Raw genomic sequence first — 487,587 nt, 5'->3', positions numbered from 1 at the left:
AATATATAATGCAGGCAGCAAAACAGCACTGAGTGATCTTCTGGAGGATGTCAAAAGATGCGGCCCAAGGGCTCATGCACACAAGAGTAATGGCTCAGTGCTCGTGCTGCGGTCCACAGCGCACGGGCACCGGCTGTGTGCACTTCGTTTGCGGGTCAGCGATCTGGAAGTTACGGCCAGAGATAGAACATGTTCTATGTTTTTGCAGTGCTGCATGGACCCGAAAGCCCACAGAAGCGCTTCGAAGTGCTTCCGTGGGCTTCCGATCTGTACCTCCGCTTCGCAAAAGATAGGTGAAGTCCCATCTTTGGCCATATCTTGTGGATCGTGGACCCATTGGAGTCAATGGGTCCGCATCCGCACCATGGAGCGCACACGGCCAGTGCCCGCATATTACGGTCCGTAATACGGGCACTGAGCCATTACACTCGTCTGCATGAGCCCTAAGCATGATGCCAAGGTTCAGTGATGCAAAGCACCTGGGGTCCAATGGGCATGGTACAAGAGGGCCACACATTGACTGATATTTCATCACATTCAATGAAGATATGATCAGATTAAGAAAGCATTGCAAGAGAGGTTGATTGAAAACACCAATGGGGTCATTTATCAAACTGGTGTGAAGTAGAACCAGTCAGATTCCACCTTTCATTTTGGACAGCTCCTTTGGAAAATGAAAGGTGGAATCTGATTGGTTGCTATGGAAAACTAAGCCAGTTCTACTTTACACCAGTTTGATAAATGACCCCACAAATTTTCAAGTATAAGATTATTTCACTGTCATATCGCCACCAAACTGGACAAAAAGCTCATTCAGTGCATGACCAGAATTACGGTACAAAATAAAATTTTGGGCAAGTAAGAGTATGATACCACTGCAATGACTAGGAAATGGGTTGATGAGTTGATATAAAATTGTATGTTCACCTTCAAATTCCACTTCACATTAAGAATTAATCTTGATAAAAGGCTGAGTAAATATATATCATTTATTATCTCCTGCGTTAGGCCGCTTTCACACAGACTACACAGCTATGAGGTATAATGGGAAGATCTGCTCCTGGTTTTGGCTCACAATAACTGATGGACATGACTGACCGAACACTGACTGTGTGAAAGCGGCCGTACATCTTGCATTATAGTCCAGAGCTGCAGTCACAATTTTGCAGGCTTCAGAGCTGAAATCTTCCAGCCTTTACTGGTCACACGATAGGAGGAATTTATCAAGAATGTCAAATTTCATACGTCAGTCTTGATTTTATTTGGGCTGGTTTGAGATGCGTCAAAGCTATTAGGGGACACACTTATTTTTAATACACACACTTAATTTAATGTGCGCCATCTTGGAGCTGGTGTAGTTTTCAGGTATAATATATAGCAGTTTGCTGGCTAGGGATACGCGAACTTATGTTTTCAAGTTCGGCGTACAAGGTTCGGGATATCTAAGAATTCCATTATGGATTCCGCTACCATGGACCATAACTTATGGTCCATGGTAGCGGAATCCATAACGGAATTCTTAGATATCCCGAACCTTGTATGCCGAACTTGAAAACACAAGTTCGCTCAACACTATTTCTGGCGTAAGAAATCTTAAATCTGATGGTCCACACTGCTTTTAAAAAAAAAAAAAATTGAAATAAAAGTAGCGAGCATGGTATATACAGGCAAAAAGTTACAAATGTTTGCACAAAAGGGTGCTTGCTCGAAAAAAACTGACATTTTTGTGCCACTTTTCTGGTACTAGGGGCTTTATCCCACCCCAACTTCTAAATCTGCTAAATCTCAACACAAGGCATTCAACAGCAATCTGATGTTGGTAATGAGCTCAGCTAAGGTAAAGGGGTAATCCGGGATCATTAGGATAGGCTATCAATTTCTGATCCGTGGGCTCTGACACCCAGCAGCCCCACCAATAAGTTGTTTCTGAGTAGCTCCGTCCGGCGATGGAAATACACAGCTTCATCTATTGTAGAGTGGACTGGACAGACCTGGTTGCTGCAGTGTTAGACAATGGATGGAGCTGTGTAGTTCTGGCACTAATCTCTATCACCGGAGCTGCTGCAGAACAGCTGATAAGTGAGTAGTGAGAGGGGTGTCGGACCTCCTTCAATCAAGTATTATAGCTTATCCAGTAGTAAAACCTTGGACTGCCCCTTTATACATTTGTTCAGCATCAAGCGTGCAGACTATTTCCAAGTTCAACCAGCAGAATTAAGAATGCAGCTCTTGAGTATAATAAAAGCTTTACATAAGGATTGGTGTATCAATAATGTGTGTACAATTACTGAACATTTTTATAGATTATCTTTATGTAATTTGTAGAATGGCACTCATAGGTAAATATACAAAAATAATATATGTGAATGAGCCCTAGTGAAGAAAATACCCTTCCATGTAACACTGCACCTTGCGTTTATGCTTTTTTCAGTCCTCCTATGTCTTAGTTTTGCCTTGAAACATTATCAAACCCATAGCTACTTAATAACTAGATATGACCCCAATCTATTTTACAGCCTGGGGTAAATGGGGCAATTCACAGAAGTGGAGCAGTCATAAAACCATTGTTATTTTGATCATTCAATGTTTTAATGACAATATTACTATAACAGAGGACAATGAAAGTGAAGAAATGGGTTATGATCAAAGCAAATCTGAAAACAATGACGGAGGATTCAAATTTTAATTTTAAAATGACAAACGAGAAAAAAAAAATCTGAATTTATTTTTTCTTGGTGGAGTATGACAGACGTGGAAAGACAGGCAAGAAGGACATACGTCGCTCACGCATCGGCATCCAAGACATCCATTATGACTACATATGCTCACAGACAACCACTAACTGATCATTTTGGCTTTTGTACGATGTAGATTTTAATTTTCTGGATTTCTACAAGGTTTTATGGATACATCCACTCTGCAAATTTTCTGCTGGGCCCCCTGGGGAATGGATGGAAGTGATAGGAACATGAACTGGATTTACGTTAGGACTGATTCAATCACTCCATACTTGTAGCAATCCCTATGTTCTTTCTCATGCATCTGTGCTAATGTAGGCATACACTCATGACTTGGCCTATTAAAGGCCCCGCAGACGGGTGTTCGGAAACATTAGGGTGAGAGATTGCCCACCATAATGTGACTGTGCTTCAAATTACATATAATAATTCACAATAATGTTATTCTATCATTCTCCTATATTTCAGTTACAATCAGTATATTTACTATTGATTCCGGGCTAAACATGTTATGATATACCCATAATAATCTGCATGGTTGCTGTATGTGGTCATCAATGCAAACGTAAACCCTTCAACACCTCCTCCACAGACAGCAGCCTTATATTCATTCATAAATCAGTCATTCATAAGAAGATATTACAAGTATTTACCCTATTGGGACAAAGATGTCCTCAATGTCATATTTTCACCCCTGCTATTTGTTCTTTCAAACCTAGAATTATTATCAAGAGAGGATACGTCCATAACAGATTTCCAGAAGTGTTTCCTGTTCTCATTCTGAAGTCTCGAAGGGTTAAGCCAAGACTTAAAGTGTTTCTTTAAAAGGGTGAGTTAGGTGAGCGAACAGTCTCAGATGAACTTGGTGAATAGTCCTCTGACTCTGAAGTGAGTTCAGGTGCAGCTGGCTGGGCCATGAATCGTCTCATCACATCCTGGTTGCGTCTTCGTCTGAAAACCTGCCTCTCCTTATCAAGAGCGGTGGTCTGGGGGAGAGCATAAAATGAGAGCGTTAAATTCTGATAATAATATTTAAACTTTAGGACATACAAGCCACCAAAATAAATTATCGGTCATTAGTGTTAACATGGAAAGCACTAGAATTAATAGACCAATCCTATGAGTTACGATAACATCTACCCAACAACAGCCTCTTCCAGGATTGTTTGACCTTCTCTGTGCACTTTGAGTCTCGGCCACTAAAGCAATCAACCACTAAATGGAAAGAAATCAACAAAATAAGAAGTCTCCACTATAATAATCTGCTCGGTACTGCCCAATACCTCTGCATGAATAGCTATTAGAAAAGATGCAACAGGGAGCACCTTCATCTTCAATCCCATAATGAAAACTACAGGAAGTAAGGAGAAAAAAATCCCATGCCACCTCAGACTATTTGGTGGTACATCATGCTTATATGCACTATATAGAAGTGTTTAATTTAATGTGATGAATGAGGATTAGGCCTCATTAATGCAGTACTCTTTGGGGTGCATTAAAAAATGCATCCAAAAACTGCACTTAAAACCATGTAAATTCTTCTATATGCCCTTGTGGACACCAATGAATCGAGAACCACCGGGAAAAGCAAAGGGTAATCCTTTCAGTAAACTAGCATTTCACGTAGACTGTGGCTGTTTCATGCTTGAAAATCTTTATTAGTACAAGATATCACCGGAAAATCTGAAAGGGTAGGCTGAGCTGGATTGTGAGGATTCTAACTTAATTTTACAGACATCTCTTTATTAAGAGGCCTGTGCCTTTTAATAAATTTGGTGCATCTCAGTCCAGCAGTCTTTTTACTAAGGTTTGCATAGGAAATGCCAGTCTTAGTAATTCTTCCCTATAGATTTTTTCCAGAGACGGAGCACCTTCCCCTATGTAAGGGTGCCTGAGCAATAAGTTCCTAGCTTGCTAGTTCCTGAAAAGGTGTTCTGTATTTCTTTGTCTGCCTGTGCACTGACTTCTGCCCATTTTCTGGATTTTGACCCTCCATTGTCTGATCTGATCTGTATTGACCTTTCGCTGTCTACCCAACCTCTGACTGTTTGTTGGATTGCTCATGCTCTTCTTGTCCTGACCTCAGCCTGTCCCCAACTATGGTTTTGCCTTATCCCTTGGTGATTTGTGCCAGTGTTAACTGTCAATCATATAGAAACTATCACAGGAGGTATTGGCCTGGTGGTTCCCTGCTACAAAGTCCAGATCCCTGTACAGAGATAAAGGGTGAAAACCAGGGGCCTTCTAGGATAACACCCTTAGGAGTAGCCCAACGTCAAATCTGTTGGTTCACCCAGTGGTTGCACGCTCATTACCATAACATCAGCAGTGATGGTGTTGCCATTCTGACAGTCAGCCATCAGGAGGCGGTTACATTATGAAATTTGGGAGATCACAATATAAAATGATTTAGGAAAATGACTCTCTTGCCATCATCTTTGCAACCAGGCAAAAGCCAAAGCTGTTGCACCTTAAAGGGGTTCTCTCACTAAGGCTACTTTCACACTAGCAATTTTTGCGGATCCGTCATGGATCTGCAAAAACGCTTCCGTTACAATAATACAACCGCATGCATCCGTCATGAACGGATCCGGTTGTATTATGTCTTATATAGCCATGACAGATCCGTCTTGAACACCATTGAAAGTCAATGGGGGACGGATCCGTTTTGTATTGTGTCAGAGAAAACGGATCCCTTCCCATTGACTTACATTGTGTGTCAGGACGAATCCGTCTTGCTCTGCACCACGTCACGGACAGAAAAAGACTGCTTGCAGCGTTATTCTGTCGACAATGGGGACACAACTAAACGGAACGGAATGCATTCTGGTGTGTTCTGTTTCATTCAGTTCAGTTTTGTCCCCATTGACAATGAATGGAGACAAAATTGAAGCGTTTTCATCGCTATTGAGATCCTATGACGGATGTCAATAGTGGAATTGAAAACGCTAGTTTGAAAGTAGCCCAAGATAAACCCTTTTCCAAAGGTCCATCCTATTCAGACACCCCTTCTTTGAGCCAGAAATGAGAGCACTAAGCAACTGTAACTTCAATTCTGGCAGATCTAACCTGTCATGGATTAAATAGATGGCCAATTATCTGATTGTCGGGCAAGCTTCATTAGACCATTCCTTTATGTCTGAGCTATGAGGATTTGTATCTCCTAACTCTCCTAAATTATCATCTATAAAAAGGGTCAAAACACTTTAAAAAAATACAATCAATTTTGAGGTACTTTACATAAACTAATGCACGAAGTAAAAAAAGTGGCAGTCAATAGCACAATTAAAGGGTGGAAACCTTAGTTAGCACCAATCTTTTTTTTTTTTTCATTTGCTTCATCGATGCACAATAAATCAACTTTCCAAATAAAAAAATAGTACCATTTTACTGCCGTAGAGTCTGTGCAACTCCTTTACATAGCTGTCTGAGCTGTTGCATCGACGGTACACAGATCCTGTCGGATGACGCCTCAGGCCTAACATAATCTGCCCTATATGTTATATCCCTTCCTCTTCTCAAAGTCACAGAATGTTAGAGATACCAACAGGGAGTGTGGGAGGTTGTGGATAACACAAGATAGAGAGAAGGGGGAACAAAGGTAAGAGGAGATTCCCTAGGGGAATAAAGCTAGGCTACTACATGAGAGGTAGTAAAGGCAGTAGATTCCAGGAGCTACAGAAGTCACATCAAGCATGTATTACTGGGAGGAACATGCCCACATGAGATACGTTTGAAACTAGGAGATCTAAAAATAAATAAAGGAATTGAGATTACTAGGGACCAGAAGCCATTTTCCAAATGAAGGTCACTTTAGTGGTGGAAGAACATATCACTAGCTCCCTTGAGTTAGACAGTGGTAAGAATTTATGCAGCATTTTTCATTACATAATAATGCATGCAAATACAATCTCAGGTAAGGAGAGATGCCTACAGAAGTGCACAGTATACACCGATGAGCCATAAGAGTAAAACCACAGAGAGGTGATGTAAATAAGAATGGTTCCTGTCAAGGGGTAGGCAACAAGTGTCAGTTCTCAAAATGGGCAAGTGTGAGGACCTGAGCGACTGTGTCAACGGCTGTATTGTAATGGCTAGGTGAGCATCTCCAAAGTATCAGGTATGTTCCCACTACCAAAGGTGAACTGAAAATATAGTCATGAGGGACACTCAAAGGTCAATGATGTGTGTGAGGAATGCAGGCTAGCCCATTTGGTCCAAACACGTTGAAGAGCAGCTACAGCTCTAATTGCTGAAAAAGTTCTCACTACTTATGATAGAACAGACAGTATGTCTCAGATTGCTGCATACAGGGGCTACCTAGCCTCAGAGTAGTCAGAGTGCCCATGCTGACACCTGTCCACTCTGAAAATCACCTGCAACTGGACCATGGAGCAATGGAAGAAGGTGGCCTGGTCTGATGATTCACATTTTCTTTTAAATAATATGGAAGGCCATGTGCTTGTGGAAAAAATGGCACAAGGGTACACTATGGGAAGAAGGCAAGTCAGCCCAGGTAGTGCAATGTTCTGCTGGGAAACCATTGTTGCAGACCAAGTACACCCCTTCATAGCAGAGGAATTCACCACTTGCAGTGGCCTCTTTCAGCAGTATAATGTGCCATGCCACATGTCACAAATTGGTTTGAGGAACATGACAACAAGCTCAAGATGTTGATTTGGCCTTCAAATTTAACAAAACTCAATTGACTGAGCATCTGTTGGGATGTCCTGGAAGGCCCAACCTCGAACTTGCGGGACTTAAAGGGGTTTTCCGAGACTACTACTGATGACCTATCCATCAGTATTGATCAGTGGGGGTCCAACACTCGGGGACCCCTGCCGATCAGCTGTTTGAGAAGGTAGAGGCACTTGCAGTAATGCAGCGGCCTTCTCTCAGCTTTTCCTAGGCCGTGTGATGTCACGTTCATTGGTCACATAGCATAAGCGCAGCTCAGCCCCACTGAAGTGAATGGATGAAGTGAAGTGGTTAAGACACTTTTCTTTCATTTGCCCCTACTCCTAAATTCATAGAAATATATAGTTATCAAAAATATTTAATTTAGCGGCTCACACCCTTTCTTGCTGTGGAAAAAGGTGCTCTTACCTCGACTCACCTCGTCAATATTGAAATGATATATTTTGAATATAGACAGGCACACTTCACGTAGAACCACCTAGAACCATCGGGTTTGTATTATCCTTATATTAATGTATTTATCAATAAAACTATATGTTGAAAATATAAAACTAAGAATAGCTCACAGACTTATGATATCATAATCTTAAACATAAAATAAAAATTATTCCCTCTTTGTATATATGGGGTATAATTTCGAAAGCCCTTTTTACCTCCCAAAAGGCAATCAAAAGGGGAATTCTATAGATATCTAAAACATTTTCTCTATATTTTAATTGGATCCAATTATAGTCCAATATTGTATTGATATGGAGATATTGTCTCTATAGTTCACAAACGTCCTTTTTCCAAAGTGGAACTTGTTATTATTAAGTAGACAAAAGGTCAATTCCAATAGGTACTCTGTAATGCTGTACCAATATATCATTCAACTGTATTCCTAATGCGCTGGTTTCTGGCTTTCCTTTTATATTGATGATAAAATAATCGATAATAATCATGAGTCCATATTCACTATTTGAATAGTATATTGCTATCCACCGTGGCGTCCAACGTGATAGCTACAGCGCTCACCTTGGATTCGATGTCTTCTGCAATGTGTGTCTCCAGCGGGGATAGCGATACCTGTGTTACAAACAGCGTGACGGCGTTCCAAGTGGTCTTTGATAACCGCACTATGTTCTGACTGCCCGGACTTCAGCTACACAGGACATCTCATGCGCTTCTATTCTTTTTCCAAGGTTTTCATCGATAGGTCAGTAGGTTGTTTTAGTTAGTCTGAATTTTACCAGACGCGTTTCGGAGTTAAACTAACTCCTTCCTCAGTAGCCAAAGACCCACTAAAACAACCCGTTGACCTATCGATGAAAACCTTGGGAAAAGAATAGAAGCGGTGCGCAGTGTCCCACATGCAGCGCATGAGACGTCCTGTGTAGCTGAAGTCCGGGCAGTCAGAACATAGAGCGCTCATCAAAGACCACGTGGGACGCCGGCACGCTGTTTGTAACACAGGTATCGCTATCCCCACTATTCAAATAGTGAATATGGACTCATGATTATTATCGATTATTTTATTATCAATATAAAAGGAAACCCAGAAACCATGAGGTATCATGTGAGACGCCACGGTGTGTAGCAATACACTATTTAAATAGTTTAATGATATATTGGTACAGCATTACCGAGTACCTATTGGAATTGACCTTTTGTCTACTTAATAATAACAAGCTCCACTTTGGAAAAAGGACGTTTGTGAACTATAGAGACGATATCTCCATATCAATACAATATTGGACTATAATGGATCCAATGAAAATATATGGAAAAAAGTTTTAGATATCTATGGAATTCCCCTTTTGATTGCCTTTTGGGAGGTGAAAAGGGCTTTAGAAATTACACCCCATATATACAGCAAAGAGGGAATTATTAGTTTTTTATGTATCAGATTATAATATCATATGTCTGTTAGCTATTCTTAGGCTACTTTCACACTAGCGTTCGGGTGTCCGCTCGTGCGCTCCGTTTGAAGGGGCTCACGAGCGGTCCCGAACGCATCCGTCTGGCCCCAATGCATTCTCAGTGGACGCGGATCCACTGAGAATGCATCCGCCTGCCAGCGTTCAGCCTCCGCTCCGCTCAGTGAGCGGACACCTGAACGCTGCTTGCAGCGTTCGGGTGTCCGCCTGGCCGTGCGGAGGCGAGCGGATCCGTCCAGACTTATAATGGAAGTCAATGGGGACGGATCCGCTTGAAGATGACACCATATGGCTCAATCTTCAAGCGGATCCGTTCCCCATTGACTTTCAATGTAAAGTCTGAACGGATCCGCTCAGACAACTTTCACACTTAGAAAATTTTCTAAGTTTTAATGCAGACGCATCCGTTCTGAACGGATGCGAACGTCTGCATTATCGGAGCGGATCCGTCTGATGAAACATCAGACGGATCCGCTCCGAACGCTAGTGTGAAAGTAGCCTAAGTTTTATATTTTCAACATATTATTTTAGTGATAAATAAATTAATACAAGGATAATACAAACCCGATGGTTCTAGGTGGTTCTAAATATATAGTTATATCTCTCTGCAGGTGCTTGTGATGAACTGTGGCCCACCTTCAGAAACCAAAAAGTTAAATGCTGTAGAGAGAAGTTAGAGGAGCCGTCACCTTTCTTGAGTTGTCTGTTTTAGTAGCTACTTGCAATCCCCATGTAATAACACTTCTGGAGAGTTGTTTCTTATAACTCTATATTGTGTCATTCCTTTATTATTCCCGCTAGAGGTTTTTGGATAAAGGTACAGATGGGAGTTACCAGTTAGGGGTGTGTTCCTGTAACTGGCAGCTCTGATTGGATAGTGTCAGACTGTGCAGGGACACGCCCCCAGCTGGTAACTCCCTTCTGTACCTTTATCCATAAACTTCTAGCAAGAATAGCAGAAGAATGACACAACATAGAGTCATACGAAGAAATGTTCCACAATTGTCATTTCATGTGGAATATAATAATTAACCAAAACAGACGTGTCAGGAGAGGTGAAAGGTCCTCTTCAAAAAGACATAAAGGGTTATTTAAAAAGACCAGCTTTTTAGGCCAGTCTCTGTTTTCCTCCAAAAACTGCCGTATGAGTCTCCTAATTTATGACGAGGCGTGCCCTTCTTTTTTTTTTTTTTATAAATCGCACCTTCGGCAGTCTGGCACCTCCAGCCCTTGGTACATTTACAAGCCCCTGCCACTCCCTCGCCACTACTAAGTCAAGATATTGTTGCCTGGGCGTTTTTTTACGCCTGAACCAGGCGTGGCGTGCTCTGTAAATGACCACCAAAAAGTGTGAAATTAAACTGGAAAGCAGAGTCTTTGCATTGATATATTACAGGAAACCCTGTGCTGTTTTGGGGGGGCACAAGGGGGACCTACATAATAACAGTTGGGTGGTTTTAAAGTTATGGCTGATCGGTGAATAAGTAATGTGCACCTCCAGTATTTCTCTGATATAGGAGGTGATTATGCTGGTTTTCAAATTCCAGTGCTGCCCAGGAATTCCAGAATCTGCACGGAATATTTAGTCAGAAGAAAACGCTATGAAAAAAACATGGCTGACATATTTTTTTAAAAAGTGTCACAAGTGTTCATAGGTCGTGTATGGTATATGAGCTGTAATACCAGATACAACCTATAGTCAGGTGTGGTGCTGTTTTTCAAAGAAAACAGACAATTTTGCTGAACCTGTACAACCCCTTTAATACTTACGACAGAACTTTTGAGTTATCAATGAATCTTCCTTCGACAGCCTTGCCCATATCACACCACGCCACAGACCCCTGTCTCTAGCAGATATCTACCGTAGAGTGCTATACACACTTGCAAACAGTTTATTATCTGCTGGTGAGGGCAATTGCAAAGACCCCTCATTGCCAACATTATTGTTGGGGGAAACCTCTATGTTTTAACTCTTTGGACCCCCACTCCTATTCCAACCTGAGATAGCCTTGGTATACTGTATGGGGGGATAATACATTGTATATTAATATATTTTGGCCAAAATTTCTTGATTTTGTCCTAGTCATGCAGGCTGAGTTTGTCATCCATGGTATTGCTGCTGTTATCTTCTGGGGAACCCCTGACCGAGTTCTATAGGACGCCAGGGTTCTTGGTTGGCAATCGCTGGCATTGACCAGTTGCACCTATATTATTTGTTTTTATTATTCTAACAGCATTATAGACACATTTATGGAATTGTTATTTATGCAATTTCCTATTATTTTATGTAAAGTACCTCAAGTAAAATAAACATGTAAAGCCCCAGTATCTGCTCTGTCTGACTATAACAATGGAAACCTACCCTTACTATTTACTATACTTGGGCTCTGGAGAGTCATCTACCACAAGGTGAACTGTGCTTGCAATCCCGAGCACTGAAACCTGTGTACATAAGTAGTGCCCCGGTGGTGGGGTGACGGGTGATTCAGGACTTGATGGTCCAAACATGGCTTGATAGAGGATATACTTTATCAAAGGAAAGCTCGAGATTGGGTTTTGGAATAGCAACCCCCCGGCAGCTGGCTGTAACTTATGGGGGTGTCAGCTGTGTCTGGGAGATTAGACAAGGTTTGCATTAGAATGATTTGTGGTAAGCGGCTTATGGCCCAAAGCCAATAGTGATCAGCATATGTTCCCTATGGTAAATAACTCTCCGCCGGCTCCCAGCCTGATCAGTATAGTATACAGTTACAGTACGGCCATTCCTTATTCTGTTATGCTGTATGAGTCTTTTATGCTATTTATTATACACAAATGTAAAATGAATGTCATGTACTTTACGCATTTAGATGTAGCAGAGCTGAATTTGTCAATTAGGACTCATGTACATTTTGCGGACAAAGAAAGGACATTTCTGCAGGAGTAAGGGTAATTTCACACTAGCGTTATTCAGTTTTATCCTAATGCATTCAGAATGGAGAGCAATCCATTCTGCATGCTGCAGTATTTTCTCCGTCCAAAATTCCAGAAAACTTGCCGGAATGCCGTTTTCCATCGAAATGCATTAATGGCAAGTGTTCCGGCAAAACGGATTCGGTTTTCTGGTCTGCGCATGCGCAGACCTTTAAAAATGCAAAGGAAAAAAAAATACCGGATCCGTTTTGCTGGATGACACCGGAGAGACGGATCCGGTGTTTCAAAGCATTTGTTAGACGGATCTGCATCCGGATCCGTTTACAAATGCTATCTGTTTGCACACGGATTTTCGGATCCGGGGGGCAGTTCCGGCGATGGAACTGCCTGCCGGATCTTCACAACGCAAGTGTGAAAGTACCCTAAAAAAAAATGGCAGCATGCACTCGGCCGGTATCCGTATTTTGCGGATCCACGTTTTGCAGACTGCATGAGGCCTTAACTTGCTCCTGCTACATTATAATATACACATTAGAATGTATGCCAGGTCTGCTGGAAGTCCTATGCAAAAAGCAAAATAACAAACTCAGCCCTGCTACATGTGTATATATTATTAATGATTTACCACTAAAGGTGATGGCCCAATGGTATGTACTGAAAACTGGTCAGGCAGTTCTTATGTAGATTTCTCTGATGCTTTACCCGCCTGCACATATATCCATATTTACACAGTCTCCTACAACTGTATCATCTTTGCTCTTTATTAGGGTGACCAAATTTGGGCTTTCAAAAAGGAGGACACTTGGGGCCGGAAGCACTCATTTGTTAAAAAAAAAGTCAGTTCAGGCATTTTTGGTAATTCCCAGGCAGACATTCTTTTTTTAGGTTCCAGAAAGAGGACATGCCCTGAGAAAATAGGATGTATGGACACCCTACTCTACTGTATATGTGATCCAGTGTATAGCGCTCAGTCCCATAGAGAAGAATGGAGCAGCAGCAGGTATTCTCAAATTTTCCCAGGCAGCTCAAATTTGCTGGGACTGTCTCTGAAATCTTGGGATAACCCTTTTAAAAGGGGTGTTCCCATCTGACACCTTTACGGCGTATACACAGGATATGAGATAGGTGCAGGTCACCTCTGGGATCCTCAGGATTTACATATTGATAGCCCATCAATTTCAGATCGGTGGGGCTCGGACTCCTGAGATCCCCACTAATTAGCTGTACGAGTAGGCAGTGGCACACCGTAAGCCCTTAAAGGGTTTTTCGCTAGGATATGGCCCTATTGACTGATAAGTGCGGGTCCCACCGCTGGGACTCACACCTACACTGAGAACGGAGGCCCAAAAGTTGTGGGGCCTCTGAAAATAGCCAAGTGCTGGCTCGGCTATTTCCGTCGGCCCCATAGAAATGAATGGGATCGATAACTGCACAAGTGTGGTGCAAACCCATTTATTACTATGGGGAGAGCGCTTGGTGGTAGTCAGGCCCAAGGAAACCCGGGGTCCTCCGACCACCACCTTTCCCACTCCGCGTGGGACCCGCACCTCTCAGAGAATGGGGGCATATCCTAGCGATATGACCCCATTGTCTCCGATAAGAATACCCCTTTAAGCTTCTTCTTAGGCCACATGAATGACGAACGTGATGTCACATGGCGGCACTCAACATGGAGCTGCGGCCTCCTCAAACAGCTGATTGGCAGGGGTGCTGGGAGTTGAACTCCAGCTGATCTCCTGAGGATAGATCATCAATATGTAAATCCCGGAGAACCCCTTTAAAACTTGAACAGATGCTCTTAAAGGCACCTGTCATCTCTGACTAGCCCTATGAAATATTGTAATGGATGGACTGTGTACAGAATGGTGAGCTCAGATCAGTAATTCTTTATACATACCTCTGGTCCCCACCCCCAAAATAGAGGGGACTACAGAATTTGTCCTCTTTGTGCATCACAGGGTGGTATGTGCACCACAGTGGTGGAACCGGGATAAGATAAAATAAGAATTACTGATCTGAGCTCTCCGTTCTGTAGACTATTTATCCATTACAGTAGTTTCTAGGCCTAGTCCAAAGTAACAGATGCCCTTTAAATGGGTTGTCTCACAATGGATATTTATCACCTATCCACAGCACAGGTGAGAGATGTGTAATCCCTAGGGGCACCACTGTTGGGACACCCATGATCACTAGAATTTGAGCCCACTGCTCCTCCTCACTGCATGACCACATCAAGGCAAAGTTTGAATGGAGAGGTGGCCGAGCATGCCCAGTGCTACTCTATTCAAAGTCTAACAGAGACTCTGACAGATTCAACTGAATAGAGCACTCAGCTGTTTCTGTCAGCCCCATAGACATTAAACAAAGGATCAGGCATGTATAAATGTAATATGCCTGATCCTTCTTTCCACTAACACCTGTCCTGCTTTTGAGTCAGGTATCTCCCATACAAATTAGAAGGATGGCGAGTCTTGCCGAAATTCATACAATGTGTAAGTGCTGATGAAGGGGCTGTGATCCCCCTCTGGCCTCTTGACCTTGGGAAGTGTCCTAATGGCTGAACTGTGACAGGTCTCACTAATGTTACCTTCTGATTTGTCTCAATAATGTATAACACTTAAAGCGTTCCTGAGTTTAAAAAAAAAAATTTGCATAATGACTGTGCTTCTTTGTACAATATTAACTGTGAAGGAGCAGGTCTTTTTGGGGCTTCCCCAATGTCTTTTCAGCCTAATTATTCCACTCTTCAGCTGCACAGCTAGATGCATTTCTCTCACAAACAGGGCTATCCCTTCTGTGAAATCTGACAGCACTGTACTGCTGTGACATCCTTTCCCTTACTCCCCAACATGTTTGCTTTAAAGGGATTCTGTCATGAGATTTTACCCCTATAACCTAAACATATGCTCATGTCCGTACTAATAACATGAATCCTAAGCTGGCCTTATCAAACCTCCCTGTGGCTCTATTAGCCCCAAAAACAGGTTTTTATAACCTGTCAATCACTTACCTAAGGTGCCCAAGGGGACGTCCGTTAATACAGTGTGCCCAGCCTCACCCATCGCCGTCCGGTGCCCAGCGCCGCCTTCCCTGTCTTCATCGCCGCCCTACCTATCTTCTGCGCCACATTCTTCAGCTCAGCGCCGCCTCCGCAATCCTCCCGTCCCTCTGCCAGATCCCGCACCGCTGACTCCTGGCAGCGGCTTCGTTGAGCAAAGTGCGCATGCGCCGGCCTGATGCGCAATCCTCCCTTCCCTCTGCCAGATGCGCAGGCGCGGGATCTGGCAGAGGGACAGGAGGATTGCGGAGGCGGCGCTGAGCTGAAGAAGGCGGCGCTTAGGATTAATGTTATTAGTACGGACATGAGCATATGTTTAGGTTATACGGGTAAAATCTCATGACAGAATCCCTTTAAGCTCCGGAGCTCACAAAACAGATAAGAAGGGATACTTCACATTAACAGAAAGGCAGGAGGCTCCTATGAATTTTGAAGCAGTGTAGAAGCAGTTCTTTCATCAGGCTCAGAATCTCAGCTAACTCCAACTGAGTGGGCCCCACAGCAAATTTTTGAACGCCCCCAGCAACTTCTTCACAACCCCCAACTCACAAGCAACTCCCACTCCTGTTGCTAATCAAGATTGAGCTCTGAGACAAGGCCCGGTAGTGTCACTGTATATAATGTCATTGTATAATACTGTTGAGGGGGCCCTGATGATAAAATCTTTTAGTCTTCCTCCTGAGGGGGCCCCTTGTGGGTCTGGGCCCCAAAGCAGCCGCTTCCCCTGCTTCCCCTACAGCTAAGCCCCTGGATATGACCCCACTTCCTCTCTGCCATCTTTACTTATAAGGACGGATCTTGCCTGACAACAGGAAGTGAACTGAAAATTGGGTAGAAGTGAGACCCCTAGTGGCCATGACTTTACAGCTTTTTTCAGGTGGATGCAGGCAGATTTTTTAAATGAAGTGATTAAGAAATTTACTATTTACACAATTCTCTATTAAATGAAATGAATTTGTGTAGTACAGTGACTCTTTAATGTTATTTTTACCTCAATACAAAAGCTCCCATTATCATGGTACTACAGTACAAATCACAATATGTTATCGGGCTATAATTATGATGTATAAGTTATTATATTGTCATAGAAATGTAATTCTCTTTATGTAATGTACATTTTCTTTTAACAAAGGTTTAACGACAAAAAAAGAAAATTCAAGGCTCTGTATCATAAAAACAGTGACATAACTAAAATATATACAGTAAATATATATAGAGAGAGAGACAAACAATACAAAGAACCAGACAAAAAACTTCCGACCATAACACACTGAAGTGACGGATGTTCAATGCATTACAATGTTATGCATTGTTAGTTGTCAGGTTTTCAGTAAGGGTCGTGTTTTGTGTGGTTTAAAACTACAGGATATACACAGGTTACGCACTGATATTCTGTAAATTTTAGGTGCTGTATAAAGATGTTGCAAAGCTGAGTTTGCAATGTGGCACACCTTGTGTTCTCACCCAAATAACAGTTAAATAACAAATTCAGCTCTGCTACATCTGAATCTATTTTTGAGGAGAATTGATATCACAATAGCAATTTTTATAAAATGATTTTTTTTTATCTAAGTGCAACATACCGTACTGTATCACATATATCCTGTCTTTTGAACCACAGGAGGTACTCAGCAAATGTGTGATGAAGAAAGCTGGCCATGTCAGCATGGATAATGGACGAAAAGGGATGGAGAAGGTGGTTTGCGAAATCTCAATAAAGCTTGAGACTACAACTCATAAAGCGGTATATGGACTGGATATATAAAAAAAATTAAATAAAAAAAAAGCATGTTTATCCACTGAAGGGACTGATTAATGGAGACTGCCAGCACGTCGCCATGGAAACACTGACTGTTGGCGCTGAACCATCTCATACCTTATCCAATACATTCCTGGCTGTTGGTAGTAGTCCAAAGACCCTGATCTCTTGATGGAAAAACCGTGGTCCAGCTGAGCAGAAAGAAATGGGGCAACTCAGTGGATCATCAATTTACCAGAAAGCGTCTATTTCCACATGACCCTGATATTATAAAATATAATACAGCATCTTATCTGTTCCCCCTTCTCCCCCAGTGATCAGAGGGGTCACTGCAACACTGTACCCCGTGAACAAAGTACAATTTCATAGAGTAACACTTTGTAAATCGAAATAACCTACCTACTATATAAGTGGTTCCTTTCCTCAATATTGAATGTCTCATATATTATTAAAGGAACAGTCTAGACAGAACCAGTATACTATATTATACATACAGCAGGGCCTGAAGGGTTTGTTCTGTTTCCTGGTCCTCTGATGTCTGTGTCATGCACCGCCCCCCTCAGGCCCTGCAATAGGCATAACACTTTATATCGGTTTTAGAGTGTTTTACCGACATCAAAATGTGCAGCGAGGAGTTTGTTTTTGCATATTTATTACTGTGTTTTAGATAATTACTACAATATGTTTGTTATCCCACAATAATGTAACATTTTCAATCCATTTAATGTAATTACATTTATATTCAATCCGATTGTACCGCTACCCTGATAGAACAAATATTCTACTAATAGAGCAACCACTATACTAACAATAATACTATGTTAAATACTTTTCCGTTAAAAAAGACAGAAGTATTTTTGCACAAACGCTCCTTCTTCAAGGTTGTATAGACAGCCTGATGAAGAAGCCTTTGCTCTGAAAGCTTGCAAACAGATAAAAAAAAAAAAATTGGTTACCCCATATCGCTGCTATAATACTTTTGCCTTTTTTAATGCTAAATTATTTAGCATCACATAGATTTTCTGGTACCACACTATTTTGGCTATACTTCAGCAACAACACTACTAATAGAACAACTACACTAATTATATGCTTTAGCAACTACTATACTGATATATTACCTACTATACTAATACAACATCCACAATACTGATAGAATACCCACTATAATAGTGAAATAATACCTATTATACTATTATAAAAAATACTATAGACTATATTACCACTAATAGAACTATACTAATTGTATAGCAACTACTACACTGAAACATGGTCTACTACACTAATACAACAGCTTCAATACTGATATAACTGTTATTTACACTAATATAATACTTATTATACTATTATAGCAACTATACTACTAATATATATAGCAACTACTATACTGATATATTATCTACTATACTAATACAACTACAATACTGATAGAATACCTACATGCCTATTATGATACTTACATAATACTTATTAATTTATATTATAACAACGTGTACACTGCTAACTACACTAATTATATAAAAGCGGCTATACGGATATATCTATTACACTAATGCAACAATTAATATACTAATATAATACATACTATACTAATAGAACAGCTACTCTAATATAACCACTATACAATAACTGACTAACTATTCTATTCATATAAATCTTACACTACAATTATAACCATACTACCAATATAAAACCTAAATTTCTAACATAACAACTTTACTGATATGTCCACTATACAAACAATGTACCTACCTTGCTAATATTACAACTATACTAAGATAATTGCACTATTAATAGAACAACTACTAAGACCTCAAAAAAGTACACTGTATATATTATAATAACCACTAATATGACTGCACTATTAATATAATACTACTACTAACCATAAGATAATCATATAAGTATCTTACTAGTATTACAACTCTACAAATATAATTGCACTACTGATATAATGACACTTCTACTAATATAAAGTCACACTTCAAATATATCTACTAATACAAATCCTACACTGTTAATAGAACTACTACTCTACTAATATACATTATTAATATAACTACGATTCAGCTGATATACACTATTAATACTGTATAACTACTACGAATATACACTATTAATATCACAACTACTCTACTACTATACACTATTATTATAACTACTACTAATATACCCTATTAATATAACTACTACTGTACTAATACATACTAATAATATAGCAACTACTAATATACCCTATTAATATAACTATTAATATACACTATAAATTTTACAATTATTAATATACACTATTAATATAACTACAGCTAAGATATACTGTTAACATGACTACTAATATACAGTATTAATATAACAATTGCTAATATACACTAATACTACTCTACTAATATATATTATTAATAAAACAACTACTCTACTAATATATATTATTATAACTACTACTACTATAATATAATGTACACTATTAATAAAACTACTACTCTACCAATATACACTGTTAAAATAACAACTTCTAATATACACTCTCAATATAACTACTACTGATACACACTATTACTATAATTACTACTCTACACTATTATTATAACTACTACTCTTCTTCTAATATACACTATTAATATAACTACAGGACTAATAGAATTCATTGAACAACTTTCCAAGTGAGTCCCCCTCTAAATTAGATTCTATTCAGACGTCCGCACTTTGGGTCCAGATCTGTTCCACAATTATGCGGAATGGGTGCGGACCCATTCATTTTCAATAGGGACGGTAAAGATGCGGACAGCACACAGTGTGCTGTCCGCATCCGCATTTCAGGTCCGCGGCCCCGAAACTTCCGGTCCGCGGCTCCGCAACAAAATAGAACATGTCCTATTCTTGTCCGCAGCTGCGGACAAGAATAGGCCTTTCTATTGGGGTGCCCGGTGTTTTGCGGATCCGCAAAACACTGCGGACGTGTGAATAGACCCTTAACGGGATATGATTTTGAGTCTGCATGCAACAGAAGTGGCCATAACCATTTGTGTAGTTAAATGTTATAATTGTGTCACCATCATACAAACATACTCAATTAAGATTGACAGCCTTTGTTTATAAAACCTGTCACGGTGCGGTTCACCGTAACATGGTTTGCCGTGCAGGCTGGCTGCACGCCTTTTGCGTACTGGCTGTGGGTGATTCCGTGTAGGCTGGTTGCTTTTGGCTGCGTGCTGGCTGCGGTATCTTGTGTGAACCTGCCCATGTGTGTGTGTACTCCTTGTGGCTGTATCGTCTCCCTGTGGATATGTTAGGTTGGTTGCGCTCTTGCGTACTGGCTCCGGTGTTCTGTACATGCTGGTTGCTCGGGGCCACGTCCTGTATCGCGGCTTGGTTGCTGTGATTTCTGGTTACCCCTAACCTGATTTGGTACCTCCCTGTTTGGTTCTGATGGGGTTAACCTCCCCTGGTTGGTTCCTGGGTGTGACCTTTCAGGTGCGCTCATTAGGCTGCTATTTCTGCCTTTGAGTGTGGAGTGTTGTGGTCAGCCTTTTCTGTCTTGTCAGTGTTTCACCCTTCTGCTCTGTGTAGTCTGTCTATCTACGTTTGTCTTGCCAGGTTTTGCCCTTTGCTGCTGACCCAAGGAGTCCTACCATTTACACCTCCGTATGTTCCGCCTGGTTCTGTATACTGTCACGTGCCGGATGTCCCCAGGAGGACCTCCGAGACGTCAGGCGAGCAGGATACGAGGAAAACAGGCCAAGGACCACAGAACACATAATTTATTACAAAGGAACCAAGACACGTGACAATGACTATAACAAAAGACCTCAATGTACTGAAACGGATCAGTGGGTGCGGACCCACTGCGCCACTGACTAGCAATACTCTGGAGGGGCATAACTAAGCGGCTACCTGGTCTTCACTAGAGCCTCAGATGGTGAGGATAAACACTAGGACCTTGCCACTGAGGCGTCTGGGAAAGGGGCTGAACAACTTAAATACCTGCAGGAGAGCCAGGGTTGGTCAGCGAGGTCACCTGACCTAACCCAGCCCGCCCAGTGAGTGATGTGTGCAGGGTCACATGACACCAGCCGAACTCAGGCTGTGTCCAGGGCTGAATAGAAGATGTGGAGCGGAATCCTCAGAAGCAATATCACTTATACAAACAGAGTTTCCCGGACTGTAGCGGTAATCGGGGGAACAGCCGCGCACCGCAGCCGCTGTTACAAAACCACTAAAAGAAAAACAGATAATTCTTGGAAATACTGTCGTATTCCAGTGCACTAGTCCAGAGAATACTCTGTAATGGAAAAGCTGGAGGAATACATCCTTATAATTAACCCTTTGCAGGGTATTACTAAGCTGGTATAAAGGAAAAGTTAATAAAGGGTGTTCTCTGTCTGGATGTACTATGATAGAAACCTAGACCTTGCAGATGATACCACCATGGTTTGATGCTGCCATCTACTGGTCTAACATGTCTTCAGCCTATCCAAATGTGAGGTACATGAGGTGGAAGTAATAGTAATAGGAAACTAAATACTATACTTTATGTATTACTATGCTTTTTTTTGTTATCTATTGTAATATTTGTATGTCATGTGGAGCAAAAAACAGGTGTCTCCTGAAGCTCTGGGACACTAATCCAAAATCAGTACCAGGGCTCCCCAACTAACATGCGCCATATATAAAACAGGTGTTTTCTTATGTGTCAATTTGAACCTGGTCAAAAGAAAAAGGTGTTAGCCAGTAGTAACAAGTCCTGATGCTCTCAAAAAGAGAGAAAATATAAAATATTGTAATTTAATACCTCTTAATGGCTAACTAAAATAAATGATGTTATAAGGCAAGCTTTCGAGCCTCTCAGGTTTTTGGAGACTCTGATTTTTTCATTTCTGGCCTCAAGAACGTGCCCGAGAATTTCCTCGAATATAAAAAAAAAAAAAAAAGCAATGACTGTGTACCTCTAGTGGTGAACCGCAAGGAAACTACATCATACTCTACACAACATAGGCGTCGCTACGGGGGGGGGGGGGGCAATTGCCCCCACCCCTAGGTTATTTCCCCCCCCCCCCCCCCCGCGTGCCCCCCTGCTGATTCCGTTTCCTTTCCCTTTAAAACATAACGATCTGGCCCCGTGGCCCGGCCGCCGCCGATCCGAATAATCACGGTGACAGTCACTGCGCAGAGCGCACTGACGTCCCATGCACGGTGCCTGCAAATTTGCGTGCCGCCAGTCAATTCTGGTCTGCAGACGCAGCGGCGGGAAGTAGAAGCCAGGACTAGGAGGAACAGAGTACACAGGAGCGTAGCGCGGGAGCTGCGCTGAGGTAATCAAGGCTGCTCCTGGCTACTGAATTCAGGCCTCCAGAGAAAAAGTTGAGGAGATATGACAGCCCTGATTGCAGCTTGCAGGATGCCTGGTGGCGTGCTGCTGAGTAGAGTGCATTATCATTGTGAATGGGAGGGGGTGGGGGTGCTAGTAATTGCATTGTGTCTGGCAGGATTGGGGGGGGGGGGGACAGTTAGGAGATCACTTTGCACCTGTCTCAACAGGTGCTTGCCTAGTAAACACAGGGCCATCCATCACTTATTAACCCCTCCCCTTCCAGCCCACCTAGCTTTATTGCTGTGTGTTATTCTTTGAACTTTTTTTAGTCCATGAAGGGGTTAATTAAGTGTTTGGGGGGGGGGGGGGGGTATTGTGCAAATTGTGTTTGGGAGCCATTTAACAAGTTTGACTGTGGTTGTGGTTGAGTGTGATCCACTGATACCCATAACAGTGTCATCCACTGATCCCCATAACAATGTCATCCACAGATGCCCCCATAACAGTGTCATCCACAGATGCCCCCATAACAGTGTGTCATCCACAGATGCCCCCATAACAGTGTGTCATCCACAGATGCCCCCATAACACTGTCATCCACTGATCCCCATAACAATGTCATCCACTAATGCCCATAACAGTGTCATCCACTGATGCCCAAAACAGTGTCATCCCCTGATGCCCATAACAGTGTCATCCACAGATGCCCCCATAACAGTGTCATCCACAGATCCCCATAACAGTGTCATCCACAGTTCCCCATAACAGTGTCATCCACAGTTGCCCCCATAACAGTGTGTCATCCACAGATGCTCCGTAATAGTGTCATCCACTGATCCCAATAACAATGTCATCCACTAATGCCAATAACAGTGTGTCATCCACAGATGCCCGCATAACACTGTCATCCACTGATCCCCATAACAATGTCATCCACTAATGCCCATAACAGTGTCATCCACAGATGCCCCCATAACACTGTCATCCACTGATCCCCATAACAATGTCATCCACTAATGCCCATAACAGTGTCATCCACAGATACCCATAACAGTGTCATCCACTGATGCCCATAACAGTGTCACCCACAGATGCCCCTATAACAGTGTCATCCACAGATGCCCCCATAACAGTGTCATCCACAGATGCCCCCATAACAGTGTGTCATCCACAGATGCTCCATAACAGTATCATCCACTGATCCCCATAACAATGTCATCCACTAATGCCAATAACAGTGTCATCCACAGATGCCCATAACAGTGTCATCAACAGATGCCCATAACAGTGTCATCCACTGATGCCCATAACAGTGTCATCCACTGATGCCCATAACAGTGTCATCCACAGATGCCCCCATAACAGTGTGTTATCCACAGATGCCCCTATAACAGTATGTCATCCACAGATGCCCCCATAACAGTGTCATCCACAGATACCCCATAACAGTGTCATCCAGATACCCCATAACAGTGTGTCATCCACAGATCACCCCCCATAACAGTGTCATCCACTGATGCCCATAACAGTGTGTCATCCACAGATACCCCATAACAGTGTCATCCACAGATACCCCATAACAGTGTCATCCACAGATACCCCATAACAGTGTCATCCACAGATACCCCATAACAGTGTCATCCACAGATACCCCATAACAGTGTCATCCACAGATACCCCATAACAGTGTCATCCACAGATACCCCATAACAGTGTGTCATCCACAGATCACCCCCCATAACAGTGCCATCCACAGACCCCCCCATAACAGTGTCATCCACAGATCACCCCCCATAACAGTGCGCCTGCGCACTGAGGAGAGACAGAAAGGAGGGGAAAGAATCTGAGGAAGCAAGCAGAGAACGGCACAGCAGACGACTGAATAGCTTCTTTTGTAAGTAAATTGTTTTATTATATATTACATATCCCTGCATACCGCAATACTCTCGTATTTTGTAATCTTATTTATATATACTCATTTGGTATTTTTTTTTGTAGTATGATTAAGTGGTGAAAATTATTAGTGCCCCCCCTAATTATTGTTCCTAGAGTCTCCACTGCTACACAAATATGACCGTCTCAGGACAATATTCCCAGACTCTCCCACACTATGCTTCAGACAACCTCCGAATTTAAGAAATCTGATGATCAGGAGTTTACTACAGAACAGAACTTTACCCTGCAATGTGAGTAGCTGCAAAACCTGATACATATTGACCACCACAGACAGGATAAGTATCCCTAACACCCAGCAGGACTATTCGATTCCTGGAACATTCACGTGTTCTGCATCTAATGTGGTGCACCTCATTATGACCAATAAATGTCCAACTCAAGGTCTTTATGTGGGGGAAACAGAGCAAACAGAGCGAGGACAAAGTCTCTACAAAGGAAAAACCGATAACTTTCCCTGTTGCTAAACATTTTGGTGATCCTGGCCATAGCATTACAGACCTTCAAGGGTCAAACATTGACTTATCGGATAGCTTCCTTACATCTGGTGGCATTGGAGGCAGAGCTTGTTAAGAGCTCATTTGCATCCCTTTCTTCCCAGAATTCCAGAGGAGCATTTATGGCCTATAAGTCTCCTCACGCTGTTTAAGGCGTCTCCCCAAGGAGAAATAGTACCCCCCAAATCTTGACTGAGATCTCTTACCCAGTGAAGCCAGTACTATCTGCTCTGCACTGATGAGGGGCAATCACCCTGAAACAGCTGTCTGCAGATGAGGTGCTGGCTTATGTAATATCTGAGTCCTGTTTCAAGGCCTATTTAAAGGCCGATTAAGGTGCTCTCTCCCCAAAAATTCCAAGTACTAATATTAAAGGGTAATTTCAAATCCCAAAGGGACAGATGAGTTTGAGAATACAAATGTATGAATGTCTTTGATACAATTAAGGCTACTTTCACACTTGCGTTATGGCTTTCCATTTGTGAGATCCGTTCAGGGCTCTCAGAAGCGGTCCAAAACGAATCAGTTTTGCCCTAATGCATTCTGAATGGAAAAGGATCCGCTCAGAATGCATCAGTTTGCCTCCGATCAGTCTCCATTCCGTTCTGGAGGCGGACACCAAAAGGCTGCTTGCAGTGTGTCTGTCTGACACGAAACAGAGCCAAACGGATCCGTTCTGGCACACAATGTAAGTCAATGGGGACGGATCCGTTTTCTCTGACACAATCTGGCACAATAGAAAACTGATCCGTCTACTATTGACTTTCAATGGAGTTCATGATGGATCCGTCTTGGCTACGTTACAGATAATACAAACTGATCCGTTCATGATGGATGCATGCGGTTGTATTATTATTGTAACGGATCAATTTTTGCAGATCCATGACGGATCCGCCCAAAACGTGAGTTTGAAAGTAGCCAAACACAGGACTGAATTTGTCTCAAGGTTTTATGGCCTGCTTCAACATCTGAGGAGAGAGAGGGGTCTCCTCTCTAAACTCAGGCCTCATGCACACGACCGTATTTTTTTGCGGTCCGCAAAAACGGGTTCCGTTTTGCCGTGATCCGTGACCGTTTTTTCGTCCGTGGGTCTTCCTTGATTTTGGTGCGGAGCCAAACGGATCCGTCCTGAATTACAATGCAAGTCAATGGGGACGGATCCGTTTGACGTTGACACAATATGGTGCAATTTCAAACGGATCCGTCCCCATTGACTTTCAATGTAAAGTCAGGAGTTAATATACCATAGGAACTTGAAGCGTCCCCATCACCATGGGAATGCCTCTATGTTAGAATATACCGTCGGATTTGAGTTACATCGTGAAACTCAAATCCGACAGTATATTCTAACACAGAGGCGTTCCCATGGTGATGGGGACGCTTCAGGTTAGAATATACTAAAAGAACTGTGTACATGACTGCCCCCTGCTGCCAGGCAGCTGGGGGCAGCCCCCCCCCTATAGTTAACACATTGGGGGCCAGTGCGGCCGCCCCCCCCCTCCCTCCCCTGTAGTTAACTCATTGGTTGCCAGTGGGCCCCCCTCCCTCCCCTGTAGTTAACTCATTGGTGGCCAGTGCGGCCGGCCCCCCTCCCTCCCCTGTAGTTAACTCGTTGGTGGCCAGTGGGCCCCTCCTCCCTCCCCTGTAGTTAACTCGTTGGTGGCCAGTGGGCCTTCTCCCCTCCCTCCCCCTCCTAATTAAAATCTCCCCCCTATCATTGGTGGCAGCGGAGTGTACCGATCGGAGTCCCAGTTTAATCGCTGGGGCTACGATCGGTAACCGTGGCAACCAGGACGCTACTGCAGTCCCGGTTGCCATGGTTACTTAGCAATTTGTAGAACCATTATACTTACCTGTGAGCTGCGATATCTGCGTCCGGCCGGGAGCTCCTCCTACTGGTAAGTGACGTCCGGCCGGGAGCTCCTCCTACTGGTAAGTGACATGACCTGCGATTAAACTGGGACTCCGATCGGTACACTCCGCTGCCACCAATGATAGGGGGGAGATTTTAATTAGGAGGGGGAGGGAGGGGAGAAGGCCCACTGGCCACCAACGAGTTAACAACAGGGGAGGGAGGGGGGGCCCACTGGCCACCAACGAGTTAACTACAGGGGAGGGAGGGGGGCTGGCCGCACTGGCCACCAACGAGTTAACTACAGGGGAGGGAGGGGGGGCCCACTGGCCACCAACGAGTTAACTACAGGGGAGGGAGGGGGGCCGGCCGCACTGGCCACCAATGAGTTAACTACAGGGGAGGGAGGGGGGCCCACTGGCCACCAATGAGTTAACTACAGGGGAGGGAGGGGGGGCCAGCCGCACTGGCCACCAATGAGTTAACTACAGGGGAGGGAGGGGGGCCCACTGGCCACCAATGAGTTATCTACAGGGGAGGGAGGGGGGGGGGCGGCCGCACTGGCCACCAATGTGTTAACTACAGGGGGGGGCTGCCCCCTGCTGCCTGGCAGCACCTGCCAGGCAGCAGGGGGCAGTCATGTACACAGTTCTTTTAGTATATTCTAACCTGAAGCGTCCCCATCACCATGGGAACGCCTCTGTGTTAGAATATACTGTCGGTTCTGAGTTTTCACGAAGTGAAAACTCAGCTATGAAAAAGCTTTTATGCAGACGGATCTTCGGATCCGTCTGTATAAAAACTAACCTACGGCCACGGATCAGGGACGCCAATCTTGTGTGCATCCGTGTTCTTTCACGGACCCATTGACTTGAATAGGTCCGTGAACCGTTGTCCGTCAAAAAATAGGACAGGTCATTTTTTTTGACGGACAGGATACACGGATCACGGTCTCGGCTGCAAAACGGTGCATTTTCCGATTTTTCCACGGACCCATTAAAAGTCAATGGGTCCGCGAAAAAAAAAACGGAAAACGGCACAACGGCCACGGATGCACATAACGGTCGTGTGCATGAGGCCTCAGAGACAAACTTTCATATAGCTTATCTGTAAACTAATTAAGGACTCTTTCTCCAAGACCATTCCTCTGTTTGTTAGTGTTTTGCGAGTTTTTTTCATTTCTGACCTGAAGAAGAAGGGACCGGAGAGTCTCGAAAGCTTGCCTTACAACATAATTTATTTTAGTTAAAAAGGTATAAAATTACAATATTTTATATTGTTTCTCTTTTTGAGAGCATCATGAATTTGTACATGTGCACTCCTTTAGCAACACCTCAGGGTGCAAGTCCATGGTCTTATAAGATTGGGACAGTGCTTAACTAAATGTTATATGTTAGAGAAGTATACTAAAGGAAATAAAACAGAGGAGTGAAGTCCCATTGGGGGTACCTGAGTCAGGCCCTGTTCACTCTTTTGGCTTATGAGCGACACGGCCCCTTTTACATGTGGGGACCCCACAGTTCCAGTAAGATCCTACTGTATGTAATGTTTTTGAGTTGAATTTTGTACTGTACTGAATACAAAATCAAAAGCACAGCATGGACTCACCAACTTATACCTCTAATGTAATATTTATGTATTATTCTCTTTTATTGCAGTTTGTTATATTCATACTTTCAGAGTTATTTCCCAGGACAGTTTTTCCATTGGAATAATTTAAAAAAATAGCTTAATGTCTAGATATTGCTGTTACATATTTGTCATGGCGCCCGCTGGCATCCTTCTAATTCCAGCCAAACGTGTTCAGTGGATTTTTTGAGAGGGAATCAAAATAACATGAGGGAGCGCCAGAACTATACCGTAAGTGTGAAACTAGCCTAACTAAGGGGGCTATGCCTGTATTGTGACATCATTGTGTCTGTTATCCCTGTACCAGAAGCAGGAACACTCTGCTGAAGGCAGGAGAAAACTGCGCGCTGCACTGGTCACATGACAGTGACATCATGACAGCCTGTGATGATGTCACTGTCATGTGACCAGTGCAGCTTGCTGATTTTTCCTGCCTTCGGCAGACAATTCCTGTTTCCGTTACTCTCCAGCCTCCAGCAGTGTCCGCTTTCAAGCGCAGCAGCATGGTTCCTCCTCTTGGCGTTAAGGTCTCTGCCTCTTCCTAGTCTTGTGCCTAGTCCTTGCTCAACACTAACGGGTAAGGCACCTGTCTCAGTGGCCTTATTCTTATCCCTGTGAGGATATCACACAGGGAGCGTCCCCTCTTCTTTTTATTATCCCTGTACTGTGACATTATCACTGTGTTTATTATTCCTGTACTGTGACATTATCCCTGTACTGTGACATCACTGTGTGTATTATCCCTGTACTGTGACATCAATGTGTTTATTATCCTTGTACTGTGACATCACTGTGTTTATTATCCCTGTACTGTGACGACATTGCACTTATTATCCTTGTCCTGTGTACTGTGACATCACTGTTTATTATCCTTGTACTGTGACATCACTATTTATTATCCTTGTACTGTGACATCAATGTGTTTATTATCCTTGTACTGTGACATCACTGTTTATTATCCTTGTACTGTGACATCAATGTGTTTATTATCCTTGAACTGTGACATCACTGTTTATTATCCTTGTACTGTGACATCAATGTGTTTTTTTATCCCTGTACTGTGATGATATCACACTTATTATCCTTGTCCTGTGTACTGTGACATCACTGTTTATTATCCCTGTACTGTGACATCACTGTTTATTATCCTTGTACTGTGACATCACTGTTTATTATCCCTGTACTGTGACATCACTATTTATTATCCTTGTACTGTGACATCAATGTGTTTATTATCCTTGTACTGTGACGACATTGCACTCATTATCCTTGTCCAGTGAGGCTGGACTGGAGGCGTAGCCTTAGGGTTTGGCCGGCATGACGGGGGGTGGTTCAGGGAAGCAGGAATTGGGATTGGGCAGTTTACGTTGTGGGGGGAGGGGGGAGTCATGGCTTTAAGAGGGGACTGTGGGGGAAGAAAGGGCGCCATTTTATAGGAGAAGGCAGTGAACCCCTGCCCACCCTCCCTTGTTTTGGTGGTTTATATTCTTGATCCCGTTCGTGTAAGGTGAAGAAAAGTTGGGGGGATGTTCTTTAGGATTGGGAGGTCCTCGAAGTAGCCAGGTTGCTGAGGAGGGGAGGGCCCTAAGGTTGGGGCTAGACTCCCTTGGTTGGTGGCGGATTTAAGGGGCCCATCGGTTGGTGCCTACGAGTTGGTGTTTAACGGCTGGAGGCAAGGTGGAGTTCCCCAAATGGGATTTAATTATTTTAGGCTTCGAGGACCTTCCTTCGTCGGTAATGTTCATAATTTGTATGGATGTAGATAATAAAACGGCTGCTGTGGCCGATTAAAATCCACCGCTGTGTGTCAGAGTGGTTATTGGGGAAAGAAAAAAAAACGATCCTGGGACATAGATTGGAGAGTTAGCGGACCAGTAACCAGTACCAACGTCATGTGTACTGTGACATCACTGTGTTTATTATCCTTGCACTGTGACATTACTATTTATTATCCCTGTACTGTGACATCATTGTGTTTATTATCCTGTACTGTGACATCATTGTGTTTATTATCCTGTACTGTGACATCACTGTGTTTATTATCCTGTACTGTGACATCATTGTGTTTATTATCCTGTACTGTGACATCATTGTGTTTATTATCCTGTACTGTGACATCATTGTGTTTATTATCCTTGTACTGTGACATCATTGTGTTTATTATCCTGTACTGTAATATCACTGTGTTTATTATCCTTGTACTGTGACATCACTGTGTTTATTATCCTTGTACTGTGACATCATTGTGTTTATTATCCTGTACTGTAATATCACTGTGTTTATTATATCTGTACTGTGACATCACTGTGTTTATTATCCTTGTACTGTGACATCATTGTGTTTATTATCCTGTACTGTAACATCACTGTGTTTATTATTCCTGTACTGTGACATCATTGTGTTTATTATCCTGTACTGTGACATCATTGTGTTTATTATCCTTGTACTGTGACATCATTGTGTTTATTATCCTGTACTGTAACATCACTGTGTTTATTATCCTTGTACTGTGACATCATTGTGTTTATTATCCTGTACTGTAACATCACTGTGTTTATTATCCTGTACTGTGACATCACTGTGTTTATTATCCTGTACTGTAACATCATTGTGTTTATTATCCCTGTACTGTGACATCACTGTGTTTATTATCCTTGTACTGTGATATCATTGTGTTTATTATCCTGTACTGTAATATCACTGTGTTTATTATCCTGTACTGTAATATCACTGTGTTTATTATCCTTGTACTGTGACATCACTGTGTTTATTATATCTGTACTGTGACATCACTGTGTTTATTATCCCTGTACTGTGACATCATTGTGTTTATTATCCTGTACTGTAACATCACTGTGTTTATTATCCTTGTACTGTGACATCACTGTGTTTATTATATCTGTACTGTGACATCATTGTGTTTATTATCCTTGTACTGTGACATCACTGTGTTTATTATCCTGTACTGTGACATCACTGTGTTTATTATTCTGTACTGTGACATCATTGTGTTTATTATCCTGTACTGTAACATCACTGTGTTTATTATCCTTGTACTGTGACATCACTGTGTTTATTATATCTGTACTGTGACATCACTGTGTTTATTATCCCTGTACTGTGACATCACTGTGTTTATTATCCTTGTACTGTGACATCACTGTGTATATTATATCTGTACTGTGACATCATTGTGTTTATTATCCTGGTACTGTGACATTACTGTGTTTATTATCCTGTACTGTGACATCACTGTGTTTATTATCCTGTACTGTGACATCACTGTGTTTATTATATCTGTACTGTGACATCATTGTGTTTATTATCCTGGTACTGTGACATCACTGTGTTTATTATCCTGTACTGTGACATCACTGTGTTTATTATCCTGTACTGTGACATCACTGTGTTTATTATCCCTGTACTGTGACATCACTGTGTTTATTATCCTGTACTGTGACATCACTGTGTTTATTATCCCTGTACTGTGACATCACTGTGTTTATTATCCCTGTACTGTGACATCATTGTGTTTATTATCCTGTACTGTAACATCACTGTGTTTATTATCCTGTACTGTGACATCACTGTGTTTATTATCCTGTACTGTGACATATCTGTGTTTATTATCCTGTACTGTGACATCACTGTGTTTATTATCCCTGTACTGTGACATCACTGTGTTTATTATCCGGTACTGTGACATCACTGTGTTTATTATCTCTGTACTGTAATCATTGTGTTTATTGTCTTTGCATTGTGACATCACTCAGTTAATTGTCTTGGCTTTGCGACATGACTGTGTATAGTATCCCTGCACTGGGACATCAATCTTGAATTATCCACGTGCATTAGGGAGACCAGACTCATCATTCCAAATGTTGCTATGGGGCCCCATAATTACTTGTTATGCCCCCAGATTCATAAATAAATATATATTGATACCTGATTTGTTAGGTTCTCATTATCTGTTTTGTAGACCGATCAGATCTCATGTTAGGTTAATGTATGCAGAAATGTAGATAACTTTATGGGACCAGTGGGTGCAGCAACCATATCAAGCCTTGTTGGGTTGTTTGGGTGGGAGCGACGGCTGCTGAGCCTCCAGCCTGAGATCTACCAGATTTACTGCTGTTATTTTTTAATACTGTAAATGACAAAGCTTTTTACATAACAGACGTATGTGACAGGTCCTGTTTAAAGAGATTTTGAAGTGAGTTGGACTAAACTTCATTACCACACACAGACTATGAATGACAGTGGCTCTGTTTCTGGAAGACCCACGATACAAAGCACACGGACTGCTCCGTATGGGCATGTGAACGAATGCCATATTTATGTGAGAAAAGTCTACTAGATACAGGTTTATTTTTACCTCCCTGCAGCAGGCTCCCTTCTCCATAGATCATCATTGATCGGCCGCTGGTGCTTTTCTTTTGGATAATTCCACTTTGGATTACATTTCATTTTGAGGCATATATCTGACAGCTGCCAAACCACTGTGCACTCCATGGCATTCAGAGCCAGACTAAATTAAACTTTCCCCTTCCTTACTTTTCTCACTATAAGTTATATTTGTACCCATTTTTATTCACCTTCATAAATGTTATTTACATAATGAAAACAGATCTTCGATGTTCCCAGTGAAAATCCCCCTTTTAGAGGTAATGGCTTACAGTTGATTTACAACTGCAGGATGTCTTCACTGTAATGTGTCAAATTATGGCTTTCATGCATCCTGCAGTGTCTTATAATTAATGTAGAATGTCCAGTATTAAGTTACACTGTTGTTCGTAAATTGTTCACATGCAGTAATCGTTACCAGCAATGATACAGACTGGGGTTGACAGATGCACATCTGCTACAAATAGCTTATTCCTAGACTATGAGCTAAAGATCACCATTTGTATCATTGCTGCCATGAACTTATAGGGTACGGCCATACGGTCATATTTCCTGATACTGTTTTAGAAAACTGCATCAGGAAGCCTAAACATGTGGACCTACATCTATGGACTGGGCGTCCTGCTGCACATGAAATACTAGAGGGGATACAGAGGGGAACGGAGACTTTATTTTTATAAAGTTTGAAATCTCAAAGTGTCTATTACCCTTGGCCTAACAGGTTTGTTTAATGTGCCTACATGACCCTAAATGATAGTAAAAGCCCTTTGAACAAAGTAGAACATTGATCTCCTTCATTACTCGTCTGGGTCATTTTGCAGGTTTCTTTACAGTAGGTAAAAGTGGAATGTGTGTGACTTAAAGGTGTGGAGTATGCACCATGGAGGTAGTCCATGCAACTGCTCTGGGGGCCCAGAAGAAAGGGGCTCAGCCTACATTGACTGCATCCCTTCTTTTAATGGGTGGTGAGAACCTATGGTCCACTCCAAATAAAAACGCTCTGCAATGTAAAATAAGTGTGGAATTATGCAAAGAGTATACAAGCACTAAGATCTCCAATCCCAGGAAGTTAGCAATATGCTGAAAACTACACAGCAAAAAGTTTTTATTTTAATCTGCTATGGGGCCCCTTCACCTCTACATATGCCCCTTGTGTAATAGTGGATGAAAGTAGTAAAGTGTAATCAGAAGTACTGTGCCACCTTCTAACCTCCTATACATAAGAGCCAACCCAGCAATTTCAGAGGGGACTAGATGTGTATAGGGGTGTTCCAACTTCCCCTTAACAGATGATGTTGGGGGAAATAAGGATTGGGCACATGAAGTCAAAGCTTTCCATAAGTGGCATACACCCTAGGTATTTCCCAGTGTACAGTATATCACAGATGGAAGGCATTGATGTATACCTAAACAGTGGCATATATTGCCCATAGGGCCCTATTTGTATAGTTATTTTTACTGGATGCCTCTATATGGAATTGTGAAACCTGCTTTGCTATTCCATAAAGTATATAACAATTTTTGCAGTTTTTCCTAGTGTTCAAATGTGATATGAGCACAGCTTTACTGCAACTATTGGTCAAAGATGGCAAACTTCTCCTCAGGGAACCTATGAGGTTATGGACATACAGTCCTGATCAAAAGTTTAAGACCACTTGAAAAATGGCAAACAATCATATTTAGCATGGCTGGATCTTAACAAGGTTCCAAGTAGAGCTTCAACATGCAACAAGAAGAAATGGGAGTGAGACAAAACATTTTTTGAGCATTCAATTTAATAAAAACAACGAATAAACTGAAACAGGCTGTTTTTCAGATGATCAAAAGTTTAGGACCACACCTCCAAAAAAAAACTAAACCCCCCCAAAACAGAAATCCAACTTCCAAACATGAACTCAGTAATGAGTAGCTCCGCCGTTATTGTTTATCACTTCAAAAATTCGGCATGCTTGATGCAAGCGTTTCCATGAGGTGAGTGGGAACATTTCTCCAAGTGGTGAAGACGGCTGCACGAAGGCCATCTACTGTCTGGAACTGTTGTCCATTTTTGTAAACTTCCCTTGCCATCCATCCCCAAAGGTTCTCAATTCGATTTAGATCAGGGGAACACGCAGGATGGGCCAAAAGAGTGATGTTATTCTCCTGGAAGAAGTCCCTTGTACTGTAGCGTTGTTCTGTTGAAAAACCCAGTCGTTACCACACAGACGAGGGCCCTCAGTCATGAGGAATGCTCTCTGCAACATCTGGACATAGCCAGCGGCCGTTTGACGCCCCTGTACTTCCTGAAGCTCCATTGTTCCACTGAAGGAAAAAGCACCCCAGACCATTATGGCGCCCCCTCCACTGTGGCGCGTAGAAAACATCTCAGGTGGGATCTGCTTGTCATGCCAGTTACATTGGAAACCATCAGGACCATCAAGGTTAAATTTTTTCTCATCAGAGAACAAAACTTTCTTCCACCTTTGAATGTCCCACGTTTGGTGCTCTCTTGCAAAGTCCAAACTAACAGTTCTGTGGCGTTCAAGAAGTAGAGGTCTTTGAAGACGTTTTTTGTTTTTGAAGCCGTTCAGTCTCAGATGCCGTCTGATGGTTATGGGGCTGCAGTCAGCACCAGTAAGGGCCTTAATTTGGGTCGAGGATCGTCCAGTGTCTTGACGGACAGCCAATTGGATCCTCCGGCTCAGTGCTGATGAAATTCTTTTGGGTCTTCCACTTGACTTTTTTGTTCCATAACCCTCAGGATCATTTAAGAAATTCCAAATGACTGTCTTACTGCGTCCCACCTCAGCAGCGATGGCGCGCTGTGAGAGACCCTGCTTATGCAGTTCAACAACCCGACCACGTTCAAAAAGGGAGAGTTTTTTTGCCTTTGCCATCACAACGTGTGACTACCTGACAGAAGATGACAATGAATCCACATCTTTGCACAGATTTGGCCTTTTAAAGGCATGTGGTCCTAAACTTTTGATCAGCTGAAAAACAGCCTGTTTCAGTTTATTCGTTGTTTTCATTAAATTGAATGCTCAAAAAATGTTTTGTCTCACTCCCATTTCTTCTTGTTGCATGTTGAAGCTCTACTTGGAACCTTGTTAAGATCCAACAATGTAAAATATGATTTTTTGCCATTTTTCAAGTGGTCTTAAACATTTGATCAGGACTGTATTTTCAGGAACCGCGTGTCTGAAACCCCGCATGCCTGTGGCTATACCTAAGTTTTATCCACAAAATCATGCAGCCGTTGGCTACGGCGGCTGGGCTAGCCTGCCACGCCATTTATTATACTGACAGTGTTCTTTCACATTCGACAGTAGTCAATGTTAAATCCAAGTAAAATTAAATATTATTTTAAAAAGCCGCAATTATTTTTGTTTGATGGGTGTGTGGCCTTATACTACATAAAATATTGCTTATTCTGTTCTATATAATGCATTCTTTAATACTCATTCTAAGTTACAGCCTGTATTATAGTCCAGAGATTTATTTAGTACTCTGCTTCAGAGCTGGAATCTCCCAAAATTCTTTGCTGGCTAAGTGACTAACATACAGACTGTAACCCAAGATTTATACAAGCTAAGTACTGCAATGTATTTATCAGGGTAATTAACATTTATGTAGGTTCTATCTATATTTGTGCCACAAGGAAGACTCAAAGACGAGCATATTTGTTAACATATTAGCATCCACTAGCCTCCAAAACAAGCCAATAATGAAAATGTGTCCATCAGAGTAGCAGTGAAATCAAATATTTTCTCAATATTCTAACCAGTTTAAACTATACTCTGGTTAATGAGATCAATATTGTGGAATGTTACTTCAATACCACAGCGTTAATCCAAAGCACTCAACCGGCTAGCAATAAAACAAAAAAACAAAAACAAATGCAGAACTTATTAGGAAGTTAGGAAGGAATTGCCCAATCCCTCTCATGGACAAGCGTGCTGGCGGTCCTTGAATTTATTGCAGAGTGCTGGCTGCTGCCTTTGGTTTTTATCCACGTGAGCAATGACAACATAATACATATGAGCAATGAGCAGAGACTATGCAATGTGCATGTGTGCAAAGAATAACTCGAAGAGAAATCACTGAAAAGGCATGCAAGTAAGAAAATGTGCATAATACTAAGGTAAGTAGAAAGCCAACAACTCAAAAAGAAATAAAATAATGAGAACAGGTAAGTTCCATGCTTCAATAATAATACTAATAATAATAAAAAAGCATTGCTAATACATAATGATGCCCATCTACCTACATGGCAAGGCCCACATTTATGAAAGGGTAACAGCAATGGCACATCTATCATTAAAGGGTATCTGTCAGCAGATTTGTCCCTATGACACTGGCTGACCTGTTACATGTGCACTTGGCAGCTGAAGACATCTGTGTTGGTCCCATGTACATATGTGCCCGCATTGCTGAGAAAAATTATGTTTTAATATATGCAAATGAGCCTCAAGGAGCAACGGGGGCGGTGCTGTTACTCCTAGAGGCTCAGCTCACTCTGCAACTGCTGCATCCTCTGCACTTTGATTGACTTTAGGAGAAGTCAGGACCATGCATGATGACGTTTACACTGCCTGGCCATGTCAATTAAAGAACTGAGTCTCTATGAGTAATGGCAATCCTAGAGACTAATTTGCATATATTAAAACTACATTTTTCTCAGCAATGAGGGCATATAGGCAGGGGAGCAACACAGATGGCTTCAGCTGACAAGCACACATGCAACAGGTCAGCCAGTGTCATAGGGATAATGTCACGGTCCCTCAGGTGACTGATGTAAGGAAATCAAGGAGATTGGCTGAGCGTGGAGGAATCTAACAGCCTCCTTGATTTCTCTTGATTCAGTGTTGATAACGTTAATGACCACTTCCCTTTTCTCAGCTGTTGCTCAGTGGTCATCACATTTAACCTTTATAGTCTGACCCCACCCTTCTGACTATGCGGTAGATAGCTTCATTTGGGTTTGGCTGAGCTGGTGTGAGATCCTCTCTGGTGTTCCTGTTCTTCCATCTCTACAGAAGTTAAGTGTTGCATTTGTTTGTGTTTGTTATATTCCCTGTTGTTTGTATCTGGGCCTGAGACAGAGACTTCCATTCATCTATCTTGGGAGGAATGGGTTGTCTCTGGTCCTAACCTTTCCAGGGCCTTATAGGGATATAAAGGCCTAGGTATCCTGCTTATGAATATTACTACCTTCAGGGTCTATTCATATTGATAGGTAGTTAGGGCCCGGATTAGGGTTGTTTAGGAGGTGACCTGTTTCTTCCCTAGTTTCCAGGCCCAGTTACTGTTCCCCTTCCCTCCTGTGTTTAGTGTGGAGTTTCCCCCCACACTGATCGTGACAAATAAATCTGCTGACAGATGCCCTTTAACCCCTTGGCTACTGGAGGTTTTTTTCGTTTTTGCATTTTCATTTTTCTTCCCTATTTTCCGTGAGCCCTAACTTTTTTATATTTCCAGCTGTATGAGGGCTAATTTTTTGCGGGACAAGTTGTACTTTCTAATGCCACCATTAATTATGGCATAAAATGTAGTGGGAAGCTGGAAATTTTTTTCAAATGGGGTGGAATTGAAAAAAAAACGCAATCCCTTCACCGTTTTACGGGTTTTGTTCCCACGGCGTTTCATTTAAGGTTTTTTATGTCTAAATAGTGTAAAAATACATTTAAACTTTGAGAAAATATTTTTTTTTTACATCACCATATTCTGACCCCATAACTTTTTTATACTTAAGTCTACTGAGCTGTTTAGGGGCTTATTTTTTGCGGAACAATCTGTACTTTTTATTGATACAATTGTCTGTGTGACTTTTTGATCAGAGAAGCAATGAAAAAATGGCAAATTGGCCATTTTGACCCTTTTTCTGTTACGCCATTCACCCTATTGGAATTTTTTTTTCTATTTTAATAGTATGGGCGTTTTCAGTCGCGGTGATACCCATGATGTTTATACATATTGTTATTTAGGTATTTATTTTTTAATTATATGGAAAGGGGGGTGAATTCAACTTTTATATACGTTTTATTTTTTTTATATATTTTTTCATTTTTTTTTATTTTTTGTGATCATTTTGTGCATCATATATGAGTTTATTAATTATATTTGTAATTTTTTTTATTTTGGTTTATCAGGGATTTTATATTTGCCATTTACAGTCAACTTTGCTCATTTCTTATCCTGGCCTTTGCAGCATTAACACTTCCAGCCTTATCAGCAAGGCTGACAGTGTACAGCCCAACCACTGATGCCCGAATTGGCCACACGGGGCATCGGTAGGAAGCCCAGAAGCGCGAGCTTCCGGGTTTTTGTGCATTTAGGTGCCGTGATCTCACTTGATCACAGCATCTAAAGCATTTAATTACCGCAAATGCCATTATTGCCGGTCATGATAATTAGCCACAGGTCTCTGCTGTGTGAAACAGCAGAGATCCGCCAGCCATGACGCCCGCTGCACGTGCGAGCAGGCGCCATGTTCGCACATCTCTCCGGTGTCATACATGTACGGCGCTGGTAGCGAAAGGGTTAACATTGGCAGCCAGGGGAACGTTAAAGATTTAGAGTCAACAGTCATGTTCTTATGTGAAAGATGTATGTGCTGCTCTGCTAGTCCTAGTCCTCTCAGGAGATGAATGAGACAGAAGTTAAAACGTGTTCTTAGTCTTAGTGGTTCGATTATGCTATTAGTTTAATTTTTCTCTCCTGCAAGAGGAACCATTATGTTCTCTGAGTTATTGTCTACAAGCAGAAGGGTAACTATGTTTTGAAATTTTGACTTTCAGGCTCCATATCTCACCATCCACTACAGCTTCGAATGTGAGACTACCATCATTTTATAGACAATCGTCTTGGCTATCTCATACATAAATTGGACTTTTTAGCATATGATTAGTTATGCAGATTCTTGTCATGTAACTGCATTGTTAACTGTTTTGCTCCTGGTGGTGGAACAATCTTTTTCTTTTTGTATACTGCAAATTACAACCTCAGTGTGTTATCTATGAACATGATTTCCCAAGAAAAGAGAAATGGCATCATCGAGCTCATCGACAGCAGTATCTTGGCCAAGAAAATTGCTAAATTGTATCATGTGAGTGCCAGGACAGTTGGAAGAAAACAAAATGAAGGCCGTCTATCCATTCCAAAGCCAAGAGATGGACATCCAGGCAAAATATCAAAGTCAATAAGTTAGCTCATCACAAGGTCTATCAGTTCTGGCGCGACAAACATGGCAGTGGAGATGCTTTGTAATATTGAGATCACTGACGTCCATACAAGCACCGTGCGAAGCGCATTACACAAGTCTGGAATGGTGGTCGAAAAAAAGTTGAAAAAGCCTCAACTTCAATATAGTCATAAGAAGCGTCTGCTTGAGTTTGCATAACAAAACGAACAGTGGACAGCAGAAGATTGGAAATGGGTGATTTGGAGCAAAGAGATGAAAGTCAATAGACTGGGCTCTGATGGGTGCGAATGGGTCTGGAAATAACAAGGGATAAGGGGCATAATGGATCGAGAAATTGAAGGGCCTGTCAAGTTTGGCGGAGGAAGCCTGATGATATGGGGTTGTTTCACAGCCAAAGGCGTTGGAAACTTAACCAAGATCGATGGTGGTCTCAATGCTAAGCTATATGTGAGTATCCTACAAGACGAGTTACTTTGTACACTCTAGTATTATAGGTATAAAAAGGACGACATAGTGTTCCAGCAGGACAACGACCCGAACCATACGTCGAGATTGGAAAATAAATGGTTCAATGACAATAAAGTAGAGGTGCTGCATTGGCCCCCACAGTCCCCAGACCTCAACCCAGTATTCACCAACATTGGGAACATGTAGAAGAGACCTAGGAACAGATTTCGGTTGAGACAAGCTTGAATCTGATCGAGAGTATGCCAAGAAGGATTCAGGCAGCGTTAAAAGGCCAAAGGCGGATTTACAAAATAGCAAAACAGTAACAATGGAGTTACGTGACAAGAATCTGCATAACTAATCATGAGATAGCAAGATGATTGTTTATAAAATGATGGTAGTCTCCCGTTCGAAGCTGTAGTGGATGGTGAGATATGGAGCCTGAAAGTCAAAAGTTCTAAACATTGTTACCCTTTTGCTTGTCAGTGTACATTGTAGACCCTCAAGTATGGCGTAATTGTTTGGGTCTGGGCAGTTCATCAGGAAAGTGAACAGTAAAAATGATATGCAAGGTATGTTGTTGTACAGTATGGACCAGTATAAAGATGGAGCTGATAGACAGGGGTGCCGTCCCCCACTGATCTAATACGGAAAGATCATTGATTTTTAAAACCTGGATAACCCCGTTAAAGATGAGACCTCAAATGTGGTCATAGAATCCTTATCTTAAAACTCTACTCTGTAACCTAATGCAATTTTTTCCCCCCAAATACTTTCTCACACCAATCTTGATCTATTGAATGATTGTTGATGGTGTTATTTTTAAATCATTGTCTGTGGGATACCCATGCAACTTGATTTTAATGGATGCCTGTAATCCTCTAGAGTCTCTCAACCTGGGGTAAGTTTTCCCTATTGGGTAAATATCATGCCTCTAGGGTATAGTTGCACCATGGTCATGTTGTGCTTTACATAGACAGCACAGTGTATGAATAAAGATTTAGGGGTTCTTAGATGTAATTGCTTAGAATAGGGGCTACTTGGCTTAGAAGTGTGAGAAACTGCTCTAGAGCAGGCAAAAATGAACGAGGCTCTCAACCCAAGCTATAGGAGGGTCACCTAAATTAATGGCTTCATATACTGTACATGGATTAACTGCAGAGCAGCATCTTTACAAGCGTCGCTTGTGACCTGAAGGTCATTGTCATTACAATTAGTACTACTAATAATAATTGTATCTCTGATGTAATTGTCTTAACTGACTTTAAAACCTAATATTTTGATAGGATTTCTTGCTCCAAAGCAAATGGTGGTAATCTGTTGTTCCCCCTCTAGGGATTACATTTAAAGCATTTAATGGATCATGTTCCCAGACTAAATATTTTTCATGGCTGTGATATCAGAACACATTACATCAGCTGACAAGTCTTAACATTGCACTTCCTACATGTGACATACCCATATTTGGTATGTATCTCCATATCATGTTTGTAGCCTATATTAAAATAACTTTTCTCCTAAAAAATTTTAGGCAGGTGTGGAAAAAATGTTGCAAAGAAGCATGCCTTCAAAAATAGAAGCAGGACAACAACCCCAAATATACAACCAATGTCATTAAGATCTATCTGCAGAACAAGGGAGAACAAGGAGGCCTTGTATATCTTCTAATTAGCTTTTATGTTCCCCACAGAGCCTTGATTTTAACATCATTAAGTCTGTCTGGGATTACATGAAGAGTCAGAAGGACCTGAGCAAGCCTTCATCCACAGAGGTTCTGTGGCTAGTTCTTGGAGATGTTTGGAACAACCTCCTTGCTGAGTTCCTTCAAAACTATGTACAACTGTACCTAGAAGAAGTGATGCTGTTCTGAAGCCAAAGTGTGGTCATATCAAATACTGATTTGATTTAGATTTCTCTTTTTGTTCATTTACTTTGCATTAAATAAACTATTAAAGGGGTTGTCCGGGTTCAGAACTGAACCCGGACATATCCCCATTTTCACCCAGGCAGCCCCCCTGACTTGAGCATCGGAGCAGTTCATGCTCCGATGCTTTCCTTTGCCCTATGCTGAATCACGCAGGACAAAGGCATTTTCTGGAGTTCCGGTGACGTACCGGGCTCTCCTTAGGGCTGCCAGGCGGAGGCTTCTGCCCAGCAGTGAGCCCGGTGACGTCACCGGCACTGATGGGCAGGCTTTAGCGCTGCCCTAGCTTGTAAAATGGCTAGGGCAGCACTAAAGCCCGCCCATAAATAAAAGAGCCCTAGCCCTGCGCTATCCAGCGCAGGGCAAGGGAGAGCATCGGAGCATGAAATGCTCCAATACTAACATCAGAGGGGCTGCCTGGGTGAAATTATGGGTACTGTATGTCCAGGTTCAGCTCTGAACCCGGACAACCCCTTTAACACTTCTATTTTTGAAAGCATTCTTACTTTACAACATTTTCCCCATATCTGCCTAAAACATTTGTGCAGTATTGTCTTTGAACACAGAGTTTTATTTTACATGTTGACTTATTTTAGATGAAGCAAACAATACTTATAGCTGAGAAAGACCAAGTCTGACTACTCTATGTTACATGTAATGGAACTACATTCCATATATCTTCTAATTAGCTTATTGTTATTTTCCTATTTGGAATCTGATATCTAAATATCTAAAACAACAACAGAAAATGATACAATTTCTGTATCCAGAATAATATCCTTTATATCTAAAATACCTTTCACCTAATCTATACCTAATACCCCATATATTACAAAGCTCCTAGTGTGCCAATATACAAACGAATAGCCCAACACTATCAATAGTTCTCAGTGAAAAGTCTACGCAGATTTACACCTTTCGCTACTTCTTTGTCCCCTTCTTCTCTACTGTATATAGGGGCGCAATCCTGAAACTAATGATATGTAGATGTACTGGTAACTTGTCCAGCCTAACCTAATGATAGTGTATGAATTATAGTCTTAAAATGAGAATACTCATGCTGATCTCAATGTGATATCATTCATACATACAGTACAAGGCTGCATACTGTAGGTGTCATTGTTATAGAAGTGCTGCAGGTAAGTGTGCTTACTGCGATGACGGACACTCCAGCAGTGGTGCTGTTCGGTTTTGGACCTGTGTTGAAGTGTTTCTTTATCTTTCCAGCCACTGATAATGGGTATTCATTTTCCGGCAGACCATCATCCTGAGCAGATAGAATAGGGAGTTACTGGTAGAATTTCACATACTCATAAATGGAGAGAAAGTACAGTGGTGTATTGCAATATCTGACCTGTCTATTATATATAGCACAAGGGCATACCAGGGTACTGTATCTCTTTATTAAGATTAATAGGAGCTGCAGAAACTGCACAGCTTGCATCACACTTACATTCACCCATGGATGTTCCAGAACCTGAAGAGCAGAATACCTCTGGTCTACATCTACCTGCAGCATCCTGGTGATCAGCCCCTGAAAAAGAGACAAGACTAACTCGTTAAGAATCAAGATAAGGATTGCTACATCTGTAAATGTGTTTCTGAACCTAGGAGAAGAAGACATTTGTGGGTACACTACTGCTGACACTCATTACAGCCAGCCAGGAAACAAAGTCATAAAACTGTCTATACAGTGGCGTGCCAAGGGAGTGGGTGGGGGTGGTCCGCCTCAGGTGCCAGCTCTCAGGGGTGTGCTGGATGCAATGAGCGCTTCCATCAATACAGATGGAAGCACTCATTGCTAGAGCGCCGGGGAGCAGGCAGTCCTTTCACTTACTGACCGCTCAGCTCCCCTTGCTCCTTTCCTCCTCCGCTCCCTGCTTCACCATTCAGCCCTGCAGGCACAGATTGCGCTGCCGGACTGTGTAGGAGGAGCCCGGGAATCTGCAGCAGAAAGGAAATGCCCCCTGAGAAAGCGCACACCCCCTGAGCTGCCAGCTGAAAATAAATCTAGCAGAGCAATTACAGCAATGACTGTGCAGATCTCTGGATCCATGTGAGGTACAGGGCTGGTTCTAAGTTTGTTACAAAGACACTACCATATGGCGTCCGACTTTTATTTTCTACATTACTCATGGGATAACCTACAACCCCTCTAGTGTCTGCAGGGCTCTTAGCCAAGCAACTTACAACATGCAGTAAGGGTCTATCCATGCAGTTGATCTGAGTAAAAAGAAACCCAAAATACAGCACCCTAGAATTCTATGCACCCATACGGTGCCTAACCGTGGCTCTAATTTTGCACAGTATTGAACAGACACCACATGCATTGCTTATGGGTTGGTATGGTTGACCAGTAGTGGCACTGCAGTCTGTGTCACTGACTATGCAACTGCTTTATGAAGATCCTTTTGCAATTAAAAACACTGCAGGATTGTACCCATAGGCCAGTAACCAAATCTTTTCAGTGGTGTGCTCAGTGAAGAGACCGTCCATCATATATAAAATGTATAGCAATGATGTGTAAGTGATCCATATTAGTATTTACTGCTGTATAAGGACTGAATAATATTTACCTGTAATAGTAACTATGATCATATACAGTAATGTGTATGATGTGTATCAGTGCGAGACTTTCACATTACCTTGGCAGATTCAGAAACATTATCCCAGTAAGGTGATGGGAAATCCACTTGGCCCATTAGGATTTGATCAAACAATACCTCCTGGTCATCTCCACTTCTAAATGACAAAGAGAAGACAGAACAGTAAATATAATAATATACAGAAGCATATAAACTCACAATCATACATGAAAACGCATCACTAATTTCCTTAACATTATTAATAAAACATTGTGTTCAAATCTCATTTATAGTAGAATAAAAGATACAATATAATATTTTAATATTCTATTCAACTGATGGAGGTCTACTTTATGTCTCCCAGCAATTCCAGACAGGGACATGCACAGATCTCAGAGACCAATAGTAAAACTTAACCCCCATGAAAGTTCTTATAAATATATGATTTTTATTTCATTAAGTAGAGGATTTAAAAAATAAAATAAAAAATATTCTCCATTAAATGCAGTTTACCTAACTTCCATGTCAGGTGGCTTCATAAATGTGTTGCTCATTCTGAACTGACATAAATGTATTAATACATTTCTTTTCATACAGCTAAAGCCTCTGCTTCCCCTCACATAATATATTACAAAACTGTCTGCCTGCAGCCACCACTAGGGGGAGCTCAGTGCATAGAAATATATGCAGTTACAATTGCACTCAATAGAAGTGGCAAAATCTCCATACAGTGAGCTCCACTTAGTAATGGCTGCAGTAAAATGCTGTCAAGCTATGTTGGGAACAGGACAGTTGGGTTCCCCTTCCCTCCATCCTGGGCCTCATAGCACTCTCATGGTCTGCCTCCATGGTAGGTATGCCACTAATTGCAAAATGGCAAATCTGCCCAGTTTTGTAGTGATCTTCTATCCTAATTGTTCAAAAATCCTCCTCCCTGAGCTGCAAGGGTCTGGCTTTGCTACTCAAGAGACTCCCTCCTGCTCTTTAATTGTCAGGGACAGATTTCTTACCTGTCAATCTCATGCCTGAACCATTGCACAAAGTAGCAGCACAAGTTGAGAGGCTCTGCTGCTGCTACTTGAGCAGTACATGTGCCACTACACTTCCTGATGTACCCAGATGTGAACAGTGAATGTACAGTCGGCATCTGCGCTGCCCATGTAGCAGTAGCAGAGCCTCTGAGCTTGCGCCACTGCTTGGAGCAACGGTGCAGGCACAAGACTGACAGGGCCAAGCAAGATGTCTCATCCTGTTAATTAAGGGGTTAATCTGTGCGGTTCATCGAGACTGAATTTCGATTTGTATGAATCAATTAGCTCTTCACCAGACCTAATATAACTTAATTAGCCAAGTTTGTCTTAAGAAGTCCAGTGGAGCTGATTGACAATCCTTAAGGGTACAGATGACCAGCACAAAGTAAATGTATCATTCTCATAGCTGGACAGAAGTTAACCCTTTATGACAAAGCTGATGAATATTTTTAATAAAGACCAATTGAAAAAATGATTTTAAGCACAAAATGAGTAAAATGCAATCTTAAAAAAAAGTCCATGAAGCTGTGCATAGTCTTTAACTAAACAGACCTACAGTTGTGGGCTACATTATAGGATGAAATGGAGCATCCGTCACATGACTACAGCCCTCAATAAAGGTGTACATTTTTAACAATCATTACATAGGAAAGGCGCAAAAAAAAAACACAAAACGTAAAAATCTATCAAAGGGGGTATTCCAGAATTTTAACACTGATGGCCTATCTTCAGAATAAACTATCAATATCTAATTGGTGGTGGCAGAGGACACCTCACAAATCAGCTGTTTCTAGATAGCTCCAACTACACAGCTCTGTCTACTTTGTAGTGGACGTCGCTGGTAACTGCACTGCTTTTTCCATTGCAGTGAAGCTACACTGAAAGATAATTGGCGGAGTTGCGGCATATTGGACCCCTGCCAATCAAATATTGATGGCCTATCGTAAAAAAGTCCTGTGACATTAACATCTTGGAATACCCCTTTAAAGTGTCACTTCTGTTCTATTCTACTGCCCGATCTGACATTGTGTTGGAGAAATGCTAGGGCAAGTTGTACAGTTGCCTTGACGTTTTGGGTGGAGGTCACTTTAAATTCTGTATGCTATATAGCATTATGTTGCTTTACACATTTTATAACCTGGCATCTCACCAACAGAGGAAGACAAGCTTTCATATCTAATTGCCCAAATATAACAGTTCTTATAGAAAAACTTACCCACGGAACGGAGGAAATCCACAAAGTAAGATGTAAGTAATTACACCTGCTGCCCAGATGTCCACTTTTAAGCCATAGCTGAAGAAACACAAAAATGTAATAAAAAATATGCAGACAACACACCTTGCAATAAAGTAAACTATATACCGATATATATATTTCCAAATGTGACCAACGATTATGGGATCTTTATCTTTGGCGGGGGGGAAAAGGATGGCCCAGTGGAGCTGGGTGGCAGGGGGTGTCAACAGGCCACTATACATTTACTAGCGCATTTTGATCCAGGACTCAGGGGCAAACTTAATGTTTGCCTGGGTTGAAGAAAAGCCAAGCTATGACCCCAGGATTCTATAGGTACACTAATATGTCATGAATAGTTGGCTTGCATTTGGGACCAGGTGAATGAAGCAAGAATCTCTATTACATAAATAAGTTGACGTGAAAATGGAGTTTTGTTTTAGAAAAGATCTAATTTCCAGAAACAGCTGCACTCTTGTTCATAGTCTGTGCCTAGTACTGCAGGCCTGCGACTGGCAGCAAAGGTGGTGTGTCTCCTCGAAGGACAGATGACCCTGTGATGTCACTGCGGGGATTGGAGTCTCAAGTCCGCAGAGGTGGACCGAAGAAGACAGACCCCAGCAGAGGGGAACAAATAAGTAGGGGCACAAATGAACTTTGATGCTAATATCTTAGATACATTTTCATATACTGGATTTCAATGTGTATGGATTTGCTGGTTTTCCTAGTAAAGAGAAAATGTTATCTTCCATCGTATTATTTTTATAATGTACAAATATGAAATGCTTTACCCAGTCTCTGCAATGATTTCTGGTGCTACATATGTTGGGGTTCCACACACAGTGTAAAGAGGTCCATCCACCACTGTGGCCAGTCCAAAGTCTCCAAGCTTCAAAGATTTACTCCCATCCTGGTGCTCATACACCTACAAAGTAATGGAAATTCTCATTTATTATAACTACCAGCTCCACTACTAGCTACACTGGACCTTATATAAATTTCAGGTGATATATCTCTTAGGGCAGTATTGCAAATAGCAAACTAATAAAGTGCTGAAGTTGCTGCTTCCAGATAGGGCCTCCCGAGTTTCTAATCTGCATACAAGCAACATGGCTCTCCAATGACATCTGAAGTTTCAGTAACAAATTTAAGAAATTAATTTGCATACTTTAGAATATATGTACAGTAGATATTGAAATAACATTTTGTATAATGACTTGATTCTTTGGCAGTACAAATGTGCAATTCAAGAAATTTGCTTTATATGGGGTGTACAAAAGTATAGAACACATTACAGCAGACAGTCACCCAGCCCCATTATATATGAAAAAAGTTAATCCACATTTCTACATTTGGAATGCACAGCCACCTTATCCTGCCACAAGTGCTGCTGACATGGCAGCAATATTTGCTACCTGCAGTTCTGAAACATATTGAGATTTAAAATGGTAACCTCTGCTAGTAGGGCCTGGACTTCTGCCTAGGAAGTTCTGAAAGATACACTGATGAATACATCAGAAAAATCACAGTGAATCAGAACGTAAAAACAGCACTTTTTAGGGTGGTTCCAAAATACCACTGATTTCTATCCAGTGATTGCACATATCCGCATATAACTACCTTTTCAGGAACAAAGAATTGAGGGTCATCACTTTCATTAATCGCAGGGGTCCACCTATCATACTGTTATTCACCTTGCCAACTCCTACTGTTGGTCCTGGTGGGCATCCATGACTCAAGCAACTGGACAGCCTCTCAATTTGCTACCCCTGTTCCCGTGATGTCTCCTATCCCTCTGCCACAGCCCTGCTAGATCAGGTCATGGCTCCCCTGATCTGGCTACCTACTTAGGAGACTGACTGTGGTGCACCCCCTTTCCTAGCTCTTGTTCCCAATGCTACTGATCTTGAACTTTGCTTTGCTTCTGAATATCACTCCTGCCTTTCCGTTTGGATTGTTTACCTGGTACCTGTTGTTCTACTCCTTGACTCCATTCCTGATTACACTTCTGCCTCATCCTCTGGCCTGTCGCATGCCGATTGCTCTCCAGGTGATGACCCATGGCTCAGTTCCTGACTCCAATACTGCTGCATCAGCATTATCAGGGGGCTGTAACATGGGATTCCAACCGCAACATCCATACCTCCTTGCTGGGATTATGGGGGTGAAGCTCATTAAGAATCCTTCCCCAGACTAACCAGCCCCAAACCAATAGAGTCTTAGACTATTCACATCTCTGGTCAGAGATGTTATGCATTCCTGCCTAATTTGCCATTTATAAATAGGTTATTGGAGGACAAGCCCCTTAAGTCTATTCAATTATTGTGCTTATTATAGATTTGAGCCATGCAGACCCATATGGATAGACATGCATGAACATGGATTTAGTTACATTAAATAAACCCTCAGCGATTAAAGGGAAATCAGTGTTCTGAGAAACCATTCTAAACCTAAGAAAATATATTGATAATTACTGTAGCATAAATCAAAGCATTTTTCCTTTTGGAGCAGCAGTGGATGATATATGTTGTAGCTCATCCAGATACAAAGCTAAGATTTTAGTTTGTCGGTTGCCAAACCAGAGAATTTATGCTTGGTTTCACTTTGTGCTGGACAGACCTGTAAGGAATCTAAATAGACCTTCCCAATTAATTGAGATGTTTTTTGCATTATATCATGAGAAGACAATAATTTAATCAGCAGGACAATTTCACAATGGTATTCCAACTATACTGCTGGAGAAGTCGAATGGCTGTCTCATTATCCCTTCTATTTATCCCAATTTAGCTCAAAGAAGCATATGTTAAACACATTGCAAACTAGCGAAAAGAAAAACAACACAATTTCGCCTAGTCCTGCCAGCTAACCGACAATCAACCAGCAATGCAATAATTTGCTTTGGAACAAAAAGCAGAAAATGCCATGTTAGCAATTTAGTCTGTTCCCTGGCAGTGAAAAAAAAACACTGGAAACAATTAAGACAAGAAACTCCTTTGAGTGCCATAATACAATGTCAAATTCTTCAAGGGTAAGTCTAGCTTATATAACCCAATATATATTTATTTTACAAAAAATGCATACGCCTTGATATAATATTGTACAGTGTATATTCTATCAATGGGTTGAGTGTTATGATATTGGGGTGTTACTTTAAGGAGAAACCAAGGTTCTGCCATACAGTAACAAAACCCATGAGGTCCACCATAAGGTAGTCATAAGTCATATTTGAGGCTGACTGTGGAGCAGATGAATGAAATCAGTATTCTATTACTTTTTGGGGTAATGAACAAGCTACCTATTGGTCCTAACCCTGTAATTATAGTTGTCACTCGCATCCAGAGGAAATTGTCCCTACCACCGTTCATACATACAGAACAGGTCAACTTTTAATTTCATAGTAATCATTGCACAGACCTTGGCATGTCAATAATAAGAGTTTTGTTTTGTGAACAAACCCATAAGAAATAGACCTTAGAGGCAAATAATTGATTCTCAAGTTTTAGTTGTCTTCTTCTTGACCTTTTTTCCAGAGCTTTGGTTCCTCCAGAGGATCCTCCGTTCTTGCGGTCCAATCTGACCTTTCATGCATTGGACTGCAGGGTCACAGACTGCAAAATGTATTCTCATTGCTATGTTGAATCATCTTATTCAACTAACTTCAACTTGATGGACTTGTAAATGATTTTTAATCTTGCTATGTAATGCTATGGGTTGCACAAATTCTGTAACACTTTAGTGTGGACCCTCATAATTTAGTGGTTCTATATGCTGATACCTGACAACCCCACTGAAGACTGCAGCTATTAGTTTCAATATAGATGTATGGATAACATTTGATATAAAGAGTATTTGATGAATGAATCAGGTTACCTACAGATCGACTGCACTCTAGTAGGTCCACGTTCTTTGCTCCGACTTGGCCAACTTCTGTTACTAGCACTGCAACTAAAGCTGTTCATAGCCAAAATAAACTAATATAATATCCCTCCTCACTGTGGTAGAGGTATTAGTCTTGAAGACACATTAGATTGTCGGTAGAGTCTGCCAAATATGACAGAATCTTATCTTGTTTCTACACTTGATCTTAGCCAAAAGGCCGAGAAGCGATAGCGCACTTATCTATAGCTGCCTGATCCTTGCAATAATGTGATGGATTAAATGAATTTTATCCCTAAACAGGATGGCTCCTCAGTTTAGGAGATAAAAGCTGATTATGATATTCTGCTAAGATCTTACAAATTGCTCTTGATGTTAACTCTTATAGGCTATGTAAATTTTTGCAATAATTTATTTTTACTTCTTCAATGCATCTATACTATACATATACATCTACTAGCCTTCATAAAAATCTACCATCTACCTGTCTACAGGTGCTCTGCAAATGTAAGCATTTCTATGGTAACAGACAAAAAAAAAATGATGATGAGTAAAGATGAGCGAACACAAACTGCAAACTTTTTCACTGAAGTCCGGGTTCGTGTTCAGGTGATTTTTGAATTACTTTATCATTTTCTGTTATAACATGGTTATATCGGAAAAGAAGGAAATTCTTAAGATGGAATGCAAAAGGGACACCTTTAGAGGAATTCCATCATAATAGAAGTCTATGGCCAGAATAACGGATCCGTCCTGGTTTCCGTTATGCAGGATAGGAGCACTGCAGTAAAGTGATCTGTACGGACCAAGAATTGGTGCCTATTATTAGGCTTTGTAGCCAGTGCGAAAACTGAAGGATTTAATGTTTTTTGTTCAAATATAGATAGTGACATGAAAAATAAAAAATAACCACCAAAAATTCTTTAAAAATGTGTTTAACATAAAAAAAGTGGTCATTTTCTGATGACAAATTCCCTTTAAATGAATTATCCAGGATTTTAATGTTTCATTTTTAATATATCAGTTTGTTATTTTTTTTTTGGTATTGGTGAATTTTGCTATAATTTTACAACATGGCGAGAAAAGTTTGGGCTTTCACAAACACTCTTCCTCTTGCTGACGGCTCAGAGAGCAAATTGGTTCATGATCCTCTGATGCAATCTTTGGCTTGCAAGAAATTCCTTAATGAACACACAACTGGCTCTCATCATCCGCAGCAGTCTGAGTCAAAGAAAGAGCCACACTTGTCTGTTTCGCTGCCAGGGGAGGATGTCTGCATGGATGACAGCTAAGCAATGCATTTAACTGATTTTGCTAAAACCACATCTAGTTAAACACATCTGTCCCCATAAATACACGTAATATTCGCCATAAAATTCTCTTTGAAAATGTATAATAAAATCACAGATATGTCAACATGGCTTCATCCTGTCACCGAAGGATGCGGATCCTGATGTAGAGTAAACAGACACTTTTATTGCGGAGCTCCACCAAGGGGGACCATGTATGGAAATAAGAACAGAAGTTTTGCTGTCACCAGTAATCAGATTTTACTGTGATTATGGAAGTAAAGTTCAGCAAAATTAAAGGAAGATTCTTGCTGGTTCCAACCTCCTTTTCGGGAAAGTGGAGGAACAGGCAGTTTGTGACTTTTTTACACCACAAAAATTGCATATTCAAATGAAAAATCTGCCCAATTGCTTGGTGTGCAGCACATCACCCTGCGTAAATCCTTTACTGGCAAACAATGATTCTGTAGGGAGGTGAACAATCGTAGTAATCATTCATTCCCATACAGAGGAGATTATTTAAATGCAGTTCTACTGAACTTGAACGACCAGGCAATGATGGGGGTCGAACAGATCAGTCCCGATAATTGCATGTGCATTAGCCCATGTAAGGGTGCGTTCACACTAGCGTTAGGGATTCCGTTATAACATGGTTATAATGGAAAATAACGGAATCCATAAGATGGAAGGACGGATCCGTTCTTCTGCCCATAGACTTGCATTATGACGTAATGCAAAACGAAAGCCTTTAAAAAGGCATTCCGTTTGCTCTCCATCCTAATAGAAGTCTATGGGGATCAAAACGGATCGAAATCAACTGTCGACAGGACTTTGTTTTCCGTCTTGCATAACGGGACCGAGACGGATCCGTTATGCTTTCCCATAGATTTCTATTAGGACGGAAAGCAAACGGAATGCCTCTAAAAGATTTCGTTTTGCATTCTGTTTGGGCATTCCGTTATTTTCCGTTATAACCATAATGCTAGTGTGAACCCACCCTAAGACAGCCTTTAGACCTATTCGAAGTGAATACTGCCAAAATTCTCTGATTTTCATCCAGCTAAAGAATAAACAAGAGAATATGATTGGTTTAAATTATAGTTCAGCAAAACCTCTGGTTTCACAAAGCTATATAAAACTATAATTACACAACAGTAATTGAAAGCATCATTATATAAATGTGTGCCGCCATATGTAACCTATTACTACAGCAATGTAGAATGACTTCCTAACAGGAGCTGGAGACAGAGACGGTTTTAGAAGCACAAATTTTCCATGAAAAAATCCACATGGATAGATGCTAGGCCTAGTGATTGGCTTACTGTTCACTAAAATAAACCAATTTTTGATAGCTTTTAAAAACGCTAAATTACCAGATATTCCGTAATATATATGACCCATGTTTTTGTCATTTGAAACGTGTCTAGGGCTCAATGTATAGAAAAGGAATAGAATTATTATACCATTTGGTAAGATATAATTAGAAAGTGCTTATAGTCTTTTCTCAGGACCTAGGGCAAAGACTTTTGGGCCCTGATTTACTAAGAATGGCATTTGGTACGCCAGTCTCAGTAATCAGATGTGCTTGACTGAGATGCTTCCAGCATAAATTATAGTAACTATGCCAGACTATGATAGCCTGGCCCCTTCTCATCCCATCCTACCCCCACAATGCCCATTTAACAAAAAAAAAGAAAAAAATGGCATGTGTGAGTAAGGGCTCATGCACACAACCGTATAATATTTTGTTGTCCGCAAAAAACGGATCCGTAAAAAAAAAAAAAGGATGTCATCCATGGTTCGTCCGTGTTGCATCCGTTTTTTTGGCAGATCTATTGTAACAATGCCTGTCCTTGTCGGCAAAACGTACAATAATAGGACATGTTTTTTTTTTTGCGGAACGGACATATGGAAATGGAATGCACAGAGAATAACTTCTGTTTTTTTTTGCTGACCCATTGAAATGAATGGTTCGAACTATGGTCCGTAAAAAAAAAAATTGAACGGACACGAAAAGAAAATACGTTTGTGTGCATGAGCCCTAAAGAGGGGAAAAGTAAGAGGAGGAGATTTATGAAAACTGGTGCAAAGTTGCTGGTTTAGTTGCCCATGACAACTAATCAGATTCCACCTTTCATTTTCAAAGCTCCTTTAGAAAATGAAAGGATCAATCTGATTGGCTATTATGGGGAAGTAAGCTACTTTTTCTTTGCACCAGTTTTGATAAATCTCCCCGACAGTTTTTGCAACCTTTGGCTTCCAAAAGTTGCAAAAACGTGATGTGAAAAATGTGAAACTTTTTTTAAACAAGCATGGGAAAACAACTTCAGAATATATCAGGCCCTTGGGGTTTACAATAAGGGATTGGGTTTTATGTTAAGGGGGCTGGCTGAGGTATGTGGTAAGTATCCCTGCCGACGATATTTGAAGGCCATCCCTAGCTTAAATGTTATACGCTAATCAAACCTGCAAAGGCATTGGATAAACTGGTGGGACAATAGGCTCTGTACTGTTGTTGGAAAGAGAGGACTATATGAATAGAGATGCACTGGCTAAATTCGAACGGTAATGGCAGCCATAGATAACTTCTTATGGTTTGGTATCCAGCACTTTTTCTCGCTTATTGCTGCTTTAAAGGTTAATATTGATGGCCTATCCACTTGAATGGGAGCAGATCTGCAGTAACCCAGCACGGCCACTACACTGTGAATAGAGCTGTGCTTCCAGCTAGTTTCAAGAACCGGGGGAACAACTGATTGGTGAGGGTGCTGGGTGTCAGACTTCCATGATCAGATATTGATGACCTATCCTGCAGCTCCGTCATTCCTGCATCATGTATGTGATGTAATCGCGCTGGATAGGTCATCAGTATCTGATCGGTGGAGGTCCGGGACCCCCACTAATCTGCTGTTTCAGAAGGCACTGGTGCTTGCAGTAGGGCCACAGCCTTCTCTCAGTTCACCTAGCACAGTGCCGTACATTGTATAGCGGCTGTACTTGGTATCACAACTCACCCCTATTCACTTTGATGGGACTAAGTTGTGCCTAGGCCACGTGAACGATGAATGTGATGTCACACAGCCTAGGCAGAACCAAGATATCGCCAACAGGAACATAACCCTGTCACTCATGTGTGGACACATAAAAGCCACTCTACTAAATCACATAGACCACACATGTAATATAACAATGTGGGCTCAATTTTGCTCAGTTGGTAGTCTGAGTTTTCTTTTTCCCTACAGTAATTCATGGTTCTTGCCATTTTGCACTGGTCACTTTATCTATATTGGAGGCACTTTCCTGGCCAAGTGGGGGTCTCTATCACAGTACTCATCCGCATGATTTTATATATGTGTTTATTGTCATTTTCATATTGTGTTACAATAAAATGATGTTTTGTTCAATTGCATGTGTGATCTATGTGATTTGGTAGAACAGCCTAGGCAAAGCGGCCACAGCGCCACTGAAAACGCAGGAGGCCTTCTCAAACAGCTGATCAGCTGTCATCAGTTGCATGTACTAAAAAAAATGGAAAATGCGCCTGGTCTGGAAGGGGGATAAATGGTCCGGTCTTGAACTGTTTATTGGACAACCTATAGAAAGTGTAATTAACATCTTTTTCATCATAAATGTGAGTAATTTGAAAGATCCTGAGTGAAATAATGTGTTGTCAGATTAAATTGGTCAGAGTGTAAAATCTTTCCTTAGGTGACAGGTTCTGTGGTTTTTAATGGTTTGGAAACCATAGCTGGACTATTTTCAGCGCCTTCCTTTCCCAGGTATTCTTCGCTATTAAAACATGCTGCAGGCTAAAGAGTCTCTGTTGTAGAACGACTGCCTGAGAAATAATGTATAAGCCAAGCTCCTCAGAGGCTACTGTTCCTATTGTGTCTCATACTATTAATGACCACTGACACCATTGCTACAGCTCTGCCATAAAGCTTTCTACTTGTAATATATATTCCACCTAAAGAGAGCTATACATCTTCATCTTTAACGAGAGCTCACTTATTATGCTAAACCCTAGGTTGGCACTCATAAATACTGGCATCGTAATAACCAACCTTGTCCAAGTTCATATTTCTTTCAACTTTTCCTCCTCCTAAAGACCAAGTTTTGCCAAGTGCCAACTTTCAATAGTAATTTTTTTAATAGGATATGTATTGGCCTCGGATAAGTCTCTTGTCTTGAATGAGAAATCTGTCTTTGCCCTACAAATTCTTCCCACACTGTCAAAGCAGTCAACTTCTCTCAACATCTTGTCATGACCCTGTGTTTTTCCTGCCCCCCCCCCCCCCATCCCCAGATTTACATGATATCAGGAGAAAAACCTCACTAATGAAATATGTCCTACCATGACTTGGGGGCTTCAACTACTGTAACTCGTTCAGCTCAGGTCCAAGGAAATATTTGTTGCCATTGGAGGAGAACATTGAAATATTAGAAGAAGATCCTGAGAAAGTGGTTGTCTTCTCATGACAACACCTTTTCAGGTTGAAGCCCATCCAGTGATTAGCTAATCGACGTGGGCCTGGCTTCAGAAACCCCATATCTGATCAGCTGCTTCCAGGACCACAGACCACCCAACAAATTCAGTGGGTGCCTTGAAATTTGGCATATTCATTGCTGTCATTCGTGCCACGTTTATCAAACAAATTTAGCACATCTTATAACACTTGTGTCTACAAATGTTCCAGTTTTTATGCAACCCTCTCCTGCTTCTTAGAGTAAGATATCAACTTTTTTTTAGTAACTTTTTAAAAGTTGCAGATGATAAATCTGGAGTATATCTAATTAACATTGCTGTAGAAGCCCAGTGTTCCACCATTTTAAAAAACACAAATACAGAAATGATGTGTCCCAAAACGTGTGACTTTTTTTCCTCCACAAATAACATGATAAATCCCCCCCCCCCCAAGGCTATCTACACACAAGCATCATGGGTTCTGTGGTGAACTTTACTGACAACACCACCTCGGCACAGGTTCCCATATTACACAAGTACAATTATATGACTACACACATAGAAAACTAGCTGACCACAATTATAAGCCTAGATATGTGCTACTCAGGCAGGCCCACGGATGCATTGATATAGAAGGGGCAAAGGTACCGGCTGAACCAATCAGGATTCTGGTGCCTGAAATGGCCGAAAGACAACTCTGCAAAATAAGATTACACCAGTATGATAAATGGTTGGTGTGAAAAGGATAAAAATAACTTTGCCTGTGTCCGCGCCCAGTTGGTTAGCATGAATCAGGAAATGATGCTAAAAACAGTCATTCTTTTCAGCACAAATTCTTCAGAAAAAATGTGCAAAAACAAGCTTGATGCATGTGGGCCATTGAGAGTTATTTTCTTAGATTTACTAAGCCAAATGTGCCAGAATTGAATGTGGGGTGCACAAAGCCAGTGCTTATGTTTTGGGGATCCGCGGTTTTTGGTTCCTGTGAATGGGGCCTGAGGGGGAATGTATGGAGACTGGAGTTACTGATGTTAGTGGAGGGTTAAAAGGCTTTGTATCAGTAAAATTGAGTTGTTTTGTCAGGGGAGTAGGATTGGGTGCAAATTTAAGGAGAGTAGTCCAGCATTTTTATACATATTTTTTCGGCAGAAGTAAATTTTTAGCCAGATTTATTACTTGCACTAAAAAGTAGCAAAATTGCAAATCTACTCTAGTGGAGTAAAAATGGATGGCACTCCAAAAAGGTGATTTCAAGTAATAACTTCTTGATACATGACCCTCCCGATTAGACAGGTTTAGTAGCAGCCGGCCCAGTGAGCCGGAGGTTTATCTCAGATGTTGGGAGTAAGACTCCCTCATTATAACTTCCTGTTACATGGTGGTGGTACTTACCAACAGGTTCTCGGGTTTGATATCCCTATGGACAATGTTCAAGCTGTGCAGATATTTGATGGCGCTCATTAAGTTATACAGCATGCCGTTGGCATCCCGCTCTGTGTACTTGTTGGTAGAGGTAATAGCATCGAACAGATCCCCTCCCTGATGAAGAGAAGAGAGAGTCAGTGTATGGCAGTACTATAACAGATTGCTCGTACAGTAACGATACAATGCATGAGATCAATTTACTGCAACAGGATGAAAGTATATATTGTATGAGGAAATATGATATCATATGGCTCTGTGTCTGATTAAGCCCCAAGGCCTAATATTAATAGTTTCTCTGTCAGCCTGTAACATCCTCTTATTATTTGATATGACCGGGAACTTTAAAGAGGATGAAAAATGAAATAAGTTAAGTACTTTTTAATATGCTGATCTGTGTAAAGCTAGAAAAATGGAGGCATCATCAGAATTATTCCCAGATGGCCCATCTATGATCAGTACCACCTGCTGTGCATGAACTCTGCCTGTGAGAAAATAGCTCATGCTGGGTATCACCACTAGATGGCAGTGCTCCTCAGTAAACTACAATACCAGGGCCACGCAGGAAGATGGACCACCGGCGTGACAATTCAGAATGCTGTTATCCGGGGCTAGGATAGAGTAAGGATATTGTGCTTTATCAAAGTCCAGGAGCACCCACAGTAATTATGTGCTTTTGCTTCTGTGACTTTACACGTTTCTGTCTTTGCAACTTTAAAGGCCATCTGGCAGCTGAAGGCGTCTGTGTTGGTCCCATGTTCATATGTGCCCGCATTGCTGAGAAAAATGATGGGCGGGGGGAAGGGTTTCAAACCGGTGTAAAGTAGAACTGGCTTAGTTGCCCATAGCAACCAATCAGATTCCAGCTTTCATTTTTCACAGCTCCTTTGGAAAATAAAAGATGAAATCTGATTGGTTGCTATGGGCAACTAAGCCAGTTCTACTTTGCAACAGTTTGATAAATCTCCCCCAATGTTTTAATATATGCAAAAGAGTCTCTAGGAGCAATTGGGGCGTTGCCATTACACCTAGAGGCTCCACTTTTTCTGCAACTGCTGCATCCTCTGCATTTTATTAGCAGGACCAGGTGTGATGCCTGGCCCCATTGATCAAAGTGCAGAGAGCACAGCAGTTTCAGAGAGAGCAGAGCCTCTAGGTGTAGCGGCAATGCCCCCGTTGCTCCTAGAGGCTCATTTGCATGTATAAAAACATCATTTTTCTCAGTAATGCGGACACATGTGAACATGGGACCAACACAGATGCCTTCAGCTGCCAAGCGCACATGTAACAGGTCAGCCAGTGTCATAGGTACAAATCAGCTGACAGATGCCCTTTAAGGTGGCAGACAACATGCACACTCAAGTGAGATTTATCAAAACTGATGTAAAGGAAAACTGCTTAGTTTCCCATAGCAACCAATCAGATTCCACCTTTCATTTTTCACAGCTCCTTTGGAAAATAAAAGGTGTAATCTGATTGGTTGCTATGGGCAACTAAGCCAGTTCTACTTTACACCAGATTTGATAAATCTCCCACCCCATAGATAAGTACAGGTGTAGCATATGTTTATATGTTCTTTACCTGTCCATGCCACAAAACCACATCAGTTTGTGATAAACCACTCGCGGTTCTCGGCACGTGGTACACTAGCGCCCAGTGGCCACACTGAGTACCCAGCCTTATTCTTGGTCTAGCTGAAAACTACATCTACTAGCCTGGAGCTCAGACTGATATCTGTCCGCTGACCTTAACAAGTTCCATCACAAGATACAGCTCATTGGGCATGTCCATCTCCTCAATGAGCAGGACAATGTTGGGATGCTTCACTCTTCTCAGGATGGAGACCTCATTTTGGATCATGTGCTCCTGTTAATGAGACAATAAACACATGAATGCCTACATTGAAGTGGTAAAGCAAAAAACGGACAAATCTGTTCACTTAACTTCAGTCAATAAAACCTTCATGTGTAGACGATACGATGTTTAAGGACTTGTTCCCTTACGTCCTACCAGCAGCACAGATGGGGTTAACTGCCCCTGTGGACTGGTAGGACCGGCGGAATTTTAATGAGCCCAAAGAACCAATAAACGATCTTCAGCTCCCTGAAAGGGAGGAGATCACCCCCCAGCCCACCGTGCTTTTTTCTGTCCTCTGGACAGGTGGACTGGCGGTGTCGCTCCCCCTCAGGGAGCTGAAGAGTGCTAGGGGCTCTATTTTTTAAATCTAAAGTTTGCCCTCCATGGCCTCTCATTGCCTTTATTATAGGCTGGTCGGCGTTTCTATCTGGGGTACCGTCGGGGTGAGGGGTGTCCCCTCCCCTCTTCTTTGAACCCAGCTGTGGTATCCCGTCCTCCCTCGCCGCATGTGAGCGGCGCTATGGCCGTCGGGTGCCGCTGGGGTACTGTCGGGGAGGGGGGTGTCCCCTCCCCTCTTCTTCCACTCGAGTGCTGCGGTATCCCGTCCTTCTCTCGCTGCGCCGCCATCTCCGGAAGTGACGCGCACTAGGTGCGCTATGTCACTTCCGGTTTTTTCCATAGCGATGCCGTGAGGGTTTAAACCTCACTACTTCTATTAAAACTTTCTCCCCATGTCACCCTGGGATCCAGGATTAGGTGGGGGAGACATTTAGGGCTTGCTGAGCCTGTTTAGGCTCTGTTATCCCTCTGGGCTAGTTACGATTGAGGCCCCGCCCAGGGGGCGGGGCTTCCTCCTCTTAAGCGCCCAGAGCCTGTCAGTCAGTGCTCTGGTTGCGTCGCTTTCACAAGCTAGCTCCAGAGTTCCCTGTGCCTTGAGATATTTAGTATTGCTTGGCTTGGGATTGTGGTTTCCTCTTTTACAGCTCTATTTTCTGCTAGTGCTGGTGGGCCCCCATAAGGTCTTGTTTCACCACCTCCAGGTAAAATTGTAGGTGTTATGACCTGTGTTCTTTCTAATTACAGACTATGGCTTCCCCTAAGGATCCGGATCAGCGTAAAGCTGGGGCCAAGAGGAAGCATCTGGCGTGTTACGAATGTAACACCCCCTTAGACGACAGCTGTCCGTACTCTAGATGTGAGAGTTGTCGCACGGCATCCACGGAACCCACGATGCAAGAAATGTTTCAGTCGACGAAGACATACGTGGATGACTCCATTAAGGGAGTGGTGCAGCTGCTGAATGAGAGGCTACCAGGACCCTCTCAGACTCCCATGGAGGTGGTCGCACCGGTCGAAAGACCTACCCCCTGTTCTCCGGGGTCTTCTTCTTCTGAGGAAGAAGAATCTACTTCTTGCTTTTTCCCTCCAGAAAAGACGCAGAAGTTACTCAAGTCCATCAGGTCGGAGGACCATGATGTTGACATGGGGGAGTCCTCCGATCCCGCCGGACGGACACAGCGTGTCTTTAGAGCGGATGAGACCCTTCTCTCCGTGATGCGCACGGAATGGAGAAAGCCTGAGAAAGGTCCAGTTCTCACTAGAAAATTCAAACTGATGTACCCGATGGCTAAACCCTTGGTGGAATCGTGGGGTTCCGTTCCCAAGGTGGACATGGCTATTGCCAAGTTGTCCCGGCGCACTCTAGTTCCTGCAGACGATGGGTCTAGTCTGCAGGACCCTCTAGACCGGAGGGCAGAGTGCACCCTTAGGAGGAGTTACGTGGCGGCTGCTGCCTCCGCATCAATTTCTATTGCGGCCACGGAAGTAGCCGCCTATTTACGCTTTAAGCTTAACCGAATCCAGACGGACGTTGATCAGAGCGTATCAAGGGATGATATCCTGGCAGCCTTCAAGTCGGCCAATCTGGCCATGGACTTTCTGGTCGATTCTACCCAGATGCAGCTGAAGCTGGCCGCCAAAACTATGGCCCTAGTTTCGGCTGCCCGCAGACCACTCTGGCTGAAACCTTGGATCGCTGATAACGCGTCCAAGTTCAATCTTTGTGGGCTCCCCTTCGAACCGGATAGGCTATTCGGGTCCGAATTGGACAAGATAATGGAGGGGCTCTCCGATAAAAAGGGGAAGAGCCTCCCCCAGCAGCCCTTTCGGGGACGCCCCAGGCAGGAGAAGAAAGGCGGAGGTCGTCCAGGGCAGCAGTCTAGGCGCAGAGATTGGGGGGGACCATCTCGTAAATATTCGAGATGCTCCCGTAAACCCACCAGGGAGGCAAAACCCTCCTGACTATGGGCCTCTTCGAGGCTCTTGGATAAGCCCTGCTGCCCCTGCAGTATCTCCCCTAGATTTTCCCGTACCCCTCCCCCAGATTCCCGTGGGGGGTCGTCTTACCCATTTCAAAGACTCTTGGAGCCGGTTGATTGCAGACCCCTGGGTCCAGGACATAGTTTCCCTCGGGTACCGGGTAGATCTTATCTCTCTCCCCCCAGAGAGATTCATCGCCACACGAAACTTCGGGTCTGCCAAACAAGTGGTCCTAGAAGCTTACATTTAGGACTATATTTCCAAGGGAGCCCTAGAGGAGGTGCCGGCAGGGGAGAGGGGCCTAGGGATTTATTCAGCAGTGTTCCTGGTTCCCAAAAAGACGGGAGATCTCCGGATGATTATCGACTTGAGATTTCTCAATCGATTTATAAGGAAAACAAGGTTTCGCATGGAAACCATAAGGTCAGTCAGCCATATCCTCAACCCTGGGGACGTCATGGCTACTCTGGACCTCAAGGATGCGTATCTTCACATTCCGATCCATTCCGCGTCCCGGAAACTCCTCAGGATCGCGGTCCAGATTTCAGGGGTTCGCAGGCACTTTCAGTTCGCCGCGCTTCCCTTCGGAATCTCTTCTGCCCCCCTTATCTTCACCAAGGTGGTGGTGTCGGTGGTGGCAGCTTTGAGACTTCAAGGACTGACTATTATTCCTTATCTGGACGATTGGCTTTTCATAGCCTCTTCAGTTCCGATCCTTACCCACCATCTTCAGGTCGCAATCTCTTTTCTCTTCCGCCTAGGCTGGATTATCAACTGGCAGAAGTCGAATGTGAGCCCATCGACTTCAATCCATTACTTAGGATTCGTGGTCGACTCTGTGGAGATGTCCCTCCGGTTGACTCCAGAAAGGAGAGCGCGGATTCAGGACCTAGCAAAGGTCCTTTATGTCCCTCGTCGAGTCTCTATCCGGACTCTCATGAAGATGCTGGGGCTCATGTCAGCGGCTGCGGATGCAGTCCCTTGGGCGCTATGGCACCTCCGTCCTCTTCAGTCGGAGGTCTTACACCTATGGAACGGCCGCCCTGCGGGGCTAGATTCCCTGTGCTCCCTGTCCGGTCAAACCCGGAATTCCCTCAGATGGTGGTTTCAGCTACCACCAGGGAAGTCTATGACCCAACCAGCTTGGGTCATATTGACTACAGACGCGTCCCTTGTAGGCTGGGGCGCTCACCTGGACGGATCCCCAATACAGGGATCTTGGTCTCCTCTGGAGCGGCGTCTTTCTTCCAATCTTCGCGATATGCGAGCTATCCGGCTAGCCCTCCTTCACTTTGCCCCTCAGATCCGGGGCAAAGCAGTGAAAGTCCAGTCAGACAATATGACTGCAGTTCTCTATATAAACAAACAGGGAGGCACAAGATCATTGCCCCTTCTGTCAGAGATCGGGGTGATTCTTCGGTGGGCAGAGACGAACCTTTCCCATCTATCTGCCGTTCATATTTGAGGCTCCCTCAATATGATAGCGGACCGCTTAAGTCGAGGATTACCGACCACGGAGTGGTCTCTGCATCCGGAGATCTTCAGGCAGCTAGTTCACAGATGGGGTATGCCAGAAGTGGATCTCATGGCAACCAGGTTCAACGCCAAGGTGCTGAGGTTCTGTTCCTTCTACAGGGAAGACAACCCCCTGGCGATAGATGCTCTGTCAATACCGTGGAGGTTCAGGCTGGCTTACATCTTCCCTCCGTTTTCCATGATACCGAGGGTATTGATGAAAATCCGTCAGGATCAGGCCTCGGTAATAGCCATCATACCGTTCTGGTTTACCCAGCTCATTCAGATGAGTCGGGGACAATACTGGAGACTCCCCCCGGAGCAGACCCTGGTGTCGTGGGACAATCACCTCTGCCCAGATCTGCACAGGTTCAACCTGACAGCCTGGAGGTTGATCAGTCCCTTCCCAACATAGAAGGGCTTTCCGAGTCGGTCCTGAGAACTTTGTCGCATTCCCGAGCAGAGTCTACAAAGAAGGCCTACTCCAGGATCATGAGAATCTTCGTGGCATGGTGTGATTCCAGACAGGTGGCGTCCGCAGATCCGCCCCTTCCTGCGATACTTCAATTTCTTCAAGATGGATTAGATAGAGGCCTATCTCCAGCTACCTTGAAGGTACAGGTTTATGCCATCTCGGCCTGTCTCAACAGGCCACATTCTCGGGACCCACTCATTAAACGCTTCCTGAAGGGAGCTGAAAGACTAAAGCCTACTATACTGAAACCTATCCCCCAGTGGGATCTTTCAGTAGTGCTCAGGGGGCTAGCATCTCCCCCCTTCGAGCCCTTGGAGGAGGTAAATTTAAAATTTTTGACTTTAAAGATGGTCTTTCTTCTGGCTATAGCTTCAGCCAAAAGAATTTCTGAATTGCAGGCTTTCTCTGCAATTCACCCGTACATTATTTTCCTACAGGATAGAGTACTCCTGAAGTTTTTTACCCTACTTCAGGCCTAAGGTGCCTACTTTCCAGAACATCAATCAGGTAATCTCTTTACCAGTTTTGTTTACAGCCTCCTCCTCTGATACTCCAGCTAGAGACCCGCTGGATATTTCAAGATGCCTCCAGATCTATGTGGATAGATCTAGAGAGAGTTCAGGATAGATGAGAATCTTCTTATCCTGTTTGCCGGTAAGTCTAAAGGCCGTAAAGCGTCTAAAGCTACCATTAGTCGCTGGATTAAGGAGGCCATTATGGAAGCTTTCGTCTCCCAATCCTTAGATCCTCCTGAGTTTGTGAGAGCCCATTCTACTAGGGCGGTCTCCACCTCGGTTGTGGAGAGAAGACTCCTCCCCTTAGAGTTGATCTGTAAGGCGGCCTCCTGGAGCTCTGAGTCAACCTTCATCTCCCATTATAGGATAGATGCTAGGATGGCAGAGTTTTCGGCTTTTGGGCAGACTGTTCTTAGTTCTGCCAGGCATGAGGACCCTCCCTAGGGGATTCTTCTTGCTATCTCCCCATCTGTGCTGCTGGTAGGACGTAAGGGAATCGTTAATTTCTAACGATAATTTGTTTTCCCTTAGTCCTAACAGCAGCACACAAATATCCCACCCTAAATACATTATGCTTGTTAAAAACACGGTGGGCTGGGGGGTGATCTCCTCCCTTTCAGGGAGCTGAAGATCGTTTATTGGTTCTTTGGGCTCATTAAAAATCCGCCGGTCCTACCAGTCCACAGGGGCAGTTAACCCCATCTGTGCTGCTGTTAGGCCTAAGGGAAAACAAATTATCGTTAGAAATTAACGATTCACATTTAAAAATTAGAACTTTTTTGCCAGAAACAGCACAATTCTTGCCCATAGGTGGTGTCTGGTAATGCAGTTCATTCCCAGTCACTTGAACAAGGCTGACTGCTGTTTGAAACATTGAATGCAGCAGCGGCCTGCAGGCTTCAGAAGTGGGTGCCAGTAAGTACAACCTCTGTGAGGGGCTCGGGTGTATGGGGATGCATTTCAGGGGTCGGATACCCCTTTAATAAATGCTTGGTCTATCAAGCTATGGCCTGACACTCATGAGTAGGGTGACCGTAGTATAAGTATTGTTCCAGTACTATGACAGGTACTCTCTCAGACATAAAAAATATGGTACGTACATACTCTATGTGGGTCACTAGCTGGGAGATTTGAATCCCATAGCTGATTAGATGACCATAGATGTTTGCTCTGGCAACACAGTAAATACTGTGTGTGTTGCCTAAATTTTAGAGCTCTCTCCTTGAGGGCATAGGGTACTGTTTCTCCTTGTGGAGAGCAAAAGAACTCACATTAGCAGTCTTATAGACCATGCAATGCCCCCTGGGAAAAAAGGATATGCAGATTAACATTACATTACATTATATAGTCCAGCCTTTAAAGGATAACTAAGGATATCAGCCAAATCAAGAGCCTTTTCCAAAAGGAAACTGAGACCCATATGCACACAGCTGTTTCAGGGTTTAGTACAGAGCAGGGAGCTTGGGTAGTGCCAGGGAGTCTTAAAGGCTATGTACACCTTTGAAGAGAATTTTTTATGATTGCATGTTACTCATTTTTGGCTAAAAGTAATTTTTTTTCAATTGACCTTTATTAAAAATATTGAGATGCTCTGTCACAAAGGGTTAACTGTTTTTGCGAAGACCATTTTTTGACATTAATAACATGATAACTTTATTCTCTTGGTCAGTACAATTACAGCAATACTGAATACATATATTTTTTTTAACATTTTACCACTTTTGTACAATAAACCCCCACTTTTCTAAAGAAAAAATGAAAATGTTTTTGCATTGCCGCAACCCAACACCCTTAACTTTTTTTGCCCTACAGAGCTGTATAAGGGTTTGACTTTTGCGGGTTGACTTGTTGTTTTCATTAGTACCATTGTGGGGTACATAACACTTTTTTTGATCGCTTTTTATTCAGTTTTATTCAGGAAACTCATGAATAAAACTGTTAGTGACTTCTGAAAAAAGGCATACAGAAAAGTCTGCAATGTTTCAACTCTTGGATCTTTTCAAGTTATGTAACCCCAACTTTGCTATATTAACATAGCAGCCGCGGTTTACTGTATATATAGGATATTAAGCTTTATACAGATGTGTTCAAAAAACCAACAGATTGCAACTGTATATTGCATTATAGGAGAAATCATCCAAAAATAGTGGTGGATTCTTCACCATGGAGTGGACTCCTTAGAGTACATAGGATACCTCACATTAAAATTAGATTTCTCATAATGTTTACAAGACGTGTGTGAAATTTAGTCTGGTGCTGTCTCACCCACATTTTCTATAAATACAATTATAAATTGCAGTCCCATAATGCACTTCACTTTCTTTTTTTACAATGAGGAACATGACTGCATACAGCAATGAACTGGACCACCAGAGTACCAGAGGATCCTCCAGTGGGCCCAGGTTCTCATGCCATAGTGGGGCCCAAAGGTCCAGAGAAAAAAATTATTGGAGCAACTATTGGAGACATTAAATCGTCACTAGGGTCTATTTCTTTGAAACAAAACAAAGATTTATTAATGATAAGGAGGTTGGGCTCTGAGAATAGTTTTCTGGTGGGCTCAAGGAACCCCTATCCCTTACTGCATATGCTGCTATTATTATTAAATCCTTAAATTGTTATTAAATTAAATTATTAAATCCCTTCCTGGTTATACACCAGTGCCAGGGATAGTCTCTGACTCACTAGCTGTGTTCCTGGTTCCTGTGCTTATTGGATTGCTCGTTCCTCTGACCCGGGCTTGTCTTCTAATCACTCTCTGTCTCTCGTTGGTACTGCATTCTCCGTCTGGTTTTGATCTTGGCTTATCTTTTGACTACTCTCTGTCCATCATTTGGTACTGCATAGTCTGTCTGGTTGTGACCCATTTACATATGACCCTGTTTTTGTCTTGTTTTGTCTCTTGGTGTTTGTCTGTCTGTGCATGTAAGCAGCGCAGGGGCTGTAGACCAGTTGCGGTCTTGCTACTTGGGGACTGCAAGTAGGTAGGGAAAGCAGGCTGGGTTCTAGGTCAGGGCTCACTGTCCGTGTCTGTCCGTGTCTGGCCCTACAATATGATAATAGATTTTACTTTCCTATAAAATACCCACCTTTCCTCGGCACTTGCTTTTATTGATGATTTTCAGTGCATATTCTCTGCCAGTTGACCTAGAAACAAAAATATAGAAATAATAATTTAAATAAAGCAACATTTTGTAATTAATTGTATTCTGCATCAAAATTTGTCTGGGTTGTCAAGTTTGGGCTATCGGATCAGTGGGAGTTCAACTGTTGGCAACCTGCTCATAAACTGTGTGAAGGGGGCCACAGAACTTGCATGATCACTGCACCTCTTCATTTTTTGCACCTAGCCATCTATCTGCACACTGTTTACTTAGTGGGGCTAAACAGCTGATCAGCCAGGGTGCGGAGAGTAAGACCCCATGATCTCATATAGATAACCTAAGCTGAGGTTAGGCTGTCAATATTCTGATCCCAAAAAACCCTTACACTACCAATTAGGTGCTGCAGAATCATCCCCAAGTTTGCTATAATAATCCAAGTATCCATAAGAAAAATAACTTTTATTCAGTTATGCACAGTATGTCACTGATTGATTAAAGGGGATGTGCACGTTTTGGGGAGTGGGAGGTTGCAAACCCCATCTCCTGGGCAGACATGCAAAGGGAAGCATACCTACTAAACCGGCTTCCCCACTCTGGCTCCCGGCCCCTTCCCACTTCTCCCCTTGTGTAATGTGACCATTTGCATTTGACATGACACAAAAGGAACAGTCACTGCTGTGCCCACATCTGGCTGCAGCGGGATCAAACCGGAAGTTGGAGAGTGCAGGAGTTGGGAGCAGGTCTTCTCTGGGAAGCAGGTCTTCTCTTTGCAGATGTTAAACCCCCCCCCCCCCCCCCCCCCCCCCCCCCCAATGTGCACAACCTTTTTAAGTGTCCATTGGGCATTCTTTCATCTTTGATGTTTCTTGTTTTTTCAGGTGCAATCCCATACCTTTTGATTGACAGGTTCTGGAAAGGTCATTGGATAATGCAGAAGTTGGGAGGCACTGCTATCGATAACACAGGACACTTCTGAGATCAAAGAACATTCACGACACTTAATAGGATGGTTATCTGTAAATGTCACTAGGAAGGACCACCCACTAGACTCCTAAGCTCAAGACATAATAATAAGTCCTTACATTTATGGCATTGTACCGGAAGGGTTAAAGATCATATACTGTATGTGAATCACCTACCTGCTATCTCTTTTCTACAGTGTTCATAGCTGATTCTATCGGTGACCTCAGCACAATTATATGATAATAAAACATAGTTCTATTCTTATTATTGCCTTAGACTTCTGCTCCGTCCCTCCATTAAGACTTTATACTGTAGCTCGGCATGCTCATATTGGCTTCTACGTATAAGCACAAGCCCAGCACAGGCTCATCAGCAGGTCAGTGTATGAAGATATAAGTGATGATATACTACTAGCGACTACTGTATACCACCAGTGAGAAAAGCTATTTTTTTCCTTCCACACATACTGGTTCCCGAAAAAGCAAAGAACATAGTAGTAGCCTTAATTATATTTGCTGTGCATTATTTAATTAAAATGGCATTGTTACTTGTAATTGTTATGTCCGCTAAGATTACCGCTGTTTCTTTCCAGCTGTGCCTAGATACAATTTATATGATTTTTAATAACAGATCCAATATCATTCATCCATTCACTGAACCATGCAGCTGCTCCTTATTTTAACTTATGAATCATCCTGTGATAGAAGCCAGACAATAAGGAGATATCACTATGCTAATAACCTTTATGTTTTCTCTCTTCGCAAAATTAATACACTTCATATCCAGCTCTGTAACTCATTCGCTACTATAGTGCAGACTAATGTACAATTCCTCAGCCTTTCCTGCTATACATTAACGTATAGCTACGCGTTGGCATTGTACAGTACCTCACTGAGGTCTGACTTTTTCCCACTATTCATTACATCAGTTGTATTGGTTGCACATAATGTAATAATTATGATGACCTTCTGAGTCATCCTAGACATTTTGAGTCAAGACCAAAGGCAATATTGTTTGATGAGTGAATTGTCTTCTGCAGAAATAATATTCTACAATGAATCCTGTATGGCTTAGTTTAGTTTGCAAGCATCTGATTTTATTTTAGATTTAGTTGATCAAATGATAAACTAAGAACTGGGGAATAAAGCAATCTGATTATGAACGATGAGAGCATGATTGGTCCAGTAAGGTCTTAAAGGGGTATTCTGGTTGTAACAAGTTATCCACTATCCAAACGTACCCTGTGAGGTCTTTTGAAATGATTGGAGTGGCAATTTGGGTATGCTTACAAGCACCTGGCTATTTCTGGTAGTCCCAAAGAGATAAATCGAGTGGCAGTGTGCATGCCCAACATGCTGCTCCATTCATTTTGGAAGTTCCTGTTCTTGTGATCAAGGGGGTTGGGGGTCCGATCGCTAAGACCTAATAGTTATCCCCTAATCTGTGGTTAGGGGGTAACTTGTTACAACCGAGATACACCTTTAAGCTGGCCATCTACATAGGAGAAATGATGATGAACCAGACTATATTGAGGGATTATGTGACAATCTATTGTGTATGGGGACCTGCCATAAATTGGGGGAATATCCCATAGATGACAATAGGTATAGAACCCACACTTGGAACCCTCTCCTATGTCTGGAATGGCCCCCATCTCAGACCACCAGGAATGGAGAAGTGGCCATACATACACCACTCTCTCCATTCACTTCTATGGGTCTTCTGAAAACAGCTGAGAGCACAAGATTGAAGACATATAGCGGCAACTACAATAGTTACTGTTAGCTAGAGCTATCACCCAGAAGCTGACTAGATCTCATCACTTCCTGTGCCTTAGTTGTTCCATTCTTCTACCATATAACCCTATTAGGTCACAGAGTGGGGCACCTGCTCAGGAGAAGAACAACGAGCAGCTCCAACTCTGGTGGCCGTGGCCAGAACCATGTATTAGATGGTTGTCCATTTCCTTAAATGGCTGTTCACAATGAATGATGGCAGAAAATTGAAGACGTGATGACGTAGGTGTGGCTGCGTCGCGCCTCCCTCCTCTCCTTCCACCCCGCCACGCCACGCTCTCTCCTACCTGCCGGGCGGATCAGCTCCTAAGAGCCCTGGAGGTGCTGCACTCCGGCCTGACCTGATGGGTATCTGCGAGTGTGCTGTGAACACCGGGTCCCTGGTTGGTGCTCCGTGGATGGATGGTGCGCCCGGCTTCCTCTGGCTCCTGCTGGTTTCTCCACCCTCCGTTCATGTCGGTTCCTGAAGGAGGTCTGAAATGCCCTGGCCTCGTGCTTCCTCCTACTTCCATACTTAATCCACCTCTCCTTTGCGCTCTGTATCTCCCTCCTCGATCCTCCTGCTGACAACCAGGTATCGGTGGCCTCCCCGTTTCCTCTACAATTCGTCCTGCCATGGTCTTTTTGATTCTGGTACTGGATTTGTGCTGGCCCTGACTTGGATGAACTGTTGCGGTACTTTTGTTTACCATAAGAAGACCGGTGAGACCTGTCCATATTGGGCCTGTTTTTGTTTTTGTTTTTTAAGAAGAGTATGACACAAATGAATTAGATCGGAAAAAGAATTCCCCTTGATTAAGGTGAAAAAAGTGGTCTTGTGGAGTAGCTAAGGTGATAAGCTTAAATAGGGGGGAGGGAACAGGAGAGAAAAGAAGAAGGAGAAAGAAAGAAAGGGGGGAAAAGGGAAAGGGGAAAAGAGGAGAAGGAAGGAAAAGAAAAGAAAAAGAGGAAGAGGGGAAGGAAGAAAAAGGAAAGAGAAAGGAAAAAAAAGGGGGGAAGGAGGAGGAAATAAAATAAAATGGGTCCTAAGCAAAACAGGTGATCAGTGGACTATTCTAAAATGGGGCAGAAGCCTCCAGAATTGGCCAAAATTGATCAGTTTTTGAAATCTCCCAATGTAACTTCAAGAGCAGGACAAAAAGGGATCCTAATGGTAAGAAAAATGCTGGACCTAGAGTGGAAGAAGCGGTGGATGATTACTCTCAGAATGAGGGGGCGGAGAGAGAGGACGCAAATGGTTTGTCTATTGTTGAACCCGGGCTAAAAAAAGAAATCCTAGCCGTGGTTAAAAAAAATGTATCAATACAAGATATCTCAACACAGCTTGGGGTAAATCAGTCTGATGTGATCCTGATAAGGGACGATGTCTCAAAGATACAGGACAGAGTTACAATTATAGAAAAATCTGTGGGGGTCTTGGAGAATGAAGCTAAAACATTTAAAACTGTAATCTCCACTCTGAGGATAGATTTTAACGTCTTAAAAAAAAGGTGGTGGACTTGGAGGATAGGGCGAGGCGATGTAATGTGAGAATTCTAGGCCTACCTGAAGGCACAGAAAAAAAAAAATCCTGTTGAAATGGTACAGACTTTCATTCTGGAGAAATTTGGAAGAGAACATTTCTCCCCATTATTTTTGGTAGAAAGGGTACACCGGGTCCCAGGGGGCAAACCAATCCCTGGAAGGCAGCCACGGGTACTCCTGGCGAAGATACTTGCTTCAAGAGACAGAGACATGATTTTGAGAAGGGCTAGGGAGTGCCCTTCTATCATATATAATGGGAGTAAATTGTCTTTTTTTTCCTGATTTTTCTAAAGAGATCCAAGAAAAGAGACGCAGTTTCATTGCGGTTAAAAAACGGCTGCAGGAAAGGGACATTAAGTACTCATTTGTTTATCCTGCTAAATTTCTGATAATTTTCAATGGTGAAACTCATTTTATTGATACTCCCGACCTCGTGACAGACTGGCTTGATCAGAATAATATTTAAGCAGCTGCTGTCTATAACTTTCTGTGGTAGTGGTGGGATTGGAGGAGAGGGGGAGGGGTGGTCTTAGTTGAGAGATTTGTTGCAGTAATATGGCAGATCAAGAGGATTGAGGGGGTGAATAAAGTGTATGGGATGGGTTGTGATGGGTCTCCTAGGAGGAGGGGGTGGAGGGTTGGGATGTTGATTAGTTCTTCACTATGGGAATCTGTTGGCTGATCTATGTCGACTAAAATTCTAACTTAGAATGTTCAGGGCCTTGGTAATAAGTTAAAAAGACAAGTGGTTCTTGATTTGGTGTAGAGACACTTACCAGCGATTATTTTCTTAGTGGAGACCCACTTCACTGAGGAGACGGTCTTGCGGTTCGGTAGGGGATGGGCCGCGCAGACTTATCATTCTACTTTTACTAGTTATTCTAGTGCAGGGATGCCCAACCTGCGGCCCTCCAGCTGTTGTAAAACTACAACTCCCATCATGCCCTGCTGTAGGCTGATAGCCGTAGGCTGTCTGGGCATGCTGGGAGTTGTCGTTTGGAAACAGCTGGAGGGCTGCAGATTGAGCATCACTGTTCTAGAGGAGGGGATTGATTTTGTCTGCGAGGCATCCTTTATCGATAACCAGGGGAGATTTGTTTTTCTTTATGAAAAGCTTGCTGGAAGATTATGTATTTTGGCCTTTATTTATATTCCTCCCCCTTTCTCTCTCTATGTACTTAATTGCTAATTAACTTTTAAGGACCAGTGGCCCGAATGTCCCTCACTAGTTTATGGGGACGGATAGGATCTCAATGGGAAGGGGGGGGGGGGGGTATACTTGTGATTCTGTTCAAGGGTCTCCCTTGGCACGATTCTGTCAGGAATCAGGCTTTGTTGATGTATGGGGATATTTAGGGAAGAGGAAAAGAGCGTACTCTTGTGTAAGTAAATCTGGAAACTCCATGTCTATTATAGATCTGGCACTGATAAATAAAAATTATCTTAGATATATAAAGCAGATGAAATATGAGGTCATATCTCTATCGGATCACGTACCTTTCTCTCTTAAGATATCCATGGTAGATAATAAACATAGGGTGAGACCCCCATTTAGATTGAACCCCCATTGGATTTCTATAATGAATAATCATAAAATGATGGAACAGGAGATTGTGCATTTCTGGGATAGTAATTATAACTCAGCAAAAACTCAAGTGGTGTAGGATGCATTTAAAGCCTTTATGAGGGGGCTATATGTCAGTAATATTTCTAATCTAAGAAAGGGGTACGGTATTAAAGAGAGGGATTTAAAAGAAGCAGCGCAGCATGATGCACATGTTTCACTGTGGGGATGCAGAACACAAGCCAGGAGTACTTTGACTCTCTCCTGGATAAGGCCCAGTAGAGGCTGTAAAGGGACAAAACTATTTTTCTGAATCGGGCCACCCAGGGAAACTGTTGGCTAGGGTAATTTTGAATCAGATAATTAGAGAGGGCTCACCTGCTGCTCAAGAAATGAAAGGGTGCACCTACAAAAGGATTGACCCAATCCTTTAAAAGATTAAGAAAACAATTTAAAATAGTAGGGCACACCACCACTTGATGTCTCACGGATATTTATTATAACATATAATATTTATGACATATACAGTAAAATTACTAAAACATATAAATTACTACTAAAATATGATCATCAATAATATAGTCAGCTGGGTCATGAACACAAATTAATATATTCAACTGGACTGTAATCTTTCTTATGGGTTGGTAACCCCGATGTAATGTCCCAGGAAAAAGTTCAATCCAATGATTAGATTCAATATTAATATGGAAGTCACATATGTTACCACTGGATCGCGGTAATGTCGCAGAAAAAACGCTGCCTATTTGCAAGACTATGCCGGAGTGGTTTTACTCACTGTTATAGATGATGCCGGTTTCCATATCACTCGTGGCGTCCCACGTATAGTGAAAGTCTTTTGTAGGCTGCGGTATAGTGCAGTTTTCAGTTGCGGCAGAAGTAAATGGAAGAAAAACTTGCGGGATCCTCGGTGGTTGTAGTTAGCTGTGCCGTCTCAGAGATCACCTGGAAGTATATACCTTCTGCAGTATTTGTTCACGGTATGCAGGGTTAACTTTCACCAGGAAATGGAGAGCTCAGCGTAAAAAGACGGATATCCAGCTTTTCTTTACAACAGGCTGCAGATTCACCGATCCCTTCCTTAAAGCGCTTATTGGTCTTCAGTTCTGTACTTTCATATCATGGGAATGATTACCATACACGTTTCGGAGACTACGGCTCCTTCTTCACCACTGAAGAAGGAGCCGTAGTCTCCGAAACGTGTATGGTAATCATTCCCATGATATGAAAGTACAGAACTGAAGACCAATAAGCGCTTTAAGGAAGGGATCGGTGAATCTGCAGCCTGTTGTAAAGAAAAGCTGGATATCCGTCTTTTTACGCTGAGCTCTCCATTTCCTGGTGAAAGTTAACCCTGCATACTGTGAACAAATACTGCAGAAGGTATATACTTCCAGGTGATCTCTGAGACGGCACAGCTAACTACAACCACCGAGGATCCCGCAAGTTTTTCTTCCATTTACTTCTGCCGCAACTGAAAACTGCACTATACCGCAGCCTACAAAAGACTTTCACTATACGTGGGACGCCACGAGTGATATGGAAACCGGCATCATCTATAACAGTGAGTAAAACCACTCCGGCATAGTCTTGCAAATAGGCAGCGTTTTTTCTGCGACATTACCGCGATCCAGTGGTAACATATGTGACTTCCATATTAATATTGAATCTAATCATTGGATTGAACTTTTTCCTGGGACATTACATCGGGGCTACTAACCCATAAGAAAGATTACAGTCCAGTTGAATATATTAATTTGTGTTCATGACCCAGCTGACTATATCATTGATGATCATATTTTAGTAGTAATTTATATGTTTTAGTAATTTTACTGTATATGTCATAAATATTATATGTTATAATAAATATCCGTGAGACATCAAGTTGTGGTGTGCCCTACTATTTTAAATTGTTTTCTTATTTTGAATCAGAACAAAAAAAAAGAGATAGTAAGTATTCGTTCATCTGAAGGTACAGTATATTTATTGAAGATCAAGATTGTATAAAAGGAATCTTTTTGAAGCATTTCACGGATTTATATAAATCAGATAATATTCCAGATGAAGTGATGGACTCATATTTGGATTCCATCTCTCTTCCAGTCCTTACAGACACCCAAAGAGAATTTCTTGATGTTGATTTCTCCCTGCAGGAGTTGGAGGCTGCAATAAAGGCTTGCTCGGGAAACTCCTCCCCTGGTTCAGATGGATTCCCATATGAATTCTATTGTAAATATAGGGAGGTTATTCTCCTCTGTTTATTGAGTGTGTTCACTGAATCATTGGAGGATGGTAGCCTTCCGGAATCAATGACAGCAGCCGTAATAACTATAATTCTAAAGAAAGGCAAGGATCACCTTGATATAGGGTCACATAGACCAATTTCTCTATTAAATACGGATGTGAAGCTTCTCTCAAGGATTCTGTCTCTAAGGCTCGCTAAGGTTATTACATCAATTATATATCCCGATCAGAATGGCTTTATTCCCACTAAGGGTACACACTATAATCTGAATAGCTTGTTTGCGAATATACAATCTCGCTCCATCCTGTCTCTTGATGCCTCTAAGGCTTTTGACAGGGGGGAGAGGAGATTCCTCTGGAAGGTTTTGCAAAAAATGGGATTAGGTATTTGGCTCATAAATGATTAAGCTTCTGTATAAGTCCCCCAAGGCAAGTTTGAACATCATTTGGAGCCTGACAAAGAGCATTTTACTGAATAGAGGTTCCCGTCAAGGGTGCCCACTCTCACCATTATTATTTGATATCTATTATCGAGCCTCTTGCTGCTAGGGTAAGGCAAGACTCTAGGATTGAAGGGTTTGGGACATTAGGAGTAGAGGACCATATTTCTTTATATGTGGACGATGTGTTATTTTTTATACATCATACTAATATTACTCTCCCAAGAATTATTCAAATTCCTTTTGTGAAGTTTCAGGTCTCGATATTAATTGGTCAAAAACCACACTTATGCCTGTAGATAGACTCGAACTTCCCAGTGAGGGGTCCTTGAGTATGTTGAAGATTTCTCACTCTTTTGATTATTTGGGGGGGATGAGGGAGGAAGTGCAGAGAGACAAGACAGCATAGAAATGATTCAGCAGGTTCAGCAGCTAATAATAAGTGTTATATCTCACCTAATGTGTTATATATATATATATATATATATATAGTGGGGTTTCGCTCTGGTAGGTAGGGTAAGCGGACGCAGTACAGAGGCAAAAGACAAGTTCTTAACGCAAAACTTCAGTGTTTATTAACACTTGAGGCAAATTCACAAAACAATGCGTTACTTTGCAGTCTTCGTGTTTACTTCACACACAATGGAAAGTACATCTTGGTGTTACTTCACACAAATTGGAAAGTTCATATAAGACAAGTCACCTTGATGTCAGTTCTGCCTCCAGCAGTCCACTGCAGGCTTTAGGGAGCCTGTTTCCTCGGCCCATGGGTCTCAGCCCTCCAACCTGGCACCAAGCCTCAGATCCCAAAACAGAGATCCTGCTGCTGAGCCCAGCTGCCTATTTAAGGACATCCAGGTGCTGCCAAAAACCCAGATCGCTAATTAAAATCCAGTCCGGTATTTGACCCCACCTGGCTGCAAATCAGCCCAGCAGCACACGCTGGGAGGAAAATACCTGTTTTCCCAGACCATTCCCCTCACTGTGCCACAATATATATATATATATATATATATATATATATATATATATATAGACGATGAAAAAAGGGCAGCACTCCAATAGATAAAAAATCAAAAAACTTTATTTACCCATAAGGCTGTAGCGATTGGCTTGTATCCATACTGGGCTTTTTTGCACCCTTCATTCCCTTTTTATCTGTGACGGTGCTGCAATCTCCTTTCTCTTTTTATATATATATATATATACTTCTCTGTAATGTCCTATACAAGGGTTGATCTAAGTAATTTTGCATTAGTAAAAGACAGTAAGCAAGCAGAATCTTCTGACTCCATGCATATTCTGTGGGGATACGGTATATGATGAGTAGCTAGTCTCCACTTACCAGCTCAGGGACAATTGAGAATAAGGCCTCATGCACACGGCCGTTGTTTGGGTCCGCATCCGAGCCGCCAAAACAGATGCGGACCTATTCACTTCAATGGGGCCGCAAAAGATGCAGACAGCACTCCGTGTGTTGTCCGCATCCGTTGCTCCGTTCTGTGGCCCCGCTAAAAAAATATAACATGTCCTATTCTTGTCCGTGCTTTGCAGACAAGAATAGGCATTTATACTGAAGGCTGTTCATGCCGTTCCGCAAATTGCGGAACACGCACAGACGCCATCCGTGTTTTGCGGATCCGTGATTTCCGGACCGCAAAACACATCACGGTCGTGTGCATGAGGCCTAAGAGATATAGCCTGCAAAGGAGAAAACTGCTAAACATGCCATATACAATAATGGCCAGATATAGTGCTATCACTTATGTACAGGGGCGTTGCTAGGTTAAAACATTCGGGGCCTGGGCCCCTGATGTTTTGTCCCAGGCCCTGAATGTACTGCCTGCCTGCTAGATACAACTGTATTGCCATCCTCAGGACGGCAATACAATTGAATCTAATGCCCTGCAAGAGCTGAAGGACATGTGATTACATCACAGGTCATGTGATCAGTGCTAAATGCAGTAGCTGAAAAGGACCTGCGATTATGTCACCGTCATGTGACCAGTGCAGAAGAGGACGGCTCAGCAGTGAAGATAAGTCCTGAGAAGAAGCTGTGGTGAGGTCTGCTACATGAGGAGAGGTAAGTGAAGGGGTAGATTACTCAGTGTGAGAGGCAGAGCAAAATTGGGAGTTGTAGTTATTTAACTGGGACTGTATGTTAGGGCTGAAGGGGGGGAAGTTATTTACATGGGACAGTGGGGTGGAGTGATGTTATTTACATGGGACTGAAAATTGAGGGAGTGATACTATTTACAGGGCCCTGAATGTTAAGGGGTAATGTGATTTACATGGGACTGCATGTTGAAGGTGGCAGGGGAGGGGGTGATTTTATTTACATGGGACTGTATGTTGAAAGTGACTGGGGGAGGAAGTGATGTTATTTACATGGGACTGAATATTAGGTTGAAGGCGGCTGGGGAGGGGGTTATGTTCTTTACATGAGACTGTATTTTGAAGGCGGCTGGGGACGGGGTAATCTTATTTACGTGGGACTGTATATTGAGGGGGGCAGGAGAGATAGTGTAATGTTATTTACATGGGACTGTATTTTAGAGGGGGCTGTAGATAGAAAGGGATGTTATTTACATGGGACTGTATATTGGAGGGGGCTAGAGAGATGGTGTGATGGTATTTACATGGCACTCTATGGCAGAGAAGGGAAATAATGTTATTTACATGGGACTGTATGGTGGAGGGGCTAAGGATTTATAATTTTTAAGGACAGTAAACGGAGGAATATAACTACAGGGGGCCCTGCAGGGGGCATTATAAGTACTCAGAGGGATTAAGCTGCGAGCATTAAAACAGTAGGGGGCGATATAAATACTGGGGCACTTCAGCGTGAGCATTATAGCAGTAGGGGGCATTATAAATACTGGGGGCACTGTGGGGCATTTTAAATCCAGGAGACATTATAGGCGTTCTTATTACTACTGAGGGCTCTATAGGAGGGACTTATAGATCCGCATTATTTCTACTAAGAGCACTGTGGGGGTCTTATTACTACTGAGGGGTCAGTAGATAGCTTTATTACTCCTGGGGGGACTTATTTCTACTAGGGGCTCTGTAAGGGCATTATTAATACTGGAGGGCTCTTCACCTATGGGGGCACTCTTGGGGAGCATTATCACAGTTGGGGGCACTGTAGGGGGCAGTATTACTAATGAGGGCATTCTAGAAGGGAATTACTATTGGTGGGACTATAAGGAGCACTATTACTATGGGGGGGGGCACTCATTTTTCTTCAGGATAGTATTTGGGGGTGCAGAAAAATGAGGAAACTAAGATATCTGTGTGTCACACTCCGTAGCAACGAGGCACAGCTGAGAGAAGTTGTACGGACAGAATGGAGAAGATGATGACAGAGAAGATCTACATCAGAGGAGACGTGACCTGGGAGGAACTGGATGTGAAAGGTACGTGCTGCTGTATAGCTGTATAGCTATAGCGGGCTTAGGGGTCGGTTGGTCGACTTAGAGAATTGGGCCATATGCATTGGGGCTTGGGCCCCGGATCTTTTGAGACCCTAGCAACGCCCCTGCTTATGTATATACATATGACAGTTTATTCTGAAAACCTGAACCAATGGGTAGGTCCTTTAAACCACATTAAATCTGTAGATCTAAAATCTCTTCCATAAATGAATCCAAAAGGATCTCATCCGTGAAGATCATACACAACTGATACATGGGAACATGTTTGTGCCAGTTTTTTTGGACTTCTGCTGGATTCAGATATATTTCTCACTCATTTTTATAAAGGTTTATGTAAGGAATATGTTGCACATGTGAGGAGGTCAGGAGCTGACTATTTTTGTAATGCTTTTATGTGCCTATCTGTATAATTCAATGCTACATCAGGTGAAGGAAGAGATGTAGGAGGCAGATGGTGACAGGTCAGTAATTGCTAAGCCACTGATCACTTATCTCCTGTTCATGTAGGGTAAGTGGGCTGACAGGTGCTGATAATTCTCCTACTTCTTAATGCGCATTCAGACCCACAGAGCGAGTAGGCAATTATTGGGAAGGAACGATGTGACTGTCTGCTCGTCAGTGGATGAGAAGAACTGCATTCACATACAGCAATCACCTCCACTGTATCAGTGACAGATCCAGAGCCTGGTCTCAGGAGGGGCACAGTTGTCCGCAACCCGTGAGGTCCCGTCCCTGTCCCAACTCTCGCGCTCCTCTGTTCCGGACTTCCAGTTCCCAGGCCCGGAACTTGGTGGGCGGGCCTAATTAGAACGGCGCCGGGTTGTACCGGCTTGATTCTGGCTGGCTGGCAGTAAGATGCATGGGGGGGGGGACAGGAAGCTACTGTTCATCTTTCCAATGGATGTACGGTAGCTTCCTATATCTGATACAGTCCCCTGATTCCCTTCATGCGTGATAGTAGTAAAAGGGTTTTTCAAGTTTATAAAGTGGTGGCATAATGATAGGCTATGTCAACCCTATGTGATTGGCAGGTGTCCAAATGCCAGGACCGCCATTAGTCCTAGGAATGATGGTGCCACAAAACTGCTATAGTGTTGGGGACGCGACAATTTTTGGGCCTATGCAGTACAACAGAGGGGCCAGGAGCACTGCTGTGCAGGGACAATTTTGAAGGGGCACAGTGTTAAACCAGCAATATTTTGGCAGTGAGCGGCTCCTATTTGGTAGCTGCAGGAAACCAGAATTTTGAACTCACCTCTTTGACCGTGTGAAGGGAGCAGTTCAGTTCTCGGCCCCATAGCACCCTAACAGCTGTAGTTTACTTTGCCTCTATGGTGAGCATACAACTGCCAAAAAGTAAGATCACCAACAAGTATAGAAAACTGCTCACTTACCTTTCTATACATTCTTTAACTATGGCAAAATTTCCATCTCCTATGGTTCTTCCAACTTTGTATCTCTCTGCTATAGACACTGGTACCTGGAATTCTTCATCCATAATATCTGTAACATAGGTAAGAATACACAGCAGGTCACAAAGCTGTGTAGTTAAAAATGTTCTGCCTTTATACCTAATCTATGTCCATGCATCCATCCTAGCCAAGAGTGTAATTGCACAGTGCGGCCACCAGGTGGCAGTCTGGTTTTAGTATAGTTAGCAAAGCAAATTTCTGCACCTAAAAATGTGACAAATTGTATTCTGGAAAAATACAGCTTCAGCAATAGTAATACAGTAAAGCTCATACTCGTGTTTTGTGCGGATCCGTCATGGATGGATCCGTTAAGATAATACAACCGTCTGCATCCATTCAGAACGGATCAGTTTGTAATATCTTTAACATAGCCAAGACGGAACACCATTGAAAGTTAATGGAGGACGGATCCGTTTTTTAAAGTGTGCCAGATTGTGTCACTGAAAACGGATCCGTCCCCATTGACTTACATTGTGTGCCAGGACGGATCCGTTTGGCTCAGTTTCATCAGACAGACGCAAGCAGCGTTTTGGTGTCCATCTCCAAAGCGGAATGGAGACGGAACTGATGCAAACTGATGCATTCTGAGCGGATCCTTTTCCATTCAGAATGCATTAGAATGCAAACTGATCTGTTTTGGACCGCTTGTGAGAGCCCTGAACGGATCGCACAAACGGAAACCAAAACGTGAGTGTGAACGTAGACTAACATGGATCGCCACTGTAAGGCTTCTTTCACACCAATGCTATTGATTTTTGTTGTTCTGCTCCATTATAGATGTCGGATGTGGCACATAACTGACCCACACAGATCCCATTTACTATAAGGGGGTGAGTTTGGTTAACAATCATGAGTTTACATTTTTTTGCATTCAGGACTTTTCTCTCCATGGTGCGGAGCCTCGGACATAGATGTGAACAAGCCCTAACCTACAATAGTATATTCAGAAGGTTATTACCTATTATTGATGTATACAGTACTGTACTAATTTAATCAATTCACAGTATTATGTAGCTATCTCACCTCATTGTAAAACACTGCATGCAGTGGACCATGAGGTAGGTCGCATCATGTAGTTTGGGTTCAGCACATGCAAAGAAAATTTGCATTGGTGCGATATGAAGATTTGGCAGCAGAATAGTTAGACTTAGTCCTGTTTGTTTTATTGCAATATAATCACTTAAAATGCCATTCTTTCTACCTTTAGGCTACATTCACACGTCCATATGGCATCCGTTTTTTTTTGCGGATCCATTGTAACAATGCCTATCCTTGTCCGCAAAACGGACAAGAATAGGACATGTTCTATTTTTTTGGCGGGGCTACGGAACGGACATACGGATGCGGATAGCATTTTTTGTGGACCCATTGAAATGAATGGGTCTGCATACTATCCACAAAAAAAAATGGCACGGACACGGTAACAAAATACGTTCGTGTGAGTGTAGCCTTATCCTTTCATACGTATTTGGATGGTAAATAAATGGTGATTTCTTACATGGCAGAGGGGCCTTTGAGCCGGACACCAGGACCCAGATGCAACTGCTACCTCTACAACCCCTATAGCTGTTCCCCTGCCCTGCTAGGTGCAATTATTATTTCATGTGTCTTTCCCCCTCATTTTGACCAAATCAGATCCATCAGTTTTTTTTTTACCATTAAACCATCACTTTAGGCAAAGATGGTGCAGTGTTCCATAGTATAACACAGTGGTCCCTTGCAAATGGGTTTTTATGTGTATTTTAAATTAAGATGTTGAAAATGTGATTTATCTATGCATTTTCTGTGTACAAAGCAATTAACAGCTCTTAATTGTCAACACTAGGTGGGGCTGTATCCTCTCCCCTTAGGGAAGTGGAGTTAGAGGAGTCTAGAGCTAGACAGCAAAGTGTACGCAGCACACCACAGCCCTGTAGTGGAAACCAGCCAGAGATAAAAGTGAACTTTACACAGCATTCCAGTGTTGAGCGGAGGTGCATGTCGAAGCCCTGTAGAGATAACTTTCCTAAAGAAAGCGTATAGACTGTACAGGAACCTTGTTCAGGGGAATTAAGTGTTATGGTGCTTGGACATACTTTACAAGCACACTGTGGAAGTTGCTAAATGATCTGCATCCCGCCTTGGACACTGTAAGTACAGCAACCTGTAAAAAGGGTGCACAGTCTGACTTTGGGGTCTGCTCTGTGGTTGCAGCGTACAAGAAGAAGTGTTGCACCCCTATTTATGGATTCTTATGCTAAAGTCAGCTAGAGAAGTGCAGAGTGAGGAAAATTTCTTTAAAGAGACAGCTTGGCCTGTTAATTACCACTGCAGCCATATAACCTGTAAGATCTGTAGAAAGTGCACTTGTGTGACAACTGCCAGCCCATGTATGCTGAGAACTGTGACTAATGCACCTGAACTTAAAGGGGTATTCCCATCACAGACAATGGAGGCATATCACTAGGATATGCCCCCATTGATCTGATTGGTGCCGGTCCCACCTCTGGGACCAGCACCTACGCCAAGAATGGAGCGGGAAGAATGGTGGCTGGAGGACTGCAAATCGCCCTCCGCATACAAGTGAATGGGAGCACACCGCGCTTGCACGGCCACCGCTCCCATTCATTTCTATGGGGCTGACAGAAATAGCCGAGATCATGCTATTTTCGGCGGCCGCATAGAAATGAATGGACGACGGCTGTGCATGCACAGTGCGCCCTCCACCACATTCCCCGATCCGTTCTTGGTGTAGGTGCGGGTCCCAGAGGTGGGACCTGCACCTATCAGACAATGGGGGCATATCCTAGCGATATGCTCCCAGTGTCTGTGATGGGAATACTCCTTCAATGCTTCAGTAGAGAACCGTTTTGCTGTTAACCTGGCCACATCATTTCTACACTGCACCAACACCCTCAGCTGCCAAGGGAACCTGCCTTGCACCTCACAGAAATTCTAAACACAAAGGGCACCTCAGCCAATACCAGGCAGGAGAACCCCAAAACTAGAGAATGCCCTGAGGGGATGAAAGGTGCTCCCTTCCCATCACTGCATGGCCAAGGGGAGTGTCAGAGTGAGTGCAAACTACTGCATGATCACCCCTGGAAAAAGCTTTACTTACTTTGTGCTCCCATCGACAAGAATGTCACTGATGTAATGGCCGGTGAAATGCTATGTATATTTAGGTGGCATAGTCTTGTCTCTTACCTTCCACTAAGAGGTCACCCTCATCCATGGAGCTGCATACTTTGGTGGAAGCTAATGAGGTAGAGGAGCCACTGTGCTGAGAGCCCTGAAACAAGCAAAGGTACAAGTTATTATATTGCTAGTTACATCCCAACCAGAGAAGGCAGATAAGACATTATTTTCTGTGCTTTTCCTTCTCTTCCAAAAAAGTCATTTCTCGCATGACTGGATTTTTGCTTCTGTAAATGATGTAATGGTTTTTATAGGGATTAAAGTGTCACTGTGTTTTCTTAAAACTTTTGATATGTTATAGAGACATACCAAAAGTTTTAATCACGGGGGGTCTGAGGGCTGAGACCCCCGCCGATAACTAGAATGAGAATATCACTCTTTCCCCCATAATGGAAAGTCTATGGGCCCATCTCAATTCCATCTCCTGCATCGATGAGAGAGAGCGTGAAATATATACATATATACGCTTCTCTTGTCTTATTCTCGCCTCACCCACCGATCAAAACTTTTGGTATGTCTCTGAGTTTTTTGACCCTTTAAATTATAGTAGTTTAACATGTTCTTTCTGTCAAAATTGTCCACATTGTGAACGGTGTGGTTCTTCATCAATGAATATTTCTGGGAAATCTGAATCGCGATGCAGAAGAGACAATCAGATAGTAGTGAATGCTGTAGATTGATACAAACGGATACAAAGTATGACTGGTTGTCATGGTTACAGTGTATTGCTGTGCTTTATATAATGATATGTCTTGTATGAAGAATCCCTTTTAACATTGTGCGTCACACAGAGACTGCTTGAACGGGATGGTGATTGTGGGGACTCTTTTGATCAGTTGTTATTGCCGGGGAATGTGCGGTGTAGATCCAAATTACACAGTGCCCTTAGAAATCAATGAATTCCCTACAGAAAGGCAGCCTTTCTGAACTGCATACAATGTATGGCACACATTTACTAATGCGAGTGCACCTATATTATGGCAGAAATTGCTCCAAAATTTGGCAAATCTAGGTTTAGAGAAAGTATTTTCACCAGCCCGTCAAGGGGGTATGACTTACCAGGAAAGGGGCATGGCTTCACACAAAAAGGAGCATGGTTTAATATGTTACATTCTGCACCAAAATTGAGTCATAATTTCAAACTAATGGTACTTTCACACTAGCGTTTTTCTTTCCCAGCACTGAGTTCCGTCCTAGGGGCTCAATACCGGAAAAAAAACTGATCAGATTTATCCTAATGCATTCTGAATGGAGAGCAATCCGTTTAGGATTAATCAGTCCAGTCCCTCTTACATTTTTTGGCCGGAGAAAATACTGCAGCATGCCTCAGTTTTCTCTCCGACCAAAAATCCTGAACACTTGCCGGAATGCCGGGTTCAATTTCCAATGAAATGCATTCATGCCAGATCCGGCCCCAAGTGTCCTGGCAAAACGGATCCATTCTTTCCGTCCGCGCATGCGCAGACCATTAAATTAGTGAAAAAAATAAATACCGGATCCGTTTTTCCGGATGACAACCGGAAAGACAGATCTGGTATTGCAATGCATTTGTGAGACGGATCCGCATCCGGATCCATCTCACAAATGCATCCAGATTGCCGGATCCGGCAGGCAATTCCGGTGACGGAACTGCCTGCCGGAATCCTCTGCCGCAAGTGTGAAAGTACCCTAAGCCAACCAATAGTTGGTATAGAGTCACAGAAAAGTGTCGGTCCCTGCACCACATGTATCCTCCAGCCTGACCCCCTGAGATACAATTTGTGCATTTCTACATAGCTGGTCTAATTTTACTCCATCTGTATGCCTAGTGAATCTGCCCCAATATGTCTCATGGCTAATAAAGGGGCGCATACTAAAGGAGAGCCCCCTCCCCCTTCATGGAAATGGATTTTCCAGAAGGCTACAGCCATTTTTAATAAATTGTAATGCGTTTCACCACTGTAGATAACTTTTTGAATTTCACTTGAATGTTTGTATAATGGGAGGTTATACCAATATGCTTTCTACACCAATTCCTGAAAATGTTCAAAATCCCTGCTTGTTAGGAACCTTCATTCAAATCTGTCCTGGTCATGTGATGTTGACAGAGGTGCCCCGCTCGTTATGCAGTGACCCAGCGGATCACTGCTAACAGTTAATTGTTTGCTAAAAGCTAAATGTTGTGACAACGTTAAAAGCACTTACGCCTCTATGGACTATGTTGTCTATGGACAAACAGTTAAAGAGGTTGTGCAGAGGTTTATACTGATGACCTATCCTCAGGATAGGTCATCAATATCTGATGGGTGGGAGTCTGACACCCAGCACCCCACACTGATCAGCTGCATTATAGCGACACTTCTGGGTCATTACCCTGCTCGTTGTCTCGGAAGTGTAGTGCAATTACAAGTACTAGCTCCATTCAAGTGAATGAAGCGAGTACTTATTACACTGCACCGCTGAGACAGTGTAATGAACATGGAGCAGCACTCGCATGGAGCTCCGCCTCCTCTTCAAACAGCTGATTGGCCGGGGTGCTGGGTGTCGGACCCCCACCGATCAGATATTGATGACCTATCCTGAGGAGAGGTCATCAATATAAACCTCTGCACGACCCCTTTAAAACTGGCAGTCTTGGTTAGTTTGCCGTAGAGACCGACTGGTGTAGCCTCCTCTGGTTAGTTAGAGAGTCTTAGTGGTGAAGGACTAAAGAAGACATACATGTGTGAGCTGCTGCTAAGTAAAACTAAAGAGAAGACTCATCCAGGGAACACCATTCCTGAGACTGAAAAGCTGCCAAAGAGCAACTTTCTTTTTTATTATCAAACTTACAAAAAATACAGTACAACATCGGACCATCCAAAGGTCCCAATTACAAATGACAGCATTATAATGACATTTTACCCCTTATACCCACCCCCCACCGCCAAAGAGCAACTTAACTGAGAGACTACCCCTAAGGAAAAGAACAGACAGAGAATTGAGAACCATTTTCAAGGTTGTGCACTGGATTCAGACAGTAAGGTACTGCATGTTTATGGCATTAAGACTTTACTGCTTGTGGACGGGCTTAATTGCCTCAGGCACCCACCACACTTTGAGACAGGCTGGCCATCCGGATCTAAGATCTGCACTCCTCAGCCTGGGAATTGCTGAGAGAAATGCCGGGCCCATCACATTGAATATACTTACCTGGCTCCACCGCTTCTCTTGTGTGCGGATGAAAACACCTGGTGTCGGGGGGGGGGAAGCAGTCATTGGCAGGCGGGGGGGGGGGGGGGGTGCCTCCCTAGCATCGCGGTTGACACTAGGGAGGCTCGTCCCCATCCCCGCCTGCCATTGGATGCTCCCCCCCAACACCGGATGTTTTCATCTGCACACGGGGAGAAGTTGCAGCGGCCTGGTGGGGACCAGGAGCGGTAAGTATATTCAATGTGAGGGATCCGGCATATGGGGGGACATTTTATAGGATTGGATAACCCCCTTTAAACATTTTACATCACTCTTGTGGTGCTAAAAAGCCACACTATACATGCGCCATAATCTGCGACTTTTCACTTCTTTTGGCACTTTTCAAACATGGGAGGGGCTTAGGACGGGACGGAACCTGCTGCAGTGCTTCAGATTTAGGACATTCCGCATTTTTGAAGACCCATAGACACCAATGGGGCTATGTCCTGCTTTTGACAAGTATAGGGCATGTTATATTTGTTTAATTGAGGGGCCGTGAAACAGAAGAAAAGATGCGGACAGCACACAGAGTTCATCTTTTGGGGCCCCATAGAAGTGAATGGGTTCGCATCTAATCCGCAAAATTTGCAGACCAGATGCAGAAAGCAACATACGGCCATCTGAATTAGCTCTTACTATAATTAAAAAACTGGAATAAATGATGTTTTAAATTTATGTCAGTTCATAGTGTAGATTTGAACTTCTGGAGCATGGACTGCCTGGAAATGAGTCAAAAATATGAAGTTTATTATTAAATTTGGCATCAAATTTGGCCCACCCTGTGCCGACTTTATACTGAGACTGGAACTTCAAAGTTTAGTATATCTGCTCCAAAGTTTATTGGAAGTTTAACACCGAGTTATGCTGGTGCAGATGGTAACATACATTAGGTCGGTATTAGGCTGGCATATTACTGATAAAGGAACGTTATCATCATAATTTACATGACCCAGCCAATGCACTGTCCAGGCACATGGGGGGACATTTATTAAGACCAGTGTTTTACATGCCAGTCTTAATCTATCCTCCTCTGGCGTCCGATGTGCCACAATTATTAACATTAATTATTAATCCGTGCACCAGAATTGAACTCTACAACAGCAAGGGAGCTGATCTGGGGTATAATCTACACCAGTTTACAGGCATAGATTATAATAAATGTGCTGGTGCGGCCATCCATCCTGCCCCCACAACACCCACTCCTTGCCTTGCTCAGCCCACTTTTTTGAAAAAGTGGTGAGCTGGGCTAAAACCCACAAAACGTCGCAAAATTTTGTCCAAGCAGGGCTTGTACCACACTTTTCAGTGTTTGGAAGTCCGTTTTCTGGTGTACAGGGGATGATAAATGCCCCCCATGGTCTCTGAGCCTTTAGGATAGATATTTCATATTTCTTGATACAATCTCACCATGGGCAACATCTGCGAGGGGTTTATGTTTTTGTGAACAGACAAATACATAAGACATCTGTGATATAGATCTTCAGGTCACAACAGAAGAAAATGATCTTTGCCGACAGAAAAGTATGTGTGCTAAAGTGCTAAGATTTTTCAAAATTTCTTTTTATTAAAGGTTTCATAAATCAGATAAACATTTATTAAAGTCACAAAGACAATTAGTGAAAAGGAGGCGCGCAGGCCTCAGTAAAATAGCCATATATTGTATTTTTATTTATTATACGCACTTATATAACGCTGACATATTCTGTAGCCCATTACAGACATTATCATCACGCTGTCCATAATGGGTCTCACAATGTAAGTTCCCTATCAGTGTGTCTTCGGAGTGTGGGAGGAAACTGGAGAACCCGGAGGAAACCCATGCAAACATGGGTCATACATAAATCAAGAGGAACCTACATTTTTATTAAATTAAAGGCATAAAAACACAAACCCAAACAAACCAGAGCTCCTGTGAAAGTGTTCTTGACGCACATAAATAACCCAAAGGCTCACGTCAGAGGAATTTGGAGACACGTGAGTATTATGGAGAGAGATGTAACACAGAAAGAAAGAAGGTAGGGTCTATAGCCAGGAGCTTATGATGTGAGCATCATGAATCCAGGGAGCCCAGGTTTTCAAAACTTTGTGAGATCTGATCTCCCAACTGGCTAGTTCTTCTAGTCGGTGTACATGGTTGACTTGTCAATCCATGTAAAGGATGATGTCAATTCTTCAGAATGCCATAATTAGTGAGATAAGTCGTTTTGCAACGTTGAGGAGGAAAGTGCTAAAACTACTGGATAACAAGGTGATGAAGGTGCCCATAGTAAGATCAGGCCTGGTGAGATGGTAAAGGAAGAAACACTGACCTTGCACACTACGGACTCAGTAAATTGCCAAAAGTTCGAAATGTTCAGGTCTTCCCACTAAATATGGAGGCAGCTGCCTGGGTGTACACCACATCCCAATTGGAAAGATTGTGATGGCTTGGATTGTTTTAATGCTCATACAACAATTATCTTGTGTGCTAATACCATCATCTAGAGGCATTTCTTCAGACAACTGGATCTTTTACCTGCTGAAAAATCTTAAAGGGGTTATCCCAAGATTTAACCTATCCCTATCCACAGGGGTTAATGGTCTTATCGGTGGGGGTCTGACTCCTGGGACCTGTACCAATCACAAAAATGGAGCAGTGGTCAAGCAGTCCCATAGAGATAAATGCCACAGACTGCCATCCGTAGGCTGTAGCACCAGATATAGCAAAATTCGTATGGACGTCACTGGGCCGGGTATTGCTGTGACAGGGTAGATCTGCTCATTGTGGCTGATTATATTCATGGCCTATGCTAAGGATAGTCATCAGTGTAAACTGCCTGAAAATACCCAAACAAAATCAATGTGCTGGTAGTCTTATAGGCAGTCTAACTAGCCCTAAACAATTGAGGATCTCCCTTTATCACTCTATATGCCCTTAAATATAATAATGGGAATGTCTACAATAGACAACCCTCTTTAAATGTACAGAACATACTGCGAAAATATATGGCAATAAATTAAATGAGGTTGATATATGGCAGTATGTGAAGGCTCCAGGGTAGTTATCAGTATTCCTTTTTTTTAAGTCATCTCATTATTTTTATACGATCGTACATCTCTGCATATCTTCCAGTAATACTTTTCATCAAGCTTAGGATTCTACACTACAGTAATTTCAATTTCTTGACGGCTCCTTCCACTACAGTACATTATACACCAGTGCCCTTTACCCAAGGTCAGAATAACACTTGAAGCAAATTACTGGTAGAAATATGGATAAATGATATAAGTGTTATTCCCCACAACACTTTCCTTCAGAAAATGAAGTAAGCTGTGGAAACCGCTGCAGGAGCCGACACTTTCAATAAAACCCCAAGGCCAGCAATACTGCAATTATCTTATGCATGCTGTACAGGTACATTGCATTCATTTAAGGGCTCATTAAGATGGCCGAATGAATGAGTCCGCATCCGTTCTGCAGTTTTGCGGAATGCGTGTGGACCCATTCATTTCAATTGGGCCTCAAAAGATGGTTCCATTCCGTGGCTCTCGGACAATAGGCATTTTCTATTATGGTTGCGGCCTTGTGCGGTCCGCCGTTATCCGTGTTTTGCAGATCCGCAAAGCACTACGGCTGTCTGAATAGGCTCTTAATGTGATAAGTGCAGTGACTACAACTATTCCTATCCTAGAGTAAAGCAGAGCTGGAATACCATGATGCGTAAAGTGTATAAATAGTACTGCAAAGGTTAAGAAAAATTGCTGCTATTGTCACTCATGGGCTGGGTCTGGTACTGCAGCACTGACCCATTCATATGAGTATGAGCTGCAATACCAGACATAGTCGTGGTGCTGTAAAGCTGATCTTTATTCCTAATCTCAGCCAAAACCCTTAAAGGGGTTATCCCATGATTAATGTAAAAAACTATTTAACCAGACATCATAAAGTTCATGACAAAGCTAGAACCATCCCTGTACCTCACATGGATCCAGAGATCTACCCATTAATTTCTTCAATTGCTCTACTGGATTTGTTTCCAGCTGGCATCTTAAAAGGGGTGTCTTTTCTTAGAGGGTATCTCCTCTCTGCTGCAGCTCTATCACAGTTCAGTGGGCATGGCCTTTCTCAGAAGGATGGAAGTGAGCATGTGCGACCATGTCAGTGAGTTGGACAGAGAAATTTGAAAACGAACAAACAGCAGGTGGCACTATACAGATAGATTTTATAGAATAGCTCAGTGGCTATATACAATTTTGAATTACATGCAATTAAACAAGTGCTCAGATCCAGGTGCAGGTTTAACAACTGTAGGATATTTTTCATGGGACAAGCCCTTTAAGTACAAGAGGCTCTATGTAATTTCATAACACTGAAAAATGATGTAATCTGATAATGGACAACTTGCACTGTCTAGAAGGTTCTCAGGTTCCTTGTTGTAGAGTGCCCCCTAACAATTCACCACATGGCCTTCTTGCCTTATTATCACTTGATTTGCAGTGAGATGGATACCACTAAAACCACATTTATTCTCCTTAGCCAGCTATGCAGTTCCTAAAGTTGAACTTACACTTTAAGATATTAAGCTTTCGATGGACACTTACGGTATTTCAATTTTCCATAAAATAAGATTTTTCTCTTCTTAAAGAGAACCTGTCATCAACTTTATGCTGACCTCACTGAGGGCAGCATAAATTAGTGACAGAAATGCTGATGTCAGCGGAGTGTCACTCATGAGCTGAAAGTAAGTGGTTGCTGAGAACCAGCCTCATAATCCTTGCAGCCCAGGCCTGGAAAATAGTCAAATCTACCTGAGAAGAGTCCAGGTTATTCCTAATCTCCTGCTCTCTCACCCATCTACTGATGATTGGCAGTTCTCTCCTAGAGAGAAAGGGAGAAAACTAGGTAGAAGACTGTCAGTCATCAGCAGGTGGGCAGGAGAGCAGGAATTCATGAATAACCAGGACTCTTCTCAGGTGGCCGTGACTCTTTTCCAGGACCAGTCTGCAATGATTGTGATGTTGGTTCTCGACAACCACTTACTTTTAACTTTTAAATGACAGACCGCTGAAATCATCTCACCTGTCTCTTCTTTATACTTCCGTTAGTATGGGCAGCACAAAGTTGATGACAGGTTCCCTTTAAGGTTATACAGTATAAGTTGTCTTGGTCAGTGACAAAAAATTGCAAGTGCAAATTTAGATTAAGGCCCCGTGCACATGACCGAATTTTTGGGTCTGCATCTGATCTGCATTTTTTGCAGACTGGATGTGGACAAATTAATTTCAATGGGGCCGCAAAAAATGTGGACAACACACCGTGCTATACAGCTAAGCATCTTGTAACGCACCGTGCTGCACAGCTAAGCATCCAACTTGCTTTCTCTACTGCTTGTCCACACTGTGCATTCATTTTGAAGCTGTCTGATATTAGGACACCTAAATTCTTCTCTTCTGAAGTCCTCGCTAACACAGAGCTGCCAATACGATATTCAGAGGGGTCCTTCTCCCTAAGCGTATTATTTTACATTTAGAAACATTGAACTGCATTTTCCATTGTTTGCACCATTTTCAGTGAAGCTAAAACCAATCGGTACCATTTTCTAAAGGGCACCTTAAAAAATGGAGCTGGAATCAATATGGACAAATATTTTGCCTTTCTCTGCACTAGTTTTAGTAAATCTTCCTCAAGTGAATATTAGGATAATATACCGTAGTAGCGTACATCAATGGGATTGCTAGTAGGAAGTCCAGAAGAATGGCTTCCAGTGCGGATAGCCTTCACAACCATTTACTGATGACCTGCAATAAGTTGACCTACATTGGCGATTGAGATAATCTCAACATACCACACTATTTATTGCTTATCCATAAACTTCTAAAGGCAAAAAATCCAGCAACTTCAAATTATTAAGACCTCATGCACATGGCCCTAACCGCGCATATGCAAAACATGGATACCAGCCAGGTGCATCCCAGACTTTCCTGGTCTACATTGTAGAAATACTTATTCTTGTCCACAATACAGACAGGAATAGGACATGTTAGATCTTTTTTGTGGGGCCACAGGACGGACATATGGGTCCACATCTGATCTGCAAAAATGCAGATTGGTTGCAGACAAAAAATACGGTCATGTGCATGAGGCCTAAGAGTTATATTGAATGTGGGCAAAAACTTATTGAAGTCCATGTTAGATAATGTGTTTTCATATTAATTGTATAAACTACATGATTGCCCTTCAGAGGGATAAAACAATTAATGTTATGATGTGATTAAAAGAAACTGATGTGATGGAAATGGTAGGATAAAAAATAGCAAAAATGGTTTGAAATATTCTATAAGAGAACATAAAGAGTATAACAATAAACTCAGATATTATATAAGGCAGGATATCAGGAGGGACCACACAGCCGACAGCGCTTTATTCTGTCACTGTATTCTGCTTCAAAGCAATATGGTTAGATAGGAAAATAAGAGGCGAGGTGTCACCGCAGGGACGGTAAAAAAGAAATGTCATTTCTGCTTTCATGTGTTATTATTCTTGTTTTTTGTAAAAACACCGATGACGGAAAAGTCATTTCATTTTCCTTGGATAAATAAATGACTTTTGATTTCAAAGAATACCTTTTCTCTGACAGGCGTTTGTTTCATTTTCTGTATTCTTGCATTCGTATTCACAATATACAAAATAAGACAATACATTGTGGCGAATTGTAAAGTTTGGCTTAAAAATATCTCAGGCTGCTTTACATCAGCTTATTACACGCATTTCCATTATAGGAGCAGAAGAACGAAAATAATGGTTTCGGCAAATAATTGACAGGAACAGAATATAACATCCCATCCACTATAATGGGATCCGTTAGGTTTCCGTTCAGAATTTTTTTTTAGTGGAGAACTTTTCTCTCCGCCATTTCTAACGAAAACTGTGACAGAAGCTCCAGAGTCTCCGATTCAGATGTGAATGTAGCGTAAAAGTGTGTGTTCCCCTTTACCACCAAAATGTTTTGTTTATGTCACTGCATGTACAAAAAAATTATAAAAACAAAAATAAAAAATCAACAAGTTTGGGGAAGGGGACAGGTGGAAGAAAATATGCGAACTTTGGGGGACATTTATTTTTAAAAAAAGCAAAGGAAAACTGGCTTAGTTGCCCACAGCAACCAATAGAAAAATTTAAGTTGGAATCAGATTTGTTGCTATGGGCAACTAAGCCAGTTTTCCTTTGCATCGGTTTTGATAAATCTCCCCCTTTGCTCTTTTCTCAGGTTACTTCAAATTCTATTGGAATCCACTTTAATATATCAGTTGCAGTGCTGGTGATGAGGGCATCAACGTAAGAGCTCCCCTGGTATTAAAATGGCATATTACGGCATAAGATCCGGACCCTCCGCAGTACCACTAAAGCCTATGAGGGTAAATGAGGGTCACACCTGAAGCAATAACTTCTGGAATTAAATATGAAACTCATAAAAAGTTGCACATAACCCCCAGCAGTTTTATGTCGAAAGTTTCATTATTTTACAATTCATTAAAACAGAATAAATCCCCAAAGCTGGCCCAGCGGGTGGTTTTCTGTGTTTATTAGAAAATATTTACAGGAGGAGTTATTTGGGTCAAATAATGTATATTGATGAAAAAAATCCAGTTTATGAATTCATGAAGACTGAATCACAGGAAAGGATATTGTCATTTTAATATAAAACTTTGCTACAAGGAAAATGTGTGAAATTGGAATTTCATGTTCAACTGAACAAAAGTCGTTCCATAAAGGAGATGTATAGGAGAAACATGAATTACTAATGAAGGTTGGAGCGAATCGACTTCGGATGAAACTGTAACAGTGCCTGCTGTGCACCATTGTTCCCCTGCTTACCGCCACGGTCCTGGGCGCCGTGTTCAGCTGTGATTTGTGGCCAGTGCTTCCCATTCACTGCTGCAGTCCTGGGCTCTGTCTGTGTAAGCACTGTTGTTCTGGGATCCGCTCCACAGTTTCCTCTCAGCCCTGGCCACAGCATGCTTGCTGCTTGTTTCCTGCAGCACTTCCTTAAGGGTCGGCGCATGTCACTTCCTGTGCTTTATGGGTTAGGTCATGTGACCTCGCTGACCAATCCTAGCCCTCCTGCGCATATATAAGTGGCTCAGCCCCCTTCCCAGATGCCTCAGTGTCATGGTCCTTGTGTCCTGCTAAGGTTCCTGATTTCCACTTGTGTTCCTGTGTTTCTGACTCGTACCTGTATTCCTGGACTCTGCTACCTGTTAGATCCCTGCCTGCTAGCCTTGACTCTCCTGTTGCCGACCCGGATTGCCTGACCTGTACCTGTGCCACCTGCCCTGACCTATTGGCTGTCTGACTACGCCTCTGCCTCATCTTTCGGTCCTGCACCTCTGGTACCTTTCTCAGGTACCTCCTGGTCCGCCTGGACCAGCTGCCTCATGTGCCTATCCACCTCAAGAGGTAGCGACCTGGTGTTCCCCTCGGGAAAGTCCATCCCCACCATCAGGAGTACTGTGAAGATCGAGGGGTTCACTTAGACAACGCCCTTAAAGGAGGTAGGACACATGGCACAGTGGGTTCACACCGGCTGTTTCGTGACATAAAACATCCGAAGTCGATTCGCATAATTCTTCTTTTGAATACTGTACAGTATTAGAATGTATTGGCTCCTATGAGCCGAAGCTATTACTTCGCGAAGTCAAGTGGTACCTTGGAACCGAACCCGAGTTCGGGAAATGTTTTTTTACAGTAAAAAATGAATTTATGAAGTTATTATGCGAATTTATGAACTTCGACTCATCGGAGCCAATACATTCTAATACTCTATGGAGCGCTCGCTCCGTATAGTATTCAAACGAAGTATTATGCGAATCAACTTCTCTCATCCCTAGTTTTATGTGATTGGATTCAGTATGTAAAGAGCTGTTTAAAGAGGACCTATTGTCTCTTCTGACATGTCCATTTTAGTAAATACCTGTATTCCACTTTATATAACAGTTCTCATGCATCGTTTCTTAGCCCTCTACGTTGTGCAGTTCCTCTCTTACTCCTCCTAGATATTTAGCATCTTTTCTTAGGCCTCTATGTTGTGCAGTTCCTCTGTTATTCCTCCTGGATATTTATGAATAAATTGACAACTGGGTGCTACCATCCCCCCTGGTCAAAAGGGTGTGTCCCTACACAGTCCAGCACTGCTCAATGGTGAGTAAGGGCGGGTTCACATTACCGTTATGAATTCCGTTATTGTTTTCTGTTATAACACATCAGGACTTTGTTTTCTGTCCTGGATAGCAGAAACCAGACGGATCCGTTATGCTTGCCCATAGACTTGAATTCCGTTTTACGAATTCCGTCATTTTATGTTATAACCATGTTATAACGGAAAACAGTAACGGAATTCATAACCCGCCCTAACATGGACTGATTATGTGACAGATCATTGGGAACTAATCACTGGTGGATCATCAGTAGAGATGAGGGCTGCATTTACTTCCGCTGTATGGGGATAAGCAAACAATTCAGCAATTGTCCGCATAAAAAATAGTTGTTCCAGCGCAAGCAACTGTAGCGGTCATTAACTGCATTGTACATTTACCATTGTGCATAGTTTACATTGTACAGAGAAGAGTCCAGATGATTGAATACATAAACTAATGATGGAGATCAGTGGATTGTCAATTGCAGCACAGAGTATTTCAGTTCAACCTACTCTTCCATGTTTACATCTAACTTTCCAAACGTACAGATGTATCTGCGGAGGGCTGTGGTGTCAGTCGCACCTCTATGTGAACTGCACATTTCATTTTTGTTATCAGATAATAAACACATTAAAATGCCACGAAAACACTGATCATTTCCCATAAAACTTTATTAAATTATCAAAACATCTGAACTGTAACAAAACATCCGAGACACAACAAAACATCAGAAGAGTATAAGAAAGACCCAGTGATCAATAGACAAGACATCCTCATCAATGAACTGTCTATGGCTACTTTCACACTAGCGTTTTCAATTCTGCTTCCGTTTTGTCCCCCATTCATTGTCAATGGGGACAGAACTGAACTGAATGAAACAGAGTGCAGCAGAATGCATTCCATTCCGTTTGGTTGCGTCCCCATCGCGGACAGAATAACGCTGCAAGCAGTGTTTTTCTGTCCGCGATGTGATGCGGAGTCTGACACAACAGAAAACGTATCCATCCCCCATTGACTCTCAATGCTGTTCATGACTGATCCGTCATGGTTATAGAAGACATAATACAACCGGATCCGTTCATGACGGATGCATGCGGTTGTATTATGGTAACGGAAGCATTTTTGCAGATCCATGACGGATCCGCAAAAAATGCAAGTGTGAAAGTAGCCTATGTAGAAACTAGCGTCTACAAAGTGTGCTATTTAGCAATTCGCATCTAAAACATAAAGTTATTGATTAGACCAAATGAAAAGACTTCGGGGGTCATTTACGAACAGATATACACCACTTCTGTGGTATATATCAGTCGCAGATTCTGTCGCACACCATGTTGCTGCAGAATCTGCGACTTCTTTCCCACTCATGCCAGGTCTAAAAAGGGTCATGGTATGGGCAGGGAAGGGGATGGGCCGGCATTTTCTACACCTAGCTTAGGCGTAGAAAATGGTCTGCATGTAAGACAGCTCGGAAGCTGTATTACATTTAGAAGCGGCAGTGGATACGTCAAAGTTATGGAGAGGCCTGCGCCTCGTCATAACTCTGGTGGATTCACTGCCAGGTATAGGGCTTATTAAGACTGGTGTCTAAAACATCGGTCTTAATAAATGCGCCCCATTAATTTTAACATTATCAAACTATGGTTATTAATACCATCCAGGGACTCTAGTTGTATAATAGTGAATTTTGTATGGGATCTGGTCAACAGGTTCAATACTACAGATAAGACTTAAAGGTTATGTACATCTTTTGAGGCAATTTTTTTTATGATTGCATTTTACTCATTTTTAGCTATAACACAGGAATAAGGAGGAATAACACAGCATTTCTGGGCTCTAAGAAAAGTATTCCTCAATTATTATTAAACACATTTATATGGCTGACAGGTCCTCTTTAAAGTGTTTTTCTGGTTTATAGATAATGATGGCCTGTCCTCAGGATAGACCATCAACATCAGATGTGGGGGAGAGGGGGGTCCAACACTGAGCACCCCCACTGATCAGCTGTTTCGGGCAGCCACCAGCACCATAAGCTGTAATACATTGAACAGAGAGCTCCATCCACTGTGTAGTTTCCGGCGTTTGCATACTACAGCTCTTCTGCCATTCATTTCAATGGGAGTTGAGCTGTAGTACCCCAGGACGGCCACTAAACAGTGGATGGAGCTGTCTACTTCCAGCTCCGTCCACTGCATAGTTTCTGGCAACTGAACTGAAATATCTGATCGGTAGGGGTGTCGGGCATCAGGACCCCCACTGATGTGATATTGATGACCTATTCTGAGGATCAGTCATCAATAACTGGGAACTTTCACACTTGCGTTTTTCTTTTCCGGCACTGAGTTCCGTCAAAAGGGCTCAATGCCGGAAAAGAACTGATCAGTTATATCCCCATGCATTCTGAATGGAGAGCAATCCGTTCAGGATGCACCAGGATGTCTTCAGTTCAGTCATTTTGACTGATCAGGCAAAAGATAAAACCGCAGCATGCTACGGTTTTATCTCTGGCCCAAAAAACTGAAGACTTGCCTGAATTCCTTTTTTTCCATAGGAATGTATTAGTGCCAGATCCGGCAGGCATGTGCAGACCGAAAAAAAGGTGAAAAAAATAAATGCCGGATCCGTTTTGCCGGATGACACCGGAAAGACGGATCCGGCATTTCAATGTATTTTGGCATAGAGTTCCGTCGTCGGGGCTCTATGCCGGAAGAATCCTGATCAGGATTATCCTAATGCATTCTGAATGGAGAGTAATCCGTTCAGGATGCATCAGGATGTCTTCAGTTCCGGAACGGAACGTTTTTTGGCCGGAGAAAATACCGCAGCATGCTGCGCTTTTTGCTCCGGCCAAAAATCCTGAAGACTTGCTGCAAGGCCGTATCCGGAATTAATGCCCATTGAAAGGCATTGATCCGGATCCGGCCTTAAGCTAATTGTCGTTTCGGCGCATTGCCGGACCCGACGTTTAGCTTTTTCTGAATGGTTACCATGGCTGCCGGGACGCTAAAGTCCTGGCAGCCATGGTAAAGTGTAGTGGGGAGAAGCATACTTACCGTCCGTGCGGCTCCCGGGGCGCTCCAGAGTGACGTCAGGGCGTCCCAAGCGCATGGATCACGTGATCACATGGACACGTCATCCATGTGCATGGGGCGCTCTGACGTGATTCTGGAGCGCCCCAGGAGCCGCGCGGACTGTAAGTATACCGCTCCCCCGCTCCTACTATGGCAACCAGGACTTTAAAGGGTTTCTATCACTTCGTTTCACATATTTAGCTGTCAGACACTAGCGATCCGCTAGTGTCTGCTCTGCCAAACCATCCTAATATAAATGCTTTTGGGGCAGCCGTTTCGCTAAAAAAAGAACTTTTATTAATATGCTAATGAGCCTCTAGGTGCTATGGGGGCGTCATTAGCATCTAGAGGCTCGGTCTACCTTCACAAACTGCCGCCGCCCAGCGCGTCCCTCCAGCCCGCCCATCTCCTCCAGAATGCGATCCTCCCTGTGAGCGTATGTATTCGGCGCATGCGCAGTGAATGTCTGACCGCTTCCCTGCTCAGACATCTCCACTGCGCCTGTTCCTCGGAGCACTATGACGTCATCGCGCAGGCGCAGTGGAGATGTCTGAGCAGGGAAGCGGTCAGACATTCACTGCGCATGCGCCGAATACATACGCTCACAGGGATGATCGCATTCAGGACGAGATGGGCGGGCTGGAGGGACGCGCTGGGCGGCGGCAGTTTGTGAAGGTAGACGGAGCCTCTAGATGCTAATGACGCCCCCATAGCACCTAGAGGCTCATTAGCATATTAATAAAAGTTCTTTTTTTTTGCGAAACGGCTGCCCCAAAAGCAATTATATTAGGATGGTTTGGCAGAGCAGACACTAGCGGATCGCTAGTGTCTGACAGCTAAATATGTGAAACGAAGTGATAGAAACCCTTTAATAGCGTCCTGGCTGCCATAGTAACACTGAAAGCATTTTGAAGACGGATCCGTCTTCAAATGCTTTCAGTACACTTGCGTTTTTCCGGATCCGGCGTGTAATTCCGGCAAGTGCAGTACACGCCGGAACCGGACAACGCAAGTGTGAAAGAGGCCTTACAAATGCCATCAGTTGGCATACGTTTTGCCGGATCACTCCGCCGCAAGTGTGAAAGTAGCCTAAGTCCCCACAAACCCCTTTAAGTGTATTCTCATCTTTGATCAAAGTTTTATAGTTTATTTAGAGGTAAAATCTACTCAGAACATTGAGTAATAATTGTAAAAACATTGCATTACTTATGTACCACTGATCCTGGGCTACAGCCTATAGTACAGTCTACCGTTGAATATACAATTTTGCTGGTTGTCACTGAAAACAGTCACCAAGTTGTCTAGCCGGTTGTCAGGACCCCCCCCCCCCCCTCCCTCCCAGCACAAGCGCTGCAGTAATGTGAATTCAGCACAGGTCTAAATGCAGTGACAAATTGGTATGAGTTCTACAATAATATCGGAAACGTCATCACATTTAATGCATGTTTTTTTTATCCTATCTATATTTTAAAAAGATATTAATAACATCTTTATGCATAGACTGTGTTACAGATTTGAACATCATAGTCATACAAATTAACGACAGTATACAATTAAAAGTGGAATAATACGGTACATTTCTACATGCAACTAACAATGTGTCTTCAGAGCTGAAAACAATAAGAAAAACATATAAATATATTAAAAACAATAAAAAAAACTCATGTAAGGTTTGAATTCATAATAATTTTTTAACCAGACTACTGCCAGTATTACAGTGAATGGGGGGTTTTATTAAAGGGCATCTGTCAGCAGATTTGTACCTATGACACTGGCTGACCTGTTACATGTGCACTTGGCAGCTGAAGGCATCTGTGTTGGTCCCATGTTCATATGTGTCCGCATTGCTGAGAAAAATGATATTTTAATATATGCAAATGATCCTCTAGGAGCAACGGGGGCGTTGTCATTACACCTAGAGGCTCTGCTCTCTCTGCAACTGCCGCGCCCTCTGCACTTTGATTGACAGGGCCAGGCAGAGTAAACGTGATCACACCTGGTTCTGTCGATCAAAGTGCAGAGGGGGCGGAGGCAATTTTTTATTGCATTTTACTTTGAGCCAAAAATAATGGAACCAGAAAGTTTGGGAAATGAGGGTTAGACCAGATAGGGGATCTGGGAGAGTACACTCCAGTATCAGTAGCCTTGACAAGCTTTTGTGAGATAGTCCATACATGGACCATATGGACCCACTTGTCGGTACTGGTACAACCAGTTTGTAACACTTTCATACGAACCCAGGAGGGCACCTGCCAGGGCCGTCGCTGCATTACTATAGTCAGTGTCAACCCACCAATGGGCATAGACAAATACATATTAGGGGCAGAGAGACCACCATGTCCAACTGAACCTTGGAGACCGACCCTGCGAATAGAGCGTACTAAGGATGGTATTCAGGGATTTGAGAAACTTTCTTGGGAATGACTACACTACATGAAATAGATAAAGGAATTTCGGAAGATGGATCACTTTAAAGAGATTAATTATGCCAATGAGCGTAAGGCCTCATCCACACGGCCGTTGAACGGAGGCACGGAAACCCACGGAGGCACTACGGAGTGCTTCCGTGGTGTTTCTCTCCGTGCCTCTGCACCGCAAAACAATAAAAAAAAAATTTCCGGTGCGGACGGATCACAGACCCATTCAAGTTGAATGGGTTTCGATCTGTCTCAGCCGCCACACGGTCCCCAATGCACGGAACGGCCGCACAACGACCATGTGCATGAGGCTTAAGAGGGAGGTGGTCCCATGCCTTCAGCTTTGTTTCAGCGTTTCTCAAAAATGGATATAAATTTAATGCCATAATGTCATGCACCTCTGGCTGTATTACAACTCCTTGGTACTTAATGGAAGTCACAACGAGCACAGTAACTGGAAGTGCTGGATTATGTGGGTAGTTGGGGGGCATAGGGCAGATTTGTTCCAGTTCTCCCCAAGGCCAGTAAAGGACCCAAATGTCTCCAGGAGGTGTAAAAGAGCCTCAAGGGAAGGACCTACATACTCCAGATATACCAGTGTGCCATCCACGTACATGGACACCTTTTCAACTAGGAGTTATGAACAGCGGCCGTGAGGGTCTCAATGGCCAGAGTAAAAGAGACAGAGGGCAACCCTGACGAGTGCCCCGCTTTAAGGGAAAAGGGCCAGAGACTTCAAGATTTGTTCTAATTCGTGCCCGGGGAGAGCCATAGAGCAATTGAACCCATTTACAGAAATTAGGTCCAATATTGAATCTTGGTAATAGCTACCAGAGATGAGTCCACTCAATAGAGTCAAAAGCTGTGCAGCTATCTAAGGCTAATACAAATCTGGGTGACTCTGAGCCCTCTGCAGCTGCTAAGTTTAAGTATAATCATTGGATGTTTATATCGGTTGCCTTCCCGGCATGAAGCCAATTTGGTCAGGATGGATTAAGGACTAGATCATTTTATTTAGCCTCATAGTGATTATTTTTGCTAGTATTTTAATGTCAGAGTTGAGGAGTGAAATAGGGCGATGGCAATCAGGCATCAGTGGGTCCTTCTCTGGTTTAAGCAGAACCACCAACAAAGCCTCTCTCAGGGAATCGCAATGTTATACATCTCACACAGCCGGGGGTCAATTAATTTAGAGTTGGCCCTATACCAGTCTCCAGTGATACCATCTAAGCCTGGGGTTTTCCCCAAAGGAAAAGTGCCAATGTCCTCCGTAACATCATCCATTGTAACGGGGGCATCCAGCAAGGCTGCCTGTGCTACAGTTAGCTGTGGCAGAAGAAGGGTGTTAAGAAAATTGTCGGCCATATTTGCATCTGCTGGGCAGCTGGAACAATAGAGGCCCTCATAAAATGAGCGAAAAATTAGGTTAACCTCCAAAGGATCAGCATATGAACTATTCCTTGTCATAACACAGGGGATGGAAGCGCATGGTCGCTCAGACCGAGCTAGATAAGCCAAAAGCTTCCCATTTTTATCCCCAAATTCAAAGATAGATGCCTCCCTGGAGATCATTTTTGTTTGTTTGTGTATGTAGCAACAGGATCTCCCTTTGTAATCTCACCCATTTCCTTTTATGTAATTCCCGGGGATCCTTAGAATAGATTATGCACTTCAATGTTAAGGTGGGATTTCCGTTGCTTAAGCGGTTACCTGTGTGCTGCAACCCCCGCTATAAATACCCCCGAACAGTGGCCTTATACATATCCCATCTAGAGGAAGGGTTGGGGTGGTCGGCGTTATTGGCCCAATACTCAGCATGAGTTTCTAGCACCGCAGAGTTCACTGCAGGGACTTCAAGCCAAGCCTTGGACTGATGTGAGGGCCCTGTACAGTGACAGGTCTTCTTTAAGCCATATTCTTATCAGTTTGATATTAAGCTATAATGAGTGTTTATGAGGTCAGAACATCACACATAATAACTCTACATGAGCCATCATGAAATTCAAGAAAGACTGTGGCAGCTTGCAAACAGACTAATTCATTTTTATCCCTTGTATCTTAGAAAGGGATTAACATTTTTAATAAAGACCAATTGAAAACAATTATTTTTAGCTCAAAATGAGTAGAAGGCATAAAAAAGTTCCCCGAAGGTGTCCATAGCCTTTAGCATTGCTCACCTATCATCAGGATAGACCATGGATATCAAATGAATGGGACTGAGAAGCAATGCCAAGCACAACCAGTATACAATGCATGGCATTGTACTTTGTATACCGTAAAGAGGCTGCAGTCCCACCAAACATCTGATCGATGGGGGTCCTCACCAATCTGGGTCCTCACCAATCTGATATTGATGACCTATTCTTATATTTAATTCCCGAACAACCTCTTTAATGCTGTATGGCCAAAGGTACCTTGTAGCCTTTCTAGAACACAACGCCAAGTACACACACTGACACAGCAAACTTTAATGCCATGAAGTTAATCAACCAGCTTTGGGAAATGCATGGGTTACAGCTGTTAATTTTCAGCTTCCATATACGGTATGTCTCACTCCACTGTGTATTTGCTAAGAATGTTCCTTCCCTAGATACTGTTTTGTACGTTCAGCCTGTGCTATTCCATGTGCAAAATGAAGACATAGCCATGCTTGCGGGAACTGAGTGTGTTTCCAGTCTGGGAGGACATATATATGTATTCCAATGACAGCAGGATTCTGCGACTGCTGAGAAGAAGATGAGTGGTTGTCACCTGTGACAGATTAGTTGAGATATAATTGCACCGCTTGGCATTATTTCAGTATAAAACAACTCTCAGCATGTAAGGTTGGTCGAAGCCATATTTCAGAGCTTTAGTGACAGCAGTCATGTTTGCTAACCTGATTCTATGGAACCTATATGCGTAAATGGAGCACAAATGATCACGAATTACAGATAACTTTTAGCACGAGTGATGCCCAACCTCTTGACTGTACCCATGCTTGATTGGTGGACTATGCTATGGACACATTGAAATTGTATGTTCTTGTTGCCTGCCACCACGGCTGACCAGTGGAATCCTGTTTTCAGACAGCAGTAAGGCCCTTCTCACGCTGTGTCTATTGTGTCGATGCATAGCTTCCGTCTGGAAAATTCTCTGAAAGAAACCTTGGGTGCATGCATTTAAAGGGGTTCTCCAGAATTTATTAAAGAGGTTGTGACACGAAACATATACCACATTTGTCAAACCAGCACCTAGATCTAAATACATTTGTAATTGCTTGTAATTAAAAATTTAGTATAGCCACTGAGCTATTCAATAAAATGTATCTGTACAGCACCACCTGCTGATTGTTCTTTTCCTTATTTCTTGTCCACCTCACTGAGTTTAAATCTTCAACTGCCACCAGCCATATGTTCTGTTAAAATCTGTCAGTTACAGGGAAAGAGCTACAGCAAAAAGGACACAAACACTGAGCTTTTAGGCTGAAGAGAATCTAGGAGAGCAATGAATGGGGAGATCTCTGGATCCATGTGAGGTACAGGGCTGGTTCTAGCTTTGTTAGAATGAGATTGTTATGCATTATATGTTGCCTGATTTAATTTTTTTTACATCTATTGTGGCATAACCCCTTTAAGTGATGGCCTATTATGAGGATAGGCTATCACTAGTTGATCTGTCGGGGGACCCCGCACCCCAAGCTGATCATCTGTTCTTTGTAGCTCCATCTCTGAAAGTCAGCCCCGGAGCTCCCATTGAAGTTAATGGGAGCAGCACTACAATTACAAGTGCTGTCCATATCCAATGTTGATGGTGCTCTATAGTTCTGGCACCGACTTCTGGAGACTGAGTTACACAGAACAGCTCATCAGTGGGGGAGCTGGACCTCCTCTAGATCAACATGTGATGGCCTATGCTAGAAACGCAGTGTGAAAAGTCCCTAACACAGGAAATTCTATTCTTTGTTAGGCCTGAATGCCTGGATTTCCCACAGCTCTACTGTACTAGACTGATCCTATGGTGGTCCAAGTCCAGTTTAGAAGAACTAGAGTTTTTTTGAGTATTGTATACAGATTGTAGACCTCTTTGAGACTCTTGAGATTAACAGTCTCAGAGAGGTCTACAATGAAGTTATTTGCATTGATTGTAATTTTTCAATCTAATATTACTAAGGTTAAGGCTACACACAGACTTTTTGTAACAAGAGTTTCCTATTTTAGCTATTAAAGGATAGTAGCAGTCCATGGGAGTTGATTAAGTTGCATGCAACTCAATAGCCTACATTTAATAATGTGATTTTGCCTAGAACCTGTTGTAAAATGTGCCAACACTTGGCACAATTTGGCACGTTTTTGCCTTTGGCTTTCACTGTACATAGCTTGCCAAGGGGTGTGTGGCTTAGTGAGAAAGAGGCACAACATCACACCAGAGAGGGGCACAATTTTGGCACAACATCTGTCATAAAGTGAAATCTCTTTCACACGTCAGTGTTTTGGTCAGGGATTTCCATCAGTGATTGTGAACCAAAACCACAATTGGCGCCTCCACAGACATAAGATAATGGAAAGATCTGCACCTGTTCTGTGTTTTTGACCTGCACCTGGTTTTGGCTCTGACCTGCACCTGGTTAGACAAAAGTGTCTAGTCATGCACCAAATTTATCTTATAGCCCAAGCCAGTGCGATAAATATGGTAGATCTTTAGATTGCTTGTCTAAAGGCCCTATTAGACCGAAAAATATTCTGGCCAATTATTGGGAATGGGCAGGGGCCATAGACCTTACAGGGAAACTTCCCGGTGGGCCAATGCCCAGGAGGCCACCAGCCAGATAAGTAATGATCTGACGCTCCTCTCGTGACTCCTGACTTCAACCGTATTACCATCCCGAGGCAACTGGAGTAGGAGGACAGAACATGGCAGCTGGGCAGTTACTGGGGAGACATTTTGTGTTGCTCAGGCATTATATTGTGCTGCACTGTGGGGTGGTATCATGGTACCTTGGAACCGAACCAGAGTTCGGGAAATGTTTTGTTTACAGTACAAGTTGATTTATGAAGTTATTGCGTGAAGTCTTGCAAGACTTCGCAAAGCAATAACTTGGGCTCATCGGAGCCAATACATTCTAATACTGTACGGAGCTCCTGCTCCTGTATTAGAACAAAGTTTTATGCAAATCGACTTCAGATGTTTCATCCGAAGTCGATTCGCTCATCCCTAATGACTACTTTTTTTGGTTGTTTGTTTCAGTTTTACATAATAAAGCATTTTTGGAAAAAAGGATTTTTTTGTGTCTCCATATTCTGAAAGTCATATTTTTTATTTTTTTTTGGGCGACTGTCTTATGTAGGGGCTAAATTTTTTCGGTATGAGATGGCGGTTTGATTGGTATTATTTTAGAGTGCATATGACTTTTTGATCGCTTGGTATTACACTTTTTGTGATATAAGGTGACAAAAAATGGCTTTTTTGACACAATTTTTATTTTTTTACGGTGTTCACCTGAGGAGTTAGGGCATGTGATCATTTTATACAGCAGGTTGTTACAGATGCGGCAATACATAATATGTCTACTTTTCTTTCTTTATTTAAGTTTTACACAATAAATGCATTTTTTAAACCCAAAAAATCATGCTTTAGTGTCTCAGTGCCATAGCTTTTTTATTTTTTTGGGCGAATGTCTTAGGTAGGTTCTCATTTTTGCGGGATGAAATTATGGTTTGTTTGGTACTATTTTGGGGTGCGTATGACTTTTGATCGCTTCGCATTACACTTTTTGTGATGTAAGGTGACAAAAAATGGCTTTATTGAGACCCGTTTTTATATTATTTGTTTTACTGTGTTCACCTGAGGGGTTAGGTCATGTGATATTTTAATAGACCTGGCTGTTACAGACACGGTGATACCTAATATGTCTACTTTAAAAAAAATATATCACTTTTAACACAATAAACATTTTTGAAACAAAAAAATCATGTTTTAGGGCTCTTTCAAACTTGCGTTATTGTCTTCCGGCATAGAGTTCCGTCGTCGGGGCTCTATGCCGGAAGAATCCTGATCAGGATTATCCTAATGCATTCTGAATGGAGAGAAATCCGTTCAGGATGCATCAGGATGTCTTCAGTTCCGGAACGGAACGTTTGTTGGCCGGAGAAAATACCGCAGCATGCTGCGCTTTTTGCTCTGGCCAAAAATCCGGAACACTTGCCGCAAGGCCGGATCCGGAATTAATGCCCATTGGAAGGCATTGATCCGGATCCGGCCTTAAGCTAAACGTCGTTTCGGCGCATTGCCGGAGCCGACATTTAGCTTTTTCAGAGTGGTTACCATGGCTGCCGGGACGCTAAAGTCCTGACAGCCATGGTAAAGTGTAGCGGGGAGCAGCATACTTACCGTCCGTGCGGCTCCCCGGGCGCTCCAGAGTGACGTCAGGGCGCCCCAAGCGCATGGATCATGTGATCGCATGGATCACGTCATCCATGCGCATGGGGCGCTCTGACGTCATTCTGGAGCGCCCCGGGAGCTGCACGGACTGTAAGTATACCGCTCCCCCGCTCCCCGCTCCTACTATGGCAACCAGGACTTTAATAGCGTCCTGGGTGCCATAGTAACACTGAAAGCATTTGGAAGACGGTTCCGTCTTCAAATGCTTTCAGTACACTTGCGTTTTTCCGGATCCGGCGGGCACCTCCGGCAACGGAAGTTCATGCCGGATCCCAACAACGCAAGTGTGAAAGAGGCCTTAGTGTCTCCATTTTCTGAGAGCCATAGTTTTTTTTATTTTTTGGGCGATTGTCTTAGGTAGGATCAAATTTTTTGCGGGATTAAATGATGGTTTGATTGGTACTATTTAGCCCGTGTAAAGTGGCCTTTAGGCAGGGTTCATACGAAGTTGTAGTGTGTCACGTGGCCAATTATTGGGTCACACGTTGCCACAGTTTTTCAAAGCAATTGTCAGTCATGTGGTTTTCACAGGTGAAGCATATTAAAAATGTGTGTTTTATAAGTAAAAAAAACCTCATGGACAAAAATCTTCTGTTGTGATAAGGCTGCAGTAAATGGTTATATTCTGGAAAATTGAGCTCACATAGCTCATTTTTGGAAAAGGAGTTCTGCTGCAGATATTGTTTTAAAAAACTGCTGGAATTCTAGAAAATGTTGGCTGTCACCTTGAATCTGGCATATGGGTTCCCATGAATATGTCATCTATTAGCAGCTCTGTATCTCACTGTCTAATAAATAGTGTAAGGCCAATTGCTGCCGGGGTGCTAAACAGACTAAGGCCTATTGTACACGACCGTAGGTGTCCCATTGCGCATTGCGGACCACATATGCGGATCCGCAATACACGGGCACCGTTCTGTGTGCATTCAGCATCACAGATGCGGACCCATTGACTTAAATGGGTCCGCAAATCCAAAGATGTGGAATGGTGCGGAACGGAAGCACAGAACGGAACCCTACGGAAGCACTACAGAGTGCTTCCATGGGGTTTCGTTCCGTACCGCAAAAAGATAGAACATGTCCTATCTTTTTGCGGAACAGGCGGATCGTGGACCCATTCACTTTAATCCGCTGCTTCCCTACGGTCGGTGTTTCGGGGTGCAGGAGGCCTAAGGCTAGGTTCACATTATCATTTAGTTTTACGTTCTTCTGATCCGTCAGTAGAACAGAAAACGGATCTTTATTTGGAACATCTACTTTGCTTATTTTGCATCCGTTTTAGTTATTTCCATCTGAGATTCGATCCGAAGGACTTTTCCCCCCGTCAAAAATAACGAATCTCAGACGGAAATGACTAAAATGGATGCAAAATAAGCACAATGGATGCTCAAAATAATGGATGCGTTTTTGTTTTTATTTCCCGTTCTTCTGACGGATCAGAAGAATGGAAAAATAAACGGTGATGTGAACCTACCCTAAGCCAGGCTGCCCCAACTCATGTGAACATCATGCATCAAGGTAAAAAGGCTGGCTCCATTAATAATCCATACATCATGCAAACCTATCAGAACTATATAAGAAATGCTTACTTTGACAAGCAATATATCAAAGAAGAGGTGACAAAAGACAAGTCGGTGTAGTCATCTTAATATTTTATTGTACATAAGCATTGTGGTTTCATGGAAAATTCGCTATAATAATTTCACAATTTGGTTTCATCCAGTTTTTAACCAATATTACAGCAGAAGAACCCATCTGAGGGCAAAATTATACCAAAATGTAGGTTACAGTCAACGGGCCTCATGTATGAAAATCGGGACAAGCCTCCTTGCTGCTCGTTGACTCCAACCCTCAGGGTAGAAAATAAAAACTGAACCCCAGCTGGTTACTGTGAACAACAAGGACACTTTTTCTTGGAGACATTTTAATACATAAGGCCCAATGTGGCTAATATTTGAAAGGTATCGGCACATGACTATCGATTCTGTTTTCAAAATGGCTGCCTGTAGTGTGGGCAGGTAACAGGATCTTGTATAGATACTTGCTATGTATCTATACAAGATCTTTATCATATAGGTATGGCTTTTAAACATATAGGGGGAGATTTATCAAACTGGTGTAAAGTAGAACTGGCTTAGTTTTCCATAGCAACCAATCAGATTCCTCCTTTCCTTTTCCATAGGAGCTGTGAAAAATAAAAGGTGGAAACTGATTGGTTGCTATGGGCAACTAAGCCAGTTATACTTTACACCAGTTTGATAAATGACCCCATAGTTTTATATAGACAAAATGGGCTCAAAAGTTGACTTTATATGTGCAACACACACTTTAGGCTTGGTTAATCAAAAAGCGATCCCGGGTTGCCCATAGCGACCAATTACATCACATGTTTCATTTGCAAGTGCAGTTTACTAAATGAAAGCTGAACTCTAATTGGTTGATGTGGGTAACCATGACACTGAGGCTCAGCAGAGCACAGACAAAGGACACTGATGTTGCCTATGACAACACATTTTAATATATCCATGTATTGCTCCTAAATTCATATCTAGGATTTTTTTTAAATAAAACTTTATTTATCAGCTATTTTGGTAACAGAACCAATAGGTACGAGAGTCATGTTAAAGGTATTGTCCACTAGCAGAAGGCATGTTTTATTATTCTTGGACCACCACTTCCACGTTGCGACACAGTTGTGTTGGTGACATTATGAGGGGAACTGTCTGTCTGCTTCAGTTCGATAGCTCAGCCGTCTCCTTCTCCATCATGGCTGGTTCAGAGATGGAGAAGAGGAGTGGCTTAGCTAATGGGCCGAGGCGGACAGACGGATTCCTTCATCACATCTGCCTGTGTCAGGACTAACGAAGAAGTGGAGCCGCAGATCAGGTCTGAAATTGGAGGATCCGTATAGTAGCAAATATAATGATTTCACTGGTCATAAATGCTCAAACATATTATCTGCTGCTGGACAACCCCTTTAATGATCAACACCTTATTAAAGGGGTTTTATGGGAGTTCAATATTGATGAGCTCAGGATGAGCTCCATATCTAATCGTTGGGGGTCCGACTTCTAGCACCCCTGCCGATCAACAGGCCGCAAAGCTCTGGTGAATACAGCGGCCTCTTCCTAGGCCAGTGATGTCATATTCATCTGTAATGTACCCTATGTACAGCTCAGTTCCATTCAAGTAAACGGGCCTGAAAGGTAATACTAAGCTCAGCCACTATGCTTGGTTAGCTGATTGGTGGGAGTTCGGGGAGGCAGACCCCCACTGATCAGATACTAATGATCTATCATGAGGATAGACTATCAATACTGAACTCCTGGAAAACCCCTTTAAAGGGAACCTGTCGCCAGGATTTTGTGTATAGAGCTGAGGACATGGGTTGCTAGATGGCCGCAAGCACATCCGCAATACCCAGTCCCCATAGCTCTGTGTGCTTTTATTGTGCAAAAAAAACCATTTGATACATATGCAAATTAACATAGGAGTCATCTCTTACTTGTGTGACCAGAGAAGAGTCATATTTTCAAGCTCTGACTCATCTTAGGGTAATTTGCATATGTATCAAATCGGTTTTTATACACAATAAAAGCACACAGAGCTATGGGGACTGGGTATTGCGGATGTGCTAGCGGCCATCTAGTAACCCATGTCCTCAGCTCTATGCACAAGGTTCCCTTTAAGTCTTTTCCTGCCTCACAAATATTAACATAAACAACCGTCAATGTCGTACAAACATGGAAAATACTTGAAAAAGCTTGAGCCTCAGGTATGAAAACTGTATGATTAGATAAAAGAGAGTATAAAGTATTCTTGTTGCCTGTAGCAACCTGTCCATACAGAACTTTGGTTGCTGTGGGCAACAGACACTTTTTCTTTTTTTTCTATAGGTTAGTTTTACAAGGCCTCGAGTATATTTTATTGATAAAAAAAACGTCATGACTATGTAATAACCAAATAGCAACGCTCTCCTCAGACACACCTAACGTTCATTACCTATAAAACACGGATCAATAAAGAATTTAAAAAGTGCAAACATTAAATGAGGATCGGTAAGCAACTCAATGGATACAATCTGAATAGTGAATGATTCTGCATTAATAAATTAGGCTTCACCACAGAGCTCTGTTAACATTCATCAAGAAGCAAGTTAAAAGTAAAGCACAAAATGATTATTAGTCGAAAATTTCCTGGCAATTCAGACGTGATAGCAGAGACGTTAGCAGAATACAACGAGACAAAAGCTGCACAACTGATTCATAAAATGCAAAAATGGGGCTGTAGATAACTATAAATCATGTATTTTAGTGTTAATGTGCTACATTTATAATAGAAAGCAGCCTGCTGCAGCTCACTTTGGCTGTGTGCAAATTAAAGGGGTTACAAAAAAAGGGTCTGCTTTACCTTTTTTTCTTTCTTTACTTAAAGGGGTTAAATGTTATCTCAATATGATTCAGCATGAAAAACTAGTCATTTTTGTAAATTACTTTCAGTTACAAAAATGCTCCGGTTGTGAGATATGTATTCCCTTTACTTCATTATAATGACGCCCCCTTGGTGTTTAATCTGTATTGTATTGTGCACATGAACATGCTGAGGTGGTCGCACGTGCTCAGTTCCATCCTTGCCACCAGCTGTATCTACTGTTAGAAGCTGCAGTATTTGCAGGGAGAGAGATGCAGCTGAAAGGACATGCCCCCTCATCTGTGATAGGGACAGCTGCAGCAGAATGGACACCCCCTGATTAATGACACGCCCACGGAAGAGAACCGGACAGTGAATGAGGAGATCTCTGGATTCATGTGAGGTAGAGGGCTGGTTCTAGCTTCGTTGGCAAGAGATTTAAATGTATCTAATCAAAAATATCAAGGTACAAAATCCAAAATGACTACAGAACGAACGTGGTTGGATATGTAATTTTGCAATCAGTCCAGTTGGGAGGTACATTCCACAAATATTAGGGAACTGAATGAATAACAACTGCAGGATACAATTCCTATAATCCAGAATGAAGTGTGACAGATGAACAAATATTCTAAATTGGTGAAGAACTTGATGGTAGGGCTAGCAGAACCTCCATGAAAGCCCAAACATAAAATTTATAAAGGTTTCACTAGGTTTTTCCCCCCCAAAAAAATGACAGCCAGATTTTACATGTGAAAATACAACAGGAAAATATAAAATCACAGCATTTTTTCCAAACTTCTCTATAGGAAAAAAAAAGTCAGGAAAAAACCAAACTATAACATTATATCAATAAAAGATACCCAGCCCACAAACTGCTGAAAACGTGGATGAATTTCATGGTGCTTTTTACAAGCCAACACCCCCCTTCCCCCTCCAAAAAAAACTATATGTGGAAGGTGGAAGCACGATCGCTATTACGTTTTGGTTTGGGGAGTGGCTACTTCTGGCGAGTCTTCCGGGACTCATGCACACGAAAAAAAAAAAAGAGCCAGCCCTGTACCTCACACTGAGAAAGAGATCTGCCCATTATGTGCTTCAATTGTTCTGCTAGATTTATTTCAAGCTGGCAGCTCAGGGGGGGCGTGCACTTTAACAGGGGACGTGTCCTTTCTGCTGCACCTGGTGGCAGTCGAAGGATGGAACTGAGCGTGTGCTTCCATCTCCGTGAGCAGGACAGAGAAATTAGAAAAAGAGTAAACAGCAGGTGGCGCCATACAGATAGATTTCAGTAAATAACTCAGTAGCTATGCTAAATTTTGAATTACATGCAATCCCAAAAGTATTCAAATTCAGGGGCTGGTTTGAAAAATGTTGATTATTTTTCACAGGATAGCCCCTTTAATAACAATACTTACAAAAATTGCTGTTCTTACAACACCCTAATATTTATACGAATTGCACCTCCGAACCAGGGTTACATTGGTCATGTCCATTGGGTAATCAGGACTATACTGCAATGTTAAAATCAAAAGGCTTGGCATACATGGAAAAGATGGATTATAATATAAGGAAGGAGCGGGGGGGGGGGGGGGGCTGTTTTTGTAAGATTTAGATTCCTTGTCAGAAGTGACCTCTGCTGAGTCCCATGTGGTGCTGCAGAAGGCTGCATATATTAAAATGACAAATCCTCTGAATCTCAGCATACTGGAAGAATGCCTAGGCATTACCGAGTACGACTGCAGATTTGGATGTAGTCATCGTGAGATCATTTTTGGAAGTCACACTCATAATGTCTTCTCAAAATGGACCAAAGAGGGGTGAATAAAAAAAAAAGGTAACGTACCTAGTGCCCCAAGAACACTTTATGAACCAGAGTCAGCCTTTGTTTCACGTCATGTTACGTTAATTAGCTTAAACTATCACCGAGTCACAAACCAGAAACACTGCTCCATTTTCTCTTTTAAACTGAGTCTCCTACTGAATCCAAATCATCCGATGACAGGTGACGATACAGGTCCTGTAAGATGAAGTGGATTATAGATTTGTTCACCCGTTATTCCTCGCAATATTGTTCATATTCATTCTGTCACAAGCAACTATAGCGCTGACATTTCACAGAGCAGAACATAACAGATTCCAAAAAACGGATATAATAACAGCCTAAAAAAAAATCTTACATTGACACTGTATAAAAATACAAAGAGCAATAAAAACAATACATAAAACACAGTAACAGCTCAAGAACACTGCAACAAAGTAACCGGAAATGCAAAGTACTTCATAGCAGGAGAGACATTTTAGCGCTCCTTTTCCTTTCTTGACAACAGTTTACAGGATATAGCAAATTGCAGCAGATGCTAACGGCGGAAAGATTTTCTGAGAAATCATTTACAGAAGTTGAAAGTAGATAAAGTAGAAAAATAATTTGTGTATAAGCAACAAAAGAAGCGCCATTATTATGTTGGTAAGAAGCACGCAGAACAGTTCTGCCAAAATGTGTTGTGAGATTCAGTTGTTACAATTTACAAGGAATGATGTAAGGCTACTTTCACATCTGCGCTTTTCCTTTCCGCTATTGAGATCAGTCATAGGATCTCAACACCGGAGGAAAACGCTTCAGTTTTGTCCCCATTTATTGTCAATGGGACAAAACTGAACGGAACTGAGTGCACCAGAATGTATTCCGTTCCATTTGGTTGCGTCCCTATCGCGGACAGTCTGGTATTAGAAGCGGAGCAAGACGGATCTGGCATGAAACACAATGTAAGTCAATAATGCCGGATCCATTTTCTAGGACACAAAAGAATGTGTCCCCCATTGACTTACAATGGTTTTAGTGACGGATCCGTCATGGCTATTTTAGAGATAATACAACCGGATCTGTTCAGAACGGATGCAGACGGCTGTATTATCATGACGGAAGCGTTTTTGCTGATCCATGACGGATCCAGCAAAAACTTAGATATGAAAGTAGCCTATGTCGGTCAGTCTAATGAATGTTTACCGTGGATATAACGAATATGTCACTGCATGAAAAAATGACTGGCATTGCCAGTGTACTAGCAGCAATAGCAGTCTGTGATCCAAACCAATTACTCTGCTAGGGATTCATGCAAACAGCTATGATATAGTAGTGATTTATCGATGGACATCCCATGTCTACAGCTCATATACAGACTTATGTTTCCACAAGGAAACGCACTACAAACAAATCCAGTGCCATCCAACCCTGCAGTCATACTCCCTTCCATATGACCTTATTGATAACATACACTCACCTAAAGAATTATTAGGAACACCATACTAATACGGTGTTGGACCCCCTTTTGCCTTCAGAACTGCCTTAATTCTACGTGGCATTGATTCAACAAGGTGCTGATAGCATTCTTTAGAAATGTTGGCCCATATTGATAGGATAGCATCTTGCAGTTGATGGAGATTTGAGGGATGCACATCCAGGGCACGAAGCTCCCGTTCCACCACATCCCAAAGATGCTCTATTGGGTTGAGATCTGGTGACTGTGGGGGCCATTTTAGTACAGTGAACTCATTGTCATGTTCAAGAAACCATTTTTCCAGTCTTCACCAGTCCAATTTTGGTGAGCTTGTGCAAATTGTAGCCTCTTTTTCCTATTTGTAGTGGAGATGAGTGGTACCTGGTGGGGTCTTCTGCTGTTGTAGCCCATCCGCCTCAAGGTTGTGCGTGTTGTGGCTTCACAAATGCTTTGCTGCATACCTCGGTTGTAACGAGTGGTTATTTCAGTCAACGTTGCTCTTCTATCAGCTTGAATCAGTCGGCCCATTCTCCTCTGACCTCTAGCATCCACAAGGCATTTTTGCCCACAGGACTGCCGCATACTGGATGTTTTTCCCTTTTCACACCATTCTTTGTAAACCCTAGAAATGGTTGTGCGTGAAAATCCCAGTAACTGAGCAGATTGTGAAATACTCAGACCGGCCCGTCTGGCACCAACAACCATGCCACGCTCAAAATTGCTTAAATCACCTTTCTTTCCCATTCTGACATTCAGTTTGGAGTTCAGGAGATTGTCTTGACCAGGACCACCCCCCTAAATGCATTGAAGCAACTGCCATGTGATTGGTTGACTAGATAATCACATTAATGAGAAATAGAACAGGTGTTCCTAATAATTCTTTAGGTGAGTGTATATTTAGTAGGTCAGCAAAAGGTAGGGGACATATGGAAGAGGGTAGGACTGCAGAAAAAAAAACTAGAGAGCTTCCCAATCCCAATATTTCAGCCCCCCCAGTTTCACTCAGGAATGCCTGTCCCCCCAATCATAAACACCTATTTATAAGAAACACCCCCCTTTCATAGGGTTCATAGGAATGTAAGGTGCCTTGCATAGTAGATAAAGAATATTTACTGTGATTGGTTGCTACTGCCAAAGATAAAGGGGGATATTTATCAAAATCTGATTGGTTGCTATGGGAAACTGTAACACCCCAGAGTGGTGTTTCCACTACTGCACCCTGCTACTATCTCTAATTGGCTAATATAATGTAATCTTATGTATGTCTTTCCAGGTCCTCCACAATGTGCATTCATAATCTTATGTAACTGTTTATTACATGTAATGTGCCTGGTTCACCAGCAGGTGGCAGCGTAAATTGCAGAACTATCCTTAGAGAGAATGGAACTTATTATTCCATTCTCTGCCCCTTTGGGCAAAGTGGGCCAGTCCTGCTTGCTACCAGAAGGAGGTTGGCAGTTCTGGTTTGTTCTGGTTGAGACTCTATGTTGGAGCTGCTAGGATTCTAACCTACTTTTTGGCTGAACATAAGTCCGACTAAAAGAGTGAAGTGCAGCATAAAGAGGAAACAAAGACACCAAGTCAACTTGTCAGTACAGCAGAGTGAGAGAAAGATATAGCAGAGTTGAGTTTGTCTGCCAGTTTAATGCTAAAGCCTTCTGGAACCAAGACAAAGCCTGAAACTGTTTGGAGAAACGTTTAGTAACATAGTAACATAGTACATAAGGCCGAAAAAAGACATTTGTTCAAGTAAAGCTGCCATTGAACTTCATCTCAAGGTCTTGACTCAAGTTATTCTTTCATCCCTCAATTATTCCCCCTATTTGTTGCTTCGGAGCCAAAGCCTGGGGTCCAGCGGTATCCAGGTAGGAGCACCGTGACACACTTAAAGAGAAATTTTAGGCTGCAACATACCACTCAGAATTTCCTACACCTGAGACGCAATATAGAGGGCCCTGGGGGGCGGCCGCCTGTTGTACAACTCAGCCAGTTTTTCTTTCCTCCAGTCTTTAAAAAATCTACCCCATAGTTTTTATGAACCCTACTATTTACATGCTGGAAGCTAGAAATATTTTATCCAAATTAATATGCAGATGCTATGAGTGCTGGATATGTAAAGTTCGGGCATAATCACAGAAGCAATTAATTCATCTTAAAACTTTTCAAGTGTGTTTGTGTATAATTGCTGCCGTTCATTAATGAAAGCATGCTTCTGCTAGAGGCCAAAATAAGTGCTGAATATTCCCATCTGGCTAACCGGTGCCGACATATACATCTGTCGTTACAACAGTCTGACATCAAAGCCTGGCACCAGGAGTTACTTCAAATCTGGATTTCAACATGTCAAAACAAATGGGCTAGCAAAGTCGGCTTTCCATCGAGAGCAGGAAAAATAAACCTTACATAGAGAAAAAAAAAAAAAAAGATCCTGTAAATTGGGGCATATATTTTAATAGACGGAAGAGATTTTCTGTAACAGTACCCGTTGCCAGGCAACCGCGCAAAGGCATGAGATCAGTTACACAGACTTTTCTGTACATTTATTTTTAAAGAATAGTCAGTTAATGATGGATAAGGCTGCAGCAGATGTAGTCGCCATGCTAAGTGAATGATTAACACGGGGCCCATTCACTTCAGTATTACAGAATAAATAAACATAGTCTAATATCCTATTTGCACGCTTGAATGTAGTAAATGTATTGTAAATTCAACTTAGAAGATCTTTCATGTTTCATCATGCATATTATCTAATGTCATCCATGCATTCCAGGGCTTCAACACTAGGGGGCACATTTATTAAGACTGGCGATTTAGAAGCTGATCTTAAAAAAACACCCATATCTGGTGGAGGATCTGCCGGAGTTATGAAGAGGCACAGGCTTCTCCAAAACTTTGGCACATCCAGCGCCAGTTCTAAATGTAAGTCAGCTTCCGAGCTGTCTTACATTTATTTATTTTATGCACTTATATAGCACTACTATATTCCGCAGCGCTTTACAGACATTAGCATCAAGCTGTCCCCAGTGGGGCTCACAATCTATGTTCCCTGTCAGTATGTCTTTGGAGTGTGGGAGGAAACCGGAGAACCAGGAGAAAACCCACGCAAATACGGGGAGAACATACAAACTCCATCCATGTTGTCCATTAGACCATTTTCTACGCCTAAACCAGGCGTAGAAAATGGCGCCAACAATTTTAGAACTGGATTGAGGGGCGAAGTTGCAGATATCGGTACAACTAACCATTGCGCCACCATCTGCACCTGAAATACGCCTAGTTTAGGAGTATTTCAGCTGAGTAAATGACCCCCTAAGATCGTTGAAACCGCCATAACGAGAGCTGCACAATAGTGATGCGTTATCCAAGGTAAAATGTTACATAGTTTTAGGTGTCTTCCTTAGTATGGGCAAGGCTTTACACATTTCTGATTAAATATCCATTAGCTACAGGAAAGATACAGTAGCTGTCGACCAAACGAATGTGTCATTAGAAAATGACCGTTTTACGTTTTTAAGGAAAACACATTATTAATGATTTTTTTTTTTTTCACATCACTATATAATTAAAATCCTGTGGTTTTTGCACTGGCCACTAAGCCTAGTAATAGACGCCACTTTCTTCTCTTTACAGATCACTTTTCAGCAGTCATCTCGTTATCATTACAGGTAGGATTACAACCACACACATATATATATCATATATACAGAGAACACTGGATCCACCATTCACAATAGGTGATAGAACAGCTTATCTACTCCCTCCTGACCTCTACACAGGGCACAGAGCATGCCTAGAAAACACTCCTATAAAAGTTAATGAGGTCCCCTCCAGACCATTGTGTCTATGGCCGATGGTGGATGCTGTAAACAACAGTTTAGGCAAGATGGCTGCCCCATAATCAGGTTCAGGAAACAGAATAAAAAGATCTAAAATCAGCAAATAAAAACAGATTAGAAAAAATATCTATATATGTGCCACCATCTGGTTTTAACTGGCAGAAAGAAAACAAATTTAGGTAACACATTCCTTTTAACTCCCCCTCACATATACATGTTTGGCTTGGCCGGGCAAGTAGGGATCCAGAGTGGTGAGAAAGATGTTTGTAGACACATCTGACAGCAGCTTATCTCCCCAAGAAGACCAGGATTGGACCTTTGAAATACAGCCGGAAGCCCCTAGTATACATTAGATGGACAAATGTCTGATATTAGTGCCTTCAGGTAACATTTATCTAATGTGTACAGCCATCCTAAGTGGCTCCAATGGGGTCCGTGATCCCATCCCTTCTGCTTTAGGGTGATGACCATCTGTGCAGGAATGCCCTAGCCATAGGAAATGAGGTGGAGATTTGTCCTAAAGAAAATAGAAAGGGGAGTGGAGGAGGAACCAAACATCAGGCCCTTCTCTCTCGGGTAGCAAAACCAGGAGCTTTAGGCCGGTTTCATACTTGCTTTGTTGTTTTCCGGTATTGAGATCTGGCAGAGGATCTCAATACCGGAAAAAAACGTTTCCGTTTAGTCCTCATGCATTCTGAATGGAAAGAGATCTGATCAGGATGCATCAGGATGTCTTCCGTTCCAGCAGCATTCAGTTTTGTGATCAGATACAAAACCGCTGCAAGCTCCGGTTTTGTGTCCGATCATAAAAACGGGAAAAAAACAGATCCGGCACTGAAAACAATGTAAGTCAATGGTGACGGATCCGTTTTTTATGGAGCCTAAAAAAACGGATCAGTCATCCACTGACTTTCAATGTATTTAACGACGGATCTGTTTTTTTTCCGTTTTGATTTTACACAACCACATCCTAACGGAACGGATGCATCCTGATGTGCAGAATCAAAAAGGATCCGTTATTGAGATTCTCTGCTGAATCTGAATACCGGAATTAACAACACAAGTGTTAAAGTAGCCTTAATGGGGTACCAATTTTGATCTTTGCTGTGATATCCCCTCTCTTCTTCATACTCTACTTTCCATAACATAACAACGCATAGTATATGAACAGTACAGTAAGTGCTTAAAATTCTCCCTGGCTACGTTATATTAGGTAATGTAGGGCATGTTGGAAATGTTCGGAATAATGTGGTTGAGCACATTCAGATTTGGCCCCTATGGAATGGCACTTGGCTACTTTGCATATGTATGTGCATTTTTACCATCTGTTCTATGTTTCATTTGTGCTGTTTAGTCATTCACTTATTTTTACTGGAAGATCCTGAGCTCATATAATATGTGGATATGCTTTTCCCTATATAGACAGAATATGGGTCTACTCTGATATTAGTTGGTGTTACAGGCTTCGGTATCTGGAAAAAGAACTTGATTAATTGATACCTGGAAACAAAGCCCCTGTGTCCAATATCCCTGGTGGACCAGTGGTCGCTTACCTATCCAGGACAAAGTATGCAATAGTATTAATTAGTCCAAACAAAAAAGATACAAAGAGTTGGGTCCCCACAACTGTTTTGGGGAGTCCTCATGGCATTGTGACAGCATCCTAAATTGTTGACTAGGGTCTCTCCCTAATGTAAAACCCTCATGGTAAAATGATGAATATATCTCACCAGATGAGGGTGCGCAGTGTCATGCCACCTGCTGAGCTGCTCGAGGAGGACCAAATACAATGATAAAGGGGTTAAAAAAAAAAACTGGTTTCTGGGGTCCTGTCATCTAATAGTTAAAAAGGTCTGGTAAAAGGAGAATGTGCAACACATTTCAGACGGTCAATCTACTTCCTCAGACACAACAGTTGTGGCTGAGGAAGGAGACTGACTCTCCAAAAAGCGGAGAGATAAGTGAATCAAATCAAAATTTTTGAAATTTGACCAGAATTTTTCTGAACATTTAGATTTTAAAGGACCTGAATTTTGTGTGATTTGAATAGAGAGAGATAGAGAGAGCTTTCTCCAGGTAATTGGGGAACTTTTGATTAGGAATTAATGGAATTAGGAATGAATTTATTCAAATCGAATCAGCTGGCAAATTTTACACATTATTCTTTTAATACACTTTTTTAGCTATTACTGTATATGGAAGTGCTCCAGAAACTAGTTTTTTTTTACTTTTATTTTTAACTATTTTATCAGTCTAATAATTATTGATATGCATTCAGCTGCAGAGTATATCACAAGCGTTTACATCTATTGGATAATCTAAATCTTATCAGAATTTCTTATTTTTTCTGGGCTTGCCAAGCTAACCTATCCCGAATAATTATCAGTGGCTACACAGAGTACCAGGCTGTGCATTTAGAAAAGACCAACAGGCAGTTGGAGACAACTAGATAACCAATGACTATGGAAAATATCACAGTCACAGCACAGCACAGCATGAGAACATTCCAAGTACCTCCAAACATTTTGTGTGTGCCCCCTGGGGTATACACATGTCAGGTTGAGAATTTAAATGGTCACTAACTTTCACACAACTTTGCATAAATCAATAGTACAAGAAAATGCAACAAACTTTATAATATATCTTATCAGAGAAAATGCCTTGTCCTAGAGTTATCAGCTATTTCTCTCCCCTTTCTAAAATGACTTTGACTCTAGTGACACCAGGTGTCCAACTTAAAGGGGTTGCGTCACTTCAGCAAATAGCATTTATCATATAAAGAAAGTCAATGCAAGCCACTTACTAATGTATTGAGATTATCTATATTGCTTCCTTTGCTGGCTGGATTAATTTTTCCATCACATTATACACTGCTCGTTGCAATCCAGTAGCGGCAGCCATGCTTGCACAGTATAGGAAAACCATTGGCCTACACCCACTCCAATGGACCCAACTACCAGAGAGGCTGGAGCTTTTTCCTATAATGTGCAAGCATGACCACTACTGATGGATTGCAGGATGGTCATAATCATGGAAACGAGAAGTGTATAATGTGATGGAAAAATTAATCAAGCCAGCAAAGAAAGCAATATAGATAATAACAGTACATTAGAAAGTGGCTTGCATTAACGTCCTCTACATAATAAATGCTATTTGCTGAGGTAAAACAATCCCTTCAAAGGGGTATTCCCATCACAGACAATGGGGGCATATGGCTAGGATATGCCCCCATTGTCTTATAGGTGCGGGTCCCACCTTTGGAGAACGGAGCAGGGAGCATGGTGACTGGAGGACCCCGGGTTTCCTGGGGTCCGGCCACTGTAAGCGCTCTCCCATACAAGTGAATGGGAGCGCATCGTGCTTGTGCAGCCACCGCTCCAAATCATTTCTATGGGGCCAACGGAAATAGCCGAGCCAGCGCTCAGGTATTTTCGGCGGCCCCATAAAAATGAATGGAGGGCGACTATGCATGCATAGTGCGCCCTCCACCGCCTTTCTCCGCTCCGTCCTCTCTGGGACCAGCACCTATCAGACAAACGGGGCATATGCTAATGATATGCCCCCATTGTTTGTGATGGATCAGATAACATCATCACAATCAAGTCTATGAAGAGGGAAATGGGGAGGAGTGAGCAGGAAATGAGTAAGACACACAAAGAGAAACTACTTAAGTAAAAGACAGTTTCTATCTCTGTCCAAGTGCTTATTCTCATCTATACAGGTCAGTACTTCTGTATAAGATCACCAATAGCCCTGGGGTTGCTTTTAAGTTAGTGTAAGAATGTTAGGAAGTAGATTCTCTTCTATTTTCTGTGTGCAGTGGAAGAAAGCTAGTTCCAACAAATGTAGGAGAATTGCAAACTAAAGATATAGCATACAGAAGAGAAAACTGCTAAAATGCCAGATACAAGTGATATAATTAGAGATGAGCGAATCGACTTTGGATGAAACATGGATCTCCATACAGTATTAGAATGTATTAGCTCCGATGAGCCGAAGTTATTGCTTTGTTAAGTCTCGTGAGACTTTGAGCAATAACTTCATAAATTAATTTGTACTGTAAAAAACTACTTCCCGATCTCAGGTTCGGTTCCAAGTGGTACCTTGGAACCCAACCCGAGTTCGGGAAATGTTTTTTTACAGTACAAATTAATTTATGAAGTTACTATCCGAAGTCTCGCGAGACTTAACAAAGCAATAACTTCGGCTCATCTGAGCCAATACATTTGGCTCTATCCTCTGTATTGATCATCAGATATCTGATTAGTGGGGGTCAGTTTGAGAAGGTACTGGCAGTAGCGCCGAGGCCTTTTCACAGTTTTCTCTAAGCCATGTGACATCACGTTCATTGGTTAGATTCACTACAATTCCCAGCATGATCCATTTATTTCTATGAGAGTTCTAAGAAGAGCAGAGAAAGTATGCATGCTGAGAGTTGTAGTTTCACAACAGCTGGAGTGCCACAGGTTGCCTACTCCTGGCCTTAAAGTCAATAGGGCTGAACTGTGATACCAAGCACAGCTACTATCTAATGGATGGCACGGTACTTGGTGAACAGGGAGAAAGCTGTGGTGCTACTGCAAGCACTGGGGCCTTCTCAAAGACCTGATCAGCAGGAGTCCTGGCTGTTGGACCTCGACCGATCAGATACTGATGACCTATCCAGAGGATAGGTCATCAGTATAAAGATCTCGGAAAAACCTTTTCAATTTAATTTTTTTTTTTTACTTTTGAGTTAACCTACAATACATAAAAAGTTGTGCAACTCTATAAACAGTTTACATTACTTAGACCATAGCTGCATTTGCAATTAAGCAGGCTTGTAATATCAATCCTTGTAAGCTTCATATCTGCAAAGATCCTGCTATGGTGAATTGTATTCTGGACAGTGTAACAGAAGATAGGAGCAATAAAGAAATACATTACAACATTACAGCCACCTTCATGAATGATTATTTTAAAGGATCTTGATGCAAACCGGAAACCCCCTTTAAAACCAATATAAAACAATCCAAATATAAAACAATAATTGTAGGAAAAGAGATTTATGCATGCTAGTGACTGTCTAATACTTTGGTAATTACTGCATTGAATTCTACTCCTATCATCCGCCTCCCTGGTAATTGTACTCAAATTAACGGCATCATTTCTGTAATGAAAAACAATGAAGAGGGATTCCTTGTAATGATTTTGTGACAAAGTATATGTTTTTGTAAAAGGCTCGTAGCAGCCTGTGATCAGCGCAGCTTTCGTGAAGGTCAGACAGCTTTCGACTTTATATTCTGTGGTTGTTAACAATAAGCCTTTCAATGCAGAGGTTCGTTCCTTTCCACTTTTTCTACCCCATCTTCTGAAGATAAACAATTACAGCATGTCCTGTGATTTACCGCTATTATACATCACAACAGGATGTCCGTGCACTTGTAACTCTTCTCTTTAAGCTTTAGAACATGAAAAATTGCAAGGATCTTTTTAAATACACTTTCATATTATGGCTTCAATGGCTAGGTTCAACATTTGCAAAGCGCAAGCGGTACATTGCGAATGGGAGTCCATATTTTGGAATATTGCGATAGGTAGTCCACACTGGCGCTAAAGCAGAGGAACAGCCTGCCGTGGTTCACCCACCATACGTGGTCTAGCCGGATAATGCTGTGCACTGCCAGACCCCATTGGCTATAATGGGATCCGGCCAGTTTCCAGCATGAGCGCAGGGTTTTGGGCAGACCAAAAACAATGATGCACCAGTTTCTGTCCAGCTGAAATCTGTCCGGATCCCATTGCAGTATCCAGCTAGACCCACAGACTGCGTGAAGACATTTTGTCATGAAAGAACTTTTTTGTTGCAGACATATTTAAAAATGGGAAGATCATCATAAAAGATAACACTAATAGGTACTAAAAGCTCCCACTACACAGCTCCCAGAGTTTGTGGTCTATATATTGTGTCTGGCATCTAGCTGAAAATGAACATTCGGGAGGAGGAGCATTGTGAAGAACACCTTGTCTTGTCATCTGTCAGTAGCCAATCAGCAGTGCTGAGAGCACTTATGTTGATGCTGATTGGCTGGCAGCACCTGAATGACAAACAGCAGCTCACAAATGTCCTTTTCAGATGGATGCCATGAGCAATACACTGCGGCTGGGTGCAGATATGTCAGTGGTGTCCAGCCATTTGTTTTTGTTTTTTTATGGTGCCATATGTGTGTATGTAGATCTGGCATGACAACTGATGCTCTGGGTGATGAATGATCCCACGGAAGACCACAAATCAGTTCTGGCTTTATTTTGACTTTCAGATTTGACATTTTTAGTGCCTGCCATTTGTGTAAAGGAGTTTGTGCACTTTAATTGTTATTTTACATCTGTATCCCAAAAACAGAAGAGGTACAAGTCTTTCATGTGGAGGCTCCACGCCTCATGTTGGCTTACAAATACTGATGCAACACTATGACCAAAGTATGCAAGTATGAATAAGGCCTAAGCAGATGTGCAACTAGAACCTCCTGAGCCCCAATTCAAAATCTTTAACAAGGCCCCCACCTACCATGTGCATATATTATACCTTTGTCTTCTCACATAGTAGAGCGGCCTTTGGGCTCCCAAGACACCAAGGTCCGGGGGTGACTTCTACCTTTACACCCTTATCACACATCTAAGACCTCAGGGAAGTCATGTTTTGCAGGGTAGAAAATTTATTCTAACCCAGTCAAAAATGAGTCTGCGCACACCAGAAAAGTCAAGGGCTAGGATTACTATTCCAGATTGTCTTGTATATGACACTGTATTTTTACAAGCTATGACACAGGGCACTCCATCCCTGTACAGCGTGTGCACTGAACAAGCTCCTGCAAGACTTTAGTACGTGAGTACGTCTTCAATGCCTGTCCCATCAGTCAGTGGTGAGGGTGTGCCTTGAAGGGCAGTGAGCGGACCCTCTGGGTCCACACCAGCTCCATTCTCCTCTGGCCATTGAAGAACATGGTACATTGAAGCCTTGTCAGATACTATCCTGTTATTGTCTTTTCACTTAACCTGCTTCTCAGCGCTATTCAGTAGACTTACGGATTGTCTTTGCTTGTGGCAGGAAAATATGATATGCATATCTTCGTGAAACTGGGTCACCTCGATAACATTTATATGTATGCTGTTAGGATGAGTTCAAACAAACGTGTCTTCAGCTTGGTGGGTCAGTAAGAGCTCAGGGTAGAAACTCAAAAAGTACGAGTCGAAAAGTGTGCTTTCTTTTATGTAGCACTTGATCGCTAAGGAATCTTAGTTTGTATGTTCTCCCCATGCTTGTGTCCACCCGGTACTTCGTTAAATACTCCACTCTCCAGATTTCAGATTGTGAGCCCCAAAGGGGAGAAAGGCCGATGTGAGTAATAATTTTTGTACAGCGCTGAGGAATATGTAAGAGCTAAAGCAATGAGTAAAATAAGTTATGCCAACCTATGAGGGGTTCTCTCACTTCAATCGCAGAGGTGACAATCATGGCCCATTTCTTTTGGGGGAGTTACTCTATGAGAAGATGATTCAGGGGTACAGACAATGGCGCAATAATCAAGTGCCGATATTTCACCGTAAAAAAGAGACTGTATTGTCATATTGTATCTCAATCTCATACTGCATGATGCCATCATGTATGGTAGCATATAGAGTATTCGGAGGTTAGGTGCCTTCAGTTGTAACTGGATTACAGAACTTTAAACTATACCTGGAAATAATAGTATTTCCTAGTCCCTCCAGTTCCTGGCCCAAATCTTTACCTCCCCAAATATTCTTACAGATTTGACCTTTTTCTTTAGATGTGGCAGAGAAGAGCATGATGCAATTCAGAAGAGTACTATATTCAATCATCTTCAAACCTGAATAAGTCTTCTGCCCACAACCCTTCTCTGCACCAAAAAAACTGCCACATAGTGCTAACATATGGCCACATCATGACAATCAAATGTGCTCTTCTATGAGCAGCACTGTTTGCACAAGACTAGCTAATGAGGCACAAGATAAAAGCTCAGTAGTGATCATTTTTCACATGAGTAATGAGAATCTATACGTCTACAGAGATTATGATGTAGGGTGAATGTAGAGATTGTTTTCTTACCAAGACCTCGAAAGCTTTTCTTCCATTTGGTAGAAAGATATTTGCATTGACTAAAGTCTCCCTACCAATTTGCCAGTTCTCCTTAAAGGGAATCTGTCACCACGTTTATTTTAACCCAAACTGTTAAAGCCAAATTCACATTTCAGGTATTTGGTCAGTTATTTCCATCAGTTATTGGGAGCCAAAATCAGGTGCGGGTCAAGAACACAGAACAGGTGCAGATCTTTCCATTATATTATCTCTGAGCTGGCTTCACTACTGGTTTTGGCTCACAGTCACTGATGGAAATAACTGACTAAATAACTGAAGTGTGAACAACGTCTAACAGAGAACCTGACTGAAACGCAGGGTCATATACGTTTTTGGCCAAGTGTTTCCTCAAAATTTTGGTTGAGCATCTTCAGATGGTCTCAAGTCCATTCATTGTGATGCATATACTCAGTTTTCATATTCATGAGCAGCAAGCTCCCCTGTCCACCATCTGCTGGCTAACAGCTTTCTCCCTATGCACAGTAACCGGGAGAAAGCTGACAATCATCTACAGGAGGGAGGGGGACGCGGCAGTGAAGACTCCAGTGCTCGGGTTCAGATGGAAACAACAGGGCAAAGTTTATGCTGGCCTCGGAGAGGGTAGAATAAAACTGGTGACAGATTCCATTTAAAGGGAAAATCCATGAAACTGGGCTTCCAATATGTCAAAAATACAAGTGATAGGTTCACGTCAGCCGCCACTGACCTATAAAAATGAAATGGCGCTATAGAGCAGTGACTAAGGTGTATGAGTACTCTGTAAAGTCCTTTAGTTCAGGAAAAAAGTGATGGTCTGGGATCACAGACTTCACAACCCAATCTTCTCACTGTCACTTATGACATATCATACTGTGTTCCCTGGATTTGCCCTTTAAGGAGGATAATTAATCCAAGAAACCTTTCCAATGGTAGGTCACATAGCTAACATGGAACACGAGGTTCAGAAGAGCAAAAACAGCAAGATGGCTCTCTGGTCGACCCAAGTCATGTCCCAAGTCTCCTTCTGGAGTGGGAAACTGACAGGGCAAACTCGTAAATGTCAGAAGGGGAATCTTCTTTTTTTTCGGAAGAAAACTACAGCATTTCTACAAGGTGTTCTCTAAAAGCTTAAAAAAATGCATAATGCACTCATGTTAACTCACATTTATACAGTATAAAGACCGCCTGTAGGAGGCACTAGAGATCAAAATGAGAAATGTGGACTTTCAAAGTGGTGCCAACAGGACTATGAGAGCATTAAAAGGAGCACTTACCATATATATATATATATATATATATATATATATACACATAGTTCCTATGACAGTACATTTCTGATTGACTTGTGACAGTGACAACAGGAAGCAATGCAAAAGTGCACTGAATATTTCGCCAGCAAAAGCAATAGATAAGAAATGAAAAATGTACCCTCTGTTTCCGCAGACTTCCTGGGCTGGTCGGTGATGGGCTTGGCGATTTCCCCGAGCGAGGAGTGGAAAGCTGGCTCCCTGGGGTTCCATTGACTGAGAAAACAAAGTGATGGGAACAAGTTAATTAAAAATGATCTTAATCCTTGTCCGCCAGACCTTGTCTGCACTAAATCAGTCTACTGTACTGTATAATGCATCACTGTTGTTTCATTGTACTGCCCCTATTATCTGTACGTCCTTCCATTCATGAGGCTGACTGCAGTCTACACGGCAACTGTAATGATGAGAATACCAATCCACACACAGCCACTGTTGCGTTACACTTGCAGCAGGATGATTTATATCCAGCAGGCTCACCAAATCACCTACTGTCACATTGAACATGATGCACTCTAATACATAAACCTCTTTATAAGACATATGCTATAAACCAATACAGAGTACAGTATCTATTACCCAAAATCATTATATATAAATATTATAATACTAATATTAGAAACAATTAATTATTTATTCTCCATTTGCCTATTCATATTGTTAGTTTCATTGATAGTTTAGATTAGATTCAACTTTTAAATCTAATTAAAGTTGCATGTTCATATAATACATGCTAACAATATCTATAAAATGTATATCTATATATCTATAATACATACAGCTTAAAACACGTGTATTGCTTTGTTCATATAATACATCCTATACAATAAAACAAACCAACGCAGAAAGTATAGAAATATTAAAATGTAAAATTGGATTGAATTATTTGATTTAATGATTATTTAGATACATAGTAAAGTGGTTCACCTTAAATAACTATAATCATTGGCTGCTCAGGATATAAGGTACATTGTTACTAGGGTGACTGCACAATATTCCTTCTCATACATGGCTCAGGGCTAGAAATTAGTATATTAACATATAATAATAATACAAAAAAATAATAATCATCATAATAACATACATAACTATTATAACATCTGACCCAGCTTACATCACCAGACGTAAGGCAGCAGTTTAGGATCCACTCATTGGACTTACCTTCTATGAGCTCCAACATGAGTGAGGTTTAATGTGATTAGACCGCTTGTGTAAAAAAAAAAAAGAAAGGGATCAATGAAGGGAAAGCCAATGCTGCTTTGTAGTTACTGGAGCTTTTGCACAGTGGCAGAGGCAGCGAGTAGTTGAGAGGACACAGTGAGATGCAGGATTCAGAAGCAGATGCTTATAATGCGTAAGCCTGACGTCTTCCGAGCAGCAGTGGGAGGTGCAGGTGCAGTCTTAGGGCTACATGAAAGGTATCAGCACAGCAGAACATTGCTGCTATAGGAATGGAAAGCGACCCCCACACCCCTGTCTCTATCCTTCCCAAAGCCTCAGTAAATGTAATAAGCTATGGTGTGAATCATTATGAAGCTCAATGAGGAAAAAAAAATAATCTAATGACTCATCTGGGAATTGAAAAGACAATAACTCTTAATATCCAATGATGACTACTGAAAGCTGCTCCTCACTTGTCCCAGGCTTCAAATACAATATGCTTGTCTGCTCAAGACTACTCCTGTCCCGTATGGGTTAAGTAATAAAATTAAATTGAGAATACGCTATAATAAATTGGATCTAATATCTATCTACAGTGAGGAACAGAAGTATTTGAACACCCTGCGATTTTGCAAGTTCTCCCACTTAGATATCATGGAGGGGTCTGAAATTCACATTGTAGGTGCATTCCCACTCTGAGAGACTGAATTAAAAATAAATAAATCAGGAAATCACATTGTATGATTTTTAAAGAATGTTTTTGTCTTGCACTGCTGAACATAAGTATTTGAACACCTGAGAAACAGCAAGAATCCTGGCTCTCAGAGACCTGTTACTGTACCTTTAAAAAGTCCACCTCTACTCCACTTTTTAACTTAGTAGCACCTGTCTTAGTAGCACCTGTCTGAGCTCTTTAAAGACACCTGTCCACCCCACAGTCAGTCAGACGCCAACTACTACCATGGGCAAGACCAAAGAGTTGTCAAAAGACACCACAGACAAAATTGTGGACCTCCACAAGGCTGGAAAGGGCTACGGGGCAATTGCCAAGCAGCTTGGTGAAAATAGATCAACTATTGGAGCAATTGTTAGAAAATGGAAGAGGCTAAAGACGACTGTCAGTCTCCTTCGGACTGGGGCTCCATGCAAGATATTACCTCGTGGGGTATCACTGATGATAAGAAAGGTGAGGAATAAGTCCAGAACTACAAGGGAGGAGCTGGTCAATGACATGAAGAGAGCTGGGACCACAGTTTCAAAGGTCACTGTCAGTAGAACACTACGCCGTCATGGTTTCAAATCATGCATTGCACGGAAGGTTCCCCTGCTCAAGTCATCATATGTCCAGGCCCATCAGAAGTTTGCCAATGACCATCTGGATGATCCAGAGGAGACACGGGAGAAAGTCATGTGGTCAACTGAGACCAAAGTAGAACTTTTTGGTCTAAACTTCACTCGTCGTGTTTGGAGGAAAAAGAAGAATGAGTTGCATCCCAAGAACACCATCCCTACTGTGAAGCATGGGGGTGGTAACATCATGCTTCGGGGGTCCTTTTTTGCGAAGCGGTCAGAACGACTGCACTGTATTAAGGAGGGGATGAATGGGGCCATTTATTGTGAGATTTTGAGCAACAATCTCCTTCCCTAAGTCAGAGCATTGAAGATGGGTCGTAGCTGAGTATTCCAACATGACAACGACCCGAAGCACACAGCCAGGATAACCAAGGAGTGGCTCCGTAAGAAGCATACAGTATCAAGGTTCTGGAGTGGCCTAGCCAGTCTCCAGACCTAAATCCAATAGAACATTTTTGGAGGGAGCTGAAACTCTGTGTTGCTCAGAGACAGCCACGAAAGCTGACAGATCTAGAGGAGATCTGTGTGGAGGAGTGGGCCAAAATCCCTGTTGCAGTGTGTGCAAACCTGGTCAAGAACTACAGGAAACGTTTGACCTCTGTAATCGCAAACAAAGGCTTCTGTACCAAATATTAACACTGATTTTCTCAGGTGTTCAAATACTTATGTTCAGCAGTGCAAGACAAATACATTCTTTAAAAATCATACAATGTGATTTTTTTTTTACAATTCTGTCTCTCAGAGTGGGAATGCACCTACAATGTGAATTTCAGACCCCTCCATGATTTCTAAGTGGAAGAACTTGCAAAATCGCAGGGTGTTCAAATACTTCTGTTCCTCACTGTATCTCTCTATCTCCTAATCCAATTATCTATCTCATAACCATATTTCTATCGACTGGAAATGGGTTTAGGGACACAAGTGTGCCCCCCCAACTAAAATGCCCCCCAACTGAGAGGCCGCAGCTGGGCACAGGGAAATGAGCGCTTCCATTGCGCTCATCTCCATAGTCATCTGCCTGTGCTAGTGCGGCGGGGCAGGGGAGGGAGAGGCGTGTCCCTTCCCCTTCCTCTGATAGGCTGCAGGCACTAGGCCGGCGCAGGCAGCGCAATGACGTCATCGCGCCGCCTGAGCCATACAGCGCGGGACACAGGCCAGAAGAGGCCTGCATCGCATCGCTGATATGGAGGTAAGTATAAGTGTTTTGTTTTTTTTTACAATAGTTTTATAGGCACATTGGGGGGGGGGGGGGGTTCTCAGCTCTTGTTACTGGGCTGGCACATGATGAGGGGGCTCTTACTGGCACATGGGGGGCTCTTGTAACTGGCACATGGGGGGGGCACTTGTTACTGGCACATGGGGGGGAACTTATTACTGGCACAATGGGGGGGGCTCTTGTTACTGGCACATGGCGGCTTTTGTTACTGGCATATGGGGGGCTTTTGTTACTGGCACATGGGGGGGCTCTTGTTACTGGCACATGGAGGCTCTTGTTACTGGCACATGATGCGGGGGCTTATTACTGGCAAATGATGGGGGGCTTATTACTGGCAAATGATGGGGGGCTTATTACTGGCAAATGATGGGGGGCTTATTACTGGCACATGATGGAGGGGCTTATTACTGGCACATGATGGGGGGGTTTATTACTGACACATGATGGGGGGCTTATTACTGGCACATGATGGGAGGCTTATTACTGGCACATGATGGGGGGCTTATTACTGGCACATGATGGGGGGCTTATTACTGGCACATGATGGGGGGCTCTTGTTTCTGGCACATGATGGGGGACTCTTGTTACTGGCACATGATGGGGGACTCTTGTTACTGGCACATGATGGGGGACTCTTGTTACTGGCACATGATGCGGGGGCTTATTACTGGCAAATGATGGGGGGCTTATTACTGGCAAATGATGGGGGGCTTATTACTGGCAAATGATGGGGAGCTTATTACTGGCAAATGATGGGGGGCTTATTACTGGCAAATGATGGGATTATTACTGGCACATGATGGGGGGGCTTATTACTGGCACATGATGGGGGGTTTATTACTGGCACATGATGGGGGGGCTTATTACTGGCACATGATGGGGGGGCTTATTACTGGAACATGATGGGGGGCTTATTACTGGAACATGATGGGGGGGCTTATTACTGGCACATGGTGGGGGGCTCTTGTTTCTGGCACATTGGGGGGGGGCTCTTATTACTGGCACGTGATGGGGGGCCGAGCTCTTATTACTGGCACATTGGGGGGCTCTTATTACTGGCACGTGATGGGGGGCTCTTATTACTGGCACATGATGGGGGGGCTCTTGTTACTGGCACGTGATGGGGGGGCTCTTGTTACTGGCACATTGGGGGCACTTATTACTGGCACATTATTGGGGGCACATTATTGGGGGCACTTATTATTGGTGGGCACTATAGGGGCATCTACTGAGGCCACAAAGAAGAGGTATTTTATATGGGGGGCTCTGTACAGTAGCATTTTATACTGGGACACATTATGGTGGGTACTATGGGGAAGGGGGGGGAGGAGTACTATGGAGTCATCTACGGGGGGCACTAAGAAGGGGTATTTTATACTTGGAAATTATGGGGGACACTGAGGGCATCTACTGGGGCACGATATATGGGGCATTTTATACAGGTACATTATGGGGGGCACTAGGAGGAAAGGGGGAGAGGAGCACTATGGGGGCATTTACTGGGGGGCACTATATAGGGGTATTTTATACTGGCACATTATGAGGACATTAGCTCAACTGGAGGCATTACAAGGGGGTATTTTTTGCATTGTCACATTATAAGGAGAATTATTTCTACTGGGGGGGGCATAATGGTGGGCTTTATTACGCCCCCATGGTATGACCCCCTAGTAGCAGCACCAGCCTCTCCCTGCTCTGCTATCCCACTGCCCCTTCTCCAAATCCTTATTATGAAATCTTTCTCATTAGGATAAAACACAACATCAGCTCCACCGAGCCCCCCGGCCAAAGTGTTGAAGTGGTGTCCGAGATCCCCAAGGGTCAAGCCAAGTAACTGTAAGTTTTAATGTAAAATATGTTTATGTTATACACATATAGCATACACTGTGCCACACAATATACAGTATACCTCTACACTGAGTAGTCTGTTCTATAAGCACCATTGTTTTGTGGCGGCAGACAGAAAATGATCTGGAAGTGCCCCTCCCTCTTCTAAACTGTAATCCGTATCCTCTGACCTGCAGAAATCATCACTCGCTCGGTAACAACTAACAGGCAGTGCCTGTAGGCTGTAGCCTGGCCCTGTTACCGAAGCTAGCCGAGTGGTGAAAGGTTAAGGTACTAGTAGAGATGAACGGCCGCTTAATCCTGATTTAAAGTTAAAGTTACTGCAGGATATGGATTACAGTTTAGAAATGTCAAATGTACACTCCTGTGAGCGGCGGGGAGGGAGATCTGTGGATGACACTGTTATAGGGAGGGGGATCTGTGGATGACACTGTTATGGAGGGGGAAATGGGGATGACACTGTCATGGGGTGGATCTGTGGATGACACATATAGCATAATATTCTATATACGGTATGTGTCATCCACAGATCCCCCTCCATACAGTGTCATCCACAGATCCCCCTCCATAACAGTGTCATCCACAGATCCCCCCCCCCCCCCCCCATAGCAGTGTCATCCACAGGCAACTAGGACATGTTGAAATCTGAGTGATTTTTATATTTTTAATTGATGGGGGGGCTTATTACTGGCACATGATGGGGGGGCTTATTACTGGAACATGATGGGGGGCTTATTACTGGAACATGATGGGGGGGCTTATTACTGGCACATGATGGGGGGCTCTTGTTTCTGGCACATTGGGGGGGGCTCTTATTATTGGCACATGATGGGGGGGCTCTTGTTACTGGCACGTGATGGGGGGGCTCTTGTTACTGGCACATTGGGGGCACTTATTACTGGCACATTATTGTGGGCACATTATTGGGGGCACTTATTATTGGTGGGCACTATAGGGGCATCTACTGAGGCCACAAAGAAGAGGTATTTTATATGGGGGGCTCTGTACAGTAGCATTTTATACTGGGACACATTATGGTGGGTACTATGGGGAAGGGGGGAGAGGAGTACTATGGAGTCATCTACGGGGGGCACTAAGAAGGGGTATTTTATACTTGGAAATTATGGGGGACACTGAGGGCATCTACTGGGGCACGATATATGGGGCATTTTATACAGGTACATTATGGGGGGCACTAGGAGGAAAGGGGGAGAGGAGCACTATGGGGGCATTTACTGGGGGGCACTATATAGGGGTATTTTATACTGGCACATTATGAGGACATTAGCTCAACTGGAGGCATTACAAGATCCCCCTCCATAACAGTGTCATCCACAGATCCCCCCCCCCCATAGCAGTGTCATCCACAGGCAACTAGGACATGTTGAAATCTGAGTGATTTTTATATTTTTTTTAAACCACAGACAGCAGGACTTTTCTTCCCTGTTGCGGTTTTAGGTATTGGGTAAAGTTTCGCAGCATTTCTAAGCATACTTGTGTAAATGTATCTTTCTTATAGCTGCCCACCCCCCCTACTTGAAAGTTAGAGACGCCACTGAGGGACACATCCATGGCAGGGCTATAGAAGTCCATGGCATATCATGGTCCTCACAGTCTATGGCAGGCATTGACTTATTGTGCTGCTTTGGGCATTGATTTCTCCTCTTCCCCCAGCATTATGGATAGTTTCTCTTTCTCCTCCATGGAGGTGAAGTCTGGGAAGAGATCAGTCTCCTAAAGTGAGTGTCCCTCAGTATTTGGATCTGTCGGTCTCTGGGGTTAGATAGTTTCTCCAGATATGGGGCAAGTTTGTACTTCCTCTGTAGGCTCTGGTATATTGTCAGCTTCTGTGATGTTCTTATGTTGTTCCTCCAGACGTTGAGATATTCCTTTTTGCTCTTGTGTATCATCTTCTGATTTTCACCTTTTGTCAGGCTGTATTGGTTGGTGGCTTGGTCAAGCTGGGTTTGAGTGAGTTGTTCTGGGGTGGTTAGTATACCTGGGGTTTCTTAGTACCAAGGTATTGTGATGGTAGGAGCAGAGACTGCTGCTATGTAGATGGGCCTGGAATGAGAGTGCCCTCTTCTAGACACTGGCAGAAGCAGCAGGGTTTATGGAGTTGGAGAAGGTGTTTGCAGAATTCCAGGTGAAATATTTCTTTTGACTCAGAGTCCAACTTTAATCAGTCTGGGAATGTTTCTGGACCCCACACTTCACTGCCATTCAGAAGAATTGGGGTGATGATACTATCAAAGATTTTAAGCCATCCATTTTATACCTATGCTTCCTACAAGCCGGTAGATTGAATTTAAATTCGCAATCAATGCCCTGTATATGTATGAGCAGCCTGCTGTTTGAATGAAATAAACTTACAAGGGTTGTCTCATTACATACATTGGCGTCATTGCTAGAAGATGCCAGCAATGTCCAATCAGCGGGGTCTGACCCATGTAACCACTGCATATTGTCAGAACAAAGTGCCAGAGGCTCCAAGAAAGCTTTGTGCCACTGGGTCACCTTTGTGTTCTGCCGTCAGTGATCACAGCAGTCTGACCATAATTGGAAACTCATCCTAGGAACATGCCACCAGTGTCTGTGATGACGTACATGGTTATATATCTGTGTAGTATAAACCAGTAGTTGCCATTTATTTCTATGAATGAAGACATACTGGTGATCATTCGTAGAATAGAAAAACAGGTGACCAGATTCTCATTTTGTGGTGGAGTATGAAAGCAAGGAAATACAAATTCAATAATAGGTTGCTATAGGCAAACTCCTTACTTCTCTTTTTAATTAAAAACCATTGTATCAAGCACTGCCCTACTAATACATAACAGGTAATATACTGCATATGCACATCCAGGCTGTCAGCTGCTTAAAGGAGAACTACCAAAATGATGATACAATTTTCAAAGACCCTTTAGACCCGGGATACTCAACTTATAATTTAATTCAAATAGCCTAGTTGCCTAGACTAGTAAACTCCCGTTTCTGGTCGGTATAAAACTTAACATTTATTTCATTTTATTTATTAGAAAAATAACATAACGGGAGAACAAAGAATAGTTTAAAATTCTAGGTGTGGTAGGGCACTAGTGGCTGGGATAGGGGTTACTTCACCCATATAATCAACCCCATAGCATCCGTTTGTCCCACTTTTTCCTTTTTGTCAGCAATAGTTTTACTTTGTTTGCCTAGGTGAGCATAATGCTAAGAATGCACTTATTCATTCACCCTAAGTCTCTGGAATGTCCAGTGATTTTCCTTTTGTGCAATTCTCAGCCACTGGTGTTCAGGCACGATCGAGTCTGCAGTTACTCCGTGCTGTAACACTTGGTCCTACCTACTCCTAATCTAAAAACTAGCACAAGAGCTCCCCCTCCAAGGGAGCTCTTGTGCTAGTTTTTAGATTAGGAGTAGGTAGGACCAAGTGTTACAGCACGGAGTAACTGCAGACTCGATCGTGCCTGAACACCAGTGGCTGAGAATTGCACAAAAGGAAAATCACTGGACATTCCAGAGACTTAGGGTGAATGAATAAGTGCATTCTTAGCATTATGCTCACCTAGGCAAACAAAGTAAAACTATTGCTGACAAAAAGGAAAAAGTGGGACAAACGGATGCTATGGGGTTGATTATATGGGTGAAGTAACCCCTATCCCAGCCACTAGTGCCCTACCACACCTAGAATTTTAAACTATTCTTTGTTCTCCCGTTATGTTATTTTTCTAATAAATAAAATGAAATAAATGTTAAGTTTTATACCGACCAGAAACGGGAGTTTACTAGTCTAGGCAACTAGGCTATTTGAATTAAATTATAAAATGATGATACAACACATTTCCTGTACATTCCCCTGCAGATAATAACTGGAAGCCGGGCCATTGCTAGGATCTCCAAAAATTTGGGGGTACATTTATTAAGACCGGCGTTTTAGACGCCACTCTTAACGCCTATACCTGGAGGTGGATCCACTGGAGTTATGAAGAGGCGCCGGCCTCTACTTAACTTCAGAATATCCTCCGCCACTTCTAAATGTAAGACAGCATCATAGCTGTCTTAAAGTTAGACCATTTTGTACGCCTAAAACAGGCTCCCATGCCTCGCCCCCTGGCGTGAGTGAGGAGAAGTCGCAGATTACGGCGCAAAGGTCCTCTGGCAATCTGCGCCAGAAATATGCCTAATTTAGGCGTATTCCTGTTTGATAAATGACCCCCTTGGTGACCAAGCCCCAATACATATGTGTCAAATTCTCAATCCAACTACTCAGTCCCAGTGCTAAAGGCATATTTAGATGGGCATTACATTTAGGACTACCACACATACAAAAAAATACAGCACCACATAACTATAGTTATAATGCCCCTATAGTGCTCCCAGTAGTTATAATGCCCCCTCTAGTACCCCCAGTGCGACTGACAGTGGAATTCTACTCTCTCATAGGCCTGAGGCTTATAAGAGTGAGCAGCAGGGCAGGGAGCCATTGGCATCCTAAAGGGATACAGCTAAACCATCAATACAAGAAATTAGAAAAAAAAGTGGAACACATGGGCAAGGGCATACACTATTTCCCTAATAGCACCACATACCATGACAATGCTCAAAATACCTCTCCAGCAGCATCTGATACTACCAAGCAGCACAAAATACCTCCCCAACAGCACCAAATAAATACCACCATGCAGCACAAAATATCACAACTATTAGCGCCAAATAAATACCACAGTACGGTACTAAATATCTCCCCAATAGCAGCAAATAAATACCAGTGCAGCATAATATCTCCATAAACAGTGCCAAATAAATACCACCATGCAGCATTAGGTACCTCCTCAAAAGCACAATCTAAATACCACACTACAGCACCATATACCTCCCAGCAGCATTGTCCCCTGACCAGCTCTTCCCTGCTGTCAGCAGTATTGTCCCCCTAAATATGCTTTCCCCTTTGATAGTAGTATTGTCCTCATTTCAGTTTCTTACCACTCTCGCAGACTGGAAGGAGCACTTCTCCTGCAGTTCGTCCTTCGTACTCTCAGAGGATGAAGGACCTGTGATGATGTCATCACAGTCAGGTCCTTGAGCCCTCGGAAGCTCAGGAATGCACGAATACAGCAGAGCTTCCATTATCAGTGCACTTCCTGTTTAATCATGTCAAGACACCACCTGACATAGTGGTCCACTGGGAAGGGCAGGTTACCAGTTCGGGCCTGGGGACAGCACTTTAATTTATGTGCTAATACAGTTTAATCCTATTCTGGGACAGAGTGTAGATGTGAATGCATATACAGTGTAAGGCACATCAATGGAAAATTTCCATTTACACATCTGTAAATAATATTATATAGACATCGTATTCTGGAGTCAGAGACGATAGGCACTGCTCAGAGGTGGGATCTTCTGGTTCTCCCCAGCCCTCCCAAACTGTTTGTCAAAATACAAGTCGGTTTGGGGAACAGAAGGGCAGCGAGCCTAGGGCTTCCATGCACCCGCTGGCAACTTTTAACACACTGTCTTTTCTCAAGCATCCCGGCAGTCTCAGACTGTCTCTCAGTGAGCAACCTTATACCTGTGCTGTCTAAATATATTTATTTTAAGCACTTATATAGCGGTGACATATTCCACAGCACTTTACAGACATTAGCATCGCACTGTGTCCAATGGGGCTCACAATCTATGTTCCCTATCAGTATGTCTTTGGAGTGTGGGACGACACTGGAGAACCCGGAGGAAACTCACACAAACACGGGGAGAACATACAAACTCTGTGCAGATGGTGACCTTGGTTGGATTCGAACCTAGGACCCCAGGACTGAAAGGCACCAGTGCTGTTATATATAAAAAATGGCGCAGGTTTTAAAGACATGGTCCACCAGCCGAATGGTTAAAATTCTAGAATGTATATATTTTGTCCATAATATATTAATTTGCAGTGGAAAAATAGAAAGGGAAGAGAAAAAGAGAAGAAGATAATAAATGATGAGCTGATGACATCTCAAGTGACCAATCATTTACCGGTCTTCATTAAGACTAATTATGGTAAAATAATGAGCGCTATTAGCCGTTTTGTTGCCGTAGGAGACAGACCATTAATGCTGTTTCTACCAAGTAAGAAATTATCATCATTACAACAAAATTGCACAATTATGATAAAAGGCCAGGCTTTCATTGAAATATAGAATAAAGTTAAAGCTTTACTAGGGTGCACCAAAGCCAGAAATATTCCCATCTCCTACAAACACAGTCTCTTTCTCTAGCAAGAAACAGACTTCAGACACGAGTGACACAGCAGGATTATGCGGCTAGGTAAATAATGCCTTATGTACTTTCTGCTGCAATCACTTGCCACTTTCACGATCTGCTTGTTTCCAAAAAATGGAAACTTTTTTTGTTCATATTCAGTGAATGAAAACCGGCTCTGATTGTGTTCAGATGCATGGCTCATCACAAGAGAGTCCGGTACACTTGAGGAGTCCTGCACCTGTGCGTACAGCGCTTGATCAAGGAGTGCACACTGTGATGTAGCAGTAAAAGAATAATGCACATTGTGATGCCACAGAGCAAGAAAAGTGCATGCTGCAAAGTCACATCACAAGCATTATGTAGACTGTAATGCCCGAGCACAAAAATAATGCACATAATAGCCCAGGAATAGCGCACAGAAAAACCTGGCATGATGTCTGAGAGGCACAGAAGGATCTAGCAGTAGTTGGTACTTATAGTTATGCCCATGTGCTTCATAAATCTGGGCCTTGCTTGCAAAATTGGTGACTATTACTATATAACTTTGGCGGTTACATTTTCTGCATCTCCAAGTTTTATCAATATGTCCCAACGCAAAGAATATTAAGAAAAAATCATGAATGAATCCATATGTGGTATGTTGTCTAAGGCTATGGAAACCTTTTGGGGTATTTTCTTACTGAAATGCATGTATTTTGTAATAAATCACTTTTGTTATTTTTTTACTGCTTGGCTTCTGCAACTTCTGTATATCACAATACATAGCAAGCTGCAGAATGCCATTCACAGGCAATTCCTTTAGAGGGCTTGTCTGACAACTCAGTCTCCGGCCCCTCTTGTGCGCTCTTGAACAATCATATCAGCTTAATTATGATCAAAGTCGATCACAGGAGGGACCGCAGACCGAGCCCTTATATGACCTCTCAGAACAGATTTGCCTGTAAACAACATTCTGCAGCCTCCTATTACTGTGAAACGTAAAAGTTGCAGAAGGAAAACAGTTGAAATGGTTTGTTAATAAAAACCTATAACAATTTTATTTTTGCCAAAAAATTCAACATAAACAATGCCCCAACATATATTGCAGGTTAGGAAGGCATCAGTCTCATTATTTGAAATCTTCCATGAGCAACCCAACCTTCTTTTTTGGTACTAAGAGAACAGTCAGTCTGCAATGATTCATAGCAAACAGAAGATGCTCAACCGGCAATAAGTCACTTCCCCAAAGTCAACAAAGTCCAAAGTGAAAAATGGATCCATCAAGAGCTCTCCAGCGTGACTGATGAAATTGTTAGGACCAAACAGAAATGGGGAAAATAATTACTGAGTAATAGCTCTGTCATAAAAGGTACAAGCTGCTCAGTGTTAAACGGAAAGGTCAGCCTTTTTGGTCCAGAGCACACAATCATAAGTTGACCACAACAGAAAAATATCAGGCATTATGAAATGCGTCAGGTGGCAAACAGAACGTCTCAGACCCCTGCCAGCAAAGTCTTACAAAGAATGTGCATCCAACACATAAACTGCTAGAAATCTACCTTTTCTGAATTATGTTAAAGATGACTCAAAAGTTTATAAGGAGCCTTGTTAAATAGTATGGCAAGTCTTGTGGCCGGTCTTCTGAAAGGTTCATCTATGGTGTGTGGTCTTTACAAGAATCTACAAGTTCTGGCACACAGCTTCATGCATGACCACTGATCTAGTTCTTCAGATACAATGAAAGTTCTCCAAAAGACCACTTCTTTGACACCACCATCCCCCATCTAGACCTTTCTATGTATACTACCTTATTTTAGAGCACAAGCACTCCAAACGACCATTAAGGAATCCTCCTACTCATGAGCTGCTTGCTCTCCCCCGCTGAAGGAGAACTTTTTTCCTATGGCATTGACATGCAGTGGGAAGATCCAGGAGCTCTTGAATATGGTGATGCCCTAGTGTGCACTCTTGGCTTGTTCCGCAGCTGCTCAATACAAAGTTTAGCAAAACGACTGGGTCAATTGAGGAAAATAACCCAACGTTTTGCTTAGGGTGTCTGTGACCAGTTTCTTGGGGGATATTTTATATAACAAAAAGATACACACACATAAATTATAGAATAAAATACAAATGGAATGGAAAAACACACCATCAATGCTAACCCAAACCACTGCCATATTCATCCTCTTCAAATAAGACTGTACATAATATTAAATATCAAAACCACTAGAACAAAACAGTGACCCCATTTTAATAATTTATTTTAGAGTCAATATGCAAATGTGTATATATTTATATATTCTTTTACTTTTTGCACATTTGTTACATGTGTCACAAATTAATGGAGCAAAAGTCTGTCTGTCACTAGCAAACTCCCTATCCATCTGTTTGCATAGACACATCTGATTAAAGCACTGTTTTCCTTTTGTTGACCTGCAAATTAGGCTTTTGGTGCAATGAGGGCATTGCCATTACTCTTGTTGCACCCAAGCTCCACTCCTTTCTGTGGCCATCCCCTCCCTGACTGTTTTGATTGACAGGGCCAGGCAGCGGCAAAGCAACGAGAGAGGTGCTGGCCACAGAAAGGAGTGGAGCTTAGGTGCAACAAGAGCAACAGTAAAGCTTTTGTTGCATCTTAAACCTAAATTTGCAAATTATTAAAAAGTATTGTAACTCGGGAACGGAGCCTCGGATCAACAAAAAAAAACAACTGTGTTTTAATCAGGTGAGCCACAGCTATGTGTCTATGCAAACAGCTGGATAAGGAGGTCGCTGGTGACAGATTCCCTTTAAAGGATTTAAAAAAATTGAAGGTCTCATGCTGCAGTCATACTTTTCATCTATCACCTATTTCTTTATTTTTGATGGATTTCAAGTGATGAATTGATACTAGTTATACACATTTTGCATGTGACAATCAGGGGCACCACATCCAAGATTTTTGGGTTTTAGTTTGCTCCAAGGAAGAGTCTAGTAAGGCCTCATGCACATGACCGTAGTTCGGGTCCGCATCTGAGCCGCAGTTTTTGCTTTTCACTTCAATGGGGCCGCAAAAGATGCGGACAGCACTCTGTGTTCTGTCCGCATCCTTTTCTCCGTTTCGTGGCCCGGCGAAAAAAAATATAGCATGTCCTATTCTTGTCCGTTTTGCGTTTCTACAATGGGCCGACTGTTCCCTTCCGCAATTTGCGGAAGGCACACGGGTGGCTTCCATTTTTTGCAGAGCCGCGGTTTGCACAGTAACAGCACGGTCGTGTGCAAGAGATGGCGCAGACAGTTTGGTTGTCTTAGAATTTAATACTTGACGAACAGATTTTATCTGCAGGCTTCAGACAGTAATGTGGAATCTGCTTTAATAAAATGTGATATAAATAAATGTGACACTCTGCTTCACGTCTTATATATTGACTCTTTGAGGAAATGAATTACCCCCGGTCCTTACATATATCAGGCTTCTACTCTTGCTTTAGTTTTCAACATGGATTGAAATAGTTCCTGAACACTTGACATGAATACACATCTAGGTTTTACCAATTCATCAAATGACTAACATAACCTACAGGTGAAACTCGAAAAATTTGAATATCGTGCAAAAGTCCATTTATTTCAGCAATGCAAATTAAAAGGAATTGCATTAATGCAGCTTAAAAATTGAATTTTGTGAAAAGGTTCAATAATCTAGGCTCAAAGTGTCACACTCTAGTCGGCTAATTAACCCATACCCCCTGAGCAAAGGGGACCTTAAAACTGTGACTTTGGGGTTTCATAAGCTGTAAGCCATAATCATCCAAATTATAACAAATAAAGGCTTGAAATATCTCGCTTTGCATGTAATGAGTCTCATATATTAGTTTCACCTTTTAAGTTGCATTACTGAAATAAATTAACTTTGCATGATATTCAAATTTTTCGAGTTACCTGTACACCCCTGGGCAGCTCAGTCCCTGTTTAGTTCAGTTCTCTAGGCCGTGCTTTGCAGTACTGGACTGCCATCTCAAGAGCCTGTTGGCAGGTAATGTCTGGCTCCTTAGACTCCGCCATGTATAGGGCAGTTGCAAAGAAAGCAGAGCATCTAGGTGTAACAGTAACGCCCCCGTTGCTCCTAGAGGCTAATTTGCATATATTAAAACTTCATTTTTCTCAGCAATGCGGGCACATATGAACATGGGACCAACACAGATGTCTTCAGCTGTCAAGTTATGAGCTGAAGTTATTGCTTTGTACCACTTGGAACCAAACCCGAGTTCAGGAAATGTTTTTTTACAGTCCAAATTAATTTATGAAGTTATTGCGTGAAGTCTCGCGAGATTGTCGAGAAAGATCTGCTAGATCGTAGTCCTGTGTTAAGGGACCATAACTGTGGATTCATCCCTAGGGATACAGTCCTGATGAGGATGATATGTCAGGAGCTGTGAGCACTATGGGGGAGATTTATCAAAATTGGTGTAAAGGAAAACTGTCTTAGTTGCCCCTAGCAATTAATCAGATTCCACCTTTCATTTTTCAAGTTCCTTTGGAAAATGAAAGGTGGAATCTGATTGGTTGCTATGTGTTTTCCTTTACATCAGATTTGATAAATAACTCTGTATATGTTCTAATATTTTTTTTTTTATATCAAGACACTTTGGGAATGAGCATAGGAACAGTCACATAACTGATGTCTTATGTTTCTTTAGGAGAAATGTGAGCCCCTGATCCCAGATTTGCATTACAAGTGGGCAGCTAAGAGGAGAAAACAATGAGGAGAGCTGTATCCTTTGAGCTCCATTACAGTCTATGGGAGCCTTACCTAATTATAGACCCAAGCCTATTAGGCATTTATAACATACAGTGCTGCCCATAATTATTCATACCGCTGGCAACTTTTGACTCAAAGTTACTTTTATTCAACCAGCAAGTAATTTTTTGACGGGAAATGACAAAGGTGTCTCCCAAAAGATAATAAGACGATGTAGAAGAGGCATTATTGTGGGAAAAATTTTTCTCAGCTTTTATTTACATTTGAGCAAAAAGTGTCCAGTCCAAAATTATTCATACCCTTCTCAATAATCAATAGAAAAGCCTTTATTGGCTATTACAGCAATCAAACTCTTCCTATAATTGCAGACCAGCTTTTTGCATGTCTCCACAGGTGTTTTTGCCCATACATCTTTAGCAATGAGCTCCAAATCTTTCAGGTTGGAGGGTCTTCTTGCCATCACCCTGATCTTTAGCTCCCTCCACAGATTCTCAATTGGATTTAAGTCTGGACTCTGGCTGGGCCACTCCAAAACGTTAATGTTGTTGTCTGCTAACCATTTCTTCACCACTTTTGCTGTGTGTTTTGGGTCATCGTTATGCTGAAATGTCCACTGGTGCCCAAGGCCAAGTTTCTCTGCAGACTGCCTTATGTTGTCGTTGAGAATTCTCATGTATTGCTCTTTTTTCATGGTGCCGTTTACTGTGATTAGGTTCCCTGGTCCATTGGCTGAAAAACACCCCCAAAGCATTAGGTTCCCACCACCATGTTTGACAGTGGGGATGGTGTTCTTTGGGTTGAAGGCTTCTCCTTTTTTACGCCAAATGAAGGAAACATCATTGTGACCAAACAATTACATTTTTGTTTCATCTGACCATAACACAGAAGACCAGAAGTCTTCTTCTTTGTCCAGATGAGATTTTGCAAAGGCCAAGCGAGCTTTTGTGTGCCTTATCTGGAAAAGTGGCGTCCTCCTTGGTCTGCATTGCGCAGTGTCCGTTGAATTGTCTGCCTTGAGACATTGCCACCAGCAGAGCCCAGATTCACCAATATGGCCTTGGTGGTGATCCTTGGATTCTTTTTCATCTCTCTAACTATCCTCCTGGCCAGCACAGGTGTCACTTTTGGCTTCCGACCACGTCCTCTGAGATTTTCCACAGTGCGGAACATCTCTTATTTTTTGCTCAAATGTAAATAAAAGCTTAGAAATGTTTGTTTTTTTCCCACAATAATATCTTGTACATCGTCTTATTATCTTTTGGGAAACACCTATGTCATTTCCCATCAAAAAATTACTTGCTGGTTGAATAAAAGTAACTTTAGGTCAAAATTTGCCAGGGGTATGAATAATTATGGGCAGCACTGTATCTGTCTTCCTTGCATTAACATTATAACTCTAAAGAATCTCTTAGCACAGGAAGCTGAGATATGTGGGGCTGTTTGGCAGGGTCCCTATATTGAGAATGTAAAATGAGATGTACCTTGCAAAACTCTGCCAAAACGGCATAAAAAGAATTGACAAGTATATGGAGAGAAAATTACTTTTTCAGGATCATTACTGGGTAGACCCTCCAGGTTCCCCCTTGCTAAGGCTCATTCTCTTCAGTAAATGCGCAGCAATTACCTGATGTTCAGCTTCTTTCTCACTAGCGGGTCAGCAGTCTGTACTTCGTAATCATTATGCCCTCTTTCTAATACGAACCAGCTCGCTGTACAATAAGTTCCTTCTGAATGTCATGTACACACTGTCCTAGCAAGTGATGAGTGCGACTGAAAAGGGTAATCTATTGCCACTCAATCAATCCTGCACTCTTTTACTTAAAGGGAACCTATCACCTCTACTATGCTACCCTCACTGAGCGTTTCTAAATGTTCATTGTGTTATCCTAAACATATAAATTACACTTTTAATTTCATTTGCAGACAAATTCAATAAGTACTTCCCGTATTTTATGTAAATTAACATAAAAGAGTCATATCTTACTTGTGTGACCAGAGAAGAGTCATATTTTCAAGCTCTGACTCATCTAGGGTTAATTTGCATATGTATCAAATTAGTTTTTTTACACAATAAAAGCCCACAGAGCTATGGGACTTGGTATTGCGGATGTGCTAGCGGCCATCTAGCAACCCATGTCCTCAGCTCTATACCCAAAATCCAGGTGACAGGTTCCCTTTAAGCTGAAAACTGAACAGAAATCACACCCCAAAACAATCCGTGCACCTCAAATACATGCTGCCAACACCAGACGAGATGTCACTCTGCAAGTACACACAGGAGCACACGTCTCGCAGGCATCAAACAGGTGAACATTCTTTGAAAGGTTATGGATTCTTTTAGCGCATACAAGGACTAACACATAGGGGCACGTTTATTAAGACTGGCATTTTAGACACTGGTCTTAATAAAACCCTAAGTTGGTGGTGGATCCGGCGAAGTTATGAAGAGGAGCCGGCCTCTCCATAACCTAGGCGCATCCAGCGCCAGTTAAGACAGCTTCCTAGCGGTCTTACATTTAGACCTTTTTCTACGCCTAAAACTGGCGTAGAAAATGGAAAATGAGACGGGCATTCCGGCCGGTCCACTTCCCCGCCCGCCCCACGCCCACAATTTTAGACCTGACGTTAGCGGGGAGAAGTTGCAGAAAGCGTTGAAACTAACCGTTGCGCTGACATCTGCACCTGAAATACGCCTAATATAGGCGTATTTCAGTATAATGAATGACCCCATACACTTTAAAAGGAGAAGGTACAGTGCTTACAAAAAAAATAGAGACAAAATAAAATGAGATACCAAACAAGCAAAACAGTTATAAAAATGTAAGTTATAACACTTACAAGTCTTCTGTTTCCCCGAGGGTAGGAAGAAAATGGGACATACTCAGTCTTAGCTGCCATTTGGTTCAGATTTTAGAACCTCTCAGTAATTTGTTAGTCAAATGTGTTGGTTATTATCGGAGATTAGGAATATGGAAGAAGGATTTGGAATATTAAATAGATGATTTCTGTAACAGCGGCTGCTGTGCGCCGCTGTTCCCCTGCTTCCGTCCGCGGTCCCGGGCACTGTGTTCAGCGGTGATCTGCTGCCAGTGCTTCCCATTCACCGCTGCAATCCTGGGCTCTGTCTGTGTAGGTACTGTTGTTATGGGATCCGCTCCACAGTTTCCTCTCAGCCCTGGCCACAGCATGCTTGCAGCGCTTCCTTCAAGGGGTTGTCTGGGATCAAACTTATTTTTTTCAAAACATCTTACTCACCTTTAGTAGCCGAGTCTATGTTCCCAAGATGGTTTTAGGTAGCTTTTACACTGGAGCATGGCTCCTACAGTCCCCAACAGATTGTTTACATATGTGTTTATCTGTGCGATCACTTCCTGCCGCACTGCACTGTGGGTCCCAGAGTAGGGCGGCATCTCCTGGTTTCTACTGTCTAACATCATGTCCCTGCACCCGCCCCCCTCATACATATTCATTCCTCCTGCACATCGTCCAGGGAAACAGCAGTATCTTGAACCAATCACGAGACAGGAGGTGTGTCCCAGACTACCTCAGCCCCCTTGTAGGCACTGTTCCTAAGCTGTAGTTACAGATCACCGCTCTTCCTTATTGGAGCTAATGTAAAGAGCAGCCAATGAGTAAGCAGTGAAGAAAATAAATATCACCTAGAAGTACTGACTTGTGAATATTCTTAGACTGGACAGTTGACTGTCAAAATAAATAAAAAAACAACTACAGTGTAATAAACTTACCTGTCTGCGCTCCATCGGCGCAATCCCCAGCTTCGCCACGGCACGCTGGAAGAGACTGAGCTATGCCCCCTAGTGCACTGGGGGAGACAAGCAGTGGGCTGATTGACAGTCCAGCCGCTCACTTACAAGTTTTGTTTGTGTTTCTGACCTATGGAGCGCTGGGCCACTGGACCTATGAGGTTCTGATCCAGGGACCCGGAGCTCTATTTAAATCCCCTCCTGTCTATTCACCATAGCCAGTGATAGTCTTAGTTGGCTCACTAGCATTGTCCCTTGTTCCCTGTTACTGTATTGCTATTGGTAGTATGTGCTTCTGACCCTGGATTATCTTCCGATTACTCTCCGTCTCACGTTTTCGTACTGCGGCCATTTCTGACAACTCTGCTTTTTGTCTGTCTGTTCATGTCGGTCCTCTCTGCTAGTGTTGAGCGAATCAAAGCAACATAAGTGGAATTCGACCCGAACTTTAGGGAAAATTTGATTAGTCACGAATCTGAATTTCCTTTCGCTCCATGGTAGCTATAAAATTTAAAATGGCAGCTGCATGTGTTGCAAAAGCCCAGGAACACGAGATCACCCATAATGCTGTGTAGCCAGTCAATTTGCAGATAGCTATCCACTCTAATATCATAGCCCTATAAAACCCTCATCCCGTGCGGTCTCCGCCATTTCAGTTCAGTTCAGCGGAACATAGGGAGAGACGTGACAACCGCTCATGCGCTAGGGACAGTGTTGCTGAAAACTGTTTAGAAAAGAATATTGAATAACAAGAGTGCAGGGACAGTGCAGGGAGATCGTAGGGAGAAGAGTTTTTTTGAAACTGTAGGGAGAACATAAGGAGACAGCAGGGACACTGCAGATTGAGAGTGTAATCGCCACGTGCACTTCTTCAACTGTGGTGACATTCATAGTTAATCTGTTATTTCATACATAGACTTACTGTGTGTCAGACTCAGGATTAAAGGGTGATCTAATATATATATCGCTGCGTGCATGTTGTTCGACTGCTGCAGCATTCATAGTTAATCAGATTTTTTATACATAGACTTACTGTGCCTCAGTATTTTTAAAGGGCAGTCTAATATATTGCTTGCTGCTGCCACCCTCCCCCACTCTGTCATGGGGCCACTACTTGAATCTTGGGGCACTTTACAGTTAAGTCCACTGCGATAAATTAGACCCGACGGTAACTGTAACCTGTGATACTGACGCACAGTAAATCTACAGCTAACAGAAGGGATTAAAAAGCATGTGTTTGGACTGCCAGAACATGCATTAAAAGAAAAAATATTGTCTCCACTATTATTGCTGCTGTCTCCATTTCTTTATTTTGTTCCACTAAGGAACCATTTGGATACAGTTCCTGCAGGGGCGCGCACATGTTTTGTGTTTTACTGAAGGGTGCTGTATGCTTTTCTTTTTGTTTAACAGAACGGATTAGCAATGAATCTTGGTGCACTGCACAGAGATGTAGACGGCGATAAATTACACCTGCCTGTGATACTGAGCGAATTAACTATGAATGCGGGTGCACTAGAACGTAATGCACAAGGGGATACATTCTACCTGCACTCTCCCTGCAGTTTAACTTCCAAGCCTTCACACTGAGATTGGGCCACCAAGTGGGATGAATATGATTAGGCAGAGTGGCCTGGGTATACCTGATTTACTGCGATTCGTGACAAATTAATTTGGAACAAATCAAATTTCTTGTCGAGGTTTGGAGAATCGGCCAAATCGAATTTTAAAAACTTCGCTCATCTCTAGTCTCTGCACTTAGTGTAGGAACCGCTGTCCAGTTGCAGTTCAGCTGGGTGGTTTCAGTTCAGGGCCTCACTGTTCTTGTCCTTTACTCTGCAGTATTTCTGACATACAGATAAAGGATTATATATGACATATATAAAATCATATTTACGATTTCTTAATATGGTTAAAGTGTTTTTGTGTTTGAAAATGGTCTGGTTATAGACTGACATTATATACTTTACTCAGCAACCAAATTATAGGATGGGCAACACGGGGCAAATTCCACAGGACCTCTTCCATTGAGGAGCCTCCAACATCCCATTTCATCTTGCACAGATTAAAGAGAACCTGTTAGCAGATTCATGATGCCCTATCTACAGATGACATGAAACTGGGACACACTTCCTCATGAACCATGTTTTACCAATGCTGCAGCGTGTCAGAGGAAGACATTGTTTTTAAAAGTGTTGGGCATGATGAGTAGGTGTCTTCCCGCTGGGTTTTTCATGCTCGGCTCTCCATGTGAAACAGCCACTCAGACTCAACAATGTGGTGGCCAGTGGGGGAGTCCAAGAAACCGAAAGCAGGGTTGAGCCAGTAAAGAAAACAATTCCAGTTGGCTAGAGAGTTACTGCTGCTATAGATTAGTTAGCAGCTGAATTAGGCATTGTATGTTGTTATTATTTAGACCCTGTATGACGTCATTATAGTGTATGATGCGTACAGCAGCTCAATAGAGTGGCCAGGAGCCGTCATATACCCTATTCCAGCCATGACACACAGTATTAAAATACATTTTATTACATTGTGTTTCTTCACAAATGTAAAAAAAAAAAAATACTAAATTGCAATGATCACTCATCAGGAACTATCGAATAAAGATAAGACTCATCTTAAGTATAAAATCCACTGAAATAATAGTTTTTAAGTTTTAGAAATTATTTGCGCTCATCTGAAATGAAATCTTTCATTTAGCACACGACTGGTGCACAACCGAGCATTAAAACCCATTTCTCAATTTAACTCTCTTCAATTCCTTCCTATTTTAATCAAGGGCCTGTGCTGTTTCTAGAATATTCTGAAGACAAATGAGTTTTGTCAAGCTCGGGTATTTGTTTTCATGGGAAAGGCAATGCAAATGGCGAAGCAGAAATCTGAAAAATGTGGAGCACATACTTCTCAAGACAGGCCAGAAGTAGACACTGGTCTTGCACAGCTCGACCATTATGGAAGGGGTCATCAGTATGCAGGTGTCACGGGGAGCCAAAGGCGCACTCGGTCTCCCATCAGCCGCAGACCTGCTGCTTAGCTTCGGTAGCGAGGATCTGTGTTTGGCCTCGTTCCCAGGGCGGCTTTGCTAGCTGGGAGGCTCCCTGCTCCTAGGTCTGCCTTGAGCGCCGAGCTGATCACTTGGTGCTCGACTTGTCTGTCTGTCGGTCATGTGACGCTGGCCACGTCACATGACCCTCAGACCCCACTATAAATACAGGCAGCCTGCTGGCCACAGGTTGCCTGTTAATTCTAGGTTCCTGGCTATTTGTTGGACTACTGAATACTCACCTGATCCTGTTCCCTGACGATCCTTTGCCTGCTCCTCCTGTACTGCGCATCCCTCCTGGTATTGTGATCTCGGCTCCCACTACTCTTTGCGGACTTTTCTGGTACTTCTCTACTCTCCTAGTATTTGACACCGGCTTCTCCTGACCATTCTTTGCTTAACCCTTTGTACTGCATAACTCTCTTGGTTCTGACCCGGTCCGTTCACGTTCCGTATTTAGTCTTGTCTGTCTTGCCTGCACATATCCTAAGTAAGGGACTGTCGTCCAGTTGTCCCCTGTCATCAGGACTCGTGAGGCAAATAGGCAGGGCCAGGGGTGAGGGTGGAGCGCAGTGGTCACTATCCTTCCCCCTGTGTGTTTGTGGACGTGACCGTTACAGCAGGAGGCTCAGGCAGCGGCGAGAGAAGCGATGGGCTGGCTGTACTCACCGCTCCCTGGTCTTATTAGGGATGGACTATGACCTAATGCTGTGAGACATCAGATCACAGTGCAGGGCAGACCCTGCAAGAAGAGCAGGGAGTGGCGAGTACAGTAAGATTGCGCGGTCCGAAGAAGGAGAGGTAAGTTTGGTTATTTCGTTCAAGTTTAGGGGTCTGATCTGAGGATAAATAGAGGTCTGAGCTGAGATCTGAGGAGGAACGGGGGTCTGATACAAAGGTCTAATGTGGGTCTGGTCTCAGGAGGAATGGGGGTCTGATACAGAGGTCTGATGGTGGTCTAATCTGAGGTATGATGGGGAGTCTGATCTGAGGTCTGCGGAGGAATGGGGTCTGATCTGAGGTCTAAGAAGGAATGAGGGCCTGATCAGAGGTCTTATGGAGCTTGGAGGTCTGAGCTAAGGTCTGATGAAAAATATTTATTTTCTTATTTTCCTCCTCTATATCCTAGGTGTGTCTCATGGTCAGGTGCATCTTATAGTCCAAAAAAAATACAGTAATACAGAGCACCAAGGCTACTTTTTGAACAATTGATCAGCGGGAGTTCAGGGTACTCTGGTACCTGAAGAACAGGCAATCACATAAATGAGTGGACAAACACTTTAAAGAGGAGCAGCCACCATCTTCTCCCCTACTCTATAATCATTGGGGAGTAGAAGGATTCTATATGTTATCCTATACATTAGATTTTTATTTTATAAGTTGCTACATACTGCAGTGATGTCGAACTGAATTACCTAGAGAATATGATGGGTTGACCACCACTGGATAGGTAACTGTTCCTGCCACCTTTGTGAATTAGGAGTTCTGGGAACAAAGACATCTTAGTTCTACTTAAAGGGGGCTACAGATATTGATGACCTATCCAACTCCTGGCACCCCTGCCAATCAGATGTTTAAAGGGGCCATGGAGCTCATGTACACCGTCTCCATTGTAGCAGCAGTTTAGTGTAATTACAGCTGTCCAAGTGAATGGGAGAGTAAGCTGTCAAGACACTAAATCGGCGCCGCAAAGGAGACATTGTGCAAGTAAAAAGTGAAGAGAACGCACAAGCACCATGGTGCCTTCAAACAGCTGATTGGCAGGTGTGCCAGGAGTCAGACTCCCTGACGTTGATGACATATCCTGAGGATATCTCTAGCCTAAAGAACCCCTTTAACCTATAAAACTATTAGGCGAATGAAGTATAGAAGGTTGTCCAAAAAATAAATATACTATGTTCACATGTGCAACGTGGCTTCCGTTTACAACACATGCAGATCTGTCATACGACACATACCAATGGAACCCATTGGATCCCATTAACTTATAAGGGGTTCTGTTGTGATGTCAGTCAATATGATGAAAAGAATAGCATTGCAACTCTAAGTTCAGGCTCCCAGAGGGAGATCTGAAGCAAGGGACTCTATGACACCCATATGCCCAAATAGCACATACGGACATGGGTTGTCTTTATTCTGTAAAAGCAGCTCAACTGCTAGCCCAGTTTCATTGCTTCTTAAAATGCATAGTCAATGTATCCTCTCCTGGAATAAATTATATCAAAGTGGAGTGCCGAATGCCTATGGAGAAAAACTCACACATTTCCTACATTACAAATTCATGCTAAGAACCTATAACTCTGCCCTTTACCTCGCCAAACACTGTAAAAAATAAAAACCAAAAAAACTCTTTGACACTTTTCACTCCCTCCTCAGTCCCAAAGTGCAGGTGCCTATCACATTACTCCATTATTTAAAAAACTTTCTCTTGACCCATTCTGCACAACTAACTACAGACCAGTCTCCAATCTTCCCTTCATCTCTAAACTACTGGAGCGTCTGGTCTACTCTCGTCTCATCCGCTATCTCTCTGCTCACTCTCTCCTTGATCTATTACAATCTGGTTTCCGCACCCTATATTCTACAGAAACTGCCCTCACCAACATGACAAATGATCTCCTGACAGCAAAATGCAACCGTGACTACTCTCTGCTCATTCTTCTTGACCTCTCTGCAACTTTTGACACTGTAGACCCCCATTTCCTACTCACCATGCTCCAATATATCCGCCTAAAGGACACTGCCCTCTCCTGGTTTTCTTCATATCTCTCTTCTTCACACTGCTCTTTCAGTGTATCATTTGCTGGCTCCACTTCTTCTCCTCTCATTCTTGCTGTTGGGGTTCCTCAGGCTTCAGTCCTAGGCACCCTCCTCTCCTCTCTCTACACAGCCCCAATTGGACAGACCATCAGCAGATACGGTTTCCAGTACCATCTCTATGCTGATAACACACAACTTTACACTTCATCCCTGACATCACCCCTGCTGTTTTACAGAACAGCAGTGACTGTCTTTCCACCGTCAATAACATCATGTCTTCTCTCTATCTGAAACTGGATCTTTCAAAAACTGAACTTTTTTTCTCTCCATCCACTAATTTACTTAAACCAGATATCTCCATCTCAGGGTGTGGCACTACCATCACCGCTGTCTCGGTGTTATGTTTGACACTGATCTTTCCTTCACCCCCTATATTCAATCTCTCAACCGTTTATCCCGCCTGCACCTCAAATACATCTCTAGAATCCGCCCCTTTCTCACTATGAAAACAAAATCTCTTATTGTTGCTCTAAAGCACTCCTGCCTCGATTACTGTAACTCACTATGAATTGGCCTCCCCCTCGCCAGACTTTCCCCTCTCCAATCTTTTCTTAATGCAGCAGCTAGGGTCACCTATCTAACCGCTACTCCGAAGCCTCCACTCTGTGCCAGTCATTGCACTGGTTGCCCATACAGTATAGAATCCAATTTAAACTGCTTGTTCTCACCCACAAAGCTCTCCACAGTGCTACACCCCTCTACATCTCTTCTCTCCTGTCGCTCTACCACCCTACCAGTGCTCTACATTCTGCAAATGACTTACGACTGACATCCACCATAATCCGAACCTCTCACTCCAGGCTCCAAAACTTCTCCCTAGCTGCAACGGTTCTCTGGAATGCCCTACCCCAAGAAATTAGGTTAAACCGCAATATATACAGTTTTAGGTGCTCCCTAGAATCACATCCCCTGATCTAACTCCTTTCCATATATAGCCCATTTATTTTAAGTTCCTGAACCTGAGCCTCAACCAATCTCTCCACCGCACCCATGCACCCAGAAGCACTACAGATATCGTCTGGTGACTGGCTCATGCTGCTTTATATCTACTCCCCCATTTTTTCCAAGATGGCTGGACCATTGCACAAAACAAGCACTTTTACCTTTTATGTCACATCTTTCCCCTCATACATTGTAATATCTTGCAAGTAGGGTCCTTATTCCTCTTGTTCTAATTATTGACTTGTCTGTTGCTATGTTATTTATGACTGCTTGTACATGAGACCCTGAACTGTAAAGCGCTGCGGAATATATTGGTGCTACATAAAGATTATTATTATTATAATAGAAACATACCATGTATCCCCAGGATACACAAAAAATCTGGGCTCTATTTTAGGTGATACTTCTTGGTAACTAAAAACTTGTATAGCGCCACCTGCTGTGGCAATATATCTCTTTAAATATGTAGGGCACAACTAGAGATAAGCAAAGTTATGGAAAATTCAATTTGCCTGCTTCGTGGGAGCAATGATAGGGAACAGCAATCAAGCCACCCCCCATCATTGAACAACTCAGGTGCCGCATTCATCGCTGATCGCAGTATCTACCATTTAGGCCTTTCAGGGGTTAATACTCACCTTATCCATTTGATCTCGTGGAGGCCGTCGTGGGCATCTTGATTGAAGACACCTCACAAAATCTAGATATTTTGCGCGGTATCTTTAATCAAGATGGCCGCGACAGCCTCTAAGTGATCAAATGGATAAGGAGAGTATGTATTTTGTTTTTACCAATATTTCAGGAAAAACTGATTAGTTACCATGAAGCATGAGGAAATTCGGCTTCACGACGAATTAAAGTTTTCCTAAAATTCAGATCAAAGTAAATTCATTTGCCTTCGATTTGCTCAACACTAGACACAACATAGAGTTGGCAACAACCACTGTAAGCCAAGAACAGCTTAAAGGACTAATTCTAGGGCTCAAGATGTCTTATACATCATATAATAGCATAGTAGGAGCATTATTACTTTTGTAAGAACATCTGGTTTGTTGAAGCTGACGTCGGCTGTGTAAGCAGCACAAAGCTCCATGTTTGTGGAGACATTCAGTTCGAACCAACTGCACCGTTCCCAAAGTTCGTCATAGCTAATCAGTTCTGTTTTTTCTTACGTTATGACCTGGCTCATGAAGATGTTGCTACACAACTGACTCCCACACACACCATCCATTATCCGTACCTGGTAAATAATGAAGTGTTCAACAGTATGAGTAGCTCCAGAATGAATAGTACATGTAGGTGTCTTTTATGCCGATGTTAAGGGGGATTGAAGATTTTCAATACATGGCTATAGTGCCCCAGTTTCAACTAAAATGATGCATTACAACACTAGCTATAATTAATACAAGGGCCTGCAAAATACAAGCCCTGGTAATCTTCTAGTTAAAGAACAACAGAATTTCTCCTACATATTTATATGTGCTATTGGATCTCCTGGTATTCACCGTGCCACTTGTGGATTAAATAGATTACTGGATATACAAGTGTCTTCCTTACATTGTTCCTTTCTTTATCCTTCATTTCCTTCCTTCCTTAAGAGCAGTTTGTATAATTTTTTATCTGTGGGACTATTCATATAGATTAACTTCATTTTCTATATAGGGACAGCAATAATGTATGCATTGAATGTTGAGCTTTGTATTTATAAATCATTTACTCATGTATTTTACATTTAGCTTTAAGTATTTTTTTTTTTTGTTGCATTTTAAGATTAGTACCATGATTTGTACTTTGTTCTTGTTATCTTGAGTTGAAAAGTTCAATTAAGTTTCCGGTTTCAATCTCCATTCCTCAATTCATCTTCACTCTCCCTGATATTAAATTTAGAACCTGCCCCTAATTTATGACTTTTCTTATGTGGATGTGTCCCTTCCAGTTTTAAATTCTGGATTTGTGGTCTGTCTGTCCAGGATGCTGCTGTCTTTACTAGCTCTCATTTATCAGCACACTTGTATCACAGTAATGCATTTCCCTTTTACAGTCCATGTACTAACAGAAACTGAAAATTAGGGTACATGATTCCCCCTGACACCATCTTAGAAGTATGACATGTGCTCTCTTTCTCTGTGAGATAATAAATAAATAAACAGAATTTTATTTGACCCTTACCCACTGCAGGCTACTTTGTGCCTCCTTCCAATCTACACTTAGTGCAGCCTGTGTAATGCCCTGCCTATTCTCTAATCTGATATGTTCAACCTCCTGTGCTGCTATCTCTAACAATTAGAGAGGGGAGGGGGGCAGCAGAGAGACTGTATATAGCTAGGAACTATGTCAAAAGCAGTAGGACTATGTGAAGGAGTTACATAGATTCTACATCAGCAAAAGCATAAAAAAATTTTTATGAAGATTATTAAGAAAGATGTTTAATTTTGCATCTAGGAAGCAGATGACCAATGCAACAATTTCAGTGCAAAGGAGTCCATACTTTTAAGATTAGGATTTAAAGGGAGCCTGCCACCTGCCTCATGCACTATATAAATACATTATCTGGAGTCAGGCACAGTAGTACTCTGCATGTAGTACTGCACTTAATAGTGCATGTGGGAGGTAAAAGACTCCCTTTAAGGAGTCACTTTTTGAATGTGTCAGTTTATTGGCTTCTCACGGTCACCATTTCATCTTCCATTTTTTATTATGTGCAATAAAATGCATTAGATTTAATCATACATTTCCTTCTTGAAGCAAGTTTATTACAACTTGTCTTTGATCTACAGCTAATTGGTTGTTCATTATACTCTACCTTTCCACAGGATGGATAGTGGATGGAGTTTCTTAAAGCTCCACTGTCCAACTGCAAATTCTATAATGGGTCTGTCAACTGTCACACATCAGTTAGAGTAATGTTCCCCTCATATGGGACAGAGGGACCTTTTAGGACCACTCAGGCTCCAGGACCCAGGAATGACCATAACCAATGCCCCTGATTATTTAAAAAGTTGGTGCCACTTTGTCCATATTTTTGTATTTAGAAGCAATCCCATCAAATGGATTGTAAAGTAAATGGGCTTTGAATGATCAAGAACTTTTGACCTTTTTGGAAACCTATTTATTCCCTGACTCCAGGCCTGTTTCACTAACATAAGACCTGCAAGGATGCAGCAGCAATAGTAATTTATCTAGCCACACTACCATATTTGATATCAGTTTAGTAACTATTACATCATGTCCTTGTTACCCCCACAGCTTGTAGGATGGCTAAAGAAGGTTCTGTTGAGTCACACACTTGAAGTTCACACTAGAAAACTGAAATTATTATTGTCTATGCCACCGCCATCACAGCTCTAGTCAGCTCAGTCATTCACCAATTCATTGCGGCATTGCAGACTAGTGCATCATCAACTAGAAAACTAACAAAGCAAGTAGCACAAGGCGTAAGCCATAGTCACACAGTTAGTCCTGTTATAACCAGAGGCGTAATGACCAATGTGTCCCAGTAGTCATGTTGGACCTGATGAACCTGATATTGGACCTAATGAAGGGAGCTTTCCGTTCCAGAAATGGGTAGTCCCAATACACTGGTTTGTGAGAACTTATCAACAGTGTGAATTCATTAGCAGCGCGATCCAACTGCACTGGCTCACTTTGCTTCCATTTTTGTTCATCACACTGCTAAAATTGTTCATTAATTGTTCAAGGAACATCACAGAGCTCAAGGTAAAGACTGGGCCTCCAAATTCTTCAGATTCAAGACAATCTGTAGGATGTGCTGGAAAAAACAAGTCCTATCCATGTAGGTCCAAACTTAAAAGGGTCATTTGAGTTATTCCAAAAGCCCCCCAAAGACAGAACGTGTGATAAAGTATTAAAAAAAAAAGTATACTCACCCATTTCATCCCACTCCACTTCCAGTGCCACCGCTGTGATTCTTCCCACTGAGCTGCTTTTTTACTTGGCTGCAGCAGTCATGTCAGGTATAGGTCATGTCACCGCTGCAGCCAAGTAAACAGATCCTAGCAAGAAGAACTTAAGTGGCGGTACTGGAAGCAGAAGGAGATAAACTGAGTGAGTATACCTACATGTTTTTATTTTGTCACAATTCCTGCCTTTGGGGATTTTTTGAATATGAAATTCAGACAACCCATTTAAAGAATCTGCTGCTTATGCCTTAGTACCATATACCGGACACCTCCATAGATCTGTGAAGCCCATGTCTTGATGAATCACTGATGTTTTGGTGGAATAAGAAGGACCTACATAATATTAGGCAGGTGGTTTAATGTTACGGCTGATCGGTGCATATACAGCAGACACAAGCTAAAGCTACTTTCACACTTGCGCTAGCAGGGTCCGACAGGCTGTCTCGGCAAGGAACAGCCTGCCGGATCTGTACTAACGCTAGCCCATGTGTGCCCCCGGAAGTCCGCTCTGGCACCATTCACTATAATGGGGACAGGCCGGAGTAGCGAGGTCAAACATGCCGAGAGGCGGCCAGACAAAAACTGCAGCAGTTAATGGGGCTGGAGCGGACATACGGCGGCACAAATGGGTTGCCGTTAGTACGGATCCGGCAGGCTGTTCCGGCAGGGGACCCTGCTAGCGCAAGTGTGAAAGTAGCCTACAGTAAGTGTCAGCATACAGATGAAGAATGGTGATGCAGTCATTAGGGAGTATAAGAATTATGGTTGGATCAAGGTTTGTAGGACATTAAAATGAAAGGGGCTATCCTACAAATAATAACTAGACATCATATAATACATGACAATCTCCTTCTAATAAAGCCCAACAACCAAAAAGAAAGATAGTCAGTAAGAAAAAAGTTATATTCTATAAGTAAATTATGTATTTGAGAGCAAAACAGAAACATGTTGACACCTACTTGAACTGGTCGATGCAGGGGACTTGCTTCGCCGGGAAGGTCCTGGACTCTTAGTTGTACTTCTGCGTGGTATGTTAGGAAGCTTGGTGTAAGAAGTAGATTTCACAACCCGACATTCTGAAAGGGAAAAAATGCATATTGAAATGTATCCAGTTTGTCTTTTGAAGGGCGCAGACTGATCTTAAGTAAAAGGCTACATGTCACGAGGAAAGATCAAACATATACTTGTATGGCTGGACAGAAGATAAAGAAATCCTCCAAACATGACATTTTGGAGGCTCAGATCTACCTTTTGTTATCATTTTACTGGATGGCATTAGAAATAATAAAAAAAAAACTCAGCTTACAAAATAAATTGTTTGTATATAGAGTTGCATTAATTGCTTATACAATATAACAAAGTCAGCATTTCAGTAGATGTTCTAAGTGTCAGAAAGCCTACTGTATGTTCATTCACAAGCGTAGAATACTGCCTCATCCTCCTCCAATAAATTCTGGAGGTACTGAATTGTTTTCCATGAATAAATATAATACATTAACTACTAGCTATTCAAGTATGTATGGAATGTATAGAGTGTAGAACTAAAAGGGCATGTGTCACCAGATTTCCGAGCATTAATCCAGCTGCCGTGTGAGATCTGCGCATGTCAGCTGAATGTAATGCTTTTAGTTGCATTTTTTAATGTGGATTCAATGTGTAGAAAAACAATCTTTTATAATATGTAAATTAAACCCAGGGTGCAATGAGGGCAGTGCTGTTGCACCTAGAGGCTCCGCTCCCTGCCTGCTTTGCCACGACCCCACAGCTAAGACTGACATGCCAGGCTGAGAAAAGATATTCATGCCTGGCCGTGAAGTCTCGCAGAGACGTGCTGTACAGGAATGGGGCACACGGACTCTTTTGCTGGATTCTGTAGGATGAAAACACTCATTTATTAAGACCGATTATTTATAAGTCTTAAATTGTCTCTGCACTGCTGGAGGAGCTGCCATAGTTATGTGGAGGCACAGGCCACGCGACAAACTGAACTCTACACCAGCTCCCTTGCTGGCATAGATTTAGGTCATTTTCTACACCATAAACTGGTATAGAAAATGATGAATAAGCATACTGGCCCACCCTGACCCACGCAAAGCCCGCTTTTCTCCTCCTGTCGGAAAAGTGGCGTCAGCGGGGGAAGGTGGCATATTTTGTCGCAAAATGGCTTGCCACAGAAGCTGCGATTGATATATGCCACAAAAGTGAAGTATGTCAGTTAATAAATGAGCCCGTTAGTGTACAACATACATATCAAAATGAGGGAGGAAAAAAGATAAAAACTGATATTTTGGCCAGCATACCAGTGTTGAGAGGAGGTGCAAGAACAAAAGACTGTGGAGATTATGTGTCTGACAGGATTATGTACTCCATAGCTAATTTGTCCAGGATATAAAGGGCTTCCGGAACCTGCACATTATTTAAAGCCAGGTTGGGGATCTACTCAGGCCCACATTCTGCAAACACTCATTTATTAAGACCGGCGATTAAGACCGGCTAAGTCTTAATTGTCTCTGCACTGCTGGAGGAAGCACCAAAGTTATGCGGAGGTCCATGACATTGTGATTACATTTAAGAGTATAGCAAATATAAGAGAAAGTGAGAAAGCTGCAAGGAAAGTGTTGCACCCCTACGATATTTCTGGATGCTAACTAAGTGCAGTGTGAGGAAGATTGCTCCAGAGAAGGTAAAAGGCCTGTGAGAACTGTAAGAATGTGGATATGCAAAGCTGTGTAAAATCTGCCGGACCATGAATTGTGGATCTGAATTGTGCCAACTCCTGTGAGCGCTGTAGTGGGACTTTACTTCCCAATAAGAGCATTACTCTACTGTTAAACTGGCCTCATCAGCGCATCACACTTCAGGGAACCCTGCCTTGTACCTCAAAACTTATCTCCACCAAGGTACCCTACCTGACACCAGACAGGGACTCCAAAGCAAAGGAGTGCCCGAAGGGAAGAAAAGATGCGCCCTTCCCATTATCGCATGGCTTAAGGGAGTGACAGAGAAAAATGTTCCTGGAAAACACCTTTAATGTGCTGTGGTGGACACACATGCTCAGTCTTGCTTCTCTCTACACCGGTGGGAGAAGCCGGTTGCTTCTAAACTGCAGAGTCTATTTTGCTTCGTTACTCTAATTGCAATTCCTCCAAGAAGCAAATAAGACGCTGCAGCTTAAGAAGTAACTAGTTCACTACACCAGGTATCACTCTTCATACCTAAAGGAGCAGAGAGAGACAAGACTGAGCATGTGTCCACCTCAGCGCATTTACTGAACTGGACAGTGAAAGGCCAATCAATAAAACCAGCAGGTGGCGCTGTTGTAACATTATTAATGCAATATCTGGGATATAATTTTTTTTTATAAATGTAAATAGAAAAATGTTTATAATATTTTTGTGGTACAAGTGCTTTAAATATTGTCATGAAAACCAAGTTGTAGTGCCTATTCTAAGAATAATACTACTAATACATAGTAAAAAGACATATATTCTGCCTCTATAAACAGCAACCTAAATAGGTAAAGATGAAATAATAATAATAATAATATAAAATATATAACATAAATATGTCTTGACATATCAATATCACTAAGAAAAATATGAAACGAAAAGACTTTTAAATTGCAAAACTATCTTGATTGCATTTTTATCTGATGATGGCTTTAAATTCTTTTGTCAATATCTGTAATCAAGTATATCAGAGTCCAGAGACTCTGCCCATTGCAGACGGTGATAATACTCCCTAAAGAATGAATTAACATAAATTAATCAGAACATCTCAACTACAAAGTTATTTAATTATGAAATATTTTAATCTAATTCTGGAACCATGCTAATGTGTGATGTCCTCATTTCTCTGTAACAGCATACCAGGATACTGTATGCCTTTCAAAAAACTTTTAGTTAATAAAAGACAACTTTATATAGTCAGGGGCAGCCTTAGGGGTGATCGACCTCAGGGTCAGACTGGCCCACAAGAGGACCAGTGGATCCTCTGGTGGACCTAAGCTCTGACGAAAATAACAAAGGATAATCTGGAGCTCTCCTTGGAACCAAAAACCACCAGATATCCTAATGAAACATATTGATGGTAATTCCTGAATGTGCAATAATAGTAATAACAAAAAAATAAAAATGTGAACATGTAAATGTCCGACATTCACAGAACATGGGCCCTCAGAATCATTATCTCTGTTAGGCCCAAGGGAATTCAGTGTGACACTGATCAACCTACAGTACATGGAGCATTGTTAGTCGAGGTGCTGTTATGTCAAAGCGAATCTTTTTCCCCATGTTTGTCCAATTCTTAAAAATTTAAATTTATATAACTTTTGATTCCAGTTGGGTAGGTGTCCATGTGTGTGAATGCATGAGTTACGGAATCATACCAGAAGTTCTGGAGTGAGTCAATGACTTTTAAAGTGGTTGTCTGGATCAGGAATCCCTCAATTAGCTAAAACACAGAGCCAATTCAGGCCTGCAGATGTCCATTGGAAGCAACAGATGTACACTAATCTAGGGGGCCACCAGTAAGAGCTCCTCATCGCCCTGTAGAGGACTCATCATATAAACAAAGGCGTTATCTAGTTTAGAAAACTTTATTTCAAATGGCTTATCATTCTTAAAGGGGTTCTCTGGGAATGATTTCAAATGGCCACAAGCAACCTGTCCTAGAATGTGAGAAGGACTGTCCCCACTTGCTGAGGTGCCTAGGGAGTGAGGGGGCCTAACTACACATCACGCTCTGACACTCACATATACTACACTTTGGTGGGAGTTCCTGTTAGGCTGTTCAGCCATAATGGCACATTGTAGGCAGGTTCGCATTATTACCATTTATTTTAGAGCAATATAGAGAGGCCCCAACCCCTCCCCCCCCCAGGCAGTTTTGCATGTTCAGGCAATCAGTCCTGCTTACATTCCAGGACAGGTTGTTGGCTGCCATGTTAAATCATTCCCGGAGAACCCCTTTAAACCCCAGCAATGACTGTAGCATAGAGCAGCTACAAATAGCGTTTCTGGCGCTTCCTGCAGCAGGACACCCTGATTTCAATTTACTTTCCAGAGACCTATTCATTAAAGGAAATGTATCGCCTATATTTTTATTATCAATTAAATATTTTTATTTATTTATTTGACTGTAGATTTTTTATTCTGGTTTTTGTATATGATTACAGGGGCAGCTATCTTGTCTGAGGTGCTGCTAACTGCATTTAGAGATATGCCTTATAGCAGCCACATGGACCATAGACAGCCTGACATCTACGAGAGGGTGTTGTGGGCGTGCTGTGTGACCTGTGCAGAGGTCTCTGTGCAGGGAGAGGGAGAAGATACTGTAAGGCTACCTTCACATCTGCGCTTTGCCTTTCCGCTATTGAGATCTGTCATAGGATCTCAATATCGGGGGAAAACGCTTCCGTTTTGTCCCCATTCATTGTCAATGGGGACAAAACTGAACTGAAACGGAGTGCACCAAAATGCATTCCGTTCTGTTTGGTTGCATCCCCATTGCGAACAGAATAACGCTGCAAGCAGCATTTTTCTGTTTGTGATGTGGTACGGAGCAAGACGGATCCGTCATGACTCACAATGTAAGTCAATGTGGACGGATCCGTTTTCTCGGACACAATAGAAAACGGATCCGTCCCCCATTGACTTTCAGTGGTGTTCTTGACGGATCCGTCTTGGCTATGTTAAAGATGATACAACTGGATCCGTTCATAATAGATGCAGACGGTTGTATTATGATTAACGGAAGTGTTTTTTGCTGATCCATGACGGATCCAGCAAAAACGCTGGTGTTAAAGTAGCCTAAGCTGTGACCATCACCTATTGAATGCCTTGATTCTGTATTATCTATATAGAGGTTTTATCTTTTATTTCATTGTAGCCTGGTCTGTGAGGATAAAAAGATGATTGCTGAAAAGTGACCTCCACAGAACAGAAAGTGGCGCATACTGTTAGGCTCGGTGACCGGTGTGCAAACTGCAGAATTTTTGGTATTTTTTATATAAATAATCACATGGAAAATGAAAAATAATAGTACCAAAATTCTAAACAATATGCTTAAAGGGGTTATCTCATCATGGACAATGGGGGCATATCACACCGCTGGGACCCGCACCTATATCGAGAACGGAGCACTGCAAGTGAAGGACGGCGCTGGCTGGGCTATTTCCGTCGGTCCCATAGAAATGAATGGGAGCGGGGACCGCGCATGCGCGGTACGCTCCCATTCACTTCTATGGGGAGCCAGCTTGGTGGTGGCCAGGCCGGAGTCCTCCAGCCACCACCTTGCGGGGCTCTGTTCTCTATATAGGTGCAGGTCCCAGCGATGGGACCCGCACCAATAAGACAATGGGGACATATCCTAGCGATATGCCCTTATTGTCTATGATGAGACAACCCCTTTACTATAAAAGCTTGATTTATTCAATTTTTATTTTTCACCACTGATTCCCTTTAAGTTAAAATGTATATCTGCGCAGCCCCTACATTTGACATCCTCCCAGGATATCAGAAGACGCTAAAATGGATACAACAGTTATTCACATACAGTCTTACAAACACAAAAGTAAAAAAAATTATAATTTACTTTGAAGTATAGAAGTATACAGATGTCTGTACTGGAGTTTACCCTCCGTTTCACAGTGAAGAACATCTAGCACAGCTACTTGATCTTCTGCATCAAGGGGACCTTACAGAGTAGCTGATGAAATGATTCATAAAATGTCCAGGATTCCATGAATCACTTCTCTTTGTTCTATTACTGTAGAACAGCCCTTCGGCTTCAAGGACAGACATAGCTTCCCATAAATCATATTTATCTAATTTACTGGTGATTAGACTAACAGCATAAGGAACGCTGTATACTTGGCTGTGGTGCAAGGCCTCATCTATGCTCTGCCAGAGGGCAACTTGGTTGCACTTCTATCAGTATTTGCAATGCTAAAAATATTATGTGCTAATACAATCAATAAAGTCTATTACCAAAAAAGACCCGCTTAATGAATGTCACGATGATTGTTTTTTTTTATTTTTAGAAAAAATGACCTATAGGATCAATTAGTATTGAGTATTAGAGACTGTACAAGAATATTATCACAGCTTCACTATTGAATATTATTTTAGTTATTATTTAGTTTTTATCTCTATTATATCTATATTATATACAATGTCTAGATGGGACCTGTCACCTCTCCTGACAAGTGTGTTGTAGTAACTACTTGCATCCTCCAGGTAATAATTCTGCAGCATCTACTAGAAGTTATGAATGAATTGTCAGCAGCTTGAGTTGAGGGGGCGTCCCTGCAGCAGTACTGATTGGACAGAGTCTGACACACTCGCTACTGGTAACACCCAACAGTATCTTTACTGCAGTCTGCTGGCAATTTATTTGGAAACTTCTAGCAGGAATAATACAGGAATGGCAGAACATAGTCATAAGAATAGATGCTCCAAAATTGTTATTACATGGGGAATGCAAGCTGTTACTAAAGCAGACATGACAGGTCTTCTTTAAGGTCCTCTTTGCTCCATTTATCTTAATTTACATTAAGTTTCATAGTCTGTCTCACTTACTGTACATTCACTGATGCGTTGAACGGCCACTGCTTGGATACAGTCAGGATTGTGGTAGAATTAACACTTTAAAGTTTGTCCAACTAATAATTTTATTTCATGTAAACAAATGGCTCAGAATGGTGTCAGATAATAAAATAAGTCATACACAACTTTATAGGTCCCCTACAGTTACTGTTCTACTACTTCCTGGTCCCCAACCTGTCTCTACTTCCTGGTCGCTCTGGACACACAGGAAGTGACCGCTCAGCCAATCACTCGCTGCGGCTGGCCACTGCTGCTTCCAGTGATTGGCTGAGCAGTCATTTCCTTCATGCCAAGAGAGACCAGGAAGAAGGGATCTATGGGGGGCCGGGCGGCGGTGAAACATTATGGTCAGGCAATCAGTGAGCTGAGTCTGACTTATTTTATTATTTTACGCTGTTCTAAGTCCTTTCTTTAACAACCCCTTTAAAGTCTCATGCACACAAAGTCGTGTACTGTACATGGAAACAGAATGACAACAGATGGAGTCCCTGCAGTTCTGTATCCAAAGAACCATAGGCATGCCACAATTTATTTTCTTTTATGGATCCTGCATGAATCTACACGTAACAACTCTGAAGTGCCTACATGGAGGTGCAGTATTTGGCCATAGAGTTTAATAAACACCATATTACAGATATGTACATAAAGTGGCTACATTTATACTGTACACCTCAGAGTGTGGCAATACAAAAGTAAATGTAAGATATTTTTTTTAGAACTAAAACGGTGACAAAAATGGCACAATAAGACATGCTACTTTCACTGCATTAAAGGGGTTGTCTCATCATGGACAATGGGGGAATATTGATAGGATATGCCCCCATTGTCTTATAGGTGCGGGTCCCAGGGGCGTACCTAGAGCATTTGGCACCCGGGGCGAACCCTTTGTTTGGCACCCCCCCCCCCCCCAATAAAGTTAAGAAAACATGCACAAACTTTTTTCAATGTTTTGCCCGGGCTCCGTGGCCGCCGCTGCCATGATGCAGGAGGCTCAGCTCGCTTATAGCCAGCAGCAACAGCAGCACCCTGGCAGCGGAGGGCACCACCCGCACCACCTTCACCATCCGCACCACAACCCCCCTCCTCACCCGCTGCCTCCCCCCCAGCCTATGCACCGCCATGACATGAGTGCCCTGCAGTACAGCCTGCTCCCCGGGGCGCAGAGCTACATGAGCGCCTCTCCCTCGGGCTACGGGGCGCTGAGCTACTCCTCCAGCCAGGGATCGCCCTCCTCCGCGGTCTCCTCCGGCTCCCTCAGCGCCCTGGTGAAGTCCGAGCCCAGCGTCAGCCACCCTGTCACCGGAGGAGGCCCGCACAGCCGGCAGCCCTGCCCCAGGGATCTGCGGGAGATGATCAGTATGTACTTACCCAGCAGGGGGGAGACTGGGGACCCGGTGGCAGTGGCGGCGGCCGCGGCGGCGGCAGCGGCAAACAGTAGACTGCACAGTAGAACGCCTTCATGGTGTGGTCCCGGGGGCAGAGGAGGAAAATGGCGCAGGAGAACCCCAAGATGCACAACTCGGAGATCAGTAAGAGGCTGGAGGCCGAGTGGAAAGTTATGTCCGAGGCCGAGAAGAGGCCATTCATAGACGAGGCCAGTGGATGGAGGGGTGACTCCGTCATGGCACCCCCCTTGTCAGTGGCACCCGGGGCGGGCCGCCCCCCCCGCCCCCCCTTGGTACGCCACTGGCGGGTCCCACTACTGGGACCCACACCTATATCGAGAACGGAGCCCGGCAAGGTGGTGGCTGGAGGACTCCGGTCTGGCCACCAACAAGCCAGCTCCCCATAGAAGTGAATGGGAGTGTACCGTGCATGCGTGGCCCCCGCTCCCATTAATTTCTATAAGGCCAACGGAAATAGCCGAGCCCGTGCTCGGTTATTTTCGCTGGACCAATAGAAAATGAATAGAGGGCTGCATGCGCAGGGTGCACTCCTTCACTTTCGGGCCTCCATTCTTAAAATAGGTGGGACCCGCACCTATAAGACAATGGGGGCATATCCTAGCGATATGCCCTCATTGTCCATGATGAGACAACCCCTTTAAGGAGAATTCATTAAATCTTAACAATTGGCCGCTGCACTAGAAGAAAACCTTTGCAGGAACCATCATATCCAAATACAACTTTACTGTTAACCCATATTTTAATGACCTCTGCTTTTTATTTGGCCAGGGGTATAAGCTATAGAAGACGATCTGGTGTTGGAGCGTGAAGAACTCTCTGGAGAATAAAGTTTCTCCTTGTGGAGAGCATCAAGTGGCATGGGGTGTCTTATAGGCCAACCACTGCTCCCTGGGAAAAACATAGGCAAAGTAGCTCTCCTCCAGGAATAGTCATGGAGGGTGCCACCTATTGGGAGTAACTTCCCTATGACTCAATGTCCAACCTTTTAACAGGGCTTACAATATGACTAAGAATTTAAGCCAAATCAGAACCTTCACCATGAGGAAAAGACACCTATTCCCAGAGTGTTTCCACAAAGAGAAGGTCTCTCTTCCTAATAGAGAAGAGTTTGCTTTGGCTTACATCTTTAGTCATATTGTTAGGCATGTTAAAAAATCTGAAACATCAGATTCCTAGGAAAGCTCCCCCAATCTCTGGCACTCCTGGGGGATAGATAAGTTGCATATAAAGAACACTCTGTAACATAGGATAGCATTAGAAAGGCATGTGATGTTTCTGGACTCCAAGATTTGAATAGAGGCCCAGGAGCTTCTAGCTATGCTGCTTGGTTCAATTTCTTCTTTACTCAGCAGAATGCATTAGAAGAGTATTGCTCTGCAGAGACTGAACCTGCAGGGGGTGAGAGAAGAGCTAAAACTAGATTTCAGTGGTTTCTAAGATATAGCGTACTATAGCTTAACTTCTCAAATCTCTTCTAATTTAGGGTTGTGCAGTAGATTCTAGAGACCTATATTAAAGGGGTTCTGCACTTTGTTTAAACTGATGATCTATCCTCTGGATAGATCATCAACATCTGACCGGCGGGGGTTCGACACCCGGGACCCCCGCCGATCAGCTGTTTGAGAAGGCAGCGGCGCTCCTTCTCACTGTTTACCGCTGGCCCAGTGACGTCACGACTAGTATCCACTAGCGTGGGCAGGGCTAAGCTCTGTTCACTTGAATGGAGCGCCGCTGCCTTCTCAAACAATTGATCGGCGGGGGTCCCGGGTGTAGAACCCCCGCCGATCAGATGCTGATGATCTATACAGAGGATAGATCATCAGTTTAAACAAACTGCAGAACCCCTACTTGTGCTGTTTTTATGTAAAAATGTACACACCTATTTAGTATTCTAATTGATGGTGAACATTATCAACAGCGTAATTAAAATAATCAAACATCCTCAATGGAAGCTTTGATGCTGTAACTGTGGGCACGCAGCCTCCGTGCCTGCGTCAGTGGTGGAAAATTGTTAATCAAGGTTGTTAAATGCAGTACACAAAAGTTGCCAAAAAGCAAGAGTGAAGATCTGTACAGTTTAATGAGACACGTCTGATGAATGGGCGAAATCATGTGTTTACTGCTGTAAATGCTATTTAAAGCAATTTAATTAATGGCATAATCAATGTGTGTACATACATTACTAACACAGAAGAACATGGAATATAAAATGGGCACAATATCAGAGACACCACCCTTTTGAAGGTTGCCTGTTTGTAGATTAGACACATGCCCCTGGGAGTGCAGCATGTTAGGCTACTTCCACATCTGCGCTTTCCCTTTCCGCTATTGAGATGCGTCATAGGATCTCAATACCGGGGGAAAACGCTTCAGTTTTGTCCCTATACATTGTCAATGGGGACAAAACTGAACTGAATGAAACAGAGTGCACCAGATAGCATTCTGTTCCATTGCATCCCCATCGCGGACAGAATAACGCTGCAAGCAGTGTTTTTCTGTCCGCAATGTGATGCCGAGCAAGATGGATCCATCCTGACACACAATGTGAGTGTCTATTTACACGTCCACAAAATGGATCCGGATCCGTTCCGCAACGTTGTGGAACGGATCCAAACCCATTCATTTTCAATGGGGCCGGAAAAGATGCGGACAGCACAGTGTTCTGTCCGCATCCGCACTTCTGTTCCGCAAAAAATAGAACATGTCCTATTCTTGTCCGCAAACACGGACAAGAAAAGGCATTTCTATTAAAGTGCTGGCCATGTGCGGTCCGCAAACTGTGGAACGCACATGGCCGGTGTCTGTGTTTTGCGGATCCGCAATTTGCAGACCGCAAAACACTTGTGGACGTGTAAATGGACCCTAAGTCAATGGGGATGAATCCGTTTTCTCTGATACAATAGAAAACGTCCCCCATTGACTTTCATTGCTGTTTATGATGGATCCATCTTGGCTATGTTAAAGATAATACAACTGGATCCGTTCATAACCGATGCAGACGGTTGTATTATCAGAACGGAAGCGTTTTTGCTGATTCATGACAGATCCAGCAAAAAACGCTGGTGTGAAAGAAGCCTAAAATAGGGAGGACGTTTTCCGTGGCTCACTTTCAGTGTGAATCCACATTAGAATGGGAAAATGGAGTGATCTGAGAGACTTGGAACAAGTCATGATCATAGATGCTAGACTAACCAGGGCCAGTAATTCAAAAACTACCAAGAGTATATACTGAGAATGGTGTAATCGAGGAAAAACATCCAGCAAAATGGGATCCTGTCGACTTAAACAACTCGTCAAAGAAAGGGGTAGGACGGGGATGTCAAGAATCGTTCTGATGAACAGGCGATGCACAGTCCATAAAACTGCAGCACTGATGCTCTAATGCGGGCATGGCCAACCTGCGGCTCTCCAGCTGTTGTAAAACTACAACTCCCACCATGCCCTGCTGTAGGCTGCTAACTGTAGGCAGTCTGGGCATGCTGGGAGTTGTAGTTTTGCAACAGCTGGAGAGCCTCAGGTTGGCCATCCCTGCTCTAATGTGTTCAAGCGCACAACTCGATGTACAGATGGGCTATAACAAAAACCACCGGCTTGAGCACCATTAGGGTAAGGCCACACGATTCCAGGAGTGAATTCAAGAAACAGGAGACGTTGTATCTGTCCTTTATACTTTCTCTCCTATTATGAACCAGTCCTGATTTTGGCTTCCAAAACTGCACCAGGAAATCTGACCGTTTGACTGTACTCTTATTGCTTAAGGGAAATATAAAGACAGGTTTCCAGTTGGTAAAAGAACTAAAAATTGGATCCCTGAACAGTGGGAAAAACATTGCGTGGTCACATGAGTCCAGATTTCTGATAGGAGGGACAGATTTGTCACAAGCAGCATGAATCAATGAACCATTCATGAGTCAATAGGTCAGGCTGGTGGAGGTGCAGTGATGGTGTGGGGAAGGTTTCCCTGACGCTCTGGGCCCTCCGATACCTGTAGATGGGCGTTTGGACAGTAGGACTTACCTAAGCATTTTTCATCAGGTGTTAATGCCATGGAAGAAAGACATTTTCAGCAGGACAATGCACCATGCTACAAGGCTGGCAAGCGCTGAGGTTCAGCCTATCAGTACTGTAAAAATAGTGAATACTAGGCCAGAAGTGACAGCCTGCCAAAAGCAGCGGGTCTGTCACTATACTGGGCTGCCCTCAGTGAGGTTACAGGTTCCATTTAATAGTTTATTTTTATCAATGAGAGAAATTTAAATCAAATGAATATTTGGTGTGACCACCATTGCCTTCAAAACAACATCAGTTCTTCTAGGTAGACTTGCACACAGTTTTTGAAGGAACTCGGCAGGGAGGTTGGTCCAAACATCTTGGAGAACTAACCACAGATCTTTTGTGGATGTAGGCTTGATCAAATCCTTCTGTCTCTTCATGTACTTCCAGACAGACCTCATGTTGAGATCAGGGCTCTGTGGGGGCCATATCATCACTTCCAGGATTCCATGTTCTTCTTCTTAAAATATTTTTTAATGTCTGGTCAGGATTAATGGTATCCTCAATGCTGAGAAATACAGGCAGATACGTATGCATCATGCAATACCATCAGGAAGGCATCTGATGTATTCTGCAGCAGGACAACAACCCCAAACATACAATCAAAGTCATTAAAGAAGGATTGATGCTGGTTTGAAGGCAAAGGCTAGTAGTACTATAAAATATACTGGTTTCAGTGGCACGTAAGCGCTATGTTATGTTCAGCACCTGGACAGTTCCACAATATATTGTAGGCTGCTGATTACTTGTAGTTCAAAAATGTCTTTTAAGAGGATTTACACAGTGGAAATGTTCAGATTGTTCTGTAATGTTCTCTAAGGATGGCTTTTACTAGACATAAGGTCATCCAGCTTCTGACGTAGTGGATTACACAGTATGTGGTTTATGTGATGTTTATCTGACATTAACAAGGTTTAATAAAAGCTGGTGGTGAGTAGTTATCACAATGGGGTTTTAAATGGAAGCATAAAAACAATAATGGTCATATACTGCACCCGTGGCAGATGTGAACTTATAAGATTAGTCAGGAGTCTCTGAGTTGAGAGAACATCACGTCCTGCGATAAAGCGGCCATGACACTGGAGATTGAGATGCCACAATCAAAACTGAAACACTCAACATGCATGGGATAACACTTTGGGTGGAATTTATGTGGCTTGTGCCAGTTTTATGCAGGAAAAAAGTCACATATTTTGGTGCACACCAGATTTTGTGTCTTTTTTAATTTCACAACACTCTTCTTTGAAAGGTAAGTGTTTGAAGGAGAGATGGGGCATCCCATGCCTCAACAGATTTCTGGAAATTTTCACCAGAAATTGGCATCTCCATTAAATTTGGCTTTTCTAACTACAACACACTTCTGATCAATTCCTTATTTTCTGAGGCTCCTTACAGCTTATTCAAAAGAAAGAGGTAAACATTGTCAGTGATCCCTATAATAAATGGATTCTTCATCTGTGTGGAATCAGTGTTGTCTCCGACAATGTTACATTTGTCCATTTTTTTCTGACTGTATGTTATCAGTATTCACTTTTTTCATGTCCATCTCCTAGGACGCATCTGTGAAAAATGGACCACATATGGATGGCGTGCTATTTTTTTCACTGACCCTGTGACCTGAATGGGTGACTCTAGGTCTGCATGGACCAGTGGTCCATGTGAAGAGTTGCACATGTGAATTAGCCCTTTGACTATAATGGGTCAGTGTCTAGTTTGCGTGCTATTCATTGTACACTTGGACAGCACATAGATGTGAACCTTGCTTGCGTGAATAGGCCCTTACTGTGCATATAGGATCTAAGATCTATGTCAGAGAACATGTTCACCTCTATAAGCTCCTCGAAGTAGTTATTCCATCAAGAAAACGCATCCCCTATCCACAGGATGGGGACAAGTGTCTAATCAGTGGGGCTCTGACCACTGGGGCCTCCGTCAATCACAAGAACAGGGGCCCATGTTCCATATTTGAATGGAGCGGCAGAGATGCATGTGTGTTCACTCCATGAGACTGCTGGACATAGCTGAGTACTAGCACTTGGCTATCTCTGGCAACCCATAGTTTTCAATTCAAATGGGATCATTATAGTGGATAGGGGATAAGTTGTCTTCATGGGACAACCACTTTATTTACTGCATAATGTATGTATTAGATGTATGGTGGAGGAATTTTTTGCAGTCCTATGTAGACTCATGGGATTTGCCTCTGTATCTATTGCAGACCTGTAAATAATGATAACATCATTGTACAACCATCAGATAGAGCGGAGCAGCAGATGTCTACACTTCTGTAGAAAGCAATGTATTTGCCTCCCCTTCTCAATGATAGGCACGTCTGACCCACGCAAGGCGACTAACAACAAGCTTTCTGCAGGCTGCTGATAAGAGATGTTAGTCAGCGCCGTGAAATGTGTGATTTATAATCCGCTTCTTATCACTAGATGTACTTTTTCAGGATATCACATAGATGGGGCCTTATTACAAAGGTTCATTAAAAAAACATATATCTATATTAAAAAAAAAAAGTGTGGAAGGTGGTGTCCAGTACATGCTAAATGGTAAAACACTGGGTAACACTGATATGAAAAAGGACTTAGGAATTTTAGTTGACAATAAACTTAAAGGGGTTATCCAACCCCCAAAATGCCCCCCCACATATGCCCGGGCCCCTCACAGAGGTTGTACTTACCTCTCTCCCAGGCACCCGCGTCGCTTCTGCTGTCTGCACGCCCGCCGTTGCATCTCCCCATCTCACGGATCAAAACATCTGGCGACGAGGTTGTTGGGGGCAGCCAATAGCAGGCCGTGACGTGAACGAGCCTCACTAACATCACGGGTGACGCTAGGGAGGCTCATTACCATTGCGACCTGCTATTGGCTGCCACCCGTCCCCGGATGATTTGATCCGCATGACGGGGAGAAGCAGCGGTGGCCGTGCAGGCAGCAGAAGTGACAAAGGTGCGAGGAAAGTACAACCTCTGTGAGGGGCCCAGCCATTTGGGGGAGCATTTTTGTGGTGGGATATCCCCTTTAACTGTAGAAACAAGTGCCAACTGCTGCCAAGGCCAATAAGATAATGGGTTACATCAAAAGCGGCATAGATGCCTGTGATGAGAACATAGTCCTACCACTTTACAGATCACTAGTCAGACCACACATGGAGTACTGTGTACAGTTCTGGGCTCCTGTGAACAAGGCAGACATAGCAGAGCTGGAGAGGGTCCAGAGGAGGGCAACTAAAGTAATAACTGGAATGGGTGGGCTACAGGACCTAGAAAGATTATCAAAATTAGGGCTATTTAGTTTAGAAAAAAGACGACTGAGGGGAGATCTATTCACCATGTACAGTATAAATTAATCAGGGGTTCTGAGGATAAGCCATCACTAGCTGATTGGTGGGAGCTCAACACCTCGCACCCCCACCGATCAGCTCACTTCAATGGGAGCAGAGCTGCAGTAACGAGCTCAGTCGCTGCCGTCTTCTTCCTGTGCCAGAGCTATTGCCAAACAGCTGATTGACAAGAGTGCGGGGTGTTGAACCCCCGCTGATCAGTTAATGATGGTCCATCCTGAGGATAGGCCATGGCTTGAGGTGGACAACCCCTTTTAAAAAATTGCTGAGCTTCAATGCCTGACAAAGCCTAAGAGCAATGGAGCTGTTTCTATATAAAAGGCAGACCTTTACTCCTCTAAAGGATGCGTGCAGAGACTTGACATTACCTGACTTTAAAAAGAAAGGGGGTAAATACGTTAAATGTACAGTCTAAAAGGTGTCTAGTATTAGTTATAAAAAGTAGCTTAAATAAATGATCATTATTAAAAAAATATATAGATTAATAAAATAATTGTAACACGGTTATCCTGTAATGTCACTAAAACACTTGCATAAAAAGAGGAGAGACTAAAATAACAGTAAAATAACGCACTATAGAATATTGCTCCTACTCTAATATTAACATAAAATGAGGCAAAGCAAATTAACGGTTTATTTTCTGGACCATCTGGTCATAAAACTGAGACATAAAAATGACAATATAGAAACACAACATGACATTTTAGCACATACTTTTAGCACCAAAGCCGGCTGCTGAAAACATTCTTTTGCTCATATTCCGGATGATAATTTTGCTAAATAATTTTTTTTTACTTGATTAGTATGCACATGTCAGAAAACAGCGCTTTTTTTTTGTTGCGCTTTTATTTCTTCTTGCAGCAAATAACTCACATAGACACAATCCTCACAGACTCAAATAGTAGAGTGTGGTCAGAAACTGATTCATATTACATTTCTTTTGGAAGTATTGCATGAATAGACTCATATTTGTTAAAAAGCAAATAGAGTAATAAGCATTTTCCTAATAGAAATATCAGGTATGAAAATAAGGGTTTGTAAATGCTTTCGGAGAAGGAATGACCATAGAACCTACAATCATAGCACTGCTATTCTAGAAAATGTAGAATATGCTCCCTCTTAGGTAATAATGAATTACCAGGGTGCTCGTAGGAAGGGCAGTCCGGCCACGGGATCGGTGGATTACCGATAACTGTTCTGCATGTGAATCACCCAACCTGTACTTGCTGTCATTTCAAAAAGCAAACACAGGTGCAGCTCGGTATTCTGTATGCGGATCCCGTGGTGGCCCATTCCATGTACCAACACGAGTAGAATATTAAAAAAGGAGAACCCAGCGCTTTGGCAGTTGTCAATGTCAAGCGTGTACAAGGAGCAACAGTTCCATAGCAAACACTGAACTGGAGCCACCATTCTGGTGTTGGTGGACACTACCACAATGCTAAACAACTAAGACAAGAGGAACTGATGCACTTTTTCCCCATCTCCTTTCCACAATCATTTGGTTAAAGTATGTGTCGTTTAAAACTTTTGACATGTTATAGTAACATGTCCGAAGTTTTGGTCGGTGAAGGTCAGGGTGCTAAAACACCATAGATTAGATAGAAGACCTCAGTTGAGCACTGTACTGCTACAGATTTGATCAGTGAACCAAGCGTGTGGTGTACTGTACAAATCCCTTGAAAATTCATGATACTGCAATCTGCAGGCTCGACTAAATGAGAGCTAATCAAAGCCAAAAGGGCAAAGCATTTAGCTGGGTGTTTCTAGCCCTTACTTTTAGGGTTTGGTGGGTGTCTCAGCTGATCCAAACCTCTGACATTTCACTATGACATGTAAAAAGTTTTATAAACCGATGGGTGCCCTTCAGTTCCCTGCTTGCTAACACAGTAGGGCTTATGGAGAGGGGTTGGTTAAGCAGCATGTCAGATATTAAAACAAGGCTAGTCTAGCCTTGGTCTCCTCGGGCCCTATATGCAGTACAGTGGAACAATCAACATATTGTAGGGATTTGCTCTGGTAGACAGGCTTGCAGACGCAGTATAGAGGCAATGACAACGTCTTTAACTTAAACAGTTCAGTGGTTTATTCACACATAAGGAAAGTGACAACAAAAAGTTAGTTTCAAGGAAAAAACACAGTCACCTTAAGTCTGGTGTTTGTTCACACCAGGCAGCAACACATAAGTCCTTGGTGAAACAGAAGTCCACGTGCTTTCATCCAAACAAGATAGCAGGCCTTTATCCCGGCCCAAACTCTCAGGCCCCAACACAGAGACTGGCAAAGCTCCACTGTCAGATGGAGGATAATCCACACCCAGGTGAGACTGCAGGCTGGGTTTTATATCCCTAACCAAAACCTGGCCTCAAACGTGGGGAACAGCCACCCACCCTGCACTTTGGCTGCTCCCAGTAAGAGCTGGCCCGGATCGGCTTTACAGCCACACTAAATAACCAATAGTGTCAGTCAGCACTAGCTGCCGCCGACACTTAAAATTACCGGCTCTTACCTTACCGAGGTCAGGAACCTCGGTGACACATATCTTCCGTCAATGATGGCCAATTGCGCTTTCCTACAATATATAAATCAGTGATATATTTGGTGGTCTATTCCATAGTAGTTTATGTAATCCCCGGTAATCCAGTGGTTAGTTCTTTATGGTTTGGAATTATTTTGGTCCTGGTTTGTATTTTGTGGTGGGAGGGGTGCAGTAAATCTTGATGGTCCATTGGTAGAATGGAGAGAAAAATGTGTCAGAACCGTAGCTCATCGGAGTGTTTCTTAGTTCTCTAGGACAGGGGCGTCGCTAGGGCTTTTTATCCGGGGCCAGGGCCCTGAACTACCACTGCCCCGAAACTCGCGACAACAAAGCCAGCATGTAACGGTCGCGTACACACACACACAGGGGGGAGGGAAGGGACCACTGCGCTCCACCCTTACCCCTGGCCCTGCCTACTTGCCTCGCGAGTCCTAATGACAGGGGACAACTAGACGGCAATCCCTAACTTAGAGTAAGTGCAGGGATGACAGACAGACAAACAACAGGACGTGAACGGACCGAGTCAATACCAGGAAAGCTGCAAAGTACAAATGGAGCAAGCAGAGAATTGTCAGGAGAAGCCGGGGTCATAAATACCAGGAGAGCAGAGAAGTACAAGAGGAGTCCTAAGAGAGTAGTCAGGTGGGAGCCGAGGTCACAATACCAGGACGGAAGCGCAGTACAGGAGGATCAGGCAAAAGGATGGTCAAGGAACAGGATCAGGTAAGTATTCAGCAGTCCAACAAATAGCCAGGAACCTAGAAATTAACAGGCAACCTGTAGCCAGCAGGCTGCCTGTATTTATAGTGGGGAGTGAGGGTCATGTGACGTGGCCAGCGTCACATGACCGACAGACCAACCAGTCGAGCACCGAGTGATCAGCTCGGCGCTCAAGGCAGACTAGGAGCAGGGAGCCACCCAGCTAGTAAAGCCGCCCTGGGAATGAGGTCAAACACAGAATCTCATTCCAAAAGCTAAGCAACAGTTCTGCGGGCAATGGGGGACCGAGTGCACCTTCGGAACCCCGTGACACAGCAGCAGCCCCAGCATCTCCTCCTATACCCTCAGTGCCGAATGACATTCGCAGCGCCAGCTGCCACATCTGCAGAGGCAATGGGACGGGCCGTGACATCACGCCACGCGTCCAATCAGCTGGCGGCCTTGGAGAAAGCGAAACACTGGCTACGTGTAACTGTCGCCAGGTAGAGAAGTAAAGCATGGCTGTCGCCATGCTGTATGGCGAGACGAGCGTGCTCTATACAGAACCATCACCAAGACCCGGCCATTGGACGGGATGCAGCAGCATGTCCTTCTACTCTGGCCCTGTGGTAGTTCTTACCTTAACCTTGAGTGCTGACGGCGAGCCGTCCGGGGCCTTCAGCAAAAGGGTGCTGGTGACTGGTGGGGCGGGCTTCATGTAAGTGACAGGGCCCGCCACCATTGTGCTAGTAACCCTCTGATGACAGCCTATAAATGTAGTTCTTTACCTCCACTAACAAGCAGACAGTTATCAGGAAGGAACTGTTCCTTCCCGATAATTGTATGCTGAGTTGGCGAGGGACACAAAAATTTTATTTTATTTTTACAAATTTTATTTCAGCTTTAAAGGATTATTCCAATTTCCAGTTAAAGAAAGTAGTCCCTAGTGGGGACACTGAGAGGAGAGTATTGTAACAGTAGGAGCCAATATAAATACTGGGGGCACTGTAGGGGCATTTTAAATCCAGGGGACATTATAGGCATTCTTATCGCTACTGGGGGCTCTATAGGAGTGACTTATAGATCTGACTTATTTCTACTAAGAGCACTATGGGGGGTCGTATTACTATCGAGGGGTCTGTAGAGCGCTTTATTACCACTGGGGGAACAATAGGGGGCCCTATTTCTACTGTGGGCTGTGTGAGGGCATTATTCTACTAATGGATGCACTTTAGGGGAGCATTATCACTGTTGGGGGCACTTTAGGGGGAAGTATTACTAATGAGGGCATTCTAGAAGGGAATTATAATTGGTGGGACTTTGAGGAGCACTATTACTATGGGGGGTACTATCTGTATGGCACTTATTTTTCTTCAGGATAGTATTTGGGGGTATTAGGGAGCACAGCGAGCAGCAGGATAACACTGTTGGGACTCAAGGTTGGGGATGATGATAGAAAAGTAAGGAAGCTAAGATGTCCGTGTGTCACACTCTGCAGAGACGAGGCCCTGGATGGCCCTGGGAGGCCCTGGATGTGAGAGGTATGCGCTGCTGTATAGCAAGTACAGCAAAAGGCAGTGTGTGGGGGAAGGGTTGACTTAGAGAACTGGGCCATATTCATTGGGGCTTGGGCCCCGGACCTTTGAGACCCTAGCAACGCCCCTGCTCTAGGGAGTTACTTGCTTACTATACTATTTCAGTACACAAACATACCGTCTGTTTTATCAATGACAAGTTGTTTCTAATGAATTGACAGATTGTGTTTTACTCATATATTTTTAGTCCACAAAATGTCAAGTGAAAGATCAAAGATACTGTAATCTGTTAATGAAGGACTAAGGCTACTTTCACACTTGCCTTGTCAATTTCGGTATTGAGATCTGTTTTGATTTTGCACATCAGGATGCATCCGTTCCGTTAGGATGCGGTTGTGTGAAATCAAAATGGAAAAAGATGGATCCGTCACTAAATACATTGAAGGTCAATGAGTGATGGATCCAGTGTTTTAGGCTCCTAAAAAACGCATCCGTCACCATTGACTTAGGGTTCTTTCACACTTGCGCTTTTGTTTTCGGGCATAGAGTTCCGTCGTCGGGGCTCTATGCCGGAAGAATCCTGATCAGGATTATCCTAATGCATTCTGAATGGAGAGAAATCCGTTCAGGATGCATCAGGATGTCTTCCGTTCAGGACCGGAACGTTTTTTGGCCGGAGAAAATACCGCAGCATGCTGCGCTTTTTGCTCCGGTCAAAAATCCTGAACACTTGCCGCATCGACGGATCCGGAATAAAAGCCCATTGAAATGTATTATTCCGGATCCGTCCTAACATCTTCAGTTGTTACGACGCAACGACGGATCCGGAAGTTGCGTCTGCGCCTGCGCTAGGAAGTAGGAAGGGCTTGGCTGGTGCGAAAAGAGACTGATCCGGAAATCCTGAAGCCCACATTAACGTTTTTTGATGTTGGCTTCAGGATTTCCGGATCAGTCTCTTAACAAAAAAGCTGGAAAGATGCATCCGGAAAGAAAAAATTATGCGTTCTTACGCGTTTTTCCGGATCCGGCATGTAATTCCGGCAAATGGAGTACACGACGGATCCGGACAACGCAAGTGTGAAAGAGCCCTTACATTGTTTTCAGTGCCGTATCAGGTTTTTTTTCCGTTTTTATGACTGGATACAAAACCGCAGCTTGCAGTGGTTTTGTATCCTGTCAGAAAATGAAAAGCTGCTGTAACGGAAGACATCCTGATGCATCCTTAATGCATGACAACTAAACTGAAAAGTTTTTTTCTGGTATTGAGATCATCTGTCGGATCTCAAGACCGGAAAACTACAACGCAAGTGTGAAAGTAGCCTTACTATATTTCTCACACACATAGAAAATAGGGTATATCAAATTCCTTCAAAACCCTAGCACGTTGGTACAAGACTCCCTTCCTTTTTAAACAAAGTGTTTATCCACTTCAGACCCATAGGTTCCATGCTAAATATATTTTGGTCATGCTCGAAAATCAGATCCTAATGGGAATTTAATTAATTTGTTCTGCCCATGTACGACTGACCCCGGAATCTGTACCTCTCTGGCTCTCCACCCAATATGGATCCCTTCCAAGAACAACTTATTTACTCAGATAATTCAAGCTGCGAGATTACTCATACCCTTACATTGGTTGAGTGTAAATCCCTCCACAATTAACTAATGGCTGGCGAAAATTAATAAAATATACTGGTTGGAGGAGTTATCAAGTTGGGAATTGAGACGTCAGACCAAATTTGTTATAGGCCATCTCAGCAGATTTGTACCTATTAAGGTGCTTTCACACTAGCGGCAAGGAACTCCGGCAGGCTGTCCCGGCGGGTGAACAGCCTGTCGGATCCGTGCTGCCGCTAGTGCACGAGTGTCCCCGGACTACCGCTCTGGCCCCATTGAATATAATGGGGGCGGGCTGGAGTTCCGGCGGCAGCACGACATGTCTGACAATTTGATAATCAGGCAGTGAAATAATGACATTGTGACACTATTACCGGAGATATCACCTGTAGCTGAGTAATAAATGGGCTGCATGGATTTTTGTTAGAAAGCGACTGACATGTTAGATAAGGATGAAGATGCAGACAGAGCAGCAGAAAACACTCATCATAAACCTCTTATGTTGCTATGACAATACGGCTCCTGCAGCTACATCTTCCATAGTTCGCAAGTTTACCCTTGTTGTGTCGTCTTCTCCTATCTATTCTGATCCATTACAGCAGGTCAGAGGATGACTGATACAGGACAAGCTCTTTAAAGAAGGAGCTCCTGACTGGATAGGCTTTCTTTAACCACTACAGGACCGCCGTACACAGGATTGCATCTTTGCGGCGGCCCTGTTATTCTAGATGGACGCGCCGGTGCGTCCTCTCGCGAGACGCGAGATTTCGGGCAAAGCCGGCCCGCGCATGCGCATCGCGGGCCGGCAAAAGTTAAAAGACAAGTTTGTCATCAGCCTGCCAGCCAATGATCGTTGCTGGCAGGCTGATGATTTAAAAAAAAACGAATCAGAAGCCAGTTAACACATTATATTTATAAATATAATGTGTTAAATGGCTTCTGTGCTCCTCTGCTGGTTCTTTTCGTCGGTTGGTCCCAGCAGAGGAGCAGACATCACAGTGAGTACACCAAACAGCACACCAGATCACCCTCCATCACCCCAATTAACCCCTTGATCACCCCTTGATCGCCCCTGTCAATCACCTAGTGAAAGGGAAAAAAGTGATCAGTGTAAACTGTCACTTTTTTTTCCCACTGGTATTGACTGTTAGGTTTTAGGATAGTTTAGGCCCCTTGGTTAGGTAGTTAGCGATCGTTTAGCGCCCAGCCCACCGCACCGCAGTCACTGATTCACTGATTAGCGTATCGCTAATCAGCATTTGTACTTTTATAGTATCTGTAAGTGATCAGAACTGATCACATTCAGATCTATAATAGTATTAGTGTCACCTTAGTTCGCCCTCCACCCAAAACGCAGTGTTTGCCCGATCAGGCCTGATCGGTCGCCCACACGTGCGTTCACCCATGGCCGCCCCCGCCGCAGTGACAAAAAAATGTATTTTTTTTTATCACTGCACAATCACTTTACAAGCACTGCGGCGATAAAAAAAATCAGTTTTGATATTTTTTATCAATCGCAGCGGCCTCCGGTACTTCGCTAGCCTCCCATTTGTAAGACAGGCTTGTTTTTTTTCTTGGGTAGTCTCAGGGAATACCCCTAAATTTAGTAGTCCAAAATGTCAAACAGGGGGTATTCTTCTGAAGAGGCCTACAGGATTCTGACCCAGTCGGATGAGGAATGGGAACCCTCATCTGACGAATCCAGCGGGTCAGAATATGAACCTGTAGAAAGCAGTGGCAGTCTGACCCAAAGTTCGGACGAGGAGGTTGAGGTCCCTGATACCACCAGGCGTACCCGGCCCCGTGTTGCTACACCACAGGTTCAAGGGCAGCAGAGTGGGGCTGGCGCTGTCGGATTACGTGGTGAGGCATACACCAGCAGCACAGCCCATCCTGGACCTAGTACCAGCACTGCCGTACAACATGGTGAAGTGGCGAGCACCAGAAGGGCAGTTGAAGCTGGTACGGTGGCACGTGCATTAGTTCCCCCGTCGCAGCCACCGCACAGACAGGCCCGTAGAGCCACTAGAGTCCCTGAGATGCTGGCAAACCCTGATTGGCAGCCCCCAACTTCAGCCGCACCAGTAGTTCCCCCTTTCACCGCCCAGTCTGGAGTTCGGGTTGAGACAGCTCAGATCGGTTCGGCACTGGGGTTTTTTGAGCTGTTCTTGACTGCGGAGCTATTGGACTTAGTTGTGGCAGAAACAAACCGATATGCCACTGAATTTATAGCCGCCAACCCGGGAAGCTTTTATGCCCGACTTTCCGGTGGAAACCCGTCCAAGTTTCCGAATTTAAAATTTTTCTGGGCCTTCTCCTCAACATGGGCTTAACCAAAAAGCATGAATTGCGGTCATATTGGTCCACAAACCCAATTCATCACATGCCCATGTTCTCTGCTGCTATGTCCAGGACACGATTTGAGACCATCCTGCGTTTCCTGCACTTTAGCGACAACAGCACCTCCCGTCCCAGAGGCCACCCAGCTTTTGACCGGCTCCACAAAATTCGGCCCCTCATAGACCACTTCAACACCAAATTTGCAGATTTGTATACCCCTGAGAAAAACATCTGCGTAGACGAGTCCCTTATACATTTTACCGGGCGCCTTGGCTTCAAACAATACATCCCAAGAAAGTGCGCCCGGTATGGGGTCAAATTGTATAAGCTCTGTGAAAGGGCCACAGGCTATACCCACAAATTTCGGATCTATGAGGGTAAAGATCAGACCCTGGAGCCGGTCAGTTGCCCTGACTACCTGGGGAGCAGTGGGAAGACAGTCTGGGACTTGGTGTCACCCTTATTTGGCAAGGGGTACCATCTTTATGTGGACAATTTCTACACAAGTGTGGCCCTCTTTAGGCATTTGTTTCTAGAACAGATTGGCTGCTGTGGCACCGCGCGACCTAGTCGCCGGGGCTTCCCCCAACGGCTCGTTACCACCCATCTTGCAAGGGGGGAGAGGGCTGCCTTGTGTAACCAAGAACTGCTCGCGGTGAAATGGAGAGACAAGCGTGACGTTTACATGCTCTCCTCCATTCACGCAGACACGACAATCCAAATTGAACGAGCAACCAGTGTCATTGAAAAGCCGCTCTGTGTCCACGACTATAATTTGCTAATGGGAGGGGTGGACTTCAATGACCAGATGTTGGCTCCTTATCTACTTTCCTGCAGGACCAGACGCTGGTATAAGAAGGTGTCTGTATATTTGATTCAATTGGCTGTATATAATAGTTTTGTTCTCTACAGTAAGGCTGGGAGAACAGGATCCTTCCTCAAATTTCGGAAAGAGATCATCGAGAACCTGCTCTATCCAGGAGGTTCCGTGGCCCCATCCACCAGTGTAGTGAGCCGTCTACACGAGCGACATTTCCCCAGTGTCGTTGCTGGTACCTCAAACCGACCGCCACCCCGAAAAAAATGTCGTGTCTGTAGCAGGAGTGGAATAAGGCGTGACACCCGCTATTTCTGTCCTGACTGTGCTGACTACCCTGCCCTATGCTTTGGGGAGTGTTTCCGGAAGTACTACACACAGGTACACTTAGCATAGGGATTGCATCTCACAGGACAGGCACACAGGGCTATTAGGGCCCTTTCACTCACAGCTGCTGCAAACCTCTCCTTTCACCTGGGACAAAGTGCATAATGTACTTCGCCACATCTTTGGGCGATTTGCGCTTTGCACATTGTCCCATGGGGAAGGAGAGGTTTGTCCTATAAAGGTAAAAAAAAAAAAAAAAAATCACCGGTAAGCAAAAAAGTTAACATTCTGTTCAAAAAGTTAAATAAAGTTTATATGTTCCGTTCAAATGTTATTATAAAGTTAATAAATTTATTGCGTTGCGGCCTGTTTTTTCATTTTTGTTTTGTTTTTTTTATCTTCTAGGTGGACCAACCGATGAACGAGCTGCAGCACTGATGTGCATTCTGACAGAAGCATTGCGCTGCTGTCAGATTACACAAAAAATAGAGGTAGAGGAAGAAAAAAGAGAGGGTTAGTCCTGTACTCCTGTGGAAGGAGATATAGGGTTAACACGCAGGGCGCCAGAGGTGGAGGCCAGAGTGGAGGAGAACAGTTTATAATAAATAAGAGGAAAAAGATTCTATATACATATATATAAAAATATATATATACACAAATAAATTGGTGGTCTGGAAGATACTGACCAGTGAGATGCTAGGACAGAAGCAGGGCAGCCTAGGTGATGAACTATAAGCAAAGATGCGATATAGTGTTAATGCAGTGAAAAGAGAGGAGAAAAAATCACCGGATGGCGCCAAACCGCTATTGAAAGGGATATATAAATCTATAAAATATACTCCAATAATAAATAGATGCCCCTTACCATAAAAGAGCGGGTGGGTGAGATAAATATCTCGGTCAAATGCCAACTTTGTATAAAAAAATGGGAAAAGTTGTCTTTTGCCGAGATATTTCTCTCACCCAGCATGGGTATATGTAAAAAGACACCCCAAAATACATTGCCCAACTTCTCCTGAGTACGGCGATACCACCTGTGTGATGCTTTTTTGCAGCCTAGGTGGGCAGAGGGGCCCACATTCCAAAGAGCACCTTTAGGATTTCACAGGGCATTTTTTACACATTTTGATTTCAAACTACTTCTCACGCATTAGGGCCCCTAAAAAGCCAGGGCAGTATAACTACCCCACAAGTGACCCCATTTTGGAAAGAAGACACCCCAAGATATTCCGTGAGGGGCATGGCTAGTTCCTAGAATTTTTTATTTTTTGTCACAAGTTAGCGGAAAATGATGATTTTTTTTTTCTTACAAAGTCTCATATTCCACTAACTTGTGACAAAAAATAAAAACTTCCATGAACTCACTATGCCCATCACGAAATACCTTGGGGTGTCTTATTTCCAAAATGGGGTCACTTGTGGGGTAGTTATACTGGCCTGGCATTTTAGGGGCCCTAATGCGTGAGAAGTAGTTTGAAATCAAAATGTGTAAAAAATGCCCTGTGAAATCCTAAAGGTGCTGTTTGGAAGGTGGGCCCCTTTGCCCACCTAGGCTGCAAAAAAGTGTCACACATGTGGTATTGCCGTACTCAGGAAAAGTTGGGCAATGTGTTTTGGGGTGTCATTTTACATATACCCATGCTGGGTGAGAGAAATATCTCGGTCAAATGCCAACTTTGTATACAAAAATAGGAAAAGTTGTCTTTTGCCAAGATATTTCTCTCACCCAGCATGGGTATATGTAAAAAGACACCCCAAAACACATTGCCCAACTTCTCCTGAGTACGGCGATACCACATGTGTGACACTTTTTTGCAGCCTAGGTGGGCAAAGGGGCCCACATTCCAAAGAGCACCTTTAGGATTTCACAGGGCATTTTTTACACATTTTGATTTCAAACTACTTCTCACGCATTAGGGCCCCTAAAATGCCAGGGCAGTATAACTACCCCACAAGTGACCCCATTTTGGAAAGAAGACACCCCAAGGTATTCCGTGAGGGGCATGGCGAGTTCCTAGAATTTTTTATTTTGTCACAAGTTAGCGGAAAATGAGACTTTGTAAGGAAAAAATAAAAAAAATAAAAAAAATCATCATATTCCGCTAACTTGTGACAAAAAATAAAAAGTTCTATGAACTCACTATGCCCATCAGCGAATACCTTAGGGTGTCTACTTTCCGAAATGGGGTCATTTGTGGGGGTTTTCTACTGTCTGGGCATTGTAGAACCTCAGGAAACATGATAGGTGCTCAGAAAGTCAGAGCTGCTTCAAAAAGCGGAAATTCACATTTTTGTACCATAGTTTGTAAACGCTATAACTTTTACCCAAACCATTTTTTTTTTACCCAAACATTATTTTTTTATCAAAGACATGTAGAACAATAAATTTAGAGAGAAAATTAAATAGAAATGTAGTTTTATTTGAAAAATTTTACAACTGAAAATGAAAAATGACATTTTTTTTGCAAAAAAAATGGTAAATTTCGATTAATAACAAAAAAAGTAAAAATGTCAGCAGCAATGAAATACCACCAAATGAAAGCTGTATTAATGAAAAGAAAAGGAGGTAAAATTCATTTGGGTGGTAAGTTGCATGACCGAGCAATAAACCGTGAAAGTAGTGTAGTGCAGAATTGTAAAAAGTGGTCTGGTCATTAAGGGTGTTTAAGCTAGGGGGGCTGAGGTGGTTAAAGAGATTCTGTCACCACATTTTACCCCTACAGTAAAACATAGCTACTTGTAGGTCTCCCTGAGCTGTATTAAATGATGCCCTTATTAACTAATAGTCTTCATTTATTTCTTTATAAAATCGATTTTAGTGATATGCTAATGACTTAAATAAGGTGTCCAAGGGGATGTCCTTTCCTAACTTGGTGCCCAGCCGCACCCCTCGGTCTGGTGCCCAGCGTCGCCTTCCTGAGTCCAGCGCCGCCTCTAATATAATATATTCAAGAGCCGGTGCGCTGACGTAATCCCTGAGCCTGTTTGAAATCCCACGATCTTTGGATCGTCACCCCGGCCTTCCTCCCTATTCTTATGCTTTATGTCGCTTTGCTTTATTAGAGGGGCTGTATTACTCCGCTATTGCTAAGTGGATTTCGGTAATTATTGGAGTTTTTAATGGTTATTTATTTAATGAATTTGAAGTTTTAATTATTTATTAATTTATTTTCCCTTAATAAAGCATTGCGGCCATTTTTATTCCAACACAAGGTGTCATGTCATTATTTTATTAATTACTATGATTCAGTAATTAAGTCTGAAAGGGGTAATTTGCCTCCATGGCGCATGGGAGAATGTCTTATGGGGATATGGATCTCACATGTACACAACCCCATTGTCTGAACTATGGGTCCATGTTGAAAGAGCTTGGAATGACTTTCCACAGGAGGATACCCAGCATCTGTATGACCATTGCCATGTTTCGCAGCAAGGAGAGATGCCACCCAATATCAATGTGACCCTGCCTCATCATATAACCCTGCTGAAGAGCCCAAAATAAAGGGTGCACCACCTTGGTTGTATGATCATTGACCAACCACCACTAGCAGTTCAGAGTTAGTCAATCTCAGCTCAAGTGTTTTCCAGGTGTATGAGGGAAAATGTTAGAAATGTTTTATCAGACTGTGAGGGCCACTGCAATATTTGTTGCGATGACAAGTTGGGTAGAGGATAGGAGTAATTTACATAAAATTCCCAAAAATTAGTAGAGCGGCATAATGTCTGTTAAAAATTTTTGAAGAGCAAAGGATGCTTGGAAAATTTAGGGCAAGATGAAGGTAGAACCATCCTCTACCTTCATCTTTCTTGCCCATTGCTGTTATGCTTTATAAGTCCTTGCGGTTCTGTAATACATAGCGACGAGGTTGATGTGGTTGTGAACTTGTATGTATGTACTATTTATTTTAATCTTTGTCTTTTGATGTGTGTACATTTTTGTTGTAAATGTATATAAGACTAAACAGTGACATGTGGCGCACGAAAGAAAGTTGCGCAACATTTCAAGCAATTTTTGTCAATGGTTTTGCAATGCGACACGTGACACGCTGCGGCTGTGTTGCGACAGTCGCGAAAAAACACCCCCAAACATATGAGATTTAGTTTCGCAAATCGAAGGCGACTTTTCCTCCATTGACTTTAATGGAGGTTGTGCGCAATGCGTGGATCGCTTGCTACAGCCAAATCACAGAACTAAAATTGCTGCAGACAAGTCGCACATATTGTAGTTTTCCTGTGACTTGCTGTCGCATGACACACGTTGCCATACACCTATTGTATTATGTGATGTTTCGCTTCCGTTACAATATTGCAGCTTCCCTGTTTTAGGGATTAGTACAGGTATCTTAGTTTTGGTGGGTCATACATAAAGGATTTTTGCAGATCTCACTAAAATGTTTCGGATGTGTCAAGAAATGTCTAATATCTGTGACTAGCATTACTGTGCTTAGAAATCTAAGTTTGTACTGGGAATGTCAATGGCAAGCAATGGAAGAAGGGAAAGATATTCATCAAAATAGCAAACTAGGGAGCCGCCGTTTCGATGCCAGCTTTGGCTGACCTTATCAGACCACGTGATCTATGTACCATGGCAACAGTATATTTCCTGAATAACTTAAACTATCCTTAGAATAGGTTATCTTCATCTCTGGGGATCTGTTTCACAACCGCTGCAAGAACTGTGCTCCCGAGCTATGTCTCCAAGAGAAAATGAACTGCGAGGAGAATGAAGAGCCAAGAAAAAGACTGACGTGGAGATGACAGTATGATGGAACTTACATTAGGACAGTTAATTAGGGGATAAAGATCTACCTACCTATCATACTAACATGGGAAAATATACTCATATATAACATACTGAGATAGTTCTGCATGCTAAAGTCTGGTGAGGTGTCATATATCATATCTGCAAAATTATTGGATACTTAAAGGGGTTTTCCAGTAATATTTGTATTTTATGTAACGCCTCCAGCCTGCCTACAGAAAAAGAAGATTCCTACTTACCTGCACCGTGCCACACCGGGCCTCCACATTGCCTCTGATGTCTCCATTTTCTTCCGGCGGGGTATGGACATGGTCACATGCACTGCTCCAGCCAATGACTGGCTTCAGTGGTGATGTGGCCAGGGGCGGACATACCATATGTGCAACTCAGGGGCCCAGGAGGTAGGGGGGCCCTCCTAAAAGTTGCTATCTGCTGCCTGTTGTAATGGATTGAGCTAAGGATTTTCATTCTCAGGCATCTGTGGATGGTTAGAGAGGCATTGAGGTGCTCTATAGTGAGCGGTTTAAGAGCAAGGGGCCCCTTTGCTTGTCTTGCACAAGGGCCCTCTCCTGTCTGTGTCTGCCCTTGAATGTGGCCACAGGCAGCCATCACCACTGAGACCAGTCATTGGCTGCAACGGAGCATGTGACCATGCCCATGGCAGCCTGATGGAAGATGGAGGCAGGCTGCGGGCATTACATAAAAATATAATTATTACTGGAAAATTCCTTTAAAAACAAAGAGATTCATCCTAACACATATTAAAGTCCATGTATGTAGTCAATGCACTGACTGTCAGCGGTGTACTTGACCCATAAGTGAGTCTATCTGCCATACCAGACATAACCCATGGACATGTGCTGCCCATTGCCGTATTGCGGACCGGATTTGCGGATCCGCAATACATGGGTGCCGTTCCTTGGGCATTCCGTATCACAGATGCGGACCCATTCACTTCAATGGGTCTGCAAATCCGGAGATGCGGAATGGTGCGAAACAGAAGCACGGAACGGAACGGATCCCTACGGAATGCCTACGGAACCCTTTGCGGAATGGGCGGATTGCGGACCCATTAAAGTGAATGGGTCCGCGATCTGCTGCCCCACAGTCGGTGTTCGTGCATTGCGTCCCGCAATTTGTGGGCCGCAGCACGGCCACAGGGCACACACGTTCGTGTGCAGGAGGCCTAAGAAGCACTGGGGCAGGCAATCTCTGAACCGCAATACCCTTAAATACTAATTTTTGATGCATAATTATGAAAACTGTCTAAAAAAAGAACTGTCATGGTTGCCCATAGTGTAGTGTAGGGCTGCAGCAAACGATTATTTTAGTAATCGAGTATTCTACCGATTATTTTTACAATTGAATACTCCAATAAGAAAAAATTATTTAATAGACTGTTTTCTTTTATAAAAACTCATCAGACCCCCTGCCATCAGTCCCCAACTCCCTCTGTTCCCTCCTGCGTGATCAGCCCAAGTGCATCAGTTCCCCCCAGTGCCAGCAGCTCCACTATCCCCCAGTGCCAGCAGTTCCACTATCCCCCCAGTGCCAGCAGCTCCACTATCCCCCCAGTGCTATTAGCTCCACTATCCCCCCAGTGACATCAGCTCTACTATCCCCCCAGTGACATCAGCTCTACTATCCCCCCAGTGCCATCAGCTCCACTATCCCCCCAGTGACATCAGCTCTACTATCCCCCCAGTGCCATCAGCTCCACTATCCCCCCAGTGCCATCAGCTCCACTATCCCCCCAGTGCCATCAGCTCCACTATCCCCCAGTGCCATCAGCTCCACTATCCCCCGGTGCCAGCAGCTCCACTATCCCCCAGTGCCATCAGCTCCACTATCCCCGGTGCCATCAGCTCCGTTCCCCTAGTGCCTTCAGCGCTCCCCCACCCCAGTGCCATCAGCCTGCCCCACTAAGTGACATCAGCTTGCCCCCCTAAGTGCCATCAGCTTGCCCCCCTAAGAGCCAGTCCAAATGATTAACCAGGCGGCAGCGGTCCAGAGTGCCCCGGACAGCAGAAGGTAAGTCATCCAGCCATAGTGCATGACTCTGTGACATATATTACAGAGAAGAAGCGGTGACCCCCCCTGACATGTGTCAGTCTTTACTGTAGTTCCGGCATTCAGGTTCATTCACAATCTGCCTGAGATGAGGACTTCACCCCTGAGCACTGATTTATGGGGGGCTCCCTATAGTAGTTTCCATTCCTATTATTGCTGAGCCTGCAGCTACCACCCCGGTGTTTATTACATACACCCCTTCTATGCTGACTGCGCCCTTCTTCAGACTCTTCAGCTTCTTGCTAATCATCCCATTGACTGCGGAGTGTTAGTGCCACTCGCTCGCAATCCCACCGCCCAGTCAGGATGCTTTTCATAGATTGTCTGTCCGGGCTGTGGAGGCCCTGAGCTCAGCAGTAATGAAGCTCGCATCTCCTGCAGTCCCCGGCCGCCCGGATCCTCCTTGCCTGCCCCATGTCACCCCAGATCTCTGCAGTGTGCTCATGTCAGCGTCCTCACTCCTACTTTGCTGTTTTTTGCTGTGAGGTTGTGGACATGGAGTGGCCAGTACTTACCTTTCCTGTAGGGGCGCCGCTCCACAGCTCATCCGTCTTCTTCTCCGCGCGCTGCACTGCCGTCCGGACATCACACAGCATCAGGTCATAGTGCACGCATACGTTCACTATGTCCTGACGATGTGTCAGGATACAGTGCAGCGCGCGGGCCAGCGGGTAACCACGGAACAGTAAGTAATAGCAAGCGCTTCACTCCCGCTTCGTGGTCACATGACACAAAACGAATCCTTGATGCAAAAAATTTGCATTGAGGATTTTTTGGTGTCGAATTACTCGATTCAATCGAGTAGTAGTTTCAGCCCTAGTGTAGTGTACAATATTGTATGTAGTTATTGTTTCATACTGTACTGTTTTGTATGATGCATTTTGTATGTTTCTGGCAGTTTGTTCCAAAATGGAATAGATGGCTATGGTTGGCAAGGAACAGGTCTAATCTCCCTGTTTCTCTACCGCTTGGAGGGGGAGTTCCAGAGCAACCTGACACAGGAGAGGAAGGACACGTCTGAGCTCCTGCTCCTGAAAAGGATTCTCCAGAGAGAACAACTAACAATTTTTCTCAAGTAAAGCCTTGAGAAGAGAGACAGCAGAGTGACCAGCTGAGACCAGCATTAAAAGACACTGAAGTGAGGTGAGGGACTACAGCTAAGACACCCATCACCCAGACTACTACTAGACCAGTACAATTCAAGTGCTAACTTGCCTCCATATTCCTGACTGGTGCAAGAAAGTTGCACTTGAAATCTGCTGCTCTTAAACGTACCTGAAGTTCTATGTTACGCTTAGTAAAAGAGACAGGTCTACGTTTAATTCCGGCCTCATTCTTCAATACTACATTTCCACTGCACAGATCCTCAGGGAGCAACAACCTGAGGGAGTACACCGTGACACAAGACTTCATCAGGGCTACTACCACTCCCATCCTCTGCATCCGCTCCTCCGGGGCTTTCTGCAATAGCCGAGCTGAGCACTATAGGAAATAAAAACTGTGCTGCGATTGCTATGAGCGGCATAGACAGTACTTTCTTCAGTTTCGTAAATCTCTCCCAAAGTCGTTACCCTCAGTTCACCGCTACATATCTGCTATTATGTCTTCAAACTACCAAGCTGTGGAATAGGCAACGATATGATATCTCAAAAATAGGAATATGATCTCACAAAGAGATGATGAGCTGTACACGATGAATCTGCACGCATGTCTCAGTAATAGCATTTGGATTCCAGGAAAAGTCTATGTATGTTCCACACTGTTTGGCACAAACATACAATGCTGTCACCAAGAATGATGCATTACACCAAGCAGTTACTAGTCCATTTGCTACCAAGCAGTTAAGATGACTCTGTAGTCTACATTACACAACATATGCTCCTCTGGGTAAAAATACAACCATTTTATGTCTGATTTGTTCTTTTTTTTTATTTTTTACGTACGCTAAAAATGAAAATGTTAAGAAATTAAATAAATAGAGGCAGAAATGTTACCTTACCATTAGATTACTTTACAATCTTGCCGGGTCAAATTATAGGTAAGGAATAGGGCAAATTGCCCCATGGCCTCCACTATTTTCTGAAAGCCCATACGACCTGATCAGGCTGAGGTCCAGGATCCTACCTGCATGCTCCGGTGTACTTCAGGTACAGACTTCTCTCTCCTTTAGCTCTCTCTTTCTTAGGAATGTCCTTAACCCGCTAAGGACTGGGCTATTTTTCGTTTTTTACTCCCTGCCTTCCCAGAGTCATAACGGTTTCATTTTTCCATTAACCCCTTCACGCATTATGACGTAACTGTAGGTGCCATTAGAAAACGCGTCGTGTCCCACAAAAAATATGGAAAAATAAAAAAGTTATGGTTATGGGAACGTGGGGAGGAAAAATCCAAAATGCAAAAATTTAAATAGGCCTTGACCCCAAAGGGTTAACATAGCTGTATGAGGGCTTGTTTTTTTGAGGGAAAAGTTGTACTTTCTAATGATCGCCATTTACGGTTGCATACAATGTAGTGAGAAGCGGGTTTTATGTTTATTTTTTACAGCGTTCCCTACGTGGTAAAACTGACCTGTTATTTTCATTCTCTGGGTTAGTATGATTACAATGATACCACATGTATAGTTTTTCTTGCATTTTAATACTGGAAAAAGCTTTTTTCTTTGCATCGCCATATTAAGATCCCCATAACATAAATTTTTATCTGTAAAGAGCTGTGTGAGGGCAAATTTTTTGTTGAAAGATCTATACTTTTATCGATAGTAATTATTGGAGTATGTGCGACTTTTTTATAATTTTTTTATTCAATTTTTTTGTGGGAGGTGAAGCAACCAAAAAACGGCATATCTAGCTATTTTGACTTTTTTCCATTTGCCATATAGAATAAATATTTTTAGATTTTAATAGTACAGGCTTTTTCGAAGCGGTGATGCCCATGAAGCTTATTTTTTTTAATTGTTTATGTATTTTAATTTTGGGGAGGGGGCTGAATTTAATTTTTATGAATTTTTCTATTTTTAAAAACTTTTTTTCCCCATTTTTTAATAGTTCATTAGATTGCTTCTCTCACAGACTCCAATGCTTTCCTTTGCAGCCCTGCCACAGGCAGGCTCTCCATAGGAATGTATGTGCAGCAGCCTTGGACCATTTAGGAGCACCAAGGCTGCCGCACACTCCATCCAGCCCACCCAATCCTCGCTAGGGGGTGCCAGTGCACGACTGGGAGCGCGCACTCCCAGTTTTTGAGCTCCTAGATGACATTGTCACATTTGACAACAGCATCTGAGGGGTTAAATATGTACGATCTACGTGCCTGCATGTCTGTTTTAATAGCTTCAGGCATTCCCCATGTAATAACAGTTCTGAAGCCTCTATTCTTATGGCTCTATGTTGTGCCATTCCTTTATTATTTCTACTAGAAGTTATGAAGGAATTGCTAGCAGTCTGCAGTAAGGGTACAGAAGAGAGGTAACCAGTTGTGGGGGGGGGGGGATGTACCTGCACAGGCTGAAAATAGAGGCACTGATTGGATAGAGTGAGACTGTGCAGGTACACCCCCCCCCCCCCAACTTGTTACCTCTCTTCTGTACCCTTACTGCAGACTGCTAGCAATTCATTCATAACTTTTAGTAGAAATAATAAAGGAATGGCACATCATACAGACAGAAGAAGATGCTCCAGAATTGTAATTATATGGGGAATGCATGACATGTCAGGACTGCTGACGTAAATTTACGTTAGGTGGTCGGGAAGGGGTTAAAGGGGCTGTCCAGTTTTGTTTTTTATTTTAATTTACCTTTCAGTCAGAGGTACCTGTGAAAAGTTATCTACAAACCTTCTCCGTGGCTCCCAAGCTCTCTTCACTGATTTTCCAGGTCCCTGTCTGTCACATCACTGGCAGGTCAAGTGCCGCTTGAGGACACTTCACCACTGAAGTCAGTCATTGTCACAGCAGTCAGCACAGAAGGTTTCCATGCTCAGGAGTCCATTGGATAGTCCTATCAGTGATTGGCAGCTATAACTGTATGAGTGTGCTACAATTATAGCTGTCAATCAATGAAAAAAACACCCACTGGACTGCTAAGTCCAGAATGAGCAGAGCTTTAAATATGAATCTGCTCAGTTCCTCCTGCTCTATAACTTGCTGCCTGCAGATTGCACTGCATTTTCATGGTGACAGGTTCCCTTCCAGTCAATGGGAACAGTATTTATAGATATGCAACCAGCTCCCCCTGGTGGCAGCTGCCAGCAGTCTCTTTGGGACATTTAGTCACTCCTAATAGACCAGCATAATTTACTGTCACTGTCATCTGAGTGCTTTAGCTTTGCAGTCATTCAAGGGCTTGCAGTGGAGTCATTCTTGTAAGCTATGTAATTGTGTATCAAGAGCTTAAGGCAAAAAAGTTGGATGGAAAGAGGAATTCAGTAAAAAACCTATAAACTGTATACTCGTGAAATGCAGTCTTTTCCTGGAGATAATGATGACAAATGCGTGTTTACATCTCATCATTATTAGTAGTGAAGAATATCCCACTGTCCAGGGTAGAGGATAATGTCTGGAAACACATGAAGACAGTGCCAGTGTTTGAACTGTTCAACCCTTTGCCACGTCCCCATCTGTTTTTGATATTGAAACAGAAATAATTTGCTTTAGCGCAAGACTTGTTGATCTTGGATCGGAATAACAATCTGTAAAATGTCCGGATGACACAAACTTGGATGGGTTAACAAGTGCTGGAAACATCTAAGTCATGAAAGCCTCTCTTACCGCTCTCATCCAGTAAGAAGTCATCTTGGTAACGGAACTTTTCAGGTCCACAAGCAATAAAAATGTCATCCTCACCAAAGAAATCCTGAAGGCACATCACCTGAAAGAGAAGTGAGGTCTTGTCACTAAACGATACATCTCTCAAGTATACCGGTACTTCTAAATCACAAAATACTGCACATGATCAACTAAGCAGACGTTTTAAGAATCCGCCATATGTCACTAGGCACTAGAGGTCTAGCGCCTAGGGTGGTGTCCTGTGGAGGGCAGTGCCAGATAGCAAAAACAAAAAATGTTTGTTATTTTTCAACTCCCTCCTCTGCTTTCCACCGGACTGTTGTCTTTTGGGTAGGGGTGGTGTTACCGTCCATGTGCATTTGGCAGAATGAAGAGAGGGTGTCAACAAGCAATGTTCCTTCTTCTCTCTGCAGTGTGATGACTGGTCGGGCAACGGTCAGCCTGCTGCTCCACTAATCAGAGGCCTACTGCAGAACTGAAAGCTAAGGAAGCCTCTGTAGTCAACACTGCCACCCTCAGGCCCTGTCGGCAGACCATCCTCATCACCACTGCATTAGCATTACACGACTGTATGTGTTTTGCAGATCCGCAAAAAAAAAAATGGAAGACCTCCGTATGCCATCTGTTTTTTTTTTTTTGCGGATCCATTGTAACAATGCCTAAAACAGACAAGAATAGGACATGTTCTATTTTTTTTGCGGGGCTACAGAACGGACTTACTGATGCGGACAAGTTGTCCGCATTTTTTGCGGACCCATTGAAATGAATGGGTCCGCATCCTATCCGCAAAAACAACGGAACGGACACGGAAACAAACAACGTTCGTGTGCATGTAGCCTTAGTCAGTAAGCGATGTACTGTAAATAAAGTATGGCAGTCAGTGGTTCTGAGACCCGTTTAGTGATGTCTGCGACCGTCCAATGGGTGAGCAGATGGGTGAAGTTCATACTGATCACTGGGTTTCTTAGTTTCATCAGTATGTAAGTAGTGCTTATGTTTGCATATGTGTAGCTGTCTCCATGTAGTGAGTGTGCACATATATATGTGGCTGTGTGTGCATGCATGTAGTGAAGGTGCCCCGTGTGTATACCTGAAAGTATACAGTGAGTGTGTGCATGTGTTTGTACATATACGCAGTGTTGGAGGTGTATAACAGGTTATCATAAATTGAGAATTATAGTATATTGGCACTAATAGCAGTATCATTTTTGTATACATTTTGACGGTATTACACAGACACTGAATAGCATTGTTATTGGAGCATTTTATAGCAGTATTTAGCATGTTACATGTGGCAGAATTGCATGCGGAAAATCAGCAGCGTTTACAGTAGCAGGAAAGTGGATGAAATGTAAACTAATCTCACCCCCATGCTGTGGAAAATGACCGCTGCACTGGATCAGCACATTAGACAGTATATTGCAGTATATTACAGTATATTACACCATTTCAGTCCAGTTCTGGTCATCTCAGAGAAATGAGTTCTAGTGCAGCCTTTACTCCCTACACAAGTGATCTGTAGATCAATGCCCTTGTTAGGACACTGGCACTTTCACTGGTCGGATTGTGATACCTGCTGTATTAAAAAGTGGTGAATTTTTTGGTCATGTTTCTTAAAATACAATAAAATTGGACAAATTCCATTAAAGGGATTTTTCTGTAGTTAGATACTGATGGTATCCTTATCTTCAATATCAGATTGGTGGGAGTCCAACACCCCCACCAGCAGCCGTTCTGGGCACCTACCAACGCTGAAAACTATACAGTGGATGGACATGAAAGAACGTGGTCTGGTGTGCAGTGATATTACCAGGAGATTGCGGCTGAGCTGCAGTACGCCGACGTCAGAAGCTACACAATGAATGGAGCCTTCTGTACACTTAGTTTTTTTCCGGCTGCCGAAACAGATAATTGGTGGGGGTGCCAGGTGTTGGACCCCAATGATCTGATATGGATGTCCTATCTTGAGGACAGACATCAACATCTAAGGCCTCTTTCACACGGGCGTTGCGGGAAAAGGTGCGGGTGCGTTGCGGGAACATGCACGATTTTTCCGCGCGAGTGCAAAACATTGTAATGCATTTTGCACTCGCGTGAGAAAAATTGTGCGTGTTTGGTACCCAAACCCGAACTTCTTCACAGAAGTTCGGGCTTGGGATCGGTGTTCTGTAGTTTGATATATTTTTCCTTATAACATGGTTATAAGGGAAAATAATAGCATTCTGAATACAGAATGCATGGTACAATAGCGCTGGAGGGGTTAAAATAAATAAATAAATTTAACTCACCTTAATCCACTTGATCGCGCAGCCGGCATCTCCTTCTGTCTTCATCTTAGCTGTGTGCAGGAACAGGACCTGTGGTGACATCACTCCGGTCATCACATGGTCCGTCACATGATCTTTTACCATGGTGATGGATCATGTGTGACCGGAGTGACGTCACCACAGGTCCTTTTCCTGCACACAGCTAAGATGAAGACAGAAGGAGATGCCGGCTGCGCGATCAAGTGGATTAAGGTGAGTTAAAAATTTTTTTTTATTTTTTTAACCCCTCCAGCCCTATTTTACTATGCATTCTGTATTCAGAATGCTATTATTTTCCCTTATAACCATGTTATAAGGGAAAATAATAATGATCGGGTCCCCATCCCGATCGTCTCCTAGCAACCGTGCGTGAAAATCGCTCCGCATACGCACTTGCTTGCGGATGCTTGCGATTTTCACGCAACCCCATTCATTTATATTGGGCCTGCGTTACGTGAAAAACGCACAAAGAGGAGCATGCTGCGATTTTCACGCAACGCACAAGTGATGCGTGAAAATCACCGCTCGTGTGCACAGCCCCATAGAAATGAATGGGTCAGGATTCAGTGCGGGTGCAATGCGTTCAACTCACGCATTGCAACCACGCGGAATACTCGCCCGTGTGAAAGGGGCCTAAGGGTACTTTCACACTTCGGCAGAGGATTCCGGCAGAAAGTTCCGTCACCGAAATCCGGATGCAAACGGATGGCATTTGTCAGACGGATCCGGATGCGGATCGTCTGACAAATGCATTGAAATACCGGATCAGTCTCTCTGGTGTCATCCGGAAAAACTGATCCGTTATATATTTTAAGGTCTGCGCATGTGCGGACCGGAAGAACGGATCCGTCAGTGCAGCAATTTTAATGCCGGATCCGGCACTAATACATTTCAATGCAAACTAATGCCGGATCCGGCATTCCGACAAGTGTTCAGGATTTTTGGCCGGAGAGAAAATAGCAGCATGCTGCGGTATTTTCTCCGGCTAAAAAAAGTAAGAGGGACTGAACTGATGCGTCCTGAACGGATTGCTCTCCATTCAGAATGCATTAGGATAAAACTGATCAGTTTTTTTCCGGTATAGAGCCCCTGTGATGGAACTAGTGTGAAAGTACCCTCAGTCCTAGAAAACATATAGCTATAAAAATGAGATTTTGAGGAACTATATACTGTGCCTAGCATCCAGCTGAAAAGAAGATGGGAGGAGCATTACAGAAGAGTGTTATTAGCAGTGCGACTTGACTGACACCGACTTCTCTAAATGCTTCTCCCAAACATCCTTCTCATCAGCTAGACGCCTGCCTCTCTCAGTAAAACACAACTCCACCATCCGACCCTGTTCTGGGTGCCGGATCCAATAATTCAGGGCACATTATAGACGCCCTTGTGGAGAATGTGATATTAGAGCAGTTTTAGACAAATGAATCTGGGGGATAAATAATGGCTTCATCTTTGATCTGAGGCGTCGTCACCAGTAGGAGCCATTTGTATGCTTGGTCACACTTGTCTGGAGACCATATAAGCCCTTCCTGGATCCCTCGTTTCCGGTGGTCTTATACAAAGACACCCGCTATTTATCAGAGCGCTCTGCAGAATTCATTATTTCCCGTTAGAACCAGATCTCCATGGCAATGGTGACATCATAATGATGCTCAAAGCCTGTCAGCTGTGTAGACTGCATCTTACAATGCCTTTCTTTCATTCTGTGAACTCAATAAATTACATTAAAAAGCCGGAGCCTTCAAGGGGGTAAATATCCTGCGCTTAGAGCGTCTGTTGTTATTGTAATGATTCCTTATAGATGAAAAACAAACAGAAAATACAACAGTGCGCTAAAGCGAAAAAAGAGTTTCATCTGCTCCATGTAGTTACCTCGTCAGCAGGTACATTTCTTCCTGACTAAGGCTGAGTTCACACGACCGTATGGCTTTTTCAGTGTTTTGCGGTCCGTTTTTCACGGATCCGTTGTTCCTTTTTTGTTTCCGTTGTGTTTCCGTTTTTCCGTATGGCATATACAGTATACAGTAATTACATACGAAAAATTGGGCTGGGCATAACATTTTCAATAGATGGTTCCGCAAAATGGAACGGATACGGAAGACATACGGATGCATTTCCGTATGTGTTTCTTATTTTTTCGCAGACCCATTGACTTGATTGGAGTCACGGAAAGTGATTTGCGGGCAAAAATAGAACATGTTCTATCTTTCAACGGAACGGAAATACGGAAACGGAATGCATACGGAGTACATTCCGTTTTTTTTGCGGAACCATTGAAATGAATAGTTCCGTATACGGAACACAAAAAACGGCCCGTAAACGGAAAAATAAAACGGTTGTGTGAAAGAGGCCTAAAAGTGAAAAAGTAAGGTTACATGTACACGACAGTCATCACATGTTCGTTTTAAGACCAATGGTAGTCTATGGGGTTATTCGCATGGCAGTTTTTTTGACGGCCAGTGAAAAACGGACGGCAAAAAATAGAACATGTCCTATCTTGTCCGTTTTTCAATGTCCGACTGCCCTCATACAATTGAAAGGATCCGTTTTTTTTGTTGTTTTTTTCTGTGTAATTTTTATTGAGAGTACAGCATTGGAATCACAAATATATCAGTATACATCAGCATGTACATGTTTACATAATACAATATATTGCATTTTTGTTTTCCTGCTACACACTCATACATATTTTTCCTTTTATTTTTCATATTTGGAGATCAGACTTTACACTGGATCTAATATTAATACACCAACAACCCTAAACTCCCTCCCGCCCCCCCCCCCCTCTATTATTAAACGGTGAGACAACCATCCCTGTAAATTGAGTCCTTACATTCCTGCTGTGTAGAACCCATCCAATATGTCTACTGTTGCTTCAAGGCCCTCTTTTGCAGACTCATAAAACACCCCCTTTCACCCTTACTTCTTCTAGCACCAGGTCACCAGGCAAAGGTTACTGCAGCCTCCCAATCCCAGAGATTTGTCCCTAAGACAGTCTTCCGCAAGCGCCCGTGATACCAAGCTTGGGTCAGTTAACCAGCCCATCCAAATAGACCCAAACTTATGTGGACATTTCGTTTTCAGGTATATTCCTCTTTCATACCGCAAGATATTATTCAATCTATTAATATATTCCCGGCTTGTGGGCGGGTTATGTTCTATCCAGTGCTTGGCTATCAGGATACGAGCTTGGAATAACATTCTCTGTATACATATAGATATAGCACTGCCCCCTGCATCCATCTCTAATTGCCCAAGAGAAAGGATCCGTTCTTAACGTCCGTTTATCAGAAAGGCATCAGTGAAAAAAACGTCCGTTAAAAATGGACAGTTTATCTGTTTTTGGCCTCATGCACACGACAGTATTTTTTCACGGTCCGCAAAACAGGGTTCAGTTTTTCCGTGATCCGTGACCGTTTTTTCGTCCGTGGGTCTTCCTTGATTTTTGGAAGATCCACGGACATGAAAAAAAAAAGTCGTTTTGGTGTCCGCCTGGCCGTGCGGAGCCAAACGGATCCGTCCTGAATTACAATGCAAGTCAATGGGGACGGATCCGTTTGACGTTGACACAATATGGTGCAATTTCAAACGGATCCGTCCCCCATTGACTTTCAATGTAAAGTCAGGAGTTAATATACCATAGGATTGGAGTCTTCTCCAATCCGATGGTATATTTTAACTTGAAGCGTCCCCATCACCATGGGAACGCCTCTATGTTAGAATATACCATCGGATTTGAGTTAGATCGTGAAACTTAGATCCGACAGCATATTCTAACAAAGAGGCGTTCCCATGGTGATGGGGACGCTTCTAGTTAGAATATACTGAGAACTGTGTACATGACTGCCCCCTGCTGCCTGGCAGCACCCGATCTCTTACAGGGGGCTGTGATCCGCACAATTAACTCCTCAGGTGCTGCACCTGAAGGGGTTAATTGTGCATATCATAGCCCCCTATAAGAGATCAGGGGGTGCCAGGCAGCAGGGGGCAGACCCCCCTCCCTCCCAAGTTTTAATTTTATTGGTGGCCAGTGCGGCCCCCCCCCCCCACCCCCCCTCCCTCTATTGTATTATTTTCATTAGTGGCACAGTGTGCGGCCCCCCCCTCCCTCTATTGTATCATCATTGGTGGCCAGTGTGCGCCGGCCCCCCCTCTATTGTATTAATATCATTGGTGGCCAGTGTGCGGCCTTCCCTCTCCCCCCCCTTCCCCGATCATTGGTGGCAGCGGAGAGTTAGAAGCATCATACTTACCTGCTGCGCTGTCTGTGAGCCGGGAGCTCCTCCTACTGGTAAGTGACAGGTCTGTGCGGCGCATTGCTTAATGATCTGTCACTTACCAGTAGGAGGAGCTCCCGGCCGGTCACAGACAGCGCAGCAGGTAAGTATGATGCTTCTAACTCTCCGCTGCCACCAATGATCGAGGGGGTGGGGGGAGAGGGGAGGCCGCAAACTGGCCACCAACGATATTAATACAATAGAGGGGGGGCGGGGGGGTGCACGCTGGCCACCAATGATAATACAATAGAGGGAGGGAGGGGGGGCCGCACACTGTGCCACCAATGAAAATAATACAATAGAGGGAGGGGGGCCGCACACTGTGCCACCAATGAAAATAATACAAAAGAGAGAGGGGGGGCCGCACTGGCCACCAATGAAACTAAAACTGGAGAGGGAGGGGGGTCTGCCCCCTGCTGCCTGGCAGCCCCTGATCTCTTATAGGGGGCTATGATATGCACAATTACCCCTTCAGGTGCAGCACCTGAGGGGTTAATTGTGCGGATCAAAGCCCCCTGTAAGAGATCGGGTGCTGCCAGGCAGCAGGGGGCAGTCATGTACACAGTTCTCAGTATATTCTAACTAGAAGCGTCCCCATCACTATGGGAACGCCTCTGTGTTAGAATATACTGTCGGATTTGAGTTTTCACGAAGTGAAAACTCAGCTCTGAAAAAGCTTTCATACAGACGGATCTTCGGATCCGTCTGTATGAAAGTAACCTACGGCCACGGATCAAGGACGCGGATGCCAATCTTGTGTGCATCCGTGTTCTTTCACGGACCCATTGACTTGAATGGGTCCGTGAACCGTTGTCCGTCAAAAAAATAGGACAGGAAACACGGATCACGGATGCGGATGCAAAACGGTGCATTTTCCGATTTTTCCACGGACCCATTGAAAGTCAATGGGTCCGCGAAAAAAAACGGAAAACGGCACAACGGCCACGGATGCACACAACGGTCGTGTGCATGAGGCCTTTAACTGACTTTTTTTCACTGTCGTGTGCATGTAGCCTAAGAAGATTGTCACTCCATGCTGAGACGATAGTTGTACCTGACAGTATTTTTTCACGGTTCGCAAAACGGGGTTCCGTTGTTCCGTGATCAGTTTTTTTTTTCCGTGTGTCTTCCTTGATTTTTGGAGGATCACCAGACATGAAAAGTGAAAAAAAAATCTAAGTCAAGTTTGCCTTGAAAATGATAGGAAAAAAACGGACACGGATCACGGATGCGGATGACAATCTTGTGTGCCTCCGTGTTTTGGGTGGGTCCGTGAACCGTTGTCCGTGAAAAAAATAGGACAGGTCATATTTTTTTCACGGACTGGAAACACGGATCACGGACGCGGATGACAAACGGTGCATTTTCCGAGTTTTCAACGGACCCATTAAAAGTCAATGGGTCCACAGAAAATCACGGAAAAAGGAACAACGGACACGGAACCCAACAACGGCCGTGTGCATGAGGCCTAAGGCCTATTGCACACGACCGTATGGCTTTTGCAGTGTTTTGTGGTCCGTTTTTCACGGATCCGTAGTTCCATTTTTTGTTTCCGTTGTGTTTCCGTTTTTCCGTATGGCATATACAGTATACAGTAATTACATAGATAAAATTAGGCTGGGCATAACATTTTCAATTGATGGTTCAGCAAAAAACGGAACGGAAACGGAAGACATACAGATGCATTTCCGTATGTGTTCCTTTTTTTTGCGGACCCATTGACTTGAATGGAGCCACGGAACGTGATTTGCGGCCAAATATAGGACATGTTCTATCTTTCAACTAAACGGAAACGGAATGCATACGGAACACATTCCGTTTTTTTTGGCGGAACCATTGAAATGAATGGTTCCGTATACGGACCGTATACGGAACGCAAAAAACGGCCCGCAAAACGAAAAAAAAAAAAACGGTGGTGTGAAAGAGGCCTAAGGCAGAGAGAAGAGGCAGTGGCCCTGGGCACAACTAGGCACAAACCAACCAAGACCTAAATATCATACATAGCTCATGAGGTTCTCCATCTAAATGCTTTTTCTACTAACCATAACATGGCTATAAGATGTGGAGAAAAAGGTGGTATGAGTCCTTCAGGCATTCTTTCTTTAGTCATGAGTGGTTCTAAAGGTCACATTACAGTATTTTTGGTGGGCTCAGATGACCATTTAAAGTGTATGAGGAGCTCACGATGATGTTGAGGGATCATCAGGCACAGTGAACTTCAATGCCCAATCCTTTTAAAGGTGTCTGGCAGTGGCTTTATCCTCTCTCCTCATTGAATGCACATTCATGCTTGGGCCAAACCGATCATGTACGGTATGTGTATAGGGTAGTCGGGCCGAATGAGCAGACAGCTACGACATGCAGTCTGACAGTCTCTCCCACAGGCTGATTTAGATTAGTGCAAGTATAAAGCTGTAGCCTGCTCTCCCTGTATTCATTGGAGGCCATTTGGGCTCAGCATGCATGTTGAACCTGCATCCCCTGAAATTACTGGAGGCCAGTTGGCACCAAAAGAGGTAACATTTAGCATAGCTTCCTGTCCTAAAGAGATCGCCTTGCTGGGGCGGACAGGCACAAATTATTTTGTACAAAATGTATTGTAGGCATTTATATCATTAGCACAGCATTAGCACTAGTATATTATTGTATGGCATTATTTTATATATTTTGTTGTTTGTGTTTGCAGAGTTCGGTAGCGTTGCGTTTGTTTTGGCTTTCATGCAGTCTGACCACCCATTTAAGACTTTTACACCAGCGTTTTTGCTGGATACATCATGGATCAGCAAAATCGCTTCCGTCATGATAATACAACCATCTGCATCCGTTATGAACGGATCCGTTTGTATTATCTTTAAAATGACGGATTTGTCATGAACACCAATGAAAGTCAATGGGGGATGGATCCGTTTTTTATTGTGTCTGAGAAAACGGATCCCTCCCCATTGACTTACATTGTGTGTCAGGAGGGATCCGTCTTGCTCCGCACCACATCTCGGACATGTCCGCAACCAAACGGAACGGAATGCATTCTGGTGCATTCCGTTTCATTCAGCTCAGTTTTGTGCCCATTGACGGATCTCAATAGCGGAAAGGGAAAGAGCAAGTGCGAAGCCTGAATAGTAGTGGAACCCTTGCGACTAATCTGTCACTCGACAATCAGCTCAGAGCTGGATTATAGGGAAGGCAGAAGGGTTAATTGTTCAGTGGATCCTTCACCTAGGGACCTCCACTGGTCCTCAAGTGATTCCCAAGATACTGACATTTTCAAGAAAAGCATCCCTCCAATGGTGCAAGTTCAGTCATGTTAAAATGACATACAGTCAGGTCCATAAATATTGGGACATCTACACAATTCTAACATTTTTACCTCTATATACCACCACAATAGATGTGAAATGAAATTAACAAGATGTGCTTTAACTGCAGACTGTCCGGTTTAATTTGAGGGTATTTACATTCAAATCAAGTGAACGGTGTAGGAATTACAACAGTTTGCATATGTGCCTCCCACTTGTTAAGGGGCCAAAAGTAATAAAACAGAATAATAATCATAAATCAAACTTTCACTTTTTAATACTTGGTTGCAAATCCTTTGCAGTCAATTACAGCCTGAAGTCTGGAACGCATAGACATCATCAGATGCTGGGTTTCATCCCTGGTGATGCTCTGCCAGGCCTCTACTGCAACTGTCTTCAGTTTCTGCTTGTTCTTGGGGCATTTTCCCTTCAGTTTTGTCTTTAGCAAGTGAAATGCTCAATCGGATTCAGGTCAGGTGATTGACTTGGCCATTGCATAACAGTCCACTTATTTTCCTTAAAATACTCTTTGGTTGCTTTTGCAGTATGCTTTGGGTCATTGTCCATCTGCACTGTGAAGCGCCGTCCAATGAGTTCTGAAGCATTTGGCTGAATATGAGCAGATAATATTGCCTGAAACATTTCAGAATTCATCCTGCTGCTTTTGTCAGCAGTCACATCAGCAATAAATACAAGAGAACCAGTTCCATTGGCAGCCATACATGCCCACACCATGACACTACCACCACCATGCTTTACTGATGAGTTGATATGCTTAGGATCATGAGCAGTTCCTTTCCTTCTCTTCCCATCACTCTGGTACAAGTTGATCTTGGTCTCATCTGTCCATACGATGTTGTTCCAGAACTGTGAAGGCTTTTTAGATATCGTTTGGCAAACTCTAATCTGGCCTTCCTGTTTTTGAGGCTCACCAATGGTTTACATCTTGTAGGTAACCCTTTGTATTCACTCTGGTGAAGTCTTCTCTTGATTGTTGACTTTGACACACATACACCTACCTCCTGGAGAGTGTTCTTGATCTGGCCACTGTGAAGGGTGTTTTCTTCACCAGGGAAAGAATTCTTCGTGTCATCCACCACAGTTGTTTTCCGTGGTCTTCCGGGTCTTTTGGTGTTGCTGAGCTCACCGGTGCGTTCCTTCTTTTTAAGAATGTTCCAAACAGTTGTTTTGGTCACGCCTAATGTTTTTGCTATCTCTCTGATGGGTTTGTTTTGTTTTTTCAGCCTAATGATGGCTTGCTTCACTGATAGTGACAGCTCTTTGGATCTCATCTTGAGAGTTGACAGCAACAGATTCCAAATGCAAATAGCACACTTGAAATGAACTCTGGACCTTTTATCTGCTCATTGTAATTGGGATAATGAGGGAAAAACACACACCTGACCATGTAACAGCTGGAAAGCCAATTGTCCCATTACTTTTGGTCCTGTAACAAGTGGGAGGCACATATGCAAACTGTTCTAATTCCTGCACCGTTCACCTGATTTGGATCTAAATACCCTCAAATGAAAGCTGACCATCTGCAGTTAAAGCACATCTTGTTCGTTTCATTTCAAATCCATTGTGGTGGTGTATAAAGCCAAAAATGTTAGAATTGTGTTGATGTCCCAATATTTATGGACCTGCCTGTATGTCTGATTCTTGTTCACCTTTTATCAGGCATTGGAGACTTTCAAGCTTCCCACATTCATATTATATTGCCAGGAGATGCCATCATCAGAAAAGGAAATGGCTTCACCAGGGCAATAGACAGGCTATTATAAGAAAGAAAAAAAGCTTAAATCACCTGCTAAAGGTCCCTTTTATTCCAGTACTGTAGGTCCAGTCCCCAGGGCTTCAGGTTCCCATCAGACTGGAAGTCATAACATCACGTCCATTGTTCACGTGATCGCTCAGTAAGTCACTTACTGTTCATGTGTGTCACATGGATGATGGACGTGAAGTTATCACTTCTGCTCTGATGGGGACTGAAAGCACTGAAGACTAAACCCCCACCATCAATGGAATAAAGGGGCCTTTAGCGGATCAGTTAAGGTTTTTGCTTTGTTATACAAGCCTGTCCGCTCCGGGAGAATTTTAAAGACTGTGAGACAACCCCTTTAACACAAATGTGGGCAGCACTGTGTCTTAGCAATACTGGTAGTCACCTGACAAATTCCTCACCTCTCCAGCGCCAATGCTCCAGTAGTTCCTATAAAGTGTTTATTGTCCTGCAGTGATTATGTGACATACTTCCACATGCGCTGACCCACTGGTTCACTGCTAAAGGGTTAATATTATGTTTCACTACTATAGATGTTTTAATGTGATGATGATTGGTCCAAGTATTAGTTGCCGGGTGGTGGGCTGGTCCCACTTTCCCTGGCTAGAGTAGATGCTAGTAAGCAAAACAAGAGAAAAGACATGTATTCTACTATTGATGTGTAAGCCAGACAAGCTAAAGCAGGAGAAAAGAATCTTTCTCAAAGAGACACACCATTTTTATAAGTGAAAAGTTGTCAGAAAAGCAACCTTGCTAAGAGCTAACCACTGAGGGAAAGAAGTATTGAATATTTGCAGAAGGTTGCAGACCATTAAAGGGTTTCTGTCACCAGAAATACCTAAATTAAACTAGCTGACATTAGCGATGTGCTAATGTCAGCTGAACCTAACTAGCCTATTCCTAGTTTTATCTATGCCCCCGTTACTCCATAAATGTAACTTTTATAATATGCAAATTAGCCTCTAGGAGCGGGGGGGGGGGGGGGGGGGGCGTTGCTCCTGCTCCTAGACGCTCCGTTCTCCCACCTCTGTCTCCTCCCTCCAAGTCTTGATTGACAGGGCCAGGCAGCGTTCGCATCCTCCTGCCGGCCCTTAGTGCATGGAAAATCTCGCGCCTGCGCCGTGCCATTTAGTATTCGGCGCAGGCATAGTGAAGGAAGGACGCTCACTGGCTGCCGACTACCTTACTGCGCCTGCGCTGAATACTGAACGGCACAGCGCAGGCGCGAGATTTACCATGCACTCAGGGCCGGCAGGAGGTCAGCCAGTTTAATTTAGGTATTTCTGGTGACAGAAACCCTTTAAAGGGTGTGACATAGCAAGGGGTCTTGTTTGGGAAGGCAGGTATTTTCCTCTCAACATGGGCGGCTGGGCTGATTTCCAGCCAGGTGAGATCAAATACCGGACCGGAGTTTAAGTGCCGGTCCGGGTTTTGGCAGCACCTGGCTGTCCTTTAAATAGGCAGCTGGGCTCAGAATCAAGGTCTCTGTCTTGGGATTTGAGGCATGGTGCCGTCCTAGAGGGCTGAGAGCCACATGCGGGGAAACAGGCCCCCTAAAGCCTGTTACGAACGCTGAAAGAACCTGCTAACAAGGTGACTGTTTTTGTGGTTTGGACTTTCCTTTGTGTGAACAAACACTAAGGGTCCATTCACACGTCCGTTTTTTCTTTCCTGATCTGTTCCGTTTTTTCAGGAACAGATCTGGACCAGATCTGGACCCATTCATTTTCAATGGGTCCTGGAAAAAATCAGACATTGAGCTGTCCGTTTTTTTCCAGGACACATTGAAAATGAATGGGTCCAGATCTGGTCCAGATCTGTTCCTGAAAAAACGGAACAGATCAGGAAAGAAAAAACGGACGTGTGAATAGACCCTAAAGACTGTCAAATTGTATTTTAATTTTGTATTATGAAAGCAAAAAAAACAAAACACTAAGACTGTCAATGTTGCTTTGTTTTTTCTCATGTGTGAATAAACACTGCAGTTTTGTTTTACAAACCGTTTCTTTTGCCTCTGTTCTGCGTCCGCTTACCCTGCCTACCAGAGCGAATCCTCACAAGGGGCAGTGCATGGACATTAAAGATAGTAGGAGGTAACGCACGCTTACGGCTTTGGACTTTACTGCACATGGTTAAGCTTAATTGCTTCAGGTGCCCGCCACACTCCTGAGATGGACTAGCCATCTGTTGTAGGACTGGACCTCACAGTTGGAAACTGCAGAAATATAGAGCAAGGACATGCACACCTATGGTTTACAGGGGACCATTATACTGCCTACCCCCTATACACAGCCTTTAGGAAAAGCCTACTCTGTGATATACTTGATTGGTGCCTTTTTTCGTAATTGCACTGTGACACCCATCATCTATTCAGCAAAAGAGAGACTTTATTTTACTATAATCAAGGTGGCCTAATCATTGGTCTCTATACTCAGTGTGGGTGTTTCTTGCTCTTCGTCCTTGCACCCCACTACCCATTCAACTAATATCAGCACCCCAGCCACCACCAGGCAGGAGACCCCAAAGTCCAGAGTGTGACCCGAGGAGACGAAGGCTAGCACCCCTCCATTCACTGCATGCCCTAGAAAGTGCCAGAGTGAGGACTGCCACTGTGAGTACTACTACCATCATCAGTGCTACCGACAGCACTCCTGACCTCTACCCTACTCACTTCCCAGGGCTGCTGTACACATGATCACTGCAGCCAATCACGGGCCTCAGCTTGCTGAGATTTTGCTAGATTTTGTGACACATAATGTTGAGGCCAGCGATTGGCTGTAGTGGTCATGTGTATGTACAGCATGGAATTGCTTCAGGAAAATAAATAAAGATCAGCAGGGACCACCAGAGCATCTGTGCAGGAGTGGTGGAGGATTTATCAGGTGAGTAATGGTTGCTTAAGAATAGAATAGTCGTTTTAGAATAACTTGCATTTTATGATCCAACAGCAGCATCTACTGGTCAGGAGAGTCCTTTATATATGACATACAGTGCTTACCATAATTATTCATACCCCTGGCAAATTTTGACTTAAAGTTACTTTTATTCAACCAGCAAGTAATTTTTTTTACGGGAAATGACATAGGTGTCTCCCAAAAGATAATAAGACGATGTACAAGAGGCATTATTGTGGGGGAAAAAAAATTCTCAGCTTTTATTTACATTTGAGCAAAAAATACAAGATATTCTGCACTGTGGAAAATCTCAGAGGACGTGGTCGGAAGCCAAAAGTGACACCTGTGCTGGCCAGGAGGATAGTTAGAGAGGTGAAAAAGAACCCAAGGATCACCACCAAGGCCATCCTGGTGAATCTGGGCTCTGCTGGTGGCAATGTCTCAAGGCAGACAATCCAACGGACACTGCACACTGCTGGGTTCCACGGATGCAGACCAAGGAGGACACCACTTCTCCAGATAAGGCACTCAAAAGCTCACTTGCCCTTTGCAAAAGCTCATCTGAACAAAGAAGAAGACTTCTGTTCTGGTCTTCTGTGTTATGGTCAGATGAAACAAAAATGTAATTGTTTGGTCACAATGATGTTTCCTTTATTTGGCGTAAAAAAGGAGAAGCCTTCAACCCAAAGAACACCATCCCCACTGTCAAACATGGTGGTGGGAACCTAATGCTTTAGGGGTGTTTTTCAGCCAATGGACCCGGGAACCTAATCACAGTAAACGGCACCATGAAAAAAGAGCAATACATGAGGATTCTCAACGACAACATCAGGCAGTCTGCAGAGAAACTTGGCCTTGGGCACCAGTGGACATTTCAGCATAACAATGACCCAAAACACACAGCAAAAGTGGTGAAGAAATGGTTAGCAGACACAACATTAACGTTTTGGAGTGGCCCAGCCAGAGTCCAGACTTGAATCCAATTGAGAATCTGTGGAGGGAGGCAAGAAGACCCTCCAACCTGAAAGATTTGGAGCTCATTGCTAAAGATGACTGGGCAAAAATACCTGTGGAGACATGCAAAAAGCTGGTCTGCAAATATAGGAAGCGTTTGATTGCTGTAATAGCCAATAAAGGCTTTTCTATTGATTATTGAGAAGGGTATGAATAATTTTGGACTGGACACTTTTTGCTCAAATGTAAATAAAAGCTGAGAATTTTCTTTTCCACAATAATGCCTCTTGTACATCGTCTTATTATCTTTTGGGAGACACCTATGTCATTTCCCGTCAAAATATTACTTGCTGGTTGAATAAAATTAACTTTAAGTCAAAATTTGCCAGGGGTATGAATAATTATGGGCAGCACTGTACAGAACCATTCAATTCTGCAGAAAGACTTATCAATCATCTGCTCCCACAGTCAGATCAGTATAAACCTCAGCCCCATGAAACACCCTGTTTATCTTGAAGTTTTACAGTTCAATTATATCAGTTTTTTACATTTTTAATACGGTCTTAAAATGCTACATGAAGAACTTTACAGCTTTTTCAGGCAGGCGTATCATGGAGTCCTATGTGCTTCTGGAAGCTTAAATCAGTCCCACAAATACAAAAAACAGGTAGCAACGTACAATTAAAAGTATATTCCTGTATAAAATGTTATAGCAGATTGCTAGGGTGTGCTATGGCATCATGACTGGTGGAGGTCTGGCCTCTCACCCTACTGCTGATCGTGAAAATGAAGGGAAAGATGTCCCATCAGTATTTCTCGCGTTCCTGGGAAATGCTGCGCAACTCCATTCATGCAAGTGTTTGAATTCAGCGAAAGGTGAGCAGAACTTAAAGGCCATCTGTCAGCAGATTTGTGCCTATGACACTGGCTGACCTGTTACATGTGCACTTAGCAGCTGAAGACATCTGTGTTGGTCCCATGTTCATATGTGTCCGCATTACTGAGAAGAGTGATGTTTTAATATATGCAAATGAGCCTCTAGGAGCAATGGGGGCGTTGTCATTACACCTAGAGGCTCAGCTCTCTCTGCAACTGCCGCATCCTCTGCACTTTGACTGCTGCTGTGCCCTCTGCACTTTTCTCAAAGTTCATAGGGCCCAGCAGTTGCAGAGAGAGCAGAGCCTCTAGGAGTAACGGCAACACCCCCTGCACCTAGAGGCTCGTTTGCATATATTAACCTTTTCAGCCTCATTTTTTCCCCCCATTTTTGTGTTTACGTTTTTCACTCCCTGCTTTTCTGGGGCCATAACTTTTTTATTTTTTCGTTCACATAGCCGTATGAGGGCTTGTTTTTTGTGAGGCAAGCTGCACTTTCTAGTTCCACCATTTAATACTGATATAGAAAGTCAAGTTGCAGCGCTCACCTGCGAATCGTATCAGAGGCACGGATGTGGCCAGGACAAAGCCAACATAAACTGTGTACAGAGTAGAAGGGTCCAGCTTCTGATAAAACAATATCCTTTATTCGATGCGGTAAAATCCATACAAAACAAGACAGATGCAAAATCGACGCGTTTCGGATCTCAAGTTAACGATCCTTACTCATGATATAAAATGCCATCTGTGACTCTCCCATATAAATACACTTCCTCCAATCACATGATAATCAGGTGTGGGCAAATCACAAAACATGGAATGGCAAATCCAACATGTGCAGGAAAAAAAAAAACAAGTTACAAATTCATTGATACTGTAAAATCATGTTTTTTGTTCATGCCTGTGGGGAAGCAACTACCAAGTTCGAACATCCAATATGCCTCTCTACTTAGTAGTTTGCGTCTATGGTCATCCCCCCCCTAACTGGGAGCGTGACCCTCTCCACACCCTGGACTCTAAAACAAACATGTGATTGGAGGAAATGTATGTATATGGGAGAGTCACAGATGACGTTTTATATCATGAGTAAGGATCGTTAACGTGACATACCGTTTTATCAGAAGCCGGACCCTTCTACTTTTTACACACCACTTAACACTGCATATGATACATTGGGGAGCTGGAAAAGAATTCCAAATGGGGTGAAATTTAGAAACAACTCAATTCCGCAACAGTTTTATGGATTTTGTTTTTACAGCATTCCCTATACGGTAAAACTGACCTGTTACTTTCATTCTCCGGGTCAGTATAATTACGGCGATACCACATATGTAAAGTTTTTCTTGTGGTTTTATACTAAAAATAAAAATAAAAACTTGAAAAAAAAAAAATGTTCTTTTCGTTGCTATATTCTGACCCATATATTCTGGGCACGCGGCGATCCCATGCTGTTTATTTTTTTTTATTTTTTTATTTTCATGGGGGGTGATTTGAATGTTTATTTTTTTTATTTAAAAAAATATAATTTTAACACTTTTTTATAGTTCTCATAGGGATAGAGAACTATAACAAGCGCTCATTAGGCAGGGGCTGCCGCACAATCTCCACCAGGGGGACTCTGAGCACACCCGGAAGCGCACGTCCAGGTTTTAGCGCATCCAGATGCTGTGCCCATGCCTGAATAAAACGGCATCTGGCGGCTATGGCGCTTGCCACACTCACTAGTGGGCGCCGTCTTAAAAGTCCTTGCCAGCACCATACATGTAGGCCACTGGTCGGGAAGGGGTTAAAAGATCTTTTTTCGCAGCAGTGCGAGCACATATGAACATGGGACCAACACAGATGCCTTCAGCTGCCAAGTGCACATGTAACAGGTCAGCCAGTGTCATAGGGACAAACCTGCTGACAGATGCCCTATAAAGGGTTATCCTCAGGATGGGTCATCAATGTCAGATCGGTGGGGGTCTGACACACACCTCCTCCACAGAACAATCGTGTTCGGCAGCCACAGATGCTGAAACAGTGGACAGAGCCGGAAACAGAAAGCTCCATCCGCTGTGTAGTGGCCTTGCTGGCGGCTGTAAAAACAGGTGATCCGTGGAAGTGTGGAAGATCAGTGCACAGACCCATTGAAATGAATGAGTGCGGATTCCGTGCGGGCGCAATGCGTTCGCATCACGCACTGTACCCGCGTGGAATACTCGCTCGTGTGAAAGGGGCCTTAGGCTACTTTCACACTAGCGTTTTTACTGGATCCGGCAGGGTCCAGAAAAAATGCTTCCGTTACTGATAATACAACCATCCGCGTCTGTTATTATTATTATTATTATTTATTAATAAAGCGCCATTCATTCCATAGCGCTGTACATATGATAAGGGGTGCACATACATAATACAGACAAGTGCACTAAGCAGGAACAAGACTAGTTACAGACTGGTACAGAAGGAGAGAGGGCCCTGCCCGTGAGGGCTTACAATCTACATGGTATGGGAGAAGGACACAGTAGGTGCGGGTTAAGTTGGTCATGGTGGTATAGAGGCAGCGGGGTCACGGGTTGTAGGCTTGTCTGAAGAGGTGGGTTTTCAGGCTTCTTTTGAAGGATTCCACTGTAGGTGAGAGTCTGATATGTTGGGGTAGCGAGTTCCAGAGTATGGGGGATGCACTGGAGAAATCCTGGAGGCGATTGTGGGAAGAGGCAATAAGAGGAGAGGAGAGAAGGAGGTCTTGTGAGGATTGCAGAGTGCGTGTGGGGGTGAATCGGGAAAGTAGCTCAGAGATGTAGGGAGGGGACAGGTTATGGACGGCCTTGTATGTATTTGTTAGTACTTTGAAGTGAATTCGCTGGGCAATGGGGAGCCAGTGAAGGGATTGGCAGAGGGGAGAGGCAGAGGAGTAATAGGGTGAGAGGTGGATTAGTCGGGCAGCAGAGTTAAGGATAGATTGGAGGGGTGCGAGAGTGCTAGATGGAAGGCCACAGAGGAGAATGTTGCAGTAGTCTAGGCGAGAGATAATGAGGGCATGTACAAGAATTTTCACAGATTCAAAGTTAAGGAAAGCACGGATGCGGGAGATGTTTTTGAGTTGGAGGCGACAGGTGGTGGAAAGGGCTTGGATTTGCGGTCGGAAGGAAAGTGCAGAATCCAAGGTCACTCCAAGGCAGCGGGCTTTGTTGACCGGGGAGAGTGTGCAGCCATTGATCATGATAGATAGGTCTGTTGGGGGGGTTGAACAAGATGGGGGAAAGATTATGAATTCTGTCTTATCCATGTTAAATTTTAGAAAGCGAGAGGCGAAGAAGGATGATATAGAAGATAGACATTGTGGGATTCTTGATAGTAAGGTGGTGATGTCTGGACCAGAGAGGTAGATTTGTGTATCGTCAGCGTAGGAGTGATACTGAAAGCCATGGGACTCTATGAGCTGTTATGAACGGATCCGGTTGTATTATCTGTAACATAGACAAGACGGGTCCGTCATGAACTCCACTGAAAGTCAATGGGGACGGATCCGTTTTCTATTGTGCCAGATTGTGTCAGAGAAAACGGATCCGTCCCCATTGACTTGCATTGGGGGTAATGCTGGATCCGTCTTGCTCCGCATCCCAGGACTGAAAGCAAACTACAACATGCTGCGGTTTGCTCTCCGGTATGGGAACGCAACTAAACGTAACGGACTGCATTTTGGAGCATTCCGTTCTGTTCAGTTACATGTTTCCCAATTGACAATGAATCGGGGCAAAACGGAGGCGTTTTTCTCCGGTATTGAGATCCTATGACAGATCTCAATACCGGAAAATGTAAACGCAATTGTGAAAGTAGCCTTGATGTGACATCACTGTGTGCATTATGGCTGTGCTTTACAGAGACCAAAATAATCATAAACTTATTATCAACTTACTGCTGAAGCAAGACTTGGAGATATGGGGCCCATTACAAGCTTTACCTGTTATACCCATGGGTAGGACAATCCCTTTCCGTATGGCTTAAAAAACGCAGCATGATGTCAGTGTGTCTTTTTCATGCTTTATTGATGCCCCATCATGTACACAAAAATAGGACCGGCACAAGAAGCCTTATACTTGTTATATTGCACATATAGGATATAATGTTGGCAATGATTATTTTGCTTATAGCTAGTGATAGGCCATCACTTTCCGGGATGGGAATACCCTTTACAAAGGGATCCGTGGCTCTTGTATGGCTGGGATAAGCTATCAGTATGTGATCATGGGGCGCCCACTAAAGCCTACTTCACACGATCGTTTTTTTTGCGAGTGTACCGGCCGTTTTTTTGTGTTCCATATACGGAACCATTCATTTCAATGGTTCCGCATTAAAAACGGAATGTGTTCCGTAAGCATTCCGTTTTCGTATTTTAGTTTTTCCGTTCCGTTAAAAGATAGAACATGTCCTATTATTGCCCGCAAATCACGTTCCGTGGCTCTATTCAGGTCAATGGGTCCGCAAAAAAAAACAGAACACATACGAAAATGCATCCGTATGTCTTCCGTATCCGTTCCGTTTTTGCTGAACCATCTATTGAAAATGTTATGGCCAGCCCAATTTTTTCTATATAATTACTGTATACTGTATGTGGCATCCGGAAAAACGGAATGGAAAAAACGAAAAGGAAACGGAAACACAACGGAAACAAAAAACAGAGCAACTGATCCGTGAAAAACGGACCGCAAAAAACTATAAAAGCCATACGGTCGTGTGAACTAGGCCTAAGGGTGCACTGAAATCACCTCCCATTATTTTCAACGGCGCCTCACAGTTCATGTGGGCAAGAATATTTCCTGTGCGGTTTTCCAGACCGCGCCAAGAATGTCCATGTCCGGTCTTGGTAGAAGCCGCAGCGGGAGCCTCCTCATGTTTTAGATCCATTCAATGGCGCTTCACCGAGAGCAGGACTGCGCCATTCAAAATGAAAACCCACAGCAGCAGTTTCTACTGTGGGATATGCGGCCTAGTGTGAACATACCCTAATTATGAGAATGGCGCTTTATAGCAACTCAAGAGTTCAATCCTGCAGCTCCGTCTCATTGGCGTGTGGCCGAACCGCAGCACTAGACACAGCAGCGCCAGTCTTCAGCTAAGAGACGGGGGTCACAGGGGTCTGTCAGCATTGGTCAGGTACCTTTTCAAAACTGATCTGGAATATAGTAACTACCATGGCTCTGTCATGAATGAAAGCTAATGTGAACAGAGCCTAAGGCTGGGGTTATGTCACCCCAGGAATTCAAAGCATATTAATGGAATAAGGATTTATTTAAATATTTGACGAAAACATGTTATATTTTAATTCCTATATTTTTATTTGCCCAGTGAAACCACCATTTAGCTATCATCATTACATAAAAAAGACATTATTTGCATGCACACTTCACTGAATATCTTTACAAATTTGTAATCTGTAATATAGGCTGAATGTAGGCATGCAATTCTGCTCATTTCCACATGGTGGTGCTATGACCCAACAACTGTCCCACTGCCATACTTATCAATATGCTGGAAATGTGTCAATTACCCAACAACTGAAGCAAAAAACAACAACAACTAAACCTTCACCTGATGTGAGTTTATGAAAGATTAGTCAAATTGTAAGCAAATGTGCTTAATTTTACAGTTTGCGCTCCTGTCACCTTGATTATGTTCTGCACCAATTAGGCCAGCGTGGACAAGCGAAGTCTTCTAGGCCAGTGTTCACATCCAGGGTTCCCTGAAACCCTGCAGTTCCTGGGAGTCTGCTCAGAAGCTGAAACATTTTCAGGGGAACCAACATGGTAATAATGCACTAAGAATAACGGAATAATTGACATTGAATAGGCGGATATACATACAACGTTGGCAGATTCAACACCTTATTTAATATTGTTACTTTGCATTACTGTCCTTTTTCACACCTGCGGTAAAGGTATCCGGAAGGTTGTCCTGGCAGAGGAACAGCCTGCTGGAGTCCACCGCATCCATCCTATCCAGATACTGCCGTTCACCACCGGAGCCTATTGGCTATAATGGGATCTGGACGGTTTCTGACACGAGCGCTGGGTTTCATGCCGGAATCCAGCCAAATCTCCCCTGGATCCCATTATAGTCAATGGGATAGTCCGGCTGTGCCCGATACGGCGAACTCCTGCAGGCTTTCCCCAGATACACAGGTGTGAATGTGGCGTCACTGCAGGATCCACCCTCTCCTCTCACATCAGAGTCTCATCCATCTTCTACACCGGGCTCCTTCTCACCTGGAGAAACCAGGGAACAATCTGAGAATAGTGTTGTTTGATTTCTCCAGTGCTTTCCACACCATACAGCCTGGACTACTAAGGTCCCTTTCACACCGGCGAGATTTCCGCGCAGGTGCAATGCGTGAGGCGAACGCATTGCACCCGCACTGAATCCGGACCCATTCAATTCTATGGGGCTGTGTACATGAGCGGTGATTTTCACGCATCACTTGTGCGTTGCGTGAAAATCGCAGCATGCTCTATATTGTGCGTTTTTTTTTCACGCAACGCAGGCGCCATAGAAGTGAATGGGGCTGCGTGAAAATCGCAAGCATCCGCAAGCAAGTGCGAATGTGGTGCGATTTTCACACATGGTTGCTAGGAGACGATCGGGATGGGGACCCGATCGTTATTATTTTACCTTATAACATGGTTATAAGGGAAAATAATAGCATTCTTAATACAGAATGCATAGTAAAATAGGGCTGGAGGGGTTAAAAAAAAATAATAATAATTGGTGATGTCACTGCGCTCATCCCATGGTCCATCACATGATCCATCACCATGGTGATGGACCATGTGATGAGCGCAGTGACAGCACCAAAGGTCCTTTTCCTCCCAAGTCATCAAAGAAGAAGAAAGAAGACAAGCTGGGCAGCGCGAACAAGTGGATGAGGTGAGTTTAATTTAATTAAATTTTTTTAAACCCCCCCATCCCTAATTTACTATGCATTCTGTATTAAGAATGCTATTATTTCCCTTATAACCATGTTATACGGGAAAATAATAAAATCTACACAACTCCTAACCCAAACCCGAACTTCTGTGAAGAAATCCGGGTTCGGGTCTGGGTACCAAACATGCCGATTTTTCTCACGTGCGTGCAAAACGCTTTAAAACGCTTTGCACTCGCGCGGAAAAATCGCACATTTTCCTGTGACGCACCCGCATCCTATCCAGCCCTCACACGCGACGCCCGTGGGAAAGAGGCCTAAGGCTACTTTCACACTAGCATTTTGCATGCGGTTGTATTATTGTAATGGAAGCGTTTTTGCAGATCCATGATGGATCTGCAAAAAGCGCTAGTGTGAAAGTAGCATAGCTGGATCTTGTTGGAGTGGACCACCACCTCTCCAACTGGATCCTAGACTACCTGACAAACGACCTCAGTATGTGAGAGCCTAGAACTTTGTGTCAGACATGGTGATCTGTAGTACAGGGGCACCTCAGGGTACAGTTCTTTCTCCTTTCCTCATCACACCGTACACTGCAGACTTCAGGTACAACTCGTCTAGCTGCTGCTTACAGAAGTTCTCTGATGACTCGGCAATAGTAGGCCTCATTAGAGACAAGGATGACATGGAATACAGAGAATTGACCCAGTAATTTGTGGATTGGTGCCAGGGGAACCACCTTAGGATCAATGCTGGGAAGACTAAGGAGATGGTGGTGGACTTCTGCAAGCACAGACATCCTTCTAAAACGGTGGACGGACATTTAGATAGTCAACACTTATAAGTAACTCGGTGTGCTCTTCAATAATAAGCTGGACTGGGCAGATAAAATGAACGCACTATACAAAAAGGGTCACAGAAGGCTATACCTGCGTAGGAGGCAAGGAGCTTCTGGAGTGCAAAGTGCAATTCTTAGGGCCTACTTCAACTATGCAATGGCATCAGCCATCTTCTTCAGAGTGGCCTGTTGGGGTAGCAGCATCTCAACCAGACAGAGGAAGAGACTTGACAAACTAATTAGAAGGGCCAGCTGTGTCCTGGGAAGATCCCTAGACCCAGTGCAGGTGGTAGGTGAGAAGGATACTATACAAGTTGATCTCCATGCTGGAGAATAGCTCCCATCCCATGCATGAGATCATAATAGCACTGGGCAGTACCGTCAGTGACCGACTGCTTCACCCTAAGGCTACATGCACACGAACGTTGTTTGTTTCTGTGTCTGTTCCGTTTTTTTGCGGATAAGATGCGGACCCATTCATTTTACAATGGATCCGCAAAGAAAAAAAACGGATGGCATACGGAATTTGCAGACCACAAAACACATACTGTCTTGTGCATGTAGCTTAGGTGTGAGAAGGAGCGCTATCGAAAGTCATTCCTCCCTGCTGCTGTTAGGCTGTAGAACCAACACCGACCCAAGCAGGGATAGACCGCACTCATCGCCTACTGGGTTCCTGTGGATATCATTCCATCCAGAGACTGAATTTTTTTAAGATGTGATATCTATATGCCTTGTGTTGTACATTTTGTTTGTACCTTACTATCACTGTCATGCCTTTATTTTGGTGTTTTTTTACTCTCAGGGCTGCTGTAACACTGAATTTCCCCAAGGAGGCACTATTAAAGGATTATCTTATCTTACATTAGTCACATCAGAGCGTTCATCACAGTAGTCACATCAGAGCCCTCCCATTAGTCCCACCAGGGCCTCCACTTTTCCTTTTCCCCTAGCACTCACCAGTACTCACAGAAGTCCCCTAATTTCCCCAGTACACATTGCACCATCACGTACTAACAGCAGGGCTCGCATTGTCAAGAATGGGCTATACCTCACTCATGGCCACATGATTGGCACACTTCTATTTAGTCTCTTTTTTTTTGCATTTATGAATTTTGGAAAAGGGGGGGGGGGCAGTCACTGCATTCCCATAGCTTTGGGAACTATTTGGGATAAGGTGCTCAGGATCCATTGAGCCGCAGGGGCATTGGACAGGATGGGAGTAGTTGTGCTCACAGTGACATAGGGCACACCTTTTAGAGGTTTTGGGGCTCCCGTTTGACATTTGGTGGGGGTGCCCTTGGTGGTAGTTTTTGAGGTGCAAAGTAGGGAAGCGATGTGACAGCAATGCAGGTGTTGGTGCAGGCAACAATGAGGCTGGGTTTAGTGCATTTTCAGTGTCTGTGTGAAGAGCTGATCTTCAGTGCACCTGGCTTTGGAAGCTTACTCCAAGGATTTAGCGTCTGCACGGTTAGCTTCTGAAGCCAGGCACACTGCAGATTGGCTAGTTTGAAGAAAAAAAACTCATCAGTCAATTGAGGCGGAAGAGGCAGGACGGGCACCGCTAACTTTACCTGGAGCGTCAAGACCACCGCCCCTTAGGTGAGCGCTGTGGGCTCTTCCTTGGCGTGAGACCTCATGTCCATCAGTCACATTACCTTTCTTCAAGTGAATGGGCTTAAGCTGCAATACCAAGCACATTCACTATATAATGTATGGCGCTGTGCTTGGTATAGTATGAAGACACCACAGCTATTGTCGGAGGAGGGGCAAGAGTCGGACCCCCACAAATCTGATATTGATGACCTCTCCTGAGGACAGGTCTTTAATATTTAAAAGGGCTGGCCACTTTCTAAAAGAAGTTCTATGACGCTATAACACTGTGGGCACTAGCCTAGGAAACCTCAAGCCCCCTCATGTCTTATCTGAGCACCGCCAGTTCAGTGTGCCCCACTGCCCATGGATCTGGTCTGTAAAGGGCATATGCTGGTGGCTGCCATATCCATGGCAATCTAGATGGCAGCAGTCAAGTGAGTTATCCACATGATAGCTGCCCTGGAAACACCCTCTCCTGCGCTTGTGCTGAAAGCACTCAGCGCCTGCGCAGACACATGCAGTGGAAAAGCCTCTCTAATCTGATATAGAACTATTAGAAGAGACAATTTACCTTACACCGTGCCCCATTACCTTTCCTAATGAATTAGAATTAGCTGTTGATAATGCTTCTCCGCTTCTACCCACAATTCTCTGGTGCAGTCATTTCCGTTTCAAGCTCAAAGCTTCTAAACCCCACCTTATATATTATTCATGTCAGAGTAAAATATAATGTGAGCTCTGTGTGCATCTATTCTGCGTCTAATTCCCAACGTCCTGGTGTCGTCTGCTATGTGTATTATAATGTCCACCTATCTGTACATCCAAGAAATGAAATGCCGACAGATGGCGGAAGGGGGCGAGGAATGAGAAACCCTGGCAAGGGTAACAGGGCGATGCTGCACGGAGAGAGGAAGGACTCCTCCATCTCCCACCACCCACAGTCCACATGTACGGCGGAAACACAAGGAAGCGCTCACCAGGACTGATAAACATAATGACGATTACTGGTTCACTGGCGAATCCATTTCTATTCCGAATTATTGGTATGGTTTCATAGATTTTTTTTAATCAATAGAACCTGGATTATTGTCAAAGGGCTGCACTGAACGGGGGCAAAATTGGTTCATTTTCAGGCAGATTTAGTAAGACTGAGGTATCATACGTGCGCTAGAGTAGGATAATTATTTTATTTAGGGGTAGTCCGGTTGTTACACAGTCATCCCTTACTATTACATCAGTGAGCTTCCTACCGCTGGGACCCCCACCGATCACGAGAAGGGGTACCTCAGCGCTCTGCTATTTCCAGGACAAGCATATAAAGTGGTCAAAGTTGTGACGGATTTCACAGGCTCTTGAATGGTTAGGGTCGGTCTCTCCAGTTCCAAGGCTGAATATGGGATGGCTGACTCTGAGGCTCATTCTCTAGCAGATCTGAACTACTTTCCAAGTTGACCAATTACAATACCTGCTGCAGTTCCCACAGCGGGGGGTAGGTCCTCCAACGGGTATCTAATCCATGGCAAAAGCATGGTGGGTGCCTGAGGTCATGTAGGGTGAAGAGGGATTGCACTTACTGTCTGTCCTCTGCACCAGTCCGTTAAATCGGCCAACAACAGACTGTATGTTCTGTACTTTCTCTGATGATGGTGGTAGTTGTTGGGATACAAGGATGAAGTTTCCTTGCATCGGGTCTTACTTCCGCACAGGCATATCCTCTCTTATAGCCCATATGAACTAAGTTCCTGACCCAGAGGAGAAGGGTCTACTTCCTCCCACTAAACAGGGCTTAATAACTAAATGGTGTTCCCACTTCAGCTCTTGGATTACAAACATCACATATATAAAGTGCATTAACAATGAACATTAACCCATTAAGAAGCCAATTAAACATTTGCAGTAACCCGCTGGGGTAGTGCAGCAACACTTTCCTGTTAGCCCCATAGACAATACATGGGGCAACCGTGCACATGCTTGACCGTCACTCCATTCAAACTCCTCCTTACTGTGGTCGTGCAGTAAGGAGAAGCAGGGTGAAGGTGGTGGTGCTCAGGACCCTTAATCGTTTTAACCTGTGAACAGAAATTTACGGAAATAGGAAGGGAGATGCAGTCTACACAGTTACTGGAAATATGAAATGCCAAAATAGCTATGAGTAGAGTTAGTGTAATTACATGTAGTATGGTCTGTCATTTACGGAACAGCAGCATATTCAGCAGCCCATTATCGGACGTCATTATATGTCTATACTATAGTTATGAGGAAAGTGCCGAGGGTCATCGGATGGAGGAGGAAGAGACGCCCCCCTCACGAATACAGTGCATATTGTAGTTGTTGTGGGGTATGTAAGCCCTGCCACAAGGGGGCGCCCAATCCCAACAGAGACTTCTCACTTATAAAGTGGGGCTTATATAAACCCAGGACAGCCCAGATTTGCCTGGACTGTCTCTAAAAATTAGGGACTGTTGACAACTATGACAGTGTGCTACTTCGAGCTTCTCTTCCACCAATCCCACCATATGGGTTCAAGAACCAGGCGACCATTGAGATTCGTTGTCATAGAAGATATATATCTATTAAGGGAGTGTGCCTGTCACTGTGTATGGGTGAGACGTCCTTGTATATACTGGCATATGGAAGCATCGGGATGTCAATGTATGTAAAGGGCTCTCAATGTATATGGCGGTGATCGGTATATATGAGAGAGGCTCTCACCGGTTTCTCTGTTTGGGGGTCCTGTAGCTGTCACTGCGTACGGGGCCCTATTATTGCATGTAAGGGCCCAGTGTCTGTGTCTGTCTTTTCAATATTACTGATACATTTTAAAAGGCCATATAATAAAGAGGATTTTTCATTGTTTTTTGCCTTACATAGTTTGCTTATTGGTGTTATTAATGTTATTATGGACCATGATACACTGGGATACTATTTGCTATTAAAGGCAATTAGATATTAGATACAATAATCATGAAGCTGCCCCATCTTCACATAAATAACATGACAGAAGATAAAAAAAAATTATTTAGTGCATAAAATCTTACATGATGTTCTAGACATCAAAAGGCTGAGACAGAAATTAAACGCTGTGTTTAATTGACCTGTCATTAATAGAGAGACCAGTGATGGTACAAAGGTTTATGTGTCTAATTGATACCATAATCATAAGCGAATAACGCCGTATCAGCACGGGTTTATAAGGGATCGGTCATGTCAAACTAATTTAATCGGTTTCTATGAGGAGGTAAGTTCTAGACTTGACCGCGGCGAATCAATGGATGTCGTTTATCTTGACTTCTCCAAAGCATTTGAAACTGTACCACATAAAAGGTTAGTATATAAAATGAGAATGCTCGGACTGGGAGAAAACGTCTGTATATGGGTAAATAACTGGCTGCGTAAAAAACGCAGAATATAGAACATGCGGCTTATGCCTCTTTCACACGAGCGAGTTTTCCACGCGGTTGCAATGCGTGACGTGAACGCATTGACCCGCACTGAATCCGGACCCATTCATTTCTATGGGGCTGTGCACATGAGCGGTGATTTTCAAGCATCACTTGTGTGTTGCGTGAAAATCGCAGCATGTTCTATATTCTGCGTTTTTCAAGCAAGTGCGGATGCGGTGCGATTTTCACGCACAGTTGCTAGAAGACGATCGGGATGGGGACCCGATAATTATTATTTTCCCTTATAACATGGTTATAAGGGAAAATAATAGCATTCTTAATACAGAATGCATAGTACAATAGGGCTGGAGGGGTTAAATTTTTTAAAAAAAATAATATAACTCACCTTAATCCACTTGATCGCGCAGCCCAGCTTCTCTGCTGTGCACAGGAAAAGGACCTTTGATGACGTCACTGCGCTCATCACATGGTCCATCACATGATCCATCACCACGGTAAAAGATCATGTGATGGACCATGTGATGAGCGCAGTGACGTCATCAAAGGTCCTATTCCTCAAAGAAGAAGACAGAAGAGATGCCGGCTGTGCGAACAAGTGGATTAAGGTGAGTTAAATTTTTTTTACATTTTTTTTTAACCCCTCCAGCCCTATTGTACTTTGCATTCTGTATTCAGAATTCAATTATTTTCCCTTATAACTATTATATATGGGGAAATAATACAATGTACACAACCTTGAACCCAAACCTGAACTTCTGTGAAGAAGTTCGGGTCTGGGTACCACATTCAGGGACTGTTGACAAACGCATTGCACCCGCGCGATAAAAACTGAACATCCGAGCTTATCCGGACATGCTCGTCTGCAAGGGGCCTAACACTTAAAAATGTAAGGTTATGCACATGGGAAGGAATAATGCAAGTCACCTGTACATACTAAATGGAAAAACATTAGGTAACACTGACATGGAAAAGAACTTAAGAATTTTAGTGGACACTGGACAGCAAACTAAACTGTAGAAACCAATGTCAGCCAGCTGCTTCCAAGGCCAATAGGATAATGGGCTGCCCCCATCGCCAAATATTTTTATTCCCACGATGGGGAGATGCAGCAGCGGCCATGCGGGCAGCAGAAGCGACGCGGATGCCATGGAGTGAGGTAAGTACAACCTCTGTAAGGGGCCCAGCATTTGGGGGAGCATTTTTAAGGTTGGCTAACCCCTTTAACTGTAGAAACCAGTGTCAGGCATCTGCTGCCAAGGCCAATAAGATAACGGGTTGCATCAAAAGGGACACAGATGCCCGTGATGAGAACATAGTCCTGCAACTTTACAAATCACTAGTCAGACCACACATGGAGTACTGTGTACAGTTTTGGGCTCCTGTGAACAAGGCAGACATAGCAGAGCTGGAGAGGGTCCAGAGGAGGGCAACTAAAGTTATAACTGGAATGGGGCAACTACAGTACCCTGAAAGATTATCAAAATTAGGGTTATTTAGAAAAAAGATGACTAAGGGGCGATATAATAACTATGTATAAATATATCAGTGGTCAGTACAGAGATCTCTCCCATCATCTATTTATCCCCAGGACTGTGACTGTGACGAGGGGACATCCTCTGCGTCTGGAGGAAAGAAGGTTTGTATAAAAACATAGAAGAGGATTCTTTACGGTAAGAGCAGTGAGACTATGGAACTCTCTGCCTGAGGAGGTGGTGATGGTGAATTCACTAAAAGAGTTCAAGAGGGGCCCCGATGTATTTCTGGAGTGTAATAATATTACAGGTTATACAGTAGTTCTAGCCAAATGCTGGCTTGGCAATTTCTGGCATTTCCATAGCAGTGAACGGATACGTGGCAGCACTTGAGCAACTTATTCTTAATTTATTGTTAAGTGAGGCCGGACTGGGGCGAAGCTGAGGGGAGGCCAACATGACGCAGGTTTGGTTGGCAATGGGTGTGATGAGCAAGGGGTTAAAGAAAGTAAAATGAAGGAAGGCTCACGTGATAAGGTGGGTGAGCTACTAGCTGTATAAAGGGGAGGGGGTGCGGAGGAACCGGCGCCATTTTAGGTATAAGCAGGGACGAAGCTCCCGCCCTCCCACCCTGGTTAAGTGTTTTGATCTTCTGCTCTAGTGCGGTGAGTTGCATGGTATTGTGAGGGCTAGTGGCGGTTCATGAGGGACCATAGGGTAGGTGTAGGGGGTGGATGTCAAAGCAATTGTGGCGGTGGGAGGTCCTTGAAGTTGGTGGTACTGCTGGTGGTCAAGAATGGGAGAGCCCCACTGGTGGGGCTGGACTCTCATGGTTGAGCTGTAGTTTTGTGGAAGCAGGCGTCCATCAGTTGGTGATATTTGGGGCTTCTAGGACCTCCCTCGTCATTTACTCAGATGTGGGGCTTAATGTTAAGTTATTTATTATGCATTTATATTTATTTTGTTCAATAAAACCGCTGCTGTGGCCGATTTAATCCGACTTGGTGTCTGTGTCTTATTGGTTGGGGGGAAGGTTAAAGTAGTGGGCTAAGGAAGAACCGAGTGGACTAACCAATACCTCAATCATAGGATTTCTAAAAAAAAGCCGAGTGTGTTTGATTGGCTAATTTCGGAAGTCCCATAGCAGTGAATGGAGAGGATGCCGTGCATGCACAGTGTGCTCTCCTTCACTTCGGGGGCCCCGTTCTGGAGATAGGGCAGGTCCCAGAAGTGGGACCCACCTGCACCTTTCTGACATTTGTAGCATATCCTAGCGATATTCCATAAATGCTAAGATGGGGAAAAAACCTAAGTCCCAGAAAACCCCTTTAATAAAGTTATGAATAAATTTTAAAGTCCTAAGTATTTGTCCATGAGCACATTTATGGGCCAGAGGTCACAGCTGGGCTTCATTAGTACAGTCATTTTGGTGTTCTAATATTATGTAATATTACCTGGAGATGGAAAACATCTTACAGTTTCTGAATTTTAAAGACGTTTTATGTGAGACCATCACAAGATGCACATCAAAACTTTGTGAGACTGCAGTTCCATATTGAAGAGAAAGGTGACTGCTGAAGGGTGTCACACTTTGTTCCTGTTACCAAGGAGGCCTGGCAAGCTTCTGCAAAATGTGAAGTTAACACAAAAGTTTGAAAAAGACAGAGCAATCTTCTAGCAGCTTGAGATACAAGGGAGAGCCATCTTCAAAGGTCACACTGCATTGTGCAGAAAGCAGAAAGACTTTATCATGTATATCTATCAGTGTCTTAGTAAATGCAAAGTCTTCCACCAGGGAATATCAACTACATCTTCGTAGACAGGCAGAGAAGCATCTAAATAACACTGTGTAGTTTATTTTACCAGCATGTATTGTAAATTACATCTGAAGGAGCTGCACTTGAAGGAGAAGTCAGCCTTCAAGACAAGTGATTTCATTGTGTGCTACAACATTTCTGTCAAAAACGATGACCACAAACGTTACATGTGTAATGGCTGAAGTCATATGGTGGCCCACAACCTTCTTCCAGTGGTTGATGTTGGGGGAGATAAGTATGAGATTGGATTCCATTGCCAGCTGGGAGATAAACCACTGCCAGAGGTGTCTGGCAGTGGTTTTCTCTCTATTCCCCATTGACTACATATGCATGCTCGGCCAAACCAAGCATGAACATCTTTGGGAGGATCAGAAGCTGCTGGCTGAAGGAGTGTCGGCCTACAGCTATCTAAGGCTACTTTTACACTTGCGTTGTCCGGATCCGCCGTGCACTCCATTTGCCGGAGGTGCCCGCCGGATCCGTAACACCGCAAGTGAACTGAAAGCATTTGAAGACGGATCCGTCTTCAAAATGCGTTCAGTGTTACTATGGCACCCAGGACGCTATTAAAGTCCTGGCTGCCATAGTAGTAGTGGGGAGCGGGGGAGCAGTGTACTTACAGTCCGTACGGCTCCCGGGGCGCTCCAGAATGACGTCAGAGCGCCCCATGCGCATGGATGACGTGATCCATGCGATCACGTCATCCATGCGCGTATGGCGCCCTGACGTCACTCTGGAGCGCCCGGGGAGCCGCACGGACGGTAAGTACACTGCTCCCCCGCTCCCCACTACACTTTACCATGGCAAACAGGACTTTAGTGTCCTGGGAGCCATGGTAACCATTCAGAAAAAGCTAAACGTCGGATCCGGTAATGCGCCGAAGCGACGTTTAGCTTAAGGCCGGATCCGGATTAATGCCTTTCAATGGGCAATAATTCCGGATCCGGCCTTGCGGCAAGTGTTCAGGATTTTTGACCGGAGCAAAAAGCGCAGCATGCTGCGGTATTTTCTCCGGCCAAAAAACGTTCCGTTCCGGAACTGAAGACATCCTGATGCATCCTGAACGGATTTCCCTCCATTCAGAATGTATTCCCGACGACGGAACTCTATGCCGGAACAAAACAACGCAAGTGTGAAAGAGCCCTAAGGCTACTTTTACACCTGCGTTAGGTGCGGATCTGTCTGGTATCCTATAATTTATTTATTTATTTTTTTGGTCATGATAATGCAAACGGATCCGTTTTGACTTACATTGAAAGTCAATGGGAAGCGGATCCGTTTTCAATTGCACCATATTGTGTCAGTGAAAACGGATCCGTCCCCATTGACTTACATTGTAAGTCAGGACGGATTCGTTTGGCTCCGCATCGCCAGGCGGACACCAAAACGCTGCAAGCAGCGTTTTGGTGTCCGACCTCCAGAGCGGAATGGAGGCTGAACGGAGGCAAACTGATGCATTCTGAGCGGATCCTTATCCATTCAGAATGCATTGGGGCTAAACTGATCCGTTTTGGGCCGCTTGTGAGAGCCTTGAAACGGATCTCACAGGCGGACCCAGAAACGCCAGTGTGAAAGTAGCCTTAAGTGTATGGTCAGCTTTACAGTCCAAGTCAAAAATTTGGATCAGGGATCATTGTAAAGCTGCATTGGATAGAAAAAGTGGGAGCCATATTGACATTTTAAGGGCCCTATACACATTACTGTCATCTGAACCTGCTGTTTTCGGCAGGGCTGGACAACAATCTAATGTCTATGGGGAACTCATGACGTCATTGGAGAGAAGGCTCGAGCACATAATTTGGCCAACAACTATTGAAGGTATACGGGCACCTTTAGGCAAGTGAGTTCAAACCGCATTCCCATCCTATAGAATGTATCACGTAGTCCCTTTCTACAGCCATATGCTACAGTGCTTCTAGAAGTGAATATTAATCTGATATGCCATGTGATAGAATAAGTCTTGAAGATTTTCAATGGAATAGTAGCCATTTGTAGCCTTTTGTATAAAGTCATTGACACTCAGGGTACAGCATGACTTCTATACATGCTAAGCTACAAATTTGACCTGTAATACAGGGTCCTTAGGCTTAGTTCTCACTAGTGCAGGAGAGATCCATCTTCTCTATTAGGGCATATTGGGAGACCTCTTTCTTTTTGTCAGGGGGAGAGCCATTGCCAACAGGATGCCCAATCTGTATGTATTACATTGAATGGGCACCAATTTGGTAAATGCTTAACGTATGCCCCAGGAAAGCAACCAACAAATGTACAGTATGTATCCACAGGGCAACACTGACCCAACTTATGGCAAAAAGTGTCCGTTTGGTATAAGTTGTGGCAGTCAACACTGGTATACCTTTCTTTAAACTTCATTAAATAATGTAGTCAAATACAGGACATCCCACCCAAAAATAATACTTTGTGCTCAGTGGTCGACATACACCGCATTATGCCAATCCATTGGAGGCTTTCATTTTTCTAATGTAGACTTCCGATGTAATGAAACCGTTGTGTGAGTAAAGCCTTACACCAGGGCATGTCAGCTGCTGATCCAGTGGATCTTCAGTCAAAAGAAGGGTTGTGTCACGGCTGTGTCACGGTCTTGTTGTTGTGCGCCGTGACACGTTTGCAGTGCATGCTGGTTGCCAGGGGCAACACGTTGTTGTGCAGCATGTTTGTGCTTTCCTCCTTCTTCTGGTTCTTTCCCTGTCTGGTGCTGGAGGGGTTATGGCTAGGTGTGTTCTGGGTGTGGCTCCATGGCTCTACTTAATCTGGTGTTGTGATATTGAGGTCAGTGGCACTCCAGCCTCTGTTTGTGCTGGAGCTATGCTCCTGTCCTGGATTTTCCATCTTTCAGTGTGAGGGCCACCTAGTTAGACATCAAGGTCATCCGATGTCATCCTTATGTATTTTACCCTTCCTTCCCTTGTATATGTCTGGTGAGGGTTTTTGCACAGGGTGTATTGTTATGTCTAGTGTTGTGTTCCACGTCTGGTCTGTTTGGTGTCGCTGTTCAGCATGGTTGCTAGACATTCCCCTGTCTGTCTGTGCCTTCGGTGAGAGGGCCCCTGGGTTCCCCGGAGGGGAAACCACAAGTCTGTGAGCAGCTCTGCCTTGGTCCGCCATACTTCCTTTCCACATGGGGACCCAGGTAGTCTTGGTGCTGGTGTTCCACACTGTTGCTGCAGCAGGTAAGTTCTTGTTGTTCTGGTTTGGTGTCGTATCACTGGGTTCTTACCTGCCGACCCAGTTGCTGGTCAGTGTCTTCCCTTACCCTTGCTGTTTGGCCTGTGGGCCTCCTTTTCATCCGTGTTCTTGAGGAACAGGTCTTCTCTAGCTCCTTACCTTTATTTCAGGGATCATCAGGGTGACTCAGGGTCCCAGGTTCCTGTGTATGAGCCCACCTACCATCTGGGTCTACTCATACGGTTAGGAGTCAGGGCCAGGATTAGGGCGGCTGTCGGAGGTGTCCTTCTCCCTTTTCTGGTGTCCAGGCCCAGCTGCTTCCCCGTTTTCCTTCGTTATATGGTGGGGAGTTTTCCCCCACTCCCCATTGTGACAGGTTGGTTTCCAGATGGGACAATAAATGTAGAAGATACAAAAGTCACGAAAATGAAAACATTTTCAAATGTAAGACTACAATAAGATTAGAGAATGAAATAAGTGGGGTTATTAGAGGAATTATTCCACGTTCCCTGCTATTTTCTTAGTATGTATCATAACACATCTGAGCGAGCAGACACAGGCAGTTTTACATTACGGAATTGTTATTCATGCAGTCAACGTTCATACAACCAGTCAAAGTGAAGAAGCCTATTGATTTTTCACACTCAAAGGGGTTGTCCCACTAAAAATATTCTACAGTTTTCAAACCAGCACCTGGATCTGAATACTTTTGTAATTGCATGTAATTAAAATTTTTGAATAGCCAGTAATTCAATAAAATGTATCTGTATAGTGCCACCTGCTGTTAGATCTTTTCCTTGTTTCTTTGACCTGCTCACTGAGAAGGCCGCACATGCTCAATTCCATCCTTCAACTGCCTCCTGAGCTGTGATAGGTAGAGCACGGACACGCCCCTGGAGCTGTGATAGGGAGAGCACGGACACGCCCCCTGAGCTGCAGCAGAAAAGACACTCCTCTGATCTGCCAGCTTGATATAAATCTAGCAGAGCAATGAATGTGAAGATCCATGAATGTGGATCCATGTGAGGTACAGGGCTGGTTCTAGCTTTGTTAGAAACATACTGCCATGTACTATATGATGTCTGATTTTTATTTTTTACATTAATCATGGCACAACCCCTTTAAGTGCCATGCCAACTCATCTTTTTATGGATGTCAAAATAGTTCATGCCATGATGAACTGGTTTGACCAGTTAATTGCCCATTTTTCAGGCTCCTACCCTCTTGTCACTGGCGGATTCATTTTGAATATATAGCCCTGACTTTGCAATTGTGGTTATAAAGATGCTCAATATTCATAAGAAACAAAACCCAAACCTATCATTCATCATCCATTGTATTTGATCTCAGTAGACGCGGCACAACATTGCCCATTATCAAAGAGACATTTTCCTGCCAAGTCCCTGATAAAAGCTCAAACTAATGTACAAATTTTAAAGGTAGATATAAGGAGATTCAGATCTACAATCTGAACAGGCCCCACATTCCCCATGATTTAAAGGGTACTTTTCTTAATAAAAATGGCTGCCGTGTGCAAGTTATATGATGAGTCCACTGTACCAATACTTTTTTTTAACTAAATAACTAATTGCACAGTGAGAGGGGCCCTTAGATATGGCATATGTGTGTTTTTTCCTTTTGGCACTGACGAAAATATAAAATCCACTTAGAAATAGTAAGCTGAACGTGCTGTCCAGCAGCTCATGAAATCCTTTTGCCATGGGATCTAATTGAAACGCTATCTACAAACAAGCAGCTTTTGATAAAAGAAATACACTTCCCGCTGTTACCATTTCACTGTAGGCTATAAGTAAATGCCAGCCGGGAAGCTGATCTGTGTGCCGAAGAGAACGGTGGAAGCAAACTGAAAAGATAAGGCTGGAATAGCAAAGAAGGCCATATAATAATACAAATGGAATATAATACAAATCATAGGTCATAGAAACCACCGTGGTGGGAATATATGTCCAGGGGAGACACTGAAGACATGGCCATTCTTAAATGAAGAGGCCATCAAGTTATCTTCAATCTGCTGTCCGCCATGTGAGCGTAACACCAAAATTTAGGGATTATAGTTTATAGATTCCGTTATAACAGAATATAACGGAATTCCCGTACGCAATGCAAGACGGAACCCTTTAAGAGGCATTCCGTTTTGATCCGTCATAATAGAAGTCTATGGGCAGTATAACGGATCCATCTGGTTTCCGTTATGCAGGACAGAAAACAAAGTCCTGCATAACGGAAACCAGACGGATCCATTATGCTTGTCCATAGACTTCTATTTTGACGGATCAAAACGGAATGCCTCTTAAAGGCTTCCTTTTGCATTCCGTCTACGAATTCCCTTATATTCTGTTATAACGGAATCTATAATGGAATTCCTAACCCACCCAAACACCGAACCTGGTAAAATTCGGGCTCGCTTAACCCTACCAGGAGTATGTTCACACGGTTGTATTACCGCACTAAAAATGTATGCGCCCAATGAAGCTAACCGCACATGTCTACTCCATAGGGAGAGGGGAATCAGATACTTTTGGTGGTGGCTCATTTTCATTGAAAACAATGATTGTCATGTTGAAATCCCCCGAATATCTGCCACGAGGGAATAGCTTGGCCACCCCCACACATATTACATGATTGCTGGTTGGTTCAGCCAGAGTTCAACTAATGTGTATAGGCGCAAGGGTACTTTCACACTAGCATCTGGATCCGTCTACAAATGCTATCTGTTTGCATATGGATTTCCGGATCCGGCAGGCAGTTCAGGCGATGGAACTGCCTGCCGGAATCCAACAATGCAAGTGTGAAAGTGCCCTTTGTGTAACTGTCTTGGAAGTCCCATTATGTACTGCTATCTGGTAAAAAGAAACCAGCAAAAAAATTTAAAATACGTGATTGACTAAGAAAATGTCAACTTAGCAAGCGTCAAAGCTCCACTTTTAACTCCACCACAATTTTATAACCACTGCAAAATGGAGCTCTGCTGGAGACCCCTATGAAGCAGAGTAGAGGGCCCCTAACAACGAGCAGTTCTCACTCTGGGTTACCTGACCCCTCCATTTATTACATGGTCATTGAAGGGGTAAATAATAAATGCTGATTGCCAATGGTTACTGAAGCGGGACCCACAGCTTCAATTTACAAAAGGGACATCTTTATGAGGCAACCCCTTTAAATATCAATACCAACACAATATGGCTATACAGAAGCAGCTATGAAAACATTGAATGCCCAACAGAGTTCCTCAAAGCCGGTCATCTTGGGATATTTCCATTGAAGAGGAAGGGTAAAGAAGGACACATTTATATCTGCATTTAACTCCATATTCCAATTAAATCTGTGTGACATAGAAGATTCTTAACCGAAACGCCATCGGTTGGTCATAACCAAAAACTCTGGACATGGAACTGAAGTAAACCGTACCGATTGTACTGCTTGTATTGTATGACGTGGACAAGCCTTGCACTCAGTATATGGTAATCATAGACCCACTTACGCCCATGTTAAAATCCCTGCAATAAATAGGTGATTTGTCTTGTGGTTTAAGTGACAAATGTTGTTAATCATCCAACCTTCTCTTTGCGAGGAGCGGAGATGGATTGCTTTGGCGGTAAGGTCTACTAGGTGGAGAGAGTGACATAGGGTAGGACTTGATGTATGCCGTGTCCTCCTCATCGTTAATTAATTCATAAACTTCTTCAATGTGGGACTTCTTATGTATAATTGATTTGCTCAGATAAACCAATTATGTTGAAGGGTTATTGTATAGGATATAAAAGAATCTTCTGAAGAAAGCATTCTCTGCAAAGGTGAAACGAGCAACTTCCGAGTACTATGCAAAAACCACAATTATAATTTAGGAAGAAGGAAAATCAAAGTCTTCAATTATATATTTTCTAGAAGAGACTGTACGTAGTAATTATTCCACATGAGCAAACATTTTAAAAGAAATGTCAGAAAACGATCTACAGGTGAAACTCGAAACACACTCTAGTCAGCTAATTAATCCATACCCCCTGAGCAAAGGGGACCTGAGATTCTGACTTTGGGGTTTCATAAGCTGTAAGCCATAATCATCCAAATTATAACTAATAAAGGCTTGAAATATCTCGCTTTGCATGTAATGAGTTTCTCATATGTTAGTTTCACCTTTTAAGTTGCATTACTGAAATAAATGAACTTTGCACAATATTCAATATTGTTTAAATCAAGTTTTTATGTTAAGCATACTTTTAAAGAAGATTTGGTGATGACTTAATATTTCATGTCACTATCTAAAAAAATAAAAACACTAAAATCCTGCTCTAAAATTTGCACTGGCCACTGAGCTGAATAACACCACTTCTTATAATCTTATCAGTAGTATTAAGGGATTCTTTGCCTTTTTCTGACTAATGATCACTTGGATAGGTCCTCACCATCTGACCCTGGACCCCCGCCTGTCAGCTGTTTGAGAAGGCAGTGGTCTTGCAATTGCACCGCAGCCTTCTTGCTACTTCCCGCAGGCCAGTGATGTCATGACTATGTCACGTGTCCGGTGCGCAGTTCAGCTCTTTTCATTTCAATGAGCTGTGGCCAGGCCACGTGACATGGTCATGATGACACTGGCCTGCGAGAAGCAGCAAGAAGGCTTCGCAAACAGCTGATCGTCAAGGGTCTTGGTGTCGGATAGATCATTAGTAAGAAAAAGGTAATGAAGCCCTTTAAGTCAGACCAACTGGACTTTCTCTTGAAGACGTTTCGCTAGTCATCCGACTGGCTTTCTCAATTAGAATGACTTGTGCAAGAAAGCTCTGTTATTATGTAAAATATACTGGTGACTCATGCTTCAGTCAGCATAATCAGTTTATCATAATTAACACAAGGTCAAGCACTACTACTGGGGGGAATGGGGTTCCTGTGTTGAACTCCTTCTCCTTTCAATGTGAAAACACTACATTTTCATGCAGCCTCCACTAGGTAGAGCTCAGTGCAAACAGATTTTTACTGCTTCCATTTAAATTAAATATAACTGCATACATTCTTATGCACTGAGCTCCCCCTAGTGGTGGCTGCAGGCAGCAGCTTTGTAAAAGATAGAAGCAGGAGGTTTATCAGGTATTTATCAGGGCTGTGGAGTCAGAGTCATGGAGTCAGGGCTAGTCGGAATTGGAGTCAGAAAAAAGGTATCGATTCCGACTCCAGCTTAAAAAAAAAATCTCTTATTAACCACCTCCGGACCGCCTAACGCAGATTCGCGTTCCGGAGGTGGCAGCGCTGCGCACAGTCACGCATATACGCGTCATCTCGCGAGACGCGAGATTTCCTGTGAACGCGCGCACACAGGCGCGCGCGCTCACAGGAACGGAAGGTAAGAGAGTTGATCTCCAGCCTGCCAGCGGCGATCGTTCGATGGCAGGCTGGAGATGTGTTTTTTTTAACCCCTAACAGGTATATTAGACGCTGTTTTGATAACAGCGTCTAATATACCTGCTACCTGGTCCTCTGGTGGTCCCCTTTGTTTGGATCGACCACCAGAGGACACAGGTAGCTTAGTAATATGTTGCACCAAGCACCACTACACTACACCCCCCCCCCCCGTCACTTATTAACCCCTTATTCACCCTTGATCACCCTTGATCACCCCTGATCACCCCATATAGACTCCCTGATCACCCCCCTGTCATTGATTACCCCCCTGTCATTGATCACCCCCCTGTAAAGCTCCATTTAGACGACCGCATGATTTTTACGGATCCACTGATAGATGGATCGGATCCGCAAAACGCATACGGACGTCTGAATGGAGCCTTACAGGGGCGTGATCAATGACTGTGGTGATCACCCCATATAGACTCCCTGATCACCCCCCTGTCATTGATTACCCCCCTGTCATTGATCAACCCCCTGTAAAGCTCCATTAAGATGTCCGCATGATTTTTACGGATCCACTGATAGATGGATCGGATCCGCAAAATGCATACGGACGTCTGAATGGAGCCTTACAGGGGCGTGATCAATGACTGTGGTGATCACCCCATATAGACTCCCTGATCACCCCCCTGTCATTGATTACCCCCCTGTCATTGATCAACCCCCTGTAAAGCTCCATTCAGATGTCCGCATGATTTTTACGGATCCACTGATAGATGGATCGGATCCGCAAAACGCATACGGACGTCTGAATGGAGCCTTACAGGGGCGTGATCAATGACTGTGGTGATCACCCCATATAGACTCCCTGATCACCCCCCTGTCATTGATTACCCCCCTGTCATTGATCAACCCCCTGTAAAGCTCCATTCAGATGTCCGCATGATTTTTACGGATCCACTGATAGATGGATCGGATCCGCAAAACGCATACGGACGTCTGAATGGAGCCTTACAGGGGCGTGATCAATGACTGTGGTGATCACCCCATATAGACTCCCTGATCACCCCCCTGTCATTGATTACCCCCTGTCATTGATCAACCCCCTGTAAAGCTCCATTCAGATGTCCGCATGATTTTTACGGATCCACTGATAGATGGATCGGATCCGCAAAACGCATACGGACGTCTGAATGGAGCCTTACAGGGGCGTGATCAATGACTGTGGTGATCACCCCATATAGACTCCCTGATCACCCCCCTGTCATTGATTACCCCCCTGTCATTGATCAACCCCCTGTAAAGCTCCATTCAGATGTCCGCAAGATTTTTACGGATCCACTGATAGATGGATCGGATCCGCAAAACGCATACGGACGTCTGAATGGAGCCTTCCAGGGGGGGTGATCACCCCATATAGACTCCCTGATCACCCCCCTGTCATTGATCACCCCCCCCTGTCATTGATCACCCCCCTGTCAGGCTGCATTCAGATGTCCGTATGATTTTTACGGATCCACGGATACATGGATCGGATCCGCAAAACACATACGGACATCTGAATGGAGCCTTACAGGGGGGTGATCAATGACAGGGGGGTGATCACCCCATATAGACTTTCTGATCACCCCCCTGTCATTGATCACCCCCCCTGTCATTGATCACCCCCCCTGTCATTGATCACCCCCCTGTCATTGATCACCCCCCTGTCATTGATCACCCCTCTGTAAGGCTCCATTCAGACATTTTTTTGGCCCAAGTTAGTGGAATTATTATTTTTTTTTCTTACAAAGTCTCATATTCCACTAACTTGTGTAAAAAAATAAAATCTCACATGAACTCACCATACCCCTCACGGAATCCAAATGCGTAAATTTTTTTTGACATTTATATTCCAGACTTCTTCTCACGCTTTAGGGCCCCTAGAATGCCAGGGCAGTATAAATACCCCACATGTGACCCCATTTCGGAAAGAAGACACCCCAGGTATTCCGTGAGGGGCATATTGAGTCCATGAAAGATTGAAATTTTTGTCCCAAGTTAGCGGAAAGGGAGACTTTGTGAGAAAAAAATAAAAAATATCAATTTCCGCTAACTTGTACCAAAAAAATAAAAATTCTATGAACTCGCCATGCCCCTCATTGAATACCTTGGGGTGTCTTCTTTCCAAAATGGGGTCACATGTGGGGTATTTATACTGCCCTGGCATTCTAGGGGCCCCAAAGCGTGAGAAGGAGTCTGGTATCCAAATGTCTAAAAATGCCCTCCTAAAAGGAATTTGGGCACCTTTGCGCATCTAGGCTGCAAAAAAGTGTCACACATCTGGTATCGCCGTACTCAGGAGAAGTTGGGGAATGTGTTTTGGGGTGTCATTTTACATATACCCATGCTGGGTGAGAGAAATATCTTGGTCAAATGCCAACTTTGTATAAAAAAAATGGGAAAACTTGTCTTTTGCCAAGATATTTCTCTCTCCCAGCATGGGTATATGTAAAATGACACCCCAAAACACATTGCCCAACTTCTCCTGAATACAGCGATACCACATGTGTGACACTTTTTTGCAGCCTAGGTGGGCAAAGGGGCCCATATTCCAAAGAGCACCTTTAGGATTTCACAGGTCATTTACCTACTTACCACACATTAGGGCCCCTGGAAAATGCCAGGGCAGTATAACTACCCCACAAGTGAGCCCATTTTGGAAAGAAGGCCCCCCTAAGGTATTCCGTGAGGGGCATGGCGAGTTCCTAGAATTTTTTATTTTTTGTCACAAGTTAGTGGAAAATGATGATTTTTTTATTTTTATTTTTTTCTTACAAAGTCTCATATTCCACTAACTTGTGACAAAAAATAAAAACTTCCATGAACTCACTATGCCCATCAGCGAATACCTTGGGGTGTCTTCTTTCCAAAATGGGGTCACTTGTGGGGTAGTTATACTGCCCTGGCATTCTAGGGGCCCAAATGTGTGGTAAGGAGTTTGAAATCAAATTCTGTAAAAAATGACCAGTGAAATCCGAAAGGTGCTCTTTGGAATATGGGCCCCTTTGCCCACCTAGGCTGCAAAAAAGTGTCACACATGTGGTATCTCCGTATTCAGAAGTTGGGGAATGTGTTTTGGGGTGTCATTTTACATATACCCATGCTGGGTGAGAGAAATATCTTGGCAAAAGACAACTTTTACCATTTTTTTATACAAAGTTGTCTTTTGCCAACATATTTATCTCACCCAGCATGGGTATATGTAAAATGACACCCCAAAACACATTCCCCAACTTCTCCTGAATACGGAGATACCACATGTGTGACACTTTTTTGCAGCCTAGGTGGGCAAAGGGGCCCATATTCCAAAGAGCACCTTTCGGATTTCACCAGCCATTTTTTACAGAATTTGATTTCAAACTCCTTACCACACATTTGGGCCCCTAGAATGCCAGGGCAGTATAACTACCCCACAAGTGACCCCATTTTGGAAAGAAGATATCCCAAGGTATTCGGTGATGGGCATAGTGAGTTCATGGAAGTTTTTATTTTTTGTCACAAGTTAGTGGAACATGATGATTTTTTTTTTTTCTTACAAAGTCTCATATTCCACTAACTTGTGACAAAAAATAAAAACTTCCATGAACTCACTATGCCCATCAGCGAATACCTTGGGGTGTCTTCTTTCCAAAATGGGGTCACTTGTGGGGTAGTTATACTGCCCTGGCATTCTAGGGGCCCAAATGTGTGGTAAGGAGTTTGAAATCAAATTCTGTAAAAAATGACCAGTGAAATCCGAAAGGTGCTCTTTGGAATATGGGCCCCTTTGCCCACCTAGGCTGCAAAAAAGTGTCACACATGTGGTATCTCCGTATTCAGGAGAAGTTGGGGAATGTGTTTTGGGGTGTCATTTTACATATACCCATGCTGGGTGAGAGAAATATCTTGGCAAAAGACAACTTTTACCATTTTTTTATACAAAGTTGTCTTTTGCCAAGATATTTCTCTCACCCAGCATGGGTATATGTAAAATGACACCCCAAAACACATTCCCCAACTTCTCTTGAATACGGAGATACCACATGTGTGACACTTTTTTGCAGCCTAGGTGGGCAAAGGGGCCCACATTCCAAAGAGCACCTTTCGGATTTCACCAGCCATTTTTTACAGAATTTGATTTCAAACTCCTTACCACACATTTGGGCCCCTAGAATGCCAGGGCAGTATAACTACCCCACAAGTGACCCCATTTTGGAAAGAAGACATCCCAAGGTATTCGCTGATGGGCATAGTGAGTTCATGGAAGCTTTTATTTTTTGTCACAAGTTAGTGGAATATGAGACTTTGTAAGAAAAAAAATAAAATAAATAAAATCATCATTTTCCGCTAACTTGTGACAAAAAATACAAAGTTCTATGAACTCAGCGAATACCTTAGGGTGTCTACTTTCCGAAATGGGGTCATTTGTGGGGTGTTTGTACTGTCTGGCCATTGTAGAACCTCAGGAAACATGACAGGTGCTCAGAAAGTCAGAGCTGCTTCAAAAAGCGGAAATTCACATTTTTGTACCATAGTTTGTAAACGCTATAACTTTTACCCAAACCATTTTTTTTTACCCAAACATTTTTTTTTATCAAAGACATGTAGAACAATAAATTTAGAGCAAAATTTCTATATGGATCTCGTTTTTTTTGCAAAATTTTACAACTGAAAGTGAAAAATGTCATTTTTTTTGCAAAAAAATCGTTAAATTTCGATTAATAACAAAAAATGTAAAAATGTCAGCAGCAATGAAATACCACCAAATGAAAGCTCTATTAGTGAGAAGAAAAGGAGGTAAAATTCATTTGGGTGGTAAGTTGCATGACCGAGCAATAAATGGTGAAAGTAGTGTAGGTCAGAAGTGTAAAAAGTGGCCTGGTCTTTCAGGGTGTTTAAGCCATGGGGGCTGAGGTGGTTAATATTGTATAATTAATTTAACTTTCTTAGGAAGTTTAGAAATGTTAATAATAAAATATATTTACGTTCTATCAATCTAAGGCTCTATAGATGTTGCCCGTGTGGTCACTACTTTGCTACCCACAGAGAGTAGTAGAGAGGTTGCTCTCTGTTCTCGGGGCATCCAAGCAGGAGGATCTGACTAAGGCAATACTTTTTCTGAGGACAAATTCATAGATTTCTTATTATTAAAAGCAGAAGAAAGTTTTCCAGTTATTCCATATTTACTTACAGGAAACTGACACCTAGAAAACACACACAAAATGGTGACATGGCTGCAGTCAGTGAGTCTGTCCGTACCATTATTGTACTTCTCCATGGCTGCAACCGTCTAAAAGATGCTTTTTATTGTCACCGTGAAGGGTCAAAGAGGCGTAAATGAGGGACTGAAGTGCCCCCGCCTGCACGGTCTCTCTCCGCTCCGCTCTCTGAGCCCTGCGGAAAACCCGCGCATGTGCCGTCAGTGACAGAGAAATACTGCTCGCTCTGGACCCGCTCTTACTGCGCACAGTCACTGAGATGTAAGCTGTATCTCTGTCACTGATGGCACATGCACAAGTTTTTAGCAGGGCTCGGAGAGCTCTGTCTATCAATCATGAAGGGAGAGGATGGAGAGAGTGGTGTAGCAGAGCCGAGAGAAGCGTTGGGCCAGGGCACTTAAAGGGGTATTTCCATTTTGAAAAAAAAAACATGTCCGCTGGGCTCTCTCTGGCCTCTTTGTCCTGACCCATGGACTCCAGGAGGCTGTCAAGAGTTATGTAAACAGCATAGCTTCCAGGCCTACATCATTTGCGCAAATCCCATTGAAGTCAAAGGGAGTTACCAAACTGCGTAACTCTGCCTCTTTGGCTTTCTCTGGCCTCCCGATGTCCCTAGGTTGGGACGAAGAGGCTGGAGAGAGCCCTGCGGACATGTTTTTCAATATGGGAATACCCCTTTAAATGCCTCAATCACACCTCTTTGACCTGTCACAGCGGCAATAAAAAGCATTTTTTACATAATTCTGACTACTGACAAGTACAGTAGAGGTCTATATAGTCTCACTGCTTTCATCCCTATGCAGCCATGTCACCAGTGTGCCATGTGGGTGTGTTTTCTAGGTGACACTTTCCCTTTGTCATTTGTTTAGAAGTTGTATTCCAACACATCTGCCTCATGTTCTATCTGAGCTGCCTCCACGGCCCGGGTATTTATGCCAGTTGTCTGACGTGAATACATTGAGAAATATGGTGGTCATATTGAGTGCCATATTTATGAAGCACCTGTTCCACATTACCAACATAGAGGTCAGATAAAGTGGGTGAGGCCAAGGGTGACTTTTTTTGTTAATTTATTTATTTTTATTAAAATTGAATCGGCTTGATAAAAAATAAAACATAAATTCATCAGTAATCTGGGGTGTTGCATTTTGCATTGCCTGAGAATGACTGACATGTGCTGGGAAACTGGCTGGGGCAGCGCCAGCCCATACTAAGTTTTGCTATGGGGCCCTATGAGATCTGTGTATGCCCCTGGGCTAACCAGAGGAAATGATGGCCCACCCTCCACCTACATACAGCACATCCATTTTAAAAGATGCACGAGATGTGTGCAAAAAACACGCAGAAAACCATGCAGAGCTTTTTTTTTATGCTTCCCATTCATTTCAATTGGAGATTCAGCGTGGATTCCACCCCAAGATAGGGCATGCTGCGGCTTTTCTCCATGCCACTTTTCCCCCCACTCAGCCCTTCTGACATGAGCATCTGAGCATTTTATGCTCTGATGCTCTCCTATGCCCTGCACTGAATAGCGCAGGGCAAGGACTTTTTCTGGAGATCTGGTGACTGACCGGGCTCTCCCATGGGTAAGCTAGGCAGGCTTTAGCGCTGCTCTAGCCTGAAAAACGGCTAGGGCGGCACTCAATCCCGCCTATCAGTGACGTCACTGGGAACACTGCTAGGCGGAAGCCTCTGCCTAGCACTGAAAACTGTAAACAAAAAAGCCCTTGCCCTGCGCGATACAGCACTGGGCAAAGGAGAACATCGGAACATGAAATGCTCATGTCAGAGGGGCTGAGTGTGGAAAGAAGGATATACACTCACCTAAAGAATTATTAGGAACACCATACTAATACGGTGTTGGACCCCCTTTTGCCTTCAGAACTGCCTTAATTCTACATGGTTCAACATTGATTCAACAAGGTGCTGATAGCATTCTTTAGAAATGTTGGCCCATATTGATAGGATAGCATCTTGCAGTTGATGGAGATTTGAGGGATGCACATCCAGGGCACGAAGCTCCCGTTCCACCACATCCCAAAGATGCTCTATTGGGTTGAGATCTGGTGACTGTGGGGGCCATTTTAGTACAGTGAACTCATTGTCATGTTCAAGAAACCAATTTGAAATGATTCGAGCTTTGTGACATGGTGCATTATCCTGCTGGAAGTAGCCATCAGAGGATGGATACATGTTCTCATTCTGTTTACGCCAAATTTGGACTCTACCATTTGAATGTCTCAACAGAAATCGAGACTCATCAGACCAGGCAACATTTTTCCAGTCTTCAACAGTCCAATTCTGGTGAGCTTGTGCAAATTGTAGCCTCTTTTTCCTATTTGTAGTGGAGATGAGTGGTACCCGGTGGGGTCTTCTGCTGTTGTAGCCCATCCACCTCAAGGTTGTGCGTGTTGTGGCTTCACAAATGCTTTGCTGCATACCTCGGTTGTAACGAGTGGTTATCTCAGTCAACGTTGCTCTTCTATCAGCTTGAATCAGTCAGCCCATTCTCCTCTGACCTCTAGCATCAACAAGGCATTTTTGCCCACAGGACTGCCGCATACTGGATGTTTTTCCCTTTTCACACCATTCTTTGTAAACCCTAGAAATGGTTGTGCGTGAAAATCCCAGTAAGCGAGCAGATTATGAAATACTCAGACCGGCCCGTCTGGCACCAACAACCATGCCATGCTCAAAATTGCTTAAATCACCTTTCTTTCCCATTCTGACATTCAGTTTGGAGTTCAGGAGATTGTCTTGACCAGGAGCACCCCCCTAAATGCATTGAAGCAACTGCCATGTGATTGGTTGACTAGATAATTGCATTAATGAGAAATAGAACAGGTGTTCCTAATAATTCTTTAGGTGAGTGTATGTCCGGATTCAGCTCTGAACCTGGACAACCCCTTTAACTGGTTTCAATCTGTGAAATTAAATTGTCTCCCAGATCCTGGCCTTGGTTTTTGGGTATCAGTCGAAGAGAGTCTTTCCCTCCTACGGCAGAAATCTAAAGCCTTGTACATTTTCACCGAATGTTCTGATGCTTCTTATAAACATTTATGAAAATGGATTAAAGTTGAGGGGTTTAGGCTGAGCCATGTCGAGGAGAAAAAACAGCTGTGGCTATATCTTGCAGCGGTACTTTACATTCCCAGCCCTCGGTGACCCAGATCTACTTTCCAAACACTTTAACTCCAAATACTGTAAAAATAAATGGCAGATCTGAGCGGGCTGCGCCGCTGAGAGGAGTTAAATTTCAAGCCTTGGTTATGTGCCAGATGGACTGTCACGGCATTGATTTTATTCCAGCGACAATAAACCCTGTCTGTGATCCGGCACCGGATATAGTCTTGGAAAATGGAGCGAAGCGGAATTCAGTAAGGTCAAAGGAAGTCGCACAGAATTAAAGGGAGTAGGTAAATTTAGGTTTTATTAAAGGCCATCTGTCAGCAGATTTGTCCATATGAAACTGGCTGACCTGTTACATGTGCACTTGGCAGCTGAAGACATCTGTGTTGGTCCCATGATCATATGTGTCCGCATTGCTGAGAAAAAGATGTTTTAATATATGCAAATCAGGCTGTAGGAGCAACGGGGGCGTTACCATTACACATAGAGCCTCTGCTCTCTCTGCAGCTGCTGCGCCCTCTCCACTTTTATTGACAGGGCCAGGCAGTGAAAACATCATAACGCCTGGTCCTGTCAATCACAGTAGAGAGGGTGCGGCAGTTACAGAGAGAGCAGAGCCTCTAGGTGTAATGGCAACACCCCCATTGCTCCTAGAGGATCATTTGCATATATTAAAACATTAGTTTTCTCTGCAATGTGGCACATATAACAGGTCAGCCAGTTTCATAGGTATAAATCTCCTGACAGATGCCCTATAAAAATGTTAAATCAGTAGTGTATTATCTGGACATCACCCTAAGGCTCCATTCACACGTCCGCAAAATGGGTCCGCATCCTTTCCGCAATTTTGCGGAATGGGTGCGGACCCATTCATTCTCTATGGGGACGGAATGGATGTGGACAGCACACAGTGTGCTGTCTGCAGCCGCAATTGCGGAGCGCGGCCCCGATTTTGGGTCCGCAGCTCCGCAAAAAGATAGAGCATGTCCTATTCTTGTCCGCAGCTTGCAGACAAGAATAGGCATTTCTATGGGGGTGACGGGCTGGTGTGTTGCGGACCCACAATTTGCGGGTCCGCAACACACCACGGACGTGTGAATGTAGCCTAAGGCCTATTGCACACGACCGCATGGCTTTTTCAGTGTTTTGCGGTCCGTTTTTCACGGATCCGTTGTTCCGTTTTTTGCTTCCGTTGTGTTTCCGTTTCTGTTCTGTTTTTCCGTTCCGTTTTTCCGTATGGCATATACAGTATACAGTAATTACATAGATAAAATTGGGCTGGGCATAACATTTTTAATAGATGGTTCAGCAAAAAACGGAACGGAAACGGAAGACATACGGATGCATTGCGGAACCATTGAAATGAATGGTTCCGTATACGGAACGCAAAAAACGGCCAGTAAACGGGGGAAAAAAACAGCTATGTGCAAGAGGCCTAAGGTTGGCCGGCGTATGCTGCATGACATAGAAAACAGTATCTGAAAAATACTGCATCAATTAACCTGTAATGTGCTGAGATCAGCGTGCACAGTACTTTTTAAGCCACATCTGCTTTTCATTTCAGTTTTGATTAGGTCAATTTGCGAATCCTTCTTTTACGGATTTTTACAGATCTGCCTCCGAATGTCAAAGGATGTTGTGGCATTTCATATAACCCTCATGAAGTTCTGAACCGAGCTGCTTCTAACATGGTGAAGGTTACGTCAGAGAGTTATAGAAAGTTAGTGGGAAGAGAGAACAAAGACATTTAAATGTAGACATCTCCAAAAGTGCTCTAAGGAGCAGTGACAGACTGAGGAACCTTCGACCCGCCAAAGAAAATGATTCTGAAAGCCTAACTTTCCAGACATAAAAAAACTAGAATATGAAATGTATAGTTAGCTCAAATGAAGTAATAAACCCACGTTGTCCTCTGCTGGAAACAATAGACCTTATTATCATATTAAAGCCCAGGCCCACTGGAGGAACAGAGGACCTAATAATAAAATTGGTTCTCTACTAAAGTGCAGCATAAGCCTGGCCACGTACTCCTCCTGTATTGGCGCTTGAGAACAAAATGGCCAACACTGTGGTTGTTTTGTAGTATTAAACATCAAACATATAGGACAATATGCCCTAAGAGACCAAGAAGAGACTACGAGGTCATTGGAGAGATGGGGATAAACTCTGGTTGGTCATTTGCTATTGGGTGTTGAGAACCTGTGTAGGCCTCTGCTCTCCAAAGGAACCATATTGTTAGAAAATAAAGGGGTAAAGAATTGACCAAAAGGTGTTGGAAAGGAGTGTGGGAAGAAAAACAAACCAGCCCTTCTGATCTATCTGTAGGTGGCAAAACCTGTCATCATAATGATGGGCCATTTGCATTATGGCTATGGGGCTCCGTCTATTCTAAGTATGCCACTGTGGGAGACAGGCTATCTGTCGTGTATCTACCTATTACATAGCTATCTTACCTATCTAATCTATCTTTTTATCTTATATCTATTATCTATATATCTAAAATTGAGGCATCACTCCAATAATCAGCAAATAGGCTTGACAAGGGCCTCATTGTGCTGGGCTGAAACATTGCTTGGGGAATAAAAGTGGTCCAACACCCTATTCACCAACTATTGGAGGCAAGCCTTGTTTTTCTGTTTTTGGATCTCAAAGTGGACCTTGTGCCTGTGGTCCTGGAGGGATTGCACTCTGCTTGCTCTAGGGACTGTGCTGCTGTGGTTTTCCTGTTTTGTGCTATTTATCTATCTATCTATCTCTCTATCCATCTATCTATTATCTATCTATCTATTTATCTATCTCATATCTATCTCTCTATCTCTCTATCTCTCTATCCATCTATCTATCTCATATCTATCTATTATCTATCTATCTATCTATCTATCTAATATCTTATCTATCTATATATCTAATATCTATCTATCTATCTATCTATCTATCTCTCTCATATCTATCTCATATCTATCTATCTATCTATGTTTATATGGCGGCACAATAATGTGTTATCTGAACTCTTGTTGCTTGGAGATTGACTGGGTTATTCCAAGATTAAAGAGGACCTTTCACTAGAATAAAGTATGTAAACTGACTATACAGACGTGTAGAGCGGCGCCCAGGGATCCCCCTGCACTTACTGTTATCCCCGGGCGCCGCTCCGTTCTCCGGTTATAGCCTCCGGTATGTTCGTAGTTAGGCTCCACCCAGTGGAACCTGCCGGCGTCTCTTTCTCCTATGCTGTAGCGCTGGCCAATCGCAGCGCTCAGCTCATAGCCAGGCTATGAGCTGAGCGCTGCGTTTGGCCAGCGCTACAGCATAGGAGAAGGAGACCGCGGCAGGTTCCCCTGGGTGGAGCCTAACTATGACTATACCGGAGGCTATAACCGGAGAACGGAGCGGCGCCCGGGGATAATAGTAAGTGCAGGGGGATCCCTGGGCGCCGCTCTACACGTCTGTATAGTCAGTTTACATACTTTATTCTAGTGAAAGGTCCTCTTTAAGTGATAGAAAGGCACCTTGGATTTTCCAGCCTCTGACTAAACAGTGGAAGTTATATCCAAAGGCTGGGCTCTTCAGTTAGACCTCGTGCACGCGGCCACTCCGTGCATTGGGGACCGCAACGTCCGTGCGGCGGCTGGGACAGGTCAAGACCCATTCAACTTGAATGGGTCCGTGATCCGTTCGCACCGCAAAAAAATACAACATGTTCTATTTTTTTGTGGTGCGGAGACAAGGACAGAAACACCATGGAAGCACTGCGGCCACGCAACGGCCGTGTGCATGAGGCCTTATACTGAACTTCAGGGACAGACTGGGAACTTAAAGTGGCCCTGTTTTGTAGTCGGGTCAAAACCGATAGAAGACAGGGCTAAGACAAGTAGGCAGGGCCAGCAGTACGTTACACCACCCTAACAGAGCCAAATACCACAGTTCATCACAAAATACTGCCGCCAGCAGCACAAAATACATCCCCAAAAACTTCCACTGGAGGGCCGTGAAATGGACTTAGGTGGTCCCCAGGGCCCACTGGGAAATTTCCAATCCGCCCCTGCTGAACTTTCGGATCTTTGATCTATTATTGTCGAGAGTAAGCTCACCAAATGGATGGAATCAATCAGTCTCCATTATTAACTGAAATGATCCAAAAGAGCAGCAGTCAATGCTGCGCACAATAAAGGAGGCAGATGCAGTGTCCTAATGTGAACTAGGTCAGAGCATAACACAAAATAAGGGGAAAATGACTAATCGTGAAGAAATCTCATTATAAGAAAGCAGGCCTGGTGATCAGCTTCTTCAGCACCCAGTGATCAGCCCGGGAAACTTGTGGGCTGTCTGCCATACAAGAAACATTACATGACATGGGCGCACTTTCAATACTTAATAGGCTGGGTCGTCCTGACTGGGAGCCATTGGCTTAAAGAGGGGGGTCCCAAGCTAATAGTTACATGAGCCCTTCAATTAATGAAATGTGTTGTGCATTGAAAAATATTTTTCAAACCAGCACCTGGATCTCAATAATTTTGTAATTGCATGTCATTAACAATTTAGTATAGCCAGTGAGCTATTCAATAAAACGTATCTGTAGAGAGCCACCTGCTGGTTGTTCTTTCCCTTATTTCTCTGTCCACCTCACAGAAGTGGTCACACACACTCTGTTTAAATCTTCAACTGCCAACAGCCATATCTTCGGTTAGAAGCTGTGACCGTGACAGGGAAAGAGCTAGAGCAGAAATGACATGCCCCCTGAGCTGCAGCAGAAGGCCTCATGCACACGACCGTTGTGTGCATCCGTGGCCGTTGTTCCGTTTTCTGTGATTTTCTGCGGACCCATTGACTTTCTGGGACTCCGATCGGTACTCTCCGCTGCCACCAATGATGGGGGAACGTGATTTTAACTAGGGGGGGGGGGCAGATGTGAGGCCACACTGGCCACCAATGATGGGAGATTCGGAACGTGATTTTAACTAGGGGGGGGAGAGGTGAGGCCGCACTGGCCACCAATGATGGGGGATTCGGAACGTGATTTTAACTAGGGGGGGGGGAGAGGTGAGGCCGCACTGGCCACCAATGATGGGGGATTCGGAACGTGATTTTAACAAGGGGGGGGGGGAGAGGTGAGGCCGCACTGGCCACCAATGATGGGGGATTCGGAACGTGATTTTAACTAGGGGGGGGAGAGGTGAGGCCGCACTGGCCACCAATGATGGGGGATTCGGAACGTGATTTTAACTAGGGGGGGGGGAGAGGTGAGGCCGCACTGGCCACCAATGATGGGGGATTCGGAACGTGATTTTAACAAGGGGGGGGGGGGAGAGGTGAGGCCGCACTGGCCACCAATGATGGGGGATTCGGAACGTGATTTTAATTGGGGGGGGGGGAGAGGGGAGGCCGCACTGGCCACCAATGAATGTAATACAGGGGAGGGAGAGGGGGGTCTGCCTGGCAGAACCTGATCTCTTACAGGGGGCTATGATACGCACAATTAACCCCTCAGGTGCGGCAGGGGTTAATTGTGTGGATCACAGCCCCCTGTAAGAGATCGGGTGCTGCCAGGCAGCAGGGGCAATCATGTACACAGTTCGTAGGATATTCTAACTTGAAGCGTCCACATCACTATGGGAACGCCTCTGTGTTAGAATATACTGTCGGATCTGAGTTTCACGATCTAACTCAAATCCGATGGTATATTCTAACATAAAGGCGTTCCAATGGTGATGGGGACGCTTCAAGTTAAAATATACCATCGGATTGGAGAAAACTCAGATCCTATGGTATATTAACTCCTGACTTTACATTGAAAGTCAATGGGGGACGGATCCGTTTGAAATTGCACCATATTGTGTCAACGTCAAACGGATCCGTCCACATTGACTTGCATTGTAAGTCAGGACGGATCCGTTTGGCTCCGCACGGCCAGACGGACACCATAACGACTTTTTTTTTCATGTCCGTGGATCCTCCAAAAATCAAGGAAGACCCACGGACGAAAAAACGGTCACGGATCACGGACCAACGGAACCCTGTTTTGCGGACCGTAAAAAAATACTGTCGTGTGCATGAGGCCGAAAGGATATGCCCCAGAGAAAGGACACACTCCCTGAGCTGAAATAAATCTAGCAGAACAATTGAAGCAATAAATGAGGAGATCTCTGGACCCATGTGAGGTACAGGCCTGGCTCTAGCTTTGTTAGAAAGAGATTGTCATGTATTATAGGATGAATGATTTTCATCTTTTACACCAATCAGCCCATTTAAGTGCTGTATATTTTGTATTGCAATCTAGTTGTAAAATGAAAACTCCCAGCATGCACACATGCAATCAAGGCCTGCTGGGTTGAAGACCGCTGTTATAGACAGATATATGGAAATTCACCTTTCCTCAATTCTAATATGCTCAAAATGAGCAAAACACCCTGTCAATATCAAATGAAGCAAATCTAATGATAGCATCATCAGAAAGTACTGACCAAGTCAATGTATATGGAGCTTAGAATTTGGAACCCTGGGTCACCAGGGAAGGTAACCATATAAAGTGGACCTCTCACTGTAGCATTGATTTCATGCAGACCATTACCGGATCCTGATTGTCACTTTCCAAAGATCTCATAGGCAGTAAATATACAGATTGCTTCCATTCGGTGACTCACTTTAGGGAATTATGATAGAACGCCAAACTATGGACTGCAAATTGTAAATGTTCTTATTGTCCCATGTATACTGCACCATTAAGGACTCAATTGATTGCAAATCGATGAATGCGGACGTCGACACAAATAAATCTATTCCAAAAACTGCTTTACAGGTATGAAGAAATGCAACCAATTATGAATACTATGGGGGTCATTTATTATACTAAAATACACCTATATTAGGCTTATTTCAGACGCAGATTGCGGCACAACGGTTAGTTGCACCGCTATCTGCGACTTCTCCCCGCTCATGCCACGCCCACAATTTTAGACCTGGCGTGAGCGAAGTCAGGGGGGAGAAGCCGACAGGCCCGTCTCGTTCATCATTTTCTAATGTCCGACAGCTCGGAAGCCGTCTTACATTTAGAACTGGCGCTGGATGTGCCGAAGTTATGGAGAGGCCGGTGCCTCTTCATAACTTCGGCGGATCCATCTGGCCATCACTGGCCCTCAGTCAGACAATCGGGAACCCCCTCCATATGTGCAGGCAGGGTGCATGGGTTACCTGTCACGGTACTCCGGTTCCTCCGCCTGGATCCAAAGTGTAACATGCCGTCTACATGCACGTGACCGTTGGTTTCAGCTTCGGCAGCTGTCATGTCCCGTACCTGCACAGGATACCGCTGAGGCCACTGATTGGCTGGCAGCCGTGATTTGCATGTAGATGGCCCATCACACTTCTGGTACAGCAGGGACCGGAGGCAGAGTAGAAGAGATTTCGGACCCATACGGGAGCACCTTTTTTTTTTTTTTAACCCCTGCACACATGAAAAGGGAAGAGAGCCTTGGTTCAAGAAAAACAACATTTTACTCAAGAGAACAACAGCTTTGTGTATATGCAAACAGCTGGATAGGGAGACCGCTGGTCTAGGTCATCAGTATCTGATCGGTGGGGATCCGACACCCGGGACCCCCACTGATCAGCTGTTTGAGAAGACACTGACGCTCCTGTGAGAGCCGCGGCCTTTTTCGTGCTCACCAAGCACAGCGCCGTACATTGTATAGCGGCAGTGTTTGGTATAGCGTTCAGCTCCATTCACGTCTATGGGCTTGATCTGCACCTAAGAACGTGTCGTCACATGACCTAGGAAAAGCGGAGATGAGGCCGTGTCGCTACTGCGAGCGCCGCTGCCTTCTCAAACAGCTGATAGGCGGGGGTCCCGGGTGTCGGACGCGCACCGATCAGATACTGATGATCTATCCAGAGGGACAGGTCATCAGTATTAACATCCCTGAAAACCCCTTTAACTCTATGGTTGCGTGAACAGAAGCAAGATGTTTGAAATTTTGCAAGAAAAAAACAGGGTCCCGACCCCTATAAAGATGGATTGTGAAGTCAATCTGCGCAGAATATTAAAGCTATTTATTACCCTATCATACGTAACTGAACACGATGGCGGAGAGACTCTCAGAATGGGCTGCAAAAGGCTACCATCTCCAATGAGCATTCCGAGGGCGGACAAGTTATGACCAACTGATGTCCATTTATTACCCTTCCTCCATACAATATGAAAATGAATTTACGAGGTGGTGAGGCTGTAAAGTGATCTTGTAGGTAGTCATTACTGGCCGGGCCTCCATTAATGTTTATATATGGCTCCCAAATGGCATCTTGCTTTTTTCCATTTAAAATGACCATTTCTTTTTTCCATTTAAAAGGTTACGTAACATTTCTTATCCAGTATTTCTAGAATTCAGCCCCTGCAGCCGGCTGCATAGAACGAGTGTGTAAATGTCATTAGGATTCTTGTCTGTGGCAAAAGAGTAAAAAATATTCCAATTATTTGAATAAAATAACCAGATATTACTCGTGTCCTCTGATCTCAGCCCTGTGATGCGCAGAAATTCCACCACGGATTACATATGGATTTACTTAGAAATTTTTGCAGGCAAAAAAATGTAATAAATCAACCACATGCAGGACAAGCGGATCTGTTCCATCGTCTGTCTCATTATTGCCAATGTCTTGTCTGGCTTCAGGATAAAACCAAACAACCCTCCGTATTATAGCTCCGATGAAGAACACAGAAGTACTTACCTGCCAGATCCTGAGCATCACTCCCGACCAGCCTCTATTTCCCCGGATGCACCAGTGACATCATGGTAACAACAAGTGACTGCTGCAACCACCACTGGCCTCAGAGGTGCACTGGAAGAAGTCAGTGATTGGCTGCAGCTGTTACATATTGTCAGAGTGACATCACCACTGCAGCCAGATCCCAACCAGGAGAACTTACCTGTTTTTCACTGCAGCTTGATCCAAAGAGAGGTCTGGTTTCATCCTTGTAATAGATGCAATCTAAGCACTGAACCTTGTAGGAGCGGGGAATTTAATAGGGTAATATGAGATTTAAAAAAAAAGGTTTTCTTCCAGAAACAGCATCACTCTCATGAGCAGGCCATGTTTGGTATTGCAACTCCAAGCCATATTCACATCATCATACATACAGGAATACAAGGAGCAGGGAAGGTCTGGTAAGGTAAGCATACTGGAAATGTATCTGACATTGAATACAGCCTGAGTCTGAATCTGCTTTCTTCCATCAAGACAACAAAATACTTAGCTACGCTTCCTTCACACACAGGGAAAATGTATTATGGTGGGACTTCTGAAGTCAGTTTTGCTTTGACTTTGGGTTGGAGAAAGGTGCGCCAAATTTATTAAAAGTCGCATGTTGTTTAATAAATTAGCTGCATCTTTAAAATCTTACACTTTTGTCTAGAAATGTGCTTCCACTTTTCCTACACCACCCCCTGAACTGAAGTGAGTTGGCGGCTTGGTGGTTCAAGTCCCGGTTTGCATCAAAATTTGCTATCTTTTGCCGCTTCCTGGCACCCTCACCATTTTACAAAAAGTGGGTGGAAGGGGATGAGCTGTGGGCTGGACCTTTAGCATTATGTGAACCAAAAACTGGAGTCCATTACACCTGAAATCTATGCCAGCTCTGTATAGCGCTCCTGCTGTTTGTGTTTTTCTTATTTCTTTGACCTGCTCGCTAAGAAAGCCGCACATGCTCAGTTTCATCCTTCACCTGCCTCCTGAGCTGTGATAGGGGGAGCTGAGATACGCCCCCTGAGCTGTGATAGGGGGAGCTGAGATACGCCCCCTGAGCTGTGATAGGGAGAGCTGAGACACGCCCCCTGAGCTGCAGCAGAAAAGACACTCCCCTGAGCTGTCAGCTTGATATAAATCTAGCAGAACAATGAATGAGGAGATCTCTGGATCCATGTGAGGTACGGGGCTGGTTCTAGCTTTGTTAGAAAGAGGTTGTCATGTGCTGTATGATGTCTGATTTTAGTTTTTTACACTAATCATGGGAGAACCCCTTTAAGAGGCACATGCCTCTCATTTATTCTAATGGATTGTATACCTGCAAATTTTTGTTGTATTTAGCACCAAATGTATGAAATATCGCACAATGCTTAATACATTTGCTGCATCTTTAAGGCTAGTTTCACACTAGTGTTACAGAGATCCAGCAGGGAACAGCTTGCCCGAGCTCTCTAGATCCAGCATTGCCGGATGCTACCTTAATTCCCGCCAGCCCCATTAACTATAATGGGGATCCGTGGACATCTGGCTGCAACCTTGCTGAGAATTGGCCGGACAAATATCGCTGTGCGCATTCAGGTAGCGGGGGCGGGCATTCAGGTAGTGTCCAGCAATGCCGGATAAAAAGGGCTTCGACAGGGAACAGCCTGCTGGATCTCTATAAGGCCCCATTCACACGACCAATCTGGATTTTTTGCATTTTGATGCGGTGCACAAACAGTCAGTGCCCGTATATTGTGGACCCGCTATTTGTGGCTGCAATACGAGCACCGGCCAACAACGGTTGTGTGCATGAGTCTGCAAAAAATGCGGACAACACACTCCGTATGCTGTCCGCATCCGTATGTCCGTTCTGTGGTCCCGCAAAAAAAGATAGAACATGTCCTATTCTTGTCCATTTTGTGGACAAGAATAGGCATTATTACAATGGATCAGCAAACAAAACGGAAGCAACACGGATGTCATAATGACGCCATCCGTATTTTTTGCAAATCCGCATTTTGCGGACCGCAAAATACATACGGTCGTGTGAATGCACCCTAATACTTTTGTCTTAAGATGCTACTACACTTTCGATGCCACACTTAAGGCCTCATTCCCACAGCCGTATTTTTGGTCAGCATCCGATCCACATTTTTTTTAGGGCTGGATGCGGACTCATTCTTTTCAATGGGTCCACAAAAAATGAATCCGTATGCAAAAAGACCGTCTGCATCGGTATGTCCGTTCCGTAGCCCTGCAAAAAAGACCTATTCCTATTCTTGTCTGTTTTGTTGACAAGCATAGACATTGTTACAATGAATCCCTAAAGAAATGGATGCAACACGGATGTCACATGGACGTCATCTGTATTTTTTGAGGATCAATGTTTTGTGGCCTGCAAAATATATACGGTCGTATAAGTGCACCCTTAGGCTGGGTTCACAGGGGCGTTGCGGGAAAAGATGCGGGTGCTTGCGGGAAAATGCACGATTTTTCCGCGCGAGTGCAAAGCGTTTTAATGCGTTTTGCACGCGCGTGAGAAAAATCGGCATGTTTGGTACCCAGACCCGAACTTGGACTTCTTCACAGAAGTTCGTGTTTGGAAGCGGTGTTGTGTAGATTTTATTATTTTCCCTTATAACATGGTTATAAGTCAAAATAATAGCATTCTTCATACAGAATGGTGATGGACCATGTGAGGAGTGCAGTGACGTCACCAAAGGTCGTTTTCCTCCCAGGTCCTCAAAGAAGAATAATGAAGACGAGCCGGGCAGCGTGAACAAGTGGAAGAGGTGAGTTTAATATTTCAACTCACGCATTGCACCCGCACAGAAAACACGCCCGTGTGAAAGGGGCCTTATACTGGAGTTTGCAACTTTTTAAAAACCACAGTTGATAAATCAGACTTGACAGGCTAACTACAGCCACTTTTACACCCACTTTTCAAAATCGAGTGAGCTGTGAGAGGTGTAAAATATGCAAAATGTTGCTAAATTTTTATACATATGAGGCTGAATTCACAATTCTGTTATTTGGTCAGTTATTTCCATCAGTTAGGGCTCATGCACACAATTTTTTTTTCCATGTCTGTTCCGATTTTTTTGTGGATAGTATGCATAACCATTCAAGTCAATGGGGCCGCAAAAAAAATGGAGAAGACTGAATTACGGACAAGGACAGGCCAGTTCTATTAGGGGCCGGCTCTTCCATTCCGCCAAATGCAGAATGCACACGGCCAGTATCCATGTTTTGCGGATCTGAAATTTGCAGACCGCAAAACACCCAGTGGTTATGTGCATGAGCCCTAATTGTCAACCAAAACTAGGGGCCGGTCAAAAAACATTGCAAAACATTGTAATGCGTTTTGCACGCGTGTGAGAAAAATCGGCATGTTTGGTACCCAAACCCGAACCAGGACTTCTTCACAGAAGTTCGGGTTTGGGTTAGGTGTTCTGTAGATTGTATTATTTTCCCTTATAACATGGTTATAAGGGAAAATAATAGCATTCATAATACAGAATGCATAGTACAATAGGACTGGAGGGGTTAAAAAAAATAAAAAATAATTTAACTCACCTTAATCCACTTGATTGCGCAGCCCGCCTTCTCTTCTGTCTTCTTTCTTCAGGACCTGGGTAAAGGACCTGTGGTGACGTCACTGCGCTCATCACATGGTCCATCACATGGTCCATCACCATGGTGATGGATCATGTGACGGACCATGTGATGAGTGCAGTGACGTCATCACAGGTCCTATTCCTGTGCACAGCAAAGATGAAGACAGAAGCGATGCCGGATGCGCGATCAAGTGGATTAAGGTGAGTTATATTATTATTATTTTTTTTAACCTCTCCAGCCCTATTGTACTATGCATTCTGTATTAGGAATGCTATTATTTTCCCTTATAACCATGTTATAAGGGAAAATAATAAAGATCGGGTCTCCATCCCGATCGTCTCCTAGCAACTGTGCGTGAAAATCGCACTGCATCCGCACTTGCTTACGGATGCTTGCGATTTTCACGCAGTCCCATTCACTTCTATGGGGCCTGTGTTGCGTGAAAAATGCACAAAATAGAGCATGCTGCGATTTTCACACAACGCACAAGTGATGCGTGAAAATCACCGCTCATGTGCACAGCCCCATAGAAATTAATGGGTCCGGATTCAGTGCGAGTGCAATGCGTTGACCTCACGCATTGCACCTGCGCGGAAAACTCGCCTGTGTGAAAGGGGCCTAAGGGTTCATGCTCGGATGGGTCCACAACCTGGAAGGTGTACTGCGGAACGGAGGCTCTGTACCTCCGCACCACAAAAGAAATATAACATGTTCTATTTTTTTGCAGTCATGGACCCATTCTAGTTGAATGGGTCTGGATACGTCTGTGGAATCCGCACGGATGTTGACCTTTGCAGTCCCCAATGCACCGAACGGCCGACCAACGGCCATGTGCATGAGCCCTAAGCCCTATTTTGTGGCCTTTTGAAACAAGAATTCTTAAGTCCAGATAAATTCTCCCTTTAGGCTTACTTTCACACCTCCGGTTCAAATTCTGGCACTAAGTTTAATGTGTGAAAGTAGCTTAAAACTGGTGTCAGAAACCATGCTAAGGGTGCCTTCACACAAAGCAGTTTTTTTTTTTAAATGTCTGCAATTGAAAATCAGTTTCATGTGAATTGGGGCTTGCAGAAATCCATGTGCTTGCCACCAAATCCACCCCATCTAGATGAATAGAACCGATTTCCGGTCGCAAAAATCTGTGTAACAAAATCTGCGGTGCGTGAAGGCACTCTTGTAACTGTTTCCGGGAAAGCTGGGTGTTAACCAATACAGCAACCATTACAGCCCCCACAGGGGTTGTGCTCCACACTATGTACACTTACTGTATATTTATAGAAGGTGAGTAATATGATGGATTCATGATTCATTTTTGAAACATACAAAGAAGACACCGACACTTAAAAGCTGAAATGAAGATATCAGTCCTGCTGTGTCTGTGGATTTCTAGCCATTGTCGCACAGGGGATTACCATGTGTCACTTCACTATACAGTAATTGATTTTCTGAACACGAAGTAAATAGGGCATTGTTGGCATTCCTGGGAGTCTGCCAAGGACTTCATTATGTGAGGTGTTACCGCTGCAGCTGCTTCTTAGCTCTACCACCATTCAAATGCGTTCAATGATAAATCTTTGGATAAAATTCCAGGGTGCATGCTCCTCTGGTGAGGGGGCCAGGGCATTTCCATGGGATCTGTGGAGGGTTCAAACACTCATTCACTAGACTATCAGATAAATCCCTCTTCTAGTTTTAACCCCACATGGAAACCTCGTGTGATATAATACTTGCACACAATTCTGCTGCAAATATTTATTCTGCTCAGTAACTCATTTTCAAGGCATTACTTCACTTTCACATTCATATATTGTATTATGTGCCTAGTGATTTAGATAAGGGCTTGTTCACATCTGCATTGGAGGGTCCATCTCAGATTCTGACAAAAACAGTGGAGACATTGCATGCAGAACTTTTTTATCGAGCGCGACAGAAATCAAACGGACCCCATTATAGTCATTGGGAACTGTTTGGCTCCATCCAGGTCAGTTATGTGCTGAATCCTGCATTTCAGTTATATTCATTGTTCCGCTCCTATAACAGGCCTTACATAAAATACAAGGAAAACTGAAAAATTCTTAAAGGGATTCTGTCACCAGATTTAACCCTATTAAGCTAGCTGTGTCCCCGTTACGCCAGAAATCTAACTTTTAGAATATGCTAATTCGCCTCGAGGAGCGAGGGGCGTTGTTCCTGCTCCTAGAGGCTCCGTTCTCCCACCTTTGTCGCCTCCCTCCAAGTCCTGATTGACAGGGCCAGGCATCGCTCGCATCTGTCTGCCAGCCCTGTGCTCTGGTGAAATCTCGGGCCGTTCAGCATTCGGCGCAGGCGCGGTGAGGAAGCTGGCAGCCTGCGAGCGTCTTTCCCTCCCCTCATGCGAGTTACATCAGCCTCTACAGTCGTGGCCAAAAGTTTTGAGAATTACATAAATATTGGAAATTGGAAAAGTTGCTGCTTAAGTTTTTATAATAGCAATTTGCATATACTCCAGAATGTTATGAAGAGTGATCAGATGAATTGCATAGTCCTTCTTTGCCATGAAAATTAACTTAATCCAAAAAAAAACTTTCCACTGCATTTTATTGCTGTCATTAAAGGACCTGCTGAGATCATTTCAGTAATCGTCTTGTTAACTCAGGTGAGAATGTTGACGAGCACAAGGCTGGAGATCATTATGTCAGGCTGATTGGGTTAAAATGGCAGACTTGACATGTTAAAAGGAGGGTGATGCTTGAAATCATTGTTCTTCCATTGTCAACCATGGTGACCTGCAAAGAAATGGTTGCAGCCATCATTGCGTTGCATAAAAATGGCTTCACAGGCAAGGATGTTGTGGCTACTAAGATTGCACCTCAATCAACAATTTAAAGGATCATCAAGAACTTCAAGGAAAGAGGTTCAATTCTTGTTAAGAAGGCTTCAGGGCGACCAAGAAAGTCCAGCAAGCGCCAGGATCGTCTCCTAAAGAGGATTCAGCTGCGGGATCGGAGTGCCACCAGTGCAGAGCTTGCTCAGGAATGTCAGCAGGCAGGTGTGAGCGCATCTGCACGCACAGTGAGGCAAAGACTTTTGGAAGATGGCCTGGTGTCAAGAAGGGCAGCAAAGAAGCCACTTCTCTCCAAAAAAAACATCAGGGACAGATTGATCTTCTGCAGAAAGTATGGTGAATGGACTGCTGAGGACTGGGGCAAAGTCATATTCTCCAATGAAGCCTCTTTCCGATTGTTTGGGGCATTTGGAAAAAGGCTTGTCCGGAGAAGAAAAGGTGAGAGCTACAATCAGTCCTGTGTCATGCCAACAGTAAAGCATCCTGAGACCATTCATGTGTGGGGTTGCTTCTCATACAAGGGAGTGGGCTCACTCACAATTTTGCCCAAAAACACAGCCATGAATAAAGAATGGTACCAAAACACCCTCCAACAGCAACTTCTTCCAACAATCCAACAACAGTTTGGTGAAGAACAATGCATTTTCCAGCACCATGGAGCACCGTGCCATAAGGCAAAAGTGATAACTAAGTGGCTCGGGGACCAAAACGTTGACATTTTGGGTCCATGGCCTGGAAACTCCCCAGATCTTAATCCTATTGAGAACTTGTGTTCAATCCTCAAGAGGCGGGTGGACAAACAAAAACTCACTAATTCTGACAAACTCCAAGAAGTGATTATGAAAGAATGGGTTGCTATCAGTCAGGAATTGGCCCAGAAGTTGATTGAGAGTATGCCCAGTCGAATTGCAGAGGTCCTGAAAAAGAAGGGCCAACACTGCAAATACTGACTCTTTGCATAAATGTCATGTAATGGTCGATAAAAGCCTTTGAAATGTATGAAGTGCGTGTAATTATATTTCACTACATCACAGAAACAACTGAAACAAAGATCTAAAAGCAGTTTAGCAGCAAACTTTGTGAAAACTAATATTTGTGTTATTCTCAAAACTTTTGGCCACGACTGTACAACAACGTTGGCTAAGCGTTGCAATCAAAATCATATTAACTCACACATAAGCTGTCTTATACTAAGAATGTCCTTAGTTGCCTATAGCAACCAATCAGAGCTCATATTAATGACTTTTAGCAAAATAGAAGCTGAGCTGTGATTGGTTGCTATATGCAACCTGATGAATATCCAGGCTAATTGCCAAAACAGCCAATAGACAATGGCTCCTGTAGTTTGGCGGTTAGGTTACTAACCGTATTTTATGGCAAATAATTGGAAAGCGCGGGGTGAAAGTTTCCACTCAAAACATAGTCTATGACGTTCCCCGAGTCACAGGAGGCGGCTGTGCAAAACTTCGTAATTGTAAATGCGGCTGTGCAGATTCCTTTAGCGCACATAAATACATACATACACTCAGCTTTATATATTAGATATGGAATCCTTTTTTGTATACAGAACTGAGATGCTGTAGTAGCTGCCTGTGGATTTTCTGTCATCTGGGGGGCAGATGGACTCCTTATCTCTGCTCTCTGGCCTTATAAACACTCATTATAGCTCAGTTCTTATGTTACTGATAAGAATGTGGCTTAAATAAGTGTTTATGACCTCTCAGTAGTTTAGAGATAATGTTTATTAGATGAAGGGCTCAAAGTGAAATCGAAAGTACCAGTCACACAATTAGAAAAACAGTTAACCCTTTGTGACGCAATGGCTCAATATTTTCAATTGAAACTATGATTTTTTGGCCAATAATGAGTAAAATGCAATCAAACAAAAATTGCCTCCAAAGGTGTACATAGCCTTTAAAGTTCACCACTATCATGTCTATACACAGTATACAGGCTACTGTACATGGTGGTACTGAAGTGAATGGGCACTGGGCAAAGCTTCTTTTCCCCTTTGGCAGTGCGGCAGGGAGATCAGGAATCTAAGGTAACCTCAAAGCAACTAAAAGCCTTTCTCACATTAGCTAATGTTAATGTTCATGAGTCCACCATCAGGACACTGAACGAAAATGGCATAAATGGTAAGATTCCAAAAACAGCATTCCTGCCCTTCTGATCACTTGGACAAGATTTCTTTTTTCTTACAAATAGTTTGTTTTTTTCAACAGTTTGTAAATTCAAGTACAAATAAAAGCCAATGTTTTAAAGAATAAAGATGGTCGATGCATACGGAGGAAGAAAAAAAAGCATGGGAAAAGCCTGGCACACCAGCCTCACAAAGGAGATAATGTTCCTCAGAGGCATCAACAATGTACAGTAATATCGTTCACAACACTGTTTCATATTCAAGGCCATCACAGCCAACAGGAAAAACAGGAGATACTAAAACATTATTTTTGTGGACAGATGAGACCAAAATAGAACTTTTTGGTTTAAAATGACAAGCGTTATATGTTTGGAAAAAGAAAACAACAACTGCATTCCAGCATAAACCCCGCATCGCATCTATGAAACAAAGCGGTGGTAATATCATGATTTGGGCCTGTTTTGCTGCATCTGGGCCAGGACAGCTTGTCATCATTGATAGAGCAATGAATTCTGAATTATACCAATAAACTGTCAAAGAAAATGTCAGGACATCTGTCTGTGAGCTGAATCTCAAGAGAACGTGGGTCATGCAGCAAGACAATGGGGGAGCCTTTTGAGCCTGTCTCGATATCCCCTGCTCTGTCAAAGAATGCACCTAATTTATGACAAGGTGCACACCTCGTCATAAATTAGACGCAATCTCCTGCGGTCCATGTGCCTAACTAGAAATCTACGGCAGCTCAGAGCTGCCGTACATTTCTGGGTTCATTTACGCCAGAAAACTGGTGTAAATTAAAGGGAACCCGTCATCAACTTTATGCTGACCGTACTGAGGACAGTATAAAGTAGTGACAGAAATGCTGATGTCAGCGCTGTGTCACACATGAGTTAAAAGCAAGGTGTTGCTGAGAACCAGCATCATAATCATTGCAGCGCAGGCCTGGAAAAGAGTCAAATCTACTCGAGAAGAGTCCTGGTTATTCATGAATTCCTTCTCTTTTTGCGGACCTATTGACCTCATCCACTTGCTCGCGGTGCGGCAGTCGCTTCTCTCTTCATTAAGCAGGACCTGCCGAAGGACCTGCGATCTGCGTGGTGACGTAACCACGTGGGAGTGCGCAGTGACGTCATCGCAGGTCCCGTTCGGCAGGTCCCGTTCTGTGAAGAGAGAAGAAACTGCTGCAGCGCAAGCAAGTGGATAAGGTGAGGGTTTGTTGCTTTTTTTTTTTTTGGTTGCAGGACACTATGGGGGCATTTTATAAACCATGGGGGACATCATAAAGCTGGGTGCCCTAAAAAACAAAACAAAGAAACACACTATGGGGGACATTATTTAAGATGGAGCCCTACATTGGGGCCATTATTGAAGCTAGGGGTGGTTAAAAAAATTATATACACTGTGGGGGACATTTATTTAGCTGGCTGCCTACATGGGGGCATTATTAAAGCTGGGGGCAGCAAAAAAAAATTATATACACTGTAGGGGACATTTATTTAGCTGGGGGCCTACCATCCTGTGGATGTTCTCAGAAGGGTGGGTCTAAAAATATCCGCCAATCAAATTCATCCATTTTTCATGTTCGTTTTTAAGGAACATGAAAAACTGATGCAAAACGGACATTAAAAACGGACACACGGCCAGAAAATGGATGCACACACTGATGCAAAATGGCCATGAAAAACTGACAGTGTGTCCGTTTTTAACGGATTTTTTTTTCACTGTCGTGTGCATGAGGCCTAACGGATATCATTCTAAGGCCTCATGCACACAACCGTATGTATTTTGCGGTCCGCAAAAAACAGATCCACAAAAAGTACGGATGACGAAAAATGAATTCCCAAGTTTATCAAGACATTTTGCAGTAGAACTTAAGGCCATCTGTCCACCAGCTGAAGCTCAACAAAAGATGGGTGTTGCAACAGGACAACGACCCAAAGCATAGAAGTAAATCAACAACAGAATGGCTTAAACAGAAGAAAATACGCCTTCTGGAGTGGCCCAGTCAGAGTCCTGACCTCAACCCGATTGAGATGTTGTGGCATGACCTCAAGAAAGCGATTCACACCAGACATCCCAAGAATATTGCTGAACTGAAACAGTTCTGTAAAGAGGAATGGTCAAGAATTACTCCTGACCGTTGTGCACGTCTGATCTGCAACTACAGGAAATGTTTGGCTGAAGTTATTGCTGCCAAAGGAGGTTCAACCAGTTATTAAATCCAAGGGTTCACATACTTTTTCCACCTGCACTGTGAATGTTTACATGGTGTGTTCAATAAAAACATGGTAACATTTAATTCTTTGTGTGTTATTAGTTTAAGCCGACTGTGATTGTCTATTGTTGTGACTTAGATGAAGATCAGATCACATTTTATGACCAATTTGTGCAGAAATCCATATCATTCTAAAGGGTTTACATACTTTTTCTTGCAACTGTATATACAGTACAGACCAAAAGTTTGGACACACCTTCTCATTCATGAGTTTTCTTTATTTTTATGACTATGAAGGCATCAAAACTATGAATTAACACATGTGGAATTATATACATAACAAACAAGTGTGAAACAACTGAAAATATGTCATATTCTAGGTTCTTCAAAGTAGCCACCTTTTGCTTTGATTACTGCTTTGCACACTCTTGGTATTGTCTTGATGAGCTTCAAGAGGTAGTCCCCTGAAATGGTCTTCCAACAGTCTTGAAGGAGTTCCCAGAGATGCCTAGCACTTGTTGGCCCTTTTGCCTTCACTCTGCGGTCCAGCTCACCCCAAACCATCTCGATTGGGTTCAGGTCTGGTGACTGTGGAGGCCAGGTCATCTGGCGCAGCACCCCATCACTCTCCTTCATGGTCAAATAGCCCTTACTTTCAAAGTTTTCCCAATTTTTCGGCTGACTGACTGACCTTCATTTCTTAAAGTAATGATGGCCACTCGTTTTTCTTTACTTAGCTGTTTTTTTCTTGCCATAATACAAATTCTAACAGTCTATTCAGTAGGACTATCAGCTGTGTATCCACCTGACTTCTCCTCAACACCACTGATGGTCCCAACCCCATTTATAAGGCAAGAAATCCCACTTATTAAACCTGACAGGGCACACCTGTGAAGTGAAAACCATTTCAGGGGACTACCTCTTGAAGCTCATCAAGAGAATGCCAAGAGTGTGCAAAGCAGTAATCAAAGCAAAAGGTGGCTACTTTGAAGAACCTAGAATATGACATATTTTCAGTTGTTTCACACTTGTTTGTTATGTATATAATTCCACATGTGTTAATTCATAGTTTTGATGCCTTCAGTGTGAATCTACAATTTTCATAGTCATGAAAATAAAGAAAACTTTTTGAATGAGAAGGTGTGTCCAAACTTTTGGTCTGTACTGTATATATTTGTGTATATATATATTTGTGTTACCTACCAGAGGTTTTTTCATCCCATATCCTCCATAAGCAGACAGATCAGTGAAACCGTTCTATTATCTCCAGTGCAAAAACCTGTCATTTGCAGATAAAGTGTCTCGGACCAGAGGTGCGCTCAGTTCCTAACCTTAGAGATATGCTTTTAATACACAGGGCACGCATGTCGAAATAGTGAGCAAGTCAGAAACAAAAAGTTATCTATTCACAGGAACAACGTAGAGATCGGAGACTGAAAGACCTCTCGTGCTATCCTTGTTCACCCTGCAAAAAAAAACTATCCAATTTTTATTCGCTCCTTTATTAAAGTCCTTTTTTTTCGCATTTTACAGTTTAAATATGTGGCCAAATAATATTACCTTCCACACTGGAAAAACAGTGTCATAGGCCTCTTTCAGACGGGCGTTGCGGGAAAAGGTGCGGGTGCGTTACGGGAACACCCGCGATTTTTCCGCGCGAGTGCAAAAGATTGTAATGTGTTTTTCACTCACGTGAGAAAAATCGTGCATGTTTGGTACCCAAACCCGAACTTCTTCACAGAAGTTCTGGCTTGGGATCGGGGTTGTGTAGATTGTATTATTTTCCCTTATAACATGGTTATAAGGGAAAATAATAGCATTCTGAATACAGAATGCATAGTAAAATAGCGCTGGAGGGGTTAAAAAAAAATAAAAAAAATTTAAACTCACCTTAGTCCACTTGCTCGCGGAGCCCGGCATCTCCTTCTGTCTCCTTTGCTGAACAGGACCTGTGGTGACGTCACTCCGGTCATTACATGATCCATCACCATGGTAAAAGATCATGTGATGGATCATGTGATTACCGGAGTGACGTCACCACAGGTCCTGTTCAGCAAAGGAGACAGAAGGAGATGCCGGGCAGCGCGATCAAGTGGACTAAGGTGAGTTAAATTTTTTATTTTATTTTTTAACCCCTCCAGCCCTATTTTACTATGCATTCTGTATTCAGAATGCTATTATTTTCCCTTATAACCATCTTATAAGGGAAAATAATAATGATCGGGTCTCCATCCCGATCGTCTCCTAGCAACCGTGAGTGAAAATTGCACCGCATCCGCACTTGCTTGCGGATGCTTGCGATTTTCACGCAACCCCATTCACTTCTATGGGGCCTGCGTTGCGTGAAAAACGCAGAATATAGATGAAAATCACCGCTCATGTGAACAGCCCCATAGAAATGAATGGGTCGGTATTCAGTGCGGGTGCAATGCGTTCAACTCACGCATCGCATCCGCGCGGAATACTCGCCCGTGTGAAAGGGGCCATACAGTTCTCAAATAATTCTGCTATATGCTGCCAAGTTGGGGTCAGTTCACACCGCTATTTATATCCATTCTCCGGAGAAGAACAATGAAAATAATGGAAGTACTGGAATCGGCTCACAACTGACCTGAGCAGAGCTGAAAAGATCCCTCTTTTTTAGTGGGGAAAAAAAGTAATTTTCTCTCAGCTGTTTCTTTTTTCTATGGAATCTGTGACGGAGCTTTCAAAGCAGATGTGAACAAGCCCGTACAATGCCCCAGCATTGGAATCTCAATGATTGTTTTGCTTTAAAGGGGTAATAATGTAAAACATGAAAATCTTACATCATATAGAACCTGACAATCTCTTTTTAACAAATTTAGAACCAGCCCTGTACCTCACATGGATCCAGAGTAGTGTTGGGCGAGCATGCTCTGCCAAACACTAGTTCGGTTCAAGCATCGCGATACTCGGCACATCGCGGTGCTCGCCCGAATACCGCGTGTGCTCGAGTGCGATGCTCGAGTCTCCTCCCCGCATGTTTGTTGGCTGCTACGCAGCCAATAAACTTGCAGATAAGTACTGCTATTCACTGTAATGCCGTAGCCATGTTGGCTGCTGGCATTACAGTGATTGGTTGGCTGGAACGCGTCATCGGGTGCTATATATCACCCAATGACACGTGTTTGGCTCAGTATTAGTAAGGGAGAGCTGGAGAGCAGAAGGGAGAGATAGTGTAGGGAGTGAAATAGCAATATTTTAGTTTTTATACTTGTAAGAGACCCAAAAGTCCTATTGTGTGTGGCAGCAATATACTGTATATTTTTAGCGCAACCTGCGCTAAATTTCTAAAACTTGTTAGAGACCCAAAAGTTCTTTTAAGGACTATTGTGTCTGGCAGCAATATATATTTTTAGCGCAACCTGCGCTAAATATCTTGCAATTGTTTGGTCGCTGCAAACAGCGACATTCTCTGCGCTACATCTCCTGTGTAACGTGTGCGCAGCCTAAAAATATCTGTGACATCCAGTGTACTTTTTCTGTAGACGGTGTCCGCTGCGGACAGTTACATTACCTGCGCTATATCTCCTGTATAACGTGTGCGTATCTGAAATATCAGTGACATTCAGTCTAATTTGGCACACATGGCTGACTTCATGTTAGGCTGCCTTTCCCGTGACCCTCGCGTTGTACATATTTTGGCCAACACTGATTACTGGTTGTTCACCCTTCTCGACCCCCGCTACAAAGAGAACTTCTCATCTCTCCTTCCTGTGGTGGAGAAGACGAGCAGAATGGTGCAATACCAGAAGGTCCTTGTGGAAAAATTGCTCCAAAAATTTCCAGCTGATAACACTGACGGCAGAATCCGTAGTTCCTTGGGCAACCGAGGAGGGGAGACGAGGAGAACACACATCAGTTCCAACAGAGGCAGGGCAACACTCTCCAAGGCCTGGGACAGTTTCATGACACCCCGCCACCACCCTCAACCTGATGCGCGGCCTAGTGTCACAAGGAGGGAAAAGTTTTGGAAGATGGTGAAGGAGTATGTAGCAGACCGTGTCAGCGTCCTCAGTGATCCCTGTGTGCCTTACAACTATTGGGTGTCCAAGCTGGACACGTGGCACGAACTGGCGCTCTACGCCTTAGAGGTGCTGGCCTGCCCTGCCACCAGCGTTTTGTCAGAGCGGGTATTTAGTGCTGCTGGGGGCATAATAACTGATAAGCGCATCCGCCTGTCAACTGATAATGCTGACAGGTTGACTCTTATCAAAATGAACAAGGCCTGGATTGCCCCTGACTTCTCTACTCCACCAGAGGAAAGCGGCTGAACATAAAGGCACTTTAAATGTGGCTTTTATGGCGTCTTGAATACACTGTACTCCCATGCAACCCTTCCACCACAAAAAAGGGTATATGGTTCAATCTTCCTTTTCTCGTCCTCCTCCTCCATCATATCAACATGCTTATTAGGTTGCCCTCGCTCCTAATGTTTTAGAGGGTCAGCTCAGCAGCGGGCCCTCACCCATAATGTTTTTGAGGGTCACAAGCAAGCCCTCAACCATAATGTTTTAGATTGTCAGCTCGGGAGCAGGCCCTCGCCCGCAAAATTCTTTAGATGTCAAGCATAATGTGATAGACTGGAGCCTCATCAGCACTGTATTATCAAGTTATCACTTACAATAAGTAGTATTACTGTATAGATGCTGCGTTACTTTAGGCATCCGAGCAATTAGCCTCCGAACTTTATCACTGACTCCATGGCTAATGTTAGGCTACTTTCTCACTAGCGTTTTCCTGGGTCCGGCAGGGTTCAGCAAAAACGCTTCCGTTGCTAATAATACAACCGTCTGCATCCGTTATAAATGGATCCGGTTGTATTATCTTTAACATAGCCAAGACGGATCCGTCATTAACTCCATTGAAAGTCAATGGGGGACGGATCCGTTTTCTATTGTGGCAGAGAAAACGGATCCGTCCCCAATGACTTGAGATGAATGTGGACAAAACTGAAGCATTTTTTTCCGGTATTGAGGCCCTATGACGGATCTCAATACCGGAAAATCTAAACGCCAGTGTGAAAGTAACCTTACTAATGAGTCTGAGCCTAAAATCTGTCTAAAAAGTGCAATTTGTGCAATTTGACTCTCTTGACACTGTTTCATGACTTGCTCGAAAGTGGCTATGGTTTATATAAAAGGAGGTGGAGCTTATGGAAAGGGGTGTGGCCGAAGATGCACCATTCAGTGCCAAAATTGCACAATTCTGGCATAGTATTCTGTCTCAAAGTATAGGCAGAGAATAGCGTCAGTCCCTGCACCACACGTATCATCCAGCCTGAGCCCCTGTGGTAAATCTGGTGCAGGTCTAGACCGCCGGTCTAAGCTTCCGCCATCCACAGGGTTAATAAATCTGGGCCACAATTCACAATTTAATTTAAAAAGTCCCTGTATTTAATTAAGATAGCAACTAATTAATCTATGAATTACAGAAGAGACTTTGAAATCCCAAACACTTTATCGTTCCATTCCTTGGTCAGAGGATATTTTTTCTAAAAAAACATCTGAATGTTGCTGTGGACAACTGTATCTGAACCGTCCCCAGGATTTTATTACATGAGAAGTGGTACGGTATTATCACATAGCAGATTTATTATCTCATAGAAATCCTCCCCAAGGAGAAATACATACGTTTTCTCAAAATGAATGTCCAAGCACAATATCAGGCTGACCCATCATGGGATCCAATGGGCCCAGTTTTTCACAGATACCATACAGAATGCATTAATTATGTGACACGTGTACACGATAATAACCGCATTGGGTGTGATCAGAGCGGAGCTGCGAGCCCCCGCCTCCGGTGCTGGAACTAGCGCTCTGAATGGAACCAGAAACAAAGCTCTGTTCAAAGTATAGTGGCCGTGACGGGTTACATTCACTTCAATGGGAGCTGAGCTGCAGTACCCCAGCTCGACCACTACACTTTGTACGGTGCTGTGCTTCCTGTTCCATTCGATGTGTTAGTTTCAGTGCTGCGAATCGGTGGAGATGCCTGAGAATAGGTAATCAATATAAGGACCCTGGGAAACCCCTTTATTATTATGCCATATAAAAGGGCAGCAGATTACAACTAGTAGCCAAAAAATGTTGTCATTTGTTTACTATGAGTGGTAAATGGGTACAGTGGACTCATTGTTTAAGAGTCCAATGTATTCATGAAGAGAGCTCTACCTTTCCCTGCCTCCCCCAAAATCTCTCTGACGGGCTGCTATGTATATGTGTATGCAGTATCCCAGACCTAGAGGTATCTGCAAATGTTTTATTATGTATTATGTTGTTTATTATATTGTGTTTAGCCCGTGTGTTCCAACAAGAGAAGGTATGGTTGACAACAGTTGGCAGGAACAGGGATAAACACCCTGTTCTTCCTCTATTGGTAGTAGTGGGCTAGCAGGGGAAGCAGCAGTCTAGACTAACTGGAGGAAGGAAGCAAATACCACGGCTTCTACTCCAAGAGACCATATACGGTTCTCCCTTGAGACCCTTATTCCAGGAAGATTTCCCGAATCAAGATATAGCTTTCCCAAAAGCTACAGGAAATAAAGACAGTAGAGTGATCAGTGAAATCCAGCTTTACAGACCCTGCTGCTAGTGGGGGAAAACAGGTCAGACACCCATCACCTAGAACAACCACCAGGCCATAATGACTCCAAGCGTGTATCACACCGTGGGTGCCTAAACCCACAAGTGCCTGCTAATGTCAGTAAATTGCCACAGAAACAGCCACCATACCTGCATGCAGGTCTAAAATAACGGATCTCTAACAGAAATGGCTCAAACAGATGCCAAATGTGGATTACTGATGTTCAGGATCTTTTTATTAATTTTTTTATCACAGGATACGTTTTATTCTTTATTTTTCTGTTCTTCTGATAGATAAAAAAAAAAACCTGTGATATAAAATCCTGGAAAACCCCATTAAACTTATCAAAAAAGAAAAGATGGGACCAAATAAAACCAAATTTCAGTATAGAATGTAATAGAATTTCATTGTGCATTGATTTCCAACAACATGGTTTTAAAGGGGTATTCTCATCATAGATATTTACAGAATAATCTGTGAATTTGCCATAAATGTAGATGTGGGTTTTCACCTCTCCAAAATTGAGTCCCAAACCCCAGCCCACCTAACGACACAGCCTCTGGTCACTGCATCCAGAGGGAGGATGATGGGAGAAGTGGATGTTCAGTCACTTCTATGGGATGTACAGACACAGCCGGCTGACCTAGTTGTGCAGTCATGAGACTGTCCATTCAATGGTTAATGATCCTGCAGTATGTAAACCTTTGATCACTGTGACTTCGAGTCAATTCTTACAGTTACACTTCCATAACCACGTTTGATCTGCAAAAACTGAGAAAAGTCAAGCAATGCCAAGCTAAGGAAAAGATTAATCCACTATTAGCATCCAATTATGATTTAATACATTTCTAAATCCCACAAGGATGTAAATCTTTTATATAAATGCTAATGTAGCTCTCAGGGCTTCCTATGTGTACCCCAAAGCAACATTTCCTAATATATGCCAGGTATTAGAAGAATGACTTCTTATGAAATTAAATGCATGTAAATGAGGTTCCAAAATGTTAATTGCACGGAAATATGGAGAAAAAACTTTGACTCAGCTTAGATGCACAAATCCCTATAGAAAACGGCCTACTAATTTGGAGAGCTATTTATGCTTGAAACGCCAAGCCACACTTAACACAATGGTATTTGCGTTATTTTGCAGCACATTAAGCATCTGGTATTGATTGGCTCGGTGCATTCAATCTAAAGGGGTTTAAACTCTTCAAACCAGAGGTATTTTAGGTATTCAATGACTAGGAATAGTTAAAGTGTACCAACAGTGAAAACCAAACACTTCACGGTGCTTTATTCACATCTCCGCCAGACAGTGTATTCTTCTGCTCCATTATGGAAATTCAAGTCAAAGACGGATCCATCACATGAGGGACACCAACAGCACCCGACAGACCCCAATAACTAGAATGAGATGCATGCTGCAGTACTTTGTCCTTATGGAATCTGTGGTGGAGACCCCTAAAGAAGCCTTCAGTGCAGATCCACATGCACAGTACCTTTGTAGAGCCCTTGACTTATAGAGGAGCTGTCCCCGCTCCTGACAAGACTATTTTAGTAACTACTTGCATTCCCCATGTAATAACAATTCTGGAGCATCTACTCTTATGACTCTATGTTGTGTCATTCTTCTGCTATTCTTGTTAGAAGTTTTATCGATAAAGGTACAGATGGGAGTTACCAGCTGGGGGCGTGTCCCCACAGTCTGACACTATCCAATCAGTGCTGCCAGTGTCAGACAGTGTAGAGACACACCCCCAACATGAAGAAGTGTGTATGAATGGATAGAGAAGTACAAGAAAAATCGTACAAGAGTCAGCCATGAAGAAGGAGCTTTATGGCCGTTCTTGTCCATGACTGATGACAACATTGTGCGCATGTAAACTGATTCTGTCTGATAGATGAGTGACGTACTATCACCTGTTTCAGGGATGGCCAACCAACCTGCAGCTCTCCCGCTGTTGTAAAACTACGGTTCCCACCATGCCCTTCTGTAGGCTGATAGCTGTAGGCAGTCTGGGCATGCTGGGAGTTGTAGTTTTGCAACAGCTAGAGAGCCGCAGGTTGGCCATCCCTGACCTGTTTGGTCCCCTAAAGGAAACCCTACATGGATGAAGATTCACATCTGATGAAAGACAGCGGTGCATTCGTGGCTCGCAGCTCAGCCTTAGGCCTAGTTCACACGTCAGTGTTTGGTCAGTGATTTCCATCAGTGATTGTAAGCCAAAAACCAGGATTGGAACCTCCACAGAGATGAGGTGTAATGGAAAGATCTGCACCTGCTCTGTGTTTTTGACCTGCACCTGGTTTTGGCTCACAGTCGCCGATGGAAGTCACTGATCAAACCACTGAAGTGTGAACTAGGCCTTAAACAGTTTTTAATGGAGGAATATGTAAGCTTCTTGACAAGCATTGAAAAGCAGTACGATTATGTAAAACAAATGATGTATTTGTCTCTTCTGAAACTTGATTAAAATAAATTCTACAGGCAGAGTGCAGATAATTTTTGACTCACCCTTGCACATTGGCCATTTACCGGGAACAAGCAAATTTGGCCTAATGATCTGCCCATGTAAATGGCCCCTCAGTCAGATGTTATGAAGAAGGAGGAAGCAGCACTCCAAAGGTAGAATAAAGAAATAGTTTGGGTGCTCAACACCGTGGGGTTTCATCCAACTCACCCGTTAATGTCCACAAAAGAGTTGAGGCAGCACGCCTCAGAAATACAAACAGGGCGAATTCCAGATGTGATATTTTGGATATAAAGCCTTTCTCAAGCATGATGTCATGATGAAGTCAGTGCTGAAGGGCTTGCCTTTCTTGCAGCGGCTATGTCTGTGCTGCTTCTGTATCTTGTGGCCAGTGAAATGGCGCATCACATATGTATTCAGTGAAGTTACATCGTTCCCAGCAATGCTATAACTAGAGGAGGACAAGACTAAAGCCCCTTTCACACAAACGAGTTTTCCGCGCGGGTGCAATGCGTGACGTGAATGCATTGCACCCGCACTGAATCCTGACCCATTCATTTCTATGGGTCTGTGTACATGAGCGTTTTTTTTCACGCTTCAGTTCTGTGTTGTGTGAAAATCGCAGCATGTTCTATATTCTGCGTTTTTCACGCAGCCCTGGCCCCATAGAAGTGAATGGGGCTTCAGTGAAAAACTCATTTCATCCGCAAGCAGGTGTGGGTGCAAGGCGTTTTTCACTCATGGTTGCTAAGAGATGTTGTTTGTAAACCTTCCGTTTTTTATCACGTGCATGAAAAACGCATCAAAACGCATTGCACCCGCACGGAAAAAAACGCAATTGCAGACAAAACTGACTGAGCTTGCTTGCAAAATGGTGCGAGTTTCACTGAACGCATCCGGAGCCAATCCGTCACGCTCGTGTGAAAGAGGCCTAAGACATAACAAAACATTTAAAAAAAATTCAATATCCAAAGTATATGTGCAAAACACGTCTCTGTACTGAGTAACACCAGGAAAGAACCAGGGCCTATCAAGCCTGTCTTTAGATCCACTTTCCTTGAGAAAGCAGCACGCGAAACGTACGTCAGGGCGTGGACTGGTGGTGCCTGGAGGGTTTGTGGTCTAAACTGTGGTCAGTATATATTGCAATATTGCTTTCACTGTTCCTTTTTTTTCTATATGTCACTAATTGCTGGTGATTTATATATAGCTTCATCTACTTCTGACTATTTATACTGCATTATCCTACGCCTTTTGTGTGCCACATTGTGGCGCCAGTGGTACACACTGTTTTGGTGTATGTTTTTCTTATCTCTTCACTTACTAAATCAGTGATTACATTACTGTCGGTGAAGATATTGATTTTTCTACAGATTTTTCTATTTCTTTTTGTTGCTGATCGCACTTTTTGCACTTGCACTTTACCTTTTGGCCCACCAATCACGCACCACCAGCCCCAGTGCTTTTTTTTTTTTATTGCTTTTTTAACCTAGTGTTTTGTCAATCTTGTGTATTACTGTGATTATAATAAAATTGTGTATGGTTTCATTATATTTTGTGTTGGTATATTATTTCATGTGATCCAGTGGGTTTCCATATATTCTTTTTGGTTGATTATGTCTTTTGATCTGGCAAAGAAGGCTTCATGCACACCTCTGTATCCACATTTCAGCCCACAACCAACAGTCCCACGAAAAACGGATACCTTCCCTGTGCATTCTGCAATTTTTCTCACTCCCATCAATAGAAAGGACTATAATTTGCGGAACAGCCCCACGGACCGGCAAAAAATATAAATGCGTGCTTGGCCGCATAGAAATGAAAGAACAAAAAAATGCTTATATTATATGGATGAAAGACGTGGCCGGGAACATAAGGTCTAACGATGATGTTACCATCAAAAGGGCATCGTAGTAACCACTGCTGGAACGTCACCGTATCCTCATAAGACCCCGGTATCAATTACCTATCCAGCAAATGGTATCACTATTGCTAATAAAAGTCATTTTCGGTTCATCAGGGAGGCTGGCAGCGTGTGCCCTTAGTGGGGTGAACCTAATATGAGTGGGAGCCACTCCTGATATATAGCTTTTTTGATCTATCTATCCATCAGCTGAACTCTATAAAATATGACTAGATGTGATTCATGATGAATTCTCCAGGCACCGGCTATAGTTCAGTATAGGCAGGAGAAGCCGAGAGCATTCACAATGTCATACAGAGGTTGAAAAGAAAATGTAATCATCGACTCCCGAGGAAATGACTTCAGCTGCGAGATAAAGTACTTGGTAAAAATCCCACCCTGAGGTGATACCACACGTCTGACCCACCAGAACTCCTCGCGGAGGCAGGTCGTGATTTGTATCCTTAGTGTAGACTGAGCTACTAGTAAAAGTATTCTGTATCCCAGTGAGAAGAGTCTGTATATGCAGCTGGTCCAGAACATACCCAAAAAGTATCAGACCCGCTCCAGAAACGCTGGATGATGGAATCCTCATACTATTAGATTACCGCAGGTTCTGAGGGACAGCTATGGCTATCTTCTCGTAGGTTGTTCATATTCTCAGGTATACTTCCAAAATGTATCTTTATCTTGCTCCTTGCAGCCCCTTTTTTGAATTTCCTGCAGACTGTAGCTCATTACCTAGTAGTCACTTAAAGGGGTTGTCTCACGTCAGCAAGTGACATTAATCGTGTAGAGAAAGTCAATACGAGGCGTTATATTGCTATATTGCCTCCTTTGCTGGCTGGATTCACTTTTCCATCACGTTATACACTGCTCGTTTCCATGGTGACGACCACCCTGCAATCCATCCACGGCCATCGTGCTTGCACACTGACGGAAATAGTGCCGGCCTCTCTGGTATCCGGGACTGTGGAGGCACACATAGGCTGGTGCCTTTTCCTATAGTGTCCAAGCACGGTCACCGCTGTTGGATTGCAGGGTGGTCATAACCATAGAAGCGAGCAGTGTATAATGTGATGGAAAAATGAATCCAGAGAGCCAATAAGGCAATATGGACAATCACAATACATTAGTAAGTGCCTTGTATTCACTTGCTCTACATGATAAATGCCACTTGCTGAAGTAAGACAACCCCTTTAAGGCTAATTTCTCACATACATCAAAGAAAGTTTTCTGGATGATAGTGCCAAGTGGCTGCCGGACCCCACTGAGTATAATGAGATGCGGCGGGGATCTGGCCGCTACACAGCATATGTGCTGAGATTTGGCCGGACAAAAGCCATTGCATGCAGCAACTTTTGTCCGGCCAAATCCTGGCTGATATGCCAGGAAGCGGCTGGATCCTGCCACATCCCTTTATAGTCAATGGGGTTGGGCGGCCATGTGGCACTATCCGGCAATGGGGAATCTGGAGAACTCTGCCGGAACAGCCCGCCGGATTTCTTTGACGCATGTGTGAAAGTAGCCTAACTTACTGCCTGAGTAATCACAAGCAGGTATGTTAAAGGATGACTGAGTTCTTAGAAAACTTTTGATATGTCATAGACACATATCAAAAGTTTTGATTAGTGGGAGTCTGTGTGTTCAGAGCCCCACCGGTCGCTAGAACGAGGACAGAGAAGTGGTAGCATATTGCGCTCTCTCTCCTCACGCAGAGGAGGGAATCGAGAAGGGCACATAGGCTTTCTATTGAGTCCGTCTCAATACTATCTCCTGCATGAAAGAGAAAGCACAACAGCGATCACTTCTCTTTGTTCTAGAGACTGGCGGGGGTTTCAGCACCGAGACTCCCATCAATCAAACTTTTGGCATGTTTTTATGACATATCAAAAGTTTTCTGAAAACTCAGTCCCACCCAGTAGGTTTCTTGCAGATAAATGGAATTGATGGTCAATTGCAGAAATTCTTTAACAAATCTGATGTCTGTAAATATACTCTAAATCATTCCTGCCACCTAGAACCTAGCCAACATTATAAGTGTTCTTCTATATCCTCCTTTAGGACACCTTTAACGTGCTTGTAGAAAGTCACAGTCTGCAGGCAGTAGCACTGGCAACTACATACGTGCCTTATATCATCTACAGGAGACATCACCCTGGAGGGGATCTAGTGACAACAGAAGAACACACAGGAGTAACAAGATTCGTGGTTGTCACCCAGTGTATTGCAAGACGGTTGATGAGTAACAACTAAGAGTTTGGCTCATGAAGACCGGCTCTGTCCATAATCCTTTCTAGGACATCATAGAGGGCACAGTCCAAACTCAGGGCCCCCTCTATAAGCCACTATGTAATACTATATTTTCCCAAGGCAAAATCAGTAGTTTATCAATAGGAGTAGGACCCAGGGGCCACATTCTGAAAGGGGTTGTTACAGATGAGATAAGTAATCACAGGACGTCCTGTCCGCAAGACACTCACTTTTCATCCACCCAAATATTCCCTCACAGAAACAGATTAACAGCAGAAAAAGACCCCCTGGTCCATCTGGTCTACCCTTATATTATTTCTTATCTATCTTAGAATAGACATGAGTTTATTCCAGTTTCCAGACATGCTTGTATTCACTTATTGTTGATTTCCCAACCACATCTGATGGGAGTTAAAGGGGTTCTGCACTTTGTTTTAACTGATGATCTATCCTCTGGATAGATCATCAGCATCTGATCGTAGGGGGTCCGACACCCGGGACCCCCGCCGATCAGCTGTTTGAGAAGGCAGCGGCGCTCCAGCAGCGCCGCGGCCTTCTCACTGTTTACCGCAGGCCCAGTGACCTCACGACTAGTATCACTGGCCTGGGCGGGGCTAAGCTTTGTTCACTTGAATGGAGCTTAGCCCCGCCCAGGCCAGTGATACTAGTCGTGACGTCACTGGGCCAGCGGTAAACAGTGAGAAGGCCGCTTCCTTCTCAAACAGCTGATTGGCAAGGGTCCTCGGACCCCTGCCGATCAGAAGCTGATGATCTATCCAGAGGATAGATCATCAGTTTAAACAAAGTGCAGAACCCCTTTAACTACATTCGATGTAAAAATATTTCCTGGGATACTACACCTCCTTATGTAGAGTGCTTAAATGGTATGAGGAGTCTTATAGGCCAGGCAGTACTCCTCTGGAAAGTCTGAGAGGAAGGTATGCAAATGAGCTCTGCCTCAAATGCCACCAGATGTAAGGCAGCTACCCTATAAGTTCTACCTTTTAAACAGGGCTTGATACATGATTTGGTAATAAATAAGCCAGCATCTCATCTGCAGACAGTTGTTTTGGGGTGATCAGTGCAGAGCAGAGAGCACTAGATTAACTGAGAGGCCTAGGTCAGGATTCAGGGGATACTATATCTCATTATGGAGAGCGCCACCACCCAAAACCTCGAGATAAGGTGCTTAATTATTATCCAAGTCATGTCTCAAGGATAGCTGCCTCACATCTGGTGACATTAGAGGCAGAGCTTGCTTAGAGCTCATTTGTATACCATCTTCCCAAAATATTTCCTGACGCTGGTTCTCATCCCCACAACAAATTTTTGATGTGTCCCCTTCTTGTGTTGAGAGACCAGAAAGGATAAGAAGAGAAATTACGGTTTCATCAATAAGGAGAGGAAAATGTAGGAACAGGCGGTTAGTTACAGAAGCAGCCGAGCTAAACTTGATGGTTAACGCGTTAAGTAAAGAATGGCAAGAAAAAGATAATTCAATGGATTTCAATGGCTTTTGTCACAAGATAACCGAGATAACACTGTGACATGTGTTATCAGAGTCAATTTTAGCTCGGCTATATCTGTATGTGAGGTCATGTTTCCAACCCAAAGTGAAAGTTTTATTTTGGCATCACGAATATGACGAAGTATAATTATGTAAGAAAACGCAACACTGCGCTGATAAATCTCCCTCGATGTACAAAATAAACATAGGTTTTAAGACTGGTAGCAGGTATAGGAGATTCTTTTAACACATATCCCTATATTATTACATAGGTTTTCTGGAATATAACCCTCTTTGGGCAATGTGCCCCAGGGTAACAGTATCGGCTCTCATAGGGATCTATAGAAAAAATATAAAGGCTTCTAAATAATTTCCATGTAATGTGCCACAGAATTGTTGAATTAAATGATCTCATACATTTATTTAGTGCCTGAGCTATTGAACATTTACACTGGCACAGAAAATCATGATTACCGCTCCATACCGTGAATTTATAGAAATCTATCACATGACAGGAAGGAAGTGACTATAAAGTGACTGTTATAAGAGATTGAAAGCTTAAAGGGGTTGTTTCACGTTAGCAAATAACATTTATTTTGTAGAGGAGGTTAATACAAGGCACTTACTAATGTATTGTGATTGTCCATATTGCCTCCTTTGCTGGCTGGATTCATTTTTCCATCACATTATACACCGCTCATATCCAGGGGTTATGAACGCCGCTGCAGCGCAGATACGAGGTGGCCGGGACGGAGCTGCTGAGCATTTGTACCTATGTGCACTCCCCACGGTCCTGGCCGGCACTTTTCTTATAGTGTGCAAGCATGAACACCGCTGATGGATTGCAGGGTGGTCGTAACCATGGAAATGAGCCGTGTATAATATGACGGTAAATGTATCAAGCCGGCAAAGGGGGCAATATAGACAATCACAATACATTAGTAAGTGCCTTGTATTAACTTTCTCTATATAATAAATGTGAACTGAGACAACCCCTTTAATGGGGTTGTCCCATGAAAAATATTCTCCATTTTTCAAACCAGCCCCTTGATATGAAGACTTTTATAATTGCATGTAATTACAAAATTTAGCATAAAATGTATCAGTATATTGCCACCTGCTGTTTGTTCTTTCTATTATTTCTATGTCCACCTTAGTACCATTGCTGAGGTGGTCGCACATGCTCAGTTCTATCCTTCAACTGTCACCAGCCGTATCTACTGTTAGAAACTGTGACATTTACAAGAGAGCTGCAGCAGAAAGCCCCCTGTGCCTGGCAAGGACGGATCCAACAGGCTGTTTCCGGCTGCAACAGCCTGCCAGATATGTTTCACGCAAGTGTGAAAGAAGCCTAAGGACTGAATTAGGACTGAATTGACATAGAATGCCGGTAATCGCTGCGCTGCGCGAAGCGGTATGTGTCCGGCTATTTCTTGGCATATTTACCGGATCGCAGCTGGATCACCGCTGTGCCCCATTATAGTTAATGGTAGCTTCCAGCAATGCCGGAACAGCCTGCTGGATCGGCTAACATAAGTTTGAAACTAGCCTAAGGGTACTTTCACACTAGCGTTAAAGTTTTCCGGTATTGAGTTCCGTCATAGGGGTTCAATACCGGAAAAAAACGCATTAGTTTTGTCCCCATTCATTGTCAATGGGGACAAAACTAAACAGAACGGGGTACTCCAAAATGCAGTCCGTTCCGTTTAGTTGCGTTCCCAGACCGGAGAGCAAACCGCAACATGTTGTATTTTGCTTTCCGTCCTGGAAATGGGGACGGATCCGTTTTCTCTGCCACAATAGAAAACGGATCCGTCCTCCATTGACTGAGTTCATGACGGATCCGTCTTGTCAATGTTAAAGATAATACAACCGGATCCATTCATAACAGATGCAGATGGTTGTATTATCAGTAATGGAAGCGTTTTTGCTGAACCCTGCCGGATCCGTCCTGCCGCTAGTGTGATTGTAGCCTAACAGATCCGGTGCTGCTGTTTTTTTCCTATTTGTAGAATGGAACCGAAAACAGAAAAAACAATGTGAAGATAGCCTCATAGCCTTGATTTGTTGTGTCATCCTTCAACCTATACCAATACTTTGCTACTTTTTGGCCCTTTGTTCTCATCTAGATACAAATGTATCCAGTGCAGATAGCATAGGACACTATATTGGGAGATTGCAAGTGCACAAATTAACCCATACAGCGTTATAAAACATGAAATTACAACAAGACAAGCATTTCTAGCAAAAATGTCAGGTTTAAAGATGCTCTAAATTTAACAATGTACGACAGCGCTTGGATATTTTCAGCGGCTCCATAGAAAATGAATGGCGGGCACTTTTGGGGCTCCATTCTCGATATAGGTGCGGGTCCCAGCGCACCCGCACCTATAAGACAATGGGGGAATATCTTAGCAATATGTCCGTGATGAGAAAACCCCTTTAAGGAAAACTGTCTGCAAATATTACCCTCATGATAATTTTCCCAGCGTTTACTACACGGACAGCAATGCAGTAAAAATGTAGTAAATTGGGAAACGGATTCTGCCATCGTATACCACCTAATCGCCGTCAGACAATCGGATACATGCAAGTCATTGACCTTGTATCCATAATCCATTGGTAAGTGTGGTAAACATCATACCGATCTCCTGGGCGGTCAGCCCACGACCATCCCCTGCTGGCTGCTCTCCAGGCATGCTTAGAAATAAAGCAATCCCATCAAGTTTTATCAATGTCAAAATGTTGATTGCTTTGGAGCACGATATTCATGTTTCTATGTAACTTTTCTGTTCACATGAAAGTGAAAAAATGGTCGTCACAGCTGTACTTTAATGGTCGTCACATCTGTACTTTAATGGTCGTCACAAGGCCGTTTTCAGAACCGTTCAGACTATGGAGGTATTCACATGGAATTTTTTTTAATGTCCTGTGAATATCGGTCATTCAAACATAGGATGGCCAGACGGACCCCATTGAAATCATTTTAAAAAAAATCTGTGGTGAGATATTTTTAAAAAAATGTTGGCACTACCAAGGGTGGGGGACAGGGGGGGTCTTATATATACTCAGGGGTCTCGGGGTTCATTATAACTACAAAGGAGCACTGCCAGGGGACACAAAGGGGAAGCATTACATATATGGGTGCACAAAAGAGGAGCATTATACATATGGATGGGGCTTGGCGGACATTATATATACAAAGAGCACTGCTGGGGGCATTATTTATCCTCGGGGGAATATGAGGGCCATTATATGTCATGAGGGCACTATAGAGGGCATTATACCATGGGTACTGTGGGGGAGGGCATTATATATACCGAGTGCACTGCAGGATTTGGATTTTTAAATTAATAAAAGCAATAAAATCCATCTATTTTTAACCGACATTAAAAATGGATGCAAAACAAACAGTAAAAAAGGCCAGAAAATGGATGCACACACTGATGCAAAATGGCCATGAAAAACGGACAGTTTGGCCTCATGCACACGGCCGTTGTTTTGGTCCGCATTCGAGCCGCAGTTTTGGCGGCTTGGATGCGGACCCATTCACTTCAATGGGGCCGCAAAAGATACGGACAGCACCTTGTGTGCTGTCCGCATCCGTTGCTCTTTTCCGTGGTCCGAAAAAAAATATAACCTGTCCTATTCTAGTATTCTTGCCCTTGCTTTGCGGACAAGAATAGGCAGTTATATTTAAGGCTGTCCGTGGCGTTCCGCAAATTGCGGAATGCACGCGGACGCAATCCGTGTTTTGCGGATGCGCAGTTTGCGGACTGCAAAACACACAAGGGTCGTGTGCATGAGGCCTTTATCTGTTTTTAACGTCTTTTTTTTTTCACTGTCCTTTGAACATACCCTAACTGAATGTTTAAACCGTACCCAAATTCATTGCCCTGAAAGATGTCACAATTGCAAGTATACCAAAGGACTAGAGTACATTAGGATATGTTCACTTCTTTGTGTATTATGATATACTGAATATAGGTGGCGCCACTTTTTTCATTGCTAGTCCTCCTCCACATTTTTCTTCAACTTTCACAAGTTTAATTGTATTAATGAACTGTACAGAGCTGTAATACAGCGCCCTCCTCTGGATTTTTACGGTCCAGTTAATGTACTCCATTAGATTCTTTACATTGCCCTTGAATGATCCCCAATAGAGCAAATGGGAGGGATACAGCATGTAGTGCACCAATTTATTTGTTGTAAGTCAGCGTATGTGGTGTATGTGTCTTGTGTCCATTCGGCCAGTTCTACAAAGGAAGAACAACAAGAAGTCTTTTTTAAGAGATTTAAAGAGCATGTGTCACGGACGGACGTTCCCGCGACAGGTGGCAGGAGATCGGTGAGACTGGCAACACGTGGTTTGATCTGACGTGTTTTCCGTCTGTGTTGTTTCTGGTGCTTGTCACACCTTCTTTCCCCAGGTGTTACTATTGTGGTCATTTAACCTTCTCTATTTAGTGTTGTTTCTCCCACTATGCTGTGCGCTTTATAGCTTCAGTTTGAGTTGTGGACGGCTGGTGTGTGGATCTCAGCTGAGTTCCTGGTGCTGCCATAGCCACTTGAAGATAAGTGTTTTCTTTCCCTTTTGTATTTTGTTTGGGTTATTTTGTCTGTTACATTTCCCTGTCATTTGTATTAAGGCCTGAGGGAGACTCCTGTTCATCCTTCCTTTTGGAGGAACAGGTTGTCTCAGTCCTGATATTAGTACCAGGGTCCTGTAGGGTGAGTTAGGACATTAGGTATCCCTGTGTATGAACTCACCTACCTCTGGGGTCTGTTCATACTGGTAGTTAGTCAGGACTTTGATTAGGGTTTTTCTAGGTGGTGTCCATCTCCTTTTCAGGCCTTATTCCCTCACCCCTTTCCCTCCTATGTTCGGTTTGGTGTTTTCCTCCCACACCCGAACCTGACAGCATGTGAGATCAGTAACTACTAGCATGCTATGTTTTTAACTGTATGTTTAGATTGTTACTATAATGAAGATGCCAGGAGGAGCATATATTTGTGCAAAGCATGCAAAATTCTCAAAAATGTGGTAGGTGCCAGACGCTACAACCCGTACTGCATGCAGCAAAGGCCAAGGTAATCTTTATTATTCCTGCACATGCACTCACCGGTCCTAAACACTGTGTAAAAATTTTTCCTTATTTCTTTCAGGGTTAGTCTCCTGGCACAATGGTATTTTAAGAAACATTATGTTTTAATATATGCAAATGACCCTCCAGGAGCAATAGGGGCGTTACCGTTACTCCTAGAGGCTCTGCTCTCTCAACAACTGCTGTGTCTTCTGTACTTTGACTGACAGGGTTGTGTAAACGTTTTCACTGCCTGGCCCTGTCATTCACAGTGCAGAGGGTGCGGCAGTTGCAGAGAGAGCAGAGCCTCTAGGTGTAACGGCAGCGCCCCTGTTGCTCCTAAAGACTCATTTGTATGTATTAAAACATTAGTTTTCTCAGCAATGCGGTCACATATGTACATGGGACCAACACAGATGCCTTCAGCTGCCAAGTGCACGTGTAACAGGTCAGCCAGTGTCATAGGTACAAACCTGCTGACAGATGCCCTTTAATATTACAAGGCCTGAACTTGAAAATATTCAGTAAAATCACAACCGGCTGGTGACAGTTCCCCTCTCCTGGTGACAGTTTGTTTTAGTAGCTACTTACATTCTCCATGTAATAATAATTTAGGCTCCTCTATACTTATGACTGATGTACCATCCCTCTGTAATTCCTGCTAGACGTTATGAATGAACTGCAATACACATCCTTTAGGCGTTACTAGTTTGGGGGGGGGGGGGGGCTCCCTGCACAGTCTGACATTATCCAATCAGTGCCAGCTGCAGACTGTGCAGGGACACACACCCAGTTGGACCTTTATTGCAGGCAGCTGGCAATTCACAAACGTCTAGAAAGAATAACAGAGGAATGGCACAATGTAGTCGTAAGAAAAGATGTTTCAGAATTGTTTTACACAGAAACAGACAAGTCAGGAAGGGGGACGACAGCTCCTGTTTGACGTGCACCCTAAAGAGGCACAAAATGGATGTATCTGGAATGTAGACCTGCGGAGCCGGGAATTACAGCACATTCTAGTGAAAGCTGCAATTATCCATTAAAATATCCACTCGCCATCAGCATATGTCTGCCAAGAATGAAATCACTTTGTACTGTTCTTGTTCTGTGCTCAAGGAGCTGTTTCTTGGCAACTAGCAGACAATTGTGTTACCATGGAGACGCGATAAAACTGACTGATTCAGAAAAATATGGAATAAGAAGCCGCTGCGTGTCCCCTGACAACCTTTTCAACGTACATGAAGAGAAGCATGCAATAATCTGAGACCTTCAAATAGGAAATACTGATAACATTATACTGGTGCTGGAAACAATACATGAATACTAGAAGTATTCATATTAAATACAATTCACTATTCAGTTGCCAATGGGGAAGATAGTAAAATAGAAGTAACCGGCATAAATGGTGAAACGGGTGCTGCGGCGGGTGGGTGCGAACCAGTGCTAAATCCACTGAATCAGCAGAGATGGAAGTAATTTGTTTTCTGCTGCTGAGCCCAGCGGAGTCTGCTACGGACCTGATGTGATTACTAATGCACACCATATATCACTGCCCACAGAACGAGCCTAATTCAGGTTATGTTTCCAAGAACAGTAACAAGTGCACCCCAGGGTGGGGTTCACTACTAAACCACCTATACTAATAGAGATTCAATCATGCAAAGTATATTTTTTTATGTTTTAACGATTTGTTTTGTTATAAAAGTCTTATTTTTTTAGGGTCCAACTGCTAAGATCCCCATCCAGTCCCTAACGTGAAGTCCCCATTCTCAGTGATACTGTAGGTGATCAATGTGTGCAGATACATCTCCAGTGAAACAAATGGTTAAAGGGGTTGTGTCAGAAATCACATTCTACATTTTTCAAACCAGCCCCTGGATCTGAATACTTCTGCAATTGTATGTCATTTCAAATGTATTACAGCCAGTGAGCTAGTCTGTAAAATGTATCTGTATAGCGCCACCTGCTGTTTGTTGTTTTCCTTATTTTATTTTTTTGTCTACCTGGTCGCACACGCTCAGTTTAAATCTTCAACTGCCACCAGCCATGTTTTCTGTTAGAAGCTGTGCCAGTTACAGGGAGAGAGCTGCAGCAGAGAGGACACGCTTTCTCAGTTGCCAGGCTGAAGATAATCTAGCAGAGCAATTGTAGCAATGAACGGGGAGATCTCTGGACCCATGTTCGGTACACGGCTGGTTCTAGCTTTGTTCGAAATGTATTGTCATATACTATATGATGTCTGATTTATATTTTAACATCAATCATGGTATAACCCTGTGATGGCTAACCTCCGGCACTCCAGCTGTGGTAAAACTACGACTCCCAAGATGTACACTTGCTTGGCTGTTCTCAGAACTCCATAGAAATGAATGGAGCATGCTGGGAGTCGTAGTTTCACCACAGAGGTTAGCCATCACTGGCATAACCCCTTTAACAAGGAAGCCCAATATCAGGATATCTAATTATAAATGCTAAAAGCATCCATTAATATTAGCTTCCCAGAAAACGCTGACACTTTACTGCCATTTACTAGGGAATCACACTTCCAATGTTAATATAGAATCCATTAGCAGCTGGTAACAGTGCATGAGTGGGTGTACAGGCATAATGTTAGAACAAGATCCTTAAAGGAGTTTCAGAGATAATTTGAAATCTCAGAATAGCTCTAAAATGGCTTTAAAAAATTCTTATACTCACCCCTTTCTCCAGTGCCGCACTGGTCCGGTTCTCCTGCCGCTGCAGCAGCAGTGGCATGCCAGTATACAGAACGCCACTGCTGCTGCCAATCACTGTCCTCAGCTAGAGTTGAGCAAAGCGAGCTTCGAATGCTTAAAGAGGACCTTTCACTACAATAAAAAATCTAAACTAAGTATACAGACATGGAGAGCGGCGCCCAGGGATCTCCCTGCACTTACTATTATCCCTGGGCGCCGCTCCGTTCTCCCGGTATAGGCTCCAGTATCTTCAGATTTTCGGCTCAACTGGGAGGAGCCTGCTCTTGTTCTTCGGGGGCGTCTCCTTCTCCCAGGCTGGAGTGCTGGCCAATCGCAGCACTCAGCTCATAACCTGAGAGGTTTTTATATCTCACGTTATGAGCGGAGCTCTCCATGTCTGTATGCTTAGTTTAGATTTTTTATTGTGATGAAAGGTCCTCTTTAATCGAAGTAAGTTAGTTATTCAGGAAGTCGTGCGTTGAATAACTTCGGTAGTTGATTTTTAAAGTGGAAAAACTTGAAACCGAACTCGGCTCGACTTTGGCTCATCAGAGCCCATACATTCTGAGACAAATCTTTGTGCAATATTATTCCGAAGTTTTGAACAAAGCGACTTCGGATTAAGCATCTGAAGCTCGCTTCGCTCAACTCTATCCTCGGCATTAGACCACTGAGGACAGCGATTGGCTTCAGTGGTCAAATGCCGTACCCTGGCACAGCACAGCTGCTATTTGTAAACAAACAGCGTCAGAATAACCGGACCAGCGCCACTGAGAATGTCGCTGGAGAGGGAAAGGGGGGAGTTTAACATGTTTTTATATTTTAAGCTATTTTAGGGCTATTCTGAGATTTTTATTTATCTCGGACAACCTCTTTAAAGTGTAGATCAACTTGGGAGAATCCAGGAAATTACTTTAGATGGGCATGGGTAGAGGGAGAGAAACACCTGCTGCCAGCATTTAGGGGGAAATTTATCAAAATTGGTGTAAAGGAAAACTGGCTTAGTTGTCCATAGCAACCAATCAGATTCCACCTTTTATTTTTCACCCACAGCTTCTTTGAAAAATGAAAGGTGGAATCTGATTGGTTGCTATGAGCAACTAAGCCAGTTCTACTTTCCATAAATCTCCCCCATTTGGGTTCTATTTGCCCCGCCCACACACAGTGATTGACAGCTTTTACTGTACTAGATTGTTTGTAAGAAGAACTATCACTCACCAGGCAGGAAAGCAGGACTAAAAAGCTTTCTTTATGAGCAGATAAAACATACAATAAGAAGACCCCTTTTATGACATCTGATTGGCCCGTCGTACCCTAAACAGTAGGTTCGATACAGCTAAAGAAAGTCCACTTGGGATCGGCTAGGATTTATACGGCTAGCATCGAGCTCTATGAAGGCTCTGCAGGTCTACGGTTGCGTAGAGCCACTACGATGGTGACACTGCAAGCGCCGGGCACCCTTCCACCATGGTCCCCATGGCACTCACATGCATTGCTTTTAGAGGAGGTACAACAGAACTCAGTGTCGGACTGACCCCCAGAGTACCAGAGGATCCCCCGGGGGGCCCAGGCTCTGATATTATAGCGTGCTCCAAAGGTACAGGAGAAAAAAAGAACACTTGGAGCTGACTTTGGGGCCAATAACTTACAATAACTAGGGTCAATTTCTGTATTGATGATATGGGGGTTGAGCCCTGGGAATTATTTCTTCTGGTGGGCCCAAGGAACCCCAGTCCAACACGGCCAGAGATCATACAATTATGGAGAGGTTGGAGAGGGATCAAACACTTGATGATTATACACACTTATATTGGAGTAAGGCCCCTTTCACACGGGCGAGTTTTCCGCGCGGGTGCAATGCGTGAGGTGAACGCATTGCACCCGCACTGAATCTGGACCCATTAATTTCTATGGGGCTGTGCACATGAGCGGTAATTTTCACGCATCACTTGTGCGTTGCGTGAAAATCGCAGCATGCTCCTCTTTGTGCGTTTTTCACATAACGCAAGCCCCATAGAAATGAATGGGGTTGCGTGAAAATCGCAAGCATCCGCAAGCAAGTGCGGATGCGGTGCGATTTTCACGCACGGTTGCTAGGTGACGATCGGGATGGAGACCCGATCATTATTATTTTCCCTTATAACATGGTTATAAGGGAAAATAATAGCATTCTGAATACAGAATGCATAGTACAATAGGGCTGGAGGGGTTAAAAAAAAAATATATAATAATTTAACTCACCTTAATCCACTTGTTCGCGCAGCCGGCATCTCTTCTGTCTTCATCTGTGAGCAATAGGACCTTTGATGACGTCACTGCGTTCATCACATGGTCCATCACCATAGTGATGGATCATGTGACGGACCATGTGATGAGTGTAGTGACGTCAAAGGTCCTATTCCTCACAGAGCAAGACAGAAGAGATGCCGGCTGCGCGAACAAGTGGATTAAGGTGAGTTAAATTTTTTATTTAATTTTTTTAACCCCTCCAGCGCTATTGTACTATGCATTCTGTATTCAGAATGCTATTATTTTCCCTTATAACCATGTTATAAGGGGAAATAATACAATCTACACAACAACTAACCCAAACCTGAACTTCTGTGAAGAAGTTCGGGTCTGGGTACCACAGTCAGTTTTTTATCACGCACGTGCAAAACACATTGCACCCGCGCAATAAAAACTGAACATCGGAACGCAATCGCAGTCAAAACTGACTGCAATTGCGTTCCTACTCGCGCGGGTTTGCCGCAATGCACCGGGACGCATCCAGACCTAATCCGGACACGCTCGTCTGCAAGGGGCCTTACTGTCTGAGCACCCACTCCATGAACATCCATAAAGAGCAGAGGCCCAAAAAACACAAGACTCACCAAGATTGTAATTTCCCCAGCTTGTGTTTGCCCCTGATTCCCATTCTTTCCTGGAGAGGAAGGTGATGAGACATCAGACTGGTTTTCCCTATCCTTGTTTGGGGCTGTGACTGTGGAGAATAGGAGTCCTGTGCAGGCTTATGTTTCCTATGGGAGTTGGGTCTTCATCTCCCACCCTTATTGTAGGCCACACGGGCTACCTCTTGGTGCGTATGCCCCTAGCATCGTTGAGGCATCTAACCATATTTGGCTTCTGCTTGCAAAACTTGAATTATGGCTATGAATAAACAGGGTTTTCTAATAATATCTTTCCTTCCGGTCATAGAGCAGATGACAATTTCAGAATGCTCCGAAATCATTGTCTTGAAATTAGAGCGCTCTCGTGAAAGTGATTTTATATTAAGGCTTAGCGTTATCATCTGACATACGGCCAAATATAAAGAAGTGACAGCCGCTGTAACTCCTGTTGTAAAGAAGCTTTGCAGAACTGTGCGTGATCTCAGACACGTTCTGCAGGGGGATATTTTGCCTAAAGTGGCATTTATTTATTTTTTTGCAGCTTTCATAGGAAGTGAATGTCTGTATCTGGCTTCATGTGCCATGTGATATACGAGGCTGATAAAAATAACTGAAGGCTCCACATATGGTGACCAAATAATATACTATTAAAATGGAAATAATTCTGAGTGTGTATTGTATATTCCCAGTTCTTAAAGTGACTTTCATGAGAATAAAGCCTCAGCCACACAGTCAGTGTTCGGTCAGTGATTTCAGTCAGTGACTGTGAGCCAAAACCAGGAGTGGAGCCTACACAGAGATAGGCTGGGTTCACACGGGCGTGGCGGGAAAATGTGCGGGTGCGTTGCGGGAACACCCGCGATTTTTCCGCGCGAGTGCAAAACATTGTAATGCGTTTTGCACTCGCGTGAGAGAAATCACGCATGTTTGGTACCCAAACCCGAACTTCTTCACAGAAGTTCGGGCTTGGGATCGGTGTTCTGTAGATTGTATTATTTTCCCTTATAACATGGTTATAAGGGAAAATAATAGCATTCTGAATACAGACTGCATAGTAAACTAGCGCGGGAGGGGTTAAAAAAATAAATAAAAATATTTAACTCACCTTAGTCCACTTGATCGCGATGCCGGCATCTCCTTCTGTCTCCTTTGCTGAACAGGACCTGTGGTGAGCATTAATTACAGGTAAATGACCTTTGGTGACGTCACTCCGGTCATCACATGATCCATCACCATGGTAAAAAATCATGTGATGGATCATGTGATGACCAGAGTGACGTCACCACAGGTCCTGTTCAGCAAAGGAGACAGAAGGAGATGCCGGGCTACGCGATCAAGTGGACTAAGGTGAGTTAAATTTTTATTTTATTTTTTTAACCCCTCCAGTCCTATTGTACTATGCATTCTGTATTCAGAATGCTATTATTTTCCCTTATAACCATGTTATAAGGGAAAATAATAATGATCGGGTCTCCATCCCGATCGTCTCCTAGCAACCGTGCGATTTTCTTGCTTGCGGATGCTTGCGATTTTCACGCAGCCCCATTCACTTCTATGGGGCCTGCGTTGCGTGAAAAACGCAGAATATAGAGCATGCTGCGATTTTCACGCAACGCACAAGTGATGCGTGAAAATCACCGCTCATGTGAACAGCCCCATAGAAATGAATGGGTCGGTATTCAGTGCGGGTGCAATGCGTTCACCTCACGCATCGCATCCGCGCGGAATACTCGCTCGTGTGAAAGGGGCCATAAGGTATAAGGGAAAGATCTGCTCTTGTTCTGTGTTTAGAGCCGCACCTGGTTTTGGCTCACAATAAGGGCTTGTTCACAAGACCGTGCGAAGCCCGTGTTCAAGCTGTGGACTGCAAATTGCGGTCCACAATGCACGGGCACCGACAGTGGCCCAGCCGCATAGGGATCGTGGACCCATTCACTTGAATGGGTCCTCGATCCTTCCGTTCTGCCAAAAGATAGAGCATGTTCTATCTTTTTGCGGTGCGGAGGCACAGAACGGAACTCCAGAAAGCACTCCATAGTGCTTCCGTAGTGTTCCGTTCCGTGCGTCTGTTCCGCACCTCCGGATGCGTAATGCACACGGAACGGTGTAAAGCACACCAACGCAGATTCACGCAAAACTGACTTCAGATATGATAAATTCCCCACATTTCTACTACATTGGTCTTGATATATTAAATTTACCATAGGCGTGATCACAATTTCTAGAAATACCTGCAAACTGTAACACTTCTCTTCCTTCGGGAGCCATACGTAATGCTGTTGGCACTACACTATCTCAACTGAGTTTTGGCAGGTGACATGTCCTTCATACGGGCGTATACCATAGGACCATACATAGCATGCCGCTTTGTGATAACATGAAGCTCTTAAAGGATAACTGTCGTATATATATATTTTTTTGTATTGGATTGTGGTGATTAATATCACCTTGGTGGCCCTATTTCAACTTTTCATTGTGTATTCAATTACCCCTTAATTCCACATTTTTGTTCCCTGTACTGCCTACTTTTACCTGTGCTTAAAATAGGGTTGCTAGGCATGGTCCGTCTATCTGTTGAAGGACGGAGCACGCAGCGTACAAGGTCACATTACTGACAGCCAGGGACTGTAAGTAAATGATTAAAGCCAGGTCCTCCTCAGCAGCTGATAACAGTGCCTGGGCTGTGTGCACTTCTCCCTGTCCCTGCGCTTGGCAGACGCTCCCTCACTCAGCAGAGCTGGAGAATGCAGAGTTGAAGCAGCGCAGAACAGGGAAGGGAGATCTGCCGTCTGCTCAGTGTATAAATGAAAGCAACATGTGGTAAGAGGACCCCTTTGTGCTGCAGGAGATTAACCCTTTAGGGGGAGGGCTCTGGTTACTGACACTTTTGGGGGGCTATTGTTACTGTCTAGTGAGGGCAGGCGGGATTAGCCTCAGGGTGAGGGCAGTGGCGGCCATCTTAACTGAATAGTGAGATTGCAGTTTTATGCAGACTGGTTGCTAAGGGCTGAATCTTATTAAATATGGGGTAAGTCAGTCTAATAGTAACTGATTCTGGAATATCATGTTATTAGCAACTACATATATGAAAATTGAAATTAGGGTCTAAATGTGACAGTTATCCTTTAAATATCAAAGGTGATGTTACGTACTGTGCTGAGCTGGAGGTATTGCAGCGTGCCTTTGTATAGTTTATAGCATGTGTCCCCATCATTAATACTATAATTGACGCCCATTTATCTAGTCCATTCCCACTGAATGAGCCCAATACAATAAGATTGACAGGAGTGTTCTTGGAGGATCAAATGGGATTAGGAAACGGACAAGTAATGACTATATATGCCAAGTGAGCCTTGCAAACCAGCTTAGTAAAAGCTCCAGAGAACACAGCAAAGCCCTCTGTACGGTGCAATGTCCTGCATTCATTTAATATGTCAGAAAAATATACAATCAGATGCCAGGATGGGTGAAATACAACATTAACATGTCTGTCTAATCCAGTGCCACAACTACAAATACTATATATAAGCGGAAGGGGTAATGACCTTCTTCAAACTACATGAACGACAGAGATAATTTTTCCCTTTAAAGGGGTTCTCCGGGCTTTTACTATTGATGACCTATCCTCAGGATAGGTGAACAATAGGAGATCGGTGGGGGTCTGGCACCATGCACCCCCGCCCATCAGCTGTATAAGGAGATGGTGCGCGCAGTGCGCATGTGCCGTCTCCCTTCTCTCTTCCTGTCCGCTGCTGCGGTCCATGGTCTTTGCCATAGGCACAGCAGCAGAAGACAGGAAGAGAGACCCCCGGCGATCTGATATTGATGACCTTTCCTGAGGATAGGTCAATAATAGTAAAAGCCCGGACAACCCCTTTAATGAATCTCTTTGAATAATATCCACTAGATATGCCCCGAGGTTTAGCGTTATATTATTCAAAGAGATTCATTAAAGGGGTTGTCCGGGCTTTTACTATCGCGGGGCTATGCTGTGGGTGTTGCCAGGGGAGGCAAAAAAGCTAAAAAGTATTTGCTCCTTCGTCGGAGGATCATCAGCACCTTTAGAAAAGAACGCTCTTTCCCAATAATTTCCCCAATCATTGGCCACTTAAAGGGGTTGTCTCACTTCAGCAAATGGCAGTTATCATGTAGAGAAAGTTAATACCAGGCACTTACTAATGTATTGTGATTGTCCATATTGCTTCCTTTGCTGACTGGATTCATTTATCATTTTCATTTTTCATCACATTATACACTGCTTGTTTCCACGGTTACGACCACTCTGCAATCCATCCGCGGTGGTCGTGCTTGCACACTATAGAACAAAAGCACCAGTCTATGAGTGCTCCGACGGTCCGGCACTTTTTCCAGCAAACACGACCACTGCTGCTGGATTGCAGGGTGGTCGTAACCATAGAATAGATAGTGTATAATGTGATGGAAAACTGAATCCAGCCAGCAAAGGAGGCAATATGGATAATCACATTACATTAGTAATTGGTTTGTATTAACTTTCTCTACATGAAATAAATGTCCCTTGCTGAAGTGACAGAACCCCTTTAACCCATATTTTATGCCTCAGGATACCCGTTCCTATATCTGCACAATATCACCATGATAGAATACAGAGGGCTTTTTTATTCTTTTGTGACCGGCCTTGTGTCATTTATCAGGGACTCGTAATCGCATTAAGAGCAGACACTGGGCGGTTTATGCTTTGATCCTCTTTATTATTCTTATTAATCAGCTAATCTCCCACTAAAGCTTAGAAAAGCATTGTATGATGAAGAACCAGCCTCAGTCTAATGAGTTCAGGGTGTGCGGTAAAGCCGTCCACACACAAGAGAACTGTCGGCCGAATGCTCAAAAGGTTGACAGCTCCCCCAATCCTCTTGTGCAAAAACATGACGGGCTCGGCAGAGCATGCACGTGTAGTGAATAGGGAGAGCGAAGAAGGCTGTCACCAGGGTCTCCGGGCAGGGGCTCCTCAAGAACAAAAGGATCAGGCAATTAAATCCAGCTTACCCAATCCTTATCTCCCTCCAGATCTGCTGTCAGGGGAAGTCAGGAAGCTCAGTACACCCTAGATCTGTGATGGCTAACCTCCGGCACTCCAGCTGTGGTAAAACTACGACTCCCAAGATGCACACTTGCCTGGCTGTTTTCAGAACTCAATAGAAATGAATGGAGCATGCTGGGAGTCGTAGTTTCACCACAGCTGAAGTGCCGGAGGTTAGCCATCACTGCCCTAGATGATTGGACAAGTCTGACATCAGCAGATTCAGGTGACGTCGATCAAATGTGTATGTTGTTGAGCTTAACATGTTTCACTAAACACACATTTAGGGGGACATTTATTATTTAAGGTTGTTTTTGTGTCAGTTTTGAGTCTGGCTTTGCTTTGTGTGTCTGCACCAAATTTATCTCCTCTTTGTGCGTTTTTCACGTAACGCAGGCCCCATAGAAATTAATGGGGTTGCGTGAAAATCGCAAGCATCCGCAAGCAAGTGCGGATGCGGTGCGATTTTCACGCACGGTTGCTAGGAGACGATCGGGATGGAGACCCGATCATTATTATTTTCCCTTATAACATGGTTATAAGGGAAAATAATAGCATTCTGAACAGAATGCATAGTAAAATAGGGCTGGAGGGGTTAAAAAAAATAAAAAATAATTTAACTCACCAGGGAACCTGTCACCTGCAAAACGCATATTAAACTGACCACAGTACCTTACAGTATCCCCCAGTGCGTTGCTAATAATGTTTTTTTTTCCTCTTTGTGCTTCTTCATACTTAAAAACGCTGTTTTAATGTCGGTTGGCGCTGTCTCCGAGTCAGGCTTGAAGTCAAGGGGGCAGCGGCCTCCTTGCTTCAAGTAAAGCTAAGCCCGCCCCTTACCCCTCCTCTCTACAATTAGATGGACATGCTGCTGTGATGCCGGGCTCGCAGTACGCTGCCTGTTACAGCGTGACGGCCGGGCGCGCGCGCAATCAAACTGTCCGGAGCATCGGCAGTCAGCAAAATGTAGGCGGGTGAGTGAGGATTGCGCTGTAACAGGCAGCGTACCGAGCATGCGCTAGAAGAGCACGAACCCGGCATCACAGCAGCATGTCCATCTAATTGTAGAGAGGAGGGGTAAGGGGCGGGCTTAGCTTTACTTGAAGCAAGGAGGCCGCTGCCCCCTTGACTTCAAGCCTGACTCGGAGACAGCGCCAACCGACATTAAAACAGCGTTTTTAACAAGTATGAAGAAACACAAAGAGGAAAGAAAAACATTATTAGCAACACACTGGGGGATACTGTAAGGTACTGTGGTCGGTTTAATATGCGTTTTGCAGGTGACAGGTTCCCTTTGATCCACTTGTTCGCGCAGCCGGCATCTCTTCTGTCTTGGTGATGGATCATATGATGGACCATGTGATGAACGCAGTGACGTCATCAAAGGTCCTATTGCTCACAGATGAAGACAGAAGAGATGCCGGCTGCGCAAACAAGTGGATTAAGGTGAGTTAAATTATTATTCTTATTTTTTTTAACCCCTCCAGATAATACAATCTACACTACAACTAACCCAAACCTGAACTTCTGTAAAGAAGTTCGGGTCTGAGTACCACAGTCGGTTTTTTATCACGCGCGTGCAAAACACATTGCACCCGCGCAATAAAAACTGAACATCGGAACGCAATCGCAGTCAAAACTAACTGCAATTGCGTTCCTACTCGCGCGGGTTTGCCGCAATGCACTGGGACGCATCCGGACCTAATCCGGACACGCCCGTGTGAAAAAGGCCTTAGGCATTTTGCACGAACACCCACCATGGGGCAGCCACAGCGGATCGCGGACCCATTCACTTTGATGGGTCCGCCATCCGGCCGTTCCACAAAAAGATAGGACATGTTCTATCTTTTTGCGGAACAGAAGTATGGGATGAAACCCCACGGAAGCACTCCGTAGTTCTTCCGTAGGGTTCCGTTCCGCACCATTCCGCATCTCCGGATTTGCGGACCCATTGAAGTGAATGGGTCCGCATCCGTGATGCAGAATGCACACGGAACGGTGCCCGTGTATTGCGGATCCACAAATGCGGTCCGCAATACGGCCACAGAGCGCACACGTTTGTGTGCAATAGGCCTAAAAGTAGACCAGGGAGTTGCGACTTTTTCTAAAGTTACACATAGTAAAATGAGCCATAATCCAGGTCTAATCTCGCTTTTCGTGACCACTGTGAAAAGTGGCGAGGAACACCAAATATCGCAGAAAACAGCACAACCGCCGTGACTTGCAACTTTTTTAAGCCACAAAACTGACGTATCTGATTTGATATATGTTCCCCTTAGAATCTTTATATGGCTAGTTAGACTTTTGGTTTCACGTCCTAGTTGGTATGTACAGTGTCCAATCATAGGTTCTATGTAACGTCAAGACGTTCTGTTGATGGACTGTCAGCAGTCCAGGTATGGGATCGGCTATGATATTCACAGAACTCTTCAGTGGACAAAAGGCACATTTTCCAATAATACAAAAAATCATGTTGCTCCAATATAAGCAGCACAAGGAAGAATACTTGATATCAGTTTTATTTCTTTGTGTGATAGCATACCCAAGTCTATCACTGGTGTATAGTGTATGGCAGGGTTGTCTTTTATAGCCATGAAAGCTGTCTGAAACCAAAGGATAGTTAAAGGGGTTGTCCAAGTTGATTTTTTCAAAGGCAGTAAAATCATAACATTAAGGAAAAAAAATGTATAGAAACACAGAATGTGTCGGCAGATAAGAACCATTTGGCCCATCCAGTCTGCCCAATATACTGAATACTATGGATAGCCCCTGGCCCTATCTTATATGAAGGATGGCCTTATGCCTATCCCATGCATGCTTAAACGCCTTCACTGTATTTGCAGCTACCACTTCTGCAGGAAGGCTATTCCATGCATCCACTACTCTCTCAGTAAAGTAATACTTCCTGATATTACTTTTAAACCTTTGCCCCTCTAAAAATATCGTAATTGCTCCTCAGGACCCAAATCTCGACTTCTGATGAACCACCCGATCCTTAGCGTATCTTCTATCAGGATAGTTTTCCTTTCTTATTTAGTCTTTGTCTCTCTTCTACGCTGTGCTCGTTATATTGTACTCTGTGAATACGTGATCACTGAATAATTACTGATGGAGCAGCTCACTCTCCACAAGGATCATCAAATATATATGTCGTATGCTAATGCACAAGATGTGGCTGCAGCCATCAATGAAAAGTCTAGAACCCAACCATTTCCTTGACAACCATCTGCAGTCATTTGACACTTTTACATGAACGTCATAATGGTTCTTGTCAGCTCCACAATTTCCCATCTACAAATGAATCGGTATTTGGTTTTTAGTGCCTTAGTGCAACCACCAAATGCATCTTAAAAGCACGAGGTCAAGATATACATTCCAGGTATATAAGTGAAGAAAAGTACTGTTTATCAAGATGAAAATCTCTGAACAACAAGAAGTTAACTACTGCTTTTTGTTGTGCACCAACCTGAGTAACGGAACAAGTCTAGACCACTGATCTGTGGTAATAAATGGGCACAATGGGTCTAACCACTGGGGCCCCAAAACAAAATAGAATGGAGACCCTCCCCAAAATCACAGCCATCGGCAGACAATGGTTTCAGAAAACGATAACCATTGAAGTCTTTACTATCTCTTTCCTGGCCCAAGTGAAGGCCCTCACACATTTCAGTATGGTCAGTGAACCCGACAATCTAAGGTATATAGGAAGGTGCCATCTCTTCCCCGACAAAGAGGAGAGAAGGATTGAGTGCATTGACTTAACGTCCGATCCTTTTGCTTCTCCTGGGAGATAAACTGCCGCCAGAGGTGTCCGGCAGTGGTTTCCTCCCCTCCCACATTTAAAACACATACACACTCACCCAGAATATGTATGGATCAAGTCAACAGAGATAGCCACTGTTGTCTGACAGCTACAGGAGGTATACGGGCACCTGAACTTTAAGATGCCTTTACACGAGGCGATGATCGGTACGATTGAGCGACGAACTAGTCACGTGTAGTGAACGTTTCAACAATGACCCTTTAGACGCGCCGATTATCGTTCACAAAATCGTAATTTCTATCACATATTCCATCGTTTGTAAAGCAGACAGTTGCATTGAGGGTAAATGCACACGTTCAGGATTTATATGCGGACAATCTGCATCTGAAATCCGTGCGGTCAATCGGCATCAATTGGTGCGGATTTGCATGCGAATTTGATGTGGATTTTGCGTATGCGGATTTTACTCTCCCTATTGAAGTGAATGGAGAAAATCTGGTCAGGAAAAATAAAACAAATTGACATGCTGCGGATTTTAAAATCCACACTGTAGGTCAAAATCCGCATGGAGAAGATCTGCATCGTGTGCATGAGAATTTAAAATTCTCATAGAATACAATGTACATGACCTACGGTGCGGATTTTCTGCACGCAAATCCGCATGGAAAATCCGCACACAATCCTGATCGTGTGCATTTACCCCTAGTCTAACCCTACGTATCTGCTACAAAGTCAATTTATTTCTCTCCACCTTCATCATCCATATTTATAGCACCTTTGGCAGTGGTGGTTCTAGACCCCATGGTACCTGACACGTCTGATACCCAGGTAGTGACTCTCTCACTAGTTAGTATTAAGGTGACCACCTTAGATAGTGGTCAGCCATATGCTCGTTTGGAGGACAGAATAACATGGTTCATTAATGAAGGAAGTTTCCAGATTAGAGACTCTCATCATCCTTATAGCAAGGGGAACTATTCATTTGTTCCAATAACAGTAACTGGCATAACAAGGAATAAATCTAGAGCCAGAAGTCATGGTGACCACACTAGTCAATGGCTTGCTTAAACTTAGGCTACTTTCCCATTGGCAACACAGTTTTCCAGCAGGCTGTTCTGGCAGATTTCGCTGGACCTGGCATTGCTGGATGTTACTGGAATGCCCACCTGCCCCATTGACTATAATGGTGTCCAGCAGATATCTGCCCACAACCCGGCAAATATTAACGACATTCCATGCCAGAACAGCCTGCCGAAGAGATGTGCCGCCGATGTGAAAGAAGTAGTACTAACAGACTTTCAGTTTCATGGGATACCTGTTTTCCATCCAGTGTGTAGAGACGCTTCACCACCCCAGAATCCAGTTTTATGGCGTCAGTTATATCAGTGAGCACTTGGTCAAATGAATGGGCTGTTTTCTTGTTCAGGAGAATGCGGACGGCTTTACGTGGTTTCACGCCGCTCCTGATGATTGTGACGAGCTTTGGCCTTATGAAATCTTTGCCCTCTCTTCCATCTGAGGTGCTAGGCTTTGGAGTGGCCAGAGGTTGCACTGAACGGGGGCTAGCAGTTGTCTTCACATTCACAGACCAGTTAGGGTTTACATTCTTTGTGTACTCCAGTTTTTTAAATGGCTCAATAGATCCACAAACATAACTTTCACCTGAAAGAAAAATCTCTGTTACTTCAAGGCTGCACTGACAAATTATACAGTATATACAGACAGTTGCAAGAACTAAGTGAATCCCCTTGGAATATTCTGTATTTCTGCATTGATTACTAATAAAATGTGGTCTGATTGTTCCCGAATTCACGATTATAGACAAATTCAGTCTACAGATGGTTGTACCCTTCATGTATGTATCCACAATGCAGGGAGAAACACTACTTGATCCCTTGAATTTAATAACCTGTAGATCCCCCTTTAGCAGCAATCACCTCCACCAAATACTTTCTGCAGTTGCACAAGGTTGAGGAGGAATTTTTTTTGTACCATTCCTCCCTGCAAATATGTTTCAGTTCATCCATATTTATTTTATACATTTATATAGCACTACTATATTCCGCAGCGCTTTACAGACATTAGCATCACTATGTCCCCAATGGGGCTCACAATCTAAGGTCCCTATCAGGATGTCTTTGGAGTGTGAGAGGAAACCGGAGAAAACCCATGCATCTGCGTGGAGTACATACAAACTCCACGCAGATGTTGTCCTTGGTCAGATTCAAACCTAGGACCCCAGCGCTGCAAGGCACCAGTGCTAACCACTGAGCCACCGTGCTGCCGTTCTGGGATTCCTTGCATGCATTGCCATCTTCAAGTCATACTACAGTACCTTGACAGGGTTAAGGTCAAAACTCAAATCTCCTTCATTTTCAACCATTCTTCAGTCCATTTACTTGTGTTCTTTGTTCATTTCGCAAAGTTTCACTTACTTTTTTCTCATCACTATATACTTGGCTGGTATATAGCTGTTTATACTTTATACATACATATATATATACAGTACAGACCAAAAGTTTGGACACACCTTCTCATTCAAAGAGTTTTCTTTATTTTCATGACTATGAAAATTGTAGATTCACACTGAAGGCATCAAAACTATGAATTAACACATATGGAATTATATACATAACAAACAAGTGTGAAACAACTGAAAATATGTCATATTCTAGGTTCTTCAAAGTAGCCACCTTTTGCTTTGATTACTGCTTTGCACACTCTTGGCATTCTCTTGATGAGCTTAAAGAGGTAGTCCCCTGAAATGGTTTTCACTTCACAGGTGTGCCCTGTCAGGTTTAATAAGTGGGATTTCTTGCCTTATAAATGGGGTTGGGACCATCAGTTACATTGAGGAGAAGTCAGGTGGATACACAGCTGATAGTCCTACTGAATAGACTGTTCGAATTTGTATTATGGCAAGAAAAAAGCAGCTAAGTAAAGAAAAACGAGTGGCCATCATTACTTTAAGAAATTAAGGTCAGTCAGTCAGCCGAAAAATTGGGAAAACTTTGAAAGTAAGGGCAATTTGACCATGAAGGAGAGTGATGGGGTGCTGCGCCAGATGACCTGGCCTTCACAGTCACCGGATCTGAACCCAATCGAGATGGTTTGGGGTGAGCTGGACCGCAGAGTGAAGGCAAAAGGGCCAACAAGTGCTAAGCATCTCTGGGAACTCCTTCAAGACTGTTGGAAGACCATTTCAGGGGACTACCTCTTGAAGCTCATCAAGAGAATGCCAAGAGTGTGCAAAGCAGTATTCAAAGCAAAAGGTGGCTACTTTGAAGAACCTAGAATATGACATATTTTCAGTTGTTTCACACTTGTCTGTTATGTATATAATTCCACATGTGTTAATTCATAGTTTTGATGCCTTCATAGTCATGAAAATAAAGAAAACTCTTTGAATGAGAAGGTGTGTCCAAACTTTTGGTCTGTACTGTATATATATATATATATATATATATATATATATCATGCAATTGCCAAAGACTGGAGACTGAATGCATGGGTGCAATAGTAGATTCTACATTTTGGTGTCCCTATATGTAGTTCTCCAATAAAACATTTGATTTTCCATCATTAGAAGAGTTTTCATTTTCCCGCATCACGCTTGTCCATTGCTGCAACAGGTATTGTAGCTCAGCCCCAGTCACAAGGGTGGCACAAACCATTTCATTCCTGACTTTAAAAGGTTTTCCAAGACTTTTGAACTGATGATCAATCCTCTGGAAATGTCATCAGTATCTGATCAGCGAGGTCCGACACCCTGAGAAGGAACAAACACTTGCAGTAGTGACGGGGCCTTCTTGCAGCTTTCCCTGGGCCATGTGATATCCCATTCATCGGTCACTTGGCCTAGGCACAGCTCAGCCACATTAAAGTGAATTGGGGTGAGCTGCTATACCAAGCACAGACGCTATATAATGTCCGGCACTTTGCTTAGTGAGCAAGGAGAAGGCCACAGCGCTACTGCCACCACTAGTGCCTTCTCAATCAGCTGATCAGCGGGGGTTCCCAATTGTTGGACCCCCACCGATCAGATATAGGTGACCTATCAAAAATCTCAGAAAACCCCTTTAATAAGGCAGGACTGTGACAATCCACAATCCAATTCATGAAACAAGAGGGTGCTAGGCAGCATTATGGTATACAGACTACATGGTACACAACATTGCTTTATACATAGTATAGGACACAAATGATTCTCTTACACAGGCGGATCTTCTGTCCATAATGAGAACGATCGATGATAGGCAAGACGATCGGTCCTCGTCATTACTTTCCTTTTAACTTTACGACGGTGGGGGGTGGGGGTAATGAACGAGCAATTATTAATGCGATCATTTGTGCCCTCTCCCCTCATACACCGTACATTACGTCAGTAGCCCAGGGAGATGTGCTGCATAAAAAACTGCGATCATCCAACGAGCATTCGCTCTTCTGCAATGATGAGGATGAGAGCACGTCTGGCCAGTCATCGGCCCGTGTAAAAGGGCACTTACATTCTGGAAGCAGAATCCTTTTTTTATTTGCCTTGTAATTCGTTATTTTACAATACTGTGAACAGAGACGTACCCTCGTTAAAGAAAATTTACGATCAGTTGCAGACAGATTTATTGAAGACAACGTTAACCACCATTTCTCTTCCTGCCCTACACAGCTGTGCCTAGTGTATCCAGCATGGAGATGGCTCTTTGCAGAAGAAGATTGGCATCAATTATTCCACAACAGGCAGATTTACATCCACCTGGTATAATAGAAATGTAATTCTAGAGCAGGGATCAGCAACCTTCGGCACTCCAGCTACTGTAAAACTACAACTCCCAGCATGCACACTTACTCGGCAGTTCTTGCAAATCCCATAGACGTGAAAAGAGGATTCTGGGAGTTGTAGTTTGAGAACAGCTGGAGTGTCGGAGGTTGCTGCTGATCCCTGGTCTAGAGCGACACATAACAAAAAACAACCACAAAAGCTTGAAAAGATTTTGCAAAGTGTTGACAGTGATAAGTGCCATCTAAGCTAATATCTAGCAAAGGAGAATATGGGTTCAGCTCTATGGAGAAATATACTTGTTGTAGTTAAGAAAAAAAGATGCATACACATTCTGGTTTCTGTTAACCTAAAATATGTCCTATTAGCATAGGTAAACAACTTAAAGGGGTTGTCTGACTTCAGCAAATGGTATTTATTATGTAGAGGAAGTTAATACAAGTCATGTACTAATGTATTGTGATTGTCCATGTTGCTTCCTTTGCTGGCTGGATTAAATTTCCCATCACATTATACACTGCTCGTTTCCATGGTTATGACCAACCTGCAATCCATCAGTGATGGTCGTGCTTGCACACTATAGGAAAAAGCACCAGCCTATGTGCGGTTCCATAGTCCCGGCCACCAGAGAGGCCGGCGCTTTTTCCTATAGTGTGCAAGCACAGCCACCACTGATGGATTGCAGGGTGGTCGTAACCATGGAAACGAGCAGTGTATAATGAGCGGAATAAATGCATCCATCCAGGAAAGGAGGCAATATGGCTAATAACAATACATTAATAAGTGGCTTGTATTAAGTTAATCTACATAATAAATGCCATTTGCTGAAGTGAGACGACTCCTTTAAGTTTAACATCTGGATTCTGTTTCTAAATATGTATATCCTACAATGTTATTCAAGAAAAAAAAAATTTACAATGTCAAAAGCAATCATACTGAAATGCATCGGCATACATTGGCATTCATTTTGGCATACCCTTGAGTATATTTTTCTTAGGAAATAAAAATAGATACCTCATCTGCCTTCTGTAAGACTATGAAATGTGGTTGTCCAAACCAGAATAAAAAATAATAAGAATTATACCCCTCCCAAACTAGCCTATGGTTGCCATGTTCACTTCTTCCTGCAGAATGCATGAGAGAGAAAGGGAGACTCCACATTTTTGAGGACCTTTCACCAGAATAAAGTATGTAAACTGACTATACAGACGTGGGCTCCGTTCTCCGGTTATAGCCTCCGGTATCTTCATAGTTAGGCTCCACCCAGGGGAACCTTCCGGCGTCTCCTTCTCCCAGGCTGTAGCGCTGGCCAATCGCAGCGCTCAGCTCATAGCCTGAGAGGCTTTTTTTTTCTCTCTCAGGCTATGAGCTGAGCGCTGCGATTGGCCAGCGCTACAGCATAGGAGAAGGAGACCGCGGCAGGTTCCCCTGGGTGGAGCCTAACTATGAAGATACCGGAGGCTATAACCGGAGAACGGAGCGGCGCCCAGGTATAACAGTAAGTGCAGGGGGATCCCTGGGCGCCGCTCTACACGTCTGTATAGTTAGTTTACATACTTTATTCTGGTGAAAGGTCCTCTAAGCCGTTGAGCTGACCGCAGTGCTGGACCTTGTGTAATGTGTGGGGAGATCCCTCACAACAGCCTTGAGACCATTACTGTGTTACCGCTGATGTATGTTCCAACAACGTGTGCTTTGTTATCATGTTTCCTCCTCCATTTATAGTTATATTATTGTGCCAGTTGTTACTGTTCTTTGTTAGTATTGCGCTTCTCTACTTGGGTCTTTTGTCTCCGCTTCAAAAATCTTCCTCTGAGCGGAAACCTAACTGACCCCATTATAGTCTATAAGGGGCCGGAGGCTCCGTTCGGCTCAGTTACGGTATGTGCTGAATCCGTCCTTTCCGTTCTTCTGCTACTATAACCGGGCAGAAGAAAGGAAAGGCTGAACGCTGATGTGAACTCAGCCTAGAGAGAAGCTGTGGAGATGATTGGCACTATACCCGTGTAGCAGGTAGCACCATTGATATGAGTTTAGTGCGCCTACAGTAGACACTACCATTACAAGTTTGGATGCATTGGCCATTGTAAGTGGACTGCTTGTAACATCCTAAGCAGGGTTGCCAACTGTCCAGAAATTTCTAGACAGTCCGTAAAAATAGGTGACATTTTTGCTGTGTCCGTGAAAAAAATAGATGTGTCCGTAATTTTTCTTTTGAGGTTGATGGCACTTGTCTACATTATTGTGGTGGTAATTATCATCATTTTACAGCTCACAGTAAATGCTGGTAATGAGTTCCTATCAGTATATGGAGCCATAGATATGTATTACTTCAGATCTTTATCATTCATTCTGGTTTTCCTATTTGTCAGTAAAAAAAATTGGCAGTCCGCAATTTTAGGATAAGTTGTGCAGAAAAAAGAAAAATTCTGGTTGGCAACCCTGATCCTAAGTACTGTGCCTTTCACTGAGGAAACTCTTGGCTGGTATGGCTGTGTAAATATGGCGGTGACCAACAGCCAGGCTCCTGTTGATGAAAAAGACGTGTCTGTGCTGAACTGTGAAAAACCTTTTGACATGTCATAGTGACATATCAAAGGTTGTTATTGTTGGGGTGTGTGTGTTGAGACCCCCACCGATCACTAGAATGAGGAGAGGCAAGCGCTCAAAGAGTGCAGTCTCCTCGCTGTAGAAGTTGGGCTCAAAAGAAAGTCTATGGACCTTTCTTGGTTCTATCCACTACAACAGGGATCAGCAACCTGCAGAACTCCAGCTGTGGTGAAACTACGACTCCCAGCATGCACAATTGCTTGGCTGTCCTCAGAACTCCCAAAGAAGTGACTGGAGCATGCTGGGAGTTGTAGTTCCATAACAGCTGCAGTGCCGGAGGTTGCACTACAGGAAGCAGAGAGAGAGAGCAATATGTGAGCATTTCTCACTCCACGTTCTAGCCAACGATGGGGACCTCAGATCCCCACTGATAAAAACCTTTGGTTGTCTCACCTCACACACTGGTAACACATCACCAGGATATGTCACCTCTAGAACCTGCACCTATCTCTAGAACTGGGCACCGAACGTGAACGAGAGTGCGGCATGCCCTCCATTCACTTCTATCAGAGTTCCAAAAATAGCCAAGCAAGAACGCTCAGAGATTTTCGTACGTCCCATAGAAATTAGTGTAGGGTGCACCGCGCAAGCACAGCCACCACTCAATTCACGTCTATGGGACTGCTGGAAGTAGCTCAGCCAGTGCTCATCTATTTTCAGAACTCCTGCAGAAATGAATGGAGGGAGGACGCACATGTGCGGTGCAGTCTCATTCACTTTGGGGACTGTTCTAGAGATACACGTAAGTGTGGTTCCCAGAGGTAGGACCCACCGGATAGATCATCAATATCTGATTGACGATAGGATAGGTCATCAATATCAGGAGCCTGGAGAACTCCTTTGAAGGGTTTATTAAACAGAAATCCCATTTAAAATGATGTTTTTTAATCATATATCAGCAACCTACAGTATATGTCAATAATCTTTTTGCTGTACACTCTATGTATTCTACTAACTGCCTGGCTCTTTAACCTCCTATTTGTTTGGACTTTTAGCATGGCAAACAGCCTCGCTTACATCACTTAATCAGTCAGACCATTCACTCCAACGAGATGGGCCCACCTGTAGGGACTCAATTTGAGTATCACACATTACACTCATCAGTGCACCACTCTTCTGTGGGCTCTTCTACTAGGCCGATATAGAAAACGATAGAGCTGTCAATCATCCCAACTCTACACCTACTATTATCATGAGGATTACCATTTAGATAACATCTTCTCATCAGACCAGTGGTAAACTGACAATAAATTACCTATCTACAATATATAAAAGTTCTTATCATTTGTGCTGACAGAAGGACAATATATTGTATAGATTTTTGAATGGCACAGTACTGCCAAAATGAAAAAGAAAAACAGCCAAAAATTTGAAAATGTTTTTGTGTGTTCTATAAATATTGCGTATACACAAAATTCCCCTTTTTGATGGAAGTGTCCCTTTAACTATATGGTAAAAAAGGGAGAAAGACCATATTATACTCTAGGATCCCTACCTATTGACAGCCATACTACAGTCGCAGACTGTGAACAGTTCTTTTTATTGAAGTCTATGGTAATTACAGTCAATCGACCTGTTCTCCAAGTAGGGTGGGATCCATATCTATTAGACATTTGTTATATAACCTGTGGATATGCCACGCATGTCTGAGATGGAACAATCCCTCTAAACCTTCTCGTATTCTAACGAACGTCTATATTCCGTTTCATATTACATAAGTAGAAACAATCTTCCCATGCTTCACATCATCTCCACCGCCGTGCACAGAAGCACAATCATTTTCCAGTTATTTAAACACAAAATACGGCTGCAAGCTAATTTGGTCTAATTTAGTAAAATAATGCAGACGAGATCTGGAGGATTTCTAGTTTACTGCACATTCTCAGCATCTGGTACAATCACTTTTACCGGCTCATGGTTCAGGTCAAGGACATGAAGGTCAAGGACTGCAGAGCCAATTGAACATAACCTACAATGTAAACTCCAGACTGGTCATCAATAGTAAAAGCCCGGACAACCCCTTTAAGTATATTACTGTAGACAGAATGAGGAAAATCTGATTCATTATATTTAATGAAAATTACATACAAATTAGTGATAACAGATGATCTGAACCTATTTATGATAGCAGTGCTCATTTATGTCTAATGGATGTCATGAAGGCACATGAAAACTAGGTGAGATCCAGTAGTTAAAAGGGTTTTCCAAGATTTTGACACCCGGGACCCATGCCGATCAGCTGTTTGGTGCTCCTGTTTTCTTGCAGCTTACCAAGCACAGCACCGTACGTTGTATAGCGGCTGTTCTTGGTATTGCAGCTCATCCGCATTCACTTAAAAAGGACTGAGCTTCTCCTAGGCCACATGTTCGATGAATGTTTTGTCACTGGCCTAGGAAAAGCTGAGAGAAGGCTGCAGATCTCACAGGAGCACCACTGCCTTCTCAAACAGCTGATCGGCGGGGGTTCAAGTGAACAGAGCTTAGCCCCGCCCAGGCCAGTCAATACTAGTCGTGACGTCACTGGGCCAGCGGTAAACAGTGAGAAGGCCGCGACGCTGCTATAGCGCCGCTGCCTTCTCAAACAGCTGATCGGCGGGGGTCCCGGGTGTCGGACCCCCGCCGATCAGAATCTGATGATCTATCCAGAGGATAGATCATCAGTTTAAACAAAGTGCAGAACCCCTTTAAACAGTATTTAATTTACAACTGAAGAATGCTGGATAAGGGGGCGACTAGCCATGGGTATAGCTATAGGAGGTGCAGAAGTAGTAGTTGAATCTAGGCCCTGGTACCTAAGACAGTCCAAAGGCCCCTCTATCAGGAGACACCAGTATTATATATTATAAATGGCCGATGGCAGACGAGGGACTTGGCTACAAATTTTGCATTGGTGCTCAGGGGCTGCAAGTTACGCCCCTGCAAATGGTCTGAACTATGTAACGTTAAAGAATGTAAGGCCAGCATTGTACAGGTAAGTGAAAACATATGTGACACTAGCAAAAATTTCATGATGGAGCAAAACAAAAAAAGTCATTGTATACAGCACAATAATGTCATTACTAATACTAAAACTCTGTAAGTTTGGCAGATGAAGAAGAAGTGGGTTTGTCAAACAGCATGGCCCATTGTGTTATCAAAGAACGCAAAGGCTGCATTATCCTTATTCAGAGAATTATTATCATGCAGGATCAAAGGGTTAAATGACTAATTGAGCTCTGCTACATTGGTAATTGCCACAAAAAATAAAAATGGTTGAATAAAAATCCCGCTAGTAGACTCATAGCTCATATCGGCTTCTAGAACAAAAGATGTCTGTTCTAAGGTAATAGATGTGACTGAGTAATCTGCATAGAACCGTGGGCCTAGACTGATTAATGGTACCCGTGGCTAGCCGCTGTAGGCCGCTGCGCTACGTAAGTGCGATGTCCATTATTAGCGCGCCTCCTATTAACCCTCTGAAGTGCATGTCATCAGTGGTCAGGTTTGCTGTACATATGAATTTTAATCCCCCCCTCATGACCCCCATCCCCTCATTCTATGAAATCCAATCTAGACCACCAGTAATCTCCTATGGTTTGCGGGTGTCTTGAGGCTTTAATATATTTGATAAAATGCAGCTGTGAGAAAAAAGTCCAATTGAAAAAAAGAAAAAGCCTCCCAGAGACCGGCTGATTGGGTAAGTGAAATGCCAGGAAATGCCACTCATTTACATCATTGTATGACTACATTATACATGGTAGGTTTGAGCCCACCGGAGTGGCTCTCTGCTATGGCTCATAGAGAGGCGTTCTGATTTGTGCTGCCCCTAAGGCCTCATTGGACCCATTTGGATCCAAATAGAATAGGCCAATCAACTTAGCTGAAACGCATCTGAATTGAAATTGAGGAAATTCACTTATCACTAATACCGATGCATACCATCCCAACAGAGGCCACGAGAGCACTCTTTTGTCCTCCAGTGGGTGAATCTAGGCCTATGGATAGATTTGAGGTATGTGCTGGGAACCTCTACTGCAACATGCTGCAAACAAACCCTGCAAACGAAGTGTGAATGTAGCCGAAGACTTCTTTTTATGCTGAACATGAACCTTATGTCTACCTTCCAAGAGTTGAGTTCCCATTTGCAGACACCACCTGACTTGTCCAGGAACACCTACAAACACTCCCAGAAACTCTGTGTAAGCCACAGCCCTTCCGAGATCCCTTTCATGGACTAATCCCACCAAACACGGGGCTGTTAAGAGATATGAATATGTGATGGATATTAAGCACACAAAAGGAAGAGCATACCAACCTTCAGTCAGCTGATCCATGGAAATGATCTTCCTGATTCCGTCCACTGTGTAGATAGTTCTCACTCCTTGGGGTAGATTCACATTATCAGAAAGAGTTCTGGTCAAATCAGCCAGTAGAGCCTCAAAAGATCGGTATCGATCAGGGGAGATGGCATAGACAATCCCTTTAAAATATCGGTCACCGTTGCGATAGAATCTGACTTTCTTGGCCTTCTTCTCTGAACTCAGGGTCTGCAGAGTACGGGTTCGGTAAAAGCTGCAGTGGGCACTATGGGTTGGACTTGGTAGTCCATTGGCTCGAGAACTTCTGCTGTACCTTTGCGCTTTATCGCGCTCATCGAAATGTTCAAGCTCCATGTCTCTCCCCAAGGACATTGTAGAGAGTCTACAAAGGAAAAAAATGATGTTATTTACCGTAGGACTCGAAGCTCCTCTGCACATGAATAGTGGTGATTGTCATATAATTGTTCGAAAACACATTACGTGGGCTGCAAGAAAAAAACGTCTCTCTCATTAACACTGCTACTATTTTAGTAGCATTGTATCGCTAAGCCGGCTTTTGTTACATTGATATATATTTGTTAGAGGACCATTAAGTGCTCGGTTTCCCATTTAGAAATAATGGAACTGAACATGAGCGCCTACTTCTTCAGTGGTTATTAAAATGGAGACAAACACTATAAAAGCAACAACAAATAAATCAACCATTATTCCTCCATACAATGCCTGGCATCTCAGCAAATAACTGTGGGTCTATTAGAACAACAGGCGGCTAACAAGGGGTTGTCCAACTTATAAGAAAACCTCCCCGATTCCCCTAAATGTGATAAAATAATAAAAGAAGATATACCCACCACTTACTCCCCTGCCGTTTCCAGCACGGCAGCTCCAGTTCGCAATGTCTATGTTTACAAGCTGTGGCAGTGATGTAGGGGACGTGACCTCTACAGCCAGTTCCTAGGGCCACTACAAGCATGCATTAACCCCCCCAGATGTGAGCTCGGTATCACACAGCGCATCAATTCTGACCTGATAGTTCCTTTTAGCTGAACTTTTCCAACCAATTCAACCTCACAAAGTGGTTTAGCAGGAAAGGGACATGACTTTATCAGGTAATTGTCGGGGGGTGAACCCTTCCCCCCGTTCTTGGCAGGTTCAGCCAACAAAAGACTAACGTGTATGGCCAGTTTTAGGCTGTCTAGTCTACATTCATATTGTCTATATTTTATAGAGAATTAGTAAATCTGCCCCAATATCTCCTCCCCATGGTCTTGGAAGTGGCCAAGGCATGACAAAGATTACAAAGATTTAACTTTGCGAAATGAATAGGCTTGGAGCTTTGTATGCCGTTACTCTATGTACATCTCAGGTGTCCATACGTGCTCTTCAAAGCCGCCAATGTTTGATAAAGGAGTCATGACCATACGGTATATGCTACTTTCACACATGTGCTAAGGTATCCGTCAGTTTGTTCTGGCACAGGTACAGCCTCCCAGAGTTCATTGTCTGGCATAGTAGCATGGTACTGATGCACCACCAGATCCCATTGAGTATAATGGGACCCGGCGGGGATCCAGCTGGTTACTGTCATGAGTGCCAGGATCCGGCTAGACAAAAACTGTGCTATTATAGTCAAGGGGGTCTGGCGGTGTACAGGTCCTATGCGACTATGCCAGATACGATTAACTCTGGCATGCTGTTCCTCTGCCGGAAGAGCTTGCTTAATACCATAACGCATATGTGAAACTAGCCTTACCTATATCTGGGTACAAAATATGGTGTAGGGCTAGCTGACATTGTCTTTGAACTGCACTGCAAGAACTCACCGAATTATCTGCGGCCAAGCTGTGATATCTGACAAATTCAGCACTGATATAAACTGATCCCTGTAACATCAATATACTTACAGTATAATATGAAAATATTCCAACTACTTCAATATATTTTTTTTATAAACTATTTTTATTGAGTTTACAATTTTTAGAAAATGCTTACATACAACAAAAGGGAAAAGGAAAGACAAAGAACATTTTGTCATCATCCATGCCTGTTCTGGCAAGTGTAAGACATGCTAATCTACTACAGTGGTTCGGAGTCACATAGACAGGTCATCTGGTCGGGATCGCATTTACGGCATAGATGAAATTGTCGCGACAGCATACGTCAACGCCTGACCCTGACAAGTCCATGATGTAGTGAGCCCATACAGTCCGCCTGTGAACAACAAGTTATTTCCTGTGATAGTTACATGTTGCGTGGGCACTAAGTGCATACCGTCGCGTCATTGCAAACTGGAAGAAAAGAAGCAACAACAACAAGAAAAATAAAAGTAAGAATGAAAACAAAAGCTGCTCGGGATTTTCAGGATCCCCACCCCCCTCCGGGCCTCAGGTCAACAGAACTGTCTCGTCACCTGTCAACACCTGTTCCAGGTATCAGGTAGTCACCGAAAAGCACTCATGTATAGCCTTACATACATGCAATGGTAGTATGCTAATAAAGCTTTCCCACACCTGGAAAAAGTGTTTTACTTTTTTGTCTTTTTGGTGCGAGGCCTCAATCCAGTCGATACGCATAATGTATCAGAGTTTCTCCAGAAATAGTTTGAAGGGGGGAAGTGTGGGTTGTAGCCAAACTTGCAAAATTGCCTTGGTGCCTGCCGCTGCCACAAAATGTAGCAGTTTCCAGCACCCTGGGGTACAATTATATTTATCTGTGTCCAAGTAGCCAAATAAAGCCCAAAGGGGATCAGGTGGGGTAGAATTAGTCAAGTGAGTGTTAGTAAAATCAATAATTTTCTTCCAGAATTCTCTGACCCTTGGACAGTCCCATAAGCAGTGATATAGTCCCGCGTCCAGGGCCCCACACTTAAAACAGTGAGTAGAATCATAAATGCCCATTTTAAATCCCCTCCTCGGAGTCAAATAAGACCTGGGGCTAATTTGTAAGACCATCTCTACATAACGTGCCACGGGTAAAGGCTTATGAGAGAGTTCAAGTGCCCTAAGTATCACAGATGGGGTAGCCTGTGGCACCTCAGTCTTCCACTTCGTCATAGAGATTGTGGACGTACTGTAATCAAGAGGTACAGTACAGACCAAAAGTTTGGACACACCTTCTCATTCAAAGAGTTTTCTTTATTTTCATGACTATGAAGGCATCAAAACTATGAATTAACACATGTGGAATTATATACATAACAAACAAGTGTGAAACAACTGAAAATATGTCATATTCTATTTTCTTCAAAGTAGCCACCTTTTGCTTTGATTACTGCTTTGCACACTCTTGGCATTCTCTTGATGAGCTTCAAGAGGTAGTCCCCTGAAATGGTCTTCCAACAGTCTTGAAGGAGTTCCCAGAGATGCTTAGCACTTGTTGGCCCTTTTGCCTTCACTCTGCGGTCCAGCTCACCCCAAACCATCTCGATTGGGTTCAGGTCCAGTGACTGTGGAGGCCAGGTCATCTGGCGCAGCACCCCATCACTCTCCTTCATGGTCAAATAGCCCTTACTTTTAAAGTTTTCCCAATTTTTCGGCTGACTGACTGTCCTTAATTTCTTAAAGTAATGATGGCCACTCGTTTTTCTTTACTTAGCTGCTTTTTTCTTGCCATAATACAAATTCTAACAGTCTATTTAGTAGGACTATCAGCTGTGCATCCACCTGACTTCTCCTCAACGCCACTGATGGTCCCAACCCCATTTATAAGGCAAGAAATCCCACTTATTAAACCTGACAGGGCACACCTGTGAAGTGAAAACCATTTCAGGGGACTACCTCTTTAAGCTCATCAAGAGAATGCCAAGAGTGTGCAAAGCAGTAATCAAAGCAAAAGGTGGCTACTTTGAAGAACCTAGAATATGACATATTTTCAGTTGTTTCACACTTGTTTGTTATGTATATAATTCCACATGTGTTAATTCATAGTTTTGATGCCTTCAGTGTGAATCTACAATTTTCATAGTCATGAAAATAAAGAAAACTCTTTGAATGAGAAGGTGTGTCCAAACTTTTGGTCTGTACTGTATATGTAGGAACCTATAGTTTACCGAGATTTGTTTTTTCCCTTCACTAGGGCTCGAGTACCATTTCTTCAAGTACGGGCTCCACTCTGTATCTGGCATGGTGGAAATAACCTTAGTAATATAGCTCTGTGCCTGTAGATACGGGAAAAAGGGGAAAGCTACATTTGGGTATTCTTTCTGTAGTTCATGGATTGGTTTCACCGATTTAGTTTGTGCATCTATAAGTTTACCTATGTTAGTGACACCTTGCGCTTGCCAGCGGTTAAAGATTGGGTGCGAGGACCCATTCTGAAAGCATGGGTTCGATACCAGTGGTAATTGCATCGAGTATGATGGATGCATCTTGCACAGACACCTTGACTTGCACCATGCTCGCCACATCGTCATAAGAAGATGGTTGTCTTTCACCGATTGGGGAAGATTCCCATGTGGGGTGTGTAGTAGGTTTGATAGTGCTATATTTGGTGGATTGGTCTATAGGCACTGAGTTGTATCGCGATGAGGAGTGTAGCCAATCCTGTACTACTCTCATCAAGGCTGCGATATTGTATAATTTAATATCAGGGAAGTCTAGGCCCCCGTTCAGTTTGGGCTGTTGCAATATGTGTCAGGCTATCCTGGGGCATCTCCCATTCCATACAAAGGTCTGTATAGGTAGTTTATTCGCTTTTCATCTTTAGGTCTAAGGTAAATAGGCAACATTTAGGGAATTCAGTCATTTTAAGAAGATTTATTCTTCCCACATATGATAGTGAGAAGTTTTTCCAGACTGCAAGCGTAGACTCTAGGGAGGAAATATAGGGTCTCACATTGTAGTTATATAATTGAGATGTTTTTTTTTGGCATGGAGATCCCTAAGTATGTTATGGCCCTTTCCTTCCATGCAAACGGATAAGCCCTAGTCCAAGTTAGTCGCCAGGGACCGCTCAAAAGTAACGCCTCCGTTTTGTCCAGATTGTGTATCCCGATAAGGGGCCAACATCCTGGAGTTCAGTCAACAGCTTTCCAAGCGAGTCCTTAGGATCAGAGATCATCAGCAGGACATCGTCCGCAAACGCTGCTGCCCTTATACTTCAATATTTTAAAGTGTAACTGTCATTCTTTATTTTTTTGTGTAGGGGCAGTGATACTGACCATTTTTATAATATACTTAAATTTCTGAAATTGTAAATTTCTATTAGAAAAATAGCTCTAAAGTGGCCCATTTTGTACATTAGCAGCACTCCCCATCTTCTATTTACTAAAGTGTGCTGCTGCCTTTAAACATACACATACAGTCAGGTCCATAAATATTGGGACATCAACACAATTCTAACATTTTTGGCTCTATACACCACCACAATGGATTTGAAATGAAACAAACAAGATGTGCTTTACCTGCAGACTGTCAGCTTTAATTTGAGGGTATTTACATCCAAATCAGGTGAACAGTGTAGGAATTACAACAGTTGGCATATGTGCCTCCCACTTGTTAAGAGACCAAAAGTAATGGGACAGAATAATAATCATAAATCAAACTTTCACTTTTTAATACTTGGTTACAAATCCTTTGCAGTCAATTACAGTCTGAAGTCTGGAACGCATAGACATCACCAGACGCTGGGTTTCATCCCTGGTGATGCTCTGCCAGGCCTCTACTGCAACTGTCTTCAGTTCCTGCTTGTTCTTGGGGCATTTTCCCTTCAGTTTTGTCTTCAGCAAGTGAAATGCATGCTCAATCGGATTCAGGTCAGGTAATTGAATTGGCCATTAAATAACATTCCACTTCTTTCCCTTAAAAAACTCTTTGGTTGCTTTTGCAGTATGCTTTGGGTCATTGTCCATCTGCACTTTGAAGCGCCGTCCAATGAGTTATGAAGCACTTGGCTGAATATGAGCAGATAATATTGCCCGATACACTTCAGAATTTATCCTGCTGCTTTTGTCAGCAGTCACATCATCAATAAATACAAGAGAACCAGTTCCATTGGCAGCCATACATGCCCACGCCATGACACTACCACCATGCTTCACTGATGAGGTGGTATGCTTAGGATCATGAGCAGTTCCTTTCCTTCTCCATACTCTTCTCTTCCCATCACTCTGGTACAAGTTGATCTTGGTCTCATCTGTCCATAGGATGTTGTTTTAGAACTGTGAAGGCTTTTTTAGATGTCGTTTGGCAAACTCTAATCTGGCCTTCCTGTTTTTGAGGCTCACCAATGGTTTACATCTTGTGGTGAACCCTCTGTATTCACTCTGGTGAAGTCTTCTCTTGATTGTTGACTTTGACACACATACACCTACCTCCTGGAGAGTGTTCTTGATCTGGCCAACTGTTGTGAAGGGTGTTTTCTTCACCAGGGAAAGAATTCTTCGGTCATCCACCACAGTTGTTATCCGTGGTCTTCCCAGTCTTTTGGTGTTACTGAGCTCACCGGTGCGTTCCTTCTTTTTAAGAATGTTCCAAACAGTAGTTTTGGCCACGCCTAATGTTTTTGCTATCTCTCTGATGGGTTTGTTTTGTTTTTTTCAGCCTAATGATGGCTTGCTTCACTGATGGTGACAGCTCTTTGGATCTCATCTTGAGAGTTGACAGCAACAGATTCCAAGTGCAAATAGCACACTTGAAATGAACTCTGGACCATTTATCTGCTCATTGTGATTGGGATAATGAGGGAATAACACACACCTGACCATGGAACAGCTGAGAAGCCAATTGTCCCATTAATTTTGGTCCCTTAACAAGTGGGAGGCACATATGCAAACTGTTGTAATTCCTACACCGTTCACCTGATTTGGATGTAAATACCCTCAAATTAAATCTGACAGTCTGCAGTTAAAGCACATCTTGTTTGTTTCATTTCAAATCCATTGTGGTGGTGTATAGAGCCAAAAAATTTAGAATTGCATCGGTATCCCAATATTTATGGACCTGACTGTGTATATATATATATATATATATATACAGTACAGTATATGTACAGTATATACACATACCATAGTTCTATACTATATACCGTAGGGACAGCTACATATTATAACTGTGTCTCCCTGCCTTCTCGGGAGTGAGGGCTCACTGCCGTCTTGTTACACATCGCTCCTGGCATACAGGTACAATACAGAGATAGCAGTCAGCCAGGCAGTGAGGAGCGTGTCTCCACACTTCAGTAAATAGAAGACGAGGAGAGCCGATGCATAAAATGGGCCACTTTAGAGCTATTTTTCTAATAGAAATGTACGATTTCAGTTACACTTTAAACTTTGCTTTTTGCTATTTTACCATTTAGGATATCCCCATGCCTATGAGATGCCATGTCAAAGACCTGCTCTCTGTTCAATATTAGGATGGGTTCACACCACATCTATCAATTTCTGTTGTTCCGCTCTGTTGAAAATATCGGAAGTGCCGGGTCCAGCTCATAGCTGAATCAAGTGGCACAGAGCAGACGGACTATAATGGGTTGTGTTCAGGCGTCCACTGTCTCAGCGTGCAGGACGATTGTCTGCTGTTTTTGATGGAATCTGCAACAGAGGCGCCGAACAGAGCTTTGGTGATGTGAGATGTCTATGCCATGAAAAAGTTCACCCTTCTGACCCAGAAATAACAAATATGCAACTGTAGATTGGCTGTCCCATTACATGGATGAATGGGGACTCCAAAAGATCACGAGAATAGGGCCTGTGTTTCCTTAATTGAATGGAGCAGTGGACACACGTGTGCTGCTGCTCCACAGCATAGAGCTGAATATGTGAATGTCCCATAGAGCATTCACGTATGAATGTCCACTGCTCTATTCAAATGAGGGAACACAGCAGTCGGACCCCCTCTAATCATAAACTTATCCTGAGGATAGGAGATACCTGTACATTGTTGCAATGAAACAGCCCCTTTTCATTGAAAACCAGGTTCTTTGTAGTTATTACATACTGTGCACTGACTGGTTGGCTTAGGCCCCTTGCAGACGAGCGTTCCTCCCGCAGCGAGTCCACATCCAACCTATGTAACCCTTACAGTTCTGGAATGTATTGGATAACACTGACAGCATTATGTATCCAATACATTCCAGAACTGTAAGGGTTACATAACATCATAAATCAATATAATGCTATGTGACCCCCGGCAGCGCTGGGAGGTCAGGCCGGGTGCTGCGATGCGGACTCGCTGCGGGAGGAACGCACGTCTGCAAGGGGCCTTAGTCTTCTGTCCTGTCACCGAGGCTAAACACATATAATACATGTACAGTAGATTGAAAGTGCCAATTTTGGGAAATGATCATTTAAAATCATATCCAAATGATCGTTCACAAATCCCAATGGTCTGTTCTTTGTACAAAATGTGATATCAGGCAGGATTTTCTAGGTTGTTGTCAGCTGAGAATGCAAGCGTGTGATCGGCTGAACAGATTTGATCATTTGCCTCTTTGTGTGTGATTGCCTAGCTTAGCTTACCAGTAAGGAATGGTTGGCAAAGGAACCACCCTGTTCTTCCCCTCCTGGTAGGAGTGGGCTGGTCCTCCTTCCTGCCAGGAGGGGAATTGGGAGGAAGGAAGCAAACGTACTGAGCTCTTGCTCCTAAATAGATTCTCCAGTGAGCCGCTACATCAGCATTTACAGACACTGCTGTGAGGTGAGGGAATACGGCTACTTTCACACTGGCGTTTCTGGGTCCACTTGTGAGATCCGTTTCACTTGTGAGATCTCCACTTGTGAGATCCAGTTTAGCCCAAATGCATTCTGAATGGATAAGGATCCGCTCAGAATGCATCAGTTTGCCTCCATTCAGCCACTGCAGAGTTTTGGTGTCCGCCTGACGATGCGGAGCCAAACGGATCCGTCCTGACTTACAATGGAAGTCAATGGGGACGGATCCCTTTTCACTGACACAATGGATCCGCCTCCCATTGACTTTCAGTGTAAGTCAAAACTGATCCGTTTGCATTATCATGAACAAAAAAAATATAAATATAATTTATATATTTCTTTTGTTCATGGTAATGCAAACGGATCTGTTCTGAACGGACACAAGCGTTTGCATTGTAGGTGCGGATCCGTCTGTGCAGATACCAGAGGGATCCGCACCTAACGCAGGTGTGAGAGTAGCCTAAGCCACCCATCACCAGATTACCACTAAGCCAGTCCTACATAGTGCTAAACTGCAACCACTCAAACTGCCTCCATATTCCTTACTGGTGCCAGAGAAGATTGCACTTAGAGGGAATCTGTCTCCTGGTTTGAGCATATTAAGGTGTTACTACTGCCATTTACAATAAAATACCTTATTTCTTGATGTAGTCTTCATTTTTTGTTTAATGGTTTCATTAGCAATAAAATCCACTTTTTATGTTATGCAAATGAGTGTCCAAGGTGCCCAGAGGGGCGTTATTACCCTTCTCTGGAGCCCAGTTACCCCCCTGTACAGTGCCCAGCCCGCCTTCCTTTAGAGCCCAAGCACGCCTCTGCCAGCATAAGTGACTGCCCAAACCCGAACTCTGCGCCTGCGTGAGATTTCACATAGGGGAGGGGGGCGGCGGCGGCGGCAGAGAGTTTGGGTGTGAGCAGTTACTTATGCTAACATTTGCATAACATAAAAAGTGGATTCTATAGCTAATGAAACCATGAAACAAAAAATGAAGACTACAAGAAATAAGGTATTTTATTGTACATGGCAGTAGTAACACCATAATATGCTCAAACCAGGGCCTAGGTTCCGGTGTATGGATATTTCCACCTTCAGGGTCTACTCATACTGACAGGAGCCAGGGAGAAGTCTAGGGATTCCTAGGAGGTCACCATCCCTCTCCCTTCGCTATGAGGTCTAGACTTCAGTCTATTCCTTTTGTGTGTCATTTGGTGGTATCCAGTGGCATAGCTAGAAATGACTGGGCCCCACAGCAAATTTTTGAATGGGGCCCCTCTTCCCCAGTCATTTTTTTGCAACCCCTTCCTTTCATGCCGCCCCCATTCCTATGGGTAGTAAAGATCGCTCTCTCAGACCAGGCCCGGCAGCTGTTCCATCCATTTCCTATACTGTCTATACTGTCACTGTATATCATTTCATTGTGTTATACTGTTGAGGGGCCCTGACAAAATCTTTTACTCCTCCTCCTCCTCTTCGATGGGTTACCAGTGACAGGCGGTAGGTGTTCAGTAACTGCTGGAACAATAGATGTGCAAAGAGTGGCTATTGATCAGGGAGAAATGTAGGAGACTATTGATCAGGGAGAAATGTAGGAGACTAAGATCTCCATTTTACCTGCACATAGTCCACCGGCTGCATGCCATCCTGCCTGTCCTAGAGCTGCTGCGCCAAGGCCTGGGTGATGATGTTGGTCAGGTAAACAATTCTCTCCCCATTGCCCAGGCTTGACGGTGGTTGGACAGGCAGGATGGGTTGCATAAAGGATGCAGTTGCCAACCATGCTCAGAAAGTAACGCTGCGTTCACACCTGAGCGTACTGGATGGAGCGCTCTGTATGCGCGATTGTATGCGCGTTTACAATCGCAGCTCCGGAACAAGTGAACGCCCATTGTCGCGCGTTCCCGGAAGTCTATGTACGGGAACGCGCGACAAGACGCCCCAAAGACACTCCTGTACTTCTTGGGGCGTCGGGCATTTTACAGCGCGATCGTACGCGCTGTAAAACGCTCAGGTGAGGACCATGCCGATAGGGAAGCATTGGTTTTTGCTTGTTGAGCGTTTTACAGCGCGTAGGAACGCACTGTAAAACACTCAGGTGTGAACCAAGCCTAAAGAGATCCTAGTCTCCTACACTTCAACTTACCTCCAGCCGCTCCCGGGCAGGCAGTGCCGCTAGTGCCACAGTCCATCATAATAAATCAAACTGTAGAGGGTGGTTTTAACTGTGAAACAGTCCCCTTCTGTATGTACTGTACCTGGTGGAAATGAGTTTATCACATATATTTAATATGAAACAGGCCTCTCTTGGCCGTGGACTGTGTCTAGTATTACAGTTTAGCCCCATTCAAGTGAAAGACAACCCCTTTAAATCTAGGCATCTTGGTATGTATACCGGCATGATATGAGATTCCCACACATGACTGTGATTTACTGATTATTATTAATTTTGCACCTAGTGGAGATCAGCCATACCCTATAGACGAAACCAAACTGTAACTGCAAATTAAATCTAAAAATGTCTTATTTTCAAGCTTCTCTTTGGATTTCTGACAGGAGTGTGGGCAGACGTTCATGCCTGATTTTGTACGCCTGGATGTAATTTAGGAGAGGTGGAAAATAGAAGTAGTTTGAGGGCCTCCCAGCTGCTTGTGTACAGCCATCAGACGTCGTGTCTATTGTTCCTTGTACAATGGAGGTGTCCGCGGCTGATATCTGTCCATATTGTGTAAGGGACCAATGAAATGGAGCTCATTTGGCCTTCATAGCCAAATCTGTAGCAAAGCAAGTCAGTGCCAGGAGTCAGGTCTACGGCCACACAGTCAGGTTTCCTGGTGCAGTTTTTGAAGCCAAAATCAGCAGTGCTCATAAAAGAAGAGAAAGTATAAATGACAGATACGTACAACTTCATTCCTGGTTTTGGCTTCCAAAACTGCATCCAGAAACCTGATCATGTGGCCGTACCCTTAAGGCTAGTCCAATCAGGGTATATTCCCACATGGTGGACTGATTGCTGAATTTTTGTGACTGACATTCATCTGAATCTGCAGATATCCATACATATGATACAAATATTTCTGCTATAAATCTGCCATGTGAGAATATACCCTGACAGCCATATAAAAGACATGGAAAATCCCTTTAAATGTCGCATGCCATTCTTTAAGATTCATTTGTGCCCAAAAACAGAATGTGAACCTTATAACCTTGGCCATCCTGAATTGTTCCAAAGTACTATTGTGGATATGCTACAGCCACCTTGAACCTACCTATTGGTGCCACCTCCCAGATAATCTGGTATGGTTGACTAGAGAAAAAATAGGTTGGTGGTTGGCTCACACCTGGGTGGTTATGGACGGGTGCTGCTAACTCACAACTTGGGTGCCCGGACCCAAAGAAAAAGTAGATAATGGGAGAGAAAGGAGTGAGCACTTACACCATCTGGACCATAGGATATATTTATTAATTAGTATCCAATAAATCATTCATATAAATGCACTCAAATACAATAAAACTTCATAAAAATAATAGTTGGTACCAACACATAAAATGACACTGGAAAATGGTAATTGTGCAATCCTTGCGTTATTAATGTTCAAAATTGGCACTTTGTACCGCCTAGAATTATGCAGTAAATAGACCACTATTGGTAGTGGTAATACCGCAAACCGCAGTCGGAAATTATAATGTCCCGGAGAAAAGTACCTATGACTCCAAATGGTATTTGAGTCTCCTCGTGCATGTGGATATATATTTCAACAGAAAAGTCTCTCCACGATTGATTAAATATAACCGCCCAGGACTGTAGGTTTCACGCCACTTAATTCACAGTTCAAGTTCCTACCTGATTCCAAATTGTCCCCCGCTAAGCCGTCCTTCCACGAGGAGCGAGTGATCGCGGGATCACGAGATTCGGCAGGCAGGGATAATACTTTGTCGGTGGCACCTGTAGTTGTATCCTGTATCCTGTCACCAGGAAGAAAAGCGCCCACCTAACCCACTGGACCTTGACTAAAGATATTGCATGGCCATGCGATAAGGAAATCCACTAATACTAATACCGCTCCAGGATACAGGATACAACTACAGGTGCCACCGACAAAGTATTATCCCTGCCTGCCGAATCTCGTGATCCCGCGATACAGTGACGTCAGCAACCCGAGACTTGCGACGTGAGACGCCGTAGCAGCCGGCATCACTCGCTCCTCGTGGAAGGACGGCTTAGAGGGGGACAATTTGGAATCAGGTAGGAACTTGAACTGTGAATTAAGTGGCGTGAAACCTACAGTCCTGGGCGGTTATATTTAATCAATCGTGGAGAGACTTTTCTGTTGAAATATATATCCACATGCACGAGGAGACTCAAATACCATTTGGAGTCATAGGTACTTTTCTCCGGGACATTCTAATTTCCGACTGCGGTTTGCGGTATTACCACTACCAATAGTGGTCTATTTACTGCATAATTCTAGGCGGTACAAAGTGCCAATTTTGAACATTAATAACGCAAGGATTGCACAATTATCATTTTCCAGTGTCATTTTATGTGTTGGTACCAACTATTATTTTTATGAAGTTTTATTGTATTTGAGTGCATTTATATGAATGATTTATTGGATACTAATTAATAAATATATCCTATGGTCCAGATGGTGTGAGTGCTCACTCCTTTCTCTCCCATGGTTGACTAGAGGTTAGAACAAAGCACTGTATAGAGCAGCGGTCCCCAACCACCGGGCCATGGAGGATTGTTAGCCGGGCCGCGGCGATCAGGGCAGTCTTTAACTCTGTACTAATGAATCGCTTCCATTATGGAAGCGCTTCATTAGTACAGAAGGACCAGGGAGCGGTGAAGGATCTGTACTCACCGCTTCCTGGTCCTCGGCTCGGCTATCGGCTGTGCATGGCTGCGCACAGCGCGAGGTCTCTCTGTGACCTCACACTGTGCGCCGCTATACACAGCCAGCCGACAGCAGAATGAAGAGGATCGCGATGGTGACCAGGAGCAGGAGAGGTAAGTGTTTTTTTTATTAATTTTTTATTTGCACTGGGGGCTGATGGCTGACCTGGGGGACATGGGGCTGACATGAGGGACATGGGGCTGACATGAGGGGCTAATGGGGGGCTTATGGCTGACATGAGGGGCTAATGGGGGCTTATGGCTGACATGAGGGGCTAATGGCTGACATGAGGGGCTAATGGGGGGCTTATGGTTGACATGAGGGGCTAATGGGGGGCTTATGGCTGACATGGGGGGCTTATGGCTGACATGAGGGGCTAATGGGGGGCTTATGGCTGACATGAGGGGCTAATGGGGGGCTTATGGCTGACATGAGGGGCTAATGGGGGCTTATGGCTGACATGAGGGGCTAATGGGGGCTTATGGCTGACATGAGGGGCTAATGGGGGGCTTATGGCTGACATTGGGGGGCTTATGGCTGACATTGGGGGGGTTTATGGCTGACATTGGGGGGGTTTATGGCTGACATTGGGGGGGTTTATGACTGACATTGGGGCGGGTTTATGGCTGACATTGGGGGGGGGGGTTATGGCTGACATTGGGGGCTGATAGATGGCTAAAGGTTTGGGGGTTGATCTGAACCATTGGGGGTCTGATCTGAGGTCTGATTAACATTGTGGGTCTGATTGCTGGTCTGACCTGAGGTGTAATGAAAAATATTTTTTTCTTATTGTTCTCCTCTAAAACTAGGTGCATCTTATAGGGCGAACAATACGGTACAGTGCAGCAGAGACCAGTGCAGCAGAGACCAGTGCAGCAGAGACCATAGTCAGTTTATATAGTCATTATATAGTGTTATATATTTTAATATGCACCTTGTGTTTTGTTATGCGCGTGAATCAGTCAGCCCCGCCCACCCCCTAAGCCCCGCCCCAGAACCTCCGCCCCCTTCCCCCCCACCCGGTCCCTGGGAAAATTGTCTTGCATGAAACCGGTCCTTGGTGCCAAAAAGGTTGGGGACCACTGGTATAGAGGATATACAAGGTCTCCTGTCCTCCGCTGGTCCTCCAGGAACTGATGTCACATCCATTGAGAGGTCAGGTCACAACACCTTAGTAGGCAATCCTGGTACAGCCCCGTGATGTCATGTTCAAGGCCTGTGCCATGATTAGCTTTACCATAATGGTATGATGTAACACTGCTACATGGAGGACTGGGTGGAGAAGAAACAGAAGGCTGTGATGGTGTGAACAGTCTTGTTCAAGAATATTTGAAAGAATTTTATTTCCCGACAACCAGCACAGTAAAAAGAAGTCTGCCTGGATCTCAGAAAAACCCTTTTAAAGGGGTTTTCCTGGATTACAATATTGATGACCTATCCTCCGCGAACGTCATCCATATCTGACCGGTGTGGTCTGAAGCCTGGCACCCCCACCACAGTTGCTTGAAGAAGCACTCCGGTGAGCAGAGCGGCCTCCTCACAGTGTACCAAGCATAGGACATTGTATAGCGGCTGTGCCTAATATTGCAGCTCAGGCCCATTTACTCAAATGGGCCAGATCTGCGCCCAGGCCACATGACCGATGAACATGATGTCACTGGCCTAGGAAGAGGCTGCAGCACTCAGTGGAGCACCAAGGCCTCCTCAAACAGCTGACTGGTGTGGGGGTCAGGATTCGTATCCCCACCAATCGGAGGATAGGCCATCAATATTAAACTCACAGAAAATCCCTTTAAGTTTGTCTTCCCTCTAACCATATGGACTGTATGAAGTTTTCATATATCAGAACGGGAAGAGCTGTCAACCACTGTGTGTGGGAGCAAAGAAGAAGAAGCCTTCACAGGCTTTCTCTATGAGCGCTGGCAGCATTTATACAGCTTTTAACATGGAAATAATGAAATAAATCAAATCATATAAAGTTTGACATTCACAAACTCAGTATATCCCCCTCTATCCTACGTGTACTGCCCTCAGAAAGGGACCATAGGAGACCTGACAGATCTTCTTTAATGGAGCCATCTATCAACAGACAATACCGGCACCTGCTCATTGACAATAATTTGCAAGGCAACGGCCGGGAATATGACATTTTCGGCAACTTTGCAGGCTGAACCTCTCTCAACACAAACCAAAGGGAGAGTTCCCAACAATGACTTCACAAGACAAGCTGAATTTTTAGGAATGCCCTATAGTATTCCCTTAAAATGCTGCTTTATTTTAAATAATGCCTTATCAAGACGGAGTTTAAAAAGTTCTAAGATTGATTTTAGTGATCTTAAAAATGTGTAGAAACGTCCAATAGCAGATAATGGTTCCTATGGTTGAACGTAGATATTCCACATATACATGTAATTACTATGCTTTCCATTCAGGCCGGCCATTCATTATAAGACGTGACAACGCGTTGACTACATAATTCAATTGAGTTGGAAAAGACTGTCTTCAATGGTCAAGAGGCCTGTGCAGTGTCAATGTGACCCCGGAGCCATCTGTCAGTACACAATGCCCTATTCCTCTTGACTTCTCCCTCTGAATGGACATTGTCTTTATTGGGGCTAACATCTGTGCACCCTGCACATGTGCCATTGACTGGTTTTATCCCGTTCTTATGGACATCAGACATTGGAGATAGCCGCTCATTTAATATTTCAGATATGCTTATCTGATCCCTAGTCAGGTGGCTCAGCTTACCGTTATGTGGGTTTTATGCTATATATTCTAATATATGTACATACTATTATTGCACGTTTAATAATGTACCTTTTATGTATCTCTACATACACAGCAAAATATTTTATATTTAGGATTTAACTGATACCTTATAGCCGAGGGCGTAACTTTAACATTAGCAGCTGCTATATGGATCTTCTCTGGGGCTATGACACTGGCTGACCCGTTACATGTGCACTTGGCAGCTGAAGACATCTGTGTTGGTCCCATGTTCATATGTGTCCGCATTGCTGAGAAAAATGATGTTTTATTATATGCAAATGAGCCTGTAGGAGCAACGGGGGCGTTACCATTACACCTAGAGGCTCTGCTCTCTTTGCACTTTGATTAAATTGAGGATAAGTCAGGGCCAGGTGCGATGTTTTCACTGCCTGGCCCTGTGCAGAGGGGGCGGCAGTTGCAGAGAGAGCAGAGCCTCTAGGTGTAATGGTAACGCCCCCTAGAGGCTCATTTGCATATAATAAAACATCATTTTTCTCAGCAGTGCGGCACATATGAACATGGGACCAGCACAGATGCCTTCAGCTGCCAAGTGCACATGTAACAGGTCAGCCAGTGTCATAGGGACAAACCTGCTGACAGATGCCCTTTAAAAACTATGTGTGTTTTTGTGACATCACACTCATGGTTTCCATACGTCGCCCTGATGAGGGTTATCAAGTCTTTAGGTTTTTATCTGTACTGTAAAGGTAATAAAGAAACTTTTTAGAGATCTCTTCTTGCTTCCTAGTATTTGTACCATCCCCTTGATTTTGCGGCTACATAGTGAAAACCTCTCCAGGTTTATGCAGGCCTTCCTGTGTTATCTCTAGAAAGGAATCAGACCGCCATACGTCCTATTGTCTCCTATTTAATGCTAGAAGATTCCTAGAGGAATACATCACATGGAATCAGGATAACCCACGCAATACAACAAATTATCATTTACGTCGACGGGATGATAACATGTGTGTCTTTAACAAACAGACATCAGAAGCTGCTTTACATGTAAATATGAGCCCCACATAGAAAGGTAATCTTATGCCACACACGTACCATGCTGGCGCCAGATGTACATGACTTATTGTCGTCAACAACCAGTATGAATATCCCTGGCTCCACGTTCACCTGGGTTATTGAAATACATGATTGGTGTAGTAGTCCCCTTACTACAAAGCTGTGTACATGGTGGTATATACAAATATGGTATGTTCAAAGTGCATGAAGTCCATGTGGATTTGGTCTCGCATTCCACGCTGTCAAATATGGGCCCCATTGTGTGCAACGGGAATCTGGCTTGCTGCAATGGAAAATGCTGTGAATTAGCTGCATGAGGATTTGCCCCATAAATGTGACTAATCTGCATGTACGCCAGTTTTTTTCTGGTGCATTTTCAATAGTAAGGAATGAGCCACAGGGGGCTCCAGTTAACTAATTAGGACCACATTATTTAGTCAGTTTGTATTGTTAATGGCCGCGCAGTATTACGGGTGCCGCACGATCATTAACAATGCAGACCAACAAAACAGTGCAATTCAAACTAGTAAGGCCTCATACACACGACCGTTCAGTTTTTTGCGGATCCGCAAAACACGGAGGCCGCCCATGTGCCTTCCGCAATTTGCGGAACGGCACGGACAGCCTTTAAATATAACTGCCTACTCTTGTCCGCAGGGCGAACAAGAATAGGACATGTTATATTTTTTTTGCGGGGCCGCGGAACGGAGCAACGGATGCGGACAGCACACGGAGTGAAACCGGCTGCACGGATGCAGACCAAAACAACGGCCGTGTGCATGAGGCCTTATTCTGGTGGATCAAAAGAACAGAAAGCCAAACGGTGATGTGAGCTCAGTCTTAATTGAACCCTACTGCGGCTCGTATGGCTGTGTGGCAAGGCGGCATGACCCCCACTCCGTGCACCCTAAAAACAGCAGATGTACACTAGGCCCCATCTACACTGCTGCAGAAATCTGAGGGTCAGACTCTGACAGCATATACTGGTTAAATTATTCTGACATGTATTTATGCCTTGTGAACATAGCCTGCGGGATGCTCCATGACGGCTGTAGTTATTTCCTCTAAGGGCTCATGCACACGGCCGTATGTATTTTGAGGTCCGCAAAACACGGATCCACAAAAAAAAATGGATGACATCTGTGTCTGTGTTGCATCTGTTTATTTTGCGGATCCATTGTAACAATGCCTGTCCTTGTCCCAAGAATAGGACATGTTCTATTTTTTGGCGGTATGGGCATGCGGACATACGGAAACGGAATGCACACGGAGTCATTTCAGTTTGTTTTTTCAAGCCCCACTGAAATGAATGGTTTCGTGTACGGTCGTGTAAAAAAAAAACAGAAACGGAAGAAAAATACATTCGTGTGCATGGGCCCTAAAAGTTTACATTGTACAAAGACCTTTACACATGTAAAGTCACGGCCTCCCGAATGTGGACTATGTATTGGATTGCTGGAGATGCCCAGCTGTCCTGGTGACACTGAAGGTGGCCTAATCTACTAATCTCTGGCACATATGTGCAGCCACTTATTAGCTGCCCTTGGCGAACCTCCTGCAGGTGGCCAAAGAGGGATGCCCTGTGGCTGGCACTGATAGGCACTCTTACAGGGCAATGAGGCCGATACTGTGGCTGGTGCTGGTATGGGGTCGCCGTGATTGGCACTGTTGTGGAAGCACTGCGGCTGTGACAAGTCATCTAGGCACAAGTACGTGGGTATGCACTGGTAGGTGGGTAGGACTGGTAGGTGGGTAGAACTGGGAGAGGACTGGTTGCTTTTCCATATGTTCTGGGTGTGGAATATAATAAACATATCTAAACTTCATTCTAATAGAGATCCCTTGAGAAGACGCCATGAGAACTGAGCAACATTTTGGATACATTTGGAGCTATCCTTTAATTATACAAATACTTTTTTTTGTTCTGGGGATGAGATGGTGACAATCTCATGGACTGTGATAATAGACATATGGTTGTCACTATGAATAGATCAAATAGCTATGACTGTGGTGGATGTCACTTCAATTGAGTGCTGAGATCAACCAAGAAAAACACTGCACCCTCAAGTTACATTATTAATATGTTCCAAGACAACCATAGTAAGTTAAAAATGGTCTGACTTAAAGGGGTTGTTTTTTTTTACTGTTTTTCAATTTTAACCCCAGCCTGCTGTACCTGTGGAAAGAATTCATGCTAATGTCTGTAAAGCGCTGTGGAATATGTCAGCGCTATATAGAGCTGTGTTCAAAATAATAGCAGTCAGACATCACTAACCTGATCAATCACTGTTTTTGGTAGAAATTATATTTCTACATGTCAAATAATTTGCTAGCAGGTGTAGTAGAGTAATAGAAATCCAACAGACCCAACAGTCATACCATGCATGCTGCTGATTCTGTGTAATTCAATCACTTATTGAAAGGGGCATGTTCAAAATAATAGCAGTGTGGAGTTCAATGAGTGAGGTCATTAATTTTTTGAAAAACAGGCAGCAAATGTACATGCTGGTTACAGTGCATTTCTCTCTGAAATTCTGAGGAAAATGGGTCGTTCCAGACATTGTTCAGAAGAACAGCGTACCTTGATTAAAAAGTTGATTGGAGAGGGGAAAACATATAAAGAAGTGCAGAAAATGATAGGCTGCTCAGCTAAAATGATCGCAAATGCTTTAAAATGGCAACCAAAACCTGAAAGACGTGGAAGAAAGCGAAAAACTACCATTCGAATAGATAGAAGAATAGCCGAAATGGCAAGGAAGCCAACAATCAGCTCCAGGAAGATCAAAGAAGGTCTAAAGTTACCTGTGATTACTGTTACAATTAGAAGACGCCTATGTGAAGCCAAGCTTTCTGCAAGAAGCCCCCGCAAAGTCCCACTGTTGAAAAAAAGACATGTACTGAAGAGGTTACAAATTGCCAAAGAGCACATTGACTGGACTAAAGAGATATTTTGTGGACTGATGGGTGTTCCAACAAGACAACGACCCCAAAAACACCAGATGTTATGGAGTGGTCAGCCCAATCCCCGGATCTTAATCCAATAGAAAACTTGTGGGGTGACATCAAAAATGCAGTTTCTGAGGCAAAACCAAGAAATAGAGAAGAACTGTGGAATGTAGTCCAATCATCCTGGGCTGGAATACCTGTTCACAGTTGGTTGACTCCATGCAACACAGATGTCCAGCAGTTCTCAGAAACAGCGGTTATACAAGTAAATATTAGTTAAGTGATTCAAAGGTAAGCTAAATCTTCAAACATTTTTCAGTTCATATAGTGAATGTTTGAGTTTGTAAAAAAAGAATACAAACACTGCTATTTTTTTGAACAGTCTAATATTCACTTTTCTTCAATTTTTTTAGAGGAACAACACAAATTTGATATATTTTTCTTCATGTTTTGATTTGGAATAAAATGTGTAGTGTTCCCAATGCATTTGTGTGTATGGAAATAAAAGCTATTAGAAGGATTTTGAGCTTTATTCACTTTTTTAAACACACTGCTATTATTTTGAACACAACTGTGAGTATAATAAATACTCGCCTGCTCTCTGCTGCCCCATTACGGCTCCCAGACTCCCTTCACTTATCTTCTGTAAACCTCTGGTTGAACGGGGTCACGTGTGCCACTGCAGCCAATGACTGACCTCAGCAGTGACGCGTACCTAAGTAATGACCAGTGAAGGAAGCCAGGGAACTGAAGCCTTGGGGAGCAGGTGAGTCAGTTTTTTTTTCCAATTGGGGTTGAATTTTAAAAACTAAAGCAAAAAATTCCTTTAAGACCATAACTTTATGGATAAATAGATACTGATTCTCAAGCCAAAGAATAAAAAAAAGAGTCTAAAGAAAAATAAGGAGCGGACTTAGGCTACTTTCACACTAGCGTTCGGGGCTCCGCTTGTGAGTTCCGTTTGAAGGCTCTCACAAGCGGCCCCAAACGGATCCGTCCAGCCCCAATGCATTCTGAGTGGAGGCGGATCCGCTCAGAATGCATCAGTTTGGCACCGTTTGTCCTCCGCTCAGCAGGCGGACCCCTGAACGCAGCTTGCAGCGTTCGGGTGTCCGCCTGGCCGTGCGGAGGAAAACGGATCCGTCCAGACTTACAATGTCTTCTACTTTCACACCTGCGTTCAGGTGTCCGCTCGTGAGCTCCGTTTGAAGGGGCTCATGAGCGGTCCTGAACGCAGCCGTCCGGCCCTAATGCATTCTCAGTGGAGGCGGATCCACTGAGAATGCACCCGTCTGCCAGCGTTCAGCCTCCGCTCCGCTCAGTGAGCGGACACCTGAACACTGCTTGCAGCGTTCGGGTGTCCGCCTGGCCGTGCAGAGGCGAGCGGATCCGTCCAGACTTATAATGGAAGTCAATGGGGACGGATCCGCTTGAAGATGACACTATATGGTTCAATCTTCAAGCGGATCCGTTCCCCATTGACTTTCAATGTAAAGTCTGGACGGATCCGCTCAGGCTACTTTCAGACTTAGAAAATTTTCTAAGTTATAATGCAGACGGATCCGTTCTGAACGGATGCAAACGTCTGCATTATCGGAGCGGATCCGTCTGATGAAACATCAGACGGATCCGCTCCGAAAGCTAGTGTGAAAGTAGCCTAAGTCAATGGGGACGGATCCGTTTGAAGTTGACACAATATGGCTCAATCTTCAAACGGATCCGTCCCCCATTGACTTTCAATGTAAAGTCAAAACGGATCCGTTTGCATTATCATGAACAAAAAAAATTTTTTTTTTTTTTTTTTTTTGTTTATGGTAATGCAAAGGATCCGTTCTGAACGGATCTAAGCGTTTGCATTATAGGTGCGGATCCGTCTGTGCAGATACCAGACGGATCCGCACCTAACGCAGGTGTGAAAGTAGCCTAAGGGTAAAGCCCTCTGGTTTCTGCTGCGGTTTTGCATACAGCAGAACATGTCCCTTCTTGATGCTGCCTGGAAATCCCCTCAGAAAACATCCACAGACAAATGAATGACCATTCTGACTCCTATTGACCACAGCAGGAGATGGATACTGTATGGTTTTTGGAGTGGAGTCTGCATGGAAATCTTTGCACAGAATCCACCATGTGAACAAGCCCTCATACAGATAAAGCATTGGTAAATGTAAAAGTCAAAAAGCTGAAGCTGAAGGCTGTCAATCATTTTCTATATTGAGAACAGGAGCTTCTTTAGGGTCCTTTACAATATGCAGTATAGCAGAAATATAATATGGATCCACCCTCACCTATTAAAAGGATCTGCTCATCAAATACAGGTAGATATTAGTATAGTCCATGTACAGGTAGATAATAGCACAATACACGTAGCTCAGGTAGAGAGCAGTAAAGTACATGTAGTAAAGGTAAATGGCAGTACAGTGCATGTAGTACAGGTAGAGAGCAGTATAGTACATGTAGTAAAGGTAGATGGCAGTACTGTACATGTAGTAAAAGCAGAGAGTGGTACAGTACATGCAGTACAGGTAGATAGCAGTACAGTACAGGTAGAGAGCAGTACAGTACATGTAGTACAGATAGAGAGCAGTACAGCACATGTAGTACAGGTAGAGAGCAGTACAGTACATGTAATAAAAGTAGAGAGCAGTACAGTACATGCAGTACAGGTAGATAGCAGTACAGTACAGGTAGAGCAGTATAGTACGTGTAGAATATGTAGACAGCAGTACAGTATATGTACTACAGGTAAAGACCAGTACAGTATATGCAGTACAGGTAAAGACTAGTACAGTATATGCAGTACAGGTAAAGACCAGTACATGTAGTACAGGTAGAGAGCAGTACAGTACATGTAGTACAGGTAGAGTAGTACAGTACATGTAGTACAGGTAGAGAGCAGTACAGTACATGTAGTACAGGTAGAGAGCAGTACTGTACATGTAGTACAGGTAGAGAGCAGTACAGTACATGTAGTACAGGTAGAGAGCAGTACAGTACATGTAGTACAGGTAGAGAGCAGTACAATACATGTAGTATAGGTAGAGAGCAATACAGTACATGTAGTACAGGTAGAGAGCAATACAGTACATGTAGTACAGGTAGAGAGCAGTACAGTACATGTAGTACAGGTAGAGAGCAGTACAATACATGTAGTATAGGTAGAGAGCAATAAAGTACATGTAGTATAGGTAGAGAGCAGTACAGTACATGCAGTATATGTATAGAGCAGTACAGTACATGTAGAGAGCAGTACAGTACATGTAGTATAGGTAGAGAGCAGTACAGTACATATAGTACAGGTAGAGAGCAGTACATGTACAGGTAGAGAGCAGTACAGTACATGTAGTAAAAGTAGAGAGCAGTACAATACATGTAGTACAGGTAGAGAGCAGTATAGTACGTTTAGTAGAGGTAGATAGCAGTACAGTACAGGTAGAGAGCAGTACAGTACATGTAGTACAGATAGAGAGCAGTACAGCACATGTAGTACAGGTAGAGAGCAGTACAGTACATGTAATAAAAGTAGAGAGCGGTACAGTACAGGTAGATAGCAGTACAGTATATGTACTACAGGTAAAGACCAGTACAGTATATGCAGTACAGGTAAAGACTAGTACAGTATATGCAGTACAGGTAAAGACCAGTACATGTAGTACAGGTAGAGAGCAGTACAGTACATGTAGTACAGGTAGAGAGCAGTACAGTACATGTAGTACAGGTAGAGTAGTACAGTACATGTAGTACAGGTAGAGAGCAGTACAGTACATGTAGTACAGGTAGAGAGCAGTACTGTACATGTAGTACAGGTAGAGAGCAGTACAGTACATGTAGTACAGGTAGAGAGCAGTACAGTACATGTAGTACAGGTAGAGAGCAGTACAATACATGTAGTATAGGTAGAGAGCAATACAGTACATGTAGTACAGGTAGAGAGCAATACAGTACATGTAGTACAGGTAGAGAGCAGTACAGTACATGTAGTACAGGTAGAGAGCAGTACAATACATGTAGTATAGGTAGAGAGAAATAAAGTACATGTAGTATAGGTAGAGAGCAGTACAGTACATGCAGTATATGTAGAGAGCAGTACAGTACATGTAGAGAGCAGTACAGTACATGTAGTATAGGTAGAGAGCAGTACAGTACATATAGTACAGGTAGAGAGCAGTACATGTACAGGTAGAGAGCAGTACAGTACATGTAGTAAAAGTAGAGAGCAGTACAATACATGTAGTACAGGTAGAGAGCAGTACAGTACATGCAGTATATGTAGAGAGCAGTACAGTACATGTAGTACAGGTAGAGAGCAGTACAGTACATGTAGTACAGGTAGAGAGCAGTACAGTACATATAGTACAGGTAGAGAGCAGTACATGTACAGGTAGAGAACAGTACATGTAGTACAGGTAGAGAGCAGTACAGTACATGTAGTAAAAGTAGAGAGCAGTACAATACATGTAGTACAGGTAGAGAGCAGTACAGTACATGCAGTATATGTAGAGAGCAGTACAGTACATGTAGTACAGGTAGAGAGCAGTACAGTACATGTAGTATAGGTAGAAAGCAGTACAGTACATGTAGTACAGGTAGAGAGCAGTACAGTACATGTAGTATATGTAGAGAGCAGTACAGTACATGTAGTATAGGTAGAGAGCAGTACAGTACATGTAGTACAGGTAGAGAGCAGTACAGTACATGTAGTACAGGTAGAGAGCAGTACAGTACATGTAGTACAGGTAGAGAGCAGTACAGTACATGCAGTATATGTAGAGAGCAGTACAGTACATGTAGTACAGGTAGAGAGCAGTACAGTACATGTAGTACAGGCAGAGAGCAGTACAGTACATGTAGTACAGGTAGAGAGCAGTACAATACATGTAGTACAGGTAGAGAGCAGTACAGTACATGCAGTATATGTAGAGAGCAGTACAGTACATGTAGTACAGGTAGAGAGCAGTACAGTACATGTAGTACAGGTAGAGAGCAGTACAGTACATATAGTACAGGTAGAGAGCAGTACATGTACAGGTAGAGAACAGTACATGTAGTACAGGGAGAGAGCAGTTCAGTACATGTAGTAAAAGTAGAGAGCAGTACAATACATGTAGTACAGGTAGAGAGCAGTACAGTACATGCAGTATATGTAGAGAGCAGTACAGTACATGTAGTACAGGTAGAGAGCAGTACAGTACATGTAGTACAGGTAGAGAGCAGTACAGTACATATAGTACAGGTAGAGAGCAGTACATGTACAGGTAGAGAACAGTACATGTAGTACAGGGAGAGAGCAGTTCAGTACATGTAGTAAAAGTAGAGAGCAGTACAATACATGTAGTACAGGTAGAGAGCAGTACAGTACATGCAGTATATGTAGAGAGCAGTACAGTACATGTAGTACAGGTAGAGAGCAGTACAGTACATGTAGTATAGGTAGAGAGCAGTACAGTACATGCAGTATATGTAGAGAGCAGTACAGTACATGTAGTATAGGTAGAGAGCAGTACAGTACATGTAGTACAGGTAGAGAGCAGTACAGTACATGTAGTACAGGTAGAGAGCAGTACAGTACATGTAGTACAGGTAGAGAGCAGTACAGTACATGTAGTACAGGTAGAGAGCAGTACAGTACATGCAGTATATGTAGAGAGCAGTACAGTACATGTAGTACAGGTAGAGAGCAGTACATGTAGTACAAAAAGCAAGGCTATGGTTACATCAAAGATGAGTATCTGACTATAACAGTGTATGTTGAGTAGTGTGAATAATAATTTTACCATTCCTATCCCTGCACCTTTGCTGAACATTATTGTGCATTAAGAGCAGTCACACTGAATGGCCATTTTATATATTAAATCTACCAACAGGTAAAGTAAGTTCCTCTAACTGATCTCATGACAGTGGCACCAGTCAAGGGTTGGAATATATTAGGCAGCAAGTGAACAGTCAGTTCTTGAAGGGGTTAGGTTGGAAACAGGAAAAATGGGCAAGTGTAAGGATCTCAGCAACTTCGACCAGGGGGCAAATTGTTATTGCTGGACAACTGGGTCAGAAGATCTCTAAATAGCAGGTCTTGTGTGATGTTAGTAGCGGTTATTGCCTACCAAAAGTGCCCAAGGAAAGACAACTGATGAACCAGTGACAGGGTCATGGGTGCCAAAGACTCACTGATGTACGTGATGTAAGTGGGAAGCCATGTCTAGGCCGGCTATGCTACCATTACACAAATTGCTGGAAAAGTTAAAGATGGTTATGACAGGTACGTAGGTGTCAAAACACACAATGTATTGCAGCTGTGTATGGAGTTGTGTAGCTGCAGAACTAGACTACCCATGCCTAACCCAGTCCACCAGTGTAAACATCTACAAAGAGCATGATAGCTGGACACTGAGCAATGGAAAAGATGACCTGGTCTGATCGTATTTGCTTTTACATAATTTGAAAGGCCTGGTGCGTGTGCATCGCTTAGGCCTCTTTCACACTTGCGTTGTCCGGATCCGGCGTGTACTCCACTTGCCGGAATTACACGCCGGATCCGGAAAAACGCAAGTGTACTGAAAGCATTTGAAGACGGAACCGTCTTCCAAATGCGTTCAGTGTTACTATGGCACCCAGGACGCTATTAAAGTCCTGGTTGCCATAGTAGGAGCGGGGAGCGGGGGAGCAGTATACTTACAGTCCGTGCAGCTCCCGGGGCGCTCCAGAATGACGTCAGAGCGCCCCATGCGCATGGATGACGTGATCCATGTGATCACATGATCCATGCGCTTGGGGCGCCCTGACGTCACTCTGGAGCGCCCGGGGAGCCGCACGGACGGTAAGTATGCTGCTCCCCCGCTCCCCGCTACACTTTACCATGGCTGCCAGGACTTTAGCGTCTTGGCAGCCATGGTAACCACTCTGAAAAAGCTAAATGTCGGCTCCGGCAATGCGCCGAAACGACGTTTAGCTTAAGGCCGGATCAATGCCTTTCAATGGGCATTAATTCCGGATCCGGCCTTGCGGCAAGTGTTCCGGATTTTTGGCCGGAGCAAAAAGCGCAGCATGCTGCGGTATTTTCTCCGGCCAAAAAACGTTCCGTTCCGGAACTGAAGACATCCTGATGCATCCTGAACGGATTTCTCTCCATTCAGAATGCATTAGGATAATCCTGATCAGGATTCTTCCGGCATAGAGCCCCGACGACGGAACTCTATGCCGGAAGACAAGAACGCAAGTGTGAAAGAGCCCTTACCTGGGGAAGAAATGCACAATGAGAAAAAGACACAATAGCAGAGGCATTGTGATGTTCTGGGCAATGCTTTGGGAAACCTTGGGTTGTGGATGTTACTTTCACAAACACTATCTACTAAACCATTTTACAGACAGTGATGCCCCAGCCACACTAAAAAAATTCACTGCACCTTCGTGGTTTCCTCTTCTCTTGTCCTCCGAAATCCCGTGCAGGCGCAGTATCGCTGAGTGCCTGCGCCGGTAGGATACTACTGCTCCAGAGGGCAACAGCCTCAATAGTGTCACTGGGCATGCGCCGAGCCCAGTGACGTAATCAGAGCGCTGTTGCCCTCTGGAGCAGGAGTATCGCACAGGCGCAGGCACTTAGCGATACTGCGCCTGCGCAGGATTTCAGAGGACAAGAGAGGAGGAAGCCAGGACGGTGCAGTGAATAAATTAAATGACGTAGTGGAGGGGGCAGCGCCGTAGGCCAAGAGAGGAGGAAGCAAAGACGGTGCAGTGAATAAATTAAATGACGTAGTGGGGAGGGGGCGGCGCCGTTCGGTAAGTATGTGGGAGGACATTTACTTCTTAGGAGGCGTGCTGGGCTTGGAAGAAAGGCGGGCTGGGCACTGCAGGGGGGCGTTACTGGGCACTAGAGCAGAGTAATAACGCCCCTCTGGGCACCTTGAGACTTAATTTGCATATCAGAAAAAAACGCTTTTTAATAAGAATGAAAAGTTGAATAAAAGAAAGAGGACCCATGCAGGAATGAAGGTACTTTATTGCACATTGCTATGTTAACGGTTTTATATGGTCAAAATAGGTGACAGATTCCCTTTAACCTTTCAAAAACTTAGCATTAAGCAATAGTACAGTGTGTGTACATTATATGTTTTGTACCTGGCATTTTTAGCTGTTTTCTCCTCTCTATTCTAGATCTTTAGTTTTCAGTCTTCCTAGATCTGGTGGGTAGAGACAAGCTCCCACCCACTGCACACAAAAAGTAGAGGAGAATCTGCTTCTTAACCTTCTCTTACTCACTCAGAAACAGCCTCAGGATGATGGAGGACATTACAGAGACATACAGACCTGTATGGATATCAGTAAAGCACTTGGGCTTAGATAGAAACTGTCAATTTAGCAGCAGCAGTTTCTTTTATGTCTTTAGTGGAGTTCTGTCTCAAACAGCTCATAATAATAGACGTGTATGTGATGATTTTATCTGATCTTTCAGTGAGCAGATAGCCTTCCTGGTCTCATAGATTTCAAAGACAAAGTCAAGAAGAAACAGCTGATAACTCGTCTAGAACAATGCACTTTTCTCTGATAAGATATATTACAAAGTTCCTTAAAGTAGCTTATACTATTGAGTCATGCAAGGTTGTGTGGAAAATAATAAGGCTAAAAATAATTTTGCTGTAGTGCCTCTTTAAGGATTTGGAAGGGAAAACAAGCAGGCCTTTTGTCCTACATGGCAAAAGCTGGGAACATAATAGAAGGTCCAATTTGATCTTTCCTATGAGCCTCCTACTATTTTGTGTATGCAACAGATATACACAGGGTCAGTTTTAAGTGGTGATAAAGTGGACAAACCCTTACTGACCTGAACCACCTAGGATTCTACTATTTAACTCCCTCATTGCCTAAACCACCTACCCTTTCAATGTTTAGGCATTAATGACTGTATATGTACATTTAAAGTTTCATGCAGCTATTAAATTGGACTGTTGTGTGGGAAATATTTCTCATTTATATGTGGGCATTGTATGAAAGTATTCATACTTTGCATTCAAGTACAGGCATTATAAAGTAAATGTAAATGCAAAATAATATAATATGTAACAAAGTAAACACCTATTTACTCTATTTGTTTAAATTTTGGCAGAAATCGACTTTCAGTCACATCGAGGAATAGAGTAAAAAACCACCAGTGTGCATTCTCCTCCTGCCTGTGCACTGTGATTTCATATTCTTGCCCTACAGTATATTCTCTGCTGTGAGAGATAATGTACCGAACGCTTACATCTAAGCCAAGGCTTTAAATGCTATTGCCTAAGGAAAGTCAGCAAGGATCAGGTTTAATTAGAAAGGTACCATATGGCAGTTCCCACATTCAGAGGGAACTTTGCAGTGAGAAAATTGAATATATACAGATTTATGAACAATAAAATAAATAAGTATATATAAGGATATATCAAATATACTTATTGCCAAGCTACTAGTGATCCTTAAAGAGGTGATATCTAAAATATCCCCTTCCCCAATACCCGGGCCCCTTGTATGATTTATATTTACCTGCGCCACGGCACCCGCGTCCCTCCAGATCCCTGCATGGCCCCCTCCGCATCTCCCCGTTGCTCTGACCAAGACATCCGGCGGGGGCTTGAGTGTTGGGCCAGTCAATAGCAGGCCGCAACGGGGCTCAATGGGGCTCGTAATCCAGCGGCGGCCGTGCAGGGATCCGGAGCGATGCAGGTGTCGGGGAGCCGGTAAGTATAATCCATACAAGGGGCCTGAGCATTGGGAAGGATATTATGTGATATATTATGTTATGTGATAACCCCTTTAAAGGGGTTTCATGGGATTACTATGGCTTTTAACAGATATATTCATGTAGTTGCTTACCTCATGTCCATCTTCCCCAAGTTTCTTTTTCTATTTGGATTCTTCTGACCCGTTTTGACCATGTAAACAAATCACGCTTAGATTGGTTTACATCCTGTATGTGGCCCTTCCTGTTCCTGTATCCAACCAAACCCATGATGCACTTCTTCTTTCTCTGCTACAGCTTTAGCACCGCCCCTAGCCGCGACAAGCTAGTTTATAGCTCCTCCCACCCCGCTAGTTACATAGACACTCCCCTATCACTAATGCGTCCATGGACATAACATCACAGAAAATAAGAAAGAGCTACACGGATACGGTCATGTGACCACAGCCCAGCATCGAAGATAGGAGTAATAAAGTAAAAGAATTGTATTACAAAATTACAGCTATCTTTATAAATGATCATTTTAAAGGATGTTAATGCAAACCAGAAAATCCCTTTAAAGCAATTTCTATTTTATTAGGTCGTTTTGTTCAAGAGCCTTCAAGGTAGATGTTGTGCCAGATGGCAACTGTGCCAATGATTTTATACTGCAGTAGTCCAAGGAGTGTAATGTCCCATTTAACATAAGAAATGTGAAGTTTAAAGTGTTAAAAGCATTACATAATGGATCCCACCTCAAAGCGCTACAATACAAAAATCTGCAATTCAGCGCCCAACAGTGTATAAGTGTAAGCTGAGTCCCTGTCGCATTACAGCAGATACGCTCTATGACCACAGCAAATAGCATTCTGCGTCCTTTAAAGTGTGACAGAAACCTAGCGCTAAAGGCTGTCTTCATAACCATCCTGTATTTATTGTCCCTATGCCTCTAAAATAAAAGAAAAGCAATTTCGCAATAGGTCTTAATTTTATTTTGGTGTTACGGTTATGTCTCTACAGCTCCTATGCAGACCTATTCCTCTCCATGGAAACACATAGGCGCTCCAGAAAAACTAAAAAATTATAGGAATTTTTCATTTGAACAATTAAAAATGTTAGTTCTGACCATGGACATAGCATTCAATGCAGCTATCTATAATATTTAAAGGGGTTCTGCAGGTTTTTCTTTCTGATCGGCAGGGGTCCGACACCCGGGACCCCTGCCGATCAGTTGTTTGAGAAGGCAGTGGCGCTCCAGTAGCGCCGTGGCCTTCTCGCTGTTTACCACAGGCCCAGTGACGTCACGACTAGTATCACTAGCGCGGTGAAGCCCTGTTCACCGGCGCGTCCAGGCCAGTGATACTAGTCATGACGTCATGCGGTAAGCAGAGAGAAGGCCACGGCGCTACTGGAGCGCCAATGCCTTCTTAAACAGCTGATCGGCGGGCTTCCCGGGTGTCGGACCCCCAACGATCAGATACTGATGACCTATTTAGAGGACAGTTCATCAGAAAGAAAAAAATGCAGAACCCCTTTAAGTATCAAGTCTATACACAATTAGCAAATTGTTTGCATTCAAATGCAATTTTTTTACAAGCAAAAGTCTAGGCATCAAAAAAAGGAAGTCATAAGAGGAAATACGTGAACTGATAGAGCATTCATCCAAGTTTTCCCTTCACCAAAAATCCCCTAGGAATATAAATCTAACTTTTTATTCAATAGTCTATATTTCGGTCTAATGAGTAATCACTGCAGCCATTACAGTGCCCAAAGTGGGTGCCACCCAGGTTCCTGTGCCGTACCCCAGTACAGTAGGTATCTGCAAATAGGTTTGTTTTTTTATGTTATGTGAGGCAGTATATGCTATGTTATGTATTGTACCAATATAGAGTGTATGAATGGCAAACCCAGGGTTAATCTCCCTGGCTCAGCTGTTGTAGGAGGTTAGATGTGGGCTGGTCCAAGCTGGAACTTTGAGCGATTCTAGACTGGAGTTTCAGAGGGGAAGGAAGGAAAGACCATGTGCTCCTTCTTCTTGAGCCTCAGGTTCCAGAGACTAACAGATCTCTGCAAGATCTACTGTACATCAAGAGAAAGAAGGAGAGAAGAGGAGAGCTTGGAATCTGCATGGCCAAGCATAGTCAGTAAGCTAATCTGCGACTACAACCATTCAGACCTTATTGCAGTGGAGGGATACTGTTACGACATCCTTCACCCTAGGAGCCTAGGACATGTCCTGGTCAGATGTCCCATCAAGGTCCTGTATTCCACAGCGGACACTACAGGCATCATTGCCATCGAAATGACCCTAGCCTGGCCATCATCTGATCATCGAAGGTCCACCTTCTCAAGAGCTGGATCCATATCTATTTTGCCTTATGCCTAGCAGAAAACAAAGGGTAGATTCACGCTGCACAGCTTGGAGTAATTTTAATTGATTTTTATGCAGTTGTAAAGCATTTTATATATATATATATAAGACAAAAAGTGTTACACGCGATCCACACCTGGTTGTAAAATACAGTATATATATATATATATCCCACTAGAAATGCATTATATAATGTCCTCACTATTCCCGACAGGTATTATGTAAGTACACACAGTCAGTCTCTGTTGGTATTAGTAACATGTGAAGAGGGGACTCGTTCCTCCTAGATAACCATGCGAGGTATACCATTTAATAGGATACACATTGCTATGCTCTACATGAGGGACACTAAGACAAACACCTCCAGACCTCAACTCTCGATTCTGTTTGTACAGGAAATGGTGAACGGCAAACGCATTAGAAAGAGCAAATATAGTGAGAAAAAATGACTGGAGGTAGAGGAGGTTGATAATGTAGGCATATAATGGAGGTTCTGCCTGCAGGCATTGTTCGTCCAACATGGGGCCTGCAGACTTTTCAGGCGGAAAATCTGCAACGTTTTACAAGACTTTTGTATTAATGACCCATCCATTCCTGGTTTTGCCTTACAAATACTGACGTGTGAAAGTGGCCATAGTACAATGAAAGGTTCTGCTACTTAGTCAGTGAATGGAAACACAAACTTTGAACAGATTGTCTGAGATTTTGATACTGATGGCCCATCCTCAGGATAAGTCCTTAATATCAGATCGGTGGTGGTCTGACTACCGGTAGCCCCGCTGATTAGCTGTTTGAAGGCGTTGCAGCACTAGTGCGATCCCGGAGTCCTTTTCAATATTTACCTGCATGCTGTCCAGCTTGTAGTGGCGGTGCAATGTGTTTACAGCTTCCTCTGCCATTCACTTGAACTGAGGTCGTGAGCGCTGCTGCCTCCTCGAAGCACAGCGCCATACATTGTGGCTGTGCTCGGTATTGCAGCCCAGTCGCATTCACTTGAAAGGGACTGAGCTATGCTTAGGCCATGTGACTGATGAACATGATGTCACTGGCCTAGAAAGAGATCTAAGCTGTTCTTGTTTTATCTAATGGTCCCTCTAAAACAGCTGATCAGCAGGGGTCCCCCACCGATCAGATACTGATGACTAGAGATGAGTGGAAACGGGACGGATTCATTTGGCAGCCCATAGACTTCTATTAGGACGGAATGAATAACGGAATGCCTCTAAAGGCATAGAATTGCGTTATGGTCCGTGGTAAAGGAATCCATAACGCAATTCACCTTTTACCACCAAACGAAGTGTGAGCAAATTTTATAGGCGAAAATTCGCTCATCTCTACTGATGACCTATCCAGAGGATAGGGCATCAGCATTTAAGTCTCGGAAAACCCTTTTAAGGCCTCATGTCCATATTACGGTTGTGTATGAGCACAAGTTAGGCCTCGTACACACGGCGGACCGATGCGGACCCTTTCACTTGAACTACAGAGTGCTTCTGTGGGGTTCCTGTCCATGCCTCCGCACCACAAAAAAAAGTGCATGGAGTACTTTTTTGCTGTGTGGACAGATCGTGGATCCATTCAAGTTGAATAGCTCTAGATCCGTCTGCAGAAACCGCATGGATGCTGCCCGTGCATTGGGTAACGCAAATTGCAGTCCCCAATGCACAGAACGGCCGAGCAACGACCCTGTGCACGAGGCCTTATATGAATATATAATATGGCACCTATAGAAGTCTTTAGAAACCTGTGCTGCATGTAAACGCAGCTCTTACCTCCACTGACAAGCAGGCAATTATCAGGAACGGTCCTTTCCCAATAATTGCCTGCTCAGTCAGCACATTGTAAATGCATTTATCCACATGTTACAGAAAAGGCTCATTCAGACAGCTGTATGAATGAGTCCGCATCTCTTCTGCAATTTTGCGGAACGGGTGCGGACCCATTCATTTCTGTGGGGCCGCAAAAGATGCGGACGGCACACCGTGGCTCCGTAGAAAAGATAGAGCATGTCCTATCACGGACAAGAATAGGCATTTTCTATTATGGTTGCAGCCATGTGCGGTCTGCAAATTGCAGAAGACACATGGCCGTGTGCCCTAAGGTTAGCAAGGCAGAACACAAGATTCCCAGAATTAAATTATTAAGGCAAGGGTCATGTCTCTGCTGTACAACAATCATCCCTGCTTGTCCAAGTACGGAAGGACTGTTCCCATCTTTTGAAGAACAATTCAGGCCTTTTCATGTATGGCCAGATCCCCAGTGCGGAAAATAAGAGGAGAATTTTCCGAATCGCTATAAATATTCTGAAGGATCTCATCTGGACCTTGCCTAACATTAGTTTCCATAAATAATACCGTATGTCTCATTAATACATATGTCAAATCTTATTTCTCCCCGGAATTTGGCTGCATGGGTTTTCGCGATGGAATGCATATTTTATGAACTGAAAGCTTGATTTTTTGGGTCTAAAATTTGGAATAAGCCAAGGAACAGAAGGTTTGCATTGGAAGAAAACATAAGTAAAGATATACACAGACATATTAATGATATCTACGACTATAGCATTAGTAAATATAACATATACATAACACGCCATAATATATACTGCACATGCCATATAAAATGACTAGATGCCTAGTTCTGAGCCCAAGCACCTGGGCATTAGCGGGGAAATGCAAACCATTTTTTCAGAATTGTTAAAATTTTTGGGGCCACAGAATAAAATTATAGCCATCCCTATTGGACTGGAAACATACACAGAGCCCCACTGCATGAACCATCTGCAGTGAACCCGGAAGGGGAGAGGAGGAGGATGAGAGTAGTAGTACTCACTGTAGCAGCCCTAGCTCTGATGCTCCCTGGCCCTTTAGTTATAGGAGGGGCACAACCTTTTCTTTCCCTCTGGGCACACCCTGGTTGTGGGGCTCCTGCCTAGTGTTAAGGGGGTGCCCTTGGTGTAAATGGGTTTTGGGGTGCAAGGCAGAGGTGCAGAATGGTAGCAGATAATACCATACAGCAGAAGGTGTTGGTGCTTTCAATAATGAGGTGGTTTTAGGGGTAACAGATGACCTGTTTTCCTGGCACCTTCAGCAGTTTACATATACATGTGCTGGCAGAAGTAGGCACAGTTCTTATTACCCGTGTTACACAGGCAGCTTTCCCAAGGATGTGTAATGGTGGTTCAAGTGGCAGAAAGTTCCCCTCTGAGTACCGTTACAGATAACATGGTAAATCTTCCCAACTTGGCTAAGGGGTGCAATTTCTTTCTCTTTGTCTATTTCTGTATTTTTACAGTTCCCTCTGAGGGTCCAGTCTTTCAACAGATGGGCAGTCTGTCTCTGCCTCATGCACACGACCATGCGCTAATTGTGGTCCAGTATGCACGGTCACTTGAATGGGGTCCATGATCGGCATCTGACGGTCCGCACAGCAAAACAGTAGTGCGTGCACAACTTTTTTGTGGTGCCGAGGCACGGACAGAAACCCCATGAAAGCATTCTGTAGTGCCGGGATGGGCAAACTGCGGCTCTCCAGCCTCTACAAAACTCTGGCGGATCCACCACCAGGGCAGGGCCTTATTAAAACGCTGGTCTTAATAAATGTGCCCCTTTGTGTTTGAGGCCGGGTTCACATCACATTTTTGTCTTATGTTTAATGTATACAAAAAAAACGTATACATGACATCTGGCACCATAGAGTTTCATTGTAAAAAACATACACATTAACGTCTACGTTTTTTTGCTGGACACTGCAGGATGGAAAAGCATAGTGTACTGCCCTTTTGCATCCTTTTTTCCCAACATATATGTTAAACATAGGGCAAAAGAGTTCTACGCGACATGGTTGGGAAATACTGCAGTCTACATTAGGATATACAGTTTAGGGTGGGTTCACGTGAAGTTTTTTTTCCAGTATACATTGGGTTCACGTGAAGTTTTGACGTATACATTGGAAAAAAAGTATACAAGACCATAGCATCCCACACTTTTGGAAGTCTATGGCGAACGGATGTAACTGTATGGCATCAGTCTGAGGCATCTAGTTAATTTATAAGTTTTTTGTATACGATGGGGAAAAAAGTGATGTGAACCCATCCAAACATACGCCATATTTGCCAACTCTCCTGGAAAACAGAGAGACTTCTTGGACTACTGGAAGAGCTGGCAAATCTCCTCGATACAGCATGGAGGACTGCTTTCTCTCCTGAAAAGCATGGACGGACCTCCTGTGGTCAAAGTATCCTGAAGGTGCTAAGGTGCCGCTCAAAGGGGCAGGAGCACCACTCAAAATGGGGCAGGGCCTGAAAAAGGGAGTGTGACAATGACAAATTTTAAACTCTATGCTATGCTAACATTTTCAACTCCTCACAGCTCCTAGGGGCTAACCTTCAGAAGTTGGTAAGCATGACATATACGTGTGATCACTATTTGGCGACTTAATTATAACTTTTTCACATAAGGGCCAGGGTGCGATTTCTCTGGTAGATTAGACAATGCGATCACATTGCCCTGTGTGAAGGAAAATCATAGTCAAAGTTATACAAATGTCAAATCCTCAAAAGCAGAAGTTCCTAAAATAATCAGAGGCATTATACTGTAAATCCATTGAATGGTTCCTCATAATGAAGGAATGTTAATGAGGTGAGAACATTACATAATGACATAATGGACAATGTCAGGTTAGTCTAAGATTTTATCCGAAGTACGAGGTCATTTTCCATAATTGAAGGAGAGAGACTTCACATATCTATGAGTGGGGAAAAATTACATTATACAATACTGTACATACAATAACTGGTCTCAACATAGAGTTTGTATGTTCTCCTTGTGTTTGTGTGGGTTTCCTCTATGTTCTCCAGACCTCTTACTCACCAAAAATATTCTGATAACTAGCTTTTCACTAGATTGTGACCCTCAGTTGTCCTCTCCATTTACTGTTATGAATAGAAATAGTAAATGGAAAATGCTGCGCATGCACAGTGTCCTCTCCGTCCATGGTGGTGCCGGTTCTTGAGTTAGCATCAGGTTATACCTTCCCATATGGGACATTTATGGCATATCGTATGTCAAAAATATCAAGATGGGACAACCACTTTAAAGGGGAATTCCAGTTGTGGCATCTATTAGATCGGTGATGGTTCTGTTGGTGAGACCCCCAGTGATCACTAGAACGAGTACCCCATAACCCACAGTGCCCGCCCCCTCTCTAAAAAAATAATGGCTCGCCAACAGAAAATGGTTAAAAGATTTGTCTTTAATAAGTGCAACTTTTTAACTAGAAGCCAGCCCAGCCAATATTTTATTAATTTAAATAGCACTAACATATACTGTAGAGCTGCAAAGGGATTATCATCACTCACATTGGTCCTTGTCCCCAATGGGCCTCAAAATCTAAATTTCAAATTAACCCATTAGTAAATTTTTGGAGTGTGGAAGTAAACTGGAGTCCCCTTACTGCTCCAAATGTCTTCTAGGGGATTAGGAATCAAGGTGTTTTCCAGAAGAAGGTTATCTAAGGTCACCTGGGCTTTGGGACTGTCTGCCTATGGAACGGCACTAGCCGTTTGTATGGATTTTTCATGTTATTCCGACAAGTAACCTAATCTCTAGTTACACAGAAAGTGATGATTACATGGATGATTCATTTGGGAATTTAGTCTCATTGACAATTAGTCTGAAAGTCAAATTTCAAAAGGCCAATTTATAACATCCTCCTGGGCTTCTACTTCACCTTTCTTTGAATCGAAACAACTGGAATTATTAAATTGAGGTTTGTTGCGTTTTGACGCAGTATAATATCTTTAAGGGCTTCCCTCTAGATTTAAAGGGAACCCATCACCAGGATTTTGTGTATAGAGCTGAGGACATGGGTTGCTAGATGGCCGCTAGCAAATCTGCAATACCCAGTCCCCGTAGCTCTGTGTGCTTTTATTGTGTAAAAAAAAACGATTTGATACATATGCAAATTAACCTGATATGAGTCTTGCACAGTCTTTTTTACACAATAAAAGCACACAGAGCTATGGGGACTGGGTATTGCAGATGTGCTAGCGGCCATCTAGCAACCCATGTCCTCAGCTCTATACCCAAAATCCTGGTGACAGGTTCTCTTTAAAGAAAATCCCCCCACCCATGCATCATTTCTGACCTGTTCAGCTCAATATTCATTTACATTTGGAATTTTTTGCCCCGTCTTTTTAAAAATTTCCATGAACTGTTCATGTCAAGCCTTCTGATTCATGGCTGTAATGTGAAAATTCTAGACTGTTAAGAGCCTGTGGAAAGTGGAGTACAGCTCATGTGGGCCTTGTAATGGCCGCCATTAGTGAGGTAATCAGGTGGACTACACGTGAAGACATCTCATGGGTATTTTGAGGCATTTTAGCTTAGTTCACCCGAATTGCTCATGTAAATGTATTTACTACAGTATATAATAGCGTTAATTCAGAGAAGTGATCCCAATGGTGTACAGATGCCGTATGTTTAATGATATATCCATCACCATTTTGTGCACTGAGCATGGATGCAGATAGGCCGGTGAAAATGGGGGCGTCAGTTCAGATTAGTCTCTGACTATTACCCCATGGGTTGCACTGATGAGCACAGGGCTTCATACTCTTTGTAGGCCTCACAGCAAAAAAGCGAAGGTGGACAGGCCCAACAATTATGCCGTCCTTCTCCACAGAAAAGGAGTCAATGGTGTGAACATACACAGTGTCGGACTGGGGTGCCTAGGGTCCACCAGTAACATTTATTTTGGGGGCCCACCGTATGGATACATTCAAATATAACCTGCTCAGACAGCAGCAAGATGCTACCAAGATGATTGAATATGGAGGCCCCTGAGAAGGTAGGTCCTGGGGAGAAGAGGACACTGGCAGCTTTCCTCTATACCTAGAAGACATCTCGGCTCTGTTCATGTCCATAATAATAAGCTGGGGAGTTTCTTTAATAATCTATCAGGTTTTTTATATGAACATAGGATGGTTGAGGTGCTGTACATTGAATACCTATATGTAGTGCAGTAAGTCTACTGTGTGATGTGCCACTTGTGCAGGGGGTGGGAGACTAGGGGCCCACCGGCGGATTCACCTGTACCCCTGTGGGCCAGTCCGACCCTGAACATACATAAATTGGGGGGTATCTATGCAGCCCCATCAATCCCTGTGCCCATGCCCCTGAGAAATTCTATGTACATAGGCGATATACTGTATAACATGGCCTCCATATTCTTTGATGCGGCCTACACCGTCCACAACGACATTACATATGTAATGATAGGACTGACAGAAATACACATAGGCCTGGGAACCATGTTGTGTCTGCTGACTGACTCCCAGGACCAGATGCCAGATCATTTTTCTAGTTCATTTAGTCAGACTAGACACACAAGCCTGAATAGTGAGCACTGCGGACATGGAGAAAATTCCAGAAAAGATCCCTCCTTTATCTGAATTAAAAAAAATATTTTACATTCCACAAAGTCTCCTCACGCTCGGCGGGTCTAGAGGGAAAGACGTACGGACCGGATTTCCATTTAGAACAATAATCGTGACATGTATCTCACCCGTCGGATTGATTTCCTATAGAGAACACACAGATATTGATAGATTCTACCTTCTAATTAACTTTCAACTTGCCCAAGAGCCTTATATAAAAGTGAAAAAGTCTAGAGCAAGCACAACGTACAATATACAGTCGCCTCGTAACACAGTATACATGGAAATATACACGGTAACATGTGTGTCTGGGTTTATTAGAATGTCTCCAGGGGGCAGGATCTGCCCTGTTCCTCCTCCATACAATGTGCTGACCATGCAGGATGTCAGGGGACGCTCCAGAACCTTAGGCACTACCTTCTACATGAAATGCTCCTAAATCACACGACGCAGGGCTCCTATGGCACATGAATGATTGCCATCGACCCCCTCCACCTTGGAGGAAAATGAATGAGACGGACAACTCCCTTCTGCCCACCTCGCTCCAAGTGCCATGCATTTCCACCCGCCACTTCATCTGCTGCAATCCAGGGCACGGATATTCTAAGCCATGTGGCATTTAGATGCAGTGATGTTTTATTCATCACTTAGGCTCCTGCACGGGTCTCACATTTAGACGTCAGATGCAGAGAAATAAGATGGTGAGCTCAGCCCTCTCCAGGCTGGCGGTGACTGAATGCCACTTGAAGCATTTTTTTGGAGATGCCTGGCAGAACTGGATTTCTTTGTCTAATCAGTATTCTGCTAGTCACAATCCCTAATGCAGCAAAGGGGCAATGGTTAACCCCTTAGGCTTCACAAGTCATGTCCATCTTCTCCTGGAATTTAAGCATTATCTTTTCCCAAGAAATCTTGGCAATGCGGACCATGGATGGACCCGATCCAGATTTCTTACATAAGTTTTTGCAGCATGAATATCTGCCTCCATTTCCTCTCCCTTTAAATTCTCTATATGAGGCTGGTAGTCTGCAGACCGATTGCCTGTGTATCCATACATAATTACTAAAGCATCAGAGCCAATTACCTCATGGGATTGGGGGAGGGGGGTATATAGGATGAGCCTGCATCTTCTATGCATTGTCACTGTGCTGGGAGGTATATACAGTGCGGCCGTCAGCATCAATCAAGGCACAATATCCAGGCCGTCCCTATGGCACTTAAAGCTATATATATATATATATATATATATATATATATATATATACATATTATAACAACACACTGCAAATTAAATGCTAATATAGTTCTGCATAGGGTGCATTGGAAGATATAGACAGTACAGGTGCAGAAGACATCTCTATGCTATATATTTATATATATATATATACATATAGACAATGCAGCCTGTGCATTAGGTATAGGGTGTATTGGATGAGGCTTTTATGCATTGGAAGGTATAGACAGTACAGGCGCAGAAGACATCCCTATGCTATATATCTATATATACATACATATAGAGACAATGCAGCTTGTGCATTAGGTATAGGGTGCATTGGAAGATATAGACAGTACAGGTGCAGAGGACATCTCTATGCTATATATTGTGGATATATATATATATATATACATATAGACAATGGAGCTTGTGCATTAGGTATAGGGTGCATTGGAAGATATAGACAGTACAGGTGCAGAGGACATCTCTATGCTATATATTGTGGATATATATATATACATATAGACAATGGAGCTTGTGCATTAGGTATAGGGTGCATTGGATGAGGCTTTATGCATTGTCACTCTTATGGAAGGTACAGACAGTACTGAGGCCACTGCTATGACTCTGTATAGGAGGATATATATACAGTCCCTATACAGAAGCCATTCCTGTGGGGCACAGGCAGACACATCAGTGCTCAGGGCTTGGACAGGTCTCTGCAGTAATAACCGGTCTGACTTGCAGAATTGCAGCCCAGCTCAGAGATGGAATGAAAGGTGAGGAGATGAACCAGCTCTGTGCCCTCACCAGCCTGGGCACAGGACATGGACACCTCTTACAGATGCCCAGTACGATGAATGGCCGTGGACTTACCGTCTGTGCTGCTGCTGGGTAGGTGGTCCTGGGTGAGTGTGGAGCAGGGTATTGTGTCTTTGTTAGGGATCTGCTGGCCCCTGACTGACTCCCGGCGCCGATGTGCTGCTGAGTCTGGGCTGCAGCTGCTTTCCTTCTGCTGCTATTGCGGAGATTTGCATTAGCCCGGCCCTCACCGAGATGCTGCTCCCTCCTCACACCAGCAGCCACCCAGCCCACATATGTGCCCCTGCCTGTGCCCGCCGGGACCTGGCAGCCATGGCTGAGGGCTGCCCTGTACAGGGGTGGCAGCAGGTTTACCTGCAGCTGGAGGGACAGAGGGGGCAAACAGCGGATCTTATCATGTTCTACTATAAGGCAGACATGTAGTGTGAGATACAGGAGTCAGGGAGAGCTAGGAGATAGAGAGATAGATGGAGAGAGAGAGAGAGAGAGAGAGAGATAGATAGAAAGATAGAAAGATGGAGAGATAGAGAGAGAGATAGATATATGGAGAGATAGATAATAGATAGATAGATAAATACAGTAGATCAAAGAATAGATGGGATAGACAGACTATAGATCAGTATCATATCCAGTAGATGGACAGACAGACAGATATAGGTATGAGATACAGTACATCAAGGGATAGATATGGGCATGGGTGTAACTATATCCATAACACTTGCTATGAGGCCCAGGATTGGGGGGGGGGGGGCAATCAGGTACAAGAACATTTGGGGTCATTTCTTAGGCTCAGTTCACACCTGAGCGTTCTGAAAGGAGCGCTCTGTATGCGCGATTGTACGGGCGTTTACAAGCGCGCATACAGAGACAAGTGTGCACACAGTGTCGCGCGTTCCCGAAAGTCTATGTACGGGAACGCGCGACAAGCGCCCAAAAAAACGCTCCTGTACTTGTGTGAGCGTCGGGCGTTTTACAGCGCGATCGTACGCGCTGTAAAACGCCCAGGTAAGAACCATTCCCATAGGGAAGCATTGGTTTCTCCTTGTTGAGCGTTTTACAGCGCGTAGGAACGCGCTGTAAAACGCTCAGGTGTGAACTGAGCCTAACTGGTGGGCTTAGTTACCCATAGCAACCAATCAGATTTTACCTTTTCATTTTCCAAAAGAGCTGTGAAAAATAAAAGGTGTAATCTGATTGGTTGCTATGGGTAACTAAGCCAGTTCTACTTTACACCAGTTTGATAAATTACCCCAATTGTACCTTTTTTTATATTAATAATTAGTATTATAGGATATTTGCTATAATGTAAGTTTTCTGATATGTGGTGCTATTATACACTAACTTTACATTTCATTTATGCTGCTGTATTAATTTTCTTACACTAGACAGTAGTTATACTAGGAGAAAGATAGATAGATGATAGATAGATACTGTGACACAGTGAAAGGTCTGTTGGTTGATGGGATGTATTTTCCTCCCAGCATATACTGCAAAGACTGATTGCAGCAAGGTGAGGTCAAGCACCGGGCCGGATTTCACTTGCCGGTCCGGGCTTTGCAGATGCCAAACTTTCATTAAAGGCAGCTAGAGTATGGGATATGGATGTCTGTGTTAGGCCTCTAGTACAGACCCGTATGCCCTCCGAGACATATGTCCGTGAGCAGCATTTATCGTGCGCACGGGAGTACACAGCATATTAGGTTACAATGATGCTGTGCACGTCGGTCCGCCCGCGGGGCTATTGTCCTGCACTCATATGACCTTTTGAGTGCAGGATAATAGCCCCGCGGGCGGCCCGACGTGCACAGCATCATTGTAACCTATGAGTGCAGGATAATAGCCCCGCGGGCGGCCCGACGTGCACAGCATCATTGTAACCTATGAGTGCAGGATAATAGCCCCGCGGGCGGCCCGACGTGCACAGCATCATTGTAACCTATGAGTGCAGGATAATAGCCCCGCGGGCGGCCCGACGTGCACAGCATCATTGTAACCTATGAGTGCAGGATAATAGCCCCGCGGGCGGCCCGACGTGCACAGCATCATGTAATCTATGATTCTGTGCTCTCCCGTGCGCATGATCGATGCAGCTCCGGGATATATGGCCCGCTCACGTACCGTATGTCTCGGAGGGCATACGGTCCTGTGCAAGAGGCCATAAGGTATGAGGCCCGTGCCTGGATGAATGCTTGCGACCTGTTTGGGGAAGACAGGTCGACTAAATCCTGGACTTAAAGTTTGGTGTGGACCTGTTTGCAAAGTGTGAACACACACCTGGACTGGGACTCTTTATGCAAGACCTGCAGCATGGTGTGAATCAACACCAGGACTTTCAACTAAGGCCTCATGCACACGACCGTAGTTCGGGCCCGCATCCGAGCCGCAGTTTTTGAGGCTTGGGTGTGGACCCATTCACTTCAATGGGGCCGCAAAAGATGTGGACACCACTCCGTGTGCTGTCCGCGTCCGTTGCACCGTTCCATGGCCCTGCAAAAACAATATAACAATAGGCATTTTAGAAATAGGCATTTCTACAATAGGCCGCCCGTTCCTTTCCACAAATTGCGGAAGGCACACGGGCGGCTTCCGTTTTTTGCGGATCCGCGGTTAGCGGACCGCAAAAAATGGAACAGTCGTGTGCATGAGGCCTAAGGTGAAGTTGTTTGCGGAGTGTAAATAAAACACTGCAGTTTGAGCAAGAACTGTGTTTGGTGCCTCTGTTCTGTGTCCGCTCACCCTGCCTACCAGAGCGAATCCCCACAATAAATATATAAAATAGTGAGATACAGTAGATCAAAGAATACATATGGAATAGACAGACAATAGATGGGTATTATATGCAGCAGATAGATTGATACTTTTCTTACATCTTATTTTGCTATAGGGCCCTTTGAATTATAGTTACGACCCTGGATAGATAGGTGGACAGACTGACAATACATACACTCACCTAAAGAATTATTAGGAACACCTGTTCTATTTCCCATTAATGCAATTATCTAGTCAACCAATCACATGGCAGTTGCTTCAATGCATTTAGGGGTGTGGTCCTGGTCAAGACAATCTCCTGAACTCCAAACTGAATGTCAGAATGGGAAAGAAAGGTGATTTAAGCCATTTTGAGCGTGGCATGGTTGTTGGTGCCAGACGGGCCGGTCTGAGTATTTCACAATCTGCTCAGCTTACTGGGATTTTCACGCACAACCATTTCTAGGGTTTACAAAGAATGGTGTGAAAAGGGAAAAACATCCAGTATGCGGCAGTCCTGTGGGCAAAAATGCCTTGTGGATGCTAGAGGTCAGAGGAGAATGGGCCGACTGATTCAAGCTGATAGAAGAGCAACGTTGACTGAAATAACCACTCGTTACAACCGAGGTATGCAGCAAAGCATTTGTGAAGCCACAACACGCACAACCTTGAGGCGGATGGGCTACAACAGCAGAAGACCCCACCGGGTACCACTCATCTCCACTACAAATAGGAAAAAGCGGCTACAATTTGCACGAGCTCACCAAAATTGGACTGTTGAAGACTGGAAAAATGTTGCCTGGTCTGAGGAGTCTCGATTTCTGTTGAGACATTCAAATGGTAGAGTCCGAATTTGGCGTAAACAGAATGAGAACATGTATCCATCCTGCCTTGTTACCACTGTGCAGGCTGGTGGTGGTGGTGTAATGGTGTGGGGGATGTTTTCTGGGCACACTTTAGGCCCCTTAGTGCCAATTGGGCATCGTTTAAATTCCACGGGCTACCTGAGCATTGTTTCTGACTATGTCCATCCCTTCATGACCACCATGTACCCATCCTCTAATGGCTACTTCCAGCAGGATAATGCACCATGTCACAAAGCTCGAATCATCTCAAATTGGTTTCTTGAACATGACAATGAGTTCACTGTACTAAAATGGCCCCCACAGTCACCAGATCTCAACCCAATAGAGCATCTTTGGGATGTGGTGGAACGGGAGCTTCGTGCCCTGGATGTGCATCCCTCAAATCTCCATCAACTGCAAGATGCTATCCTATCAATATGGGCCAACATTTCTAAAGAATGCTATCAGCACCTTGTTGAATCAATGCCACGTAGAATTAAGGCAGTTCTGAAGGCAAAAGGGGGTCCAACACCGTATTAGTATGGTGTTCCTAATAATTCTTTAGGTGAGTGTAGGTATGAGATTAGATAGCTGTAGTTCCATTATATGACCGTGCATATATACACACAGTAATACAGTATATAGAGAGAGACAGATACATAGATATTAGAAGGATAGATAGATGTGCAGGTATCATGTTGAGCAGCTCTTCCACACAGAAGATAATTACATATGGATGCAATCATTCTACCTCCATAACATAATGCACATAATTAGCAGCCAGACGCTAAATTAAGCTTCCGTTTTTGTAAGAGAACCATTTTTTTCCCAAGTGAATGGCACTATTTTAGACTCCCTCACACCATAACCGGGGCCAGGAACCTGGGATGTGGTTTGGAAACTGTCAATCGAGGAAATTTGACAATTGAAGCAATCAAATGAAATGACCTGCCACACTCCGCTGGGAGACTGGGCACCAGGAGAAGACCAATGGGCGATGCAGATGGGTGTGAAAGCTAGTGGCACTATGGTCACAGTCACAAGCTGTATTCTGCTGAAAGCTCCAGGAATATGAATTCCCCGTTAAGCTGAGTTCACATTATCGTTTATTTTTCCATTCTTCCGATCCATTAGAAGAACAGAAAATTAAAGAAAAAAAACTGATCCTGTAAAAACACGGGTCCTACGCATCAGTTATGCACATTTGGCATCCGTTTGATCCATTTCCATCTGAGATCCTTTATTTTAGAAGAAAAAAAAAATAAGATTCCTGCAGGTACTATTGAGGGCTGTATTACACTGGCAGATGAGCATGTCAATTGTCGGTAAGGAAGCGGTCCTTTCCAACCATTACATTTACATGCAGCGATCTACTCCACAGTATGGGGAACAGTGATACGGAATACGGAAAGCACATGGACGTCATCCGTATTTTTTGCGGACCGCAAAATACATACGGTCGTGTGCATGAGGCCTTAGACTGTATGTTGTGCTCATCTCAGAAGATCATAAGCTTCTAGTAGGGATCGACTGATATTGATTTTTTAAGAGCCGATACCGAAAACCTATGAACTTTCAGGCCGATAACTTATACCGATATTCTGTGCATTTTCATTTTTGAAAATAATTTCTCTTATGGCATTCACCACATTTTTTAAAAAAATATTTGAATAGTTTGGACTTTTTGGACGTGGCGATATGTAATATGTTTATTTATTTATTGTTTATATATTTTATATAAAAAATTGGGAAAGGAGGTGATTTATGCTTAATTGTTTGGTGTTTTTTTTTTACTTTTTATTTTATAACTATTTCCCCCCTTAGGGGCCAGAACCTGGGATATTTTCATCCCTTGTCCTATTTACGGACCGTGCTAAAACACTGATGTGTGAATACACACATTAAAATGAATGGGGACGTGTGCTGTCCGTGGAGAACACGTACAGCACACGTCCGTAAAATACTGACGTGTGAATGAGGCTTAAAGAGGACCTTTCACTAGATAAATAAATCTAAACTAAGTATACAGACATATAGAGCGGCGCCCAGGGATCCCCCTGCACTTACTATTATCCCCGGGCGCCGCTCCGTTCTCCCGGTATAGCCTCCGGTATCTTCATAGTTAGGCTCCACCCAGTGGAACCTGACGCCGTCTCTTTCTCCTATGCTGTAGCGCTGGCCAATCGCAGCGCTCAGCTCATAGCCTGAGAGAGAAAAAAAAACCTCTCAGGCTATGAGCTGAGCGCTGCGATTGGCCAGCGCGACAGCCTGGGAGAAAGAGACGCCGGCAGGTTTCCCTGGGTGGAGCCTAACTATGAAGATACCGGAGTCTATACCAGGAGAACGGAGCGGCACCCGGGGATAATAGTAAGTGAAGGGAGATCCCTGGGCGCCGCTCTCCATGTCTATATACTTAGTTTAGATTTTTTAATCTAGTGAAAGGTCCTCTTTAAGATGGGGTCACAAAACACAACACACCAATACATTTTTTTACATACTGTAGCATTAACCAAGGGCCAAAGCTGGATAATAAAGCGATGGCAAAATATGTGTATGAACACACGTGCAAATGTAACCAGTAAGTATCCTGATGAAGGCCATCAGTAAGGCTACTTTTTATATCTGTGTTTTTGCTGGATCTGTCACGGGATCAGCAAAAACAAATTCAGTCAATAAGGCTACATGCACACGACCGCTGTGTGTTTTGCAGTCTGCAAATTGCGGATCCGCAAAACATGGATGGCGCGGACAGCCATTAATATAACTGCCTATTCTTGTCCACAAAACGGACAAGAATAGGACAGGTTATATTCTTTTTGCGGACCACGGAACGTATATTAATGGTATATTAATAGGGACTCCTGACTTTACATTGAAAGTCAATGGGGGACGGATCCGTTTGAAATTGCACCATATTGTGTCAACGTCAAACGGATCCGTCCCCATTGACTTGCATTGTAAGTCTGGACGGATCCGTTTGGCTCCGCACGGCCAGGCGGACACGAAAACGCTGCAAGCTGCGTTCGGGTGTCCGCCTGCTGAGCGGAACGGAGGCCAAACGGTGCCAGACTGATGCATTCTGCAAGGATCCGCATCCACTCAGAATGCATTGGGGCTGTACGGATCCGTTTGGGGCCGCTTGTGAGAGCCTTCAAACGGAACTCACAAGTGGAACCCCGAACGCAAGTGTGAAAGTAGCCTTAGCTGGCTGTGCATTAACCCTTTCCACAGTACAGTGCAGCTGTAGTGTAATAACAGTGCAAATAAACAGGATTTATTACAACAAACATATAAATGCAGTTCAATAATATAAAACAGTATAAGTGTAAACAGCATAAATCACAGCGCAAGTTAAAGAGGACCTTTCATTTTTTTTTTGTTTAGATAAATACCTTTACTTGTGGGGTACCATCCTGCCTGTTTTTTTTAAATATCGCTCCTGCGCCCCGCTGTGCCCCCCTGCAGTTTTCCCGCTCAGTATGTTAATACTGAGCATCGGTACAGGGAGGAGGAGACGCCAGGGTTTCTCAATGGGCGTCTCCTTCTCCCTGGCTGTGCCGTGATCCAATCACAGCGGAGAACGTCACAGCCGTGGAGAGAAAAAAGCCCACCTTCTCCCTGGCTGTGACGCTCTCCGCTGTGATTAGATCGCGGCACAGATAGGGAGAAGGAGACGCCCATTGAGGAACCCTGGCATCTCCTCCTCCCTGTACCGATGCTCAGTATTAACATACCGAGCGGGGAAACTACAGGGGGGCGCAGCGGGGCGTAGGAGCGATATGTGAAAAAAAACAGGCAGGGTGGCAGCATCAGCAAGTAAAGATATTTAAACTAAAAAAAAACATGAAAGGTCCTCTTTAACCCTTCAAAGTGCAATAAAGTAGTGAGTTGATGGTTTTGCATAGTATCAATAACTGCAAATGTCCATAACTTGCTTCATGGCTCTACAGTTACTATAATGTTTTTTTCAAACCTAGCAAATGTTCCACATGCACAGATGTACGTAATGTTTTACAAAGGTTCTCTCACTGAAAGTTAACACATGTCTAGTATTGATCTCTGGTTGACTAAGATTATTCCATGAATAAATTCCCACAATTAGGACAAAAAAGCGTAGGCCCAGCAATGTGTGAATACTGTACAGACAATAGGCACTGAAGCCCCAATGCTAGCCACTCACCAGCAAAGACTTGGTAGTAGGTGACATAGTGAACTTACTGGATCCTTCCTATAAAGGGCTGAGATTTTCCTGTGTGATGTGTCTGATGAAGAAGGGAGACACCCTATGAAACTCGTGTTCATAAATCACTTGTCCCTTTTCTACTTTTACTTAAATTCACTCAATTGGCAGAAATCCTTGGCTGGTAAAGAAAAACCAAAAACTACTAGAATCTCTTGTTGACAAAGAGATAAGTCTGCGTCATTAATGGTCATCTGCCAGCACCTCCAGCTGTCACCAGGACACTTCACTACACAAATGCAAGAGGAAATGAACAGGGCCCCTTTTATATCTCACCCTTTGTGGTACGATGATAAGCTCATCATGTCTGTTGAGTCATCACCCAGAAAAAATGTATGAATGTGTATCCATGGCCTCCTCTAATCCTAAATCCCATGTGAAAAATGTGTATTTTGCTTGTCTATTATGAATATTTTGTATACTGTACTATATATATAGGGACATCATCGTTAAAGAGGACCTGTCACGGCTTCTGACATGTCTATTTTATTAGATACTTGCATTCCCTGTGTCCTAACAAATCTGGAGCACGTTTTCTTATGACTCTATGTTGTGTTATTCTTCTGCTATTCTTGCTAGACGTTTACTGATAAAGGTACAGATGGGAGTTACCAGTCGGGGGTGTGTCCCTGCACAGTCTGACACTGTCCAATCAGTGCTGCCATTGTCAGACTGTGCAGGGATACTCCCCCAACTGGTAACTCCCATCTGTACCTTTATCTATAAACTTCTAGCAAGAATAGCAAAGGAATGGCACAAGATAGAGTCATAAGAAAACATGCAAGAAGTTACTAAAGCAGTCATGTCAGGAGAGGTGACAGGTCTTCTTTAAAGGAGCTATCTGGGAGTTCGATATTGATGACCTATCTTTAAGACAGGCGATCCATATCTCATCTGTAGGACATGTTCACAAGTCAGAAAATACAAATCCAATATTTTTTCTGCAGAAATCCAAAGCTGTCCCTTATATTTCTGCACCCTACTTTCAGTCTACATCAAAAGGTTTAGCCTCATTGAACCGCGCCAAGAACGGACATACTCATTGGGCCAGATTTATCATAGGCTGGTGGCATACATCAGTCTCTGATAACTAGACATACGTCCGGATGCTGCACCTAATTTATGATTAGGCTTAGGCCTCGTCCAAAAATTAGGCGCGGCATCTGGCAGTCTGAGTGCCTATACTGATATCTACGCCTGCCCCAGCCTAAAACTCCCTCACCACGTCCCCTTTTTGGGAAAGTGGAGAGGCCAGTGGAGAAACCACATGTGTGCAAATTTTTTTTGCATACGTGCCATTTAAAATGTTGAAAACGTGCAGTTTGTAACTTTTTCATGCCACAAAAAGTGGCGTAATGCAATGATAAATCTGGCCTATGATTAATTCCATGCCATGGATTACAAATGGATGACAAGTTAATGTCAGGTACCAGAGATTTTGGCAAAAGAAACTCTGTGTGGGAATACCCTTAGGATATATTCACATTTGTAGGTTTTCATCAAGTTTTGTTATGATTTTTATGCAGTTTTTGAACCAAAACCAAGAGTAGGTTCAAAAACAGAGTAGTGTCTGTCCTTTTTTTTACTCTCTCTCTTCTATCATTCACAACCCTCATGCGGCTAAGACTGAAAAAAAAAGAAAAAAATTGCCTTGTCCTGAAGTCCAAAATAGGCTGCCCCTGATTTTTTAGAAAGTGCCCGCAACCTGTCTCTCTAGACAGAAAATTCATACTTACCTACTTCTGATCCTCTGCAGTGTCTCCGCTGGGTCCATGTTCTGGTGACGTGCATAAGTGGTGACATGCTGCTTGGGGCCACATCAACACTTAAGCCAATAACTGGCTGCAGAAGAGCATGTGACCATGATCATGCAGAGCCGGATATAAACTCTCTGAGGGCCGGAGCATGGACACAGCGGAGGCAGGTAAGTATCAATCTTTTGTCTTGAGAGGCAGCCTGTGGACTACTGCTGAAAAATAATTGTTTCCGAAGAACTCCTTTAAGCGGTTTTGTGTGGCAGCCCTAGTGTTTCAGGCAACATATACAGATCTAGCCTTCATTTTTCCCCCCCAAATGTTTTATTGAAAGATTTTGCAAAACAAAACACAGACGGACAATATAAGACAGATCATAAAAACTAGGACATCTCAGCATTATCTCAAGGAGTGGGTGGCACTATTGTATGCACACAATACAACAGCATCGCAGTATAAGGCCGAATGCACACGGCCGAGAGCGGTCCGTGGTATGCCGGGCTGGATTCCTGTTCAGAGCAGGAGCGCACGGCTTGGTGTGAACCTAAGGCTACTTTCACACTAGCGTTCGGAGCGGATCCGTCTGATGTTTCATCAGACGGATCCGCTCCGATAATGCAGATGTTTGCATCCGTTCAGAACGGATCCGTCTGCATTATTACTTAGAAAATTTTCTAAGTCTGAAAGTAGCCTGAGCGGATCCGTTCAGACTTTACATTGAAAGTCAATGGGGAACGGATCCGCTTGAAGATTGAGCCATATGGTGTCATCTTCAAGCGGATCCGTCCCCATTGACTTCCATTATAAGTCTGGACGGATCCGCTCGCCTCCGCACAGCCAGCAAGCAGCGTTCAGGTGTCCGCTCACTGAGCGGAGCGGAGGCTGAGCGCTGGCAGGCGGATGCATTCTCAGTGGATCCGCCTCCACTGAGAATGCATTGGGGCCGGACGGCTGCGTTCAGGACCGCTCGTGAGCTCCTTCAAACGGAGCGCACGAGCGGACACCTGAACGCAGGTGTGAAAGTAGCCTAAGATGTAAGGAGCCAAGGGAAAGGAGGGAGAGAACTTTCAGGAAGAACTAATGGAGTCCAGCCGGTTAATTTGGGATAGAGGATCCCATGGCTTGTGGAGCAGACTCTCCAGATATTAGCAAGAGTCTCACTGCAGGCTACTTTCACACTAGCGTTCGGGGCTCCGCTTGTGAGCTCCGTTTGAAGGCTCTCACAAGCGGCCCCGAACGGATCCGTCCAGCCCTAATGCATTCTCAGTGGAGGCGGATCCGCTCAGAATGCATCAGTCTGGCTCCGTTTGTCCTCCGCTCCGCTCAGCAGGCGGACACCTGAACGCTGCTTGCAGCGTTCGGGTGTCCGCCTGGCCGTACGGAGGCAAACGGATCCGTCCAGACTTACAATGTAAGTCAATGGGGACGGATCCGTTTGAAGATGACACAGTATGGCTCAATTTTCAAACGGATCCGTCCCCCATTGACTTTCAATGTAAAGTCAAAACGGATCCGTTTGCATTATCATGAACAAAAAAAAAAAAAAAAAATTTTTTTTTTTTTTTTTTTTGTTCATGGTTATGCAAACGGATCCGTTCTGAACGGATGCAAGCGTTTGCATCATAGGAGCGGATCCGTCTGTGCAGACACCAGACGGATCCGCTCCTAACGCAAGTGTGAAAGTAGCCTTAGGCTACTTTCACACTAGCGCTTGATCGGATCCGTTCTGAACGGATCCGATCATATTAATGCAGACGGAGGCTCCGTTCAGTACGGATCTGTCTGCATTAATAACTTAGAAAAATTTCTAAGTGCGAAAGTAGCCTGAGCGGATCCGTTCAGACTTTCAATGTAAAGTCAATGGGGGACGGATCCGCTTGAAGATTGAGCCATATGGTGTCATCTTCAAGCGGATCCGTTCCCATTGACTTACATTGTAAGTCTGGACGGATCCGCACGCCTCCGCACGGCCAGGCGGACACCCGAACGCTGCAAGCAGCGTTCAGCTGTCCGCCTGGCCGTGCGGAGGCGAGCGGAGCGGAGGCTGAACGCCGCCAGACTGATGCAGTCTGAGCGGATCCGCATCCATTCAGACTGCATCAGGGCTGGACGGAAGCGTTCTGCTCCGCTCGTGAGCCCCTTCAAACGGAGCTCACGAGCGGACAGCAGAACGCTAGTGTGAAAGTAGCCTTATTTGGGTCTCTCCCACAAGTTACCTCTTATGGCATCATATTATTCATTTTCCCTTTGCCAGACCTTGCAGAAGTGTTTGACGTGCTGTTCTTTTTGCAGAGACATCCACCCAATCCATTTTCATTAAAAGGACAGAGTGTCTTAGGAACACCTAAAGGGCTATTCCCATCTGGACCTTTATGGCATATCAGGTCTCACCTCTGGAATTCATTATTACCGTATCTCAAGAATTGGGCCCTCCTGTGAATGGAGAGCATAACATGGGTGCTCGGCGTTTTATAGAAAGTCCCATAGTAGTGAATGGACAGCCGGCCGCACATGCCTATTTGTTTCTATTTTGAGTGCTGACCTGTCTAGTTTTATAAGTCCCATTGCAGTGAATGGAGAAAGTCTCGCATGCACAGCATGCTCTCTATTTACAATGTGGCCCTATTTTTGAGATAGGAGCAGATCCCAGAGGTGGGATTGGCACCTATTAGACATTTATGGCATATCAGCTTAGCTAACATCTGGAACTAGAATAAAAAATGCATGGCAAAAACTTGAGGTCTAAAATTTGAGGTCTCATGCACAGAAGGGCTAGGAATTCAGTAGTGGTGGACGCTAGTTTTACAAGGCGCTCTGCAGACCATATAAGTTATTACAGTGCAGCCATATCCGTGCCCTACAGTAAGGGCTGGCGTCATAACCCGGCAAACCCAGGCAAGTACCGGGGCCCAATGCTCCTGGGGGGGCCCACTGAGCTGCTATGAGCACTTCCATCAATACAGATGGAAGCTCTCATTGCTGTAATTTCACTTACGCAGTACCCCTTTGGTGGGCCCTCTGAGTCACATGAGGCCGGCTGCTGCAGAGACTCGGACACGCCCCTTCTACACAGGACATGCTGCCTGAGGAGAGAGACCGGCAGGGCTGGAGCAGAAGTGTGAACACACACGTTGTCAGTGAGTCTGCACTGTGAAGGGCTGGAGCAGAAGTGTGAACACAGGTTGTCAGTGAGTCTGCACTGTGACTGTCTCTTCTCTGTAGGACAGGAGGGGGGAACTCTTCGATCTGCTGCTGGATGCTGCTTCATTCTATTTAGTTGTTTTACTGTTTCATTAAGCAGTTTGCCTCCATGACACCTGTCCCCCCCCCCCCCCATATCCTGTCCTATCTCATCCTCATGGAGTCCCTGCTGTCTCCTTTCCTCCCTCATGTATCCAGAGCTCCTGTTCCACCCTCCTATCTCCTATTGCTGCCCTGCACAGACCTCCTTCCACTACTTGTTGTATGAATCCCCCTCAGAGCCCCTTCCACCTACTTGCTGTGTCCACCCCTCCTGTCCATCCAGGGCCCCTGTCTCACTCCTCTGCCTCTCATTATGGTGGCATCTGAACCGCACCCCCCACCCTGTACTGTGCCCCCCACCCAGTACTGTGCCCCTCACCCTGTACTGTGCCCCTTTATACCCTGCATTGTGCCCTCTTACCACACCATGTACAGTGCCCCTAGTCATTCCCTGTACTGTGCCCTGTAAGGCGGTGGTATTCAATAACTCTATCACCATAACTGTATCCCCTTCCCTGCCCACGCCACTTTTTTTAGACCTGGCATGAGCGGGAAAAGATACAGATTGCGGTGCTAAGGACCTTTGCGCCACAATCTGTGTCAGAAATACACCTAATATAGATGTATTTCTATATAATAAATGACCCCTTAATTGTATTATTATTCGGGGTAGGGCTAATATCTTTATATTATATAGATTCTAGTGTATTATACTGTGCCCTGTATTTCCCAGTAGAAAATGATCCTTGGGAAACACAGTCCTTATCCCTGACCACCAGGACCAGGTAGCGCTCTGTCAGTACATGGCGGCCTCCCCTCTCCGCCACGCTGCTCCGCTGTGTACTGGTGCTTATTCTGACACTAGGGCTGTCAGAATAAGCTGTGCCATTCATTTAATGCATACCAAAAATTTATGCGTTAACAGATGCCTCACCATACAGTTCCATTTTAAAAAAACATATACGTTAACGTATGTTTTTACTGGACTCTGCAGGATACAAAAACCTGTAGTGCTGCACATTTGTATACATCAAACCGATGGGAAAAACGTGATGTGAACCCACTGGGGGGGAAGGAGGAGTACTAAAATTTTCTGTGGGGCCCAGTCAGTTCTAGCTACATCACTGCACATCTCCTTCTCTCCTCCAGGTCCGGGCCAGTGGTGACGTCATAACGTGTGTCTTACTGCTGCAGCGGGCCTGAGGAGAGAAGGAGCGCAGGGAGCTGCGGTTAGTGAATGACAGGACCGCCGGCTTCCCTGCGCTCCAGCAATGATAGGTGTGTGAGGGGGCCACTGGGGGATCATTACACTGTGAGGGCCCCTTACACAATATAATGACCCCCAGTGTCCCCCATTTAGTATAATGATCCCCAATGACCCTCCATTCAGTATAATGACCCCCAGAGCCCCCATTCAATATAATGACCCCCAGTGACCACCATACAGTATAATGACCCCCAGTGCACCCTACATACAGTATTCCCCCAGTGTGGGGGCTACTGGGGGTCATTATTCTGAATGGGGGGCGACTGGGGGTTATTATTTTGAATGGAGGGCTGCTGTGGGGTCATTATACTGTGTGGGGCCACTGGGGGTCATTATACAGTGTGGGGGGGTCATTATACTGTGTGAAGGGCCACTAGTGGGGACATGTAAATGTAAAAAAAATGCCTCAAGGGGGCCCACTGGGATTTATCGCCCAAGGGCCCACATGAACCTGGAGACGGTCCTGCCTACAGTTGACGTCTCTCATAGAAATCATTAAAGGGGTATAAAGTATAAAAAACAATAAAGTGCCCCAGACAATAACTAAAGCTAAGAGGAATTTGTATCATGACAGATATACTGTATATATCATTTTTCTACTGCATTCGGCATAGCATGCTCCCAGTAATGAGAGGCTGTGTGGGTGGAGCAGCTGCAAAGTGAAAGTAAAATTCCCAGCATGCATCACAGCAAAGCGTCTCCAGGGGAGCGGTCACATGACATCTCTGCCTACTTGTGATGCCATAGTGACAACAGCACATTAGGTGTCATGTCATCAGTGCTTTAGCATACCTCCCAACTTTAGAATAGAAGGAAGAGGGACACTACGTGCCCAAGGCTACTTTCACACTCGTGTTTTTTGCGGATCCGTCATGGATCTGCAAAAACGGTTCTGTTACCATAATATAACCGCATGCATCCGTCATAAATGGATCCATTTGTATTAGGTCTTCTATAACCATAACGGATCCATCTTGAACACCATTGAAAGTGAATGGGGGACGGATCCGTTTTCTATTGTGCCAGAGAAAACGGATCCGTCCCTATTGACTTACATTGTGTGCCAGGACGGATCCGTTTGGCTCAGTTTCATCAGGCGGACAGCGTTTTGGTGTCCGCCTCCATAGAGGAATGGTGATTGATCGGAGGCAAACTGATGCATTCTGAGTGGATCCTTTTCCATTCAGAATGCATTAGGGCAAAACTGATCCATTTTCGACATACCTCCCCCGTACCAGGACCACCACTGAAATCCGTGACTGTCCTGCCGGATACTGGAAGGAGGTATGGCTTTAGGCCTCATGCACATGACCATAGCCTGCCTGTGCCTGTATTGTGGCCAGCGAACAGGGGGTCTGCAATATACAGGCACCAGCCGTGTGCGCACCGTATCAAGTGATGGGTCTGAAATCCGAAAGATACGGTGTGGTCTGGAATGGAAGCACAGATCGGAAACCTATGGAGGGCATCCATGGGTTTTCTGTCTATGCCTCTGCACTGCGAAAAAGTACTGTCGAATGCAGATTGCACACCCCATTTAAATGAATGGGTTCATGTCTGCAGACAGTGGACACACTGTCAGCGCCCATGAATTGCAATGTATACACACACACACACGTGTGTAAATATATGTATATAAATATGTATATATATGCAGCATACGGGTAGGTTACCCGACACTGCTAGGTTTTATGTGTATTCCCCTTTAAGCCAGTTAGGCCTGTTGCAGGCAATCCTTGGTACAGTCAGCAGAGGGAGCTCCCAGTTCTGTATAAATAGGCAGGGCCTAGCCTAGGAAGAGAGTTCAGAAGTTTCTAGAGACTGAGGAAACAGAGAGAGACAGAGGCAAAGCCAGGAAAGCAAGAGGTACGACAGACAACAGAGGAGGTACTTGATAAAGATAAAACCAAGGATATACGCCAGAGCTAGGGTATTGGGCCTTGGAGAAGATTTTCTATGTTCCAGGATCAGTCAGGAATAGAGTGCAAGCTCCTGTACTGCAAGTCCTGTGTTTAACACTCTGAAGTCACCTTGCTATATCTATATTGCCTGCATCAAATGTACTGCAACAAACTGTCTGCAAAGGAACTGCGTTTCCAGCTATGCCCATGTTTAATGACTACTTGCAGAGAGTCAGCCGTCTCAGGTTAGTGTCTATTGCACTACAACACCCAGGAACATTTCTAAACACAACTTGAGTACGCTGCACCTCTCTTTTGGCGTCCACGAACAGGATACGCACGCTTTCTAGTGCAAGAAGCGTGAACTTTGTGCCTTATACAGTTGCCCTGTGACCAAAGTGACAAATTGCCTGCTTATTTAAAGTGGACTTTGTGGACTGAAAAATATACCAAAAGTGTCCCTAAAACCTCCAAAAAGCGCTGTGCAGTGTTGCGCTATCAAGAGGAAGAAAATCGCCACATTGGAGTGTGGTTTTGTGGACTTTTTACAATCCTGCTTGCTGTCAGTGAATGGACAGCGTTTTGCTAAAGATGGCCACCGGCCGCCTGGAGTAAAGTTTCCCGCGCTGCTGAGGACCTTCGTGGGCGGATCCCTGCAAAGACACAGAGAGTCCCGCCCCTCTTCATCATCGCACCGCCGCGGCCCTGCTTCTTCTACGTCATCGCGTGCTCAGGACGTCCGGAATCTCTCGAGACTTGGACTGCGCAAGCCCGGCGATACCGGTAAGAACTTGTAACCGGAGGGAAGGGGATTGTTCCGGCCCCTTTAGTCGCCAGCGGCCACATCTCAATAGACTACCAGGTCAGAACCGGGAGTTCCCGAGCAACCGGCCCCGGGAGAGCTTGCAGCTCCTAATCATCCCATTGCCCCCAGCATGATGCCCTTTACCATGCCTTACTATTTCGGGGCCCCATGGTTCCCCCGCTACAGAGGAGAGACCCATACCCTAAGAGACTTTAAAGAAAAGTTGCTGGCATTATTCAAACTGTACCCTATAAATGCCGACCAGCAAATGGAAATCATGCTAGCGCAACTGGAGGGAGCTGCCCGCAGGGAGGTATTATCCTGGCCTGCTACTGAGCGGAGTACTCTAGAACAGATATTCACCCGCCTCAGAGCCACTTTTGAAACTAGGACTGCCTCAGAGATAAAGATGCACTTCTTTGGCAAGAAACAGAAGTCCGGTGAGTCCCTCCGTGACTATGCCCTATCACTTCAGGAGGCTTTAGGGGCTGTAATTCAGATAGATCCCAAAGAGGCTGATAACCAGGACCAGACCCTAAGGGAACAGTTTATCACCGGGGTGTCTAGTGAGCAAATAAGGACCCAATTAAAGATGCTGTCCGCCCAGCACCCTAACAGTGCCTTTCTGGACTTTAAAGAACTGGCTATAAAAATTCTGGGGTCAGCAGTATCTACGGAGTTAAGCACCCCAACTGAGTCATCAGCCTGCAGGCCAAAACCGCTTACCACTAACCAAGCTCAGGCCGGTCAAGCTGTTCAAGCGTCAGCTACCAATACTATCGCCATGCTGACAGAGCAAGTAAATCGCCTCACTAAAAGTCTAGAGAGAGTGTGCAGAAAAATAGAGGAATGGGAAAAACCCGTAATGTCAGAAGAAGAATTCCTGTCACCTCCTAGGCCGTTCCCACCTCCTTACCAAGAGACTCACCCCAGGGATCCTGGGAGGCGTAATAGAGATCGCAAGCGGCCCGTGTGTACATACTGCAAAAAGCTGGGACACACAGAATCCACGTGCTGGCAGTTAAACGGGCAACCCCTGAGGCTGAGGACCACCCCTCGGGAGGTAGAACACTAGGTCCAGAGGATCCAAATTGGATGCCACGGTATGTAGGATCCCATCCTAAAATCAATATAGAGATCAACGGGGTCCCCTTTGAAGCCCTATTAGACACTGGGTCTCAGGTCACTACTATTCAGCTGCCCGCCTTTGAAAGATTCTGGGACACCAACCAGTTAACCCAGCCGCCTGAATCCTGGGTGGAGATTATCGCCAGCAATGGCAAACCAGTAAAGATTCATGGATACTGGGAACCCACCCTGCAGGTGGGAGAAGTAACCTTGCCTCAACAGGGGGTGATAGTAGTACAGGCCGGCGACAGAGGAGGACATCCTGTCATTCTAGGCACCAATGTCTTCAAAAACTGTTATTCAGAAATACTTGCCGTATTACATCAGACTTTGCCCACTGCTTCCTCTGCATCCAGGAGGGTGATTCAAAAGACTATTACTGTGTTAAGTGCCCAGCAGAGGTTTGCTAATGGGAAAGGAGAAATTTGTACTGCCAGGATTAGTGATATTAAGCCTGTGACTTTGCCTCCTAATTCTCAAACTCTTTTATGGTGTCGTGCGGTCCTGGGAGTCCAAGGCCGAGATTATCCAGCCCTGGTGGAACCAATCCAGATGGAGGATTACCCTTATGTGAGAGCTGCCAAGTGCCTGGTGAACGTCTCCCAAGGTAAAGTACCTGTCCGTCTGATTAACCTGAGTGATCATCCTGTTGCGCTTACTAAGCATTGCCGTGTTGCCCAGCTGTCCCAGGTGTCCTTCCAAGACATCATTCGTCTTCCAGTGACAGAAAAGCCGCCAGCTGCAGTCAGCGGATGTTCGCCGGTGACCCAGCCACAAGTGCCCTGGTGGGAAGAGCTCCATGTGGGGGACGAGACTACCCCCCAACAACAACAAGAAGGGATTATACAGCTTGTCAAAGAGTACCACCAGGCCTTCAGTAAGCATGCTACGGATTATGGAGAGGTGAGTGCCATACAACACACCATACCTACTGGCTCTCATCCTCCTATCAAGGAGAGATACAGACCCTTACCACCTACTTCATATCAGACTGTAAAGGAAATGATCCAAGAGATGAAAGACTCTAATGTAATCCGGGACAGCCGTAGTCCGTGGGCTGCACCCCTGGTCCTTGTAAAGAAGAAGGACGGTGGTATCCGTTTCTGTGTGGATTATAGGAAAATTAATCAAATAACCCACAAAGATGCATACCCACTGCCCCGCATTGAGGAGTCGCTAACTGCTCTGGGCTCCTCTGCCTATTTCTCCACCTTGGACTTGACCAGTGGCTACTGGCAAGTACCCATGGCCCCTGCGGATAGGGAAAAGACTGCTTTCACCACTCCCATGGGCCTGTATGAATTCAATTGTATGCCGTTCGGGCTATGTAATGCCCCAGGAACTTTCCAGAGACTAATGGAGCGGTGTTTGGGTCACAAAAACTTCGAAACAGTGCTGCTGTATCTAGATGACGTCATTGTGTACTCAAAAACATATGAAGACCATCTGAAACATTTGGCAGAAGTATTTGAAATCCTTATCAAATATGGCTTGAAGGTAAAGCCATCCAAGTGTCACCTGCTCAAACCTGCAGTAAGATACCTGGGACATGTGGTAAGCGGAGAGGGCGTGCAACCTGACCCTGATAAGTTAGCAGCTGTCCGTAATTGGCCGGTTCCTACTACTGTCAAGGAAGTGAGGGGTTTCCTTGGTTTTGCCGGCTATTATAGACGTTTTATCCCCCATTTTGCTCAAATAGCTGATCCTATCCAGGAACTTCTGAGGGGACAACCCAAGAAAAGTCCTAGAACTCCTGTGCCCATTGAGTGGAATGAGGAAAGAGAGATAGCGTTCCAATTGCTAAAAAAGAAACTGACCGAGCCTCCTGTGTTAGGTTATCCAGATTATAGCAAGCCTTTCCATCTTTATACCGATGCTAGCAAGCGAGGCCTGGGAGCTGTGTTAGCCCAAATCCAAGAGGGAAAAGAGAGTGATAGCATATGCAAGCCGCTCCCTGAAAGGAGCTGAGAAAAATGACCAGAATTATAGTTCCTTCAAACTAGAGTTCCTGGCATTAGTGTGGGCGGTGACAGAAAAATTCAAGGATTATCTAGCCGCCACCCCGTTCATTGCATTCACTGACAATAACCCTCTGGCACATCTAAATACAGCTAAATTAGGGGCCTTGGAGCAGAGATGGGCCTCTCGCCTCGCCAACTATGATTTCTCTGTAAAATATCGTGCTGGACGTACTAATGATAATGCTGATGCTTTATCCAGGCTTCCCACAGAGACAGCTCCTGATGATGTGCGAGATGCTTGGGAAGATGTAGAGATGCCGGCTTTCTATAACAAATTTGCTCAACAGGATCAGGCTCGAGCTACCAGTGACAGAGCTGCAGTTCCTTCACCCTCCAGTAGGCCTGAACCTAAAGAAGAAAGGTGGGTGAAACTACAGTCTGAAAGTATAGTGCTGGGTGAGTTGTTGGACTTCATTACTAGTGGCAGAGCCCCTGAGAGGATTCGGCGTAAGAGTGCAGATCCTGAGCTCATCAAACTGTGGAGACAGCGCCATCAACTCTTCATACAAAAGGGCCTATTGCTACGGAGAAACCAACGAGAGAGTGCACCAGATTCTCATACCCCGACGAGATGCAGGTATGGTGTTGGAGATGTACCACAATCAATCCGGTCACTTTGGGGTCCAAAAGACTGAGGCTACTATCCGCCAGCGGTTTTACTGGGTGGGCATGAGAGAAGACATGGAAAAGTGGTGTCGGGAGTGTGTAGCCTGTGCCTTGAAACGAAGTGAGCACCATGATCAGAGGGCACCACTGAGACCCATTGTAAGTACCCGTCCTCTTGAACTTGTCGCCATCGACCATGTGAAACTGGAGCCTAGTCGCTCAGGGTATGCTTATGCCATGACTATTATTGACCATTTCACTAAGTTTGTTGTAGCGGTGCCTGTGAGAGACCAGACAGCCAAGACTACAGTCGAACTGTTCTGGAAGCACTTCCTCCTGCCCTATGGATGTCCAGAAAAGATCCTCACCGATCAAGGACCTGCTTTTGAGTCCCATCTGTTCCATGAACTGTGCCGCTTACACAACTGTAAGAAGATCCGGACAACGGCCTACCATCCTCAAGGTAACGGATTATGTGAAAAAATGAATCAGACCTTGATAGAGATGCTGAGGGCCGTACCTCCTGAAAACAGAGGAGATTGGCCTAATCTGTTGCCACAGCTCATGTTCACGTACAATCATACCATCCATTGTTCCACTGGGTATACCCCTTTTTACTTGATGTTTGGGCACCAAGGGACATTGCCTGCTGATCATTCATTGGACATACACGTACCTGATTGCATTAACCCATTACCTAACACCGACTGGGTTGCTGAACATCAAAAGCGATTGAATACAGCCAAAGCCATTGTTCAGGAACGTATAGACTATGCTAGGGACCGACAGCAGAGAGACTATGATCAAGCAGCCCATGCAGAACCCTTGACAATAGGGGCCGTGGTATGGTTAAAGAATAACCGGCGTACCAGTAAACTGGACAGTAAATGGGAGCGAAGTCCCTATGTTGTCACTGCAATCCCAAATGTTGGAACGCACACTTATGAGATCACCCGGGAAGACAAGGGATCCCAAATTGTACACCGAAACCGGTTGAAGCTCTGCCTGACACCAGAACCTAGTGCCGAGAGTTCTGGATCTGAATATCCTGTGTCAGAGTCAGCAATACAGCCCGAGGATCCTATGCAGGCTGTTAGTAATCTGAGGTATGACGCTGATCCCATGCATTGTCTTCTGACACCTTGGTTGAACTTGCTGGTGCCTGCTCCGGCACCTACTGTAGCTTCACCTCCGGAAGAGCTGGTTCAAGATGCCCCGGATCCAGTTCCCCCTGTAGTGGATATTGTTGTTCCTGTTGTTCCTGACCAAGGTCTCACTGATGGAGACCCTCCTGTTGCTCCTCTCTCTTCTACCTCGTTGCTAAGGGAAGAGGAGACCCCTGTATTGAGAAGGTCCACCCGGATGACCAGGGGACGTCCGCCAGTCCGTTTAGGAGACTTTGACTATTCTGGTGGTGTCTCCTCCCAAACAGTTGCTACTGGTAATGCCTTGCTGGACATTTGTGCGCAAGAATGGACTCCCCCACTTGAGCCCTTGCCTGTGATACACCCACAAGAAACTCCTGGGTAGTTCTGTTATTATACTGTCACCAAAGACAATGGACTAACCTGGTTCACCCTAAGTCCGCTGTGCCAGGTCAGCGGCCGTGCCTAAGAAGCAAGAAGACGCCCCTTTCCCTTGTGTCATTTGTTCATGAAGTTACCAATGTTATGTTTTTTAGGTGTGAAACAATTATTTGTCATATTATAATGTAATGTCAATGTTATGTACCATGTTATGCTGATTCAGGAAGGTGTGTGTGAGTACGAGGCCTTACTCACCTTAAAGTCTGGGGGTGTGCAGCATACAGGTAGGTTACTCGACACTGCTAGGTTTTATGTGTATTCCCCTTTAAGCCAGTTAGGCCTGTTGCAGGCAATCCTTGGTACAGTCAGCAGAGGGAGCTCCCAGTTCTGTATAAATAGGCAGGGCCTAGCCTAGGAAGAGAGTTCAGAAGTTTCTAGAGCCTGAGGAAACAGAGAGAGACAGAGGCAAAGCCAGGAAAGCAAGAGGTACTACAGACAACAGAGGAGGTACTTGATAAAGATAAAACCAAGGATATACGCCAGAGCTAGGGCATTGGACCTTGGAGAAGATTTTCTATGTTCCAGGATCAGTCAGGAATAGAGTGCAAGCTCCTGTACTGCAAGTCCTGTGTTTAACACTCTGAAGTCACCTTGCTATATCTATATTGCCTGCATCAAATGTACTGCAACAAACTGTCTGCAAAGGAACTGCGTTTCCAGCTATGCCCATGTTTGATGACTACTAAAGTTTGAGTTCTGCTTTAACATCACGTGGTTCCTCAGTTATTACTGCTATCAGCAAACGGCGTGCCACCGTTTAATTGGCATTGGCGTCACGAACATTTCTCATCATCATCTGCCCTTGCAGAGAGTCAGCCGTCTCAGGTTAGTGTCTATTGCACTACAACACCCAGGAACATTTCTAAACACAACTTGAGTACGCTGCATATACATATATGTATGTATATTCATAAACTCATAAACGATTGCCTTCAGATGATACGAGATGTGCAGCACCTGAAACTACGGATACTGGAAGCCTGTGCTAGCATTTCTCCTGCAGTGTTGCTATCAGTGTGTGAAGAGTGGGAGAAGATGGTTGCATTCACAATCCAACACAATAGGCAGCACATTGAACACATTTTGTAAGTGGTCAGAAACTTGTAAATAACTCATGAAAGAATAAAGTTACGTTAAAACCAAGCACACCATTGTTTTTCTTGTGAAATTCCCAATAAGTTTGATGTGTCAAATGACCCTCTTCCTATTGAAAAAACAAGAGTTGGATTCAAAATGGCCGACTTCAAAATGGCCGCCATGGTCACCACCTATCTTGAAAAGTTTCCCCCCTCACATATACTAATGTGCCACAAACAGGAAGTTAATATCACCAACCATTCCCATTTTATTAAGGTGTATCCATATAAATGGCCCACCCTAGTAACATAGTACATAAGGCCGAAAAAAGACATTTGTCCATCCAGTTCGGCCTGTTATCCTGCAAGTTGATCCAGAGGAAGGCAAAAAAAAACTGGGAGGTAGAAGCCAATTTTCCTCACTTTAGGGGAATAAATAATTCCTTCCCGACTCCAATCAGGTAATCAGAATAACTCCCTGGATCAACGACCCCTCTCTAGTAGCTATAGCCTGTAATATTATTACACTCCAGAAATACATCCAGGCCCCTCTTGAATTCCTTCAAGAGGGGCCTGGAGGTTTGTGTACAAACCTTCTTTCCTCCAGACGCAGAGGATGTCCCCTCGTCACAGTCACAGTCCTGGGGATAATTAGATGATGGGATAGATCTCTGTACTGCCCCCTGATATATTTATACATAGTAATTAGATCTCCCCTCAGTCGTCTTTTTTCTAACGTGAATAACCCTAATTTTGATAATCTTTCAGGGTACTGTAGTTGCCCCATTCCAGTTATTACTTTAGTTGCCCTCCTCTGGACCCTCTCCAGCTCTGCTATGTCTGCCTTGTTCTCAGGAGCCCAGAACTGTACACAGTACTCCATGTGTGGTCTAACTAATCATTTGTAAAGTAGTAGGAATATGTTCTCATCACGGGCATCTATGGCCCTTTTGATGCAACCCATTATCTTATTGGCCTTGGCAGCAGCTGCCTGACACTGTTTTTTGCAGCTTAGTTTGCTGTTTATTAAAATTCCTAGATCCTTTTCCATGTCAGTGTTACCCAGTGTTTTACCATTTAGTATGTACGGGTGACTTGCATTATTCCTTCCCATGTGCATAACTTTACATTTGTCAGTGTTAAACCTCATCTGCCACTTATCTGCCCAAGCCTGCAATCTATCCAGATCCCTCTGTAGTAGTATACTGTCCTCTTCAGTGTAAATTACTTTACACAGTTTAGTGTCATGTGCGAAAATTGATATTTTACTATGCAAGCCTTCTACAAGATCATTAATAAATATATTGAAGAGAATAGGGCCCAATACTGACCCCTGAGGTACCCCACTAGTGACAGTGACCCAATCTGAGTGTGTACCGTTAATAACCACCCTCTGTTTTCTATCATTGAGCCAGTTACTTACCCACTTACAGACGTTTTCTCCCAGTCCGAGCATTCTCATTTTATATACTAACCTTTTATGTGGTAAAGTGTCAAATGCTTTGGAGAAGTCCAGATATACGACATCCATTGATTCGCCGCTGTCAAGTCTAGAACTTACCTCCTCATAGAAACAGATTAAATTAGTTTGACATGACCGATCCCTCACGAAGCCATGCTGATATGGCGTTATTTGCTTATTTCCGTTAAGATGCTCTAAGATAGCATCTCTCAGAAAACCTTCAAACAGTTTACCCACAACAGATGTTAAACTTACCGGCCTATAGTTTCCAGGCTCTGTTTTTGGACCCTTTTTGAATATTGGCACCACATTTGCCATGCGCCAATCCTGTGGGACATTCCCTGTCAGTATAGAGTCCGCAAATATCAGAAATAAGGGTCTGGCTATGACATTACTTAATTCCCTTAGGATATGGGGGTGTATGCCATCCGGTCCTGGCGATTTGTCTATTTTAATCTTTTTAAGTCTTTGTTGTACTTCTTCCTGGGTCAGACAGGACACTTTTAATGGGGAATTAATTTCAACATTCAGCATTTCATCTGACAGTTTATTTTCCTCAGTGAATACATTGGAGAAAAAAATATTTAACAGCTTTGCTTTCTCCTCGTCGCTCTCTGCGACTCCCCCCTCATTATTCTTTAAAGGGCCGACACCTTCAGATTTATACTTTTTAACATTTATATAATTGAAGAACATTTTAGGGTTAGTTTTACTCTCTTTGGCAATTAATCTCTCGGTCTCTAGTTTTGCCACTTTTATTTGTCTTTTACATGTTCTATTATTATCCTTATAGTTTTTCAGTGCTTCCGTGCTACCCTCCTGTTTTAGTGTTTTATATGCTTTCTTTTTGTCATTTATTGCTTTCTTTACAGTTCTGTTTATCCACATTGGTTTCTTTTTGTTCCTTAACCTTTTATTCCCATACGGTATATACCTCTCACAATGAGATTTTAGGATGTTTTTAAAGATATCCCATTTTGTGGCTGTATTTTTATTTTTGAGGACTTTGTCCCAGTTAGTTAGGCCTATGGCCTCTCTTAGTTGGCTAAATTTAGCTTTTTTGAAGTTTGGTATTTTTGTTCCTCCCTGTAGAAACACTCTTTTGAATGATAATTGGAAGGTTATTACTTTATGGTCACTATTTCCCAGGTGTCCCCCAACCTGCAGGTCTGTTGTTCTGTCAGGTCTATTGGTTAATACTAAGTCCAGTATGGCCGTCCCTCCAGTCGGGTCCTGAACCAGTTGGGAAAGATAATTGTCTTTGGTTATTGCCAAGAATCTGTTTCCTTTGTGAGATATACAAGTTTCAGTCTCCCAGTCTATATCTGGGTAGTTGAAGTCCCCCATAATAACCACCTCATTATGATTTGCCGCCTCGTCTATCTCATTTAGTAGTAGATTTTCTGTGGACTCTGGTATATTAGATGGTTTATAGTAAACTCCTATTAGTAATTTATTGTTGTTTTTAGCTCTATGTATCTATACCCACAGTGACTCCACATGTTCATGTCCCTCACTTATATCTTCACGGAGTGTGGGCTTTAGACAGGACTTTACATAAAGGCAAACCCCTCCCCCTCCGGTTTTGACGATCCTTTCTAAACAGACTGTAACCTTGTACATTAACTGCCCAGTCATAGCTATCATCCAGCCATGTCTCCGTTATTCCCACTATGCCATAGTCCTCCTCACACATCACTAATTCCAGTTCACCAGTTTTATTAGTCAGGCTTCTGGCATTAGTATACATACATTTGAGAGGTTTATGTATATTTTTAACCCTACACCTTTCCTTCTGAACTGTTCTAGTCCCTCCTTCCATTCCTCCCCCAGTCCCACTACCTTGCCCCCGGTCTCTATCTGCACTATCTTCCCCTTCTATAGTGTAATTACCCTCCCCCAGTCCCTAGTTTAAACACTCCTCCAACCTTCTAGCCATCTTCTTCCCCAACACAGCTGCCCCTTCCCCATTGAGGTGCAGCCTGTCCCTACGATAGAGCCTGTAGCCGATAGAGAAGTCGGCCCAGTTCTCCAGGAACCCAAACCCCTCCTTCCTACACCAGTTCTTGAGCCACTTGTTAATCTCCCTAATCTCCTGCTGCCTTTCTTGTGTGGCCCGTGGTACAGGTAGTATTTCGGGAAATACTACCTTTGAGGTCCTTGCCCTAAGCTTTTGACCTAAATCCCTGAAATCATTTTTAAGGACTCTCCACCTACCCCTAACTTTGTCATTGGTTCCGATATGGACCATGACCACTGGATCTGCTCCAGCCCCTCCCAGTAATCTGTCAACCCGATCCGCGATGTGTCGAACTCTAGCGCCAGGAAGACAGCACACTGTTTGGCGATCACGGTCTTTGTGACAGATTTCCCTATCTGTTCCCCTAATAATTGAGTCTCCCACTACCAGCACCTGTCTGGCCTGCCCTGCTCTCCTGGTTCCCTGCTTACTGGAGCTGACATTCCCCTGACCGGCAGATGAAGTGTCCGGCTGCAGCAGTGCCGTCCCTGGACTGACATCCCCCTCATCTGCCAAACGTGCAAACTTGTTGGGGTGTGTCAGATCAGGGCTAGCCTCCCTGGCACTCTTCCCTCTACCCCGCTTTCTAACTGTTACCCAGCTAGCTACCTCACTTTCCTCAGCCTCCTCTCTGTCACCCTCCCCCTCATCTACCCCAAAGAGTGCTTGCTCGGTGAGAAGCAAACTTTTTTGCAAATTGTCAATGCCTCTCAGTGTTGCAACTTGCCCATTTAGAGACTCGATTAGCGATTCCAAACGGGTAATTTGCTCACATCTTGAACTAAGGCTACTTTCACACGAGCGTTCGGGTGTACGCTCGTGAGCTGCGTTTGAAGGGGCTCACGAGCGGCCCCGAACGCATCCGTCTGGCCCTAATGCATTCTCAGTGGAGGCGGATCCACTGAGAATGCATCCGCCTGCCAGCGCTCAGCCTCCGCTCCGCTCAGTGAGCGGACACCTGAACGCTGCTTGCAGCGTTCGGGTGTCCGCCTGGCCGTGCGGAGGCGAGCGGATCCGTCCAGACTTATAATGGAAGTCAATGGGGACGGATCCGCTTGAAGATGACACTATATGGCTCAATCTTCAAGCGGATCCGTTCCCCATTGACTTTCAATGTAAAGTCTGAACGGATCCGCTCAGGCTACTTTCTGACTTAGAAAATTTTGCAGACGGATCCGTTCTGAACGGATGCAAACGTCTGCATTATCGGAGCGGATCCGTCTGATGAAACATCAGACGGTTCCACTCCGAACGCTAGTGTGAAAGTAGCCTTAGATATACACCCTTGAACGGCTGTTCCAGGACTGCATACATCATGCAAGATGTGCACTGGACTGCGTTGTTAATTGTGCAACACATACTAAATGGGGATTACACCACAAAAGCAAAAAATACAATACAATGTAGTAATAAGAAACTGGCTAATTGCAGTCCCCCACTGAAGTCCCTGAATCTAAAGTCACTTAATCTTAAGTCACACACTTAATCAACCATGCGTCGCGGTCAAACTCGCGTTATATATCTCCTTATATAAATATAAATGCATTTTGATTAATTTATTCTATGTCTTTTGTTCTTTGTATTATTTGCTTATGTCTACTTGACTGGACGCTTAGTCCTTTATTTTATGCACAATGTACTGTGTACCTTATTAATGTGAAAAAACTTTAATAAACATTATTGAAACATAAATATAAATGCAGCTCACTGCACCAGCCTGGTTTGTTTCCCCTCTGGATTCAAAAAGGCTGTGCTGCTCTCACTGCTGAGTTTTTATAGTCTCCTAATTAAACAGCCACACCCTAATTAAACAGCCACACCCTAATTAAACAGCCACACCCTAATTGCTCACCTGTGCAACCCCTGGAGAAGGAAAAAAAAAAAAGTGTTATCACAGCACACAATACAGTCAAACACAGCCACTCATCAATGTCCACAAATAATTTAGCTCTCAGATACTCCCTCACTTAATCTTAAGTCACACACTTACGCAACCACACTTAATCAACCACGCGTCGCGGTCAAACTCGCGTTATATATCTCCTTATATAAATATAAATGCAGCTCACTTCACCAGCCTGGTTTGTTTCCCCTCTGGATTTATATGTACACATACAGTCCCTGACAAAAGACTTGTCGCTTGTGTACAAATTGACCTGAAGTGCCGCTAAAATATATTTCTAATCAAGATTTTGTTACATGAAATGGGTCATTTTAATCCCAACAGCTTTTGTAATAATGTTTCAGCGCAAAACGAAACTGACAAAAAGTATTCTAATATTCACAGCTTGGTAAAGCCCATTGAGTCAATTTTTGCCAAGACATAAGTGTTGTCGCCTTGTCATATGAGCTTCACCTGTGACTAATAATGGATCAATTAGGTCTCAGGTGTGTATAAAAAGAACCCCAGTACACTAGACCTTCACATCAACTGCAACTAGACCTCTGCAAACATGCCTAAGATTCACCCGGAGACTAAAGTGTTGATTATCAAGAGGCTAAAGACCAGATCCACTGCTGATGTGGCAGACACCTTCAATTTGTCTCAGCGTCAAGTTCAGAGGATAAAAAAAAGATTTTAAGAGACTGGAGACGTTTTGGACAAGGCCAGGTCAGGCCGACCCCGCAAGACAACTGCTCGAGAGGACCGTTTGTTGGCTCGAAAATCCAAGGCCAGCCCATTTTCCACTGCAGCAGAGCTCCACGAGACCTGGTCACCTGAAGTCCCTGTGTCAACCAGAACAGTTTGTCGGATTCTGTCTCCAAATGGCCTCCATGGTCGAATCAGTGCCCATAAGCCAGCAGTAAACAAAAGACAATTGAAAAACCGTGTGGCATTTGCCAAGGCCCACATCCTGCTAAAAGGATGGACGCTGGAAAAGTGGCAGAAGGTGGATTTTTTAGATGAATCTTCTGTTGAATTACACCACAGTCGCCGCAAATATTGCAGGAGACCTACTGGAACCCGCATGGAGCCGAGATTTACCCAGAAAACAGTGAAGTTTGGTGGAGGCAAAATCATGGTCTGGGGTTACATCCAGTATGGGGGTGTGCGAGAGATCTGCAGGGTGGAAGGCAACATCAATAGTGTAAAATACCAATAAATCTTAGCTACCTCTTATATTCCCAACCATAAAAAAGGCCAAATTCTGCAGCAGGATGGTGCTCCATCGCATACTTCCAGCTCCACATCAAAGTTCTATAAGGCGAAGAAGATCAAGATGCTCCAGGATTGGCCAGCCCAGTCACCAGACATGAACATCATTCAGCATATGTGGTGTAGGGTGAAAGAGGAAGCATGGAAGACGAAACCAAAGAATATTGATGAACTCTGGGAGGCGTGCAAGACTGTTTTCTTTGCTATTCCTGATGACTTCATCAATAAATTGTATGAATCCTTGCCAAACCGCATGGATGCTGTCCTTCAAGCTCATGGAAGTCATACAAGATATAAAATTTCGATCTCACAGCACCACTACTTAATTTGCTGACATATTTTTGGATTTGCAGTAAATTTCTGTATAGGCGACAAAACTTTTGTCTTGCCAAAATTTGACCTTTCTGTCTTGATTAAATGATAAATCTATCATTTGGGAGGGCTTTAGCTTTTCATATGAGCTATTTCTAACACCAATTGATTAATTAAAAGTCAGGTTAATAGCAGGAGTTTCTACAAAATAGAGAAGCGACAAGACTTTTGTCAGGGACTGTACTTAGGCTTCATTCACACATCCGCAATTCCATTCTGCATTTTGCCGAATGGAATTGCGGACCCATACATTTCTATGGGGCCGCACGAGGTGCGGCCCCGATCCGGAATTGCAGACCCGCACTTTCCGGATCCGCAATTCCAATCCTGAAAAAAATAGAACATGTCCTATTCTTGTCCGCAATGGCGGACAAGAATAGGCATATTCCCTTAGTGCCGGCAATGTGCGGTCCGCAAAATGCGGAATGCACATTGCCGCTGTCCGTGTTTTGCAGATCCGTGGATCTGCAAAACACACACGGATGTGTGAATGGATCCTTAGACATAAATACATACACACACATACATATAGATACATACACACATATATACATATACTGTATATACACATATGGTCAGTGCCCATGCATTGCGGACCGCAATGTATATACACATATAAATATATTAAACACGTGTGTTATATTTTGTGTATAAATAAATATGTATGTGTGTATATATATATATATATATATATATATATATAAAGCAAAACAACAGCCCTAACCCAAAAACCAGGCAGCATTTCCAAGGTAAAGGTATATATATATATATATATATATATATATATATATATACAAACACACAAAATCATAGTTCCTGGCTAGATGTTCTGCTTTCCCTGTTGGTTGTAGGGGGTGTGGCCTAACGGAACCGGTGGGCGTGGCTTAGCGGGTCGGCTGTGTGGTGATAGTGCAGGGGGGGGATGGAGATTGACTAAGTAGCTTCTGCAGTAGGGACTCTGAAGGTTTTTATCACAGCCAGCTTCTGACAGGAATCAGCTGTTTGTAGAGAGGGAACAAGCAGCTGATTCCTGCCGACCACTGACAGGAGCAGACTGCACATGCGCATTGACGAGCTTCCTCTCAAGCTCCTCCATGTCGCGTGCAGCCATGGACGAACTCAGCTGCAAGGTAGAGCTGGGCTGAGGGGGAGCGGCTTATAACTGAAAGAGAAGCAGGCAGGTGTGTTTAATGAAGTATATTAGGGACTTCATGTTTTCCCTGCCTGCCATACTGTAGTGGAGAGTATTTAAAGAGTGGCCAACCCCTTTAACTTTTCCCTTTTTTTCCATCTGGCCTAGACCACCATGATGGCATTCCTGACTTTTCCAGCATCTGCCCTACCTTCCCCAAACCAACACAAACTCCTCTTTATGCTGATACCGCTAATTATGCACCTGTTGCTGCCCCATCTGTCCCTATTACAATACAGGCTGCCTGGAACTGTGTCTGAGTTATAATGACCCTTTTGTGTCTTAGAGAGTAACAGTGCCCCTTTTTGATCCAAGGCAGAAAAATGCACAATGTACGACACTTTGAAAGTAATGTCCCATTAATGTCCCTAAAAATAATAATACTCTTAACACCCACTACAAATAAATAATGCCTTTTGAGTGCCCCCTAAAAAGTAATGTACCCCTTAAATGTAATAATGCCCCATTAACCCTTTCAAGACAGGATGATTTTCTGTTTTTTCATTTAAATTTTTTTTTCTCTCAAAGCCAGAGCTTTTTTATTTTTTCATTCTCATAGCCATATGGGGGCTTGTTTTTTTGTGGGACAAGATGCAATTTCTACTGGCACCATTTACAGTTGCATACAGTGTGGTGGGAAACAGGAAAAAAATTGTAAATGTTTTTTTTTTTACACGGTTTTCTATGCGTTAAAACTGACCTGTTACCTTTATTCTCCAAGTCACTACAACTACTATGATACCACATATGTATAGTTTTTTGTGCTTTTTAATAATGAAAAAAAATAAAAACTTGCATTGCCATATTCTGACCCTCAGCTTTTTTATCTTTATGTGTAGGGAGCTGTGTTAGGGCTAATTTTTTGCAGGATGATCTGTACTTTTCATTGATACCTTGGTTGTGTATGACTTTTTAAACACTTTTTAAGCAATTTTTTTTATTATTTATGTATTTTTATTTAAATTTTGGGGAAAGGGGGATGGTTTGAGTTTTTATATATTTTTTTTATATTTTTAACAACTTTTTTCCTCTTTTTAATAGTTCCCCTAGAGAGCTATAACAACTAAATGATTAGATTGCTTCTTTCATGGACTCCAGTGCATTAGCATTGAAGTCTATTAGAATTACACTAAGGCCTCATGCACACGACCGTTGTTCGGGTCCGGATCCGAGCCGCAGTTTTTGCGGCTCGGGTGCGGACCCATTCACTTCAATGGGGCTGCAAAAGATGCGGACAGCACTCCGTGTTGCTGTCCGCATCCGATGCTCCGTTCCGTGGCCCCGCAAAAAAAATATAGCATGTCCTATTCTTGTCCGTTTTGCGGACAAGAATAGGCATTTCTATGGAGCTCTGCCACAGACATGATCTCCATAGGAACTAGTGTGTGGCAGCCCTGTGCCACTCCTGAATACAGGGGCTGCTGCACACACACTCAGTCTTCCCCGATCCTAGCCAGGGGTTGCCTGTGCACGGCCGGAAACGCGTACTCAATGTCTTTAACTTCCCAGATGCTGTGGTCGCATTTGACTATGGCATATGAGGGGTTAAATGTATGTCATCAACCTTATCATCGATCACATACATTATTCCCAGGTGCCTGCTGTTTAAAATCGAAGGCCCCCGGAGGCTATGGCGCCATTTTTAAATGCCTGACCACTAACGTAAATTTATGTGGGGCAGTCGGGAAGGGGTTAAATTCCTTACTTGGGTAATCTTTTTTTTTTTACATGTGAAACCTTTTTTTATTTTTTTAGTTTTTATTTTACACTTTGCGTCCCCCATAAGGTCATACAAGACCTCTGGGGGACATTTAATGGGATTCTGTCACCTGCTTTTACCATTTTAAGCTGGCACCATCGCTATGTTGACTAAAGTACCTTATTTCCAGCAGTCTTCTTTTTACTTTATTTCGTTTTGTAGTTTTGATATAAAAGCGCTTTTTCTGTTATGCTAATTAGGGTCCAAGGTGCCCAGAGGGGCGTTTTTTTCACTCTCCGGAGCCCAGTGACGCCCCCCTGCAGTGCCCAAGAACGCCTCCTGATCCTGAAATAACCTCCCACAGCCCCGGCAAATGGTTCCGCCCCCTCCCCACATCATAGTCTACCTTATAGAAATGCCCCGTCCTTCTTCCTGTCTGAGGCCAGAAAACTCACGCAGGCGCAGTACTGCCAGCGGCCTGCGCCTGCGCGATCATCAACCTCCTGAGGGCAACAGCGCTCAGGTCACATCACTGGGCTCGGCGCATGCCCAGTGAGACTTTTGAGGCTGTTGCCCTCAGGACGTTGATGATCGCGCAGGCGCAGGCCGCTGGCAGTACTGCGCCTGCACGAGTTTTCTGGCCGCAGACAGGAAGAAGGACGGGGCATTTCTATAAGGTAGACTATGACGTGGGGAGGGGGCGGAACCGTTTGCCGGGGCTGTGGGAAGTTATTTCAGGATCAGGAGGCGTTCTTGGGCACTGCAGGGGGGCGTCACTGGGCTCCGGAGAGTGAAAAAAACACCCCTCTGGGCACCTTGGACCCTAATTAGCATAACAGAAAAAGCGCTTTTATATCAAAACTACCAAACGAAATAAAGTAAAAAGAAGACTGCTGGAAATAAGGTACTTTAGTCAACATAGCGATGGTGCCAGCTTAAAATGGTAAAAGCAGGTGACAGAATCCCTTTAACTTCACTTTTTTTTTTTTTCCATTATTGATTTCTCCTGTAACTGGGGCTAACATAGTAGCCCCAGTTACAGGGGAAATACACCCCTCAGAGAGGCTGTACAGCGGGCTGATCAAGGTCTGTGAAAGACCCGACAGCTCCTGCACTCACCCGGCTCCGGCAGTCACATAGCGCTGTGTATACAGTGATCTAGAAGGCAGGGACACCTGGGAACTGTCCCTGCCTTCTCCCTGGGTTGCCCTGCTGTCATTGACAGCGGGCAACCCGATCCGCAGCTGCACGATTAGCAGGCAGCTGCGATCTCTGAATGGACGTTCAAAAACTTCCATTCAGAGATAGAGAACCACCTCCCGGACGTTTATAGTCAACGGGCGGACGGGAGGTGGTTAAAAAAAAGTTAAAAATAGAAAGAAAAAAAAAAGAAAATGTTTGGCATTGCCGCGTCTGTGACTGTCGGCTCTATAAATATATCACATGATCCATCCAGTCCGATGAACACAATAAAAAAATTATAACTGTGTCAAAAAGCTATTTTTGTCACCTTACATCACAAAATGTGCAACTCCAAAAGATCAAAAAGGCGTATGTCCCACAAAATGATACCAACCGTCACCTCATCCCACAAAAAATGAGACCCTACATAAGAAAATCGCTAAAATAATAAAAAAAAATATAGCTCTCAGAACATGGACACATTAAAACATCATTTTTTTGTTTCAAAAATGCTATTATTGTGTTAAAGTGAAATAAAAAAAAAAGTATACATATTAGGCATCGCCGCGTCCGTAACAACCAGCTCTATAAAAATATCACATGACCTAACCCCTCTGGTGAACACCGTAAAAAAAAAAAAAAAAACTGTGTCAAAAAATGCTATTTTTGTCACCTTACATCACAAAAAGTGCAACACCAAGCGATCAAAAAGGCGTATGTCCCACAAAATGGTACCGATAAAACCATCACCTCATCCAGCAAAAAATTAGCTCCTACATAAGAAAATCATAAAAAAAAACTATAGCTCTCAGAACATGGACACATTAAAACATCCTTTATTTGTTTCAAAAATGCTATTATTGTTTAAAACTTACATAAATAAGAAAAAGTATACATATTAGGTATCGCCACATCCGTAACGATCTTCTCCATAAAAATGTCACATGACCTAACCCCTCAGGTGAATGCTGTAAAAATAAATACTGTAAATAAAAACTGTGCTAAAACAACCAATTTTTTGGTCACCTTGCCCCATAAAGTGTTATAATGAATGATCAAAAAATCACATGTACCGAAAAATAGTAGCAATTAAACTGGCACCTTATCCCCTAGTTTCCAAAATGGGGTCACTTTTTGGGAGTTTCTATTGTAAGGGTGCATCAGGGGGGCTTCAAATGGGACATGGCATCTAAAAACCAGTATAGAAGAGGTTACAGCCAGCTCACCTTCTTGTCCTGTGTTGCGGTGCACGGGGCGGACTCAAGTCAGTCCTCAATAGTGCAAACATGCAAAGTTACCAAAAATACTAAAGAATTCCATAATTCAACACATTCTGAGACCTTCCCTATTAAGAGCTATATCAAACTATATGGCTTTATGTGTCATATTTTATATACTCTGTATTACATATTGCAGCACTGCTGGGTATGTTTTTGTATGTCACGGGTGAAAATGTTTGCACAGGTGTTCCACGTGAACCTGACTGATTTTTTGTTCACCCTGCCTCCCTTTGCTCCTCCTTGGGGGTGGGAACGCCGGAGGTGAACCCTATTTCAGTTCGGAACATGTCAGACACCTTGGATCATGACTAAGAACACTCCTGTTCGAAACGCGTAGATCTTTGGGAATAAGTGGGAGCCAGTGTCACTGTTTGCTGTACTTACCTGAATTTTGGTGATGAATAAAGATCGGGATTATTTACAACGTCCATGTCTGGTGCTGGAGCCTTTCTTCTATTCTGTGGATCATCTAAAAACCAGTCCAGCAAAATCTGCCTTTCAAAAACCATATACGTATAGAGGCAAGTTGTTTACTGTATAAACAGAGAAAAAGGGCGCACCATAGGGTAAAAACGTTTGGAAATTCGGATTTTACTCCAATTTAGGAGGCTCACCTTATAGGGTTGCGCAAATATAGGCACAACGCTATTGTAGACATGTGGGAGATAATTCCAATCCCCAATATACAGGTTGGTATGCAGCCACGGATGCAGATGTCCTCGGATAAGCGTGCCTAGGCCCACACAGAGGATTGAAATGTCATGGAGAGAAGGAGCATCCCTCGGCGCAAGGAACCAACCAAAGGCAGATGATGAATCTTCAAGAGTATTTATTGCAATCACACAACGCGTTTCGGGGAAAGGGTCCCCTTCATCAGGTGAAGAATATTGCATAACAGATGGACAGACATGCTGGATATATATACACAAAAAATGGTCACATGCAAACAAGGTCAGGGGGGAGGTGGGCGTCACCTCAAAGAAACCCCAAACTAGAATCAAAGTAATAAGTACACAAACTGGTGAAATAAGATAAACACATATAAAAACTAGCCCTTTGTGTTTACAGGCTACTCAATAAATGTATTTTTAAAACATTAGCAGGAAGGAACATCGCTTTCGGATGCAGCCCATTGCTGGGGAGGAGGAACGGCGTCACACGGCGTCTTATTTCACCAGTTTGTGTACTTATTACTTTGATTCTAGTTTGGGGTTTCTTTGAGGTGACGCCCACCTCCCCCCTGACCTTGTTTGCATGTGACCATTTTTTGTGTATATATATCCAGCATGTCTGTCCATCTGTTATGCAATATTCTTCACCTGATGAAGGGGACCCTTTCCCGAAACGCGTTGTGTGATTGCAATAAATACTCTTGAAGATTCATCATCTGCCTTTGGTTGGTTCCTTGCGCCGAGGGTTGCTCCTTCTCTCCATGACATTTCAAAAACCATATGGCGCTCCTTTTGTGCCCTTACATCAGTTTATGACCACATGTGGGGTGTTTCTGTAAACCGCAGAATCAGGGTAATAAATATTGAGTTTTGTTTGGCTGTTAACCCTCGATGTGTTAAAGAAAAAAATGGATTAAAATGGAAAATCTGCCAAAAAAGTGAAATTTCTAAATTTGTTCTCCATTTTCCTTTAATTCTTGTGGAACACCTAAAGGGTTAACAAAGTTTGTAAAATCAGTTTTAAGTAACTTGAGGGGTGTAGTTTCTACAATGGGGTAATTTATGAGGGTATCCACTATGTAAGCCCCACAAAGTGACTTCAGACCTGAACTGGTCCTTAAAAAGTGGGTTTTGGCAATTTTCTTAAAAATTTTAAGAATTGCTTCTAAAATTCTAAGCCTTCTAACGTCCTAAAAAAATAAAATGACATTTACAAAATGATGCCAACATAAAGTAGACATATGGGGAATGTTAAGTAATAAATATTTTATGAGTTATCACTTTCTGTAGAAATTTTGAAAATTGCGAATTTTTCAAAATTTTGGGTAAATTTGGGATTTTTTCATAAATACGGTTCAATCATTATTTTATTAAATCGTATAATTGAATAATGTATAAATACATCCAATGAGTATACAAAACAGTAAAGTACAAGGTCAAAAACTGAACATACCAATAAGTCTGAGGTAGTATTACATTCAATAATTAGTCTTATGGAACAAAATTTCAAGTATTAGTGCCGTTGGGGCTTCCATAAATGAATCTAAGAGCATACGCGGCATTTATTCTCTAACTTCCAAACTAATAACCACATAAGACCGGGAAGACATCACAAGACATGACAGACCAAAACCAAGACATATACATAAGGGAAGGGGAGGGGGAGAGGTGTATAGGACAGGATAGGAGATTCTACTTAGTTTAGTATTTTAGGAGCTATTACCGGGTACAATACCTGTTGTCAACCAATCATGGAAAGATGTGGAGGTACGAAATTGATTCCATGGGTCCCAAGTCCCCCTAAAGGCTGTAGCAGATCCTAAATCTCTAGCGCTTAATTCTTCCATATGAACTAGTGAGTCCAGGGCGTTAGACCAGGTCACTCTCAAAAGACTCTCTGTAGACCTCCATTGACGGGGAATTATCTGTCTCATAGCTAGGATAAATAATCGGAGGGCTCCCTTCTTAATCTGTGAGATCCGCCCTGAGAACATGGATAGAAGAGCTAACGCAGGTGAGGGTGTAATAGTAGCTTTGTATAAGAAATTATATAAGTCAAAGATCTCCTGCCACAGTGGGGCTACACCCGGGCAGTCCCACCAAATATGAGTCATGGATCCCCTTGCATTAAGACATCTCCAACATGCATCAGATACCTGAGGATAAAATTGGTGTAATCGCACTGGGGTCCTATACCATCTGCTAAGGATTTTATAGTTGAGTTCCTGTAAATTACAAGACACCGTTAATTTGTGAGTGAAGAGGAGAGATCTGGACCATTGGTCTACAGAGAAGGTGGCTCCCAGTTCCGATTCCCAATCAGACATGAATTTGAGTTTAGTTCCCTGGGTATCTGTGGAAGAGTCCTCTTTCTCCTCAGAGTTCAACATGGCATATAAATGAGAAATAGCATGATCAGGAGCTGACCTCGCTGTGCACATCTTTTCAAATTCAGTTAAGGGGGGACATGACCGCGATCCAGGTATCAGGGATTTAATGAAGCTTCGCAACTGAAAGTAGAGGAGCCAACGCCCAGGGCTTGCAGGAATAATGTGGGAAAGATCCTCCAAAGGGAGTAAACCATTCTGTTTATATATGTCTATTAATTTGATTGGTTGTCTATTATGGTCTCCTAAAGCTGGGAGTTGACTCAAGCCTGTGGGGAGATCTGTATGACCCGTGAGTGTCGTGAGAGGACCAGGAGAATGTATAAGGCCAAGTTTACCCGCAAATTTAGCCCAGGACCTAGCCAAGGAATATAGAAGCATCGGGGATTGCGAATTAGATAATGAATTCAAGGAGGTAGGGGACAACCAAAAGATTCCAGTGGCTAAATGTGGAGCCATTTCATGCTCAATTTCTACCCATAGTTTAGTAGTGCGGTTGTGACATAGATCAAGCACACAATTCATGATTGTCGCTTTATAGTATGAGCTAAAATTTGGTAGTCCCGTACCCCCCCGGGCTTTAGAACGAGATATTAAGCTATAACTTAGTCTAGCTCTGGGTGCTTTCCATACAAAAACCGATACCATTCTCCTGATCTTAGCAAAATAGGTTAAAGGGATTTTGCATGGGATCGTCTGAAACAAGTATAGAAGACGTGGTAAAATGTCCATTTTCACCACATTAATCCTCCCAAACCAAGAAATCTGGAGTGAAGTCCATTTATGGAAACTGGATTCAATAGCTCTAAGCAAAGGTAGATAGTTAAGTTTAAAAACATGTGTCAAGTTGGCTGGGATATGTACTCCTAGATATTTAATATGTTGGGAGGTCCACTTAAAGGAGAAAGAGTCCCTTAAGGAATCTGCTTCCCGTTGGGGCATGTTTATGTTCAAAATCTCTGATTTCTGCACATTGACTTTGAAGTTACTAAGGCGCCCAAAAAGATCAAATTCGCGAAGAATCGAGGGCAGGCTAATCCTGGGAGAGGTTAAGTAAATAAGCAGGTCATCTGCGAACAGGGACAGTTTGTGCTCTTTATTGCCCAGCTTGAGACCCGCGATGGAGGGATTTGCCCGAAGAGCATTAGCCAGGGATTCCATCACAAGGGTGTATAAAAAGGGGGACAAGGGGCACCCTTGACGTGTTCCATTCCGGATCTCAAAAGGGGCAGAAAGAAGTCCATTAACACGAACACAGGCTGAAGGGGAGGAATAAAGAGCTAATATCCTATAGATCATTTTGTCTCCTAGGCCAACGTGGCGTAGGGTCTCCTCTAAGAACCGCCAGCTCACCCTATCAAACGCCTTCTCAGCGTCTACAGCGAGAAGGCATAGTGGAATTTTGGTTTGTTGTGCTCTCGCTATTAACCCTAGCGTTTTAAGTGTATTATCTCGGGCTTCTCGTCTAGGTACAAATCCTACTTGCTCTTTGTGTATGCAACCTGGAATGTGGGGATGGAGCCTCAGAGCCAAAAGCTTGGCATACATTTTGAGATCCACATTGAGCAAGGAGATAGGCCTGTAATTAGAGCATGACGCTGGGTCCCTGCCTGGTTTGGGGATGACTGCGATATGTGCCTGGAGTGCCTGTCGTGTAAATGGACAATCTGGTGCGATGGAATTAAAGGTTTCAACCAATAGGGGTGTAAGGTCTTCTCGGAGAATATTATAGAACCGTGAGGTCAATCCATCAGGGCCTGGGGATTTCCCATTCTTCAGGTTCTTGATCACTGACTCTAGCTCAGGGAGGGTGAAATCATCTTCCAACGTGGCTGTATCCTCATCCGATATAGGTGTAGGGCCAAATTGGGTTATGTATTCACGAGTTTCATCACTAAGGGGTTCTCGTGAGAGAGCGGATGCTGGTAAATTATATAAGGATGCATAATAGGATTGAAATTCCGCTGTGATATCTACTGGGTTGTGTACAGAGCTTCCAGTACCTGTATTAATTGATGGCACGTGAGTCAGAGCAGTTCGGGGATGTAAGGCCCTAGCTAGCCAGCTTCCGCATTTATTACCATACTCAAAGAACCCGTGTCTAATTTTATCTCTAAAACATAATGATTTTTGGTCTAGGATCTGCAATATTTGGTGTTGAACTAGAGAAATGTCTGATTTTAGGTTGTCAGTAGGGGAATTTTTGTTTAGGTTTTCTTTTACGGCAAGGTCAGATATAAGAGATTTCAATTTGTGGGACCGTTCCTTCTTCAGTCTGGATCCATGTGAAATGAACACCCCTCTAAGCACGCATTTGAGGGCCTCCCATTTAATAGGGGGGGCGGTCAAATCCGTTAGATGATCATTAGTAAAGTTGGTAATAGCTTTCCTAATGTCTGCTAGGCAGGCTACATCTGATAACAGGTTATCATTCAGTCTCCATGAGAAGGGCCGGGTGTAAGAAGGTTGGGAGGAAATAATGCCACACACCGGTGCATGATCAGACCACAGGCGAGTGTCAATAGAGCATTTAGGCCCAGAGTCCAGCAGCTGTTGAGATATAAATATGTGATCGAGTCTACCATAGCTATTATGGATTGGAGAGTGGAAGCTATAATCCCTGACACCTGGATGCAAAATGCGCCATAGGTCCACCAGGCGAAGTGCCATGAGCTCGGATTTAAAACTGCGCAGAGAACTCGGGGAGATCGAGGACTTACCAGATGAGGAATCCAGCAGTGGGTCCATCACCAGGTTGAAATCGCCTCCAAGTATGATTGGGGATCCATCTGCAAATTTGGATAGTTTTTTCAGGATCTTGGATCCAAAAGTTGTTTGTCCCTGGTTAGGAAAATAGACATTAGCTATAGTTATGACAGACTGATCCACAGAGAGCTTAATGAAAACAAACCTGCCCTTTAGGTCTATCTCAGAGGATAAAACTGTATAGCTGAATGATTTGTGGAGTCCTATAGAGACTCCCCCTGATCTGCTAGTGGGATTAGGACCATGAAACCAATTCTGATAATAACGGTTGGCATATTTGGGAACGGCGCCTGCTTTAAAGTGAGTCTCCTGTATCATAGCAATCATAACTCTCTTCTTATGGAGGTTGTATAGGATCTGACTCCGTTTCTCGGGTTTATTGAAACCCCTGACATTAAAAGTGCAAAACGATATGGGTGCCATTTTGAGGAATATTAGTGAGAGGGAAGCATAATCTCCCATATTCTGCCAGTACTATCTGAGATGTAGTAGGAGTATGGGGAAGGACACATGAGGGAAGGAAGACAACAAGGGGAACAATTAAACACAGAGCAGTGCACATATAAAGCAAATAAATCTTATTTGGAAGAACCAACATCGTCGGTTCCAAGGGTGCTAGGTGACAACTGAGGTCTTTCGCAGCGGTGTGTGCTGCGGTCCCTAAGTGGGGTGGGGAGAAAGCAAGGACCAACCGTCTCCTTACTGGACTCCAACTTATAATAACGCAGAAATAACATTTGTTGAATATATAACAGGACAGGTGTGTGTATAGGTCTAGGAGACCTATACATAAGAAAATGATATGCACATAATTTCTATAACAGTATAGAACAATAAAGGCAACAGGAGGGTGTAGATCCCCTCAGGTGGGTGAGCGAGAATGTCCCAACAGTCAGTCGTTAGGGTTAGGCTCACGTCTAGAGGTCCTCTTCTGCTTAGGTGAGGTCGTCTGCCATCTTTCTCTCTGTGGGATGGGAATGGGTTGCTTCGGACTAGGCCAATCCGGTAACTCCAGCAGCGGGATATCAAACGCTGCACAGAGGTTGGCGAGGTCATCAAGGGTTCTGAATACAGCTGACCTCCCTTCTTTAGTAGCGGACAATTGAAATGGATATCCCCATCTGTAAGGAATGTCCTTGGCTTTGAGTGCTGTCAGTAACGGTTTCAGTGCTTTGCGTAGCTGCAGGGTACGCCTGGCTAGATCCTGTAGAATGATGACTTCTTTGTCAGCATGCATGATTTTGCTTGCAGATCTGGCAGCTTTCAGGATGGCCTCTTTATCTTTAAAGAAATGTATACGGCATATGACATCTCTAGGGCGATTAGGATCGCTTAGTTTAGGACCAAGGGCTCTGTGGATACGATCTATTTCAAGAGATTGTCCTGGTTCTCTGGACATCAATGTATTGAAGAAGGAAGTGGCCCATTTCTCAAGATCTTGTGGTAAAATATCTTCAGGAAGGCCCCTAATGCGTAGGTTATTCCTCCTATTTCTATTTTCAATATCGTCTAAATGTGTGATGATATCTTGGATCTGCGCAGAGTGTGTCTGGATGACTTGTTGGTGTGACTCCAGGACCCCCAGCACTTGTTCCTGCATGGATTCTGCCTCCTCTACCCTCTGACCCACCTGCTTTAAGTCATGCTGCAAGGCCTCCATATCTCTTTTATGAGAAGTTTCCAGCCTGGAAAATAAGGCATCTATTTCATGCCTGGTGGGGAGGGATTTGAGGTGAACCTTCCAGTCCCAGTCCTCATCCTCTCTCTGTGGGGTTATGGATGCCCCTGACTCCAAGATCGAGGTCTGGGAGCAGCGGCCTCTAGAAGAATGTCCCTGAGGTGCTGCTGAGAACGACCCTGTGTATGGCGGGGATGAAGCCGCCGACGAGCCGGAGCTTGCTGCCGCAGCATAGGATACCGGCGAACCGGTAGGTGTACCCCTCAGCTGTTGTGGTGACTCTGGGGCTTGTGGGCCTGCATCTTCATGGTGCGTGGGGGACGCCGCTCTGACCTGTCTCGCCGCCATCTTGGGAGAGTTGTCTTCCCCTCGGTCAGCGTCTGTCTGGCTGGAGGGGACGAAGAAGCGGGAAATCGCTCCCGTTTTGCGGCGTGTCGGAGCGGGCGTCGATGAGGGTCTTCTCCTGCGACCTGTCATGTGGTCAGCGAGGCGGATGGTGTCCTGTCAGGCTTTAAAGTTGGAGTCGGTCGGGAGCCGAGGTAAAGCACGTCTTACCCGGCCATTGGTTAGCTCCGCCCCCGGATTTTTTCATAAATAAAGGTGAAATATATTGACTCAAATTTATGACTATCATGAAGTACAATGTGTCACGAGAAAACAATCTCTGAATGGCTTGAATAAGTAAAAGCGTTCCAAAGCTATTACCACAAAGTGAGATATGTCAGATTTGCAAAATTAGGCCTGGTCAGGAAGGGGGAAAATGGCGCAGATGTGAAGTGGTTAATAAATAATAGTGTCCTTTGTTCCCCTTAATAAATAATAATGCCCCTTGTGCCTCCTGAATACAAATAGTTCCTATGCGCCCCACACACATTTGCAACAGTGGATACCAATACAGTTTAAAGTGGTGCTCCAGCCTGGTGGGGCCACCATGCGAGTGAACTGGGGAAACCTCGATTCATGCACCTTTTATGGCAATCCAATTGTGGCTCCTTAGAAAACTAAAATATATTCCATATCCAGCGTTTTATATTCATGCACCAAGGCCAAGAAATCTCTGAACATAGATTGAATTTACACAGGACTAGGTTCTGGCGCGGCATCCTTATGTGCAATGTGTTTGCTTGCGCTATAGTGCTTTTAATTATATCTACACAGATGGCTTATGATATAAGAGCTAATTACTGATCTCACCAAGTTGGAACCAGATACATAATGACAAGATTACAGAGAGCATATTTCAAAGATATTTTATATTTGGAATCATGAGATTTCATCGAAATATTAACTATGTACTATAAGGCTACAAGAGCAACATTGGTTTGCATTATTTTTGCAATTATTATGCTTTTGGGTAATGGCATTGTTCACATGTTGCAGTCACAATGCGGCTGCAGTAAGGTTTTTGTTGCATTTTACTGAATCACTAGGGGTCATTTATCAAATTGGTGTAAAGTAGAACTGGCTTAGTTGCCTATAGCAACCAATCAGATTCTTCCTTTCATTCTCCAAAGGAGCTGTCAAAAATGAAATGAGGAATCTGATTGTTGCTATGGGCAACTAAGCCTGTTCTACTTTACACCAGTTTGATAAATAATCTTTAATCATCTTTTTGCTGAAGTTTTGAAAATCCTGCGTCTATGAAGGGGGTGGGAGAAGCATGGTGGCAGTAGCTGGAGAGGATGGAAGTAGTGTTGGAGTCAATGAGGGTGGCTAATCCCTATCTCTAGCACTCTATGGACTGCACATGCAGTGATTGGAAGGGTGCACCTTTTTCTTCCTTTCAGTGCCAACCCTTTTCGGGGCTTCTGTCTGGTGTCAGGTGAGCTGCCCTAGGTGTAAATGGGTTTTTTGAGGTTCAAGGCAGGGCTCCCTCGTGGGGGAAACAATGCATAGGTGGCAGCAGTACAAGTGTTAGGTGCAAGACAATAAGGAGGCCACTGTAAAGTAGCAAGTCTATCAAGCTTTACTGAGGTAATCTTGGCAAATTACATTTGTTAGGATAAGTCCAGTCACTCCAGGGTACACACCAGGGGCGGACATACCGCCTGTGCAGCCGAGTGGCCCAGTGCAGGAGGGGTCCCCTTCTTACCGGCGGCAGGGGGAGATGACCGCTTCCATTGTGGAAGCGCTCATCTCTCTATATTCATCTGTATGGCCGTCCTTAGGGCGGCGATACAGATGGATGCTGCCTCCAGGGCAGGGGAGAGGCGTCTTCCTTCCCCAGTGCTCTCATAGGCTGCAGGCCTAGTGCCTATAGCCTATCAGAGGCCGGCACAGGCGGAGCAATGACGTCATCATGCCGCCTGAGCCGTACAGAGCGGGACACAGGCCCGAAGAGGCCTACATCGCATCGCTGAAATCGGCAAGTAGGTAAGTTTGTGAGTTAATTTTTTTTTATTTACACTTTACTAGGGGCCCTATCTGGCACTCATGGGGGCGTCTACTGGAGGCCCTATCTTATGTACTGGCACATATGGGGGGCACTATGGAGGAGGAGGAGCACTATAAGGGCCCTATTTTATATACTGGCACACATGGGGGGCACTATGGAGGGGGAGGAGCACTATGGGGGCGTAGCTGGCCAGCTAAGACCTGTCCTAGGTTGTTAATATAGCGTATATGTTTATATAGCTAAACCTGCCAATAACCTTAATACAGTTCCTATGTTTGTGTGCTAAAGACAAAAGCAGAGTTATTTACAGTGACTTTATGTTTGGAAGTCATATAACTGTTATATATATTGTGTTCACAGAAGCAGAAAATATAATATGCCTTTAAGATTCATTATATGTATTTGAGATAAGCTCAATGACACAGCAGAAACAAGAGAAAGAATAGAGTTAAAATGTTGTTGCTGGTCAGGAGTCTTGACCAATCACAGCCAGCCTCACACACAGCAGGAGTTTTGATCAATCACAGCCAGCCTCACACACAGCCTGTGTGGGAAATTCCCCTAGCAGGAGCTGCTAGAATCATTACACCAGAGGAGAGAAGCTGAACAGACATTCACTCCACTAAGAGCTGTGTTTTATGGCAGCTGAGAGGCCAAAATAGGTATTTAAAACTGTTTTAAAATGTTCCTACTGTTAATGGTTAATATAGTGATTAGAACTGTATACTGAATCAGTTATATGTGTGTTTACTTACAGTTCCACCAATTGCAAACTACAAAGTTCACAATCCAAATTCATAATTACATATTGCAATCCAAATTGCATACAACCATACCAGATCATACTCAACCAATCTGCAAATAGTTACTGCTAACTGCATACTGCAAATTGCGACCAAATTCAGCAAGTGAACTGTTAGACCTCAGATATACCTCTGAGAGAGATCATAAAGTGGTTAACCCCTTCAGGACCCTGCCATTTTTCACCTTAAGGACCAGGCCATTTTTTGCAAATCTGACATGTGTCACTGTATGTGGTGATAACTTTAAAATGCTTTTACTTATCTAGGCCATTCTGAGACTGTTTTCTCGTCACGTATTGTACTTCATGACAGTGGTAAAATTGAGTCAAAAAATCAATAAATTTATTTATAAAAAAATTCAATATTTACCAAAAATTTTAAAAAATTAGCAAATTTCCAAATTTCAATTTCTCTACTTTTATAATAGATAGTAATACCTCAAAAAATAGTTATTACTTTACATTCCCCATATGTCAACTTCATTTTGTGAATGCCATTTTATTTTTTGAGGACGTTAGAAGGCTTAGAAGTTTAGAAGCAAATCTTGAAATTTTTCCGAAAATTTTTAAAACCCACTTTTTCAGGACCAGTTCAGGTCTGAAGTCACTTTGTGAGGCTTACATAATAGAAACCACTCAATTACCCCATTTTACAAACTACACCCCCCAAGGTATTTAAAACTGATTTTTACAAACTTTGTTAACCCTCTAGGTGTTTTGCAAGAATTAATGGAAAATAGAGATATCATTTCAAAATTTCACTTTTTTGGCAGATTTTCCACTTGAATCAATTTTTTCCAGTTGCAAAGCAAGGGTTAACAGCCAAACAAAACTCAATATTTATGGACCTGATTCTTTAGTTTACAGAAACACCCCATATGTGGTCGTAAACTGCTGTACGGTCACACGGCAGGGCACAGAAGGAAAGGAACGCCATACGGTTTTTGGAAGGCAGATTTTGCTGGACTGTTTTTTTTACACCATGTCCCATTTGAAGCCCCCCTGATGCACCCCTACAGTAGAAACTCCAAAAAAGTGACCCTGTTTTAGAAACTACACCCCTCAAAGTATATAAAACTGATTTTACAAACGTTGTTAACCCTTTAGGTGTTCCACAAAAATTCATGTAAAATAGAGATAAAATTTCAAAATTTCACTTTTTTTGGCAGATTTTCCATTTTAATCCATTTTTTCCAGGTACAAAGCAAGGGTTAACAGTCAAACAAAACTAAATATTTATGGCCCTGATTCTGTAGTTTACAGAAACACCCCATATGTGGTCGTAAACTGCTGTATGGGCACACAGCATTGCGCAAAAAGAAAGGAACGCCATACGGTTTTTGGAAGGCAGATTTGGCTTGATTGATTTTTTGACACCATGTCCCATTTGAAGCTCCCTGATGCACCCCTAGAGTATAAACTCCAAAAAAGTTACCTCATTTTGGAAACTACGGGATAAGGTGGCAGTATTGTTGGTACTATTTTAGGGTACATATGATTTTTGGTTGCTCTATATTACACTTTTTGTGAGGCAAGGTAACAAGAAATAGCTGTTTTGGCACCGTGTTTATTTTTGTTATTTACAACATTCATCTGACAGGTTAGATCATCTGGTATTTTTATAGAGCAGGTTGTTATGGACGCGACAATACCAAATATGACTACTTTTTTTAGTTGTTTCAGTTTTACATAACAAAGCATTTTTGAAAAATAATTATTTTTTTGTGTCTCCACATTCTGAAAGCCGTAGTTTTATTTATTTTTTAGACAAATGTCTAGTGTAGGGGCTAATTTTTTTCAGGATGAGATGACGGTTTGATTGGTACTATTTTGGGGTGCATATGACTTTTTGATCGCTTGCTGTTACACTTTTTGTGATGTAAGGTGACAAAAAATGGCTTTATTCACACACAGTTTTTTTTTCTTACGATATTCACCTGAGGGGTTAGGTCATGTGAAATTTTTATAGTTCAGGTTTTTACGGACGCGGCAATACCTAATATGTATACTTTTTTTATTTACTTAAGTTTTACACAATACCATCATTTTTTAAACCAAAAAAATTATGTTTTAGTGTCTCCATATTTTGAGCCATTGTTTTTTTTTTTTTTGGGTCGATTGTCTTAGGTAGGGGCTAATTTTTTGCGGGATAAGGTGACGGTTAGATTGGTACTATTTTGGGGGGCATACGCCTTTTTGATCACTTGGTGTTGCACTTTTTGTGATGTAAGGTGGCTTTTTTTACACCAGTTTTTAATTTTTTTTTTTTTTATGGTATTTATCGGACAGGGTAGAAAATTTGATATATTTATAGAGCCGGCCATTACGAACGCGGTGATAACTAATATGTGTGGGTTTTTTGTTTTTCTTTCTGTTTTTTATTATAAAATAATGAGAAAGGGGCGTTTTTTTTCGTTTTTTACTTTGTTAATTTTATTACTTAATTCATTTTATTAAAAACACTTTTTTTTAACTTTTTTTTTCTTTACTTTATTTCTGATGTTCACTTTTTGGGTTCTGATCCCCTCTGCAATGCATTACAATACATCTGTATTGTAATGCATTGCCTGATAAGTGTATGACACTGAGTCATACACTAACAGTTTGCCTAGGAGACCCAGCCTGAGGCTGGATCTCCTCGGCTCCCGTAGAAGGCAGGTCTCTGCACGGCATCGGGCTGCCTTCTGAGACATGTGAGTCCCCACCACAGCAGCGTGGGGACTCGATGGGCTCACTAAAACACAAACCCCTTCTATGCCGCGGTCAGCAGCATAGAAGGGGTTATTCTGCAGCAATCACAGGACCCCCCTCGGCATTGTCCCAGGGTGCCTGCTGATTGATTTCAGCAGGCACCCAGCTCCGATCACCGCCCGCCGCGCGGCGGTGATCGGAAATACACAGGGCATACAGGGACATCAGGGCGTACCTGTATGCCCTATGTCCCCAAGACGTTAATAAAGTATATTAGGAAACTCTTTTTTTTACCCTACCTCCCACTATATAGTGTAAAGTACTTATATAATGGCCAACCCCTTTAATATTAATGCTATAGTATACAGAGACATTTCAGACAATTTATGCTTCCATGGCTGTGGCTACAGTTTGGGGAAGGCTCTTGTCTGTCCCAGCACAACAGACCGCCTGTGCACAAAGTGGACCATAAAACTATGAGAGAAACACATGACTACCAGATTTTACAATATGACAAGGACTATCTTCTGTAAAATATCTAAATGTAAGGTACCTTTTTCTGTCCATCATCTTTAGCATCATAAAAAGGTTCACACAATACAGCATTACCTGCAGTAGGGGCCAAAATGTTACTCTATTCTTGGGCTTTTGATCTATATCAATGGTTGATGATGAAGACATAAAGAAGACCTGTCACCTCTCCTGACGTCTATTTTAGTTGCTACTTGCATTCACCATGTAATAATTCTGGAGCATCTTTTCATATTAGGCTGGGTTCACACCAGCACTTCAATTTCCATTGTTCTGCTTTAATATAGGAGCAGAACAATGAAAATAACAGGATTGCAACAGCCGTCAAATGACGGTAACAAACAGTATACAATGAAAAGCATTGACTCTAATGGGATCCGTCGGGTTTCCGCTAGAGAGCCTGGTATTTTGCTGGATGAAATAGCTCAGCTTGCTGCAATATTTTGTCCCACATTTTTAACAGAATCCGTGACAAAGGCTACTAACAGAACCACTGAAGCAGATATGAACCAAGCTTACCTCTGGTGTGTGCAGTATATTCACTGCTGGTAGATAATGTGTGCAGTATATTCACTGCTGGTAGATAATGTGTGCAGTATATTCACTGCTGATAGATAATGGTGTCTGCAAAATATTCACTGCTGGTAGATAATGGTGTGTGCAAAATATTCACTGATGGTACATATTAGTATGTGCTATATATTCACTGCTGCTAGCTATTGGTGGGTATGGTATATTAAAGGGGTGGTCCGGGTTAAGAGCAGAACCCGGACATATCCCCTTCTTCCCCCGCTCAGTCCCTCTGACATTAGCATCGGAGCATTTCATGCTCTGATGCTCTTCAATGCGCTGTATCGTGCAGGGTAAGGACTTTTTTGTTTATATTTTTACATTGCTAGGCGGAGGCTTAGGTGACATCACCAACACTGATGAGCGGGCTTTAGTGCTGCCCTAGCCATTTAATAGGCTAAAGCAGTGCTAAAGCCCACCCATTAGTGCTGGTGAAGTCACCGGGCTCACTGCTAGGCAGAAGTCTTCGCCTAGCAGTGTAAAAATATAAACAAAAAGCCCTTTCCTTGTGCGATACAGCTCCGGGCAATGAAGAGCATCGTACCATGAAATGTTCTGATGCTCATGTCAGACGAGCTGAGTGGGGGAAGAATGGGATATGTCCGGGTTCAGCTCTGAACCTGGACAACCAATTTAACTGGTGATAGATATTGGTATGTGCAGTATATTCAGTGCTGGTAGATATTAGTGTGTGCAGTATATTCACTGCTAGTAGATATTGGTATGTGCAGTATATTCACTGCTGTTAGATATTGGTGTGTGCAGTATATTCATTGCTGGTAGATATTGGTATGTGCAGTATATCCACTGCTGGTAGATATTGGTATGTGCAGTATATCCACTGCTGGTAGATATTGGTATGTGCAGTATATCCACTGCTGGTAGATATTGGTATGTGCAGTATATCCACTGCTGGTAGATATTGGTATGTGCAGTATATTCATTGCTGGTAGATATTGGTATGTGCAGTATATCCACTGCTGGTAGATATTGGTGTGTGCAGTATATTCATTGCTGGTAGATATTGGTATGTGCAGTATATCCACTGCTGGTAGATAATGGTGTGTGCAGTATATTCACTGCTGGTAGATATTGGTATGTGCAGTATATTCATTGCTGGTAGATATTGGTATGTGCAGTATATTCATTGCTGGTAGATATTGGTGTGCTTATTCGCTGCCGGTATATATTTATGTGTGCGGTATATTCAGTTGGCTTTCTTACCTTTGGCGGTTGGGGCGCCATTAAAATTTTTGCCTCAGGGAGCTGAACAGCTAGAATCGGCCCTGCAACATCTAACCTCATGGGCACCGAGTTACCATCAGGCAGTAGTCCCAGAACCAGAGTGTGCCCTGGGGGAAGAAAGGGTACCCCCTCTTATGCTGCACAACCCTAGGGAGCAACAATGTGAGGACTGCTGCTGTGATAGACTGTGTGATAACAGGAGCAACTACCACTCTCATCCTCCGTTCTGGCTCCTCAAGGGCTCGCTGCACAAGATGGTGCAAAGATGTTATCATAATACAAGTTCTTGAATTTACAAAAAAATTCTCAGGTGGGAAGTGTGGTTTTAGTATTGGGCTGGATTCATACCAGTGCTGTCAATTTCTGGTGTTCTGCTCTTCTATAGGAGCAGTACAATGAAAATACTAGAGGCACATTAGCACATCAGCACATAACTACTTGGCACCGAACAAACGCTTTGACTATAATGGTGTCCATTCGGTTTACTGATTTTTTCCATCTCCTTCCCAGTATGTTAGGGCTGTGGCACATGATCAAGTTCATTGCGGGAGTCATAATGCTATGTGCTTCTGCACGTCCAGAACGGAGGGTCGCGCTCACACACAGGGTCCCGCAATGGACTTGCTCAGTGTGAAACAGCCCTTAATAAAAGTTAATCAGTAAGTTATGTGTACCCCACAATAACAACATTAAAACCTACAACTTTTCCCGCAAAATACAAGCCCCCATATGGCTACATTGACAGAAAAATAATAAAGTTATAGTTCTTTGAAGAAAAAAAATAAATGCTTGGTCATTATGGCCCATAACAGGCTGGTCGCTAAGGAGTTAATTGTGATGTCACAATGAGGATGATGTCACAACAGAGTTCTAGCCCTAAAGTTCCCATAGATGATTTATGACCAGATATTTTTGGCCTGGATCTTTGATCGGTTTGTTTCCTATCGCTCGCTATTTTTTGGCTAGTTCTTTGATTTCTGGTACTAACATCCGGACCAGGACGGTACTTTACTGTCTGGCTGACAGGTAAGACACAGCATTTATCCGCTATAATGTCAGTGATGTCGTTAGGTATAATTCTGTAGGTTACTATTCGAGGTGTATACCCTCTATGAGTCTTATATACGGCCAGATTCACACTGGACACAAGTGATACCATTTCTAATCAGACCGATACCTCAGCACAGCTGTACGCGGGAGGACTTCTCTTCATCCTGATTGTCAGCAGTTGGGCTGTTATTAAACTGCCAAGTCCAAACTGAACAAGTGGAGTTTATGGCATATTTCCCCACTGAAGATACAGATTTCTCCAATTCATCCTCTAACTGTGTTGGTCGATAATGTGGCAATGGAAATTGGAGTTCGCCATTTTCATTAAAAACTACAAAACCTTGTAGAGCTGCATGTAGACTGTGCTGTGTGAACTAGACCTGAGAGAGGAGCAGGACTAATCCAGGTGTAATCGATACCTGCACAGTAAGTAGAGGCGTCCTTAAAATAATAGGGCCGTATAGAAAAACTCAGAATTGGGTCTCCCTTCCCCCAAAGAAGTACAGTCATTGTAACTAGCCTCTATATTCTCATCGGGAAACTGGCATAAATGATAAATCTCCCGGGGCTGACGGCCCTGTTCTCACCATGCTCCCTTCTTGATAAGTTATGAGGGCAGTGTAGAAGTGCCAACCGCCACTACGTTTAGTCGCAATGGCGCTTAAACCGTGGCCATCCCACAGTTTGCCAATTGTTTAATGCTAGCTTCTGGCATAGGGACAATTGTAAATGACCCCCAACGTGCTAACTGCTGCAGCTGCTGACCGCTCCTCCTCTCCAGCCTCTCCTTACTCCATTCCCTGGAGAAAGCATCTGCAGGAGGACAGGATGCCCAGGGGCAGGAACGTACAATATGTTCTCCTGACCCGTCTGCTGCTGGTCTAGTGTTACTGTGCCAATGCCATGCCATGGGGTGAATTTAGGTGGGAAAAGGGGCATTGCCATACAGCCCAGCCTGGCCCACTAACCTCATGGGCGTCATAGGGACCGTGTGGTCTGCCTCCATTGATGGTACTACCCCACTGGCAGAAAGCTTCTCAGCAGCAGGAAAACCTCAGTGAAGTGCACTGGGCAAGCGCTGATAATGGAATCAACAATGTTTTTGTGGGCCTTACAGGGCCAGGCCAGAGGACAATGATGATGCCTGGTCCTGTCAATGAAAGGAGTGTGGCAAAGTCAGGAAAGTGAGGGAGCTGAGGTGCACTGAGGCCTAGGGTCTGCCCCTCGGTGCACTGAGGGCCTAATTTGCATCTTTATTAAAAACTACCAGATCTCTGGAATGAAGCAACAGGTGTTAAGATATCCTTTTAATCCACAGGAGTAACAGTACCAGCAGTATGCCTGTTTGATAGGCTTGATCCTGCAGATAGGTGTTTAACCCCTTCCCAGTGAGGCACTGGGGGATTTCTGTTTTACACAGCAGACACCCAGGGCTAATGTCTGCGATCGGCGATAACATTGATCGCAGACATTTAACCCCTCTGATGCTGTGACCACAGCATCTGGGGGGCTAAGAATCCCGGGAGAGCTGTGTGTGGCGGCCTAAGTCCTCCTGAACGATTCAATCCTGTATATTACAATATTCAGATGATGTCCTCAAATAAAACACAGGAGGACAAACCCATGGGTATATATGATTATATCTATAGGTCAGTCACAGATGGAAACGTTTCTTGGAGGCAGTGAGTCCAGTGACAACAGAACGTATTCAAGTTACTCATTTTCCGTGAATTTCAATCACAGATGGGGTCAATAAAGGGGCCACAGTTCCACGTGCTGGAGATCAGCGTCCACATTGTAATGGGTAGTTATAGCTGAAGCTGCATCTCCTATAGATTGCTGTTTCCACCAATTCTGATGATGTCATCTGGTTAGTCATTTACCACAGTTAAGGCAAATATACAGGGGCAGATTATCAGACCGGTTATTGGGAGTGTGGGATAATTGTGTTTTGTAAAAGTGCTGCCGGTTGAGCGATCCCACATTTCTGCCACATATGTCCTCAGCGTTTGTCAGCAGCACAGCTCTGTGTGTGAACAGGGATCTGCCGCCGACAGATAATGGATCTGTATGGGGATGAAGGATTGTAGTACAGACTGTTCACCCCATACACAGGGAGGATTGCTGCCGGTAACTGCAGCTGAACCAGGGGGCAGTTTATTGCTGCTGGATGATGGTCGGGAAATATTTGCTTTTTCCTTTGTTTTAGACTTTTTTAGTTTTGCATGTGACGTCTTGTTTCTTTTAGTTCACTGTTCGAATACTTTATAATACATGAATAATTCTTTATTTTCTCAGTTATTATGAAGACTTTAAGAAGTCTGAATTTTTCTGATGAGGTAAACGGCCTTATGTTACCCTTCTATCTATGTACTAGTGGCTTCTATACCGTGTCTGTGTATAATCCGCACATCTCTGGTATATACTGTAACCAGTATTAGACTTCTCTATTTACAAGCAGATGTGAATCTATTATCAAGCTAGAGTCAAATACATGACAACCTGATGTCTACCCCACACCCTGCACCATGTGATAAATGTAGAATACTTGTAGCCGATTATCATAATGTGTGAATTTACTGTTTTCATTGTAGAAAAAACTATGAACATCTTTGTAGTCATCACAAAAATGTATATTTCTATAAGATCTATTGCAACTTCATCTTAGGGAAACATTGAAGTCACTTAAGAGTCTCAATAATACCAAGATTTTACCATAGGTTGAGGGTGTCTATGTCACTATGGTGTTCCACTCCAATCAACACAGTTTTCCAGGATTCATATATATTGATGACCTATGCTCAGGATAGGTCATCAACATCTGATCGGTGGAGGCCCAACGCCCAGCACCCACATTGTTTGAAGAGGCCTCAGTGCGGCGACTTCTTCCTAGGCCAGTATATCGCGTTCAAATGAAAGGGGCTGGGCTGCAATACAAAGCACAGCCACTATACAATGTGCGGCGCTGTGCTTGCTATGATGTGAACTTCATACAGTTGACCGATGGAGGTGCTGGGAGTTGGATCCTTACCAATCAGATAATAATGTCTTATCGGATAGGCCAAAAATATCAAACTCTCGAAAAAACCCTTTACGGTTCTAGTTAGGAAGTTTTTTTTATAATTTACTATAATACGGGATTAGTTATTATCTATATGTTTAACGATTTAGCAGGATCCTGGTAATGTATGTACTGCCCTCTCTATAACATCTCTTCTACACCAGCTCTCTTTAATGTTCTTGTGCCACATGTGACCAATTACAGGAGTGTTTTCTGATCTTTGCCTCTTCTCCTCTGTGTTCACTATAGGACGATATGACGAGGTCTTCACCTCTGATGTCCTCATCAAGGCAAAGCAGCATCCACAATTATGCTGAGGTATTTTCTATAGATATTCAGTTGTGAAGACTAATATAAAATGTTATAGTTACCTACTGTTCTGTGTCTGGAAATAGCAGCCATGTTTTTCTGATCTCATACACGTTGTGTTCCACATAAGCCATTTAAGTTTCTTCTTTATCATTCCCTTACTAATACTGACACCATACTCAGAAATGGTCATTTTTATGTAATATTCTTTCATCTTGTCTTCACAGATTATGACACAATTCCCTGAGCTGCCGGGGCAGTGGTTTGAGTGTAGAGTAGAGGTTAGATTTATTTTGTCTTGCATTTTACTTGTTACGTCGTATATATTTTGTTACCTTCATTCTGCTTGAAAAAAAAAATATTAACCCCCCATTCCCAGTTGTGTTTGGAATCCGGTATCCTGATCTGGCTGAGTATTAAGCTACCAGAGGTCACCGTGTCCGGCATTGCCGGATATTACTATGTATCGCTGGATCTTCATTGACTATAATTGGATCCAACAGAGATCAGGACGCTTTCCAGCATATATGCCATGAATTGCAAAGAAATTGTTGCTGAAAGCACAAAGGCAAAAAAAATATACAATGCAACAGCATTTGGTATTTAGTGTTAGGTTCCAGTCTTACTGAGATCGCCTTGACGTTTGGCAGACGGGCCAAAATTATTTTGTACAAAATGATTTGCCAAGCATCTAAAATGTATTAGCGTAGCATTTGCACCAGAATACTTTCTATTATTTTGGCATTATTGTACTTTTTTTGTTTTGCAGAGTGCTGTTGCATTGAATATTTTTTTATATGCCATGAATCGACCGAACAAAATCACTGACATCTGGCCGTATACAGTCGTATCCGACAATGCCAGATACTGTGAGCTCCGGTAGCCTGATCCTCAGATGGATCAGGCCACCAGATTCCAAACCTAACTGTGAATGGGGCCTTACTAATAGAATAGGTGATCCTACTAAGGCTACTTTTACACTAGCATTCGGGGCTCCGCTTGTGAGCTCCGTTTGAAGGGGCTCACAAGCGGCCCCGAACGCATCCATACTGCCCTAATGCATTCTGAGTGGACGCGGATCCGCTCAGAATGCATCAGTCTGGCGGCGTTCAGCCTCCGTTCCGCTCAGCAGGCGGACACCTGAACGCTGCTTGCAGCAGTCGGGTGTCCGCCTGGCCGTGCGGAGGCAAGCGGATCCGTCCAGACTTACAATGTAAGTCAATGGGGACGGATCCGTTTGAAGATGACACAATATGGCTCAATCTTCAAACGGATCCGTCCCCCATTGACTTTCAATGTAAAGTCTGGACGGATCCGTTCAGGCTACTTTCACACTTTCACACAATTTTTCTAAGTTATAATGCAGACGGATCCGTTCTGAACGGATACAAACGTCTGCATTATAGGAGCGGATCCGTCTGTGCAGACATCAGAACGCCAGTGTGAAAGTAGCCTAACTGAAGGAAAATCCTACTTATGTTCTTAGATGGTAACCCCACAACTCTCTTCTTCCAAGTTCCCCACTCGAAGTGTTCTATAGATGTGTGGATAGATTTCATGGCCTCCAAGAACAGACTATAAGAATCTGCTTCTTCTTTTTTACTAAACTCTAACTGAAATTTTACAATATAAATGTAAGAAATAATTTCCTATAGAATTAGCAGAACATGAAATGCCAGTCATAGTGAACACCACTTCATAACTGATAAGAATTATCTTCTAAGAGGCTCAAGGGATTTACCAGATCCCCGTATGTGTCTGTGTTATTAAAGGGAGAAGAAGATCCGATGTAAAACTTTTATACTTATGGATTACACTCACCGCTAATTTTATTTTAGGTTCCCCCAAGAATAACATCGCAGCTCTCAAAATTTTACGACTCTGAGGTATCTCTATTTATTGATCTAATATCTATCAATATATCTAATTAATCTATTAAAATCTATCTATCTATCTATCTATCTATCTATCTATCTATCTATCTAAGACTATTTTAGCTTCCTCTGTTGTCATTTTCATGTTTCATCTTCAATACTTACATCATGGCCTAGGGATGAGATGAACTCAATGGTTCTTTAAAATAAACCTATAGAATTAATTCAAATCTAAATGACCTCTTCCTAGGCCAGTGACCTCACGTTCAAATTAAAGGGCCTGAGCTGCAATATAAAGCACAGCCCCTATACAATGCGCGCGCTGTGCTTGGTATGCTGTAAGGAGGCCGCAGCACTCAATGTAGGGTAGAGGCCTCCTCAAACAGTAGACCGATGGAGGTGCTGGGAGTAGGACCCTCACTGACCAGATAGTGATGGATTATTGGATAGGTCATCAATACTGAACTCTTGATAAATCCATACTGGTTCGGAAGTTTTCATTATTTAACCCAATACTAAGATAGGTATCATTTATATGTTTAATGGTTTAGCAGGATCCCGGTATTGTATGTACTGCCTTCTCTATAACATCTCCTCTATACCAGCCCTCTTTAATGTTCATGTGCCACATGTGACAAATGGGGTGTTTTGGGGTGACAGGAGTGTTTTCTGATTTTTGCCTCCTCTCCTCTGTGTTCACTATAGGACGATATGACGAGGTCTCCACCTCTGACAGCTTCCTCAAGTGAGAGCAGCATGGAGGAATATGCTGAGGTATTTTCTATAGATATTCAGTTGTAAAGACTTCTATAAAGTGTTATAGTTGCGGTATGCCAGACCTTGCAGGGGAATTATGTGTGAGGTCACGGTGTGAGCAATAGGTGGGCCGAGGTAAATACAGTTCTGGTTACTCGCGGTTATGTCGTCCCTGGGCAGCCTCGCATAAGTGAAAAGGAGAACGGCACAAGGATTCTCTGGGGCACGCTCTGGTGTAAGGGACACTGGCCAGATGGTGGTTTGAGGTGCCCTTGGTGGTCTGTATTAATGTGCCAGTGGCAATGTCCCTTGTAATCGTGACGCCAGTACCTTTTGTATGGAGGTACAACCATTTACTATAGTGTTAATAGAGGAACTGAGTCTGAGGCAAGCAGGGTGAAACTCCAAATGGCACTTTACTGATGATGACTCTTGATTACAATACATCCATAGGCATTAAACAGTCTCTTGATACAATCCGGCATTAAAGGGTTTCTATCACTTCGTATGACATAATGAGCTCTCAGACACTAGCGATCCGCTAGTGTCTGCTCTGGCCAACCATCCTAATATAACAGCTTTTGGGGCAGCCGTTTTGCTAAAAAAATAACTTTTATAAATATGCTAATGAGCCTCTAGGTGCTATGTGGGCGTCATTAGCACCTAGAGGCTCCGTCTACCTTCATACACAGCCACCGCCCAGCGCGTCCCTCCAGCCCGCCCATCTCCTGCTGAATGCGATCCTCCGTGTGACGCAGCGGACGAATTCTCACGCATGCGCCGTGCGCGTCTCTGTTCGGCGCATGCGCAGTGAATGTCTGACCGCTTCCCTGCTCAGACATCTCCACTGCGCCTGCGCTGATGACGTCATAGTGCTCCAAGGAACAGGCGCAGTGGAGATGTCTGAGCAGGGAAGCGGTCAGACATTCACTGCGCATGCGCCGAATACAGCCGCGCACGGCGCATGCGCGAGAATTCGTCCGCTGCGTCACACGGAGGATCGCATTCAGCAGGAGATGGGCGGGCTGGAGGGACGCGCTGGGCGGTGGCTGTGTATGAAGATAGACGGAGCCTCTAGGTGCTAATGACGCCCACATAGCACCTAGAGGCTCATTAGCATATTTATAAAAGTTATTTTTTTAGCAAAACGGCTGCCCCAAAAGCTGTTATATTAGGATGGTTGGCCAGAGCACACACTAGCGGATCGCTAGTGTCTGAGAGCTAATTATGTCATACGAAGTGATAGAAACCCTTTAAGCACAATCTCCCATACATATGGGGAAAGGGAAATGCAAATCCTCAATGAAGTACAGGCTCTTGTAATACATAAGAAGACTACTGCTCAGACTAGGCTGGTAATGATGAAAGTCTTACACTGGTAACAACTCCGGCCTGATCCTAATCCTTGAATAAAAAGGTGCTTTTCTGAATCCTGAAACTTCTATTCCAATGCTGTTCTGACAGTTGGCCTGACTGTCCTCAGGATTTAAACTGGAGATGTAGATGCTTCAAGCTATCTCCTACACCAAATACAAAGGTGCCTAATAAGTCCTCAGGTTATGACTATCTTGCTAATCCTTTGTCTTGCATAAACGTGATAATTCCTCAAATACTCGGCTGTATACAGTTTATACATTGGTCACCCTGGAAGAGCGATCTATAGTAGTGGATTGCTCACCTCTAGGAAGAATGCTTGCAGGCCTTAACCCTGGGCTGTGGAGTCGACAGGGACAGAGTAGAGAGGCTAGGAAGGGGCCTCCCTCCAGATATTCAGCTACATGGCTGTTGCTTTCTTGTAGGCTCATGAGAGAACTGCATTCAACTGGACTCTCACTTGGATTTACCTGAGCTCATCTGCACTGGTTTGGATTAACCTCAACCGGGAACTGAACAGCTCTGCACAGCACTGTACAACACTGCACACAACTGCACACAACTGCACTGCACACAACTGCACAGGACTGCACACAACTGCACAGGACTGCACACAACTGCACAGGACTGCACACAACTGCACTGCACACAACTGCACAGGACTGCACACAACTGCACTGCACACAACTGCACAGGACTGCACACAACTGCACAGGACTGCACACGACTGCACAGGACTGCACAACACTGCACACAACTGCACTGCACACAACTGCACAGCACTGCACACAACTGCACAGGACTGCACACAACTGCACAGGACTGAACACAACTGCACTGCACACAACTGCACAGGACTGCACACAACTGCACTGCACACAACTGCACATGACTGCACAGCATGACTTAGGTCTGAGCTAAGCTATTTATACACACTGACACTGCTCCATCTAGTGGAGAATCGAGTGTAGTGCACCCAGACTAGGCCTGCATAAAGGATATTTGCATGTAAAATCACATTGTGACATGGAGGATATGACAGGAGATAAAATACAAAATACAGGCATATCACATAACATTAATACATGATAAAAGCATGTTTGCGGGGCCCACGGTTACTTGAGTGGGACACTGCAGAGTTATCTACTGTTCTGTGTCTGGAAATAGCAGCCATGTTTTTCTAATCTCATATAAGTTATATCCTATTTATAGGGGTTGTGCAGGGGTTTTATATTGATGACCTATCCTCAGGACGGGTCTTCAACATCTGATCAGCGGGGGTCCGACACCTGGCATCTCCGCCGATAACCTGTATGAAGAGGATGCGGTGCTCCATGCAAACACTTCTTCTTCATTACACCGCCCGTCGTCTCGGAGGCGCAGTACGGTTACAAGTGCATAATACATTCACTTGAATGGAGTGAGTACTTGTAATTACACTGCGCTGCTGTTGCAAGGTAGACGACGGGCTGTGTAACGAAGAAGAAGTTGCGCTCACATGGAGTGCGGCGACTTCTTCCTAGGCCAGTATATAACGTTCAAATGAAAGGGGCTGGGCTGCAATACAAAGCACAGCCACTATACAATGTGCGGCGCTGTGCTTGGTATGCTGTGAACTTCAAACAGTAGAGCGATGGAGGTGCTGGGAGTTGGATCCTTTCCAATCAGATAATAATGTCTTATCGGATAGGCCAAAAATATTAAACTCTCGAAAAAACCCTTTAAGGTTCTAGTTAGGAAGTTTTTTTTATTATTTACTATAATACGAGATTAGTTATTATCTATATGGTTAATGGTTTAGCAGGATCCTGGTATTGTATGTACTGCCCTCTCTATAACATCTCTTCTACACCAGCTCTCTTTAATGTTCTTGTGCCACATGTGACCAATTACAGGAATGTTTTCTGATTTTTGCCTCTTCTCCTCTGTCTTCACTATAGGACGATATGACGGGGTCTTTACCTCCGATGTCCTCAACAAGTGCCAGCAGCATCCACAATTATTCTGAGGTATTTTCGATAGATATTCAGTTGTGAAGATTTCTATAAAATGTTATAGTTACCTACTGTTCTGTGTCTGGAAGAAGCAGCCATGTTTTTCTGATCTCATACACATTGTGTTCCACATAAGGCTACTTTCACACTAGCGGCACGGACCTCCGGCAGGCTGTTCCGTCGGGTGAACAGCCTGTTGGATCCGTCCTGCCGCTAGTGACTGTGTGCCCCCGGACTACCGCTCCGTCCCCATTAACTATAATGGGGGGCGGTGCAGAGTTCCGGCGGAGGCACAGCAGCGCACGGCGAGAGGCTGCTGGAATAAATGTCGGACATGTCGTAGTTTATTCTGGCAGCCTCTCGCCGTGCGCTGCCGTGCTGCTGCCGGAACTCCGCCCCGGCCCCCATTATAGTCAATGGGGACGGAGCGGCAGTCCAGGGGCACACGGTCACTAGCGGCAGGACGGATCCGATAGGCTGTTCACCTGACAGAACAGCCTGCCGAAGGTCCATGCCGCTAGTGTGAAAGTAGCCTAAGTCATATAAGTTTCTTGCCAGGTATGATTATGTATCGCTGGTTCTTCATTGACTATAATTGGATCCAACAGGAATCAGGACGCTTTCCAGCATATATGCCATGAACTGCAAAGAAATTGTTGCTGAAAGCACAAAAGCAAAAAAATATACAATGCAACAGCATTTGGTATTTAGTGTTAGGTTCCCGTCTTACCGAGATCGCCTTGACGTTTGGCCGACGGGCCAAAATTATTTTGTACAAAATTATTTGCCAACCATCTAAAATGTATTAGCGTAGCATTTGCACCAGAATACTTTCTATTATTTTGGCATTATTGCACTTTTTTTGCTTTGCAGAGTGCTGGTGCATTGTATATTTTTTTATATGCCATGAATCGACCGAACAAAATCACTGACATCTTGCGGTATACGGTTGTATCCGACAATGCCAGATACTGTGAGCTCCGGTAGCCTGATCCTCAGATGGATCAGGCCACCAGATTCCAAACCAAACTGTGAACGGGGCCTTACTAATAGAATAGGTGATCCTACTAACTGAAGGAAAATCCTACTTATGTTCTTATTTATTGATCTAATATCTATCAATATATCAAATTCATCTATTAAAATCTATCTATCTATCTATCTAAGCCTTTTTTTTAGCTTCCTCTGTTGTCATTTTCATGTTTCATCTTCAATACTTACATCATGGCCTAGGGATGAGATGAACTCAATGGTTCTTTAAAATAAACCTATAGAATTAATTCAAATCTAAATGACCTCTTCCTAGGCCAGTGACGTCACATTCAAATTAAAGGCCCTGAGCTGCAATACAAAGCACAGCCTCTATACAATGTGCGGCGCTGTGCTTGGTATGCTGTAAGGAGGCCGCAGCACTCAATGTAGGGTAGAGGCCTCCTCAAACAGTAGACCGATGGAGGTGCTGGGAGTAGGACCCTCACTGACCAGATAGTGATGGATTATTGGATAGGTCATCAATACTGAACTCTTGATAAATCCATACTGGTTCGGAAGTTTTCATTATTTAACCCAATACTAAGTTAGGTATCATTCATATGTTTAATGGTTTAGCAGGATCCCAGTATTGTATGTACTGCCTTCTCTATAACATCTCCTCTATACCAGCCCTCTTTAATGTTCATCGGCCACATGTGACAAATGGGGTGTTTTGGGGTGACAGGAGTGTTTTCTGATTTTTGCCTCCTCTCCTCTGTGTTCACTATAGGACGATATGACGAGGTCTCCACCTCTGACAGCTTCCTCAAGTGAGAGCAGCATGGAGGAATATGCTGAGGTATTTTCTATAGATATTCAGTTGTGAAGACTTCTATAAAGTGTTATAGTTATCTACTGTTCTGGGTCTGGAAATAGCAGCCATGTTTTTCTAATCTCATATAAGTTATATTCTATTTGAAGGGGATGTGCAGGTGTTTTATATTGATGACCTCTCCTCAGGACGGGTCTTCAACATCTGATCAGCGGGGGTCCGACACCTGGCATCTCTGCCGATCACCTGTATGAAGAGGAGGCGATGCTCCATGCAAACACTTCTTCTTCATTACACCAACACTTCTTCTTCATTACACCGCCCGTTGTCTCGGAGGCGCAGTACAGTTACAAGTGCATAATATATTCACTTGAATGGAGTGAGTACTTGTAATTACACTGCACTGCTGTTGCAAGGGAGACGACGCGCTGTGTAAGGAAGAAGAAGTTGCTCTCACATGGAGCACCACCTCCTCTTCAAACTGCTCCAGTCCCTCATTCCAGGCTGAGAGGGGGCTGTGCTTGTACTTGGTCACTCTCTATTATAGTTTATGGGAGATATGGAAACAGTGATAAACAAGAGACCTCTTATCAGAATCTATTATTAATATAGTAAAAAATAGGATATATTATTATTAATATGGGGAAAAGTTGATTTCCAGTATTATGGTAAAGTGTGCAGTTCCCCAGGACGTTATTTCTTCTTTCTATGGATCATTAGATGATAGAATGGTAAATCTCTGCTTCTCTCTTCAGGGGCGTAACTAGAAGTGACTGGGCCCCACAGCAAATATGTGTAAGGGCCCTCCCCCCAGTGCGCTTCGCACCTCCCTCCTCCTGTGTAAACCCCACTCCTTTGGCACAGTGTAGCGGTATACTGTATATTGTGGGGCACAGTGTAGCGGTATACTGTATATTGTGTGGCACAGTGTAGGCTATATGTGTATAACATAAACATATTTCACATGAAAACTTACAATTGCTTGGCCCTTGGGGATCTCGGACACCACTTGGCCAGGGGCTCGGCGGAGCTGATGTTGTGCTTTATCCTAATGAGAAAGATTTCATAATAAGGATTTGGAGAAGGGGCAGTGGGGTCGCAGAGCAGGGAGAGGCTGGTGCTGCTACTAGGGGGTCATACCATGGGGGAGTAATAAAGCCCACTATAATGCCCCCCCAGTAGTAATAATTTTCCTTATAATGTGACAGTGCAAAAATACCCCCTTGTAATGCCCCCAGTTGAGCTAATGTCCCCATAGTGCCCCCATAATGTCCCAGTATAAAATACCCCTATATAGTGCCCCCAGTAAATGCCTCCATAGTGCTCCTCCCCCCCTTCCTGCTAGTGCCCCCCATAATGTACCAGTATAAAATGCCCCATATATAGTGCTCCAGTAGATGCCCCTCAGTGTCCGGCCTCTGATAGGCTGCCGGCCTAGTGTCCCCCATAATGCCCCCCCATCATGTGCCAGTATCAAGAGCCTCTCTCCCCCCCCCCACATGTCCCAGTATCATAGTGCCATCTCCCCCCCCCCACAAAAAAAGTGCCAGTCACAAGTGCCTCTCTCCCCCCCCATGTGCCAGTATCAGGTGCCAACCCCCCCTCCCCCCCCAGGTGCCAACCCCTCTCCCCCCCCCATGTGCCAGTATCAGGTGCCTCTCTCCCCCCCCCATGTGCCAGTATCAGGTTCCAACCCCCCCCCAGGTGCCAGTATCAGGTGCCTCCCCCCATGTGCCAGTATCAGGTGCCTCTCCCCCCCATGTGCCAGTATCAGGTGCCAACCCCCCCTCCCCCCCAGGTGCCAGTATCAGGTGCCAACCCATCTCCCCCCATGTGCCAGTATCAGATGCCTCCCCCCCCCCAGGTGCCAGTATCAGGTGCCTCTCCCCCCCCCCATGTGCCAGTATCAGGTGCCAACCCCCCCTCCACCCCCAGGTGCCAGTATCAGGTGCCAACCCATCTCCCCCCCCCCCAGGTGCCAGTATCAGGTGCCTCTCTCCCCCCTCATGTGCCAGTATCAGGTGCCAACCCCCCCTTCCCCCCCAGGTGCCACTATCAGTTGCCAACCCCTCCCCCCCATGTGCCAGTATCAGGTGCCTCTCTCCCCCCCCATGTGCCAGTATCAGGTGCCAACCCCACCCTCCCCCCCAGGTGCCAGCATCAGGTGCCAACCCCTCTCCCCCCCATGTGCCAGTATCAGGTGCCTCTCCCCCCCACGTGCCAGTATCAGGTGCCAACCCCCCTCCCCCCCAGGTGCCAGTATCAGGTGCCAACCCCTCTGCCCCCCCCCATGTGCCAGTATCAGGTGCCTCTCTCCCCCCCCCCATGTGCCAGTATCAGGTGCCTCCCCCCATGTGCCAGTATCAAGTGCCCCCCCGCTCCCCCCATGGCAGTAACAGTCGGGTATTAAAAAAATAATAATATGTGGAGTGAATGGTTAGCTCACACTCATGTGGTTATATAGGCTTGTGACGGTCAAGACCAGCGGTTAGGGTTGGGGGGGTTAGGGCAGGGTAAGGGGGGGAGGGAGGTTGGGAATGTTAAGTCACTGGTAATTTTATGTCCAAAAGTATTTGCTTTAGCAAGCGTACACGTATTGTACGGATTCATGTTAAACTGAGTGGTGATATACTTATGATTACTGTTGTTCACTGATTCCACACGGTGGATAATGTAAAGAAAAGAAAACACATCGTAATGTACTATGTTTTATTATGTATTTACTGTTTAATAAAAACGATTTGATTTAAAAAAAAAATATATATAATAATAAACACTTCTACTTACCTTCATGTCAGCGATGCGATGCAGCCTCTTCCTGTATGTCCATATATGGAGTCAGTGCTTGTATTTCAGAAAAGGTTTCTGCTGGGATTCGAGCCCACGACCTTCTGTATCAGAGGCAAAGCATCTAACCACAAGACCATAAGAGATGCCTTGCTGCTGACTGAAAAAATATGAGACTTCTACTGTTATAGCTGGCTAAGTGTACATCTATACACATGACAGCTGCTCATATATAGAGATATAGCAGAGCTGAGTGTGCTGGGACAGCTGTCATATAGAGATATAGCAGTGCTGGGTGTGTTGGGGCAGCTGTCATGTGTATAGATGTACACTTAGCCAGCTATAACAGTAGAAGTCTCACTTTTTTTCAATTAGTTGTAATGCAGCCTTTATGGTTGTGAGGGTAAATGCTTTGCCTCTGATACACTCAGACATTGGAGGTTGTGGGTTCGAATCCCAGACACATCCGAAGACTATAGGAGACAGTAAGATTAGATCACATTAGCGACGGGGCCTGGTCAGCTGCTGTGAAGGGGCCCTGAACAGTAAGACATCGATATTTAACGAACTTGAAAATAAACTGTCACACACGCTGCCGGGACTCCGGGCCCCGAAGCAGCTGCTTCCCCTGCTTCCCAGGTAGTTACACGGTGTTCCATGCAAACACTTCTTTTTCATTACACCGCCCGTCGTCTCGGAGGCGCAGTACGGTTACAAGTGCATGATACATTCACTTGAATGGAGTGAGTACTTGTAATTACACTGCGCTGCTGTTGCAAGGGAGACAACGCGCTGTGTAACGAAGAAGAAGTTGCGCTCACATGGAGCACCACCTCCTCTTCAAACTGCTCCAGTCCCTCATTCCAGGCTGAGAGGGGGCTGTGCTTGTACTTGGTCACTCTCTATTATAGTTTATGGGAGATATGGAAACAGTGATAAACAAGAGGCCTCTTATCAGAATCTATTATTAATATAGTAAAAAATAGGATATATTATTATTAATATGGGGAAAAGTTGATTTCCAGTATTATGGTGAAGTGTGCAGTTCCCCAGGACGTTATTTCTTCTTTCTATGGATCATTAGATGGTAGAATGGTAAATCTCTGCTTCTCTCTTCTGATCTGTACTTTCCTAACCTGTGTTTTATTAGGAGGGCATTAGAAGACCTGGCTCTGTAGGGCCTGGAAATAGCATCTGCTCTATATGTACACTGTATATACGTATACTGACCTTCTCTACACATAGAAAAGCTCCGTAACGTCTTGTCCATAGACATAAAGCTTTCCTTATTTTCTCATTGCTTATATGAGTTATTCACCAGGAAACATTTATGACTTGTCTCTCCAGAATGATTTTATATTAGTATTTCACATACATTACTGTTACAGCAGTGGTGGTGGAACCACTGTGTCAACCAACAGATTTGACTTTAGACAACTTCTAAAGATCCTGGCAGTCCTGGTTTTTACTCTTTAGCCCCTGTACAGACATCTGGACTTCACTGCAGGGGAACCTCCAGGCCGCTACCTTCTGAAGTAGTCCCTGTGTGATTGACAGCTTATCCAGGGGGGTCAGACACATCGGTGCAGGGCCCTGAGGGATCAGGCAAGATCATAGTTAGGGACAGGACGAGGTCAGGCAGCCAGAGTATGTGTTTAATGGTAAATGGTCGGAGGTCATTGTATGCAGAGAAGGATCAAGGTGACATGGGTCAGGTCAAGCAGTAGAGGGTCAATATGGAGGTCAGCCAGAGTATGTGTTTAATGGTAAATGGTCTGAGGTCATTGTATGCAGAGAAGGATCAAGGTGACATGGGTCAAGTCAGGCAGTAAAGGGTCAGATTGAAATAAACAGGCAGAGGTCGGTACACATTCAGACAACAGAGACAGCACACCTTTTCAGGAACTTAGTAACAATCTATTGAACCCGTTGCTCAGGCACACTGCCACAGGGGAAGGTGCCTTTAGTTCCCTAAGGTAGCAAGCCATAGGCTGGAACATAATAGCGTGAGTGCATTCAGGCCTTTAAAGAGCTAAACGGGAGTGTGTGAGCACCCAATGGCCACAGAAGGAGAGGCCAAGCCCGCCAGTGCAAGTCTAGTGGGAGGCCGGTGGGTGAAGCAGCGGTGGCCAAAGGACGTTGCCTTAACATTTACAATTATAATTCATGATTGTTTACTCTTGTTCACTATAGGGGAATGAGTTGAGGGCGCCACCACCATCACCAAGAAGAAACCTGTTTGACATCCATGAGGTATGTGCAAAACTGACAAGGCTATGTTCACATATATACAGGCCTTTATTCACTTCATAGAGAGCAATAGAGTGTCCTTTTAGCCTTCTTTTGGGCTGTAAGATACATATTTAACTATATAAGAAAGGACAGTAAACTGTGGCTTACTTTAGAGAGCTTCTTTCTTCTGTTACCCTTAAAAAGATGGAAAATCTGGGCCTAAAGTGATATTTTCTTGAAGATTTTTCATATTTCATGTTCACAACCAAGTATTTCTAAATTATATTAAACACCTGTTGGGTCAAAGTGCTCACTACGTCCCTTGAGAATTTCATTAGACAGTATAGTGCAACTCGCTCGGCTATTTTCAGAAGTCCCATAGCAGTCAATGGAGAGGACACGGCACAAGCACAACATTCTTTCCATTAACGGCAGGGCCCATCCTTGGTTATTTTTTTGGGACATGGCACATGTACAGCCACCTCTCCATTCACCACTATGAGCTGAGCCAGCTCTTGGCTATTTTCGGAAGTCTCATAGCAGTGAATGGAGAAAGCGGGCCCCAGAGGTGGAGCTCGGATCTATCGGACATTTATGACATGTCCTATCAATATGCCATAAATGTCCAGTGGGGAATATCCCTTTAACACTTTCTAAATATGCGTCAATTATGTCAATCATTCCTTACATTTTAAGATCATGGACACTTGTATATTCTGCACATGTTCTGGTATGTAATTATATAATGGGACCTGTATTCATCTCCTCTCCTTTATCTTTTCAGGCACCACCAATAATTCCACCTTACTATCCTTACTATCCAGGATTTATCATTCCAGAGGTCAGTTTATTCCTGTTTTTTCTTCTTTTTTTCTTAATTAGCCTACTGTGTCTAATCATATCCACTTCTGCTGCCCCCGTTATATATTTACAGTGGTTCCCAGTGCCTGTGATGCCGGAGCAGTACAGGAGTAATGGGATATTCCTTGATCCCCACTATACTATGTACCCTGAGGTATTTATCCATCTTCTGATTTTCACACTGGCTTTAGAAAGCAATGACGTAGCATTCAAGATACTGAGACTTCTGAGGTCTGTGATTGGCCACAGCAGTCACCGGACCAAGCTGCTTCCTGGACCTGTGGGGCCCTGGGGCGGCCAGGAACGGAGCAGCACCTGAGTCCCAGACTGGTGGGTGGGTTTTTTATGTTCAGGGAGATAGAGGAGGATCCCAGGGGTTGTCGGTTACTAGGCCATGTAAAACATGGAAACCACATATCATCTAATACAGGATAATCTCTTAGTAACAAAGCTGGAACCAGCCCTGTACCTCACATGAATACAGATGTCCCATCAATCATTGCTTTACTTGCACTGTTAGATTTATTTCAAGCTGGCAGCTCAAGGGACACATTTTTTCCTGCTGCAGCTCTCTTCCTTTCACAGCTCAGTGGACGTGTCCTTTTTCAAGGAACGTGTCTTCTTTTTAGAAGTTGTGTCCATTCTGCTGCAGCTCTCTGCTTGTAACTGCCACAGCTTCTGACACTGGATATGGCTGGTGACAGTTGAAGGATGGAACTGAGCATGTGCGACCCTGCTTATCCAGCTCAGTAGTGGACGTGTACTTTACTATACAGATTAAACACTGGGGGCGCCATTGTAATGAAGTACAGATAATATCTCATAGGGCTCATGCACACGACTGTATATATTTTGTGGTCCGCAAAAACGGATCCCTAAAAAATACGGATGACGTCCGTGTGCATTTCATATTTTGCAGAACGGAAGAGCTGGCCCCTAATAGAACAGTACTATCCTTGTCCGTAATGCAGACAATAAAAGGACATGTTCTAATGTTTTGCGGAACGGAAATGCGGACATACGGAAACGGAATGCACAAGGTGTAACTTCCGTTTTTCTTTGCGGACCCATTGAAGTTAATGGTTCCGTATACGGTCCGCAAAAAGAACGGAACGGACACGGAAAGAAAATACGGGTGTGTGCATGAGCCAATAGTCGGAGCATTTTTGTAAAAGAAAGTAAATTACAAAAGTAACTTGTTTTTCATGCTGAACTATAATAATATAATGCTTGATGGTGACACAATCCCTTTAACTATATATATTTACAACGCTGAAGAATGACAAATATCGCCAAGAATTTAATTAATGCAACTGCACCAGAAATCTGAGCATCATACATTAACTAATCCCTCAAAGCTTTTCAAGTAATTGTGGCTTTGCATTCTTAAATATTAGGACTTTTTTTTTTTTTTTAAATGTCGCCACTTCCACCAAGAATATTAGTGAAGGGCCCTTTTACACGGGACTAGAATCCAAAAATATAATTGCTAACGAGCATTACCAAGCGGGGCAAATGTGTCGACAATTACCCGATGAACGAGTGAAACACTTGTTTGTGGGGTAATTGATTTGACTGCACACAAAAATTTATGTTTACTGGCGGTGGGTGACGCTAGGGAGGCGGCCGTGCGGGGATCAGGAGCAACGTGGGTATCGGGGAGCGGGGTAAGTATAATCTATATGAGGGGCCCGGGCATCAGGGGGCATGTTTTATAGTTTAGATAATCCCTTTAAGATATCAGGCGTATGACACAGAAGAAAGGAAGTTATTTCAGCATAGTAGCTGTGCCATGTGTGCTGTGCTGCAAAGTATAGTACATGCTGTATTTAAAGGAAATGCATCGTCAGAAAATTACCTATTGTTTAAATCGAGTTTTTATTTAAAAATATTGTTAAGAAATTTTTGATGATGATATTTTTCATTTTCCATGTCCCAAACTATATATATTTTTTTAAATCCTAAAATCCAGCAGATTTCACACTGGCCACAATGCCTGATATAGGTGCCACTTCTTGGACTGTACTGATCACTTTTCAGCAGTCATCTCATTATCAGTACAGGCAGAATTCGATTGGCATATCACTTATATTTGTTCTGTAGAAATCAATCCCCTACTGTCAATTGTGTCTGTGGACCATGATGGCTGCTGTACAGCATACCTCTACATTTATCAGCAGATTTGTAGCCATGAAACTGACTAACCCATTGCAAGTGCGCTTGGCACCTGAAGACATCTGTCCGCATTGCTAAGAAAAATAATGTTTTAATATATGCAAATGAGCCTCTAGGAGCAACAGGGGAGTTGCCGTTACACCGAGAGGGTCTGCTCTTTCTGCACTTTGATTGACAGGGCCAGGCAGTGTAAACATCATCATGGCTGGCCCTGGTAATCAAAGTGCAGAGGGTGTGGGAGTTGTAGAGAGAACTGAGCCTCTAGGAGTAAGGGCAACACCCCCGTTGCTCCTAGAGGCTCATTTGCATATATTAAAGCATCATCAAGATTCCTTCAGCTGCCAAACGCAAATCTGCTGACAGATGCCCTGACAGCTCAGGCAAGATGGCCGCCCCATAATCATGTTCTTGATTCCGTACCCTGAACTAGGCCCTTATGGAAGGAAGTAATATACATACATATATAAATCTATATCTAGACCAGCCTGAGACTAGATACTGTATACTGCAATATAAACATAATGCTGATATACTGTATAACCAGGTTATTTATTACAGGATATGGTTCTCGATGAGCAAAATCCACCAGCAGAACCAGCACAGACTGAGCCTCAGTACGACACCGCAACCATTGAGCTGACCTGCAGATGCCGATGCAGATTGTCATGCAAACCTTTACGGCGTCTGTGTAACGGGATCAGGTCCGGGTGTCGGAGAGCTGCTGAAAGATTAAGGAGAGCTCTCCACCTCACCCGCAACTGAAGGAAGACATCAGCATGAAGTAGGAGAGTCCAAGGTCAGTGCAATCTCCTTCTTCTCTGCACTCACCCACATTTTCCAGGCAGATTGGTGATAGCATTATTGAATATTCTTTCTGGTGCACAAATCACAGTACCCGAGGTCTCACTTTTCTCACTCTGACTCTCAAAACATGAATCTATTAAAATATAACAATCATATCTATTGTCAAGCTGCCACCCTATAATATTATAGAAAAGGAGGAGACCATGCTGGTGACCACAAGAGCATGGTGACCTCCAGCTGCCAGGCTTATCACTAAGCTGCCACCCTATAATATTATAGACAAGGAGGCCATGCTGCTGACCACAAGAGCATGGTGACCTCCAGCTGCCAGGCTTATCACTAAGCTGCCACCCTATAATATTATAGACAAGGAGGAGACAATGCTGCTGACCACAAGAGCATGGTGACCTCCAGCTACCAGGCTTATCACTAAGCTGCCACCCTATAATATTATAGACAAGGAGACCATGCTGCTGACCACAAGAGAATGGTGACCTCCAGCTGCCAGGCTTATCACTAAGCTGCCCCCCTATAATATTATAGACAAGGAGGAGACAATGCTGCTGACCACAAGAGCATGGTGACCTCCAGCTGCCAGGCTTATCACTAAGCTGCCACCCTATATAATTATAGACAAGGAGGAGGCCATACTGCTGACCACAAGAGCATGGTGACCTCCAGCTGCCAGGCTTATCACTAAGCTGCCACCTAAACTTATCTGCTATTACATCCAGTAACATACTTATATTATAATAGTCCAAAAAATGTAGAAGACAATCTTTATTTTCCCTATAGTTTTCCATTAAGGCTAAGTTCATACAGAGGCATGACTTTAACCCCTTCCCGCTGCTCCACCGTAAAATTACATCGGCATTGGGGGGGTTTAAAGAGGGTGCCATAGCTGTCAGGAGAATCCTGTTTTAAACATAATGCAGTCATACTAATGAGCGATTGACAATAACGTCGAACACATACACATAGCCCCTCAGATGCCTTGGTCATCTAGGAGGTCAAAAACCAGGAGCACACACTCCTGGCCATACACCAGCTCCCTCTAGCGAGGATCAGGGGAGCCAGAGTGTGCGTGTGGCAACCTCTGTATCGCTGATTGATACTAGACTGCCACACATTAGTTCCTACAGAGAGCCGCCTGTGGCAGGGCCCCATAGGAACACAGTTATTACAAATATAAAAAAAAAATGAAGATAAAAAAATTCAAATCACCCCCTTCCCAAAATAAAAATACATAAACAATTTAAAAAACAAACATTATGGGCATTGCCACATGCGAAAACGCCTGTACTATTAAAATATAAGAATATTGATCCAATATGGCAAACGCTGAAAAACTTAATAAAAAGTGATCAAAAAGTCATACACACCAAAATTGAAGCAGTGAAAAGTACAGATCGCCCCTCAAACAACAAGCCCTCACACATACTACAAAAAAGTTATAGGGGTCAGAATATGGCCACAAAAATAGAAACATTTTTTTTCTGTATTAAAACGTAAGAAAAACTGTACATATGTGGTTTCGCTGTAATGGTACTGACCCGGAGAATAAAAGTAACAGGTCAGTTTTACCGTTTACTGAACACCGTAAAAAGAAAACCCATACAACTATGGCGGAATTGTGTTTTTTTTTAAAAATTCCACCCCATTTGGAATTTTTATCCCGCTTCCCACTACCTTGTATGCAACGGCTATGTGAATGGAAAAAAAAAAAAAAGTTATGGCTTTGGGAAAGCTGGGAGTAAAAAAAAAGGAAAAAAATGATAATTGCCTAGTCCTGAGGGTTGTGCAGCTTTTGCTAAGCGATGCTCTTTCCTTGGGATAGGCTATCACTAGCTGATTGGTGGCGGTCTGACACCCCACACCCCTGCCATTTAGCTGTGTAGTGGACAGAGCTTGTCACTGTAGCATTGTTTCCACTGACTTCAATGGGAGCTTCCTCCACTGTACAGTTGACGGAGCGGTGTATTTCTGCTTCCAACTTCCAGCGCCAGAGCTACAACCATACAACTGAATGCCAGGAGTTTGGGGCATCGGACCACTGCCGATCAACTAGTGATGACCTATCCTGAAGATAGTCCATCATTTAGTAAAAGCTGGATAATCCCTTAAATTCCCAGGCCATGATGCCAAATATATACCAGAGCCCTGCATCTATCATACACCATAATAGTGCGGCAGTTTTTCATGGCATGGGCACTTTTGGGCTGTGTCAGACACCAGGGCCTGTGTGTGACTGCAACCTCTCCGCCATGATAGTTGTTTTCCTGGGTTTACACTGGTATTATAACATGTGCGCCATTTATGACTTGTCCTGTAATAGAAAATCTAATCTTTAAAAGTGAATATATTATTATTACTATTATATATATTTGGATGTTGTATTTCATTGAACATTATGCCTTTTACAGACATTGGAACATCTGAATGTGGCACCAGTGACGGCTGACATGCTCGATGCTCCACCCTGTACATGTAAGTGTCATAGTAAATACCAACGTATAGAAATTCTATCCCCTAATGTCATCCTAAAGGCTCTGATGGCGACTGATATCACACACAAGGCTGTAGGCAAGTCAAATTCCCCAATGTTTTACCCGTCAATGACCTGAATATCACAACTACAGATGAGGGAAGTTTAGAAAAATTTGATTTGGATTCTTTCCCGAATTTCACAAAGAAATTCGATTTATGACGAATTGCTTTGTCACAAAGCGCATTTCTATGTATGTAGGGAAGCAATGACATGGAACGGCAATCGCACTGCTCCCCATCATTGAACCCCTTAGATGCCGTATTCATTACCGTTCGCGGCATCTGAGGCTACAATTTAGGCCTTTCAGGGGTTAATCAGGGTAAAAATAAAATAAATAAATACTCACCTTATCCATTTGTTTGCGTAGAAAGCCGTTGCGTGCATCTTGATTGGAGATCCCATGCAAAATCTAATGCGGAGACTTGATGACATCATTAGGCTGGCCAGGCACACCGGCGTAGTGACGTCCTAAATCACCCTACATGAGATTTCGCACGGTTTCTACAATCAAAATGACTGTGATGGCCTCTTATTGTGCAGTATTTAATTTTTTATTACCACCATTTTAATGAAAATTGATTTGTTACCACAAAGCGAGAGGAACTTCGGCTTCGTGGCAAATACAATTTTTCCTGAAATTCGGATTGAAGCCCACTTTGGATAGTTCGATTCGCTCAACACCAATCACAACATATTCTGGGCTGTCAGTAGACTCCAGGCTGCACTATGTCCTCCTGCAGGTCGCACACCAATCTCATGCAGTCCGGTGTCCAGTTATGAAAATGCTCGGGACTAGAAGAAGACATTAGGATAATAGCATCAGAACATGCAGATATTATCTTACACAATGTAATTATACTTTTTCCCAGATATCTTATGATCAGCCGCCTGCTGCCAGGGGACTCTCTGAAGCCATACCTCACCTATACAAAGGTAGGTCATCATTACTTACTACACAGTACTGGCTAGTAGCCCTGTACATTGAATAACATTGCAGATATGTCTTCTAGATTCTGGTTATTCATATGTAATAATAGGATAGCACCTAAGGACAGGCGGGAAATCTACCTGTGATATACCTGGCTGAACAGATATGGATGGGATCCAAGCATCATATCTGACCATTCAAGGACTTCAGCCAAAAAGACTAGCGTTACAATATAAAGGCAATGTCAGGGCAAGACTGAGACTAAAATGCAGCCTGGAGCATATGCAGCGAGCTCCTGAGGGGCCGATGCAGATGGTGGGAGTGATAGTGGCCCTGATCAATGTTTTGTCACAGTGTACTCCCTCAGGCCGTTGCTTCCTGGGGATCAGTGCAGTGGAAATGTAGGTGTTGAAGAATGAGGCCTGAAGTAAACGTAGAACAGTGTTTTTTACTAAGTGCAAAGTGTAACTTCAGGTACATTCAATAGGAGTAATATCCAAGTGCAATTCTCCGATACCAGTAAGGATTACGGGGGCAGGTTGGATGGCTGTAAATAACACTTGTACTGGCCTAGTAGAAGTCCCTCACCTCACATCAGTGTCCTATATGCTGGTCCTAGCTGTTCCCTCTGCTGTCTGATTCCTCTGATGTATCTGCTTGAGGAAGTCTTTAGTTATTCTCCTGGAGGATCCTTCTTAGGAGCAGGAGCTCAGGAGTGTGCTTCCTCTCCTCTCTGTGTGTCAACGGGAACTCCGCCTCCTGGCAGGAAGCAGGACCAGACCACTCCTACCAAGAGGGGGGAACAGCTTGCCTCCTATTAGAGGGGGTTATAGTGGATCTCCACAAGCCACAACCAAGGAAAATATGAGTCTCGATTTCTTCAGTTTTGAAATAGGATGAGACAAGAACAATAAAGCCAAAGGGTCTGTGTTTGTTACAATAATGCTGCTAACTGTACAGTAGGTCTCAAAGATGCAGTGCCAGAATTACTTAATCAATGCATATCCCCACCATTTATGTAGTCAAAGGGTTGTCCTCTCACAGTGATGTATGTATCAGGGACAGAAGGGCGTAGGTGTGAACAGTGACCAGGTTCCTATACCAGCAGGAAACCATTTATATTTATTCTCCTTGGCTCTGCAGGTGATTCTCAAGACATGGGATATGAGCAGATCTTCTGCTGAGCCTCTTCATATGTGTATCCAGGTCCAACTCCCAGCGATCCATGAGAGGCGGATATCCCATGAGAGGCGGATATCCTTGGTAAAGGATGAAAGAATACCATATACAGTAGATACACAGGAAGGTGGAGGGGTAGATGGGATAAGTAATGATTGAAAATCAGCATGTTGTGTATGTTGTGTAGAATATTGGGAGGTAGAAAATGGGAGTTAATAAAAAAGAGCACAATTGACCATATGTCCACCATGACAGTTGTCTCTCAGTAACTGGAGTTTGAGGCGCTTGGATGAGGAGTAGAGAGGCTTTGGGCATCATGGGGGGATGGATCACTCCCTGCACTCCACTATTTTGTCTTTAAATAAGGCTTTGTGACTTTTTGGGCTTTTTTTTGCATCTTGCATTTTTTTGCATTTTCACACCACTCACTTTAGTTTGGAAAACTGGGTGGAAAGTGGAAGTGGTTTCACTCCAGATTTATCAGTGCAACTTCTTACTGCACTAATGGGGTGACGTAAAATAATGAGTAACATTTCAATACAAAGTGTTAGGAATTGGCTCCAAATTTAAAGGCGTTGTGCGCTGTAATGATATTGGTGATCAATATCAGATCGGCGGGTCCGACTCCCGACACCCCTGGCGATCAGCTGTTTGAAGGTGTCTCAGTGTTTGTGCGAGTGATATATCCTCTTCAATATTTTCCTGCACGCCATCTAGCTTGTAGCGGAGGAGCAGTGTAACTAGAAACTGCTCGTCCCATTCACTTGAACGGGAGAAGAAACTGTAATTACACTGCACCGTCTTTATGATCTAGACGGCGCGCAGGTAAAGATTGAAGAGGACGCAACTCTTGCAGTAGCGCTGCGGCCCCCTCAATCAGCTGTTCGGCAGGGGTACTGGGAGTCAGACCCCCACCAATCTGATATTGATGACATATCCTGAGGAAAGGTCATCAACATCACTACAGCGTACAACCCCTTTAACAAACAATATGCAACGTTTCATATATTTTGTGCAAAGTACACCAATGCAGACACAAGCCAAATAAAACTTCAAATGTTACCCTTGTGATAACCCCCTCCCTTCCCACAATGTGCTGCACTGGAGTAAGGAGCACCTAATTTATTAAAAAGCAGATACCTATAAATAAATTTGGCGCATCTCTGGCACTCTGTGGTCGAGAAATGCAAGTCTACATCAGCCAGGAGCTGGCACAGACTTGAGATATAACATGTGCCAGTTTCTGGTGCACCTTATAGTACATCCGGCAGACTGCGTTAAGCCACGCCCCTCCCACTAAGCTCCACCTTTTCTTGCCACTTTTGAAAAAAGGCAAAAACCTCTAAAAGTTGGGAATTATGGTGCCAACATGGCGAGAGCCATAATTTGAAACTTTTTTATGCCACTATTGTGGTGTAAAGATATTGATAAATGTCCCCACTGAGTCCCCTCCGGCCCATTGTGTCTGTGGCTCAGGCAAGATGACTGTCCTCCCAACCAATAAAAAATCTGCAATCAGAAACTAAAAACAGAACTGGATATGTGCCACTAGTTGGTTTTAACTGGAGGAAATCTGTCAGCACTTGTGACCATGCTAAACTGCTGACAGCAACAGGTAGGGGCTGAAGGCAGCAACAAGTGCACCCAGACCCTTCTCAACAAACGACTCTCCCAGTGTTACCCCCCCTAGGACAGTGGTGGCGAACCTGCAGTACTCCAGCTGTTGTGAAACTACAACTCCCAGCATGCTCCATTCATTCCTATGGAGTTCTGAGAACAGCCAAGCAAATGTACATCTTAGGAGTTGTAGTTTTACCACGCCTGGAGTGCTGGAGGTTAGCCATCACAGCCCTAGGACATATGTTGCATCTAGATTATTAGTACCCAGATGCCAAACTTTTTTTCATTTAATCTTTATTGAAGTCTTTTTACAATTAAGAACAAAACTTTTTGAGAATTTATATGTATATATTATAATATATTTATATTCCGCAGTGCTTTACAGACATTAGCATCACACCGTCCCCAACGGGGCTCACAGTCTAAGTTCTCTAGATTCTGAGGGTCATAAATTAGATGCATGAGTGGGTTATTGGCTATTCACTCGGGGGCCCCTATTGTACTGCTTTGACCACACATTACCCTAACTCTTCCAATAAGACACAGAGACCAGAGTTGGATAATAATGGCCACAGCAGCCGTTTATTAACATAAATACAACAAACCATAAATCATATTACAGTTTCTTACCCATGACGAGGGAGGTCCTTGAAGCCCCAAATTCGTTAAAACACAAGTCACCAAAAAACTGGCACATCCGTCTTGCCTCCAGCCGTAAAGCACCAGCTCGGAGACCACCTGACGGACGCCTTTTATCCGAGCCAACTGTCCAACCATGGGAGTCCAGCCCCACCATTGAGGCCCTCCCATTCACCTGAAGCATCCTTACCACCAACTTCGAGGACCTCCCACCGCCACGACTGCCGCGACATAACATACACGTACAACACATAACAACCCATGCGCCAACCCAAAACGCCACCTTTCCCCTAAGGCCTTCACCAAGGGAGGGAGGGTGGGAATTTGCTTCTTCTCCTAGATTTTAAAATCTAAAATGGCTCCTACACTCCTCCCCTTAATATAACCTCCCTATACCACCCCTTCTAACTCCACCCACCGCAATTCCTACAGCTACTTAACCTTATCACCGCTGGCCCCCTCCTGCCAAAACCCCTCATGACGGCCTCCCCTAACTGTCGCCCAGTACGGCCTCACTTGAGTGGGTTATTGGCTATTCACTCGGGGGCCCCTATTGTACTGCTTTGACCACACATTACCCTAACTCTTCCAATAAGACACAGAGACCAGAGTTGGATAATAATGGCCACAGCAGCCGTTTATTAACATAAATACAACAAACCATAAATCATATTACAGTTTCTTACCCATGACGAGGGAGGTCCTTGAAGCCCCAAATTCGTTAAAACACAAGTCACCAAAAAACTGGCACATCCGTCTTGCCTCCAGCCGTAAAGCACCAGCTCGGAGACCACCTGACGGACGCCTTTTATCCGAGCCAACTGTCCAACCATGGGAGTCCAGCCCCACCATTGAGGCCCTCCCATTCACCTGAAGCATCCTTACCACCAACTTCGAGGACCTCCCACCGCCACGACTGCCGCGACATAACATACACGTACAACACATAACAACCCATGCGCCAACCCAAAACGCCACCTTTCCCCTAAGGCCTTCACCAAGGGAGGGAGGGTGGGAATTTGCTTCTTCTCCTAGATTTTAAAATCTAAAATGGCTCCTACACTCCTCCCCTTAATATAACCTCCCTATACCACCCCTTCTAACTCCACCCACCGCAATTCCTACAGCTACTTAACCTTATCACCGCTGGCCCCCTCCTGCCAAAACCCCTCATGACGGCCTCCCCTAACTGTCGCCCAGTACGGCCTCACTTGAGTGGGTTATTGGCTATTCACTCGGGGGCCCCTATTGTACTGCTTTGACCACACATTACCCTAACTCTTCCAATAAGACACAGAGACCAGAGTTGGATAATAATGGCCACAGCAGCCGTTTATTAACATAAATACAACAAACCTTAAATCATATTACAGTTTCTTACCCATGACGAGGGAGGTCCTTGAAGCCCCAAATTCGTTAAAACACAAGTCACCAAAAAACTGGCACATCCGTCTTGCCTCCAGCCGTAAAGCACCAGCTCGGAGACCACCTGACGGACGCCTTTTATCCGAGCCAACTGTCCAACCATGGGAGTCCAGCCCCACCATTGAGGCCCTCCCATTCACCTGAAGCATCCTTACCACCAACTTCGAGGACCTCCCACCGCCAACAACGCGCAACCTGACTCAACACCCTCAGAATTGCGCGTTCCTCCACACACCCAATGCTCGCTCGATTCCTCCTTGAAGCCCCAATGACCACAAATCAATACCAACGGCATTCAAATGGACACCATCGGCCCTCCAAAACGCCCCCACTCCAGGCTCCAGCTCCGAATGCCGCACTGCCACTGCCCCATTCCTGGCCATAAACTTACCCAATGCCCTATTAACCTTTATCCTTGCCTTATTGAGTCTCTCAACTGAACGCGCCCCACGCCATACCTGCCTAGGCACGATGTCTGACCACACCGTGACCATGCCCGGGAATAACGACCACAAACGTAACAGGTCAAACTTAATATCCCTTAACAGCTCTCTAACGGGCCGCCCCCCCCAAATCATTCCCACCCACATGTAGCACCAACACATCCGGCGCTCTACTCAAACGTACATAACGATGGACCTCCCTTAACACCCCTTGCCACAACATACCTCTCATCCCCAACCATCTGATAACCGCGACGTCCCTGTCAAACCCCAGCTGCCGACCCTCATGACGAACATCGGCCCTCAAAGCACCCCAGAACACGAATGAGTGCCCCATGATCCAAACCAACGCGGAACCGGAATCTGAAAAATAAGACAAGGCAAACACAAGACACATCAGTCAATGCCCTCTTACAACATTCCCACCCGCACATAGGACCTAAACCTAACAGATTCCCATCTACCAATCCTCTTGATTACCTCGTCACTCATGCCCCACCTGGCCGCCTCCGTAGCCGCCCCTATCCTGAACGAGTGCCCCGCAAAGTCCCCCGCTGTAATACCCAACTCCTGCAAACAACGCCTGAACACTGCCAGAAATTGGTACCGGGACAAATACGAACCATCCCTGTGCCTCAACAGCGGACCTAATTCAGCGCCACCCAAAGCTGTATACTCCCCAACACACCGAACCGGACACATCGCACAACCAGGCACCTCAAACAACCTCACAAAGCTCCCCTTACCTAACTTGTCAGTCTTAGACCTACGAATTTTTATCACCACCCTATCATCCAACAACCCCACATCCTCCTTCAGCAGCCCGCCACCAACAGCCCGCACACTTTGACATACCAACTCGCCAATCCGAAACGCTCCAAAAAACGCCAAAGAAAAAGCTGCCCTAAACAGCTTCACCTCCCAACCTGAACTACCAACCAATTCCAACTGCGTGCCTAATCTTAATAACAGATCAAACGAGACTGGCCTCCTTTTATCTCTGACCTTCTGACCGCGCCGCCAACCCCTCAACACCTGCCTCACTAAAAACGTCTTGGTCACATCTGCCAAACCCCTCAATTTGAAACGAAAGGCCAGCCCAGCAATCCATTTATTCAACTTTGACACCGACCACTCCAGCTCCCTCACATGCCCCAAAAACAACAATAACGGAATATCCCCCTCATCAACGTGCGCCCCCAACTCCCCACACCAATCCAGCCACTCCCCCCACACTTTACCGTATGCCAACCATGTTCCGGTACTCATTGAGTCCCGAAGGAGACCGTCTATGATACCTCCAACATCTCCCACATGGACTCCGGACATTCCACTCCCTCGGCATCCGCTCCTGGCGCCAGTTGCCGAAACCGCTCCAGCTGAGAACGAGAAAGGGCATCCGCAATATTATTAAAAATACCTGGCACATGTACTGCTACCACCCAAACTGTCACGGAACCATGAACCAGACGTACAACAAGAGATAAGTGAAAATAAGAAGGCTTTATTGAAAATAAAGCTGTAAAGCAAAAGTCCAAACGGATGGTGAAACCGAGCAGAGTCTTTGCGAAGCCAGAGGTCAGGAACCAGAAGGGTAGTCAGACGAAGCCAGGATCAGGAACCAGCAGGGTAGTCAGACGAAGCCAGGATCAGGAACCAGCAGGGTAGTCAGACGAAGCCAGGATCAGGAACCAGCAGGGTAGTCAGACGAGGCCAGGATCAGGAACCAGAAGCAGCAGCAGTCTTAGAAGCATGTGAACACAAGAGGACCAAGCAAGGAACTGAAGCCACAGACCTCCTATATATATGAGCTAGGCATCCAGCTCCTCCCAGGGGAAGGAGGAGCCGCAGGGTGGAAGGCTACAAGAAACCCAGGACCCAAGATGGCCGCCAGCACATGTCAAACGAAGGAGAGCAGCAAGCAGGTAAGACCATGACAGTACCTCCCCCTCAAGGGCCCCTCCTCCGCGGAGCACAAAACGGTTTCTGAGGGAAGTGTGCGTGGAAGGCTCGGAGCAAGGCAGGAGCATGGACATCTGCGGAGGGAACCCAGGAACGCTCCTCTGGACCATAACCACGCCAATGGACCAAAAACTGCAACCGACCGCGGACCAGGCGTGAGTCCAGGATATTGCTCACCTCATATTCCTCACGATTGCCCACTTGGACCGGACGAGGCCGAGGAACCGAGGAAGTGAAACGATTACACACCAGTGGCTTCAACAGGGAGACATGAAACACGTTGGAGATCCGCATGCCAGGAGGAAGCGCAAGGGCATAGGCTACCGGGTTTACCCTGCGAAGCACTCGGAAGGGACCAACAAAGCGAGGCGCCAGCTTGGGAGTGGGCACACGAAGGTTGAGGTTGCGGGTGGACAACCATACACGGTCTCCGACCTGGTAGGAAGGAGCAGGCGCTCGTCTGCGATCAGCCTGGAATCTCTGGCGCTGCGCAGAGACCTCAAGGGACTTCTGGATCTGTACCCAAGAAGCACGTAGGACGGAAAGGTGATCCTCCACAGCCGGAATATCCTGGGGAGAGAATACCTCCGGTAACACGGCAGGTTGGAACCCATAATTGGCCATGAAGGGAGACGTCCCAGAGGAAGAGTTCACCGCCGTGTTCCTGGCAAACTCAGCCCAAGGCAGGAGGTCAACCCAATTGTCTTGGTGATCGGAGACATAGCAACGAAGGAATTGCTCCAAGGCCTGATTGGATCGTTCTGCGGCCCCATTGGACTGAGGGTGGTAGGCCGAGGAGAAGGAGAGATGAATCCCCAACTGGGAGCAAAAGGCGCGCCAGAACCTGGACACAAACTGACTCCCCCGATCCGACACAATCTCCTTAGGCAAACCGTGCAACCGGAAGACCTCCCTGGCAAAAATCGTGGCCAACTCTTGTGCAGAGGGTAACTTCTTGAGAGGAACACAGTGGCACATTTTGGAAAACCGATCCACAATCATGAGAATGACCGTATGGCCTCGGGATGCAGGGAGGTCCACAATGAAATCCATCCCCAGGTGTGACCATGGGCGCTCCCCGGTGGCTATGGGTTGCAGAAGGCCCAACGGAAGGTGCCGAGGGGACTTACTCTGGGCACAAACGGAGCATGCCGCTACATATGCGGCGATGTCGGAACGTAGGGAAGGCCACCAGAACAGACGTGAAACAGCCCAGGACAGCTGATTCTTTCCAGGATGCCCCGCGGTCTTGGAGTTATGGTAGGTTCGCAACAACCGAGTGCGCAACTCCTCAGGCACAAAACATCTGCCGTTGGGTCTCCCAGAGGGAGCACCAGATTGAGCCGCCAAAATCTGCTCACCCAGGGGAGAGGTCAGGCTGGTGCGAATGGCGGCCAGGATCTGATTCGGAGGTATGACCGAAGTCGGAATCGACTCCTCCCTGGACAGCTCGGAGTACTGCCGTGATAAGGCATCCGCCCTGATGTTCTTGGAACCGGGTAGGTAGGAGACCACGTAATTAAAACGTGACAAGAACAGAGCCCATCTGGCCTGACGTGGTGTCAATCTCTTGGCCTCAGAAAGGTAGGTCAGATTCTTGTGGTCCGTCAGGATGAGAACCGGAACCACCGAACCCTCGAGCAAGTGCCTCCATTCTTTAAGGGCCTGCACGATGGCCAATAACTCCCTGTCACCAATCTGATAGTTGCACTCCGCGGAAGACAGTTTCCGGGAGTAAAACCCACAAGGAAGCAGAGGACCCTCTGGTGTTCTACGCTGAGACAGAAGGGCGCCTACTCCCGTCTCAGACGCGTCCACCTCGAGGACAAAGGGCAACCCAGGGTTGGGATGCGACAGAATCGGAGCCGACACAAAGGCGGACTTTAGGGCCTCAAAAGCTCGGATGGCCTCGAGCGGCCAGACCTGGGAATTACTGCCCTTCCTGGTCAGATCCGTGAGAGGCTTGGCCAGCATGGAAAAGTCCCTGATGAACTTCCGATAATAATTGGCGAAGCCCAAAAAGCGCTGCAGGGAACGAAGACCACTGGGCTGGGGCCACTGTAAGACAGCCGAAACCTTCTCAGGATCCATGGAGAACCCCTCAGCGGAAATGATGTAACCTAAGAAGGTTACCTGGGATCGGTGAAATTCGCATTTCTCAAGCTTACCGAACAGCTTGTTCTCTCGTAACCGTTGCAACACTCGTCTGACATCCAGAATGTGGGCCTCCATGGATTCAGAATATACCAAGATGTCATCCAAATAGACTACCACACACTGCTGCAACAGGTCACGGAAAACATCGTTGATGAATTCCTGAAAGACTGCGGGCGCATTGCACAACCCAAAGGGCATAACCAAGGATTCGTAATGACCGGTCCTGGTGTTAAACGCGGTCTTCCACTCATCGCCCGCCTTGATCCTTACCAGGTTATATGCCGCCCTCAGGTCGAGTTTGGTAAAGACCGTGGCCCCTTTAAGGCGATCGAACAGCTCGGAAATCAAGGGTATCGGGTAAGCGTTCTTGATCGTGATGCGATTGAGACCCCTGTAATCGATGCAAGGCCTCAACTCACCGCCCTTCTTTTTCACAAAGAAAAATCCAGCCCCTGCCGGGGACGAAGATTTGCGAATGTGTCCGCGTGAAAGCGCCTCCCTCACGTACTCCTCCATGGCCTCATTCTCCGCTACCGACAGTGGATAGACTTTGCCACGAGGAGGAACGGCACCAGATTGTAACTCTATGGCACAATCGTATGGGCGGTGCGGAGGTAGGGCAACCGCGCGCACCTTATCGAATACATCCCGGTACTCCTCGTATTCAGGAGGCAACAGAGAGTCCGAGGAAGTACACAGCAACTTGACAGACCCATGGATGCAACTAGCCCCACACTGCGGTGACCACGAGAGGATCTCGACCGATCTCCAATCGAAAGTCGGATTATGCTTCTGGAGCCAGGGGTACCCCAAGACCACCGAGTAGTGTGGAGACGAAATAACCTGGAGGCAGACCGACTCTCTGTGAACGGCACCAATGGCTATTCCCACTGGAAGGGTCTCATGAGTCACGTGTGGCGGCAGAAGGGGTCTGCCGTCTATCGCCTCAAGAGCCAGTGGGGAACCTCGAGCCTGCAGAGGAATGGAATTGGCGGCAGCGAACACACTATCAATGAACAAACCACCAGCACCAGAGTCCACCAACGCCTGGGTCGTCACCGAGCCCCCGACCCAGGAGAGGACAACAGTGATCAGTGGTTTGTCAACACGGGAAACCGGGGACGAGGAGACTCCACCCAAGATCTGCCCCCGACAGGATCTCAGGGTACGAGCGTTTCCCGGACAATTCGGACATGCCAACCGAAAATGCCCACCGAGACCACAGTACATGCATCGGCCCTCGCGTCTCCGGAGTGCCCTCTCCCCCTCGGACAGGCGAGCAAACCCCAGCTGCATGGGTTCACCCCCAGACAAGTCATCCCCAGGAGGCGTGGGAGGAGAGGGAGGCACGGGTGGGACAGCAAACGTAGGCACCAATCTGTTAGAAGACCTCCGCAGGTTCTCCTTAAAGGAAGGTCTCTCCCTGAGTCTGGTGTCAATCAAAATCAGGAAAGAAATAAGAGACTCGAGCTCAACTGGTAGGTCCTTAGCTGCAACCTCATCCTTCAAGGCATCCGAGAGACCATGAGAGAAAGCAGCGACCAGAGCCTCATTATTCCAGCCCACCTCTGCTGCCAGGGTACGAAACTCAATGGCATATTCAGCTACGGATCGTGAACCCTGTCTGATGGACATAAGGAGCTTCGCAGCAGATGCAGCACGAGCCGGCACATCGAATACCTTCCGAAGAGAAGCAACAAAACCGGAAAACTCGGCAACCACCGGATTGTTGTTCTCCCATAAAGGGCTGGCCCAGGCCAAGGCCTTGTCCGAGAGCAGCGAGATCAAGAAGCCCACCTTTGATCTCTCAGTAGGAAAGGCATGTGGCAGCAACTCGAAATAAATGCCCACCTGGTTAAGGAAACCTCGGCACTGAGTTGGCTCTCCCCCAAAGCGCTGTGGAAGAGGGGCAGAACCGGTCATACCCCGAAACACCGCAGGCGCAACAACAGGTGTCGGGGTAGACTCTGGCGCAACAACCGGAGCGGCAGTAGGAGCGAGCCCAGGAGCGACAACCGACCCATCGGCAACGGGAGCGAAATGAGCCGTGCGTTCAAGCAGGGTTTGCAACGCCACAGCGAACCGACCCAACAGGTGATCCTGCTGATCAAGTCTGGCAACCAGCGTGGGTAGCGAGGATGGCCCTGTACCGTCAGAATTCATGGCTTGGTCCTAATGTCACGGAACCATGAACCAGACGTACAACAAGAGATAAGTGAAAATAAGAAGGCTTTATTGAAAATAAAGCTGTAAAGCAAAAGTCCAAACGGATGGTGAAACCGAGCAGAGTCTTTGCGAAGCCAGAGGTCAGGAACCAGAAGGGTAGTCAGACGAAGCCAGGATCAGGAACCAGCAGGGTAGTCAGACGAAGCCAGGATCAGGAACCAGCAGGGTAGTCAGACGAAGCCAGGATCAGGAACCAGCAGGGTAGTCAGACGAGGCCAGGATCAGGAACCAGAAGCAGCAGCAGTCTTAGAAGCATGTGAACACAAGAGGACCAAGCAAGGAACTGAAGCCACAGACCTCCTATATATATGAGCTAGGCATCCAGCTCCTCCCAGGGGAAGGAGGAGCCGCAGGGTGGAAGGCTACAAGAAACCCAGGACCCAAGATGGCCGCCAGCACATGTCAAACGAAGGAGAGCAGCAAGCAGGTAAGACCATGACACAAACATTACGCGACAAACAGACCAAAACCAAATGCTGTAACAATCGAATAACCGGCGGCGAAGACGCCGTCATACCATTAATGGCCTGAACCACCCCCAAATTATCACAGTGAAAACGGATTTTTTTATCCCTAAACCGATCCCCCCACAACACCATGGCTAATACAATTGGAAAAAGCTCTAACAATGCCAAATTCCGAACCCATCCCCTCTCCACCCAGCTAATCGGCCACCTACCCGCACACCATTGCCCATGGCAGTACACACCAAATCCCGAACCGCCCGCCGCATCCGAAAACAACTCAAAGTCAAAATTATCCACAGCTGCCCCCAAAACCAAAGTCCGACCGTTAAACCGCTGCAAAAATTCCCCCCACACCGCCAAATCCCCTTTTAATTCCTTCCCCAACCTTATAAAATGATGCGGGGCCGTAACGCCTGCAGTAGCCCCCGCCAACCGACGACAAAAAATTCTCCCCATTGGCATAATCCGAGTCGACATGCAAAATTGAGTTTCCCAAGCAGCGATTGCAAGTCCCTCAACCTGATCTTAGCCGATATCCTAGCCCTCTCCACCACTAAACGTAAATCCTGCAATTTATCCTCAGGCAACCGACATTCCATCCTTTCCGTGTTGATAACAATACCCAGAAAACTCAATTCCGTAGTGGGACCCACCGTTTTTTCCTCAGCCAACGGGACCCCAAATAAACCAAAAACCGACTCCAAAGTGCTAAGTAACAACGAACAGACCCTAGACCCCGCCGGACCCAAACAAAGAAAATCATCCAAATAATGAATAATGGATGAACAACCCGAAACGTCCCTAACCACCCACTCCAAAAAGGAACTGAATGCTTCAAAATATGCGCATGACACTGAACACCCCATTGGTAAACACCTATCCACGAAATAACCCCCTTCCCAATAACAACCCAACAAATGCAAGCTGTCCGGATTAACAGGCAACAACCGAAACGCAGCCTCAATATCCGTTTTTGCCAACAACGCCCCCACCCCCAGTTTTCTCACCCACTCTACAGCCGCATCAAATGAAGTATAAACCACTGAACATAATTCAGGGTCAATACCTTCATTGACCGACGCACCTTTAGGATAGGACAAATGATGAATTAACCGAAACTTGTTTGGCTCCTTCTTGGGTACAATCCCCAAAGGTGATATCCTCAAATTGACCAAAGGTGGACTCAAAAAGGGGCCATCCATGCGCCCCAAAGATACCTCCTTCGCCAATTTTTCAGACACCACCCCGGGATGCTCAAGTGCCGAACGCAAATTTTTTCTCCCTGCAACCACCGGTACTGGAAACGAGGGGATACTAAAACCTTCCGTAAAACCGACCCTCAAAAATTCCGCCATCCCTTGATCCGGATATCTATTTAGGAAGGGGCCCATCTCTGCTACCCGCACCGGTGTCAGCCCCTTTTCCACCCGCCTCACCCCCCTTTTGCCTACCCCCTCTGAAACAACGACTGAATCCATGATTCCCGCCGCATGCGGAACATTCATGTTTAAAACGACACTTTGCCCAAAACCTGCAGTTGCCCTCGTTAAAGAGGAAGCAAAGCCCTTTTGCCGACGCCGCTGAAAAAGCTGCCTGTCCTGATCCCCCCGACTCCCCCCGAAAGGACTGCACCGCACGCACCGGAGCCATCACCCGCATCCATAACCCTATGTCCTTATGATCCCATCTAATTGTACTACGCACCGCCATCCTCTGCCGGAACTGCTCGTCGTACCGCAACCAACCCGTCCCCCCGTACACACGAAACGCTTCCCCAATCGCATCCATATAGCAGAAAAGCGCCGAACAACACTCCGGCTTCTTTTCTCCTACCACACTGGCTAAAATAGCAAATGCCTGCAGCCAATTAGAAAATGTCCGTGGAATAAGACGAAACCTCCGTTTCTCCTCCTCCTCCTTCTTACCCTCCTCCTTCTTACCCCTATCTAAATTAAACCTCTCCAGGGGGAGCAAGGAAAATATTTCCACATACTCCCCCTTCCAAATGCGCTCCCGCACTTCCATTTTTAAGTGCGCCCCCAAAGGACCCTCAAAGCAGACATACACTTCCCCCCGCGCTGTGTCGTCCACTTTTGACCTATCATCCTCCCCCCCAACCTGCGTCTGAACGGACACCGAATCTCCCACCCTGCTCGTTACACTGGCCGGACCACCACTAACCCCAGCTCCCACTCCCCATGCAGGCACAGGTGACATTGCTGCCCCCCCAAAAGCAGCCACCCACCCCGCCAAACTCTGAAAAAGCTGCCCCAATCCCTTACCCAAATCACCTTGTGGCCCCCCACCTCCCCCTTGGCCACCCGTCCACGCATTAATGATACCACAGTTAGCCTCACCAAGCTGCCGGGGGGCTGTGAACCCCGCAGCCGAAGGTCCTGCTTCCTGATGATCTTCCTCCTCAGCACGAACCTCTTCTTCTTGCGCCACCAACATCCCAGCACCTGGCCTGCTGGATGTGCCCTGGTCTTCTCCCCTCACACGATGGGCGGAGCCTCCGCCATGTCGCCCAACTGTCTCCTGTGGCCTGTGCGCAACCGCCATCTCACTGCCCACAGCCACGACCGCCTGCTCATCTCTCCCACGCCGGGCGGCCTCCCCCGGACTGGGGGCACCCGCCGCACCTGGTCCCGCATCCACCGCTCTTACTGCCGGAGGCGGGGGAGGGATCCGCCCGCCTGTTCTAGGGCTCCGCCATGCATATTGATTCCTCCCACGTCGGGAGGGTCTGGCAGCAGGCACACCACCGCCCTCCCTCAGTGAAGGGTCCCCGAGGGGGCTCTGCACCCGGTGCCGAGCTCTGGGGGTCGCCTCAGGACTAAGGCGCGCCGGCGGCCGTACCCGCCGCGGCCGTCTACCAGTTGGCGGTGAGCTGACACTACTCACCGCCGCCCCCTGCAACACACCAGCCACCTGGTCCTGCAGCCATTCGGGTCCCCGGGTCTCCGCCGCTGCCCGCAACTGCTCAATCAAAGCCTCAACCTCCATCACGCTAGTTTGCTTCTTCTCCTAGATTTTAAAATCTAAAATGGCTCCTACACTCCTCCCCTTAATATAACCTCCCTATACCACCCCCTTCTAACTCCACCCACCGCAATTCCTACAGCTACTTAACCTTATCACCGCTGGCCCCCTCCTGCCAAAACCCCTCATGACGGCCTCCCCTAACTGTCGCCCAGTACGGCCTCACTTCTCCGGCAGTCCATGCACCTGGGGTATAAAGTACTCCGGCCCCTGACCCTAGTAAATATATCCTTGCTGATGTCCTGTCCCCCGCCACTCCTAAGTGTCGAACGCGGCACAAAAACGCCTGTGCGACAGTATTTTAATTAGCCATAAAAAAGGCCCATGTGAATTTTTTAAGCCAAAACCAGGCGCAGTTCTATACATAATTGACCCCCATTCTGATTTAACACCTTTTTTGTTTTCTACTTAATTCCATATGTGTTCCTTCATAATTTTCATGTTTTCAACATGAATCTACAATGTAGAAAATAAAAAAGACAAGAAAACCAAGGACTGAAAAATTATGTCCAAACTTTTGACTGATAATGTATTTCATCAGAATGGGCTTGGAATATTAGGATTATATAGGTATGTATTTATAGTTGTGTTTTATAGAAAGTGTTTCTTTGATTTTAATTACGATATTTTATATGCACAGACACGAGGTAACTCTCCAACAGGAATGAAGATTTCCAGACTGACGGATTACTTTGGATCAGGATTGCAGCTCGTACAGCTCTCCCTTGGATCTTCATGTTCTGGAGATTATCTCCTCCTCTACATTTTTCTATGGACTTATGACACTATTCAATACTTGTGGTGAACCACTCGGCACCGGTATAGTGACCGAGCATGTTGGCATGTGACCTTTGTACGTGGATTTGGTATGACATGCAGAGTTGACGGACCACAGGCAAGCTGATGCTGACCACGTTGTAATTCTGTACCTACCTTTGTGATGAAATGGTCAGGAGTGGCTGATGCTCAAAGTCACCCTTATGGGACATTGGCGGCCCTATGAATTACTCTCTAATAGACACCTTCAGATGACTTGTATCCTGGTATTATTCCCATGATATACGGACCAGATGATCTGATTGAGGCTTTGGATATTTGTGGTGCTGTTTCCCTAGGTGCGCCCCTCTATAAAAATATGGGGTGCAGCTCATGTCACGCTCTAATGTCTGACTATAGTCATATTCAGTTGTGAGGTCCTAGAAACGTTCAGTTGATTTCCATTTTGGTGATAGACTTGAATATATGACTTGTATGTTGAGACGGTTTCAAAGCCAATAGGACGCTACAACGTATGGCGCATAAGTGGAGGATGTACGACGCCTGCATTATACAGTAGATGCTGCCTAACAACGAGAATGCTGTGCGGTTTTTCACGGCGTCATTTATTTTGGTGTATGCTCTCCAGGGAGACCTGGATGTCGGAATCCCTGATGCACTAATTACTTGATTTTTTAAAGCAACACTTAACCTGCTGGAATTCCTTCAGATGCAGACTTTATATCATATACACCTTATGGAATCTGACATTGGAAATGTTGCATTTCGCTTGTATTTTGATGAATAAAAGGACCACTTCCTTTACTTCAAGTCAGGAGGGCTGCAGTTTTTTTTCTGAATACACAAAATGCACCAAATATTTTTTCAGTGTTTATCTTCCTTGTAATTCCATTTAACATCCTTGTCATCCACAATTGCCTCTTTCACGGTTGCTTTTTTTTTATCACTCCTAACATACAGCACACTTCACCACCTTTCTATTTGCCCTGTCTCAGGGGCTGGCTGGCAAATTTTAGCCTGCGCCTAATACTAAAATGGACGGCGCAGGCGCGGGATTTGCAGGGCATGGAGGAGACCGAGGATGTCAATCACCTTTAGGCTGGGTTCACACGGGCGAGATTTCCACGCAGGTGCAATGCGTGAGGTGAACGCATTGCACCCGCACTGAATCTGGACCCATTCACTTCTATGGGGCGGTGCACATGAGCGGTGATTTTCACACATCACTTGTGCGTAGCGTGAAAATCACAGCATGCTCTATATTGTGCGTTTATCACCAAACGCAGACCCCATAGAAGTGAATGGGGCTGCATGAAAATCGCAAGCATCCGCAAGCAAGTGCAGATACGCTGCGATTTTCACGCATGGTTGATAAGATGACAGTCTATTCACTGTATTATTTTCCCTTATAACAACATGGTTATAAGGGAAAATAATAGCATTCTTTAATACAGAATGCTTAGTAGAAGGTCAATTGAGAGTGCATTCCGTATTAAAGAATGCTATTATTTTCCCTTATAACCATGTTATAAGGGAAAATAATTACATCTACACAACCTTGAACCCAAACCTGAACTTCAGTGAAGAAGTTCGGGTCTGGGTACCACAATTAGTTTTTTATCACGCGCGTGCAAAACGCATTGCACCCTCGCGATTAAAACTGAACAGAACGCAATCGCAGTCAAAACTGACTGCAATTGGGTACCTACTCGCGCGTGACGCACCCTGAGCCAAAACGTGACGCCCGTGTGAACCCAGCCTTACAAGGGCGTGCCAAACGGTGAGAAGACGGAGCCTCTAAGTCAGGCATGCTCAACCTGCGGCCCTCCAGCTGTTGCAAAACTACAACTCCTAGCATGCCCGAACAGCCTACAGCTATCAGCCTACAGCAGGGCATTGTGGGAGTTGTAGTCTTACAACAGCTGGAGGGCCGCAGGTTGAGCATGCCTGCTCTAGGTTGCAGCAACGCCCCACTAGCACCTAGAGGCTTATTTTCATATTATAAAAGTCATTATTTTGCGTGAACGGCAGCAGGCAGGGAGATATAGTTATGCAGTTATGTTCTGCTGACATTAGCACATCGCTAATGTCAGCCAGCTACATAACGATTTTTTTTAGGACAGAAACCTTTTAAATCATGAAAAGGTGGCAACTGGTTGTGTTTTCATGTTGGGATCGTACACACATGTGAAATCCCAGACATGACCATAGCAGACAGAGTCCATAGCAATAGCTTGATCATTGGAGTGACCAGATTTACCAACTCCTGAGCTGGAGAGACTCCATAGACTATAATAGGGTCTACTCAGGATACTTCTCCTTTAGTGGACAAAAAATTCTTGCATGCAGGACTTTTTTGTCTGGTCTTTTTGACGGAATCTGTGACAGTGGCCCGAACTCAGATGTGAATGGATGGAATTAGTTTAAAATGTAGCATCCAATAATGCACGTTTAAGACAAATACAGAGCAAGAACCAAGATCACTACATACATACAGCACCAGAACCAGCCCATAAGTCAAACTCAGCACCAGAACCATGTGCATATATACTGTACATCACCAGATTTTAAAAGTTCACTACAGATACTATTTGAATAGTCAGGTCAGCCCTCGCCATATAAGCTTGTATAATGTGAAACTACAGCTCCCAGTATGGCCTGAACAGTAATAAAGGGACGCTGGGAGCTGTTGTTTCACAAAAAAGCTGGCACGGTGGGGAGTGGGGAAAACCCCCCACCGTACAATGTCAGGTATAACGGGGAAGCAGCTAGGCCAGGACGCCGGAATCAGGGAGCAGGTCGCCTCCTAAAGCATCCCTAATCCTCACCCTAAGGGCTCATTCAGACGGCCGTATGCTGTCCGCAAAAATACTGAATGCTATCCGTTTTTTTGCGGATCCGCAAAAAAACGGATCTGCAAAAAAACGGATAGCATTCAGTATTTTTGCGGACCCATAGACTTCAATGGGGCCATGTCCTGATTTTCACGGACAAGTATAGGACATGTTTCATTTTTTTTGCGGATCCGCCAAAAAACGGATAGCATTCAGTATTTTTGCGGACAGCATACGGCCGTCTGAATGAGCCCTAACTCCTCACCGTATGAGCAGACCTTGATGGTAGGACAGCTCATACCAGGATACCTTTGGCCCTGAGTCGCCCTGATAATCCCTCACATAGGAGCAGGGGAGAGACGACCTGTTCTTCCCAGACACGGATGAACAGGAGTCTCAAATGGCCTAGCAGCAGGGAAAAGTGGAAGACTGAATGCAGCAACAGAGTCGGCAGGTAAGAACACCAGACAACACGCTTACCTGCCACTGCCTCCACAACTGGAACCCGTGCATACGTACAGGAGCCCACACACCAAACAGGACTCCATACCAACAACACCACACACAGGTATCCAGCCCACCAGATACTACCTGGACCCCATGCCGCAAGGTGCACGGCAGCCCCAGGCAGCGCTGCATACAGGCTTATGTTTCACCCCTCTCGGAAACCAGCCCCCTCTCGGAGGTAGACAAGTAAATGTCTATCATACATGCTGGATGAAAACACCAAACACACCAAACATGGAACAACAAGCTAGACATAATACACCACAAACCTAACCCCACACCAAACAAACCCCACATGTAAGGGAGGGAAGACATAGCTGGAGAACCCGGGATGACATTGATGTCCTACAAGGTGGCCCTCAAGGACTGGGCAGATAGTACACCCTGGACTGGAGCAGAGCTCCAGCACCAACGACAGCTAAAGTACCACTCCAGCCAGGAAGCCACAGGAGATAAAACCCAAGTGACCCCACCGAGTCAGGGAGTTACCCTTACAGCACCAGACAGAGGGAGGCAACAACTTAAAGGGGAAGTGCACACACCAGCCAACAAACAACACGTTACCACAGGCAACAGCATGCGTGGTAACCATGTCACGGAGCACACAGCAAAAGCCGAGACACTGCCACCACATGCCATAACAGCAACACGTTGCCACCGGCAACAGCATGCGTGGCAACCATGTCACGGAGCACACAGCAAAGGCCATGACAAAAGCATGCTACCATCCATAATCAGCTGTAGATCATCCAGATGACTACAGCACTCATCATACACAGTCAGTAGCAGGATAATCATTTCCATTTAGTGACTCCTGAGTTCTTCTCCATCTGGTTCAGACCACCATGATGACATCTCCCAACCACAGTTCAGCTCTGCAGATTTTGCCGAGATGTTTTCAGTTTTTCTCTTTACCAACACATTGGCACCCTGCATACTAACACAAACTCATCTTAGTGACACATGCTGTGCCGTGGATATAACAGCACCATTAGTGCTACACACAGGGCCCCCAATGGTAGTGCCACATACTCTGTGCCCTCTGTATATAGTGCCACACACTCTGTGCCCTCTGTATATAGTGTCACACAGAGCCGTCTTCAAAGCGGAGAAAGCCTTTTCCGCCTGCTCATTCCAGTAGACCGTCACGGACTTCCGTCCCTTCAGGAGCCCTGTCAAGGGAGCCGCTAAAGTGGCAAAATGGGGAACGAACCTCATATAATAGCCCGCCACTCCCAGGAACGACTTTATTTGCCTAGTGGTGACAGGTCGGGGCCTCAATTTTGTTCACCTTAGGTTTGATAATTCTGAGCCCAATTACATACCCCAGGTACTTGGTCTTGCAAACTCTACCCGACACAAGGAGTGAGCGCTGGTATCCACATGGACCATCCACACAGGGTTCCACACAAGGATTCTCCCTGGAATAGGATATTAGTACCATCTAGACTACAGACTGGTGTTTTGCTAAGAACACTCAGTATTTATCGCTATTGACATTTTTATATATAATATTTAATTATATATCAATAAATACGTTTTTTATCTGAATGTGCCAATCTCCATTTGAACTCCTGGTAATTGAGTGCCCTCCAACTTTCAATTCTAACTACTTCTGTCTATTTTTGGGCTTGGGGTGTTGCCCTTGGAGTGAGTACTATATCACGGTTGTGCATGCAGGTGAGCCACTGACATTCACTGAAATTTTGTAACCCGATCACCTGGGTTAAAGTTACGGATCTGCGCCTGCCGATTATATACCCTACTCTGGGCTTGTTGCGCTGCCTCCATATGCTCGCTAACCAGAGGTAAAACTGTTTCTATCCGTCCTTGCATCTATTTGACGTACTCAACCACACTTTTGTGCGGTGTGGGTTGTTGTTCCCACGACTATTTAGCCACGTCCAACAGACCGCGAGGGTGTCTGCCGTATAGCAGCTCAAAGGGTGAGAACCCAGTAGAGGCCTGGGGCACCTCTCGCACTGCGAACATGAGTCATGGCAGAAGAAGGTCCCAGTCCCTCCCATGCCTCTCATTAGCCCCCATATCAGCCCTTATGCCTCATTAGCCCCCATATGCTGCCTCTCATCATTAGCCCCCATATGCTGCCTCTCATCATTAGCCCCATATGCCTCTCATCATTAGCCCCCATATGCCTCTCATCATTAGCCCCCATATGCCTCTCATCATTAGCCCCCATATGCCTCTCATCATTAGCCCCCATATGCCTCTCATCATTAGCCCCATATGCCTCTCATCATTAGCCCCATATGCCTCTCATCATTAGCCCCATATGCCTCTCATCATTAGCCCCCATATGCCTCTCATCATTAGCCCCATATGCCTCTCATCATAAGCCCCCATATGCCTCTCCTCATTAGCCCCCATATGCCTCTCATCATTAGCCCCCATATGCCTCTCATCATTAGCCCCCTTATGCCTCTCATCATTAGCCCCCATATGCCTCTCATCATTAGCCCCCATATGCCTCTCATCATTAGCCCCCTTATGCCTCTCATCATTAGCCCCCATATGCCTCTCATCATTAGCCCCCATATGCCTCTCATCATTAGCCCCCATATGCCTCTCATCATTAGCCCCCATATGCCTCTCATCATTAGCCCCCTAAATGCCTCTCATCATTAGCCCCCTATGCCTCTCATCATTAGCCCCCCAAATGCCTCTCATCATTAGCCCCCATATGCCTCTCATCATTAGCCCCCATATGCCTCTCATCATTAGCCCCCCAAATGCCTCTCATCATTAGCCCCCTATGCCTCTCATCATTAGCCCCCATATGCCTCTCATCATTAGCCCCCATATGCCTCTCATCATTAGCCCCCATATGCCTCTCATCATTAGCCCCCTATGCCTCTCATCATTAGCCCCCCAAATGCCTCTCATCATTAGCCCCCATATGCCTCTCATCATTAGCCCCCCAAATGCCTCTCATCATTAGCCCCCACATGCCTCTCATCATTAGCCCCCATATGCCTCTCATCATTAGCCCCCACATGCCTCTCATCATTAGCCCCCATATGCCTCTCATCATTAGCCCCCACATGCCTCTCATCATTAGCCCCCATATGCCTCTCATCATTAGCCCCCACATGCCTCTCATCATTAGCCCCCATATGCCTCTCATCATTAGCCCCCTTATGCCTCTCATCATTAGCCCCATATGCCTCTCATCATTAGCCCCCATATGCCTCTCATCATAAGCCCCCATATGCCTCTCATCATTAGCCCCCATATACCTCTCATCATTAGCCCCCATATGCCTCTCATCATTAGCCCCCTTATGCCTCTCATCATTAGCCCCCAAATGCCTCTCATCATTAGCCCCGGCCCCCCATATACCTCTCATCATTAGCCCCCCTTATACCCCCAGCAGCCACATATTTTATAAAATAAAAAAACACTTACCTCTCCTGCTCCTGGACGCCGCCTGCCTCTCCTCAGTCGACTGTGCTCTGAGCTGGCGCGCACAGCGTGAGGTCACAGAGCGCCCTCACGCTGTGCGCAGCCCTGCACAGCCGACAGCCGAGGACCAGGAAGTGGTAAGTACAGAGCGTTCACCACTTCCTGGTCTCTCGGTTCTAATGAGCGCTTCCATAATGGAAGCGCTCATTAGTATTCACCTGGGGGAATCAGCGGGGGGGCAACCGGGGGGGCAAAGGACAACATAGGGGGGGCGATTGCCCCCCCTCGCCCCCCCCCCCTAGCGACGCCACTACATATCAGTACACTGCTTGATATACTATATAGCTGTACCCACTCCAGCTGCAGTGCATTTTTTCTATGGACTGGTGCCCTGAACTGCATATTCCAGATGAGGCCGCACCAACGCTTTGTAAAGTGGTAATATTACATCCCTGCCCTGCGAGTCCATGCCTCGTTTAATGCATGACAATATCCTAGTGGCCTTTAGCAGCTGATTGACATTGTATGCTTTAATTTAATCTACCATCCACAAGGACACCCAAATCCTTCTCTATAAGTGACTCTCCCAGTGCTACATCACCTAGGACATATGAAGCACAGAGATTATTACTACCAAAATGCAGAACTTTACATTTGTCCACATTGAAACTCATTTGCCAAGTTGATGCCCAATCACTCAGGGTGTTCAAGTCAGCTTGTAGTTTATGGACATCTTCCATAGACTGTACAGTTCTACACAGCTTAGTGTCATCTGCAAAAACAGATATGGTGCTATTAATCCCGTCCTCAATATCATTAATATATAAATTAAATAATAAAGGGCCCAGCACTGAACCTTGGGGTACACCACTTATAACCTGGGACCATTCTAAATAGGAATCATTGACCACAACTCTCTGGACACGGTCCTTCAGCCAGTTTTCAATCCAATTACAAACTTTACTTTCCAAGCCTATAGACCTTACTTTACCTATTAAGCGTCTATGAGGGACAGTATCAAAAGTCCAGAAACACTACATTCACAGCCGCCCCTCTGTCCAGGTTACTACTCACCTCCTTATAAAAACAAATCAGGTTAGTCTGACAACTTCTGTCCTTGGTAAACCCATGCTGGTTATCACTTATAATATTATTTATAGTCACATACTCCTGTATATAATCCCTTAACCTCTTCAGGACACATGACGTACCGGTACGTCATGTTGTCCTGGTACTTAAGGACACATGACGTACCGGTACGTCATGTATGGTTTCGATCACCGCCGCCCCGGCGGGCGGTGATCGGAACCCGGTGCCTGCTCAAATCATTGAGCAGGCACCTTGGCTAGATGCGCCGGGGGGTCCTGTGACCCCCCCATGTCGGCGATCGCAGCAAACCGCAGGTCAATTCAGAATTGCGGTTTCGGAAGTTTCTGATCCCTGCAGAAAATCTGGCAAAAAAGTGAAAATTTGAAATTGTATCTCTATTTTCCATTAAATCTTGTGGAACACCTAAAGGGTTAACAAAGTTTGTAAAATCAGTTTTGAATACCTTGAGGGGTTTAGTTTCTTAGATGGGGTCACTTTTTATGGAGTTTCTACTCTAGGGGTGCATCAGGGGGGCTTCAAATGGGACATGGTGTCAAAAAAAACAGTCCAGCAAAATCTGCCTTCCAAAAACCATACGGCGCACCTTTCCCTTACACCCTACTGTGTGCCCGTACAGTAGTTTATGGCCACATATGGGGTGTTTCTGCAAACTACAGAATCGGGGCAATAAATGTAGCATTTTGTTTGGCTGTTAACCCTTGCTTTGTTACTGAAAAACGTTTATAAAATCAGTTTTGAATACCTTGAGGGGTGTAGTTTCTAGAATGGGGTGGTTTCTATTATTTAAGCCTCGCAAAGTGACTTCAGACCTGAACTGGTCCCTAAAAAGTGGGTTTTTGAAAATTTCTGAAAAATTTCAAGATTTGCTTCTAAACTTCTAAGCCTTGTAACATCCCCAAAAATAAAATATCATTCCCAAATTGATCCAAACATGAGGTAGACATATGGGGAATGTAAAGTAATAACTATTTTTGTAGGTATTACTATGTATTATAGAAGTAGAGAAATTGAAACTTGGAAATTTGCAATTTTTTAATTTTTTTTTGTAAATTTTGTATTTTTTTTATAAATAAAAATGATTTTTTTTTACTTCATTTTACCAGTGTCATGAAGTACAATATGTGACGAAAAAATAATCTCAGAATGGCCTGGATAAGTCAAGGCATTTTAAAGTTATCACCACTTAAAGTGACACTTTGTCAGATTTGCAAAAAATGGCCTGGTCCTTAACCCTTTCATGACCAAGGGTCATTGATGCCCCAGTGTCCAGGTCAAAATTAACAAATCTGACATGTGTCACTTTATGTGGTAATAGCTTTGGAACACTTTTACTTATCCACGCCATTCTGAGATTGTTTTCTCGTGACACATTGTACTTCATGATAGTCATATATTTGAGTCAATATATTTCACCTTTATTTATGAAAAAATCCCAAATTTACCCAAAATTTTTGAAAAAATTCACAATTTTCCAAATTTCAATTTCTCTGCTTCTAAAATAGAAAGTGATACCTAATAAAAAATGTATTAGTTAACATTCCCCATATGTCTACTTTATGTTGGGATCATTTTGGAAATGTCATTTTATTTTTTTAGGACGTTAGAAGGCTTAGAAGTTTAGAAGCAATTCTTACAATTTTTAAGACAATTTCCAAAACCCGCTTTTTAAGGACCAGTTCAGGTCTGAAGTCCCTTTGTGGGGCTTACATAGTGGAAACCCCCATAAATGACCCCATTATAGAAACTACACCCCTCAAGTTACTCAAAACTGATTTTACAAACTTTGTTAACCCTTTAGGCGTACCACAAGAATTAAAGGAAAATGGAGATGAAATTAAAAAATTTCACTTTTTTGGCAGATTTTCCATTTTATATATATTTTTCCTTTAACACATTGAGGGTTAACAGCCAAACAAAACTCAATATTTATTACCCTGATTCCGCGGTTTACAGAAACACCCCACATGTGGTCGTAAACTGCTGTACGGGCACACGGCAGGGCGCAGAAGGAAAGGAATGCCGTACGGTTTTTGGAAGGTAGATTGTGCTGGATTGGTTTTCTGAACGCCATTTGTTTTTTATTTTTCTGCCGATCGTCTTGTGCAGGGGCTCGTTTTTTGCAGAAAGTGTTGAGGTTTTTATTGGTACCATTTTTGGGTACATAGGATTTTTTGATCATTCATTATTACACTTTATGGGGCAAGGTGACCCAAAAATTGGCTGTTTTGGAACAGTTTTCATTTATTTATTTTTACAGCGTTCATCTGAGGAGTTAGGTCATGTGATAGTTTTATAGAGAAGATCGTTACGGACGTGGCAATACCTAATATGTATACTTTTTCTTATTTATTTAAGTTTTACACAATAATGGCATTTCTGAAACCCAAAAAATGATGTTTTAGTGTCTCTATAGTCTGAGAGCCATAGCTTTTTTATTTTTTGGGCGATTGTCTTAAATAGGGTATCATTTTTTGCGGGACGAGGTGACAGTTTGATTGGTACTATTTTGGGGGTCATAAGCCTTTTTGATCGCTTGCTGTTGCATTTTTTGTGATGTAAGGTGACAAAAATAGCTTTTTTGGCACTGTTTTTTTTTTTTTTTTTTATGGTGTTTATCGGACGGGGTCCATCATGTGATATATTTATAGAGACGGTCGTTACGGACGCGGTGACACCTAATATGTGTATTTTATTTTATTTTTTTATAGGAAAAGGCAATGTCTTTTTTTATTTACATTTTTATTTATTTATTGATTTATTTTTACTTTATTATTTTCACTTATTTATCAGTTCCCTCTTGGATCTTGAAGATCCAGTGGGGCTGATAGTTGTACTATACTTTGCAATGCTCTTGCATTGCAAAGTATAATACTTCCAGATTGCCTGTAGGTGGCAGCACTGGACGCCTTTGCCATGGCAACCATCGGGTGCTGCAATCACAGCGCTGCAGCCCCGATGGTGGAGAGAGGGAGCTCCCTCCCTCTGTTAACCCCATGGATGCCGCAACCGCAGCATCTATAGGGTTACAGGAGAGTGTCAGCATAGAGCTGACACTCTCTGCTGATGGCGGCGGCTCAGGAATGGAGCCGCCGCCATCACACACAGAATGGGGAATCGGGGGCAGCGCTGGAAGGGATGGGGGGTCGGGGGGTACAGACTACAATGGGGCAGCCGCAGGAGGGGCGGCTAGAAAATTCATGCAGGGGGCGGATTGCATGCCAGGAAGGAGATAGAGGAGCAGGAAGGAGATCGGCACAGATCGGCGGGGCACAGATCGGGGGGAGGGGGGGCGCACACAGAGGGGCACCATGTACTTAGAGCGGCACAGATGGGGGGGGGGCATGAGGAACACTATCGACTTTCAGGCTCTGATCTGCAGAGCGCAGATCAGAGCCTGAAACGGGCATTTTAACACTGCCGCGATCCGATTGGTTAGTCTGCACAGACTAACTAATCGGATCGATTGCCGGCAAGGGGCCACTCTGATTGGCCCCTTGCTGGCATTACTAGACTGTATGCTGTCCGTGAGAGCAGCAGGACAGGGGCAGAAGCTTTAATCCAAGCGTTTTGCTGCGCTTGGATTAAAGAGCTGGCTTGACGTCTATACACGTGATAGCTGCACGGGGTATGTGCAGCTATCACGTATATATACAGATTGCAGTCGTGAAAGGGTTAAGGTGAAATAAGGCTGTGTCCTAAAGGGGTTAAACAGCTAATGAGCAGAACCTGTAGAGAGGTGGGATCCAGCCCACAACAACAAACAGAAAGGAAACACAGAAAGACCTGTCAGATAGTCTCACGTGCTGCAAGTCTATCCGATCTTCTCAGATATCTCACAGGGCAGCCAGTGACAGTACCCCCCTTCTACGGGTGTCCTCCAGGCACCCAGAACTGAACTTATCCGGTTGCGCCCTGTGAAAAGCCTTCAGAAGGCGACTGACATCAGTCGCCGGAACCCACATTCTTTCTGCTGGCCCGTAACCCTTTCAATGTACGAGGTACTGAAGGGAACCACGAAGAATACATAAAATTATTCTTGAGATCTGAAACTCCAGATTACCATCTACCAAGACAGGAGGAAGTGGCAATGGAGATGGTTCAGCAGGTTCTACATAGTTTTTCAACAAAGACCTGTGAAACCATTATGGATATTAAAAGCCTGCGGAAGTTCGATACGAAACGCAACCGGATTAATAATGGCAGAGATCTTGTAAGGACCAACATCCAAGCGGGTACCTGCTACACACACAATCTTTCAAGGCTGTATAGTGGCTGTCTTTGAGTCCCTCTCTATCAAGTCCAGACTACTTCAAATTGACCCAAGGGGTGCAATGCTCTCAAAAAATCACACTGTAATTCCAGGCTGCGGGTGCAGAACTTACATCTGAGTAGCAAGTCTGTCTCAGAAGTGTGGCGGGTGCCGAAGCAATATACCTAGTCCACATGCAGTAAGGTATTTTGCCATAAACGAGCAATTACCTAACTAACTGTCCACATACTCTCCTTATGGTCCTAAACAGTCTATGGAGATTCAATGCTTCTTTCCGTCAGAGGTTTGGCACTTGTCCCCAGCATGCAGGGATGGAGGGTCTCTGTAGTAGACCTCACGCTGCCCAGAACCATACAGCTTATCATACTTTGGCTGGTAACTCTCAACTACACTACACAGCTTCTAACTCACAGGGGCAGAGCCATCCTTCCTCCTGCTGAGTAGGCCATGTAACTAAGCTGTTTTCCCATGTTCAGCTCTTGGAATCACATAAATGTGACCCAGTGGCATGCCGCATGAGTGACAGGTCACCGCTGTGACCAGTGATTGGCTGCAGTGGTCACGTGGCGCCTGTCAATAGGACATTGATGCTAAAACATTGCGGAGCTGCAGAGACAGGTGGGGAGCAACGAAGCCAGAACCCAGCAGCAGCAGCGACCAGGAAAGTATGAACAGAACCGCGGGTCAGCCCCTCTCTGAGGTTTTCTTAAAGGGAATGTTTCATCAGAACATTACCGATTGTATAAATCACATTTTCATGTTTAACATATTTGTAAAGAATCTTTGATGATGTTATTTTTAATTTTCCATGTCAACATCTATATTTAAACAAAAAACATAAATAACTAACTAAGTCTAATAACAGGCACCAGTTCTTGGTCTGTACAGATCACTTTACTGTAGTTACCTGCTTATCCGTTATTCTAATCCTGCCTGTAATGATATTAGCTCTGTGTATAGATAAGACAGGATCCACTATTTACAATAGGTGATTGTCAAATCTCATCTATTCCTTCCTTGTACAATGACCTCTGCACAGGTTACAGAGCATGCCTAAAAAACTCTCCCATAGAAGTCAATGAGGTCCCTTTCAGTTCATTGTGTCCATGGCCCATGGGGCTGCTGTAAAGAAATGTTTTTAATTCTGTGTAAATGTTGTTAGGAACAGCTCAGGCAAGATGGCCGCCCCCATAATAATGTTCAGGAAATAGAATAAGAAAATGCAATCAGAAAATAAAAATAGATGAGATAAAAAGGATGTGTGTCACTATCTGGTTTTAACTGGCAGATAACATTTTTTGTGACATTTCCTTTAAGTTCTGGACAACCCCTTTAACTCTTTATCAGTGAACCATTGCAGACAGGCGCATAATATCAAGTACACAGTCATGCAATCCGTAGCCAGGCGTGGATCATACTGAGGAGCTCAGTCGACCACTGGAGAGTGAGCGGAGGATGTGGCTGGTAGTTGTGGCTCTGAAGGTAGTAGGTAGTACATATCACGGTGGCCACCTCCACTGGTGTATTCCCTACAGCTGTGCAGTGACTAGAGGATGCACCCTTTCTTCCCTCAGGGCGCACCCTGATATTGGTGCTCCTGCCTGGTGTTGATTGGGGTGCACTTGATGTTGGATGTTTTACTGCGTGAATGATGGAGACAGTGATCAGGCAAGGTCCCTCTTTACTCAGTTGATGACAGGGATTGTAGCACAAATAGCAGCAAAAGGCAAGATCCCAACAGTATGTCACAGTGCAATAATCTCTCAATAGCAGCATACAGACAGCAACAATGATGGTAGTAGTAGTATTCTCTCTCTCTCTCTAAGGACACCTTGCAGTCTCTCAGCAGAACCACAGTACTGAGGGCTGCAAAACAGAGATAACGGTGGTCAATCTGCAGCGTACTCAAGTTAGGTGTAGAAATGTTCCTGGGTGTTGTAGTGCAATAGACACTAACCTGAGACGGCTGACTCTCTGCAAGGGCAGGTGATGATGAGAAATGTTCGTGACGCCAGTGCCAATTAAACGGTGGCACGCCGTTTGCTGATAGCAGGAATAACTGAGGAACCACGTGATGTTAAAACAGAATTCCAACTTTAGTAGTCATCATATAGGGAAATTGACGGAAGCGCAGTTCCTTTGAAGACAGTTGATTTTCAATACAGTTGATGCAGGCAATATATATGTATAGCAAGGTGACTTCAGAGTGTTAAACACAGGACTTGCAGTACAGGCAGCTTGCACTCTATTCCTGACTGATCCTGGAACATATAAACTCTTCTCCAAGGCCCGATGCCCTAGCTCTGGCATATATCCTTGGTTTTCTAATTATAAAGTACCTCCTCTGTTGTCTTGAGTACCTCTTGCTTTCCTGGACTTGCCTCTGTCTCTCTCTCAGCTTCCTCAGGCTCTAGAAACTTCTGAACTCCCTTCCTAGGCTAGGCCCTGCCTATTTATACTGCACTGGGAGCTCCCTCTGCTGGCTGTAACAAGGATTGCCTGCAACAGGCCTAACTGGCTTAAATGGAAATACACCTCACAATCTAGCAGTGTCGGGTAACCTACCCGTATGCTGCACACCCCCAGACTTTAACGTGAGTAAGGCCTCGTACTCACACTCGCCTTCCTGAACCGGCATAACATGATACATAACATTGGCATTACATTATAATATGATAAATAATTGTTTCACACATAAAAACATAACATTGGTAACTTCATAAATAAATGACGCAAGGGAAAGGGGCGTCTTCTTGCTTCTTAGGCACGGCCGCTGACCTGGCACAGCGGACTTAGGGTGAACCAGGTTAGTCAATTTTTCTTTGGTGGCAGTATAATAACGGAATTACCTAGGGGTTTCCTGTGGGTGTATCACAGGCAAGGGCTCACGTGGGGGAGTCCATTCTTGCGCACAAATGTCCAGCAAGGTATTACCAGTAGCAACTGTTTGGGAGGAGACACCACCAGAATAGTCAAAGTCTCCTAAACGGACTGGCGGGCGTCCCCTGGTCATCCGGGTGGACCTTCTCAATACAGGGGTCTCCTCTTCCCTTAGCAACGAGGTAGAAAAGAGAGGAGCAACAGGAGGGTCTCCCTCAGTGAGATCTTGGTCAGGAACAACAGGAACAACAGGAACAACAATATCCCCTAGAAGGGGGACTGGATCCGGGGCATCTTGAACCGGCTCTTCTGGAGGTGAAGATACAGTAGGTGCCGGAGCAGGCACCAGCAAGTTCAACCATGGTGTCAGAAGCCAATGCATGGGATCAGCGTTATACCTTAGATTACTGACAGCCTGCATAGGGTCCTCGGGCTGTATTGCTGACTCTGACACAGGGGATTCAGATCCAGAACTCTCGGCACTGGGTTCTGGTGTCAGGCAGAGCTTTAACCGGTTTCGGTGTACAATTTGGGATCCCTTGCCTTCCCGGGTGATCTCATAAGTGTGAGTTCCAACATTTGGGATTGCAGTGACAACATAGGGACTTCGCTCCCATTTACTGTCCAGTTTACTGGTACGGCGGTTATTTTTTAACCATACCACGGCCCCTATTGTCAAGGGTTCTGCATGGGCTGCTTGATCATAGTCTCTCTGCTGTCGGTCCCTAGCATAGTCCATACGTTCCTGAACAATGGCTTTGGCTGTATTTAATCGCCTTTGATGTTCAGCAACCCAGTCGGTGTTAGGTAATGGGTTGATGCAATCAGGTACGTGTATGTCCAATGAATGATCAGCAGGCAATGTCCCTTGGCGCCCAAACATCAAGTAAAAAGGGGTATACCCAGTGGAACAATGGATGGTATGATTGTACGTGAACATGAGCTGTGGCAACAGATTAGGCCAATCTCCTCTGTTTTCAGGAGGCACGGCCCTCAGCATCTCTATCAAGGTCTGATTCATCTTTTCACATAATCCATTACCTTGAGGATGGTAGGCCGTTGTCCAGATCTTCTTACAGTTGTGTAAGCGGCACAGTTCATGGAACAGATGGGACTCAAAAGCAGGTCCTTGATCGGTGAGGATCTTTTCTGGACATCCATAGGGCAGGAGGAAGTGCTTCCAGAACAGTTCGGCTGTAGTCTTGGCTGTCTGGTCTCTCACAGGCACCGCTACAACAAACTTAGTGAAATGGTCAATAATAGCCATGGCATAAGCATACCCTGAGCGACTAGGCTCCAGTTTCACATGGTCGATGGCGACAAGTTCAAGAGGACGGGTACTTACAATGGGTCTCAGTGGTGCCCTCTGATCATGGTGCTCACTTCGTTTTAAAGCACAGGCTACACACTCTCGACACCACTTCTCCATGTCTTCTCTCATGCCCACCCAGTAAAACCGCTGGCGGATAGTAGCCTCAGTCTTTTGGACCCCAAAGTGACCGGACTGATTGTGGTACATCTCCAACACCATACCTGCATCTCGTCGGGGTATGAGAATCTGGTGCACTCTCTCGTTGGACACTGGGTCTAGGCTTCGCCGTAGCAATAGGCCCTTTTGTATGAAGAGTTGATGGCGCTGTCTCCACAGTTTGATGAGCTCAGGATCTGCACTCTTACGCCGAATCCTCTCAGGGGCTCTGCCACTAGTAATGAAGTCCAACAACTCACCCAGCACTCTACTTTCAGACTGTAGTTTCACCCACCTTTCTTCTTTAGGATCAGGCCTACTGGAGGGTGAAGGAACTGCAGCTCTGTCATTGGTAGCTCGAGCCTGATCCTATTGAGCAAATTTGTTATAGAAAGCCGGCATCTCTACATCTTCCCAAGCATCTCGCACATCATCAGGAGCTGTCTCTGTGGGAAGCCTGGATAAAGCATCAGCATTATCATTAGTACGTCCAGCACGATACTTTACAGAGAAATCATAGTTGGCAAGGCGAGAGGCCCATCTCTGCTCCAAGGCCCCTAATTTAGCTGTATTTAGATGTGCCAGAGGGTTATTGTCAGTGAATGCAATGAACGGGGTGGCGGCTAGATAATCCTTGAATTTTTCCGTCACTGCCCACACTAATGCCAGGAACTCTAGTTTGAAGGAACTATAATTCTGGTCATTTTTCTCAGCTCCTTTCAGGGAGCGGCTTGCATATGCTATCACTCTCTCTTTTCCCTCTTGGATTTGTGGCTAACACAGCTCCCAGGCCTCGCTTGCTAGCATCGGTATAAAGATGGAAAGGCTTGCTATAATCTGGATAACCTAACACAGGACGCTCGGTCAGTTTCTTTTTTAGCAATTGGAACGCTATCTCTCTTTCCTCATTCCACTCAATGGGCACAGGAGTTCTAGGACTTTTCTTGGGTTGCCCCCTCAAGAGTTCCTGGATAGGATCAGCTATTTGAGCAAAATGGGGGATAAAACGTCTATAGTAGCCGGCAAAACCAAGGAAACCCCTCACTTCCTTGACGGTAGTAGGAACCAGCCAATTACGGACAGCTGCTAACTTATCAGGGTCAGGTTGCACTCCCTCTCCGCTTACCACATGCCCCAGGTATCTTACTGCAGGTTTGAGCAGGTGACACTTGGATGGCTTTACCTTCAAACCATATTTGATAAGGATTTCAAATACTTCTGCCAAATGTTTCAGATGGTCTTCATATGTTTTTGAGTACACAATGACGTCGTCTAGATACAGCAGCACTGTTTCGAAGTTTTTGTGACCCAAACACCGCTCCATTATTCTCTGGAAAGTTCCTGGGGCATTACATAGCCCGAACGGCATACAATTGAATTCGAACAGGCCCATGGGAGTAGTGAAAGCAGTCTTTTCCCTATCTGTAGGGGCCATGGGTACTTGCCAGTAGCCACTGGTCAAGTCCAATGTGGAGAAATAGGCAGAGGAGCCCAGAGCAGTTAGTGACTCCTCAATGCGGGGCAGTGGGTATGCATCTTTGTGGGTTATTTGATTAATTTTCCTATAATCCACACAGAAACGGATACCACTGTCCTTCTTCTTTACAAGGACCAGGGGTGCAGCCCACGGACTACGGCTGTCCTGGATTACATTAGAGTCTTTCATCTCTTGGATCATTTCTTTTACAGTCTGATATGAAGTAGGCGGTAAGGGTCTGTATCTCTCCTTGATAGGAGTATGAGAGCCAGTAGGTATGGTGTGTTGTATGGCACTCACCTCTCCATAATCCGTAGCATGCTTACTGAAGGCCTGGTGGTACTCTTTGACAAGCTGTATAATCCCTTTTTGTTGTTGTTGGGGGGTAGTCTCGTCCCCCACATGGAGCTCTTCCCACCAGGGCACTTGTGGCTGGGTCACCGGCGAACATCCGCTGACTGCAGCTGGCGGCTTTTCTGTCACTGGAAGACGAATGATGTCTTGGAAGGACACCTGGGACAGCTGGGCAACACGGCAATGCTTAGTAAGCGCAACAGGATGATCACTCAGGTTAATCAGACGGACAGGTACTTTACCTTGGGAGACGTTCACCAGGCACTTGGCAGCTCTCACATAAGGGTAATCCTCCATCTGGATTGGTTCCACCAGGGCTGGATAATCTCGGCCTTGGACTCCCAGGACAGCACGACACCATAAAAGAGTTTGAGAATTAGGAGGCAAAGTCACAGGCTTAATATCACTAATCCTGGCAGTACAAATTTCTCCTTTCCCATTAGCAAACCTCTGCTGGGCACTTAACACAGTAATAGTCTTTTGAATCACCCTCCTGGATGCAGAGGAAGCAGTGGGCAAAGTCTGATGTAATACGGCAAGTATTTCTGAATAACAGTTTTTGAAGACATTGGTGCCTAGAATGACAGGATGTCCTCCTCTGTCGCCGGCCTGTACTACTATCACCCCCTGTTGTGGTAAGGTTACTTCTCCCACCTGCAGGGTGGGTTCCCAGTATCCATGAATCTTTACTGGTTTGCCATTGCTGGCGATAATTTCCACCCAGGATTCAGGCGGCTGGGTCAATTGGTTGGTGTCCCAGAATCTTTCAAAGGCGGGCAGCTGAATAGTAGTGACCTGAGACCCAGTATCTAATAGGGCTTCAAAGGGGACCCCGTTGATCTCTATATCGATTTTAGGATGGGATCCTACATACCGTGGCATCCAATTTGGATCCTCTGGACCTAGTGTTCTACCTCCCGAGGGGTGGTCCTCAGCCTCAGGGGTTGCCCGTTTAACTGCCAGCACGTGGATTCTGTGTGTCCCAGCTTTTTGCAGTATGTACACACGGGCCGCTTGCGATCTCTATTACGCCTCCCAGGATCCCTGGGGTGAGTCTCTTGGTAAGGAGGTGGGAACGGCCTAGGAGGTGACAGGAATTCTTCTTCTGTCATTATGGGTTTTTCCCATTCCTCTATTTTTCTGCACACTTTCTCTAGACTTTTAGTGAGGTGATTTACTTGCTCTGTCAGCATGGCAATAGTATCAGTAGCTGACACTTGAACAGCTTGGCCGGCCTCAGCTCGGTTAGTGATAAGCGGTTTTGGCCTGCAGGCTGATGACTCAGGTGGGGTGCTCAACTCAGGAGATACTGCGGACCCCAGAATTTTTATAGCCAGTTCTTTAAAGTCCAGAAAGGCACTGTTAGGGTGCTGGGCGGACAGCATCTTTAACTGGGTCCTTATTTGTTCACTAGACACCCCGTTGATAAATTGTTCCCTCAGGGTCTGGTCCTGGTTATCAGCCTCTTTGGGATCTATCTGAATTACAGCCCCTAAAGCCTCCTGAAGTGATAGGGCATAGTCACGGAGGGACTCACCGGACTTCTGTTTCTTGCCAAAGAAGTGCATCTTTATCTCTGAGGCAGTCCTAGTTTCAAAAGTGGCTCTGAGGCGGGTGAATATCTTTTCTAGAGTACTCCGCTCAGTAGCAGGCCAGGATAATACCTCCCTGCGGGCAGCTCCCTCCAGTTGCGCTAGCAGGATTTCCATTTGCTGGTCGGCATTTATGGGGTACAGTTTGAATAATGCCAGCAACTTTTCTTTAAAGTCTCTTAGGGTATGGGTCTCTCCTCTGTAGCGGGGGAACCATGGGGCCCCGAAATAGTAAGGCATGGTAAAGGGCATCATGCTGGGGGCTGTAGGATGATTAGGAGCCGCAAGCTCTCCCGGGGCCGGCTGCTCAGGCACTCCCGGTTCTGACATGTTAGCTTATTACGATGTGGCCGCTGGCGACTAAAGGGGCCGGAACAATCCCCTTCCCTCCGGTTACAAGTCCTTACCGGTATCGCCGGGTTTGCGCAGGCCAAATCTCGAGAGACTCCGGACGTCCTAAGTACGCGGTGACGTAGAAGAAACAGCGGCGGTGCGATGATGACGAGGGGCGGGATTCTCTGTGTCTTGGCAGGGATCCGCCCACGAAGGTCCTCAGCAGCGTGGGAAACTTTACTCCAGGCGGCCGGTGGCCATCTTGGTCACCATTCCCTGACAGCAAGCAGGGTTGTTGAGAAGTGAAGAAATTGTAATCCACAAAGTCCACTTTAATAAAACAGGCAATTTGTCACTTTGGTCACAGGGCAACTGTATAAGGCACAAAGTTCACGCTTCTTGCACTAGAAAGCGTGCGGATCCTGTTCGTGACGCCAAAAGAGAGGTGCAGCGTACTCAAGTTAGGTGTAGAAATGTTCCTGGGTGTTGTAGTGCAATAAACACTAACCTGAGACGGCTGACTCTCTGCAAGGGCAGGTGATGATGAGAAATGTTCGTGACGCCAGTGCCAATTAAACGGTGGCACGCCGTTTGCTGATAGCAGGAATAACTGAGGAACCACGTGATGTTAAAACAGAATTCAAACTTTAGTAGTCATCATATAGGGACATTGACGGAAGCGCAGTTCCTTTGAAGACAGTTGATTTTCAATACAGTTGATGCAGGCAATATATATGTATAGCAAGGTGACTTCAGAGTGTTAAACACTGGACTTGCAGTACAGGCAGCTTGCACTCTATTCCTGACTGATCCTGGAACATATAAACTCTTCTCCAAGGCCCGATGCCCTAGCTCTGGCGTATATCCTTGGTTTTCTAATTATAAAGTACCTCCTCTGTTGTCTTGAGTACCTCTTGCTTTCCTGGACTTGCCTCTGTCTCTCTCTCAGCTTCCTCAGGCTCTAGAAACTTCTGAACTCCCTTCCTACGCTAGGCCCTGCCTATTTATACTGCACTGGGAGCTCCCTCTGCTGGCTGTAACAAGGATTGCCTGCAACAGGCCTAACTGGCTTAAAGGGAAATACACATAAAACCTAGCAGTGTCGGGTAACCTACCCGTATGCTGCAAATCCATCTCAAATTATGAGGAATGCATTAGCAATATTCCCTTCTACAGCAGCAAAGCCTTTCTGCCATAAACTAGCACAATACCTTGCTGTCTGAATCCAATGCATGGCCTTGTGAGTTCTAGATCTTCTCAGATGTCTGGTCTCTCTCTTTCAGGGATACTTTGGTTGTATGGAGACTGAGCTGAGGCTTTCTGAGCTTGGTCCTAGTTGTGCAGGAGGTCTCTCACACACGACTTTCCTCCAAGCTGCTTCAGCTAAATTGCCTCAATATTAACTAATCAGGGGGGCAGACCTGGTCCATATCCTGACAATCTAACACAATTTGCCAAGTTGTTAATGCCATTAAGTGCATGTACATAACAAATCACAACATTTAACTCAAGAAACATTGCATTCATTCTGTCAATGGCATTTAACAATTTTTCAGTAGTCCTTCTGGGGTACTGCAACTTCTGCACTTTTACTCTTAAGTAGAAGCATAGAGGAAGCTCAAAAGCAGAAGACCATTCACTTTACGGAGAGGAGGGCTACAGAGTGCCAAGCACATAAAAATTGCCTAACATTAGTAGTGTCACTCACTATGGAGTCCCAAACTGCTTTTGGAAGTAACAACATAGTTGGCTAGAGTGGTGGAAAGCGTGTCTCCACTGGACCCGTGATTAGTAGAAATGTGTTCTCTGGAATGATGAATCACATTTCTCTATCTGGCAGTCTGATATAGAACTCTTGGTTTGACCAGGAAAAAGCTACCTACTGGCTATGTAGTGGATTTGGGGGAGAGGGTAATATTAATGCTATAGTATACAGAGACATGTCAGACAATTTATGCTTCCATGGCTGTGGCTACAGTTTGGGGAAGGCTTTTGTCTGTCCCAGCACAACTGACCCCTTGTGCACATAGTGGACCATAAATCTATGAAAGAAACATATGACCACCAGATTTTGCAACATGACAAGGACTATCTTCTGTAAAATATCTAATTCTAAGGTACCTTTTTCTGTCCATCCTCTTTAGCATCATAAAAAGGTTCACACAATACAGCATTACCTGCAGTAGGGGCCAAAATGTTACTACATTCTTGGGCTTTTGATCTATATCAATGGTTGATGATGAAGACATAAAGAAGACCTGTCACCTCTCCTGAAATGTCTATCTTAGTTGCTACTTGCATTCACCATGTAATAATTTTGGAGCATCTTTTCATATTAGGCTGGGTTCACACCAGCACTTCAATTTCCATTGTTCTGCTTTATTATAGGAGCAGAACAATGGAAATAACAGGATTGCAACAGCCGTCAAATGACGGTAACAAACAGTATACAATGAAAAGCATTGACTATAATGGGATCCGTCGGGTTTCCGCTAGAGATCCTGGTATTTTGCTGGATGAAATAGATCAGCTTGCTTTTGTCCCACATTTTTAACAAAATCCGTGACAAAGGCTACTAACAGAACCACTGAAGCAGATATGAACCAAGCCTACCTCTGGTGTGTGCTGTATATTCACTGCTGGTAGATATTGGTGTGTGTGGTATATTCAATACTGGTACATATTGGTGTGTGTGGTATATTCACTGCTGATAGATAATGGTGTGTGCAGTATATTCACTGCTGATAGATAATGGTGTGTGCAGTATATTCACTACTGGTACATATTGGTATGTGCAGTATATTCACTGCTGATAGATAATGGTGTGTGCGGTATATTCACTACTGGTACATATTGGTATGTGCAGTATATTCACTGCTGATAGATAATGGTATGTGCAGTATATTCACTGCTGATAGATAATTGTGTGTGCAGTATATTCACTGCTGATAGATAATGGTGTGTGCAGTATATTCACTGCTGATAGATATTGATGTGTGCAGTATATTCACTGTTGATAGATAATGGTGTGTGCAGTATATTCATTGCTGGTAGATATTGATGTGTGCGGTATATTCACTGCTGATAGATAATGGTGTGTGCAGTATATTCATTGCTGGTAGATATTGATGTGTGCAGTATATTCACTGCTGGTAGATATTGATGTGTGCGGTATATTCACTGCTGATAAATAATGGTGTGTGCAGTTTATTCACTACTGGTACATATTGGTGTGTGCAGTATATTCACTGCTAGTAGATATTGGTATGGGCTATATATTCACTGCTGCTAGCTATTGGTGTGTATGGTATATTAAAGGGGTTGTCTGGGTTAAGAGCAGATCCCAGACATATCCCCTTCTTCCCCCGCTCAGCCCCTCTGACATTAGCATCGGAGCATTTCATGCTCTTAATGCGCTGCGCTGTATCGCGCAGGGTAAGGGCTTTTTTGTTAATATTTTTACATTGCTAGGCGGAGGCTTAGGTGACATCACCAACACTAATGGGCGGGCTTTAGTGCTGCCCTAGCCATTTAACAGGCTAAAGCAGTGCTAAAGCCCACCCATTAGTGCTGGTGAAATCACCGGGCTCACTGCTAGGCAGAAGCCTTCACCTAGCATTGTACAAATATAAACAAAAAGCCCTTTCCTTGTGCAATACAGCTCAGGGCAATGAAGAGCATCGTAGCATGAAATGTTCTGATGCTCATGTGTAACGTCCCAGAGTATGTCACTAAACTCTTTCTCCCTGCTGCAGCATGTCAGGTGCATATGTGTATTGTCATCTTGTGTGATCTAACAATGCATCTTCCATTATATGTATTTTCAAGGCCTGTTTGATATATCATGCTGTAATTTACATGTACACCAGCAGGTGGCAGCGGTATGTAGCAGGACCTTAGCCAGTTTAGTATTGCTAGACTGGAATAGTTCATTCCAGTCTAGTCTCCCCCCTCTTTGAGCAGAAGTGGGCTGTCCCATGTCCTGTCTCATGGGGAGGAAGGAAAGTTCTAGTTAGTGTGCCAGCCACCCCAGCTTGGGGTAGGCTGTGTTGGTAGGAGCTCCCAGACATAGGGATCCCAACCTAGGATCCAGCCTCGGCTGAGGCCAAGGATACCTCTTCCTAGACTGAGCCCATCAGCCTCAGTGCTGGTTGACAAGAAAGCAGCCACCTCCAGATCTACAGATCTCCAGGACGAAAGATACCCTGCGATCAGAACTGTGAGTGTTTATCCAAAGACCAGGAGAAGCCAAATTCCTCCTCAGCTAGTCAGGCCCACACCAAGCAGACAGACAGAGCAGAAGATGGATACCTACCAGATTCTCCAGGCATATGATAAGAAGAAGAATAGATGTATTGATTCCTGCCACATATTGCCAATACCTGCTGGGACCCAAGACTATTGCTGTACTTGTATGGATTTATGCTGCCACTCAGTAAAGACAAGTTGAACTTTATCTCCAGTCTGGATTTCCTTCATTCCTCAATTACTCCTACTGACAACACTCACTTTATTGCATGTGAGCCAGGATCCAGGAGTCCAGCCGTACCAAGGTAGGAGACACCGTTGACATACAGAGAGACATTATCCCCCAACAGGCATTCCTTACCTGGTACGTGAGCTATAACATCTTAAAGGGTCCTGCTACAGTACTTGCGCAAGCTGCAATTGGCGTCACGAACTAAAAACTATTATTATTGCGCCAGTGTGCATTTGTCCCAATCCAGCTTACTTCATATTTTGGCGTCACTGAGAACAGGATCGGATTGAATTGTGTGCTATCCCAGTCCAACAGAACCGGATCCAATCCAATCTCATGTTTCACAGTATTGCAAGAGCTGCAGATTGTGCAAAAACCCTGAAAATTGACTTTATTACTGCGCCGTAACGGTATTCAGTCGGCGCAGGCGCACTGAGAGGAGGACGCTCGCTCGGCCGCTCCATCCTCAATGCGCCTGCGCCGATGACGTCATCAAGTACACCCAGAAGAGAAGACGCCGGCATCGCTGGAAGGAGGAGGAGAGTCTGGTGACGTCGCTGGATGCTCGAATCAGGTAAGAATGTACGTAATAAGCATGCTGCCACAAAAACCACTAACGAAATGGGAATAAATAATTTTATAAAAATGACAGTTATTAACACTATACCACCAACGATTATTAATAATAAATCTCTTCCGGGTGTACTTGATGACGTCATCGGCGCAGGCGCATTGAGGATGGAGCGGCCGAGCGAGCGCCCTCCTCTCAGTGCGCCTGTGCCGACTGAATACCGTTACAGCGCAGGCGCGAGATCTTGATAGCAGACAGGACCAGCCACAGGACGATCCCGTCCGTTGGCCCTGTCAATCAACATGCGGAGGGGGCATCTTTAGGATAGGAGGATGCGGCTACTACCAGCAAGTAGCCGCCCTACTTGCTGGTAGCAAGGTAATTTGCATATTTTAAAAATAAGTTTTTAACATAATCTACTGAACCGAAATTATTAATTACAGTATGTATGAAAAAATCGCAGTATAGGGATTATAACTAACCAAAAAAAAAAAAAACTGTTTAGTGGGGTGACAGAAACCCTTTAAGTATGCCGTGTTTAACAGCTCTTGTTCTCTCCCCCCTTATACGGACTGTCTTCATATGGACGTTGAAAACTAATGGCCTACACCCGGTGATGTATACCCATAGGTACCCAGGGTAGGACCAAGTGGTAAGTCCTGGCAGGTCCAGTAGTTACACAGGTACCCCTGCTGCTTCGGGAATCGTTAGAAGCCCTAGGCTGCTCCTTCCCGCTTGTTAAATGTTCGGGATTGTCCCCATCCTGAGGTGTCTCATTTCCAGGAGATTCATGGGACCGTACTGCCCTCCTCCTGTGACTTGCCAAAAGTATACGGAGACGATAAATACCTCCCCTTCTGAGCTTTTTGCCTAAGGTAAGGCGCCTCAAGCCTTAGAGCCACATATTCTAGCTACCCCACAGTCATCATAGTGATCGTGCTACAAGCCAAATTTCTTCAGGCTATGGTGCAGGGAAGGGAATACAGGATAAAGCCACCCTTTCATTTGCGGGCATTCCATTACATAATGGTGGGATTACGGAGTAAAGACACCCCCATGCTTTCTTTGATGTTTAAAGGATCCAGAACATTTCAAAGTCAGTCAGTAAAGGTTTTGCTTTGTGCAGTATTTAGGTTACCTGGTTATACCAAGAGAAGGAAACTGTGTGTTGGACACCTTACTCTAGCGGGCAGGAACCTGGGGAAAGCCGTTATATGTTTTGTCTACGTATGTCTATATATGTAAATTCACGCAGCACTTTGTATTTATTGGGTACCCAGAGCTGATTCCTCCACCCTCCTAGACGTTAGCCGAGGACGGCTTAACTTAAAGTAAGCGGGTATGTAACATCCCAGAGTATGTCACTAAACTCTTTCTCCCTGCTGCAGCATGTCAGGTGCATATGTGTATTGTCATCTTGTGTGATCTAACAATGCATTTTCCATTATATGTATTTTCCAGGCCTGTTTGATATATCATGCTGTAATTTCCATGTACACCAGCAGGTGGCAGCGGTATGTAGCAGGACCTTAGCCAGTTTAGTATTGCTAGACTGGAATAGTTCATTCCAGTCTAGTCTCCCCCCTCTTTGAACAGAAGTGGGCTGTCCCATGTCCTGTCTCATGGGGAGGAAGGAAAGTTCTAGTTAGTGTGCCAGCCACCCCAGCTTGGGGTAGGCTGTGTTGGTAGGAGCTCCCAGACATAGGGATCCCAACCTAGGATCCAGCCTTGGCTAAGGCCAAGGATACCTCTTCCCAGACTGAGCCCATCAGCCTTAGTGCTGGTTGACAAGAAAGCAGCCACCTCCAGATCTCCAGGACAAAAGATACCCTGCGAGCAGAACTGTGAGTGTTTATCCAAAGACCAGGAGAAGCCAAATTCCTCCTCAGCTAGTCAGGCCCACACCAAGCAGACAGACAGAGCAGAAGATGAATACCTGCCAGATTCTCGAGGCATATGATAAGAAGCAGAATAGATATATTGATTCCTGCCACATATTGCCAATACCTGCTGGGACCCAAGACTATTGCTGTACTTGTTTGGATTTATGCTGCCACTCAGTAAAGACAAGTTCAACTTTATCTCCAGTCTGGATTTCCTTCATTCCTTACTTACTCCTACTGGCAACACTAACTTTATTGCATGTGAGCCAGGATCCAGGAATCCAGCCGTACCAAGGTAGGAGACACCGTTGACATACACAGAGACATTATCCCCACTCAGGCATTCCTTACCTGGTACGTGAGCTATAACATCTTAAAGGGCCCTGCTACAGTACCTGCGCAAGCTGCAATTGGCGTCACAAACTAATAACTATTATTATTGCGGCAGTGTGCATTTGTCCCAATCCGGCTTACTGCACTTGTCAGACGGGCTGAGTGGGGGAAGAAGGGGATATGTCCGGGTTCAGCTCTGAACCTGGACAACCAATTTAACTAGTGATAGATATTGGTATGTGCAGTATACAGTATTCAGTGCTGGTAGATATTGGTATATGCAGTATATTCAGTGCTAGTAGGTATTGGTGTGCTTATTCACTGCCGGTATATATATTTATGTGTGCGGTATATTCAGTTGTCTTTCTTATCTTTGGGGTGCCATTTAAATTTTTGCCTCAGGAAGCTGAAAAGCTAGAATCGGCCCTACTACCGTACATCTAACCTCATGGGCATCCCAGAAGAAAGAATCCCCTCTTATGCTGCACCACCGCAGGGAGCAACAATGTGAGGACAGCTGCTGTGATAGACTGTATGATAACAGGAGCAACTACTACTCTCATCCAGGGCCGGGCCGACACAGAGGCTGGGGAGGCTCCAGCCTCTGGGCGCTCCAGCCTCAGGGCGCAGCAGGGGCCGGAGACCGGTCACCGCCGGAGTCAAACACTTTAAGTCCCCCAGGCGGCAGGCCAGACAGTGGCGAGCCGGCGGCAGGCGAGCGCTTGCTGCCGCTTGAGTTGTGATGTGACAGCAGTGCGCCGCGCGAGTGCCGACTCGCCGAGTGCGGTACTGCATCACAGCCGGTGATTCAAAGGACCCAGGAGGGAGCCGGCAGCGGCAGGAGAACGGTGGGCGGGCCCAGAGCGTGATGCGTCACGCTGATGTCACGCTGCGCCAGGCAGAGCCCGCCCACTGACTGAATTCTTCTCCCGACTCCTGCGCCTGCTGCCTTCTCCAAGTTCTCCCGCCTCAGCAGCCTGCCCACTGTGCCCAGCTGTCCTGATGTGGACTGTAGTCTCAGAGTAGACTCAGTCTTGTCTTGCCTCCAGTAATAAAGTGCCCTGCCTCTGTATAACTTGTAAGTAGTAGGCGGCGCCAAAATCTCAGGGAGGGAGACAGTTTGAAAAATAAAAATGTGATTTTTACAGTGCCTGCTGGGAAGGGGGGGGGGGGGGGGATGGATGGATGGATGCATATGAGGCATAAAAGCAAAGCTCTGCAGATGTGACTGTATTGGGTCAGTCAATCACTAAATGAACCCTGTTATGGGGAGAAACTGTAGATGACACTATTTGTCATAGACAGACCGTCTGTGTATGACAAATAGTGTCATCCACAGTTTCTCCCCATAACAGGGTTCATTTAGTGATTGACTGACCCAATACAGTCACATCTGCAGAGCTTTGCTTTTATAGTAGTAGAATACAGTCACATTGCACGGGCGACGGGCCCTGCTGTCATTATGAAAGCAAATGCGACCCCACACCTCTTTTATTGGTGGTCAGTAAATGGGTCTGTGACAGACCCATTTACTGACCACCAATAAAAGAGGTGTGGGGTCGCATTTGCTTTCATAATGACAGCAGGGCCCGTGCAATGTGACTGTATTCTACTACACCTCCCCGCTCACTGGATATAATCTTATTAACTATATAACCGGGCCCCGCTAGCGCTGTCATCATAAAAGCAGATACAGCACCACAGCCTCACCCCTTGTATTTGGGGGTCATTGCTACATGGACCCTGTTATGGGGGGGATTCCCCCAATAACAGTGTCATCCTCAGATCCCCCCAATAGCAGTGTCATCCACCACAGATCCCCCCATAACAGTGTCATCCACCACAGATCCCCCCATAACAGTGTCAACCACTACAGATCCCCCCATAACAGGGTCATCCACCACAGATCCCCCCATAGCAGTGTCCTCCACCACAGATCCCCCATAGCAGTGTCATTCACCACAGATCCCCCCATAACAGTGTCAACCACTACAGATCCCCCCATAGCAGTGTCAACCACTACAGATCCCCCCATAACAGTGTCATCCACCACAGATCCCCCCATAGCAGTGTCATCCACCACAGATCCCCCATAGCAGTGTGTGTCATCCACCACATATCCCCCATAGCAGTGTCTTCCACCACAGATCCCCCCATAGCAGTGTCATCCACCACAGATCCCCCATAGCAGTGTCTTCCACCACAGATCCCCCTATAGCAGTGTCATCCACCACAGATCCCCCATAGCAGTGTCTTCCACCACAGATCCCCCATAGCAGTGTCTTCCACCACAGATCCCCCCATAGCAGTGTCATCCACCACAGATCCCCCATAGCAGTGTCATCCATCACAGATCCCCCCATAGCAGTGTCCTCCACCACAGATCCCCCCATAGCAGTGTCCTCCACCACAGATCCCCCATAGCAGTGTCCTCCACCACAGATCCCCCCATAGCAGTGTCATCCAATCCACCACAGATCCCCCATAGCAGTGTCCTCCACCACAGATCCCCCCATAGCAGTGTCCTCCACCACAGATCCCCCATAGCAGTGTCCCCCACCACAGATCCCCCATAGCAGTGTCATCCACCACAGATCCCCCATAGCAGTGTCTTTCACCACAGATCCCCCATAGCAGTGTCATCCACCACAGATCCCCCATAGCAGTGTCATCCACCACAGATCCCCCATAGCAGTGTCATCCACACATCCTCCATAACAGTGTCATCGAAAGATCCCCCCATAATGGTGCCATCCACAGATCCCACATAACAGTGTTGTCATCCACAGACCTGCCCGATCTGGAGATCGCTCAGGGAGTCCCATCCTGTGAATGGGGGATACATTTTAAATAACAGGATAACCCCTTTAAAGTCATACAAGTCTGCATTTATTTTCATTTCCCTCCTCTGTGCCCCAATATAGTACAGCCCCCATATAGTACAGGCTCCCCCATCTGTGCTGTCATATAGTACAGATTCCTTTTCTCTGTGTTGCCATGTTTAGTGGGCTTTATTACTGTGTGGGGCAATACGCATTGGGAGTTTGTACAGAGGTGGGGATGGTGCTGGAATCATGGAATGAGAAGCCTAAACTATTAGTTTTGCAGATTCTGCGGAGACGAGTGGTGGCCAGAAAAAGACTGATTCCAATCAAAGAAGACGTCGCCTTTGATTCACCCTTGAGTCGCCCTGTGAGTCAATATTTATGTACTTTTAATCACTTATGGTTTGCAGAATCTGTGTAGTGCTAGTATTTTCCACTATATTGTCATATTGGTTTTAATTTAGTTACAGTGTGGTGTTAGTATCCAGTCACTATGCGGGGGTCATTCCTGTTAGATTCTATATTTATATGGATCTAAAGAGGTTGTGCATTTGTTTACAGCTATAGTTAATTGGTACATAATCATTAAACTGCGCATACTTATGTGTGATTACAACACTAAGTATTTAGTAAAGACTCCACAAGTTGATGGGGGGGGGGGGGGGCGCACTTGGGAAGCTCAGCCTCTGTTGGTGGTTGACCTTGTCCCAGCCCTGCTCTCATCCTCCGCTCTGGCTCCTCAAGGGCTCGTTGCACAAGATGGTGAAAAGATGTTATCATACATCTCATAATACAAGTTCTTGAATTGAAAAAAAAAATTCTCAGGTGGGAAGTGTGGTTTTAGTATTGGGCTGGATTCATACCAGTGCTGTCAATTTCTGGTGTTCTGCTCTTCTATAGGAGCAGTACAATGAAGATACTAGAGGCACATTAGCACAGCAGCACATAACTACTTGGCGCTGAACAAACACTTTTGACTATAATGGTGTCCATTCGGTTTGCTCTTAGAAGTCCATTTGTTTACCAGACAGAAAAGACATGCTTGCAGGAGTTTTTTTTTTTTTTTCTGAAGTTTTTAATGAAATCTGTGAAGCAGCCACTGAACTGAGCTTCCAATATAAATGTGAACTTAGCCTTACTGATGAAACAGAGCGAAAAATAGGGACAGGGACAGGAATAGTGCAATGAATTTTAGAAACAATCAATAGATTGCCTTTTATAATTCCCTCATAGGGCTATTAAATGTTTTTAAAATGTGATTAAATAAAAAACTAGCAAAAATAAAATCTCCATGTATTTGGTATCAGCGCATCCATAATGACCCACACTACACAATTATAATATAATTTATCCCATAGGGAGAACACTGCAAAAAAAAATAAAAAATTCTTTGCAATATTGCTGATTTTTCCTATCCCCTTCCCAGTATGTTAGGGCTGTTACACATGAGCAAGTCCATTGCGGGAGTCACACTGCACGTGGGAGCGTCATCCATTCTCGACTTGCAGGAGTGCAATGCATTATACTGATCTATAATGCTGTGTGACTCTGCTTGACTTTCCTTCTACAGGATCATAGTGATATAAAGCTGTCAGTGTGATCCTGTAGTAATAAGGTCATGCAGAGACACAAAGGATTATACATCAGTATAAGGGTCCATTCACACGTCCGAAAGTGTTTTGCGGATCCGCAAATTGCGGATCCGCAAAACACGGACACCTGCAATGTGCGATCCGCAATTTGCAGATCCACACATCACAGACACTATAATAGAAAATGCCTTTTCTGGTCCGCAATTGCGGACAAGAATAGGACATGTTCTATTTTTTCCAGGAACGAAATTGCGGATCCCGAAAAAACGGATGCGTATCCCGAAAAAACGGATGTGGATCCAGGAAATGTGGATTTGCATCCGTTCCAGCCCCATTGAAAGTGAATGAATCCGCAAATTGCGGAACGAATACGGACCCAAATTACGGACGTGTGAATGGACCCTAATGCCGTGTGCTCCTGCACGTCCAGAACAGAGGGTCGCGCTCACACACAGGGTCCCGCAATGGACTTGCTCGGTGTGAAACCGCCCTTAATAAAAGTTAATCAGTAAGTTATGTGTACCCCACAATGACAACATTAAAAACTACAACTTTTCCCGTAAGATACAAACCCCCATATGGCTACATCGACGGAAAAATAATAAAGTTATAGTTCTTGAAATAAAAAAAAAAGCTTGGTCTTTAAGGCCCATAACAGGCTGGTCGCTAAGGAGTTAATTGTGATGTCACAATGAGGAGATGATGTCACAACAGAGTTCTAGCCCTAAAGTTCCCATAGATGATTTCTGACCAGATATTTTTGGCCTGGATCTTTGATCGGTTTGTTTCCTATCGCTCGCTATTTTTTGGCTAGTTCTTTGATTTCTGGTACTAACATCCGGACCAGGACGGTACTTTACTGTCTGGCTGACAGGTAAGACACAGCATTTATCCGCTATAATGTCAGTGATGTCATTAGGTATAATTCTGTAGGTTACTATACGAGGTGTATACCCTATGAGTCTTATATACGGCCAGATTCACACTGGACACAAGTGATACCATTTCTAATCAGACCGATACCTCACCACAGCTGTACGCGGGAGGACTTCTCTTCATCCTGATTGTCAGCAGTTGGGCTGTTATTAAACTGCCAAGTCCAAACTGAACGAGTGGAGTTTATGACATATTTCCCCACTGAAGATACAGATTTCTCCAATTCATCCTCTAACTGTGTTGGTCAATAATGTGGCAATGGAAATTGGAGTTCCCCACTTTCATTAAAAACTACAAAACATTGTAGAGCTGCATGTAGACTGTGATGTGTGAACTAGACCTGAGAGAGGAGCAGGACTAATCCAGGTGTAATCGATACCTGCACAGTAAGTAGAGGCGTCCTTAAAATAATAGGGCCGTATAGAAAAACTCAGAATTGGGTCTCCCTTCCCCCAAAGAAGTACAGTCATTGTAACTAGCCTCTATATTCTCATCGGGAAACTGGCATAAATGATAAATCTCCCGGGGCTGACGGCCCTGTTCTCACCATGCTCCCTTCTTGATAAGTTATGAGGGCAGTGTAGAAGTGCCAACCACCACTACGTTTAGTCGCAATGGCGCTTAAACCGTGGCCATCCCACAGTTTGCCAATTGTTTAATGCTAGCTTCTGGCATAGGGACAATTGTAAATGACCTCCAACGTGCTAACTGCTGCAGCTGCTGACCGCTCCTCCTCTCCAGCCTCTCCTTACTCCATCCCCTGGAGGAAGCATCTGCAGGAGGACAGGATGCCCAGGGGCAGGAACGTACAATATGTTCTCCTGACCCGTCTGCTGCTGGTCTAGTGTTACTGTGCTAATGCCATGCCATGGGGTGAATTTAGGTCGGAAAAGGGGCATTGCCATTCAGCCCAGCCTGGCCCACTAACCTCATGGGTGCTATAGGGACCGTGTGGTCTGCCTCCATTGATGGTACTACCCCACTGGCAGTAAGCTTCTCGGCAGCAGGAAAACCTTAGTGAAGTGCACTGGGCAAGCCCTGATAATGGAATCAACAATGTTGTTGTGGGCCTTACAGGGCCAGGCCAGAGGACAATGATGATGTCTGGTCCTGTCAATCAAAGGAGTGTGGCAAAGTCAGGAAAGTGAGGGAGCTGAGGTGCACTGAGGCCTAGGGTCTGCCCCTCGGTGCACTGAAGCCCTAATTTGCATATTTATTAAAAACTACCAGATCTCTGGAATGAAGCAACAGGTGTTAAGATATCCTTTTAATCCTCAGGAGTAACAGTACCAGCAGTATGCCTGTTTGATAGGCTTGATCCTGCAGATAGGTGTTTAACCCCTTCCCAGTGAGGCACCGGGGATTTCTGTTTTACACAGCAGACACCCAGGGCTAATGTCTGCGATCGGCGATAACATTGATTGCAGACATTTAACCCCTCTGATGCTGCGACCACAGCATCTGGGGGCTAAAAATCCCGGGAGATGTATGTGTGGCGGCCTAAGTCCTCCTGAACGATTCAATCCTGTATTTTACAATATTCACATGATGTCCTCAAATAAAACACAGGAGGGCAAACACATGGGTATATATGATTATATCTATAGGTCAGTCACAGATGGAAACGTTTCTTGGAGGCAGTGAGTACAGTGACAACAGAACGTATTCAAGTTACTCATTTTGTGTGAATTTCAATCACAGATGGGGTCAATAAAGGGGCCACAGTTCCACGTGCTGGAGATCAGCGTCCACATTGTAATGGGTAGTTATAGCTGAAGCTGCATCTCCTATAGATTGCTGTTTCCACCAATTCTGATGATGTCATCTGGTCAGTCATTTACCAAAGTTAAGGCAAATATACAGGGTGTTTGAACTTAACCAAGGTTTAAAGCTGGTCACACAAATTCTATATATGGTACCCAATTTTGTAAATTTCAATAAATTGAATAGTGGGAAAACCTTAAAACATACTTTTATTCTCAAAGTTTAAAATAATAGGCCCAAAAAGTTTATTTGTACAACATCAACCTCACTAGGAGGTAGCATTAAACTGCCAACCAAAGTGAACTGGTTGGGAGTTATAAAAGCAGCCAGGAGGTGTGTTCGCTGGCTCACTCAGAGGGTGAGTTAGGAAGAAAAAAGGGATAGAATATAAGAGGTAGACAGATGCTGGGTCTCTACCCCTCAAGAAATCCCTATTTCCTAACTGTTACAAATGAACCCCTCTCTGACTGTCCCTAGATGGCCCTCCGGACTGTACAGTGACTGCCCAGCTTCGTCGGAAACAACAAAGACCATTCACATACTAGGGCAGACAGACCAATATGTAGCCAAAATGTCCCTACGCGTTTCACTGGCTGAACGCCAGATCATCAGGGGACCAACCAATAAACTTTTTGGGCCTATTATTTTAAACTTTGAGAATAAAAGTATATTTTAAGGTTTTCCCACTATTCAATTTATTGCAAATATACAGGGGCAGATTATCAGACCGGTTATTGGGAGTGTGGGATAATTGTGTTTTGTAAAAGTGCTGCCGGTTGAGCGATCCCACATTTCTGCCACATATGTCCTCAGCGTTTGTCAGCAGCACAGCTCTGTGTGTGAACAGGGATCTGCTGCCGACAGATAATGGATCTGTATGGGGATGAAGGATTGTAGTACAGACTGTTCACCCCCATACACAGGGGGGATTGCTGCCTGTAACTGCAGCTGAACCAGGGGGCAGTTTATTGCTGCTGGATGATGGTCGGGAAAGGTTTACATTTTCCTTTATTTCAGACTTTTTTAGTTTTGCATGTGACGTCTTGTTTCTTTTAGTTCACTGTTTGAATACTTTATAATATATGAATAATTCTTTATTTTCTCAGTTATTATGAAGACTTTAAGAAGTCGGAATTTTTCTGATGAGGTAAACGGCCTTATGTTACCCTTCTATCTATGTACTAGTGGCTTATATACCGTGTCTGTGTATAATCCGCACATCTCTGGTATATACTGTAACCAGTATTAGACTTCTCTATTTACAAGCAGATGTGAATCTATTATAAAGGTAGAGTCAAATACATGACAACCTGATGTCTACCCCACACCCTGCACCATGTGATAAATGTAGAATACTTGTAGCCTATTATCATAATGTGTGAATTTACTGTTTACATTGTAGAAAAAACTATGAACATCTTTGTAGCCATCACAAAAATGTATATTTCTATAAGATCTATTGCAACTTCATCTTAGGGAAACATTGAAGTTACTCAAGATTCTCAATAATACCAAGATTTTACCATAAGTTGAGGGTGTCTATGTCACTATGGTGTTCCACTCCAATCAACACAGTTTTCCAGGATTCATATATATTGATGACCTATCCTCAGGATAGGTCATCAACATCTGGTCGGTGGAGGCCCAACGCCCAGCACCCACATTGTTTGAAGAGGCCTCAGTTCGGCGACCTCTTCTTAGGCCAGTATATCACGTTCAAATGAAAGGGGCTGGGCTGCAATACAAAGCACAGCCACTATACAATGTGCGGCGCTGTGCTTGGTATGATGTGAACTTCAAACAGTTGACCGATGGAGGTGCTGGGAGTTGGATCCTTACCAATCAGATAATAATGTCTTATCGGATAGGCCAAAAATATCAAACTCTCGAAAAACCCCTTTAAGGTTCTGGTTAAGAAGTTTTTTTATAATTTAATATAATACGGGATTAGTTATTATCTATATGTTTAACGATTTAGCAGGATCCTGGTATTGTATGTACTGTCCTCTCTATAACATCTCTTCTACACCAGCTCTCTTTAATGTTCTTGTGCCACATGTGACCAATTACAGGAGTGTTTTCTGATTTTGCCTCTTCTCCTCTGTGTTCACTATAGGACGATATGACGAGGTCTCAATCTCTGATGTCCTCATCAAGGCAAAGCAGCATCCACAATTATGCTGAGGTATTTTCTATAGATATTCAGTTGTAAAGACTAATATAAAATGTTATAGTTACCTACTGTTCTGTGTCTGGAAGAAGCAGCCATGTTTTTCTGATCTCATACACGTTGTGTTCCACATAAGTCATTTAAGTTTCTTCTTTATCATTCCCTTACTAATACTGACACCATACTCAGAAATGGTCATTTTTATGTAATATTCTTCCATCTTGTCTTCACAGATTATGACACAATTCCCTGAGCTGCCGGGGCAGTGGTTTGAGTGTAGAGTGGAGGTTAGATTTATTTTGTCTTTTTTTTTACTTGTTACGTCGTATATATTTTGTTACCTTCATTCTGTTTGAAAAAAATATTAACCCCCCATTCCCAGTCGTGTTTGGAATCCGGTATCCTGATCTGGCTGAGAATTAAGCTACCAGAGGTCGCCGTGTCTGGCATTGCCGGATATGACTATGTATCGCTGGATCTTCATTGACTATAATTGGATCCAACATAAATCAGGACGCTTTCCAGCATATATGCCATGAATTGCAAAGAAATTAAGGGCTGAAAGCACAAAGGCAAAAAAATATACAATGAAACAGCTGTTGGTATTTAGAGTTAGGTTCCCGTCTTACTGAGATCGCCTTGACGTTTGGCAGACGGGCCAAAATTATTTTGTACAAAATGATTTGCCAAGCATCTAAAATGTATTAGCGTAGCATTTGCACCAGAATACTTTCTATTATTTTGGCATTATTGTACTTTTTTGGGTTTGCAGAGTGCTGTTGCATTGAATATTTTTTTATATGCCATGAATCGACCGAACAAAATGACTGACATCTGGCCGTATACGGTTGTATCCGACAATGCCAAATAACGGGAGCTCCGGTAGCCTGATCCTCAGATGATCAGGCCACCAGATTCCAAACCTAACTGTGAATAGGGCCTTACTAATAAAATAGGTGATCCTACTAACTGAAGGAAAATCCTACTTATGTTCTTAGATGGTAACCCCACAACTCTCTTCTTTCAAGTTCCCCACTCGAAGTGTTCTATAGATGTGTGGATAGATTTCATGGCCTGCAAGAACAGACTATAAGAATCTGCTTCTTCTTTTTTACTAAACTCTAACTGAAATTTTACAATTATAAATGTAAGAAATAATTTCCTATAGAATTAGCAGAACATGAAATGCCAGTCATAGTGAACACCACTTTATAACTGATAAGAATTATCTTCTAAGAGGCTCAAGGGATTTACCAGATCCCCGTATGTGTCTGTGTTATTAAAGGGAGAAGAAGATCCGATGTAAAACTTTTATACTTATGGATTACACTCACCGCTAATTTTATTTTAGGTTCCCCCAAGAATAACATCGCAGCTCTCAAAATTTTACGACTCTGAGGTATCTCTATTTATTGATCTAATATCTATCAATATATCTAATTAATCTATTAAAATCAATCTATCTATCTATCTATCTATCTATCTATCTATCTATCTATCTATCTATCTAAGACTATTTTAGCTTCCTCTGTTGTCATTTTCATGTTTCATCTTCAATACTTACATCATGGCCTAGGGATGAGATGAACTCAATGGTTCTTTAAAATAAACCTATAGAATGAATTCAAATCTAAATGACCTCTTCCTAGGCCAGTGACGTCACGTTCAAATTAAAGGGCCTGAGCTGCAATTCAAAGCACAGCCCCTATACAATGTACGGCGCTGTGCTTGGTATGCTGTAAGGAGGCCGCAGCACTCAATGTAGGGTAGAGGCCTCCTCAAACAGTAGACCGATGGAGGTGCTGGGAGTAGGACCCTCACTGACCAGATAATGATGGATTATTGGATAGGTCATCAATACTGAACTCTTGATAAATCTATACTGGTTCGGAAGTTTTCATTATTTAACCCAATACTAGGTTAGGTATCATTCATATGTTTAATGGTTTAGCAGGATCCCGGTATTGTATGTACTGCCTTCTCTATAACATCTCCTCTATACCAGCCCTCTTTAATGTTTATGTGCCACATGTGACAAATGGGGTGTTTTGGGGTGACAGGAGTGTTTTCTGATTTTTGCCTCCTCTCCTCTGTGTTCACTATAGGACGATATGACGAGGTCTCCACCTCTGACAGCTTCCTCAAGTGAGAGCAGCATGGAGGAATATGCTGAGGTATTTTCTATAGATATTCAGTTGTGAAGACTTCTATAAAGTGTTATAGTTGCGGTATGCCAGACCTTGCAGGGGAATTATGTGTGAGGTCACGGTGTGAGCAATAGGTGGGCCGAGGTAAATACAGTTCTGGTTACTCACGGTTATGTCGTCCCTGGGCAGGCTCGCATAAGTGATGAGGAGAACAGCACAAGGATTCTCTGGGGCATGCTCTGGTGTAAGGATTGCGTCTTTGTGGCGGCCCTGCTCTTCTGGGTGGACGCGCCGGTGCGTCCTCTCGCGAGACGCGAGATTTCCTGTGAACGCGCGCACACAGGCGCGCGCGCTCACAGGAACGGAAGGTAAGAGAGTGGATCTCCAGCCTGCCAGCGGCGATCGTTCGCTGGCAGGCTGGAGATGTGTTTTTTTTAACCCCTAACAGGTATATTAGACGCTGTTATGATAACAGCGTCTAATATACCTGCTACCTGGTCCTCTGGTGGTCCCCTTTGTTTGGATCGACCACCAGAGGACACAGGTAGCTCAGTAAATATGTTGCACCAAGCACCACTACACTACACCCCCCCCCCCTGTCACTTATTAACCCCTTATTCACCCTTGATCACCCCTGATCACCCCATATAGACTCCCTGATCACCCCCCTGTCATTGATTACACCCCTGTCATTGATCAACCCCCTGTAAAGCTCCATTCAGATGTCCGCATGATTTTTACGGATCCACTGATAGATGGATCGGATCCGCAAAACGCATACGGACGTCTGAATGAAGCCTTACAGGGGCGTGATCAATGACTGTGGTGATCACCCCATATAGACTCCCTGATCACCCCCCTGTCATTGATTACACCCCTGTCATTGATCAACCCCCTGTAAAGCTCCATTCAGATGTCCGCATGATTTTTACGGATCCACTGATAAATGGATCGGATCCGCAAAACGCATATGGACGTCTGAATGAAGCCTTACAGGGGCGTGATCAATGACTGTGGTGATCACCCCATATAGACTCCCTGATCACCCCCCTGTCATTGATTACACCCCTGTCATTGATCAACCCCCTGTAAAGCTCCATTCAGATGTCCGCATGATTTTTACGGATCCACTGATAGATGGATCGGATCCGCAAAACACATACGGGCGTCTGAATGAAGCCTTACAGGGGTGTGATCAATGACTGTGGTGATCACCCCATATAGACTCCCTGATCACCCCCCTGTCATTGATTACACCCCTGTCATTGATCAACCCCCTGTAAAGCTCCATTCAGATGTCCGCATGATTTTTACGGATCCACTGATAAATGGATCGTATCCGCAAAACGCATACAGACGTCTGAATGAAGCCTTACAGGGGCATGATCAATGACTGTGGTGATCACCCCATATAGACTCCCTGATCACCCCCCTGTCATTGATTACACCCCTGTCATTGATCAACCCCCTGT

General features: G+C 44.0%; 1 protein-coding gene across 4 annotated transcripts; it reads right to left on the bottom strand.

Moving 5' to 3' along the window:
• Window positions 1–2,619: 2,619 nt before the first annotated feature.
• Window positions 2,620–355,535, bottom strand: DCLK1 (doublecortin like kinase 1). Of its 4 annotated transcripts, XM_040426117.1 has the most exons (18): window positions 355,407–355,535; window positions 313,548–313,933; window positions 303,185–303,531; window positions 198,756–198,855; window positions 161,830–161,946; window positions 129,959–130,053; window positions 84,611–84,695; window positions 81,347–81,455; window positions 67,952–68,009; window positions 59,928–60,047; window positions 58,152–58,298; window positions 47,921–48,054; window positions 47,112–47,189; window positions 44,925–45,021; window positions 43,733–43,813; window positions 43,433–43,546; window positions 17,200–17,273; window positions 3,667–3,724 (listed from the first exon to the last, which is right to left on the bottom strand). In XM_040426117.1, exons 2-18 carry the CDS (start codon window positions 313,921–313,923, stop codon window positions 3,667–3,669), a joined length of 2,190 nt encoding a protein of 729 aa, XP_040282051.1. In that variant the 5' UTR covers window positions 313,924–313,933; window positions 355,407–355,535. The 4 variants fall into 4 exon arrangements, with proteins under 4 accessions (XP_040282048.1, XP_040282049.1, XP_040282051.1 ...); XM_040426114.1 differs by lacking the exon at window positions 17,200–17,273 and having other exon boundaries at window positions 2,620–3,724; XM_040426115.1 differs by lacking the exons at window positions 17,200–17,273; window positions 161,830–161,946; window positions 198,756–198,855; ... (1 more) ...; window positions 313,548–313,933; window positions 355,407–355,535 and adding an exon at window positions 130,999–131,305 and having other exon boundaries at window positions 2,620–3,724.
• Between the last annotated feature and the right edge of the window lie 132,052 nt (window positions 355,536–487,587).

The sequence above is a fragment of the Bufo bufo genome, chromosome 3 (genome assembly GCF_905171765.1).
Source record: "Bufo bufo chromosome 3, aBufBuf1.1, whole genome shotgun sequence".
NCBI classification, from domain to species: domain Eukaryota; kingdom Metazoa; phylum Chordata; class Amphibia; order Anura; family Bufonidae; genus Bufo; species Bufo bufo.
Note: the sequence above shows the minus strand (reverse complement) of the source record. Positions and strands in the feature narration are given on the sequence as shown.

What these genes read in the sequence shown, in the direction of transcription:
- DCLK1 (XM_040426114.1), bottom strand. Translation starts at nt 313,923, where the DNA reads ATGTCCTTGGGGAGAGACATGGAGCTTGAACATTTCGATGAGCGCGAT. An exon ending in GAAATCATTGCAGAGACTGG is followed by an intron (nt 47,190 to 47,920) that starts GTAAAGCATTTC and finishes GTGTTTCTTCAG; the next exon opens with CTATGGCTTAAAAGTGGACA. An exon ending in GGATTTCCTCCGTTCCGTGG is followed by an intron (nt 45,022 to 47,111) that starts GTAAGTTTTTCT and finishes TTTGTCATTTAG; the next exon opens with AAGTGGAGATGACCAGGAGG.